The following is a 576,716-nucleotide window of genomic DNA, read 5'->3' as shown; positions in this document are numbered from 1 at the left end:
TGCTTTCTCAAGCAGGCAGATTCAAGTGGGATGCATTTTACACACTTGTGTAATATACCCCAATACACCCAATACACCCACAGGTCAGGACGCTGTTGTTTGTCAAGATTCCCTCTCTGAATCAGTGGAGGGACTGGCAACTAGCCCAGGTTTGTTGCCCAGAGTAGACCCAGGTGGGGTCCTGCCCCCTCAACCTCTGTCTCCTGCCCCGTTTGGGAAGTTATCTGGTTTGGGTCTTTAAAAGCTCTGGAAGGCTCCAGGGCTTTGGGACTGGGCTTGGTCGGGAGGGGAGTTTCCCTCTGTGCCGGTGAGTCAGAGGAGCAGAGCAGTTGGCTAGTTAGAATGACCTCTTTTCGGAGGCAGGAGAGGAGATCTTTCGAGGAGTTTCCTAAACGTGTAACTTGAGAAACTGGGTCCAAGCAGTGTCCTTCTTGGAAACAGTAAAACTCAGATGGTTTTGGTGCCTTGAAACTGCAGCCGAGAATAAAAATGCTGTCTGTGTCCTGTGCAGGTGCTGATGCAGCCGCTGGGCTCTGAGCAGCACTATTGTGCATGCAAGTCTGTGAAACGTTGTGTCAGGCAAGGGCCAATGCTGTGTGGAGCTCAGCTCTCAGAGCTGTGAGGCATATTTAGACTCACCGAAAGTGCAGGTTTTCCCAGGCTTGGATGGCGGATGGCGCTGGGGGTCAGGGATGTGTATGATAGTCTTGCCCTAAGGTTGAAGGGTGGTCCCCTGCCCTGCAAATAAAAAGGAAAATAAGATGTAGTGATTATTATTTTTCATTATTATTATTTTTTGCTCAAGATTTTAAAAATTTTTATTATTTTACTTTTTAATGAATTACTGCGAGATACAGTTACAGACTTACAGATTTTCGAGATTACAGTTTAGTCATACAGTGATCCAGTACCCATCCCTCCACCAGTGCCCATTCTCTACCACCAATGTTCCCAGTATCCCTCTCACCACCCCCACCCCGTTCCCCGACCCCGGCCTCTGTGGCAAAAAAAGAGAGAAGTGATTAATAGGCTGGAAATTACTCCCCACCCCAGTACTGTTCCCGGCCTGACATCTGAGCCAAGAACCCGAGGAAGCCAGTTTCGAGCTATAGAATCTGCAGAGCACCCACTAGGAGGAGATGGAGCAACTCACATTTGTTGCAGAGGAGGAATGTTTCATCGATCTTCTAAATGAGTATCTCAGGACACAGAGCTTTGAGGTTAGATTGGCACTCAGAAGGGTGTGGATCAGGCAGACCTTGAAGAGCCCGTCATTCAAAGGTGCATTTCTCACACCCTCGCTGGCCTCAAGGATGCCGACCGTGAGCCTGTGGAAACTTCCCATTGCTCGAGCGTTCAGGGCAACACTGGACCTTTCAGACTGAAACAAATTTGGTAATTTCAAGAAACAAGGTGTATTTAACTTGGTGGACATAAAAAGCTTCTATGCTCAGATTCTTTCCAGTCGGAGTCTCCCAAGTGGTCACTCCTTGTGCTAACTTGGCCCAGGAGTCCCCAGCTCAGTGCCAGGAGCTGAGAATGCAGCAGCTCTGGGGACTCCAGGGTCATCCTGCCCAGGCTGCCCTTGGCCTGTAGATGCCAGGCGGCTCCCAAGTGCCCACTCCACAATGCTCCTCTCTGTTGCAGGCTGGGCTTCCCCATGATGGCCGTGTCCTGCCTGGTGGCCATGTGCTACCTTCTCATCGCTCACGTGGTACTGGGCTGGAACTAGCGGCATGGGCGGAGAGAAGACCAAGGAGAGGTCACGGAGAAACTGGCGCTTCCCAGGGGGCGCTATGGCCCTCGGAGCCCCACACCGAGGGGGACACCCAGGGCCAGAGGTGGCTTAGCCACGACTCTGCACAGACCAACACAGCCACTGGAGAGTCCCCTTTCTGCTTAGGATGAAGGCTCTGGAAGCGGTCACCCAGCCCAGAACGTCACTTCTCCTGAGTCTCTGTACATTTTCCCCCAGGCATCAGTCTGCGTGCTGTAGACCCTCCATGTGTAAACCCTGGGAAAGATATGTGGTCTGTAAGCAAGCATCCTCTGGACTGAAAAATAAACTCTCCCTTTCACAAACAGGTCTTTGAATTTGTGGGTTTTTCTCCCCCTTCATTTCAGAGGGAGTTTACACTCCAGAGTGTTGCCTGTGAGCCTTTGTCTGTTTCTCTGGAGTTTTTAACCTTATCAGCGACAGATCTGGACATTTGGCTCAGGAAGGATGTTTGCTACGAAATGTTTTTACATCGTCAGTGGCCGGACTCAGAGGCCCAGTTCTGAAGGTGGTACTTAGCAGTTGCACCTGCCTCAGCCCTGTAGGAAAACCCTTGTTCCCGTTCCATGCATGCCACTAGCTGGGGCTCTGGGAGAGCTGGGTGCTGGGGCCTCCCCTCCCCACCCTGGACCTCCACCCTCAAGCTCTCCCTTTAGTTCTCTTGTCTGTAAAACCTCCAGAGGAAGCTCTTTCCTGGGGTCTCCCCACCACCTCCACATTGTTGCAAAATATCTGATTTCTAAGGACTGAAGATGCCCAGAAGGGGAAGGTAGGAGCCATTTCTAGTCCCAGCTCTGCCCTGCCCCAGGGTCGTGTGTCCTTCCTGTGACTGTTTAGGACCAGAGCCCTGAAAGGTTTAGCAGGGAGGAAGGCACCAAGCTGGCCCTGAGGGTTAGAGGGACATGTGAATGCAGTTTTGTTCCTGGCCAGGTCTTGAGGAACATTCCAGAAGATTTCCCAGGTTGGGGCTCTGCCTGCCTCTGCAGGTTCCTGTTTGCTTTGCCCCCTTTTGTGCATTGGGGCCTTGGGCCACTCAGATATTGGGTCACTGGGCTTTAGGCATCAGTGCTCGGCCCCAGTGGGAATAGGGGCCATCAAGGTTGTACCTGGTGGAAATTAGGGGGCCATGTGCTGCCAGAGCAAAACCTGGGTCTTGCATATGCCAAGCTTGTATCCCCAAGCCCTGAACTATCTCCCCGCCCTCCACTTTGGAAGTTGAGGTTGCCAGACCTTCCCCCCGAAATCTTGTTTGTTCCCCATTGTCCTTCAGAGGGCCTTCCTTCGTCCCAGCCACTGCATCTCTCACCCGTTTCTTCCTTCTCCTCCTTTTGTATTATGGGCCATACCCAGGGTGCTCGGGGATCACTCCTAATTCTCTGCTCAGGGCTCACTTCTGGCAGTGCTCAGGAGCCACACCTGGGGCCTTGGGGATCACTCCTGACAATGCCAGGGGTCACACCTGGGGTGCTCAGGACTTTCTCCTGGCAGTGCTCAGGGCTTACTCCTGGAAGTGCTCAGGGGAACCAGAGGGGTACTGAGGCCAGTGCTATTTTACCTATTTTACTATTTCTTTAATCTGTACTATTTCTTTAATCCGCACCTTGAATTCTGCACTTCAGACATTCATGAGCTTTTTGACACTGGCCAGCATCTGATCCTGACCCCACAGCACCACAGACCGGTCCCAATTCTCAGCCTTGTCACCTTGTCCAGCTGCTCCTTGGGTCCCTCCTAACTGGATTCTTTATTTTCATGCTTAAGTGCAAAATTCTGCCACTAAATCTTCTGCGCCTCCTGGGTCTGTATCTAAACCACTGTTGGGACAGAGGGGATCTGCCGGGCTTGCCTGTGCAGCAAACGAACCCTGAGTGGCTGGTCACTCATGAGAGCCACATCTAGTGTCACAGGCAGTGTCCAGGTATGTGTGCAACCTCAGCCATTACAACTGCATCCATGACCGGAGAGGGATGTTTCCAATAAAGGAAATCAGGGTAAAAATTCAGGCCCACGTGTCCCTGCTGTGTCTCTGCCTCCACTGGCATCAGAGAGGGTCTCCCTCCCTCCAGACAGAGGGCCCCAGGCTGTGAGGGTCACCCCACAGGTGGCTCCGCTGCAGGAATTCCCAGTGACCCCCAATGAGAAGCCGAGCAGCAGCCTGAGAAGTGGCCGGACACTGCTTATTTCACCCGTGGACCCAGTTAAGCTCCTGCTCCACAGTTGAGGCCCTGAACACCGGTGAGAGCTCTGTTTTATGGAATATCGGGTGGGAGGCCGGGGTATTTGCAGGCAGCTGGCGGGGCAGCACAGAGGCAGAAATTCCCACGTGTGCTATTTTGCAAAGCAGGTTCTGGACCAGTCAGGGACGGCAGCATATTTGAAAGATGTTCCCGGGTTACCAGCGTGTCCAGGGATAGACAGCAGGACTAGGACCACCTCAAGGACACCCCGAGTGCACTCCATGACTCTGTCACGTCTCCCCGACTCCTGCTCTCTCTTTGTATGCATGAGATCAGCTTGTGTGAAATGTGGGTGGGGAGTCCCTTTTCCTTATCCTCGTGAACACTCGGTTTTGGCATTACTGAAGTTTGCCATTCTTGAGTCAAGGTGCTTAGCCAGGCTAGGCAGGAGTGACACTTCCGTGGCCATAGTGCTGGCGCCTCTCACCTGTTTTTCTCTTAATACAGGTCTTTGCAGGCTCACGTGCCTCTACTGTCATGCAGAGATGTGGCCAGACAGGAGAGGGACTGGACTGGACTGGACTCAGCACACAAGTTGCCACCTTGCTTCAGACCCATCACCGCACTCCTGTAGGTGGGTACTCTGAGCCACTGAGCCATTGCCCTGGGTCCCGGGCTTTATTTTTCTTCCAGAGAAAGAGATGCTAAGTGGAGAGTCAGACCTTGAGCTGTGAGGAGCCCCGCAGGCTGCAGGGGACATCCCCTTTCTGACCTTCATTCATGCTCACGCGCTTTTCTGGACCCTCGGTAGCATGTGTGTGTGTGTGTGGGTGTGTGGGGGGGTGGGTCTTAGTGGTGCCTGGTGGGAGGGGAGATAGCGGGTCGATCTCAGCCGAGAGCTACAGAGGGGCATGTAGGGGCTGGGGTCCTGCTCGAGCAGAAGCAAGAGGCAGCTTCCTGCCCACCCCCCATGGTCACGGTCAGAGGAGCGCATCACCAGGCGCTAAGGGTGATGCTTGTCGCACAGGCCCGGCCCTGCGTCCAGTGTCGCTGACTTACGGCATCTGGCCTGAATTCAGCTTCCTGGGCTTGCTCGCTAGGGCAAGCTCACAGCTGCAGAGAGGAAAGGACACAGCCTTGAAGCCGAGGGACACGGGAGGCGCTGATCCTGCAGTTGGGATGCGATGCTTCCGTGTCTCTGAGGATGGGTGCCAACGGGGAGAGAGTCGGGGAGAGAGAAACCTTGCATCACAGAGATTCTCGGGACTTGGAGAGCAGGAAGAGCAGGGTGGGTGCTGGCCCGACAAGTGGTGACCACTTTGGACACCACCCTGGGATCCCCGAGTCTCACCAGAAGTGATCCCTGAGCACAGAGCCAGGAGAAAGCTCTGAGCATTGCTGGGTGTGGCCTCAAAGCAAATAAATAATAAACAAAAATAAAATAAAGCCTTCCTGAGCATGAAATGTGCTGATGTCGAGGAGCTCTCCTCTGAGTCTTTACCGTTCACAGCAGGTCCCACTCACCTGGCCTGCTGGCCCCAGATGTCCACTCATTCCTCCTGGACATCCTTTTTCCAGACACAGAGGGGCAGGAACCAAGGTGGGCAAGTGAATCCTTCAGGGCATACGTCTTAGTACTGACAAGGCCACAGATGGGCTTAGAAACCAGTTTCAGATTCAGGGCCAGCAGCGGCATTGGTAGTGGACATAGCAGCGCCAGATTCAGGGCCAGATCCCAGGGAGGGCGGGGGGGAAGGCCTGGCGCCTCCCAGCACTTCCAAGCAGTTTTCCAGCTTGGCCCCTCTCGGAGGCTGAGCTCACAAGCCCTCACACTCGGATCCAAACAGACTCCTCTAGGGCCTTGCAGGTCATCAGAACTCAATAAAAGAGGTCTGTGGATCAATATACAGCCGCGGGAGTCTATTATGGGTAGAAGGAACTGGCTCCGAGAGACCGTCACCACAGTGCCGGGGTCAGACTGTGCCGAAGCTGACTGGCTTCTGGTGCTTTGGACCAGCTTTCCCAAAGCGGTGGCAGAAAATTGCTCTGGGTCCCGTGTTCCGGGAGTCAATTACATGAGCTCCCCGTTGAAAGAGGATGTGGGGGGCCAGAGCGATAGCACAGCGGGTAGGGCGTTTGCCTTGCACGCGGCCGACCCAGGTTCGATCCCTGGCATCCCATATGGTCCCCCAAGCACCGCCAGGAGTAATTCCTGAGTGCAAAGCCAGGAGTAACCCCTGAGCATCGCTGGGTGTGACCTAAAAAAAAGCAAAAAAAAAAAAAAAAAAAGAAAGAGGATGTGGGCTTTTGTCCCCCCACTGGGCATGGCCCTGTCCCTAAACAAGTATGAATGATCTGGTCTGGTTCAGCTTGGAGCTCAAGCTTTGAAGACCCGAGGTGGCCCAGGTATCTTGGTTTCACGCGCTATGCAGTGACCCTGGCTTTGGCCCTGCCCTGCCCCTAGCCGAGTCCCAGTGTGGCTAGAGACCCGGAAAGGGATTTCTCGTTTTCTGTCTCGACTTATACGTCTCATGCAGGAGTTCACGCTCAGACCCGTGCTTTGCTTCTCTGGGTTTCCCGTATGGCCGATGCTGCTGAGCTGAACAGCCCCCCTGCGGCAGGCAAAGGCGCCTCGTGGGTACAGGGGAGCCACCAGCGATCATTTCTGCAAGGATGTGGTGATAACCGGGAGATTCCTTGCCTCCTCAAAGGCAGCCTGGTGAAGACGCTGCTTCTTCATGGGCTGAGCTACTCTGCCTGATAATAAGTGTTTATACTCTCGCTGTAATGAACAATATGCTGTCCAAGCAGCCTCCCAAAACATTTGAATAAAAGCAACTTGAAGCAATTCATAGCGAGGAAGCCAGACTTTCCTGTTGTCTGTGCTTCCGAGACCCTCTGCCCCGTGAGTCCCTGGTTATGGTGAGAGCCAGGCAGGTTGAGTGGGTGGTGTAGCCGTCTCCGGTTCAGAAATGACCTGCTGCTGCCAGGGGATATTGTGCTCAGTGGGGGTGACCCTCTGACTCCCCCAAGGACCAGAGGTCCCCAACCTGGTGGGAGGTACTTTGGAGTCACCCGTGCAGTTGTTGGAGTGAGTGGCATTCTGGGGGACCCTGACAAACATAAACAGGGTGGAGTGATGGTCCAGTGGGTAGGGCACTTGCCTTGCATACAGCGGACCTGGATTTAATCCCCAGCTACCCAGATGGTCCCCTGTGCACCACCAGGAGTGATCCCTGAGCACTGCCAGGAGTGGCCCCCCAAACACAAGCAAACAAAAGACATAACTAACTGAGAATTGGCAAGTTTCTCTAAGATATGGCTTCTCTCTCTCTCTGTTGTTTTTCTTTGACAGTAAGATTAAACTTTATTGCACATATTTCAAGAAACGCAGTCCTTTAAAATGGTCACAGAAAACTTGGAACTAAAAATGTTGAGCTTTATGTCTTTAAAACATAGAATATTTTTCTTTAAATGGAATTTTCTAAAGGTTTCAGAGGCTAAGGGTGTGGCTCTTGCACTGTGAGGGCTGAGATTCAATCTCCAGCACTAAACGAATAAGGATTTAATAGGAAATCTATTTTTTGTTTTTGTCATTTTACTAGCAACTTCTTCTGGTGGTAAGAGACTGACCCCAGGGCCTCACACATACATGGCATCCCGTGTCTGTTTCTGTTCTTATTCCCCATCCTTTATGGTTGGGGCCCCTCTGGGAGAGATCAGGGTGGGTGAAGCCAGCCAGAAAAGCTGAGCAGACCCCAGGGATGGCCTCACTTTGCCTCACCCTGTTGTGATTCAGGGCTGCACCTCAGGGTCCCGCCTGCAGAACACAGCCATTGCAGAGGAAGCTACTTTGCATTCTGCCCAGATTTCAATGCCTCCTTTTTCATTTGGTTTTGTTCTTTTTGCTTTTGGGCCACACCTGGCAGCGCTCAGGGATGACTCCTGGTTCTATGCTTGGGGATCACTTCTGGTGGGCTTGGGGGACACTAAGGGGATGCTGGGGATTGACCTTGGGTTAGTCGCATGCAAAGCAAGCGCCCTCTCCACTGGACTATGGCTCCGGCCCTTCTTTTTCCCTGGGTTCTTGGCCTGGCAGTGCAGTGCAAGGGCCAGGGCATGCGGCATCCAGCATGGCTGAATGTTGTCGGTCTCTGTGGCTGCCCCCCTGCTTTGCTGAAAGCACACCCTGGGGGCCCCCTCTGCCTGGCTTCTTGGCCCCATCTGTGGGCTGCATGTCCATACCATTTGCTCTCTGTTCCCTGGCCAGTGTTACGTGCACGGAGCATCCACCAGTGTCTGTGGCCAGTGTCTGAACCGTTCCTGCCTCCTGCTGTGGGAACAGTCACTCGAGAGGCAGTGCTCACTCGGCACCAGGGCAGGTTTCCAGCACACAGAAGCATGTCTGGTTCCTGCTTCCTTCCCGTCCTCCCCAGGGTGGGGCCTGTAGGACTGGGTTCTTTCCCTGGCACACCAGAGGGTGCTGGCACTCGACTTTGACTTTATTTTTCAGTTTGTTTTGGTTTGGTTTTAGTTGCTTAGTGCTCAGGGATCTCCCCTGGCAGTGCTCGGAGGACCGTATGGGATGCTGGGGATCAAACCCACAACTCACCCGTTCTCCTCTGTTCTGTAGCTCCAGCCCTGGGTGGTGGCTTTGATTTGCATTTTTGTTCTGACCTATGATGTTGACCTCACCCTCCTCTCATCCTCTCTCTTACTATACCCTCTGCCCTGTGGGGGGTGTGAATTTGTAGGACCTCCTTATAAATTCTGGATCTCAGTCTAGAGCCAACAGCCCAGTGTGGCAATTGAGATAATATTGTCTTCCCTGACTGCCCTGTTGCTTTATTAATATCACATTTGAACATATAAAAATCTCCTTTTTGTGCAGTCCAATTTATGAATATTTCCCCTTGTACTTAATGCCTTTATTGTCATAAATAAAAAATATTTGCCAAGGCCCAAACATATTTCCCCTGGTATCTTCTTAGCAATTGTGTTGTTTTGTCTTTCTTATTTAGTCCTACCATCCATCTAGATTTGATTTTTTTTACGTATAATATGAGTAGGAGTCAAGAGACTTTTTTTTTACCCCTGCCTGGGTATTCAGTTGACAAAGCACATTTTATGGAAAAATTGGCTTTTTCTCTTTCGGCTTCTGCACTGCACTGTGCTGTTGATGTCTTCGCTCTCCTTGAACTGATTCTCCCTGCCGTCACTTTATAATGAGCCAAGGTCTGCTGAAGCCTGTGTCTGGACTTTTTTCCTGCTCAAAATTGCCTATTTCTCTTTTTCTATCCTTTTTTTACATTGCTTGTTAATTTTCACAGAAATGCCTGCTGTGATTTTGATTGGGATTGCACCGAATCTGCTGAAAAATTGGGCATAGAATCAAACTCATGAGAATTTTATATCTCTTTATTTATTTTGGTTTTCTTTGATTTCTCTAAGATATAATTTGTGGCCAGTCCTTGCCTCCTCCCTTTCACTGGTTTATTCCTACTGACTGGTGTTCTTGGAGACATCTGTTTAAGATCTCCCTTACTGGTACTGATGCTGCTATAAATGAAGACCATCAACCCTATATTGGAGACACTAATGTGAGCCTCTGTGATATAATAATTTAAAATGACCTAAAATAGCTTCTTAGTTTTTGGAGAGTCAAGATCTTGTCAATGAAACAGTACTAGAAACTTCAAAATCATGGAAAGACTAGGGTCGGGGGCAGAGAGATAGTGCAGGGGCTTGTCTTGTATGTGGCCCACCCCTGTTGGCAACTCCTAGTACTACCAGGAGTGATCCCTTAGTGCAAAGCCAGAAGTAAGTCCTGAGCACCATCTTGTGTGACTGAAACTGCTTCCCTGCAAATAAGAAAGACTGGGTCTTCATTCCACAGATAAGATTCATTGTCACTATCACTGTCATCCCGTTGCTCATTGATTTGTTCAAGCGGGCACCAGTAACGTATCTCATTGTGAGATTTATTGTTACTGTTTTTGGCATATCGAATGTGCCACGGGTAGCTTGCCAGGCTCTGCCATGCGGGCAAGATACTCTTGCTAGCTTACAGGGCTCTCCGAGAGGGGCGGAGGAATCGAACATGGGTCAGCTGCGTGAAAGGCGAACGCCCTACCCGCTGTGCTATCACTCCAGCCCAAGAAAGATTAGTTTTTTTTTTTTAAATAATTCTGTTAAAGAGCCCTGATGTACAAAGTTACTGGTAGTTGCATTTCAGGCATACAACAATTCAACACTAATCCCTCCATGAGTGTCAACTTCCCTCCACCAGTGTTCCCAGATTCTCCCCCCATCCCATCCCCCACTCCGTCCCGCTTGTCAACGAGACAGGCACATCATAAAGTTTCAGTGGTTGCTGTTTCCGTCTCATGTTTTCAGTTCTGTTGGATCTGTGTTTGGGGTATATGACTGTACCCCTCACTCATAACTGGCACCCCAATGCCTGTTCACCCATTACTTCTCGTTCTCTTCTTCCATCCTTGATTTCCTTTTATTTCTTTTCCTTTTTTAATTTTTTTATTGAGTCACCGTGAGCTACAGAGTTACAAAGCTTTCATGATTGAGTTTCAGTCATATAATGATCAAACACCCATCCCTCCACCAGTGTCCATTTTCTACCACCAATGTCCCCAGTATCCCTCCCACCACCCCCACCCCATCCCACCCCCTGCTTCTGTGGCAGGCAATTTCCTTCTTACTCTCTGTCTACTTTGGAGCATAATGGTTAACAATACAGATACTGAGAGGCCATCATGTTTGGTCCTTAGTCCACTTTCAGCACACATCACCCACCCCGAGCGATCCCTCCATCATTGACTTAGTGATTCCATCTCCATCCCAAATGCCTTCTCCCCCCAGCTCATGAGGCAGGCTTCCAAACTGCAGAGCAATCCTCCTGGTCCTTATCTCTGTCCTCAGGTGTTAGTCTCATATTATGTTATTTTATATTCCACAAACGAGTGCAGTCATTCTATATCTATCCCTCTCATCCTTGATTTCTTTCCTTCTCTGTCCATATCCTCTCTGTATCCTGGGCTCAAGGGTGATTTAGGCGTTCCCCTTTTACTACAGTACATTTCCTCATCCAGTATTCTATATTCTACAGATAAATGAGATCATCCTATGTCTGAAGAAAGACTAGGTCTTAATTGTTCCCCAAACAGGGAAGCAATGGTAATGATATGATTTGTTAGAATTGTTACAAATAGAATTCTGGTGGTAATTAGATTGTAAGATATAAATGTACGAGATCCACACATTGTGCATTTTATACTTGTATGTGCCAATTATATTTAAGTAAAGAATAAGTATATAGATTGTGGGGGTGGGATATTGGTGCCTAGGTGGTGATTGTGGTGTGGTAACATATTTTAAAGAGGTGTGAAATTGTACTCCTAAGATACATACAATCTTAAAAATATTTTACATTGTAATACTATAAATATAAATATAAGTGATAGAAATGTAATTTAGTGTTTTAACTTATTTTATATTTACTCATAAACGTATTTTCCAAATGATATATTTTGTAAACATAATATCTATGTGTAAAATATAACTAGTATACCTTACTATGCATTTAAAATGTTTTTATACTCTATTAAGGTTTTGAGTAAAAATGCGTTAAAAGCTGCTTTTACGTAGAGACATTAGGGGCCAGAGAGAAGACTAAAGGGCTGGAGCACATTCCTTGCTTAGAGAGTCCCTGTTTTGACCCCTGGTGCTGCCTGGAGTACCCAGCAACTCTGCCCTGTATGATTAGCTCTTGTTATGAATTAAGGATGATTCTATGTGTGTCTTGTGAATATGGATTACATGCCAGGCAGGTTTGTGTGCTCAGGACACACGGAAACCAAGGTTGCTGTTGTGGAGGACTGTCATTTCTCATAGGGACAGACACAAGTGTGGATTCTGTCTGTGGCTTGGGATTCTGTCCACGCCACGGAAATGCAAACATGATCTACAGTCTGGCAGCGTCCTCACAGTCACTGTTGGTAGGAACATTCCACTGGGCAACCACCACAGAAGACCAGGATGGAGATGCCTCCAAAAGTTAAAAATAGAATCCCGCAGAACCCAGAGATCCCACTCCTTGGCAAGAACATAGAAGTGTGAACCCCAATCTGCACACATCTGCATCAATGGCACCACTGTTCACAAAGGCTGAGACCTGGAAACTACACAAGCATACAAGACAGGTAGTCACTGTCACTGTCATCCTGTTGCTCATCGATTTGTTTGAGCAGTCACCAGTAACGTCTCTCACTGAGAGACTTATTGTTACTGTTTTTGGCATATCCAGTATGCATGGGTAGCTTGCCAGGCTTTGCCGTGCGGGCTCCATACTCTCAGTAGCTTGCTGGGCTCTCCAAGAAGGGCGGAGGAATCAAACTCGGGTCAGCTTCGTGAAAGGCGAAAGCCCAACAGCTGTGCTATGGCTCCAGCCCAAGACAGGTAGTGAGTGGATGAAAATAAATTGTGGTCTGTTGCCACAGTGGAATATTACTCAGCTGTCAGAACAGGTGAAATCCTGCCTTTGTACACAATGTGGATGACATGAGAGGGGGTTCTGTTACGTGAGATAAACTTGGTGGGAGAAAGCACAAGTGCTGGAGGTCTCACTGATAGACAGAATATAAAGAAACAGAGCAAAGAAATGGTAAGTACCTAATGACAGCAACCCCCTTGGAGTTTGACTATGGAACTGAGATTACCAAGTGTGCAGGTGATGGGAGGAGGAAGAGGAGGACCAGAAGTGGCAGAGGTGGAGGGTTGTGGGGACTCTGGTAAAGCTGGATGGGCAGAAGTTTGTGCACCAAAAGCACAAATATGAACATCAACTCTAGCCACACAAGCTCGACTGAAAGAAGGAAACGGAGGAGGGGAAGAAGGAAGAGAAGAAAGAGAAGGAGAAAGAGAACAAGAAAGAGGAGAATAGTAATAACAACACGTCTGGAAGGAGGGTAAGAGCCTGTACTGGGGAGGAGGTGGGGACACAGGGCAGGCAAGACCCTCCACTTCTAACCAAGGCCAGTGTGCAGCGGTGGAGGTGGAGAGCCACTGGAGGCTTTCATAGAATGAATGATGGAGCTAACATTTTCTTTTCTATTTTTTTCCTTCTTGGGTCACACCGGCAATGCACAGGGGTTACTCCTGCCTCTGCACTCAGGGGACCATATGGAATGCTAGAAATTGAACCAGGGTCGGCCACGTGCAAGGGCAAATGCCCTACGCACTGTGCTATCGCTCCAGACCCTCTTTTCTTCTTTTTGAAATTACACAGTTTTTATTGGAGGTTTTGAAGGGAAGTGGGGAGAGGAAGTGGGAAGGAGTGGAGAGTAGTGTGCTCAAGAGAGAATTCAGGCTTCTTCAAGGGTGGAGAGAGCCCCTACACACATCCCAGCATTAGACACGAAAGCATGAAAGTACACATCTCAAGAGGGGAGAGGTGGGTGACACATGTGCTCAGCCACGTGGGTGCAAGCAGCACATGGGCTCCGGCAGCATATGTGCTGAGCCTAACGTTTTCAATGGAAAAAATATTCCATATAGGAGAAAATAGGACACTGTTTTCAACAAGCCAAATCTTTGTACTAAATTGTACCTTCTGGACCTCCATCCATGGAATTCTTTTCAGGTATTCTGATAATAGTGGCGCCAAACCAAATCAATGCATGAGAACAGTCGTTAGCAACCAGCCTTTCATCAGAGATTGATGTTAATGGATTCTGGGGTCATCAGAGTTCCTGTGGCTAAGATGCTTTTCCTGCCCATTTGCTGCCTTTTGGTACACGGCTGTAATTACCCTTTGCTCCAATTTTCTGTAATGGGTGCATGAAGAAGGCGGCATGCGGTCAATTGGAGAATAGATCTAAATGGCAATCAATTTGTGTCTTCCCGTTGGGCAAACCAAAAGCAATCAATGGTGGTTTTTCTCACACTCTGGTCCTGTAAGTTGCTGCCTCCTGAAGTCATGACTGCTGGGCCCCCATCCCTCCCCAGGACGGGCTCCCAGCCTCCTTCTGGAAGTGCTAGTCTCCTTTTTCTCCTTCTCTTCCTCCTTCCTTCTGGTGTGAGGGAGCATTGGTGACAGCCCATGCTTAGCGAAGGAGTCATCATTTCAACACAGCACAGTGTGAAGGGAGAGCCGGCAGTGCCGTCTTGCTTTGTAACCATCACATCCATCAAGCTCAGAAACACCCCCAGGAATCATACCTCTGGGGAGAATGACCTTGTGTGAAGAGAGCAGAAAGATGGTCTGAGATTCCCCAGACACGCCCTCATCCCACTCCCCACACTGCTGCTGGGTCGCCCTCACCAGTGGTCAAATCTCTGTCACCCCCGTTGCCCACCTGCCATACTTGGCTTTTCAAGGACCACAAAAGTTTCAGTGAGGTAGCCCAGAGCAGGTACAGGCCATGGAATCTGTCTACGGATTCCCCTGTATACGGATTTCCCTGTGGGAATTGTGGTTTTGAACCTCTCTCCCACCAGTGTAAGGGGAGGTGGATTCAAGCTGTTGCCATTTTAATTTTTTTTTTAAATCAGGCCATATTGAATGCTCTTATTCCCCCACCCACGAAGTGTTTGTGTCACCCACAAACTGCGGGGCTTGTAGATACTTGATTCTAGAAGGTCTGCTCCCTCCCCTTTCACGTTTCAGTTGGCCTCTGCTCACCTAGGTTGATACCTGGATGTGGTTTGTAGGCCACAGTGATTTTCCACCTGGGTGCGCACTTGATCCAGCACCATTTGTTAGAAAGACTGTCCTCCTCTCCCTGGACTCAGGTGGCCTTTGCACTGGATTTCACATGGGCTAGATATCACTGGATATCATCTCTAATGGTTTCCAGTGATAAACAAGTGGTATTTTTTTAAGGGGAAGATATTACACAAGGCTATGAATATTTATTTAGATGTGGGGCTCATATTTTTTCTAGGTCATAGTGGCGGATGTATGATGCTGTGTACATTTCAGGGGATCTGTTTCACGTTAGACAGACGTATGCTAAAGTCACCCTTACAAGTCTGGTTTCCCTCCGGTGCCAGCATCTCGCTTCTCCTAGCTCTGCCATTTCCCAGAACAAAGCGGTGATTTTGTTCTGACAAGGAAATCACCCTTCTGTTGTGAGAATCCAGTGGTTTGTTTTGCTCATTTGTTCGCTTTGTTTGTTCTCTGCCACAGACCAGTGTTTCTCTCCTGACTTATCTCACTGAGCAGAAACCTCTCTGATCCGTTCATGCTGTGCGAGGTAATTCCATCTTTTCTCAGACCTACGTAGCTGTTGTTGTGTGTGTGGAGACCACGTCTTTATCTTCTCGTCGGTTCTTGGCCACTTGAGTTGTTTTCATCTCTATTGTGAAGACACAGGGACACGTACACTCTTAAATCCGTGTCTCATATTCTCTGACAGATGCACAGAATTGGAGCTGCTAGTTCATATATTTCTGGTTTCTGTTTTGGGACTGGCACAGTCTCCATACTGTTCCCCACAGAGGCTGGACCAACTCAGATTTCCATCAGGGCTGTGCAGGGCTTCCTCCCTCCCCCCATGACCTCACCCTCTTCCATCAATGGAGCACTGTGCTGGGGGTCAGTTGAGAGCAGTTGCCTTCAAGTGAGACTTGGCGGCATTTTCCTTTAGTCAGGCGAGGTAAAGCATGTGCTCTTCTCCGATGGTGTCTGAGCGATGCCCCACTCTCGGCCACAGACTCCTTTGTCTGTGGCACATCCAACACACTTTGTGTCGGGGCTGACTATTATGGCCTCCTGCCAGACACACCTCTGGAGTTTATGCAGAGTCCTGGCCTCGAAGCTGAACACTGGGTGCTGCTCACACCATTGACAGTACCAGACTGAATTTCATACGTTTATCGCCTGATTAAACATCGGAGGAGCAATGAGGACCCAGACTGGGATCCAGGGAGTATTGAATGTTGTGAACCAGAGCAGAGTCTGCACTCAGCAATCTTTCCTTCCACTTATTTATTTTGGGTTTGGGCCACACCTGACAATGTGCAGGGCTTACTTTCTGGCTCAGGGTGCCAGAAAGTCAACTGCGTGCATGGCAGGCATCCTACCCACTGTGCTACAGCTCCAGGCCCCACTCTCCTTCTTCTTTGAGGCGAGTTCTTTCTTTCTAAGGAGCACATGGCCCACCTCTCACCCTGCCCATCCCTACAAGTGAGTAGTCCCAGCTGGGGACCCACGGCTTCCTGGTAGAGACAGGGGTGCTAAGGAAGAGTGTTTATGCCACTCCTCCCTATTTTAGGAAATAAAAAAAAGACAGGGTTTGACATTTCTACCCATAAAGAGCTTAAAATCAACATCACATCCTTTGCACCCTTGTTCTCTTTTCCCATTCTACAGTCCACATCTGATCCTTCTACATATATATTTTTTACTTTTGGGTGGGGGCAAGAGGTTACTCTTGGTCCAGCAGGCCAGCTGGCCCTCCTGACGCCCAGCCCAGCAGTGTGCCAGGCCCGGGTGGTGGTTTATGGGGTCGTCCCAACTTCAGCAACAGGGAAACACAGTCCGGGTGCAGTGCTATCCGGGGTGTGGGCTCTGGCTCTTGACTAGGAGTTTCTCAGGTGTCTTTCCCACACCCCCAACATCTATTGCAGGGAGGAGCGAATAGAACAGGCCTTATGGGCTGCTGCCCAGGTCAGTTGCATCCAGTGGGAGCCAAGTTCTCCAGCCCTGTGAGCGATTCTCATGATGGCTAACGCTTGAGTGGTCACTAATATTGCAAAGGAGCCTTGAAAGAAAGTATTAAAATGAATATGGATTCTGGTTGATTCCCAGTTATGTGGGTGAGCAAGAGTGAGGGGTCCTGGCCCGTGCACTTCTATTTATTTTTGTTTGGGGGCCATATCCAGAGGTGCTCAGGGATTACATCTGATTCTGTGCTCAGGGATTACTCCTAGCAGTGCTTGGGGGACCATATGGGGCACTGGGGATCAAACCTAGGTTGGCCGCAATGCCGGGCAAGCACCCTCCCTGCTGTGCTATTGCTCTGGCCCACGGGTCATGCATCTTTAAGAAGCCACAAAGCCAAGAGGTATTTTGAGGAACAAGATCTGAGAAGGAATCATTTCCCTACTGGCTGGAGACTCAAGAGACCAAGCTCAGAACCCAAAGGTGGACCCTTCATGAGACAGTTGGCAGGGACAAAAGCCCCCGTCAGACTCAGAAAATGAGGAGACCACCAGAGGAGCCACAAGATAGCACAATGGGGCAGGTGCTAGACTTGGCTGACAGGCTTCCATCCCCGGCACCTCGTATGGTCCCTTGAGCCCACCAGGAGTGATCCCTGAGCGTAGAGCCAGGAGTAACCCCTGAGCACCACCAAGTGTGGCCCCAAAGCAAAAAACCAACAAAAGAGACCATCTGAGTTCAATGGTTTCCCATCCCGCACTTCGCAATACCCTAGCAACAATTATTTCTCCTCAAATGACCCAAACCCAAGGCAACTTGGGGAAAAATGTCTCTATGTGACCAATTTCTAAAAGCAAGTGGGTCAGGACACTTATTTTCTGGTTGTTCCCCACCCCGGGCCACCTTTGATGGATGATCTCTTTTTCTTTGTAACGGAGCTGTCACGTCTCTCTGGAGGAGCCTGTGTTCTTTCTTGCATGAGTCTACTTTTCCCTTCCATAGTCCTCCGAGTCACTCTCTGTCATCTTTGAAATTCTATTCCACAACAACAGACAAGAATCTGGAGCCCCAGCAGAGGGCAGGACTGACGTGGCCTTTTCGTGGGATGAGCATCACCTGGGCCTGATAACAACGGCTCTCGGAAGACCCGGGAGACAGGAACTGGCCCCATGCCCATGTGTGGAGGGGCAAGTCGGTCTTGGGTATAGTTTGACAGCCGCCCCATGAGGCTGGTAGGACCTCAGTGTTCATGCCTCGTAGGATCTTGTGCAGACGTTACCAGCCTGCCCCTCTCCTGAGATGCTGAGAAAGTCTTCAAGTCAGAAAATGCTGACTCTGATCACTTGGGCTGGCGGGGTGGACCTCAAGGATGGCAAACTTTGCTTGCCACTGCTGAGTGCACATGCTGTCTTTTCTCTGTGTCTGACACCAAGGGGTGCCACTGGTCCATTTATTCCATTCAAGGCAGCTCGGCAGTTCCCAGGACTTGTCTGGCTTGCAGAGGGCGTTGAACTGTGAGTTTGTTTCCAGAGAGGACATGGCACGAGAAAAGTACAGCTTGGGTCTCTTTCAGCTAGATAGCCACTCCTGTGTGGCAATAAATTTGAAGCAATTGTTATGCTTGAAAGTATGCATCTGTTTAAGCTTTGATTTTATGGGGACTGGGTTTTTTCTTTCTTTTTTTCACACCCACAGTGCAAATAATTGCAAAAAAAAAAATTAAGTCTGATTGCATGTCTTGCTGAACATGTATGCATTCAGTTTCCGTCGCTGCCCTAACAAAATACCACAAACATCCTTGCCTGAAACAACACAGAAGAGGGGCTGGAGCAGTAAAACAGTGGGGAGGGCACTTGCCTTACACACAGCAGTCCAGGTTTGATCCCTGGTATCCCATATGATTCCCCAAGCTCTTGGAGTTCTCCTTGAGTGCAGAGCCAGGAGTATCCCCTGAGCACTGTTGGATGCGCCCCCCCCAATAAAAAATCCTGCAGATGCTTTATCTTTCAGATATTTGGGCCAGAGACCCAACACTGGCTATATTTGGGTCATGGAGGGAAAGAGGTACAAGGTTAATTGTTTCTTACCATTAATCATTTTATTATTTATTTTTAATTGTTTTGACTTTGGGCCACATTTGGTGGTGTTTAGGGCTCCTCCTGGCTCTGTGCTCAGGGATCACTCATGGTGGGCCTCGGGGACACTATGGGGATCTGGAAATAGAACCTGGGTGGGCTGCGTGCAAGGCAAGTACTTTGTCACCTGTAATGTCTCTCTGGCCTTCAACTGATTGTTTTCAATCTCACCAGTCAAACAGATCATTGAGCCAGCTAATGGGTAGAGATGGCAAATACTTAAGAGGGGACCATAAGCTTGGGCCGGAGCCATAGTAAGTGGGTAGGGCGTTTGCCTTGCACGCAAGTTACCTGGGTTTGATCCCCGGCGTCCCATATGATCCCCTGAGCACTGCCAGGAGTGATTCCTGAGTGCAGAGTGAGGAGTGAGCCCTGAGCATGGCTGGGTGTGGCCACCATCAGGGAAACCCCGTATAATGTGTGATGCTGGCGCTGGGTTGGACACAGTCTCTCTCCTGCCCTCACTCGGAGGAAACAGGAGCAGGAAAAGCAGCAGTTCTCACCTGAAGAGACACACGAGACTCGGCAGCGAGATGTGGGCTGCAGAGGCCCACTGACAGACCTCAGAGCAGACAATGGCAAACAATTGTGCCAGGCAACTCACACCATACCTGGAAAGCAAAGAGGGAGAGACTCCTGAGCATGGAGGAGTGTGTGTGTGTGTGTGGGGGGGCAGCAGAACTCCGCACTGCCACTCTACAGCGGGGACATTAAAATATCCTAAGCACTGGGGAGTTCTGTAAGCTGATTTTCCTATACGATATTCAAGGTTCCACTTGGAAGCTCAGCCTGGTTGCGCGCTAACGGTTGTGGTGGCTGAAATGGAAGTTGTCTCCAGGCGTGGCTCTGGAGACCCCCAGTGCTGCTAAGGTGACTCGGAAGTTCCCAGCACCTCAGGGCCCAAGAAACACCGTATCCTGGGACCCTATCACTGAACTGCCAGTTGGCCGAGAACGGCTCCTGAGGCCCCCCGCCACTAAAATCAAATAAAATCAAGTAAATCAAATCAAAGTGTGGGCTGGTCATTCTCTTTCTGGAGCTTATTGTGTTTCCTGGATTCCAGGCATTTGTAGTCATAGCACTGAGTTATCTACTTTCTTGCAGGCTGTAAGCTGTCAGCGCACAATTAGATTGAGCCCCCCAAGATAATCAGGAAAGCCCCGCATGGCAGATTGGGAATCTTAATCACATCTGCAAATCCTTTTGCCACGAAAGGCAACCTCTGCCCTGGGTCCTGAAACAGGGTGGGGGGAGGGGCACAGGCATGCCGAAGGGGTCACTGTTCTGTTCTGCCGACCATAATGCACAAAGAACTTTCCTCCAGCACAGTCTCTCTCCTCTGCTGTGATGCTCTGAGGAGTGCAGGGCTGGTCACTCGGGCGCTGCACCCAGCATGGACAGATTCGAGAAGAACGGGGCAAATGGGCAGAATCACATTTGTCTGAATCCCAGCCAAAAGGCTGCTGGGCAACATCGACCCAGTGGATGCTGAGTTGAGAGGAAGCAACGGAAAAGGTGCAGGCGACCTTGGCCACTCACTCGTGCTCTCTGCTACGCCTCTGTCCCTGGCAGAGTCCACGCAGGCGCAGTTGCAGTTGTGAGCCATGCACACGGACTCCAGAGCAAAGACCATGCTTGGATGGCGAGCACAGGGCACCATCTCCATCTGCCTGACTCAGGCTTCTCCGAGGTGGCAATGCAGAGTCCATTCCGCAGTGTCCCCAGAAGCCACGAATCATCACACGCTGGCCAGGGAAAAGTCAAACCCTGGACCTGCTATTAAGGTCCGCGATTTGAACATGAGACACCCCGTGAGGAGATCAAAGACATCGTTAAAGAGAGTTGTTACTGACTGACCGGTCAGGGCTGCAGTCCACAAAAAATATGGAAGAGGTATGACCCCCCCCACCTCACCCACAATGGCGGGAAAGGCTCTAAGTATCTTCAAACCACATTGTTCTTTCCCTAATTTACTTGTAAGCTGGTGGTTGGTGCCACCTGTGGAGGCCCCTTTATTATAGTCTTTCCGTGCCTGGCCGACCACTAGGTTTCTTCTGTTTACCGATAGGCTGGCACCATCTGCAAACATTGTACATTTTGTTCATCCTGTTCCCTTTCCCAAGACATAGTCTCAGATTCATGCCCACTTCAGCTGTCAGTTTCATAAGCATACGGAATAGCAAAGTGGCTACTAACAACTAAAATGGCTGCACTTTGGTTCTAACAGTGCCAAGTCCATAAGGAAATGGAGACCCTAAGAATCAGAGTGGGAATGCAGATTTGGTTCTCTTCTTATTTTTTTTTGGGGGGGGGTCACACCCTTCTGTGCTTAGGGCTTACTTGTGGCTCTGCACTTAGTGATCACTCTTGATGGTGCTCAGGGGACCTTGTGGGGTGCCAGGGACTGAACCTGGATTGGCCATGTACAAGGCAAGTGCCTTCCCCGCTGTCCCATCTCTCAGGCCCTAAATGGAGCGGAAATTTGACAGGCTAGTGAGACCATCCCCTGAGGAAGCTCCGTGATGGATAGCCAGAGCCTGTGTCCCCCTGAAGACTTAGCCACTCCCCTCTCTTCACCCCTGCCCCTAGGACAGGTGCCAGGCCTTGAGCGCAGAGCCAGGAGTAAACCCTGAGCACTGGCTGGGTGTGGCCCAACAACAAAAGGATGCTGGGGGAAATGGTTAGGATCCCTTCCTTCCCCCAATTAGAAATGGCCACACCACCCAGAACAGGCCTGATCTCGTTTGATCTTGGAAGCTAAGCCTGGTTCGTACGTGGTTGGGAGGAATGATTGAAAAGTGTGTAGAGTGTTGGACTGTGAGAGACACCCATTAGAAAAATGCGGTGATAATGTGAACCATTAAAAAGTGCAGGAAAGTGAGATGGAAAAGATCAACTGTTATAGCTGCCTAACACGTGATGTGATCTACACAGAGCTCCCTTTACAAAAGGGCACGACATGTGTGAGTACGTGTTTGTATGTGTGTTGTGTGTGGTATGTGTGTGTGGTGTGTGTGATGTGTGTATGTAGTGTGTGTGTGGTGTGTGTATTATGTGTGGCATGTGTGGTGTGTGTTTGTGTGGAGTGAGGTGTGTGGTGTGTGTGTGGTATGGTGTGTGTGGCATGTGTGTGGCGTGTGTGTGGTGTGTATGTGGTATGTGTGGTGTGTAGCATGTGTGTGTGGTGTATGGTGTGTGTGGCATGTGTGCATGTGTGTGGTGTGTGTGGCATGTGTGTGGCATGTGTGGTATATGTGTGGCGTGTGTGGTGTGTGTGCATGTGTGCATGTGTCTGTGTGTATGCATGTCTGAGAGAGAAAGAGAGAGAGTGTGTGTCACAGCCAGCACCCCACGGCCTGCTGCCCAGATGTCCCGTGGCGGGCCCAGCGGGACTCCAGTGGGCTCCTCGCCTGTGGAGCCAAGTGGGACGTAGTCCTCACGTCTGGCCTCAGGAAGATGGACACTGTCATGGAGCGGAATGACCAGGTGGGATCAGCACGGGCTCCCCCAGACCAAGAGAACCAAAGCCTGGGGAGGCCCCCACAGACAAGCGCCTGCACAGTGAGGGGCCTGTCAGCAAAAGCAGGAGACAGCCAGGCCGGGCCTGCTGCTGCCCCTCGAGAGACCCTGCTGCTCCTGAGAGCACAGACCGCTGAGCGTGTGGGGAGGAAGCAGGGGTCAGTGCAGTGCTCAGTGAGTCACTCGCCCCTAGGAGCCCCAGGAGGAAGGCCCCGCTCCTGGCAGTTGGGCAGGTGGAGTTGTGGGGGGGGAGCCCCTCCCCCGCCTCCCCCATGTTCCTCCAGGTACAGAATGACCAGGCAGCAAGGACAGAGAGTCTGAAAGGGTTTGGGGTGCAGGGGAGTTGGGGCCACACCCAGCAGTGCTCGAGGCTCTGTGCTCGGGGACCTCTCCTGAAGGTATCTGAGGGACCCCGTGTGGTGTTGGCTTTGGGTTTGGGGTCTGCCCACTTCAAGGCCACGCCTTGCCCTGACCACTGCACTCTCTCTCTGGCCCACAGAAACACCAAGATTAGATGGGCCGCGTCACCACAGCTCAGGCCCAGAGGGCGGACGGGAGTCAGCGGCAGCCACCTGGTGGTCCGCCCCCCCCCCCCTTGTCTGAGTGTCTTGGCTTGGAGATGCGACTCCAGTGGGCTCCAGACCTGCTGGGAGTGATTGTCCCTTCTCTGGTGGTCAGACACCTCCCAGCTGTGGCCTCAGCCCTTTCTCCCTCGGAAGCACGAAAGAGTCCTTCGGTGGACACAGTGGAGGTTGCGGGGGATGGTAGCCCCTGCTGGGAGGGGTCTTGGCTGCTCTTCCCCAGCTTCCTGTCACTCCCACGAGAATGTCCCATGTGGAGAAGCGATGCTCTGGGTGGGGTCCAGCAGAGGACTCGGTGCAGGAGTGTTGCTGCCAAGTTTGCGGCAGACTGAGGATAGTTGGTTTCCAAATTTAGGAGTAAACGGAGACATTCCAGGTTTCGGTGTGTTAGCGGTGAGAAACACAGGGTGTCGCTTCTTTCTTTTTTCCTTTTGATTGTGTTAAAATGCTGGTTCCCACAACATTTAGCAACTGTCAACACTGTGTGTGTGTATTTGTGTCTGTGTGTGTACACTCAGGCTGGTGGCAGTGGGGGATGGGAGGGTGTCTGTGCATGGGTCCCTTCCCACGGAGTCTGGTCAGGTCAGAGGGGGATGAAAAAGCTGGGTTAGGGGCTGTCCTCCTGACTCAACTGCCACAAGAGCCTTTCCCGACTTGACCAAGAGGAACTGGATCGGAGCAGCTGGATTCCTCACAGGGACTTCCACACAGGGACTTACTCCAGCAGCCCTTCTGCTGCTCAGAGTGGCAGACAGGACTGGAGGAAGGCCAGAGGCTTCCTCACTGGCTCAGCCTATAGGCACCGGGGCTTGATGCCCCCCTTCCCTCCTCTTCCCCCCTCTCCCCCCTCCTCTACCCTCCCATCCCCTCCACTCCCCTTCCCTCCACACTCTTCCCTTCTTGCACCTCCCCTTCCTTTCCTCCTCTCTCTTTCTTTCTTGTTTTTTTGTTTTTGTTTTTTGTTTTTTTTTTTGCTTTTTGGGTTACACCCAGCCCTGGCGGTGCTCAGGGGACCATATAGGATTCTGGTAATTGAACCTGAGTTGGCCGGGTGCAAGGCAAATGCCCTACCTGCTGTGCTATCTCTCCAACCCTCCTCTTTCTTTTTCCTTCTTTCCTTCCTTCCTTCTTTCCTTCCTTTCTTCCTTCCTTCCTTCCTTCTTTCCTTCTTTCTTTCTTTCTTTCTTTCTTTCTTTCTTTCTTTCTTTCTTTCTTTCTTTCTTTCTTTCTTTCTTTCTTTCCTCTCTCTTCCTTTCCTTCCTTCCTTCCTTCCTTCCTTCCTTCCTTCCTTCCTTCCTTCCTTCCTTCCTTCCTTCCTTCCTTCCTTCCTTCCTTCCTCCCTCCCTCCCTCCCTCTTTTCTCTCTCTCTCTTTCTTTCTTTCTTTCTTTCTTTCTTTCTTTCTTTCTTTCTTTCTTTCTTTCTTTCTTTCTTTCTTTCTTTCTTTCTTTCTTCCTCTCTCTTCCTTCCTTCCTTCCTTCCTTCCTTCCTTCCTTCCTTCCTTCCTTCCTTCCTTCCTTCCTTCCTCCCTCCCTCCCTCCCTCTTTTCTCTCTCTTTCTTTCTTTCTTTCTTTCTTTCTTTCTTTCTTTCTTTCTTTCTTTCTTTCTTTCTTTCTTTCTTTCTTTCTTTCTTTCTTTCTTTCTTTCTTTCTTTCTTTCTTTCTTTCCTTTCCTTCTCCCTTTCTCTCTCTCTTTCTGTGTTGTCTGTCCTTTCTGGGGCCACACCCAGCAGTGCTCAGGGCCTGCTCTTGCTCAGCACCCAGGGCTCACTCTAGAAGGGTTCAGAGGACCACATGGGATGCTGGAGCTCAAACGTGGGTCAGCAGTGGGCAAGGCAAGCTCCTTACTCCATATTCTCTCTTGCCCCTCAAATAACTGTTTTATTTATTCATTTTCTAAGGGAAGGGGGCACACCCCACAGTGCTCAGGGCTTGCTCCTGGCTCTGTGCTCAGGGGTTACTCCTGACCGTGCTCAAAGGATTTCATGGAATGCTGGGAATTCAGCCTAGCCCCCTCCTCTGGAACCGACCTTCTCTGGCCTGCACAGCTCAGATCTTTAAAGCCCCAGGAGCACCAGGGAGAACTGCGGCATCAAAGCAGTGAATCAAAGCAATTCTCCGGGTTTCTTTGGCAAGAGATTTTTTAGGAGTTTCCTGCATTTTCTTGCAAAGGAGGCAGAGCTGAGTCAGGAGGGGTTGGGTCTCAGAGGCCTGCTTGCTGGGGCGTCCGGTCAACCACGCCCCTGATCCCCGCCATCAGCTTGCTGCAGGGAAGGCGCTGGAGTACGCTGCAGGTCTGAGTGCACAGCTGGGAAAGGGTCGCAGTGCCCTCCCGGAGCTGATGCTCTGCCCTGAAGGAGCAGGGAGCAACAGCAGGTGGTGAGGAACTGTGCGGGGGGAGACCCGGGACAGAGAAGCCTACAGGAACCTTGGACAGCGATGCCTGCAGGGACCCTGGACAGTGATGCCTGCAGGGACCCTGGACAGTGATGCCTGCAGATACCTTGGACAGCGACGCCTGCAGGAAGCCTTGACAGTGATGCCTGCAGGGACCCTGGACGGCGATGCCTGCAGGAAGCCTGGACAGCGATGCCTGCAGAGACCCTGGACAGTGATGCCTGCAGATACCTTGGACAGCGATGCCTGCAGGAAGCCTTGACAGTGATGCCTGCAGGGACCCTGGACGGCGATGCCTGCAGGAAGCCTGGACAGCGATGCCTGCAGGAAGCCTGGACAGCGATGCCTGCAGAGACCCTGGACAGTGATGCCTGCAGATACCTTGGACAGCGATGCCTGCAGGGACCCTGGACGGCGATGCCTGCAGGGACCCTGGACAGTGATGCCTGCAGATACCTTGGACAGCGATGCCTGCAGGGACCCTGGACAGCGATGCCTGCAGAGACCCTGGACAGTGATGCCTGCAGATACCTTGGACAGCGATGCCTGCAGGAAGCCTTGACAGTGATGCCTGCAGGGACCCTGGACAGCGATGCCTGCAGGGACCCTGGACAGCGATGCCTGCAGGGACCCTGGACGGCGATGCCTGCAGGGACCCTGGACAGCGATGCCTGCAGGAAACCTGGACAGCGATGCCTGCAGGGACCCTGGACAGCGATGCCTGCAGGGACCCTGGACAGCGATGCCTGCAGGAAGCCTGGACAGCAATGACTGCAGGGACCCTGGACAGCGATGCCTGCAGGGACCCTGGACAGCGATGCCTGCAGGAAACCTGGACAGCGATGCCTGCAGGGACCCTGGACAGCGATGCCTGCAGGGACCCTGGACAGCGATGCCTGCAGGAAGCCTGGACAGCAATGACTGCAGGGACCCTGGACAGCGATGCCTGCAGGAAGCCTTGACAGCGATGCCTGCAGGGACCCTGGACAGCGATGCCTGCAGGGACCCTGGACAGCAATGACTGCAGGGACCCTGGACAGCGATGCCTGCAGGGACCCTGGACAGCGATGCCTGCAGGGACCCTGGACGGCGATGCCTGCAGGGACCCTGGACGGCGATAGAACCCGAGAGAGTTCAAGCTGTGTGTTCATCATGTGCCCTCTGCATGTGCCTCACCAAGAACTCTCCAGTAGCAGCCGCCTCTGGGTTCTGCCTCTCTGAGACGAGACTGCTCCCCGGCCTCAGAGGTTCCCCTTCCTGGGGACAAGGCCTGGGCGCACTGCACTGCTGAGTCCCGAGCACCAGACCCTTCCGGCCTGTGCTCTGTGCCCTAGCTTGCACCTGCCGCAGCTCACTCCCTGGGTCCCCAGCACCTGCACCTGACTTTCCTGGAGCTGCCTGTACCCTCCCGGAAGTTGGCAAATGCCCTCCCCCCACAAAACATACAGCTGACTGCTCCTTCTCCTGTGGCCCTGCTCTCCTCTCCCCTGCATCCCTGCTCCCTTCTCCCCTGCACCCCTGCCCCCTCTCACTTGCATCCCTGTTCCTCTCTCACTTCCACCCCTGCACTCCTCCCACCTGCACTCCTCCTCACCTGCACCCCTGCTCCCCTCTCCCCTGCACCCCTGCTCTTCTTTCACCTGCATCCCTGCTCCCCTCTCACCTGCACTCCTCCCATCTGCTTCCCTGCACCCTTGCTCACCTCTCACTTGTGCCTCAGCTAATATCTCACCTGTACCCCTGCTACCCTCTCCTTTGCACTCCTCCCACCTCCTCCCCTGCACTCCTGCTCCCCTCACTTGTACCCCTGCTCCCCTCTCACCTGCACTCCTACTCACCCACTCCCCTGAACCCCTGATCCCCTGCACCCCTGACCTGCACCCCTGCTCCCCTGCACCCCTGCACCCCCTCACCTGCACCTCTGATCCCCTGCACCCTGTGCCCTTCTTAGACCTGGAGTCACGTGGTCTCCTGCACTCCTGGCACCACCCTCTCTGGTCTGGTCTGGGCCCCCGACTTGCTGGGGGGGGGTGCCTATAGGATGAGAACAGTGGGAGCCTATCAGGTTCTGTAGACCCAGGCAGGAGACCCCCCCAGAGCACAGCCAGACTCGCTGTAGACCTCTGCCACTGAAGGCCACAGTCCCCCAAAGCACTCTGCTTTGTGAGTCCCCCAGGCCCAAGACTGAAGGAAGGGCTACATTGTCACTTGTCTGCACAGGACACTGTCTGCAGGGGGCGCTGGAGTACTGGGAGAAGGGCAGAGGGTTGGGACCTGCCGGCTGCTTCCCCAAGCGGTAGGGCCTGTCCTGGGTGATGAAGCTGGGTCATTCCTGCACCTTTCTGAGTCTGCCAGGTCCTCATTTTCATCTTACTGGGGGAGAAGGGGAGGAGAGAGAGACAGAGAGACAGAGACAGAGAGAGACAGAGAGAGGGAGGGAGGGAGGGGAGGGAGAGAGAGAATAGAAAGGAGAGAAGGAGAGAGGTGTGCATGGAGGGATGTGTGTATTTGTGGATGGTGCTATGTACTTACATGGCATCTATGTGGGAAGTGTATCTGACGTATGTGATGGTGTGTGTGTGCGTGTGTGGCCTTTGTGGCTGTGTGTGTATCTGCAGTGTCTGATGTGTATATTTGTGATGTGTCTGCTTTTGTTGTACTTGGTGTATTTGTGTTTTGCTATGTGTCTATTTGTGCTTTGTGCTATGTATTTGTGTTCTCTGTATTTATGGCATGGTGTGTGGTATGTGCATTTGTGGGGTGTGTAGGTAACACCGTGCATGATGTGTGAATCCGTGTGATGTGTGAGGTGTTATTTCTAGTTCTGGGGACTGAGAACCAAGTGAGAGACATTCTGACATTTCCAAATGGCACCGATGACTTACTGGGTGTCTCTCAACATTTAGAAAGATTAAAAAAGAAAAGTCGGCCCCTGGCTACAGCGGTGGTGTGAGGAGACTTCCATTCGAGCAGAGAGGGTCTGAAGCACTTCATTTGCCTTGCCTTTAAAGTCCTTGCAAGGTTTCAAGTGAAGGTCTGTTCTTTTGCTCTCTTAGATCTGACGACAGGATTAATTTAGTTAAATAGCTGTCTCAAAGTCAACCGAACATGTAGGCAGCTACAAGCAAGAGAAAGTGAAGAAAATTAGAAGTGGGTTTGGAAATGGAAAAGAGAGACTGAAATTATTAACCAAGGGAACAAATCAAGTAACTTTGAACTTTTTTGGAAAGATGGGGGACAATTTTACATCCAAAAGAACAAAAGCAACCAGTGTTGGTGCGGATGTGGAGAGAAAGGGACTCTCCTTCACTGCTGGTGGGAATGCCGACTGGTTCAGCCCTTTTGGAAAACAATATGGACGATTCTCAAAAAATTAGAAATTGAGCTCCCATTTGACCCAGCAATACCATTCCTGGGAATATATCCCGGAGAGGCAAAAAGGTATGGTAAAAATGACATCTGCATTTGTATGTTCATTGCAGCACCGTTTACAATAGCCACAATATGGAAAAAACCGGAGTGCCCAAAAAACAGATGACTGGTTAAAGAAACTTTGGTACATCTACACAACGAAATACTATGCAGCTGTTAGGAAAGATGAAGTCATGAAAGTTGCATATAATTGGATCAACATGGAAAGTATCATGTTAAGTGAAATGAGTCAGAACGAGAGAGATAGACATAGAAAGATCGCACTCCTCTGTGGAATATAAAGTAACAGAATGGGAGACTAACATACAAGAGTAGTAAAGATAAGGAGGTCTGCCCCACAGCTTGGAAACTGGCCTCACATGCTGGAGGAAAAGGCAGCTGAGATAGAGAAGGGAACACCAAGTAGAGAATGTTGGGAGGACCCACTCAGGTTGAAAACTGCATGCCGAAAGTAGACTATAGACGGAACATGATGGCCACTCAATACCTCTATTGCAAACTACAACACCGAAAAGGAGAGAGAACAAAAGGGAATGTCCTGCCACAGAGGCAGGGTGGGGTGGTGGGAGATGGGGTGGGGGTGATGGGAGGGATGCTGGGATCATTGGTGGAGGAGAATGGGCACTGGTGGAGGTAAACAATCACTGTATGAGTGAAACGCAAACACAAAAGTTCATAAGTTTGTAACAGTACCTCACAGTGATTCACTAATTAAAATTTTTTTTAAAAATGGGGGCAATTTTATTGAACAAAATTCAACCAGTGTCCATTGAACTGAGGTTGGCCACATGCAAAGTGAGCCAGCCCTTCACCCCTGTACTATCATCCCAGCCCCTTAACAGTTTTTCTTGTTTTGTCTTTTTGTTTTGGGGACAAATGATAGTGTTTAGGGCTTGCTCCAGGCTGTGTGCTCAGGGGTCATTCTTGGTGGGGCTCAGTGGACCATGTGGTGCTGGGGATCGACCTGGGGTCAGCTGCAGACTGTACTATCCCTCCTGCCCCTGTGCCTTTGAAGCCCTACCTCTTTGGGAAACAGAGAGGACTTGGGGCTTCACATAAGTGAAGCCCTTTCTCTGGTGGATGCATCCTGAGCCCTCCTGTTCTCTGATGCCTGCTTCTGGGCAATGCCCTTCCAACTTGGCTCTGTCTGTGTCCACTGAGTGTCCAGGGAAGGAGACTTGGTTGGTTCTCACCCTTTCCTTCACGCATGGACAACTGGAGACGCAGGAGCTGTCACCGCAGAAACACAGAGTGCCTCTTCTTGAAGGAGTTTGTAATTTTCCCTGGTTGTGGACTGAAGGAAAACGTCATTTGCAGAAAACTGCCAGGGCAGGGATGCTTGCACATTGCGCTGTGCCCGACTGTCCTTATTCTAGCCTCAGCACTTCGCTAGCATGTCCGTGGCGGAGACTTTGTTCTGGATGCATGCATGTGGGTGCATGCATATGAATGAGCTGGCCTGGTGGGTGTTGGGCAACACTTTAGATGCTGACATGTGCATTCTGTGTATTTGGCATGTTCCAGGAAATTGCTCTTCTTTACAAAATTTTTCAGCCATTGGGAAATGCGTGAAACCTTTATAGCTGGTCTGGGCCTGCAGATGTGGTTTGCTGACCCCCATCACAGGTGCTGGGATGCCTGAGAAGTTCAGGCCATTCATTCATTCATTCATTCATTCTGGCTCGAATCCTGGTGCCACGTGGACCCTGAGAACCACTCAGGGTGTAGCTAAGCCTGGAGGCCCCTGAGAGTGGCCAGGGGTGGGCTTGGGGGTCCGCCGGCACTGTTGGTTCCAACCACCACCACATGCTCGGTCCCCAGCACTGAACACTTCAGCCTCATTGATCAAGAATCACCATGAGGGGCACCCAGACCCCCAGAGCTCACCCTTGGAGTCCCTCCCAAGAAAGATGATTTCTGATCCTTAAAACCCCGAACCAGGGCCTGGTGTGATAGGACAGGTGGGGTGGGGTGAGACACTTGACTTGCATATGACTAACCAGGGTTGGATCCTGGTACCCCATAAGGTCCCCCATGCACCTCCAGGAGATATCTGTGAGTGCAGAGCCAGGACTAAGCCCTGAGCACTGTCAGGTATGGCCTGAAAACAAAACAAAGACCCTGAACCCAAATAGCCTTTCTGTCAGAGAAACCCCTGTCTGTGGCAGGACTGTGCTTCCAGAATTGTCCTGTCAGTGTCTTGTGAGTGCCTGATCCTTCGCTCAGGCAGACACCCTCATGTCCCTCACTTTCCACGGAGATTTCCTGGATAGGAGGAGTGAGGGATGATTCTCCATGATTAAGCCGACCTTTGCCTCCTGCTAATTGGCTGGATGCTGTTTTGATTACGGGCCAGCTCCCAGACTAGCCCACAGGATGGAGGAAATGGCCCCTCTGCCCAACAAGGGGTAATCAGATCAAATCAAACCAAAGATGAGGTGGGTGTCCACGCCTGCGCAGCCCAGAGCAGGGAAGAGTCCATGGACTGATGCAGGCAGGGGATGGCTGTGCCTGGGTGTGTATTGGCATTTACTGGGCACTGCCTGGTACACACCTGGGTGTATCGGGATGTATCTGTTTACTGGGCACTGCCTGGGTACACACCTGGGTGCATCAGGGTGAACCTGGATTTACTGGGCACTGCCTGGGTATGCACATGGGTGTATCGGGATGTACCTGATGTTTACTGGGCACTGCCTGGGTACACGCCTGGGTGTATCGGGGTGTACCTGATGTTTACTGGGCACTGCCTGGGTATGTACCTGGGTACATAGGGGTGAACCTGGCATTTACTAGCGGGAATACACCCGAGAATACACGTGACGATACTGTGGGCATATGCATGCAGTGTCTACTAGATTACAGCTGGCTGTGCAGGCAGCATTTGATAGAGGGCACCTGGATTTAATAGACATTGAAAAAGCAGTGAAAGATGAAGCCTCCTTTCTGTCTGCCAGCAGCTAAGAGCAACTTCCTTTCAACTGTCTTCATGCCCCCCTTCAAAGTTCCCTGCAGAATCTGGGACACTTCTTGAGGAAGAGAAGTCAGTAGTTTCCCAAGACCATAAATTCTGCCCCAGAGCTTAGGCTCACTGGAGACTAAGAGAGTGTGGACAATCCCTAAAGCCAATGTCCACTAGAACCTGAAGGGCCGGAAGGGACCAGACACCTCTGTACAATCCTTGTGTTCTCTTGTGAGGTAACACCAGGACCCAGTTACCCTATAAACCCCACAAGATGAGTTCTAGTTAACTTGGCCCTATACTAAGTTCCCCTCTGCAACAGGACTTTCTTACTCTTCTACTGTGAGGGAAACTGGTGGACATTTGTGGGCCTGTGGGGCCTGTGAGGGAAGGCGGTGAAGATTTAAGGGCCCAGAGAGGCACAGGCCACCTGAGCGAGACTGCCGGGTCTGGACAGTGAGTTCCGGGTGAAATCCATTGTTCTCCATCAGCCTGATTGCAGTTTGACTTGTGTGAGCCACTTGCTTGCTTGCTCTCTCGCTTGCTCCAGCTCCTGAGGACAGAGAAAACAGAGCGAACCCTTACTTGGGCCCAGAGTTGCCAGGATGAAGTGAACTTTTGGTCCTCAAGAATAAACTCCTCCTCTTCCACCCACCCCAAGCTGCAGTGTCAATGCCTAGAACCTTCTAAACACTTCTGGACCCCCAGCAAGATTGGCTGGCCAGGACCCCAGCGCCAGAGCTGGGGCTGCCTCGCCGGGAGCCATGATTGGTGACAGACAGGGAAGAGGGAAGTGTAAACCCCGAAGCTGTTAGGACTCCCGGTCTAGGCCAGAAATGGATTAAGGCACCCTGGACACACCCCAGGAGGAACTGCAGAAGCCAATCAGCAGACAGGTCCCAGGAAATCCCAGCAGTGAGTACTGGGGCTCTGGAGGCAGCTACAGCCCAGGGCAGGGTTGATCACTCTGCAGAGCTGAATGGAAGCCTCTGCGGTTGACGGGAGGTGGCCCTGGGTCTTGTCAGCCAGCTCAGATATTTAACTGGGAATGTCTTTTAGACTCTGCATTTGCTGAAGGTCCGTGTGCCGGGTGATTCTGCCTCATGCTCCAGCTCCTGGATCTGGTTGTTCTCCAACCTGTGGTTCTGCTGACACCGTTTCAGCTCAGTGGAGAGTTTCATCTTGGACCCCGGTCCCCCGAGACATGACCCAGGTTGACACCAACACTCTAAACTAAGATAACCTTGAGATCCCGCCAGGGGTCCGAGAGTCACCTGTCCCTTCCCTAGCAACAAATATAACATCCCCAATAACCTTCTTCCTCATGGACTAAGAAAATCTGCCAGGATGGAATGATCTGGTAAATGAGATGAGGGGCCTCACATTCAAGATTTTGTGTTATGTCACAGCACCATAACTTGGGGACCTTGAAGAAGGCCTTCCATTCAGTGAACAAAAAGCAAGAAGTGGCATCTCTCCTCTCTCTGGGAGCAAAATCTGAAGACGGAGATTCTGAAAATAATGCAGATGCTCTAGTGCTTTTGCCACCCCTGCGGCCCCTAACACCCCTCTCACTGCCAGTACCAGCGTCCCACAGCTGAAGAGGGCCAGATGTCTCCTTCCTCAGGGCAAGAGGGAGCTGGCAATGGTGAAAATCACCCTTCTGCTGGTTACAGTTTTGTTTTGTTTTGCTTTTTCGGTCACACCCGGCAATTGTCAGGGGTTATTCCTGGTTCTGCGCTCAGGAATTACTCCTGGCATGCTCAGGGGACCTTATGGGATGCTGGGAATCAAACCCGGGTCGGCCGCATGCAAGGCAAACGCCCTACCTGCTGTGCTGTCGCTCCAGCCCCTACAGTTTTGAAATTAGGAAACTGCTATGTTAAGGCCTAAAGATTCTAAATGCTTCATGAATAAATATGGAAAGAATCGGGGGAGTTGAATATGCACCTATTCATGGTAAAAGAAACTTAACATTTAAAACCTTTTGGCAGAAAATTTCTACCACACGGGAAAATTGGTCTCTGATGAAAGGAAAAAGGGAAACAATCTAAACTTTGTCCCTTTTCTCTAAATTATATATTTGCAAAGGTTGTTGTAAAAGTACACCTTAAACTGTGTATAAGACTGAGCTTGAACTGAAGATGAAGGAAAATGCACGTGAATGAAAATTTGTTTTTCTGGACAAAGGATATAAAGAACTAGAATTTAAATAGAGGATGGGAAAATGAAATGATTTTGTGATGGGTGAAGTAAAGCTGAAGGAATTTAGCAAGTTGAGAAGGTGTGTGTATGGGAAAAGAGGCCTGGAAAAGGAACAACTTTTTTTTGTCCTTTTGGGTCAAACTTGGCAATGCTCAGGGGTTACTCCTGGCTCTGCACTCAGGAATTACTCTTGGTGGTTCTCAGTGGAGTACCATATGGGATGCAAGGCAAATGCCCTACACATTGTACTGAACTATCACTCTGGCCCCAAGCAGGAACTTCTAAACCAATTTAGATGGTTGTTCAGGAAAGTTGAAGAAGGTTGTTGAGACGTGCTCCGTGCCAGAATTGCTCCTTAGATTTATGTCAACATGATCTTGGTTTGAAACAAGCTTAATCTCATTTGCAATCTGGAATCTTGCCCTATTTTTGACAACCGTGTTACTCTGATTAAATGTGTGGTTAAATAATGTCTCATAGTAATTTATATGGAAGTTTTGAGAAAATGTATGAGGTCATAAGACTTGGACTTTTAATAATTATTAAAAATCAATTAGAAATTTTGCATGAGAATGAACAGGTTATTAAAAATGAGTCTAAATTGAAACAATTTGGTTTGAGATCGGACCATATGGCTCTTACAATTAATTACCTGGAGGAATGTAGAAGGCTGCATGGTGGAGGTGAAGGCTGGGGCAAGGACTTCCTGGAATTCTGGACTGAAGAACATGAGGGGGCATATTCTCAGGAGGATTTTCAGAATGGGGGGGGACTCTACCATCGTCTCCTTGTTTCCAGGAAAGAGGCTCAAACTCCGAAGGTAACTGTTGGAAAAAAGGTGGGAATCGAGTCAGCAGCTTCCCAGCTGTTCTGATCAGGTGCTCTACAGCTGTTTTCGGGCATGCCCAGGTGTATGTGCTGTCAAGATGCCCCAACAGCTGTTTCTGACATGCCCCCGTGGAGACGCTGGGGATGAGCACTGTTAGAGGCCCCCTGGCTTCTTCCTCTTCTTGCTGGGTGCACGGTTCACTTCCCCTGTGGTTCCTGAGCCTCTCGGGAGAATCCTGCCCTGCCCAAGTCAGTGTTATCAAAACGGATGCCAGGAGGGTCTGTGCGGATTCCTCCGAGGCAGGGGGTGGACTTGGTCTCCCTAACTTCCGGGCGCACAGGAAAGCGACATCCGAGTCCCAGGGCGTGTGCGCATGGACAAGCCAGGAGGGACGAAGGCAACCCGGCACCTCTCCTGGACTGATGGCTCTGTGTCAAAAAGGACTCAGGGGTCCCTCTGAGACACAGGACCCCCACAACTGTGGAACGGGGGCCCCGCAGGACAGTAGCCACCCCAAGTCTCCCTGCATTTCTCCCTCATGTTCACCTGTGCAACTTGCTGTCCTGCGGGCCAGAGAAGCAAATTTCTTTTCTTCAAAAAAGTATTTTTTAAATAATTGAATCATCACCATGAGACACACAGTTATAAAGTTGTTCACGTTAGAGTTTCAGTCCATGTCCCAACACCTGTCCCTTCACCAGTGCACATTTTCCAGCATCAATGTCCCCACCCCCTGAGCCTGCCTCTGTGGAGGATGCTTTTCTTCTCCTTCTCTTATTTCTCTTTTAGGCGCTGGGGCTTGCAATACTGTCACCGGAAGGCTATCATGCCTATGACTTCAGCACTGAGTTCTTGCCCAGAGTGATCACCCCCAACTCTCATCGTCCTGGTGGGCCCTTCTCTGTCCTAACTGCCCTCCCCCCAACTTTGTGGCAGGCGCCCTGCCATGGACCAGTCCTCTGTGTAAAAAACTAAAGAGCGCCGAGGGGCGCGAGTGCACTCGCGGGCTCTCCAGGCGGCTCTGTCTCACCGCCCGCGTCCGGTGCCCCAGAACCGCTGTGTGTGCTGTTAGTCGAGGGCAGGCGACGGAAGGAAGAAGGAAGAAGGCCAAACTGGTTGCTCGATCCGTTTATTTCATTCTCTCCCTCCGCTTCTCTCCCGCTCTCCTGGGTCTCTCCCCGTGGATCTGCCCCGTGGATCTGGCTCGTGGATCTGGCCCCCCAACCCACTCTTACAGCCTAGTTAAATCTCCACAGCATGAGGGGGTTGGGGCGTACACATAGGTGTGGTCACCATCAATAGGGTAAGGTTCCTTTCCCTTAGGGGATGCTTCTCCTAGGACTTAATTCTCTTTCAGCAGGAGGATCCACCCAAGGGCGGAGTCCCATGAATGTCTTTCTCTTCTCCTCAGCCAGCAAACATATAAGAATTCATAATATTAATTATTTTGTATGGACACAATAAGAGATGCATTAAAGCTTATAGAATTGCTCTCCTGGGGCCATCTCAATCTCAGACTACAGTGCTCAGGCCAGATCAGTCTTTCCTATCCCTGGCAGGGTCCCAGTCTCATAATTACTATTGGATCATGACAGCATTTGTCTATGATCAAGCTCTTAACTTATAGTTAAGAATTAGGCACTTTGGCCAGGCCCATCTCGATGCCAGGGTAGCACATAACTCACCGCTTGCCCTGGATCCTTCCTGTCCCACGTCGGGGACCCTACTTTGGGGTGCTAGGAACTGTGGGCAACTGAGGCTTAAGTGGAGAAAGCAGAGGCCCGGGAGGGAATATTCGAGGCCAATTAATTCCCAAGTTATAAAAACATAATATTGTCTTCTTGTGTCTATACAAAACAGTCATAGCTTTAAAGTAAATTATTCAAAAGGCACAAGAAGAAGAGAAAGGCAATATTAACTTATATAATATAAATTCAGTATCCTAGGAAGGTCTGACCTTGCAAATTAGCAGAGTCAGATTAAGGGAAAGCCTCGGATTAACTCTTTTGGGGAAGAGAGCATGGAGAAGTGATTATAGCTAAACAAAGGGATGGGAGAGATTCGGGAACACCTTGATGGGTGAGACTGGGGTAAGCCTAAACTCTGGGTAAAACCGGGACAAGCTACTTGTGGCAAGGAGGGAAAGGACAAAGTAATGTCATCCTACACTCTGGACCCTTATTTTTACTCTCTTTGGATATTACTCAAGTACTAGTTTTTTTTTCTTTTCTTTTCTTTTACCCTGCAAATGAGTGCAATAATTTGGTATCTTTCTCTCTGATCCATTTCACTCAGTACGATATGCTCCGTGTCCATTCATGTCTTAGCAACTTTTATGCCCGGGAGAGTGAGCTTCTGTGTCAAGTTTGTGCAGATCCTGTGGAGCAGATTCCTGTCACTGTCCTGGGGTGGGTTGGAGCGATAGCACAGCGGGTAGGGCGTTCGTCTTGCACGCGGCTCACCCGGGTATGATTCCTCCGCCCCTCTCGGAGAGCCCGGCAAGCTACCGAGAGTATCTCGCGTGCATGGCAGAGCCTGGCAAGTTACCCGTGGTGTATTCTATATGCCAAAAACAGTAACAAGTCTCACAATGGAGACATTACTGGTGCCCGCTAGAGCAAATCGATGAGAAAGGGGATGACAGTGACAGTGACAGTTCTGGGGTGAGGGAGAGGGTTGTGCTCTCCTGTGATAGAAATTACAGGCACTGTGGTACAAAAACAAGGCTTTGCTGCAAGGGGCATTTATCCAGCAAAAGGGATGCAATAAAGTGGATGACACGAGCACCTGAACTGAGTCCTCAGGACTTTCAGGGTCTTAAGGTCATCTTTGATTGTCTGCAGAGCATAGGAAGTTGAATGATGGGTTTATGGAGGGTCAGAGATAAGTCCAGGGGTTAAGGCACTATAGCTGACCCCAGTCCAGTGCCCAGCATCCTGAGCACAGGGCCAGGAGTAAGCCTTGAACATTGCCAGGTGGGGCCCCCAAAGTCAATCAGTGATCAATGTTTATGCGTTTTCTGAGGAGTGGAAGGATTTTTTCCCCCAATAAGCAGGCTTCTCCCTGTTTTTGCTCCTCTGAGCTTGCTCTAGGGGTTTCCATGGCAATCGTGAGCTGCCATGGTGATGACAGATGAAATATATCACAACTAGGCGATATTCAGGGAAAATCCACACTGAAGTGGGGTGACCAGCAGGGTGGCACCTCTGCATCCTACAGATATTAACAGGTGTGAAAATCATGCCCTGAGATCCATTGCAGGGGGCCAGCTAAATGAAGAGAAGGTGCGAGAACACATCCCCAAACTTCTCCCTCCCCGCTGCCCTGTGTCCACCACCCCATCTCCAAACCTTGCAAATCATGGCCCTGAAAACGGGATGAGGGATTTTGTTGAAAGTCTCTGCCTTGTGAGGGTGTGCACAACCACCACACCAGTTTGCAGGATTCTGAGCTCAAAGCCTTTCGTGACCGAGTCAGGCCCAAGTCCGGTGGTTGGCCTGGGGCTTGTGGAGGGCGACCAGGCTTTGGTCACCTCTGGGCACATCATGTCTGGGGCAGGACTTGACTGTGCTAGTCATGGGGCTCATCTTGGAAGCCTGTCTGGCTCTTTTGCTCACTCATTTGCACTCACAGCTGGTGATCAGCTCAGACTAACTTCTGAGCAGATTGGAAATGCAGAGCTGTGCACCAGGGGTCATGGGGATGGGTGCCCAGATCCGGTTGGCTCCGGGTCTCTGCAGGAAAGCACAAGAATCCAAAAATCAGCCCTGTGGCCTGAGTCACATCATTTCCCCTCCAAATGAATTTATTCTGACCAAGCAGGCTGGCTTTGCCCAGTGTGACAGAAAGGCAATTTCCAGTGGGAATTTATGCTCATGACGATCCCCGATTTGTCCTTTGAAGTGCCCAGGGTCTTTCCTAGATGTTGCTTGTGTCCACTCGTTAGCATCAGGCAATACATACACTTGACCTTCTAGATCTCTCCTTTTGTTCCAGCTGACGTTGAATGGGGCAAAGGGGAGCGAGTAGGGTGAGGTTAGAAGTCTGACCTTGAGGAAGAGGGTTGCCATTCTGGAACGTCACACAGAGGAGCCTGAGTGGTGCCCTGTAATCCAGGTGACCCAGGCCTTGCGGCTGGATACAGGAAGAGAATCTTCTCAGCATCCTCTTCCTGTTTGAATACTCACCTTTGTTACTAGGGCATAAAAAGGGAAGGCTTATGTTGGTCTTTCTCTGAAGTCCTCCTGGGGGCTTCTCTGCCTTCTTGGCCCTTCCTCCCACTCCCCCTGTCTGAATTCTGGACAGGGGACCCCTGACTCTCAATCTTGCCTGCTTGAGGATGGGATCCATACCACCTGTGCCCACTTGAACATTATTAATGGGGGTTTTGTTGAGAATGGCGTCAGTGGTGTCTTCTGCTTGCCAGCAGCCAAGCATAGAGCACGGGTGTCTTCATGCAACGTCCTAATTTTGTTCCAGAATCCCTTCGCTCTCCGCTCTCCCTGCAGACATAAATATCCGTGGTTCCTGTATCTTTCCCCAGTCAACAGGAAATTAATCCCTACTCCCTTTACAACATATTTGCAGTTTCTAAACCCAGAATGATTCCAGTCTCATAGATTGAATGTTGCTCCTGATGGGATCAGACAGAGAGGCATATAATTAAAAGCATGGTGGAGAGAAACGGAGTGTCAAATTCTAGATGGGGTTGACACATGGGAACTTCATTTCGGCCCGTGGATAATGGGATCAAGCTTCAGTGGAGGGCTGAATACAGATGAAGGTGACCCAGCAAAGCCTGGTCTTCACTCTGCCCCAACAAGACAGACTCTTTGTGGGGTGTGGGCGACTCTTCCTATGGTCCAGGAAGACTCTTCCTATGGTCCACTGTGCTCCGACTGGGCGGGGCACAGTGGAGGGAGTTCTCAGTCTGCAGCTGGAGGGAAGCTGGGGGACTCCCTCTGATGTCAGCACCCAGGGGTACAGGCGGGAAACGCAGAGGGGCAAGGCAGTTTTGGTTCTGAACCTGATTTTCTTGCAAGTAATGGAGCCTCTGCGCATGCTCGGCATTAAACATGGAGGAAAATCCAGGGACACAAAAGAACTTGGTGTGTGTGTGGGGGTGGGAGGGGGCGAAGCAACTCCAGCCTCAGGCACAAGCTAGAGCGTCAGAGCCTTATCAGCTTCATTTCCTAATGCCTGCAAGTCCTTCTAAGGTTTCCCTTTGCCCCCTCCTCCCAGGCTGGTCGAATGAGGGGTGTTGGGGCGGCGCCTTTGAAACTCACAGTCCAGAGATGTCTGTTTACAAAAGAAAGACCACTCAGAGGGATTCTTGCTATTCTCCCAAGTAGTTATTTACTTCCTAGGAAGTCCCAGGAGGACGGCCTTCGCCCAAGGCACCTTGGCTTCTGTGACCACTGATGCAGGAAGTGCCGCCTGTCTGTTGATCAGCAGGCTGCTTGTTAAGGGGCAGGCTGTTTGCCAGCAGAGGGACAGCATCTGACACCTCACCGCCTTGATCCCAGGGCTCCTTGGTCTGTGCTCAGGTTTTATCCTCAGGCAGTCAAGAGTGAAAGCAGAGGACAGAAGAGGGCTGCAGATCCCTGAATTCAGTAGAAAGTTTGAGAAAAGGAAGGGAAGCGAAGCAAGGGAGTCGCGTATCCTTAAGTCAGGAGTCTGGAGTGGTGGGGAATCTCTTTTTATATTCTATTTACTCTGGAGAAGGGTGAGCATTCTGCACTGGGCTTATGACATGCAAGACACAGACTGGAGAAATAAACCAGCGCGTTGGGTGCTTGCCTTGCACACGGCTGACCAGGGTGCAATCCCTGGCACCAGATAGATCCCCAGAGTCTTCCCCTTCCCCTGAATGACCCGCTGAGCGCAGAGCCAGGAGTCAGCTCTGACCAGATGGGAAAACAAAGACATGCAGGATGGTAAGACAAAGCAGCTGGAAGGGCAATTGTTGTAAGAGTTCTGTCTCTCTCTGGTTGGCGAAGACGGTCAGGGTCTTGTCCTCTTGCAGCCAAAATTGAAAGCAAGTGTTGAGAGAATAGGAAAGAAATAGGAAAAGAATAGGAAGGAAGAAGGGGCAGGAAGGCAGGGAAACTCCTGGGTAATGAGAGGGGTCTCCTCAAGGATTCTGAGAAAGGCAGGGTCTTCCCTTTCCTTTTTAACAAGGAGCGTTTCTTTATTAGGTTCTGACAGTATGGGGAAGGATGCTGAGGAGATTGGCTGGTGCCTGGGGCCAGCAGGGTCTAGGTTATTGGGATTATAAGGCATCATTGGTCCATCCTTCCACTGTCCTGTCAGTTCATGCTGGCCCATAGATCTAATCTGACCCTTTCCTCTTTGTCTCTGTCAGTTTTCATATCCTGAGCTCCCCTTGGACCATTTTTCAGGAATTAATTTTCCTTCTGGTGTCATTCTTTCTCTGCCTATTTCCTCCTATCTCTATGTAGTTAAATCTCTCTCTCTCTCTCTCTCTCTCTCTCTCTCTTTCATCTCCAAAGGAAAAGTTCATTAAGAACCTTGAATAGAGTGTCTCACTGACATTTGCCTCATTTTTATACTAAAAATCATGAGGGGGTGGGGGTTGTCACATGCTAATGAGACATGCGACCCATGGCAGGGCATATATCCAAACTGGGCACATGCCATGAGGTGCAGAGGTCCTACTATTCACTGTGCCTGAATTTAGGAGTTAAAAAAGAAAAGCAGTTCTGCAAACCAGTGCACGGATGAGCTGTGATGTTTCACTTCCATATGAGGATCACAGAGCCTTATCACAGAGGTTGGTTGGTTTGGTCTTGGGGCCACAGTCTTCCCCTGTGCTCAGGACTTACTCCTGTTCTGTGCTCAGGGATCACTCCTGGCAGTGCTTGGTGGGGGGGGATCATATTGGGTGCCAGGTTCGAACCTGGATCAGCCACAGGCAAAGCAAGGCAAATGCCCTCCCCGATGGACTATGGCTCCGACCTCATAGCTGCATCTCTTTGGGCCGTGTTTTGGAGAGCATGTAATGAATGAGTGCTGGGAACTCTAGCTCATCATCAGGTGGAAATAGATGCTTTCTGAATAGGCTGTGCTAGACAAACATCGTTGACCCCATTCTGATGGGGTGAGCTGTGTGTGAGGAGTAGGGCACGCAGATTGTTGAGGGGACCCACATACCATTTCCAGTATTAAAGCCCCTTTAAAGTGTTTGTTGAGGCCATCACAAATATCTCTCTGGAGGGAAAGGCCCTGAAAACCCATTATCCTTTCTCAGGGCGGCATTTCCCCCAGCAGGGGAATGGATGGGGCACTCAGAATTGAACAGTGTTCCCCAGACTTGCAGTGTAAGCAGCACGTGCAGAGAGCGACTCCAGGATGAGCGATTTTAGTCTATTCTAGTTCTTAGTGCTCACCTTATAAACCTCACCCTATAAATCACTTGTGCGCGCACACACATACTAAAGCGCACACACATGCGCGCACACACATATGCACTTACGCACATAACTATAACTATACAAAAGTATTAATGTCACCTATTTCATTCTTGTGGGGGAGAGATCAGCCTGGAGGAATGTCATCAATTCTAAAATTTCAGCTTACGTGAGAAGGGCTTGACCGTAGGTCATCTATCTGGGTGTGTTGTGCTGCTCCAGCCCGTGTGCTGCCTGTGTCCATGGGTTGCTGCCAAGTTCCCGTGTTGACAGCCTCTCTCTCTAGAGTTGTGCACTTTCATGCTTTCATATCTAATGCTGGGATCTGTATGGGGTTTTCTCTCCACTCTGGAGAAGTCTTGACTCTCTCTTGAACAGACTAGATTGGATAGAGAAACTATGGTACATACACACAATGGAATATTATGCAGCTGTTAGGAAAAATGAAATAATGAAATTTGCCTATAGCTGCATGGATATGGAGAGTATCATGCTGAGTGAAATGAGTCAAAAGGAGAGGGACAGATATAGAATAACTGCATATTTATGGAATATATAAAAAATAGTATGAGACCAATATCCAAGACCAAGGAAAACAGGGGTCAGGAGGATTGGTCAATGGTTGGAATCTACCACAAGTTTGTTGGGGAAGGAAGGTAGGTAAGACAGAGAAGGGACCAGTATGACAATAATACTTGAAAATGATTGTGCTGGATAAGAACTGAGTGTTAAAAGTAGGTAAAGGGATATACATGATAACTGTCCAGTATCGGTATTGCAAACCACAGTACACAAAAGGGGAGGGGGATGGAGAGGGAGAAGAAGGAGAAGGAGAAGGAGAAGGAGAAGGAGAAGAAGAAGAAGAAGAAGAAGAAGAAGAATAAGAATAAGAATAAGAAGAAGAAGAAGAAGAAGAAGAAGAAGAAGAAGAAGAAGAAGAAGAGGAGGAGGAAGAGGAGGAGGAGGAGGAGGAGGAGGAGGAGGAGGAGGAGGAGGAGGAGGAGAAGGAAGAAGAAGGAAGAGAAGAAAGAAGACCTCCCATAGAGGCAGGCTGCAGTGGGGGGAGTTGGGGGTAGTGGGAGAGAAACTGGGGACATTGGTGATGGAAAATGTACACTGGTGGAGGGATGGTGTTGGAACATTATGACTGAAACCCGATCATAAACAGCTTTATAAGGATGTATCTCATGGTGATTCAATAAAAAAATTAAAAACAAACACAAAAATAAACAAACATTTAATCTATTCTTTTCTATCTGGTGCTGTCTAGTGGAGAATCTGATGGTTTCGCAGAGAGCTGGGCTTTGAGGAGGCACCATCATCCACTTCTGCCAAATCTGTGCTTTCTCGAATGTTCCTCTTAGCCCCAGTCTCTGCCTTTTGCTCATGTGACTTGTTTTCCTGGCCTTTGAACCTAGAGGTGTTTTGGGTAACAGGCAGAGCTAACATCTCACAGATTCGCTGAGAAATGTGGTCTTTGGGGATCAAATCAAATGATTCCAAAGGCCTGTCACAGGTTCAACTCAGCAATTTGAAGCTGAGTTTTGATCAGTGATGGCAGCCGGGCTTGGCTTGGCTTTGCCCCCTGGCCCTCACTGGATGGAGGCTGTGGCTGATCTCATGTCTCTCTCCTCCTCTTAGTTCCCTTGGACAAACAATTAGATAATAGAAGAAACACACCTTCTCCCCTAGACTGGGTAGGGTGTTCCAAGGAGGGGGACAAAGGCTTGTCTTCAGACCTGTATGCCTTTCTGTTCAGTTTGGTTCCGTCTAGCAATACAACCTCCTGTCCATCCATCTAGCTCCTCTGGCTCCTGTGCTTAGCATAGAGACTCCCCTAAGCTGCTTCCTCCCTGGTGGGGCGGGGAGACAGAATCTACACAGCACCGGCCAGAGCACTGGGCACCCACCTGAGTCACAGCTCACCTTCACTCACAACTGGCTTAGTGGTGGGTCTGGGTTTAAGACTGGCTCAGAAGCTCATGCCCAGAAAGCATTGTGAGCGGATGCCTGTTAGCTGCTTGCCCAATCATGCTTGTCAAACAGATCTATGCATCGCACCACAGACCTTTTATATACATATAATGCTCAGGGTGAGTGTGTGTGTGTGTATGTGTGTGTGTGTGTGCAATATGGATCTGTGTGAGGTGTGTAAGGTATGTGTGCATGAGTATATTCATGCTTGTGGGCGCATGTATAGTTATATGTGTGTGTGCATGCATGTATGACCACGGTCATATGCATGCATATTTGCATGGCTATATGCATATATGTGTATGTGTACATGTGTGCATGTATGAGCATGGTTGGGTGTGTGTGTCTTCATGGTTGTATGCAGATCTGTTGCATGTATGTGGGCATGCATACATAGTACCCATTAAGTGCAAACAAATCTGGGCCGGGCTGGAAGGCCTCATACCTCAGAAGACTCCTTGGATGGAGCCTCTCCAGGAAAAGAGATTCAAGCTTGTGGCTCTTTCTTCTACCTTGTCTGCATGGACAGGATTGAAGCCGGCCCCTCAGGGGCCCCTGGGTTGTGCAAACACCTGGCATTTGTAAACACTGCTAAATATTACAGGCGGGCCTGTCTGTACCTGCGTCTGCCTGTGACTGAGGGGGTGGGTGTCCTTTGCAGGAACAGAAACAAGCCTGCTGTCCTCGGAGGAGTCACCAGACTTCGCCCTCCTTGGCCCAAGGACCTCCTGGGCCCATGCTCATGGCTGTAACTCCTGGGTATTTAACTTGGGGCAAAAACCTATTTCAAGTCAAGTCAGACTTTGTCTCTGGTTCTGGAAGGAAAAACAGCCCTTGGTTCACAGGCTGTATTTGAGCATGCCTGGCATTGTAGGTGTGGGTCGCCTGGGGTCACAGGTGTGGTCCACTACAGAGTGCTCTGTCCACCTGGGACCAAGCCTCCTTCTAAACCTGGGATTTGTTCTCAGGGGCAATACCAACCTCCTGTCCATGAAATCAGAGGGATTCAGCGTGACTTCCCAGTTCAACCTCGCTAAATGTAAGCCAGTATTTTTAGGCCAGAAGGCGTTTTCCTGTTTGTTTTGGGGGCACACCCAGAAGTGCTCAGGGCTAAATCCTGCTCTGTGCTCAGGGATAACTCCTGGGGGGGGGTAGGGCCAATATACAGGGTGATGGGGATTGAAGCTGGGTCAGTTCTGGAGAGAAAACAGGATATGTCTAAGGCCGTTATTTCCCTTGTCATTACTATAGCGTGAACAAAGAGTGAGGGGCTCAAATGATGGGCTCATAGCCTCTTGCCATGTAATATCACTCTTTATCTTCTTGTTTATTTTCTTTTTTGCTGCATGATAGAATCTGTTATTTATTTTTCTTTAAGCATGGCCTTAGAATCAATAGAATCAAGTTGTCTTACTGTTTGCAAAATTGAAAATGACCTAGGCACCGTGGGCAGCATCACACACCTCTGTGAAGGCAGGGGCTGCCCCAGGGATGATAATGGCTGGGACTGGGGGAAGGCACATCCTTGCTCTTCCTGCCCCAGAGGGGAGCAAAGGAGGCTGGCCGAATCTGAGCTACACAGTGTGCCACTGCCAAGAAAGTGCTGGCATTTACTGGGGCTTTTGTGGAGCCCGTCATCTTGGACCAACGTTCAGCAGATTTGATGGTGGCCTCTGCAAACTTCCCCTTGTTGAAGGGTTGCATCTGACGCTGAAGTGTTCCCTATAAAGGTCATTGGAAGAAAGACTAATTAGAGCTTCAGAAAGCTCAGTAGCTCTAAATTGTTCCTTTGCAGAAGACAAACTAGTCTGAGATGAACCCCAGGCGCAACCAACTCTCTGGCCCCCTCCAATGCCCCCATGGAGCCCCCACTGCTGGTATCGAGAAATCTGGTCCCCTTGACTGGCTGACAACATGCTGACAAGACTATTTTCTCTGTTTTGCAAACAAGGGGTTAAGGTGGAGGCTGGGAAATTATGCCCCACATGCTTCTGGAGGTAGTCTACATCCACTGGCAGAAACTCTTCCATGTAGGAAGCTCTCTCTTTTCCTATTAGTTTATTCTTTCCATAATTACAAAGCATGAAGGTTTGTCTTCAAGTTGGGTTGTACTCCATCGCGACTTTAGCTTGTGGTCCAAAGTTTCCAGCTTTGTCTGTCAGTGGACAGCCTGTGTGTCCCCCTGACCACCCCAGCGGGGCTCACCTTCTTGGTTTGAACCCTTCTTTCCTGGCAGCAGCAGCTGCTGCTGACTCATGGTATTTGTGTCCTGGCATATGCCTTGAACCAGAAACATCTCCATGAAGCCTCTACTCCTCTTGCTGGTGAAGGGCACTAGAAATTCAGAGCCAGGTTTAGGGGCACTTGGTGATATAGTGTCACTGGTCTCCAGTGCTCTTGGGCAGAGAGTAATGCAATGTGTGGGTGCTTATTAGCACATGTATCCCCATTCTCAGCTGTCTGGCTAAATACAGGTTCACAAAAACATCTACACCTCTGACCTGTTACTCTGGGGCTCTAGCACTTGCTTCTGTGACTGCCCGTTCCATTGGTGAAGCAAACCCAACTTCCACCACCTGCCATCTATTAATTGCTCAGTTCTTGTGCCCATATTAGAATGGTTAACTCTGGCATGTATCCCCGGGCTGTGGCAAGGTGCATGTGCTGAGCTTTTGACTTTGTTGGGGTCACGCCTAGCGGTGCTCAGGGTTTTGTCCTGATGCCACCTACCTTGTGCTCAGGGGACCATCTGTGTTACTGGGAACTAGAGATGGTGATGTGCAAGGCCTTACCCACCTGTTCCATCTCTCCAAACCCCCTTGACTTTTGTCTAATAGAGTCACTTATTTCCTATCATTTGGGATACTGGTGATACCTTGGTAATGGAGGATGCTTGGTAAATTCTGAATTTTACCCAGGGATGTCAGGAATTCCTGATTTGGTGTTTCAGCTTTGCACAATGAGCTTCTTTGTCTGCGGAGTTTGAAGTTTGTTGCATTGTTGGGTTTGGGCACACGCATAGAGTAATGTCCCCAGCACAGCAGTATCATTTACTGACCTAAAAAAAATCCCTATTTCCCCCCTGTGCCTCCTTCTTCTCATTTCTGAGAGCCATCAGTCTTTTCACCATATTAAAGTTGTCTTATAATCAGAACCACAGAAACACTGTGAAGCTTTTTTCCGAATGGCTTTTATTCAGGATTCACCCATGTCGGGGCCAGGGCTAGGATTCAGTGGTAGAGCTTGGACTGCACGTGAGACTCTGGATGCAACCTGGGAAAACCACTCAGAGCTGTCAGGACCAAAGGAGCACTTGATCACCTCTGTAAGAAACACCCACTGTGGCTCATGTCTTGCTCTTCCTGCGGAGCAATATTCTTTTGTCAGGCGGACCACAACGGCTCCTCCATTTTCCCATTGCAAGACTCGGCTACTGGCAGTCTTTGAGGGTGGGAGCAGAGCTGCCCTGAGGAGGCCCTGCGGGTCCTGCAGCTGTCCATGTGAGCGTGTTTCCAGACAGAGGAGGGGGATGGATGGAAAATCTGTATTGCGTTTTGCAAGGAGCTGGCTGATGCCTTCAGGATGGCTGCAGTATTTTGCCTCCTCATCAACAATAGGTATTTTGCAGATTTTCACCTCCCTGTCACAATTTTAAACTCTCCAATCAACGAACACTGAGCATATTTCAGAAGGTTATTTTCCATCTTCCAACACTCGGCTTGTTCTTTGGGGAAGTATCTTTTCAGATCTTTTGCTCAATTTTAAATTGGATTGACTTTTTTGTTTATTTTGGATACAAATTGGATGTGAGTTTGGAAATATTTTCTCTCTGTAGCTGCTTGTCTTTTCATTAAAAAATATTCTGAAGATAATGGAAGGAATAAAATTCTGAAGAATAAGTGTATTTATTTTCTCTTGTTTTGGGGCCACACCCAGAATTGCTTGGGAGTCATGTGGTGTGTGGATTGAACTAGGGTGGTTTTATCCCCGTCATCAGGAGGGCAAAGTCAAGAATAAAGGTTTTAATTATTTTTTTTTGTTTTTGGGCCACAGCCTGTGATGCTCAGGATAACTTCTGGTGCTGCACTCAGGAAGCACTCCTGGTGGTGCTCAGGGGACCATATACCATATGGGGTGCTGAGTTGGCTGCATGCAAGGCAAACACCCTCTCTGCCATACACTCTTGCCCAAAGGCTTTAAATTTTAATAAATTCCAAATTTAAATGTTTTCCTTTTATGGCTCAAGCTTTTGGTGTATATAATTGGTCAAGTTCAATATTTTCTTCCTTTTTTATTTATTTATATATTTATTTATTTATTTTGAACTGGAGTGATAGCACAGCGGGTAGGGCGTTTGCCTTGCATGCAGCCAACCCATGTTCGATTCCTCCTTCCCTCTCAGAGAGCCCAGCAAGCTACCGAAAATATCCTGCCTGCAAGGCAGAGCCTGGCAAGCTATCCATGGCGTATTTGATATGCCAAAAACAGTAACAACAAGTCTCACAATGGAGATGTTACTGGTGCCTGCTTGAGCAAATCGATGAACAACGGGACGACAGTGCTACAGTGCAGTGCTATTTATTTTTTATTTTAATGAATCATTGTGAGATACATTTACAGACTTGCAAACTTTCATGATTGTGTTTCAGTCAAACAATGTTCAAGTACCCACCCCTCCACCAGTGTCCATTCTCCACCCGCAATGTTCCCAGTATCCCTCCCCCCACCCCCACCCTTTCCCACCTCCTGCCTCTGTGGCAGGCACAATCCCTCCTATTCTCTCTGTCCTTTTGGGTGTTATGGTTTGCAATACAAGTAAAAAAGCAGCCATCTTGTTTGGTCCATAATCTACTTTCAACATGCATCTACTATCCTGAGCGATCCCTTTAACTATCTTTTATTTAGTGCTCCTTTCTCCATTCTAGCTACCTTTCCCCCTAGCGCATGAGATTGGCTCTCAAGCCATGGGGCAGTCTTCCTGACCCTTATTTTAACTGTCCTTAGGTGTTCGTCGCCTATTATGTTACTTTATATTCCACAAATGAGTGCAGTCCTTTTATGTCTGTCCCTCTCTTTCTGACTCATTTCATTTAACATGATACTCTCCATGTTGATACACTTGTATGCAAATTTCATGACTTCATTTTTTTCTAACAGCTGCATAGTATCCCATTGTGTAGATATACCAAAGTTTCTTTAACCAGTCATCTGTTCTCAGGCACTCGTTTTTTTTTTTTTTTCAGATTCTAGTTATTGTAAATAGTGCTACAAAAAACATACAATTGCATATGTCATTTCTACTGTATCGCATCTTTTTCGCATCTCTGGGATATATTCCCAGGAGTGGTATTGCTGGGTCAAATGGCAGCTCGATTTCTAGTTTTTTCCCTTTTTTTAAATGAAATTTTTGAGTTACACCCAGAGATGCTCAGGGGTTGGTCCTAGCTCTGCACTCCTGGAGGTGTTTGGGGTACCAGATGGGATGCCAGGGATTGAACTTGGGTCAGCTGCAGACAAGGCAAATGTCCTATCCACTGTACTATCTCTTTGACCCTTTCCCCCTGTTTTCTGCGGAAAGGCTGATCACAGTGACTTTTCCAATAGGGTGTAAATCCTCTCTGAATACTGGCCCCATTTCCTGCTGTCTGGCTCTCACGAGCACAGCCCTGCAGCCCTGTTCCTGAAATGGTGCTCAGTGTCTCCAAGCTGTGACTATCTGCCATTTTACCATCAGACCCACGTGCTATTAGACTTGGCAGGGCAAGATGTGCCCCTTTCAGTGTGTCCGAACTCCAACATGCTTATTCCCCCATCCTGAAATAACAAACAACATGGATGGTGGGTGGGCAGTATACCTAAGCAGTTTTATCCCAAGAATAGGGCAACTTTTTTTGGTGGAGCAGTTACGTGGACTTATTTCTTGCCTTTTCTCTTTGCACTCTTGAAAATGTCTTCCTATGGAGAATCCTCTCGATGATGATTCTGTACATGATTTTTTTCCATGGCACACCTACGCTGAGTGCCGGGTCAGTTTTGGGAAAGCCAGTTTTAATGTATTTCTTTTCTGAGACTCCTTATTCTGGCAAATTGAAGGAATCTGGACCTTCCCCTTAAGGAAAATTTCTCTTTTTCTTAAAAACCCTTTTTGCCAACTTGCCCCTCTCCCCCTTCTCCCCCCCCACCCCATCACCTGAACTGGGCGGTGTGGCAGGTTGTCACACCTGTGCCTATGGCTGCTTCTAGATCACCCACCTGTGTTGGCTCCCAATCTTTTCTTGTGTTTGATTGTTTGGAGGCCACACATGGTAATGATTGGGGAGGTTCCTAAGTTCCTAAGTGCACTCTTGGCTTTGCACTCAGGAATTACTCCTGGAGGGGCTCAAATTACTCGTGGAGGGGGTGCCTGGGATCAAGCACCCGTCAGCTATGTGCAAGGCCACCGCCTTCCTACTGTACTATCTCTTGGGCCCCTTCTCTTTTAAGGGTTTTTTTTTGGGTTGTATTTTCCACGTCCCCATCCTTGGAATAGTGAGCACCCGCATGCCTTCAGTATTTTGTGCCCACCCCCGTCCCCCCCGCCATGTCCCCTTACACTCCTCAGTCCTTCCATGACGTCATGCCTAGGAATCCCAGTGCCCATACTGACAGTGCCCAATAGATTCTGGATGTGGGAATGGGATGGTGTTCCTGGCCCTTCACAATGCCCCTCTCCAGTGCAAACCCCTAGGTCACCTTGCCCAGTTCTGTACCAACTCAGCGAGGTCCACCAAAAGCAAACACCGTCCAGAATGCACTACAGGGAGAGAACTCACGCAGGTGGTAGGGCGGAAACAGACACAGCATCAGGATTTCCAGGACACTATTGGCAGCTGCTATACTGTGCTGTGGTACTCTATGGGATGACCTTCCCATTGCAATGAATGTTGTTCCTTGTAACCCCAAATATTCTACACACGCATTTACAAATAGAGCACAGCATAGAGACTGAATGAGGATCATTTCTGCTATATAATTGAAGCACATGTGCTTTTCATAAGTCCCTGAATCTAACACTGAACATTCAAATTCTTCAATAGACCTTGCTTTTCTAAATAGACCTGCTAATTGTGGGAAAGTGACAACTCTTTTCAAAGCCATAATTTATCTTACATATTTGTGGATAAATTTCACTTTCCACCTCTCTTACCACCTCCTTCTGTCCCCCCATTTATTGTCATCCCATTGTTCATTGATTTTCTCGAGTGGGCACCAGTAATGTCTCCATTGTGAGACTTGTTACTGTTTTTGGCATATCAATTACGCCACGGGTAGCTTTCCAGGCTCTTCAGTATTTTGTGCGGGCAGGATAGATACTCTCGGTAGCTTGCCAGGCTCTTCGAGAGGGACTGAGGAATCGAACATGGGTCAGCCACATGCAGGGCAAATGCCCTACCCTCTGTGCTATCGCCCCAGTCCAGTTTTCTTCTTGTTAATTATACAGCTTGTTTATTATACAGCTCTTTATTATACAGAACATATGTTATAATAATTGAGACCTGTTTAATTTTCTATCACCTTTTATTGTGGACAAAGAAGTATGCATTACTTGCTGCATTTCCAGTGAGTCTTTTGTTTTTACCCAGGCCAAGTAGCTTAAAATATTAACCAGGGTCTTAAATCCAAATGGAATAGGATCAATCAGATGATACCCGTTAATGGAATTTTCATTCATTTCATATACACTTTTGCAGTGGATGATTTTGCATATACTGTTATCGGGAAGCAGCCTTGTTTAGTTACTCCAGTCTGCAGAGCCCGGCTGCCCGGATGGAAGACCAAGCACTCAAACAGCATCCCTGGAGAGTGATTGAGAAGGGCCCGACCATCCCGGGGCTCGGCTCTCACCAGCAACCACTGCGCTTGAGCCACCCTGTCTACCCAATAGCTCCCTCCTGTTGAGGCAGAATAGACTTTCTTCGGTTAAATTGGGACCGAGTGCTAGAGGCCAGGTCACATGCCCACATCAGGTCAGTGGGCCTCTGGGATTGATTAAATCGATCAATCAAGGGTTGTACAGGTGACCCAAGTGAGTGCTCTGAGAGTCTCAGTGGAACAGTGAGGAAGGGAGTTTTTGCTTCCCAAACTGTCCCGGATTGGATGCTGCTGGCGGGCTTTGCCCCGCTGGGAAAATAGAAGAGGGGGAGATACAGTTTCCGGGCAGATTTGGGACCTTTCATTTTTCCTCCTGGGAAATCTTCAGGAAAATGAGTATCGGCTACAAATTCTCTAAAAACATTTTCCCAGTAGCTTTTGCAAACTTTGGTTTTAGGGCTTAGGGCTTGAGAAAACACTTTTGTTTCTTTGGACACACCTGGCAATGTTCAAGGGTGACTCCTGGCTCTGTGCTCGGAAATTACTCCTGGTGGTGTCGGGGATTGTACCTGGGTCAGCAGCATGCACGACAAACACCCTCCCCACTGTGCTATGGCACCAGTCCCATGAGAAAACTTGGTTACTGTGTGAATTATGTATAGTTTTTTTTTTAAACAGTAGAGCCTTTGTCATTTCCTTCATCTATGGAAGTTCATTGCTTCCTACCTCTCAGTGAGTTTATGCCCTGTTGGGTACCGGAAGAGACGTGTTTAATCATCAAAGCAGCCAAATCGCTTATTCCAAATACAGATAGAGTTGATTGCTTATGACTGATTCATCTCAAAAGAAGTCTCATCTGAGTACAGCCAAGCCCCTATAAATAAATTCTTTTTTTCCTCTCCCCTGCACTAACTCCCTTCTCTTCAATCTTGGTCTTCAAGTGGCAAACATAAGCTTGGTTTTGGTAACAGAAATATAGCAGTGGGGCTGACACTGGATTCTCTTCTCTTCATTTTCATTTTATCTTCATTATTTACCTGTTGCTTATTCTACGTGTCAGCTAGAATGAAATTCCAATAATAATACTGTCAATCATATGCTGATCGTTCACTGTGGCTTTAAGTTATTCGGGAAGAAGGTGCTTAGTATAAAATCTCAAGCATACAAAACTCTAATCCATATGATTTAACCTAATTGCATATGTGCTCACTATCCTCATTTTAATCATCTATGTGATTCATTTTGGATGGAAAAATGCATAATGTTTCCATTATTGCTGGTGCAATAATGCTGGAGCAGAAGATGTGTTTTAGTTCTCTGGGTCATGCACATTTACTTATTATTATTGATTTCCTTTCCATGCTAACCCAGAATCTTGTCTCTTACCTGGCTTGTGCAAATTGGTTTATAAGCGTAAATATTCATGTACTCTTATAATTGATCTGTTTGATAATGTAATGTGTTTGGACACCTTTGTTGTATACCTCCAGTGTACCAGAGGTTCTGCATATCGCAGTCTCTTCTTAGTGTCTCGGTTAAGAAACTGTCAGGTTTCCACAGGAAGGATGCAGGGAATAGCAAATGAATGAGTGTTGGACATGATATACCTTTTCCCCTCCTGGAAACCAATGGCAGGCAGCACAGAGCCCAGAATCGGCATCAAAGGAAAAGCTTGGGGCCAGAGAGACAGTCCAGGGGCTAAGGCACTTGAGGCACTCACTTTGCCTGCAACTGACCCACATTTGCTCCCTGGCACCTTACCTAGTCTCCTGAGCCCCACCAGGAATGATCCCTGAGCACAGAACCAAGAGTAAGCCCTGTGTGTAGCCCCAAACCAAAGCAAAACAAAGTCTCAAACAAACTGGAGTGAGCAGCAGAAGGTAGCTAGCTGGAGATTTGGAGAAAGAGAATTTTGCCACATACTCCCTTTGCTGGGTCTCCCAGGCAAGCTGGGGAGACCTGTGGGTCCCTCCTGGTCAGCTGCTGAGGTCTCTGAGCTCGGGCTCTGGGGTACTGGGGGTTACTGGGGCCACCATGGTGGGGTTTGGGATTTTCTGGTGATGCTCAGAGACTGAGTTCACGAAGTGTGGGGGTGCTGCGTGATGCCTGTGTTCGGTGGCCTGGCCAAGAGCTGCCTCCCCAGGCCTTCCCAGCAGAGGAACAAAGAGCCAAGAGAGCACAGACTGATGGCCTAAATGGACAGTGTAAAGCAGACCTGCTAGCATACTTATAGAACATCTGAGGGGATTCAAGGAACAGGACTGCACATAGGTGTGATTGATGATTTACAGAAGGAAAGTGTTTCAGCAGAAGCAATTCTCTTGGGGGGATTAACTAAAGGAGACACTTTGTCTCCCAGGGACATCTACATTGCTTTTGTCTTTACCTCTAGTTGTATATGTTAAACAATTAAGTTTACTTCTTGTCAGGCTGGAGCAATAGTACAGCAGGTAGGGCATTTGCCTTGCATGTGTGTGAGCCGGGTTCAATCCCTGGCATCCCGTATGGTCCCCTGAACATTTCCAGGAATAACTCCTGAGTGTAGAGCTAGGAGGAATCCCTGAGCATTGCTGGGTGTGACACAAAAATGCAAAAAAAAAAAAAAGTTTACTGCTTGTCATTACTTGCAGTTGTTTGGATAAACACAGTGAGACAAATATCACAAAACTTAGTTCTCTGGGTTCTGAGGGCAAGCAAGGCTTTTACCGTAAATCCCAGACTAAGTCCTCAGACAGGTCCAGGTTGTCCTTCCCCATGGGGGTCCTGTCTCTTAAGTCACAACAGCTTTCAAAAAGACCATGCACTTATGCTTTCTAGACCATTCCATTTCTTTATTTTATTTTATTTTTTAATTTTTAAAAAAATTTATTGAATCACTGTGAGATAGTTACAAGCTTTCATATTTGGATTACAATCTCACAATGATCAGATACCCATCCCTCTACCAGTGCACATTCCCCACCACTGTAGACCATCCCATTTCGATGCCGGGATAGCTTCGCCACTCACTGCAGGTCCATCCCAGTCCCATGGTGGGACCTCCCTCTTAGGGTGTTAGGAACTACAGCAACTGAATCCTGAATCAAGTAATTATGACAGATGCCCAGGAGTAGATATATTTCAGAATCAATCAACTCCCAAATGTTAGGAGTGCAGAATTAGCAGTCTTTCTGTGTTTAAGCAAAGAACATTGCTCTATAGTAAAAAATGAAAAGGCTAAAGGAGAAATAGAAAAGCGAGTAATTCACTACAAATACAAAATCCAGGATTACCAGAAAGTTTTGGCTTATAAGTAACCAAGACTGACTTGGGGAGCTGTGACAATGAGAGGTAAAGCCAAAGGAAAGATTAGAGATAAACTTTAACTAAATTAGGGATGCCTGCAAGAACTCAATAAGCTTCTCTGGGAAGAGAAAAGAGGGAAATTCACTAATGAAGCCTAAAACACTTAGGGTTAATATCCAACAAAGGACCATTATGATGTTCCATGATGTTCCAGGCACAGATGGAACCAGTGAAGGCTGCATGTAAAGCAAGTGCATTACCTGCCAGTAACATCTCTCTGGGTCCAGGAAAAGAGATTTTAGTAGAACAAAGCATTGTGCTAAGTCCAAGGGTTGGAATTTGGATAGAAGGTATTTAGGCTGTCCAGAATGGATCGCACAGAGGCAAGCCTTAGAAGAGATGAAGAGGGGCCTATGTGGGCGATTTGTCCTACTAGTCAAATCTTAGGAAGGGAGGCCTGAGGGTGTGTGTGTGTGTTGGGGGAAGCAGGAGGTGAGAGGGAGGGGGCTAAGACTAAGGCAGGGATAAGCCATGAAATGCTCTGGGGGTCCGGAGAAACAAGCCTAACACAATCTAATTAGCACAATCTACAACATACCTTCACTGTATTTTTTAAATTAAAATTTTAAATGAAATTAAAAAATTAAAGATGGGTCTTTAATGGTCTGTTGGGGCACATTGGCCAAGCCAAAGCGACAAAAAGAGTTAGTCATCTGGTGACCCAAACCCCTGGGGTTGGACCACAGGATGCAGGCCTGGCTCTGGAGTTCGATGGCTCTCTAATGGCTTGTCCCTTGGCCTTAATAAGCTATTGGAAAGCCTGGGTAAGGCCTAGTATTCTTGCTAAAGGTTCAGCCTAAGGACTGCAGAGGAAGCTCCTGGGAGGCTTCTCTCCTAATTCACAAGGCCTTGGGACAGTGCCTTGAAATCTGTTGTCCTATAAATGTGAGGAGCATTTATGGGGAAGAAGATAGCAGAGCTATCACTTGGCTGTCGGAGTCAGACACTCTTGGATTTAAATATAGGGTATCATATCCAATTCAATATGGATGAATTGCTTATTCTCTTCAGATTTAGCTGCTTCGTCTGAAGAATGAAGATAAACTAAATGGATGGGATCATTTAAAACATTTTTTTCTTTATTTTATTTTTATATATCTACTGAATCAAGATCGTTTTTTACTGAATGAAATTTACTCATGAAGACATAATAGGGGGGAGAAAAAGAGGAAGATGAGTTCAAGAGAGAACAAGGGCTTGTCCAGAAGGGAAAAAACCATGAGCAGAGACACAGAGACACAAGCAAGTGAGATACAAAGGCTAAAGGAGTAAGCCAAAGTCTTTTCTTGTTTTAAAATGATTTAATTGCAAAGAGAGTTTGGATATACCTTTTGCATAGATTTCCCCTGATATTAACATCTGGCATGACACCATGACAATTTATTACACGAAATCAATCCTGGCCCTAAACCAGCAATTGAACTGCTGAAACGGTTTGTCTTTCTTGGGCTTTTCCATGTAGGTTAGAACTGGCCCTAGGAAATGAGCTGGGGTCTGATTTCTTCATTTTCTTGAAGGAACTAAGATTGGTGATTTTATTTTTCTTAAAGCATTTGGTGGAATTTGCCAGTGAATCTTTCTGGTGCCAGAGATTTCTTTGTGGGAGGTTTTTAAGTACAAATTTATTTTTTCAGAGATATAGGGATTTCCAGGCTCTTTATTGAATTTTGGCAGGGTATTTTTCTTTTCTTTTCTTTTTAACTTTTGGGTCCATACCCTCTAGTGCTCTGCACTCATGGATCACTCCTGGTGGTGCATGGGGGAACTATATGAGATGCTGGAGCTCAAACCAGGTCAGTTGTGTGCAAATGCTCTACCCACCCTACAATATCTCCAACCTCTATGAATTTTGGCAGTTTTTATCTTTGAAAGACTTGGTTATTTCATCCAAGTCAGGTTTTGTGGCTCTATGATGATTTGTCTAATTTTCTTCTTTTATTTGTTTTTAAGTTTTGTCTTTTTCAGAATTTTGCATGGTATTTTTCTTTCACATGCTTTCTTTTAATAAAGAGGCTGAAAAAACACTTCTTGTACCAGGGATCCAATTAGTAGGCAAGTCAGGCTAGTGACCTATGAACACGGAAGACGTAGAGGGGATTACTTTGAGAGAATGCTCTAGTTAAGAGACTAAAGAATAATGAAAACCTCTTACAATAGAGTGCAGAGAAATAGTAAGAGTGATCCTCATCTATAATTAAGTAGTCTTAATCTGTTCACTCTATAGAATACAGTGAATGTTAAATTGGAAAGAAATTGTGCACACATATACATGTCCATATAAGGAGCTTTTATTTTTGGAAAATTTAAAGTGTTCCTTATGCAGATTTAAATAATGCTGCTTCAGAACTGAAGTCACGTTGTGCTTTGCTGATTACATTGGGTACTGAAGCTAGGAAGCAAAACGGGAGCTGCTTTTTAAAAAATATATCTTTCTGTGATAAATATTTTGTTTCATGGAGCTAAGAAATTCTACCTTCTCGTATGAGGGGAGAGAGCACAAAACATTTACCCCTTCTGCTCCCTAGAAAATGGTGCAGGGGTGTTTAGCAAAAGAGCAAAACCAACTGGTACCAATGAGCATAGGCAACTATTGTTGCTTGTTTTCCTTTGCTTCTTTTTGTTTGTTTGCAATAGAAAACTTTTCTCTTCAGCTTCATGAACCCAATGAGTCGCCAAGTATTTGGTCACACACTGCAGTATTTTCAGACCCTGTAATTTGCAGACTATGCTCTCACTGCAATGTTTCCCTCTAGAGAGCCAGTTCACAGGCTGAGAAATGTGGTCGTGAGACTTGGTGAGGTAAAACCGTCCGAGGTGTCCTGCATCACCTCTGGAAGCATCTGTGCCTGTCAGAGGAGCCACTTCGTGGAATTCTTCTTACCTGTTCATCATCATTGGCTGGGAGAGGGATGTGGGAATGGAAGGGAGATGCAGGATGCTTAAGAAGTCAGCATCTAAGCTGAACGCAATTTTCTGTTTTATTGAAAATATTTGAGAATCTCTAGGACCTCCAATTTTCTGTTCTCAGTCATTTTCCCTCAACAAATCATCCCAGCATTGCTATCGGTTTAAATTGCTGGCACTGCGGCCTGGGGAAATGATTTTTTAAAAAGAGGGAAAGATTTCGAACAACCTACCCTGTATGTAATTCATTGTTGGGCTGGATTTTCCATTAAGCAAAATGAATCATTTCCATTTTTTTAAGAGTTAGATTTTTATAAAAATTTAAAAATTGAGAGAGTGTTATTTTGCAAGCTTGATTTTGTAATAGGGTGTCATGGATGCTGTTTTTATATGCTCCCTTAACCCATCTGTTGGAACCTTCATTTTGTATGTGTGCTAAATTTCATCTGTTGAATCCTTCACTCCCTTCCAATGCGATGGATGATGTCAGGTGGCAGAATCTTGAGGAGGGAGTGAGGTCTTGAGAATGGAATGCTCCTAAAAGTATTAGTGTCTTTATATTCTTACTTCACTTTAACCCTGGTGATCAGAGTTGAAGCAGGATTTTTGTGGAGTTTCTGTTGTGGGACTTTAGTTTTTAGGGGGGAGGATTTTATTACTGTTATAATCACCTTGGATTTTTTTCTTTTTTGGCTTTTGGGCCACAGGTGCTCAGGGCTTACTCCTGGCTCTGTGCTCAAGAGATAGTGTTCAGAGAACCATGAGTAGTGCCTGGGATCAAACTGATGTCTGTTATATGCAAGGAAGGCACCCTACCCACTGTGATATCTAGCCCCATCCTTGTAATTTTCTTGATTCAGCTTGGAAAGTTTTATGAATCTATGAGTTTATCCTTTTTTGTTTTCAATTTTTGATATATTGATATTTGTGGTAGTTTTTATAAAATTAAGGATTTTAAAGGATAAAGTGTGTGCATTATTTTTTAGATATACCATCACACACTTATTAGGCCATTGCCTTCTCTTTTGATCCTTTGCCTTTCTTTCTTTCTTTCTTTCTTTCTTTCTTTCTTTCTTTCTTTCTTTCTTTCTTTCTTTCTTTCTTTCTTTCTTTCTTTCTTTCTTTCTTTCTTTCTTTCTTTCTTTCTTTCTTTCTTTCTTTCTTTCTTTCTTTCTTTCTTTCTTTCTTTCTTTCTTTCTTTCTTTCTTTCTTTCTTTTGCTTTTTGGGTCACACTCAGCAATGCTCAGGGGTTACTCCTGGCTCTGCACTCAGGAATTACTCCTGGCAGTGCTGGGGGGACCATATGGGATGCTGGGAATCAAACCCTGTTGGCCACGTGCAAGGCAAACGCCCTACCCACTGTGCTATGGCTCCAGCCCCGATCCTTTGTATTTCTGAGGTATATAATTTAGCTCCTCTTTTACTTTGTCTTTTTTGATTCTAATTGAGTCTTACTAAAGTTTTGTCGTTTGTTTATTTTCTCAAAGAAACAGCTTTTGGTTTCTTTGATCCTTTGAATTAGTTGTAGTTTTGGTCTTTATTTCATTTATTTCTGCTGCATTTTTTATCATGCTCTTCCTTCTCCTTTCTGAATCTCCTTGGGGCTGAGTATGCTTGGTGTTGGCTGAGAGGTCAGGTCAGTCCTGCAGGGATTCAGCTGCTCATGCAACTTGATTTCCTGTTTTATTTCTGCCCTCTTGCACCTGCCTCTCTCCTCCTGGACCCACAGACACCTCCTCTGCACCCCAACTCCCTGACATTTCCCCCATGGTCCTCCTAACATTATCCTGGTTCAGTTCTTAATTTTAGTGATTATCATTGTTCATTTTCACAATTTACATTTCATTCTTTCTCATGCAAATGAAACATATGGTACAATTAAATCTCTATATTTTAATACCTCCAAATTTTAGCCTAGGTTTATGTCCTTTAATTTTTGTGTAAATCTTTTTTCTTTTTTTAAATTTAAATTTAATAAAATTGCTCACAATAGTTTATTACAGATAATATTCAAACACCAGTCCCATCACTGTGAACCTTCCCACCACAGTAAGATGAAAATGAGTAAAGATTGTTGTATTTCATCCTGGAGCCATTTAGGCTGTTGTCTAAGAGATTACAAGCATGTATGTTAAACCCAAACAAATGTGTGCTACCACGGGCTGGAGTATAAGAGGTTGCACGGATACATCAGCGAGCTAGAGTATAAGAGGTTGCGTGGCCACAAATGTGGCCATGTGCTCCAGGACATTCTGTGTCACTCTCCTCATGGAGCTTTATTTCATAATTTCTGGATTTTGGCCATTGATGAGATTGTATGGCGCTCGGAAAGCGGGGGGGGGGCAGTTTGTGGGTGTGACTGGCAAGCTACAGGAAAACTGAGGAGCTGGAAGGAGGGGGCATAGTCCCATTCCAAGCAAATTTGGAGATCTCAGTCATGGGTCCTGTATGGCTGGGTTTTTCTGCAGGTTCCCTCCCAGGTAAGGCTTGTCTGAGCCTGTGGAGAGTGGCCTTGATCAAGGCTGTGTGGTTGGGTTCTGGAGCTTTTCTGCTCTTTTTTGTGTATATTAACTCTAATAAATATTTAATATATTGTAAATTATTATAAATAACATGAGTCAATAAGTATTTATTGGACATGGTAGATGGCTTTGACTATATTGAGGAAAGTTCCTTCGAATCCCATTTTATTGAGTTTTTATTATGAATGGGTGCTAGATCTTGTCAAAAGCTTTTTATGCATCTATTGATATGATTATATTGTTTTCATCTTTTCTTTTGTTGGGATGGTTATTATTATTATGTTGATTGACTTCTGAGTGTTAAACCATCCTTGCATCCCCAGGATGAATCCTACTTGGTCAAGACGTATGATCTTTTTGATGAGTCGTTGGATTCCATTTGCTAGTATTTTGTTGAGGATCTTATCATCTGTGTTGATCAGGGATATTAGTCTGAAATTTTCTTTCTTTTTTTTTTTGTAAAGTCTCTGTATGCTTTGGGCATGAGGGTGATATTTTCCTCATAAAAACTATTTGGGAATGTTTCTGTTTCTTCCGTTTCCTGGAAGAGCTTGAAAAGGATTGGCAATAGTTCCTCTTTAAGGGTTTGAAAGAATTCACTAGTGGGTCCATCTGGACCTGGGCTTTTGTTTTTGGGAAGACTTTTGACTACCATTTCAATTTGTTTGATGGTGAAAGGTCTGCTCAGGTAGTCCAAATCTTGGTTCAGTTTTGGCAGGTTATAAGAATCCAGTAATTTATCCATTTCTTCAAGGTTCTCTACTTTCTTGTTGTAAAGATTTTTAAAGCAATCTTTGATGATCCTATGTATATTTACAGTTTCTGTTGTGATGTCCCCCATTGCATTTCTGATACGGTTTATTAGGTTCCTCTCTCTCTGTTTCTTTGTGAGTCTTGCTAGTGGTTTATCGATCTTGTTTATTTTCTCAAAGAAACAGCTCCTCTCGGTTTTGTCTATCTTTTGGATTGTTTTCCAGGATTCCAGATCGTTGATTTCTGCTCTAAGTTTTATTATTTCCTTCCTCCTACCTGGTTTGGGCTCCTTTTGTTGGTCATTTTCCAAGATCTTGAGTTGTGAAGTTAAGTTATTGATGTGGGCCCTTTCTTCTTTCCTGATGAAAGCTTGCAGAACTATAAACTTTTCTCTTAACACTACTTTTGCTGTATCCCACAAGTTCTGGTAGTTCATGTCCTCATTCTTATTTGTTTCCAGGAATCTTTCAATTTCCTCTTTGATTTCCTCCCTAGCCCACTTGTTGTTCAGTTGTGAGCTGTTTAATTTTTCAGGTGTTTGATTTGATTCTTCGTTTCTGTGTGTGATTCATTTCTATTTTTAGTGCATTATTATCTGAAAGAATAGTTGATATAATTTCTGTCCCCTTAATTTTATGGAAAAAGATCGAAAAATCTTTTCGATTCCACCCTTCTTCCTGCACTAACGTATGCCTCAGAGACCTGAGCCCTACAAAAACAGGATGAGAACGCTATATGGATATCCCAAAGAGAATTGAAAGAGCTATGCTAGGAATATCACGTTTCACTCAAGTGAGAGAAGGAATCCGGAGTTTCAACCTCTGTTGACGGTCAAGAATCAGGATGTTGTCTCGTTTGCCAAGACATCAAAAATCAGATGGGCCAGACATGTAATGCGAATCGGAGACGACCGCTGGACTAGACCTGTTACCGACTGGATTCCACAGGACATCAAAAGACCACGTGGCCGCTCACCAACGAGATGGTCAGACTTCTTCATCAAAACCCTGCATGAATGGTTTGAGGCTCTTCCTGGACCGAGCAGATATCATTGGGCTACACTAGCATGTGACAGGGACAAATGGAGACGTTATTGGTGCCCGCTCGAGCAAATCAAAGATCAACAGCAGACAAGTGATACAAGTGAATTTTATGGAGGTATCTGTTGTGGCCCAGCATATGGTCTATCTTGGAGAATGTCACATGTGCACTGGAGAAGAATGTGTATTCGGCCTTTTGAGGATGAGAAGTCCTGTATATATCTACTATTAGCCCTCTCCCTTCCATTTCTTCCCTCAAATAAAGTATGTCCTTGCTGAGTTTTAATTTGGTCGATCTATTGAGAGGTGACAGAGTGGTATTAAAGTCTCCAGCTACTATTGTATTGCTATCAATGTCTTTCTTCAAGTCCATTAGCAGTTTTCCATGGACCTTCTTGACTGAGCAACTCTGAGAAGGACCCAGACCCCCTGAGCACCTTTGGGAGGGTCCCTTCAAACCTCAGCTAAATAAGGATTTTCCTGTGTATTTAGGAGAATTGAGGTGGGGGGTAAAGTTTCTCAGCTTAATATGCAAGATACATTTTTTAAACTTTAGTTCAATAGTCACCATTAATATTTGAAAACCAGGGACCCGCCCCCAAATGCCTTCTTTTCCTTGTGGTCTGTTACTCTGTTCCTTCCTCTCTGTAAGTTTTCAGCCAAACCTATTTCTCTAGTACTATAACCAGAAAACTGGTGCTGGTTGGTTCCTGGGTGTGGCTAGTCATGGGACCTGAGTTTGAAGATTGTTGTGCCACTAGCAGCTTAGTCCTCTCTGGGAAAATGACTCAGTCCCACTTCACCGATATTCATAGGTAACCATGGCTAAGACAAGCCTTCAGTCTGTATCGAGTGAAAGGGATTCACTTTACTTGTAACAGGTAGAATGCAGATGGGCATTCTGCCACAAGTTCAACGTGCCATGTGGAATACTGCTTGTAAAGAATGGTCATTAAACATGGAAAGTGTGTGACACGTTGGGGGTATAGCAGAAGGAACAATGCATTTGACATCGGGAGAAATATGCAGCTTTGGAAAAACAAAATTGAATCCCCTGTGAAGTTTTAAATTTTAAATGCAGTCTCTGTACTTTGAAACAATATTTCCCCCAAATCTGATAGGTGTAATGGTCTTATCACTGTATCACTGTCATCCCGTTGTTCATCGATTTGCTTGAGCAGGCACCAGTAATGTCTCTATCGTGGGACTTGTTACTGTTTTTGGCATACGAATACACTGCAGGTAGCTTGCCAGACTCTGCTGTGTGGGCGAGATACTCTCGGTAGATTGCGGGGGTCTCCAAGAGGGGCAGAGGAATCAAACCCCAGTTGGTCGCGTGCAAGGCAAATGCCCTATGTACATTTTTATTTTCTAAAGTATAATTCAGAGGTCATAAAATAAAAATAATCTATTGTGTTGCTTCAGAAAACTATGATAGGTACAAGATAACAGAAACACATTAAAGAATTGACAATCTAAAAAAATATTTGGGACTCACCTGACAGGATATCTTCATATATTTTACTTATTTTATATGTTACATATTATTTTATATATTAAAGATGCCTTAGATGTTGAATATTTACCCTAAGTGTTTTAGGCTTCATCAGTGAACTGCCCCTTTTCCTTCCCCCAGAGATATTTATTTACTTACATCTTGCTCTTACGAGTACCCCTAATCCCGAGTTTACCTTTAACTTTCCTTTGTGCTTTGCCTCTCACTGTCACATTCCCCAAGTCAGTCTTGGTCACTTAAAGACCAAAACTTCCAGTGATTCTGGATTTTTCACTTGCTTTTCTATTTTTTCCTATAGCCTTTTCATAATCTACCTTGATTAAATAATTATATATTACACAATATTCTTTGATTAAACACAGAAAGGCCATTAATGCTATGCTCCTAATATTTGGGAGTTGATTTACTCTGAAATATATTAACTCCCAGGCATCCATCATCATCACTTGACTCAAACTTTAGTTGCTGTAGTTCCTAACACCCTACAAAGGCAGATCCTCACTGTGGGACTTGGAAAGACCCAGGACCAGCGGCAAAGCTATCCCAGAGTGTCTCTTTGAGATAATCCCCCCCAAAGAATTGCCTATGCCGAAACTCTTTACCTCTGCAAATGATCAATCTGACATGCACTCCTACACCTTGAACACCTTCAGAGGTTTTATGAGGGTGTATTCTAGCAGCTCTGCATTAAATGGCCATTTTTACCATCTATCCATGAGTCCTCTGTCTCTTTGTTCCTCTGCAGGGGAGGCCTGGGGAGGCGGTTCTTGACCACTGAATGCATATGTTGCACCTCCACACTTTGAACTCACACTCGAAACAAATGACTAATAGTTTAATGAAGAATCTATCAAAGAGGGGTTTGGGGGATAGGGTTGAGGGTGGAAGGGATACTGGGATCATTGGTGGTGGAGAATAGGCACTGATAGAGGGATGGGTACTCGAGCATTTTATGACTGAAACACAATCACGAAAGTTTGTAAGTATGTAACTGTACCTCATCGTGATTCACTAATAAAAATTTTTTTAAAAAGAATTTATAAAAGAATTGATAAAGGAAATACAAATGACTTGTAAATAGATCACGATCTATTAATTTATTGATAAAATTGTAGTTGAGTAGTATTTTTATTAATAGACTATAAAACAATTCTAAAGTGCAATGATCTATTTTCAGCAAATTACAAAGAGGCAGACTTTCACATATATTGCCTTCTGAGGGGAAATTTGGTAATATTTATAACATTACCATGCGCACATGCTCTGTTTAAGAAACCTACTTTGAGAAATTTACTCTTAGCTCCCTTAGGTACATATATGTTCATAAAAATGCAAAGTTATGCTTGGTAGCATTATTTGAAAAAGCAAATGACTACAAACAGTTCAAATATCTGTCAGTTTGGCACTGCTCAGCTGTGAACAGTCTGGCACTGAAATGAGCTGGGAAAGAGCACAGCAACCAGAGCATGTGCTTTCCACAATGCACCTGACTCAGGTTCCTTTCTTGGCAGCCACCTGAGCATTGCCAGGGGCAGCCTGGAGGTCCCAGGCATCACCTGGTGGTCCCTGTATAGCAGAACCCCAGCAGTCTCTATCCTTAGGCTGGCCTGGTTGGATGAGTATCAGGAAGGCCCTGGGCCCCTTCGGCACAGCTTTGGAGCCAGAGTGAATAGTGGGTGACACTTCATTTTTTATGTTTTTTTTTTATAGAAGAAGATGAAATGGCACTTATATCTGCTTAGAAAAATTCTGTAAAAAATGAAGTCTTCAATTATCTCTGGAAGGATAGATGAATAAAAATATTGAGAGTAAATGTCTCTTTATTTTATATAAGCTTTCAGACTTGTTTAGCAAAATTATTAGCAACATAGAAAGTGAGAAGAAAAGTAAGATGATTAGTATGTGCTGAATCAATACATTAAGTGTGATAGTGTTTTATACCCTCACGGAAAATGAACTTTCAATTTGCCTTCTATTTATCTGGCCGCCAGTGATAAACAATGTGAATAAACATTAAGATAAGTGTACATGACAAGATTCACACTTGGCACAACATTCCAAGCTTAGAGGCAAATAACCCCCCACAGTTAGGCTTGAGAAAAGGGAGATAATGTAAGCATAGCAAGATCTTTCTTTAATAGCAGACACTGCATTCATCTAAGCAGTTGTTTGGAACATAATACAGAAGGACTAGGCATCGGTCCTCTGTGAGATCAGGTCTCATGGAAGGAAGAGGTTAGCTGCCGAGAATCGATGGTCTGTCTGGAGATTCCTTTATTAACAGGGCTTTCCACAGTCCATTCCTTCAGAAATGACTAGTCATACATGTTCATGATCGTGTTTTCTGAGCAGATATACTGGAGTACAAGCATCCAGTCATGACAGCCCCAACGCTCCTAGGACAGTGGGTGTCTGGAGAAGCTCACGTTCTGCATCACTGCAAACATTTCTCAAGACTTCCTTGAGTTTGTCCATTTCTTCCAGCGAGAGACTGTTAAAAATGGCCTCACCACTCTGCTCCCCACCCTGGTTGTCCCACCTGCAGTCAGGTTCTCATGACTGTATGCATTTATTCCCCCATTTGACATCCTGAGTGATCATGATTATAGAAAAATTAGTGATTGAAAATATGTTAAAAGAGAAAAATAGCCAGGCAATGGACAAAATGAGTACTATATCTGAATCTTCTGCTGGAGCTAAAGTTTAAGAACCACCTTAATTTAATGGAGGAATAAACCAACATGCAATATTAAAGAATAATGATAACCTATATTAGAAAGGAGACACAGATATTATGAAATATTCCTCTGACATTCACACCTCATATAATTTCATTTTGAGTAATGTTTAATATTGATGCTTGATCCACACTCTCAGTATAAAGTAAAATGATATGCAGGTTTTGAGCCTGATTATATAATGCTTTCTCTTTTCTTTAATGCAGAGGGAATTCTGATCATGCTATTACTTTAATTGGTGTTATTTCTGAAACATGTATTTGGTTCCCACTTTACAGAAAAACCTGACAGCCAGATTTATGCATGTGTATATATATATATCAAAGAAAGATTACCTCCTTTAATCAAGTTATTCCTTGCTAAATAATTTATATTTTGCTTCATATTCACTGAATTATTAGAAATAACAATAATATTAATAACCAAAATAAATATTACTTCTTGTATCACTTGTCATCCCCTTGATTTTTGACCTGCTTGAGCAGGCACCAGTAACGTCTCCATTTGTCCCTGTCTCGTGCTAGTGTAGCCCAATGGTATCTGCTCGCTCCAGGAACACGAAGAGCCTCAAGCCATTCGTTCAGGGTTTTGATGAAGAAGTCTGACCATTTTGTAGGTGGGTGGCCACGTGGTCTTTTGACTTCCCATGGAATCCAGTCGGTAACAGCTCTAGTCCAACGGTCATCTCTAAATCACATTACATGTTTGGCCCATCTGATTTTTGATGCCTTGGCAAACGAGACAGCATCCCTGATTCTTGATTGTCCGTGGAGGTCGAAACTCCAGATTCCTTCTCTCACTTGAGTGAAACGTAATACTCTAAACATAGCTCTTTCGATTCCTCTTTGGGAGACCCGAATAGCGTTCTCGTCCTGTTTGTAAAGGGCCCAGGTCTCTGAGGCGTATGTTAGTGCAGGAAGAATGGTGGGGTCAAAAAGATGTGCCCAGAGCCGGAGGTTCTTTGTCTTCCTAACCACTTCCTCAATGCTCTTGAAGGCGTTCCACGCTGCTCTCTTCCTCCTGTGCAGATCTGGCGCCAAGTCATTCCTCATGTTGAATTCTCAACTTAGGTACACATAGCTGCTGCATTCAGAGATGTTCGTTCCATTGAGAGCAAATGGAATGTAAGGGACAAGTTTGTTTTTTATGAGCATTGTTTTGCTGAGATTCAGCTGCAGTACGGCCTTTCCACACTTGAGTTTGGTCAGCATTTGTGTTGCTTGGCTAATATTTGGTGTTATTAGAATGATGTCATCAGCAAAGTGGAGGTAGTGTAGTTGCTGACTGTCTATCTTCACTCCCATTTTCTCCCATTCCAGTCATCTCATGACGTTTTTGAGGGTGACACTGAAGAGTTTCGGTGAAATGGTATCACCCTGCCAAACCCCTCTCTTTACGTCAATGATCACTCTCTTGTAGAATGGCGAGATCGTGGTGGTGAATCTGTAATACAGCTCATGGAAGATCTTGATGTACTGAGTTTGAATGCCCTGTTTGGCTAGGGCTTCGATGACCGCTTCAGTCTCAACAGACTCAAAGGCCTTCTTTAAATTGATGAACGTTAGACAGAGCAGCATCTTGAACTCTCGGGAAAACTTCGATGAGCTTGGTCACTGTGTGGATATGGTCGATCTTGCTGAATCCTTTTCAGAACTCGGCTTGCTTTCATGGTTGTCCTTCGTCTAGTGTTCTGCCTATTCTATTCAGGATGACTCGAGCAAACAACTTGTAGATGACAGACAACGGGCAGATTGGGCGGTAGTTGCCAATGTCATGGATGTCTTCCTTGTACAACAGAATGGTCCTGCTGGTTTTCCATTGGAATGGAAACTTGCATTCAGATAGGTAGAGTGTGAAGAGCTGAGCCAGTATATTGACAAGTACTGGCGGCAGATTCTTCAGGTGTTCGGGTCTGACCTTGTCTGAACCGGGTGCTGTATGCATCTTTACTGATGAAATGGCATGTCAGATTTTGGGAGGGAGGACGTTGGGAATGACATATCCATCCTGTGGAATTTGGTATGTGGGCAGGTGGATGTGGCTGTCAAAGAGATCCGAGTAGAAGTCATGAATAATCCTCTCCATTGCCCTTCTGGAAGATGTGATAGATCCATCAGGATGTCGGAGGGCAGTCATCTTGTTCTTGTAGTTGTCAAAGGACAAGCAAGCATTGCAAATACTTTTCCCTGCTTCTGCCGCATTGGCCAACACTGCTGCTCTTCTCTCTTTGAGGTCTTCCTTTATTGCTTCTCTGCACAGCTTTGCAAGCTTGGATATTAGCTTATGGTTGCCTGAGGCTCGTGCCAAACCACATTGGCGAATGAGCTTGAGAGTTTCCGAAGACAGGCATCTATTTGTAGCTTTCCCACTCTCGGCATTTCACGCACTCATGGAGGAGCTGAGCCAGTAGATCATATTCCTCGTTGATGTTGTCAACGATGGCATCTCCCAGGTTGCTGCAATATGCTTCCGGTTGATGGTCATTCTGGGAGTTCTCTTCTTAAAATTAAACTTTGCAGACCTTTCTCCCCACTCTGTGAAGTAGAATTTTGCATGAAGAAGACGGTGGTCCGATCCTGTTTGGAATTTTGGGACAACAGTGACATCTGTCAGGCAAAACCTTCAATTGAATATGATATGGTCAATTTCTTTGTAGAACTGTCCACTGGGAGACTCCCATGTCCAATGTTTAGATTTGGCCTTCTGAAACTGTGAGTTACCAGGGATGGTCTTGGTCGACTTGATGAACTCAGACAGTCTCTCACCCTGTTTGTTCCATTCTAGGCCATAGGTCCCAATGTGGAGTTCTTTGGGCAACCTTCTTGGTCCTATCTTGGCATTAAAATCACTGACAATGATCTTGTAGGAGGTGTGGTCTTCAAAATAAATAAAGTAAATAAAATGAAAATAAGTTTTTAGACTTTAATTCTAAGCCAGTAACTTTAGAATCAAGTAAGATAGTTTAATTTACACATTGAAAGCATTAGGTTGCAGGTATGTTTTGGTGGTGAACTTCATGTAGAATATACATAAGGTGACTTATAATGATATATGTCAAGCTTGTATGATGTTAAAATATAATGCTACTTTGATGAAGATTGTGAAAAGGAAACAAACATTAATCTCTTTATATACTACTCTCTAGTTGATTTTTTTTGCTTAGGGGAAGAATGTTGCTTCTTGTTCCTCTGCCCTCTTTCACTTACCTGCGGTCCTGTACGTCTCCTCATTCATTCCGTTGCTTCTGGCGACCCACTCATTTTCATATTGCCAACAAGACAGAGAACTGAGACTGCCAGTGAGGTTGGCCCAGGAGCCAGGACCTTGCCGTGGACAGTGGTGGGATGTGGACCTTCTGATGTTGGGTGAGATGGAAGCCTAGATGCTGTGTGCATATGTCAGTAATATGAACACTGGTTAAAGCCATCATGTTGCAGATGAAAGGGCTGATGAAAAATTGATTCATTAAAATTTTTTTTTCATTTAAATTTTTTATGAAAAGATGTTCACCAGGTCTGAGTTAGGAACCTCTACTCATGAAGCCGTGTGCCTTGAATGTTTCTGTTCCCATAATCCTGAACATCTCTTCTGTTCTCTTCCTCTTCTTCACTGCTGTGGGGGTTATCAGTCCCAGGGAGTGGTGTGCTTTTGGGTTTGTGGGTGGGGAGCTCCAGGTCACAGCTACCATCCAGTGTGCCTCTGCTAATGGAAACCAAGGCCACGGTCCCCATGGCTGGCAGCATACTCTTCTTGATACAGACCTGAGCTGTACTCCTCCCTTCAAACGCCGAGGAGGCTGTGTGCAAATCCAGACTTTGTCTGAGAAGAGGCGTGAGTAGTGCCAGGTTTAAGGAACATGCCTGGCAGGTGGCTGACCTCAGTTTAATTCCTGGTACCGTGCAGTCCCCTGACCATTGCTGTGTGCAGCCCTGGAAATCTGTGAACACATCTGGGGGTGAGCCAGGTAATGCTCAGCAGCGCAGGGCCTGTGCCGGGCTCTCACATCAAACCCGTGCCCCGTGGGTAGGTTGAGTACCATAGGAAAAGATGCCCCAGTGCAAACCTGGGATTGAGGCTTCAGCATTGTCAGGTGTTGCCTCCAAACAAGCAAAAGAAACAGAAAGTGCATCTAATAAGCACACATGTGTATTTATTTATTTTAGTTCTTATTATAAACTGACTTTGATTGGTCTATTTTCTGATAATTCCATTTGTTATTATCTAAAACTTTTAACTGAATCACTGTGAGATAGAGCATTACAAAATTGTCCATAATTGCATTTCAGTCATATAGTATTCCAACACCCATCCCTCCACCAGTGTAATTTCCCAGCACCAGTATCCCCAGTTTTCCTCCCACCCCCTCAAGCCCCCCCCCCCCCCCAGCCTGCCCCTATGGCAGGCATATCTCTCTCTCTCTTTTTCTCTAATTTTAGGCATTATAGTTTGCAATACAAATGCTGAAAGGTTACCATGTATATCCCTTTACCTGCTTTCAACACTCAGTTCTTGTCCAGAGCGATCATTTCCAACTAGTGTTGTCATAATGGATCCTTCTCTATCCTAACTACTCTCCACCTTCCACACCATTGATCAGTCCTCCTGACTTGTTTCCCTGGTCTTGGATGTTAGTTTTATACTGTTTTTATTTTATATCCTACAAATAAATGCAGTCATTTTATATCTGTCCCTCTCCTTCTGACTCTTCACTCAGTATGATACTTTCCAAGTCTATTCATTTATAAGCAAATTTCATGACCTCATTTTCCTAATATCTGTGTGGTATTTCATTGTGTAGATGTGCCATAGTTTCTTTATACACGTTTATATTAATGTCCAAGTACTTATGACAGCTATTTTTAACTGCCACTTCATCTTACCTCATTTTATTATACTTGTTTTGGGGGTATCTGTGGTCAGAGAATGTATCTCATATGATTTCAAGCTCTTGTGTTTATTGTAACAGTTTTATTTCCCTGCTTGGCTAAAGTCCTCTGCATTCTTGAAAAGAGTATATTTTGTGGGGAGGGTGGGAGGGATGCTGGGTTTATTTATAGTGGAGAATGGGCACTGGTGAAGGGATGGGTTCTCAAACTTCATATGAGGGAAACATGAGCATAAAAATGTATAAATCTGTAACTGTACCCTCAAAAAAATAAATAAAAAAAGAGTATATTTTGGAGTGGCTGGTTGGACAATTTTGTAAATGTAAATTTGGTCAAATTAGCTTGTACTGTTGTACCATTTTCTAGGTTCTTACTCTTTTATTGTCCTATCTATTCAATCAATAACAAAGAGAAAGAAAAAAACAAAACAAAATAACAAAGAGAAAGTGATCTGCATTTATTTCACGATTCTAGAAGCTTTGATTTTGGTGAAAATGTGTAGACAATTCTTTCTTTCTTTTTTTGATTTTTGTGTTTGAGGCACACTCAGTAGTGCTCTGGGGTTGTTCCTGGCTCTGCACTCAGGAATTACTCCTGGTGGTGCTTGGGGGAGCATCTGGGGTGCTGGGGACCAAATCCAGGTCAGCTGCATGCAAGGCAAGCACTCTACCCACTGGACAAAGGCTCCAGCCCGAGGATGTTATAATTTTTTCCTCTTACTACTCCATTTTACACTTGCCTTATTCCTGCTACCCATGTCATACTGGACCGCCTGTCTTTCTTTTGGACTCCGAGATGAGGAGACAGTGTAAATCTGTTTTCCTGCTCTGTACTTTCCTTCTCAGCTTGGTGCTTGTATTTCCACACCTTTCACTTCAGTGTTCTTCACAGGGCTAAAGTCATGATGCTCTTTTCCGTGGTCAGCTGTCTTTAGGAAAACTACAGGTAGAAAAAAGCATTAACATTTCATATTTAACTTCTTCTTAAACATTTCTTATAGTCTTCATTTCTTTTTGTGCTTCCAGGTTTCCATTTTCTCTGAAAAACTGTTGTTAGCATTTTTGTTGTGCAATTTTGCTGATGGTGACTCTCAAGTTCCATTGATCTGAAAATATTGATTTTCCCTTTTTTGGTTAGGCAGTCTATCATAGTTACACAGTTTCCTATTTTACATTTTTTTTTATAACTCACATTTCTTTCTTCTCTCTTGAGGTTCCTGATTTATTCTCTTGTTAAGAGGAATATTATTTTGCTTTTTAAAGTAGTCTTCATATAGCTGACCTATACTCTTTTGTTTTTCCTGCCAAATCCAGCCTCTGGGTCATCTCAGGATAATTTATTATATTCTCAGGGATGACTTCTTTTCTCTTGACAATGAACCATTCTCCCTTCTTTTCCTAAACATTTCTAGTAATTTTTGATTATATTTAAAAGATGTATTTTGCTTTTGTGTGGATTTGGGGGCCATACACGGCCCTGCTCAGGGCTCATTCCTGGTTCTGTACTCAAGGATTGCTCCCGATGGGCTTAGGGCATCCTATGGGATATTGGGGTCAAACTGGGATTGACCATGGACAAAGCAAGTGACCTCTCCACTATCTCTGGCCCTAGCGCTGCATTTTAGAAAGGCAGCATCCTTTCAAGATGGTGAATTCTAAATTTAGAAGGCAGTTCAATTTCTGACTGGTTCCTTTGAACTTTGGTTGGCTTTGTTTTGTTGTGGAAAGAGGAAGATATTTCTCAAATGTCCCTTTCTGCTCGGAGCTTCTCTTCCAAACTGCCTCGCTGAGAGTCTTAATACAAGCCTTGTTCAGATTTCAATTGACTGGCTATAGAGTAGCTTTCTAACTCTGAGCTGAGTCCCATGTTGACTATTTGATCTGGAAATATCTTCTCTCACCAGGTATGTCCTTCATCGTTTTGAGGGCGGCTTCTTTCCACACAACACAGGACTAGCTTACAGACTGTTGGTTTAATGAGTCACATTTGTTAATTTTTTTTCATTAGCCTTTCAATAGCATTGCTAGCCTGTTGTTTGTGAACAGAAGTACAATTTTTATACATTGTTTTTGTAGCCTGCAAGTTGTTGTCTTTGATTATTATTTCTAATAATAATATTTTAGTGTGGTCTTTAGAGTTTTCTACCTATACTATTTCATTTGCAAAAAAAGTGGTAGTTTTGCTTCCTTTTTCCTTCTGGTTTAAATTACTTTATGATGTTTCCCCTTTGCCTAATTTCTCTGAATATGAGGCACCAAAGCCAGGGGGTTCAAAGCAAAGATCCAAAGAGAGGATGCGGTGGTCCCATGCTGATGGGATGACCTGGGCCACCCCAGAAATGCTTGCTGCACCTGGCAATGCTCAGGGGAACCATGTAGTGTCTGGAATCAAATCCAGGTGGGACACATGGTAGTCTATCCCCTCCCCACTGTGTGACCTCCCAGTCCCTGTTCATGTGTTTAAAAGGAGCAGATCTCTTAGGTGCGTTAGTCAGAGTAGTTTATGAGCGAATCATAGAAATGGAGCTTGCCTCTCTCCACTTCTCCCCGTGTCTTCTAAGCCCTCAGCTAATTCTCTCCCACATTTTGATACTATCTTCCTATTACTTTGATTGTTTTCTCCATCTCATTTCTTAAATTATTCAGCTACCTTTTTTTTTTTTGGTGAGGGGGTTGGTGCTGAGTCTGTCTACAGTTTAAACATCTGATAAATTCACATCTGCACTTCCGTGTTCATTGCAGCACTATTCACAACAGCCAGAATCTGGAAACAACCTGAATGCCTGAGGACAGATGAATGGATAGAGAAACTATGGTATATCTAAACAATGGAATACTGTTAGGAAAAATGAAGCCATGAAATTTGCCTATGAATGGATGGGCATGCAGAGTATCATGCTGAGTGAAAGGAGTCAGGAGACAGACAGATAGAGAATATAAGAAATATATAGCAGAAGACTAATATCCATAGCCAGGGAAAACAGGGGCTAGAAGGAGTGGTCAGTGATTGGAATCAATCACAACTATGTGTGGGGCGGAGGGTAGGTAAGATAGAGAAGGGACTAGTAAGACAATAATAGTTGAAAATGATCACATTGGGGAAGTACTGAGTGTTAAAAGTAGGTAAAGGGATATACATGATAACCTATCAGTATCTGTATTGCAAAACACAATGCCCAAAGAGAGGGAGGGAGAGGGAGAGAGAGAGAGAGAAGAGGGAGAGAGGGTGAGACAGAGAAAGAAAGGAGAGAGAAAAGAGAGAGAGAGGAGAGAGAAGAGAGAGATGCCTGCCATGGAGGCAGGCTGAGGAGGGGGTGTTGATGAGAAGGACTCTGGTGCTGGGAAATGTACACTGGTGGAGGGACGGGCGTCGGAACACTGTATGAAAGCTAATCATGAACAACAGCTTTGTAAGGGTCTATCTCACTGACTCTTAAAAATCTTAAAAAAAATAATAAAACTAAATCTGGTGAATTCATTCTTCTGTTCACAAATTTCATTTCTGAATTCATTGGACTATCTTTTCTACTCACTGCTCACTGGGTTTCTCCATGCCACCAATTTTGAATTCTCATCAGGTAGATCAGAGTCTTTATGACTGGGAGCCTGGAGAGTTGTTTTCTTTTTGTGGTCATACGTTACCTTTTTTTTTTCTTTTCTTCTTATGTTGCTTGACAAGCTGTAGCCCTGCGACTCATCTGAGGCAGCAAATGGCTTTTATTTAGACTCTGGGTGCAGGTGCCAATTGTGCATAGGGAGGCAGTTTGGTGAGTCTCTGTTGGGGGCTTGTCCCACTGACATCCCATGCCACTGAGGCAGGAGAGCCAGATACACTTACCTCTGCAGCAGCTCTGCTTCCGGTGGCCCCTGGCATTGCACTGATGCATATAGAGCCATAATTTGGGAGCCACAGATGACCTTGAGCCTGGGGATTCAGACACAGCAGTGAGCTATGGGCTTTGCTACTTCTTCCTGGTGTCCCAGACCCCCAACCTTTAGATGTGCAGGTGGGCAACTCTCTGCTGTGTCCTGTGTGGGGCTGTGGAGAGACAAAAGGAGCATCTCCCTGTCAGAATGCTGAAGTCACTTTCTCTTTGTCTTTTCTGAATGAGCATTTGAATGAGCATTTCCCAATAAATCGCTTATCAAGCAATGTTTAAGGCATCATCTAATGAATGATTTGATTCTACTCCATAGAATCGATTTCCTGCTTCTACTTGTGCTAAAATTTTTAAAGTAGTTTTTTTTTTTTTTGCTTTGGATGCTAAATGGCTGAGTACTTAATTTCCCAGTTCATAGGGACCTTGCAGGGGAAACAGGGGTATTCATAAGTTCTTTCTGTTGTACGATGGTCAGAAAATGTCTTTTTGATTTCTACTTTTAGAATTTATTGAAGCTTTCTTGAGTGATCTACTATTTGCTCGTTTTCTGTGACATTTGAGAAGTTGTATTTTATGTTTGCAGGCTGAAGCATTCATCACATCATACTAATTATATCTACCTTCTTAATTATCTTGTTTTGGATCATTTGATAATTAACTGACAATCAGCTTCTTTGGGGAGGCTTTTTATTTGGACTGTGAATGAAAAGAGGCACAGTATTTTACTTATTGCTCTTTATGTCAGATTGGCTTTACAATGCCCAGTCAGATCGGATCTACAATGTATCTCAGGTTGTGTGGATACAGATGCCCACCTCCCTCATTTCCACTGTCAAACTTTCACATCCTGGGAATGAGAACTCTCTGGTCCCATCCCACCTCACCTGATGGGGTATTTCCTTAAGAGGTTTGGGTGGACCTGTTTTGTTTTTAAATATTATTATTTTTTTTTATTTTATAAAGTAGCACTGTAGCACTGTCGCCCCATTGTTTATCGATTTGCTCGAGCGGGCACCAGTAACGTCTCCATTGTGAGACTTGTTATTACTGTTTTTTTATCATATCTAATATGCCACGGGTAGCTCTTGCCAGGCTCTGTCATGGGGGCGGGATACTCTCGGTAACTTGCTGGGCTCTCCAAGAGGGATGAAGGAATTGAACCAGGTCGGCTACAAGCAAGGCAAACACCTTACCCACTGTGCTATTGCTCCATTCCATTTTATAAAGTTGTTCACAATATTTGATTACATTTAATATTCAAACACTAATTCCACCACCATTGCACCTTCCCACCACCATATTTCGGGTGTTTCCATCCCAAACCCCAATCCCTGCCCCAAAGCAGAACCAAAATGATATATTTCCCCCTAAGGTTGGTTGCATCCTTTTGAATCCCATCAAATGTGGTGTGATACTCTTGGAGTATGGGTAGGGTGTGTCCTACGAAGTGTCGCACAGCCACAAATGCAGCCCTATGGTCCAGGAAAAGGTTCACTTGAGGGTGAGGCTTAGCCCAAGTATGTGGAGAGCGGCTGTGAACAGGGCAGCTGTTGGGTTCTGGAGGTTTTTGGCTCATGGGGCTGGGTTCCTCGGGGTGGCGAGGAGTCTCACCCGCCCCCTCTGTGGCACACTGAGCTAAACGGCCTGGCGCGGGGTACAGCGGCATGGTTATGGTGAGCATCATGTTGCTCCCTTCTGGGAGAGTAGAATGTGTGATCTGGATGGTGACCAATGATGAAATTACCTGGCGCCAGCCAGGGGTGGCTTCTGGGCATGGCTGCTGAGTTGCCAGAGATGTCGGGGTGGTAGTGGATACGGGCAGGGGATCTCCGTTCCTGGTCCCGTTGAACCCAGAGTTCTCAGTCACAAAGTCCCACATAACCTGGTTTTTCTGGGGGTAGGTGAGCCTGTTTGATTAGGGCGGTAACTGTTTTTATAGAACTCTCCAAGCTTCCTTTTAGAGTGATTTGGTTTTGGTTCTGAAGATAACTAATGGGCAAAATCTCAGGGGTATTTTAGCTGGTGATGCTGCAGGCCTAAGGCCACCTCCATAGGTGGCTGGGGAACATCAAGATTACACCCAGTGGTTCTTGGAGTAATGATATGCCAGGGGAAATACTAGTAAGTACTTTCAATACTTCCCAGCGATTGGAGGCTCTTTCCGGTCTGGGGAATGAGACCTATCGTTACTGTTTTTGGCATATTGAATATGCCATGGGTAGCTTGCCAGGCTCTGCCTGTGCGGGTGGGATCCTCTCGGTAGCTTGCCAAGTTCTCCGAGAGGTGCCCACTCGAGTAAATCGACGAACAACGGGATGACAGTGATACAGTGATACTTGCAATACTTGGAAAAATAGAAGGAAAAAAATAGTTTCCAAAACGATACCGCATTAAACTGCTTTGAAAGCATCTGCAGTTCAAATTTCTTTCTGCTTCTTCCTTCTTTTAAATCTCCCCCAAAGACCAATTACCTTGTATCTTTGGAATGCTCCAGATTCAGCCACTCAGGACCCCTCATAGCTAATTTTTCACAATAAATGATTTTACAGGTATGATTTTCTACTCCTCAGGAAGTAAAATGATAAATAAATCTACCCCAGGCAAAACAAAGGCTAATTATTCAGAACCCATGTTTATTGGTAATCACGGTGCTTTAAAAGTCATTTTTTGGTATTTTTTACTCAGAGTCTGCAGTGGGAGAGATTCTGCTTCTGTGAATTTCATGGTGAACACCCACCCACGAGGTCCTCATTGCAGTTTATGAGAGTGGGGTTTTGCAGTGACCTTGGGAAAAATTAGAATTTTCTGTACATAAAGGGAAGAAATAAAGAACTGTACAGGAATATGTAACCAGATAGATTGATGGGCCTCAGTTTATAAATGTCATTCTCAGCATTAAAACATAATGATTTTGTTAAGCCAAAGCCTATTTTTTTTCTTTTTGGGTCATACCCGGCGATGCACAGTGGTTACTCCTGGCTCTTCACTCAGGAATGACCTCTGGCTGTGCTCAGTGGACCATATAGGATGCTGGGAATCGAACCTGGGTTGGCTGCGTGCAAGGCAAACACCCTACCCGCTGTGCTATTGCTCCAGCACACAAAGCCTATTCTTATTGGCTTGGTGATGGTTTCTACCTGCCTCTTTCGACCTTTTACAAACACACTAGTAAATTGTGGCACAGAGCAGTTCCTTAGAGACTGCCTCCTTATGTAAGAGCTGTTCAAGTAATTCAATGGCCACTAATATTGAGAGGTTCAGAGCTGTTTCTAACTCTATACTTCTGCAACTTTCTTTTCTTTTTCTCTTGTCTGCTTCAGTTGCATTTTAGAAAGCAACTATCTTGCTATATTTTTGCATTTGAAGGAGCTGGAAAGGTAATTTGTTCTTGTATCACTGTTTAAACATTTTCACAAAAAATTAGGGAAGCTCACAGGTTGTAAAATTCTGATGAACTTCACTGTCTTCCTTTGCTTTAACTGTTTCAAGGAGAAAACGTTTAAAATGGAAACACATCTACAGTGAAAACACGTTTCATCAAAATAAATTTCAGTTCTAGGACTTGGCCAGGCTGGCTGTTCTTCCTGGAGCCACATAAACCTACTTGGTGGATACATGGTCTTTGATATATAGAAGTAAAATAATCACAGTCAATATCCATTATCTCTTTCTCCCATCATAGTTGAATAACACGGTACCTGTTTTACCAAGGTATGGAAGTTCTGGTCTTGTGTTTCAAAGTTATATAATCTGCATGGACTGACTTCAAATGGATAAAAAAATAGTGACGTCCAGCAGGGGAGAATCAGGGACATTGGACCAGTCAGACACAGACCGTTCCATTTACTGATCATCATATGCACTTACTGACAAATTCTGAATGGACTTTTAATTTAGTAATTCAGAGCTCAAGTATTGCTCCACAGATATAAACAGAAAGAAGGCACTGTTGATCAGGACTTTTCCCAAGGAGGCTTGCTTGGGAAATAGGATAGGAATGTTATGAAAGGAACGTTTCCTGAACATTAGACCCTTTCTTGCTATTTGAACATGCTTGAGATATTTGGGAAACTTCAAGGCTTAAGATTTTGTGAGAGAGAGAGTGAACATTTAATCAGGATTTCCCAAAGAACGAGAAGGTTGCTGCCTCTACGACTGAATGAATCATACTGGGTCACCTTAATCTTCAATGTCCAGATGCATTACAGTGCTGTGAATTCCATTAGAAACGTCTTTGTCATCGCTGAGCACAGAGTTGGCTGGATATGTAGGCTGGATGCCCCCCAATACAATAGTCAGTGAGTGAGTGAATGTGAAGGAGGTTCATTCAAATTAAAATGCATCTTTATCAGGTATCCAGAACATAAATTGTCTTTCTTTTGCTTCTGTTCGCTGGAAGAGACTCAACAGTTCAACAGCCTATGGACAGCTGGGTGGTGTGGTAGAGGTGAATAGCAGAATGTGCCCCTTGGTCAAGCGGAGGCCAGACCCCGGGGCCATTTGAATCATTGGTGAGGAATCACATATAAGAGGCGGCAGAAGGGTCCCCCATGCTGGGAGGTGGAGACCCAGGCCTGGGAAGTGTCTGAGCTGGACCCCATCCCAGAGCGGGAACGTATCTAGGAGGTTGTCCTTTCCTGAACACTCTGGAGGGACATTGCCCCTTGAAGCAGGATAGAGGCATCGAGAAAGGAACATTACTTTGATGTTAAAAAAATACTGAACCATAATCCTGTTTAATTCTTTTTCTATGCTAATATTTCTATAAAAGCACTTGTAAAAGAGATGAAGAATTAGGCCACCTTAGGCCACTAAGTTGTTCATTACTGGTTTCAGTCATACAATGTTATAACACCTGCTCCTTTACCAGAGTACATTTACATTTCCTACCGCCAACATCCCCAGTTTTCCTCCCACCACCCCTTTCTAAGATTACCTCTATGGCAGGGACTTTTCTTCTCTGTCTCTCTGTCTCTCTGTCTCTGTCTCTGTCTCTGTCTCTCTCTCTCTCTCTCTCTCCCTCTCTCTTTCCTCTTGGGCATTATGAGACTCTTAATATCTTGAAATTCAAAGTTAAACATGCTGATAATAAACAGATCCCTATTTAGTATGAAAATGTGTCTTAAATTTGGAAATAAATGTTGGGATTTCATTTCCAAAATGGTTAGAGTTGGCAAATCGAGTCTGAGATAAGTCATTGTCTCTTCTTCCATGAGACCCTGCGTGGGTTGTTTACAGCCGATGCTGGTAGGCAGGTGGACAGCAGTAGGTTAGGTTCTGTGTGCACCAGAACTGGTCTGCAGGCGGTTGGCAACCACCACCATGCATGTAATATTGCATCGACTGTATTGCCTAATCATTATTGTAAAATAAATATATTATTTTGAAATTCCTTAAGATAACCAGAAAAGTTACAACGAGGGTCCATAGTTGTCTTATACCCTTTGATGAGATCTGCTAACCATCTTACATAGGTCAAGGACATTTGTCACAACCAAGGAATAAATATTAATGTGTTAGCAGTAACTGAAGTTCATACTTTATGTGGAGTCCCTTAACTTTCTCTAAGTGCATTCTATTCTATTTTAGGTAACATGGATACAATAGTACAGTAGTATTCATGTTCTTATGGTATCGGCTCCACAAATGCCCACACCTCTCCACTGACTTCTCTCCTCTTTAATTGTTAGAGTATAGGTTAAATACAATAGTGTCACATTTTTGGTCTTGGTGTACACAGTTCCCTCACCACAGTCACAGTGCTCAGAAACCTCCACCCATGTCCTGCATTCCTCCTCCCACCTCCTTCTGCCCAAACTGGTATTTTCAGGTCTGTGATTCCATGCCCAGGGCTTGTTATCCACTGATCCACTTGAAACCCCTATTTCGTCTCTCTGCATACACAGATGAGTGAGAGCATTTGGTCCTGTCCTCCCTCTGACTTATTTTACTCAGCATGATGCCTTCCAGTCCATCTGTGATGCGGAGAAATTGTGCTTTCATTCTGGGTAGTTTTTACCTAATGTTCTTGGACTTGCCTAAGATCCTGTCCAAGGTGCCATATGTTGTTTCATCTTTATGTCTTATTGGGATCCACTAGACTATGAACAATTTCTAGAATTTTCTTGTTTATTATGAGATTGACAGTTTAGAGGGATATTATATGAATGTAGGATAGAATCTTTTCTCAGTATGTGTTTATCTGATCTCTTTTCTCAAGATTAAATGAAACTGGAGATTTGGGGAAGAAGATTGGGAGGTAAAGTTTCATTTTTTTTGTTTATTTTTGGGCCACACTTGGCAATACTCAAAGGTTATTCCTGGCTCTGTAATCAGGAATTAGTCCTGATTGTGTGCCATCTGGGATGCTGGGGGTCAAACCTGCTTGAGGCAAGTGCCCTATCCACTGTACTGTCTCTTAGACCCCTAAAATGCCATTCTTTCCTATTATTTTTTTTTGGGGGGGGAGATATTGGATCACATCCAATGAAGCTTAGGACTTCCTCCTGGCTTTGTGCTCAGGGATCACTCTTTGTAGGGCTCAAGGGACCATAATTGAAGCCAGGAATTGAATTAAGGTTGGCTGCATACAACTCTGGCTCCATTCTTATGATAGCATTTAAGTTGACACTTAGTCAGTGACATCCGGCAGTGATAATGTTGACCTCCATCACTCGTCTGAGGCCATGCTGGGTCATGGTTTTCTATGTGGTTCCTCTGTCCCTTCAGAATGGGACCCCATGCAATGAGTCATCAGTTTACTTCCCAGAGGGCAGAGTATCAGTCTGCCATCAGGAATTCTGCATGTTCTCTCCCATTGACTTTTTTCTTCAATAATTCATTTTTACCTGTACAGACTCATGAATATTTATCTTACATTTTGGTTCGTGTTCTGATGTCATTCTGCATTATTTATTTTGTTGCTCAAGTTGTTCTAGGAATGGTTCCACTGGGAAACAGTTAGCGCCTGGGTTCTTAGGACAAACATAGCTGTTTGGTTTTGAGTTCATCTTTCCTTCCTGTCACTATAAGAGGCTCTAGCTCATCTTGGACATTTCTTACTCTAGATCCACAAATTTCTCCAAGCGATCCTGTTCCTTTCAGAAATTAAGCCCCGGGGGGTCTTTCAATACAGGAGTAGAGCTGCAGAGAAGGATTGGAACTACAATTGGGAAACAAACCCATCTACATAGACATCTGTATTTCTGTACACATGTTGTATACACTTACTCTATGAAGTACTTCATAGAGTACTTATATAAGCAAAGCATGCATTTGACATGCCAGCTCTGACTCAGCACACGCGGTCCACTCTAAGTGTTCTCCTTACCTGTATGTGACCTCACATATCAACAGTGTAGAAACTTACCTTTCACCACTTAGCATCCTTACTTTTAATGATTTGTTCAACTACAGCATTTAGATACAACAATAGTAAAATCATTAACCTTTGTCTCTGTGATAAAAAGGAAAATTTCATCACTAGAGTGCAATGCTTGTGGGATTTCTATTTTGTTTTTAGTCTTGCAATTGCGAATTGCCATTCACTGTTTTTTTCCCCTTTTTTGTTTTGTTTTTGGACCATACCCAGTGGTGTTCAGGGTTAGTCCTGGCACTGTACTCAGGTGCTGCTCAGGGGGCCATATGGGATGTGGGTATTGAACCTGGGTCAGCTGCACACCATGTAAGTGCCTTGTCAGCTGTGGGCTCCACTGCCACTTATTTTCTTCAGTTTCTACTCTTTTTATTTTCTTTTTAAAATTTGGAGGGAGGAATAGAACACAAAAACATTCATCTCAAAGGGCCTATGTACACCTGTGTTCATCACCACAATTAGTACAGTAGCCAAGATATGGAAACAACCTGGAATCCCAACTCCAGAAGAGTGGATCAAGAAGTTGTGTTGACCACAAAAAAAGAAAACTACAGACCAATATCCCTGATGAACACAGATGCGAAGATTCTCAACAAAATATTAGCAAACAGAATTCAACAACTCATCAAAAAGATCATACACCACGACCAAGTGGGATTCATCCCGGGGATGCAAGGATGGTTTAACATCCGGAAATCAATCAACATAATCCATCATATCAACAAAAGAAAAGATAAAAATAATATAATCATATCAATAGATGCAGAGAAAGCATTGGACAAGATCCAGCACCCCTTTATGATGAAAACTTTCGCCAAAATGGGTATAGAAGGGACCTTCCTCAATATAGTCAAAGCCATCTACCACAAGCCTACGGCAAGCATCATCCTCAATGGGGAAAAACTAAGACCCTTCCCTCTGAGAACAGGGACAAGACAAGGATGCCCACTCTCTCCTCTTCTGTTCAATATAGTACTGGAAGTACTTGCAATAGCAATTAGGCAAGAAAAAGATATTAAGGGCATTCAGGTAGGAAAGGAAGAAATCAAGCTCTCACTATTCGCTGATGATATGATATTATACTTAGAAAACCCTAAAACGTCTACCAAGAAACTCCTAGAAACAATAGACTTGTATAGTAAAGTTGCAGGCTATAAAATCAATACCCAAAAGTCCATGGCTTTCTTATATGCAAATAGTGAGAGAGAAGAAAGCGACATGATAAAAGCTATCCCGTTCACAATTGTGCCTCAAAAAATCAAATACCTTGGAATCAGCTTAACTAAGGAGGTAAAGGACTTGTATAATGAAAACTACAAAACGCTACTTCAGGAAATAAAAGAAGACATGAGGAAATGGAAAAATATCCCCTGCTCATGGATTGGAAGAATTAATATTGTCAAAATGGCAATTCTCCCCAAAGCATTGTACAAATTCAATACCCTATGGGTATCCCCTATAGGGATACCCTTGTCATTCTTCAAAGAAATGGAGCAAGTGCTCCTGAAATTCATATGGAACAATAAGCCCCCACGAATAGCTAAAGCAATTCTTGGGAAAAAGAAAATGGGAGGAATCAACCTCCCCAACTTCCAACTCTACTACAAAGCGGTAGTCATTAAAACAGCTTGGTACTGGAACAAAGGCAGAGCCGCAGACCAATGGAACAGGGTTGAATACTCTGACACATCCCCCCAAATATATGACCATCTAATCTTTGATAAGGGAGCAAAAAAGGCGAAGTGGAGCAAGGAAAGCATGTTTAACAAATTGTGCTGGCAAAACTGGACAGCTACATGCAAAAAAATGGGCTTAGACCTCCACCTATCACCATGTACAAAAGTCAGATCAAAATGGATTAAGGACCTCAACATCAGACCAGAATCCCTAAGGTACATTGAAGACAAGGTCGGCAAAACCCTCCACGACATTGAAGCCAAAGCTGACACGCCACTGGCCAAGCAAGTGAAAACAGAGATAAATGAATGGGACTATCTCAAACTAAGAAGCTTCTGCACCTCAAGAGAAACAGTGACCAAAGTACAAAGACAATCTACAGAATGGGAAAGGATATTTATGCAGTACCCATCCGATAAAGGGTTGATAACAAGGATATACAATGCATTGGTTGAACTCCACAAGAAGAAAACTGCCAACCCGATCAAAAAATGGGGTGATGAAATAAACAGAAGCTTTCCTAAAGAAGAAATCCGAATGTCTCAGAGGCACATGAGAAAATGTTCCGCATCACTAATCATCAGGGAAATGCAGATCAAAACAACCATGAGATATCATCTCACACTACAGAGACTGGCCCACATCCCAAAAAACAAAAGCAACCGGTGTTGGCGTGGATGCGGGGAGAAAGGGACTCTTCTTCACTGCTGGTGGGAATGCCGACTGGTTCAGCCCTTTTGGAAAACAATATGGACGATTCTCAAAAAATTAGAAATTGAGCTTCCATTTGACCCAGCAATACCACTCCTGGGAATATATCCCGGAGAGGCAAAACGGTATAATAGAGATGGCATATGTATTTCTATGTTCATTGCAGCACTGTTTACAATAGCCAGAATCTGGAAAAAACCAGAGTGCCCCCAAACAGATGACTGGTTAAAGAAACTCTGGTACATCTACACAATGGAATACTATGTAGCTGTCAGAAAACATGAAGTCATGAAATTTGCATATAAATGGATCAACATGGAAAGTATCATGTTGAGTGAAATGAGTCAGAAAGAAAGAGACAGACATAGAAAGATTGCACTCATATGTGGAATATAATGTAACTGAGAAGTACAAGTTGGCAACGATGCAACTTCTGGCAGATATCTCTCTGGACTTAGTTACTAAAATACTAAATTACAGAAACCCAAAACTGAGAGGCCGCTAAGTGTGGTCACTCGACCTCATACCTCTTTATCCTCAGCAATGGAAAACAAATTATCTAATGCTTCCTTTTCAGCAGGGGAGAGACTCTCCAAACAATAATAGTGAGTTTTGTTGAAATATTGTATGCAATCAAAGTGAAAGTAAAGTGAAATTTATTAGTTACACAGGCGGGGGGGCTAAGGGTGGGAGGGCTAGGGGCGTGGGGGGGTTAGGGGTGTGGGGGGGTGGGGTGGAGCTATACTGGGATTCTTGGTGATGGAATATGAGCATTGGTGAAGGGATGGGTATTCGAGCATTGTATAACTGAGATTTAAACCTGAAAACTTTGTAACTTTCCACATGGTGACTCAATAAAAAATTTAAAAAAACCTTCAGGAGTGAAAGATAGATGCATTGATGATTCACTCCTACAATAAAATTTGGTTTTCAACAATAAAAAAAATAAAAAAATAAAATGATTAAAAAAAAAAAGAAGTTGTGTTGAACTCCCATTTGACCCAGCAATACCACTCCTAGGAATATATCCTGAAGAGGCAAAAAGGTATAGTAGAAATGACATCTGCACTTGTATGTTCATTGCAGCACTGTTTATAATAGCCAAAATCTGGAAAAAACTGAGTGCCCCCAAACAGATGAATGGTTAAAGAAACTTGGGTACACCTACACAATGGAATACTATGCAGCTGTCAGAAAAGATGAAGTCATGAAATTTGCACATAGCTGGATCAACATGGAAAGTATCATGTTGAATGAAATGAGTCAGAAAGAAAGAGACAGGCATAGAAAGATCGCACTCATCTGTGGAGTAAAAAGTAGCAGAATGGGAGACTAACACCCAAGAGTAGTAGAGATAAGAACCAGGAATTTTGCTCCACAGCTTAGAAACTGGCCTCACATGCTGGGGGAAAAGGCAGCAGAGATAGAGAAAGGAATATCTAGTAGAGAATGTCAGAGGACCCACTCGGGTTGAAAGCTGCGTGCCGAAAGTAAACTATAGACCAAACATGATGGCCACTCAACACCTCTATTGCAAACCACAACACCCAAAAGGAGAGAGAACAAAAGGGAATGCCCTGCTTCAGAGGCAGGGTGGGGTGGTGGGGGTTGGGTGAGGGTGGTGGGAGAGATACTGGGAACATTGGTGGAGGAGAATGGGCACTGGTGGAGGGATGTGAACGAAATGCAAACATGAAAGTTCATAAGTTTGTAACTGTACCTCATGGTGATTCACTAATAAAAATTAAAAAAAAGAAGTTGTGTACACAGTGGAACCCTATGCAGCTGTTAGAAAAGATAAAGTCATGAAATTTGCTCATAAGTGGATGGTCATAGAGAGTATCATACTAAGTGAAATGATTCAGAAAGAGAGGAACAGACATAGAATGACTGTACTCATTTGTAGGATATAAAATAACATAAGACTAACACCTAAGGACAGTAGAGACAAGGGCCAGGAGTATTGCTCTATGGTTGCCTCATGTGCGGGAGGAGAAGGCAGCTGGGAGAGAGAAGGAATCACAAAGTCAATGATGGTTGGAGGGATAGTTTGGGATGGGAGATGTGTGCTGAAAGTAGACAAAGTCCCAAACATGATGGCCTCTCAGTATCTGTATCACAAATCATGATGTCTAAACATAAAGGGAGAGTAAGAAGGAATGTACCTGCCACAGAGGCAGAGGGTGGGGTGAGGTGGGGGTGGCAGCAGGGATACTGGGGCATTGGTGGTAGAAAATGTACGCTGGTGAAGGGATGAGTGTTCGACCTTTGTATGACTTAAACTCAATCATGAAAGCTTTATAACTATATTTCATGGTAATTCAATAAAAAAATTAAAAAAGAAGCTGTGGTACTTATACTCAATGAAATGCCAGGTAGCTCTGAAAAAGAACAAAATCATTCAATTTGTAGCAACGTGGATGGAACTCAAGGATATCAAGTGAAGTCACTAAGAAGGAAAAGGGACAGATACAGAACCATTTCTCCTACATGTGGGGCTTAAAGATACACAGCAAAGGTAGCAATGAAGATCCAAAGGCAACATAACAGGAGACTGATCCACAAAATTGAGTTGGGGGATGGGGTTTTAGAGGGAGGGGTATTGGGGTCCACGGAAGATGAAGGTGGGCCCACTGGCGATGGGTGTGGTGTTAGAATCATTTGCATGAGAAACCATTATTAACAGTATTGTAAACCACTGAATACCACTCAATAAATTAAAAAATAAATTTGGGAGTAGGGGTAAGGCTATAACAGTGGGGGTATGCATTTTGACTGTGAACTGAGCTACAACCTCGTGCAGCCCAGGGAGGGATTTTTTCCCTCTCCACCCCATTTTTCTGAGCGAAAATGGTGGCAGCGGCAGCCTCCATGTGGTGAGAGCCACCCTCTAAGACCCCTCTACCGGAGGTAGGAATTTCTTTAGTGACGTAGCCTGTAGGTGGTCCTGGGACGGGGGTGTTCCCGGCGCGCCTTCCGCCCAGAGATGAACCGAGCCGCGGCACGAGAAGCAGACCCTCCGCGCCTATAGACTGTGATCCTGAGGTCTCCTAACCCATTTTGGCACCAGAGCAGATTCTTGCAGCCATCCATTTTGACTGTGAACTGAGCTAAAATATTAGAAACCCAAAACGGCTGCGCGGACTCAAACTCTTCACTCTCAGCAATGAGGAGAAATTATTAGATGATGCCTATTCAGCAGGCCTAATTGTTGGGGAAAATTTCCAATCAATAATAGTGAGTTCTGTATGGAAATATGGAATGTACTCAAAGTATATAGAGATTAATGGGAATATCATTAGCTACTTAGATGGGAGGTGGGGTGGGAGGGGGGTGTATTGGGGTTCTTGGTGGTGGAACAGGTGCACTGGTGAAGGGATGGGGTTTTGATCAGTATTTGACTGTGACTTCAACCTGAAAGCTTTGTATTTTTTTTCTTTCCTTTTTTCACGGTGATTCAATAAAATATTTCTTAAAAAAAAATAAACAGTGGGGGCGGGGGCCTGTCCCGACTCTGAGCTCAGGAGTGACCCCTGGAGATGCTCAGGAACCGAATGTGTTGCCAGGGGAGAGAACACAAGGTGAGCACCCTAGCTCCTGGCCAGGCTCTCGCTCATTTCACAGGCAGCAAAGGCCTGCCGCTGAATTCTCCTCGGCGAGAATTCCATCATTACTTTTCAATAGCTTTAAATTCTTTTTACAGTCTGGTAACTTCTGCCTATCTAGTTAGCTTCATTTTAAATTTGCATGCATAAAAGTTCACTCTTTTTTTGTTATAAAGTGCTAAGAGCTCTGGCAAATGGATAGTGTCACCTATGTGACAATAGAGAAGCACATAAAACAGCTTCACCGCCTTAAAACGTGCTTTATGTGTTACATATTCATACCCCTCTCGAAAGCTTGAAGCTCTTGGCAACTGCTGCAACATGGCAGGCTTGCCTTTTATAAAATATCATATAAATGCAATCAAACAGTATGTATTATTTTCACACTGGCTTCTTTTACTTAGCAATATGCTAATGTAATATTTATGCTTTCTTTATTGCAAAAATTGGTTGTCCTTTCTTTAATTCACTGAATGGTTTCTTTTTTTTTAACTTTTGCCATAAAGTTGCCATTAAAGGTGCTCTTAGCCCAGGGATCATTCCTGGCAGAGCTCGGGGGCCAAATGGAGTTTCAGGGACCAAACCTGAATGGGTCAGCCACATGCAAAGCGAGTACCCTACCCACTGTTCTATTGCTCTAGCCCCTGAGTAGTAGTTTTCTGTATAAATAACTATCTGTTTTTATAGATATCTATTTGATAGATAATTGATAATCTCTATAATCTCAATAATCTCTATCTATTTATGTCTCACAGTTTTCTTATCCATGAACTGATTGAAGGAAAAATTGGTAGCTTTCAGGCATTACAAAAGGAATATAAATATTAGTGGCAAAGTTTTAACGTGCCTTTGTTTTAAAATCAATTGATTAAATGCATAGGGGCCCATTGCTAGATATGTCTGGACATTGTTTAACTTTGTAAAAAACTGTGAGTTTCAAAAACGGTGGTACCAATTTGCTTGGTTGGTTATTTATTTTTGGCTTTTGGTCCACACCTGGCAGTGCTCAGGGTTTACTCCTGGCTTGTGCTCAGGGATTGCTCTGGGAGGGACTCAGGGAGTCACACATACATACATCACCCAGTAAGTGATGCTGGGGACCTAAGCCTGATCAGCACCACTGTGTCCTGCTATATTTTTTCTCCCGCCTTCTGTATTGATTCTTGCTGCACGTTCTCAGTGACCAGTGTCATCAGTATTTATTTTCAAATGAGAGCAGTATGATATATGTGCAGAAGAAATCCAGTGCTTTTAAACAGGCATACAAGCATTTCTTGAAAGAGAAATGTTGAGACACTTTGTCCCTGCTTGTTTGCCAGTAGGATATACTGTCTTCTTGGCTGAGGCATTCATTCCTGTGCCCACTTTTTTTTTTTAAAACGTAGGGGTACTGCTAGTTATCCAGCCATTGATTAAGCTGATTGAATTGGGCATGAACTCCACATTATTTTCTTTAAAATTTTTTTAAATTGGATATGCGTAAGATAGACCATTACAAAGCTGTTCATAACTGGGTTTCAGTCATACAATGATCTGCACCCATCCCTCCACCAGTGTACATTTCCCACTACCAATGTCCCCTGTTTCCTACCACCATCCCCAACAGCCCACCCTCCACCCCCAGCCTCTCTCTATGGGAGATGCTTTCCTTGTTGCTCTCTCTCTCCTTTTCCTTTTGTGCATTATGGTTTGCAATATAGGTGCTAAGAGGTCATGGTGTTTGTTCAGGGCATTTGGTATTTTTATCGGGACAGTAAGGCTGGAGAAGGTTTTCAATTAATTGGATGGCTGCTTTGGGGTGTGGATCTGACTGCCGAGACTTCCGGAAGTACAGGAAAGTGGGGGGAAATAGCCCATCCCGACACTGAGAAAGCCTGGAGATTTCAGTCACAAAACCCGCATACCAGAATTTTCAGCAGATTTTATCTTGGTGAGACCCATCCTGAGATGGTGGAGTTAGGCCAGAGGCATGGCAGAGAGTTTGGACTGTGGAAGCAAGCGGCTGCTGGGGGCTCTGCTTAGGCAGGCACCAGACTAACCCACCTCCCTCCGATTTATCTGGGTCTGTTCAGCCTTGTGTGGGTCTGAGATTAACTGCAGTTTTTTTTTTAATTTATTCTTTTATTGAATCACCATGTGGAAAGTTGCAAAGCTTTCAGGTTTAAGTTTCAGTTATACAATGCTCGAACACCCATCCCTTCACCAGTGCACATATTCCACCACCAAGAATCACATTATACCTCCCTCTTACCCCCCAGCTCCCCAGCCCCCTACCCCGCCTGTGTAACTGATAAATTTCACTTTACTTTCACTTTACTTTGATTACATTTAATATTTCAACAAAAAACTCACTATTATTGTTTGGTAACTGCAGTTTTTGATCTCTTTCAAGATTTAAGAGTCTGTGAAATAAGGCCAATAAATGATCTTGTATAGCTGAGCCGGAGGTGATTTGTGAGCATGGCTCCCACATACCTAACTTTTGGCTATTTAAATTCTTGGTAAAGTTGGTCCCAAGTTGTTGGGTCTGTACAAAGGCAAAGTGGCAATTTTGGGGTATCAGGAAGTCTGAAGGCACCATCAGGCTGCTGATGCACTTGCCCTACAGGTACGAGTTGACCTGCTGTGGGCAGCATACCTGCTGCCCACTTTTTTGTTTTGCTTTGCTTTTTGGGTCACACCCAGTGATGCACAGGGGTCACTCCTGGCTCTGTACTCAGGAATTACCCTGGCGGTGCTCAGGGGACTGAATGGGATGCTGGGAATATAACCCAGGTTGGCTGTATGCAAGGCAAATGCCTCACCCGCTGTGCTATCCCTCCAGCCCCATTGCTGCCCACTTTTTAATTAGGTTGTTTGTTCTCCAAGTTACCTGGCTATAGGATCTCGCCAGCAGTGTTGAGGGTTTGGGAGCAACTGTGCTATGGTCCTAGTATTTGAGAACTCACGTCCTGCAGCATTGGAGGTAAGATATCCAGGCCCTGTGTTGTGGGGACCCAGACTCAAGGCCTTGCCTCAGCCTCTTTTTGAAATTAAAAAAAAAAAAAAACACCTTTCTATGCTGAGGATGTAAGAACGGTTTGGGAGTTTCTCCAAGTCTTGTCACTTCAATTATTTAACGGTGTCTTTCACAGAACAAATGTTATATTCACTTTTTCTTGGTGAGGGTGGTTAGGCCACACCTGGTGGTGCTCGGTGATCACTTCTGTTGGTGCTCAGGGGATCCTGTAAGGTTTTGGGATTTGAACCCTCATCAGCTGCGTGCAGCAATGCAAAGCATCTTACCCACTGCACAATCGCTCTGGCCCAGCACAAACGTTTATAACTGTACTAACGTACAGAGCACATGTTTCTTTCCTTGATTCTGCTTCTGGATTCTGTCCAGAACCTCACCGAGGAAGGGTTCAAGAAGCTGACCTCGCTGCCTTCTGTGGTCAGAATGAATCCATATGAAATAATTAATACACAGGGAACAGAGCCTTAAGGATGAGTGGCCCCTGTGACCCTAAAAACCAGGGGGAGCGCTATGTGCAGAGTCTAAGGTGCACGGAGTTTAGTCGGTCTGCTTGAGAATTTCACCCTCCCCCCCATGTTTTTGTTTTTTTTTTGCATTTAGCTCTCTCTTCTATTTTGAGCAAAGTTTTCTGTGATCTAATTTTTTGTTTGTTTGTTTCAAGTTCTAAAAATGTAGAGTTGCTTGCCAGTGGGACTATGATTAGCTTTATAAAATTATAAATACGTCACTAGTTAAAGAAAACCTATTCTATTCATAGTTGATGGACTTTTCAAATGAGAGTGTGTGGAGGGGCTGAGGAGGGGCCTGAAGAGAGGGAGCACAGGCTGGCCTGATGGGCTGAGGCCCTGAGTTCGACCCTTGGCACCACATAGCCCCCTAAACACCCCTGAGTATGACCGAGATCCCAGAAGCACCAGAGCACAGCACTATCTTCCCCTTCACTGGGCCTGTAGTTGCCAGGAGGGACTCAGCCCCTATCACTCTCCGGAGCTGAGTGTTGGGTTTTGTTGATTTATGGATGAATGGATTGTGGTTCTTGGATTCATTAATGTGAATAAGTGGATCATATTTATTTATTTGGGAAGGGGTGGTTTGGACCATACCCAGCAGCACCCGGAGCTACTCCCAGCTCTGTGCTCATCGTGCGGGACTCAGGGCCCCATGCATTGCTGGAATCTGATTGTGGTCCCTGCATGCATAGCAGTGCCTGGACCCCAGTTCTGTCTTTATGGGACGCTCCACAAGTAATTAAAAAAAATTCTGTCTGGTAATGTGAATTACCCCGGTGGACTTTAAATGTACCACTTTTGTGCGGGCAGGAAGTTTAGTTGTGCTAGGTAATGCTTTAAACAATGTAGACCTTTATTGTTTTGCTAATGTTTGTTAAGGCTTTTCACAATCTTTCCACATCCTTAGAGATTGGCCTCTTGTTTTTCTTTCTTATTCCTATTTGGTGGTGTGAGTGTCTGACTTTATTGTTAGAACAGTATAATCTTCAAAGATTAGGAGGCAAAATTTTCTCCTTCTGTTTCTGGCCAAGATTGTAGAGGCTTTGTAAAATTTCTTCCTTAATATTTGGTTAAAATTTAAATACTGAAACCGTATGTGCCTAGTGATTTCTTTTTTAGAAATTTCCTAACTTCTAAAGTCTCTTTAATAGATACATTGCTTCTCATATTATCTCTTCTTGCTTGGGCAAATTTTGGTAAATTATGTATTGCAAAGAATTGGCTTATCTCATGTGCATTATCAAGTTTGTGGGCATGTAGTTAATCACTTAAGGCTTTTATTATCATTTTAATGCCTGTTGAGTCAGAAGTGATAATCCCTTCTTTATTCCCCACATTAGTAATTTGTATTTTCTTTTTTGTTAATTATCCAGCTAGAAGTTCATTAAGTCTATTGATATTTTCAAAGAACCACCTTTCATTTCATTGATTTTTGTCTTTTTTCCCCATGTTTTCAATTTCAGTGATATAAAACTTGATTTTTACAATTTCTTTTCCTTGCTTTAGACTTAATTTGTTGTTTCTGTAGTTTCCTGGGGTTAAAACTCAGATTATTGTTTCAACTCTCTCTTCCCTCTCAACACTTTTTTTTTGTCTAAACCCCATTAACTGTGATAATTTGTTTTACAAAAATTTTGCTGAAAACAAATTAAAAATGGAACTTTTTTTGATCCTTTTCCCTTGGTTCATGTTACTTGGAAGTGTGTTATTTAATTTTTAAATATTTGAAGTCTACTCTGACATTTGCATGGTGGCCTGAAATCTTAAGAATTTTCATGCAGAGTCTGGAGAGACAGTAGTGGGGTTAAGGTGAATGTGTTGTGTGTGGTCAACCCTGGTTTGATCCTGAGCATCCACAGGTATAGCCCTGGAGACCTCTGAGTGCCTCTGTGATCGGCTGGGTCATTCCTGGTACCTCATGGTTGTTCAAACAGCAAAGGATGCACAAGCCCTTGCATTGAACCACCAGGCTTGGTGGTAGAGATTCCATGAAGGGGAACCCCGAGGCCTCCTGAGCACTGCATGGGAGAATCCCTGCCCCCACAAAAGTTTTTTATATACAATTTCAACTTTTTCTACCATCTCCAACCCCCTTTTTTTTTCTGATAATCTACATAAATATTCCACTTCTGGCTAATCCCTGCTCTTCTCAGATGTGCTCTGTTTTTTATTTGATTTTTCCTCATTGTATTTGAAGCTCCCAGTCCTCTCCTTGGCTGGGTTAAATTGACTTTGAGTTGAGCTTGTCAAAGTGACTCCCCCACCTCTTCCTCCCGCCCCCCCGACCCGCCACCGCTAGTTTTTCAGATTACTCTGAATTTTTTTTTTCATTCTTACCTTTGGGGTCTCTCTCTGTACTGTTTCTCAGAGAGAGTCTCTGGCAGCTTTTCCTCCCTGATTAACTGTTTTTTTTTTTTTTTTACTGGAATGTTGGCATGGGGGAATGGGAACCAGATGCAGTTCTTTGGATGTGATCCTATTCCATCTAAAGGGACTTTTCATCCTCCTGGTAATAGGGCCTGCAAACAACTTGGAGGTAGGTTTTTCCAACTTTGTCCACGTGACAAGTGAGAAATATCTTAGACTAGTTTTACTTAGCAATTTTCTTATTGTGAATGAGTTTGAAATAATTTCACCCCACTCCACCCCAGCCCCCTTTTTACTGAATTATCTGTTTCTTTTTCCTCCAATCTCTTTTATTTTGCATTTTCCTAATAGTTTTATTTTGGGAATGATAAGTATCAGAAAATATAGGAATTACCCATTTTTTTTTGAGTTCCAAAGTTATTTGCAAAGATATCCACCGTCGTTTTTTTTTTTATGATTGAAAATTCAGGGCTTTGCAATGATTACATCTATCTTTCTATCTTTTTTCCCACATTCTTCTTTTTTCCTTTTTTTATTATCAAGCAGCTTTTTATTTCTCATGCTATTAATGTTATTAATATTTTTTCAAAAAGCATGATTTGGGGGCTGGAAGGATAGTATGGCAGGTAGGGCGTTTGCCTTGCATGGGACCTGGGTATAATCTCTGACACTCAATGGTCCCTGAAGCCCCGCCAGGAGTGATCCCTGAGCTCAGAGCCAGGAGGAAGCCCTAAGTACTGCTGAATGTGGTTTAAACTGCCCCCCCCAACCCAAACCAACAACAACAACAAACAAAAAGCATGATTTTAATCTTATAGTTTGTATTATTCAAATCATTAGTTTCAATTCATGGTTTTATCCTCTCTTATATTATCATTTATATTGTTTCGCTTGAATAGTTTACTTTCAATTTTAAAGCAATTTATTTTAAATGCTCTCTTAAATACGAGGTTTCGTATAAATCTGTAGTAAAGCATTTCAAAATATTTGCTTTTTCAGGAATAGAAGATCCATTTTTTTCTTGCAATGTGCCCAAGGTACTAATCTTTGACAAACACTTCCTTTTCAAAGCACATGCTTCTAAAATATTTTCTGAATTTTACTCAGTGACAGATATGAGTTGGTGAAATTTTAGGCACCAGAGCATAGTGTCTGTAAGGTGCTGAGTCAGCGCGAGGCCCCACCCATTTTTTAAAAGTACAATTACAATCATATTGCAGCATATGTGTTTACCGAACATTCATTGAACACAAACAGCATGTTGATTGTTATATGTTGCATATAATGATAGATGCATAGTGTTGCACATGTGTGTTTCTGTGTGCAATTCCCCACAGAGTCTGCTTATTTCCTGAGAGGGAGAGTCAGGAGGTCAGTGTGGGTGGTGCTGAATTTGTCTGTCCCTGGGAAGGACCCTGGTGAGCCCATTTTCTCATCTGCTTTAGTTTATTTCCTAGTTTGAGCCCTACACCCTGTGGTTGTCAGCTTTTTTTTTTCTTGCTCAGTGCTCAGTGGTCAGTCCTGTAGATGCTCAGGGGATTAGATGGGATGCCAGGGATTGAACCTGAGGTCTGCTGCATGCCAGTCAAATGTCTTAACCTCTGGACTAATGCTCTGGCTGCCTCATTAGCTCATCTGTCCACTGGTAAATGACATTTTTAAGGAGTGTAGGATAACATTGGTTTGTTGTTTCTCCCTGGTCACAGAGTTTAGGCTTATTGGGTTACAGCATTCACAGTGCTCCTGAGGCACTGCCATTCCTCTGTTTATCTTTAACCTCTGAGCTCTGCTTCCCCAAATGGTTAATCATTCATTTCCCCTAAGCAGTACCTGTGACTTGTAAAGTCAAGTTCTTCAGAAATCTCTGACTTTATAATATTGCTTTTCTCGTTCCCTTATGTCCTTCCTTTTGCATAGTTTACTTCAGAGCAATGTCCTTTTTGTATAGACACAGGAAGACAGTTAATGGTATGCTTTTGTAATTTGGGAGTCAATTGACTCAAAATAATATTCACTCCTGGGTATGTCTTCTCAACTTAAACCTCAGTTGCCCTTAGTTTCTAGTACCCCCAAAACAGGGTCCCGATGAGGGACTGGATGGACCCAGGGCAAACTGTGAGCTACCCTGACATCAAAACAGGCCAGGCTAAGTGCCACAGTACTTAACTATAAGTTAAGAGCACAGTCATGGACAAATTCTGTCATGATTTTGTTCTAAACTGGATTAGGACCCTGCTAGAGTTAGGAAAGACTAATCTGGCCTGAGCACTGTAGTCTGGGATCAATAGCAAGATGTCCCCAGTAGAACCATCCTAACAAGTTTAATATATCTCTTACTGTGTCCTTACAAAATGACTAGAAAGTAAATCTAAAACGGTTGTTGGACTAAGGAAAGGAGAAACATACCCCTAGATGGTATTTCACCCTTGAGTGGATCTCCTGGCTGCAGGAGATCTTTGTCTTAGAAGAGCTTCCCGGGCTGGAGAGATAGCACAGAGGGTAGGGCATTTGTCTTGCACATGGCTGACCTAGGTTCAATTCCCAGCAGCCCATATGGTACCCCGAGCACTGCCAGGAGTGATTCCTGAGTGCATGAACTGGGAGTAACCCCTGTGCATCGCCGAATGTGACCCAAAAAGCCAAAAAAAAAAAAAGAATGGCTTTCATATGTTGACTGTTCTGCCTCACCTGGGTGTAGCTGCTACCCCCAATGCTTGGAGGTTGGGCATAAGACCAAGGCTGCAAGATAGAGCGAGGAGAGACTAGCATGGGGGACAGGAGGAGCTGGGTATGAGGGACAGGGTGAGACTGAGATGGGGCACTTAGTGAGACTGGAACAGGGGTCTGGGGAGGATGGAATAAATGGCAACCGATCACCAACCAACTTGGCAGCCCTGTTCCCTCCTTTCTGCATCGGCAAGCTGCAGGCCGGGGTGGGGAAGCGGCTCATGGCCACGAAATGCACGTGGCGGTTGAGAGAGACCCACCACGCTGCTCACTCATTACACAAAGGAGGGTGATTTGGGGGTCCAGCGATAAGTCTTGGCAGACTAAGCACATGCTTCCGGTGTGAGTGCTGGCTTTGGTCCCCAGCGTGGTGTAGTGCCTGAGCACCCTCCCTGTGGTCCCTACATTAAAAAACAAATGCAAGCTTTCATTATGTAAAGCCCTCTCTCTGATTGACCAGAGCGTATACATGGAAGAGAAATCTGATCATTAAGGCTTCCTTGATGACCAGATAAAATAGCTCCTGGCTAGTATAACAGCTACTGTGTACTGGGTACACATTGACCTGTGCCCATTTTAGAATCCATAACGAATACCAGCAGAGACTTTAGATAACTGTTTTTTTCCCCATGAAATTATTTCTGACAATGCAAACATTAGCCAAGCGTCACAAATGCTGGCCGGCTTCAACCACGAGTGTGGAAAGGTCGGACTGCAGCTGAATCTCACCAAAACAATGTTCATGAAAAACAAACTAGTCCCTGATGTTCCATTTGCTCTCAATGGAATGAACATCTCCAAATGCAGCAGCTACGTGTACTTGGGTCGAGATCTCAACATGAGGAATGATTTGGCGCCAGAACTGCGCAGGAGCAAGAGAGCAGCATGGAACGCCTTCAAGAGCATCGAAGAAGTGGTTAAGAGGATGAAGAACCTCTGGCTCTGGGCACATCTTTCTGACTCCACGGTTCTTCCTGCACTGACATACACCTCAGAGACCTGGGTCCTATGAAAACAGGATGAGAACACTGTTCTAATGCAAAGACAATGAAAAAAATTGGATGTTAGGTTTTGTTCATCAGAAGAACAAAGATGGAATGTTATTGGCATAATCTCATATTGAAAATGTCACCAAGAAATAGAACTTTGGAAGGACCATGGTGGATTGTGGTGTCTATGTAACTATATAACGACAAGTACAAGCTTTATTTTCTTAGTCCTGACTTAATGGGGAAAATGCTGACACAGGAAAAAAAGAATGAAATGTGCTGTTTACTGGAGGTTTATAATAGTGGACAGTATGTGGCAATAATTTTTAACACAAAGAAGTTAATTAAAATTTACATAGTCACTGGAAAAGTTTTACTATAGACATTAAAAGGTGATTAGAGATCTATAGTCATTTAAATACAAAGAGATATTAAAAAATGCATATTTTGCTTAAAAGAAATGGTCAGTGTGAGGATAGTGGGCATGAGCACATGCTAGGAGTGTTAAACTTCTTAGCCAGATAAATGTAAATAAAGATGCTGCCAGAGTATAGGGAATTTCCCTTTGGATTCTGGAATCCGGCATGATTTCAAATTTTTCACTTTTCTGGATTGTGATAGGCCATTGCTATATTAAAATGATCAGATTCTACGTGGAGATTTTGATACTATTGGTTCATGGTGAAACCAAGAAAGACTTGTTCAAATAATGACTTTCTTAGGACAGGCGTATAGTCTCAATATGATTTTTTTGTTTGTTTTTGGGGTCCCACATCCAGCAATGCTCAGGCTTACTCCTGACTCTGTGCTCAGGGATCTCTCTTGGTTGTGCCATGGGGACCATATGGGCTTGAACCTGGGTTGGCCTCCTGCTGGCAAGCACCTTAACCACTGTACTACCTCTCTGGCCCTCAGGATACATTTCTAAATTTTAACTAATTTTTGAGTTTGGGGCCACACCCAGCAATGTTCAGGGCTTTTTCCTGGTTCTGCACTCAGGAATCACTCCTGGTGTTGCTCAGGGGGTCATATGGGAGGCAGGAGATTGAACCTGGGTTGGCAAGGCAAATGTCCTATCTGCTATCCTATCTCTTCAGTCCCTCAATGTTCATTTTTATTTGTTTATTTTTTAATTTAATTTAATTTAATTTTGCTTTTTGGGTCACACCCAGCGATGCACAGGGGTTACTCCTGGCTCTGCACTCAGGAATTACTCCCGGCGGTGTTGGAGGGCCATATGGGATGCTGGGAATCGAACCCGTGTCGGCCGTGTGCAAGGCAAATGCCCTACCCGCTGTACTATCACTCCAGGCCCCAATGTTCATTTTTAAAGGTGTAAAATAATATCAAGTCTATTAAGGCCTTCCCCACTTTACAACATTTAAATAGAAGTTTAAAACTAAGGTTAATAGACTTTCCATATTTGATTATGTTATTTCACCTTTAACGTGTTGAAATGAAGATTTCCCAAGACAACCCATCCACAAATCGCTAGTTGAAGCATTTCTTTAAGGTTATTTAGATGTTAATTTGCATCACTCAGAACAAAAGCAGGGGAATCAGAGGGAGTTTCCAAGGACATGTTACTTTGGAAAACTATCTATTAAATAAAAGCATTTCTTGGTTCAGAAAACTTGTTCATGTCTCTTATGTTTATGAGCATTACCATTCTCTGTGGGGGACATATTTTGGAGGGTTTCCCAGACTTGTTTGTCTACCCATTCCCTCCCTTTTGGTGGCTGATGAGATCCTGATGAAATTATTTGTTTGAAATATGTTGCTAGGTGAGGCACTTTGGAGAAATTCTCACAAACAGCTTCCTGGAGATGCTATCAATTGGTGAAAGTTACTTAATATTGATTTGGCTCTTCCCTTGAACCTGGTGCGTCTCTCTGGAGGGGACTGTCCTGTGTTTGTTTTTGTCCTCTACTCACCAACTCACTGTGACAACCAACAGTGTCTCCCAGTGGGGGACAAGATTGCCTTGAGCTGAGAGCCAGTTATGGACACAGGTGAAAAGGCAGCTCGCATTTTTATTAGCATTCCATTAAACTTAGGGAATAATTTGGGGAGAGATAACATTTCTGTAATAGCCATCAGAATCCACGTCCAGTGCTTGAAAGACCTTTGCAGTGTGTGAACCAAGTCCAGACTCTGACCTCAGTTACTGTGAGGTCAAATGTGCATCATCAGAGAATATACTCATTTTTCCAGAAACAGCTGTAGGCGACAATTAAGAACAAACCCAAGTCTGCAGTGGTTTAGCTAAATGTGGTTTCACATGATGAGCTGCTCCAGCTAGCCCACTGATGGGGCAAGTGGGAAGCTCGACTCCCTCTCTGGGGTACTGGAGTGAGGGGCCCCCAGAAGAAAGCCAGGAGATCTCTCCTCTGTCCACCAGGAACCAGCTCCGTCCCAATCACTCATACACGGTGGCCCTGGGAGGGAATGCACAACCCTGATGGGCCTTCCGGGTCAGTGAGACATGGTGCCCCCCAGGTCTGCTCGCTTTTCTCCTGCTATCCTAGCGCCCCCCTCCCCCACCCCCTGCTGATTCTACCTGGCCTCAAAATCCCCGATTCTTTCCTCATCTCTTCCTTTCTGCTGTAGAACATTGTTTTTTTTTTTTAATTAATTTTATTGAATCACCATGTGGAGGGTTACATAGTTCTCAGGATTATGTCGGTTATACAATTCTCAAACACCCTTCACTTCACCAGTGCCCATCTTCCATCACCAACCCCCCCAGTATACCTGCCGCCCCCTCCTACCTCCCCAGTCCCAACCCTTGCACATGATATGTTTCACTTCGTTTATGCCTTATTTCGATTACATTCCATGTTTCAACACACAACTCACTACCATTGTTGGAGTTTCCCCAAAAAAGAAAAGCAGTCCTATTGCCAAGGAGGCATTTGATAGTTCTCCATTGCTAAGAATATAGAGATATTAAGTCCCGCTGTTTGTTACATAGTTTTTCTTTTTCCCCCTTGCCCCGCGCCACCGAGTTCACGCCTGTTTTAGTAATCGCCACGCTGCCTGACAAGGGAAAAAAAACCGAAAAGGATGGTTATTTCCCGTCATCAGCAGGCGTGGGGCTCTGGCTTAGTTGATAGACTAGTAGAGTGTCTGCAAGCAGTCTCTGGAACCGAAGGTCTTGCGCTGGTATCGGCTCCGGCTCGAGATTCCACCAGCGTCCCGCTGTTCCTTGTACATAATTTTTCCCCTTATATCCCATTCCCACGCCACCAGGTCTGTTTGCTTAATGGACATCACACTGTAGTTGATGACACACCGCGTTTCTTCCCGAGAAAGAAGAAAATTTCTTCTCAGCCGGCGTGGGGATATAGCTTAGTTCAGTCTAGTGAGATGGCTACCACTTTGATTGCCTTCAATATTTCAGCAACAGACTTACTATTAGGATCTCCCACAAAAGTCCGCCCCATTAGAAAGGAACCATTACATATTGCTCATACTAAGATGACATTAAGTCGCGCGGCCGCTGCTGCGGCCGCGCGGTTTTGGGTTTCTGTATAAAGTCCAGGGAAAGTACAACCAGAAATAACATCACTACAAACTTTTACCCTTTTATGGTGCTCATAAGATGGAGAAACCTAGAGAGAGGCTCGGCGTCTCCATTTTGCGCTCAGGAAAACCGCGGCCCCTGCGCTGTGCTCAGGAGGGAGGAGTTGAGAGAGAGACAGGTTAAAAGAATTGGGGGATGCCCGGGTCCCACTGCTTCAGCACGCCGTGGGGTCTCTGGTCCCATGCCGGAATTAATTCAGTGGGCTGCTTGGAGTCCGAGGGCGCTCCCTCGGGCCCCTCCATCATGCTCGCTCCACAGCCGGGTCCAAAAGCTGTAGAACATTGTTTTGATTTAGCTTCCTTCTTTCCATTTGGCTCCTCCTCACTATAATTCTATTTTCCTTTTAAGGTTTCCAAGTATTATTTTTTTTCTTTTTAAGTTTCAAGGGTGTGTATAATTGCTCACACAGGCATCTTTTATGATCCAGTCTTTTTCCATTTGTCAGATGATCCTAACCACTTGGCTGTTTCTGTGTGGGCCTCTGTTCGTGGTTTTGGTTCCTGGGCCCAGTTCAGTGTTCAGGTTTGCTTCTGTCAAGAGTTCAGGAAGTCAGACCTAGGGCACAAAGGGGGTATATAGAGTGCCAGGCATAGGCTCTGCCGCAGTGGGCCCTCCCCCCAGGGACTTGTTTTTGAATCCAATATTTAAAATAAATGAGCTTAGAGACTAGTTTCTATCTGGAATTCCAGCCAGTGGTGGTAGTTCAGTACTGAAGAAATCATCGTCATGCTATTTTACAAATGCTCTTTGCAACAGCATTTTCCACATCGATTTGGATTTTCACACCATATTACCATGTCTCTGGAAAGGCAGCTCACATTTTTATTAGTATTCCCTTAAATTTAGGGAATAATTTGGGGAGAGATAACGTTTTTGTAATAGCCAATAAAGCAGATTGCTCACAGGGTCCTGGTGCCCAGTGGACCGGGGCACGGTGGTGGACAAGTGTGTCGGACTCATCACTGAAAATGCTTCTGCCAAATGTGCTCATAAAGAGCCCCAAGACCGAGTTTATGAGAGCACACGCCCAAGCTGGTCTGTGCAGCATCTTCTTCCTACCCCTGACGCCTCTGCCGGCCACATCTCGAGGCTCTGGAGCTCACGGCAGAGAGGATGCTTGCTGGTCACTGCTTCCTGGGGGTAGCAGGTGCACTCCAGACACAGGGAGGAACCTCACGGCAGAGGCTTAGCCGCCACCTTCCCCAAAGGCCAACCAGAAGGGTCTCCGTCCACAGATACGCAAAGGAGGGACCTCCAGTCCCCCCAGGCTTGTGCTGGACTGACACTCGATCCTAGCTTTTGTTCCTATGCGGGTTTTGGGGGGAACTGAGCCAGCATAGGGCCTCCTGGTCAGCCCTGGCCATTCTCAGCCTTCCAGGTCGGGCCCAAGAGTGCTCTGTTGTCTGGTCCCTGCAGTGCTGGGGTCACCCCGGCCACCCCAGAGGTGCTCAGGTTGCTCCAGAGCTGCCTCAGCAGTGCCCCCTCACCAGAGTGACCCCTTCCTCTACCATATGCGGACACAGTGTCCCCCTCCTGTGCCCCCCTACGGAAGCCCTGTTCATTCCTCTGTGCATGTTACCCCTTACCGTGCTTCTCTCTGCCCCACGTGTGAGAAAGATCGTACGTGCCTGTCCGTCTCATGTGACCACATCCAGTGTGGGCACTGCAAGGGCAGACGGCCACATGCTGCAGTGTGGTGAGCCCCGGAAGGGACATTCTTTCCCTCCTCTCTGGACACTAGTGGTTCCGTGGAGCCAGGGCAGCTCCACATGTTCCTGAGCCCCTGTGGGGTCTCCTTGGTCCCCTAGTGCTGAAACTGTCATGGGAGTGGAGACGCAGCTTCCTCTGGGGCATGGGAATCCTCTGAAAGTGGAGCAGAGGGGTGGGCAATAGGTACTTGCCGGTGGGCTGGGGTGACATGCTGAGAGCATTTCTGGTGCTGGCAGACAGCCAGGAAGTCCGGGGTCCTGGAAATGCTCCATGGGAAAAGGCTGCAGACACAGCACGCTCAAGGAGCAGGAAGCACACCGCTGAATTACTTGGGGTGGAATGATAGGACAGGGGAGAGGGCTCTGGCTTTGCACACAGCAGACCCAGGTTTGGTCCTGCCACTCCATAAGGAGTAATTCCTGCGCTCCCGCCACCCTGCCAGGAGTGATTCCTGAGCACAGATCCAGGAGTGAGCCCTGAGTACCTCTGGATGTGTCCCCCAAACAAGCCAAAAACTGAATTAACTTTTTTGGAGGCTGCCAGATTCCTCATTCTCTTCCTAGTCTGCTTCCTGCAGTTTAAAACAGTCTTACCTTGGATGCATGTAAGAATCTTTCGGAAATGCTTAGGAATGGAAGTGGCCTGGCCTGATAACATTCTCAGGCTCTCTGGTCATATGGTTATAAGTCTGTCCATTCTACTCCACACGGTCATGTCCAGTTCCACTCTTCAGCGGACCACTGGCCCCTTGACCCATGAGCGCCTTCCTCCTCTTCTGGAATGCTCCGGTATGTTTGACCCTCATGTTCCTCTCCCCCTCCTTCTAGAATACCTCAATTTGATCTTGAAGATTTTGATGAAGTCTTGAGGCTTGTTCTCACCTCATGCAGCCCGTTTGTTTGTTCCTTCATATCCCACAGGGCACCTCAGCTGTGTGCCTGTCATTTAAAGACCTTTTGTAGAGACATTAAGCCTGCCCCCAGCACCTCTCCAGAGAGGTGGCCCTGGGTGCTTTCTTCAAAGCAAAGGAGGCCAAGAGGCTGGCCCCAATATTCTGGCACTAACACTCTCCTTTGCTGAGACACATCTTGCTCGCCCACCTGGCCGAGAGCCATCTCTTCCCAAGCTCTCTTTGTACAGCACCTTCCTTAGCCACCGACATGAAAGAAATATTGAATTTCCTTCCTTTGATCAGGTGCTGAAAGCGGAGGGCGGCACTGGGGGCCCAGCTGGGGCTGCAGAGGCTCTTTCCATGTAGGTAATTGTGTCTTCGTTCAATGACTCACTTTCCACTCGAAGGGAAATGCGTTAAAAGCCACAGCAGGCCTCTCTTCTGTTTGACCAGTGAATGCAGAGAGCAGAATAGAAAGGGTCTGGAGCAAGGGTGCAGAGCACCTGCCTGGGGGTGGGCAGGGCCAGTCCTGAGCCTTAGCAAGCACCAGGCCCCTGTGGAGCTGTCTCACTCCTGCCCAGGGGGTGGGGCCACGGGGGTGGGGACCCTGCTCACTCCACCAGGGCTCAGGCCAGCGCTTGTGCCTGATGAAGGCACCGTTTGGCCTGTTCCCTGTGGGCTCACCTCTTCAGTCGGAATAGCAGCATAGAAAAGTTCCATGGTTGGTGCACCCCAACCCACTACTTCTCTTCACTGGGGGTGGCAGAGTCTGGGGGAGTTGCTTGATAGGACAGTTCAGTCTCGATCATTGCTTCAACCTGCCCACCTGATTACGTCTGATATCTGCTCATCCCTGTGCGGCAGCGAAATGGGTCTGAGGGTCTCCCTGATGCCTGTTCCATCCACCCTGTGGTGCTTTGGGAAATGAGGCGCTAATTTTCTCCCACAAAGTGCTCATGAGAGATGGATGTTTTGTAGAGGACACTAGCTTTCCGCCTCGTAGTAGCTGTCGGAGGCTTCTGGCTTGCTCTCACTCCGTGGGCACCCAAACAGAATTAGGCAGAACCTAGTCCAAATGCCGTCCCTGACGGAGGCAGTTTGCTGCGAGCTCTGGGCGAGGTGAGTGGACTGTTGTCAAAGGAGGAGCCATCTGGTCACAGGTTCCCCCATCCTCAGGTCCAGCCCCAGCTGGTTCCCGAGTGGCACCCCTTGTGGTGTCAGCTGGGATCACTCAGACAAGCATCTTCAACCTCCAGTGGGAAGCGGGAGCTTCCTCCTCTGGGCCCTTCCGGTGGGTTTCTCTCTGCCTGGGCATAGCCCGTGTGTCGCTGCTGGGTCTGGCCACCCTCGTCCTCCCGTTTCAGACACCAAGTGTGTGAGACTAATCCACCGCGTCAGTCGCACTGCCTAGGCTGCAGCCTCATGTGTCTGGCTGCCCTGGACCCATGTGGAGGGCCGTTATGCCTCCCCCAGTTGGGCTGAGGGGTGGTGGGGAAAGAGGAAGCCTCAGTTTTCCCTTGTCAACAAGAGGGAAGCCCACAGTTTACTCTCGCCAGCAGTTCCATTTCTCCCCATGGACCAACAACACCTCGTCCCCATGGCCCTGTCTCTAACATTCCTGGAGTCCACAGGACCACATTCTTCTGTCCCAGAACCAGGAGTCACAAGACTAAGATAATGAACAACACCCGAGGTGGTGACTAGAAAGACAAACCAGCCCGACCACCCTGAAGATTCCCTGCACTCGCTATAGCACAAAGACCCAGGGCTCTCCCATAAATACCTCACAAAAAGGGCCACAGTTAACTTAGTCCTAAACTAAGTTCCTCCCCACTTGGGGAACATCTTTTCTTTTCTCTCCCACTTTCCAATAAACTTTTCTACCATCAAACTCTGAGTCTGAACATCTTTATTATTCAATATTTTCGTTCTTGAAAATATTGAAGAATCTGCGAATCGCGAAGGAACCCAGAGGCCCGCCACCGCTGCTTCCGCCTCACCTGCATCAGTGGTGATCAGCACTACTGACATAATGAGCTCAATGGGCCGGAATCCTCCCAGGTCTGGATCCACTTCCACTAGCTTTCTCTTGTTTATCTGGCTCCCTCATGCTTGTAGACACACCTCCCCCTCCAGCACCCACCCCACACCAGCTATTACTGGGCCACACTCAGAGCTGCAGGACACAATCTTCTCTTTGCCATGTTTGCCATCTCTATGCTCTGATCCTGGAGGTGACAATGTTTGTTCACCGCCTCCAGACTCAGCTTGTGTGTGGCAGGTGCTGTCTGCGGCTCCCTGCTGTGAAGGTGGACGACACAGACACAGACACATGAGCCTAACTTGTCAAACCACAGCCCTCTGACCACCCTGGCCAGTCTGAGGGCAGTCCTGGACCACTTTTGGTAGCTGTCCGTGTATGGTTTGTGACTGTGTGCCTCCAGACAGGCCCGGCTTGGGCTGAGGAAGGACACTGCTGCCCAGTATGGTGCCCAGCATCCCCACAGTGTGACACACCCTCTCTGCTCCCTCCGGGGTGTCCAGGCACTTCCATGGCACACAGAGCCACTGGCCAAAAAGGGGCAGGAAAGCGGTTGACACTCAAGTGCTCTCCCAGCCAGCTGCAGTATCCACCCTTTGCAAAAGGCTTATCCGATGGCCTCACCCAGGTCACAGACAAAGCAACCTTCTGGGCATTCACTTGTGCGCCAACAAAACCCTACTTTCCCCCTCACCCTCCAGAGCCGTGGACCCACTGCTTCTCCAGGACCCCTTTGCTGCCCACACGTCCATCGCAACCAAGATCTTGGTGCAGGTCTGCAGGAAACATGTGAGGCAGCCTGGCCATGGCAGTGGGGATAATGCAAACCCAAGCCCAGGGGGCTCCCAGCCTCTCAGGTCAGCTTCATTGTAAGGAAGCCTGCAACACCGATTTGAGACTCTCTCAAGGAAAATAAAACAAGACCAAAATCAAGGCTCACATTGACCCATCTGGAGCTCCAACATTTTCTGAACGAATTTGTGCAATAGGGCAGGAGAGATACTACAGGAGTTCAGGTGCTTGCTCTGCGCACAGCAGACCAAGATTCAGTCTCCAGCACCACACACAGTCCCCAGAACACTGCCAGAAGAGACCCCTGAGCACCGAGCCAGGAGTAAGCCCTGAGTGCAGTCTCCAAAGCAGACTTATGTCACGAAAGCAATAAATTGGAGGTGGTGGCTTTTTGTCTCTGTGACAAAGTCTCTCAATTAATTTTCACACCTATTAAAAGGTGCCAATCTTTCATTGCCATTGCCTTGGATTCTCACAGATACACCGACTTGTTTTGCAGAATGTCTGCCAGTGAGTGGACTTCTTACTCATCACTGGCACTTGGTGTTGGCACTACTGTTCTGCTAGCACTGTCATCCATCCGTCCCTTGCTTTGGGAGGGAGAACTGAGCCTGAGCTTTCGTTGAACATTTTCAATTTAAAGTTGAACACTGAATTTACTGAAAGTGTTCAACGAAATTGAAAGTGTTCAATTTCGTTGAACACTTTCGGTAAATTTAAAGCACTCACTGGCTTTACAAGACTATTTTACAGGATACCTTGAATCAGTGCTATCTATGATCTATGCTCGTGTGGGTCCATGTGGACTGAGAGAAAGGATACATTTCTTTTTCCAAAGCTTTATGGCCAGAGAGCAAGGCCAAACCACAAGACTAAAACAGAGCAAAGCTCATTTTCTCCAGCACCTAGTTCATGGCAGTTCCCCTGGATCTATTTGCTTCCGGATCCTCATACTTACAGACCACCAGACCTGGCATCATGAAGCTCTGCAAACTTTCCAGGAAGTGCTTCCTTATTTGTCCTTCGACCTGAATGTACCACAATGGCAACTTTACATAAGACATGGTCTCAGGTTAAAATGTCTGCTGGGTGGCTAGCAAGGAATTTGACACTAGTGAGAAAAAGACAAAACTTCATTTTTCAGTTCCCTGAAAATATTTAATGTGGAAAGTATAGTGAAGAAATGAAACTTTCATAACTCCACACTTATTCTGGTAGCAGTTTCAATTTTTATATCCATCTTCTATATTCTTGTTTTAATTTTGCATATATAAAATTAACTCTTACATTTATTTACAAAATAATAAATATGAATTGAATGATCGCTATGGAACATGATCATATAGTTTTTATCTTTTATTGATATCATGTATTATATCGATTGACTTGTGAATGTTAAACCATCCTTCCATCCCTGGGATGAATCCTACTTGGTCATGGTGTATGATCTTTTTGATGAGTTGTTGGATTATCTTTGCTAATATTTTGTTGAGAATCTTTGCATCTGTTTTTATCAGGGATACTGGTCTGTAATTTTCTGTTTTTGTGGTGTCTCTGCTTTGGGTATCAAGGTGATATTTGCCTCATAGAAACTGTTTGGGAGTGTTTAGATTTCTTCAATTTTCTGGAAAAGCTTGGAGATGATTGGCAATAGGTTTTCTTTAAAGGTTTGAAAAAATTTACTAGTGAATCCATCTAGGTCTGGACTTTTGTTTGGGGGAAGACTTTTGATTACCATTTCAATTTCTTAGACTGTGATAGGTCTATTCAGGTATTCCAAGTCTTAGTTCAGCCTTGGGAGGTTATTGGAGTCTAGAAATTTATCCATTTCTTCAAGGTTTCTTGTTTCATGCTGTAAAGGTTTTCAAAGTAATCTCTGATGATCTTTTGAATTTCTATTATTTCAGTTGCGATGCCCCCCTTTCATTTCTAATTTGGTTTATTAGGGTTCTTTCTCTTTCTTTGTGAGTCTTGCTAGTGGCTTATCAATCTTATTTAGTCAAAGAACTGACTCTTTGTTTCATTGATCTTTTGGATCGGAAGTCTGTGGAATGAACCTTGTAGATAGAACCATGTGCTTCAAGGGACAGTGTGGGGACCGACCTTTCCCCAGCCTCCAGGGATTTCTCAGCAGAAGCCAAGAGAACATCCTAATCTGCATGACCACATTTACCTGCCCTCCAAATGTAGATGGACTGGCCAGTCCTTTCTGTCCAGCAAGCATCTTTTTCGACTTTGATAACACAGGCCTATGGCCATTGTCAGCTGGTTTATAACCTCTGGGGCATCAGAGACAATGGTATAATTTTTGCAAAATTGCTGCTTCTGGATTTATACCTCCCTTCTTCTGCAATAATGTCTAGTCTCCCTTCTCCTGCTCTGCTTTATTGCCACACAAATGATTCCCATATATTCCCCCCAAATTTTATCTCCTGACCCTCTATCATTCATTCCCAAGCAATCCTTATCATAATTCTGCTTGCATCAAACCCATTATTTATTTTATATTTAAATAATTGGACTTCAGTTCTATTTAACAAGTTAACAAAAGAACAGAAAGTCTAGCATGGCTATACAAAGACCAGATGCAATTGATCTTGAGACAAAGACATTATCAATGGCAGAGCCATTTCATAATGATAAAGGGTCAATTTACCCAAATGATAGAACAGATATGAATATCCACACACCTATTCACAATTTCAAAGCCAGGCAGAAAAAGCTGTTAGCAATTAGGAGAAAGTCACAAATCCATATTCATGGGATGGATGTTCATTTTTTTCTCAGCAAGTTGTCTAATCAATCAAACCAATGCATCAGGCTTAACGCAATTTTGAACAAACAACTTTTGCGGTTGATTTGAGATTCTTGAAAATACTACACAATCGACCTGCAGAATTCTCCAGTGTACATGCATGGTAAGATCACACCAAATAGACCCAATCAAAATGAAAAATGAAACCACCACCCACAGTGAAAGAAAATTAGGAAAGGGCAACAACAAGATACTTTGGAAAGCTCCAAGTAAATCAAAACACAAATTAGAAACGGTTTAAAGGGAGTGATCACGAAACAACAGCACATTAAATTGGCAGACCAGAGCTCAGACAAAAATTTGTTGCAACTTTGAATCCTTTTTATGGGAAGAGACAAAAGTGTGATGGGAATGACCTCTTGTTCCACCTGCAGAAGTTAGAAAAAGAAAAAAATAAAATAAGCAAAAAAAAAAAATCAATCTCCAAAACATGAGCAGATACACAACCGAGAAAAATAAAGCCCAAAGACTTCCTTAAAATACCAACAAAAACAACTCACCCCTAGCAAGACAGATAATGAAGGAAGAGAATCACAAATCAACAATAGAAATAAAAGGGATAAAAGAATAAAGAACACATGAGTACATGTATAGATAAGCTTTTGAAAATATATTGAAAACTTGGACACTTTGGGAAAATGTTAAATGAAAATGAACATTTTCTTATAACATCTAAGTTTAATCTCAGCCAAGTCTCTATAAATGTGCCTATTTCATATTTTATACGTTGGAGAATATGTAGTATTTATCATCCCTGCTTGACATTTCACTTAGCATTAATGTTTCTCCAGTTTCATCCATGTTGTAACACGACTCATTTATTCTATTACTTAAAAACATTCAGCTGTATCACAGTTTTATTCCATTCCATTTGCCTATTGCGGGCCTTTGGCTTTCTGGTGAGTCAGTGTCCTAACCCTGGCACACTTAGTATCTGTTGAAGTCCAGCTAATAGTACTTTGAGGTCTGTGTTAGGAGTGGAATTGTTTGTTCAAGTTTCAAAGGAAACACCAGATTATTTCCCCAGGGCCTACAGTCCAGAAAAGCACTGGAGTTTCCCTTTTCCCACTTTTTTTTGGTCAACATTTCCCCCCCCCGCCGCCATTTTTTGCTGTTTTTAAAAGATAACCATCTTAGAGGGTGTAAATTGATATCTCATAGCTTTGATTTACATTTCTGCAGCAGCTAATGATTTGAGCATCTTCTTTCTCATGTACATTTTATTCCTTGTATGTCTCCTTTGGAGATGTGGCTGCTCATTCATATCCTTTGCCTGTTTTAAATTGGCCCCATTGTTTTTATTTTATACAATTATAGTGATTCTTTATATATTTTGGACATTAATTCACATTCATATTATATTCATTGACATAAATATAGATTATTTTCTGTCATTTTGTGGGGTGTTTTTTTTTATTAGTGAATCACCATGAGGGTACAGTTACAGATTCACATATTTTTGTGCTTGTGTTTCAGTCATACAATGCTCCAGTACCCATCCCTCTACCAGTGCCCATTCTCCACCACCGATGATCCCAGTATCCCTCCCATCCCCCCACTCCATCCCCCCCCCAACCCTGCCTCTGTGGCAGGGCATTCCCTTTTGTTCTCTCTCTCCTTTTGGGTGTTGTGGTTTGCAATAGAGGTATTGAGTGGCCATCGTGTTCAATTTATAGTCTACTTTCAGCACATCTCTCCCATTCGAAGTGGGTCCTTTACTTGGTATTCCCTTCTCTACCTGAGCTGCCCTTTCCCCCAGAATGTGAGGCCGGCTTCCAAGCCATGGAGCAAACCTTTTGTACTTATTACTCTATTCTTGGGTATTAGTCTCCCATTCTGTTATTTTATATTCCACAGATGAGTGTAATCTTTCTATGTCTGTCTCTCTCTTTCTGGCTCATTTCACTTAGCATGATACTTTCCATATTGATCCACTTATATGCAAAGTTCATGATTTCATCTTTTCCAACAGCTGCATAGTATTTCACTGTGTAGATGTACCAAAGTTTCTTCAACCAGTCATCTGTTCTTGGGCACTTGGGTTTTTTCCAGATTCTGGCTATTGTAAACAGTGCTTCGATGAACATATAAGTGCAGATGTCATTTTGACTATACTTTTTTGCCTCTTTGGGATATATTCCCAGGAGTGGTATTGCTGGGTCAAATGGGAGCTAAATTTCTAATTTTTTGAGAAGTGTCCATATTGTTTTCCAAAAGGGCTGAACCAGTGGGCATTCCCACCAGCAGTAGGAGGGTTCCTTTCTCCCAATATCCTCGCCACCACCGGTTGCTTTTGTTCTTATGGATGTGTGCCAGTCTCTGTGGTGTGAGGTGGTATCTCATAGTTGTTTTGATCTGCATCTCCCTGATGATTAGTGATGAAGAGCATTTTTTTATGTGTCTTTTGGCCATTTGTATTTCTTCCTTGAGAAAGTTTCTGTTCATTTCTTCGCCCCATTTTCTGATGGGGTTGGATATTTTCTTCTTGTAGAGTTCAACCAGTGCCTTACATACCTTTGATATCAACCCCTTATCAGATGGGTATTGGGTGAATATCCTTTCCCATTCTGTACATTGTCTTTGTATTCTGGTCAATGTATCTTTTGCAATGCAGAAGGTTCTTAGTTTAATATAGTCCCATTTGTTTATCTGTTTCCACTTGGTTGATCAGTTGCTTGTCAACTTTGAAGATACCTTTAGCTTCAATATCGTGGAGGGTTTTGTCGACCTTGTCTTTGATGTACCTTATGGATTGTGGTCTGATGTTGAGATTTTTAATCCATTTTGATCTGACTTTTGTGCATGGTGTCAGGTCGAGTTCTAAGCCCATCTTTTTTGCATGTGGTTGTCCAGTTATGCCAGCACCGTTTGTTAAAGAAGCTTTCCTTGCTCCACTTCGCACTTCTTCGCACTTCTTGCTCCCTTATCAAAGATTAGATGATCATACATTTGCGGTTGTGTGTAGGGATATTCCACCCTGTTCCATTGGTCTGTGGCTCTGCCTTTGTCCAGTACCATGCTGTTTTAATTGTAGTAGAGTTTAAGGTTGGGGAGGGTGATGCCTCCCACCATCTTTTCCCCAAGAATTGCTCTAGCTATTTGTGGATGTTTATTGTTACATATGAATTTCAGGATTGTTTGATCCTTTCTTTGAAGAATTTCATGGGTATCCTTATAGGGATCACATTGAATCTGTATAATGCTTTGTGGAGTATTACCATTTTGACAATGTTGATTCTTCCTATCCATGAGCAGGGGATATATTTCCATCTCCTCAAGTCCTCTTTTATTTCATGAAGTAGTGTTTAACAGTTTTCTTTGTAGAGGTCCTTTACTTCCTTAGTTAAGCTGATTCTGAGGTACTTGATTTTCTGGGGCACGATTGTGAATGGGATTGTTTTTTTCATGTCGCTTTCCTCTGTCTCATTATTTGCGTATAGAAGGCCATGGACTTTCAGGTATTGATTTTATAGGCTGTGACTTTACTGTATAAGTCTATTATTTCTAAAAGTTTCTTGGTAGAGGTTTTAGGATTCTGTAGATATGGTATCATATCATCTGTGAATAGTGAGAGTTTGATTTCTTCTTTTCCTATCTGGATGCCTTTAATATCTTTTCTTGCCTAACTGCTATTGCAAGTACTTCCGGTACTATATTGAACAGAAGTGGTGAGAGTGCAGTGTTTTTTTCTTTATTATATCTTCGCAGCACAGAAGTTTGTCATTTTAATGAAATTAAATTTAAATTTTAATGAAGTTAAATTTTTTGTTGCCTGTGCTTCTGGTGAACTTTAGATGCATCATTGCCAAACAGAATAGCATAAAATTGCACTCTGTATTTTCTACTAAAAATGAACTCATTTGCTAAGTTTTTATCTTTGATCGATTTGGAGTTAGTTTTTGTGTTTACTTCATTCTTCTTTTAGGCAGGAAGAGCATACACAGCAATGTTCAGAGGTTAGTCCTGGCTCTTAGTTCAGGAATTACTCATGGCGGTTTCAGGGGACCCTGTGGGAATCTGGGGATCAAACCTGAGTCAGTTGTGTGCAAAGCAATCGCCCTTTCCATGGTCCTATGGGTTCAGCCCTTGCCTTCATTATTTAGAAGGTTCATTGTTCCTTCTTCCTTGCACCATGCCAAATGGGCTGTCCTTTACCAGTTAAAAATGGCACTTTTGTTTGCTTTAAAAAGACTATCACAATATAGTGACAAACATGAACGTTTTTTGTTGGTTGTTTTGGTTTGGGGTGCCGCACCTGCTAGTGTACTGAGGGGTTGCTCCAGGCTTTGTGATCAGGGAACTAGGCAGCTCAGTGATAAAACCTAGGCCTCCTGTATGCGAAATATGTACTGGCCCACTGAGCTCACTCTTTGGGCTTATCAGATTCTTAATTTAACATGCAAAATTAAAATATATTGCATTTGGAATGGGATATGGCCCAGTATTAGACCACATGTTTTTTTTTTTAATTTTTATTATATCACCATGTGGAAAGTTACAAAGTTTTCAGGTTTATGTCTCAGTTATACAATATTCACACACCATCCCTTCACCAGTGCCCATATTCCACCACCAAAATCCCCAGTATACCCCCCGCCACAGCCCCCCTAACTGTATAACTGATGAATTTCACTTCATTTTCTCTCTACCTTGCTTACATTCCATATTTCAAAACAAAACTCACTATTGTTGTTGGAGTTTCCCCCCAAGGAAGACAGCCCTACTAAGGAAGCATTTGATAATTGGTTTGTCATTAAAAGATTGTATGTTTTCAGTTTTTAGAAAAGGTCGCGCGGCCGCATCAGCGGCCGCGCGGCTCGGATGTGTTCCAGTCCCGCAACCCGGAGCCGTGTTAGTTGCTTCTCAGTGTCGCCAGGGTTCCATCCGGAGAAGGTGTACCAGCTGTACCTCCTCCGTCTGGATCCCTGGTGTTGTTGGCCCGGATTCGGGTCCGGAGCATTTCTCCGGCCGCGTTGCTCACCAGACTGCCTGGCCTCTTCTCTGTTGAAGGTGGGAAGATGGCGCCGAGGGTGGGTCGAGGGCGGGACTTCTGGCGGCCGGGACCATTTGGAGTTTGGGCAGGCGCTGCCCCACTCCAGTGCCCCCCCGCGGCTCGGATGTGTTCCAGTCCCGCAACCCGGAGCCGTGTTAGTTGCTTCTCAGTGTCGCCAGGGTTCCATCCGGAGAAGGTGTACCAGCTGTACCTCCTCCGTCTGGATCCCTGGTGTTGTTGGCCCGGATTCGGGTCCGGAGCATTTCTCCGGCCGCGTTGCTCACCAGACTGCCTGGCCTCTTCTCTAGACCACATGTTTTTTGTTCAATCCTGGCACCATAAAAGACTGGATATGTATAATAAGTTATCCATAACATATCCCATAGCTTAATTAGACTAACACCACCATGCCAAGTGAGACAACTACATTTATCTAGATTTAAAACTTTCTTTTATTTTAAAATATTTTGTCCTTACCACATATTTTATACTACTCTGCACAAGCTAGATTGGAAAAGAAATTTGCTTGAATAAAGATAAATGTGTTCCTGAGGAACTGCAGCAGTAATCTGAGTTCCAATCCGTGTGAGGAGAGACCTCTGACTGGAATGAGCAGCCATCTGTGGAGAACGGGAAGGAACAGGTAACAGCCAGCCAGCGAGCTAGGGGATAATCTCCAGCATTTCATCCAGAAAACCAGCAGGGCCAGAAACTTCTCCCTTTCCTACTGACACCCAAACACTCATCTTGTGACATGGCAAATGAGTGTGCTGTGTTCCCACTGGGATCGGCAGCGTTCAGTGGCCGCCGTGAATAATGTGGGCCAGGTTGCCCTGAGAGAGGGCAGATCATGTACGCTTGGCTTGAGGCCTTGTCGTGCACTGCATCACTTTTGCTGTGGGAAAGGGAACCTTTTCCAGAGAGGAGAAGGCAGAAGTAACTCATGGAAAGATGGGGCTGTAAGTTGGTGAGGCTGCCACAGCCCTGTGGCATCAGGTGACTTGTGCTGCAGAATGCTGGCACCACCTCAACTCTCCCAAGAAAGAAAGGAAGGTTTCCTCTGAGGAGAGTGATGCAAGGAAGGGGGCGTGAGTGTAGAGCAGACGTAATGCCCTGCTACCTTCACCTTCAGGCGTCCTTGTTTGCTCACCGAGTGTGTGCAAGTGTGTGCGTGGGTGTGTCTCTGGGAACAGTTTCAAGGACAGCAGCATTTCTCTCAGGCTATTCTGATTGGTGGAGCTCGGAATCAGATTGTTCTTCAAGATCTAAATAGCCTTTAGCCTTGGAATGCTGAGTGTTTAAACTTTATCTTCTTCTTGTGTTCACTTAACACTGCACGTGACACAAACAGGCATGGCAGCCGTGCCCAGTGTGGTTCGGAGCCTTCACGCATGTGTGGTCCTTATCAGATCAGCAGCCACAGGGGCCTTCAGCCTTAGTGCTGCCGTTAGACCTCCACAGCTTGTGATTCTGACCTTCTACAGGGAAGTGACCTAAAGGGTAGTAGACATTGGCAAAAGGTGATGGAAGCAGAAGGCATTGAAATTCCCCCACAGTTACAGGGAAGCGGTGGAAAATTCCTGCACCCATTAGGACCAAAGCTGGCTCTGTTTTGGTTCTAAACTGGTTGCTGGTGCAGACCTCCTAGATGCAACAGCGCCATATTCTACCCCGAACTCATTATGTGATCTTTATTATGAGTCACATCATTGCATGCATGATGTGATTTGCCCCCCTGGGAGGTAGTCAGGGAAAATTATGGGTATTGAGCAGGTGTAGACACTTTGGAAGACATCTAATTCTAAGAGTTTAGCAGAGAGGCAGTGGGAGTGTGAGAGATCAGGAAATGACATAAGTGAACAGTGACTGTGCCTCCCTGTCACCTTCTGGCAGTAAACCATGGCTTGCTTGCCTCTGTGGCCCTCGTGAATGCTTTTCCAGGGATGCACATAATTCAGACAGCTCCCCCAGAAGGATCCTGGTTTTGAGATGGAAACTATTCATGCATCCTGTGAACTAATGGCCAGATCGGAATGAACAGCCAGCACACCTCTGTCAACGTGCTTCTAGTAAGAAAACCAGATATCCAAAGAGATGACAAGACCAGACCTGCACGTACCTCAGTCTCCCCATCCCTGTCCTCAGGATCCGTGGTGCTGCCCTGAGCTGGATTTCAGGAAGAATGTCTGTGACTGGTGCCTCCGAAGGACAGTCCAGTGGGCCGAGTGGGCACCTGAACTCATGCAAACTATTCCAGTGGCTCCAAATCCCTAACCAGGCTGACTTCAGGCTCCAATGGTGCAACTATAGGATTAGCCACTGAGTGGCTGATCACATTGGGGGACTGGCAGTCAGATCCTTGCCTGTTTTCTGAGAGGGGATGAAAGGTGCCCATGAGAGGGATTTATGCTGAGGGGTGAGTGTTCACATTTTCAGGTGCAAAGTTTGCCCCACGATAAGGGCAAATGTGTGTGGGCAGCAGTTGGCCACAGGCAGGAAGTTACTTCATAGACAGGAAGTGACAACTTGGAGGATTTCAGGCAATTTTCTCGTGGCTCAGGCAACGAGTGAGTGTTCTGGACTTCCCCCTGGAAATTCAAGAAACTCTGAGGTCTCCTCAGAAAGACCCACAGTTAGTATTATTGTTGCCAGACGCTTTAATGAGAGATGGAGGCACCAGGGAAGTCTCAGGGAGTGGCTTTGTTAAATGTGTGGACATGGGCTCAGATGGTACTTACCCAAAGCCAAGGCCTCTCTGCAGGTGGGGATTTTCTTCATCTAACTAAGCAGCTCACAGAAGCTAGCAGCATCACTCCATTGAAGGCTACTGATTCTTTTATTGACCAAGTATCTGATGAAGCTTCTATCTTTTCTGGCCACCTTCGTCAGGTCGATGCTTTCTCTGGCCATTATGATTTGGGCAGTTTTGACCACCACTTTTGTTTTCATATTTTGTTATGTTTAGGAGGGCACACTGGCAGTGCTGGGGGCTACTCCTGGTTGGTGTTTGTGGGGGGGGGCTTGCATCCCTGGGGATCAAATTTGGCTCTTGTGTACAATGCGTTCAGCCCCTTCTTTCCTTTCAAAGCTACTTAACATTAGGGTGATAATATTTGTTATCTTAAATTGAGTTCAATAACAGTAAAATAACATCTGGTGGGTAGAGTGCTTGCCTGTCCTGGCATTAAAACAGAGATACACGTCAACAGAATAGAACAGAGAACCCAGAGATGACCTATATGGTCAAATGATTTACAACAAAGAATCCATGGGAACAAAGTTGAGAAAGAATAGTTTCTTAAATTAATGTTATGGGGTAAATTGGACAGCTGGCTTACACCGTACACAAACTTCAACCTCAATGAATGAGAACTGAACCCAAGATCTGAACCCATGAAGCCCCTGGAAGATAACAAAGACAGTGATTTTCTTAATAGAGTTCTCAAAAATAAAAGATTTTTTGAATCAACACCAAAGATCGAAGCAACAAAAATAGCATCAATGAGTGGCAATGCATCAAGCCAAAAAGCTTCTGTACAACCAAGGAAACCATCAACTATGCAGAAAGGCAATTCACTACAGGGAGAAATGAGTGGACAAAGGGAGTAAGAAGCCACATATTTCTTTTTTAAAAAAACTTATTTATTTATTATTTTTACAAAGCTGTTCATGATTGGATTTCAGTCATACAGTATTCCAACACCCATCGGTCCATCAGCATACATTTCCCAGCATCATTGTCCCTAGCTTCCTTCCCATCACCTCCCTCCCCTCACCCTGTCTTCCTCTATGGCAGGTGGAGAAGGCGCACATTTCTAGTTAAAAACAAATTAGTCATGAGAATATAACACATAGGCAGTGATTGTAGTGATTGCTTTGTGGAGAGAACATTTCCTTTCCCTTCAGGTTCTCTGGCTGGCTTAATAATAATGTTGATGTAATGCAGATTAATAGAAGAGAAAAATGAATTTACTTTAATACATATAGACTCACCATACATATGGGACTTGGAGAAACGACCAGGGTATTTTGTGTTACTATCCTCTTTTGGACAAGGATCAATTCTGTGGATTATGAAGAAGTAACAAAGTTAAATTTATAATCCTTTCCACCTTAAATCCTTATCTCTGGTGGTATAAAAATCTGTCTGTGCCTCTGTTACAAAGTGAAAAATAGTTTACTTTTTCAAAAGAGGATTAATCTCTTGCTTTCAAGACCAAAGAGTGTTTTTTTCTGTACCCCTGCTTCTGGGGTGTCTTTGGTTCAAAATAATCAGGATACTAAAGCTACATACTTTGGAGTATCTGTGGCAAACCCTACCAGTTGCATATTTGGAAGTTGCTAAGAGACTTGATCTTAACAGTATGTCTCTTTCTCTCTCATGCTCCTCCTCATATTTCTCTAAATGAAATGACTGTAAATGAAAAGATCAATTTCCTTTATGAAGTGCTTTGCGTGCACAAGCCACTTTGGTGCTCATCCATTCATTTGCATTCCATTTGGAAGATGCTGCTTGGAGAGACGCTGGGAATCATGAAGAACCTCACTAGAAACTCTTCTCCCTGTTGGGGCCTTTCTGACCATTGCTAACTGCTCCTTTGCTAAGTGGTGGCTGGGATGAGGCTGAGGAATGGTGTTTGGTGTGGTGGCAGGCGTGCTTGTGAGAACATCGTCTTAGTTTGGGCTTGGGAATTGGTGCTTAGTGTCATGAGTGGGTGCTTTGCTTTTCATTTTGGAAGCTCAGTTTGGGCAATCAATCCATGCAATGATAATCAGAGGGGAAGGCTGGTGGTTCCCCAGTACACTGCCATCTCCTGAAGCAACAGCAAGAGCATGGCACAGTGGGATGGTGGAGGCAACGCTGGAATTCTCTCCTGCTACCTGTCTTCCAGATCCCTCCATCTCTAAGAGCCAGAATCAGGTCTATGCCTGATTGAGCCTTGATCTTATTAGATTGGCACAGCATTTACGCTTACCCACTTTTATTCATAGAATTGTGAAAACTGCTTTTATCATGCTTTTACCTCTGAGAAAATAGAGCTCTGAAGGATTACAGAAGAATCCCCCATTATCTGTCTGGCAAGCAATAGTTGGACAAACCATACTGTCTCCTCACTCTGTACTGCGTGTTGCTCCTCTGACACGGGAGTGTCAGGCATCTGCATTATCTCTGCAGATGCTGGGAAAATCGATATCTTGCTCTTGGAGAAGTCTATTGCAGGAATTCTCAGTTTTATCTGCAACCCCAAACTGCCAGTCTGGTGTTCCCATGAGAAATTAGAGGAAAATGACTGTGCAGGAGAAAAAAAGATATTTCTAGGAAAAACGCAAAAGCTGAAGTACAAAATGAGTCTTTATTACGATCTTCAGACACAGTCTACTTGGGTGAGATTCTTTTCATTTTCCCCTCTCTTGCTCTCAGGACTGTAATGAAAGCAGGGAGGGATGGGAGGGGGCCTTGAACTCTGGATCTCCCAGCTGCTGGAATGGGCCAGTGACACTGGTTGTTCGCCAGTGCCATTCCAGTTCAAAAACCTCACCTGCGTGGCAAGTTTACGTGCAGAGAGACAAAACCTCATGCTCTGTCAGAAGAGGTGTCCCAAGCCAGGGACACACATGGTTTTGAGAGGATGAGGAAAGAAATGATGGCTTAGGACCAGCTCAGTGAATTCTGGATAGAGTTCCAATGGCCCTCCCTTGGGTAGTTAAACGTGGCACTCTCTTTGATTCACTTCCAAAATATGGGGCAATGGGGTTGTCACAGAGACATGACATTGAATGTGAGTAAGTTTAGGTTGGAAGGTCCTGAATTCCCTTGTTGTTCCTCCTCCCCATTTGGGAGAGACTTTAATAGGACACAGGTAGGTAACTATGAGGAGAAAAATGTTCCTTTTCATAAGACAGGTGCAGATTAATTGTTCAAGGAATTCAGCCAAGGGAGATGAATCACACTAGGGAAATTATACATTGGTCATGACCTTTAAGAAGACCCTTGAAGGTAGAAATTAAATATGTCCAGACTGAATGGGAGAACGAGTTTCTAGGCTGGGAGAACAATATAAGTGAAGTTATCATGTGGGGAAATGAAGCCCTTGTAAAACTCAGCAGATTGGGTATATGGGAATTAAAAATTTTGGTGTCATAGGATGGAAAGATATAATATCAGAGTAAGAAAACAGATGATCTCTTTTATATGGGAGAGTTCAAGGACACAGAACCTTCAGCTGGATGATTTTAAAAGTGATGGACTTGAAAGGGGATTCTTCTCTCTCTCCCTTCCTCTCTCTCTATCTCTCTCCTACAAAGTTCTTCCTAAAAGTATTGTTTCAGACTTACAACTTTCCAACACTAATCCCACCATCAGTGTCCCCTTCCCACCACCAATGTCCCCAGGTTCCTAAAAAGGGACTCTAATGTAAAGTTCAATAAATAGTTGTTGAATTCATTCAAAACATATCTGAGGTAAACTAGTGAAATACAAAAAGTAGATCAAAATTAGAGCAGCCAAGTGCAAGAAAAACAAAATCCAAATTTTACCCACAAAGGAACATTAATAAGATTGACTTCAGGCATTCCTACAATCATGTCAATCGTAACATGGTTGATTCAACTCACGGTAGGGGAGCGACCCTATATATATGTGCAGAACGTGAACCAACTGGTACCTTGTACCACAAAGAAGTTTTTAAAGATATTGAAGACATAATACATATAGACTCTTAAATAGTAAAACTTCTAAAGAAAACATAAGAAATATCACATACAGATATTTATCTGATAAAGCACTAAAAACAGGACCCTAAGGAAAAAAACTTAATAAAAATAGAAAATCCAGAAACTTCTGCTTATTGTAAAACATTGATAAAATAATGAAAATCTGGTCACACTTTGAGATAATTTATTTGCTCATCAAGTTTCCTGCCCTGACTTATGGTTGAGATCTTTACTTAAATATTCAATAGTTGGTGAATCCAGCAGTTGTATGAAGCAGGGTGGAGTGACCTTAGTACAATTAGAGGGAGAACCATTGTCCTCTAGCTGAGGTCACCAGGAAGTGCCAAGAGGCCAGAACAGGCAGAGTTTGCAGGAGATCATGGATTCCATGGTCTTAGGCTGTAGCTGAGAGCAGCTTGGTCTGCGCGGTGTGGGTACACAACCTAAGGCTCTAAATTCTCCAGGAGCTGGGAGTTCTCAGGTCAGAGTGACCATCAAAGAAGGTCTATCTCCATCTGCATCTATGTATGTTCATTGAAGTACTGTTCACATAGCCAGAATCTGGAAACAACCCGAGTGCCCGAGAACAGACAACTGGTTAAAGAAATTTTGGTACATCTACATAATGGAATACTATGCAGCTGTTAGTAAAGATGAAGTCATGAAATTCGATTGTAAGTGGGTGGACATGGAGAGTATCATGCTAAGTTAAATGAGTCAGAAAGAGAGGGACAGACATAGAAAGATTGCACTCATCTGTGGAATATAATATAACAGAGTGGGAGACTAACACCTAAGAGTAGTAGAGATAAGAAGCAGGAGGTCTGCCCCACAGCTTGGAAACTGGCCTCACATGCTGGGGGAAGAGGCAGCTGAGATAGAGAAGGGAACACCAAGTAGAGGATGTTGGGAGGACCCACTCGGGTTGAAAGATGTGTGCCGAAAGTAGACTATAGACCGAACATGATGGCCACTCAATACCTCTATTGCAAACTACAACACCCAAAAGGTGAGAGAACAAAAGGGAATGCCCTACTGCAGAGGCAGGGTGGGTGGTGGGGGATGGGGTGGGGTGGTGAGAGGGATACTGGGATCATTGGTGGAGAAGAATGGGCACTAGTGGAAGGATGTATACAATCACTGTATGATTGAAATGCAAACATGGAAGTTCATAAGTTTGTAACTGTACCTCACAGTGATTCACTAATAACAAATTAAAAAAAAAGAGGGACAGGCATAGAATGACTACATTCATTTGTGGAGTGTAAAATAACATGATACGAGACTGACACCCAAAGACAGTAGAGACAAGGGCCAAGAATACTGCTCCATAGTTGGAAGCCTGCCTCATATGCTGAGGAAGAAGGCAGCTGGAATAGAGAAGGGATCACTAAATCAATGATGGTTGGAGGGATACTTCAGGATGGGACATGTGTGCTGAAAGTAGATAAAGGACCAAACGTGACAGCCTCTCAGTATCTGTATTGTAGACCATAATACCCCAAAGTAGAGAGAGAGTGTGGGTAAATTGTCTGCCATGAGGCAGGGGGAGGGTTGATGTGGGGAGAAATACTGAGGGGGAGATAAAGAGTAATTTAAAGTCCTTTCCCCAAAGTGCCACCACTTGAATGCTTTCTTCATAGGAAGAGTTCATTGCTAGGGCATTGCAAGGGGGAAAATACTTTGACATTTGAGTTGTCTTCATTGAATCTTTACTTGGGGGTCACACCTGGAGGTGCTCAGGACTTTCTCTTGGTTCTGTGCTCAGGGATTCCTCCTGATGGGCTCAGGGGACCATGTCAGTTTAGTACAGTGCAAACACCTTCCCCTCTGTGCTGCTTGTCCAATGCCTCTGTTTCACCATTTTGTCTTCTCAAGCCCTTATATTACTGCTGGAAGTTCTCCTCTCCTAGGAGGCTCAGACTCTCACTCTGACCTGCCCTCATTCAGTTTTATTCTTATTCTTAGTTCTATTCCTGTGAACCATCCTTATAAGGGCTCTAGCTTTTATATCTTTGGCCAGGAAAAAGGGCTGATAGCAGGATAACTTATTTTCAGATTGTATCTTGGTTTTATTACTTCCTAATTCCCCTAGCCCAGGGGTGCCTGCTACATGAACAAAAGATTTGTGTGCAAAATCCATATAAAATTATCAACTCTCAACCATGTGAAAGCAAACAAACTAATTTAAAAATTTTTGGTATGTTACTTTATTTTGGGAGCTGGAGCCATAGCACAGCGGGTAGGGCATTTGCCTTGCACGCAACTGACCCAGGTTTGATTCCTCCGCCCCTCTTGGATGGTCTGGCAAGCTACCAAGAGTATCCCACCCACACGGCAGAGCCTAGAAGCTACCTGTGGTGTTTTTGATATGCCAAAAACAGTAACAAGTTTCACAATGGAGACGTGACTGGTGCCTGCTCGAGCAAATGGATGAGCAACGGGATGACAGTGCTACAGTGCTACTTTATTTTGGACAATGTGATTTACAGTATTATTAATGCAGGGTTTCAAGTATAAGACTTTCCAGTAACACTGTCCACCAGAGTGTCCCTTCTCCTCACCAATGTTCCAGTGTCCCCCTGCCCCCACTCCATTGCTATTACATAACACCCCCAACACACACACACACACACACACACACACACACACACTCCATGGTAAGCTTTCTACTGAAAACCAGCTCTGTTTTTGTTGCCTTTGGGTATTTGTGATCCAAGTATCCAAGAACATATGACTGAATAAAGAAACTGTGGAGTATACATGTAATGGAATATTAGCCAGCTCTAAGAAAGGTGAAATCATGCAATTTGCTGCTACATGGATGGATCTGGAGTGTATTATGCTAAGTGAAATGAGTCAGAGAGGAACAGACACTGAATGAGCTCTCTCATATGTGGGATAGAAAGAAATATTGTAGGGAAATAACATATAACAACAGATATCCCAATTTTCAAAAATGAGCAAAGGACTTGAAAAGGTTGTTTTTTTTTTTTTTTTTTTTTTTTTTTTTTTTTTACCAAAGAGGATATATGTATGGCTTTCCCTGTCTTTCCTTGTCTTTGTCTCTCCCTATCTTATGAAATTTCAAAATAAAACCATAATGATAAACCTCAACACACTAATTAGAACAGCTAAAATAAAAAGGAGTCAATACACTGAATGTGAACTAGGATGCAGTGTATACCTTTGACAAGTTACTGATGAGAATACAAGCTGGGGCAATCAGTTTGCTGACTTCTTGTGAATTGAAACATGCCTTGTTGTAGAGTTTGAAGTTGGGAAGGAAGGTGACACCACCCATCTTCTTTTCCCCAAGAATTGCTTTAGCTATTTGTGGGGGTTTATTGTTCCGTATGAATTTCAGGAGTGTTTTGTCTATTTCTTTGAAAAATGTCATGGGTATCCTGATAGGGACCACATTAAATTTGTATAGTGCTTTGGGCAGTATTGCCATTTTGATAATGTCAATTCTCCCTATCCATGAGCAGGGGATGTGTCTCCATTTCCTAGTGTCCTCTTTTATTTCTTGAAGTAGTGTTTTGTAATTTTCCTTGTATAGGTCTTTCACCTCTTTGGTTAAGCTGGTTCCAAGACACTTCATTTTCGGAGGTATTATTGTGAACGGGATTGTTTTTTTAATGTCTCTTTCTTCTCTTTCATTATTTGTATATAAGAAAGCCATGAACTTTTGGGTGTTGATTTTGTAGCCTGCCACTTTACTATATTGACCAATTGTTTCTAGGAGCTTTTCTATAGTGTCTTTGGGGTTTTCTAAGTAATTAAAACAGCATGGTATTGGGCTAAAAACAGACCTGAAGACCAATGGAACAGAGTTGAATATCCTGTTACAGACCCCCAAACATATGGCCACTTAATCTTTGACAAAGCAGTAAGAAATGTGAAGTGGAACGAGGAAAACCTCTTCAACAAGTGGTGCTGGAAAAACTGGATAGCTACCTGCAAAAAAATGAACTTTGACCTCTGTCTAATGCCAGGCACAAAACTTAGATCAAAGTGGATTAAAGACCTAGATATCAGACATGAATCTATGTGGTACATAGAGGAAAATATAGGCAGAACCCTCCATGACATTGAGGTTAAAAGCATCTTTAAGGATGAAACAGTACTGACCATGCAAGTGGAAGCAAACATAAACAAATGGGACTACATCAAACTAAGGAGCTTATGCACTTCAAAAGAAAAAAAAAGAAACAGTGACCAAAATACAGAAAGAGCCCACAGAATGGGAAAGAATATTTACCCAATACCCATCTGATAAGGAATTAATATCCAGGATATATAAGACACGAGTAGAATTGTGTAAGAAAAAAACCTCCAAGCCCATCAAAAAATAGGGAGAAGAAATGAACAGAAGTTTCCTCAAAAAAGAAATACAAATGACCAAAAGGCACATGAAAAAAAGCTCCACATTGCTAGTCATCAGGGAGATGCAAATCAAAACAACAATGAGATATCATCTCACACCACAGAGACTGGCACACATTCAAAAGAACAAAAGCAACCAGTGCTGGCGTGGATGTAGGGGGAAAGGGACACTCTTTCACTGTTGGTGGGAATGTCGACTGGTCCAGCTTTTCTGGAAAACAATATGGACAGTCCTTCAAAAACTAGAAATTGAGCTTCCATATGATCCTGCAATACCACTTCTGGGAACATATCCCGAGGATGCAAAAAAGCACAGTAGAAATGATATCTGTACCTATGTGTTCATTGCAGCACTGTTCACAGTAGCCAAAATCTGGAAACAAGCCAAGTGCCCTAGAACAGATGACTGGTTAAAGAAACTTTGGTACATCTACACAATGGATTACTATGCAGCTGTAAGGAGAGATGAAGTCATGAAATTTTCTTATAGATGGATAGACATGCAGAGTATTATGCTAAGTGAAATGAGACAGAAAGAGAGGGACAGACATAGAAGGACTGCACTCATTTGTGGAGTATAAAATAACATCATATGAAGCTGACACCCAAAGACAGTAGATACAAGGGCCAGGAGAATTGCCCCATATCTGGAAGCCTGCTTCATGAGTGGAGGGGAGAAGGCAGATGGAATATAGAAGGGATCACTGAGAAATGATGGCTGGAGGAATCAGTCGGGATGGGAGATGCATGCTGAAAGTTGATAATGGACCAAAAACGGTGACCTCTCAGTGTCTGTGTTGCAAGCCATAATGCCCAAAGGTAGAGAGAGAGTATGGGGAATATTGTCTGCCATGGATGCAGGGAGAGGGTGGAAAAGTGGGGACATATCGGGGATATTGGTGGTGGGGAATGTGCACTGGTGGAGGGATGGGTGTTTGATCATTGTGTGATTGTAACCCAAACATGAAAGCTTGTAACTATCTCACAGTGATTCAATAAAAATTTTTTTTAAATGAAACATGCCATATAGACAGGCACCTTACTTCTGAGCAGAGAAATGAAATTATGTTCTCACAAAACCTGCATATGAATATTCATAGGAACTTTATTTATAATAGTTGAAAACTGGCAACAATCCAAATGTCATTAACTGGAAGATTGGGATATATCTGCACAAAGGAATACTACTCATAAATAAAAAGAAAAAGACTATTAATAGAGATGCATCAACCCAGACGAAGTGCAAAGATATTATATTGAGCTTGAAGATATCAAATTGAAAAAATTACATAATATTCCCATTTATAGATATTCACAAAAAGATAAAAGTATAGGCACAGAGAACTGATTAGGATTGTTTCCTGCAATTGTGAAGTAAGAGCCTTATTCGACCTAAGAATGTAAAACCAAAGACAGTTGAGCAGCAATTTTAAGAGGCTGAAATAAAAGCTGGTAGACAAGGACTCAATATACCACAAAAATGTCTTTTAGAAAAAGAGAAAGAGTTTCTCAGATAAACAAAAATGGAGGAAATCCATTGCTATCAGACCCCCCTAAACATTATAGAAACAATTTAGGCAGGAAAAAAAATGCCATATCTGAAACCTAGATCTCCAGAGAAATAAAAAGGCTGAAGAGCCCTGGGAGTGGAGTGATGTTGGAAAGATTTAAAATGAATGGAATCATTTTCAAAGTCTACTAAAGAATAAAAAAGCAGGGCTACTTACCAACAACTCACTTTATGAGGTCAGGATAATTTGGCGTTGTAATGTGACAGGAATTACATAATAAAGCAAAGTGTCACAGGACAAATAAAAATATTTACTTAAGATGTTTTGGTTAGAAAGCTGAATTTTTAAGAGTTGATGATTTTGAAAGCTTAATGAACAGAGAATATTCACTGTCACTGTATCACTCTTATCCCATTGCTCATCGATTTGCTCGAGCAGGCACCGTAACGTCTCCATTGTAAGACTTGTTACTATTTTTGGCATATCAAATACGCCATGGGTAGCTTGCCAGGTTCTGCTGTGCAGGCCAGATACTCTTGGTAGCTTGTTGGGCTCTCCGAGAGGGGCAGAGGAATCAAACCCTGGTTGGCCTCGTGCAAGGCAAACACCCTACTCACTGTGCTATCACTCCAGCCCGGAGATGTTAATAAAAGCATTAAATTCTTATTAAATGGAAAACAGAGAAAAATGAACAGAGTAAAAAGAAACATTTTCTACAGTACCCAGCATGTGAGACAAATATAGAGAAGAGTGGGAAGAGGCCCAGCCCCAAGAAGGTCACGATGGTTGAAGCCAGTTGTGGGTACACATGGAATAGAAAATAAACTAAGATGGGTGGGGTGCAGACTTAAAACTTAAACAAGTTCTCTTTTTGGTTTTGGGCCTCACCTGACTGTACTGACTGAGGGCTTACTCCTGGCTCTGCACTCACAGAGGTCACTCCTGGAGGGCCAGGGGAACATATGGGATGCCAGGAATCAAACCTGGGTCAGCTGCATGCAAGACAGACACACCATGTACTGTACTATTGCTCAAGTTTTGCCTCAGGGAAACTGGTCTTTAATGAAAGGCTTAAAAGGAGATAAAAATGAAAGCAACCAATCTCGATTAAGAAATTATTAAGACACAAGGCTTAACCTGTAATAACATGTTAGTAATCTCTTATTACAAGAGCCTAATGACTATAATTGTCACACACAGGATGGAAATAGTTTTTGATCATTTTTAGTGAATTAATCATAACAACCAATACAAAATAAATCATTTAGGGCCTGCTATTGAGGCAGGCAAGGGTGGTGGTCAGAAAAATAGGAAATAATGGTGGTGGGAAGGGGTTATGATGGAGGGATTGGTGTTGGAATATTGAATGCAATAAATCACAGTGAACAACTTTATGAAAAAAAAAACACTAAGGTAAACATAGACAATTCAAAACTTTGTCGTTGCTTAAAGATGCAAACTTGAACTGTGTGAGTTGAGCTGTACATTGAAGAGGAAAGAAAGCATTTTTTTGAGGTTAAAGTCATTTTAAAAATACAAATTTCATCTATTGGAAATGAAGGAGTGGGCAAAGAATGAAGAAAAACTTAGGTGAATGAAAATGTGTCAGAAGAATACAATTTTTTTTAAATAAGAAAGAACAAAAAACTGGAGCTTTAAATAGAGGATGGGCAAATGAGATGGAAGTAAATTGGTAAGTTGAGAAGATGTGTGCATGTGAAAAGAGGTCTTGTGAGGAGCGGAAATCCTTTTACAAAAGAGGAACTATGGGGCTGAAAAGATAGTACAGTGGGTATGGCACTTGTCTGGCGTCCTGTATGGTCCCCCACGCACTGCCAGGAGTGATCCCTGAGTGCAGAGCCAGGAGAAGCCCTGAGGACTGCTGGATGTGGCTTGAAAACTAAAATAAAAATAATCAGAGAGAATTCTGTATGAGTAAGCTAAATTATATCGAATGCATGCCTTTTTTTATTTTTACAGAATTTTAAAGAAGAAAGTCAAGACATTTCTATGTCAGAATAGTATCATGGACTCACAAATAAGATCAACCATGATCCTGGTTAGTTTTATTTGCAATTTGCAACTTGTACTGCTTTTTAACAACCGTATCACTCGATTAAATGAGTAGTTAAATTATGTTCATCGTGATTTGTATAATAGATTTTTGAAAATGTTGTAAAGTTATAAGAATTGGACTTTCAGAAATTATTGACAAATTATTTGAGTTTTTGCAAAAGAATGAATAAGCTATAAGAGATGAGTATAATTTTGATCAACTTGGTTTAAGACTGTATGTTTGTTTCATGACTTAAGAGACTTTTATTTTCAAGTTATTAGCTGAAGCAAACTGGAATGCAATATCATGATGCAAATGAGATATTTGCTTTTCTCTCTCCATTATGCCTTTTGTATGTTTTTATTTCATGTCAATATCTTGTTTGCATAAACACAGGAAGACAGAGAATGCCATAATAATGTGGGAGTTAATTCCAAAAATAGTAGTGTGCAGATGAATCCTGATAAAAATCCTGGGCATCTGTCATATTAGTTGAATTTAAGCATCAGTTTCCTTGAATTGACCTTAATTTCTAACTCCCCAAGTGTGGATTCCCCATCCAGGGCTCTCATGGATGGACCTAGGGTGCCATGGAAGCTGCTCTGGCATCATCATGGGAGGGTCAAACAGCCCACAGTTAAAGTGGATCAGGAAGTGATAGTATGGGAGCAGATCTGACCCAGAGGACAAACGAAGCAGTTAATAGCAGCTCCTGGTGTTAGGAAAGGCGGAGACAAGGTCACTTGGACCTGTCGTTTGGGAAATCTGATGAGATGTCCCAGGAAAAGCCTTCCTGCTTTTACCTTTTACCCCTGAACCCCAAGAACCCATTTAAGCTCAGTTTAGGAGTGATACAGGGGCTGAAGAGACAGTACAGCAGGTGGGGCATTTGTCTTGCGCCCGATGACCTGGGTTCTACCCCCAGCACCCCATATGGTCCCCTGATTCTACTAGGAGTGATCCCTGAGCAGAGCTAGGACTAAGCCCTGGTATGAAGAGAGAGAGAGACAGAGAGAAAGACAGAGAGAGACAGAGACAGAGAGACAGAGACAAAGTCACACAGAGAGATACAGAGAAGTTATGGGTAGAATCTGTTCATTTCTTTCTGTGTTGATGCAAAATGACTGGCAATATTTATTGGTAGTAAACTTAACCTATTACTGTGATTATTTTGTGGCTCACTGGCAGAGGAGGAGAAAAAGCTAGGTGTCAGTAATCCACCTTCTGTATCAATTAGAGGCATCAGGAATGATCAAACAGGTGTTATCTTAGTTTGCTTTAGAGGAGACCATGAACTTACCACGGCGTGTGAGGACCAACCAGAGTTAGAGCAATAAGTCCAGGCGTCCCCTCCGCCTGAAGATTTTGAGAGCCAGAGGATCCCGAGCACTACCTCAGACACGATTGTGAAGACAGAAAGAAGCTTGCAGAATCCAGCCACAACACCTCGGACCCCCAAGGTGAGACTCGGGGGCAATTAGCATGACCTTGTTCTTTCCTTGTGGCTACCACACAGCTGACTGAACTCAGCATGCTTCTTTTACTCCATTTCTTATTTAACTTAAATGACTGAGTTTGTTCATGATTTTTGTTGTTCTATGAGGATGCACACTCATGATAGTCCTATTATCAAGGATTTGATATCCACTTGAAAAAGAGGGGCAGGGGAGGGAAATGTAATGTGTGATTCAGGATTGTACATGCTGTTAACTACAAAACCACAAGAGCCCTGGTTTTCTTTTTTGTTTTGTTTCGTATTTTTTATGCACCGGGAGTGCATATCCAGTGGTGCTCAGAGCTTATTCCTGGCTCTACGTTCAGGGATTAGTCCTGGCAAGCTCCAGGGACCATGTGGGGTGCTAGAGATCCAATCCAGGTCGGCTGCATGCCAGGCAAATACCCGACCTCCTTTTCTTGCTGTAAACAACCTTGCCCAACTTCCTTTGATGTGACCATAACTGTAACCCCGTACCCTCTGACATCCTTGCTGTCCTGTGACCCCAATGTCATTGCTGTTTTGGTGAAATGATGGAAGTGTACTCCATGTGTCAGACTATGCAGGAACCAGAAGGCTATGTTTGCAGGAATGGCCTGTGACACCCCTGCTCTGGGCCGATGCTCTCCTGAGAGTCATATCTCCCGTTTTCCTGCCAAGTCTCTGTGTTGTGGTGCTTGATCAGGAGCTTCAGTTCACTTTGAATTGCATCCACCAGTAAGTATGCACACACCAACACTTGTTACCAGTGTCATGGATAACCAATCCTCACGTCTGGCTTTTATAGAGCGGAGTTAAAATTTCACCAACGGGGGACTGGTTTTCACTTCAAAATCAATTTGCCCAAACCACCTCTCTCCTTCCAGAACAAAGCAGAGTTGTTTCTTAATGAAAAATACAATCCCAGCAGGGTATGTGAGTCTCTGTAGGAAGCCCCCATGACATTTGCACCGAGATCAGAAAAATCAGCTTTCGTGTGTCCCTCTGAACTAGCGAGGAGTTTGGGCTTGAAATAAGGCAGGTCAGGTGTATCCTAAATAGAGGATGTTTGCTTGTGGTTTTAGGGTGTTTGGAGGCATATTGGAGACCCCCAAATTCCCTTTGCTTTATTAAGGCCTCAACCACTCTGGTCTAGGGTCACAAGAATGAACAAGAAACTATTCTTGGGTCACAAGAAGGTACTACTGGCTTTATTTGTCTAAAAGAATTGATCCTATTCTTTTCTCTTTACTGTTCCTTTCACTGGTGGTTCACAAATTAAGTAGGATGGGAAATACCAGGTGCATTAAAAATAGTAGCACTGAAATGAGGAGAAACCTACAAAATACTGTAACCTGTGGTATTCACAAGGGCCATTCTGTGTGTGAGACTTCTACCATTTGTGAGTTTTTTTAAGTGGGATCGACAATATCAAAAGTGGTGGCATTTAATTTTTTCTAGAGAACACAGGTGGTGTATACTTTTAAAATAGGACAAGACCAACCTACTTTGAGGAAAGTACTTGAACTATCAATGTATCTGTTCTTTCCTCCCTTTCTGACATGACTTCTGATCTATGCTTGTGATTTGGGTAGCATTAAGTTTCAGTGACCTGGAAAGCATTTGCCTACAGGAATGTGTGGACTCGTCAAAGGCCACACAGCAGGATGCAGGGCTTGGATAGACACACACTCACATATTTTCATCTTTTATTACCCCTGGAACATCGACACAATAGCTGTGATGGGGCTTTTTGGTTTATAGGTGGTGACCATCGAGCTGGTATTTGATCCGATGGTCTAACATCTATTTAAAAAGTATATAATTAGGGCAATCATCTTGTACAACTCTGATGCTCATTGGCTCTGTGGGCCTGCTTAGAAGGTAACCGACAACTCTGGACTCTGGAAATACTTAGGAGTCGGTGCAGGTGCATTTGATTTTGCAATGTGAAGAACCTCCAGGTATGAACTAATCATTAAAATCACTGCTCAGCTAGAGGTGATGTGTGTGGTGATGTCTAGCACATTTTTAATGGGAATTTTCCCCTTTCAAAGTTACCACAAGATTAAGTTTCTTGGAGAAAAAAGTGAACAACAGGGTCAGTCAATGCCTCTCAAATGTTGACGTGCTTCTGAATGTTGCCATGTGGCATGGTTCTTTTCCACTTGGGGGGTTATTTGTGGCTCTTTTCTTGACATTGCACCTAAGGCTCCCAGATGTGAGGTTGCCCTGTAGCCCTTTGAGCCATCATCTCCCTGGCCCCTGGCTTTGTCATTTTGAAGATGCATCAGGTGCTACAGTTGCCATGGTTACCATTGTTTTGCTCCATGACTACACTGTGTTTCTGTGAAGTGGGGAGAAATTAGGTGACAGCCCTGGCAGGGGTGTCTACTGCTTCCCTCTCTTCCCACTTGGGCCATCCAGGGAAGGGCCTGTGTGCATTGGGAAAGTCTGCCACCAGTCCCAGTATGACCTGGATGCTTGCATGCCATCTGCTTGGCAATCAGCAGACTGCATCGGAGCCCCACCTCAAGTCCAGGGCAGGGGGATTAATCCCTGGCACTGAGTCCTCAGGGAGCCATCAAAATCAGGCTGGAGTGAGGAATTACTCTCTGCAAGGAAAGGACGATCTGTCCTAACCAGTGCCTGGGTTCTTTACAGAATTTCAGGGATAAATGGGGAATGAAAACAGGTCTAGAGATTTCGAAGAGAGGGAGAGGGAGAGGAAAGGAGGGAATTATAGGGATGGAGGGAGAGGAGAGGAGAGGAGAGGAGAGGAGAGAGAAGAGAAGAGAAGAGAAGAGAAGAGAAGAGAAGAGAAGAGAAGAGAAGAGAAGAGAAAGAAGAGAAGAGAAGAGAAGAGAAGAGAAGAGAAGAGAAGAGAAGAGAAGAGAAGAGAAGAGAAGAGAAGAGAAGAGGGGAGAGACAAGGAGAGAGAGAAAGGGAGAGACAGAAGGAGAGAGGGGGAGAGGAAGAGGGAAGAGGGAAAGGGAAGAGAGAGGAGAGGCATCTCCAGAGAGGAGAGAGAGAGAGAGAGTGCTTCTCCAGAGAGGAGAGAGAGAGGAGATGAGAGGAGAGGATGGAGGGAGAGGAGAGATGAGAGTGGAGAGAGAGAGGGCCCTTCTCCACAGAGGAGAGGGGAGAGAGAGAGGAGAGAGAGTGTGTGTGTGCTTCTCCAGACAGGAGAGAGAGAGGATATGAGAGGAGAGGAGTGAGAGAGAGGAGAGATGAGAGAGTGGAGAGAGAGAGAGGGCCCTTCTCCACAGAGGACAGGGGAAAGAGAGAGGGAGAGAAAAGAGAGAGGGAGGAGAGGAGAGAAGAGCGCTACTCTAGAGAGGAGAGACCCACCAGGGGTACCCAAAAAGTATAAGAAAGGAACGTCTTGAGATGTGGGAGAATCCCAGGAGGAGGAAAATGCAGCCTCTTGCCTCAGCAAAGTGAAATTTAGAGGTTTTCTCCCAAACTCCCCCCGACATGGGGCTTTCTCGTCAGATAAGGATCTGTTGCGAGGGCCTTGTCAGTGGAAGAGCTTGGAACTCTTGGCCGTCCACCTTTGTGTTCCTTTCACAGCCCTTGGCCCCGCTGGAGCTGCTCTTCTCGAAGGGATGCAGCCTTGGACTGGCACTGACTCCAGTTAGTCTTAGCAACCTGAGTCCCTCTGTCCACAGAGTGGATCATTCCCCACTCCCACCCCGTCCCCTAACCCATGGGTGTTTGGTTATTATGGTTAGGGCTAGTGACAGTGTCATTTCTTTACATTTCCACCTTGGTTCGATCACTTCCTGAGGGTTCATTGCCAGCCCCACCCTCCTCTGCCTGGTCCTTATTAAAAAGGTTAATAAGTCAGAAATGCTTCTTGCCTGCCACACCTGTATATGTATAATTGGCGTATAACATTGTTTTCTGGTCTGGATCACAGTGGTTCTCCCGTGTTCTCCCTGGAGACTGTCATGCATTATCTTAGGAGTGACCACACTCAGTGGTCTCCAAAGCCAAGTTCACGAGTGACCACGGGTGACCCCACTCTTTTCCCACCCTCTGATCAGTGGATTGGAAGGACAGAATCATGTAGAAGAATCTGCCTCTGCATGGGCTTGGGGTGGTTTGATCCCACTGCTAAACCGTCCCAGCCAGACACGAGAAAGCCCTGTTCAAGTGAAGTCACGTAGATTGATGGGTGGCCTTGGAGAAGGTCCAGAACCTTGGTTTGTAGAGAAGATTAGCTACCCCCATCAAGGTCCCACACTTGGGAAATCACCGGAGTTTCTTGGGGACCTGGGGGTGGAGGGTTCTTGAGGACTTGTAATCCGGGAGACCGGAAGTCAGTTATGAAGTGAATCGTGCTCTGAGAAAGTCCTCCAGCTCGGGGGTGGGTTTCATGAGACGGGAGGAAGGTTACATAAGTTGAGCTATTTTAAAATGATGCTAGAAGAAACAACTGTCTTCTGTCAGAGTAAGTTGCTAAGTTACACCGACTCCCTCCACGTCCCCAGCACCCCCTCCCCCAGGCTCACTGTTGGAAGCTTGGGTGATGTTTCCAGGATGTGGGTGGGTGGGTTTGGGTTGGCAAGACTTGGCCTCCAACGGGGAGAATGTGCTGGAGACTCCTCCTTTTTTAAGATCTTTGGCTTAAAGGCTGTCTTGGACGTTTCTGTTTCACACCCTTAAATATCTGCATATTGAGTAGATGGATTTGCACCCCCTTTGGCTCTGAGGGAAAGACCAACAAAGATTTGTTCGGCCCTCCCTTCTCCCTCCATCCTGCCCCCACCTCTGCATTCCTCCCAGCTTGGTTAACTAACGGCTTCACAAATGTGCTGCCTGAGCTTGGGTCCAACTCCAGAAATAATGAATCAGAAAGTCGGGGGAGGCATTTAGGAACCTCCTGGGAAGCAGGACCCTCTAACAAACACACTCGGCAGGGGCTGAGTTCTGAAAATCAGGAACTGAGCACAAGGGGCTTTGTGAGGAGAAAATGGATGCAGGTAACTTTCCAGCTGGAAGAGGGCTTTCCTTCTCTGCACAACGTTTCTTTCTGCCTTGCCTGTTCTTCACTCATTTAGTGTATTCAATTAATTTCCCCCTGGGGGGAATGTGTAGGAGTTAAACTCGTTTATAATTTAGTGCCCTGTCGCTGGGAGATTTGTACTTTTCTGCTTTTTTCAGAATGCCCAGTGCTGCTGCCGATGTATGGGGGTGGCTTCTGATCACCACTCCCCACCTTTTTTTTTTTGCAGCTTTATTCTTTGGGGGATGGTTTTTACTTGAAATTTGGTCCATATGGTAAAGAGATTTCTGCTTTATTCGAACCTGGCATGCAGGACTGCAGAGAGGAGAGAGAGAAATGTGAGGTACCTGACTGCTGGCCACTGCCCCAAGGCTGGACGGGCTCATCTGCAGGCACCCAGCTGTGGCCTCTTCTCTACCTCTTACTGTCCCATTGCTCCTCACTGGAGGAAGGGTGGTGGCTGTAGACCATGTGACCCATCTGTCTGGAGTGGTTTGATCACTGTGTCTGATTTCAGGCTACGTTCTGTCGTTACGACTCAAGCAATTACTACCACATAAAACTCTTGTTTCTAGCCTTCTAAACCAGTACAGAAAACACTCGAGAGGTTCCTCAAAAACAAAGCTCAGAAATTCCATCTGTCCCCGTGTTGGGATACAGAATCACAGGCCAAAAAGTGCTCAAAGGACTGGGACAGGATGGCATGTGACCCTGTGCCCAGCATGGCCAAGGGTGGCTCAGAAAGTGTCTTGGCACTGGGTACCTGCCACCAGGCCATGTAGTCAGGCCAAGGCCAAGCATCACTGGAGTGGTCCCATGCACATATGCATGCACATATACCTACACACATATGCATGCACATACACATCCTCCACCTCAAGAAAGCCCAGTTAGGATGTCAGAGGTATCTCCACGCTCGTGTTCATCACAGCATTCTCGATAATGTGACAGCGGCCAGAGTCTCCTTTCCATAAAGGATAAAGGAGATCTAGTTTACACACACAGTAGAGTAGACACGTACATACAAACATGGGCACACACTTATCCATATACAATCAATGTACACATGCAAGCACACACTTAAATACATGCATACATATATGCAAATAAATACATACATGTACACAGTTAATTTACATACACACAAACATATACACACAATACACACGTAAATACACATGTGCACATAAATACAGTAACTACACGTAACTTCACATACTTGTAAATGTATTCACATATGCACACATACATACAGATCACATTGCATCAAAGGGAAAGGACCTCAAGGTTACTGTCTTCCTAGAATCAACATGTGAATATTCCACCAGATGCAGAGTCTATTCTTGCTTTCTGCTTATTTGTTGGAGGCCATGTCAGCTGGTGTTCAGGGACTACTCTACCTTGTTGCTGGTCGGTCCTAGTAGTACTCGGGGGCCCATCTGTAGTGTTGGGCTTGGACCCAGGACCTCCTGCTCCCAAAGCAGGCACTTGAGCCAGATGAGCCATTTCTCTGCCCATTTAGGGACTCCAGTCTTGGGGATCCTCGGGGATGGTTTTGTGCAAAGAGACTGCTATGCACTGGGCTCATTTGTAACCCCTCAATAACTAGGACTTGTGATAATTTCAGTCAGACACAGCAGGTCTTTCCTGAAGGCACAGGGAAGCAGTTCCCAGCCGCTATGGCTGAGAGGCTGGGAAGGAACCAGAGGCTCCTAACCTCTTGCTCCCCAAAGATTCTTTGCATCTGGGGCCATGACCCTAATCCTCAACCCCTCATTATGTCAGCACGAGACTGTCCCTGGTACATCCCCAGTGAAGCACAAAAAAGTGATGGGGTCGAGTCCTCAACATACACACATAGCTGGGCGCAGCCTGGGAAAGGCCCTAAATTCCCGCAGAGATAATCCCAGCACAGACTCTGCACCCCTCAGCTTCACTGTTAACTTGGCACAAGTCCCTATGTCATAAGCTGATTGTGTGTGTGTGTGTGGGGGGGGTGCCAGTTCCCCAGGCAAATTTCCTCATTTAGCAGCACAATTCCTCTCTCATGCGAGACCCCAGATGTGGGCTCCTCACTTAGGTGTTGGTAACCGGTGAAACCTCTAACATGAAACCCCAGACTCACAACACTCCTAAAATAATGCCCCCTCAGGGGAGTCAGTCGAAGGTGCCCCCACAACTATATACAGATTCCCTCTTTGGGGTCACTCTGCTGGGCTACTCTCTGACCACTAGAGCACTTAAATAAATGTCCTTTTCTCTTTCCTAAACATCTCCCTAGGGGTTAGATTCTGTTTTGAGTTGCTTGTGTTCTTTTTTTGTTTTGGCAACACATCTGCTAAGCTCAGGGCTTATTCCAGCTCTCTTTCAGGGATCAAACTTGAGCAAACCCCTGCACGATCTCTCTGGCCCCTCAGGGATCAATATTTTGCCCAGCCTGTTGTCCTGGTCCTCCAGGGCCACTTGGAACAGGGCTCATTAGACTTTGCTGGATGTTACTCCCTCAGTACGTGCTGCATCAGCACCTTTCAGAGACTCGGCCTGGGAGATGTGAGTGCTCCTTTGCTCTTGGGCTTTCCTGTCACATTCACGTACCACTAGGAAACTCCATCACCTGCTGCCGCTCTCTCCTCCCAGGGTTCCCATGGAAACCAGGGAGCCAGGTTGCTGGGGGCTCCGCCAGCCAAAGCAGCCTCTGATGTTTCTGTAGATGCTTGGGTGCCCTGACTAATTCCCCGAGAGCCCTGTTTGTGCATAGACAGGCATGAACCCAGCCCCGCATGCTGTCCACCACTGTTTGCTGTCCATCACAGCTTGCTGTGCATCACAGTTTGCTCAGCTGAAGACCACCAGGAATCCAGATTTTAACAGTTACTTTGCATAAGTCTTTCATCACTGACCTTTCAACCAGGGGTTGGAGAGACAGTCTAGTGGTTAGTTGTCTTGCACTCAGCAAACTCGGGTTCATTCCCTGTTACCACATATGGTTCCCGGAACCCCACCAGGAGTGATCCCTGAGTGCAAGGCCAGGAATAAGCTCTGAACACCACAGGGTGTGGCTCCAAAGCAACACAGCAACAATAACAAAACAGCAACAATAACACCCCCTCAAAAATGAACAAACCATGAACTCCCAGTGAATCTAATAGCAGTCTACGCCAGGGTCTGCCATTGGTTCCAGTACCTAGAATTGCATCTCGAGGCAGATGGTCAATGTGTGCATCTTGGCAAGCTCCTGCTGCCCCTCAGATCGATCTGTTGACTCAGGGGAAGCAGAAGTTGAGTGGGGCTATGAGTGGATGCAACTTTGCTTTGGGCCTGAAACAACTAGAAGATTCTAGTTAGAATTTCCCCTGGCCAACTAGTAAGGGAAACTTCAGTGGTTTTCAGAAAAGCTGGACCTGTTCAGTGTGTGAGGTTAGGTATGTGTGAGTGGTGGTGTATATGTGTGTGATTGAGTGGTGGTATGTATATGGTAGTGTGTGGTGATGTGTGAGTATGTGGTGATATGTGGTGTGTGGTGTGTGTGATTGTGGTATGTGATGCATGTTGTGGTGTGTGTGTATGTGGTGCTGTGTGTGGATGGGGAGGTGTATGGTGTATTCCAAGTCTGTTGCTCTCAACCCCAGCTTCCTTAGATCATGAGACTTTGTGAAATAAAGCCTTCGTGTGGAATGCCAACTCTGCAGGTCTGGTTCTTAATTTCCAAAACCAAGTAATCAAGCAAGAGAACGTTTTCAGTTGATTCTTCAGCTGAGAGTAGCTTTACCGATTTCTGTGGACCTCTGCTAAGGAGAGCTGACCTCAGCATGCCGTGCTGTGCTGTTCAACACATTTCTTAGGGTCAAATGGAAGATATTTCCCCCCAACCCCACATACTCCAACCCTCAAAAGAAATATGTTTAAAATGAACTGAGTGATTTTCTGATGTCTCAGATGTATACTAATCTCAAGGTTTTTATTTTTTAAGTTTTTATTTTAGCTTTGGGGTCACTCCTAGTTCTGCACTCAGGAATCACCTGGTGGTGCTCTGGGAACCATATGGGATACTGGAGATCAAACCAGGGTTGTGCGCATGTCCTACCCACTGTATTATCTCTCCAGCCCCTATCAAGGTTTTGACACTTGCCATCAGAATGTAGCCATTGGACAGTGGCATTTTGAAGCCCCTGAGATCATAGTTCCAACACTGAAATGCTTTCTCCCCACTCGCAGGTGTACAGTGTTGAGCCAGCTCCCGTCCACCAAGCATGAGCTTTCTTGCCAGCAAGGCTGCCTTTGTTTGGGTTTTGGCTTTTTTTATTCATAACATAGTGACAGAGACAGTGCTTTCTTTGTGATGCACTAACAAATTAAATGATTGTGTTTGGGATGTGTAGGGGGGTTCTGGGGGTCGTAACCTGGGGCTGAAGGGCTTATTCCTGGCTCTTTGCTCAGGGTTCACTCCTCACCAGCTCTGGGACCCTCCAGGAAGCCAGGGGGACCCTATGAGATGCCAGGGGGTGGAACCCTGGCCAGCCTCCTGCAAAGCCAGCGGCCTGTGTGTAAACATCTTAACATACACTGATCCCAGCACCATACCAGCTGGCTTTCTCTCCGACAGGGCCTGAAGTTCTGGCACAGATCAAGGGACACGTGACCACAGTGGCAGGAGAAAGGGGACCAGGAGTACGTGGTCACAGCTTTGCAGCAATTCTTTGATGGACCCCAGCTTGTAGCACCACTCATCCTGGGTTCAGAGGTACAGACCACAGAGTCTACCAAGAAGAGGTGGCTAAATAAATGGGTGGAGCACAGACCCCTTTCCCTCCGGCCACTGCTGGGCAGCTGCTGTACTGTGGGGTTCGGAACGCGCTGCCTGCTTGCTGGCCCCAAATGCACTCCTGACCTTCAGTCCACGCTGGGGGAGGCACTGACCGGTATAGCTGCACGAAGCACATTTAGGGTCAGTTCTGCAGGGGCACTCAGACTGCTGTCCTGGTCCACTTTCGACCAGGCAAACTCCTGGGAGGCAGTAAGGTGACCCAGAGTTTGCTCCCTAGGTCCCAGTCCAGGAAGAAGTTCAGCTCGAAGAGTTTTTCTGACAACAAAGGCGTTTATTCGTGTTCCCAGTACAAAGGTCCAGTACAAAGACAGAGGCTGCCCGGCCCAGCAGGCGCTGCCGCAGGAGCATGGCCAGCGGGGGCGTGGCCAAACAGGGACACGGCTTCCAGCGGTGTGGCCTCAGGGATGTGGCCAATAGGAACACAGTCTCGGGGGCGTGGCCACGGGCACATCCAACAAAGACAGTCTCCAAGGGGTGTGGTCTCAAGACGCGTGGCCAATAGGGACACAGCCTCTGGGGGCGTGGTCATAAGGGGGCGTGGCCATAGAGTGTGGCCCTTGGTGGTGGTTCTGCAGGATGCACAGACCAAGCTGGGTGCTTGCCACCCGGGTCACCAAGGCACATGGGACGCAGGCGTGTCCCCATTTCACTAGGACGCCACAAGCTGGTTGACTAGCGTTGAGGGTGGGGTGGGGAAGAGGTTGGGGAAGGACTCCAGGGACACTGGGGACCAAGGGTGAGGGCTCCAGTGAGTTCAGGGACCTTGCCTGTCCCCATCACAGCCTCTGCAGGATGAGTTCAGATTCCGGAAGTCTCTCTCCTCCTCTGTACCTGCATACTTTCCCCCAGCTGGGGAGGACTCCCAGCGCCCAGCTCCTGGGAGCTGCTGCTGCCTTTCCATTGCTCCCCCCAGCTCCGCAGAAACCTTTGCCCCTGTGCCCACCCCATGCCCCCACCTCGAGAATGACTTCGATTCCATTAGGCAAAATGGATCCAGAGCACAAATGATAGATAACTTGCTCACATGGGCCCCCGGGGTGAAAATGAGGCTCTGGCTCTCAGGAGGAGTGTTTATTCAGATCCCAGAACAAACTCATCTGCCACTTTAAGCTGAAGCTTGACTTTTTTTTTTAAGTAAAAAAGAAGTATTCTCAATTTCTATTAAATTTAGATTGTCAGTCACTGTCTCTTCCCTGCTCTGGTCTTGTTCTCTTCCCTTGCCTTCCCAAAGGCCTAGCCAGCAGCTATCCTGACTCCCATAGACAGACACCAAGCAGAAGTGCCCCTTCCTACTTGCTTCTGTTACTTTGGGGGATGGAAACAGCAAAGCACAGATGAGTAGGTTGTCCCGGATGACCATGGAACATAAGACACAAACATACACAGTACTGCACGTAGACACATGGTCACCAGGCCCCGTCTCTGAGAACTGCCATTCTACTAGAATCTGTCCTCACACATGTGCTCATGAGGATCAAAACCCTTCTCTCAGTCCCTCTTGCATAAGGAAAGAGGTGTAATTACACAAGCATATTAACATGTAAACATTGTCAACTGGCACAAGATTGCTTATTTTGAAGGTCAAGAATGATTGAGCATGTCTCTTAAAATGGTTGGATGAGATATTCTAGACAGTCTGCACAGAATAAAACCCTCCAGATAAATGAACGGACATCAAAGCCTAGGGCAATTGTCTAGTAAGAATCACACTGATTGTCCTTCGGGGCTCACACACCCTCCAGTGTTCAGAGATGCATCCATTTCAGGGAATAGAATTCCTAGCAGATTGAAATATTACCTTTACAAAAGGGGATCTAAAAAAGTCAAGTGCAGTGAAAACAAAAATAGTGGAGGAAACTAACAAATAAAAATGTGGCAGAATAATTTTAAATGCTGGTAGAAACAGGGTAGGTGGCACTTCGGGAACAAAGAGAAGTTCTAGCATGATTTAGGCAAGCACAGATTTAAACTAGTGGCACATCCTCCATTACCTCCTTAATTAAGATTTTGCTTTTGTTTTGACTGGGAAAAAGATGTTAAACCTTTATGTTGAATCAATGGCTAAAGACTGATAATGGAACATGAAAAGGGATATAGAGGATGATGAGTGGCGATTGTGAGAACAGTGATGGGGAGAGGGATAAATGGATGATGTGATGACAATGCCAATGGTAGAGATTATGTAATGATGGGCATGATGATGTCAAGGGTAGTGATGATGTAATGATGTGTGTGATGTCAAGGGTAGTGATGTAATGATGGGCGTGATGATGTCAAGGGTAGTGATGATGTAATGATGTGTGTGATGTCAAGGGTAGTGATGTAATGATCGGTGTGATGATGTCAAGGGTAGTGATGATGCAATGATAGGTGGTGACAGTAATAGTATAATAATGATAATGATGTGGATGATGATTCAGCAGTTTCTTCTATGAGCCAGCCATGATGATCCTGACAGTCTGAACATGCAGTCAGTAAGTGAGGTGAATTTTCTGTCATTACCTTTCAGTCATGTTGGAAGCTGCTACACTTTTCTCTCTGTGTGGCATCGCCTGGGGTCTTGGTGTATTAGGCAGTCTGTGATCTCAGCAAACAGGACAGGCAGCTGACCATTGGAGGGGTCAGTTGGGATTGCCACAGCCACAGAGAGGATGGCCAGTCCCGCTGTCCAGCCAAGCATATGTGATAAAACTTTGATAAAACTCACTTCCAATATGTCCTGCTATAAATGCCAACAGTCAACAATAAAAATGTTTGATTTTATCAAATCCAGCACCTTAGCATCTTGCCCTGTCCCACCCCTTAATTGGCATCTGACAGTGCTTGGATTTTTCTTATGGCAAATGAAGATTTTTAATCCTTTTGTGGAAAAGTGGTTGGTGGGAAAAGCAAAGCAACCCCAATCAGCCAGTAGCTACCATCTAATCTGGGGGATTTAATTGACTACTAATCTTCCAGCTGCTCAGTGTGAAGCCCTCAGCCTATAGAGACCCTCCTTTCTGTGGGAGCCCTTTCTTATCTCCCCACTTTGTAGAACAGGCTCCCTGGCAGAGAAAACTTGCTGTTGTGTTTACAAGAGCGAAAAATGAAGTGCTGAAAGTAGGTTATTATCTGGATAATTCAAGCAAAACAATTCAGATTCCCTCAATTACCTGAGCGTTACATTCAGTATTTGCTGTATGTGTGTGTGCACACACCCATCTATACTTTGTCTCCCTAATTACTTTCCAGCTCATGTTCCTATTGTCACAATCTGAGAAAACCCACTTGGTTAACTCAAACCATTAAAAACTTGTTAGGGACTATTCAACTAATTATTAAGAGCTGATTCATTTAAGTTGCTAAAAATTTTGCTGTTTCTTTCCCCTAAATGTGAGCAGAGTAATAAGTGGTTTAAGGTGTTTTAATGACAACACGGAGAAACCAAAGCCTTGTTTTAGTAGAAGACACATTGGAAAAGAAAGAAGTGAATGTTAGGAAACACTTTTAGGGTAAGGTCAGGCTTACCCTGAACTGCTACTTTCTAAGACAGGAGTGCAAATGCCCGAATCTCCTGTCTTCAAAAACAATCAAATATTTTAAAACAACCAACTTTTTAGATTTTCAGAGATGTCCCCGTACTGTCATTATTTGCCCTTTAATTAGAATGATCTATTTTTTTGTAGTAGAAGGGATTATTCTTAGTATTTAGGGAGTTCTCAGGTGCTGGGGTTGCTACACAGTATTGGGGGTATCTGATGTTAGGAATCAAACTTAAGGGGCCACACAAGCACTCTCTTACCACTAGAGCCACAGAAAATGAAAGGTAAGCCAGCAAGGAATTCTAGGAGTCTCATTTTGCTGGACCCAGTTTTTTTTTTCTTTGAAGATGGTGATAGATAACACGGTGTGGAGGCATTGCTAAACTTTGGAACCTGAATGATTTCTACAGGTAAATACGAGCAAAAGAAACATTTTAGACTATATTTATATCCCAAAATATTGATCTCAGTTGATTCCAACTTTTGTTTTTAAGGAAATCACGATGAAACTTTATATACAAGCCACTTATATGTGACGATAACTTGTCGCTCTCAGCAAAAACACTGATCATGCAGGACCCTGAAGACAATGGGAAGGTCTTGTATCTTTTTGTTTTGGGGCCACGCCTGGCTTCGGGCACACTTCTGGCCCTGTGCTCAGGACCTACTTCTGACTCTGTTATCAGGGATTACTCCTGGAGATATTCAGGGGACCATATGGGGTGCTGGGGAACAAATCAGGGTCAGTCCCAGTGCCTTATCCACTATACTCTCTCTTGGGGCCAATAGAAAAAAATGACTTATGTCTTAAGAGCACTGATGTGGTGGTTGTAGACCTGTTAGGAATCTTCAAGTCTTCACAGAAAATTTCTGGTGATTGGCAGCCAGGTTAAATGATTGAGAAAGAAGAGGTTTTGTCTATCTTGTGTTTTAGCCCTTTAGAGAGAGGATGTCCCTTCCATCCTTTTTAGAGGAAGGATGTATGTAGTTGTGGGCAAACATTAATGAGACAAATCAGGCTACCAGTTACTTAAAGAGCATGCTATTCTGCAGAGAGGAAAGCATACCTGAATATGGTTAGTAAGAATTACTGAAAAAGTGATGGCCTGGTCAGAGAACTTGATTAGAAAATTCTTTTATAGACACTCATCAACAATGGATTGAATTTGGCCCCATTTTCCTTGATATGACCGGAAGATGCTTTTTTATGAAGGACAAACATGTCTTCAGTCGAAGAACCAACATGAAGGTTGCTCTTTGCTGATTTGATATTAAAAATTAGGACATAACTGGCAGGTAAAGAAATAAAATAAATTCTCCATTTCTAAGGGATAAATAAAGCCTGGTATAAAATATGGCTGATCACAGGGACTGGAAAGTCTACAAGATGGATATATTTTGAATTCTGTTTGTTATTTTAAGGCATGTGTTGGGTAAATTGAGGGCAGTAATTGCTGGGTCCAGAGGAAATGAGAGTAACATTACCCTTCTCTGTCCAGTATTTGAGAGTCTCTGCTCTTAAAAATGTGTTGAGACATCTCAGAAACTGTAGTTTTCTAGGTTCTCGACAAGAATTTAAAAAAAAATCTAATCCACTTATGGAGAAATGCCTTCTCTTTTTGCTAACAAGATTGAATGCTATTTAACACTGAGACAGACAGAGTCTCTCAGCCATTGAGGTCAGAGATTTGGACCCCTTGTTAGGAAAAGCTGCTGCCTCCCAAGTGCAGAGTCTTTCTGAAGCAGAAGAACATTCCAGCACCTTGGGAATGAAGAGACTTAGACAACTTCCCCACAACTGCCAACCGACCATTGTAAATAGAGTTCACCTCGCAAAGTGAGCCAGGCAGAGACGGTGGGGTCAAGGCACGCAGGCTAGTGCAATGGGTCTCATGACCTGTGACTCTCAGCTAAGTAAGCGTCCTAAAGATGTGTATCCTTGTACAAGGGTTACCAATCATGTCCAAATAGTAGCTTTGGGACAAAAGACATCAGCCAAAATTTTGTAACAGAAAATTGACCAATTATATATTATAAAGATGTGTTTGGGTCATTTTCTGCCCAAGAAGAATGTTATTAGAAAATTTACTTCTCTCCAGGACTACTTTTTAAATTGTTCTTGTTTTTGTTTTGGAGCCACACCGAGCAATGTTCAGGGCTTTGTCCTAGTTCTGTGCTCAGGGTTCACTCCTGGCAGTGCTCAGAGGACAGAATCAGGATTGCTTGCAAGTACCTTACCCAACCCCAGAACTTCTTTTAAAATGGTTAAAAATTTTTGAAAGAAAAATCATAATGTTTGAAATATTGTTTGAATAAGCCCCGAGAAGAGCCAGTTCTCCTCAGGGGTCTTGTTGGGGCTCTAGTGGGGTCTGTGGAGGTTCTTTGATCAGGAACTCTCCAGAAATCTGCACCAAGAGTGAATATGGGGTTGTGCATAAGGGACAGGATTCCACTAGTAGCCCAATTCAGAAATAGAGCAAAAATCTCACTTAAGCCAATAGGTTTAACCTATGTATCCACAAATAGCGATTGTTATTTTACTTTTTAGCATTGGATTTGCTAAGCAGCCAACCAGCTGGCAGCCTACTCAGAGCCGATCAGTTCTAAAGCCAGCAAGGGCTTCGAAGTCTCACAGTGTCCAGCTTCCACCTTCGGCAACTCGGTGATTCTATTCGGATATATGCATTTATTGGCTATGTGAAGCTGTCAATAAAAATTGATCTATTGAACTTAGCATTTCTAGTTTCATGTTCTGATCTGTATGTGCCCAGTAATATGTGTGAAACCAGCAAATACTTTCTCTATATTACGTTTTATATCTTTTCTGAGTAATAACAGTATGGATAACTGATAATGAAGATGAAATGCTGTGATTTCCAATAAGATCAATGCAATTTTCTGGATGAAAGAGATGAGAAGCACAGAAAGTACCAAAATTTTGACAATGCTGTCAAGAATTATTAATGAACTGGTAGAATTTTTTTCCCTATCTACAGTGGGAAGCTTCTGAAGAGTCTTGTGAAGTATATAGTGGAATCCAGTTATAACAAAGAACTAACTTCAAGAAGCAAGTTGGTTTTGTGTTATAAAAATATCAAAAGAGTAATAATTTCAGGGGCTATTTCTTTGGGATTTTGCTATGTATTCATATTTCAAAGTATAAAATAAGTTTTGTTCATCAAAATAGATCACTGGTGATAGCCACTACCCATTTTTTTGCATCCAAAGTTGATTTGAAAATTGAGATTCACTAAGAAAATTTTAAAATTCTATCTACATTTCTTTCACACTTTGAATGTTTTCAAGACAGAGGCTTGTGAATGTTGTATACATATTTGCAAGATGAAGATAATCACCAAATTCACAATAATATCAGCCAGTCCCAGACTCTGGCATTGAGCCTTTCATGGTAAGATACAATCCTTAGGCTGAAATGTTAACTCAAGCTCAACTAATTCACTAACCCAGAACTCAACTTCTCCCATTCGTCAGCAATGGTGCACTAAAGTAGTCACTTCCTGCTCTTTAGACCTAATCAACACTGTTCATTTCATTAATATGAGAACTTTGAAAATCAGAATTTTTTCCTCTCAACAGGGCACTTGTGGGTAATGAAGGTACAACCAAGGCCTAGGATGCAGGGAGGTGGGCTATAATGGTGCCAGAGCAGTCCCAGAGGGGAGACTGCATCAAAACTCACTGCGGTCCACTGAACTCAGGTGGCCCAGGGACATGGGGCCAGAGTTAGGATGAGTGTCGGGGCTCTGCCCGACTGGGTTTAGTGCTCAAGGCGGAGAGGAAAGAGACAGCAGGGCGGGCTGGAGAGAGCTACTTACATGTTTGCTTGCATGTTTACAGATTTCTTAGCCAGGATAATCATCAGCTAGTTCCAAATACCCAGACACCGTTTGTAAACATCACCACAGGACAGATTCAAGAATTAGCAAGAAAAAAAAATCACTTGACGACTCAAGAAACGAGTGTGTGCACACATGTGTGAGTGCGAAATACACGATCCAAGTATTTGCCGCGGATTTCCGCGCTGCTCGAAGGTTAAGGGGTGACTTTATAGCAAGTGAGCATGTGCTCCGATTGGTCACTACTGGTCTGGGGAGGACTGATGACCAAGGGGGGATGGAGTTGCGGGGGTGGGGATCTAGTGCTGTGAAGTGGCCACTTAGAGATACAGATATCCGACCCAGTAGACCAAGTTAAAGAGCAGGAAGGTGGTGGGGAAGAAGACCCGGGAGTACGAGTCCAGCTCCAGGATGTCTATGTGGATGCGGCCTTTCCTCCACGATCCCGATTTGCATTCCTCGTAGCAGCAGAAGAAGCTCTGACAGTCTTTGCCGTCCAGACACTCGTAGACACACGCCTCCTCAAAGTCCTTCCAGTACACGGGGTTGTTCAACGTAATCACTGCAGCGGGAGGTGGCCTCATGTCCAGGAGAGAGTAGTTCTGCAGAGACAAGGACAGTCCTGAGATGCATTAGAACAGACAAGGGTCAGCCAAGCAACTGGCATGTTTGTCTGTCCACTAGATGGGGCACAATGCCACACCCACAAACAGTGGAGAGTAGCCATCCAATCTTGGCAAATCCAGTATGTGAAGGACAATGGAGTTTCAAGACATGCATTTCTCAGATATTTGTGGGCAGGAGGCCCACACCTGGTGGCTACTAGGGTTTATTCCTGGCTGTGTGCTCAGGGATCAACTCTGGTGGTACCCAGGGGACCCTAGAGGATGCCAGGGATCCAAACCAGGTCAGCTACATGTTGGGCAAAAGCCCTACCTGCCGAACTGTCTCTCCACTTGAAGGTATAAACAGTTTCATTGTGTCTTAGATGTTTCAAGTCTCAGTCCTGCTCGCATTTCTGTTGTTTTTTATAAATATGTACATAGCCCATATTCTCTCTTAAATATTAAATAGAACATATGTTGAATGGTGGAGAGATACACTGAGTGTTTTATTCCTTAAATTGTTAAAGTGTAAAATATATTTTACTTAAAATATATTTTGTATATATTTTATTATAGAAAATTACATATTTTATTATATAATTGTATATTATATTATATTATATTCTCTTATATTACATAAGAAAATAGGGGAGAAGCTTCTTGGGGCATGAGATTCAGCGAAAAGAAATTAGCTCTCAGAGTGGGGTGTCTGTCTGCATGACACCTTCAGAACATTGCCAAAAATGTGTCTGATTGGAAAATTATATTTTTGTCTCCCCAGGCTCCCATCCTGATATGAAAAAGGCAATGTGGGGCAGACGGGGTGGGGGGTGGAGGAGGAGGAAGGAGGATCGTGTGTGCTCTAGAGAGAGGAACCAGAATGCCTGTTCTGTGGGCCATTATGGAGCTTTCCTTTAGTGCCTGAGATTCTGGACTAAATTGTTAAGAGGATCTGCTTCTGATAATCTGACCGAACAATGCAAAAGAAGTGAACCTCAGACTGGCCACTGTGAGGGCCACAGTGTGTTTGGGTTTCACCGTGTCTGTCCCCAGGAAGAGCTGGGGGCTTGCCTGTGGGAACAGGGAACTTAGAATGGGGGTGAGAGCACAGGAAATCCAGCTGCCCATGGATTGGCTGGCTCCTTGGCCAGAGGTCGGCTGCCTTTCAGTGCATTAGGATGCATCTTGGATCTTACTGTTCTTACAAGGAGACACGCATAACACTCCTTTCTCTTCTTTCCCTCTACAGGTTCACAGCTGGATAAGTTCATACCAGCAAGTAGCTGGTGGGTTTGTCTAGTGCTGAGGCATTTTGGGGGTCCTCTTTAAATGGCCGGTGTCTGAGATGGGCGGTGTGCTGGGGCCACGTGTGACTAAGCCCTGCAGGCGCCTCATCATTCAGCTTGGGCAGCAGCAGAGAGGGGAGTATGCCTCCATCTTTGTGGCCAGGAAGCAGACTTGGCTGGAAGCTTTGCCATCCCTGTTGGTGCACTCTGACCAGCTCATGGTTCTTAAACCGACTGGGACTGGGTGCAAATGTCACAGGGGAGGTTCACTTATTCCATGCCAGTGCATTTGAGGAACTTGCCTCTTTTCATCCAGCCCCGGTGGGAAACATCCTGCCTTGTTCTCAGCTAAGGACTGCATGTGTGTTGATGATGTTCAACCAGATGCTCATCCATTCGCATCTTCCAATCAAGGTACTGCCTAGTGTCTAGTCATGATGAAGGAAGATGACTCCCAGAGGGCTTGGCAGGGTGGGGACTGCTCATGAGGAAACCAGTGGTGATGTAAGGCCACTGGCAAAGAAGCACCATGGTTTCTGGGTAGAAGAAAAACCTCCATTTCATATCTTCCTTTAGAAACATAAAACTTGAGCAGACACTGGGGCGATAGGACAGTGCGGGGGGCGTTTGTCTTGCACTCAGCCAACCTGGGGTCGATGCTGGACATCCCTTATGGTCCCCCGAGCACCACCAGGAGTAATTCCTGAGAGCAGAGCCAGAAGTAACCCCTTAGCACTGCCAGGTATGGTCCCCAACTACCTCAAATCTTCCCCCCATCATTGAAAGCCATCCCCCTATAATTCAGAGAGCTCTACTTATGCCTTATGGTTTGGGAACACAGCTAATTCCATTTAACAATATTGAAATAAAACTCTGGATGGCAGAAGCCCTAAACAGCCATATGTTTGCTGCCTAAGAGTGCTTTTAAAGCATTTCTCTCCCTTGTCCCAGACTGTTTCAAACTGTGACCCAAATGAACATTGTAACTAATGAGTCTCTAAAGTCATCTTCCTCCCAGCTAGACTGTGACCCGTTTAGGCCTAACATGTCCCTTTTGGGCCTGACATGTCCCTGGACTCTGGTGTGTTTCCAGGCACATCTGTGCATATGCCCAAAGGGCACCGGCCTACTAGCATTGCCTGGGGGGAGACAGGCCAAAAGACCCTGGGTGGGGTTGTCACCCACAGCTTCCCATCCTGTCAGCCTCCTCTTGTGATGGAAGTGGCCTTTGTTCCTTCAGAGTGGGAATAAATTAAGTTTCAAGTGGATTAGATGGATCAAATCAAATGGCTACTTGATAACTACCCTACTACTGGATATTTTCAAAGACGATATTCTCATTGCTTTTGCTCTTGGAGATATTCTCATTGCTTTTGCTCACTGGGCCTGGTGCCTTTTCGGTTGTGAATTGTTTTCCTGTGAATTTTTGTCAAGGCCAAATACTCCTGCCCTCTTATCTTTTATTTATCTTTAATTTTTCAAATTGTAGTTTAAGGCTCGAGAAAATCAATGAGCAACCGGACGGCAGTGCTACAGTGCTACAGTTTAAGGTTCGAGCAGGCACCAGTAATGTCTCCGTTGTGAGACTTGTTACTGTTTTTGGCATACTGAATATGCCATAGACAGCTTGCCAGGCTCTGACGTGCGGGCAGGATACTCTCAGTAGCTTGCCAAGGTCTCCGAGAGGGATGAAGGAATTGAACCTGGGTTGGCCCCTATGCAAGGCAAATGCCCTACCTGAGTCTCACAATGGAGATGTTACTGGTGCCCGCTTGAGCAAATAGATGAACAATGGGACAGCAGTGCTACAGTGCTACAGTAGTTTAAGGTTACATGGCTCTGCCAGTGCTAACATTTAAGATTTTGATTTAGCTCTCCCTCTTTAAAACAAATTTGTTTTTTCTGGTAGTTTGGTAGAAATTTCTTTATGTTCAGGGACTCTTCCTTTTTTTTTTTAATCTAGTTGCCGTGAGATATACAGTTACAAAATTGTTCATGATTGGGTTTCGGTCATCCCATGTTCCAACACCTGTCCAGTCCTGAGTCTTCCTTTCAGTGGCGATTATCATTTCTGCCACTGGCATTCAGGGTGCCCACATTCCTTCTTCCATCCCTGGACCCTGGCTGTGTGTGATAATGCACTCTCCAGGCCTCTGGCTATTCTGTCAGTTCCTCTCTGTCACCCCTGCCTGCCCTACCCCCTTTCCCATGACATCTTTGCTGCCATTTGGAAGCATTTGCTGGCAAATACTGTCTCTCCACTGTGGCTTCCCACTGCTGTTAAATGGCCTAACTACTCACCTTCAACAAAACTACTGTGAATAGCTTTATGGCTGACACGGGCCAGATACACAATTACTGATTGATTTGCACTTAAAAGTCACCTATGATATAAGGGCTGAAATCCATGATAAAAGGGCTGAAATCCACTGATTGGTGTGGTGCATGGGCACATGTAATAATTATGTCTGAAAACTGTTACGTGATCAAAGTGCTTGAATCAGCATTTTTTCTTTCTCTTTAATTTAATTTTTTAGATTTGATTTTATTTTTAAATTAAAAAAATTTATTAGTGAATCACCATGGGGTATAGTTACAAACTTATAAACCTTCATGTTTGTATTTAGTTTACATCCCTCCACCGGTGTCCATTCTCCTCCACCAATGCTCCCAGTATCCCTCCCACCACCCTCATCCCAACCCCCACCACCCCATCCTGCCTCTGCGGCAGGGCATTCCCTTTTGTTCTCTCTCCTGTTGGATGTTGTAGCTTGCAATAGAGGCATTTTAAAGATGTCTCCCTCTGCCCACACCCCTCACTCCCCAGCCTCCCTGTTTCTGTTTTTGTGTGTGTGTGAGTGTGGGGACTGCTTATAGCTTACAGTTCTCAGGGGATATTCCTTGTTCTTTGCTCAGGAGGTCATGTATAACACCTGGGATTTGATCAAAGCCCAGAGCACACGAGGTGAGCACCTTCTATGCTATCTTTCTGGTCCCACATTTAAAAGTTTTGTTTCGTTAGAGTCTACCCAAGCCAGATATTAAAAGTCCAGGTGCCTAATCTACACAATGGAATACTATGCAGCTCTTAAGAAAAATGAAGTCATGAAATTTGCCTATAGATGGATGGACATGGAGAGTATCATGCTGAGTGAAATGAGTCAGAAGGAGAGGGACAGATATAGAATGATTGCATTTATTTGTGGAATATAAAAAAATATATAGTATAAGGCTAATATCCATGGCCAGGGAAAACTGGGGTTAGGAGGACTCTGGTAAATGGTTGGATCTAACCACAAGTGTGTATGAGGCTAAAGATAGGTAAGATAGAGAAGAGACCAGTATTAAAATAATAGCTGGAAATGGTCATTCTGGACAAGAACTGAGTATTAAAAGTAGGTAAAGGTATGTTCTTGGTAACCTTTCAGTACCAATATTGCAAACCACAATGTTCAAAGGGGGGGGAGGGAGGAAAAAATGGAGAGAGAGAGAGAGAGAGGGAGGGAGAGGGGGAGAGAGGAAGAGAGAGAGGAAATGCACATGTCATAGAGGCAGGCAGAGTGTGGGGGTTGATGGGAGGGAACCTGGGGACACTGGTGCTGAGAAATGTACACTGGTGGAGGGATGGGTATTGGAACACTGTATGACTGAAATCCAATCACAAACAGCTTTGTAAGGGTCTATCTCACAGTGATTCAATAAAAAAGTTTTAAAAAATCCAGGTGCCTCAATGAGATGTGCTTAAAAATGATCAAACTTGGTGGATAGTTGTAGGACACCCCCTTTTCCTCAAAGCACAGTGTGCTGTTGGGAGGATGAAATGAGTTGATACTTAGAGCAAAGTGTTGAACAGAATACCTCCCTGACAGAAAGGCAAATCTGAGGGTGGGGGAGAATGTCCCCACGCAGGACACGTGATAGAGCTGACAGCCTGAGACATCAAAAATATGTGTGTAGAAGTACACATAGATGCGAGAAGTGGCAGTGAAATATTGACAACCAGAAAGGTTGAAAAGCTGCACAAAATCTGGTTCATGCCCCCAGTGCCTTGTGTTTGTAGCTCTGTTAAACATCACTTTATATAAACAAAATCATACCGTTGCTACTTTAAAAAGTTAAAAGACATAAAAAGCTATAGAATGGTACTTAAAATAATCTTCGATCAAAGTCAAAGGACAATGAGCAATGCACAGACATGGAATAAATGTCAGCAATAAGTAGAATGCAGCAAGCCTCATCAATGACCAGAGGACTGCCGGGAGTAGTAAAAGAGTAGAAGCTCTTTTACTGTTTGGTCCTGAGACCTGAACTGGGGGGAGGCCTGGAGAGGGTGAGAATACCATTCACAAAGGCCAAGCAACTGGTTGGCCTGGCATTGTACTTCTAGAGGTTTATATTAAGTTTCAGGAATCTTAAGAGGGGGAGTGTCCAGTGGCCAATCAAGGTGGCCCCAGCATCAATTAGGAGTTACGAAGCAATCATAATTATGACTCTGTAAGATAGGATTGTTGAATCAGCAATTTGAACTTATGAAACTGATTCTAAAATGATTTATAGATCATAATTAAGTCCTGACCACTTTCCCCAAAGTATGCCTATATGTTACATAAATGGCCCCCAAAATTCAGAAATACATGTACAAAAGGATCAGGATGAAGCTTTGCCTGACTGTTGAAATTTTCTAGGTTATATTTTTTAAAACAGTGAAAAATTATTTTGAAGGAAGTATGTGCATTACTCCTTGCTCTTCATTGCCATGTGATACCATATCTTTCAAATGCAAGCTTAGAAATAGTTTCACCTGCAACCCTATACATACGGAAGGGGCTTGGAGGCTTATACGCTCGGGGATCCACCTCGAGGAATCTGGGTGCAATAACTGCAAGAAAAAAGCAGAAAAAAATAAGAAGAGTGCCATAGAAATTGGCACCGCAGGCCATCTCCGCTAGAAGCAAACTTTATGGCAAAAGAAGCCACTTTAGCAGAAGCTGAAGGTGCTGTAGTCAGTTCTAGTCAAATGACTTTGTTTTTAGTATCTTTACCTGTAGTTACTTAGAGTATGCTGTGTTATCCCAGACTAACCTGGCACTTACTTCCCAGGAGGGCCTGACCATCACTACTCACCGATGTTTTCTTTTTAGTGGTGGTTGGTTTTCTACAGCTTGAGTAGTAGTTAAGGGTGGCATACTCCATCAGGGCGGCGAAGACAAATAAGAAGCACACGGTCACGAAGAGGTCCATGGCCGTCACGTAGGACACGCGGGGCAGAGACTTCCTGGCGATGGTGCTGAGGGTGGTCATAGTCAGCACGGTGGTGATGCCTGGGGCAACAGGGAGTGACTGTAAAAGGGGCCTCTGGGGACCCCACTACCAACAGAGCGACTGACTATTCTTTATGTGGTCCCTTGACACGGAAGAAATGCAGTACTGCTTGATCTTTTATTTTTTTTATTTAATCAGCATGAGATACAGTTACAAAGCTTTCATGTTTGAGTTTCATATAATGATCAAACACCTATCTCTCCACCAGTGCACATTTTCTACCACCAATGTCCCCAGTATCTCCCCCCATCCCAACCCTCCCCCTGCCTCTATGGCAGACAATTTCCCTCTTACTCTCTCTACTTTTCGGCATTATGGTTTGCAATACAGATACTGAGAGGCCTTTGGTTTGGTCCTTTATCTACTTTCAGCACACATCTCTCATCCCGAGTGATCCCTCCAATATCATTGGCTTAGTTATCTCTTCTCTATCCCTGCTGCCTTCTCCCCCAGCTCATGAGGCAGGCTTCCAACCATGGAACAATCCTCCTAGCCCTTGTCTCTATTGTCCTAGGGTGTTAGTCTTGTATCATGTTCCATAAATGAGTGCAGTAGTCGTTCTATGTATGTCCTTCTCGTTCTGACTCATTTCACTTAGCATGATACTCTCCATGTCCACCCACTTACAAGCAAATTTCATGACTTCATCTTTCCTAACAGTTGCATAGTATTCCATTGTGTAGATGTACCATAGTTTCTTTAACTAGTCATTTGTTCTCGGGTACTCGGGTTGTTTCCAGATTCTAGCTACTGTGAACAGAGTGTCAGTGAAGTACGTTCAATCTTAATGTCTGCAGTTTAGAAGGTGGAGAATGGGGTGGGGACTTGCCTTGGACACAGCCAACCCAGGTTTGATCCCAGGAGCCTGAGCACTGCTGGGTGGTGCTCAGGAGGCCCTGAACCCTACTAGTTATTTGCAGCCAACCAAGCTGATGGTCCAACATGGGGCACGAGGATGGTTGGTCCTGCAGTATCAGGGAACCCCAAGTATCCAATGAGGTCCTGTCACCCTCTAGGACTAAGTCCTGTGGAGCATGTGGTGATTGGTATCGAACTCAAGTAGGGAAAACGTACCCTATCTGCTATGCTATCTCCTAGCCTGGATCTGAGGGATATAGTGAACTATGCTCAGGGCTATGGCAGGGCTCAGAGGTCCCAAGATTGAATGTGGGGTCGGCCATGTGCAAGACAGGAACCTTACTTCTTTCTGCAATTTTTAAGCAACTTCCTTCCACTCTTTAATCCTAATCTTCACAGTTATATGAACATGACTGGTTAAGTTGACACCCTTAAATTTATTCACTAATTATCATATCAGTTTGTTAGACATATTTATTCTTTTTTTAAAAAATAAATTTATTTATTTATTGAATCACCGTGAGAGCAGTTACAAAGCTTTTGGGTTTTTATTTTTATTATTTGGTGTTTTTTGGGCCACACCTGGAGATGCACAGGGGCTACTCCTGGCTCATGCACTCAGGAGTTACTCCTGGTGCTGCCTGGGGGACCATATGGGATGATGGGAATCGAACCCTGGTCGGCTGCGTGCAAGGCAAATGTCCTACCCGCTGTGCTATTACTCCAGCCCCCAGCTTTCAGGTTTAAGTCTCAGTCATACAATGATGAAACACCCATCCCTTCACCAGTGCACATTTTCCACCACCAAAACCCCCAGTATACCCCCCATCCCACACCCTCCCCTTACTTGTGTAGCAGATGATTCTCACATCACTCTCTCTACCTTGATTACATTAATATTTCAACACCAGACCCACCATTATTATTTGGGATTTTACCCCAGCACTCAAATCTGGTGAAAAGGCAACATTAGACAATTTGTTTTCGATTGCTGATTATGAATAACATATGATGTTGCGTGGCCACTATTGTGGCCATGCAATTTTGGAATTCTGAAATTTTAATAATTCAATTTGGAGGGATTTCTGACAAAAGCAGCTGTGTTCCGAGATTTGTTTCTGAGTCTCTCGAATCATGGCTTAAGCAGCTTGATCAGTAGCCAGAGGGCCTGTTTGTGGGCGGTGACACCGGGTCTCATTGGAGCAGAGGAGGAAAGGGCCCCCCCTCACACCCACCCCTTGAGGTCCTGCGTATCTCATCACTGTGGGCCCATACCTGGTTGTCCATAGGCCTCGGGAAGATGGTGTCCACTGAACCGCCAGAGGGAACTGGTGAAGGGACATCACCTTTTCCCACCTGGGGTGGCCCGGGACTTATAATCTAATGTGAAGTCTGGATGCATTTCTGCCAAAAGAAATGCATTCTGAGTTCTGAGATCGCTGGGTTCTGAGATTTGTTACTGAGTCTCTGTGATCATGGCATAAGCAGCTTGATCAGTAGCCAGAGGGCCCATTCATGGGCCGGTTAGATATTTTTCCTCTAGAATATCATAAAATGAATGTATGGTTTACAGTGCCCAAAATAATCTGGCTGTTTCACTTCTCACACTTTCCTCCTGCTCAGATCAGCCATTGCCTTTCTTTCTTGTCCTTACCTGTGCCATCTGTGGGCTGCCCACTTTGTTCTAGACCCAGCAGAAGCCCTACTGGGTGGTGCCTGGTAACAGACTCATCTGCATCAGCCTTGCTTCAGTGGTTTTGTTTTTCTCATTTTCACTACATCAAGTGTCTTTTTACTCCTTGCTTGTCTGTCTCCCTGAAAAGGTGTGTGATCTTTAAGAATAGAAATTCACTCTGCTCATTTTTAGCTTGCTCACCACTCCACATCACATCTGGCACATTTTAGACATTTCAGCCCGATGCCTTTGCTAGAGTCTTCACATTCGTTCATGGATTAATGAGGAAACGGATCAGTTCAGTATTGTTGTGAATGTGACCCATTTCACACACTTAATCAAGGTCTCTGGTCTCTGGAAGACATTTAGAAGGTGAATGCACTTGGGATAGAAAATCACCCAAGATAAAAGGGAGGGAGGCCATTCAACAGAGGGAATGGAGTGACAGACAGACTGCCCCAGCAAGGATACGCCTCCAGGAAGGCAATCAACATCTGCTCTTTCACAGACAGGCTGAGGCCAGGACCCTGGGCTTAGAGGAACTGGATTTTGCCATGTGTCACTGCTGATTCAATGGCAATCCAATAAAACAGCAGTCAGCAGGCTCCACGAGAACCAGGAGGCAAGAGAGTGCACCAGCCTTCCCTTTGCTGCAAACATTTTTCTTCTAGATTTTTATAAAGTGAATGTATAGTGTACATTATATAATGTCCTAGAAACAGCATTTGTACCAAACACCCTATATACTGACCTGGTCTATGATCAGCCGGGACCCCCAGGAAGAGGTGTGGGGGTCACAGAGTGGACAGCTTGTGTGCAAGACACTGATCAAGACCTGAGGCTCTAGTCTGGCGATTCTCAGCATTCAAGTCACACGAAGTCACTTATTTAGAAAAATGTTTTTTCTTTAATAAGTGCAGTGGAAATAGAATGCCATTTTTCTTGCCATTGGGCGGGGGAGTTGCAGGACTTGAAAATGTGTTTGTGTGTGTGTGAGGAACTCAGGGCCTCCCACACGAACAGCAGATGAACCACTGCTGAGCTGCAGCACTGGTCATATTTTCATAAGCTACATATTTATTACAAGCATACAGTTCAAACTTTTAGTTTCAAAGTTGAAAAATGATTTTATTTTTATACTAGTCACCAGTGGGGTATCCTGCAGGCTAGGTATGGACCTCAAAGCCTTATATATGCTAGACGAATGTCCTTCAGTTGAGCAAACTCTCCAACCCCCCTAATTTAATTTGAAAAATAATCTAGGGGTGTAGTAATAGTTAGTGTGTAGGGCACTAGTTCTCATGTGGCCAATCCCCAAGACCCCATAGGGTCCCCTGAGCACAGGTGGTTGGGCCCCCACAAACAAATAGAAGATCTATGTTGGCTAAAAAATCTGCAGTTTTTACTAAACTTTAGGAATATTTTTCCCAAGGAAATGAGTCGAAAGACCCAAAAAATTTCGGTAAAATGCCTATCAGTTTCATAAACATCATAGTTTGAGGGAGGAGAAGAGATACTGAGTGACCACTCACCCTCTACAGGACCAAACAAGAAAATAGAGAGTATCTGATAAGCGGGTCACTGACCCTTGATGTCAGATAATAAGACAGATGACCAAGCAGTGGTGGGAGAAGGGACATGTGGATGAGAAGCGACACAAGGACAGCAGTGGAGATGAGGCAGCAACTGTGCATCAGAACCATGAAGGCTAACGCTAATGTCGCCGTGATATCACCCAAACTATAGTACTGATCCAAGAAGAACAAAGGCATTCTCTCCTCCACTGACTCCAGCCCCAGTGGATGTCATGCCATCGTCACGGGCACTTTGTTCCTTGCTTTAAATATTTCTATTTCTGGACCTCTGTTCATTACACAACTTCCCATCATCTTCAACTGGCTCTTAAACTAATTTATGAAGATTTTCAACCCAGCTACTATGCGTTTTCATTGTAGAACTTTCTTTTTTAAATGTACTTTATCTGCTGAGATTATTCTTTAAGACCACCTTTTCCTTTGAGTCTTCAGACACTTACAACAGCAGGGCTAAAGACTACTGGCCAATTTGACATCAGAGCAGTCCTTTATAGATATCAAACCGTTATTTGTTTCTGGTTTAGGAGACTGGGCTGTGTTTTCTGACTTAAATATTGAATGCTTTCTTAGGAGAGATGGTGAACTTTTGTAGGACTTTGATTATAAGAGATTGACTTATCAGCATCCAGTTAAAAATTTAACCACAGCTGTATCACCGTATTTAATACTTTAGAATTCCTGAAGCAAAATCTCATACTCTTTACCACTGATGTGTAGCACACCACATTGGATATAATATAAAGTAGAAGTCAACCAATCTCGATTAAGAAAGTATTAATACACAAGGCTTAACCTGTAACAACATGTTAGTAATCTCTTATACAAGAGCTTAATGGCTCTAGGGTGAGATACAATCTTTACACACTTTTTTGGGGGGGTTCACACCTGGTTATACACAGTGGTTACTCCTGGCTCTGCACTCAGGAATTACTCTTGGCGGTGCTTGGGGGACCATATGGGATGCTGGAAGTCAAGCCCGGGTTGGCTGCATGCAAGGCAAATGCCCTACCTGCTGTGCTATCGCTCCAGCCCCACCATTTTTAAAGGAAATCTTTTTTGATGTTTTTAGTGAATTAAACATAACATACAATACAAAATAAGTCATTTAGGGCTTGCTATCAGAGCATGCTTGGGTAGTGGTTGGGAAAATAGGAAATAACGGTCATGGGCAGGTGAAATGGTGGTAGGATTGGTGTTGGAATACTGAATGTAATAACCACTGGGAACAATTTTTTTCTTTTTTTTTGGGCTGTTTGGTCACACCCAGCAATTCACAGGGGTTACTCCTGGATCATGCATCAGGAATTACTTCTGGCAGTGCTCAGGGAATCATATGGGATGCTAGGAATTGAACCCGGTCGGCCACGTGCAAGGCAAACACCCTACCCACTGTGCTATCAATTCAGCCCCACCACTGGGAGAACAATTTCATAAAAATAAAATAAAATAAAAGATGCATGGGAGCAATAGTACAGTGGGTAGGGTGTTTGCCTTGCCTGAGGCTGACCTGGGTTTGATTCCTGTGCAGTGCCAGGAGTAACCCTTAAGCTTCGCCCTCATGGCTCAAAAAAGAAAATGAAAAGCTGTCAGGGGACTTATTCTTTCTAGGAATGGTCTGGTTGGTGACTTAGCTAAACAAACTGGTGTTGCTATTTCTCTATTCTTCTGGGTTGATTTTTAAAGGCATAATTGGGGCTGTACGTAGGATTTTTAGGTTAACTTATTTTGCTGGAATATACTTTGCTGTTAAAAACAAAATTCCAAAGAAACACAAAGCAATAAAAGAGACTTTGCAGAATTTTAAGTTGAGGCAGAATCCTCTGTTCTCAATTTTTTTAAAGCAAAGTAATCATTTATATTCAGCATTCACATTTCTTATTTTCTACAAATCATAGATATTGAAAGTTAGGTGGAACTCTTAAAGAAAGATTGTTCTCAAATGTTTTTTCAATTGTAAACCCTCTGAAATCTAGTGTTTCATATAAAGCAGTGATTCTTTAACTTCCCCAAACTTTGTCCCCATCTCACCTTGCTTCCTTTCCATGGTCCCACATCCTTCCGGATGGCCTCTTATAGGCTCCCCTCGCAGGATCCCCACGAGGACCCCCATTGATGTATTTTACCTGTGCTCCCTTGGAGCACCCTGGAGTCCCCCAAGTGACCCTAAGGCCCCTGGTTGAGAAGTGCTGATGTTGAGGAGGGGCCAAAGGGAAGTTCAATGAAGGATGGAGATTTAGTGGAGAGATTCTAGCTGAAAGCCAGGACTCTTTTCTGGTGGAAACTATTACTGACAAACAGAAGTTCTTTTATTGAGACTCTGTTGCCAATATTTTTTTTAGCTCTCAAAGCTGGGTGACAAGTTCTGTTTCTGACATAATGAAACTTTTGATTGTGGCAGGTTCTGAGATATGCGGGCATTTTTATGACCACATCATCCTTGGAGCACAGTTAAGGCAACTGGATTTATTCTGAGTCCCTACCCACTACTTCATGTAGCTCAGACATGTGGAATTCAATGCTGTAAAGAATAATTTTTATTGACTTTGTTATGTCACTGGAACCAGGCCTCTTGGACTGGAAGTAGTTTTATGAATTCTTCTGTATTAAAATGACACCGTGTTGGGAGTCTCCTTTGGATACTCACCTAGTGCTGTCCTCGCTGGTGTAGCATCTTTTTTGATCCAAAATGAAACCCACGATAACACCACAGTCAGTACACAGGGGATGTATGTCTGGATGGTGAAGTACCCCATTCTTCTGCTCAGTTCGAAGTAGACAGTCATGACGACATAGTCACCTGTGATGAAATATTGTCAGAATTAAGACGGCTTTTCTGGGAATTAAACAGTGAGCTTGGTGAAAGTGCTGGATGGCAACATAGCACGAGCTGGAGACAGGACAGGGACACTAGTAATTTTTTCCCTTTTTCAACTTTGCAACACGTGACCATATCCTCTATTTTCACATAGTCTGCAAAGGGGCCTTGTCCTGTCATTAGCTGTGGGGTTTTGTAGTGTGTGACTCATAACTTCTTTGTACATGCCGTTAACTGCAAAACCACAAATGCCAAGCCACCCCCACCCCGGCCCCCAGCCACCAGCTGTAGAGAATGCCCTTTTTCTTGCTGTAAATGGCCTTGCCCAACTTGCCTTAATGTAGCCATGTTTGTCATTCCTGATACCATTGTGCTTGAACCCTAACATCACTGTTGGATTTGATACCATATTGTAACTCTGATGTCTGTACTGCCAGTCTCAGGCTGGTTAAGTAGGCACATGTCCTGCAGATACTCTCTAAAATTGCTCTTGGCCCCTCTGATGCCCGGTCAATAGCTTCAGGTGCTTGCCTAGTTCTGGTCCCCGGCCTGGCCAGCTGGTTTAAATGAAGACATCCTTGTTTGGTTTTCCTGCCAAATCTCTGTCTTGGTGTGTTTGGTTAAGGGAACTTTGTCTATAACAGTAGAACTGTAGCTTCTTCTGTGTCACAGGTGAGGATGTTAAGCTAGGGGACGAAATGACCCACCCACAGAATCATCTATCCTGGCTCCCAGGGAAGTTCTGCCACACTTCCCTCATGTCTGTCATAATGACCTGGTGAGTTCTCCTCTGCTAGTTGCTACCAGAAGCCTGAACCCCTTTTTTGTGTGTGCCATACTACTTTAAGCTTAGGAAAGTTGCTAATCAAACATTTGAATGGATTCTACTCCACCTCCCCACAAAGGTAATAATAGAGCTCTACCTAGCAGACTGTTAACATGTTTGGGTGGCAAGGACACGTTTGTGCCATACCCAGGAGTGCCAGGGTACATTCCCAGTTTGGGACTTAAATGTCACTTCTGGCTGTGCTTAGGGCACCATAAAGTACCTGGGATTGAGCCAGGGTCAAAAGCATGCAAGGCAAGTGCATTAACCTCTGCACTGTCTCTTTTTAAAAATATTTTGGCTCATACCTGGAGGTGCTCAGATTGACCCCTGGTTGGGTTGGGGGCCATATGGGATGCCTCGGCTTAAATCTGGATCAGACAACATGGAGGGCAAACAGCCTTCACTCTGTTCCATTACTCAGGCCCTAATTAAATATGCTCAACTTTGAGTTTTATAGTATCCATGGATATGCAAGGCATTTTACTGGTTACTGTGAAAGACATAATGGTAAAATAGATACAGGCAGATCTTTGGCAGGCTACTATTCAGTAAGCACTTTCTGATATCTGCCTTCCTGGCATCAGTGCTGGCAATGGGGTGGGAGGGTGCTCAGACATGCCAATGCCCTCTCCCGGGCCACAGAACCCTTTCCTTTCTACCAAGCTATGCCTGTTCTTCCTGCATCCAGACAGTTTCCACACACCTTTGAGCTCTCCACTTTGAGTTCACTGGAAGTATTAGGAAATCCTTCCTTCTTCCCCTCTGCACAGCTGTGCTGCACTCATTTCTGTAACTCCCAGTAAAACCCAATCCATTTATGGAGTCTTCTAATATTTATCTTTCATTTGCCAATGATCCCTAATCACTTATGGTACGAAAAGATCCTTATGAACATTCTGCTTCTATTTAATATTATTGACATATTATATTGAACTCCCGTGGAAGCTATGTTTCAATAAATTAGAATTACTTTTGCTGCATTATTTTGCTGGTGTTCTCTTGTAGCCACATTTGGACTGGCTGATAGAAATGTCAATTTTTTTAGATAGCTTCTCAAGAAGCATTTGCAATGTTAATCAAATTAGCATTTTCAGTACAAAGGAATCAGAATGATTAACCCAAAGCAATCAAGAAACACAAAAATATTTTTCTCAGTAATTTCTGTGCACACTGTTGTATGCTTTCTGGGGAAATATTGAATTATGTGATATGTGAGTGGCTATTCATTTTTACATAAAATTTCAATCAGAAACAGGCAGCAGAACAAACAATACAGATAATAAAACAAGACATAATGAATCACTTGAGCAATCGTGAACACAACATGCAGAGATCAATCATTTCTGCTTCTACCTTTGGAAAGTGCCATCAGTAAGAGAAAAACAGGAGCAATTCCAAAGCAGACACACAGTCTGTTTTAGCAGATTTGAACACTTTCCTGCAGCTAAGGGGAAGCAGGTTCTTAGATGGTGCAGAACACACCCCTTTATGTAACCCAGGTCTGGTTCTGCAGCTCAGCTGACTCCTGGTGGGGTTCTGGTTTTCTAATGGTTTTCTTGGTTTCCAGCTTCCATGAGGAGCAGAGATGAATGGATAAAGGAACTATGGCACATCTACACAATGGAATACTATGCAGCTGTTAGGAAAAATGAAGTCATGAAAATAACTTTAGCTCCACAACATTGAAGCTAAAGGTATTTTTGGGGGCTGGAGCGATAGCACAGTGGGTAGGGCGTTTGCCTTGCACGTGGCTGACCCAGGTTCTAATCCCAGCATCCCATATGGTCCCCTGAGCACTGCCAGGGGTAATTCCTGAGTGAAGAGCCAGGAGTAACCCCTGTGCATCGCCGGGTGTGACCCAAAAAAAACAAACAAAAAAAAGAAGCTAAAGGTATTTTTATGACGTAATTTTTCCTAACAGATGCATAGTATTCCATTGTGTAGATGTGCCATAGTTCCTTTATCCATTCATCTGTTCTTGGGCACTCAAATTGTTTCCAGATTCTGCTTATGATAAATAGTGCTGCAATACTACTTCTGGGAATATACCCTGAGGAGTCAAAAATACACAGCAGAAAAACCATCTGCACTCCCATGTTCATTGAAGCACTATTTGGGGCTTACTCTTTACTCTGCATTCAAGGATCACTTGAGCTGGGGGGACCATATGCTGTGCTAGGGTCTGAGCTGAGTCAATGACATGCAGTACAAACGCCTGAACCCCTCCCCCAACCACTGGTGACTGGAGTTGGGAGGACCCATTCGGGTAGGAAGATGTGAACTAAAAGTAGACTATAGACCAAACATGAAGGACACTCAATACCTCTATTGCAAACTACAACACCCAAAAAGAGAGAGAACAAAAGGGAATGCCCTGCTGCAGAGGCAGGGTAGGGTGGTGGGGGATGGGGTGGGGGTGGTGAGAGGGATACTGGGATCATTGGTGGAGGTGAATGGGTACTGGTGGAGGGATGGGTAAACGATCACTGTATGAGTGAAATGCAAATACAAAAGTTCATAAGTTTGTAACTGTACATCACAGTGATTCTCTAATAAAAATTTTTTTAAAAATGAAGTCATGAAATTTTCTTATAAAAGGATGGATATGGAGAGTATCATACTGAGTAAAATAAGTCAGAAGGAGAGGGACAAATGTAGAGTGACTACACTCATTTATATTGCATTCATGGGATATAATAAAATATGTAGTGGATGACTAATACCCATGGCCAGGGAAAACTGGGGTTAGGAGGACTGGTCAAAGGTTGGATCTTACCACAAGTATGTGTGGAGCTGAGGGTAGGTAAGATAGAGAAGAGACCAGTATGACAATAACTGATCATGCTGGACAAGAACTGGGTGTTAAAAGTAGGTAAAGGGATATTCCTTAAAAAAAATTTTTTTATTAGTGAATCACCGTGAGGTACAGTTACAAACTTATGAACTTTCATGTTCGCATTTTCATCATACGGTGATTGTTTACATCCCTCCATCAGTGCCCATTCTCCTCCACCAATGTTCCCAGTATCCCTCCCACTACCCCCACCCCAACGCCCACTACCCCACCCTGCCTCTGTGGCAGGGCATTCTGGTAATGGGATATTTTTGACAACCTTTCAGTATCAATATTGCAAACCACAATACCTAAAATGGGGGGGGGGAGCGGTGGGAGAGAGAGAGAGACAGAGGCAGAGACAGAGAGACAGAGAAACAGAAAGAAAAGGCCTGTGTGGGTGAGATCCTGGGACAGCATGCACAGTGACACCCCCTTTAACAACAAATGTTCCCTCCCTCATGGCAGAGAGCTCCCCTTTCTATTAAATAAGTATTGTTATATACTTGTTTGCAGTCAAATGCTCTACTACTGTTTTATGTATTTTAGAGAAAGGGGGAGCATGGGGTGATGCTCAGGACTGACTCCTGGCTCTGTGCCCAGGCTTTATTCATGCGTGCCTGGGGGCCATTTGGGGTGCATGGATCAAACCCGTGTTGGCTGTGTGCTGGGGAGGCACCAAATCCATTGTAATATCCCCACAGCTCTTTCTTTTTTATCTGTTTTGGGGCTATGCCTGGTGATGCTCAGGGCTTATTCCTGGCAAGGCTTGAATGCAGGTTGAATCTGCAGTACTACCCAGGGCTCCCTGAGTGATCCTTGGGTGTGGTCCCCAAACCAAATACCTCCTGGTCAACGGAACCTGAAACTGCCATCGTGCTGCCCCTGGCTGCTGCCTGCGTGGCCTGGAGCCTGCCCCCCAATCAGGTGAGAGGGAGTGGAGCAGGCACGGGCGAGTTCTGAGAGGTGGTATCTGGAAGCAGGAGAGGGAAACACGTGCCCAGGGCAAGGGGCAGGGAGAGCAGGAGTGCTGAACTTCAGGAAGAAGAGGAGGGACAGAACAGGGGTCAGCCCCAAGGTGGAGGCAGGGGGGTGGAGATGCAGCCAGGTCAGTCAGAAGCTGCATCAGACACCAGGGGAATAGGTAGGGGGCACTGGTGGAGGGAAGCCGGCATGGGGACGGATGTGTGTGGAAAGAGTGCATGTAGATGGGAATGAATTGTGTGTGTGGTATCTGCCCCACTGAGCCCCGTGGGGTGACTGGTCTGTCCAACCACATGGAACACTGTGCCGTGCTACCTGCCGCCAGAGTGGGGGCCCTCCAGAGAGTTACCCAGGACCTTCCCGCTTCCTGTCTGCTGGTCTCTCAGGTACTCCATTGTCTGGGAAACAGTGGCGCAGAAACACAGATGTTGGAAAAAGTCCAGGCTTTGTCAGAGTCAGGGTGGCAGCCCTCCACTGCCCTACCCCCTCCCATACTGTTGGAACATCTGGCAGCCTTGCCCAGTGGAATAATGAACTTCCCAGTGAAATATTTAGGATTTTCAGGGCTGCAACGTCGCAAAATCTCCAACAGTGACATCCCAGCAGGAGCATAGCGGACTGCATGGCTGTAAGGCAGAAGCCAACCAACACCAGGCTGCCAAAGCCAATCAACCAACACAGACACCAACCAACACAGAAGCTAAGCAGCACAGAAGCCATCCAACACCAGTCTGCCAACCAATGCAAAAGCCAACCAACGTAGAAATCAATCAATGCCAACTAACTCAAACATGGACACACACGTTGCTCGCAACCACAACTTAGAAAGCCGCAGAAAGACTGAATGTCTCCATGTTAAGGTACAACAATTTTCACATATTTTTTCCTATGGAATTGATTTTTTGATTATTGCGTTACCCATGTAATGGTAACAAACAATATAAAATAAATTACCGTGGGCCTGCTATGGGGGCAGGCTTGAGGGTGGTTGGGAAAAGTGGTAGAGGGATTAGGCTTGGAATAGTGAATGCTGGTAGCAAATCATCATGAAGAACCTCGTTAAACCACCGTATTTAGATCAAGTTGGGAGAAAAAAAAGCCCCATACATATTTTGGAAGTGGACAAATGCATCAATCATGGCGGCTGATCTAGGATTATTGATGAGGTCTGTGAGTAGGGACTCGACCAAGTTCTCAGGGGAGGAAAAATGGGGAGAGTTTTCTCACTGATGAATGAATGAGGGACTTAAGTGGGGTTTGCGAACCCTTAATGTGTTCCTTAATGAGCCTCTATAGTAATGAGTCTCTATGGGTCAAATACTAGATAAGGAGCAGGGAGCACAAAGGAATCAGTAGCCCTGTTGGTTGACTGCTGGTCTCACATTCTGGGGTTTGTGAGTTCTAGGCCAGGCTCTCTCTCTCTCTCTCAGAAAGAAAGAATTGTATTAGATCCCATGTACACATGTATTCAAATTTATGCAAATCAAACCATATGTAGATGTTAATTTACACACATGGTTAAGATTTGTGTGAATATACAGAGGAGCCATAAGTCTTTACAAGCACAGGGAAGGACTGAGGTGTCCAGCGTGACAGAGTTAGGGACTAGAAGGGGCTCTGGTCTCACTGCACTGACACCCCTGGGACCATCTTTGCTGCCTGCATTTCCAAAGAACTGAGGTCGCTGCAGTATGACAGCCCGGATCCCCCTAAAGAAAAAGGGTGGATGGCCCCAGGCATCACCAAAGGGCTTTGTCAAAACAACTGAATACTTCCAAAACAAAACACTTGGTCTCAAGAGCCAGGGTGTGAAATATAGTCTGTGGGAAAGGTGGAGCAAAGCACAGAGCTAGGGGGAGAAACCCAGGGATTTCTTCCTATTCATTTGCAAGCCACTGGTATGCAGTGTCTCTGTGGCTCTTGGGATAGACAGACCAAGGAGTACACACATAAAAATGAAAAGCCAGACCATCCAGGCAATACTTCCAGTATCGGAACTTAGGGGTGTAGAAAGCAGTGGAAGGATGTTCCCGAACCACCATTCATTAATTCCTCAACCTTCGATGTCCTGCTTTGATACATTCCACTACAGGTTAAAGGGGGCCCATGGGGGATATTAGCACCACCATCAGGCTCAGAACTTTGTACCTGGGCAGATGCTCCAGGGCTTCAATGTTATGAGGAAGGAGAAGTCACTTGCATCTCAACAGGTGGAGACAGAGACATATCACTGGATCAACTCAGGTGTACCTCCCTTCCCATGAAGGTTTGGCTCACTGGAAAAACTCTAGGGCTGGAGACCCTCTTAGACACTCGCAGAGGTTTGGAGTGCCTTGCAGGGGCTCTCTGCTTGCACAGTCCCCGCGGTCCTGGTACTCCCACCCACATGACATCTGCTCTGACCAGAGCAGTCTCCCTTCCTGATTTCAGTGGAAACTCAGCAGGAACCTAGTGGGAAGGTCAGAACTCAGGGCCACTGTCTGGATGACTTGACCTTATCACAAACCAGTGGTGAGCCATACCAGTGGTCAATGGAAAGCGGCCAATCACACCCCCCAGCCTGCTGAATCCAGGGAGGGTTTCAAACCGCCAAGCTGCCCTCTTGGAACCTGCCAAAGAAAAACTCTGCCTTCTTGGCACTGCCTCAGAGCCCAGATAAACCCGAACCTAAAATTCAGCATGCCCTGGGACAAAAACCTAATCACAGAAGTAAGACATTTGAATTCACAGTGTGGAAAATTGAATTATCTGGAGAACAATTGACTTGGGTTATCAATACCCACAGGCAGGCCAACCAAAGGGTAGGGGAGATAAGACACAAAGAATGTCAGGAATGAAGCAAGAGGAATGAGAAAACCAGGGGAACATGCCAGGACAATAAGTCTACAAATTAACATATTTTCTGAGAGACACAAATCACCAAAATATAGTCAAGGAGAAGTAGATAAGTTGAGTCAATCAATGGCTATTAATGATGTCACATATATTTTTTTTAAACTCTGAAAATATAACTGTAATCATTTTTCTCCCTGAACCTGTCAAGCATCTGCAGCCAATAGTACCAATTTTATACAAAGATTTCCAGAAAATAGAACAAAATAAAATGTTCTCCAATTAATTCTTTGAGCTCTGACTTACCAGTGATAAAACTAGAAAGTCAGTATCAGAAATCTGATGAAGGCTTTAAAAAATTATTTTTTTAATGAAAGGGGTTGGAGAAACGGTACAGAGTTAGAGTACATGCTTTACTTACAGATGACGCCAGCTGATCTCTGGCATGACATGGGCCCCAACATTACCACGTGTGCTCCAACAGCCATGGAGAACCCAGATACCACCAGAGGGGTCTTGCTGATCCCTGAACTGAGGGATCCTTGCATAAAAATTAAAATCAGGGCATGGAGCAATAGCACAGCAGGTAAGAGGCTTGCCTTACTATCAGAGGAGGGATGCCTGAGTGCAGAGCCCTGAGCATCACTGAGTGTGGCCCCAAAATTAAAAAATAAAATTATAACCACTGATGGACTCAATAGGACTAAATAGAAAAGCTAAGTCAATTTTTTAAATGTGTAAAAAAAAATAAGTAACTGAAACAAGCTGTCCATTTATGATAAAAAGAAAAAAAAACCTAACTCCCAGCAAACTAGCAATGGAAGAACACTCTATCCATCTATGAAAGATATTTAGCAAAAGACCTACAGGTAACACCATCTAATGCAAACAGGTTACCTTCATTGACCCCTTCTCAAGAGCAGAAAATTAAAAGGGGAAAGGAAACCTCCCCAGTCTGGGAACCTGGCAGGTGCCTCCCAAGGCAGGCTAATAGCCCCGTCTCTGCTCTGTCACTCTGCCATCCCCAGTACTGAGGCATGAGAAGTGTCTCTGAGAAAATGGCCACAAGCTGGGCTGAGACCACGTGTCTGTCCAAAGTCATGAAAGGCCAATAGGCACAGGTGGGAAGGTGCTGGGAAGACAGAGAAACAAAGTCAAATCTGATATGTGGGGCTGGAGTCCTCCACCAGGCAACAGTGAAGACGCTGGCAGGGTCTGAAGGAGGAACCAGCTGAGCCAGAGCAACAGTGTCCTGAGCTGATGCCTTACCTCTGAGAACCTTGCCAGGGCTGTGCCCAGCCACCTGATGCCTGACTCGTGCTATGTCCTGGTACACTATGTACTGGTTTCAGTTATTAGTTATAATTTGCTATGATGTTTGAGTTTAAGAAAACATCACCTGTAGTTATCTCTTATTGAAGGACTTAATGGTCCCTGGGTGAAATACAACAACCTACACACACTCTCCTCCAAGGAAAGTTTTTTTGGGGAACATTTTCAGCAGTTTATTCACAACCAGCAATACAAAATAAATTATTTCGGTTCTGCTTTGGGGCAGGGGTTGGGGTTCCGGATGGAAACATCCAAAATATGGTGGTGGGAAGGTGTAATGGTGGTGGGATTGGCGTTCAAATATTAAATGTAATCAAATATTGTGAACTACTTTATGAAAATAAAATAAAATAAAAAGAAGAAAACATCATCCATATGATGGTAGGAGCAAGGAAGAGGTAGAGGTTTGTAAGTTAGACCCTAAAATTTCAGGCCGATCATCTATGTTGGCCGTGTGAGTCCCTACAGACTCTGGCTGAGTCCCTAACGGACCCTGGGATTCATAGCCCAGGTTTCATTATGGCCCAAAGCAGGCCCTGACCCTGACCCTGACCTTGGACAGCTGGCCCCTGTGAGAGATACGGCTGTAACTGAAGTCAAGCCTTCCTGATGTTTGGCTGTAAACCATATCTTGCTTTGAACATAAGTAAAACCTATAGTTAATCTTTGTCAATTGACATGGCAGAATGTGGTTTCAGAGTATAAATGCAATTCAATCTTTGAATCATTAGTCGAATGGGTGAGAGGCCCACCCACCCATCGTGATCCCTGGGCCTGCGGCGATGCAATAAACTTCTGTCCTGCTCACCCTCTCTGTCTCAGCTGTCTCAATGAGTTATGATGGACTCAGGCATAACACTTGCAAATGTGTTCTGTCTAGTGATTATCATAAAAGGGGGAATTCAGAACTCCCTCTGGAGCCAACAATCCATGTCAATGAGAAAGCATTTTTAATTAATGAAATCGAGACTGAATGTGTTGAATAAAAATGAACTGAGTCAAAACCATCAGTGATTATGATTCAGATGGCACCAAGCCTAAATGAGGGTCATTCGCTTGAATCATGTTTTTTTTGGATCACAGGCAAGTCCTATCTCTTCTCTCTGTCTTGAACATGGTATTATTTTAAGGTATCCAGCTGTTGGCTGTTTTGTGCTCAGTCCTATGTGATCTCACCTTGTTCCTGGGACACTGTGAATTAAGGTCCTTTAAAGTGAATGTGTTAGCAGGAAACAGCAGAATGAACTATGATGGTCGGTGTAAACTATGGTGGTCGACGGGGGAAAGGTGGGGGTAGTGGGAGGAATAAGAAGAGGGATTTTGGGTGGCGGGCATGGAAACAGCAGTCATGTGAAGAGGTATGAGGCCGAACTCAGGACATTTTATACTATATAGCCCATTGGCAAGTCAATGGAAACATAAAAATTACAAATAGGGCCAGAGAGGGAACTCAGTGGATGAAGCACATGCAGGAGCTCTGGATTCCATCTCTGGTACCACATGGTCCACCAAGTACCACTAAATTGAGATCTCCACCCCATCCCCCCAACTTCCCAGCACAGAGCCAGAAATAGTACCATAGTACCACTGAGTATGTGCAATAGAGTAAATAATGAACACCAGACCAAACAGTCAATGGCACAGAAAGTTTCAGCATGGGTATGGGGTATGCAAGATTAGTGGATAGCCAAATATAACCTCAACGTTAGTGGGGTTTTATTTAGTTTTTGCTTTTGGGGGTACACCTAGTGATGCTCAGGGGTACTCCTGGCTCTGCTCTCAACAATTACTCCTGGTGGTGCTCATGGGACCATATGAGATGCAGGGGATACAACCCTGGTTGGACTGGTTGGCTGCGTGCTCCACTATCTATTGCTCCCACTGCACTATCACTCTGGCCCTGGAAGTCAGGGTTTTAGAGGCCGGGGAGTTACTGGCAGAGCTTGTGTGAAGTCCTTTCCTGGCACAGCAAAATCAAGAACAAAAGTTATTGCTTATCCATTATATACATGGACACAGATGGGCTACTCTGGGCAATATTCACCGACATGGTTGGTGTTGCTCAACATTCCCCAGGGTCATACCTGGACTTTGGGGGGCCTTGGGGCCATACCTGGAAGTGCCAGGGTAAGAGATTGAATTCAGGGCCTCATGCGTGCTAGGCACATGCTCCCATCACACACTATTGCTGTAACTGAATTACATACAACATAGATAGGTGCGTGGTGACTCATACTCAGACCTATAGTCAAACTCTTGGTTTCCAGTGCTCATGTGGGCACAGGTGTTCCCTATTTCCAAACAAGACAGAACTTGGGCACCACAATCCAGATGGCAGAATGGAGAAGTGGGAGGGCTGGTCTGGGATATTTTGTAAGCATACTTTTGGTTTTTTGTTCACACCCAGCAATGCTCAGGTATTTCTTCTGCCTGAGCTCAGGGATCCCTCTTGGTGGTGCTCCTAGAATTATACAGAATGTCAGGGATCAAAGTTGGGTCGGCCACATACAAGGCAAGTGACCTACCCACTCTAGTCTCTCTCCAGCCCCTCATAAGCATATTTTTACTTCTCATAAAATCTTTCAGAGCTTTGGGTCCCTGAGGCCTCAGATTTTTCACAGCTGAGGGAGTCCCTTCAAATCCACGTCAGAGAGGAACTGTCAGTTATGAAGCCTGATTTAAATTGATTCCAGAAGGATGAGTCTCTTTTGGGTTTGAATTCATTACTTCTATGATGGAGGTTTAAAGGTGCTTTAAGGTGACTGATTCTGAGACTCTGCAAAGCAGCTTCAAGGACTCACCTAAAGAGCATATCCTGGATGTCTTCAGGGCATAGATACTTCAGGGAGATTTCTGGCATTTGCTTTGGGGAGAACCAGGGCTCCACTGTAGGTTCTCAGGGACAAAGAGGCTAATCCCTTCCACCATTCTCATTATTTTGAAATGCAGATGCTCAATATGTCTGCACTACTTCCTCAGACCATGTCCAACATTCTCCTTCACCTTCCACGGTCCGTGGGTTATTTCTCAGTGCAAATACTGATCATGCCTGCAGTTTCCAGCAGCAGCAGACACCTGCTGGCATCATGAATGAAGCTTATCAGACTGGGGAGCTGAGCTGGTCCGATTCTGCTCGCCCCGCCCTGAACTCGTTCCAACAAGTGAGTGCTCCCAGAGAAAAAATAAATGAGATCAGGGAGTAGATTGGGCAGATTTTTACATTTTCAAGATGACTAAGAGGTCTTAGTTGAGAAGATACCTCCAGTAAAGGGACTCTTTGGAGGTAGGGATGCAGAGGCTAAAGGAACAGCCATGTCTGCACTGGCCCTCTCTCTCCAGCCAGTTAACCTTGTCCCTCCTTTGTCCTGCTCTGGACCTCACGGGAGCTGGAGACTTTGTGCTCTGGTGGGTTATGCAGCTGGAAGAGAGGAGAAACCCGAGTTTATCCCTGTTCCCCTTGCTTGTAGCCAACTGCTGTTCTCACATCCACGAGACTGTTCTAGACTGGGTTTCAGGAAAAATCTCTCCTTTGACCCTTAACCTTGGGTGCAAGGATGTACCCTACTGTCCTGTCCCTGGACAGTCTTACCATCCCATTGATCTCCTCTGCCCTTCAATCTCTTCTTTAACCAATAAGCATCATCCATCCTGCCTCATCTCTAAATTGTCTCTCCACTCCATTGGTCACTTCTGTGCTTCAATTTCTTGTCTCATCAATTCCCTGCATCCAACTTCCTCTCTTTTCTTGGTCACTCCCTGGCCAGCTCAAACCAACCTCCCCAACTGGAAAGGAAGGAGTTCAGGGTTTCCTATCTTCTGGGTCTCCTGCCTCCCTTCCAGAGGCAAAGCCCTTTTTCTAAAGCAAGAAAGGACTCACTCTTGCTCCTTCAAAGCCCCAGCAGCCCAGTCTACCTCCCCGGTGTGTCCATGCAGCCCTTTGCTGGGAATCACCTTCCACTCCTTCCAGTCATGCTCCTGGCTTCAGGGCATGGTCACTCTCCTTCTTCTGTGCCTTGATCTCCTTTGTGACTTGTCTCCGATTGTCCTTGCAAGACAGAACCTCATGAGAGCTGGGCCCATGTTGCCTTCCCTCACTTGTTCATGCCAAGGCTTCCCAAGAGGATTCCTCAGCATGGCAGCCAATCAGAGAAGGGAAGAGCGGATGTGCTCTAGGCACTCTGACATCTTCTGACTGTTCCAGGCTAAGGACAGGTGGCTCAACCACGGCTTTAGGGCACAAAGGGAAGCAGAGGGAGAAAACTATGCTGCAGGCAGGAAAGTCTTTGGCATCTGGCCCTTTCTGCTTCCTTCCCTCCCAATTCCATATCCTTAGCACCTGGCATCTTTCTGGGGTGTTCTATAGACTCAAATTGCATCTTTTGACTCTGTGCTTCCCAGATTCACTGACACATTTATTCCCCATCGCTGGCATCTTATTAGATAAAAAAGCACCTTTGTTGCCTATTAAACAGCACAGCCAGAGGGCCTGTGCCACCGGCACTTCTGTTCTGTGATTCATTTCTTTGTGCCTCATGTTCTTCCCTGTGCGATGGGTTGTGAGGATCAGTTTGGAAATGGAGAGTCCTCAGAGAGAGATTTGCCAAACGAAGTTCCCGACACATGTCACTGATGTAGTTGTTTTTCCAAATCTTATTTTTAGAGGCTCCAGTTCTATGTATAGTCACTTGTGCAGAGTTCTACTCATTGGTGCTCATGGACCATGTCATGCTTAGTAATCACTCACACACACACTAGGTGTGTGCTCTACCACTTGAACCATCTCTCCTACCTCTTTGCTAGGTTTCTGAGGTCTGCTGATGTAGACTTATGTGTTACCTTTGATACATTGCAGAATGAAGGCAGAAGGACCTTTGTAACTTGTGTCTAATATTTCTAATAGGGATATTCAGCACAATGGTCAAATCTCACTGCTTCTCAAATAGCCTAAGAGTCTTACTGCTTCTTAGTAAGCCATATCATTTCTTTTAAAACAGCAATCTTATGTCAAAACAGTTTTTGAAAAAAAAATACAACACCCATCCTCAGATTGAAGTTGAACTTACAAAATTTTTTTTTTAGTATGCCTCTTACAAATAATTTTCGTAACAAATTTGTCAGTAATTTGTTTCTAGACTTACAGCTACTGTTTTAATCATGGAAAATCTGACAGGAATGTAGCTGTTAGGAAGGCACTATGAAGTTCAGCCTATTTCCTGAAGTTCCTAGGGAGTTTTCTTATTTTCTTTTTTGATTTTGGTGCTATACCTGGTGGTACCCAGTGCTTACTCCTGGTTCTCAACTCAGAGATCACGCTTAGAAGTGCCCGGGGGACCCTACACAGTACTGAGATGGAACCCAGGTTGGCTCCATGGAAGGCCAACACCCTACCTGCTGGGCTATCACACTGGCCCCACTCCTGGGGATTTTCTTTTTTCTTTTCTTTTCTTTTTTTTTTTTAATTTTCCAAAAGAAAATTTCACAAGGAAGGTAACGGAGTAGCACCAGTACACTGGGGTTATGTTGGGAAGAGCAACTAGAGAGAAGCCAACTGCTCATATTGCCAACACACTTGAAGTAAGAACAGGGGGAGGAAGGTTCTCATAACTGCAACTTCAGTTTCCCTGAGCCCTCCTTGCTGTTGGAATGCTGGGTCTTGGTTTCCTAATAAGTGTGTGAGTCAATGGAATGACTGTATGTGAGCACTTGACAGTGAGTCCAGGTTGTTCCAGATGTTCAGCAGCTGTTCTCCCTAAACAAAATGGGGCCGGGCCTTCCTGCAGGACATATGGGCAGCAGAGTGGCACTAAGAGGAGCAGGAAGGCAACAGGACAAAACAGGACAGAAACCATCAGAGTCTCACTGTGACCTGGTAGAGTTCAAATGGGTCAGCTACATCTCCTCATGTCTGAGGGAAAAATCTATGTAGAAATAGATTGCACCACAACAAGAAGCATGGCTGAGTCCAGCCCCTTTCACTGACCCAGAAGTAGGTGGAGGGATGAGTCGGGGCCCACGGCAGGAGATGAGAGAAGGTGCAGGAGGGGGTTGGCTGTAAGAAGCCCTCCCTTAGAGTGACTCTCCTGGAAGAGAGTCACAGTCTTGGGGACTCTGTGCTCTGGCTGGTACCTCTCATGCCGACGATGTGACAGTGAAAAACAGAATCAATAAGGGACGTGTCACTGGACAAAGAGGGCGAGTGACAGATGGCTTGCTGCGCTAATGGCATCTCCTTGGTCAAGCCAAGTGGCTCCAGCAGACACTCACTCATCGTGAGAAACTGGCCTGTATCCCCCAGATTGTGGGTGATTAAAATGGGAAGTGGGAGGCAGACCAAAGTGGAGTCGGCAGCAGCACTAGCTCCTGGCTGGGGACCACTGATTTACGGGGGGGCAGGGAGGCCCTGGCCCTGGGGGAGCGCTGCATGAGGAAGCAGGACTCCTCCCCCAGTCTCAACGTAAGTTCCAGGTCACACGCAGTGTGGACAACTCGACTCTAATTCCTACCAAAGGCATTCAAGACCTTCATAGAAAACAAAATTTGGATGAACCATGTGCTACGCTATTCTAGTGTTTTATATCTATAAAAACACTAAGCAAATTTATCTTCTCTGTTTCAAAATTTTCAGTTTCCCTCTCTCTCCCTCTCTCTCTCCCTCTCTCTTTGGTTTTTGGGCCATACCTGGCGATGTTCAGGGGTTAATCTGGGCTCTGCATTTAGGAATTACTTCTGGCAGTGCTGGGGGGAGTTTGGGAGATCCCGGGAATCGAACTGAGAGTTGGGTGTGTGCAAGGTCAGCAACCTCCCTAGCGTTCTATCTCTCCAGCCCCTTCCGTTCATCTCTTCATATCCACACATCAAAATGACCTCCGTAAGCATAAAAATGAGCCATATCAATATTTTAAAATAATTGATTCAGTTTATTAATATTATTTTCTCTTTTGTTTGCTTTCAGTTCACACCTGGCTGTACTCAGGGATTAATCCTAGCTCCGTGCTTAATCCTGAGCACTGCTTGGGATGCCCTCTTCCCCCCCTCAAAAAAAAAAAAGTAAAATGGTCTTTCCATGGAATCTGAACAGATCACAGGACATCCCTCCTTACCTGCAGGGACACATTCCCACACCCCTAGAGGATCTCTGGGCCCGAGACCATCTCAGCCCCTATGTATGCTACGTCCCTTACTTTACCCACACACCTATAGAGGTTCATTTCTATGAGAACAGGATTCAATTTCTACCCAAGCACCATCATTAGCCATGACATGATAAATCAAGCTATCAGAACGACTCTATGAAATCATGTGAAAAAGCTCCCGTGCTTTCTGTCTTAAAACAGCTTCTTGTGATTTAGGAAGTGGGGGCCACTTCTGGTAACTCTTAGTCTGCTGGGCTGGACTGTGCAGTGCCTGGGCACAAGATTGCTACAGCGCTGCTGACGGTCTGTGTGCTGGGGGTCTCTAGGGTTGTGCCGGCAGGGCTCAGGGGGCCATGTGGCACAGGATTGAACTGAGGTCAGGAGCAGGAGGAGCAACTGCCCTAAATGCTGGGCTATCTCCCTGGCCCCAGACAATTCTGCTTTCACGGAGTCATTAATTAAATCTGATTTTTAAAGAACAGGCATATTCAGATGTGATTTGTATCACAGAATTTCAATTTTCTTGGTGAATGAACAGTTCATCCGACCAAGCCCTGGCTTCTTCCCATTTCCGCTTTGAATTAGAGCGGCGGGTGACTCACTGTGGGCTGAGAGAGGGTTCCACTCAATCTTGTGAACGAAGACACCGGCTCTATTTTTAAAACTCTGACTTGAAAATGCAGACTGACTTATTACCCACAAAGCACTCAGAAAAACAAGGCAGAGGGACAAAAGAGAAACACAGCATTTTTTTCCTACAGGAATCATTTCAAACCTGTATTCCTATTTACCTTCAAGCTAGGGGGTCTCACAAGGGTGCCCAACTAAAATGCTGGGCACTGATTTAGGGCACTATGGGCTAAATGAAGCCAGTGTGTAAATCTTTCAGTGTATTCTCCAAAGAAGTTAGAGTAATAAGTAATATCCACTATATGATAAGCATATATACTGCATACAAACCAATCACATATATATATGTGAAATATATCTCATATACATGTTAATGTATAAATATATTTTTTCATATATATGTGTACACACATATAAACTGCAATTGCACACTTTACATAAGTTGTTTTGCTCAAATTCACAATAGAAAGGGAGAAAGCCCAGCATCGAACACCTAAGGGTACATCCATCCCAGGCAGTCCCATGTGTATATATTCACGTATATTTTAATTTTCCCTCATTTTTATGGAGGCGCCATGTCTTACAGTACTGTTAGTGGTAGAGTCTCACGCATGCAATGGCCTACCACCACACAGGCCATCACAGAGGCCACTATTTTCCTCCTCCGATGTTCCAGGGACTCCCCCTCCTTCCCACCTCCCTCCTCTCCCACGGTGAGCTCAGTTCTCCAGACAAACTCTTCAGTTCTGTTGCCTTTGGTCCCTGTTGCTCCCTTACTGTGCTCTTTTATGTCCCACAAACAAGGGGTCATTCTGCACCTGTCTATCTCCTCTCACTGACTTCTCTCAGTCAGACACCCTCTCGTCCCATCTGCTGGGATAAAAAATTAAAAAAAATTATTTATTTTTAAATAATTTATTTATTTTTAATTAGTGAATCAATGTGAGGGTACAGTTACAGATTTATACATTTTTGTGCTCATGTTTCCCCCATACAAAGTTTGAGAACCCATCCCTTCACCAGTGCTCATTCTCTACCACCAGTAAACCCAGCATCTCTCCCACCCTCCCCAGTCCCGTCTCCCCCCACCCCACACTGCCACTATGGCAGGGTATTCCCTTTTGATCTCTCTCTCTGATTAGGTGTTGTGGTTTGCAATAAAGGTGTTGAGTGGCCATTGTGTTCAGTCTCTAGTCTATATTCGGCCCGCATCATCTTTCCCCCGCATGACCTCCGACCACATTTTACTTGGTGTTCCCTTCTCTGAGTTGCTCAGAATGAGAGACCAGCCTCCAAGCCATGGAGACAACCTCCTGGTACTTATTTCTACTAATCTTGGGTGTTAGTCTTATAGTCTATTATTCTATATTCCACAGATGAGTGCAATCTTTCTATGTCTGTCTCTCTCTTTCTGACTCATTTCACTTAGCATGATACTTTCCATGCTGATCCACTTATATGCAAACGTCATGACCTCATTTTTTCTAACAGCTGCATAGTATTCCATTGTATAGATGTACCAGAGTTTCTTCAACCAGTCATCTGTTCTAGGGCACTCGGTTTTTTTCCAGATTCTGGCTATTATAAACAGTGCTGCAATGAACATATAAGTGCAGATGTCATTTCGACTATACTTTTTGGCTTTTCTGGGATATATTCCCAGCAGTGGTATTGCTGGGTCAAATGGGAGCTCAACCTCTAGTTTTTTGAGAATTGTCCATATTGTTTTCCAAAAGGGCTGAACTAGTCAGCATTCCCACCAGCAGTGTAGAAGGGTCCCTTTCTCCCCACATCCTCTCCAACCCGCTGGCCTATTTATAACACTCTCAATGTTACACTTCTTTGAACTACCTGAAGATTCTGTCACAGCAAAGGCATGGATATAAATATTTTAAAGGATGAATAGATATATTAGTATGTAAATTATATATGTTTTCTGCAAGTAAAGTAGGACCAGTCAGACAAAAGTGAGTTTTTCAGTGTTTTCCCATCTTGGGAATTGTTACCTATGTACATTTAAAAGCATGGAATAATAATAACAGGCAGTAAGAAATCATACCCACCTCCTTCAAAGTTCATAATGATTTGCGAGAGAGATAATGCTGAAAATACTTTAATCTGCTTGGGAGAAAGGGATTATGTAAGTGCATATAATTGCTATCATCATTTTGAGTTAGGAGATTAAAAACAAAGCAGCATATTTTTCTATAAAAAGAACTTTATCTAACAGAGATCCTCTAAAACGCCCTCGGAACACCGGGGTGACCCTCCACACTGCAAATCTTCAGCCACACTTGGTGCACTGCCGAGGCTCATAAATATTCATTAAATCGCCTTCACTGTTGACACCTAAATTCTTGTGGGCTGTGTGAGGAGGAGCACAGATGGAAGGATGCTTCCCCAGGTGTGCGAAGCTGGACTTCTGCAAGGCGGCTGTGGCCACACCAGCTCAGCTTAATCTCTGCTCAATTATGTGAGGTTCTCATTGATCCTAAAACCTTCCAGAAGTCTTTTATGGTGGCCTGACTCAAGCTTTCTCTTCACAAGTCAGGGCTTTAGATGGATGAACACAGACCTGGCTCACTGGAGCTACTTTCTAGGGGCTGGAGAGAGTATCGAGGGTAAGGTTTGCCTTGCAAGCCCACCCAAGTCCATCCCCAGTAAGAGCAATCCCTGAGCACAGTTGGGTGTGGTGCCATGCCCCCACCCAACCAAACATACAAAACGCAAAACAAAAAGATGTTTTATGTATTTCAAAACAATTTTGAGGGCAATCATCAGCTAGGCAAGATTGGACCCTTCTAAGTATTGTGCTTCAGGGTTTGAAAGTAGCTTAAACTTGCAATCAGACATCTTAAACCAGAAGTGTCTCATTTAAGGTTAAAGACACTCTGAACTCCAATTCTTTAAATCAGGAAATATATTCCCATACGTGTTTCCATACCAAGAGAATTAGGTTCTCAGGGGAATTCCCTCAATAAAAAATAGTGTATTACATGAAAAAAAATGCTCTTCATCACTAATCATCAGGTGCACGCAGATCAAAACAGCAATGGAATATTGTCTTATACCACAGAGACTGGCACACATCCAAAAGAACAAGAACAACCAGTGCTGGCACGGATGTGGGGAGAAAGGGACTCTCCTTCATCGTTGGTGGGAATACCAACTGGTCCAGCCTTTTTGGAAAACAATATGGACATTTCTCAAAAAACTAGAAATTGAGCTCCCATTTGACCCAGCAATACCACTTCTGGGAATATACCCTGCAGGCCCAAAAACATACAGCAGAAATACCATTTGCATTTTTATGTTCATTGCAGCACTATTCATAATAGCTAGAATCTGGAAACAACCTGAGCACCTGAAAACAGATGAATGGATAAAGAAACTATAGTACATGTACACAATGCAATACTACATACCTGTTAGGAGAAATGAAGTCATGAAATTTGCCTATAGATGGATGGATATGGAGACTATCATGCTGAGTGAAATGAGTCAGAAGGAGAGGGACAGATATAGAATGATTGAATTCATTTGTGATATATAAAATAATATATATATACACACATATATATATATTATAAGAGTAATATCCATGACCAGGGAAAACAGGGGCTAGGAGGACTGGTCAAAATTGGTTGGAATCAACCACAAGTGTGTGGGGAACCAAGGGTAGGTAAGACAGAGAAGAGACCAGTATGACAATAATAGCTGGAAATGATCACACTGGACAGGATCTGTGGATTAAAAGTAGGTAAAGGAATTTTTTTGATAACCTTTCTGTGTCAATATTGCAAACCATAATGCCCAAAAGAGGGGAGAGAAAGAGAGGGAGAGAGAGACAGAGACAGAGAGATAGAAAGACAGAGAGAGACAGAGACAGAGACAGAGAGACAGAGAGAAGAAAGGCACCTGCCATAGAGGCAGGCAGAGGGTGGGGCTGGAGGGTGATGGGAGGGAACCTGGAGACATTGGTGCTGGGAAATGTGCACTGGTGGAGGGATGGGTGTTAGAATACTGTGTGACTGAAATATAATCATGAACAGATTTGTAAGGCTCTATCTCACAGTGATTCAATAAAATTTTTTTTAAAAATAGTGTATTAGTTGAGGTCCAAACTGAACTCTGTCTTTTTTGGGGAGGTTCCATTAAGAGTATTTGAAGGGCTGGAGCAATAGCACAGCAGGTAGGGCGTTTGCCTTGCACGCGACCGATCCAGGTTCGATTCCCAGCATCCCATATAGTCCCCCGAGCACCGCCAGGAGTAATTCCTGAGTGCATGAGCCAGGAGTAACCCCTGTGCATTGCCGGGTGTGACCCAAAAAGCCAAAAAAAAAAAAAAAGAGTATTTGAAGCCAGAAAACACATTTTGTTCATAAAAAAAAAAACTCTGAACACTGCTGATCTTAAGTGGACCATAGTATTCTTTCTGAGCTATAGTTTTAGTGAAAATAAGCAATGTATATTTAAATAATGATAAAAGTATTACTCTCCATAATAAAAATTTATATGAGAAATAAAACTACCAGAGAGATAATATAGCAGATAAAACACTTGCTTTCACATGGCAAATCAGATTTGGTCTCCAGCACCACATCTGGTCCCCTGAGCATCACTAAGATCAATCCTTGAGTTAGGAGTGAGCTGTGAGCACAGCAGATGTGGCCCCCCAAAACAAAATAAAAACGAACAAAGAGAAACATATGTGCAAACAAACTTATGCAAAACACAATTCTCTCCCTTGATCAAGGTACAAATGAAAAAGTGTATGCAGATATTTATTGTTTGTTCAAGAAACGGGCTGCACCATTGACTCCATCCTGATTCTGTGGGAGGGGCTGTGTGTTGTCCTCAGCTATGACAGTTAGTCAAACAGCCTCAGAACCCAGAAAGCAGTGGGATAATTTGCAGAATAATCCTGCCATTCTGTCCATTACTGGGTATTCCACCATATAGCATTTTTGGATGTGCTGAAGAGTTTGAGAAGTCTGGATTAAGTGCCAGCTGATTTACCTTACACAATTCTTCCTGGTGTGGATGCATGTTGGCCTTTTGCAGGAGGAGAATGTGGGAAGAATTACTTCCCGAGTGATTGCTATGCTTAGGGAATGCTTCTGCTAACCCTGACATTGTCCCCTCATGCAGAAACCTGTGTGCACATGTGAATCTTCCCCAGATTGCCAGCAGTGAGTTTTCCTCTTGCTCCTGCAGCAGCTGATGGGAAACACTTATATTAATATGCCTTTTGGGGGGACGAGGAAGATATTACCCCATACCCAGAGGTGCTCAGAGGCTATTCTTTGCTCTGTGCTCAGAAGTGATGCCTGGAGCTTCTCAGGGTACCAGGAATCAAACTGCTTGTGAAGCAAGCACCTTGCCTTCTTTCTGTACTATCACTTGGGCTCATGAATACATGTCTTAATAGACTCTAAATTCCTAAGTCCCTGTGGCTGTGCATGATCAAGACACATTCTAGCTTTCCCAGTGTATCTTTGGCAACCAAACAAGTTAATACATGATTGAACCTACGAAGAACAGCACAGATGCCATTGATGGCGACATGCATATAAAGTGGAGTCAGTCAGTTCAGGAGAAACAATTTGCAATGTGGTGAATAGAGACAAATGGGTTGTAGTCTGATCATCAAACTTAGTAATCAAATAGATCCTAAGCACTAGAAAGGAACGAGGGTTGCATGGCATCACAGAGGAGCAAATTTATTCCCCGCCCCCCACAGCAGTTGAATCTATAGCTGAGTAGCATTAGGCATTAGTAATGCACATTAAATTTATACAATTCTATATGTCAACTTTCAGTAAAGAATAGTAGTTGGAAATATATTTCTTGATGACTGCCAGTTGGTATGGGAAATAGCTGGGGAAAAATAGCCAATTTTTAGTGAGCATTTCACTGCTTATATATTTGTAAAGTAATTGTTAACATCTCACAAAAATTTACTTTTTTTCCTATATTTAATACCCCCATGGACATAAACCTTCCACACAGCTAACAGGGCGTGTGATAGACTGGCTCTGGAAGCATCTGGCTCACCAATACCTCACTGTGGGCATGACTTGGCCACGCTGAGTTTTGAGTTCTGTGGTTCTGATGTCTGGGCTCTGTGATGTGTGAGAAAGCTGCCCCGAGTACCATTTTCCATCTACATATAGCTGCATAGTATACAGTGACAGTTGATCAACTATTTAGACTTTCTAGTTTCAGCTCCCGGGCTGTGTTTGAGAACAGTAAATCACCAAAGAGCACCGTGGATCCTCAGATAAAGGGTTTTGCTCACAGCTCTACAGCTAGTTAGAGAATGCACATAAAACCTTTCTGACTTGCAGGAAGTCTGGAAGCCTTAAGTGAAGACCTGTGGAGGCAGGAAAGCAGATGAGGGGTGCAGTCCCTGGGGAGGAATCATTTCAGATCCACATCCGGCCTGATCCAGGTCTGAGCTCAGGCACCTTCCTCTGTTTGTTCTGATTCTACTGCAGAGGCATGTTGACCAACTTGTTCAGATCTGGTTTGATTCACAAAAAAAAAGGCCCGCTGGGCTGAACATGGTGGCCTTTCTCCATCAAGGAAATAAGAATTTCTTTTAGAGCGCAGTTGGGATAGAGAGGGACCATTCTGGCAATGATGGTTGGAAAGATTGCTCTAGATGGGAGATGTGTGCGGCAAGTGGGTGAAAGTGGGTACAGGAGCAAACATGATGGCCTCTCAGTATCTGTATTGCAAACCATAATGCCCAAAGTGAGGAAGGGAAGAAGGGAGGAGAGGGAGATGAAGAGAGAGAGAGGGAGAGGAGAGGGAGAAGGAGAAGGACAAGAAGGAGAAGGAGAAGGAGAAGGAGAAGGAGAAGGAGAAGGAGAAGGAGAAGGAGAAGGAGAAGGAAGAGAAGGAGAAGGAGAGAGAGAGAGAGAGAGAGAGAGAGAGAGAGAGAGAGAGAGAGAGAGAGAGAGAGAATGAATGTGCCCTGGGGGTGGGAAGGAGGGAAACTGGGGACATTGGTGGTGGGAAATGTGCACTGATGGAGGGATGGATATGTTGGAACATTGTAAGACTAAAATCAATCACGAAAGCATTTTTAACTATCTCATAGTGATTCAATAAAAAAAGTAAGAAGAAATATTAAAAAAAAAGGAATTTCCTCCCACATGTACCAGGGGTCTGTTACTGATTGCGCCACTCTTGTTTTGTTCCCTCCTGTCTGGCATTTGTCTAATCCCACATATCCATTATTTGCCAGACTTGCAAATAATTGGTGAATCACCAAATAATTTCACTGGACTATGAGATATATTTTGTTTTATTTTTGGCAAAGCTCAGGTCTGAATCTTGGCTCTGCACTCAGTGGTCACTCCTGGCAGGCTCAGGGGGCCATATGGGGTGCCGGGGATCGAATCTGGGTCTGCCGCATGCAATGCAAATGCCCTACTACTGCCAACTTCTAATGTTCCTGTCATGTTTCTCCAAGAACTCTGAAAAGCTACTTGTAAAATCTATATTTTCTTATTTATTTATTTATTTATTTATTTATTTATTTATTTTTGGTCACCTGGTGGTGTTCAAAACTGATCCCCGGCTCAGTGCTCACTCCTGCCAGGGCTCAAGGGCCACTGTGGGTGCTCAGGATGGAACCTGAGTTGATATCTTCGCCACTGAATCCTGCCTTCACAGTGATTATTCTCATGCTTTTATCCCCAAATGATACTGAAGAGCATAATTGCTCAGACCCTTAACTTCCCTCATTCCCCATGCCCACATTCTAGCCTTCTATTTTCCATCCCCAAGCCAGGTCTGTTCAATGTGGCCTTTGCATTTCCTTTCCTTAAACGTCCTCCTACTCAGAGGAGCAGGAAGTGAAGAGCACCATGAACATGCAAATGTTAGAACAACATTTGGGTTCCCTTTGCTTGGGATCCCTGATACCCCAGAGGTGTGGGAGTGAATTTCAACCTCTTAAGTAAGGAGCAGGGAGCAAGTCACTGATGACTCATTATTGGGAAAAAGCCTCTCCCCAAACACTGCCTCCGTGGTTCAATCTAATAAATCATGCTCTTCATTCTCTGAGTTAATATTTAAACACAAATGCCGCTTTTCACCTCCCACCAGGAGGCCTCAGGAGGCAGAGTCTTTCTCTGCTGATCAAGAAACCTTTAGGCCTTTTCTCCCTCTGCTGTTTTTAAAGGGTGCAGGGCTGCTCCTTGCAATGCTGCCCAGAGGGTGACATGGACCTGATCTCTACACCAGGCCAGGGACGCAGTGCAGCTAGACCCAGAGTGCTCTGGCCACTTGTCCCAGCGACACTGTGGGAACACAGCACCACCAAAGAGCATCGAGGATCTTCAGGGAAAGTGTTAAGGAAACCATGTCAGGGTCAGGGCCAGTGCAAGGCCTGTGCTCTACCACTGGAGCCTTTGGCCTAGATCCTCAGACATTTTTTTTTTTTAATGTGCCAAGGATTCTTTATTTCGTAATTCCATCAAGAATTTGAACTGCCCTTTAAAGATGTTTACCACTATCAAAATTTACATCTTAATATAGTCACCAAGGAAACGCGTTACTCTGAAATCCTAAGAGCCGATACATTATTCATCTTAACAAACAATAAGAACAGTAAAAACCACCAACTTGGACCCTCTGTGCACTCAACATTCTGCAAAGTAACGGACCATGGTAATAGGCAAATAGACTATTTGCCTAAGAAAACAAAGCCAAAAAATGTTCGAATATGCTAATGGGTGAAATAGCTCTATCTAATTATACTTCCTAATATGCATGATCACTTAATAACATCAAATTGGTGACAATATTTGCATTCTGTACACTGTGGAAAAACCACCACCCTCAAGGTTCGAGATAAAGTTTAGAGTGAAGAAAAAGAACAAGCTAGAATCTACAACTCAGGTATATTTCATGTCGCCTTCTTTCATTCATGAATCCTCACAATTCTTGGCTTCTCATTGCCTCTGGGGGAAGCCCTAGATCTCTCACCACTGGTAAAATTGGTTGATATAAATAGTGAGAAACTCTGGTTAGAGGGGCAGACATAATCCAAATAATATGGGCTTAAAAATACAAAGCGAGTCTCACCCCCATTAGCCCATCTCTATCACAACATTCTTTTTGAAAAAAAGTTACATCGATTTTCAGTGTGAATTGGTTGTGGGGCCTCAAATATCACCGAGTCTCAGTCATGGTTGCCCTAACATAATCACTTACATCACACAGAAGAACTTCTCCAGTGAATGTGTGACTGTGTGAAGGGTTAGGCATGAGCAGGGGAAGGCCCATCCTTGGGAAAGCTGTACTTCTTGAAGCTAACTCCTACCTGCAGAAGTGGTCACAGTCTCCGTGGTGTTCCTCAGGCCCATGAAGTCAAACTGATAAAGCCGCCAGGACTTCTGATCCGCTGCCTCAACTGAGTTTTTTCTCCATCTATAAATCATTTCTTCCTTAGGGTAGCCATCTGCAAAGTACACAGAACACACAGGAATGCTTTATTCTTGCAGTGCCAGAGATGGAACCCAGACCCTCCACGTGTGAGTCAGGAGATCTAACTCTGAGCCCTGTCCCAGCCCTCGTGTCACAATGTCAGGCTTATGAAACGGTGGAGTCAAAGTTATAACTCTGATCATTCAATAGCAGGCCATTGAAATAATACTCTAAAATGAAGACTGCGTCTTTCTCTCAAAATCGTTCTCAAAGTCCGGAAAAAAGTCAGAATTGTTCTCAAAGTCCGCAAAAGCCAAACAACCCAGAATGTTCCTATGTGGGCCACATCCAGGATTCTAGTCTCCAGCCTGAAACCCTCAATCTGGGCGGGTCACTGATACAGCTGGGTACCCCCTGCTGGACACTGACCTCTACCTACCCTCTACCTACCCCCCTTTAATCTCCTGCTTTGGGGAGCAGAGACCAGCTGAGTTTCATCAGCTTGAAGTTCTAGTTCCTTAAACTTTCCAGAGACTGGTTATCATGTTCTGGTTACCATGTTCATTATTCTGGGGAATAAGATGGTCTGAGTTTTTGCTGCCCAGGCTTGGCGATATGCCTCAGGCGGGGGTGATGGAAGGGGCCTGTCCTGTCTCAGAGGCAGGCACTGTGAGGATAACCATGCAGACTGCCTGGGCCTAACTCCTGCTTTCATCTTGGAACAGCACTTGGGGCAAGAGCACAGTCTCTGGGCTGGGTTCCTCTGACCTGGCACATTGATTCCTGAGCTCCTGCTGTCACCTGACCACACCCTGCTCCTCCTCCCACCACCTCCTGCCTCCAGGGCTCCTGAGAGTAATCTTGTCTGTCTGAACCAGAGCTATAGAAGGGGAAAACATCTGTTCCACCTTTTTGAATGAGCCCAACTACAAAATGATTGCACTGATATACACATAACTGTTCCCAAGGGCTGTGTGAATGCTTTCAAACATTTTACAGTATTCCAACAACAGATAAATTAACATTTAGATCAATTTGCCAAAAAAATTTTGGGATCATACCCAGCAGTGCTCAGGACTTACTCCTGGCTCTGCGCTCAGGGATCACTCCTGGCAGGGCTTAGGGGATCCTATGGGGGTTCCGGGGATCAAACCCAGTCAGTCGTGTGCAAGGCATGCAACGCAGAGCTATGAATGCTGCATTGTAGCCTCAACCCACAGTTTGCAAACTTATTATGAAACAACCAGTGCTCTCCATTATTTTCTCTTTCTGCCAGTCATTGCCAGCATGGTTGCCTTGACCAATGATTGTCTCAACAGATATATTAAAGGTATTTGATAAGAAAATACAGTGAGATGGTCAGACTTCTTCATCAAAACCATGAATGAAGGATTGATTTGAGGCTCTTCCTGTTCCTGGAGCAAGCAGATATCATTGGGCTACACTAGCACACGACAGGGACAAATGGAGACATTACTGGCACCCGTTTGAGCGAATGGAGGATCAATGGGATGATAAGTGATGCAAGTGATACAAGTGATAAGAGTATAAAGTGGAGCAGGAAAAGACTCTTTCATATATGGTGCTGAGAAAACTCGTCAGATACATGGTAAAAAAAATAAACCCATTCTCATGTCAAGAATAAAAGTCTGTTCAAAATGAATTAATGACCTGAGTATCAGAGCAAATGCATAAACTATATTGGGGAAAATATAGGCAGAGATCCTCAAAACATTAAAATATAGAGGCATTTTCAATAAACAATGATGGGGCAACAGAAGCAAAGATAAGCAAATGGAACAGCATCAAATTAAGAAGATTCTGTCCCACCAAAAAAATGATATCAGAATAATAGGACATCTCACTGGGAAAAACTAGTTGCTTACCACTCATTTGACAAAAGGTATATAAAGAGCTTTAAAGCACTTTCAAAATTTAACCAAAACCCCCATTAAAATATGAAGTTTCCTAGAGAAGGCATACAGATAGTCAGTAGGTATAGAAAAAAATGCTCTGCACCACTTGTCATCAGGGAAATGCAAATCAAAATAAACATGGATATATGACTTCATACCACAGAGACTGGCAGATGTCATAAACAAAACAACCATTGTCATGGGGATGTGGGGAAAAAGAAGCCCTCATCACTGTTGATGAAGGTTCAACTGGTTCAACACCTTTGGAAAACTTTTGAAACACTCAAAATTGAGCTTCTGTATGTCCTAGAAATTCCACTTCTCGTCATCTATATTAAGATTCTACTTAGGAAAGATGTTTGTACTCCTGTGTACACTGCAGCACTATTTACAAATTCCCAAACTCACTATTTCTAAATCTGGAAACAACCCCAAACATCCAAGAACAGATGGACAGATAAAGAATCTCTGGTACAGTTATAGAATGGAATATTGTTGACAATTGGATGAAATTATGTACTTTGATACTATGTGGATGGGTCTGAAGAATATTATGCTGAATAAAGTTAGCCTGAAGGTGAGTGACAGCTACAGAATGATTTTCCTCATATGTGAAATATAAAGAAATATAGTAAGGGAAAAACAAATGGCCAAAGACAAACAGAAGCTGAGAACTGATCTACAGAACTGAGGTTACCAAGGCAGGGGTACGGGGTACAGGATGAGGGTACTGAGACAATGATGGGAGGTGTTGGAACACCATCCTTACCAATATTGTGTATCATTGTGCCCATCCTAAAATTAAAAACAAAACAAAAAAACCATTGTGCAACATGTGGAGAGACAAAGCAAACTTTTCAGTGTTTGTGAGATCAGGAATGGATGCAGTCCCCATGAAAACAATATGGCAGCTCCTCAAAACTTAAAAATCAAATGGCCACGTGAACCAGTATCTACCTGAATATACTGGTATATACGGTCTATACCTCCTAGGTATATACCTGAAGAATGTGAAAACAGGCATCGTGGAAGATATATTCACACATTTATTTACAATGATGTTATTCACAATAGCCAGGGTACAGAAACAAAGCAAGGGCCAATGATGGATGAATGCCCAAAGAAGGCCTGGCATGTGGATGCAATGAAATACAGCCTACTCTAAGAGCAACGAAATCTCGCCATCTGTGAGCAAAGGGATAGAGCCTGGGGTTATACTAAGTGAAATGCACCAGAAGGACAATTTAGGATTTTGCTCATAGAGTTTAGAGAAAGAAAGCAAATGAACAGTCAGAACAATAACAAGCAAAGCCTTGGATTCTGATGACAGATAAATGGTCTCCAGAAGGCCAAGGTAACAGGAACATGGAGTGAGGGGGTGGGGTCAGCAACTGGGTGTTTGGGGGGTGTGTGCAGTAGTGAAAAACTATACACATGAAACTTACGTTGTGTCAGAAATGAGGGTCACTTGAGGAAGGGGGAGTGAACTCAAACATAGGCTTGCCCCCTGCCTTCAGGAGGCAGAGGGCTCAGGAAATTATTGTCTCAGGCAGGGGGATGCTTGCTTGCCCCTCAGCTGACAACATAGAGGTCAGGGTCTTAGACTCACCCTGTGGCATTTCTACAAAACACCAAATGTTCTCCTCTGTCATTTGGCATCTGTGTTGATTGCTTTAGAAAAGGGCCATTAGAAGTCTTTCCAAAGCCCCCTGAGGAGTCAGTGAATGCTGTGGGGTGACTGAATCATTTGGAGAAAGGCTCCTAGTCGCCTGAGTTTCTTCTCAGTTTCATTTTGTTTCATTTTGTTGTACATTCAGCATACTGACTTTTAAAATGAAAGCATTACATCTAAAACCCATTGCTCCCTTCTGTCTTGCATTTATGTTTAAGAAAGTCTACAAGCAGGTGGGCTATGTATTCCCCCAATTTGATGATGTCATAGTTTCATCTATATGCAAATTTTTAATGATTCTAAAACTATTTAGAATATTGTCTTTTGAACTCAGCATCAGATGTATGTGTGTGAATATGTGCATTACTTGACATTGAAACATGCTACTTGATATTAATTTTACAGAGGGAATTGCCCTGTGGTTAAGAAGAGGAAGTTTTCATATCAGAAAGTTAATTCAAAATCGTCTCTCTTAATCTGCCTACAAAGTCTCATGCTGTGCTCACATTCCTTAAGGGGGTAATTCTGTTAATGGTTGCCCATTTCTTTCATTAAAATAAAGATATTTTATTTTTAACCCTGTTATTTTACAAACATCATGAGATCCAGCTTGATATCTAATTATTGGGTTGGATATAACTTTATTATCATCTACTCACATAATCACTTCCTAGCCAGAAACATATGTTAATTTGAAACTAAATCTGGTGAATCACATTCTTTTTCTCGCTGGACTTTTAAAAATCTACCTATAGTGAAAGCTTAATAATCATTCCTTTTCTTAAAAATAATGAGACAGACTAATGTCTCACTTCTATCACTTGTCATCCGGTTGATCTTCGATTTGCTCGAGTGGGCGCCAGTAACGTCTCCATTCGTCCCTCCCTAGTGCTAGTGTAGCCCAATGGTATCTGCTCACTCCAGGAACATGAAGAGCCTCAAACCGTTCATTCAGGGTTTTGATGAAGAAGTCTGACCATCTTGTAGGTGGGCAGCCACGCAGTCTTTTGATGTCCCGTGGAATCCAGTTGGTAACAGCTCTAGTCCAGTGGTCGTCTCTAAATCACATTATGTGTTCGGCTTATCTGACTTGGCAAATGAAACAGCATCCCTGATTCCTGATCGTCCATGGAGGTCGGAACTTCAGATTCCTTCTCTCACGTGAGTGAAACGTGATACTCCAAGCATAGCTCTTTCGATTCCTCTTTGGGATACCCGAATAGTGTTCTCATCCTGTTTGCATAGGACCCAGGTCTCTGAGGCGTATGTTAGTGCAGGAAGAATGATGGAGTTGAAAAGATGTGTCTGCAGCCAGAGGTTCTTCATCCTCTTAACCACTTCTTTGATGCTCTTGAAGGCATTCTATGCTACTTTCTTCCTCCTGTGCAGTTCTGGCCCCAAGTCGTTTCTCATGTTAAGTTCTTGACCCAGGTACAGATAGCTGCTGCATTCGGAGATGTTTGTTCCATGAGAGCAAATGAAATGTAAGGGACTAGTTCATTTTTCATGAACATTGTTTTGCTGAGATTTAGCTGCAGTCCAACCTTTCCACACTTGCAGTCGAAGTCTGCTAGCACTTGTACCGCTTGGCTAATGTTTGGTGTTATTAGAACGATGTCATCAGCGAAGCGGAGGTGGTGGTAGTTGCCAACCATCTATCTTCACTCCCATTCCTTCCCATTCCAGTTGTCGCGTGACGTTCTCAAGGGTGGCACTGAAGAGTTTCAGTGAAATGGTATCACCCTGCCAAACCCCTCTCTTTACATCAATGATTACTTCCTTGTAGAATGGTGAGATCCTGGTGGGAAATCCATAATACAGCTCGAGGAGGATCTTGATGTACTGAGTTTGGCTAGGGCTTTGATGACCGCTTCAGTCTCAACAGAATCATAGGCCTTCTTTAAATCGACGAACGTTAGACAGAGTGGCATCTTGAACTCTCGTGATACTTAAATGAGCTTGGTCACTGTGTGGATATGGTCGATTGTGCTGAATCCTTCTTGGAATCCAGCTTGCTTGCATGGCTGTCCTTCGTCTAGTGTTCTGCCTATTCTATTCAGGATGACTTGAGTGAACAACTTGTAGACAGTGTTCACTTCCTGTTGAACAGGAAGATTGAGTGATAGTTGCCAATGTTGTGGATGTCTCCCTTCTTGTACAATAAAATGGTCCTGCTGGTTTTCCATTGGGATGGAACCTTGCACACAGACAGGTAGTGTGTGAAGAGCTGAGCTAGTGTATTGATGAGTACTGGAGGCAGATTCTTCAGGTGTTTGTGTCTGACCTTGTCTGGACCGGGTGCTGTACTTGGCTTTGCCGGCGAAATGGCATGTAAGATTTCAGAAGGGAGGACGTTGGGAATGACATATCTCAAAATAATGAGAGTAGAATAACGCTCTATCTGATGATTTTCTTTAATGTGGATGTTACATTCTTTGATAGGATTGTGGCTGTCCCTACTTTAGTCTACCAGGAGCCTATATGAGTATTTTCAGTTCTTCACTTTGAGCCTGTAATACTGCAAGAATTCAAGTGCATCTCTTACAAGCAACATAAAGTTGGATTCTATTTCCCAGAAACCCAGCCATTCTGTGCCTTCTTAGGAGAGAAGTCCATTGTCAATTAGTGAAATTATTGATATGAAATAACTATGACAAGTTTGGTTGCTTATGCTGTTTGATCTTTGCTTTTTAGATGAAGTCATTCAGTATCCCTGCCAGAACTGGTTTACATCTTGACATCTACCCCAAAACACACAAATATTCATTTTAAAAAGATATGCACATCTATGTTCATTGTAGCACTTAATATAAATAGATCATGGAAATGACCTAAATGTCCAACAACAGATGATGAATGAGGGAAAAAAAATGATGGTATATACAATAGAATACTATGGATCTCTAAGTAAAAATAAAATCATGCAATTTGCTGTAATGTGAATAAAACTAGAGGGCATTGCATTAGAGGAGGAAGGAAAATATAAGATAATTTTACTCATTTGTGGAACAGGGAGACAAAACAAGGGAAAAACTAACATCAAACATTGACAAACCCTTGACCTTGGATTAAAGTGCTGATTACCAAACCTGGATAGAGAAGTGGGAGGGGATGATGACTAGCTGAGAGGGGACATAGGGACACTGATGGAAAGTCTTGGGCATTTTGATGGTGAAGTTGGGCATTTTGAAGGATGAAGTAACTTTGTACACCAGTGCCATATACTTTGGCACTAATGTAATCATCTAACCTGAACTATAATAAATTTTAAAATAAATAAAAATTTAAAAAATAGTGAAACACATAGTAAAGTACAAATTTGTCAAATCATGTATTATGCGTGATTTAATGACTCACATGATACATGAAACATTAGTGACTCAGAGACATTGATTACTTCACTGGCAGACGATCCAGTATACCATGAAGGTGGTCATTCTGGCCAGCAGAATCAGATTTAACACAGTGTATTCTGCAAGTTCTAATGTTCAGAGTTTCAGATATGGTACATCCAGTGGTACATGGGCTACTCCTGGCACAGTGCTCAGGGCTACTCTCAACAGTGCTGGGGAACCAGGTGTTGCTGGGGACTGAGTCAGGGGCTCCCACGAGCAAAGATTTTGTGCTTCACTATCCCGGCTATGGTGTCAGCTTCTCTTCTAAACCTATTTAGGTCCTCTTGATGATAAAGAAAAGTTTGCGAAAGAATTTCAGTGTGACAAAGCATCATCCACAGAGACACAATAAACTCCAGCGTCTCTGTAACCGATATGCTCAGTGCTCTGAAGACAGCGCAGGCAGCAGTCAAAGCAGGGAAAGCAATTGAACAATTGTGACATGGTCAATAGAACAAGGATACACAATCCATCAAAAGAACACGGCAGACTCAGATGCAAAGCATCACCAATTAGCGGAGTACAATAGCATATTATTTTTTGATTCACTACCACTTGTGGGATTAATAGGAATCCAAGAGTGGAAATTCATGTCTATAATTCATCACATGACTTCCACAGAAAGTACAGATCTCTGATCAAGTCCAGCACACAGCTGTGTTAAGACATGCAGTGCAATAGAACTTAGTGTTTTCACTAGTGTTTATGTTCATGCATTGTATATTTTCCTAAAATCTGAATTAATTGGAAAACATTAAAGAAAAACCTTGCTTTTCTTTAAAATTTTAACCAAGTAAATATATTACCTCCATTGTTGTTTATTATTATATTGGATACATTTATCAACAGACTTTGAGGAAAATAAATGAATAAATAATGAGAGACATATGCATTATTAAAAATGTTTTAGCGTCTAGAAAACACAAAAGGAACAATGAAACACTAATGTTTCTTCAACAGTTTAAAAAAAATCACAGAATAGCCAGCATAAATTTAACAAAAATGTGGAATCCTATAAAGGGAAGTCCATAAATTGTGACAAAATTGAACAAGAGGGGGCAAATACCATGTTTCTGTACAGGAAAACTTATCAATTGAAGTTGTTGACTTAAGTTATATGTGTGCTTTAAAGCTATTACAATAAGAATACCAGTAGCTTCTTTGTTCAGTTTCCATACTTGGAGACTGTAAATTGCACTTGGAAGAATAATGGATCATGAATGAACAGGAGAGGTGCAATCAGGGCTGTTAGTTTATGAAATTATCCAATACTATGAATTCCACACTCTACACAAGTCTGCATGGGTGGGTCACTGTCTAGAGGAGCAGGAGAAGGGCAAAGACTCTGAGCATCAGTATATAATACAGGAGGAAATTTAGAGCAGCATAAGGATGAGTTTATGTTGCAGAAGTTTTGTGAGGGAAGGAACATGTACCAGAACTCCAAGGAAATGAGAGAGGCCACAAAAATATGAAGAGAAGAGAAACATGACCGATTTCTCTATGACTTTGAATTTCAGAAAGCCTTACCAATGAGAAAATCTCATTTAGGGGCCAGAGAGATTGTACAGCGGGGAGGGTCCTTGCCTTGAATGTGGCTGACCCAGGTTCGATCCCTGGCATCCCATATGGTCCTCTGAGTACCCCCAAGAGTAATTCCTGAGAGCAGAGCCAGGAATAGCCCCTGAGCATCAACAGTGTCCTCCCAAAACAAACAAAAAACTCCCCCCAACAAATAAACAAACAAAAAACCTAACTTATAAAATTGAGAACATGAAAAACATAAGCACTTTACAAGAAAAGTGACAAGGCACCACTGTAGCACTGTTGTCCTGTTGTTCATCGATTTGCTCGAGCGGGCACCAGTAACATTTCTATCAGGAGACTCGTTGTTACTGTTTTTGGCATATCAAATACACCACAGGTAGCTTGCCAGGCTCTGCCTTGCGGGCGGGATACTCTTGGTAGCTTGCCAGGCTCTCCGAGAGGGATGGAGGCATCAAATCCGGGTTGGCCGCATGCAAGGCAAACACCCTACCCGCTGTGCTATCGCTCCAGTCCAACAAGGCACCAACTATGGAAAATGTAGTTAATACGTCCTAAACTGCATGATCAAGATGTAGAAAAATCAGAACGAATTTCCAATGGTAAAAGCCATGAAGACATCTATAGTAGCAATGGAGCACTGATCTAAGTAAGTTCCCTCCTGACAAGAGACAGGTCTGGAAAGTGCTGGGCACCAACAAAACACACTGAAGAGTGAGAAATAAAGGGAAGTAAATTTTTCCCTGGGTGTCTTGCATGTATTTAATTTCAGGCTAAATAAACACTCATTCGGGAAAGTGCCTTTTACAGAACAAACACAGCTGATGAATACAGGGAGGCGGGGAGTGTTGAAGCCTGTCTCTCCACAGTCTCCGAAGGGCCTAGGGTCCGAAGGGAAGACCAAAACCGGAGCTTGGCATTAAGCTTCTCTGTCACACCCCACTCAGACTTGCCTAACAAGTGCTCTTGCCAAAAGAATTAACTCTGAAGCTCCCGTGTGGAGAAATGGGGAGTTCAGACACAGGAGCATGGAACCTGACAGGCAAGATGGCCCATTTCGGCCCCAGTGAAAGACGTCTTGTGGGTTAAAAGAGACTTGAAAGAACTATCAACCAAATGGCAAATGTGTAGCCCTTGACTGATACGGATTTGCACACCTCAACTATAAAAAGGCAGCAGAGAATCCACCCTTGGCCCGAGTGCTCCAGCATAGGCAGGTATTACTAGCAACTGTGTTCATGTGATAAGCACGGCTCTGGATGAACAGAGGCATGTATCTGCTCGAGGAATCGAATGTAGCGTTTAGGGAAGAATCCATATGATGTTCAACATTTGCTCTCCAGGGTTATTTGACAAATAGGAGAAGAGATGGACAAAGCCAGTTCAGCAAGAGTTGGTTCTGCGGGACAGACAGAGGGCGTTTACTGTACTCTTGTTCTATTAAAAGGTCAACAGCAGGGTGGAGAGAGAGCTTAGACTGGAGAGGTGCTTTGGACACAGGAGGCCTGACTTTGAGTCTTGGTACCCCATGGCCCCCTGAATGCTACCAGGAGTGACCACTTCACAAGGAAAGAAAAAAGGGCCAGAGAGTGTAAGCAGAATTTAAAACACCTCTGAAGAGATTTTAAATACAGATGCTATCTCTCCACCCCAAGGAATGCTTCGCTGGTCTGACTTAAAATTATGAATATTTTGAAAACAAGCAAGTATTCCCATTTACATAGGTGATGATTATATCTTAATTGGTGGCATTATAGTCTATATAATTGGAAATTTAATTTTTAAACTTTTTTAAATTGAATCACTGTGAGATACACCCTTACAAAGCTGTTCATGATTCGATTTCAGTCATACAATATTCCAACATCAATCCCTCCACTAATGTACATTTTCCAACAGGTTTCCTCTCATCATCTCCCAGGAAGTTTTCTTTAAAGTGATTAAATCTTCAAAATTATTTTATTATGCTATTTTTCACTATTTCAATAACTTTTAAAATAAAGATTTTACTTTCAATGTCAAAAAGGAACTAGAGGAATGTTCACATGTTTTACAAAATCAAGCATACAGTTATTCAACAAAATAGGTATTGTAAAGTCAAATTTTTATCAAATTAAAGTCTATAAGAAAGGCTCAAAACAGAGGTACTGAAAAGCAGAGGTTATCACTCAGATTTTGCCACCTACACGAGTTAAGATTATAATCCTATTAAAAAATTAAGACTGTCGGGGCTGAAGCTGTAGTGCAATGGGTAGGGCATTTGCTTTGCACGCAGCTAACCCAGGTTCCATTGCTGGTACCTCTTATGGTCCCCCAAGCACTGGCAGGATTGATCCATGAACAGATCAATTTGCACACCTCAAAGTGCTAGGAGTCGTAAGCACTTCCAGGTGTGGCCCAAACCCTCTTTTCACCCCCAAAATTAAGAGTGTCTATGACTCTGGCCTGTGAAATATAAACTAAGTGATGGGTATCCTGATTTCCAGACAATATCCTAGATTCCTTTCCCAAAAGTCCATATGTCGGAGTCTTGGCCCCCACAACTATGTGGAGGTGGGGGCCTTTGGAAGGCAGATGAGGAAGGTTTATTCCTCATTGGATAAAGATCACAGTCCTCTCTTCATGATGGGGAGAAGCAGCAGGGAGGCCTCCTGCAGAACAGTGAGGGGGCCACCCCACATACAGCATATCCCTCTGGACCTCCAACCTCTCGAGTGTCGATCAGTTTTTCTCCTTAAATATCCTGATCTTAATTTGTTTGGGGACTACCTGGAAGTTCTTAGGGCTTAGTCTTGACTCTGTGCTCAGGGATCACTCTTATTGGGGCTTGGGGGATCATATTGGGTACTGACTATTGAGCTCGGGGTCAGCCAAGTGCAAGCAAGTGCCTCAACCCCTGAATTATCTGGCCAGTGCCCTGCTCACCAGTATTTAGTCACTGTGTCAGACAAGGTACTAAATGAATTCTTCACTCAAAACTGCATTGAAAGTTAACCTCCGTGTGCACTGGACTCTAAAAGGTTCTATTTTAGGGGATCCCTGTCTTTGGCTGCTCTAGCAACAAAGAGTGAGGGGTACACAACTGTCAACATGGTTGACTTTGAAGGCTCCTCCCAGACCCCTTTCCAGCAGGTCAAGTACCAGTGTTCTCCGAGAAGAATTACACTCGGCAGCCTTCCCTCTGGAGCAGGGTGGCATTTGCTTTAAATAATGAATGGTAAGTAGGTCAAAGTCTGCACTCGACCCACTTTGGCCAATGTTTTAGAGGGAAAAGGATGACACTGACTTAAAAGATGCAATGAGAAATGTCTTCAAATTTACTCCATTTCTATGAAAGGAAAAAGTAAATGCTGCTAATTGCGATCAATTTCTTATCTGCTATTGCTTTGTGCATAATGATAATAAAGATTTTCCTGATGTTAGAGCAAATGTGAGTCATCTAATTCAAGTACCACATAGAGGCCCCAGAACTTTGGGGCAGCTTCAGGCATCATTGCTAAATTTGCTGCTGTCAGGAGCAATACCACAGAGCTCTTGGATGCAGTTGAGTCTGTTTCATAGCAGAGAAACTCCTGAATATTCTGAGATGAACGGCAGGGTCTCAGACTTTCTGCCCTGACAAATTATCCTCAAAAATTCTTCACTCAGGGATTTTTCAACAATGTTTCTGAAATACAATCAATATAATGATTTTGAATTGTAACCGATTTAGAATGTCAATTTAGTGATTCATGCCTGGAATTTAAAAACAAAATGTAGTAGACTTTAAAATGTACCTGAAGGCACATCATGCAGTCTCAGCAAGTAACATTATACTATTTTTCAATTTGTGTGCATGTGTGCACACACATATATGTACATACACACATATGTATATATATACACACACATATATATCTCGATTTCCTAGGGAAATTGGTGTGACACATTTAAAAGCCACCTTTAGGGTGAATTTGCAACTTGAGTGTCTCCAGGAGCAGGAGGGACCAATGAAAGAAGTCCTGTGAACAGCGACAAGAATTTAAGACCCCAGGAAGGTCTTCCAGAAGCTACATACTCTTGCTTCAAGAATCAGCCCTGAATCACCATATCTTCAGTCTCTGGGAACAGGGCAGGCAGGTAGAACTATGTGTAGAGCCTCACGGCTTCTCATGCTGATGTCAAACTCTTTTTCTTTAACAAGCAGAGTTGGTTCATGAGGAGAGCATGAAATATAGAGCTCCTGTGTGTGGTGGGGGAAGGTAAAGGCAGAGTCTTCCAATGGGCATCCCATAGTGGGACAGCTATTTGATGTGTGGAGTTAATAGTTGACCAGAGACCACTGGTCTGCCTTGATCTTTGAGTTACTTTTCAGGGATTTCTAGTTCTGAAAAGGGTGAAAATATAGGCTTGGTGAGATTGAACCTCCTTCTCTTTACTAATTCAAAGAATAGGGTCATGGATTATTGATCCAACCAAAGGAGAAAAATGGTCCTAATTGAGATAAGTACAGGGGCATGAGAGCAACTTCTGAAGGTCTGAAGGGCACCTCTCAGACCTCAGGACTGCTGATATCTGGGAGGGCACAGGTACTCTGAATAGGTGTACATGTTTGGAGATGCTTAGGGATGTATGTGTGCAGTATATTTATGAATGCATGTTTATGTAGGTATATGTGCATACACATGTGTGCATATGTGTATGAACGCATGCCAAAATATGTATTAAAATGCTCTGCTTTATGCATGTGTGCCTCACGGTGGTGTGCATCACATTTTGAGATGAAAAAAACATTATACTGTAGTGATGATAGTTCTGCTATGCTGTGGCTACTTTGAACACTTCTACAATGCACCCTGTGGATTTTATGGAAGAAAAAATGGATCTCAATAATGTGACTATCGAAAAACAAAGTGTCTGAGTTCAGTCTCAGTGGTCTCCAATGCATGGATGAGAGGGACTTGCCACTGATCATGTGAATGTGAATGATAGGACACCTCTCAAATCTGCATTGTTGGGACAGGGTTTGTGGACCTGATGACCACCCACAACCAAAGCCTCTCCCCAGAATGTACCCATGCCTTCGACATGATGGGTAGGATACTCTACTGTTTGTGAGCCCTCCTCCGGTTGTTATTTCACTGACTTGCTGTGTGTGCAGACCTCCCAGAGCACCGTGGAAGAGCGGCCACAGAGGCAGATGGGATCAGAACAGATATATTGTGTACGTGGGTGGGATGTCGGAGCCCTGTTCACTTCCCTGGCAGCATCCTCAGGTGGTCTCTGGCACACACACAGCCTGAAAGTGTTCTGGAGGCAGCATGAGAAAGAAGGCCAGATAATGGGGTTCAGATACTGGTACAATCATTTTTAGAGGCGTCTCCAAGAGCTCGGCAGAAGCCTGTGTGAAAGAGGGGCCAAGCTGTTGAAGCTTATCATCTTCACAGGAGCCTGCCTCTGGCTCATTCTTCAGCTAGAACTGCAGTGCGGAAAATGACTAATACAGACTATCCCATTTGATTTCTGATGGAAATATCTTAATTATCAAATTAATTCTGGCAGGGTAGACATCTGTGATTAATGTTTTCTTTTCAGAACATACGCTTCTCTTAGAGGGCTTGTTTTTAGTTCTTCCATGAATTTTAAGAGATTTTATTTTCCCTCTAACAAGTTCTGTGCCTTTAATGATACAACGTATGTCTGGGCCAGCGAGATAGTGCAGTAGTTGGTTAAGACACTTGTCTTATTGCTGGTGGGAAACGTACACTGATGAAGGGACATGTGTTGGAACATTGTATGATTGAAACCCAATCATGGACAACTTAGTAACTGTTTATCTCATGGTGATTTAATAATAATAATAATAATAATAATAATAATAATAATAATAATAATAAAAGATACTTGTCTCGCATGTGGCTTACCCTGGCAGTCCTTGGCACCTCATGGATTCCCAACTACAAAGTCGAGAGTAGCTACCCAATTTCCACCAGGTGAATAAGCCAATGTATGAGTCTACTTTTGCTTTCAATTTGGTCTGTTTCATGGAAAGAGATATTTTTATTTGTATTTTTTCAAAGCTAAAAATGACTTATTTAAAGCCAGTACACCTTACATGTTTATTTTGTGTTATATCCACATCAGATATTTTATTTTATTTTTTTTTCTTTCTTCTTGGGTCAAACTTGGTGATGCACAGGGGTTACTCCTGGCTCTGCACTCAGGAATTACTCCTGGTGGTGCTCAGGGGACCATATGGGATGCTGGGATTTGAACCAGGGTCGGCCGCATGCAAGGCAAACGCCCTATCCACTGTGCTATTGCTCCAGCCCTGACATCAGATATTTTATTAATTTTATTCATTTCAGTTGCATGCATATGTTTCAAAATGTACATTTATATCATCTGGAAGTAATAAGATTGATTTTTCAAATCCCACAATGCTAATTTTTATTTCCTCCCTATAGTTCACAGAACTGTGATAGCATGCCCCATGCTCTTGCTCTGTCTCCCTGTTTTTGGGGTGTTTGTTTTGAAAGTATCCACTGAGTTATGTCTTACACACTTTAATATATTCATTAATAGATTATTTCAGAGACATTTTAATGTTGTACCATTGTCACGTATCTGGAAAAAACCCTAATGGGTTACTTTGCCCGATTTGGGGGAATAAATTGCTGAGCGAGTTTTGCCAGCATGTTACTTAAAATCCTTGCCAATTTAATTAGATGCTAGATTGGGATGCCTTCATTATTTGCACATTTTAGCACAAAGGTCATTCGCAAACCCTCTATGTCATGTGATAATAGAAGTAACAATGGAATAAAGCACATTATACTGATGTGGTGCTTTTAATTAGAATCATAAGTGTTGGGTTTTGAAATTTTGATAGAATTAACCTCTAAAAATAGGGTCTAAAATAACAACCTCTAATTGAAATAAACTACATATCCAGAAAAGAAAATATGTCCACTGTACTGCATTGGATGGATTTACAAAAATGGATGTGCTCATATATGCAGTTCTATACTTAGAAGATCAAGAGTTGCAGCACTCCAAGCCCTGGGGGGTCCCCAGTCCATGCTTCACCTTCACAGAAACTGTGAAGGCAGATGGTCGTGGCTACTGCCTTGGCTGTGAGGTTTGATCCCTGCGTGATGCTCTAATGGCACAGGCCCACACACATGATTTCTGGGCTCCCCAGGCTCCATCCACCCCGCCACCCACCACTTTCCAATCCCTCTGAAAAGCAAGATACGATGAGTGAAAATTAAACATGGAACCAGACAACTGTTATCTCTGATCATGATGAGAGAGCACCCTCCACAGAAGCAAGAGAAGTTTAGGTTGAGGGGTCGAACGAGGGCTCTGAGGAAGACAGACGGCAGAAGACTGAATCCCTGAGGCCAATGTTCAGACAAGCGCCTCAATGCTGAGCTTTGCCATGCTTGTGGCACCCCACACATCTTGCTCTGCAGTTCTCTTTGAGCAGAGAACACAGTCTCGAGGGTTTTGTTTTCAGGAATGCTCTCCCCTATGCCCCATGAAACCTGCAGATCCACGCACTCACCCTGGCATGCCAGAGACTCAGGATTGGGAGCAGCAAAGAACAAGCTCTGGCATGTCCCTCATCTCCCCCAGAGAGTCATTGTTTTTGTTTTTGTTTTTTTAATTTTTTTTGCTTTTTGGTTCACACCTGGCGATGCTTAGGGGTTACTCCTGGCTTTGCACTCAGGGATTGCTCCTGGATGATGCACGGGGAACCCTAAGCGATGCTGGGGATCGAACCTGAATTGGCCATGTGCAAGGCAAGTGCCTTACCTACTGTGTTCTCTCTCTGTCCCAGAATCTATTTTTTCTTTTTTTTGCCTGCATCCTTCCTTTCTTTTCTTTACAACAGCCATCCCCTACTACACCTCAAACTTGCTGGGACAAAGGGTAAAGAAAGTGAACTTTTGAGATTCATGAGTGTGTGTGATGGGGTTGAGGATGAATGTGGGAAACAGGGAGGAGGAACCATAGGAGGAGAAGGCTGGTGGTGTAGAGCCACAAGCTCATGAAGGTCGGGGGCATGGATGTGGGCCAGAGAAGCAGAAAGAACCGGAGCCCAGTGCTCGCTGCTGCCTGCGCTGAGTGCGTGTGTGATGGACTCTCAACCCTGCAGCTCTGCAGAGGCTGCACACAGCAATCTGCACCCATTTAGCTCATGAAAAAAGTGTAACTGGAAAATTAGCCTCCATCAGACCTCTTTTGGTTATTTCTTGTCAGATGAGGAGGACAATGGGTGCCGCCCGCTTAGTTCAGGGAGATGCCTAACAGGCCCGTTTTCCTGCTGCCCAATCTCTGGCCCAAAGGCCTCACTGGGCGCTGATTGCGTCGCAGCTGGATAATGAGACTGTGCCCGCGTTATCTCCAATCCTGACACAGCCTGCGTCCACCTTTCAAGATTCGCTGAACATGTGAATAGGGAAGAGGATTATGTCCCCAGGATCCAAGACTGCATGAAATGAAACAATTTCAACTATTTCAATCAGGATAAGAACCGGCTGGTCAGTGCACACCACCCATCAAAAGACACTCTGACTCAGTGGCGCCATGGTGCATGCCCTTCTTTTGCAGTGAGGGTGACTAGTGTGAGTGTGGAAGGCAGTGACTCACAGGACTGCTGTCATTCTTGGGATCGCTTAGTGGCATTTGATGAACAGGAGAGACTTTTCTGCTGAAAGCTGCCACTCGTTGGGCTGGGGATTGGCATTTGCTTGTGGCGGAGATGCAGACAGGCTATGTGAATACTCAAAGTGGCTCAACAAAAGAAGTGTGGTGGCATAGCCAGGCCCTGGCCCTAAGGGTCCCCAACACCCTGACACGTGGCTTGTAAGAATAGCAGACAACAAATAATACAAAATAAATTTTGGTTCTGCTTTGGGGCAGGGGTTGGGGTTCAGGATGGAAACATCCAAAATATGGTGGTGGGATTGGTGTTTGAATATTAAATGTAATCAAATATTGTGAAACTTTATAAAAAAAATAAATTAAAAAATGACAGAAGGTCCTCGGAAGGCTCAGAGGTGGTACCAGGCTTAACGTGGCAACCCTCTGCATCGGGGTCTTCTCCAGAGTTCCTCTAGGGATTCTGACCGCAGGACGCTGCGGTGCAGAGTGGAGTGGTGGCACTTGGGACAATCATTGAGAACACCAATGCCAAGGTGCTTCCTGCTGGGTGCCTCTGTGTTCTGGTGTCTCAGTGGTCTTATTTGAAGAGAGGGCCACCTCTCCCACTATCCCACAGGACTGGAAGCGAAGCGTGTCCCCCAGCCACTCCGGGCGCCTCCCACCTTGGAATCATTGGGCAGAGATGAGATGATCCTGGCTTAGACACCACTCCCAGTGGGGAGGTGAGAGGGAGAATATCGGAGCTCAGTTCAGTGGCAAACTACAGTAGCTGCATTCTGGCAGGACTCTCAGGGGTCCTGGCCTCACAGGAATGAGGACTTGGTGACCCCACTTGCCCCAGAACCAGGACTAGGGGAGTGTGATACGGCACAGGCGGGGAGGTCATGGAAGGTGCAGGAGGGGTTTCTGCTCTGCCTCTGCAGCCCGTTACAGGAGAATTCACTTCCCGCGCTGCAAGCAATGTGCAGTGTGCGCGCTGCAGACTGGTCCCGGCCCCTCAGATTTGTGAACCAAGCAGCCCGGAGGCAGTCAGTGACCCTCACCAGAGAACTGAAGCACGGCTAAGTTGGAATCATCTGATTCGTGCTACAGGAGACCAAGGAGAGTGAGTCTCCCCAGGGACGCTGTGCCCTCTCTGGGATGGGGGCCACACACTCTCAGCTTTGGAAACAAGTAGGATGCGGGGGTGTGTCAGGCAGCGCCACCCAGTGTGGCTTCAGGCCCTCCATGCAGAGCCACTTTGACACTGCGCCGGCTGTTCTGGGCCCACGCTGATGGTGCTTCTGGGGGGTTCTGAGGGAGGATTTCACCACTCAAGTTTGCCTTGAGGAGAACACACCTGGCAGTGCTCAGGCACTACTCTGAGCTCTGTGCTCAGGGGTCACTCATGGGGTGCTGGGAATTGAACCTGGGTTGGTCATATGGGACACAGGTGCCTCAACCCTTGTACTGTCTCTATAGCCCCTCAGATTGACCTCGTTGTGGCAGGACACAGGAGAGTGAAACCCCAAGTCCCCCGCGAGCCCAGGGATCACAAAGTGGGAGCCGGGCTCTTTCTCAGTCCATGCTCCACTGGGACACCCCTGGGCGAGCACCCTCGCCTCCTGACTCACACCTCCGCTCTCTGATTCCACCACAGGCTCTCCCAGCGCTTCTCTTACACACTGAGAGGGGGCTGAGGGGGCACTGAGTCAGTGAATCAATCCTGGGGAATCAATTTCCCTTCGATCCTACCACCAGAAGCCAGAAGGAGAGCGACACTAAGATTCTGTGAAATGGGGGGACCCCAGGAGCCTGAGATGGAGAGAGCTTGTTGGCCATGGCATTTACATGCTCCTGGGAATTCTCTCTTCATAAAGGGGAGTAACACTGTCACCATCCCTGCTTCTCTCTGCCAGGATGTAGGCATGCAGTCATCCCTCAGGAAACTCTAAATCCTGGGCCTCTGGAAGTTCTGTTTAAAAGTCTGGAGCCTAGAGACACAGTGCCCCCCCCCACACACACACCTCTGTCACACACACACACAACACACACAAATGCATTTTCATGTGCACATCTTCACACAAACCCTCAGCATAGCCATAACAGAAGCATGGCAGGGCTCCATAGCTGCAGGCACTAATTTACTTCCTCCAACTATTTATCAGCTGCACATTGCACATTCTGCCAGCCTGGATCCCAGTGATAACCAGGAATATTAGCAGCATATCGCCTAAGAAGACCTTGAAAATTCATGGAAGAAAGACTCCAGTGAAAAGCAAATTCTCTTTAGACAGTTTCAGGTCTCAGGCAGAGCATTATTAAAATGATAATGGAAAACATTTACTGGACCACCCCAGGGCGTTGCATTAAATGGGCATGACGCCTACGTTCCTCGTTTCTTGTAGTCAGAAAGAATGTATTCGCAGGAGCTGCTGGAGGAAGGAGGGAAGATGACTATGCATCATCCCAGGCTTTAGAGATTCCTCTTTGCAGGGATTACTGTGAACCCATCTCTACTTTATCAACATATTTATTTGTTGGTATATAAACAATCTTTGACAATGAGCACAAATGAGCACATTTGCAAATGTAGTAGCCAAGGGTGACTTGCTAAGGACTGAAACTTTCCGGAGGTCTGGGGTATAACACATGCAGGACACTCTGGTCTGAAAACTCCAGCTCAACCACTGGTCAGGGCTGTTGGCACCTTCTGTGCCAACTCAGAGGGGAGAAACAGAAACATACCCCAGAGACCAGGCAACTGGAAGGTCAGCTACAAGGAGCCTCTGGCCCCTAGACCAGGTCATTCCCCTGCTCAAGAAATATTAACCCTGCTTTCATACAGGTGAGCAAATGCCCACCCTCATGGTTCTTTATGTCAGAAGCAAAATCATTAGAAATCCAGAGCGTGACTTTTCTATATCTAGAGACCTCATTTAAACACTCCTGGGGAAGTTTTGCAGCTCGTAGGGTGACACATGTTTTTCTTCCTATTTCTGTACAGATTCCAGGTTCTCTTTGTGGCTATGCTCTATGTGCTTCATGCACTTACTTTTTCTAAAGGGTTGCAACTACCGTGTTGTTCTGGCACAAACAAAATACTAGGCACTATCCTAAACCGATCTTATGCAGAGGTCTGAGCATGGTCTAACTTCGGTGTGAGCATGGCTGTTCTCTCAGTGGACCTATCTCATCCGATGGGGGCCTGGAATACAGCTGCTGCATTCCTGAGCCTTGTGAGAGGGCCAGTGAGGGGGACATATAGAGCCAAGAAGCAGAAGGCAAGGGGCAGGAAAAGGAGGAACATGGAAGCAAAGAAGGTGGCAAGACAAGAGCGGCCCAAGAATAAGACCGGTGTGGACACTTCTCAGCTCTATGCAAAGCTGAAATCATATGACTTTGCTGCAACGAGGAGCAAACTAGAGGGTGCCAGGCTGGGTCCGTCGGAGGTGGAGGAACAAGCACAGATGGTCTCACTCACATATCGGGTACAAAGATCAGAAGAGAAGGCCAAGAATTGACCAAGGGCATATATCCTGAGTTAGCCATGAGGCTGGTGTGGGAGGGTACCCTGAGATTTTAGTGGGGGTCATTGACACTGTGGGGATGAGTGAGGTGTTGAAGCATCATGTGACTGAGATGACAGTATTTTATTTCTCCATTTATTTAACCATTGTGTATTTGATATGCCAAAAATAGTAACAATAAGTCTCACAATGGAGATGTTACTGACGCCCTCTCAAGCAAATTGATAAACAACGGGACAACAGTGCTATTTTTCCATTATTGGAGGCCTCATCTAGCAGTACTCAGGGTTAGTCCTGGCTTTGTGCTCAGAAGTCACTGCTACTGGGAATTGGGGAACTATACACAGGGCCAGAGATTGAACCTGAACTGGCCAAGTGCAAGGCCAGCCCCTGGAACTTTATTATTAGGTGTTGTGAATCATACTGCCTCAATACAAATTTGAAATAAATAAATAATAAGACCACTATCTCTCTGGGAGGAGAGGGAGAGAGAAGGAGGAGGAGGGGGGTAGAAAGAAGAGAGAGGGAGACAGAGAGAGACAGAGAGACAGAGATAGAGACAGAGAGAGAGCATTTGCCGAGTATGTATCTGACCCCAGTTTGATCCCTGCTGTCACAGCTGTGACTGTGAGGGCTCCCAGCACTCCTGGGGTGGCTCAGCATAATCCCTTGTGCCACAGGGCCCAACAAGGCCACATCCTTGGCTGGTAATTGAACCACTGGACTGTTTGGCTGAGACTCACTGAGGGTGGCCCCAGGGACTCCTGGTGCTGTCTGAAGGCTGCCCCCAACATTTATTCTTTCTCAGCAGGTCTTGCCCAAGTTGTCAAAAGGCTCATGCTAAGATTCTCAGTATCACTGACCACCAGGAAAGAGCAGCTCAAAGCTGGCTAGTATGGCTACTGCCCCAAAGACAAGAGAATGGAAGAACAAAGGGAGCCCGCATGGAGGGCCAGTGGGAATGGTTACTGCTGAGATGGAAAACAGTATGAAGGACCCTTGAAGACCTTCAACCAAAACCTATCTGAGGCTCCTACATCTCCGTGTCTGGGTCACAAAGTAAGAAGAAAGAGAGTGTGTGTCTCAGTGATACAGCTATTGCTCATGGTTCTTACAGCCTTACTGATAACAGCCAATACTTGGAAACAAGCAAAGGAACTGTTGACAGACAAGTTTCCCAAGAAAATGTGAGGCATGCACACATGAGCATTCACACAGGCCCGCGAACGCCACAAGTATTATAAAGCTGCAAGAGTAAGACGTCTTGCCTTCTTTGGTCATGATATGAGTGGACTTTGAGGGCCTTATCTTAAGTGAAATAAACCATGTCAAGGAGCACAGAGTATAGAACCTCACTTTTTGTGAAATACATTTCTAAAAGTTAATTCATGAAAGCAGACAAGATGGACAGTTTTGGGGGTGGTTGGCTGGGAGGAATGGGGACATCTTGGTCATCATCTATGCAGCTGCAGGAAAAGCAAGCTGAGATCTTTGCCATCGTGGACTTAAAGTACATGGAGGGCCTCTGTGAGGTTCAAAGTTACTGCCTTGAATAAAGGGTCTTGCTCTACTCTGGGGCATCTAAATAACAGAGGTATTTTCAGGAGCATATGCAGTGGATTAAAGATGAAAAGCACGACAGCAGGGGAGAGAGTGGATTTCTGTCAGATCTATGAAAATCCACCCCCAAATGTGTATGTCTGCCAGAGAACAACTCTGCTCTCCTCAGGAAGCTGGCAGCTTCTCCAAGACTCTCCACTCTGGCCCCGGCATCACTTGGATTTGCAGGCTGTCTTGGTGCGAAACTCCTTGGACCAGAGTATTGACTTTAATTAATTACTTCTTCTTATTCTTTTTAACTTTTAGGGGATTTAGCTACTCCTCCTATTGTTTGGGGGCATTCTCTTAGCTTGGTGCTCAGGGCTCATTCTCAGCAGTGCTCACAGAACCATGTAGTATTGGAGATTGAAGTCAGGTCTCCTGCATTGAAGCATGTGCTTCAGCCTTTGAAGACTTTTGAAGCCCTGCTTTGAGTATTTCAAAGACTAACAAAGTACAAAATCAAATGTATCAGCACCTTCCGAAGTCTTAGGCGCATTCTCACCTTCTCTGGAGAGTTAGCGAAGTATTTACTTGAAGCTTTTAAGAACTTCCAATTCTTTCCAATTGCACCCCACACAGATTTTAAATGGCCCCCATGGGCACAGCAAGGCTCATCCTGGAGGTGTACGGACATCGGATACAAAATCCTTTCTCCTACATACTCCCACTGGGCCCCTGCCCCCTAACCCCACCTAGTCAGGCCCACGCACCCCCCACTCAGCAATCCTACATTCTTCACCACCTGAAATGCAATTAGCCCATTTCCCTAGGGAAAACGGCAGGAATCTCACTGGGCCAAAACCTGGGGACCGAGGAGAGAGCTTGCCCTATTATTCCTGTCAGACACTGGCCGACTTTGTGCGTGTAAGTCCCTGTGTCTGCTCCCACCCCCAGCACCACTGAGTATGGCCCCGAAGGCAAAAAAGAAGGAACAAAACTGTTTTCTTCCCTAACCTCCCATCCAGGAACGGAAACACATCTATCCCAATTTTCACCGACGTATACCCTCTGAGCTTTTCAAAATGGACTTTTCTTTCCTGGGGATGAGATCCCAGGCAGGAAGCCCGGGTGCTTAGAATCTTGGTGCAAAGCCGTGCTCCAGCGGACTGAATTTTGAGAAAAGCCTGCCCGAGCAGACCAGGGTGAGGGGTGCTGCCAGGAAGCTGAAGTTTTCCCAACATGGAAATTTCCTCCCATCCAACTTGGCCCAGCCCCCAGGATTCCAGGTCTGAGCAGAGCTGTCCTTCCCCCTCCCTCCTTTTCTAGTTTGGTGTCTGAACATGGTAGAGGCAGGATGAACCTTGCCTTCACTTGAGGAGCAGAAGCCAGTCAGAGTGAGGACAGGCTGAAGACAGCCTGATGCCCAACTTCTCTCACAGACAGGCGGGACCCAGTGAAAATGCCTCCGTCCTGGCCTCAGCCCACCCTTCTCCATTGTCTCACTACTCTGGAATCCACAGGGACTGCCCCATCCCGCATCACAGAAGCCTCCTGACTTGAACACATCAGGCACAGAGTTGCCAGCCTGATTTGGCTGGAGACATTGCTCAACTGGCTGAGCACTTGAACCTGAGCTTCATTTCCTACATCACACAGTCCAGGAAGTCCCAGCAGGTTGAAAACACAAGAACTGGGGCTGGAGCGACAGCACAGAGGGTTGGGGTGCTGGCCCAATCTCCAGATTCAATTCCCAGCACCCCACACTCTCCTGGAGCCCTCCAGAAGGGTTTCCTGAGCCAAGAGCCGGGAGTAAGGCCTGAGCTCCCTGGGCATGGCACAAAAGCAAGCAAACAAAACACCCACAGGAACTGTTTAAGTCAAAGAGCATTTCTGCACGGTAACAATATATATTGATTATTTTTCACACAAGTAGACACCAGCGCAGAGGGAAGGTTCTAATTTCCACTCGTTCAAGAGTCATCTCTGGATAATGACATGCAGAGGCCTGAGGACCAGGGTCTGTGCCCATTGTTCTCAAAGAGTCTTTGGCCCATCCCAACCCTGTGTAAGTGAAATGCCACCAAATTTATTTTAAATCACGTTTTACTTGCTTAACAATGTGGGAAATCATTCCACTAATAAAAACCCCAGGTCACAAAGCCCCCTGAGTAAAACAAGTTCCTTAGTTTATTTAGATCAGGAGGGCGGCAAAGGTACAGCCAAGTAGACAAAGTTCCGCTAGGATGTGACAGGACATTAGCATACTTTCAATGCTATTCATTAAGGGTGCTTTGCTGATTGCTGATCACCCTATGGCCACAGCTCTGTAAATATTCCAGCTTTTGTCCTTAATGCATATGTAAGAAAATGACTCATACTAAATGAAAAGCCCCAGCAGTCCCCTGCTTGCTAGCTTGCTGTGGGGAGTCACTGGGTTTATTTAATTCCGTTTGACCCCAGGGGATGGGATTGAAGGTTTGCTCTAGGGGGTGCTGGGAATGATCAGGCTCACCCCAGCAGTGACCTGTAGGTCCCCAGCAATGCTGAAGGGACCCTGTGGTGCCAGGTATCAAACTGACATTGGCTGCATACAAGGCACGTGTATTATCTCTCCAGTCCCTCATCTGAAAACTCAATGACCCATTCAAAATTCCAGCAGGCGTCTTTGTAGAAGCAAATGTTCTCTTTTCAAAATTTGAGGACAACTCAATGGACATATAATAGCTGAAACTAGTTTTTTTTTCAAAGTTCAAAGATGTACTATTTCTCCAGCTCTGTTTTTTAAGACATACAATTATATAACACTATATAATTCTAGATGCACAGTGTGATAATTTTATATCTGTATATATATAATAATGATTTCTAAACTACAAGTTTCCCTTCACCACCATAAATTTGGCTTCTTTTACCCTTTTCACCCTCCTCCTCCTCACCCTCCCTCCACCTCTCTCCTGGTAAAAGGTCTCAGTTTACCCTCCCCAGCTGCTGTGAGCAGTCCTGCTTTGGGCTGGCCCATCCTACATTTTTGACTCCCTGAAGATTCCTGGACTTTTCTGATAAACAGGGAGTTAGCAATTGTTCATCATGAAATTCTGCGCCAGAACTTAGGCTCACAGAGAGACTAAGATAATGGACAATACCTGAGGAGATGACCAGAAAGACTCCAACCAGCCTGACTGCTTTGTAGATTCCCTGCATTCTCTGTCACACAAAGACCTGGTTTTCCTATAAAGATCTCACAGAAAGAACATAGTCAACTTAGTCCTGTACTAAATTCCTCTCTCCTTGGGGAGCGCCTTTTCTTTTCTCTTCTACTCTCTGATTAACTTTTCTACTTTCCAACTCTGAGTCTGAGCATCTTTATTATTCAATATTTATTCAGTGTGTTTATTCTTGAAGAACCTGGGAATTGCAAACAAACACAGAGACCCACCATTGCTTCTGCCTCAACGGCATCACTGTATCCAACAATCTGTTTCTCCATCTATGAGTTCCTGGGATCCTTTATAGTTTTCAAATATTCATGAAATCATTGGTTGGATATAAGTCAATTGGAAATGGAATCTTTTCAACTAGAACTTTGTCCTTCCCTCACACCATGTATAAAATTTAATGCATTTCAAAGTAGGGTTGAATGTAAAAATTATGTCTCCAAGAAATGGTAGGAGAAAACTTTCCCCTCTTTGAGATGACTTAACATGGAAATAAATGAAAGAGAACCTTATTGAAGACAGCTGGGAGTATCCCTGGGTGACAGCCTACTCTTGGCTGACTTTTCTCCCCATTGTTTAGAAACTCCACTGGAAATGTGCTCTCAGCAAGGAGGAAAAGATCTCCCTGGTTCCCACTAAGTCAATAAGAGGCTGGTAATCACCTCATACTACCTGAAGTCTTCCCTTCCTTCCCCAAATGTCCATTTAAACAGCCCTCCCCAATTTTCCTGAAGACTAGAAAGCCCATTTTATCTTTGTTTCTCTGCTATTCTCACATAAATGCACTTAAAATTTAAACAACCAGTTATTATGATTTTACCGTTGACAGAACAGAAAAACCATAAATCATCCAGGAACAATTTGACAAATACATCTTCCCCAAATTAATAACTTCTGCTCTTTGAAAGACAACCAGTAAAAAATAAATTGAGAGGGGAAAGCCACACCTCTTCTTGAATTATTATAATCTAAGAGACAAACGATGTCAAGTTGAGAGTAGAAATGTTAATAAATTCATGGTTGGAATACAAAATGGTAGAGTTGCTTCACAGAAGTGTTCCTTAGAAAGTCAATCATACCTTTAAATATGACAAATAATTTCACTTCCATGTATTTACCAAAAAGAATCATGAAATTATGTCCATGCAAAGACTTGTACACAGTTTCATAGTAGCTTCCATGCTTACAAACTGAAAACAACCTAGTTCTCCATCCACCAATAAATGAATCCACCAACCATAGTTTATCTCTACCAGAGAACATTAGCTCACGAATGGAAATATGGCCTAATGTTACATACAATAACATGGGTGACAATGTACTGTTGGTTCGGGGCCATACCTAGCAATGCTCAGGGGTAACTGCTGGCTCTGCACTCAAGAATTACTCCTGGTGGTGCTCAGGAGCCATCTGTGGGGCTGGGAATTGAACTGGGGTCAGTCTCATGCCAGGCAAACACCCCACTGACTATACTATTGCTCTGGACCCAGATGATAAATTTTTAACAGATTAATGAGTAAAAGAAATTAAGATCACGGGGTACCCTTGGGAGGGTTGTGGTACCCTTAAAGCCCCAGTTGCCACACTCACATCCCACCACTGCAGCCACGCCAAGGGCTAAATTCCACTGCTCCACCAAACTGCTAAAAACACGAACACTGAAGGCTCAATTAGCAACCAACAGCTCAGTAAATCCTTAGACAAGGATTTAACAGCCCCGTGATTAGATAGAACAATTTTCACACATTTTCTTTTACTGAAGCATTTTTGATAATTCCTTTAGTCATTTAGTTGCAACAAACAAGAAAAAATAAATTATTGTGTGTCTGCTAAGGGAGCAGGCTTGGCCAGTGGTTTGGAAAAAGAGGCCAGTGGTAGATGGAAGGTCACTTTGGTGGTGGGATTGGTGTCTGAACATGAAAGCTTGTGACAACTGCATTATGAATAAAGAAACACGGAAGTTTATTTAAACTTATTTACACAATAAATTATTTAATTTATTTAATCTTTATTTACACACAAAAAATCAAGGGCAAGGTTGGATACACTTACAATTCTATTTATGTAAAGGTCGGGTACATCCAATGAATCAGTAGACGGAAATAAATAAAACTGGTAATAAATAAATTTCTTTTTAGAGAAAAAAAAAGCTATGATCTTTTCATGCGGCGGTCCAATTTGGAGGGGAACCTCTAAAATACCCCATTGACAATACATGCAGACTCTTTACTATTAAATCATATATGTGGTTCATAATGGAGCAGAAAGAAGCTGAATGTTTCTAGCCTGTCTTCGACCACAACTGGGAAAGGTGTGTCTGCGTGGGGGACCATGCTCCTCACCCAAATGTCCCCCCTCTCCTCTCTCCTTACCACTTCAGGGCATACCGGCCTAACACCCCTCCATTGCCTGCCCATTCTCTCAGCCACCAGCATCCCATTGGTCTACTTGTCAAGAATTGTGAGTGGACTTGTGTTCCCACTCAGCTGGGGATAGCGGTTAGGCAGTATCTCTGGTGCTTCTGTTGGGGAACAATTCTGAGGCCCAGAGCCATGCTGGTTCCCAGAGTGACACGGGCACCTGTGTCTTTCATCAGCTGTGTCTCCCCATTCCCGGCCCAGGCTGCTCCCATGGTCACGGTTCCTTCACTCCCGTATCCCAACAGCCATGACTGAGCTGAGCGAGAGGGACACGATATGTTCTGGGAAATGCCTGGTTATGGCACACGTGGCAAGTGCCACAGTGGCGAGGCCCACAGTGACCCATGGTGTACTGTGTACCCCCTCACTGAAGCAGAAGGGCCTTGGTGGGGAACATGAGTCACAGCAAAATGAAAGCTGAGGGCAATGAGGTGATGGAGTGGCAGGAACCACCCGGGACTGTGTTCCTGTCAGCTTGGGCCACCACAGCCCAGCCCTGCAGATGGAGCAGCTCACCTGGTGGAGGTGAATGGATAGGCGGCTGCAGAGCTTAGAGCCAGGGGCCAGCAGGCCGCTCTCGACTGAGTTCTGGGACCAATGTCTCAGACAACATCCCTTTGTGTGTGCCCATGTCGCCCATTCCTCAGAGAAGAAACCTGCAGTTTGGGTTAGGAGACTCACAGAACCCCACTGAACCTTCCTCACCTTTGCAGCAAACATCTCTCTTTAAATGCAGTTGCATTCTGAGGTGCTAGGAGTCATGACTCCACCATATGAATTGGTGGTGGTGGTGAGTGGGGGGGAATGATGCAGCCCACGAACTGATTTTATCTCCAGAGGCCCAGATACTGGCAGTTCTGAGGGCCCATCTACTCTGCCTGCAGATGGGGCAGCCTCCTGGAGAAAGAGGCTGCGTGGCCACCCCCACCCACAGCTCCTACTGGCTTTTTTGTTTTTTGGTTTTTTTTGTTTTGGGGTCACACCTGGTGATGTGCAGGGGTTTACTCCTGGCTCATGCACTCAGGAATCACTCCTGGTGGTGCTCGGGGGGGACCATATGGGATGCTGGGAATCAAACCTGGGTCGGCCATGTGCAAGGCAAACACCCTGCCCACTGTGCTATTGCTCCAGCCCCCCCTCCTACTGGCTTTGATGGACTGAACCTCTGACCTCAGGCCGTCCACCACTCACAAGGAAATGACTACACTGATGGAATATTTCCCTTTGGCTCTCCACCCGTGAAAGAGAAAGGTTACCAGGGTTCTAGGTTCTCCCACACCCAATTCAACTGTGTAATAAAAAGGGCCCCTTCTGCAGAAGCCCAGAAAGCCAGCAGGTGAAATCTAGAACTGTGCCTCTCATGGAGGCTTTACTAGCAGGAGAACTGTCGATCAGACCCAGAAATGTGGATGGTCCATTCACCATCTTTCCACTGCCCCACTATCTGTGCCTCACACTGAGCCTGTGGTTGTGGGGAACGGCATAGTTCTGGGGTGGCCACACAGCAATGCTGAGTATGAGCCACAGCATGAAGAAGCAAGCACTGGGGACACACAGAAAGGCACTGCTGGTCCCTGCTTTGGGGAGCAGAGGACGGGAGGAAGTGGAGAGACCAAAGCCAGCCTACCAAACAGTAATGAGCCTGAACCCCAGCACCCGAGGGGGGTCACTGATCCCTCCAGAGAGTTCAGTGACCTGAATTCAATTCAGCAATCTGAATTGCCCCTTCCAGGGGCAATTATCCCAAGATAACTGGGCAGTTGGTTTCTCCAGGGTTCCTCTGGCTCAGTCTGCATGTGGGGGACACACTGAGTTCAATCCTGGGCACTGTGCTACCCTGAGCACCACCAGGTGTGACCCCAGTTAACCCCTAAATAAAATAGAATGTTAGAAATAATAACTGCTGTCAGGAGTCTAGGAAAAGGAGACTAGAAACTGGTTCTGCCTCTGTGAAAAACAGTATGGAGATTTTTCCAAAAATTAAACATTCAACTGCCATAATTCTAGTCATAGGTAGCTGTCCAAAGAATATGAAAGTCTGAATCTGAAAATACATATGTACACCTACGCTCACTACAGCCTTCCTTATAATAGCTAAGATCTGGAAACAAACCAAGGGCCTGACAGATGAATGAAGAATTTATGGTTGATATACACAATGGATATGAGAAAAGATGAAATCTTACCATTTGCTACAGCATGTTTATAACTGGAGGGGTGAGCTACAGAAGTCAGAAGGAGAAAGGCAAATGCCAGACAATATAACGAAGCAAATCCAGGGAATGACAAGGTCCAGTGAGAGCAGACCCTCAGAATATGAAACAGAAGTGCAGTTTCTGGTATGTGCATGTGTATGGGCAGTGGGGATAGGGGGAGGGAGGGAGGGATCGAGACAGTGCTGGTGGGACAATGGAGCTTTGTTTGTGGGGTGGTCTGGTGACACTGTGTTCCTAAAGCATGTATGATCATGCAAACTGATGTTATCTAGATAAAACTTAATGTTTTGGAGAAAAATTACTTTGGGGAATTCTGTACATTGGGTTCTCACTTTGGCACTCACAATGGATGTGATTCAGAGGAGCTCTTTGAGTGTTTTTGTTTGTGGGTCACACCTGGCAGTGTTCAGAGCTTACACCTGGCTCTGCACTCAGGAGTCAGTCCTGGCAGGACTTGGGGGACCATACGGGATGCCAGGAATTGAACCCAAATTGGCCATGTGCAAGGCGAGTGCCCTACCTGCTGTACCATCTCTCTGGTCCCAGCAAATCTCTTTGAAATGTTCTGGATTTATTGATGATGAGCCTCATCACAAACTAAGAGCTTATGCTCTAGGAACATCCGGGTACCATGCACTAGAATGTGTTGGTTTGGCTGTTCTTCCCAGGAGGAACAAGAAGGATATGAAGGGAGGGTGTGCAGCACTGCTCCCAGGTGGCCTGGGTTCTACCCTGATGTGGACCTGCCACAGCTGAGCGGGAGAGCCCTCAAGATTTTCCAGGTCAGGTATTGGTTTGACACAGAGCCAATGACGATGAAAGCAAGTTCTGTAGAAAACCGTTCTTTGACACCGAGTAGGAGAAGAGAAATAGTGGAGCATTGCGTTCCCCCGGGAGTGTGTTGGCAGCTTCTGATAGCTCTGTAGGGGGAAGTTCAAGGATAATTAAGCCTCTTTTCAAGGCTGCTCTCCCAGCCCAGCCTGAAGAAACAAAAGTACCTGCTATGCTGTTCTGTGCTTAGCTGCTCAGCCAGAGCAGAACAACAAGATGACTTCTGGGACCAATAACTCCAGGTGACAAAGTTAGTTATGGTAGCTAAGATATATGACACAATATATTCTTTGCAAGAGGGACAGTTTGACTGTGTGTGCAGGAAACTGACATTGCACAAATGTTCCAAAGCATTCTGTTTCTCATCAAAGATAACTGAGAAAATATTTCATAAGTTCGCTAAAGTGAATCCTCAAATTCAATGCTCAGAACTAACTACTAGAGGGCTGGCATGATGGGACAGCAGGTAGGGCACTTGCTTTGTACTTGGCACACTTGGGGTCACTCCCAGCACTGAATTTGGTGCCCCAATCCTCTCTAGGAATAATTCCTGAGTACAGAACCAGGAATAAGCCCTGAGGATAAATAGGGGAGCACAGACCTCCCCCTCTAAAAAACCATCCTCTCCCAAAGCATAAACTACAAGTATCCACCCTATTATTGATGCTCCTTCATTTTCATGGCAAAAACAAAACACTCCAACAACATCCAAACCCTGATTTTTATTTTTTTATTTGTACCTCCAAGTAGATCAGTGTTTGGGGATTGAAACAGTTTGAAAATGTGTTTCTGGTGACTGGCCACAACTCAATGGGATCTTTGGACCTAACACTGGACATCTTGTGGCCCAGTAGTCAGCAGGGACACCAGGTCCCCTGCAGATTTTATCTATTGGTTTTCATTTTGCTTCCCAAGTCCCCTGCAGGGAGCCTTTGAGCCTGGAACTGCACCAACGCAAAGCCTGGGTCTCTGCAGCCATGCAGTGGGTACATTTGGGGTCATTGTCCATCACTGGCCTTAATTGCTGGACATGCATGCACAGTGAGAGCTGTCAGCACTGGGGGTACATCCCAACAGCCAGGGCATGCAGGTCCCTGCCTCCTGCTGCTGGCCTGTCCCGCTGACCTCACCTTGGTGGGTTGTTCCATTGATGTGCATGCACCCACCTGTCACTCACCTCCGCAGAGAACCCAGAGCTGTATGTGTGCACAGTGACAACCAGCAGTCCCGGGACTGCCTATGTAACTGCACCTGCCCTTTGCTGCCCCACCTAATGTGCATTTGCAACTGGTCATGGTCACTACACAGGCATCTACCCCTGAGGGTCAACTACACATGGCTGACAACAGTACCACCAGCTCTGGCTGGGTCCTTAGTGGGGTAAGTGTAGGAACTGCAGGGGACACCAGCAGCCTTACAGCCTCTGTGAGTGGTGCAGTACTCATCAAAGAACACACATGTGCTCACAATGCTGTGTAGTCTGTGCTTTGGATATCCAGCCCTGCACTCTCCCATATCTCCAAAGCCCTGCTCCCTGATCCCCCATCACTTCCCTTTCTCATCTTCCTTCCTCTCTTGATTTCTTTTCTTCTCTGTCCTCCTCCCTGAGCTCAAGGGTGATTTAGACATCCCCCTTTACCTCATTACATTTCTCATCCTGTTGCTCTGTATACTATAGGTAAGTGAGATTATCCTAGGTTTTTTTCTTCTTCTGGCTTACTTCACTCAACATAGCTTCCAGTTCCAAACAGGTGGTAGAAAATTGCTTGATTTGGATTCCTTATAGCTCCATAGTATTTCGTTGTGTATTTGTACCACACCTTCGACCATCAAACCTTGTAATGTGCTCATCAAGGTGGGTTAGGATGGTAGTGGTGGTGGATGTCTGGGAACACCGGTGAAGGGAAGTTGATGCTGGTGTGGGATTGGAGTGGATATGTCTAAAATGCAACTACCAATAGCTTTATAAATCATGCTTCTTTAAGGAATTAAAGAATATTTTTAATAGAATGAAAACATATTTATGATCCTCATTTGCCATGGTCTAATATATCCAGAAGGTCCTCCCAGATCTACTGCTGAGACTTGGCAGCCTGCACCCCTACTCCTGGGGCCCTAGGGCCACAGCATGCCCCAGCTTCAGAGAAAGGTCTTTCTCACTCAAGTCAGTCTGGAAACGGTGACTCTTCACCAAAAGCACAGGCACCTCTGTAAGCTCTTAGATCACAAAGAACCAGGGGGTTGAAACAGCACCAAGAAGCTCAGTGACCACTAGTAACTGAACACAGATGGGAATCTGCCTGACAGAATTGACTGAGGAATTAAAATGAACTTTTCCTAGATGGTCTGTTTTTCTTTTCTTTCCTTTTCGGGTCACACCTAGAGATGCTAGTGGTTATTCCTGGCTCTGTGCTCAAAAATTATTTCTGGTGGTGCTTGGAGGGACAATATGGGATGCCTGGGGTTGAACCTGGGTCAGCCGCATGCAAGACAAATGCCCTACCCACTGTACTATCGTTCCGGGCCCCTCTCTGGATGATCTGTAGGAGAACAATGCATGATTAAGAGAAACCTAGAAAACAATACAATAACTAAGATAAGGTCTAACAGAGAGAAAACAAACAAGACCCAAGCACAGATTTTGGAACTGAAGAGTACGATGCCTGAACTGTGAATATGACTAATCAATGGTCGATTAGACCGCGTAGAAGAAAGTTTTAATGAACCTGAAGAAAGATATTTTAAGTTATCTAGTCAGAGGGGAAAGAAGAAAAGTGGAACAAAGCGATGAGAATCTAAAGCTATCACAGTAGAATATTAGACAACCTCTGACCTTTAAGGAAAATCCTTAAGGAAAAGAGGTTAGTAACAGTCAGGAAAGATTATGTCAATAATGGCAGTAAAGTTCTCCAAACTAACATTTGGATACAAAAGTACAGGCCGTCTTGTCACCACAACATTTAAATCACTAAACTATTGTCTACGAGATGAAACAGAGAAATATCTAAAGAAAAAGTTTAAAAGCAATATTATTTTCAATTCTCTCATACAAAAGAACCCACATCAATCTACCAGTGGATTTCAGCTGAAACTCTCTTAGCTTAAAGAGGATCATGTGATTTAGTCAAAGTGACAGAAGGAAAAAACTACCAAACAAGAAATTAGAGCACTGTAAGTGAAGGAGACAGAAGACAGAAGACTGTTTTCTTTTTCTTTTTTTAAGAGTTCATGCCTTTTATTAACCCATACAGGTAAATTATTTGTCTTCTGGTTTGTTGAAATAGTATGTCAGACAACATTTGCCACAATAATGTCTGTCAAAGTGGCTGGCCATAAACACTCCAGCACCACATTCATCTGAAGGGCATTCTCAGTGAAGGCGGCTGATTTTGCCATTCTCACCCACCTTGTAGTATTTCAGGACAGCCAGTTTAACCTTCTTTTTTTATGCTTATTCTTCTTGGGAGTGGTGTAAGACTTCTTCTTCCTTTTCTTTGCACCACCCCGAAGTCTCAAAAATGAGATGAAGAATGGACTCATTTTGGATGTTGTAGTCAGACAAAGTATGTCCATCTTCAAGTTGTTTACCAGCGAAGATCAATCTTTGTTGATCAGGAGGAATTCCTTCCTTATCCTGGATCTTGGCCTTGACATTTTCTATCATATCTGAGGGTTCGACCTCCAGAGTGATAGTCTTTCCCATAAGGGTTTTTATGAGAATCTGCATCTTAGTGGTGGGCCTACCTCAGATGGTGGATCAGAAAGAGAAGAGTGTTTTCTATCCTGCCTAATCTCCAAAAAAAAAGCTGTACTGTTAATTGAAAAAATGCTGAGAATAATATTTCAAATGGAAAGTACACTAAATAGACACATGAAAAATGTATATCTAACAAAACCAAATTTAGACCACTACAATACTGAAATATAGCCATGCACTGGCCATTTAATGTCAGTGAAAGTGTGAAAGGACAAAAGTATTGAAAATAAGTGTGGTACAAACCATAAGGTACATTGAAGACAAGGTCGGCGAAACCCTCCACGATATTGAAGATAAAGGTATCTTCAAAGGTGACACGGAACTAAGCAATCTAGTAAAAACAGAGATCAACAAATGGGACTACATTAAACTAAAAAGCTTCTGCACCGCAAGAGATACATTGACCAGAATCCAAAGACTATCCACAGAATGGGAAAGGATATTTACACAATACCCATCAGATAAGGGGTTGATATCAATGGTATATAAAGCACTGGTTGAACTCTACAAGAAGAAAACATCCAACCCCATCAAAAAATGGGGCGAAGAAATGAACAGAAACTTTACCAAGGAAGAAATACGAATGGCCAAAAGGCACATGAAAAAGTGCTCTGCATCACTAATCATCAGAGAGATGCAGATCAAAACAACTTTGAGATACCACCTCACACCACAGAGACTAGCACACATCCAAAAGAACAAAAGCAACCGCTGTTGGAGAGGATGTGGGGAGAAAGGGACCCTTCTTCACTGCTGGTGGGAATGCCGACTGGTTCAGCCCTTCTGGAAAACAATTTGGACGATTCTCAAAAAATTAGATATTGAATTCCCATTTGACCCAGCAATACCACTGCTGGGAATATATCCCAGAGAGGCAAAAAAGTACAATCGAAACAACATCTGCACATGTATGTTTATCGCAGCACTGTTTACAATAGCCAGAATCTGGAAAAAACCCGAATGCCCCAGAACGGATGACTGGTTGAGGAAACTTTGGTACATCTATACAATGGAATACTATGCAGCTGTTAGAAAAAAGGAGGTCAAGAATTTTGTAGTTAAGTGGATGGGCATGAAAAGTTTCATGCTGAGTGAAATGAGTCAGGAAGAGAGAGACAGACATAGAAAGATTGCACTCATCTATGGTATATAGAATAACAGAGTGGGAGACTATCACCCAAGAACTGTAGAAATAAGTACCAGGAGGTTGACTCCATGGCTTCGAGGCTGGCCTCACGTTCCGGGGAAAGGTCAACTCAGAGAAGCGATCACCAACTACATTGTAGTCGAAGGCCATGTGGGGGAAGGGAGTTGCGGGCTGAATGAGGGCTAGAGACTGAGCACAGCGGCCACTGAACACCTTTATTGCAAACCACAACAGCTAATTAGAGAGAGAGAACAGAAGGGAATGCCTTGCCACAGTGGCAGGGTGGGGTGGGGGGGAGGTGGGATTGGGGAGGGTGGGAGGGACGCTGGGTTTACGGGTGGTGGAGAATGGGCACTGGTGAAGGGATGGGTTCCCGAACTTTGTATGAGGGAAGTATAAGCACAAAAGTGTATAAATCTGTAACTGTACCCTCACGGTGATTCTCTAATTAAAAATAAATAAAATTAAAAAAAAAAAAAGAAAATAAGTGTGGTATGACATCTGTGCTAAGTAGTGGTATATATGCTATGCTGCTTGTGTGATTTATGCTACATTTAGTATAGTAACATTTAGTATACCCTAAATGTTTATTAAAGGTCACCTTGTAATTGGTTGAAAAACAAAATTATTGCTCAGCTTTAATCATTTGTTAATGGTTAAACAATATAAGAAGATACAAGTTGTGGCATGAAGGACAAAATGGGGAGAATAGAGCAGTGTCTTCATGTGTTATTTATTTTATTATCATCATAAAGTAGACTGCAATATTTATGAGATTTTTTTCAGTAAACCTCAAGGTAGCCACAAAACAAAAATTTATGGTAAGTTACATATAAGAGAAGGGTAGCAAAGTATTCCACCACAGAAATACTCTGAAATTATCTTCACAATGAAAGAGAGCTAAGATACAAAGGAACTGCAAAATACCCAGAGAACAATAACAAGACAGTCATACCACTGCCTTATTGATAGTAAGTTTGAGCTATTTAAAATTCTCCACTCAAAAGCCACAGTGTAGACAAACTTATTAGGAAAAGAAAAAACAACCCAATATCGTGATGTTCTCAGGAGACTTGCTTTATCTTCAGAAACATATAGAGGTCACAGTACATGTATGAGAAAAGATAATCCAGACAAAAGGAAATCAAAAGATAAAAGGGATGCTATATTCTAAAATAGATACTGGGTCAATATTTGTAGCAAGAGGCTGATGAGGATGATTATATAATGATAATGGGGTGAAGTTCAAGAAACTATAAAATCATAAATACTGATGCCCTAATACTAGCATAGGGGTATTTATATATATTAAAAAAGTATGAACAAACTAGATGATGGACAACAGGCAGATTGGGCAAAGTTGCCTATGTCATGGATATCTCCCTTCTTGTACAACAGAACAAGAAAAACCTGCTGGTTTTCCATTGGGACAGAACCTTCCTATTCAGACAGGTAGCGTGTGAAGAGCTGAGCCAGTGATGAGTACTGGTGGAAGATTCTTCAGGTGTTCAGGTCTGACCTTGTCTGGACCAGGTGCTGTACGTGTCTTTACTGATGAAATGGCATGTCAGATTTCGGAAGGGATAACAATGGGAATGACATATCCATCCTGCGAAATTTGGTATGGCAGGTGGAGATGGCTATCAAAGAGATCCAAGTAGAAGTCCTTAATAATCCTCTCCATTGCCCTACTGGAAGATGTGATAGATCCATCAGGACTTCGAGGGCAATGATCTTGGTCTGTAGTTCGAGAAGGATAGGCGAGCATTGTGAATACTTTTCCCAGCTTCTGCTGCATTGGCCAACACTGCTGCTCTTCTCTCTTTGAGGTCTTCCTTTATCGCTTCTCTGCACAGCTTTGCGAGCTTGGACGTTAGCTTGTGATTGTCTGAGGCTCGTGACAAACCACATTGGCAAATGAGCTCGAGAGTTTCCGAAGACAAGGCATCTGTTTGTGGCTTTCCCACTCTCTCGGCATTCCTCGAGCAGTCATGGAGGTGCTGAATGAGTCGATCATATCTCGTCAATGTCAACAATGGCATCTTCCCACGTTGCCATAATAGTGCCAAAAAGCTCCCAGTTGGTGGTCATTCTGGAAGTTCTCTTCTTAAACTTAAACTTTGCAGACCTTTCTCCCTGCTCTGTGAAGTAGAATTTTGCACAAAGGAGACAGTGGTCCAATCTCATTTGGAACTTTGGGACAACAGCGATATTGGTCAGTAAAACCATCGATTGAATATTATGTGGTCAATTTCATTGTGGAACTTTCCACCGGGAGACTCCCATGTCCAACATTTAGATTTGGCCTTCTGGAACTGTGAGTTACCATGGATGGTCTTGGTCGATTCCAATCTAGGCGATGGGGCCCGATGTGGAGTTTTTCAGGTAACCTTCTTGGTCCCATCTTGGCATTAAAATCACCAACAACGATCTTGTAGAAGGTGTGGTCTTCTTTATAGAACTTCTCCAGCTTCATGTAGAAATTCTCTATTTCTTCTTCTTCATCATAGTTGGATATTGGTGATGTAGATGAAGAAGATAGAAACTTCCAGCCATGTGCAACATCTATTCAAGTGTAATTGTCCGTTCGGATTTTTAGCATTTGAATGAATCAATGCTCATGGCCAAGTTTGTGTTGACAAGGACACCGACACCACCAACACCTCTATTGTCGCATGTTCTGAGGAACAGTTCTTTTTTCAGTGTCGAAAATGGCGTGATGTAATCGATGCCTTCTCGTCTCGGTCAGACCAATGATGTTGTAATTGGTCTTCTGAGCTTGAACCATCGGGTCCTCGATAGATGCTTCCGATGCCAGTGTACGTGCATTAAAAGCACAGACAGTCATTTTAGTCCTTCTTCATTTTGGAAGTCTAGTTTGTCCCTGAGATTTTATCAGTCTCTCCTTGCTCATGCTTCTTAACGCTGCCATATTGGGGACTCTTTCAGTGTCAGGGGAATGAGGCCCATTGTTCTTACTATTTTTGGCATATTGAATATGCCACGGGTAGCTTGCCAGGCTCTGCCATGTGGGCGGGGTACTCATGGCAGCTTGCCAGTCTCTCTGAGAAGGGTGGAGGCTTTCAGGGCAGCCTATAATCACCCTTACATGGTGTTTACATGGTTCACATCATATTTGAACCCCATCAGATATGGTGCAGTAATTATGGAAAATGGGTATTAAGTGTCTTATGATATGTCCAAAAAGCGGCCTGGAGTGTGGAGGTGGCTGGGTAGTGGAGGTCGGCTGATAAGGTATTTATCTCATTTGTTCACTTGAGTCATGCTTAATAGAATAGTCAGAACACTAGACGAAGGACAACCATGCAAGCAAACCAGGTTCCGAAAAGGATTCAACATGATTGACCATATCCACATGATGACAAAGCTAACTGAAGCTTTGTGAGAGTTCAAGATACCATCTATCTAATGTTCATCGATTTAAAGAAATCCTTTGATTCTGTTGAGACTAAAGTGGTCATTGAAGCCCTAGCCAAACAGGGCATTCAAAATCAGTATATCAAGATCCTCTTCGAGCTGTATTATGGATTCACCACCAGGATCTCACCATTCTACAAGGAAATGATCATTGACGTAAAGAGAGGTATTCAGCAGGGTGATACCATTTCACCAAAACTCTTCAGTGCCACCCTTGAGAACATCATGCAACAACTGGAATGGGAAGGAATGGGAGTGAAGATAGACGGTCGGCAACTACACCACCTCTACTTCACTGAAGACACCATTCTAATAACACCAAACATTAGCCAAGCGGCACAAATGCTGGCCGACTTCGACCGCGAGTGTGGAAAGGTCGTACTGCAGCTGAATCTCACCAAGACAACGTTCATGGAAAAATGAACTAGTTCCTGATGTTCTATTTGATCTCAATGGAACAAACATCTCCAAATGTAGCAGCTATGTGTACCAGGGTCATGAACTCAACATGAGGAACAACTTGGTGCCAGAACTGCACAGGAGGAAGAGAGCATCGTGGGACATCTTCAAGAGCGTTGAAGAAGTGTTTAAGGGGACAAAGAACCTCCGCTCTGGGCACATCTTTTCAACTCCACCATTCTTCTTGCACTAACATATACCTCAGAGACCTGGGTCCTACAAAAACAGGACGAGAATGCTATTTGGGTATCCCAAAGAAGAATCGAAAAAGCTATGCTTGGAATATCATATTTCACTAAAGTGAGAGAAGGAATCCCGAGTTCTGACCTCTATCGATGATCAAGAATCAGGGATGCTGTCTTGTTTGCCAAGGCGTCGAAAATCAGATGAGTCAGACATGTAATGCAATTCAGAGATGACTGCTGGACTATTACCAACTGGATTCCACGGGATGTCAAAAGACCATGTGGCCGCCTACCTACGAGATGGTCAGACTTCTTAGCCAAAACCCTGAATGAACAGTTTGAGGCTCTTTGTGTTCCTGGAGTGAGCAGATACCATTGGGCTACACTAGCATATGATAGGGACAAATAGAGATATTACTGGCGCCTACTCGAGCAAATCGAAGATCAATGGGATGATGAGTGATATAAGTGATGAAAAACTAGAAGACAGCAATAAAGGACAAGGCAATAACTGAAAGGGACTTCAAAATCTCTACTTTCAACAATGGTTACAGTAGAGTCTGAAACTTGAAAAAGAAACATTGGACTTAAGTTAAATATTAAACCAGTACCACTGAACAAACGTTTACAGAACATTGTACTAACAGCCGCAGAACACTCTCTTCTTTTATTTTTTTTTTTATTGAATCACCAAGTGGAGGGTTACAAAGTTCTCAGGATTATGTCAGTTATACAATATTCAAACACCCTTCCCTTCACCAGTGCCCATCTTCCATCCCCAACCCCCCCAGTATATCTGCCGCCCCCTCCCACCTCCCTAGTCCCCACCCTTGTACGTGATAAGTTTCACTTCATTTACGCTTATCTCGATTACATTCCATGTTTCAACACACAACTCACTACCGTTGCTGGGGTTTCCCCCCAAAAAGAAAAAGACAGTCCTATTGCCAATGAGGCATTTGATAGTTCTCCATTACTAAGAATATAGAGATATTAAGTCCTGCTGTTTGTTACATAACTTTTCTTTTTCCCCCTTGCCCCGCGCCACCGAGTTCACGCCTGTTTAGTAATCGCCACGCTGTCTGACAAAGGGAAAAAAACCGAAGAGGATGGTTATTTCCCGTCATCAGCCGGCGTGGGGCTCTGGCTTAGTTGATAGTCTAGTAGAGTGTCTGCAAGCAGTTTCTGGAACCAAAGGTCTTGCGCTGATATCGGCTCCGGCTCGAGATACCACCAGCGTCCCGCTGGTCCATGTACCTAATTTTTCCCCTTATTTCCCATTCCCACGCCACCAGGTCTGTTTGCTTAATGGACATCACACTATGTTTGACACCACGCCACGTTTCTTCTCGAGAAAGAAGGATATTTCTTCTCAGCCGGCGTGGGGATATAGCTTAGCTCAGTCTAGAGAGATGGCTACCATTTTGATTGCCTTCAATATTTCAACAAAATACTTACTATTCTTGTTAGGATCACCCACAAAAGTCCGACCCATTAAGAAGGAACCATTACATAATGCTGATACTAAGATGACATTAGGTCGCGCGGCCGCGGTGGCGGCCGCGCGGTTTTGGGTTTCTGTCTAAAGTCCAGGGAAAAAGTTGAAGGAGAGAGAGAGAGATTTCCGCACGGGGGACCTGGCGGAAACTTTCAAGTCACATACTGCAGGTTGCTGGTGGGCTGCTGGTGTCCCAAGCAGCTCCCTCCTCTTCGTCAGTCATTCTGGGGGTGCGGGCGTGGAGAAATGGGAAAGCCCACGTGGCTGCACTCTCTTTAAGTGTCCGATGTGGGCGGAGACCGGTACTTCCCCGCCCTCGATCCCCCGCCAGCCGCGCCGCGCATTTGGGTGCGTCTCTCCATTTTGTGCTCAGAGAAGTGGGGTAGATGCTGTGCTGTGCCCAGGAGAAGTTGAGGGAAAGAGAGAGAGATTAAAGAAAAAAAAAAGAGAAACGCCGGGCCCCCGCTCGGGGGACCTGGCGGAAACTCTCAAGTCACATACTGCAGGTTGCTGGTGGGCTGCTGGTGTCCCAAGCAGCTCCCTCCTCTTCGTCAGTCATTCTGGGGGTGCGGGCGCGGAGAAATGAGAACACTCTCTTCTTAAGAGCACATGGGACATTGTCCAAGCAGAACATATGTTCAGTTACAAAGCAAGGCTTAGTGAATATAAGAAGATTGAAATAACAGTATCAATATTGCAAATCACAACACCTAAAAGGAGAGGACAGAGAGACAAAGAGAGACAGAGACAGAGAAGAAAGGCCCCTGTAATAGAGGCAGGCAGAGGGTGGAGAGTGGGGGGAGTGTGATGGGAGGGAACCTGGGGACACTGGTTCTGGGAAATGTACATTAGTGGAGGGATGGGTGTTGGAACACTGTATGACTCAACTCCAATCACGAACAGCTTTGTAAGGGTCAATCTCACAGTGATTCAATAAAAAGTTAAAATAAATAAATAAAAGACAACTGAAAAACAAAACAAAACAGGACTGAAGTAATACCAAATATAATTCTCAATGACAATGATATGAAAAACAGAAACAAATAAGAGGAACACTGAATATTCACAAATATGTGAAAATTAAACAAGAAACAATTGGTCAAAGAAAAAAAGGAAATTTAAAAAAATCTTTAAAAATAGCAGTGCTTTGCAGCAATTCCCTTAGGAAGTTGCAAGAGTAATGCTAAGAAGGAACTGAATAGGAACAAAAAACATCCACATTTAGAGGTAAAAAGATTTCAAATAACTTTATAGCTCTAAGAACTAGAAGAAGAAAGACATAAGATTGAAGAAATAAAGATATAAGGAGATAATAAATATCACATAGAAATAAATAAAATTATGACTAAAAGATATAGTATAAATGAAACTGAGAAACCTTTTTTTCTAAAGACAAATAAGGTTGGCAAACCTTTAGATGGTCTTACTTGCAAAAAAGGGAGGACTAATAAAATTTGAAAGTAGAGACAGTAAAATATTATAGCAAGGTAACAGATTAATATAAAGTAGAACTGAAACATGTATGCCAGCAAGTAGGATACCTGGAAACAGAATCCCAAAGAGTGAATCACAAAGGTGATGCCACTCAGAACAGATGGATATTGAGAAAGAATATTGAATTAGTCATCAAAATCCTCACCACAAAGCAAAGCCCACAGCGAGTTAATTAACTTTGGCAGTTAATTCTCTCAAACAGATAATGAAAAATTAACTCTGATCCTTTGAAAACGCTGAAGGAGTGAACACCCCCAAACTCACTTTATGAAGTCAGCTGGATACTGATGCCAAAATCAGACAAAGATGCTGCAAGACGACAATCCTGACCTACCTCACTGCCTAGTGATCAACAACACACTAGCAAAAGGGATTCAACAGCACAGAAAGGATCATCAAGCATGATCAGGTGAGACTGATACGTGATATCAAAATCATCTATGTGATATACCACATTAGTAGAGACAGAATCACAGGATCACTTGAATAGATAAGAAAAAGCATTTGACAAATATATTTAACCATAAGCATAATTAACAATCACAATTGTTGGTATATTTAACATGATAAAATGCTATCTTTTGTTAATAACTCAGTCCTGAGAAAAGAACAAAGTTGGAGGCATCACACTAATTTCAAACTGTTACAAAGCTAAACTAATGAAACAGTATGGCACTGATATGTACACAGGCCAGCGAAACATAAACTATGTATATATATGTATGTATATATATATAAACATATAGTGAAAAGGGAAACAAAAATTCAATAAGAATAGAGATGTCTCTTCAATATGTAGTTTGGAAAATTGGATAATCACATGCAATTCGAAGAAAGTCAATACCTACTTTTTTTATACTACTCCAAAAATTAGTTCAAAATTGATGAAGGGCTTAAACATAGGACCTGAAGCCAAAAATTCCTAGAAGAAAACATCGGGAGAAAAACTCCAGTGATTTATTTTGGAGACACTAAAAAGCACAAAAGCACAAAAACTGAAGCAAAAATCAACCAATGTGATTACACTCTATTTAACACTTGAGAACAGAAAAAGAAACAAGTGGATTGGAAATTCAGTCAGCAGAACTGGAAAAATATAGTTGTAAAACACCGATCTGACAAGATGTTATGGTCCCCAAGTAAATAGGGGACTCATAAAACTCCACAGCCACCAGCCAAATAATCCAAGTAAACTGTCAGTGAAGAGCCTGCATGTTTCTACAGAGAATGCAGGAAGCAAATGAAAAGATGTTCGCCATTGCTAATCACCTGGGAAATGCAAATCAAGTAAGATAATCACCTACACCTGCTAAAATGACTATTACAAAAATATGAAAGATAAGGAATGCTGGCTAGGAGGAGGAGAAAAAAGAACCCTGAGATGGAAAAACAAAAGAATAGCATCATCTTTCCAAAGAAAATTAAATCGGTATCTCAAAGACATACTCACATCATTCACTGCAGCATGTTTCAATAGCCAAGGCTTAGAAACAAGGGGTTCAAGCTCTTACCTTGCATGCAGCTGACTGTATTTTCACTGAGCACTGCCAGGAGTCACTCCCAACCACAGAGCCAGGAATAGTCCATAACACCACTGGGTGTGGTACAAGCCCCACTATAAGAACATATATGGAAACAACTTAAGGGTCTCCATAGATGGACGAATGGATAAACGTAGTACATACCTATATATCTATAGGCACCTATGTTTATAAAATAAGTGATGGATCAAAGAGCCTGCCATCTGAACTGATATGAATGGTTCTTGTGGGCATTATGCTAAGTGAAATGTCAGTGGAAGGCAACGTACTATATGATGTCACAGGTGGAATAAAATCATTCAAACTCACAAAAATGACAGATTTATGTTTACCAGGAAGGGGTTAAGGGAAGGTGGATAAAAAAAATACTGGTCAAAATACACAAACTTTTAGTTATAAGATGAATGACTTCTGGGAGTGGGGGTCTAAAGCAGAACAAATAGATAATATATTTGTTATATAATTAAAAGTACCTATCAGTACACATCTTTCTGGTTTCACCATAACCATCACCACAACAAAATGGTAATTATGTGTAATGTGGGATGGTGGTTGTATTATGGCAAGAATTGCAACATAGTCATTGTACACCACGACATGTCATTTAGATCTCAATAAAATGGAAAAAAACATAATTGTTGATTCAGGGCGTCTGTGCATGGTCCCCACCTCAAGCCTCATTCGTGTACATTGTGAACCACACATTCCTCTTGGCCATGTAACCAATATTTATACATGTGCGGAAAAAAAAGAGACATAGAAGACAGATCCTTCCCTGGAGGGGTACTATGCATATAGCCCACCACTCAAGGATTTTCACCTGGAGTGAACTGGATTCAGCAAGTGGTAAGAGCCACTCTTTGTATCTCTGACTTTTCAGAAGCTCTGAGAGTTATGCCCTTGCCCTTTGGCATCTGGTCTCCTTCAGAGAAATTCCTTTGCACAAGGGGAGAGAAATTAACTATTGGAGCCTCCCCTATTAAAATCTCTGGCCGAGTCTCTGGCTATTGATTGATGGTCAATCAACACAGATGATTGACCACCATTTTTATGGCAGCTTTGAGTACTCAGACAGATGAGTGTGGTCTGATTTTAAACATTTTTTTTCCTTTCCATAGTATGTCTGGGTCTATGCTGCCTTGGGCCTGAGAGGCTTCATTTCTCTTCAGTGTGACATGAAGACTACATTAACAATGCTTCCCTTCCCAGCTGCAGGACAGCGTCTGGCACATGGAAACACCCTGCACCAGTGTTAGTTGTCTAGAACAGATTCACATGGATTTATTAATATCCTGGAAAGAGCTGTGATACCAGCAGATGGAATGTGATGTGCCTGACAGAATATAGTGTATGGCAATGCAGATGGCGTGCAATTTGCCATGAGAAGTCCATCAATATTTCTAGCTTAGTGGCAAGAAAGTTCATGAATGAAAAACTTATCACAGATCTGTTTCAGAGGTCATGAGTATGCTGTATAGTCTGGTATCGATTCTTAATAATAAATCACAATCAAATAAGTAATGATCAAAATGACTCAGAAGAACTTATGCCATCTGTTTGTTTCTATTGAAAATAGAAAATGTTAAAAGGCCATTTAAAAAAATTTTAGACAAGATTAGACATTGCCCCTCGAGGAAAGCCCAGAGACATTCTCCCAAGGTGGGTGGGGCATAAGCAAGCATCAGAGATGCCATCTTGCTTCTCACATATACATACATAAGAGAGTTCTTATGTTCTGTGTGTTTGATACGGGACCAGGTCCAGTTATGGGTAGGCAGAGGGAGAGAGAGCATAACAGGGATTCTTCTCTCTGAGACCTCCTCTCTCTCCCCCTTGGACAAGAGTCATCAGCATCCCCTCTGAAGAATCTTCAAGGGGGCATACAGATCCTGGAGAAGACTGGTTAGCTGACCACACCATAGGGAGCAGACCACCAGCCTCCACTGTTCCCAACTGACCCTACAGGGAGAGTTTCAGGACAGAATTCCCCTCTGTATTGCCCATGATCAATCATTTCTTCTTCTTCTTCTTCTTTTTCTTTTTCTTCTTCTTCTTCTTTTTTTTTTGCTGCTTAAGTCACACCCTGCGATGCACAGAGATTACTCTGGCTCTTCACTCAGGAATTACCCCTTGACTGTGTTCGGGGGACCATATGGGATGCTGGGATTTGAACCAGTTGGCCGAGTGCAAGGCAAATGCCCCACCCACTGTGCTATTGCTCCAGCCCTGACCATACATTTCTTTTAACCTATTTTGCCAACTAACACCCTATAGTCCCCAGGCCTGATCTGAGAATAAGATGGTTTGATAGGGGGAGGGAGCCCTTCGTCCCCTCAGGCTGCTAGACCTTGAATAAACTCATTTTTCTTACATCAAGTCTTGTTTCTTGAGTAACTGCCTTTCATGTGGCAAGGCATTCTACAGGATCTATTGTTCCTATTTTCATAAATGTGGGATGCATTGCTTGGGATGGTGTATAATGTGTGTGAACTGTAGTGTCATGCTAGCAAAATTTCTATTTATCAAAAGATTTACTTAAGCCAAAAATCAAATGTCTGCAATTTGTAATGCAAATATATTTCCTGGGTCAGATCAATAGCTTTGCATAGTTGCGTTGTGAGGAATAACTGACAAATAGCTTGTAACAAAAAGGCTCATGCAAAATCCTATAGGAATTGTGTTTGCCTCAATATTTGGGGGTGAGTGATGAGATAAACATTTGGCGAGAAATTATTGTTCATTTGGCATTTATACCAAAGCTGCAAGTTTAGCTGGAAATGTACCTATTTCAGGGCACTGAAAATTTGGGTCCTTGATTTATGATCTCTGTTCCCAAAAAGCTCTGAACCAGCATTTACCAAAGCTGGGGGGTAGGTGGGTGGGGTCTTGATGTCCACATACTCTTTGTGCATTTATTCGGCAATGTAATATAAATTTGTTTCACCTTCAACAGTAAAAGAGCACATTTTGGCCTTTAGAGCTCTACCAGACATACAAGTGTGCCCCAAGCAAAGAAGGGCACAGAGCAGCTACGAGTTGGGACTGGCACTGTAATTCCTACATCAATTGGATAAACTGATTGACTATTTGATTTATTTTGAGTTTTGGGCCACAAATGGTAGTGCTCAGGGCTACTGTGCTGGTTCTGTGCTAAAGGACCACATTGGTGGGGTTTGGGAGACCAAATGACCACCGGAGAGAAAACACTTCCAGATGATAGTGTTAATATTTCTGTATATCCTACTATGTGACTACAGCAACAATGGCAGATGTGATCAAAATCCAATTTTTTTGGGGGGGGGCAGAGAGATAGTACAGAAGGTAGAGCACTTAACTTAGCTCCTGCATCAAGCTCTGTTCCATCATCTTGTCTTGTCACCAATAAAGGGAATATTTTGATATTCCATATACCTTACCAAAAAAAAGAAGGTAGGGCACTTGGCTTGCATGTACTGCATGTAGTCAACTAAAATTGATCCATGGAACCACAGATGGTCTCAAGAGCACTGCTGGGATTGGTCCCTGGGCACAGAGCCAAAAGTAAGCCTTAAGTATAGCCAGGAGAGGCCCCTAAATCAACAACCAACCCACCAAATACCAGCTTTCCAAAACTCAGAAAATTAACAGAAGCCTGGCAACAGCTTCTGGGGGCTGATTAAGACCAAAACTGGACTGTGATTATGTAACAGTCATTTCTCCCCACATATTTGGGGGCTTCACAACCCCAAATCTTCTGACCACTCTCAAACCAGGCATCTCAAAAGCTGTAGGAAGAGCTCCATTAAGCCCAGAGTCTTCCAATTACTCTCACCCTTCGACTACTTCACTATGTAACTTATCCTTTGTGTCAATCAAATGAATCATTGTCCCCTAGAAGGCCCTGTTTTGGAACCAGATGGATGATAAAATCATCTCCTGTGACTTTCAGTTGCAATGAATAAAAGATCTTGAGGTGTGAAGAGCATTTTAAATTGTTGGGGTGGAGCCAATTAAAATGTGTTCTTGAGAAGGGGGCAAGAAGGTCACCAAACCTGGAGAAAGATGAACAGAGGGAAGTAGAAGATGCATTCAGAAATGCAGGGATGTGGACAGTGCCAGCTGGAAAGGAAGAGGGCATGGACTCTTCTAGATATTACAGTTTGTAAACACCTTCAAATTTTCTTCTATAGGGCTGTTGTTAAACTCTTTCCATGCGAAATGGGAAACTTAAACACTGCGTTGTTTACAGCTGCCTTGTATGTTACAGGAGCAATAGGAAACTAATATGTTAGAACCTCATGTCTTTAGGCAGGGCTGAGGCTGAGTGTACTGAGGGCACAGCTGAGATGCCTCCATTCCCAGAAGGCTTCATGAGCACCAATGTGGATATCAGCAACCCACTAGTACAGAGGAAGTGGGGACAATGGGGAAGCAAATGTATCATCTTAGAGCAAATGTTGAGAATCACACACTAGTGATAGAAATACTCATTTAAAGTGTATTTGCCTTGAGGATCAAGAAAGAAAGAAGGAGCACGTTTTTGGAAACTGGAGGAAAAAGTTAACTGTGGAAGTTTTATAAGAGTTACATAGTGGGGGAAAATATGGCTCAGAGTTGGGTTCTATAGTTACGTGGCTCTCCAAACTCACATACACTACCCTTGCGTACTTGGCTAGACAAGATTTCTGAGCAAAGTGTTGAAGTGCAACCTGCCTTCTTCTGCCTGTGGTAGAATGTGATGGAAAGAGAGAATTGTGGAGATAAACTGTTAAGCAAAAACGAACCAGGATGTCAGAATGGGAGATTTTCTCGGTCTCTCCAGACTGTGAAATTTGCTAAAGTTAGAAAAAACACTGTTAAGTCAGTGTGTTCTTGAAGACAAAGTCAAGAGTATGGTCAGGTTATCTTGAGTTTTCATTTAAAGAATGTCTTTGAAGGACCAGATAGGGATAACGCAGGACTGAAGGTGCTTGCTGCCTTGATTGTCGCTGACCCCAGTTCAGTCCCTGGCACAGAGCTGAGGGAGCCCTTGAACACAGTTGGGTCCCGTACTCTCCTCCCTTTAAAAAAAAAAAAAGGAGAACAGCATTATTGTTCACAATGCAAAAATGTGCTGAATGAAAGTGTGAAACAAAGTGTGAAGGGGTGAGGGAAGCAGACCCGGGTGAAGAGATCTGTGCCCAAACATTGTATGCCTTAAATCCAGTCATGAGTAACTTTGTAATTGCATGAGTGCCTAAAGAAAATAATAAAAATTTAAAAATATACAAAGAGAGCAACTTTGAAGACATTTGGTATTTGGTTATTTGGATTCACTCAGTCTTCTCAGCAAACTAGAGTTCTACCTTTAGACAGCAATGCAAATCTACCCAAAGACCTGGCCTAAAAGAGGCACAAGGGGATTTTGCTTGAGTAATTTTCTTCTAATTAAATAGGGCTATATAAAATAAATAATCAGACAAGTAACTTTGGTTTGTGGGCTTGGAATGCTTTGATAATTTGTATATAATAAATAGCACCAAAATAGGATTAAGAAATGGGTCATTGTAGAATGAAGTTCAGGTATACTTGTGAAATCAGGCCAGTATTAATATGAAATAAATCACTTTAAGAGAAGCTATCTGACAAGAAAAAAATCTATGGATATATAAAGAGATATCTACAGAAATCCTTCCAAACATACATCCTCAAAGCTCATGTGGAATATTCTCTAGAATTAGCCACAGACGAGGTCATAAAGTAAGTCTCAATAAATTTACAATCACTGAATCCAACCAACATAAGTTCTACAATGACAGCTGGAGTTAATGAAGTAAACAAAAAACAGGAGCAAATCTGAGATTTGCCTCCATGTGGCAATTAAACAATATATATTCAGCTTCAGTGATCGAGCTAGTGTGGACACGTTACCAAGACAGACACAGAAACCAAGGAAGCTGACTTGAGGGTTCAGAGACAAACTGTCTCGTTTATGGAAAGTGAACTTTTCACTAAGATGCCAAAAACAATTCTTTGGATAAGAAGAGTACATTTATTTTCAACAAAATGGTGCTGGATAACTAGAGTTCCTTCCTCTCTTCATACAAAATTTCAACTCAAAGCAGAAGCACACTGATATTTCTGTATTAAAATGAAAAAAACATTCTAGGAAAAAACTTTTAATTTAAACTATAATGACCCCCATGAGGAAATAGTTTCTTAGGTTTAAGAGCATAAGCAACAAAATTTTAGAGACTAAGTTCGATTTTTGAAAAATCCAAAATTTTTTTGAAGAATACTATTAAATAAATAAAGCATCAGGCTACAAGAAAATATTGCATACCATGTATGTTGAAAAACTTGCCTCCAGATAATTTAGCGCTAAAATGACAACCCAACAGAAATGAGCAGAAGATTAAAGTGGACATTCAATAGCCAATAAACACTGAAAAAAATTTTACAACATTACCAATGGGAAAAATGGAAACCAAATCACCATTAACTATTACTTCACACCTTGAAGAAGATCATAAAAAGAGACAAACAGCTCCAAAGTGTCAGTGATACTATGAAGAAATTGGAACAAAATGATTGCAAAAAGGCAAGAGAAAAAAATGGCCATTCCTTAAAATGTAAATATAGAGCTTGTATGATCTGGCAATTCTGCTAGCTGTATGCTGTGCAAAATTGAAAAAAAATTTGTTATAACTTGCAGATTAAATTCCATGGCAGAATTATTCAGAACAGCCCCAAAGTGAGAACAATCCAAGTGTCTATCAACCAAAAAATGGATCGTTCCAGGAATGATGTGTACAGACAAATGAATATTATCCAATATGCTGCAACACGATAAACCATAAACATACTATTATAACTGAAAGAGGTCACACAAAAGGTCAGGGGTCTTATGCTTCAAAGCATCAGGCACAGCTAAATAAAGTGGTTACCAAGATAAATGGAAAGTGACAATGTGTTCCAAGATTATGCTGGAATTGATGAAAATATGCCAGTATTAGACAGTAGCAACAATTGCTCAAATTGATGCATAGGCTTAAAAATGCCGAGTTGTGTAGCTGATGAAGATGGAATTTGTACTTCACGGACCACTGTATTCCATTAACCTTGCTAGTGCAAGATCCTCCCTCAGCACTGCCCATCTGGGTTTCACTGATCTGTCCACATGGCCAGAGTCAGACCCATGCATGGTTGTTGGAGTCTCTCCTCCCTTCCTTTTCTTTTTCAGTACTATGATGTATCCAAAGGTTGAGCTTCCTCTCTGTGCTCAGGTTTGTGAAAATGCTCATCCATTCAAAGATTTCTCTTTTCTAGATTTCCTTTTCAAACTCAATGGGGGAGGTGCAGTCTGGTAGAGTTTATGGAGCCTCATGGTGCCAGGGTTCAGTAGGGGCTTTCTACATGAGAAACCTGCCCTCCCTCCAGCCCTGAGACCTCTCTCCCTGGCAGATCTGTCGTAGATCAAAAACCTCTCACTGGATATTACCTACCATTGTGACAAAACAAAACTGTAGCCATAAAAACATTATTTTGGTGGGGAAGACTTCACAAAGCTTGACCTTACAGGTTGAGATCTATTTCCCCTCACATAATTGTTGGAAACTTTTGAGAGATTAACAAAATGTCAGCCTGTCACTATTTTAACGTTAGGAAATTCACCTGTGAACTGACACAAACTCACAGAAAAATTAACAAAAGCTAACCAAATCTTATTTCTGCAGTTTCAGGTTCATTGGTTCTTCATTGCTTACTGGTCAAAATACCTAAAGTCTATCACTTCTTCTAAGAGTTAATGAGAAGTCAAAAGTAGAAGATTCTACTGTTGTACTGAAAACATGTTGTTTCACTCCTGTTTTGTGAGTTCACAAGTGGGTTCTCAATGCGTCTCGTGGCCAAGAACCACCTCCCAATCCTCCCTGGACCTCCCCAACTGAGGAACAAAGAGAAGGGGGACCACAGACAGATGGTGAAAATGGCCCATTTAATGCAGAGCTGCTAGCATACTTGTAGAACATCTGAGGGGGTTCAAGGTATAGTACTGCACATAGGTGTGACTGGTCATTTACAGAGGTAAAGCATTTTGGTGGAGACAATTCTCTTGGGGGCATTAACTCAAGGAGACACTCTGTCTCCCAGGGACATCTATATTGCTTTTCTTTTCCCCTTTTATTGTACATATTGAACAATTAAGTTTACTTCTTATTAATTCTTGCAGTTATTTGGATAAACACAGTAAAAGATATAGGTTCCCAAACTTTTCTGGGCTCCCAGATCAAGCAAGACCTTTACTGTAAGTCCCAGACTAAGTTCTCAGCTGGTTTAGCTTGTCCTTCCCCATGGGGGTCCTGTCTCTTAAGTCATAATGGCTTGCATCAAGATCATGCTTTTATGCTTTCGAGACTGTCCCATTTCGATGCTGGGATAGCTTTGCACTCACCATGGGTCCATCCAAGTCCCACAGCGGGACCTCCCTTTTGGGGTGTTAGGAACTATGGCAACCAAGCCCGATGGATGCTCAGGAGTAGATATATTTCAGAGTAAATTAACTCCCAAATATTAGAAGCAGAGCATTAATGATCTTTCTGTGTTTAAGCAAAGAGCATTGCTCCATAGAAAATAAGAGCAGGGAAACAGGAAAGCAATTAATTCACTACAAAGACCAGAGTTACCAGAAGGTTTTGACTTGGTAACTAACACAAAAGAAAGATTAAAGATAAACCCAAGGGATTAGGAGTGCTTGTAAGAGTATATGCTTCTCTGGGAGGAGGAAAAGTATCAATATTCAACGATGAGTCCAAAGTTAAACACATACGCAAATAAGTAAGATACAACCACATAAATATAAGAATTCACATTTCTCCAAATTCAAATTTCTACAAATTTTAGTTGTGAAATTTATTCAAATCCCCTTAAATAACAAGAAAGAACCAACAGACTGACAGTTACACAGTGACTCATGTTCAAGTCCCTTCCCTGGCTTGGGAGATAATACAGGGAATCAGTTGCTACTGATGCAGGGGTGATCCTTGAGCCAGAGCCAGGAATAAACCCTGACCATAGCTGGTGCACCCCTTCACCCACAAAAAAGCAGTTTCTTCACTGCTTTTATCCATATGCCTCAGTTTATCTTTCTCAAAATCATCCTAGACAGGGACACACTATATCCAGGGTGAAAATAAGAGTTGGAAATATATCCCCAAAGTATGAATTCTATAGCAGTAATTTTAGTCACACCTTCCAGCTAGACTTCCATACTTCTTAGCAGCCACAGTCAAGAGGACATCTCATGCCCTGTCACCAACTTTCTTCAGAAGGCATGCTCGCCATTCTCAGCCGTGCTCCCCACGCTCAGCCAGGCTCCGCATTGTTAGACTCACAATTTAAGGGTCTGTTTGCACATGTCTTTTAAACTTCAGAGTTGACTGTAACAAGCTACTCAAGAGAGATGTATCTTGATCTATGAATATTTAGGCATATATTTACATATAAAAATTAGGGAAGGAGGGAAACAAATGCAAATGAGTAGCATATAATTTATCTTCCATTACATTCAGAAAAAGTTAAATTTAAGCAACTGCTGAGTCACTTTGCTTGATTCCAATTCGTTCATGCAAGGACTTGTGTGTTTAGAACAAATAATTCAATGAGATCTGGACAGAGAGCTTGAATCTAAATCTTGTAAATAACATATGTTAAATACTAGGCCCATCTCTTAGCATAAACGTAACCATAACTGCACTGAAAATAGTGTGAACATTTTTTGTACTTCCTCTGTATTTGGCTTTTAATATGCTGTTATTTTTGTTTCCTTGTTTAAGTCAGGCATCATCCATGAAGAAGATAGTATAACTGTTTTTCCTTTACAAATAGAGAAATAGGATTCCAACGGTGAGACATCTAGCTCAAGTGGAAAAGACAGATATTGAACACTGAGAGAAAATTTTTGGGTTACAGTGTTGTAGATAACATTGGTTTGTCCTTTCTACCTTGTCTCAGTGGGCATACGTTTATTGGTTTACTCCCATCACAGTGCTCCCATTCTTCTGTGTTTATTTGTAATTTCTTTCTTTGTGCTCTGTTGACTTGTAAATATTGCTTTTCTCTTTTCCTTAAGTCCTTTGCATAGTTAATTTAGAGCAATGTCCTTTTTGCATGGGCACAAGAAGACAGTTAATGCTATGCTTTAGTAACTTGGGAGTTAATTGACTCGAAGTGATATTTATCTCCTGGACATCTATTCTCTCGACTTAAGCCTCAGTTGCCCTTACTTCCTAGCACCCCAAAAGCAGGATCCCGAGAATGGACTGGATGGACCCAGGGCAAGCGGTGAGCTATATGCTACCCTGGCATAGAAATGGGCCTGGCCAAAGTGCCATAATACTTAACTATAAGTTAAGAGCATAGTCATGGACAAATTCTGTCACGATCCAAAACCTAATAACTAGATTCAGACCCTGCTAGGGTTAGAAAAGATTAATCTGACCTGAGTGCTGTAGTGTGAGTCTGTGGCAAGATGTTCCCAGGAGAATCACCCTACAAGCCTCAACATAGCTCTTACTGTGTGCATACAAAATAACTAATATTAAGAAGTAGAATCAAGATGTTAATTAAGTTATTGGACTAAGGAGAAGAGGAACACCCCTAGGTGGTGTTTCCACCTTTGAGCCTGTTGGGCAGTCAGGAAGGGCTTTCTTATGTTGATTTTGGGACTGGGTGTAGCATCTGCCCAGAGTGCTGGGGAGTAGGAGAGAGGAGAGAGAGATGAGAGAGTTGGTGAGAGATGAGAGAGAGAACAGGGCAGCAAGACGGAGTGTGGAGAAACTAGCAAGGGGGACAGAGGGAGAAGAGTGTAGAAGAAGAATACAGGAGCAGGCACGTGGAGAGAGAGAGCCCAGGCTGCAAGATGGAGCATGGAGAGATGAGTGGGAGAGTAGGAGACAGGAATGAGGAGCATCACGAGACTATAGTGGGGGCTTAGAGAGAGTCAAACAGCATGTGGGGAGAATAGAACAAATGGCAACTGATAAACCAACCAGCTTGGCCCTTGTTTCCTACTTCGTCTGCCCCATGGCACAGGCCCCACTGGCTGGGGGAGTGACCCGAGCCCACCCCACCTGGAGATTAAACACTGTATGACATAGCCCATTATGAATCAGGTTAGAGAACCATCTGCAAGATGGATTGGAAAATGCATTTATGCAAAGACCAGGTAAAAGTGTATAGATAGAAATATTTAGATGTGGATAAATTCCGAGGAGGCGTTTAAAATTATGGTGTATTAAATATTAAAAGATTAAAACCCACTCGTTATGCAAGAGCCTGATAAAATGGCATTACTGTCTAACAGCACCCTCCACTCTACATAGAAGAACACATTTTAGTATCCCATAGTTGGATCATTGCCCAGAACGAAAGTGGCGAAATAATACAATTTGATTTCCTCTGCCAGTGGAGCTTAACCATCAGGTTGTCATTCAGAGTTTTTCTAGAACATGAAGCTACCAAAGGCTTGATGTGACGGGCCTGGTTCTAGGTGGCCCAGGAAAAAATCTATGCAGATAGCAGTATCTGAACCAGGCAAGCCATGCCCAGAGAAGCAACGGGCACTCTTGCTGAGTTTATCCAGACCTGCTGAGCTATGTCCTGAAAGAAGAGGGAAGGAAAGTCTGAGTTGTACTAAGCAGTGCTCAAGACTGACCAGAAGACCCAGTTGTAGTCCAGCAGACTGTCTTGGCCTCCAAACTCCCGGAGGGGACTTCTTTCAAGGATTGGAATGGCTCGTGTTCTGCTGACTACGAATTATAGGGATGAATCCAGGTAATCATGGAAGAGTTGAGAGTTAAAAGACATGCTTCGTGTTTCTTCTCCCAACCCTCAGCTTCCTGACCAGCAGACGTCTTGTAAAGAGATGTTTTGGCAGTTGGGGCTGGAGTGATAGCACAACGGATAGGGCATTTGCCTTGCACGCGGCTGACCCGGGTTCAATTCCCAACATTTCATATGGTCCCCTGAGCACCGCCAGGAGTAATTCCTGAGTGCAGAGCCAGAAGTAACCCCTGTGCATCACCAGGTGTGACCCAAAAAGAAAAAAAAGAGATGTCTTGGCAGACTCAACAATAAATCTATCAGAAAAGAGCACAGAATGATATGCCATAGCCATGCCTCTAGACCCCGCACCAGGCTGCTTCATTTGGGGCACCCCAGAGCGGGGCAGGTAAGGCCCTTCCCCCTCCCCGCCCCAAAGGAGCCAGCCCCACCAGCCCCAAACCTCCAGAATTCAACTGTCGCCACGCTCACAGCTGCTCTCTACAAACTCAGACAGACCTCACTCATGAGTGAATCTATTCCTGGACATCTCATACTTTACACCACTAATATTCCAAGAGTAATGTACCACATTTTATGGGGTTTAAAGTAGCAGGCAACCAACCAATCTTAGAGGGAAATATATTTTTACAGATACACAAACACACACACAAGGCTCAACCTTTAACAACATGTTATTAATCTCTAATAGAAAGGCTTAATGGCTCCTGAGTGAAATACAACAATCTTCACACATTTTCCTTTAAGAAACCTTTTTTGGATCATTTTTAGAGGGTTATTCATAACAAACAGTACAAAATAAATTACTTTGGTTCTGCTTTGGGGGCAAGGGTTGGGATTTAGGATGGAAACATTTGAAATATGGTGGTGGGAAGGTGTAATGGTGGTGTGATTGGTGTTCGAATATTAAATGTAATTAAATATTGTGAACTACTTTATAAACATAAAATTTTTTAAAAAGATGTCAACCCAGACCATCTTGGGCCATAGCTCCTGCCTCTAATTCTTCTCATAAATGCTAAAGATTTTACTCAAAGAGAAAGACCCCCTCCCTTGGGGGCCTGGGGGAGCTCAGAGTGTGGAGTACTGATCCCTGGCACCATATGGTCCTCCCCCTGCAGCCTCACCAGGAGTGCCCCCTCACAGGAGCATGATTAGTCCCTGAGCACCACCAGGGCTGTCTCACTGTCGTCCCATTGTTCCCACTGTTCATCAATTTGCTCCAGCAGGCACCAGTAACGGCTCCATTGTGAGACTTATTGTTACTGTTTTTTTGCATATCAAATACGCCATGGGTAGCTTGCCAGGCTCTGCCAAGAGGGTAGGATACTCTTGGTAGCTCACTGGGCTCTCCAAGAAGGACAGAGTAATTGATTCATGTGCAAGGTAAATGTCCTATCCGCTGTGCTATCGCTCCAGCCCAAACCCAAACCCCAACCTAAACATTTAAACGTTTTGAGGTGTTTTTATTATTATTATTATTATTATTATTATTATTATTACTCATGTTTTGGGTCATACTGTTGGTGTTCAGGGCTTACTTTCCATTTTACACTCAGGGATAACTCCCAGGAGGCTCAGGGAACCTTATGGGATGCTAGGAATTGACCTAGGTCAGCATGTGTAAGGCAAGCACCTTGCCTACTATACTATCTCTGGTTCCTTCAGTCTTCTACATCTTCTTCTTTTTTTTTTAAGTAAGCAAATTTGGCCAGCTGTGTTGTATAAATTGAAGTTGCACAGGATGTTACTTTGGTATTATATATTGTCATATGATTGAGCAATATGTATTATATACTTATGGTACAATGTCATCATTGATAACTCTTTATACTATTCACTAGATCTCCATGGCATATTTATGACTCATTACAAATCTGTACCATTAAATACCATGAATCTTACTCCCCATCCTCTGGTAACCACCATTTTACTGTTTCCTGTTTCAGAAATATTCAGATTTGAACTCTCTATCACCTATAAGGGATCCCAGGGAGTGCTTGTCTTTCTCTGCCTGATAGTATTTTTTCCTCTGAGTTTTAAAATTCAGTATTCAAATTGCTGCAAACTCTGCCTGCAGTAATGGGTGATTACTTTATAATCTCTAGTACTGCTACAGACACTGTGAGAACATACTTATCACAGGTACACCGACTTTTTCACTGTGAGGGCGACTCGACTCAGCTGGGTAGGTGCTCTGCTTGTTTGTTTGGTAAACCAACATTTCAAACACTGCATACAAAAAACTGAGAACAGGGTTTTATTTAGTTCACAAAAAGACCCCTTCCATGTCTACAATTTTTCATCTTAATCATAAGACGACAATTCAACCCAAGAATATAAGAAGACAGGATCCTGAGGGCCTGGGGGAGCTCAGAGGAGCACTGATCCCTGGCACTGAATGGTCCTCCTCCTTCACCTTCACCGAGTGGCCCCTTACACTGAGCATGGGGTCACCAGGCACTACCAGGGCTGACTTAAACCCAAACAGTTTAAAGGACATGTCCTTTTTAAGGATCTTTACACTACCTCAGGAACACATGTAAGGCAGCTTCGATGACAATCAATAGATTTCAGACTTTATAAAATGACAAAGTATAGGCTTTCCAAGACCACAGCTCACTCTGACACCATCTGAAAGTTGGGGAATTCCCAAGACCTCCACTTATGGCGTCAACTGAGACCATTCAAACTAAGGACTATGGCACTGTTGTCCTGTTGTTCATTGATTTGCTCGAGTAGGTACCAGTAACATTTCCATTGCGAGACTTGTTGTTATTGTTTTTGGCATATCAAATACACCACAGGTAGCTATCCAGGCTCTGCCAGGCAGGTGGGATACTCTCGGTAGCTTGCCGGGCTCTCCAAGAGGGATGTAGGAATCGAAACCAGGTCGGCCACATGCAAGGCAAATGCCCTATATGTTGTGCTATCGCTCCTGCCCAACTAAGGACATTGACAGTGAATTCAAGGGTCCCTGAGACCACCCCAACAAATGACATCAATGAAAAATTCAAGGCTCCCCAATACCACCCTAATGACATCAACTGTGAATTCAGGGTTTTCTAAGACTATCCTCACTAATGACATCAACTGTGAATTTAGGGGTTCCAAAGATCCCCTCTAATGACATTACAAATTCAGAGATCCCCAAGACCACCCTAGCCAATGGCATCAACTATGAATTCAAGGATCCCTGAGACAGCCCTCAAGTACCGAAGTCACTAGGACTCTATGAGTCTGGCATGCCACTGCCGGTGGCAGCAGAAAGATCCCCACATACCAACTCAAGTGAGTGAGGGGCTCACTGGCAGGGCAGACATTCAGCAAGCCCGGAGCTACCCTGCCTGGCACAGACATACATATGGCATGGGCTTTTCTCACAATGAGAGGTGGCACTAGGCAGGGAGTCAGTCCAAGGAGGGAATCTCCAGAGCTTTCGCCAGGGCTCTGCCACAATGACCTGGACGCATGCCAGTGCGACTGACCACAGTTTCCAGTCACCCCAGTGACCCACACTCCCCACATATAAATCATAGATGCACAGACCATAAACCCAAGCGGCCTAGGGACTACTTGGATCAAGAAGAACATGCAAGGGCTTGGGTTTATAGCCTAGGACTTATGGGCAAAGACTTGCCCTTCTTGGCAGGAGGACTCTTCTGCATCGTTGTTTTTGCTACTGGACATTTGCTGAGTGTATTTCATGTCAAGTTTTAGGCTGAGCATTTAGCATGCTTCAACTTGCTTAACACATAAAACTCCACCTGCGAGTGACTCCTAATAACCCCATTTTATAGGGATGGATCTTGCTCAGAATCTCAGAGTTAATAAGAAAGAGTCCAGATCTAATGTACTTGTTCTTTAAATGCAGAGGCATGCAAAGGGGCTCCTCCACTTGTGTACAGAGAACAGAAGAAGGGGGAGTAGTTCCAACCCTGCCAACTCACCCACTTCTTGGACCAAACACTTCTACTTTTGAGTGCCCACATTTTCTACCATGCTGTGTCTTCCCCATAGGACTTCTCTGACTTTTTCATCCTAAAAAAAACCAGCCTTTCCATTCAACCTTAGCAATGGAACCAAAAGGCTGCCAAGAAGAAAACTCTAGAGAGAAAAAAGCATTCGGAGAAAGAATGTGTGAGATAGAGAATCTTCCAGAATACATTTACAATTATAAGAGAGCTCCACTGCGAAGAGAATCATGGGGTGTTCCTTCTTTTCTGGAAGGGAAACTTCAAGGCAGAAAACCAAGTATGAGATTCCTGGTGGCCTTGGCTCCCATACCTCCATGTTTCAGGGAGTGAGAAAACAGATTTTCTTCAAGAATTAAAAAGGAAAAGCCCAAACACTTACAATGTGTGACCACTTTTCAACACGTCCAGGAATCCTGGCTTTTGACGTTTCCCCTGTTCATTTGGTCCTTGAGTTTCCAACTGATTTGTCAGAAAAGTGACTGGACTGGGTCCGAATTCAAACAGCAGAGATTGAAAGCCCTCTTCCTTCGAATGGGTGGATGAGACAAGATAAACATCATTCCTGTTTGGAAGCTGCATTTCCCCTGAGTAAACAAAAACAGACTCAGCCTGGGTAGGGGTGGTGCTGGTGGGGGGAGCTGAGCTGCTGGCACGCTTCTGTGTTGGCAGGGGCTCCTGAAAATCTCACACCTTCCCTCTGTCTGTCCCAGCAGACAATAAAACGCCAGACACTCAGCTCCGCCGCCCTGTGAGGCCCTGGAGAGCTGCTACGAGCAGCTCCATTTTCTTGGTCTTCACTCTGCATTTCTCACATGCCGGCAAAGTCCTGGGCTCTTTCTGAGACCGGGAAATTTACGATTTCCCAAGACTCTCATAAATTCTTCCTCAAACCTTGGGCTCACAGGAGATTAAGAGATATGGAGCAATACTTGGGCATATAATCAACCATAACCTCAAGGTCTCAAGTAAACAGACAATCCCCAATAGCCTAAATGGAAATGCAAGATGTTGATCTTAGCACAAAAATGGCCTTATACAAATAACACCTCTCTGGGAATCTTCTGATACTTTGATAAGAAACATCATTACATCCCCCCACCCCCAACCCCCAATATGAGCCATCCTTAGTCCTATACTAAGTTCCTCCCTGGCTAGGGATTTTCTTAGACTTCTCAATAAACTTTTCTGTCTTTCCAGCTCTGAGTCTGAGTATGTCTTTTTCAGGAATGAAACTTTTGAAGGCCCTGGGCGTCATGGCCGGCTCTGAGACTGCCGTGACTTCTGCATCCCTCACAGCTCTGGGCTGGCAGGGGTGCTGAGGAGGAGAGCCCTGTCTAACCACCTTTTCCTTTTCTTTTTCTTTTTTAATTGAATCATCATGAGCTACAGTTACAAAGCTTTCATGTTTGAGTTTCAGTCATATAATAATCAAACACACATCTCTTCATCAGTGTACATTTTCCACCACCAATGTCCCTAGAATCCTTCCCATCCACCCCGTCCCACTCCTCTCCCTCCTCTATGGTAGACAATTTCCTTCTTTTTCTCTCTCTAATTTTTGGCATTATGATTTGCAATACGGATAATGAGAGGCCATCATGTTTTGTCCTTTGTCTATTTTGAGCACACATCTTCCATCCCGAGCGATTGATCCCTTCAACCGTCATTGACTTAATGATCCCTTCTCTATCCCAGCTGCCTTCTCCCCAAGCTCATAAGGCAGGCTTCCAACTATGGAGCAATATTCCTGGCCCTTGGGTGTTAGTCTCATATTATGATATTTTATATTCCACAAATGAGTGCAGTCCTTCTATGTCAGTCCCTCTTTTTCTGACTCATTTCACTTAGCGTGATACTCTTCATGTCCATCACTTATAAGCAAATGCCATGACTTCATCTTTCCTAACAGCTGCATAGTATTCTATTTATGTAGATGTACCAAAGTTTCTTTAACCAGTTGTTTGCTCTTGGGCACTCCAATTGTTTCCAGATTCCGGCTATTGTGAACAATGCAACCAACCACCTCTTTCTTCATGTTACTCAGGATCAGACTCAAGGGGAGAGAAGAACTGAGAGAGCTTGAGGGCAACAAGGGGCAGAAGAGAAAGTAAAGCATGAGGAAGCAGAGAGAAAAAGTCAATAAGCAGTGATAGGAGGGTGCACTGCTGAGAAGTTAGGGTGCAGGCTTGAGGACCCAGGCTCCAGGGAGAAGGCACTCAGAGGTGGGGTGGGGTGTGGCGAGGGCACTCTGCACAGAGCTGAGCCTGAGGACACCGAGAGTCCTCAAACTGGGTGGATGGGACCAGGTCTCCTTTCCAGGGCCAAGACGGTGCTGGTGGACACCGAATGCCACCATGGGGAGAGGGACTGTGGGATGGAGCTGTGGCATCTGCACTAAGGACAGAGGGTATGTGAGGGATGGTCCTGCTGCAGAGGCCTGCATCATCAGGACCCACATCATCAGGAAGCCACTCCCGAGGGGCACCCCCCCTCCCAGATCTACCCCTGCCAGCATGATGTCCAGGCTGAACCCTTCGAGTCCACAGAGGCCGTGAAGCTATGCCGAGATGGGAGCATGTGTGTTCTCAGGCTCTGGAGCCGTTTTCTTCTATGGTGAAAAAGGGGGAAACTGAGGTCCAGGTGGTTTCCAAGACAAAATTAGCCCTGGCATAGTTTGCTCATGGATGTCTCTTCTCCCTCATTCCCTCACAGCCCGGAGACTCTCCAGGACCTGCTGTGACACAGGCCACCCCTGGGCCAGATTGGCTCTGCTTCTGGATCTGATCCAAGGAGAAGCCACTTGCATGCACAGGTGTCCCAGGCCTGGCTGTGAGTCCGGAGGAGGTCCCCGCTGCCCGAGGGCCAGGAACTCCTTATCATCGTGTAAGTACAAGTGTCCAGACATGCCCCAAGGCCTGAAACCAGCTGGATGCGAGCTTGTTCTCTCGTGTGAGGCTGGCTGCCGGGAGCCGGCAGCTTCCAGCCCCAGCTGACCCTCACTGCATTGGAGCAAACATCCCCTGCTTTACAGGCTACTGTGGCTTCTTGCTGGGGCCAGCTGAGGGCTCAGAGAATCCACAACTTCCAAGTGCTCCCTGCAAGTCCCCCACCCCACCCCCAACACTGCCCCTGCCTGTGCTGGGAGTTAGCCACCTCCTTGGAAGAAAAGCAAGTTGCTTCTGCTGACAAGCTGGATCCTCATCTGCAGAAGGCGCTGAGCTTCCCCCATAGGGCCATGGGCCTTGTCTGTTTGCTCAGGACTCATTCCTATGCTCTGATGTCCAGCGGCCAGCATACCCTCTGCCATACACCTATGAGACTGCTCTAGGGGCACCCTCTTTGCATGCCAGAGCCCAGAGGGCAGAGGAAGGATTTCAACTCTAGTGGCCCAGGGTCCCAGCTGCTTGGCCTGGCTGTCCTCCTGGGACCGGCATTTGCAGCTGTAGGTGATAGTTCGTCAGAGGGTAGAAAGGGAGGGCCTGGGCAAGAGAGGTGGGCCGCCGCGTGAGGAAGGTGTCTTCACTGTTCGATTTGCTTATCAACAATGAGACCTCAGCTCACAGCCCCAGTCCTGAAACCGGGTCCTCTTCTGAACCTACAGGGCCTTTTTCTCCAACTGAAAGATGTCCCCTAGCATGCAGGGTGGCTGTCTGCAGAGAGACCACACATTGTGCCAGAAGGCATCAGGTGATGTCAAGAAACATCGAGAGAAGTATTGCCATTTTGATAATGTTAATCCTCCCAACCCATGAGCAGGGGATGTGTCTCAATTTCCCAGTGTCCTCTTTTATTTCTTGAAGTAATTAATGTTTTGTAGTTTTCTTTTTTTCTTTTTTTTTTTTTTTGCGTTTTGGGTCACACCCAGCAATGCTCAGGGGTTACTCCTGGCTTTGCACTCAGGAATTACTCCTGGCAGTGCTTGGGGGACCATATGGGATGCCGGGGATCGAACCCGGGTCGGCCGCGTGCAAGGCAAACGCCCTACCCGCTGTGCTATCGCTCCGGCCCCTTTGTAGTTTTCTTTGTATAGATCCTTAACTCTTTAGTTAAGATGATTCCAAGGTATTTGATTTTCTGAGGCACTATTATGAATGGGATTTTTTTTTTTTAAATCTTTCTTCTCTTTCACTATTTCTATATAGAAAAGCCATGAACTTTTGGGTATTGATTTTGTAACCTGCCACTTAACTATACATATTGTTTCTAGGAGCTTTTTTATAGAGTCTTTAGGATTTTCTTAGTATCATGTCATCTTCAAATGGTGATACCTTGACTTCTTCCTTTCTTATCTGGATGCCCTTGTTATCTCCCCAAAGCATTATACAGATTCAGTGTGGTCCCTATCAGAATATCCATGAAATTTTTCAAAGAAATAGACAAAACACTCCTGAAATTCAGATGGAACAATAAAACCTCACGAATAGCTAAAAGCAATCCTTGAGAAAGAGATGGGTGGCATCGCCTTTCACAACTTCAAACTTCAAACAAAGCAGTACTAATTGGAATAGAAACAGACCTGCAGACCAATGGAATAGAGTTGAATATTCTGACACAGACTCTCAAGTATATAATCACTTAATCTTTGATAAAGGAGCAAGAAATGTGAAGTGAGCAAGGAAAGATTTTTCAACAAGTGGTGCTGGGAAAACTGGGTAGTTACATGCCAAAAAGAAAAAAAAGAGCTCTGACCTCTGCTAACACCAAGCACAAAAGTCAGATAAAAATGGATTAAAGATCCCAATATTAGAGCTCTATCCATAAGGTACATGGAGGAAAATATAGGCAGAACCCTCCATGACATTGAACCTAAAAGCATCTTTAAGGATTAAACATCACTGACTAAGCAAGTGGAAACAAAGAAGAACAAATGGGACTATATTAAACTAAGAAGCTTCCGCACCTCAAAAGAAACAGTGACCAAAATACAGAGAGAGTCCATGCAATTATTTTCCCAATTATTTACCATGGAATTATTTAGTCCATGGGAAAAATTATTTACCCAATACTGATCAGATAAAGGATTAATATCCTGGATGTACAAGAAAAACACTCCAACCTAATCAAATAATGGGGAGAAGAAATGAACAGAAACTTCCTCAAAAAAGAAATACAAATGGTCAAAAGGTACATGAAAAATGCTCTACATTTCTAATTATTAATGAGATGCAAATCAAAACAACAATGACATATCATTTTACACCACAGAAACTGGCACACATCAAAAAAAAAAAAACAAGAACAACTAGGGCTGGCACAGATGTGGGGAGAAAAGGACCATCATTCATTGTTGGTGGGAATTCTGACTGGTCCAATCTTTTTTTTTTTTTCAGATCACGACACGAGTTTATTACAAGCAGATTCCCTTTCCACACACTCAAAGCAAAACATGACATAAACAGCAATAAAGGAAAAAAGCATCGAGGGACTTGAAACCCAGGATGGTCTACACAGTCTAGATGAGGGCGACACTGACCCAAACCAGGTCAGAGCTGTCACCCCAGTTTACGGCCTCTGATGGAGCACGTGGTACTGTGCTATCTCCGTGAACTTTTGGAGCATGTAGAACTTCACTATCTAATGTACTTCTCCAAGAACTTTTGGACCACGTGGGGCTGTGCTATTCAATGTACTTCTCCATGAATCTTTTGTGGAGCTCGGAGCGCGATGTGTCATTGACAAACCTTTTGTCTTTCTTCTGGTCATCCACGCCCTTTGCACAGTTCTTGAAGACCACATCATCGTCCCACCTTCTTTTAACCTTAAAGTTGGCCTGAGGCTGGGATGGGCCAGTGAGATTGAGGAGCGGGTTGCCACTGAGAATATTTTCCACCCGAATCCTTTCTTCGTCAGCCTCCTGTTCTTGCTCCTCAGCTCTTTCCTTCTTGATCTCCAGCTCTGCAAGGGGAGCTGCTGTGTCATCACCACCACTCTCCTCTTCAAAATCGTCATCTTCATCTTCCTCACCTGCGAGCGGGTATCGGGAGTCTGATCTGCCGGGGCTTCTCTGACAGGATGAGGAGGGCGTGGCTCCCGGGTCGGACGGCTGTTTCCTCCCTGGCAGCAGCCGCTCTCTCTCCCCCAGCTCCCTCGGGAAGTCGCGGTCCGAACCTCTGCAGGGGCATCCCGGGTGGTCTGTCTCTACTGGATCCTGGTATGAGAAGGAGGGTCTCTACTCGAGTACTGCTTCGAAAGCTGGCCCGGAGCCCCTTCTCCTGTCCCTCCCCACCTCTCGCAGGCTCAAACGTCGGCCTTGCCGCTTGGTCATCTTTCAGGCCCCGCCGCCGCCCGCCTCGCCCACTGCCGCGCCCACGGGCGCGCCGCCACTGCCGCTGCTGCTCGCCGCCGCCGCGAAGCCACCCGCGAAGCCACCCGCAAAGCCACGCGGTCGCCCGCCTGCCTCACGCGGCTGCCATGGCGCCTGCCCAGCTCCCGGCGGGCCCCTCGCGCCTCGTCCAATCTTTTTAGGAAAAAATACGAACATTCCTCAAAAAACTAGAAATTGAGCTTCCATCTGACTCAGCAGTACCACTTCTGGGAATATATCCTGGGATGCAAAAAAGTACAGTAGTAATGACATCTGCACTTGTATATTCATTTCAGCATAGTTCACAATAACCAGAATCTGGAAACAACCTGTGTACCTGAGAAAGATGACTGACTAAAGAAACTCTGGTACATCTACACAATGGAATACTATGCAGTTGTTAGAAAAGATGAAGTCAAGAAATTTGCTTATAAGTGGATAGACATGGAGATAGTGAAATGAGTCAGAAAGAAAAGGACAGATATAGAATGACTGCACTCATTTGTGGAATATAAAATAATATAAGACTAACACCTAAGGAGAGTCAAGATAAGGGCTAGGAGGATTGCTCCACAGTTGGGAGCCTGACTTATGTACTGAGGGAGAAGGTAGTTGGAATGCAGAAGGGATAACTAAGTCAATGATGGTTGGAGGCATCGTTCAGGATGGGAGATGTGTGCTGAAAGTAGATAATGAAAGGACCAAACATGATGGCCTCTCAGTATCTGTATACCAAACCATAATGCCCCAAAGTAGAGAGAGAGAGTAAGAAGGAAGGTACTTGCCAGAGAGGAAGGGGTGGTATTGGGTGGGGGTGGTGGGAGGGATACAGGGAACATTGGTGGTAGAAAATGTGCACCAGTGGAAGGATGGGTGTTCGATTATTGTATGATATGACTGAACTCAATCATGAAAGCTTTGTAACTGTATCTCAAAATGATTCAAGATGGTGAGAGAGGGTGAGAAAGGGCAAGATAGAGGGAAGGCGCGAGAGAGGGAAGGTGAGAGAGAGAGAGAGAGAGAGAGAGAGAGAGAGAGAGAGAGAGAGAGAGAGAGAGAGAGGGAGGGAGAAGAGAGAGACTCACAACCCAGAAGCTGAGGTACTTCTCTTTCATCCTGTAGACCAAGGCTAAAACCCTCAGCACTGAATACGGTCCCCTAAGCATCTCCAGGGGTCACCCTTGAATGCAGCACCAGGAAAAGGCTCTGAGCAACTCTGGGTGTGACCCTGCCCCCCTTCACCAAATAGAAAGGAACCTCCAAAGATGGAGACATTGAGGGGACTTTGGGAGACCCCCGGACAAAGTGACATCAACTTAACCTAAGGGTAAATGCCATATATACAAGAGACCTGGGCCGAGTCCCTGGCCCTGAAGAAAGAATAATAATAATACATTTCCGTGTGTATCCTGCAGGTTGCTGGTAGGTGAAAATGTGATTCAGAGCAGTTACTCACAATATCTGAACTCCAGATCCAGCCCCAAGCTAACCACCTTCTCTTTACACTCAATAAGAAGAAGGAGTTCAAGCACTAATATCTCTAAGGGAAATCACCTTGAAAATTCGGCTCATGCAAATTAAATTCCCCCAAACACATCAGAGACTAAGCATGGTAGAGGTCTAAATTAACTTAGTCCTTCTAAACAAAAGCATCTGTTAACTGAAAAATTATCACTGTCATCACTGTCATCCTGTTGTTCATCGATTTACTTGAGCGGGTGCCAGTAACGTCTCCATTTGTCCCAGCCCTGAGGTTTTAGCAGCCTCTCCTTCCTTGTCTTTCCCAGTGATTGAAGGCTTTTTTCAGGGTCAGGGGAATGAGACCTGTTATTGTTACTGTGTTTGGCATATCGAATATGCCCCGGGGAGCTTGCCAGGCTCTGCCGCGTGGCGGGATACTCTTGGTAGCTTGCCGGGCTCTCCAAGAGACATATATATTTTTTTCCCTCTAGGATGATGTGTCACGCGGCCCTGTACATTCCAGGAATATGTTCACTAATGTGTGAGGCTGAAAAACATGTGTGGGAAGAAAAAGAGGAATAAGGAAAATTTACCATCTCCTTTCTTTTTTCTACACCTGAGGAAAACTGTAAAGATGAAAATAGGTTGATGTTTAGTTAGGGATAAATGCAAACTACAGTACTGGATAAAGACATCTTTTTGTCTATAAGCATCACCATCTTCAATCCTTTACTTTGGAATTTGCCATATTAAAATCCATTGCACCGCCAAGATGTAATCCTGGGGGCCGCACGCATGTGCGGCCTCTCCGCAGCTGTACAAGCGTGAATCCAGACCCAGCAAAACCTCTTTCGGTGTGAGCAACTCCTCGCAGAATGTCTCCAGCCTGAGAACTAAGCCTCGGCCCCGTGCCCGCCCGGGAGGGGAAAGGTATTTCTCTCTCTCGCCTCTTTCTCTCCGGGGATGAAGGGCGCGGTGGCCACCATATTAAGACGACCACAGATTGGGTTTTCAAGCCTGCAATTATCTAATATCTGGAAGAAATCTCCCTGGACTTCTTCTTAAAGTACAGAAATTCAAAACCGCGCGGCCGCTACTGTGGCCGCGCGACCTTATTTGTCTTCACAGTAGGTCTGAATCTAGTGGGGTACTCCTAACAACAATAGTGAGGTTTGTGTTGAAATATTGAATGTAACCAAAGTAAACGGAATGTAAAATGAAACTTATCAGTTACAAGGTAGGGGGTGGGGGGGCGGGATGGGAGATGTACTGTGTGGGTTTTTTTTTTTTTTTTTTTTGGTGGTGGTATATGGGCACTGGTGAAGGGATGGTTGTTTCAGCATTGTATAACTGAGACCTAAGCCCGAAAGCATTGTAATCTTCCACACGGTGATTTAATAAAATAAAATAAAATTAAATTTAAAAAAAATCCATTGCAACTCACACTGATCTGAATACAGTTGGTCAAAGAAAAGCCCTATAAACATGGAAGCATACACTGCACTTTTCTACTCAAATGTGAAGTAAGCCCTGACAAGAACTGGAAATGAGGATATTCTTGTGCTATGCCAAGGTGAACTCTTTTTTCTAATGTCATTATACATGTTCAATTTGTTTTCTTTTTGAAAGAATAATATGCTTTCCCCACAAACTCTGAATTTCTATATTAATCAAAAACATTCTATAATATCTTTGCACTGCATTAAGGTTGTTCGTTCTTCACAAATTTTATTAATTTGATCAAGGTCTAACTATATATATATTTGATTTGCCAAAGTAAAGACCAACTTGGAAGAATGTAAGATTAATGTAAGATGATATGGCAGATGTTGTAAATTCTTCACTGAAAATACTTTAAACATGAGTTATTGTCAACACAAATCTCCCATAAGTGTACCTTATTATCTGTAAAACACTTTTTTCCTGAGTATTGCTTAAATTGATAAGTCGTGATTTATAGTCTATTTGTTGCCTCATTTTCTGCTCCTTCTCAAGAGATTTATGCATTTTTTCACTTTGGTTGGTTGCTTTGACTTGAAAGGAATAATGTAAAACCAATTTAGATAAAATATTTAAAGTAACTTTGCAATTAATTATATCCACTTTCATAGAAACTTGAAATAATAGGAAACAAAGACCATTATCCTTCTGAGGGTTTTTTTAAAGAAAAATCTATCATTTGTAACTGGATGTGCCATATTCAGTTTAGAATAAGAAATAATTTTTAAAAAGTCACTTTAATTTTTACTTCCTTATGTGAAGCCATAATATTTGCTTTTTGGTTCAAAGAAATGATCTATGACACAAAGTCTGAAGGCAGGCTGGTGCTTGAGGGAAGACTAAAGGTGAAAGATGACACAGTGCTGAAGAAATCTCAGCAAAAACCCCAAAGCCCACACCCATCACTTCCATATTAAAGCAGCTAAACTATTTAGAGAGCTGGATTCCCCTTTGTATTCCACCCTCCATCCCTCCCTTCTTCCCTCCTTTCTTTCCCTTCTCCTTCCTTCCCTCTCTCCTTCACTATTTCCTTTCTTCCCTTCTTCCCCTCCCTTCCTCCCTCCCTCCCTTCCTCCCTCCCTCCATCCCTCCCTTCCTCCCTCCCTCCCTTCCTTCCTTCCTTCCTTCCTTCCTTCCTTCCTTCCTTCCTTCCTTCCTTCCTTCCTTCCTTCCTTCTCCTTTCTTCCTTCCTTCCTTCCTTCCTTCCTTCCTTCCTTCCTTCCTTCCTTCCTTCCTTCCTTCCTTCCTTCCTTCCTTCCTTCCTTCCTTCCTTCCTTCCTTCCTTCCTTCCTTCCTTCCTTCCTTCCTTCCTTCCTTCCTTCCTTCCTTCCTTCCTTCCTTCCTTCCTTAAAATTCCTGGGTTCACTGGCTTCTGTTCTGTGACTGGATAACAGAAACACACTTCATTGACTAAGGTTGGCATAGCAAGAGTCTGGCTGAACTTCAGGGATTATGCTGATCTGAAAGTAAAGCCATTTCAAAACAGGTGCACACTGTGGGATACCAATGATCTAAACTCAAAATGACAAAAAGGAGAAACAGGAGAGTTTGGTGCCTGTGAGGATGAAGGAGAGGAGGAAGATAAATGTTCTGGTGTCAGAGCAGAGATTCCCTGCAACACTGGTTTTGGTCTCGATGGCAGGTTTCTGTGTTGGGGTCTGTTCTATGACAAGATGTGATGGTGAAGGGGAAGGGGCATAGAGAGTCTCTTTATTATAGTTTCTGACAATTTCATGTGAAGAATAACTATCCCCAAATATAATAGTCAAAATTTTTCCGTGATAGAAAAAAAATGAATGAGAATTAAAGACTCAGACAAAAATTAAGAATCCAATGCCAGTAGAAGTACCAGGAGAAGTTTTTCCAAAGAAAACTGACATCCAGGAGAAAGTGAGTGACGTAAACCAAATAAAAAGACTGGGAAAAAATGAAATCAGGGGAAACAAAACACTTTATTTTTCTTTTAATTTATCCAAAAAATACCTACTTAAAGTAGTTATAGTACAATGCGTTTTGTCATAAGACATTAATGCCTAAGGAATGGGAACAAACAATAGAGAATGTTCTTTAAAAGTAACCTGCATCACATGCTGAAGGATTTAGAATTGCTTGAGGATAACTATATTATTTTATATGCTTATAAAAAAGCCTCTACTTCAAAACTGAACCACTTAAAAACCATTAAAAGACAAGAGTAGCAATATGCTAAGAGAAGACAAAAATGACATCAACTAACCAATTAAGACCAGAGAGGCAAAAACAGAAGTTTGAAAGAAGAAATAAATTGCAGATGTAATTAAAAACTATTTTTAAAATAGCACACATTACTGAGCTGATATTTACAGTAACCATAAGTATAACAGTTCTAAACATACCAGCTAAAAGGCCAGAGTAGCTGATCAGGTGAAACACACACATGCATGTGTGAAAGAATGGAATAAAAAAAGAAACAGAGAAGAAAGGAAGGAGGGAGGCAGGCATGAAGGAAGGAGGGAAGGGAGGAGAAGAGAAGGAAAAAGGAAGGAGGGAGGTTGGGAGGGAGGGAAGAAGGAAAGGCAGGCAGGGAGGCAGGAAGGGATGGAGAGATGAATAAAGGAAGAATGGGAAGGAGGGAGGTGAGGAAAGTGGGAGGCAGGGAGGAAGGAAGGGATTGAGAGATGAAGAAAGGAAGATCCAGAGGGAGGGAAGGAAGAAAGAAAGAGCACTATGCTTGGAAGAACTTATTAGAAAGAGTTTTAACGAGTTGTTAGAAATATGCTCAAAGGGCTGAAGGAAGCCATTCCCAAAGAATTAACTGAAGGATATCAAGAAAAATAAATCAACAATTAAAAAAGTTAATAAAATAGAAATTAGAAATAGAATAGAAACAGAAACAGTGGGAATAAAGGTTGTCTTTGGAGGGGAGGGAGTGGATCATGATGGGGTTTTAGAGAAGTTTTGAGGGGCTGGAGCAATAGTACAGTGGACTGGGTATTTGCCTTGCATGTGACCAACCTGGGTTTGATCCCTGGCATCCCATAAGGTCTCTGAGCACTGCCAGGAGTAATTCCTGACTGTAGAAGCAGGAGTAACCCCTGAGTACTGCTGAATGTGACCCCTCAAAACAAAAAACATCATCATCATCATCATCATCATCATCATCATCATCCTATTGATCGTCGATTTTTTGGAGTGGTCTCAGTAATGTCTCCATTCATTCTAGCCCTGAGATTTTAGAAGCCGCTCTTTATTCATTCTTCCCAATGGTGCTGTATTGAAGGCTCTTTCAGGGTCAGGGGAATGAGACCCATCATTGTTACTGGTTTTGGCATGTGAATATGCCACAGGGAGTTTGCCAGGCTCTCCCATGCGGACAGGAAACTCTTGGTTGCTTGCCAGGTTCTCTGAGAGGGAGAACTAGGCTATAAGATGTCGCGCAGCCACAAAATGGCCATGCGTGCTTCTGAGAGCTTGGTTTTATAGTTTCTGGATGCTGGCCATTGATGGGATTACACAGTGCGGTGGGAGGGGGGAAGCGGGGAGGGGGGTGGGGTGCAGTTTCAAAAAACAAATAAACAAACAAAAATGACTAAGGAACTAGATGAAAATCTGTAGCAATTCTATAGCCTGACAAAAGGGCAATAAGAAGAATGGGTAAATAGGGAGGGGGTGGACAGAGCCCCCAGATAATACCCCATGCCGGAGCCAGGCCACAGGCACAACTTTATCACTTTGCTATACTCTCTTCAGAGACACCAAATTGTAAAAAATTTCAGGTACCCTGGCATCCAGTCTGAGAACTCTGGGGTCTTCTCAGAATGGGGGCAGGCAGCTCCCCTCCCTCCCCATACTTCTGGAAGCCGTGGCAGTCACTCCCACCTCCCACAGCCACCACCATGTCAACTCATTGCCCAGACCATAGATCCTGAAGTCTCTGGACTCACGGCTGCATACACAGCTGTGTGACACCTCCAAACTCCTCAATACAACAATTCCAGCAGGAGCACACCACATTAGATGGGAAAGTAACATAAAGCCAACAAAACTCAATGGACAAAGACAATACCACAGAAGGCTCAATAGCAACAAACAGCTCACTAAATCTTTAGTCAAGAACTTAACAACCCCGAGATATAACAATTTTTATATTAAAAAGTCTCTTCCCCGCATGCATGGCTGTTTTCTCCAGGGCCCCTCGGAGAGGGTGGGCTCCAGCTTCCTTCCTCACCCTAAAGACCTCCACAGCCATGCTCAAGGCCCCTCTCCACATGTTTGGACGAGCCTCATGCATGAAGGTACTGGCAGAGGCTTAAAACCAAGACTTAAAACCAAGCTCCCGGAAGTGGCTGCATGACATCTTATAGCCTACTTCTCCCTCTGGGAGAACCTGGCAAAGTACTAAGAGTTTCTTGCCCACATGGGAGAGCCTCGCAAACTCCCCATGGTGCATTCATATGCCAAAACAGTAACAATGATGGGTCTCATTCCCCTGACCCTGAAAGAGCCTCCAATGCAGCATCGTTGGATAGGACAAGTAAAGAGAGGCTTCTAAAATCTCAGGGCTAGGATGAATGGAGACATTACTGAGACCGCTCGAGAAATTCAATGATCAAGGGGATAATGATGATGATGATATTAAAAAATTTATTTTTTAAATGTATTTTAGCTTTTTTGGTCACACCCAGCGATGCACAGGGGCTACTCCTGGCTCATGCATTCAGGAATTACTCCTGGAGGTGCTCAGGGGACCATATGGGATGCTGGGAATTGAACCTGGGTCAGCCACGTGCAAGGCAAACGCCCTACCCGCGGTGCTATCACTCCAGCCCCCTATGTATCGATTTTTATATTGGGGCCTTATTATCTACCCCATTTAAACTCTAGAATTATATTTACATTTATGGCTTTTGTCTATATTGTTTTTTTTTAATTGAAAAAAATGGAGGAAAATGAACTGAGCGTCAGACTTATGAGTCACCATTGAGCATGTCAATGGATGCAGGACCACAGATCCAAGAGTAGAAGAGAGAGAGAGAAAGTGGAAGTAAGATCATAAGAAGAAACGATGATCCGAAAGTTTTCTAATTTGAAGGGCAATCTTAACAGACACATCCAAGAATCTCAGGTAATATCAATGAGAGGAACTTCAGGTTGTTTCAGTGAAACTCAAGTACAATGAACTCAGCAACCTGCCGTTAGACACAGTAAATGATGAAAGCTAGGTGATGAAAGCTAGAGCCCAACAGATTCTCTGAAGCTACATGGGAAAGGCCACATGGTTCTGAACGAGGGGAGAGGTGAAACCAGGGAGTCAGAAACCCAGGGAAGAATACATTCAGGGCGCTAAAGGAGGAAGATGTCACCAGCATTTTATGCTGGCAGAGGCACAGTGGAAGGACTAAAGGAGAAAGCAGGTTGCTTCTGGAGAAATGGAAACTTAGAAAGCCTTCTGCAAAGCTTTAAAGTGAAATACAGTAATTAATAGCCCAAAGAGAAGAGAAACTGTTGAAACTCGGCCACTATAAAACAGCCTTGGAGGAGGCTATAACTATTACAGAAATTAAATTCATAATTTTAAAAGCTTCTGGTGAAGAAAATGCCGTGTCCTAAAGGCATGAATGGAGAGTTACAAAATGTTAATACCAATTCTACATAATACCTTGTCATAAAATAGATGGGGGTAAAACAGATGATCTTATGGGGTTAATATTGCCTAAACAGCACTATAGCACTGTCGTCCATCGATTTGCTCGAGCAGGTCTCCATTGTGAGATTTGTTGTTAGTTTTTGGCACACTTACTATGCCACAGGTAGCTTGCCAGGCTCTGCCGTGCGGGTGGGATACTCTCAGTAGCTTGTCAGGCTCTCCGAGAGGGATGGAGGAATCGAACCTGGATTGGCCACGTGCAAGGCAAAAACCCTACCCGCTGTGCTATTGCTCCAGTCCGTTGCCTAAATAAATTTAAAAAACAAAAGAAATATTCAGACTAATATTTTTACGGGGGTGGACAGAGAGGGCCATAACCTGGGAAGCCTGAGGCTTGTTCCTGGGCTCTGTGCTCATGTGCTCAGGGATCACTCCTGGCAGTGCTGGGGGGGAGGGGGGAAATTTTTGGTGGTGCCAGGGCCTGAAGCACAGTCAGTCAGCTTCAAGCAAGGTGATCTCTCCAGTCTTAGGTCAATTATTTTTACAGAGATACCAAACTGCAAAGTATTTCAGGTACCCTGGTATATAGCTGAGGACTCTAGGGTCTCATTAGAGTGGGGGCAGGCAGCCTCCCTCCACCACCCCCATCTTACAAAGAAAGATGCAAAAGTGAGTCAGAATCCAGAAAGTAGAGAAATTCAAACCCACCTGCATGGTTGGTAGGAACGTAAAATGGGGCAGACACTCTGGGAAACAGTGTAGCTCTGCAGGTGAGAGACAGAGTAGCTATTCTATAGAATTAAAAACTAAATCAATGTCAGCAGTGATTCCACTTTGGGGATAGAGCCAAAGTAACTGAAAACAGAATCTCAAGCAGGTATTTAAACACTGATGTTCACAGCGACACACGCACAGAAGCTAAAAGGTGGCAGGGAAGAATGAGGTGCAGGACATAGGGGTGGGGAAACGTTACTCTGTCTTACAAAGGAGAGGTGGGCATGTTTGGGCATTGGAAACACTGAGGATACAGATGGTGCTAAGTGAAGTAAGTAACAAAGAGAGACACATGATTTCACTTATGTGAGGAGTCTGAGCAGCAGGCACTGAGCGGTGAACGGGCTTGGGAAGGCAAATGGGTTGAGTTCATCCAGATGAAGGAACCGTAGGGATGAGCTTCATAGCCACGTGAGTGCACAGCATCTGAAACATGGCTGTTGGGTAAATCTTAGGTGCACTTTATCACAATAAACAAAATCAAACTCAAAAAACGAAGTTAAGACACTGTGAAGTGGGGTTTATTCTAGTAGTAACCTTATTCTAGTTCTTTGCAAAGAATATCATCTGCTAAATGAAAAGCCCATGTTCATATGAATTGATGCAGACAAACCTTTTAACAAAAATTAGCATCGTCTGTGACAGACACTATGAGCACTCAGAATGAGAGGAGAGCACCCTTACTCTGAGGATGTGCATTTGTGGGATCCTCCTAACCTCTGACATCACACCTTATGGAGAAGACTGATCGGTCCCTTCCTAATTCCAGGAAGACACAATGACATTCATCCTCACTACTCACATTCATCACAAAATTAAATTTTTAGCAGTGGAACTAGACCCCACTGCCCTCACGCCAAACAAAAGGAAGAAAGATGGACAAGAAATAGATTTAAACTGTCCACATGCAAAATATCAAAGACTCTACAAAAATAAACAGAACAAAAGCACTTCACCTACCAGAACTAATAGAGCTCAACAAGCACTTAGGATATAAGGTCCATGATAAAATTCATCTTTATTCTATCAGCAGTGAGTCATATCTGTGAATGTACAGAACATGGAATCCTGCATCTATTCACTTATTTAAAGCTTTCCTGGATCAAGCAAAGGTGTACAAGGCAGGGAAGGAAGGGGAATAAATACAAAGGCAGGGGAGGAGGCAGGGAAGGAAGGGGCAGGAACACCAGCCGCAAGCTTTACCCTGGTCGAAGTCAGAGAGCCAGAGGCTTGTTCAGACTCTTGAGGAAGTCACATTCTTATGATTGTCCCACTCACTCCATGTGGCCAGAAAAGAAGAAGTCACAGATTGGCTCCCACATCTGTCTGTCAAAGTGTGTCTTGAATTTTGACTCTGTATTGCTGCCCACAGGCCTCAGGGACAATGGGGCGGGGAGAAATAGGACAGGAAGCCCAGGGGAGTGCAGCTGAGACACAGACCTTGACTTCTTGCCTCAGAGCTGCCTAATCTGTACAGAAAGGCAAGGGTGTAGATCTGGGGGTGCCTTAAACTGAATCCAAACAATGAAGATTTAAAAAAAAAATTTTATTAGTGAATCACTGTGGGGTACAGTTACAAACTTACAGACTTTTGTGCTTGCATTTCAGTCATACAATGACCGTTTACCCATCCCTCCACCAGTGCCCATTCTCTTCCACCAGTGTTCCCAATATCCCTCCGACCACCCCCACTCCATTCCCCAACCACCCCACCCCGCTTCTGCGGCAGGGCATTCCCTTTTGTTCTCTCTCCTTCTGGGTGTTGTAGTTTGCAATAGAGGTATTGAGTGGCCATCGTGTTCGGAAGAGCTGAATTGCACAGTCATGTAGATTTGGATGTGAATAAAAGTGTTTTTTTTTAAATTTAAATAAACATGTGAATTAGCCATGTTTACTTTAATGGGACCAAATAGGACCCTAGCAACTTCATTCTATGGACATTTGTAGCAAAGAAATAAAAATATTTCCATAAAAGTCTGTATACAAATGCCCATAATAATTGTTCACAAACGCTGTTTTTATAATTGGAAAAATAATATCCCCAAAACACAAAAACCCAAAACTTGCAAACAACCCTAATGTCCTTCAAGGGGTGAGTGGTTACATACCTCAGAAAATGATGCAAAAATAAAAATAAATTTATTGCCTTATATAACAGCCTTTGCTTAGTAAAAAAAATCTGCTGGGAAAAAAATGAAAGAAAGGTCCAGAGAGAATATAGTTTGGGGTTAAAGAGTTTGCTCTGTATGTGATGAAACTGGGATTGCTCACTGCACCCGCTGTGGCTCTCTGAGCACCATCAGGAGTGATCCCTGAGCACAGAGCCAGGAGTCAGCTCTGAGCACAGATGAGTGGTGGACATGGGCAGGGCTGGAATCGGAGGGCAGGGGAGAGAGCTGACAGAAGCAAGCTCTGTGGAAGTGATGATATAGGTTAACTGGGGGCAATGCTCAGAAGGTCTGGGAGCCCTGAGGGCCTCTGTTAGGGCACTTGGGGTGCTTCTGTTTCCCTCCCCTGACAGTGGTGCTGGGGGCCTCCAGGGCTGCACTTGGTGATGCCCTGGGTTGCTGGTACAGTTCTGCATCCTGATTGAGTTGGGGTCTACATAACTATGATGTGATTTAGTTGCAAAGACATAACCCTCTCTTGATCGCTGGGGATAGGAGATATGGCTCAAAGTAGATAGAGGACCAAATATGATGGCCTCTTAGTATCTGTATTGCAAACCATAATGCCCCAAAGTAGAGAGAGAGTAGGCAAGTGCCTGCCATAGAGGCAGGGGAGGGGTGGAATTGGGTGAGGGGAGGGGGAGGGAAACTGGGGACATTGGTGGTGGAAAATGTACACTGGGGGTACACTGGTGGAGGGATGGGTGTTCAACCATTGTATGACTGAAATTCAGACATGAAAGCTTTGTAACTGGAGTCATTCTATGTCTATCCCTCTCTTTCTGCCTCATTTCACTTAGCATGGTACTCTCCATGTCCATTCACTTATATGCAAATTTCATGATTTCATATTTTCTAATAGCTGCATAATATTCCATTGTGTAGATATACCAAAGATGACTACACTCATTTGTGGAATATAAAGTAACATAATAGGAGACTAACACCTAAGGACAGTAGAGATAGGGTCAGGAGGATCGCTCCATGGCTTGGAAACCGATCTCATGTGCTGGGGGAAAAGGCAGGTGGGATGGAGAAGAGACCACTAAGGAAATGATGGTTCGAGGGATCGCTCGTGATGGGGGATATGTGCTGAAAGTAGACTATGGACTAAACATGATGGCTGCTTAGTGCCTATATTGCAAACCATAACACCCAAAAGGGGGGGGAGAGAGAGAGGGAGGGAGAGGGAGGGAGAGGGAGAGAGAGGGAGAGAGAGGGAGAGAGAGGGAGAGAGAGGGAGAGAGAGAGGGAGAGAGAGAGAGAGAGAGAGAGAGAGAGAGAGAGAGAGAGAGAGAGAGAGAGAGAGAGAACGTGTCTGCCACAAAGGCAGGGGGAGGAAGGTGTGGGGGTGGCGGGAGGGACACGGGGAATATTGGTGGTGAAGAATGGGCACTGGTGGAGGGGTGGGTACTCTAACATTGTTTGATTGAAACATAATCATAAAAGTGTGTAAGTCTGTAACTATCACATGATGATTGATTAAGATAAAAAATTAAATTAAAAACAAACAAACAAGAAAGGAAAGCTTTGTAACTGTAGCTCATGGCGATTCAAGAAAAAAAGAAAGAAAGAGAGAGAGAAAGAAAGAAAAGGAGAAAGAAAGAAATAGAGAAAGAAAGAAAGGAAGGAAGGAAGAAAGAAAGGTGGGAAAGGTGAGAATTAAAGGGTGCATGTTGTACTGACGCACTTTGTACCAAGTTAATGGTGTAGTTTTGCTATTCCACAGCCAACATCCCCTGTGGGACAGTGTGGAGAGGGTCCATGGGGGTGGGGGCATAGGTAATGGGGAGGGGTAAGGACCCCTAGTTGAAAGGGCTTGAGACTTCACACCACGTTGCTGTGAGGCACCTGCCCTGGTCTCTCCCCAGGGAGCCCAGCCATCTCCACCCTGTGCTTTCACACTCAGGCTTCCAAGTTTGTCTGAGGCGATCTGAGGCATTCACTGGGGCTCCTGTGATGGAGATCCCGAGACTGAGGCTTCTCTCTCTGCTCCAAGCCATGCGAAGTGGCTTCCTGGCCTCTTGGAGTCCCAGATCCACCTGGTAAGACCAAATACTTGCCTGATTTCAAGAAACAGGCTGAGTTAGGCTCCTAGGAAAATGAGAGGGGGAAATGAGGGCTCTATTGAGTGGTTTGAAGCAAAGTCTTTTTTCTTTAAAAGAAAAATAATTATTCTCAATAATGACCCACCGAGGGGCCTGGGAGATAGTACAAGGGTTAAAGCACTTGCTTAGCAAACACAGACTAGTTTAATCCCCTGAGCATTGCCAGGAGTGGTCCTTGAGCACTGCTGGGTGGGCCCCAACCCAACTAAACACTGTTCTACACTGGTTAAATATGTTTAGTCTGATAAGAGTAGAAGCTGAAGACAAGTAGAGAATGTCCCCCAACCTATTACCATCATATTCATTTTTTTATGGAAGGGAATTGTGTATTTGAAGGCAAAACTAGCTACAGGGCCACAACTCTGCACAGCAATAACTGAATTAAATAATGAGCTCTGTCCGGAGAGAAACTACAGCAAACCCTCCAGCCTTTCCCCTCACTTGCTATTTGCAGATGCTGGGTAAAGGCCGCAGGAGAATGGGAGGGCCATCACATTTACAACAGAAATCGAGACACAGCAGACAGACCAGAGGCTGGAAATACAGACCTGTTGACAGAGCACAGAGCACCACTGCGAGGCAAAAATCTCTCCATCAACCAGAGATCACACTACGCTAGCCCACACCTCTGTATCTCAGCACCGACGAGGAATATAAAAGCACAGCAACAAGATTTGGAGAGGGGCCCAGCACCAGGCTACGTTGGGAGCAGGTCTGCAAACCTAGGCGGCCTCTGCTCCAAGAACAAATGCTTGCCACGTTATCAAGACAGCTACATCCAAGGCCACCATTTCAAGAGTTGGGTAGGGTGGGCGGAAATCATTAACTTTGGGCGTTTATCACTATCTGAAGATAATTGAGGATGAGGAAGGCAAGTAGAGTAAGAAATCACAAGCTCATGATACAGGATTTGGTTTTGCTGACTTCTTTTTTTTTTTCTTTTATTTATTTTATTTTTTTTTATTTTATTATTTTTTTTAATTTAACTCAAGAATGCTGTCTTGACTCACCTTTGAGGTAAAGGCTATTGGCTAAGTGGTGTCTTTCCACGAGAAGCTGATGAAGTCAGGACAGTCACATCTCATCAGGATGTCAGCGCCGGAGACACTCTGCCCCAGTTCTTTTTTTTTTTTTTGTACCATATGCAGCTTTTATTTTTTTTAATTAATAGTTTATTTTTAATTAGTGAGTCAACGTGAGGGTACAGTTACAGATTTATACATTTTTGTGCTCATGTTTCCCCCATACAAAGTTCGAGAACCCATCCCTTCACCAGTGCCCATTCTCCACCACCAGTAAACCCAACATCCCTCCCACCCTCCCCAGTCCCGTCTCCTCCCACCCCACACTGCCACTATGGCAGGGTATTCCCTTTTGTTCTATCTCTCTGATTAGGTGTTGTGGTTTGCAATAAGGGTGTTCAGTGGCCATTGTGTTCAGTCTCTAGTCTATATTCGGCCCGCATCATCTTTCCCCCACATGACCTCCAACCACATTTTACTTGGTGTTCCCTTCTCTGAGTTGCCCAGAATGAGAGACCAGCCTCCAAGCCATGGAGACAACCTCCTGGTACTTATTTCTACTATTCTTGGGTGTTAGTCTTATAGTCTATTATTCTATATTCTACAGATGAGTGCAATCTTTCTGTTTCTCTCTTTCTGATTCATTTCACTTAGCATAATACTTTCCATGTTGATCCACTTATATGCAAATGTCATGACCTCATTCTTTCTAACAGCTGCATAGTATTCCATTGTATAGATGTACCAGAGTTTCTTCAATCAGTCATCTGTTCTAGGGCACTCGGGTTTTTTCCAGATTCTGGCTATTGTAAACAGTGCTGCGATGAACATATAAGTGCAGATGTCATTTCGACTATACTTTTTGTCTGCCCCAGTTCTAACTGCCCCATGCCCAGGATCCCATCACTGGGGAGCTTGTGAATCAGACTTTGCAGTGCAGAAGCTGAACCTGTCCTTAATGGGCTCCACATGGACCCCCCCTTTCATTATTTTTTTAAAGACTTTTAAAATTAAATCACCGTGAGATACAGATACAAAGCTTTCATGATTGAGTTTCAGTTATACAATGACCGAACACCCATCCCTCCACCAGTGTAGCTTTCCCACCACTAATGCCCCCAGTATTCCTTCCTCCACCCCCACTCCATCCCACCCCGTCTCTATGGCAGGTACTTTCCTTCTAACTCTCTACTTTTTTTTTTTTTTTTTGCTTTTAGGTCATACCCGGTGATGCTCAGGGGTTACTCCTGGCTCTGCACTCAGGAATCACTCCTGGCGGTGCTCAGGGGACCATATGGGATGCTGGGAATCGAACCCTGGTTGGCTGCATGCAAGGCAAACGCCCTCCCCACTGTGCTACAGCTCCAGCCCCTTACTCTGTACTTTAAGAAAAATTTTTATTAGTGAATCACTGTGAGGTACAGTTACAAGCTTATGAACTTTCATGTTTGCATTTTAGTCATACAGTGATTGTTTACCCATCCCTCCACCAGTGCCCATTCTCCTCCACCAATGTTCCCAGTATCTCTCGCACCACCCCCACCCCATCCCCCACCACCCCACCCTGCCTCTTTTATGGTCTACTTTGAGCATCATGATTTACAATACAGATACTGAGAGGCCATCATATTTGGTGCTTTATCTACTTTCAGCACTGGGAATCTTCCTTCTCCTATCTGGAACTACAAGCTCTAAAAGAAACTATGCCTGTCACCTACCCTCAGGTCTATGCTTCTGTGTCAAATAATTTGTGAAATGATAAAACCTTGCCAGGACTATATATGAATTCTCAAGGCAATCTTAGTCCATGGCTGGGCCCTTGTGGTGCTGATGACACAAGGATGTTCTCTCTTATGGTCCATGGTGTCTTTCACCAAAGGTTCCTTTGCTCAAGATTAGCTTCCTCTCCTGGAGAGCAGGAACCCCTTTTCTAAATGGGGTGCCTGAGAAAGAGGAAGTTGCTGGAGAAGGGACTGCAGAGGAAATGGAAGAGGCGCTGTGGAGGGCTGGGAGTAAATCGGAGAGCTGGTATGGATGTGAAAGAGAGATGAGATGGATTCAAGTTTCCTGATGTGGCAGTCAGAAATGGCCGACTTCAGGGTAGTCTCTCTGCATGAATCTACTTAATCCTCCCAGTCCACTTGATCTGAACTGAAATGCTGAGCTATGACTGCTTCATTGTCAGCATATTTTCAAAGTTGTCAGAAAAAGCAGAATGATAAGTTGTCAAGGATGGTTCCAGGAATCTTAGATTGTCTTAGAGTTTGGTCATGGAGAAAAACATGTACTGCACGACCTCAAAGTGGTCCCCAAGGTGAAAGGGAGAAGAATGGGATTGTTTTGCTCATAAGTAGAATATATAAAAGTCAAACCTGCATATTTTTGTTAAAAAAAAGCAAAGTAAAATAATGGCTAGTAGGCTCTGAAGGCGGAAGCTATGGTAGATGGAAGTTGAATATACATCTATAATGAATCACAGAGCTAAGACAAAAATATGATCTTATAGTGGCTGAATGGGATAAATATCACTTAATGGCAATCATGTGTTTGCTACAGAAAATAAATATAAAACAACATATTCATGCATCACGGTCACACTCCATACACCTAGAATCCATAAAATGTCCCATGTAATCACAGGAAAAGGAAAAGGAAACTCGAGCCCACTAAAAGAAAGTTGAGCTGGGCAGAACCTGTAGGCTTGGGATCTCTGACCCTTCGTGGGGGTGGGTGAACTCAGTGACTGCTTGGGCTCAGAAAGTGATTAGTACTCAGGGGGCCCAAAAATACAGCAGAAACATCATCTGCACTATTGTGTTTATTGCAGCACTATTCACAATAGCTAGAATCTGAAAACAACCTGAATGCCTGAGTGCCCAAGAACAGATGAATGGATAAAGAAACTATGGTACATCTACACAATGAAATACTATGCAGCTGTTAGGAAAAATGAAGCCATGGAATTCGCCTATAAATGGATGGAAAAATATGGAGAGTATTATGCTAAGTGAAATGAGTCAGAAGGAAAGGGACAGATATAGAATGACTACATTCATTTGATTGCATTCATTTGTGATATATGTATCACATATATATCATATATATACCTATATATATAGGTATATATATGAAGACTAATATCCATGGCCACGGAAAACAGGGGCTAGGAGGATTGGTCAATGGTTGGAATCAACAAGTGTGTGTGGGGCTGAGGGTAGGTAAGATAGAGAAGAGACCAGTATGATAATAACAGCTGGGAATGATCAAGAGGGTTAAAAGAAAATAAAGGGATTTTCTTGATAATATTTCAAAACACAATGTCCAAAAGGGTGGGGGAGGGAGAGAAGGAGAGAGAGGAAGGGAGGGTGGGAGGGAGAGAGACAGACAGAGAGACAGAGACAGAGAGAGTCTATCTCACAGTGATTCAATTAAAAAAGTTTAAAAAGAATGAAAAAATAATTCCATAAAAGATTTTAAAAAAGAAAGAAAGCGATTAGAGTCCAGCAAGCACCTAGGACACAAGCAAGGCCATCGGGAGCTCCCAGAGAGCACCAGAAACACCGCTGCTGGAGGCCACCACTTGCCTTCCTGCCTCACCCTGACCCTGCTCTCCTGCCTGAATGTTCAGTCCAACATATCAGCCCTTCGAGGCTGCCAAGTACTGCAGAGCTCTTGAACAGCACGCTGAGCACTCCTGAAGGCTTTTAGTCTGGACTCAGTGTGGCCACTGGCCGGCTATTAATTAGGGTGAGAAGCTCTGAGCTCCCTGCCTCTCACTCATATCAAACTCAAATCCAGACCTCTCAGCTGGGGTCCTGGCGTCTGCACTAGACACTCCAGGCAGTTCCTGGCACGTGCTGGAGTTACACAAGCACTGGAAATTTCATTCAGGGCTCCAGTCTGGTAGACTTTAAATAAACTTGACCAAGATGCATTTTAGGTGTATAAGAAGCTTCAGGGGTTTACAGCGAGTCCGCATATATCTTTCACTTTTTGTCCACTATTGTTGACCTTATATTGCCATAGTCCATCGACCAACATGAAAAATTAGTACAGGCATGCTACCATATTTGGGGGCCACACTGAGCAATGCTCAGACATTTCTCCTGGCTCGATACTCAGGGAACACTCTTGGTGGGGCTTGGGGAAATATATGCCAGGGATTGAGCCACGTAGAAGGCAAGCAAGCACTTAACCCACTGTATTCTAACCCCAGCCCCACCATTTTCTAACTCCAGACTTGCCCATTGTCTGATCATGTATGCAAAGGTCCTTGCGAGTGTCCAAGCCCTATTTACCCTCTTGGACCAGGAAAACACCTCCATAGGCTACTGTCAAATCCATCTCCTGACAAAGGACCACCTAGAGCAGAGACATGACTCACCACGTCACAGTTCTTTGGACACTTTGTATATCTCCAATATCCATCTTTTCACTTCTTGCAATTACTACTGTTACTGTTTTGTTGTTGTTGTTGTTATTGTTGTTGTTGATGATGATGATGATAATACAGCATTACTCACAACCATTCTTCATCCTTGTGGGGCCAGTGTCTACTCACTTTAAAAAGGACTTTCAGAGGTGCATCTTTTAGGTTAGAGAGACAATACAGCAGGTAAAGGGCTTCCTTTGCATCTGGATGACCCAGATTTGATATCTGGCACCACATATGGCTCCCTGAGCACTGCCAGAAAAGATGCCTGAGAACAGAGCCATGGGTAATTCCCGGGCACTTCCAGGTGTGCCAACCCTTCCAAAAAGACCCAAATTGGTGATGTTTATTACATCTCACTTATGGCAATCACAAATGCAAAGCTCAACTAGGCTGTGCAGGCAAAAATAATAATTTATGTTCAAGTTGTATTAAATTTTATAGCATGAGAATGGAGTAACACATCATATTCCAACTGGGTCCTATTCAGAGATTTTTAGACCATAAGAATTCTGAGAAAAAGGGACATGTTTGCTGGAGACCCCAACCCTGACATCCTAGAACATGTCCAGTGCGAAGGACAGAAAGCCAGTGCCTGAAGATCCCTACCATGTGCACCGAGGATGCACTGCCACCCCCTGTGTGGTTGAAACAGACTTATGGGGACCAAGACACCTCAAGAGTGGACACTGACACCAGACTCAAAGGTTCACTTGCCTTTGCTGTGCAGTGGTCTAAGAGCACCAAAGAAAGATAGCATGGTCAGTCCTAGAGGCTGATTGTATGTGAGGTGGAGTAAATAGTTGCCAAGAGCCTCCCTGGCACCCAGGCCTTGGCCACTGTGGACTAGAGGCAGCATAAGGCTGGGTCAGTAGTTGGGACCCAAATCCAAGATAGTCAGCAAGGAAGATCTCTGAACCTTGGGTTCCTACATGAGAGAGTAGGAGCAACCCACTTCCCAGCTTGCCTTCCCAGTACCAGGTCTCATCTCTGAACTCCCCCGCCCCCTTAACCTCCATAAGCTCCAATACTGAGTTAATGAGGACATCTGGTTGACCCGAGAGGTAGGTAAGAGGTCAGAAAGCACCTAAAGCAAAGAAAGAGGGGCATGGGTCAGATGTGTGTGGTTTGGGCCAAGATCACCAAAACAACTGTTGAAACAGCTGCTCCTAGTCACAGAGGGCACTTTTGACAAATTTTAGGAAGGTGTCTCCCCCAGTTGAGGTCCAAGGAGGACCTAGTCTAGGGTACAGGTCAGTTGGTATTTCCAGACCTGGTCACACCCAAGCTTGAGAGAGGAACTTAAAGCCACTTGATGCAGGTACTCCAAAGACTTGGAGGCCCCTGACACCTAATGCTCTGCCATCCACTGTTTGTGAAAATAGTTCGGAAAGGTTTGCTCCATTGTCTCCTCAATTCCATCTTTGTTGTTTTATAGTTCGCACTCACTGTAATTATTGCACCGTGAAGCAAAAGAGTGTTTTTGATTTAGGTGCTTTTAAGATTTTTCTCTTTGATCTTGATTTTCAGCTGATTACCTTGATGTGTTTAAGAATTTTATAATCACTTTCCTATTCATCCTGATTGGAGTTCATGGGGGCAAGGAGGGGGGGCGCTGAATGTTTGATTTGATGTCTCACCAGTCTGTACATCTCTCTCAACTTCTGCTGTTTGAAATACTTTCAGGGTCTGGTTTCTTTTTCCTTTCAAGTAAGGACACAGTTACAAATACACCGTTGTCTCTCTGGATTGCTGACTCTCTCCTCATGTCCCAAATCTTAGTGCTTCCATGTGTTATTTGGCTAACTGTATTCTTATCTATCTCTATTTCACGAATTCTCTCTTAAGTTCTCAATTCCAATGGTGTGGTTTCTTTAACAACTTACTTTCTCTTTATTATGACTCATTATCCACTGAAAGGGTGCATTTTCTTTTCTTTTTTATTGAATCACTGTGAGATATAGTTACAAAGCTTTCATGATTGAGTTTCAGTCGTACAATGGTCAAACACCCACCCCTCCACCAGTGTACCTTTCCCACCACCAGTAGCCCTCCCAAAGTCCCCACCCCACCCCACCTATTGCCCTTACGGCAGGCACTTTTCTTTTTACTCTCTCCACTTAGGGGCATGATGATTTGCAATGCAGATACTGAGAGGTCATCGTGTTTGGTCCTTTGTCTACTTCCAGCACACATCTTCCTCCCGACTGATCCGTCCAGTCATCATTGACTCAGTGGTCCCTTTTCTTCCTCAACTGCCTTCTCCCCCAGCACATGAAGCAGGCTTTCAGCCATGGAGCAATCTTCCTGACCCTTGTCTCTACTGTCCTTGGGTGTTAGTCTCATAATATGTTATTTTATATTCCACAAATCAGTGTTTTCATTCTATGTCTATCCTGAGAGGGTGCATTCTATATTTGAATTCTTTTGAGAATAAAGCAATGGCCATTGGCAGTTTGCATAATCATTGCATTACTGCTAACAGCTGCATGTTTGTTTCCTTTTTCTGGTATCTTCAAGTTGTGTTTTGAGATATATTTTCACCTTCAATGCCTCTTCAGTTTGAGTAGATGCTTTTGATTTTTGCTTCATTTGTTTGGGGCCACACCTGGTGATGCTCAGGGCTTACTCCTGGCTCTGTGCTCCGGGATCATTCCTGGCAGAGGTTGGTGGACCCAAGATGGTGTCAGGGATCAAATCAGGGTCAGCGCATGAATGCCAGTCCTTGCTTTCTTTCTGGGCCAGGGAATAAATCCAGTGAGACTCTGGCTTTCATCACTATAACAAAATCTGCAATAATCTTTTGCAAAGGCTCGCACCTCTCTGTTCAGGAAACGTTGGGCACTCTGGAGCAAGAAGGAAAATTCGCACTTTTCTCCTGGCACCAGAGCTGCCTGTAAGAACAGGCGAGAGCCAAGGACCTTGATGAGCTCAGCAGAGTGCACACACTCCCACTCCCATCACAGGTGTGTTTCCCCCACTGCCTGCGAGTCACATTTCTCCACACTAAGGCACATGAGAGCGAACACAGGCTAAAGCTAACAGCCGATGCCAAAAGCACTTAGGAAAAGAGGGGTATCTGGGAGAAACTGACTCTGATAGGAGAATTTGGGACAGTGTGTGTGGAGCTATAGTCTAGACTCAAACTGCGCATGCGCTTGTCAATGACAAACACCTCAATTATAAAGTTACACATTCATTTAAAATTCAGGATTTGTTTACCCTGCATGGTTTCATTTTAAGAAAATCAAGTGCTTTACTCATTACCATTTAAAACAAGTAAATAAATATGATTGAAAGGGGAGTAAAATGAAGTGAAGATGTTGATTTCATGTAAAATCATCAAATAATATTATCTCAGCAATAAGTAAGGAAAGCAATTTTTTAGTGGCTTTTAAAAGTACTTTAAAGAAGAATGAGTTGGAGAAACGTCGGAGTTATTGCAGACTGCTTTGAAAAATTATGGTAAGATAAATATAAATGTAAGCTGTCTTGTTAAAAATCTTAAATTTGAAAAACCCCAAATAAGCCTTTACTTCTACAATATAGTATAAGGAAGAAGACTGGAAGTCTATTTTAAAAACTGATGATAAGTATTTAATTAGTGTTTTAATGGCTACTGATTGTTAAAAAGAGGAAAATGTCTAAAAACTCTCCATATCTAGTTTTAGTATGGAAGAGAATATCATCTCAGAAGCATATTTTTGCTTCAGAAAGTCCTTTGACAACAAAGTAATAAAGATTTGACTTTTACTTGTAACTTTGAAAATATGATATAAAAATTAAAATAAAAAATAAGCATTGTTAGCTCTATGTTTTCCTTACCCAACTGTATTTTGTAACTTCATTTATATTGCACTCAGCAAGTCTATATTCTGTTCTCTCTCTGAGTACTCTTTCTGTTTCATAGTAACGGGGTATTAACCTTACGACTTAGCCCTGACATGTGCTGTCTTTGTGAAGATCAGAATTGACTGTCATCACTCAGAAGAAATAACCATAATAGTCTGGAGAAAGGAAATTGGAGTCAAAATGCACCAAGCTCAGAGTTCACCATTCAACAAGTAAGTACAGCTTGGACTTGAAGCCAAATATAAAAGAAAACACCATCCTTTTTTTATTAAGGATCTGACGTCAAGGTGAAACGCTTTAGAAGAAAGTAATTCCAGGTCAAACATTTCTACAAGTGTCAAGGCTTAAGTGAGTGTCTTTGTTATATGAAAGGAGAATGCACAATAGTCCCGTCAAGAGACATCTCAGAGAAGAAAGATGAGGCAAAGAGAATGTGGCTATGTGGTTAAATACAGCACAGGACTATTGATGGAGGGTAGGCATTGGAAACTATTCTTAAGCATCTTAAGTCAGGGTCTGAGTCCCACAGAGATCAGTGATTGGTCCATGGGCTTCTGCAGCGCCTTGCTCTCTCTTGTTAATAGAACTGATGTCAGGTGACCTGTCCATTTCCCCTTCCATCACTCATCGGGTTTGCAGGAGTGTCTCAAATATTTTCTGAAAGAACTCAGGAAGTTTGCAAAACGCTCCTCTGACAAACAAACTTCCTGAAATTCTAGGTAACAAATATAATTGAGTTACAGAAATGGCATCTCTCTTTGAGCTTTACATCCATTCTCCTATTTTCTTTGCAATATGTTTATTGAATCACTGTCACTGTCATCCCGTTGCTCATCTATTTGCTTGAGCGGGCACCAGTAACATCTCCATTGTGAGACTTGTTGTTACCATTATTGGCATATCGAATACGCCATGGGTAGGTTGCCAGGCTCTGCCATGTGGGTGAGATACTCTCGGTAGCTTTCCAGGCTCTCCAGGAGGGGCGGAGGAATCAAACCCGGGTTGGCTGTGTGCAAGACAAACGCCCTACCGCTGAGCACAGCGGTGGTTATGAAGATGGCATTGAATTCTAACATTTCTGTCTCATACATGGGAGACCAAGTTGGCGACTATGAGGAGGCAAGGGGATGGGGGACCCCATCCCAATGTCACCCCCAATCCAGTGATCTTTTCCTACCACTCCTGTTCCATAATTTGGTTGATTGACATTTCTGATTTGGGTGCAGATTCTTACTTCCCTTAGCCCCCCCCCCCCCACTCTGTTCCCAGCAGTCCCTGACCTGACCTAGCACTCTCTGCTCTGTTTCCAACTACCCCAAGTTTATATTTGTTTCTCTAGATTTCATAGATGAATGCATGGGATCATCCTGAATTTGTCCTTCTGCCTTTAGATTGATATGGTTCCTTCCATTTCCAGCCAAGTTGCTGCAAACTATTTTTTAATGATTCCAGCCCTTTCTTCTCTCTCCATATGTGTAAATCAGAAAATAGACTCACAATGTAAGTGTTCAACATTCAAACGCACCTGCTCACTAGAGGTCACTGTTCTAATAATGTCCTGCTCATCTCATAGGAGACTCATGTGCCCATGAACATACTCTTCCCCATCCCCTCAATTTTCCTCATGCCACTTCCTGGCCCTGATACCTTCTGGTGTGCCTCTCAGGATGAAGATTTTATCTGGAACTCACAGAGGACTGTGTTCTAGCTGCTGAAAATTCAACCAGTAGCTGGGGCCATGTTGGCCCCCTGACACAGTCCTTCTCTGAATTCAATGTCAATTGAACACTGCCTTCCGCAGTGCCAATACTGGGGTACATGAGGGAAAGAGGGGCTTGTAGAGTCTTTCCAGATTCAAAGGCAAAATGTCTCTGAAACCTGGGGGCCTTATCTTAGACATTTCCCCTACCCCACAATCACCCGCAGTCTCCAAGCTTTCCTGCTAACCAGGGAAAAATGCTTGAGAAACAACAATGGAATAGAGAGTCAGGAGCTGGTTCCAAGGTTGGGAGTATGAGTTTTGTGTGTGTGATGCCCAGGCTCTATATTTGGTCCCACGGGGCTTGCTGAGCACCCTCCTGTGTAGCCTTCACCGGTCACTGATAAATGCCATAGGCTGCCCCATGGCTCTATGGGGCAGCAAGTGCAGCTCTGGTGGTCCCTGGCTCCACAGGGTCCAAGAATTACCACACTCTTGGGTGTTTGTGCTGAATCATTTGGCTCAAGGCCAGGAAAGCACAATTTGGAAGCCTCTTCCCACCCCAAATCCATCCAACCCACAACACTGCAAATTCATCCAACCCATGACAGGACAGAGGAGATGCTTCCCAGGGCTACATGTTCACAGGAGTCTGAGCTTGATATCTGCCTAGCAGGGTACAGGCCCTCGAGTTCCACCAGGACTGTCCATTATATACACATAAGTGCATGTATATAATGACCACTGCCCGTCATTGTCCAATAAAATGAGTGAATTTTAAAATGTCACACACAATAATAATAGACAAAAGAAAGCTATTCAAGTGAGTATGGTTTTAAAATAAGCAGCAAAAGTTTACCTATGCATTTATAAACTAGCAACAGTAGATGTTCATGATGTCCCAAATGTACCAAAAATACATATATGTGTGTACTTATTTAAAGTTTAACATCATGAGGGCAGGAAAGAGTTGCCATATAGAAACTGTTTTTTTCCTGAGAAGGTCAGTCTCAAGCTTTTCCATAAGTTACTTTAACTTATGGAAATGAATAACCCAGACAGTAAGGTTCCAGAAAGGGAAGTAACTTGGATGCGAGAGAAGGATCCATAGCAACAAAGCAAAACCCAGAGCAAATACTTGCACAGATAAAAACCTCCATTCATACAGGTTCTGGATCACACTGTCTCAACTTAGCGGGCAGGCTGGAGGTGAATTCAATAGTGTGCTTGCAAAGGAGAAACAACAGAGAAACAGAGAAAATCAAAAGCAGGGAGCACTGAGCAGTTAGAGGGAGAGATGACCCTAGAGGTTAGGGGAAATGTGTGTAGTGCCCCATGGGGCCGGGATGCATGGGAGGAGAACCAAGACTAAAGCCAGAGAAGTCACGCAGGATGAACCTGGAGCCAACAGGACCTGTTGGGTGCCAAGAAGAAGACTCAGGGTGTGACAAGTAAAGACTCTGGAGAAAACACCCAGTAGACAGTGTGACTAATTCAAGCATTTAACAGGAGCCAACATTTCCTTCTAGATCAGAGTTGGAACTAGACATGGCAGTACACTGAAATTGCAGTTGTGTTTCTTCATACCATCATAAGGAGGACGGAGGCGGGGTGGGGTGGGGGTCACTAATAAAATCAGATTAAACTGTTGATGTAGGAATCCAGTCTTTCCTTTTAGATGCACTTCCTTCTAAAGAATATGCATATCATCTTTTCAATATATAAAACACTTTTGGGGGTAATATAATATATTATTAAATGAAACTTACTTAGATGTGAGGGGAGAGGAAGAAAGAAGTTATGTGTTTAAGAGAGAAGACGGGTTTTTAAGAAACATTTTTTAAGCAAAAGAAGTATACCTTCCATAGAGTGCAGTTCTATTGAACAGCCTCATGCAACCATTCCAGTCCCAGCATCACACAGAGTTCTCTGGACCATCTTGTTAGCAACAGTTACTTCATGTCCTACCTAACTAGAATCAGACATGCAGCTTTGAACCTGTCTTCTTTCACATCAAGAATCCTCTCCCTTGTTGAACTCCTTCCTTTAACATTATCTCAAGCAGAACCTTGTTTTCAGAGTGCACAGCACTTTGTCTGTTGGACATGCCGAAGGAAATCTGGGTTGATTTCAAAATGTCAAAGTTATAAACAAAACAAATGTACACTTTCCCAAACAGTTTGCCTGTGCACACAGCTGTTTAAGTGTGTGAAGATGTTCTTGCTATCTAGAAGTAGGGATGCCAATAATATGGCATGTTGGTATTCGACTCTATGTCATCCACTAAACTGTTTCCAACTTAGCTGTACCATTGTATTTTGTAGAGGAAATTTATAGGAGTTCTGGTTTCTCATATCCTCATCAATATTTGATGGGCAATTAAAACAGAAAACATCTTGAGGTGGGAAGATAGCTGAACAGGCAGAGCCCCTTAAAAAGGCTGAGGTTTGCTTTCTGGAACCACACAGTCCCCTGAGTACCACTGAGTGACTTGCAAGCACAGAACAGGGTGTCACCCCTGAATGCTTCCAGGTGTAATCCCCAAATCAGCAAGCACATTTCAAGAGGTCTGTATCCTAATCAGTGCATTTCCAGCTTATAATGGCCTAATGTTTAATGGTAGTGAATACCTCACATGTGCCTTCAACATCACATACCTTCTTATGATGTGTTTGTTTAAACAAATTTCCTTTTACAAAAGTAAAAGTCATTTTTTTTTTTTTGCTTTTTGGGTCACATCTGACGATGCACAGGGGTTACTCCTGGCTCTGCACTCAGGAATTACTCCTGGTGGTGCTCAGGGGACCATATGGGATGCTGGGAATCAAACTTGGGTCAGCCAGGCAAATGCCCTACCCGCTGTGCTATTGCTCCAGCCCCTACTCATTTTTGAGCATTGTTAACAAATTCTGAATACCAGCTCTTTAAGAAATGTGATTTGTAAATATTCTCTCTCAACATGTAGCTTTGCCTTTTCATTCTCTTAATCCTATTTACTTCCAGGACAAATAATTTTAAATGTACATTTTTTTTGGTGAGTATATCATACTTTTGATGTGATATCAAAAAGTATGTAAAAACTTTTTACATAGTTAGCAAAAACTTTTTACTAAGCTGAAATAGAAGGGAGTTTCTCCCACTTTTGTAAATTAAGTTTCCCAATTCAGATTTATGCCAATGATTAATTTTTAATTACTTTTTGTATAATGCATATTTTTAGATCTTTTCCTTTTCTATTTTGAATGTCCAACTTTTCCAGCATTATATATCGAAAACATTATCTCCTCCGTTCCACTTTTGTCAAAAAAATAAGTTGACTGTGTTAATATTGTTTTATTTTTAAATTCTCAATTCCATTTTATAGATCTATTTGTCTATATTTTTGACAATAACATCATGTTGATTGATATCACTTTACATATAGTAATATATGAAATAAGGTAATAGAAGATTTCTAATTTTTTTCCAAACTTGTTTTAGATTATTGTTCCTTACCATTTAAGTTTAGAATCAGCTTATCATTACCTATAAATCCTTAGATTTCATCATAATAACAACAATGAGATTAAAATTGCATACAAGAACCAAATAGATTTCTGGGATTAAAAAGCACAATGAGTAAAAATTAAAAACACAACAGAGGGTCTTAGAATATATATATAAATTAGCAAAAGAAAGAACCAGAGAGACTTTATGATAGTCTATTACAATCATCCAGTCTACATAATTGAAACAAAGTGAAGAAAAGTGGACAAAATCTCAGAAGCTGTGAAACGTCATCAAATGTATGTGAAATGAGAGCTTCAGTAAGGAACAGGAAAAAAATGGGGCAAAACTAATTTGAAGATATAATTATAAACTCCCTAAATAATATAAAACATGAGCCAAAGAGATAGCACAATGGACAAGGCATTGGCCTCTCATGCAGCCCAAAGCACTGGAGTTCAATCCCCAGGACCATCTAAGGTCCCTGGAGCCTCACTTAGGAATCAGCCCCAAGCACAGAAACTGGAGTGAGCCCCAAGCACAGAGCCAGGAGTCAGCCCTGAGCACAAAGCCAGAGTCAGCCCTGAGCCCTGCTGGAATAGGTCCCAAACCCATCCCTTTAAAACAAACAACCCCCCTCATCAATAATCTACACGTCTAAGAAGCTGAACAAATGTCACTGAATAAATTCGATGAGTTCCATATTTAAACATTGAAGCAGGGGTGCTGAAGTGTAGCGTGCCAGGTCACTTTGAATTTCCGCCCATGGAACAGGTAGCCAATCAGAACATAGATGACTGGGGGAGGGATAGCAGGGGTTGGGATTTAGCAGTAGGTAAAAGGAAGCCCCCCAGCCCCTCCTGTCCCTCTCTTCTCCTCCTTCCTTTCATTTCCTTTCCACCTTCCTCCTCCCTCTTCCTCCTCCCTCTTCCTCTCCCCAGTCTCCTCTCTTTTCCTCAGCTCCTCCCCTCTCCCCTTTTTCCTCTCTACTCTCAACTGTCAGGGACAGGACCTGGTCATCATTCACCATTCACTGATAATGGAGAGGCCTGGACGTCTGGGGAGGGACCTGGAACCTATATTTTCTGTACAATAAACTAACTTTCAATCTTTCGAGTTCTGTATGCAAATCTTTCAGGAAAATTCACTTTCTCACTAGCAATATCATATACAAACTATAAAAAAACCCCACAAGACCGGTGCTTGGCTCCGGCCGAGTTTCGGCCTGGGTGCCCTTGCCTCTGCACAGCCGGTGGATGTGGAACAAGCGGGAACCAGAGACAGCTTTAGGATTTGGGGTTCCAGCAAGTGCTTGCACCCATGTATGGAGACTGTGAACTAAGCTTTTGCCCCACGCCGGCTAACGGAGGAAATTTCCTTCCTTCTTGGTCTCTCTCCCCTCCGGGAGAAGGCGTGGTGTCCGACATTTTGTGGGTCCTTTGAGAAGGTATGAACTTGTGGCGCGAAAAAAAAAAAAATGTGTGCTTTGAACTTGAAACAGCCGCAAGATACCGGGGCAGCCCCAGCCGGGGCCTGTGCTCGGCTCTGGCCGAGTTTCGGCCTGGGTGCCCATGCCTCTGCACAGCCGGTGGATGTGGAATGAGCGGGATCCAGAGACAGCTTTAGGATTTGGGGTTCCAGCAAGTGCTTGCACCCATGTATGGAGACTGTGAACTAAGCTTTTGCTACATGCTGTTCCAGGAAGGGAAATGATTCATTTTCCAACTTAAATGTCCGCGGACTTAATTACTATAATACAGAAATTGTAAACCGCGCGGCCGCTACTGCGCGACTTTTTATCTCTTCATTCTCATCAGTGAAAACTTATTATCAAATATTTCCTTGTTAATAGAGCTGTATTCTTGTGGGATAAATTCCAACAAAAATAGTGAGTCTGTTTTGAAACTCTAACAACAATAGTGAGTTGTGTGTTGAAATCTGGAATGTAATCAAGGTAAAGAGAAAAGGAAGTGAAATTATCACTCACGCATGCGGTGGGGGGTTGGGGGTGAGGTGTGGGATGTATACTGTTTTTTTTGTTTGTTTGTTTTTGTTTTTGTTTTTATTGGTGGTGGAATATGGGCACTGGTGAAGGGATGGGTGTTTGAGCATTGTATAACTGAGATATAAGCCTGAGAACTTTGTAACTTTCCACTTGGTGACTCAATAAAATAAATTTAAAAAAAACCCACAAAAGAACTTGATTCTTGCAATCAACAAAAGAAGGGTCATCAATAAAATGAAAAAGCATACTTAATCTAACAACAAACATTATCATATATTTCAGGCTGAGTGAAAAGTGAATGTGAGAACCGGAAGTCGGCACCAAGAATCCAAGTAATGGAACTGCTGAGCGAAGTAATAGAGACAGCATCAGTATCTTTTATAAACTCTTTTTTCACTCCTTATGATTTAAAACACAACCGTATAAATCAAGCATGATTACACTGTGCTCAAAGTTATGAGGCATAAAATTGTAATTTAAATGACAACGAGAACAACAGTAACAGTGCAGCTATCTGTTGGATAAACTTGAAAGTAAAAGTTCAGTATGCTAATAAAATTGTTATTAATTTGAACTAGTTTGAAATCAGGAGGCTAATTGAAATCTCCAAGGAGAGTGTGAGGAACATAACTTTTAAAACCACAGTTAAAATTGTTATCTTTGGAAATGCATTTTCAAATCCAAAGATGGTTAAGTAGGCAGAGGGCAGGAGGGGAGGGGAAAGCCACTAGGCACAGAGGTCCAATACAGAATTCTAGTTGCAATTCCTTTTGTAATTGTCACTGTCACTGTCATCCCGTTGCTCGTCGATTTGTTCGAGCAGGCACCAGTAACATCTCTCATTGAGAGACTTATTGTTACTGTTTTTGGCATATCTAATACGCAAGGGTAGCTTGCCAGGCTCTGCCGCATGGGCTCGATACTCTCGGTAGCTTGCTGGGCTCTCCAAGAGGGGCAGAGGAATCGAACTCGGGTTGGCTGCGTGAAAGCCGAACGCCTAACTGCTGTGCTATCGCTCCAGCCCTCAATTATTTATTAATTACAATAACTAATTATTGTAATTGTAATAACCACAATTATGTAATAACCATATTATTATACTGGATGTAAAGTCACTCAATAAGTAGTTTAAAGGCAGAGGCAGGATATATATATATGCATATATATATATATATATATATAAGAAAGAAATGATCCAGGGATTTACTACTCTTCAGGAGAGACTTACTTTAGATAAAAAGTCAGGGAGAAACTCCAGTCCTAATCCAATATTGAAATTTTATTATTTTATCATTATGCAGGCGAAGTCACACTGAATTCTCTATATTGAAGTCATCAGCTGAGGTACCTTTCAATTTTATGTCAAAAAAGGCACAAGTCCCCCAATTCCTAGGTAGTTATTGAACAGATACAAGTGAATATAGACATAAACCTATTTAAGAGAACTACAAGTTTTATTGGTAACATCCATCCACTTGAAGTAATTCAGCTGCGTGCTAGGCAGAAAGATTAAAATAGTCTGGTGTATTTAAGTCTTAAATAATGTGCATCAATAAAAAGAACTATTCTATTGGTATGCACGGGCATGAATTTTACAAAAACGTGAATGAGAGTAATATACTGTAACACACCCCTGCGCTTGATGGCTGATGGATTTTTTAAAAACACACTGAACAACTATTATGAATGAAGGTTCTCCCAAACTACTACAGGCTGCTCTGGAAAATTTACTCCTTCTGTATCTGCAAGACCATTTGGCAACAAATTAAAGTGTATTTCTTTGACAGTAAACATTGGTGTGCTTTGAAAACATTGCTGAAGATTTTAAGAAACAGTTATTAAAACAAATGTCTCCATGCCGAGCTTCGCTGGCCAGGAGGAAAATGTAACTTTCAGCTTAAGATCCTTGCAAGCAGGCCTTTTTTTCTTTTTGAGAACTACAAAATAAAACAGGAGCAGGAAACAGCTGAATTTAGAGAATGGCTTCCTTTGAGTAAAAGAGATTGGTATAATCCCTACTTGACATTACTGAGAAAATTCATTTGTCTATGGATGTTAAAACCCAAAAAGCTAGTAAGGGAAAGAAATTGAAGTCAGTCAGGCAAAATCTTAGAGGACACCACATTGGTGGTTCATTTTTTTGGAATTTAAACAATAGAAATGTCAAATATTTGTTTGTGATGGGAAGTCAACAGAGGGACATGTATTCTTTTATGTACCTCCTGCTTGAATAAAAACAAAAGAGTCTGGAATTATAGCTGATTGGAGAATAGCAGAGGTCCAGTGAGAATACCACCTTTATTTCCAGACAGGCTTTCTCTGGAGCATAATCTGAGAAAAGGGGAAAAGCAAGACTCACCTCATCATCTGCCCAGTTTCTTACTGTCTGACATTCCCTGTGTTGATGCACATAGAAATATCTTGTTCTTTGTTTTACTGGTGAGGAACACTTAATCATATCTATGAATGGCAGGCACTCATTCTCAAGGCTCTTTATGAATCAAACAAAACATTCTGAAATATTCTCGATGGGATCAGCACTCATTTCCTGTGAATATGGTTATAGGGACAGGATCTCGGTTCAGCTATTCGTTGTGGATGTAATTGTATTTATTATTTCTCTCTCTCTCATGTTTGGTCTACACACAGCAGTACTCAGAACTTACTCCTGGCTCTGCTCTCAGGACCCACTCCTGGTAGGGCTCAGAGGGCCACAGGGGATGCTGGGGGTTGAACCTAGGTCGGCTGTGCAAGGCAAGTGCCCTACTGACTCTACTATCTCTTTAGCTTCAGGTGCAGTTGTATTTCCAACATCCATTAGAAAATCTTATTTTGCACAAATTGCTCATTTTCTCAATTGAGAAAACCCAAGTATTGCATCTTAAAATATCAATACTAATAAAATCATATTTCTGCTTGGGGCCCAGTTTTTGCCTCATGTAATAAAATTATATCCAGGAAAAGAGAACCTACAATTCAAAGGTTGTCCAAGTAAGTATTAGGACAAAGGAAATCTAAATGCTTTCAACTAAAAATGACTCCATTGGCAAGCTCCAGCAATGTGACTGAGCAACAGAGAGGCCAGAATTCTGACTCAGATCACTAAGCCTATAAGCCTATAAGCAAGAATTTATGCTTAAATTTTTTTTTATATCTCCACAAATCAAAGCATGTCTCTCATTTTTGGTATTTTTGGTAATGGTAACCACGTAGGCAGGAGAAATGTCTTCACACATTTATATTAATTTGTCAAACTTGATAGTCTTGAAGTTTGTTGCTACACAATAATGTAAAATCTCTCAAGTACTCACAAGCAGCCTTGATAAACAGTAGAATCACTATTGTAATTCCAGAAAGACAAGTCATTTTAAGACCGTGGCTGGAGGAATCTTATCTGTGGCACACCATTACTTTTTACTGAAAAAATAAAATCCCTGCAAGATAGATACAACTGGGCCAGAGCAATAGTGCAGTTGATTGCAGCTGCTGACCTAGGTTTAATCCTCAGCATCACCTATGATTCCCCAAGTCCTGCCAGAAGCGATCCCTGAGCACAGAGCCAGTCCTGAGCACAGCCGGATGTAGCCCTCAAAGACAATAAACAAACAAAAAAAGTTAGCTACAATCATGAAACATTACACTCCCCTAGCCAGTCAGTCCTATTTGTGTACGGTTTCCAGATCCCCCAGTCCTGTGCTTAGCCTCAGAGGACTCAGTCAGTCATCTATTGGTGGTGCCACTTTTCTGGAGAAGCTGCGAACCAGTATGCTACTCCCATGCTGCAGCCTCATTGACTGGGATGGGAGCACAGTACTTGGATGCTAATGACTTGTCTAAAGATAAAACTCCTGCATGTTCCTTAGACCAGGGCCAATTCTTGAGTGGAGGCTAGCACCCCTTTCTCTCGATACCTGCACCAATTGTGTGTCACCTCCACTCATCCGAACGATAGCCTCAGGAATGAACACATCGCCCAGAGCTCGGGAAAGACCCGTGTTTGGGTTTAGGGTAAGTGATTACTGACCAGGAGCCATTCATGCACGTGCAATTTCTGTGCTGTGTAAGACAGTCAGGTGGATCAAGAAACTACTATGCTCAAAAATGACTGAGCCATCAAAATCACAGCGCACAAATCAAAGCCACAGCAGGAAATGGAGGGGGATCATTTTGTTTTTCCAAGAAAATCAGAAAGCTTTCTGGAGAATCAGTAAAAATTAGTTGACCTTTGGGGGCCAATTCTGAAAGCCTGATCCACTGGGCTCTGCTGACATCAGGGTCATGTCCCAGGAACATTGGATGACACAGAGGAAAATGACAACAGTCAGGATCCAGGAATCAGAAATCTTTTGGACCAACACTAAAATTGTCTGAGCCAGTGGGTTTGCAGAATACATATGTACACTATCAACCTTAATGAGCCCTGAGCCCCAGGCAGGTGTTCTGAATACTCAGAATGGTCTTTTACAGTGTGATTGGGGGTTTGGGAGGGTAGAGGAGGCTTTCAGTCCCACCATCAGTAGCATGCCTGCACTGAGTATATGCTGGAATGTTCTGAATGATGTATCTACAGCATAGTCATTCTTACAGACTTCACCAACTTCAGATGAAATATACTCTTCAGGGATTCTGGGCTAAGTAATGCCACCAAGGTAACTGGCAGTGGGGTTTTCCTGGCATCTCATTTGGGAGATGAATGACATATACAAACGGATGAGATGTATTAGGCTCCTTTCTCATGGAAATAAAGACAGTTTTGACAGCTTTCATTTTTAATGCAATGTGTAAACATGCGTAATTTCCCTTGCAGAAAAAGTAGCTTGATCAACAGGTAGGTAAGACAGTGGAGTGGTTGAGGAAGTCCTGTTTAACCATGCACATGTGTACAGTTATATGCAGAAAAGTGTATGTAGGACTGTGCAAATCTATTCTTTTTTTGTCATACCCGGCGGTGTACAGGGGTTACTCCTGGCTCTGCACTCAGGAATTACCCCTGGTGGTGCTCAGGGGACCATATGGGATGCTGGGAATTCAACCCAGGTTGGCCGTGTGCAAGGCAAATGCCCTGCTGTGCTATTGCTCCAGCCCCTGTGAAAATCTATTCTTTTAGAATCATATTACATTTAATCTATAGGTGAGCTCCTTTGACCTAGGAATGTCTCTTTAAGATGTATCGAAACCTCTAAGTTCCACCTATCAGTTGAGAGGACAGGAAATGAGAACGCCTCACTGGGAAAGGCCTCAATTTCTGATATGATTCTCCAATAGAAGGACCCATCAATCTTTGAGGAATGGCTGGTTCTAGGACAAGAAACAAACCTAGGAGTGAACTGAGAGAGATGCCCATAGCCACAACAAACAATGTGAGCAGCAAAATACAGTGATACTGGGTGAAACCCAAAGAACAGAATAAATATCCATGAATCTATACTGATGTAAATAAATCACAGCATTAATAAATGCATAAGGGAATCAACTTCCTTTGCAGGAGAATTCCAAGCAACTCACACCCATTCTCTGCCTCCTGTGAGACACAATCCTGCATAAATGGAGTGTTCAACTAACAGTGGCTTTCTGCCACACAAGACAGAGAACTATATTTAACACACTAGGGAACCAAAGTTAGTATCAACTGTGGAAAGTTAAATACACAGTATGATGCGATGAGAATTGTAATTTATAACGACAGCCTTTCTCTGAAAAACCCATAAGCTCCACTGAATCATGAGAAAAACATTATATAATTTCTAACTATGGGATAGTCTAAAAGTCTTTGCTCAACATGTTTGCACATAGCCAAGGTGAAATCATGTTAACTAAAAGCCATAGATGCCCTAAATGATCTCCTAGAACAGAGGTAGGGTGGCAGGGAGGATAAAAAAGTAGAAAATGGAAATAAACAAGGAAGTCCAAGTGAAATATGGACATTTGTTAACAGTAATATACCAATTTGGGTTTGATCATTTTGGCAAATATGTTAAGATATTGGATATGGGATACACTGGACCCTGTATGCTATCTTTATAAACTACCTTAATTTTGAAAGTTACTGTTTGTTTCTTTGGAGGGGTAGGTTGGGCTACACCTGGTTGAATAAGCCAGGACTCACTCCTGTTCCTATGCTCAGGGATTACTTGTGACAGGGATCAGGGGACCAGATGTGATGCCCAGGGTTGGGGACTCAAAGGATCAAAGATAAGGCAGGAACCTTACCTCATGGACGCTCTCTATGGCTCTAAAGTTTATTATTTTAATTTTAATTCTTTTGGTTTGCTTTTGGGCCATACACAACAGTGCTCTGAGCATACTCCTGGCTCTGCACTCAGGGATCACTCCTGGCCGACTCAGGAGACCATTGGAGCATCTGGGATGGAACCTGGGTCAGCCATGTGTAAGGCAAGTGCCCTACCCACTGTACTATTGCTCTAAAGTTTATTTTAAGGGCTTAAAAACGCTCAACCGAACAACTCAGGACTGAGAATGAATGGTTACTCCAGGCATTGGCACATGGTTCTGAGCCAGTTTCCATGGCCAATGTGGGACAGATGTACTGTCACACTCCACCAGGGTTACTTAGGCATAGTGACACAGGTTTCAAGTGGTACTGCCCTATGCGTGTATGAGTTTGCTTCTAACAGTTGTGGAAAAATAACTTCTGTAAGCAGAAAACTCTGAGGGGGGGCAGTTTTCTCTTTATTTATGAGAAGTTGTGTGAACATCTGATCCCAACTCTGTAATCTGCTCCCTGAAAGATTTCTGAGCAAATCAGCTCATCAGAACATCACAGACTTTGTAGAAGTGATGAGAAATGCCCCCAGACAGTCAAGGTCTGACAAAAAAATTTCTTCAGTTCTAGTTGGCAAGCTGAAAGGTGCAAGAGAACGTGGAGAGCGTCATCTCTGAGGGAAGAGAACAGAAGGCTGATTCTCCAGCTCATGAAGGCTGGCACAAGGCCAATGAGGACGGAAGAGCCTAGTCACAAACTATATTTGATTTCATGGGTGTAAAAAATACAAATGTGCACGTGTGGGAGGGTGATGTGTGTTTGGGGCAACTCTCTCTCTCTCTCTCTCTCTCTCTCTCTCTCTCTCTCTGTCTCCCCACTTGCATTCGGTGCTCTTGAGCCACAGTGTATGGACTGGATCGGGATGGATGGCTACTCCTTTGTGCTCTGCTTCTGTGTGTGCAGCTGTGCTCTCTTCTGTCTATCTCTCTATCTCTGACTCTGTCTCTGTCATCTCTCCTCTGTTTTCTTTCTTTCTTTCTTTCTTTCTTTCTTTCTTTCTTTCTTTCTTTCTTTCTTTCTTTCTTTCTTTCTTTCTTTCTTTCTTTCTTTCTTTCTTTCTTTCTTTCTTTCTTTCTTTCTTTCTTTCTCTTTCTTTTTTATTTTATTTTTGCTTTTTGGGTCACACCTGGTAATATACAGGGGCTACTCTTGGCTCTGCACTCAGGAATCACCCCTGGCAGTGCTCAGGGGACCATATGGGATGCTGGGAATCAAACCCGGGTTGGCCGAGGGCAAGGCAAATGCCCTACCTGCTGTGCTACTGCTCCAGTCCCTTCTCTGTTCTCTTTCGATCTCTCTTCTTCCGATTTCTCTCTCTGGAGCTGCACTTGCTCTCACTTCTGACTCTGACCCTTACTCTGATTCTCCCTTACTTTTAACTCTAACTCTTACTTCTGACTCTGACTCTGATTCTCACTCTGACCTGTACTTCTGACTCTGACCCCTACTCTGATTCTCCCTTGCTTCTGACTCTCACTCACTTTGCTCTTACAGTCTTAGTTTCTATAGAATTCACATAGGGTGGTAATACAAAGGTGGGTTGAACATTAACAAATCAACAAAGAGGTATAAGACCACTCCTCCAGGAGATTAACTCAAGGACCAAATCTTATCTAAGGAGAAGATTACTCCAGATTACTAGGAGATCTGTTTAAGGGCGGATCCCATTCAGGGTGTGTTGCTTTCTCTTTTCCTCAGCTAGTAATCCACTTAAATAGTTATTGTAAATTTACTTCTAATATTTCTAGCAATGTCATTCTGTATGAGCACAGTAAGAGCTATATCAAACTTAAAGTTTGGTTCTTCCTGAGGACATCTCACTATATTTTCTAGACCATAGTCCTTAGGTCAGGTTAGTTTTCCTAATCCCAGCAGGGTCCTAGTCTCATCGTTACTTTTGGATCATGACAGCATTTGTCTATGACCATGCTCTCAACTTATAGTTGAGTATTGTGGCGCTTTTTCCTGGCCCATTTTGATGCCAGGGTAGTTCACAGCTTGCCCTGGGTCCATTCCGTCCCTCGTCGGGAACCTGTTTTTGGGGTGCTAGGAACTAAGGGCAATCTAGTTGAGAAAGCAGATGCCCAGGAGTAAATGTTATTGGAGTTAATCAGCTCCTAAGTTGCAAAGCATAATATTAACTGTCTTCCTGTGTCCATACAGAAAGGACATTGCTTTAAGGTAAACTAAGTTCCCTGTGGCAAGGCTGAAAGGACAAACCCTATGTTATCCTACACATGGGCACCTTGGTGTGTATGGTACTGCTAAATATTAATCTGACAACTTCCTGTTTGCCACATGTCAAATCATGTCCACAGTTCTAGAGGAAAAGAAAAACAATCAAGCTTACTTTTTGGTTGGTTCATTCTTCATTTATACATCAAAAATTACGAGCTGTTAAGTTCATTATCTATTTCTGGGGGAAATTCATGCAAATTTCTACAGAGCCACCAGAGAGTATAATAAAAAATTGTGGATTTTTTTCCCAATTTTCTGTGGGTAACATGTCAGAGAAGCCAAATGGATGTGAGGCTTTATAATTTGTGAAGTGTTACTCATTAAAGCATTTACTGCTAACCAGGCTTCCTATCTAATTTGGCCTCAATGCATAGTTATATTTTATAAAGAGAAAGTGATAAAAATACTAAGTACCTCATTTTGAGCGTCATGTAAAATTTATACTTTTACCATTCACAGTTATGCTTTTTAAAGTAAAAGTTTTATTATGGGAATAAGAAGTTTTATTAAGGGTTACTAATTTGAAAGATAATGTAGGGCTCTCCAGATGAAACACCAAGAAGTAAGAGAAATTTCTGCCCTAAAGGAGGGGACCCAGAAGTGTGTCATGTGCTGAGGTGACGCTCTTACACTTTGATTCCTGGCACATCGGAGGGTAGTTTTAAGTGATCAGTTATATTATTTGTTCTCACATAATCATTTGCCTGTTTCCTTAACTTACTGGAAGTTTTATATCTTGAAGGAAGCTTTACTACTCTATTTTCCCTTTTAAATTTAAACATCAAAGGATTCACCAAAATATATTTCTTAACGGCTATTTTGTTTGTTTACCTAAGGAATGATGGATTATTTGGTTACTTTATTAAGCAGCTTATATTATCAAATTAGATTTTAAAAATCTTGAGGGATCGTTTGTTAAACAAGTTGCTCTGATCAGGGGCGACTGGCCATTCTTCTACAGGGGGCAGTTTACATGTTGCCTATCAGAGTTAGAGTGTGGGGTGAGCTAGAAGCAAGAAGACATTTCCTTACACGTCCATGAATCTATGTTGTGGGTTGAAACGCCAACAGTGGGTACTGCTATTGAAAGGAGGATGCAGAAACCCAATATTGCTCATTATTTTTCATCTGGTGCTCATCATGCATAGAAGATCCTTTCTTGTTTTTATAAATATCCTGTTTTCCTATTGACTTCTATGTCACTGTCACTGTCATCCCGTTGCTCATCGATTTGTTCGAGCGGGCACCAGTAATGTCTCTCATCGTGAGACTTATTGTTACTGTTTTTGGCATATCCAATACACCATGGGTAGCTTGCCAGGCTCTGCCATGCGGGTGCGATACTCTCAATAGCTTGCCGGGCTCTCCAAGAGGAGTGGAGGAATCGAACACGGGTCAGCCGCGTGAAAGGCAAACGCCCTACCACTGTGCTATTGCTCCAGTATTGACTCCTATAATTCAGTAATTTTGTTTTTTCTTTTCTTTTAACGAGGCACCCTGACTTACAAAGTTATCCAGCATTGAATACTCTATCTTCTGAGTCATGGATTCTTTTGCTATTTGAAGATGATGATCCGTGAAGGAGAAAATTGGGGGTTCCATGTGCTGTAGCCCAGGACACACTGCATAGGAAGCCTTGCTCCTTGTCCTCCTGCTAGGAGACTGTGGAGAGACACAGCCACCAGCTCTGCAGCTCATGGGCTCAGCTAGGGCCTGTCACACTCTGCTCTGGGGAGGGGGAGACCAGGACACAGGCCCAGAGAAGGATCCCCTGGATCTCAACCAAATCACCGCCCAGCATCTACCACCCACTTCCTGCCACTGAAAAGGAGAACACTAGCGGAAATAAACTTGTATCTCTATTTATTGTCCTGGGCATAGACCCGAATAATACATGACTGAAATTAGTTAGAATTAACAGAAAAAAGACCAAGAAAAATGAAATAAAACAAGGAATACAATGTTTTCTGAATGGCCTATGGGTAGTGCAAAGTAGGACAGGCAAGTAGAATGCTGAATAGGTTTTGAAAATTAAATTAGAAAAGGGCAGCCTGCAGATATGATCCAGAATGCACATATGGAAACCAGATCACTCTCTGATAAAATATCGCATTTCAGGGCCAGAGAGATAGTCCAGAGGGTGGGGTGCTTATCCTGCAACCTGGGTCCCGTCCACCAGGAGTAGCCACCGCATATCACTGATCACTGAGTGAGGCCCAAAAACCAATGAAAAAAAAAGAATACTGATAAAAAGAATGGATTTCCAAAGGCACAGGTATTTCCTTAATCTCATGCTTAAATGTACACAATATTGGGCCAGGGAGAGAGCTCAGGCTGGAACACATCCTTTGTGTGCAAGAGCCCTGGGTTCGATTCCTGCTACCTGAAGCACCACTGGGTATGGGGCCCCTCCAAAATGTCCAGAATATAATCCAAAAACAGTGAAACAAGAACCATACTTGATTTTAAAAGGTAATCATTTTAAAGCAGTGCTCCAAAAGTGCCACCATAAATAATTAAAAACAATTTAAAATACATGGAGAAAAGAAGGTCCAGAGAAACAACATAGGGGCTGGCGGGGGGTTTGAATCCTCCAGATGCAGCTTCAATCTGCTCCATCATATGGTTCCCCAAGTATCACCAGGTTTAGCTCTGAGAATCACTGGGGTGATGTGGGTCCCTGGGAGCACAGGTGTGAGGAGTGAGCCCAGACTGTTACACTGAACAGACAGCCCAGTGGGCCAAGAATCTCCAGGATATGCCCATGGACTTCCTGAGCACTATCTGGGTCCATGTCCCTGAGAGAATAAAACTTTTAAGTCTCTAGAAATAGGAGCCAAAGAGATAGTATAGTCAATATTGTTAGCGCTCGGAAAATTACATAAAAAATAGCAAAAGCAATGCCCAGAAAGGAAAAAGAGTGACTATATCTTTCCTACCCTACTGGTAAGATTGGAGAACAACAGAGCCATTCTAAAAACCAGATTTGTGTTAAAAAGTTAAATGTATCACTGTATCACTGTCTTCCCGTTGCTCATCAATTTGCTTGAGCGAGCACCAGTTACGTCTCCATTTGTCCCTGTCGCATTCAGGGTCAGGGGAATGAGGCCCATTATTGTTACTGTTTTTGGCATATCGAATATGCCACAGGTAGTTTGCCAGGCTCTGCAGTGCGAGATTCTGCATTTCTCTCTTTCAGGAGCTTTGTTTTATAGTCTCTGGGTCTTGGCCATTGATGAGATTACATGGCACTGGGGGCAGTTTGTGGGTGTGACTGCCAAACTACTGGAAAACTGGAGATCTGGGTGGAGGAAGCCCAGTCCTCATCCGAGCAGGCTTGGAGATCTCAGCCACAGGTCTCACATACCTGGGTTCCTCTGCCGGTTAAAAAGTTAAATGTAGGCTTTATAATTTTGGCATTCTATTTTTATTTATCTTAGAAAAGTGAAAACTTAGGTCTACAAAAAAACCTTGTACTGACCCCATGCCAGACTATCTTCACTGGGGCACCTTGGAGCGGGGCAAGTTGAGTTTCCATCCCCACCACAAGCAGCACCCCCGCAGCCGAACACCTCTGGAACCCAACCACTGCCATGCTCAAGGCCACTCTCCACATGCTCGGACGAGCCTCACACATGAGGGAAATGGCAGAAAAACCTAAATATCCAAGGCCCGTGACTGAGATCTCCAAGCCTGTTCAGATCGGGACTGGGCCCCCTCCTTTCAGCTCCCCATTTTCCAGTAGTTTGGCAGTCACACCCACAAACTGCCCTTGTGCCATGTAATCTCATTAACAGACAAAACACAGAGACTACAAACTAAAGCTCCCAAAAGAGAGGGATGCAGAATTTCTAACCTCATACTCTAGCTCACTTAATGTACCAAAAGTAGCACACATTTGTTCAGTTTCAACATACTTGCTTATATTCTCTTATATACTGTCTTAAATGGCTCCAGAATGAAATACAACAACTTTCACACACTTCCCTCTTATTGTGGTGGGGAGGTACTTGGTGGTGGTATTGGTGTTTGAATATTACCTGTAATGAACTATTGTGAACTACTTTTACAAAAATAAAATTTATAAAATAAAAAAAAGAAAATAGTGGTTTTTTTACATTTTGAGTTACTCCTGGTTCTGCACTCAGAAATTACTCCTGACAGTGTTTGGGGGACCATAGGGGATGCCAGGGATCGAATCTGGACTGACTGCGTGCAAAGTAAACACTCTACCTGCTGGCCCCTGAAAACTCTTGAACAATTTTTCATAGAAGCTTTCTTTGAATTTGCTAAAAATCAGAAATATCTTCACAGTATGGGAATGGATGAACTTGATGACGAACTTGACTAAATCCATTCATGAGAATACTAATAAATGACAGAAAGAAAAACAATAAATTCAGTAGTTCAGACATAATTAATCTGACTGAGAGTTTAAAGACATTACATAATCTTGTGTTTTCCTTTCTCTTGTTTGTTTTTTGTGCACATGTAGATGTGCTTAGGGCTCATTTGTGGTTCCATGCCCAGGGCAGGGATAACTCGTGGAAGTACTTGGGGACCATACCAACGATTAAATGGGGGTGCCTGGGCCAGAGCTACAGTACAGTGGCTAGGGCACTTGCCTTGAATGATACAGACCCAGTTTCAATCCTCTGTAACCCATATGGTCCCCTGAGCCTGCCATGAGTGATTCCTGACTACTGAGCCAGAAGTAATCCCTGAGCACTGTCAGTTGTGGCCCCAGATTCCCAACTAGAGTACCTGTGTGCAGGGGAAGTGTTTTATCCCTGTAGTTTCTCACCATACTCTCAAATAACACAAAAGTTTAAAAAAGCGGAGAGGGGGGGCTGGAGCGATAGCACAGCGGGGAGGGCATTTGCCTTACACGCGGCCAACTCGGGTTCAATTCCCAGCATTCCATATGGTCCCCTGAGCACCGCCAGGAGTAATTCCTGAGTGCAGAGCCAGGAGTAACCCCTGTGCACTGCCGGGTGCGACCCAAAAAGCAAAAAAAAAGGGGGAGAGGGATGGAGAAGGGAGAGAAGGAGAGAGAGAGAGAAAGGAAGGAGGGAGGGAAGAAGGGAAGGGAAGAGTAGGGAAGGAAAGGGAAAAAAGGTAAAAGGGAAGGAAGAAAGGAGGGAGGGAGGGAGGAGAGGGAAGAGAGGGAGGGCAAAGAAGGAAAGAAGTAAAAGTGGAGGGAAGAAGGAAAGGAAGGAGGGAGGGAGGATGGAAGGGAGGGTCAGTAAGGAAGGAGGAAGAAGCAGGCCCTTAAATTGTCAGGGAAAGTACAAAATATTTAAGCATCAGAATGAAAATGTTTATCATCTAAAGGGGCTAGAGTAAGACTGCTAAATAACTATTCTGTACTCCTTTTTTCTTTGTCATGGTGATTATGTATATCATGCTATGGGGAAACTACATTACGCTGAATAATATAATACTATTATTAATCATAGTAATATTGTTGGGCTGGAGCAATAGCACAGCAGTTGGGCTTTCGCCTTTCATGGGGCCAACCCGTGTTTGATTCTTCCACCCCTCTCGGAGAGCCTGGCAAGCTACTGAGAGCATGGAGTCCGCACAGCAGAGCCTGGCAAGCTACCCGTGTGTATTGGATATGCCAAAAACAGTAACGATAAGTCTCTCAATGAGAGACGTTACTGGTGCCTGCTTGAACAAATCAATGAGCAACGGGATGACAGTGACAGTGACAGTAATATTGTTGTCTATTGTGAACAGTGCTGCAATGAACATATAGGTACAGATGTCATTTCTACTGTACTTTTTTTGCACCTGCAAACAACCCAAGTACCCTAGAACTGATGACTGGTTAAACAAACTTTGGTACAACTACACAATGGAATACTATGCAGCTGTATATAGGAGAGATGAAGTCATAAAATTTTCTTATAAATGGGTAGACATAGAGATTATCATGTTAAGTGAAATGAGTCAGAAAGAGAGGGACAGACATAGAAGGACTGCACTCATTTGTGGAGTCTAGAATAACATAACATGAAGGCTGACACTCAAGGACAGTAGATACAAGGGCCAAGAGGATTGCACCATAGCTGGAAGCCTGCTTCATGAGCGGAGGGGAGAAGGCAGATGGAATGGTGAAGGGATCACTAAGAAAATGATGGCTGGAGGAATCAGTCAGGATGGGAGATGTGTGCCGAAAGGAGATAATGGACCAAACATGATGACCTCTCAGTGTATTTATTGCCAGCCATAATGCCCAAAAGTAGAGAGAGAGTATGGGGAATATTGCCTCCCATAGAGGCAGGGGGAGGGTGGGAAAGGGGGGCTATACCGGGGATATTGGTGGTGGGGAATGTGCACTGGTGGAGGGATGGGTGTTTGATCATTATGTAATTATAACCCAAACATGAAAGCTTATAACTATCTCATGGTAATTCAATAAAATTAAAAAAACAATAATATGCCACTTATAATCAAAATAAAACCTTAAATAAAGTTTATCAGGACCAACCTAACTCAGCAATATAAAACTGGACAAAATAAAGTCTGTTTTGAAAAGTTAATATTTGGGTCAGATATCAGGTATAGAAAGTTTATGGTGCAGTTTTATATACAGTAGGGACTTAAATAAAGCCATATCTGCTGTATCATCAACCGGACTACTTTCCACCACTTTTGCACATTTAGTATCAGCATTAAGATGTTCAGTCAGAATTGTGATGCTGGTTTTTGGTACAGAACATAACTAAATAATTAATTAGGACCAACTGATGGGGCATTTTATGATTCCCTCTCTAAATACTCATTCATCTAAAATATTCATTAATTAATTCATTATCATTCACTCAGATAAATTGACATAGCATCCCCTTTCCAAAGCACCTGTTCACACCAGCATTTCATTTTTCACTGCCTTTGTGCTGTGATTCTTCTTTTTTTGTGATTTTTATACATTTTATTTTCATAAAGTAGTTCACAATAGTTTATTACAGATAATATTCAAATATCCACCCAATCAGCAAGCACCTTCCTACCACAATAAAAGGGAAGTGTGTAAAGTTTGTTTATTTCATTCTGGGGCCCTTTAAGCCCATATATAAGAGAATGCAGGCAAGTATGTTAAAACCAAACACATGTGTTTTGCTTTAAGATGTATCAGTGGGCTAGAGTATAAAAGACCGGGGCCACACACTCCAGGAAAAACTTCATCACTCTCTTTTGGGAGTTAGATTGCATGGTGCCGGGGGCAGTTTGTGAGTGTGACTGCCAAACTACTGGAAATAGGGGGTCTGGGTGGAGCAGGCTCAGTCTTGGAGATCTCAGCCATGGGTCCCGCATACCTGGGTTCCTCTGTTGGTTCCTTCATGTGTGAGGCTTGTCCAAGTGTGTGGGGAGTGGCCTTGAGCATGGCTGTGGCTCTGATTGGGGCGAGGAGAGAAACTCAACCTGCACCCCTCTGAGGGGCCCCCAGTGAAAACAGCCTGACGTGAGGGCAGGAGATTTTGCTGCTAAGTGATTCTTCAAATTTCTTTCACTAAAGTGTCCTTAGCTTTTCCAGTTGCAGGTAAATGTTATGGTGGAACCATTCAGTTCTCACTTCTTAGGTTTATGCTAGATCTTCAAGCCCTTTTGAGAATCTGGCCTGTCTTCTGTGTTGTTTGCCATGATTCCCATAAAAGAGTGACCACTAAGTGGATACATGCATTTAACTTACATGTTTGCATCTCTATTGAGAATAATCAAAGCCTGTCCACTTGTTGGACAGATGAGAAAGAACTGAGATAAAATAACACAAGTTACACGGTACTTAAATATAACTGACACTTAAATATGTAATAGTTCATGAATCAATAGAAAATCCATCTTTTTGCCTCCACTGACAATGCACCTATGAGTTCCCTACTCTACTAGCTGATATTAAGCTAATAAAACATGAAAAGTTAATATTTTGCCCAGATATTAGGTATAGACAATTTATAGTACAGAGTTTTAGATATTAGGGATTTTTTATTTCCCCTTTTTAAAATGGAATCATTGTAAGATAGAGCATTACAAAGATGTCCATGATTGGGTTTCAGTCATACAATGTTCCAACATCCATCTCTGCACCAGTGTAATTTCCCAGCACCAGTGTCCCCAGGTTCCCTCCCATCCCTCCAAACCATCCCTCACCCCCCTCCCCTGCCTGCTTCTATAGCAGGCACCTCTTCTTTCTCTCTCTCTCTCTCTCTCTCACACACACACTTTGGGAATTATGATTTGAAATACAGATGCTGAAAGGCTATCATATATATCCCTTTACCTACTTTCAATAGTCAGTTCTTGTCCAGAGTGATCATTTCCAACTAATATTGTCATAATGGACCCTCCTCTATCTTAACTACCCTCCACCTCCCACATACTTGTGGTAATTTCCAGCCATTGACCAGTCCTCCTGGCACATTTTCTCTGGCCTTAGATATTAGTTTCATACTGTCTATTTTTTTTTATATCCTGAGATTTAATTGTTTATATACTATTCTACAAAACTTCATTTTCAACTCTTGAGCACTCACTATAAACATGACAAACATCCTTATTATTTTACTTTCCTTTTATTTTTGAGTTTCGGGCCATATCTAGTGGTGCTCCAGGCATATTCTGGGTTCGGTGCTTTGGGGTCACTCTGAGGTATTCTGGGAACCATCTGTGTGGCCAGGGATTAAATCTGAGCTAACTACGTGCAAGTTAAGTGCTTTTCCTGCTGTCCCATCCCTTTGGCCACATAACATTATTATTTGAAATAGCCACGATGTTCTTAAGAAAAAGAATGGATAGAATGCCATGAACACTTGCTTAACATTTCAGATTTGCCTAACATTTCATATTTTTTAAAAATTGATTTATCATTAGTTTACAATGGTACAGAATCATATTGGCATATGGTTGTAGATGGATATATAGAATTGTGTAAGAGTAGAGTACACCCATATGTGCATAGGAGTCAGCTCAACCCCCCCACCCAGAAGCTCAGTGCCAACCCATCTAGATTGGGTCAATTTTTCATTTATTTAATTTTTTTGGCTTTTTGGGTCACACCTGGCAATGAGCAGGGGTTATTCCTGGCTTTGCACTCAGGAATTACTCCTGGCGGTATTCAGGGGACCATATGGGATGCTGGGAATCAAACCTGGGTCGGCCGCGTGCAAGGCAAACGCCCTATCCACTGTGCTATTGCTCCAGCTCCTTATTTATTAATTTTTTAATAAATCACTGTGAGACATAGTTATAAAGCTTTCATGATTGAGTTTCAGTCATACAATGATTGAACACCCATCCTTTCACCAGTGTACATTTTTCACCACCAATGTCCCAAGTATCCCTCCCACCATCTCCACCTCATCCCACCCCCTGCCTCTCTGGAAGAAAATTTCCTTTTAACTCTCTCTCTCTACTTTTGGGTATTGTGGTTTACAATACAGATGCTGAGTGGCCATCATGTTTGGTCCTTTGTCTACTTTTTAGGCTGGGTCGATTTTATAAGTAACAGTAATTTCTTGACAAATGCTGTGACTTTCCCTCCTATGCTCTTACCAACCCCCATGTCCTCATTTACTTAACACAATTGATAGGCAGTCAGAAGGATTTCACTGAACATTTTTCACTGAAAATCAAAAAATAGGACAAATACTAAACGACAAATGACTGCAGACCAAGGGTAAGCCAAATTACCCTGGGAGCAGAGTGAAAACTGCCTGACGTTAGTCTAGATTTGTCATTTCCCAGTTTCTCTAGAAAACACAGCACAGATTTAAGTCCCTACTCTGACATGATATGCATGGTCCAATGAGTAAACTAGATTTAAAATGCAGCAAGTTGGGCTGGGCAGATAGTACGGTGTTTGCCTTGCCTGTGACTGACTCTGGTTTGATCCCCAGCACACATATGCTACCCCCCCAAAAAAAAACCCTGCCAGGAATGATCCCTGAGCAGAGAGCCAGGAGAAATCTCCAAACACTGCCAGATAAGCCTCCCTCACACCTCCAAAGAAGAGGGTCTTAAGTAAAGAAACACAACTAGGCATTGTGTCTTCATGAGACGTGAGGGGGAGTGTAAAGTAAATGAAGGCGTCGTTACTTTGATTAACTTAACTCTTTCTCAGTTATTAAGAAGTCTTTTAAGGAGATTTCTGTTCTTCCTAGCAAGGCCTATCTCCAAGGTGGGTAAGGCAAAATCTGTGTCAAGCATGGTTTACCAGACCTTCCTGAGCTCACCAATTTTTACCCCATCTGACACTGCTATCTCACCAGGAATAAAGGGAAAGTGGAGAAGCATTTGGAAAGGTCACATTCCAGAATGGTTGAGATTTATCTGTGGAGTTCTAGAATTCTTTTTCTCAAAGGCACTTATTGCCAGGGTAGTAGGGATTTTGTATTTAACATGACATATGAAGGAACAAATTAGAAGTCTCATACTTCACTAAAAAAAAAGTCTCTATGGGGCTGGGCACACACACCAAATCCAGGAGCACTGGATTCAATGCCAGCCACAAATTATTGCCAAACGCTGTGCTGCTTGAGTCACCCCCATAAACCCTGCCAGGAGAAGGCTCCTAAGCATGGTGGTATATGCCACCATCCAGATGAGGGAAGTTCAAAGGACAACAGGCAGAGAGGGTCAAAACAAGAACATCAGGGACAGTTTAGCTTTTGACACATTCAACTGATTACAAGCAACAGTCAACAAAGCTTAAATTCTAGCCAGACACAAGAAAGATCTAAAACTGAAGCCCAATTTTGCTCTGCTCCTTTTCCAAATATATCATGTCTACATTTCAGCTCCAAAATCATAGGGCATCCTAAAAAGATAAAACACACATTTTTGTCTTCACACCATTTGAAGACAGAAGCATCGTCATCAGACACAAATAGAGCAGAGATGTTGATATTCTCTGACTGAAACATTAAGGCATTTAATATGCTGAAAGATATCACGCAAAAAATAGACATCATACCAGAATTTCTGGGTGATATAGAACTGGAAAATAAAGACAAAAGGAAAGGGTAGAAGTCAAAACACAGTGTAAATGTCTTCTTAGTCTCATCCATACACTGTATGTATGGGGCGGGGAGCACTCAGTGAGGCTGAAGAAATGTCTACATAAATTTTCAAAACAAAATAAAAAGCATAGAAAAGAACAAATGTAAAGAAACAACTCTTCACATTTGCGGTGACTTGCACTTTAAGAAGTAGACCCCAGCAGAAGGATAAACACCTAGTACATTGTGCTGTTGATCAAAAGAGCTTTTAATAGTAAGCTGAGGAAAAGCACATAAGTCATATTTGAAAACCAGCCTCCACCTAGGATTCTGAAACTGTTTTAGCTAACTCTTTTCATCAAAAATAAAAATCAAGCCCAATAACAATGACATATGTATATCTGACAAGTTGTGTTCAGGTAAGAAGTTAGTTAAGTTAGTATTTGAACATAATTTTGTATAATCATGTAAGTTTTTATTAGCTCTATAAAATATGACCAACTATATCCTAAGTCAATTAAAATAATATGAAACCGTGTTTGCTCAAAAGCCAACCCACACACTGTAATTTACTCAGAAAAAACTTACTTTTTTTTTTGTAAAAAAGAAATCCAAAACACTCATTTACTCTCAACCAAAATGAGTTGATATTATTAAATTGCATGCTCTCCATAACAGTTATGTTTTTATCTTCCATAAAAGCAATATGATACTTTGATATATTTATCATCGCTTGCTTTTACTAAATTATATAGGAGAAAAATAAAGGTATCTGTTAGGTGACCATTTCACTGTATTTAGCTTTATGGAACTAAGGCTTAGGAAACTAGATCATTCTTCTAAAACTCTTTTATTTTTCTCACATACACGTAGATTTGCCTATAAACAAAAGATGACTGAAATCCAAAGGAACAGGCTGAATTTACAGCTTGCTTCTGGCACCCAGTCATTAACATCCCCCCAAAGTCATTTAATCTTAACTATAAGTGGTGCTATTGTTCTGTGATTTGCTTTATTAACTAGCTGTCACCAACATCATTACCACAAGCTGCAAGAAAAATAGAGAAACAGTAATAAAAGCATCCGGTTTTCCTTCTGTCAGAGTGGATTCCTCTAAATTACTCTCCTTTTGCATAATACTCACAGGAATGTCTTTGGAAAAATCTATGTTCATCTTCATATGGAGGGTAAAAGAGAGTAGTACTTAATTCAGGACAGGGAGGCTGCAGACAGAGCAGTAAGATGTGACAGAACAGCCCGAAGGGATTACTGACTCATCTGGGGATCACTGACAGGGATGTGTGTCCAGGTCACTCAGGATCAGTCAAGTCTGCATGAGCTCCTCCCGCCTCATAGTGAGCACCATTCTGTCACCAGATCCCTCCATGTATGTGGCCTGTGTTGGTGCCTGGCAGATCCAGTTTGGGGGAGTGTGGTTCTTGGTCTAAGGTGAGATAATGACTGCTCTGGGGTGTGTTCTAGATGGATCTTTACAAGCTGTCTCATTTGGGACCAGGGTTGTTGCTAGAAGGACCGCTTGGTCTCTTCAATCTTAGACTTGGGGGGCCGGAGCTATAGTCCAGCGGGTAGGGTATTTGCCTTGTATGTGGCCAACCTGGGTTCAATTCCAGGTATCACTTATGGTCCCCCAAGCACCTCCAGGAGTAATTCCTGAGTGCAGAGCCAGGAGTAACCCTTGAGCATCACTGGGTGTGACCCAAAAAGCAAAAAAAAAAAAAAAGCAAAAAACAAATAAACAAACAAAAATCTCAGACTTGTCAGGGTGTGAATTATGTCTATTAATACTCAGTGTGGGTCTGGTCTTCCTCTGGACCTGGTGGCAGGATAAACCTTTTCAGATCAGATTTTGTCTCTCCAATTTCTCTGGATTTTACCTTCCTTACATTCGGTGTTACACTTTTGCTTTGTTTTGGGGTCATACCCAGTGGTTCTCAGGATCACTTCTGATGGTCTTATCAAATCCCCCAGGATCAATCCAAAGTCTGCCTCGAGTGGACTGTACTAGTTTTCTGGTCCAAACACACTTTTCTATCACCTTATAACTGCCCAAGTGAATTCTTTCAAAATTTATGCAATGCACACACTCGCCATCCCAAAATTCATCATCTTCATTGCTACAGCATCCTGAAACCTGGAATTTGGGGTGCTAGAACACTGACACTAGCTTACAGAAATTGGTAAATGTTATTAAGCTTCTGTTTCAGAGATAATAACCTGGCTATGATTAGGACATAGATATCCCTTCCTTTTGCTTACCTTTTTCTTTCTCCTTTCAATGACCTTAGTAGTTGACATGGAAGAGGAGTGGGTTTGCCTATATAAGCTCAATGGATTTATCTATATCAACTCTTATAATGATTTTCCCGAACAGTATCTTCCAGGGCTAGAGAGACAGCAGGGAGGGCATTTGCCTTGCATGTGGCTCGATTTGCCTTTCATGTTCGATTGATCCCTGGTACCACATATAGTCCCCTGAGCCCTGCCAGGAGTGATCCCTGAGTATACTGACAGTAGTGGGCCCTGAGAACAGCCACGTGTGTGTTCAAAATAAAACAAAATAAAAACCAAAGAAACAATATCTTCCCAATTTCATCTCCTTAAGGTCCTGGAGAAAACTTCATTTGTGGTCTGACTCCCGGCTGAAGGGCCCTTCCTGTATGTTTGGAATCTGTATGAGGCTAGTCTCAGGATTGGGAAGGAATGCAGAAGGGCCATCTGTGTGCTGAGTATGTGAACAGAGCAGGGGGCAGGAATGCACATGAGCTCCACCCTTATCTCACCCTGCTGGAAGGCAACCCCAGGGCAGCCTCTGGCAGCACCTACCAATGCGCGGGAATACCAGGGCTATGCTCAGGGATAGACCAGGAAAATAATGGATCATTTTTCCATTCCTAGTTATTTTCCATAGAATTCAGAATTCACTGTGAGCTGATATTACTGAAATGTAACGGATGAGGAAAAGACCAGAAGATTATTTTAAACAGAAGCCAAGGAAGCAGGAGCTGACTGTTCCTCTTGGGGGGGGGGGCGTGTCTCCTGTGATGACAGAGGAGGTATTTTTCAGGTCAGAGCTACGGAACAGTGGGGAGGGCATTTGCTTTGCAAAGGGCCAACCCAGGTTCGATCCCCAGCATCCCATATGGTCCCATGAGCACTACTGGGAGTGATTCCTGAGTGCAGAGCCAGGAGTAACCCCTGAGCATTGCCAAGTGTGACCCTAAACCAAACCAAACCAAAGAGCAAGTGTCTGTCTCAATGCTTGAAGTTTATGGCACCAATGTACAATGGTGTCTCCCACACTACCACTCATACACACAAGTGTAGTGACATAAGTGCCTTTCAGAGCAGTCTGAGGAGGATTCAGACAGGTAGAACCCTGACAATCGTAGACTGATGTTGACAGCAAAAATGAATAGAGAGAGAGCTGCAAAATGCTTCTTCAGGCCATTGTTGAAGCGGGATAAGGGGCTGGCTGGCCATCTGGGTAGCAATTCTTTCAAGGCGGTCTGACGTGTTTTGTTCTCCCCTGATTCTCTCCACAGTCTGCTAAATGCCTGATGCAATCCTGATGCCTGTCAATGCTCAAAGAGTCCTTAGGATCACCCAGGCAGATCCCTCACTTAACAGCAGAAATGAAGGGCCTGTATGAGGACACTCTCACTAGTTAGTCTCACTAAAGCACACAATTCTCAAGGCAGTGGCGTTTGAATTCCATTAAAAGCACCTTTAGAAAAATGGCTTAGTTTTGGAAAATTGCTGTTTCCTTCAACTAGGAGATGCAATGTGTCAAAGGAATGTGCAAGAGGCACAGCTCACCAGGCCTCTAGATGGGAACTCATGAGACTGATAGGCTTGCAGGGTGAGGAAGGGCGGGGACAGCTTTTATGCTGAAGGATGACATGGGAAGTTTTGTCATAACCCGCCTCTCAGATGGATGAAAATTTCTTCTCATCCATTACAGCTAGTTCAGTCCCCAGAGATGTCTCTGGAGTCTCGTCCTACTCACATGGCTTGAGGCTGGACGCTGTGTTGCTGTGTTGAGGGAGTGAGTGAAGATGACATTGCCGCTGTGGCCAGCTCCTCACTCACTGCGGACCATGTTCCCAGCACAGTATCGGGGCTGGACAGCTTCTTTGTCATGCTTCCTAAGAACATGCTTCACACTGACAACGAGTCCAGAGCATCTCCTTCCTTTTTTTGTCTTTTCACCATTAAGTTGTCTTGCTGAGCATACTGGGGCACCAGAAAATCCTGACTTTCTGGCTAACTGATACTCTCTCTGGATATCTATGCTGGGAAGCTACCTGGTATCAGACATGAGATTTAGATAAATTAAGTTGTTTAAATACAACTTCATTTTACTTTTATGCACAAAGTGGGATACCATCAATAGGAAAAAAAAATACTTGAGGGAGCCCTAACCATGTAAGGTAACTGAGGGGAAAAAATGTGCATCAGAATCACACTGTAGACAGCATAGAAGGTTTATTATCTGAGTCTGGTCTATCCCTCCCAGATCAAGGTTTCAGGCTCCTTAGCTCTGAACTTCATTAGAGGGAGTTTCAGCAAACAGCAAGTCTCTGTGTCATGCTGGGCTGGCTTCATCGATGATGCTCTCCTTCAGTTCAGCCACTGACTCTCCACCCAGAAAGCTGGTCAGTTGGTAGCCTGAAGGTCCAGGAGCTCTAGCAAGGACAGACATATCTGTCTCTCCTGGAAATTCTCCCAGACACCTCAGCAGAACCATTTGTTCCTTCCACCTTGCTTCTGTTGCTCATTTTCAGTGACTGACAGGTGTGAAGCAACTCAAGAGTGTGTCTGGGACTGACCCCTGGGAGTGTGCACAAATTGGAGACAGTAAGGGTTGTACAAGACAGAACTGGAGCTCTCGAGAGTGAGGCTGGGAGAACGGTACCAAGCACGGTGCATGTCAGACAGAATTACCATTGCTAGCACTGCAGTAAATTATTCGAATTTTGCAACAATCTCATCGAAACAATCATTTTGCCAGGGAGACCAGAAGATCTGTGAGATCGGTCACACATCCCAGTTCATAGTCCTTGGATGCAGTCTGACTATGATGCAACATTTTTGAACAGTGGCTCCCGAATACTGTGTGTGTGTGTGTGTGCACTCGCGCATGAGTGTGTGTGTGTGTGTGTCCATACAGTGGCCTTTGACCTCCTACCAGGTGTCCCTATGAGAAGCCTTAGGAATAGATTTAACCCTCAAATACAGTTCAGAAGGATGTAGGCACAGGCATGTTCGTGACTGCACATGGTCCAATAGCCAAGGCATGGGAATTACCCAAACTCCCAGCTACAGAGGAACAGAATAAGAAGTTGTAGTATATCTTCACAACAGAATGCTATGCAGCTCTAAGAAAGAACAAAATCATGCAGTTTACAGTAAGATGGATGGAACTGGAGGAGCTCATGTTGGGTGAAGTCCACCAGAAATATCTCTCTCATATGTGGGATTTAAAGATACAGCAGGGGGGCAACTAAGGGCCAAAGGCAACACAACGAGAGAACGGAGCCCCAAAACTGTGCGGGGCATGCTTGGGAAGGAGAGGTCTTGGAGTTCTTGGGAGAAGAAGGGGGTACACTGGTGTTGGGTGTGGTGTAGGAATTATGTACATAAGAAACCATTATTAATAGCATTGTAAATCACAGAATATCAATAAATTTTTTTAAAAAGAATTTAAATATGGGGGGCATGTATTCATTCCATTATACCACTAAAGAAGACATTAAGCTCTGACCTTTATCCCTGAGCACAGAGCCAGGAGTAAACCCTGAGCACTGCAGTGTGTGGCTAAAGAAAAAAGGGGGAAAAAAAGGAAAAAACCCTCAATAGAACACAAATTGTTCATCAACTATGTTCTTTTTTAGACATCCTTAAAACTGGAGTTGCTACAAATGTCTATCATTTGTAGCACTAGGAGATGTCACATTATTTTCATAAGTCATTGCTTATCAACGTAATTACATTGTTTTTACCCATGAGTGCTCTCTGCTCCCTGGAAATCCTGAGAACAAAGTGTTCTGTTTGGCAGTGGAACAATCCTGACGTGCCCCTGTCTGCAGAGATGCTATCCGGATTCCACACCCACGCTGGACTATCAGACTGAGCCAGGGGAAAGCCGGGAGACTGAGTGAGAACAGAACACGGGGCTGACATTAAACAAAAGCGTCCAACTCACAGTCAGGGCACAGGAGCACCAATAACCTCTGCACCCATTGCCCGGTAAGTCACAGAAAGGAGAACATTTCACCCTGTGTTAATTTTCATGTTGTAAAATGTTGGATTTGAAGGTTGAACAAGAGGCTCCTATATGTTAGAGAGATAATAGAGTGGGTTAGGTGCTTGCCCTGCACACAGTTCACCCTAGTTCAATCCCTGACACCATACATGATTCCACAGGCACGAACAGGAGTAAGCCCTGAGCACCAGTAAGGGCAACCCTTCCCCCCTCTTCCACCCCCATAGTGGTTCTTATTTATTAAAAAATTATAAGAAACACTAATAATTTAGGCATTCACCATGTTTTATTTTCTCATTCAAAAAATAATCCCTTGGGCCTTTTTTTTTCTTTTAAATTTTCACAACATTTTTAATCATGTCTCTTCACCACTGACTCAAACTTCAAAACCATCTGCACCGGTACACCACCTTATTCTAGAAGTGAAACTGATGAAGGGAGTCAACAGGGCTTGTGTGCAAAAAAGGACCCTTGGTGAATCTACTGTCTAGATTTCCCCATTTTTGTAACTGTCACTGATCTGATACTTATTTCTGAGGTAGGGTGTCAAATGGAAAGATGTTCATGCAGCTTTGTAATGCTCTATCTCATAATGATTCAATAAAATAAAAAAATCAATATATTAAATTGATTAAAATGAAAGATGTTCATGGAAGATGTCACTTTGCTCCCATGCTTTTAACATTCTATGCGGACGTAGGATTGCTTGGCTCACCAAGCAAGCTCCTAAGGGCATCCTGTAGTTTGAGAGAGCATTCATCTAACATTATGGGAATAAGAGCAATTTGCAAATGATCTTGATGCTTCTGGTCCACATCACTGAATATCTGAGTCCAGAGCCAGAATGAAAATGCATGTTTGTGAGAGTAGATGAATGTGTGTATATGAGAGAGAAAGAGAGACAGAGACAGACAGAAAGATATAGACATGGCTACTCATTTTTAACTGGATGTTTTCTCAAAAATGGAATGAAATGAGGCTTATTTACTCATTCTTCAAGAGCACAGCAGTTAAATACATCCTAATATGTAAAGAAATGGGTTTGCAATTCCCTTAGAAGAGTGTAAATCACGCACAAGGGGGCCAGAGCAATAGGACAGCAGACTGGGTGCTTGTTTTGCATGTGGCTGACCCGGGTACGATTCTCGGCACCCAATAAGATCTGGGAGCACCACCAGGAGTGATCCTTGAGTGCAGATCCAGGGCTAAGTCCTGAGTGCTGCTGAGTGTAGCCCCCAAGCAAAATAAACACAAACTAGTAAAGTCACAGGCGAATGTGACACCTCATCTGTGAATGTAATGGACACAACAGCCTCAATGAAGGCAAGTGACTGTAACATCCCAGCTGCTGTCCTAGCAGATGCAGACTCCAGCATCCGAAGGCCCGGAAGTGAAGGTGCAGCCCAGAACACGCTTGAGCAGAGAGGACTAGGGAGCCAGCAGAGCCATGTGCCCCAGCCCTGTGCCCTAGGCTGCCTGGGCGCCTCCACATTCTGGGGCACCTGTGCTCTCGCACTTGCCCTGGCTTCTCTTACTTCCTCTGCCAGGCCCATGCTGGGGTAGGTGCTTGGGAAGGCAGAATGGGCAAAGCAGTGCTGCCAATGAGTTCCCTCTCCTTGTCCATCCCTTGCTCCCCTGGGGAAACTAAGGCCTCCAGCCTCAGCTGATTCTGGGCTGCTAAGGAGAGAGGGTCACTCAGCTCATGGTCACGCAGCAATACCCCAGCTTCCGGTTCGGGAAGGAGATTGTGCCACGTACTCGGACAAAACATGGGGTTTTCCCTAGAAAACCAGGAGGTTCAAGTGCTGGGGGGGTCACCACTGGTCTTCTCCAGGGTCACCTGTGCAGTGAGGGTGTGCAGGAGGGCCTCACACAGGCAGAAAGACATACCCCATGCAGAGCTAGTGCAGCAAGTATGGGGTGGGGCACTGGGCCTTGGGGGCACTTCAGGTTACCTGTCCAGACTAGAAGCTAAGAGAACCTGGCATTGTTTGGAGGGAAAATCTCCTTCCAGTGCATTCCCTTCAAAGCAGGCTCCCAGCTGGCAGCATTTCCTGTGGGCTCTCGATCTGCAGGGGGTGTAATCAAAGAAGGATTTTTCTTCCTGCCCTGGGTGCAGACCTAGGGAGTTTAGGTTCCTGAGCTACAATCTCCACCCTCCCTCAGCAACTCCTGGACCAACTCTCTCGGGGCTGGCAAATCTTTGGTGAGTGCTTCTTAGGGCTGTTTACTTATACACATACACTCACATACACACATATCTGCATTCCACACATATAAGGCACATACACGCACAGTTCTAGGCCATGGCATGTGTGACCTTGCATGCATGTGTGTTCATGCATGTACCTGTATATACATGCAAGGTCACACATGCCATGGCCTAGAACTGTGTGCCTGTCTGACCTTGCTGCTTCCGATGTCACCAGATGTCATTTGGTCCTAGTTTCGAGTGTCTGGGGGAAACTCCTGGTCTTCATTTCCTTCCTGTCTACAAAGGTTCCTGTCTGATTCCTACAGTCAGGGCCAGACCTGGCGAGGTCTCAGTGGTGGCAGACCTCCAACACATACAGTAAACTGAGGAGCAAAACGGATAAGCATGAAGACAAGACCTGAGCTCATGCGATTTGCAGCAACATGAATGGAACTAAAGATCAAGCTGAGTGAAGTCCAACAAAGGACAGAGACAAAATGACCTCTCATATGTGGGACTTAAAGACACAGCCAGGGAATAGCAAAGAGCCAAAGGCAATGCAACGGGAGAACTGAGCCATACAAATGAGTTGGGGAGGCTGGGATAGAGGGGGATTGGGGTACTTGGGAGAGAAGGGGGCACGCTGGTGATGGGAGTGGTGTTGAAATTATGTAAGTGCAAGAGAAACCATTATTGGTAGAATTGTAAACCACAGATTCTCAATAATTATTTTTTTTACTTTTTGGGTCACACCGACAATGCTCAGGGGTTATTCCTGGCTCTGCACTCAGGAATCTATTGGTGGTGCTTGGGAGGTTGTATGGGATGCCTGAAATTGAACCAAGGTTGAATGTGCATGAAGCAAACACCCTAGCTGCTGCTCTGACCCCAACAATATATATTTTTTTAAAGAAAATACACAGAGGGAAAACATCACAGTTGAAAATACTTGCACTGGGGCTAAGTGAGAGAAATGCAGGTTTTAGAGAGAAGTCCAAGTGCTGGTACAGCTTCCCTTGCTTTCTCAGCACTCATTCCAACTTGTCTCATAGACTGTGTGGTTGTTTGCTGGGGATTTTAATCTTAGACTTTTTACTAAGGGAAATAAAAGAACAATATTATGGAAAAGTGATGTCTCCTCAAATTAGCAGTTTAACTAACCAGATATTCAAATGAAATAAATTAAGTGAATTGCGATCTTTCCAGACAAGTAGAGACCGCAGTTTTTGAAGAGTTGTAGTGATCTACATGGGCTCAATTTCCAGATTCCACATGATGAGTTAATGCAGGCAGAGTGCATCCAGGCTCCTATGCACTATAGACTTATTTGGTGTTTTCTGCTTGACCCGGAAGCTGACAGAGTTCATTGCGAATCAGAGAATGATCCTGTGCCTGGATATGCACTATACAATGCTTACAGTATTTTCATGCCTGACATTTTCAAGAATGACTTTTATACATTTCAATCAATAAGGACTTTTGTTTTTTTAAGCGGTCTCCAGAGTGGGATGCTGAAGCATATTCGAATGTCAGGGTCACCTTTCAACATGCAGAACCACCAAGGACCCATGAGGGATCCTCTTGCAGCCTGTAGGCCCTTCACTATCATTATCACTCCATCTCTGCCAGCACTGAGCTTTCCCCGTTCTGAAATACTGAGTGACAGTATTTCATGTGATGCTTTCCACAATGCCATGAAACCTTCCTATTCTCACTGACTTCTACCGGGACCTCTGGTCCATCAGGCCTTCACGCAGCTGCTTAGTGATTCTGTCACCCTCTACATGGGTCCTCTATGGAAAGGAGCCCCTATGGAAAGGACAGGGACAGTAAAGGTGCCCAATTGAGAGGCGCTAAGGAGACTTCTCCAGCAGTGCACCCACTGTCAGTCAGCCCAGGAAAACACAAGTGAGTGAAGCCGGAAACAGGATCTGAGGGCTCATTAGAGAAGAAACTACAGGATGTTCAGCAGAGAGCTATGGATCAGTAAAGATCCTTGAAAAGAAACTCAACACTTGAGTGAACACAAAGGCTGCAGACAAGACACAGAGGCCTGAGTACATCAGGGAGAGCCCTGGCAGCTGGGGATGTTTGTTTAACCAAGGAGAAATTTCCACGGACCTATGGTGGATACGTGGGGACTGAATCAGGTTTTAGACATTGTAAGATCTCCCTCCCCTCCCCCCTACACACACACCAACCCCTCCAGGAAGCTTAATGAACCTATTAAGTTTCTACAGTCATTTCTCTAGCTGGCGCATAACGATACTATAACATCAGACTATGAGAGTGTGTATCAGCATTCCCGATGTGCCTGCAGCCCTCCTGCCTCTTCTCGGGTGCAGTCCCCGAGAGTGTCTGCTGGGGTTGGTGGTGTGGCCCCACCAGCATGAGCTGTGGCCTCTGACACTCATTCAGTGAAGTGGAAATCCTGGAGGAGTTTATGCGTCTGTGAATGAGGACAGATTCAGGCTATGGTGATGACGGCCCTCCTGTGAATTCTGTCCTAAGGAAGGGGTGGGCAGAAATTGGCATTATTCCTAGGGGGATAAATATGTAAGTGGTAACTCAGAATTGCTGTTGGTTTGTGTCTTGCCAACAGTTACACTCACCATGCTACACAGGTTCTATGATTTTCTGCTGTTCTTATTTTCAGGCTATGCCATGAAGGCTAAGGATGATGCAAAATCACCCAAGTGATCTACCTTATCAGTGTGGACCTGACTGTGGACTTGGCCTTCTACCCCATCACCCACCAATAGACCCTTCCAGTCATCCACTTACCCGTCCATTACCCATCCACCTATCTATCAATCCATCCAACCATCCACCAGTCAGCCACCCACTCACCCATCCATCATCCATAATCCATCCACCCATCCACCCACCTGTTCACATATCCATTAGTCATCCATTTATCTATCCAATCAACATTCATCTATCCATCATCCACCCACCTGTCCATACAACCATTCACCATCTCTTTCTACACCCACCCAACCACCCATCTATCCATCATCTACCCACCTGTCCATTCACCCATGCGTTATCTTTTCTAAAAAATTTTATTGAATCACTGTGAGATAGTTACAAGCTTTCATTGTTTGGGTTACAATCTCACAATGATCAAACACCCATCCCTCCACCAGTGCACATTCCCCACCACCAATATCCCGGGCATACCCCCCCTTTCCCACGCTCCCCCTGCCTCCATGGCAGACAATATTCCCCATACTCTCTCTCTACTTTTGGGCATTATGGCTTACAACACAGACACTGAGAGGTCATCATGTTTGTTCCATTATCTACTTTTGGCATGCATCTCACTTCCCAAATGGTTCCTCCAGCCATCATTTTCTTAGTGATCCCTTTTCTATTCTATCTGCCTTCTCCCCTCCACTCATGAAGCAGTCTCCCAGCTATGGGGCAATCCTCATGCCCTTGTATCTACTGTCCTTGGGTGTCAGCCTCATATGATGTTATTCTATACTTCACAAATGAGTGCAGTCCTTCGATATCTGTCCCTCTCTTTCTGACTCATTTCACTTAGCATGATACTCTCCATGTCTATCCATTTATAAGCAAATTTTATGACTTCATATCTCCTAACAGCTGCATAGTATTCCATTGTGTAGATATACCAAGGTTTCTTTAACCAGTCATCTGTTCTAGGGCACTTGGGTTGTTTCCAGATTTTGGCTATTGTGGACAGTGCTGCAATGAATATGTAGGTACAGATGTCATTTCTGCTGTGCTTTTTTGCATCTTTGGGATATATTCTTAGAAGTGGTATTGCAGGGTCATATGGAAGCTCAATTTCTAGTTTTTGTAGGACTGTCCATATTGTTTATTATCTATCCATACATCCTTCCTCCCTCCTTCCTCTCTTCCTCCAAATGAACTGTGAGTCATCAGGTCCAGAAGGGAAGGTACCATGCCAAATCCTATGCCCATCTGTTCAGTGGTGTGGGTGAGGCAGCAGAAGCAGACATGGGAAATGCTTGGCCTAGAGAAAATAAAGCAGAACAGAGGGTTCAAGTGGACACTCACAGTGGCCTCTTGCTACACTTGCTCACAAAGCAGTGGGTAAAGTGAGAAGCAGTGGACATGTGCCCGCAGGGAGCTTTGTCCTCAGGAAGAGAGAGGCCCAGCCAATGAGGGCTCATACTCTGGGTTGACCCAGGTACCCTGCCTGGGGCTCTCTGAACAATGAAGCCACTCTGTAATCAATCACCCATTAGTCATTCACCTCTCTCTCTACACTGATCTGACTTGCTCTTCCTTCAACTACCTTGCAATCTCTTTGAAGGCAGCACCTTGCCTTACATCTTTAAATTTTTCTTTTGAGGGGTTTGCATCTAAGTGGGTTCTCCAGAATCAGTGATTAGGGAACCATGTGATGCTGGGTTTAGATCCTAAATCTCCAACATGCAAAGCATGTGTTCTAGCCCTTTGAACCCTATAGTTGTTAGTTGGCCCAACCTTGTAGGTTGTATCTTGCATTTCACCTTCTCATGTATTCATAACTCTCAAGACTATGGCAGTTATTGAACTGCTTTTGGACAATTCCACTTGTAATTCTGCTCCATTCAGAGGACTGACCTGAGCACTGGGCTAGAAAGAAGAAGTTTCCCATCCTAAATCCCCAGAGAGCCCGCAGGAAGCACAGGTGGCCTTCCTGGGTCTCAGATGAGATTATCTACAAGACCTTGAATTTTGAAAAGTCTCTGATGTGTATGGAGAGAAATCTTCAAGGAAGTTGTGATATAATGCAATGTTACCTCCATTTAAAAGGCAACCAGATATTAAACAAACCGGACATATTAAAAAGAAAGACTGAAAGGCTAAAAGTAAGTTAATCAGGTGAAAGAAAAACATGTGAGAAACAATTCTACATTAGGAAGAAACATTAGAGGGAAAATTAAGAGGAAATATTTGGTGTAAAACCATAAACTTTATGGTTTTATGGCAATGACTAAATTCTGTTTGAAAGCAGAGAAACTAATTGAAATAACATGAAATGATTTCCCAATTCAAACCAGAGAGGGCCAAAACAAAGAGAGGGGAACTAAAGAGCAAATTGAATGAACAGGAAACACTCTAGACATGATGGACTTTAACTAGGGGCAACAATGATCCCTCTAAATGCAGATAATCTAAAGACATAAAGTGAAAAACAGACACCATTGGGACGAGAGAGAGAGAGAGAGAGAGAGAGAGAGAGAGAGAGAGAGAGAGAGAGAGAGAAAGGGAGAACATGAGAGAGAAACAGTCAGACACAGAGACAGAGGAAGGTTGGGAAAAGGAGACAGAGTGAGAAAGAGAGAGTGAGAGACACAGAGAGAGGGAGAGGGAGAGAGAGAGGAGAGAGAGAGAGAGAGAGAGAGAGAGAGAGAGAGAGAGAGTGTATACTGTTGCTTAGGAACTTGCTTGGACATATCTGATCTTGTTTTCATTTCTGGATCTGCCTATGCCCCTGCCCCCAACACCATCAGGAATGATCCTTGAGCATAGAGCCATGAGTCAGCTCAGAGCATAATCATGTGTGCCCCCCAAAATAACCCCAACATTTCCCCCCGTTATAAAAAAAGAGACCATGAGAGGAATCGGGGGAAAAAAACCAAAATGTCTTATACAAGAAACTATTTTAAACATAAAGCTCAGACTTTGTTAATATTCTAATTACAAATATACAAATTTCAGACAAAACTGACCTAAAGGAAGGGAGAGAGCCAAGGGTTTAATGTGGTTTCCTGGACAGATGCAGACTCCAGGGCTTTGTGAAGGCAAAGCCATCCTCTCTGTATCTGATAAAGAAGCTCAAAAATACTGGAGGCAAAACTGAAGGACATGAAAGGAGCTGACTGTTGTTAGAGTCAGAGTTAATGTCTTTCTTGAAGTAAATATGGAAATTTACTTCACTGTTATACGAAGAGAAAACAAAGCCCTACCCCATGTGGGTATTTTTGGTTTTTATTTTTGTTCACACCTGTCAGCACTCTGGGGTTACTCCTGGTTTTACACTCTGGAATTACTCCTGGTGCTGCTCTGGGGACCATATGGGATGCTAGGGATCAAACCCAGGTCAGCCGCATGCAAGGCAAGTGCCCTACTCACTGTATTATCTCCCCAGTCCCCCCCCCCCTCAGTGTTTTCTATTTCCTGATAAGTTAATAGGTCTGTGATGAAAAAGCATCAATTTGTGATTAAAACTTCTAAAAATGTCTTCATATTTCATGTAATGATAAAATTTTAATAAGAATTAGTCAACTTTATGTTTTTTGGGGGCTACAAGCAGAGGGCTTGAGGGCTTAGGGGTCCATGGGATGCCGAGAAATCCAACTTAGGAAGGCCTGGAGCCTGCCTCTGAGTCTCCTTCCTCTAACAGTCTTTAAAAGGTTAGTAGTCTTTAATTTGGCTCTGCTGCAAGAAGGGCTCAGATATTCAGTTCTGCCCAATATGAACTTATCACTGGGAACCTTTTTAATGAAAATTCTTTACAAAGACTAATAACAGCTCTGTATGAGACACACAAAACGGCAAAACATCTCTGTATTGACTTTCACAACCTGCTTCAAATCGATAAGAATAAATATACGTTATCGCCTCCCACGGCTACAGTTTTATAATTCTGGAAATAAAAACCCACCTCAAAGCCCAGGATGCTGCTCCAGGCATGCAAGGAAGAGGATGTGGGTCACCTCAGAACACACACAGCAAGCCGAGGGTCACACAGGACCCTCTCTTTCCGGTCTCTGCCGAGCACAGCGCGTGACTCACCGCAGGCCCCTCAAAAACCTTAAACACACCAAATTCTCTGAAAACACTTGCTGTAAATGTTATGTGCTTGGAGGAGCCTGGGACCAGTTCTGCCTGCAGCCCCCATCCCAGTTCTCCCAGTAACAGCATGGTGACCCCGAGGCCCTGTGCTACCCATTTGGTGCTTATGGCACCCTTACTTCCTCTGTCCCATCAGTCAGCCCTCAGGAATCACCTGTACACCCAAAGCTGCACGACACCAACTGTCTAATGGCTTCCAAGATTCTCCCCACTAGGCCTGGCCACCTATGCACAGGGCTACTCCCTGCTTCCAAAGCTCACCTCAACTTTACCAACCGGCATTGTGTCCAGGTGCTCCTGCTCACCTGCCAACCCTCAGTCAGCCCTGGTCCAGCTTCCATGAGAATTTCTCCACCTTCTGCAGGCAGGGCTGCTGCTCCCTCTGTGTGAGTCCTGGGAAGAGGCACTTCCCCAGAGTGTCCTCTAGCCTGGGCTGGTTTATTTAAAATTGACTTTGTAATTTGGGGAGCCTCACCGGGCTGTGCTCAGAACTTACTTCTGACTCAGCGATCACTCCTAGGGCCCCAAGGCGGATTGACTTGGGGCATCTGTGTGCAAGACAAGACCTTACCTGCTCTTCTATCTCTCAAGGCTAGTTTGGAGACTCAAAAAACACTGGGCAAAAGGTACAGAGACTTTCCTGGGTGGCAGAAAATGACGGATGGAAAGTGCGGTGGAAAACACAGCCTGTATTCTGCTTCAGAAGGTCACATGGCTCACATGGCACTGCCCAGGGGAAATGTTGGCCTGGTTGCTTTCTCTCCAGAGGCTGAGAACAGCAGCTGGCCATAGGATGCATTCCACATAGAGTGGACATCTGGAGATCATGGGTCAGGAAGGACCTGTCAGAGTTTCTAGTTCCAATGGGAACAAGGCAGATATCTGGGACATCAGGGCACCGTCCTGGTCCTCTGAGCTCTCCCTCACATTTCCTAGACATGCAGAGACTTTATCAGGCATCCGAGACAGGGGCTGAGCATTTCAGACCTTGAGAGTCCACATATGTAGGAGAGGCAGGTGTTGCTTCCCTTCATGAGTAATGGTCTCCAAAGAAAGAGAGACAGTGAGACAGAGGGTGATGTTTCCACAGATGCTGGCAGAGCTACAGATACAGGAATCAGAAAATCCAATTATACCATCTGAGAAGCTCCAAAGTCTCCATTTGAGAGACAGGCACCCTAGGAAGCCTGAAGATTGCTTCAGACCAAGTTGAAGACCCTCAAGCTGAAAAGGCTGGTGTCTGAGGCAGAAGATGGATATCTGGGGTGAGACAAAAAGCAAATCCCTCCTCCTGTATTGGACCCTCAGCAGCTTGGCTCATTCCCATCTTTACTGATGCTGATTTATTTTTCATGGATGGGGAGGTTCAAGCCATACCCAGTGATGCTCTGGGCTTTATTCCTGGCTCTGTACTCATGTATCACCCTAGTTGGACTTGGGGGACCATACAAGATGATGGAGATCAAACCTGGGTTGGACACATGCATGGTCAATGCCTCATGTGCTGTGCTATCTCTCTAGTCCCCTGTGCAGCTCTCTTCTGGAGTCTTTCAGAAACAACCAGAAAAAATGCCTCACAAGCTCCCGGGGCACCCCACAGTCAAGTCAACACACTACATTAGCTATCACCCTTCCCTCAGAAGGGGTTTCCCGGAGATGATCTTATGCAGAAGCCTTTGCTCTAAAAGACACAGGGCCATTCTGGTGGCTCACTCTCATAAAGAGCAAGGACTTCCAAGGAGCTGTGTGGGTCCTATCCTGTGGAGAAATAGGCAGGAGACAGAGACCACACCTGCTAGGCTGCCCCACCTGGCAGCTGGCTGCCTCATTTCTGCAGCAGACCGGAAGCAGCATTCAGGCTGAGTTTATTTTAAGACACAACAGTTGGATGAGCCAAGAGCACTTGTTCCCTGTCCAGGTCACATCGGCAAAGACTAAGAATGAAATGCACCTGGCTGTACACTGCAGGCTGCACGCCCAGGATGAAAGAAGTGATTCCTAGGTCTGAAAAAAGAAACTTTCTGATTTGTTTGTACCTCTGCCTGGCTAGAAGCAGAGGCGCCCAGAAAGACGTGGCTGAGGACAAACTTCCCATCTGTTCAAGGAGATGCTACTTGAATGCAACAAGACACAGGTGGAAACTCAAGGTTCCAAGTACCTGGGCTGTCTCAGGACCTTCTTCCAATCAACAGTCTTCACTGACTCTGAGGTCAAGCAGGGATGTGGACACACTTATCTGGAGTCCAAACAAAATTCAATGACAATGAAAGTAAACCCAGGCCAGAGTTGGGCACGTCTGTGAGGCACTGGATGGGCTGACATTAGTTCTCATTGCTCTTTGGTTTTCTGTTGTCTCACCTTGAAGGGGATGTTTTAAAAAGAAGATAGAACGTATGCTTGGGGCAATGTTTTGGGGAATGAGGGACAAGCAAAGCCCTTCCCACTGCGTTCCTGTTTAATTGCATATCCACAAGAGCATTGCTGATGGAACAGAATCTTCTGGAACCATCATGAGTGAGGGATCATGCAAATTCAGTGTGAGATGTACAAAGGGCTCTTATCTCATCTGTCTTTCTGACTGCTTCATGTCTGCAAACTACTGGAGCGTGCTGGAGAACAGAATCTTGACTCGATTTCAGGTTTCTGCTCATTGAGCCCCAAAGGCATATTTGCTGACATGCCTCCTAGCTGCCTAATTAGGTCCTAATGATGGATGGACTCAGAAGCAAGCACTCAGTCCTTATACGCATATGTAACTAGCACAACCCCAGCACTGCTAGTCACGCCAAGCCCCTGATCCATACCCCTGCCCTGACTGAACTCACCCCTTAAAAATATCCACCCTGAATTCTCCGCAAAACTGTCTCCTGGGAGTGCGCATGGCAGTGTCTCAGGCTGTGATTATCACCTTAATAAATCTTTCTGCTTTGACTCTACAGTGTTCTTGTCATTAAATTCTTTCTCTGTCAGAGATAAAGAAAACAGCTTAAAAAAAGATGGAAGGAACTTTCATATCTTTGTTTCTGAGCCCTAGAGAATGAACTCTCACCCAGTCTGAGTGCTGCAGTGATCTCGGGGTCCTGGGTGGGAGGGGATCACTTCCAGGATGAGAAGATGAAAGGGACGTAAGTGCAGCTTGATGTCACCTTGTTCGTCTGGTAGGGGTATGTCAGGCCAAAAGGGACTCACTCCGGTCCTCATGTATGATCCCTGGGGCTCGGGGGTGAGCATGGCTTCACCAGGCCCTCCTCCATCTGCAGGGCCTCCCTGACCTGTTCTCTGGCCAGGCAGCGCTGGCTCCACCCCCTTGTCTGCACAGTGGGTGAGGCTTGTCTCCAAATGGAACCCGAGGGACCAGCCTGCAGTGGACTCCTCCATCCCAGCCAGTGCAGGGCGTGAGCAGGGAAGGGATCAGTGACACCATCTCTGCCAGGAGATTGAAAATACGTCACGAAGGACGTGACGTACTTTCAAACCTTCACATGAAAACTTGTCCAAGTCAGGCAGCTGGAGAGATAGTCCTGGGGGCGGGGGGGGGGGGTTGCTTGCAGGCAGCTGCAGCAGCTATAACTCTGGTTTGAGACCCTAGCCCCAAACCTGGCTCCCCCTGAGCCAGTCGGGAACAGCCCCTGAGTATAGCAAGGTGTTCTCTGGCCAAAAACAAACAAAAGAACAAAACTGATAAATAGTGCAGAAAGCAATACAGAGGGCAGAGAACTTTCCTTGCACATGGCCTGCCCAGACTGGTTCCTTGGCACCACATCTAGTCTCCTGAGCACAGCCAGAAGTGATCTCAATGTAGAGCCAGGAGTAAGCCCTGAGCATAGTTCAGGCTGAGTGTGGCCCCCAAATGAAACAGAACAACTCCTCCAAAGTCATATCTGACTGCTAATTTTTTTTGGTAGCCACTGAGTCCCAGAAATAGTAAAATTTGGCAACTAATAGACTTTCATAAGATGCCAATTTTCACGACACCACAGAGAATATCAACAAATTCAAATATTGTTGTGCTGGAATCTCTTTTCCTCCACTCCTGTAGCAAATATCCCCAACTGTGAATACAAGGGCTTAGGAAAGGTACTTAGCTGATTCAGAGCTACTTGAGTCACAAGATTTAATTTTTTTGTGTGTGCATGAGATTTGGATTATAGATGCACGCACACATGTACATTTGTACTGTTCTCCAGGGAACTTGATAAGTTAATCAAGATCATTCTCATGGTTGGATTCCAAAGCTAGTCCTGAAAGAGTAAACTGCTCATGTATCAAACATGGTGATGAAAAAACAATTGGGGGAAATAAAACATATTATCAATATTGAACAAAGCACAGTTCTGAAGGAGCTTTGAAGAGCTCTGAAAGGTGTTTAAAATGTGCCTTCAATAATAACCAGGAACCCAGGATAAACTACTGTGCACTTGAAATGAACCTACTGCAAACAGAATTGTGCTGTCAGCATGAAACAAACATTGGGAAGTTGCAGGCTTAGCGAGAATCATGCCGTGCTTAAAGATTAGGATATATGATGAGGGGCTGGAGTGATAGTACAGCAGGGAGAGTGTTTGCCTTGCACGCAGCGGAGTCGGGATCAATCTTTGGCGTCCATATGGTCCCCCAAGCACTTCCAGGAGTAATTCCTGAACACAGAGCAAGGAGCATCACCAGGTATGACCCCCCTCTGATGACTTTTGACATGTATTGCATATTTAAAGGATAATAGTTTTGAAAGAATTATCCAAATTAAATTAACATCATGGTTATTTTTAGCTTTATAAAGCTGAGTTTTGGGGTCAGAGTGATAGTATGGGTTTATGGCGCTTTCCTAGCAAATGACCAGCACTGACCATTTTATTGCAGGAACTACATATGTCTCCAAGACCTGCCAGGAACTATCTTTTGCTGGAGTTCTTCCTGGCACAGCTCCCTGACCATCCTGGCTTCTGGGCTCATGCGGGAAAACCCTGAGTCTGGGCCTTGAGGAAGGTGAGTTGTCAGGGGAACCGGCATTCGTCAGTGACTGCCATGGCTCAGTGGCCTTGCAAATGCCTGTACCTCGGTGTGAGACTAGGCAGAACCTACACTGCAGTGTCTGGGAAGCTCATCAGCTCGTAGAAACCCCATGACACTGGTGACACTGACCCGTCTAGCTCGGGTAAAGCATAGATGCCACCTTTCTCTGCCCATCTCACAATCCACATGTGATACAGTCCTTTCTGCCCCTACATATAACCATTATTCTCCCCAATAAACTTTGCACATGACTAGGAGTCTGTGCCCTGAGGGGTGGTTTTGTCTTGGCCACACTACATGCAACACATGAACATCTGTTGCTCTAGGTGCTGGGAACTGTCTCATGTACCCGGGGTTCAGGCAATCGCAGGACAGTTATAATCCTTAGCACAGAGCGTGAATAAGTCCTGAGCACAACTGGGTGGGATCTAAAAAGTAAAAACCAAATATACATATATATGTATATGTCAATTATGTGTGTGTGTATCCTGAAAAAATTTAATGACTCCTTTGGTTTGCATTATATCTCTATTAGCTGTAAAAATGATACCGCCCCCCAAAAAAACCCAAAGTGTCAACCTAAAAATGAAGTCATTTTAAAATAGGACTGTTGACAGTTCCAGTAAGGAGAAACATTTGGATGGTGTGGAAGAAAGGAAACAGAGAAAAGCTAATATAGAGATTGCACTGGGCTGAGCAGGAGCAAACAGTGGCAGCCGTAGAGAGAATGTAGTGGAACTGAGTAAACCTCAGACTTCATAGACATCAGAAGTTTCACTAAGTCACTGATGAATCACTGATAAGGAAAAAGAGAACTTTGTGCTGTGTCAGACTAGAATGGGGAAAAGATGGCTGGAGGATGGTTACATGCTCTGTTAATAATGACAGGACATAGGGTCCAGATATTAAAAGAGGCAAGGGACAAGATATCAAATCAGAACATGAGAAGTTAGGGGCTCATGGAAATGAGAGTGTGGGTCTGAAAGCCATTTTTTTAAAATTTAGGTTTTTGGGCCACACTCAACAATGTTCAGGGGTTACTCCTTACTCTGTGCTCAGATGTACTCCCGATGAGCTCTGGGGACCACATAGGATGTTGCAGGTTAAATTCAGGTTAGCTTAGGTGCAAGGCAAGCACATACCCGTGATGCTCTCTCCAACTCCTAAAAGCCATTTTGGAAGAATGAAGATAATTTTAACTGAGCTGATAAGCAAGCTCTTGACCCAAAAGTGGATGATACAAGTTACAAGGAGGAGAACAAATACCAGATCTCACTCATATGACTTTTTTCACTTAACAAGATACTCTCCAATTGCAGTGAACTGCAAGATTTCATTATTTCTCATCACTGCATAGTGTTCCACTATATGAATGGGGCAGACTTCATCAGTCCAAACCCTTTGGTAACTTCTCTGGGTAACAGAGGTGAGCCATGCAGGAAGGCAGTAGTGTTTGCGTGCTCTCTCACCCGCTCTCTTTCTCTCTTGCTCTCTCTGTCTCTCTTTATGCTAATAAGCTCCTGATTGAAACCTTCCACATTACTCACTTCTCCCACTGACATCTTTTGGAGTAAAAATCACTCATTACCTACATCGATGTCTTTTGAAATACGAAAGGTTTACATGGTGATGTCCAGTTTTTATTACTTCTTGTGGTTTGTTATCATAGATACAAAACTTTGAATGAATCACAAAAACACAAATACATCATGTTAAAAAAACAAATCCTCATAGATTAGTCCTGGCATTTGAGTTTCTTAACCTCTCTGCAGTTATTTGATGTACAGTTTGCAAGCCAGGGTCCAATTTCACTCCGTGCCTAGGGCTACCAATTTTTGAGTACCATTTGTTTACAAGACTGTTCTTTCTCATTGGATTATTTGGGAACCCTTGTTAAAAATCAATTAACTGTGAATATATGGGACTGCTGTTGGACTCTCAATTCTGTCCCATTGATTCCTATGTCTCTCTAGCTGCAGCCCACCATTCCCTGGATGGCTAAAGCTCAGCAATGCATTTTTAATTCTGAATGTGAACTCCCAACATTTGTTCCTCTTTCAACACTGCTATAGTTTAGATTTCTTTAATTTTCAAAGAGTTTTTAGGACATGTCTGTCAATTCATACAGGAAAAAATTCAGTTGAGGTTTGGATAAGAATTGCATTTGAATTTTTAGGTCACCTTGAAGTGTATTATCATCCTAACAAAATTAAGTCTCTGCTTTCATGAATAAAGGATGATTTTCTATTTCTGTAGGCTTGCTTTCTTTCAACCATGTTTTTTTTTTTGTAGCTTTCAGTGCAGAAAATCTTGCACTGTATTCATTTTTAAGTTATTTTTGATACTTGGTAAAGTTGATTATTTTCATCATTGCAGTTTTAGATTCTTCATTTCTTATGTATAACAATGCAAATGATCTTGTATATTCATCCTAAAATCTGAACTTGAATTTAAGTCTTTTAAACTGCACTGACCTATTTTGTGGACTAACATTGGCCTACGGTGTGCGGTGCAGCAGGGAACAGGGCTCAGTGGTCAAACACCTGCCTTCCAGGTGTGACATTCTGAGCAATATTGCTGCATGGCTACACATGACTGCCTCTGATTCCTGGTGCTGCCTCTGTGTCCCCAGCAGTTACAACCCCTGGAGCACCACCCAAGTAGAAGACCAACATAGCAGCAAGTGTGTAAGTCCATGCATCACAATAGTATCGACAACCACAAAAAGGGGAGAGTGGAAAATTTATTTTTTAATTACAACCTGTCTCATGTTCAGCTGTGATTTTAGACTACATAGTCCACAATACTTAGAGGCACATTTTTTTACTTGTCAATTAGATCTAGTTATTTTGAAATATTCTTCCATTTCCATACTGACCATCTTATTTTATATTTCCATCTATTTTTTAAGAGTCAAAGATGGAAATCTAAATGTGATAGCTGAATTGTCTATTTTTCTCTTCAAGCCAATGACTTTTTGCTTTGTGTATTTTCAGGCTGTTTTATTGAGTATGTGCATGTTTTTCATTGCTATGATTTCTTTATTGACCTGTTATTTTTGTAAAAATGACTTTGTCTTCAGTGACAACATTAACGAGATCTTGTCTGATATTAATAGAAACACTGGGATCTCTTTTTGTTACAATCTGCATAACAGATCTCATGCCATCCTTCTAAGTCAAATGGCTTGTGACATGAATATAATTTATGTCCCTAATTGGGAGCATTTAGTTGAATCACAGTCTTTTACCCATTCTTCCAATCATTGACATTTGATTTGAGTACTCAATCATTTTAAACTCAATGTAATCACTGTTAAGATTAGATTTATGGCTGACATTTCTGTATTGATTTTTCTGCAAGTTCATCCTTTAGGTTCTCCTTAACTGACTTTATTTATTTAGAAAAAATGTTTTTCTAGAGTATAATTTTAAATACCTTGCCAACTTCTTTACTATATACTTTAATTATTTTCTTAGTGGACTGTGGGAATTATTAATGTTAACATCTAATTGTGATCAAGTATGGGTGAGCATCAAGTTGATGTCAACAAAATATTTTTTAAAAACAACATTCTCTTTTAAAACTCCAAATCCATACCCACAGGCCTGGAGTACTTATTCTAGAACTTCTTATAGAATAAGCCTCTCTGTTGCTTTGAGCGCATACTTTCTGAAATGGCTCTTTTCTGCGGGATCTCTTTGAAGTTTGTGTTAAAGTAAGTTCTTCTCAGGAAGGTTCACTTGACCTCTGGCTAGTGTGGCTATCACTTCTGAACAAAGCTCAACTCTGTGCTCCTGGGCTTCAAGATGATGTGGATTTTAACCACATCAATGGCATCTGTTTTAGATTATCTGGAAATGTCATTTTACTTTCAGAGTTTCCAAATATATAATTATTTGATCACAGTCTTTTCTTTCAGCTTTTGAATGTGTCATCCAACTTCTTTCTTTCATGATTTAGAAGAGCCACTGATAGTAACAGGAGGTTTTTGCTCTTGCTATTTTCTTATTGTTTTTGCCTTTAGAAACAGATTGCAATGTCTACATTTATACCACTTTGAGTTTATGCCACTTGCAATTCATTCATCTGCCTGGATGTATATGTTTGTGGAGATTGTAAAATCTGGAAGGCGTTGGTCCTGATAGCTTTATGTATTCTTTCTGCCCTTTCTCTTTGTTCTCCTTCAGAGACTGTCCTTCTGTACATGCTGGTAAACTCAATGATGCCCCATTAGTTTCTGAGATTTGGATCACTTCCCTTTGATCATTTATCTTTGTGTTTGTTGAATTGGACAAGAAACATTGATATTTGCTGAAGTATTTGGATTCTTTTCGTGCTCAAATCTGCTACTCAGTCTTTCTCATGAATGTTTTATTTCAGCTGTTATAGTTTTTTCAATTTTTGATTGCAGTAAAATACACATAAGATAAAGTATGCCGTTCTAAGTGTGCAATGCAGAGATACTAATTACTCCATATTGCTGAGAAACTATCTCCACCCATCCCCAGAACTTTTTGTCTGGCAAAAGTCAAGTTCTAAACTCATTAAATGATATCTTGCAATTCTTTCTTTTTCCCTGAGAAAGACAACAACATTCTACTGTGCTTCTATAATTTTGATTAATCTATGTACCTCAAATAAGTGTGTGTGTGTCTCAATTTAATAAAATGACCCCAACTTTTCATCCATGCTGCTGAATCTATTGTAGAAATAGACAAAGTCTATTTTCTTGTAGGTAATTACCACAATTTACTTATCCATTCATATGTTAATGGACACTTGAGTTGATTCCACAGGAAGGGAGTGTCAGCTAAACTCAGGAGAAACTTTCCTTCGCTGGAGATGCCCTGATCAGTCTAGGCTATGGGAAGAACAGAAAGGCAAAAGCATTCTCTTAAGAATTTAAGACTGTGGGGGCTGTAGTGGTGGGTGGGTGGTGCTTGCCCTGCATGCAGCTGACCCAGGTTCTATCCCTGGCATTCCATATGGTCCCCCAAGCAGTGCCAGGAGTAATTCCTGAGTGCAGAGCCAGCAGTAACTCCTGAGAATTGCTGGGTGTGGCTCCCCCCAAAAACAAACAAAATAAAATAAAAGAATTTAAGACTGCAATCTAGAGCCATGAGATGTGGTTAAAATTCACATCATCCTGAAGCCCAGGAACACAGAGTTGAGCTTTGCTCAGAAGCAATGGCCATGCTAGCCAGAGGTCAAGCTAACCTTCCAGAGAAGAACTTACCTTAATACAAGCTTCAAAGAGATCCTGCAGAAAAGAGACCTTCCAGGAAGTATGAGTTCAAAGCAACACATTACTGACCAGAAATGTAAACAAGCTACTGGGAGACAGTTTAAAAACTCTGCAATTCACCCAAAAAGATATTGGTATGTTCAGGAAATAAGAACATGAAGACATTGGAAATTTGGTAAAGAAATAAGAGTTTGTGAATTATGCGGGAAATCAGAAAAGAGATGCAACAAAATAAGATGTCAGTGAATGAGAAATAATGAATTTAATAGACAAGGTTAGTGTATATCATTAGAGCAGTCAACGGAGCCACATTGATTCACACACAGGTGCTAGGAACACAAGTACCCATGTGTAGTAATTTCATTCACAAAGAGGGCGACAATGCCAATGGTTCCAAGCTTTTAAGATAATTAGGCAACAACTGACCCATGTGAACCTATATGTAAATTTATGAGGCCTTCATAGACATTAGTCATCTAGACTAAACATCTAACAGTCTGGGGATGTGTTAAACTTGGACTCAATCAATTAAACTGATTTTTACTAAGAATTTTTTTACATTTTCCGTTATAGGAGATCAGAGCATTTTTTTCTTTTTCTGTTACATCTTTCTAGGCTTACAATGAACAACATGGGCTATAGCATGTACAGTGTGTAGGACGCTTGCCTTGAACATGGCTGACTGGGGCTTGATCTCCAGCATCCCATATGGTAATTCCCAAATGTATAGTCAGGAATAACTCCTGAGCATCATAACATCAGGTATGGCTCCCAAACCAAAAAAAAAAAAAACAAGAAGAATAAAATGAACAACAGTATGTCCACCCATTACTTCATGTTTGCCCTCTAATTGTTTAATGAAGTAAACCACAAATCCTGTGCCTCATGTCATTACACTTGTTTGTCACGACCTAGGTACAATTTTAAAGAAAGCTAATAAAATCCATTGATTACTTTGAATCAGACTTCAGTGCATATAGTCTACACATTTCAAATGAACCATCTTACATTCTAAAGATGTATAACCATACTGACCATCCCTAAATATTTTACTCTACAAAATAAGCAAACAGTGTCTATATCCTGAGATGTCCTTGTACTCAGGTCTAGTTGTCATTAAAAATTTTTGGTTACACTCAATACCCCTATTGCAAACCAGGACACCCAAAAGGAGAGAGAGAGAACAAGTTGGAATGCTCTGCCACCGAGGCAGAGTGGGGTGGGGGGATGGGATAAAGGGATGGGAGGGATACTGGATTCATAAGTGGTGGAGAATGGACACTGGAGGAGGGATGGGCTCTCAAACATTGCATGAGGGTAAAACAAGCACGAAAATGTGTGAATCAGTAACTGTACCCTCACTGTGACTCACTAATTAAAAAATCAATAAATTATAAAAAAAATTTGGTTATCTATTAGCTATGTGATCAGTCTCATGTAAAATATCAGAAAATACAAAACTGTGAAAAATTGCATGTGGCAACAATGCAATGACACAAACGTAAATATTTTTTAATTGAATTATGTTCCTTCCTATTTAGAAGAGAAATCATCTTGCTTAGATATACTAAAAACTATCATTGAGGAATATTATGTAGGCCCAAATGAGATGCACAGGTGCACAGGTCACTGAGTGAAACACTTGGGTAAGTCAACTCTTTACCCATTTTGAAGGCTTTCAATATGATAGTAAATGATTAAGCTATTCACAGCTCCAACAAAATGGCCTGTTTTGTAATGTGAGGATATTAATTTCTACAGTGAAAACACCCAGCAGCTTCTGGGCAGTGAGACTGTGATCAATACAAAGATCAATACTACAGTCAGAAACCAGCACAGGGGACATTCTTCCCCACCATTCATACACCACATTGGTACTCACAGCTGGAGAAAATGAGAGGGCAGGAGTGCTCATCCATGGGGAAATTGTGTAGCTGCAGCTGACACTCTGCATTGATGGTAAGCCTGTGAAGACAACCAAGTGTCACTCCTCATCAGTCAGCCAGGTACATCCCCACAAAGTCCCAAGGCAAAGCGAGGGGACAGGCTCCTTTGCACTCTGGGATGGGACTCCGTAACTCACTGCATGGGCCATAGTTTGTGTTAAGGATGGGCAATACAGAGAATTTCAACTCAGACATTTCTAAACTGTGTGGAGAAATACAAGACAAATCCAACAAAGAGGCAACAAACAAAGACAACTGTTGGTTTCTATGTCCTGGTTTTCAATCTGTTGGACTAAATTCAATCCTTCCTCCTTCTGAAAACTGGTGTGTGTGCCCACCAGACAGCAGTCCAAATCAGCATTGGAAGCTGCCTTCACGTTGGCTGATTTGGGGAAGTCACGTAGATTCTTTGAAGCAGGTTTTCTGACCTGGGTTGTTTTTTTATGATAACCAGGAAGACCCCACAGAAGTCGATTCAAGGATAACTTCCCCTTTTATCAGGACAGAATTTGGCAAAACTTCTTGTTTAGTCTGTTCAATTGACTTCGGTTTTGGTTTGAGGGCCACACCTGCTAGTGCTCAAGGATCATCCCTGGGGTGCTCCAGGAGTCAACTAGGTGGAGCCAGGAGTCAAATAAAGGACTCCCCCATGCAAATCCTGTGCTCCAGTCTTTGAGCCAACTCTCTTTGCTCTTTTTTTTTTTTTTTTTTTTTTTGCTTTTTGGGTCACAACTGGCAATGCACAGGGGTTACTCCTGGCTCTGCACTCAGGAATCACTCCTGGCGGTGCTCAAGGGACCATATGGGATACTGGGAATCGAACCCGGGTTGGCTGCATGCAAGACAAACGCCCTACCCGCTGTGCTATTGCTCCAGCCCCAACTTTGCTCTTATTTTTTCCCCGTACTAGTTTATTAGCTATAAACTTTTTTTTGCAAATTAGTACTCCAAGATTATGGCTTTTTTGTTTATTTTTGGGCTACATCTGGCAGTGCTCAGGGGTAACTCCTGGCTCTGTACTAAGGGATCACTCCTAAGGATGCTCAGAGAACCATATGGGATGCTGGAATCAAATCCAGGTTGTTCATATGCAAGGCAAATGCCTCATCTGCTGTGCTCTCTCTCTCTGTCTCCAAGATCATGACATTTTAAAAATTACTTGCCAAGTGGATCTGTGGGTTAACTATATTCAAGACAAATTTACAAGGTCCACTTTAAGCAGAAATGGACTCTGGCGCAAGAAGGAATTTATACCCATTACTGAAACTATGTGTGCCTTTCTTTTTAAAGGCTTGGCATTTAGATAGTCTTTTCCAGGATGCTGTAGCAGGTTGAACAGGACAAAGAAGGCAGACTTAGCAATAAAATAGGTTCACCTCCATATGACAATCTAAATTTTGGACCCAGAGTCAGCCCATTCCTCATTAAAATCCAGCGGTGTCTTACCTTAATGTGTAAAGGATTTTCCCATCATTCCAGATTCGGAGGAGTTGATTGGGCGTGGTGATCCAGTGGGCCTCCGCAGTCTTAGAATTTCGGAAGATGGTGTCGGGGATCCAGATCAGCCCCACCATGTTGCTGTTCAGGGTCAGGATTTTCATGGTGCTGTTGAATCGAAGGCGGCTATCTGTCCAGGTCTGGGCAAAGAACACATCGATCTGGTACTCCTAGGACAGAGCAGAGGACAGGAAAGAGGGTTCTGTCAGTGGATTTTTCTGTGTGCTTCACTCTCCAAATGTCTGTATTTTCTATGTAAGGCTCTTGCCTTGCATGTAGTCAACCTGAGTTCAATCCCTGGTACCACATATGGTCTCTTAAGTCCCACCAGGAATGATCCCTGAGCACAGCAGTGTGTGGCCCCAAAACAGAAACACAATTTGTATTTTCCTTGATTTATTGTGTTCCCCCTCACCCACATCCTCACCTTACTTTATTTTTTCTGCTAGTACTTACTATTGCCCCTGGTCTAACATGGTCTAATTCTCAACAAATTGTGGTCGATATTATCAGTCAATTGTGTGATAACAAAGTGATAGTGATTAGCTGGTTACATTTTAAAAGGTACATAAACTGTGATGAGGAAGCAAGAGGATTATAATTCAGGGCAGAGATGCAGAAGTGCCTAAATTGCTAAGTCCAAGTTATCACCATTAGCTGTACCTAGAAAGCCTTCACTATTCCACCTGAAAAGTGGGTACAGAGTGGTATCCACCTGCTAAAGAAGTTGCAAGGAAGAAAGAAACAATTACAAGACAGACTGTCAGTGTCTGACATAGAACAGGAGACCCATTATTATAAGTGTAGAAGGTAATAATTATTATTTTCACAAGAGAGTGCTCAAACAATATAGGTCAAGTCAAAAAAAAAAAGAGAAGCAGCAACAAAACACTATCTAACACATTGTATACCTCAAACTTATATGTTATAAATTTCATCTAATAATAATTCTTGTGGCAAGTCATCCAAGTGCTAATTTCAACAGAAGTCTGATGGAATTCAAATTATCGCCATAAATGGAAGTCACTCTCGTGAGAATTCACAACATGGACTAAGACTTTTCTGTGTCTGTTATGTTGTAGGGTGGAACTAAAATCACTTTGAGACTTGAAGAAATGCCCCTGCACCAACCCAAAAGATGCAGCAGCAATGGGAAGGACAGACTGTTGGGCCAGGAGGATGTGGAAGGCATCCTGGAGGAGGAAGGGTCCTCAGCCAGGTCCTGGGGTCAACGTGGGACTCAGCCTGATGAACATGCTGTTCTCTCTGCTCAGAGCTCGCCTGACTGGGGCTTGGCTGGGGCCCTGTCTAGTATCCTGGAGACCATGGCCCCTGATTTGCTACAGGGGTGAGGAGTGTCTGTGCTTTCCCAGCCTGGAGCTGCTTCCCATTCCTATCTCTTCCCTCCCTGGCTTTCAACCCTCCCTGAGAAAAATACATTTATCACATCCAGAGATGCTCAGCAGTTACTCCTTGGGGTGATTAGGGGACCATATGGGATGCTGGGGATCGAATCTGGGTTGGCTGCATGAAAAGTGAGTGTCCTACCTGCTCTCCTATCACTCCAGTCCCCCATATACATTCCTTGTGTGAGTGTTCGAAGCTTCAACAGGTGTCTATGTGTGCAGACACTCCTGGGTGTCACCAGGAGTACTTTCAGTAGCTGAAATGTGGCCATTTGTCCCAATACCCACATAGCACTGTAGCACTGTAGCCCTGTTGTCCCATTGTTCATTGATTTGCTTGAGCAGGCACCAGTAATGTCTCCATTGTGAGACTTGTTGTTACTGTTTTGGGCATATTGAATATGCCATGGTTAGTTAGCTTGCCAGGCTCTGCCGTGAGGGCGGGATACTCTTGGTAGCTTGCTGGGCTCTATGAGAGGGACAGAGGAATCGAACCCAGGTCAGCCGCATGCAATAAATTCCCTACCCGCTGTGCTATAAAATGAATACCCACATAAGGGTGAACAATTGAACCGCCAAGTAGAAATAAGCTGTGGGGACAGCCAGTTAACAAACTGAGTGAAGTTCTTTGCCTGTCTGCAGCCCTGTGCCCTCTCCAGGTATATGGTACGAAGATGTCGGAGGACAGGAGGTGTTTCTAGTCCTGACAACTCCTGCCTCCACATCCCTGCTGGGGATTCCCTGCTCTGCGAAATGCCCTTTTCACTTCTGTGCCTGCCTCTTGCACTCAAGATGTACCTGATGCTCAGGGGTTTGTGTTCTGCGGGAAATATTCAGCCACCGTCTGGAAGACTACAGTGGGGCAAATGAAGTGGGGATCCTGCCCCTCTCAAACACTGTGTTTCTGTAAGGGATCTCCTAAGACATGCCTGAGGCAGGGATGCTGGGGCTCAGGGGTCCTCTCTGCTCTAAAATCTGGCCATCGAGCCCCCACGCCAAAGGACATAATGAGCTGATATGTGTCTGTGTGCGGTGCATGGCTTGGATGTTTTATCATGTCTACATTTGACTCAATGTTGGAGAAACACTTGCCACCCACAGAGAACTCTTTTTATGTCCCTCATAAACTTTCTTTGTAATGGCATTAATCATCTTTCTTTTCTGCGGGAGGTGGGGGGAGGGGAAGAAAACCATACTGCAATGTCTTTCTAAAAATCAACAATATTTTATATAATACATAAGTAGCTGTGAGATGAATGTGTTTTGAATGCTAACAAATGGGATGGGTGAAAAATGAGCAGAATCCCTGCCCTGATTTACACATGTGGGTGTGGAGGGCCTCCGTTCCTAATATGTTTGAATAATTGGAGGGCTTAATGGTTCCTAAATAGGTCGGGAATTACTGTACAATGGGGAACATTTTGACAAAATAGAGGAGATAGCAGGCCTTCCAGGGATCCCTGCTAACTTTGAAAGCAATTTGTTTCCCTGTACTTCCCTTTGCCAAAGGAGGAGGACAAATGGGAGAATGATTAATTAATAAAGGACAACTCTCAGAAACTGGGGAGACAGGCATGCCTGGGGCCTGGAGCTATCTCCAGCTGGGTCCTGGGTGCACTAAGTTGCCAAACTGCCTGGAGAGATGGAGAAATGTACTAGCAAGGGAAGTTCCCTTTCTTGGAGGGACACAGAGGGTTCTGGGGCCATATCTTGCTTCTATTCCTTCTGTGCTCATGAGTGACGCCTGGCAAAGCTCTAGGGGACACAGGTGGGGCTGGGGGTCTGGGCAGGGGTGGCGACATGCAAGGGCAAACACGTCACCCTGTATTATCTCTCTGGCCCCCAGAGTTCTCTTTAATGTGACCCCAGCCCTAGGCTGACTTGTGGTGTATAAACCTATGAGGAAATGGTAATTCAAATAAAAACATTTTAATTTCTTCCTTATCGGGTCTGGAAATCTAGCAGAATCTAACACCTTTTTAAAATTAATTAATTATTTTTTTAATTGAATCACTGTGAGATAGAGCATTACAAAATTGTTTGTGATTGCACTCCAGTCATACAATGTTCCAACACCCATTCCTTCACCAGTGTAATTTTCCACCACCAGTGCTGCCGGTTTCCCTCCCACCCCTTCAAGCCACCCCCACCCCACCAGCCTATCTCTATGGCAGGCTCTCCTCTCCCCTCCCCTCCCCTCCCCTGCCCTCCCCTCCCCTCCCCTCCCCTCTCCTCTCCTCCCCTCCCTTCCCCTCTCCTCTCCTCTCCTCTCCTCTCCTCCCCTCCCCCCCTCCCCTCCCCTCCCCTCCTCTCCTCTCCTCCCCCCTCCCTTCCCCACCCCTCCCCTCCCCCTGAATCTAACACCTTTAACACCTTTCTGGGACCATTTTCTGAAATGAGTACTGGGAGATGTGGATTTACAATTGGCCCCCTGCCCCCCACCCCAAACCCCTGAAGTCTGCCACACCACCCCTGTCACATATTAGCTTTCCTCAGAGGGACTCTCCCTCACAGAATACCCTCCCACAGACTTGGGCTTCTCCAGCGTTGGGGACCTGCCCCCTTCCCACCATGGCACTCTCATTTCTGAAATGGCAAAAATAACAGGTGACAAGTTTAAGCTGGTTTCATCACAGTGAACCCAAGATAAGTGCGTTGACAGTGGAACATTTTTGAATGACCCTCATGCTCAAGAGGAGTACCAAAGCTTCTACCAAGTCAGGATGGGGTCTTCCTTGGGGATCCCTACAAGCCGGAGACACGACACAGCTTAAAAGGGCAGGGAGGGACACTTCCAAAGCTGCATTTTGATCATCCAAGCTTCTAAAAGTTCCATGTCAGGGGCCAGATAGGACAGCAGGGAGGGTAGTTGCCTTACACTCAGCAACCTGGGTTCAATCCCCAACACCATGTATATCTTCTAAGTCCTGCCAGGCATGACCCCTGAGCACAGAGCCCAGAGTCAGCTGAGCATGGCTGGGTGGGGTCCAGCAACCCCACTTCTTATTTAGCAAAGGCATCTGCACTCCTATGTTCACTGAAGCACTGCTCACAGAAGTCCGGATCCGGAAGCACACCTCGAGTACCTGGTGGAAGGAACTCTGGGCCACTGTTTGTAAAAGCAGGTGGGGTGTGCAATTCCTGTCCAAAGGGATCACTGCCAACCATCATTGTCAGAGTGATCCCAGAGTGATCATTGCCAACCATCATTGTCATTTGCATCCCAACTGCCTTCTCCCCACGGCACTTGAGGCTGGCTTCCAACCATGGACCAATCCTCCTGGCCCTTGTTTCTTCTGTATAAGAACTGTGTGATGAAAGTGGATAAAGAAACAAACACAATAACCTCTCAGTATCTGTATTTCAAACCATATGCCCAAAATGGGGAGGGAGGAAGGGAAAGAGGGAAGGAGGGAAAGGGAGAGAGGGGGATGAGAGAGGGGAGGGAGAGAGAGAGAGAAAGAGAGAGAGAGGTGAGAGAGTTACCTGCTATAGAGACAGGCTAGGGGGTTGATGGGACGGAAACTGGGGACATGGGGTGGGAAATGTACACTGGTGAAGGGATGGGTGTTGGAACACTGTATGACTGAAACCCAACCATGAACAGTCTTGTAACTGAGTATCTCACAGTGATTCAATTTTAAAAAAAAGAAAAAAGAAAAAACAGGCTGGGCTTCCATGTCTTGTGAGAGAGATGGAAGAGCTGTTATGGCTGCGAGAAGACCGCCTCCCCCCTCCCCTGCCACTCTCTTCCCCGAACCTTCACTGCTCCCCACTTGCTGAGATGCAATTGGTGTCCCAAAAGGGAGAGTTGACTAGCTACTTGCTGTAGCACATGATGGACACAGCTCCTGGCACATACACCCACTTGTAATGGGACCTGGTCACTCCTCTCTGCCCACAGCCTCTTGTGCAGGGACATGACACCCTGACACTGACCAGGGCACCTTCGCTATCACTGTTTCTTTTCAGTCCCACAGCATATGACCTTTTCATGAGAAAGTCAAGGACAGTGATTCAAGCTCCCCTTCACCACTGACTCCTACACGAAGGGACTGGACACCATCTGCAGGGAAGTTCATTGCTGAAGCTCACTTCTCCTTCAGGCTGAAGGGCTCCCTGCATTGGGGGCACCAGTGATTGGGCACTACTCCCCTTTTGGTGCTCTGCAATAGCTCCCAGGGAATCCTGAGAAAAGCTGGGCGTGGGGCTTGGGTCTCCCACATGTGAATCAGGACCTTCAGTTCACATTCATCTCCCCAGCCCAAAGCCCCTTTCACATGTTTATTTTACTTTTAATTTTATGAAAGAACTGTGATCCACAAAGGTATTGATAGTTGAAACTTAGACATCTATTCCTCTAGCACGAATTCCACCGAAGTGTCAGCGTCCCTCCACCAGTGCCCGCAAGCTCCCCCCGCACCCAGACTGCCACCTGTCAGGCACATCGTGAAGTTTGGTGGTTGGAGCCTGGATTTTACTGATTCTGTGGTTTGGACACAGAGCTATTGCCTCTCTGCACTGCCGACAGACCCCAATCCCCGTAGTCCTTGTCCCCACTGCTGTCTTTCCTCATCTTCTTACTCCCGATGTCTTTCCTTCTCTGTCCTTTAGACAGAGCCTGGCTTCTCTGAAGAGCTCTGAGTTCCCTGTGAACACAGAGCAGCCTTGAAGGAAGCCTGCACTGGAGCCAAGGCCACTGGCCCAGCGGATTGAGTCCACAGAGGCACCAGGGGTCTCGCGAGACTGAGTCCGCAGAGGCACTGGGGGTCTCGCGATACCAGTGCTCCATCAGCACATCCACAGAGGCAGTCAAACCAGCCATTCTCCGTGGCACCATTCCCAGAGCTGCAAGGTGGGGCTCATTCCTAGTGCTCACAGTGGGGATGAGGTGGTATGGGGATAGATGCCACCATGAGGTGGTGCACGGCGCAGAGCAGAGCTCGGAGGACAGGAGGACAGGCTTTCCGGGAGAATGTGACCTAGAGCAGACACCTGCAGGCCACACACGCAAGCTACACCCAGGGAGAAGCTGCAGGGTCTGGCTGAGAAACATTCGGAGAGCACAGCTACAAAAAAAAGCGGCAGGAGCACCAGGGCTTGTGTAAGGAGTAAGGCACCTTGCAGCAGCAGCACAAGAAGAAACTTCGAGAGAGGGGGGGTGTGGGGTGTGGGGTGTGGGGTGTGGGGTGTGGGGTGTGGGGTGTGTGTGTGTGTGTGTGTGTGTGTGTGTGTGTGTGTGTGTTCAGATACCTTCGTAGTTCCATCCAAGAATGATGCTGACTGGCGATGCGGCTGCGTTATTCTCATGACCCTCCGGGCAGCTTCTGGGAAACCAAAGTCTTTGGGTTCCGGGGAGAGTATGGTTGCAAAGCTGAAACTTAAAGGAATTGATGGAAGGGCACCACCAGAAATTAATTTGTGGCTTAATTTGACTCAACACGGGAAACCTCACCTGGCCCAGACACGGACAGGATTGACAGATTGATAGCTCTTTTTCGATTCCATAGGTGGCGGTGCATGGCCATTCTTAGTTGCTGGAGCAATTTGTCTGGTTAATTCCGATAATGAATATATTCATATATATATGGGATATTTTGATAATTTTTTAAAATCAAGGTTCGTTGCCTTCTATGCCCCTCTACTTTACATCCCATCTGATGTGGTGTGCTACTCCTGGTACATCGGTGGTATAGAGTATGAGATGTCGTGCTCCAGGAATTCTAATATTTTAAATAAGGTGATACAGCTGGAGTTAAATTTTTAACTGGGGGTCTGGAGGCATCTCTGCAGCTTATTGATCTCTTCAAGATTTATTTGTGAGTCCCTGGATCATGGCCCATTAATGAGCTTATATGGTGCCAGAGGCAATTCGGGGGCATGACTGCCAGGCTTCTGAAAGAATAGGGTGGGGGTGTGGGGAGAAGTGGCTGTGGGGAGGTCACCTATGCCTGACTCTGTGAGAGCCTGGAGATGCTGGTCACAAAACCCCCATACCTGAGTCTTTTGGCAGGTTCATTCATGGAGGAGGCTCGACCCAGCCTGTGGAGATCGTCTGTGAGCATGGCAGTGGTTGGGTTCTGGAGGTTTTCAGCTGCCAGGACTCTGTTTGAGTGGGTGGGAGCCTCACCCTCAGGGTGTTGGGGAGGTCTCTCAAACTGTATTTGGATGAAGGCCCTGGTAGGGGTTCCCAGTGGTGACTCTTGGGCGATTCAGACAATGGTTTTGATGCAAGTGCCAGGAAATGGGGTGCTGCTGAGGCCCTGAATTTTGGGGGGCCCCCAGACTATCCCCAAGAGCACTGGAGATATTCAGGGCCACTTCGTGGGGCAAAGCAAACCCTATGGCTGCACAAAGTCATGCCCTGGGGCCCCTGTGGTGCTGAGAAGCTGTCTCAGATCTGCCAGACGCAAGGTCTGAGCTATTTTTAAAAAATGTTTGGTCAGAATCGGCTGTGCTTAGGACTTACTCTGGGCTCTGAATTCAGGGATCCACAGGGAGGACTCAGGGGATCAGATGGGGTGCCGGGGATCAAACCCAGCTGTATGTAAGGTGAGAAAGAGATACTCCTACCTGGACTATCCTCCAGTCTTCGAGGCCTGAGTCTCTACTCCTGTTTCATATCTCCAGCCCCCAGAGTCATGTTTGATGTGCCTTTCATTTAAAATTTCCAATTTGGGCTGGAGAGTGCATGTGGCGAGTAACATACTTGCCTGGCACTTGGTCCACCCTGGTTCAATCCTTAGTCCCCCAGATGGTGCCTGAACAATGTCAGGAATGGTCCCTGAGTACAGAGCCAGGAGTAAACCCTAAGCACTACTAGGTATGGCCCATGAATATATAAAAGTCTTTAATTTTGAAACTAGGATTTTAAAAAATAGAATGCTTTGAAAGACCTCCTTTTCATCTCTATGCTGTTATAGAACAGGGCTCTTAATTCCCTAACTTGAGAGGAAAATCTACAGTCAATGCCAGGTTGAAGACGCCATGCCTACCCTCATCTCCTTCATAGATGAACTTAATTCCTGTCCTCAAGGTACTTTCCCTTTCATGAAAAAGACACCAAAACTTAATATAGAATATAAATATCCCATTCTTAAAGCAGCACTGGCAGTCACATGTCTGTGTCATTACTGTGTGCTATGTAATCTATTTATTTGACTAGTGTCATTTCTTAGATATGCTCGACAATGTCATAAAGTAGATGTCATGACTTGCTCAATTTTCTCTCCAAAGATAGAGTCAGCATATAGATGAACTTCCTTTTCAACTAGAACAAAACTGGACTACATTTTCACACATTTGTGGGGGTGGGATGGGAGGGGCAGAAAATAATAATGGGAGAGAAAACCTAATAGTGAATTTAATTTACACAACACAATTACAGGGGAAATATTCAAATTGCCAAAGTGCATTAGACAAACCTTTCAAAAATGACTCATCACGGGTGATGTCTGAGAATGTGGCATGTGGGCTGGGAGGTGTCCAAGGATGAAGCACAGCCTTTATCTGATCCTGATCCTGCATTCACAATCCTGGGTTCAATCCCGGTAGCTCAGAGTGGCCTGGGCACCATAGGACTGATCCCCAACCACCTATCTGAGGTGTGGCACAAACACAAACAGCATAGGAGAATGTGAAATGGAATGATAACAAAAATCAGATTTTGGATATTTTTCAAAGAAGTCAAACGACTGAGTCTGAAGTGAATGAGTCTTGAGGGCACAGGAAATTTATGTACCTGTTTGGTTTATAGTCACTGACATACACCTAAGAACATTTTAATTGCTAGAGAAGTGCTGTCATTTTGTAAAAACAGCAAATACTACTAAAATAATTTTAAAGTAGAACATTTCATAGACTAATGTGTGATTTCTGTGGATAAAAATAATGTTGCTTATATTGGTCATACTAAGAGAAAAAATGCTTTAAATAAAAATACTTTTTAGATTCCAATTTGCCAATCACCCTACCACTCAGGAGAATATGTCTTTCCGAATTGCCTCCAAACACAGCCGTTTATTTGTGTGTGAAAGTGGGGCAATTTCACGGTTGTGGTGTGTCTTCCCGATCTGCAGTTCTGTGTTGAACTGAATACGTATATCTTTACCTTGACAGGAATCCACTTCTCCCACTGCTCACAGCAACGCATATTTAATCAGACTCATCCAAACACTGTCAATGAAGTGCTTGGTATTTTGAAATGCTCCCTTAACAGTGTGCCTGTGTATGCTTCTGTGTGTACATGTGTGTGCCTGCGTGTGTACATGGTGTGTCTGTGTTTCTGTGTGAGTGTGCACCTTTGTGAGTGTGTGCCTGTGTGAATGTGTGTATGTGGCTGTGTGAATGTGAATGTGTGAGTGTGTGCATCTTTGTGTGGCTGTGTGAGTGTATGCATGTGTGTGGCTGTGTGAGTGTGGCTGTGGGTACTTGTGTTTGGCTGTGTGAGTGTATGCATATGTGTGTGCATATATGAGTGTGTGCCTAAGTATGCCTGTGTGAGTGTGTGCCTGTGTGAATGTATGATGTGTGTGGCCGTGTAAGTACCTAAATGTGTGGCTGTGTGAGTGTGTGCACATGTGTGTGGCTGTGTGAATGTGTGGCTGTGTGAGGCTGTATGTGTGTCCATATGTATTGTGCATATGTTTGTGACTATGTGAGTGTGTGATGTGTGTGTGTGGCTGTGTGAGTGTGCACATGTGTGTGGCTGTGTGAATGTGTGGCTGTGTGAGGCTGTATGTGTGTCCATATGAATTGTGCATATGTTTGTGACTATGTGAGTGTGTGATGTGTGTGTGTGGCTGTGTGAGTGTGTGCTGTGTGAGTGTGTAATGTGTGTGGCTGTGTGAGTGTGTGTCATATGTATGCATGTGTATGGCTGTATGGCTGTATGGCTGTGTGAGTGTGTGATGTGTATGTGAGACTGCCCCTGGCACACACAGTCATGGGGTTCTGCCCACAGCACTCTGGGGCCCAGGCAAGCAGACTGGGCCTTTCTTTCTCCCTTTAATCTTAAAGTTTATCTGTAGTTTTCATTATGTCTGTGTCCCAGCAGTAAGCTTGTTGCACCAAAGCTTGAATGCTTTTCAAACTTTTCAAAATACATTTCTACCATAACTATTTAAAAATGTCGGTCTTCTAGTATGTTTTTTCCCCAACATAAGGGCTAGAAGACCTTTGGCATATTTTTTTGATTTTTATTAAGACATTCAAGTTTCTAGCAAATTGGGATTTTTTTCTTCCACTCTAATTTGTATGCTTCTTACTTTGCCCTTTGAATTGATTACAACTTCTACCCTGATGTTGAAATAAGAGTGTGAAATAAGAGTGTTGTTCTCAGCTTTAGAAAAAAGCATTCAGTCTAACAATCAACTGTTTAACAATTTAGAACTGTGACAGCTGGGATTGGAGAGATAGTAGAACAGGCTGGATGGTTGCCCTGCTCTGGCCAACCTAGGATTGATCCCTGGCTTTCAAGTTGGTTTGAAAATCAGCTCCACATTTCGCTAATGCGCTCATCTGCTGTCTTTATTCATCCACTGGTAACACCCAGGGGGAGTTTTGTTGATGTCTATTTCTCTTGGTTGTTTGTATTGCATTTCCCAGTTCTATCATTTCCAGTGGGTTCTTCTATCTTCTGTTTTGGTTATTTACTAAAAGAATCACAACTGTTTCTATGTGTATTTAAAAAACCCACCTGCCTCATTACTTCGAGCTAATTCTAACATCTATTTAATATTGGTGAAGGAGGCTGTTCACTGTCTTTTCCCAGAGGAGCTTAAAGGTCCATTCTCATCCATACAGCCTCTAGGATGTGCTCATATTTTGTTTTTTTATTTGGTGAGAGTATTGTTCTTCATCTAAATCTGCAGAAAATGCTGCTACTTTAATTTTGAGCAGACAACCTTTTCTTCAGATGGTCCTCTAAGCTGTGTGTCAGAGCAGAGTTCTAAGCTCCTACAGGGATTTCCATGTCTTCTGTGCGTGTCTGCAGCCTAAAAAGTGGGATTTCAATTCACAGCTCTCAAGGGCTCTGCTGGCTTCATTATGATTAGACTCATGCAAGCTGCTGTCTGGTTGTTTTCTCAACCACATTCTTATTTTGTGATTGACTCAGCATTTTTTTTAATCTCTGGGATTCCCCCTTGATTTTCTTCTCACTAGATCAGTGGGGCTCTGTTTACCCTCCTCTACCCGACAATTCCTGTCCTTAGATGACAAGGGGGAAGCAAACAGGAGGCATCTCGATGAATGCTGCTCCAACCAAGCAGAGAGGAACGGTTCTCTTTGTCTCAAGAGTTCTGGTTCTTTGGGGTTCCAGAAGCTTCCCCAGTTATGACCTTAATAGATTTTCCTAGTGAGTCAGGAAGAATGGGGGAACTAAGAGTAGAAATGAGTCACTTTACTCTCTAAGAATTAGCAGTTCTTTCCCAACACCTCAAGTCAGATTGGAAGATTTATATTAGAACTCTCAGTGTTTACAAAACGACTCTCAGTCTTCAAGCCTGTTGACTTCCATCCCAAAGCTCCCAAGAGTAAAGCATGGGAAACTCATGAACCATTTGGTATCAGCTCAAATCCTGATGTTTTCCCTCCAGTATTTACTGGAGAAAGTTGCAAGTACACATGAGAAGAACATTTCATCCTGTCGGATGAATGTTCAAGAGATAATCACTAGATCTTATTGACTTATAGTGTTGTTCAAGTTTTTCATACTCCTGATGACTTATATCTGTTCTGTCCATTATTGGAAGTGGGGCACTGAAACTTCCAAATATTATCACTGAATTGCTTATGTCTCTCTTCACATATTTTTTGCTTCATTTATTTGAGACTCCATTGTGTGTATACATATATTTTTTCCTGATGATCCTTTCATCACTGAATAATATCTCTATTTATTTTCTATAACATTTCATTTCCTCTAATATCAGTATGTTCACTTCAGCTCCCTAATGTCAGTTATTTGCTTTTCATTTTTTGACTTTTATCTCTTTGTACCCCTGAAACTAGTGGTGCCTTCTGTGGGCATTATAGAGCAAGGCTTTTTTCCTTTTTATCCAAACCGATAATCTCTGCTTTCAAGTGCATTATTTGATCTATTCACATGCAATATTATTGATACAGTTGGATTTACATCTTTTACTGGTTTGAAAAAATATCAGTCCTGTCCTTTGCTCCTTAATTCCTTCCTTGGTACTGAGTAGAGGTTCTCTATAATGTGACATTTGAGTGTCTAATGTGACAGTAATTTTTTGGCTTGTATTTTTAAAGTTATACACCTGTTGTTCTTAGGCTCATAACATACATCGTAACTTACTGAATTACATTTCATATTTATGCTAACTTATTCTAGTGAACTTAGGAAATCTTATACCCACACTGTTCTGTTTTACACCACAAGTCAGTGCTATTATAGGTGTATAAATGATGGTTACATATGCTAAATACACTATTATAATTACTATTGTAGATATTTTACACTTTACAAAAGGGAGAGCAGGTGTTTATCTATCATTTCTATTTGATAAATGAAATTATCAACGGTGCTCAGGGTTTACTCCTAGCACAAATCACTCCCTGTAGCACTTGGGGGCCGTATTTGGTCTTGGGGATTGAACCTGAGTCGACTGCATGCACGGTCAGCGCTTTGTCTGCCGTACTGTCTCTCTGGTCTCAGTTCTCTTATTTCTGATATTTTTCCGCCTCTCTATAGACTCCAGTTAGAGTGTGGTGTTAATAACCTTTGTGGGATACAATTTCATTCTGCCCCAACTCCTTGGCATTCCCATTATCCGGTAATGACATTTCTTTATGTTCCAAGTGCAACAACGTAATTATACATTGTTCTGTGCAGCAGCTTCTTAAAGCATTTAAGAGAATATGCAATTACACTGTCTTTTTAAATTACAGAATAAGTTTGGGTAGCTGAGTCACACAGGAGAAGCAGGGGCCACGTAGCTGCCATGATTCCTTGGAGTTGGGAGTTTTCTGCACAGAAACAAAGGCTGGCCCTGAGGTTGAGGTGTCCCCTTTGGTCTTCAGCCAAAAGGAATCCACTGAGCGTGGAGGCCAGCAGTGTGCTGTTGCTGCATGATGCTGGGCTGAGATTGGAGAAGGACAACATCCCCTTACCCCCCATTTTGCCCCTAGTGTAGTGTATCAATTATCTAAGTTACAGAGGGGACCCTGGGGTAGGAAGCAGCTGTGATTTAGTAGGTTGCTGGAATGGACGTTCTCCGTTTGCTGGATGCATTCCGGACATGCTCTAGAGTTGAAACGGGGGGCGGGGGAGGAGGGTGTGTGTGTGTGTGTGTGTGTGTGTGTGTGTGTGTGTGTGTGTGTGTGTGTGTGTGTGTGTGTGTGTGTGTGTGTGTGTGTGTGTGTGTGTATCATTTTTTTCCACTTGAATGGGATTCATCAGGAGAAGGGTCTGCCGAGCTCCTCCTTCCATCACCTTCCAGAACCGCCATCTGCCTTCCTAATTATCTGCAAATAGTGACAGCTGTATTTACTCCTTCCCAGCACTTACACCCCCTTGAAGGAGTCTGGTTGGGGTTGGGTTTGTATTTCCATCCACTTTACTCCACTGTAGGCTTTGGGAGTCATCATCCAAAGTTTGTGGCTTAACTTAAATCCTTGGAGAAAGATCCCCGGACACCAGTTTTGTGTGCCAGTGTGGCAGAGCTGCTGGCGTTCCGCCCTCAGACTCGGCCTGGTGGTGTCTCTCAGCGGCACCACCTGCTCCTTCCACCAACTTCACCCGGGCGGCCCTGCTTCCCACTGGAGATTGCTCATCACCCAAATCTTGGTTCCAAAAATCCTCATGGACAAGGTGCTCATTTCTCCATGATCTCAAGGAGAGTTGTTACATTTTGCCATCACTTGTCTATTTTGTGGTTCTCTTGTTCCAACGTCCCTTGGTCCCTGGTATTGGGAGCAGACGTCTGACTGGGTTTTAGCAATTAGGTCCCACCTGGTACAAAGCCTAATGATGACTAACAGGATTTCAGGCCAGACTGAGAGAGAGGAAGAGAAACAGCCCTCAATTTGAGTACTGAGTCATGGACAGGAAAACAAAAATAAAATATCAAATAAGACCTATTCTAGCCTATTGGACTGAAAACTGACGAGGGGCCAGAGAGGTAGCATGGTGGATACGGCACTTTCCTTGCATACAACCAGTCCAAGTCTAATCCCTGGGACCACATATGGTCCCTCAAGCCCCACCAGTACTGATCCTTGAGCAAAGTCAGGAGAAAGTCTTGAACACCATCAGGTATGGGCACCTGTACCCAACCCTCTCCTGCCAAAAAAAAAAAGAGAAGAAAGACAAAAAAGAAAACTGACCAGGAGTTTTTTCTTCTTTTTGTATCAAGACCATGTCAGATCTTACCCTTGGACATTGATTCTGCCCCAAACTGGTAGGGGCTCTGTCTGTTTGGAACAAGTAATTGATACAAACTTTATTCTGAAACATCCAGCAAGCAGAGGTCAAGGGATACCGGAGCACATGCTTTGCATGCATGAGCAGGCAGGTTCCCCTGAGCAGCTGGGGGTGATAGCCAAGCAAGTTTATATGTGTGGCCACAAATTTAATCCCTGGCTGTTCCCTGAGCACTGGCAAGTGTGAGCCAGATGGCCCCCACACCTCTGGGCCGACCATCCCTGCATCCCAGGCCCTGGCACTGCCATCAGGCCCACGCTCCAAGGCTGAGTGTCACGGGACGTGAGCCCAGCCATGTCGCAGACATTTCCTTCTCTGTTGCCCACAGCAGAGAAGCAGCAGTTCCCACAGCTGTGCTTGGCCGGAGAAGGAAGACTTCTGCTCCCAGTCTGCTCCAAAACTCCAGGGCAAAGACCATCAGCCCCCAGCTGCTCGAGGCCTGTCAGAGTTTCAGCAATGAAGCAGTGGGCCATCACTCCACACCACATGCGACAGGTCCCAGGTGGGGCCAGTGTGGGTCCATGCTGTGTGCAGGAGACAGCATGAGACGGGGACCTACAACCAGCAGCAGCAGGGCACCCACATAAGCTGTCAGGTTAAGGGACTGTGATGCCAAAGGCATCTGGGGGCTGGGGGATAATTTTACACTGTTTCCCTAAGGGCCTACCAAGAGGCTCTTTCTTACAAACTGGCATGATTACCTCCTCCAACTAGTTTGGGGGTCTTTACAGGTCATAACCCGTGGTGCTCAAAGCTTACCATTGGCTCAGAGCTCAGGGACCACATCTAGTAGGACTCAGGGGATGATATGAGAAGCCAAGGATCAAACTCAGTCAGCCACACGCCAGGCAAGTGCACTCCCCACCGTACTATTGCTTTGGCCCCAACTCTTCAAATATTCACAACACACCAAAGCGGCTCTGGGGCTCCATTCTGAACCATACTCCACTACTGTGCTCCTGCAGCTTTCCGGTTTTATTTTAAGGCACTTGTCACACATAAACACACATGCATACATATGCCACAGTCACCTATTTATTAGCTTTATTTTTTCCTTGAGAATGGACTCCACAAAAACAAGAATGTGTGTGCACACACACACAAACATTCTTGTTTTTGTGGAGTTTTTTGGGGGCGGGTACACCTGGAGATGCGCAGGGTCATTCCTAGCTCTTCTTGTGGACACTCTTGCAACCCACTTTGTCTCAAAGTATCTCTTCTGCCCAAACTTGGGGTTCTTCTTCATTAAAATACTGGTGTTTTCTAAGTCCACTATAGCTAGCGCTGGGGAGGTTGTGGAGGCTGAATAAACAAGCGGGTGAACGAAGGGCTTTCAACAGTGCATTTACTTGCTGGTGTGTGGTTCTCCAGAACCTCTCCAGCTCATCTCCTTCCCTTCAGCCTTTCTCCAAGTGAGCACACTTGTGTGACTTAATTATTTTTCTCCCCTTTATCAAGTCTTTGCTATTTAACATTGAAATTCTACTCAGATGTCCTCCTCTCCTTCTAAGGCTATTTACATCCTGTCTCTAATGTCTATTTAGTCTGTTTTTCACACTCATTTCCCTGATGCAGACTTCCACGCAAATGGAGACAGAGAATGTTCTCTGGTGTTTGTAAGGGAGGAGAAAGAGAACAGGAGTACCAGCAGGCAGTAATCACTCAGCTCCTACAATGCCAATCTTCCAATTCACCTCTGAACCTCCATCAACCATTTTCAACAATAGCTTCCTTGTCTTATGCTTTCACTCATTACTTGAGACAGTGGTTTTCTTTATTCCTACTCCTGTAATATTATTAATGACTAGCTTTAGTGTTATCAGATAGACAAAAGTATAGTCACACACATCAGACCTCCCTGTTGCTATAGAAATAGCCTAATTTCTTTTTCCTTTGTCCCTTGTTTGAAAGCACTTCTGTTTGTGCCTGTGATAGAAATAGGCGTCCTGGTTGCTATAGAAACAGTTGCAGGAAGTAGCTTTTCTCTCCCAGCCTGCACCCCCAGGTCCTTATTTCAGCTAATTGGCATGGAGGATCATTTAGGACACAATTCAGGTCAGAAAGCCTTGTCTAGTTCCAGTGTACAAATGGCTCAGTGACATTAGAAGTGTCCATTATAGGGGGAGACTCTCTCTCTCTCTCTCTCTCTCTCTCTCTCTCTCTCTCTCTCTCTCTCTCTCTCTCTCTCTCTCTCTCTCTCTCATCCACACCTAGTTTATTAAACAAAGCAAAGGGCAAGCACAATACAGGTACTAAGCGGCCATCATGTTTGGTCCATAGTCTACTTTCAGCACGCACCTACCATCAAGCAAGCCCTTCAACCAACATTTACTTTGTCGTCCTTTCTCTATCCCTGCTGCCTTTCCCCCAGCACATGAGGTCGGCTTCCAAGCTGTGGAGCGATCCTCCTGTCCCTTATCTCTACTATGCTTAGGTGTTAGTCTCCTATTATGTTACTTTATATTCCACATATGAGTGCAGTCATTCTCTGTCCCTCTCTTTCTGACTCACTTCACTTAGCATGATACTCCTCATGTCTTTCCTCTTGTATGCAAATTTCATTATTTCATCTTTTCTAACAACTGCATAGTATTGCATTGTGTAGATATACCAAAGTTTCTTTAACCAGTCCTCTGTTTTTGGGCATTCGGGGTTTTTTCCATGTCCTGGCTATTGTAAATAGGACTGAATCTCATGGTAGCACTGCACTATAGCACTGTCATCCCATTGTTCATCAATTTGCTCGAGTGGGCACCAGTAACATCTTCACTGTGAGACATGTTGGTGCTGTTTTGGGCATATCAAATACGCCATGGGTAGCTTACCAGGCTCTGCCATAATCTCACGGTAATTCATTAAAATAAAAAGTAATAATTAAAAAATAGGACAAGCACAAGACCCTGAGGGGCTTGTTCACCGGATGGATCCTCAGATGTGTACTAGGCACAGTGAGGTGACAATTTCACCTTGACATTGGACACTCTTCACACACTTGAAGAGACATCCATCGTTTCAATATAATTTGAAATATTGCAAAAGGACAAGATAGACCCTTGCTGTAGAATGTTTTCATTAAATAAGAGACATCTAAACTGACTGTATAATTTAGTTTTTATCTTGAAATGCAATGGAAATTGGCATTTTAAACATTTGCCGCTATGTTAATGATTTCACTGGAATTTAATTATGTCGGGAGAGATCAGAGAAAGGAATTATTTTAACGATTGATGTAAAGTACAAAAGTCAAGGCTAAACTAACATATCAACCGGGCATGACACAGATATTAGCATACAAATCATTGAGTGCAGCCTACAGTAGAGTTGAAATATCCTAAAAATAGAAATAACATCTACAGTTATTTGTAAAACCATTGCTACCCTGGGATCTACAGTCTAACCAATACAGCAACATTCACACACATGGTTTATGTATTAACTCAAGAATAATTTGATTGGAGTTTCCCCCCCAAAGTTGGACCTGCTGGAAAGGAAGCATTTGATAATTTGTTTTCCACTGCTGAGAATGAAGAGATATGAGGTCGTGTGGCCACTATAGCAGCCGCAAGGTTTTGGATTTCTGTATTTTAGTGTTTTAGTAACTAAGTCCAGAGAAATTTCTGCCAGAAGTTGCATCATTGCTAGCTCGTACCTCTCTGCTACTTCATATTCCACATATGAGTGCAATCTTTCTATGTCTGTCTCTTTATGACTTATTTCACTCAACATGATACTTTCCATGTTGATCCACTTATATGCAAATTTCATGACTTCATCTTTTCTAACAGCTGCATATTATTCCATTGTATAGATAATAGTGAGTTTTTTGTTGAAATATTGAATGTAATCAAAGTAAAGAGAAAGTTAAGTGAAATTTATCAGCTACATTTGGGGTGGGGGAAGGTTTACTGTGGGGTGGGGGAAGGTTTACTGTGGTTCTTGGTGGTGGAATATGTGCACTGGTGAAGGGATGGGTGTTTGAGCATTGTGAAACTGATACTTAAGCCTGAAAGCTTTGTAACTTTCCACATGGTGATTTAATAAAAAAATAATAAATTTAAAAAAAGAAGAATTTGAGAATGAGCTATGTCAAATATCTTGAGGATTTAAGTATAAACATCTTGCAATAAATACTCATGTGCACACATAAAATATACAGGTGTTCTACAACATCTAAAACTTATCTGTGACTATTCTTCCTGCAGTACTGAGAAAAGTACTATAAGAAAAATAGGAAACTCCTATTATGCAGGTCAGCAAAGTCAATGCAATTTTCATGTTCCTTTTCAATTTAAGGACAGTTTTAGATTTACAGGAAAATGGCAAAGACAGTTACAGAATTTCCCTTCCCCTGTAACCAGGGTTTTCTGTTAGTGACATCTTAACGGTCTACCTGTTACAGCTGAAGAGTCAATTGGGATAGAACTTTGTTCAGACTTCCATCCTTTGTTCAGACTTCCTTAGCATTTACAGAAATCTGTTTCAAACCCCAGCATCCCATCACTCAGAGTCATCCTATCTCTGTGGGGCCTTCTTGGTGGAGTCAGTTTTAGAAAATGTTTGTTTTGATGGCTTGACAGTAATTGAGAGCTGTGAGAATTCTGTGGCATGTTCCTCTTCAGTAGGTCTTTGTCTGATGTTTACTTTGTTTTTGGTTTGGGGGCTACACACGGCAATGTTCAGGACTCACTCCTGGCTCTGCACTTAGAGATCATTCCTGGAAGGGCTCAGGGGACATATGGATCAAATCAAGATTGGCCGTGTGCAAGACAAGTCACTGTACTACTTCTCTCTGGCTCTTTTATTTTAAAAGATATTTTAACAACATCCACCCCCCAATTTCTTAACTATACAAGTTAAGAACTTTAATAACTTTGCTCCGTACTTTGACCCATAGCATTGACCACATATACAGTTAATATTAAGGTTATTAAGGAAATACATTTCTTATTACCAGTATTTCAGATTCATTTAGCAGAAAAGAGTATAGAGAGCAGACAAATGCACAAACTCATCACTCATAACAAAGCCCAGAAAGATGTGGAAAAAGAATGATCTTTTTGAATTTTGCTCCATGAGTGTAATATTTTCCTACTGAATATTTCAGCTTTGCTTTGAAAACTGTATGGGAAGTCCATGAATTTCTATATGAAAAAGTACATTCTCAAGTCCTCAAGATGAGATCATATAAAGAATCAAGACCTATGCCCAAATATTATGTTATAAGGAAAGTGTTATTTATCAAAAGCAGTCGTTGTCATTGTGTTACTTGAAGCCCTAAAAATATTCTCAATGCTGCTGAAGGAAGTTCAGCACATTTCACATAATCTAATTTTCTTTTTTCAGCAACTATGGGTGATGGCCCAGGTCTGCTGGTAAAAGCAACACTCAGTGGTAAGCGAAGGAGCTGTTGACATGAACAGATGCGCCATAATAGTCAACGTTCCATAAAATGAGACGCTGGCAGGAGGCTTTTATTAAGGTCAAAGATGTTGAATTTCAGAAGGAAGTAAATTTAAAAAATTTAATTAATAAAAAAAATTGTTTATCCAACCAAGTACTTAAGAAAGTAGCTTGTTCTAAAAGTGACTAAAGAATTGAAAAATGCTTTTCAAAGAAAAGAGTAAATAACCTTTAATATGATTCAAATGCACTTGAAAGCATGCATGCACAGTTAACTGGAACTTTCTGTTCAATATGGAGTAAGATATCTAAAGATTTCAATTAGCAGCTCATCTGCTAATGTAAATCCTTGAGGCTGAAAACAACTGAGATACTTATCCTAATATCCCACATGATTTAGCACTGTTACAATATGTATTTAGACACAAGTCTATGAAAAGATAGTGTCAACTCCTTTCTAAAAGCCTGTCCCTTATAATTTTAGTTACTGTGACAGACTCTGGCTTCACCCCTTTTCCTTGTGCTTGCTACAACCCCAAACAGCAGATACAAAAATACAAAAGTAAATATTTGCATGTTTGAAAAACCATTTGCACAACTCTTTGGTTCAGCAAGCCCTTTCATATAATTATGATACTCAACAATAGATATTTACTGGTAACATATTACGCATATTTTGGGAAACTATTTCTCATAGTATTAGCAAACTTTTGACTTTCTTTGGAATCTTAGTATAAGAAATTCCCTAACAGAGGTAACTTGTCATGAAACAGGATATTCCAGAGACAGAATTAAAATAGTTCCTGCAACTTCCAGAAAGACATCATTTGAATTCTAAAATTCAGGGAATCGACTCATTAAGTAGTTTGAATTTTCTTACAGGAACTGGCTGTCTTTAACTATTGTCAGAACAATTTCAGAGCTGTTTACTGTCAAACTCCATGCAATCTGATTATCCTTCAAAAAACTGCAGCTTATATGCACTCTTAAACTGGATTTGACTGACTCAGATGTTAATATTTATTTTCTCAGGGTGGCAATTTTAAGTTTTGTGTAAAAAGAAACTTATGCTCCTTGTACTCTTTTATTTTTCCTTTTTGGGTCACACCCAGCAATGTTCAGGGGTTACTCGTGGCTCTGCACTCAGGAAGTACTCCTGGCGGTGCTTGAGGGATCATATGGGATATTGGGGATTGAACCCGGGTTGGCCATGTGCCAGGCAAATGCCCTACCTGCTCTAGCCCTCCTTGTGCTCCTAATAACATTTTGAATATGCAGTCAGAAATTAGTTTGTTCCCCCTTTTCTATGAGTTCATTTGTCATCATCCCTTAGAATAGTTAAGAAATTCCATCAAGGAGTTAAAAATGCAGTTTAAAAGAGTTGACAAAAATAAACCAGAAGAAAAATGAATTGTCTCCCTGCTTTCATTCCGGGACAGAGATATCCTGTGAGGCTCACGTGTTCTGACCCATCCACCTTTGCGCAGCATTCCCTGTTCCTCTTACTGCAACACTGACTCCAAAGGCAGGGATAGGACGTAGTTTCCAAGGCCCCCTTTGGAGTCCCAGGCTCTAATTCTCTAATTGATCAGCCAGAAGATAACCAGCAAGTCTGTAATGTGCCAGCCGCTCATTTGACTAGTCCTCACAATAACCAATAGAGAATACAGATGGTGATGAAATTAATTACCTGAGGGCAACACACTTTTATTAACCCTCACTCCATTGAACAATGCATGAATTTTCCTGGAAGTGCTGGTATAAAGAAATGCACTTCTTGAATGGATCCAAACTTTGATTACATCCACATACCCGGAAGCCCAGCTTGAGCTCCCAGTTCATATTGTCAGCTGCCTTTCTGCTCAGGGATCAACTTGATACAATTAATTTTATCCATGATTTAACAGCAAGGCTTCTAGATAAGCTCCCTTGATCTCAAGAAAGGGCCAGCTCCCTTGAAAGCAAGAGAGGGAAGAGCAAACCTATGGATGAATTCATTGTCTCAGTCCCTATTTCCTCAGGCTACCTGAGCCAGGATTTTAATTGCCAGCATTCAGTGGAGAGTAGCTGAATTTTCTATCTCTTTGGACCACTGCTGTAAGATTCCCAGGTCGCTGGGGATACCCTCCTCTGTACCAACATCATCTTGGGTCAGGAACATTGGAGCCACAGAAGCAGGTGGCTGTAATTATCCTCTAACCTCAGTTTTCATCTTTCCCTCTCTCCTGTCTAGACTTAACCCACCCACAGACGGTAATCATACAAGCACAGCCAGGCCTCACCAAGCACAGGAAGGCACTCTTCATGAAGAAAATGGACCTCTAGGCACAGGCCTTATCAGCAACACAGGAGGATATTGCATGACTTTTAAAAAGAATCATTCCCTCCAAGAAGGCAGTGATATTTTAAACGTGCGAACAAGGAAGACAAACTGTAAACAAGGAAGAGCTGAATCAAGGACAAGCAGAACCATCCACAATCACAGTGGGGATTTCACAACCGACCCTTGCAAGTGAATAGAACCACAGGACAGAAGAGGAATGAAAATAGAGATAAACTAAATGCTACCTACCACTACTAGACAAATATTAAAATATAGACAAACTAAATGCTTACACTACCCAACAAGATTTAAAAAGTAGAGGTGATTTTTCTCACTGCCAGCAGAACAAACTGCTGGGATGTTCTATTGCATGATACCAAGGATCATTTCATAGGCCTTCTGCTAATAGGGCTCTCCAATGACAATGAGGAACAATGTGCTGGGAAAAGGCAGCCCTCAAACTAGAAGCACTTCACTAGGAAAATGATCAGGAGGGATACAATTCAGACAGGAGGGAGCTCTTTCTTCTACGAATGCCTGAGGTACATACTGATCAGAATATATCATAATGTTCTATCATTTACCAAGGAATGTATCGTACTTCCATTATATATATTTTTGGTTTGTGGGCCACAACTGGAAGCCTGTGTGACATTCCCAGAGGCGTTTGGAGGACCATGCAGTGTCAGGGACCAAACTTGGGGATTCCACATGCAAAGCATGAGCTCAAGTCCTTTGAACTATCTCCCTGGTCCAATAATTTTATCAGTCTATGTGATTTTATACCTATTTAGAATAATTTGGGTACCTTTTTGAAGTCACTGGAGGTCTCTGAATCCTTGAATTAAATTATGTCTTTTGTACGTACTTCAAAGACTGAGAAATATCTTTATCTGAAGTTCCTTTTACAATCCCATCTAATGACTAGGGCATTTTATCTCAGCACCCTCGTTTTCACAGCTCTACATTGCTATGTTCTCACATTTTAGGATTTATTCAAAGAACACTCTGTATTCTCTTGAAGAAAGACTATAAAACTGCTTGTCTCTTTCCAAATGTGGAGTAGAACAGACACAGCAGCTAGTCCCAGGAGCATCACCAGACTGAAGCATCACTGACTTTATACCTAGAGAAGGGACTTTGTCATCTGATGTGGTGTATTCTAAAGCAAGTACAACAGTGTCCTGAACATATGAACACGGGAGGGAGATGCTCTATACAGATCAGGCTGATCCAGTGAACAGTTCCAGGCAACACTTGAGGAGTTCATGAAAGTTGAACACAATACTCATTGTGTCTCCATCCTGGGTCACAAGTGTGAATTGATGTGGAGAGTTCTGGAAGCTAAGAACAGAGTGACTACAGGGCCCAGCAACCCCACTGCTGAGGGGCCAGCCAAAGAATAAGAAAACATTACCACCAAAAGTTATATCCACACAATGTTTATTGCTATGTTACGTGCAAGAGCTAGAAGATGGAAATAATTGAAGTGCCTGAGGGTAGAGAGCAAACTCTAGCTGTCACATTGGAGGAAATGCCTGACAGAAGCAGGTTGATCTAGAAAATTCCTGAATTAAGCTTCCGTAGAGCTAGAGTAACAGGTTACCAAAACCAATCCTCCAAGACGGCTAAAACTCAAGAGTCCTTTCTGCATTAGCGAAGCTCTGTTGTACCCAGAGAAAAAGAAGCCAGTGGGATCAAACCCAAAATAAAAGCCCCAGGTTGTCTCTGATCGAAAGTCACCTATTCTAGATGACACACATACAGGACTGCTGGAACAAGTTCACACATGGCCACAAACACATGATTGTTGGAACAAATTCACTTCTTTTCATGCAGTGCCTCTCTGCCAGAGTGATTACAACTACAAACACCAGCAATTTAGACTTTATTATTATGGACTATAGCAAAACAGAGGAGGGAAGAGATGATCCATTTGGTAGATTAGTCGCCAAATTACAGGAGTTGGTAGGCTCGTAATGAGCTATGTTCTGTCTCCTTGGAAACACCAGTCAAATCTTGTGTAGAATTTAGGAAGATTTCTCTCCCTTTTCTTTTTTTTCTGCTTTTTGGGCCACACCCGGCGATGCACAGGGGTTACTCCTGGCTCATGCACTCAGGAATTACTCCTGGTGGCACTCAGGGGACCATATGGGATGCTGGGAATCGAACCCGGGTCGGCCGCGTGCAAGGCAAACACCCTACCTGCTGTGCTATCGCTCCAGCCCCTCTCTCCCCTTTCTAAGTGCTTGCACTGTGTTCCTCTCTCTCCCCTGGGTTCCAGGTGTTCTCATTTGCAAGTGCTCCTGACTCTAGTTGGAACAAGACTGAGAAGGATGCTTCCTTGGTGGAATTATGAACTGTGTGTGAGAGAGATAGACAGACACGGCATACAAAGAACATTCTGGAGTGTGTTTGTGTGTGTATATATTATATATACTATAATTCCTTATTTTTGTATCTATAATATCCTGAAGATTAGCAAAAATGACTAAAATTCTGCTTCTTTTAAGTCTTGAATCTCAAGAGTTGCCAAAGCAAATGTTTGGGAATGTTATGGAGTGAAGCCTAGATTTTGGCAAACAAGTTGAATTCCCACAGAAGCAGATCTGCCATCGGCTTCTAAACCTGTGGCCCTGTGATTCACAACAGTAAATAAGTCCAATGACCTTCAGTGATCATCCCAGTTAGGAGAAGAAAGGGAGGGAGGAGGAGTGGGAGAGGGAAAAGGAAAGGGAGGAGGGGGAGAGAGAGAGAGAGAGAGAGAGAGAGAGAGAGAGAGAGAGAGAGAGAGAGAGAGAGAGAGAATATGTGTATGTGTGTGAGGGGGGTATGGGCTTCCATTTCCTGGATACCTCTTAGTCTGTTCTCTGATTTCCTGAGACTATAAAAAGAACGTGATCATGTTCTATAAAAAGAACATAATCTTGACTGCACGCCTGGCAGTCTTCCCTGGGGCCCCTCAGAGGGGATGGTCTCCAGCTTCCCTCCCTGCCCTGAGCAGAGCTCCCGAGATCTGAAGATCACTGGAACCTAGCTACAGCCATGCTCGAGGCCCCTCTCTACATGTTCAGACAGGCCTCAAGCATGAAGGTACTGGCAGAGGAAGCTAGGTGTGTGTAATTCCATCAACGGCCAACATCCAGAGACTTAAAAGCAAGCTCCCAGAAGCACGGGGCCGCTTCGCAGCTGCGCGATATCTTGTAGCTTACTTCTTTCTCTGGGAGAAACTGGCAAGCATCTGAGAGTTTCCTGCCCACATGGGACAGCCTTGCAAGATTCCCATGGTGTATTCCTATGCTAAAACCAGTAACAAGCTGGATCTCATTCCCCTGACCCTGAAAGAGCCTCCAGTGCAACGTCGTTGGGAGGGCAGAGTCAAGAGAGACTTCTAAAATCTCAGGGAAAGGACGAATCGAGAGGTTACTGAGCCCGCTCGAGAAATCGATGATTAATGGGATTTCGTGATTTGTGATAAAACGAACGTGATGCCAAATCTCAGTTTTGAACAAGACAAAATAGACTTATAGGCTGATTTAACATAGCAATTATATAGAGAAACCAACATAATATCAATATAAAAATTTATATAATAAACTTTCTATTGCATATAAACACTGGGGAAAATACATGTCCCATTCTTCATCCTATAAACAATTGTCAGGCAATGCTAGAGAGTTAAGCCCCTTCCCCATGATGTCAGCAATGATGCTGCAAGTTAACCCTCATCAGCAGGAAGACGTCCCTTTCTCTGGCCACTGACAATACTGGAGTGTGACAGTGTCACCTGGATTTCTATGACCCCCCTGGATTTCTATGACCTGCCCCCCCATACCCACCCTCCACACTGCCTAGTCCTTTCAGGAATTACAAAGAGAGGCTCCAGGTGTCAGAGCTATAGGACAGTGAGGAGGACACTTGCCTTTGCACACAGTTGACCTGGGTTCCATCTCTGGCATCCAAACCGTCCCTGAGTTCTGCCAGGAGTGATTCCTGAGTGCAGAGCCAGGAATAAATCCTGAACATTACTGGGTGTGGCCCCAAAACCAAAACAACAGAATTTTCAGAATTTTTTTTTTTAAATGAGAGGGTTTCCAAAGTTTTAAAACTGAACTAAATGGATTAAAATGAGTCACTCATACTACCAGGAACCAGGAAAATTTCCATTTGAATAAAAAAGCCAAGCAACATAGATGCCAAGGACATATTGGTGGTGACTGGTGGGCATGCTTTGGGCACAGAATATACCCACAAGTCTGTTGGCAGTGATGGTGATATCATTCTATGCTGATGTTGAATGCTGTGTTCCTGAAATGCAAAATGTTATAAACCAGTGTTACTTCAATAAAAAATCTTTAGGAACATCAACAACAAAATAGATGGGCAACAGAAAATAGCAATGAATAAGCCAGGGCTGGAATCAGCTGAGAAGAATTTTGATGAAGACACCACATCATGTCTCCATGGGCAATTAAGACATGTTGATAGAAAGTCACAGGGAAATCTATGGGGAAGGTAGAATCAAATGAAAAAATTGAGATCAAAAGATTTAAAACTCATCAGCTGGCATGAGGATGATAGAGGATAGAAAAGTAAGTTTGAAGCCAAGCCAATAGAAATTACCCACTGAAGTAACCCAAAAAAGTTAAGAATGTGTAGGAACTTGCAGAACTGTGACAAAAGGTATAACGTTTCTGTGATTGGACTCAGAAAGAAGCAAAGGGGGAATGCAGGGCAGAAAATAAGAAATCACCAAGGAAAGGATGTTGGGAGGACCCATTTGGGGTGAGAGATGCGTTCCAAAAGTAGACCATAGATCAAACATGATAGCCGCTCGATACCTCTATTGCAAACCACAACACCCAAAAGGAGAGAGGGAGCAAAAGGGAATGCCCCGACACAGAGGCGAGGTGGGGTGGTGGGGATGGAGTGGGGGTGGTGGGAGGTATGCTGGAACCAAGGTGGAAAATGGGCACTGGTGGAGGGATAGGTACTCGATCATTGTATGACTGAAATGGCAAGCACAAAAGTTTGTAAGCCTGTAACTGTACCTCACGGTGATTCATTAATAAAAAAAAGAAGAAATAAAATCTAAATTTGGCAGGAAGGCTTTTGATCTACAGATGAAGCTTAGAGCAGATTAATCCAGACTAAAACCAGACCAAGATACATTCTCATCCAGCTTCTGAAAATCAAAGACAAAGATAAATATTGAAAGCAGCCAGAGATAAATGAGTGTCCTAGCAACGGAACAATAGCTGAAATGCACTTCAGATTTCTCATGTGAGATGTGAAAGTCAGAAGGAAAAGTTGCAGATTTTTTATCTAGACTACACAAAATACATCCTGGTAAAGCACAAGACAAAAGAGACTTCAGAGGAAGAGAGTTACTGGGGCTAAGGGATATCGTCTACAGTGAATAGTCTACCTGGAAGATGGAGCCAACAAAATGACACAAACAAACAACACAAATTCAAAGCCCAGAAAGCAAATGCTTGTAAAACTAAAAGTAAACAGATACATCTCTTCAGCTCTAACTGGAAACCTTCAAGCCCCATCTCAAAACTGGTAGAAAATCTAGTCAGAAATGGGAATTGATGAAAAAGGACTCAACAATGCCACTGACCAGCAGGACCAAACTTGCATTTGAACAACTTTCCACCACTATCAAGGAAACATATATTATTTCTAAAAAACCATCAAACATTCAACTCTACCGTTTGTATCCAGAATCACTAAAATAATCTTCATTTTTTTAAAAAAAATTGAAAGCATATAGTTAGTTTTCTAACCACAATGAACTGAAACCAAAGTGTAGTAATAGAAAACTAACAATTAAGTCTCCAAATATTTGGAAATTATAAAAAATAATCTGCAAAATAATCGACTGGGTTAGAGAGGAAGTCACAAGAGACATATTAGGACTTGAGATCCAATATGACCGAGCAATCCCCCTTCTTGTTATCTACTCCATGAACCCCTCAAAAATATTTTGAAAATATGTGCTCACTCCAATGTTCATTGCAGTGCTATTCATAGTAGCCAACTCTGAAAAACACCAAATACCCAAGACCTGATAAGGGGATTAAGAACTTGTAGTGTATGGACACATTGACATGCAACTTGCACTGTAGCACTGCACTGTCATCCCATTATTCATTGATTTGCTCGAGCGGGCATCAGTAACATCTCCATTGTGAGACTTATTGTTACTATTTTTTGGCATATCGAATACGCCATGGGTAGCTTTCCAGGCTCTGCCATGCGGGCAGGATACTCTTGGTAGCTTGCCGGGCTCTCCAAGAAGGACAGAGGAATTGAACCCAGGTCAGCCAATAAGGCAAATGCCCTATTCGCTGTGCCATGAAATAAGCAGTGACATGGATGGAAGTAGAGGGTGTCAGGCTGAGGGAAGTCACACAGAGGGAGAAAGAAAAATACTATGTGGAATATAAAGGAACATAGTAAGAAAATAACAAATGGTCAATAGACCAGAGAGTCAGCATGTAGAGATGCGTTTGCCAAGGATAGGGGAAGACTAAGACATTGGTGGAGGGATGCAGACTGCGGGGTTGGGTGTGGTGTGAGAACACCATGTGCTGGGGTTAGAGAGAAAAAAATCAATACATTGGAAACTATCAAAATTTTTAACTTTTGTTGTACAAAATCCCATTATACTAAAAGGACAATCTACAAACTTATATGAAAATCACATAGGCACCTGACAAAAGACTCCTACCTAAAGAATTCTCAAAACTATAGTATAAAAATTATCCAATTGGAAATGGGGAAAATATAAGAAATCAAAATTAAATTTAAAAATTAACATTCATTTCACTAAGGAGCACATGCACAGGGAAAATAAACATGAAAAGGTATTCAACATCAGTAATCCCTGGAAAAGTGAAATTAAAATAAGCACACCTTTTAAATTAGCTGAAATAAGAAAAAAATAATAGCAGCACCACCAAATGCCAGGGGAGATGGAAAAATAGATCTTTAAATTATGGTGATGATGCAAAATAAAAAATAAAGAAAATGCAAAGTAGACAAAATTTTACCGTATTTTCTAGGAATTCCCCTCATGAGTGCCTATTCCACTTAAGAAGTGGAATTTGATGCTTCCATGAACCTCGGAGCAGCCTTGTTCCCACGAGCAAATATTTGGAAAGGAGTCAGGGGTCTTTGAAAGAGGAGTGATTTGATAAAAATGGGGCTATATTCATACAGTGAAACAATAGTCAAGATTAAAGACAGACAAGCTGCTGGCACCCCAGAAGTTGGACAATGCCCAAGAGAATTACAGAGGAGATGAAGAGTGGGAAAGGAAGAGTGGGAGAGAGGGAGAGAGGGAGAGGGAGGGAGGGAAAGAGGGAGAGGGAGGGAGAGAGAGAGAGAGAGAGAGAGAGAGGGAGGGAGGGAGGGAGGGAGGGAGGGAGGGAGGGAGGAAAAGTACCTGTCATAGAGGTGGGGATGGTGGGAGGGAAACTGGGAACATTGATGGTGGGAAATGTACACTGGTGAAGGAACAGGTGTTAGAACATTGAATGACTCAAATGCAATGTAACTGTGTACCTCACTGTGATTCAACTTAAAAATTTTAAATTGAAAAAATAAATAAAACAAGTGGTACGGGACTGGAGCAACAGTACAGGGTGACCCAGGTTTGATCCCCGACACCTACATGGTCCCCAAGCTCATCAGGAGTGATCCTTGAGCACGAAGCCAGGAATAAGCCCCAAGCATGGCCAGGTATGGCCCTGAAACCAAACCAAAACATAACCAAAAAGCAGGTGCAGAGTCTTCTATTTTTACATCCCAGTACATGGAGATGTGATGGGGACATCTCTACCGCCTTGCTCTGATGCTCGACACACTGTTTTCAGGCACACTGCTGTCTTGGAGCTCCCTTCCAGGCTTTTTTTTTCTTTGCATTTCAGACTGAGATGCATACCCAGTCTCTCTCTCCCCCTCTCCATATTTCTCTAAGTAAAGTTCTTTATTTTACAAAAAATAATTGCATTTCTGATTTTCACCAAAAAATCTAATAGAAAAGAAAAAAACCCATCCAGGGCACCTCCTGGTCTGAACCATGCTCCTCAATTATTTCAGAGAGGCCTCCCTTTCTACCACATACAGATCAACCTTTGGCCTCATTCCAGTTTTCCCTCTGTTGATCATCTTGGCCAGTTCTGATTTTTTTTCCATACAAACTTCTCGAAGATAGCCAGTATTTTTTTTTCAATTTCAGCTGGGAAATGAAAATGCTATACAACAGAAATGCTGTAGAGACCCATTCAAACGTGAGTTTCGGCGATGTGAAAGGGCATCTCTCAGGATAACAGATACAACCCAAAATACAAAGTCTGCTGCTCTGTCAAAGGCTTTTCATGCTCTTTGATATATTATGTGAAGTAGGAGAAGGATGCATTTCCTGTCCCCACTCCACATGCATCAACCAAAAGGCAATGGAGACGTCAGCAAGCTCCTTTGTCCCTTTTGATCTGGACGCCACCACAAAACATGATTTATAAAACAAAATCTCATTATTTCCATCTTCAATTCATCTACTTTCTACCTTAATATTCTGGAATCATAATATGGTGCATTCTCTTCCTTGGAGGTTCGCCCTCATCATGACATGAGCTTGTACTCTCTCAGCCTTTTCCCTTTGTTCTTTTTCAGCTGCCCCCCTCATCTCATATTTCTCTAAAAACCCCATTGGCTTCACTAGGAACAAAGAAATAAAATGGCAATATGGTCTACACAAGCCTCAGCAGGTATAAGGAGCTGTAGACTGCCAAGTGCAGTGCTCTAGTCTGAAATACAAACATACAGATGGACAGCGTCCCAACCACGGATGTTAGAACTCTGCATGACTGCCTCTGCAGCAAACAGCACCCTTTCTTCCCATCAGCTACAACACTCAAGACTTGGTGGATGATTGATTGCAAGCTTTCCTAAAACGGACCCTCACTTCCTACTTAGAACCGACCAGAAACAGATAGATGCCCCTAGCCAATAACACAGGAGTATTTTAGTTAGCCCCCACCCAATGCCAATGCTCCAATCAGAGCACACCCAGGGTTCTCTCCTGTACTCGACGAAACTACCCATTCTTCTATTTCTGTCGGCAACTCTACCCAACACATTTGACGTTGGCTGACTCCATGTTCTCCACTGGGTGGTCCTGCAATCCAGTAGGCTCGAACAGAAGCCAATTCTCTTCATCCCTACCCAATGTCTGCCGCCCTCCAGCCCTATATGTTCAATCACTCTCTGTGATCTCACAACTGAGAGTCAGCCTGTACCTACAATCTGCGTTAGTCTCCCAATCACAGCCATCAGTGGCAATTTCTGCATTTCCACTGATGACCTAGTTCTTATATTTTTCATATCACTGTCACCCCGTTATTCATCGATTTGCTCAAGCAGACACCAGTCTCCATTGTGAGACTTGTTGTTACTGTTTTCGGCATATCGAATATGCCGTGGGTAGCTTGTCAGGCTTTTGCCATGCAGGCGGGATACTCTTGGTAGCTTGCTGGGCTTTCTGAGAGGGATGGAGGAATCAAACCCGAGTCAGCCCTGTGCAAGGCAAATGCCCTACCTGTTGTGCTATTGCTCCAGTCCATATTTTTCATAAGGAAAGCCAAAGCAGAACCAGATAACACACCAAGGACTCCTGATGTTCTTGCCTAGTGGGGTTAGGAAGAAAATATGGAGCCCAGAGATATAGTACCATGGGGAGGAACTGGCCTTGCACGCAGCCCACCTGGGTTCAATCGCCATCAATCCAGAGGGTCCTGTGAGCCCCACCAGGAGTGATTCCCTCAGTACACAGCCAGGTGTAAGGAGCCCTGAGAACTGCTAGGGAGCTGGGGGGAGTAGGAGGGGAGAAGATGGGATGGGAGGGGAGAGGAGATGAAGGAATTCTTTTATGTTAAGACAAACTGGGGATGGGCAACATGCCTTGCTAATTATCAGAAATACAATCCAGTGGCAATGGGAGAAGCCTCCATCTGATTTGTACAGACTGTGGCAGAGATGCTAATATGGAGATGGACTTTCCCGGTTATCACTCATGGAACACCAGTTTCCATAAGCTTTACAGTAGGACCCATCACAAAATTTTATGTCAACAAAATACTTAAATGCAAAAAATCTAGTTATGTTTAGGATGTTTGAAATATTTACTTCTGGGACCGGAGAGATGGTACTGCAGATCAAGTACATGACCGACACAGCGACCTTGGTTTGATCCTTGACACCACACATGCCCCCCACCCCAGGGCCCTCCATGAGCACAGAACCAGGAGTAAGCCCAGAGCAGAACTAGGTGTAACTCCTAAAGCAATATTTATGTATGTGTGTATACATCTAAACACACACACATATATATGTGTATGTTATATACAAAGCTGACCCTACAACTCTGATGGGAGAAAACTCCATGTATAACTCAAAAGGATAATAAGTAAATCTCTAAAGAGCTATGGGTTTGGAATAATAAAGTACAAGTCCAGAAGCTCAAGGTTACTAGCAGACAAGGTAGGAAATCCTAAAATGCAGAGCCTGAAACTCTAGCTGGTGCCTTTGGAGATGTCATGCTTGGTCAAATTCACAATGCAATCATTCAAGTTCCAAATCCATGGTTTACTCTGTCATATTTCAGTGGCAACAGATGAGCAGATTCCTGGTACTGGGGTGGGAGATAATGACCCAAGTTCAGGGAAACATTGAGTGTATTGCAGCTTCCACTCTTCCTTCTTGTCCTTATGGATTTTACTTCCTGAACACTTGGCTTTTCAATGGAATTTGCCTTCACATTTACAACCAACATTTTTTCCTTAGCAGCTGCAGCACAATACAGAGAAAGATGATCTCTTCTACAACAGAGACTTCAGGCTAATGTGTTATTCAGTGACAAGGTTTTATTTGCTCGTGGCTAACTGCAGATTTAAACAGGGTGATTGAATAGTTATTCAGGCATTAAATGTAAGCAAAGCACGAGGCCTATGGACATGTGTTCTCTCTAAGAAGAAGGGATTGATAAGCAGGATGAGGTGGAGGTTGCTCACTGGGGGGAGGAGATACATCTTGAGGATCAGTTCCATATTTGTTGACTAGCTAAACTCCTGTGCCACATAATTACATGCACTATGTAAAGGGTGTGTACTAACTTCAGATAATAACCCTCCTGACTTTATGAATACATAGGCAAGGTTGTGTATTTCCAGAGCATTTATGCCTCTCTCAAACATAGGATTTTTGCTATCCAGGGTACAAGAAGTTGGTGTACAAAGCCCAGAATATTCTTGAACCTTGGCAACACTCATAAGGAACATCAGCATAACTCAGACTCCTAAAAATCCTAGGAGATGACAAAGCCATTTACTTTAACAGAGTGATTCGCGGAGATTTCCACCTGAGTATTTGCTCATGGAATAGACGGTTCACCTATTTCATGGCACTAGCGTGTTTTTGAGGTGTTCAAGACACTGTGTGGAATGTAGAATATGATGCTTTTGACACAGAACTAGAAGTATGAGGCAGACACCAAAGTGGTGCCCAAGAATCCTGTCCCATACACAAACAGAGATGTCCTGTATGGTCACAGGGAACATGGTGGAAGCAATGGCCTTTCCTTCTGAGGTTAGATCATCAAAGCCCACAGTGCCTGTCTGGGGACCCTTTCCTGGCTCTTTGGCCCAGAGATAGGATGGCTGCAATGTAAGGGAGCTCAGATGGGCAACGGAGAAGTCCACTTCTCCGTTGTTGTAAAGAGTCAAGACCTCTGGCAACAGCCACATGACAGGTCTTAGAAGATGCTGTTCCCCCAGTCAGACCATTAGAAAACTTGAAAGATCTTGAGCCAGAATTATTCAACTCAGTCTTTTTCAGATTCTTAATTCTCAGAAACTGAGACCCGGCTTTCTCTCAGTGTTCATTTCATATAGCATGATAACAACAGCAAACAACGAAGGAATAGAAGAAGTTCTGTTCTTTCCCTCTCTTGACTCTCTTGGTGTTTGCCACATATTACACAATAACAAAAGCAAATAACATGAAAAAGGAGGTTCTGCTCTTCTCAGTTGCATATCAGTGTTGGACACATATTACCTGATAACAAATAGCAGAAGAATAAAGGAGGACTTGCTCTCCTCCCTCTCTCCTCAGCTCTATCTCTGCCTTGAGATTTGCCACATATTACATGATAACAACAGCAAACAGAAGGGAAATAAAGGAGGTTCTTTTCCCCCTATCTCCCCAGTTCTAGCCTGATGCTCATTGCATATTCAATTATAGCAACAATAAATAACAGTATGCACAGCCCAAGGTCTTGATGTCATTCTGCGGATTGCTACAAAAGTTTCTCCTGGCTCTTGCCTGCCACCCACCTCCTCAGAAGGATCTGTAAGTGAGACCAGCCCCCTAATACACTGGTGCTGAAGGATGACTGTATTGTCCAGTATCTATTCTATACATAGTATTTTCCATCTCGGTGTGTGTTTGTGTGAGAGCTGGGGTTGTATGTTTGTGTGAGAGCTGGGAAGTGTGTGTTTTCATGAGAGCTGGGAGGCAAAATTCAATCAGCAGACACCTGTATACATCCCTGCACTTTCCTCTTTGGACAGATGCTTCCAGATCAGGAGGACAAACACATCATCCAGAACCTGCACTGGGTGAAGTTCTCTTCACTTCTCTAAAAGGCTCACTTGGTTTTCATTCTTTTGTAAAACTACTTTGTACCGCTGTTCATTGGGGGCGGGGAGGGGCACCTACCTGGAATTCACATCCTCTCTTGTTGATCACAACTACCTTTCGGTCATGTATTTTCTAAATTCTCTGACCCCCTGAGTAGGAAGAGAGTGACATGAATAGAGGAGAAATGGTGGACGGCATCAAATATTAATGTTTAAAAAGAGATTTTCCAGAACTGGAGTGATCAACTAGACACAGGTTAAGGCATATGCCCTGCATATGGCCAACCCCAGTTGGATCCTTAGTTCCATTTAGTCCCCTGAGCATCATTGAGTGCAGCTCAAGAGTCACTGAGCACTGCTGAGGTGGCCTGGGAAATCCCTGTTGCCACAGGATCCAAATAGAACTGCAGCCGCAAACCCTGGCATTGAACTGCCATCCCTGTTAGTGAAGAATTACTGGAATTACAAGGAATCCCCAGATTCCCTGAACAGCACCTAGAATAATTTATCATAATTTAAAATATCATAATTTAAAATAAATTAGTAAAATATATCTTCTGAGGTATTTAAAACATTGATACTATTAACTATATACTATTAACTATAGTATTCTAAATACTATATTTAGAACAGATACTATTAAGCAGCACGTGAACTATTAAAGCTCACTGCTAGTCCACCCCTCCCCCCCAGGCCTTATGGCATTGTCTGCTCATTCTCAGGCCTTAGTCATGCTGAGCTTTCTGTACAGTCTACGAGCATGTCCACAGCCTCCCTGCCAGGCCTGAGATGGGAAATACACACTAGGCAAGGTGGAGCCCAGCCTTCATGAGTCTGAGAGACTTGTGGTGAGACAGAAATTTGAGAAGCCATTTTAAAACTGTGCTTGGGAGGGCCAAAGTAATAGTACAGTGGTAGGGCATTTGCCTTGCACACAGCCAACCCAGGTTTGGTCCTCGGCATCCCATATTCACCCCAAGTACCAGGAGTAATTCCTGTGTACAGATCCAGGAATAATCCCTGAGCATCACCAGGTGTGACCCAAAGCAACAACAACAACCTGTGCTTTGGGGGTGGGGGCTCCGAGGAGCTCACTCATACTGGAGTTAGGGCATGTCCCTGGCATCATCCAGTCTGGATCTGAGTCCCAGCACTTCCAAGTCCTCAAAGCATTGTGAACACAATCCTCAAGGACACCAATATCATAGCCTTAGGTAGGGGTCCTTGAGGTGACCCAGGCATCCCTAAAACTGCATGATCCAACTGCATCACACCCCCAGTCATTGTCAGTGAACCCCCAGATGTACTGAGCAGTGCTTGGGAACTCCCCCAATCTCGCCTCTGCCAAGAATTATGCTTGTTGTGGGGGCCGGAGAGAGAAGACAAGGGTTAAGGCTTTAGCCTTGAATGAAGCCAACCTGGTCCAATCCCAGGCATCCCAGAGGGTCCTTCAAGCCCTGCCAAGGAGTGATCCTTGAGCACAGAGCCAGGAGCAAGCCCTGATCACAGCCAGGTGTGGACCCTCAGGACCCCCAAATAAATTGTTTTAAATTATGCTTGCTTGAAGCGAGACTGTATACAGTACAGTAGAAAATAAGAGGAAGTGCTCCTAGATTGAGGAATTTGGGGTAGGGGCTCTATCAGAGGATGCAACCTGGGGCTGATGTTTGATGGACATTAGACATATCTGGAGAGGTGCAGAGATGGAGAGCACCCAGGAAGAAAGGAGCAAGATAACAGAGTTCAAAGATTGTACACTGCTGCAGTGACTGGGCTTGATGATGTCTGGTGGGCAAGGGAGTCCCAGGGAAGGACAGGATGAAGGGGCAGGTGGAAGATCAGAAAAAAGGTCTTGACCCCCAAGTATAGGGAGAAGGACAAAGAAGGAAAAAAAAACAAGGGGAGAAAGAAGATGAGAAGAGAAGTCGTGGGGGATAGGGGTCGGGGCTTTGGTTGTACTGGTGATGTGGGAGAGTAGGAGAGACATCATCCAAAGTACAGACTCAAAGCTCTGAAAGTATGAGATCCAAACGTGGCAATGTGCCTGTCAGATGGCAGGTGGGGATAGGAGTGGGGAGGGAATAGGGGAGCACAGGAGGAGGGAAGGTGACACCGGTCGTGGGACTGGTGTCTAAATATTCACTGTCACTGTCATCCCGTTGCTCATCAATTTGCTCGAGCAGGCACCAGTAATGTCTCCATTGTGAGACTTGTTGCTGTTTTTGGCTTATCGAATACGCCCTGGGTAGCTTGCCAGGCACTGCTGTGCAGGCGGGATACTCTCAGTAGCTTGCCGGGCTCTCTGAGAGAGATGGAGGAATCAAATCCGGGTTGGCTATGTGCAAGGCAAATGCCCTACTTGCTAAAAACTAAACTCTCAATAACTGTAACTCATGGTTTTTTTTATAAAATGAAAATATACTTTAAAAAATAAAACAAAAGGGAGTCAAGGGAAGTGAGTCCTCTGGCTGAACCAGTCCACAGCGTCAGATCTCCCTCAGGGCAACAGAACAGACCCCAGCAGAAGCTGGGAGGGCAAAGGGTCTGGGAGGACCCAGGGAGTGAGAGCATGAAGAACAGAGCGCTAGGGCAGAAACACTCAGGAACAAATCAAGAACGAGATGTCATGAAACACGCAGCTGCACCTTGGAGCACTTGCATGAGATTCCCACACAAGAGAGCAGATATAGAGCCATGAGCTCGGGTTCCACCTACAAGAAGTGCAGGCAGAAGAGCAGGTGAGCAGAGCCCAGACACAAACCAGGAGAAAGCAATCTGGAAGTCCCATGGAGGCAGGAAATCCACACAGGGAAGCAAAACACAGAAACTCCATTAAACCCGAGGCTAGAACAGAGGAACCTGGAGCAGAAGGATAAGGCAGGGTAGAGCAATTTCAGAATGGTGATGTTGTGTGTTCAGGGCCGGAAAGGAGGATGGCAAACAGCTGTGTGCCAGTCAACTGACAACTGGAACGCAACAGGCAAAGTTCTGGAAACAGACACGGGGTCAGCTTCTAGCGAGGACAATGCAACTCAAAACTCAAATTCCCCCATAACTCTTTTTCAATGGAATTTTCAGTTAAAACCCTCCATATTAAATTTTTTTTAAAAATATGTATTTTGTATATATTTTAGGGGCTAGAGAGATGATATAGGGATTAAGGGGCAGGACTTGCACACAAGAACCCCAGTTGTGTCCCTGGCACCACATGCCCCGAGCATCTCTGAGAATGCATCCCTGCAGACGTCCGAGCACTGCCAGGGTAGACCTGGGTAATTTCTGGCACTACAAGGCTGAGCGGCACCATATCTACCAACTCTTGTGTTAACCCACGAGAGCAGTTGACCAAGAATTTCCAATGGGACCAGCGGGCCTGCTTTGGAACCCCTGAAAACATTTCAGTCCCAGATGGTTCACTGATTAGTTTGTTCAACATATGAGTGAAAAATAGAGCCAATTAAAGTAAAATTAGTTTCACAGTTTCTATATTTCCAGAAATCTGCAGGGAGGGAATACCAGCTCATTCTACAAAGCCAAGATTATCCAGATACCCAAACCAGAACATTCCATGAAAAGAAAATTACAGGGTAAGAGTCCTCCTGGAAAAGATGCAAAATTTGAGACATTTTTAGCATATTGAATCCAAGAACCCATAAAAAGAAAGATGAAATCTGGACAAGTAGTCTAGGAAGGTAAGGTGGGTTTAACACCTGAGTGCCAATTAATACAAGTTACCACATGAACCGTCGAAAACTGATTATGTTCTTGTTAATAGGTACAGGAAGGATTTGCCAAAACTCTATTTCTGAATGAGCAAAACTTTTAAGTAAAAATTGTAATTAAAAATTAATTTAAATATTAAACTACAAGTAGTTTCTTTAAGTGAATAAATGGCATTAATGAACCTCATTCTTAATTATGAAAGACTAAACATTTTGCCAGTAAGATCAAGAAAAGTAGATTTTTTTTTCCCATTTCTACTGAATTTTGTACTGGGGTGGGAGTGGAGAGTTGGCGAATAACATGCATAAGAGCAAGACGACACGTGGGCTGAACAATAAAAAGTCAAAGCGCCATTTTTACAAATGACAATTGTCCACAGAGGCATTAAAAAAATTTAGTAGTAAAATTTTGGGATACAAAAACAAATTATTTTCCATACTAGAAAAACTATTGAATACTAAAATTAAATTTTGCTTACAATAACCATTAAAAAATGAAGCAAAAGGCTGTAACTCTAAAAAGAGAGATGAAGTTACATACTCTGAGTACTAAAAAAGTGTTGGAGAAATTTTTAAAAATCTCAAATCAATGAAGAAATAATTTCAAACTTAAGTAATAGTTTCAAATTAATGAAGAAATAAGATTCTATTACATAAGACTCAACCTCAACCTGTCAATAATTCTAACTGATCTAAGTTTATTCAAATAAGGGAATTCAGAGAATTTATAATGTAACACATAACAGAATTTTTTAAAAAGAGCAAGAGTGAAGGAATAAGAGATTTAAAGTTTACCATAGAGTTGTATTGATTTAGACAGAGTGACAGAGGCCAGCAAGTTGATCAATAGAATAGTAGAAGAGAGTTGAGATATAGATCTTCAGACATTTGGATAAGTGCCTGCAGAAGCACAACGGCAATGCAGTGAATGATTACTTCAGTTAGTCGTGAAGAAAACTTGAGTGTTCATGTGCAAAAAAAGAAAAGCACTCCAAACCACACTTCACATTCTATGCAAATATGATCTCAAGATGGACTTGGCTTCTAACCTACAACCCCGAAACTTCAACAACCAAAAAGAAAAACAAAAAAGGCAACCTTTATGACCTTTGATTTCCTAATGAGTTTTAGACATTAAACTCAAGATTCAGAAAAGAAAAAAGAAATGGGCTGCACTTGATAAAAATCAGAAGCATCGAGGGTCTGGATCGATAGCACAGTAGGTAAGGCACCTGGCTTGCATACACTGATCCAGGTTGGATGGCCAGCACTACATATGTTCCCCCGAGAGTCAGGAGTGATCCCAAAGCCAGGAGTAAGCTCTGAGCACCACCATATGTGGCCCTAAAATAAAAGCAAAATAAAACAAAATCAAAAGCACCTACTCATCTTATGACACTGGCAGGAAAATGAAAGACCAGGGCCAGAGTGACAGCACAGGAGTAACCCCCAATCATTGTTAGGTGTGGCCCAAAAGGGAGAGAAATAGAGGGGCAGGAAAGGGAGGAGGGAGAGAGAAAGAATCCATCTGGGCATTATTTGCTCCTCAAATGACTAATAAAGGGCTTGAAGTTGCATTTAGAAGATGAAATCTTGGAGAATTGTCCCAGAATCAGTCCCAGGATCACCTCTTGCAAGGAGAGAATGATGACAGGAAATAAGTAAGAGAATGACTGCAGGAAGTAAGTGAGAGAATGGCTGCAGGAAGTGAGAGAGAGAATGACTGTAGGATGTGAAAGAATGATTGCAGAAAGAGAATGACCACAGGAAGTAATAGAATGACCTCAGGAAGTAAATGAGAGAATGACCGCAGGAAGTGAAAGAATGATCACAGGAAGTAAGTGAATGACCACAGGAAATAAGCGAAAGAATAACAGCAAAAAGTAAGTGAGACTGCATGTCACATTTCAGGTTAATTTTCTGGGGATTTAATACCGCTTCCAGGCTGTCTGATTAATGTGGTCCTAAGCTCAGGAGATAAGATTCTGGCTTATCTCCATTGCACTGCTGAGTTCTTATCACCTGTTTCTCCAAATCCTAGTAGTGCATTTCTCACAGTCACTCTTTCAGGGATGTTTATGGCCCCTGGCTACATGGTTCTTATCTCTGCTGCACCCCAACTTTCTGTGTCATCTGCAACTTCCTGGCCTTTCACAGGAGTGAATCCTAATGGTTCCATTTCCAAAGAGGAATTCACTTCATTTGTCTCCTATGTGAAGAAAATGAGGCCAGATGATTCTAAACAGTAGCTCTCACCTAAGCCAAACTGATACAAAAATCGACTGAGGAATATGTACTTCCTTTGTACCAAAAGAAAAAAAAAATCACTCGGCATTGTGGAGAAAAGACAAGCCATTGAGTGAACTTTTTTTTTCAAAAGTATTTGCTAATTTTAAAAATAGAAAATGTGTTTCTTTGTGCAGAAAATGTCACTAAGCAGAAGGAAGCAGTCAAGATAAGGTCTATAATACAGTGGATGCTTCTCAACATTATTTGCTGATTTAAAAGAGAACATGCTTTTTTCACTGAGTCCTCAGGAAGTCACCCAGTGTCATGTGGCTCCATGAAGCGTCAGCAGAGAGGGCCCAAATTGTCAGACAATACTATGACCAGGTAAGATCATTAATCAAATAATTAAGAATGAAGGCATGTGGGTAAAATGAGTGACTTGTGCTTCAGGTGGAAGTTGAGTGGAGTTGTTGAAGTAGAGTGTTGAGTGGGGAAGCTTAGGTCTCACCTCTCTGGAGAGGTAAGACTAGATTCTAAACTGAAACCATCTGTTGCACCTTTGACCTTGAGATACAAACAAGTATGACTAAGATCCTCGATGGAGCTATCCACCCCTGAAGTGGAGGTGGGGGAGAAGAGAGAGGGAGGGATCAAGCGAGAAACAACAAGAGAGGAATGTCCTCAGAAATCCAAAGATTCCCAAGAAAGAATTCCATGTACTATCAATCTGAAAACAGAGCCTTTCAGAAGAGCCTGCATAGGGTGCACGAACAAGCCAGTAATCCAACAGTTGACTTAGGCTCAAAGATAAACACCTTACACTGGGGACAGAGAAATAGTACAGCTGGTATGGTGTTTGCCTTGCACCTGGTCAACCTGGGTTCAATCCCCAGCATCCTATATGGTCTTCTGAACCCCACCAGGAGTGATTCCTAATTGCAGAGCCAGGAGTAAGCCCTGAGAACCTCAGGATGTGGGTGCAAACCACACAATAAAGAAGGTATAGAAGCATTTCATCTTTTGAACTATAAAATTGCATTGTTTTATAAGAGAAGAAAAGAAAACTCTTGGGCCAGAATGACAGTACATCAGGCAGGACACTTGCCTTGCACACAGCTGAGCTAGGCTCAATCCCTGGTACCTCACAGGGTCCCCTGAACTCCATCAGAAGTGATCCCTGAGCACAGAGCTAGGAGTCAGTCCCGAGCACTGCCAGGTTGTGGCCCCAAACAATTACCAGGAGAAGGGTCCTGCCTCTCCCAGCTGCTGGAGGCATCTGCATCATTGTGTCATGGTGGATATGGGGTGGAGGTGAGAGGGGCCAGGGAATCTTGCCAGTATAATTCTTCATTTCAAATCTCACTCGCATGAGCTGGCACTGTCCCAAGAGATGGTGGGAAGGGCTAGAATCCCACTCTGAGCATGGCGGGGGGGGGGGGATTTCTAACTCATAAAACTGGGCTCAAGGACCCTCCCAGGAACAAGGCCACTTTTGCAATGACTGTTCCGGTCTCTTTTTCGCTTCTACTTCTTCTCGGAGTGATGTCCTGGGGCTGGACCCTGTTCTGATCTCAAAGCTGCTGATCATACCTGCAAAGGCTCCTCTGTCTTCTGACAGAGTATTTTCCCCTTTCTGGCCACAGACCTAGAGGGGGCTTGGTGCCTGGAAGGGGTTTTTTGGTCTCACACACACTTACTCGTGAGCCACTAAGGGGAACCACAGATGTGTTATTTCTAGGGAGCCAAAGTCTCATCAGAGATAATGTTTGGCCTGTGTGTTTTCCTTTTGTGACAAGGTAGTTTTTAAAGATTTCTTCAAATTAGGAATGGTGGCATTTGAAAACATTACTGAGGATAAGAAGGGCTGAACTCATACCACACCATGCAGTGCAGCTCATCACTGCAGGCTGAAAATGGGATCAAAAAGGGTACCCAGAGGCCACTCAAGACAAGAGAAGCCCCACAGGGGCACAGACTGGCACATGAAGTGACATGAGGGTTTTACTAAACTATGTAGAATCCAGGACAAGGCTGGACAGGAGACGGCTGGGAATTGTTTACATGTGGCTGAGTGTAATCAGCTAGCAAGCAAAGCATTGGTCAGTCACAAAGCTACCAAGGTCTTCCTCCCATTACACCCCCTTTGTTGAAGAGCTACTTTCCAATATTACAAAGCCTGAAGAAATATTCTTTCCTGGCAGGTCCCTGTAAATATGTTTAATCGCTGGATTATGATAACTACAACAGTCATCTAAGTAGGTTTCTCTTTAATTTAAAGCAACTAAGGATGCTAGATTCAAAATCTTGGACTTCTGAATGAATTAGGCTCTAATTATAAAATTTGCCCCAACTTAATATTACTTAAAGTCAATATCAATTTAATAAAAAAGCTAAGAAAGATCTGCTTGGTAGGTACGTTCAAAGTTTGATAGGGAATATTTATTATATTCATGACTTTGGCAATTGTACCCAATGACAACTGCGCCTTGCTAACTGCATCTGTTTATCTGTGTAAACCAATTCTTTCTCCCTGTTTGTAAAAGTATGTGGCATAAAGTAATTATTAGGGAAATAATTGCACAATTCAGCTACATTCATTTTCTCCAGTTGAGGAGCACACCACATCATCTTAGAATTAAACGTTCTTAAACATGTTGTCATTGATGTATTTTTCGTAAAGAGGAGATTCCTGTAAGAACTGCATCAGGGTCTTTGAGAGCCAAGATGCACGCCTGGCAGACGGTTTAGAGAAACCTCATTGTTGGCTATGTTATTCCAATCACGTCAGCATTCACAGAGAGCTGTTAGGGCTCCATGAGGAAAGCCCCCTTCAGTCCACTGCTTCCCCCCTCACTCAGGAAGGAAGCCAAAGCCAAGGCTGCCTCTGTGCCAGCTCTGCCAAGATAACGCTTTCTACCCTCCTGGGCATCCCAGTGACCCACCACACGGAATTACAGCCCTCTGCTCAGCAGGCTCTTTCCTGGAGATGGAAAAATGTGAATAATATGTTTTCCAGGACTCTGAGAGCCCCAAGTGTGCATATCTGCTTCCAAATCTCCCCCTTCATCTTTCCTGCTTTAGCTGTCTAATTAAACCTGGGTGAGGTTCATGCAGAGATGCCCGCAGCCTCATCAAGTGCCTTTCCTGGCCATGTCTTGATCTGGGGTGGGAGTTTCCCAATTCATTCTCTCAACCAATCAAATACATGACCCAGGGGAGGGCTCTGGGAGGAAGGAGCCCAGGAAGACCGTAGTCACATACCCAGACAGTGTAGGATTCACTTCCCCTGGAGAGCGTGTGCCCACTCTCAGGCCCTGGGCTCAGCTCACAGCATGGCTGAAAGAGCACATGCATGCACAGACTATTACAAGACTAAGAAAAAGAATTCTTTTCAGATAAATATCTTAGTTCAAAAATATATATGGCACCTGTGATATTGTGTGTGTGTGTGGTGGGGGATGGGGAGGGTTTAGAAAATCAGACCCAGCTAGGTAGTAGTTAGGTTACTGGATAGATAATAATACACTTAGTTGGGCCAATCCCCTGAATCTCAAAAGTGCTTCTGAAGCAGCAGCCCAAGACAGCCCCCTGGTCTGCTAATCTCTTCCTTGCAGCCAGGGTCAGCTCTGTCCACCCTTAGAGAGCATCCGGTGTTGACTGGACCAGATCTGCCACCACATTTGTCTGCTCTGCAGAGTAGGAGTCCAGCAGCTCCACATCCACTGTCTCTGTCATTTCCATTTCCCCAAGAACTGGCTCCACAGCTGTTACCAAACTCTTCTCATGTATCGAAAATGTTCTTTCACAGTTCTGCCTTTGAAATGTCATACCACCCTCATCACAGTCTCTGAGCATATTAAAACCTGCCTCAGGACTGAAGAGGCAGCACAGCAGCTAAGGCACTCCTTGCCTTGCATGCAGTTAACCCAGGTTCCATCCCTACATCACATTGGGTCCTCTGAGGGCCACCAGGAGTGCCCCCAATCCCCACATGATGTCATCTTTCTCCTTTGACTGTCTCTACCAAAAACAACATTCACATACTTCACATACAATCAAGCTTTGAAATATTTTTCTCTGCAATTTTCCTAGCCTCTGCTGTGTCAATTAAAGATTTAATAAAGTCAAATAAACTCCCAAATACTGCATGCTGTGACCTTCTTTGCCTGGAAAATCCTGGTGTTTGATTGAGTTATCATTTTTTTATGAGTTTCTGTGGTGAACATGTCAGATAATAACCTACAGTGTGAATATTTACTGAAATCTACTTGACAACTTCCAAAATATGTGCCCTAAGAATGTACCTTTAAGATTCTAGAAACTTCCATTTATTGTAAAAATATTGATTAGGGGTCTTCACAGCCCACTTAAAAATTGTTGTCATGATATTTGTTTCTGATTATTAATGCTTTTGGCGTCTACAGACTGGATTTACACAAAAGAACAGTGGCTGGACCATATGTACAGGGAGAACTCCCCCACATTATATACGAGCAATGGGCTCCAAATATTCTCAACCTGATCAGGAACTGCCAGATGCCCTAACTTTGGCTCCTGCTCCCACACAAGGGCAATTCCCAAATCCACTTGTGTCCCCCGCCAAGCACAAAGAATATCAGCTGGCAGCAACTCCAATGCTGGGCATCCCAGACATCTCTCTCGTTTCCACTGTAAACTCTGCCCTATTTGCTTCCGTGTCTCTGCCAAATATGTAATGGTGACCGATATCCTGACCAGAGCAGCTACAGATGAAAAATGATCCTGACTCAGTGCCTTTTCCTTGGGGCAGGTGGGGGTGGGGGTGGGGGGTCTGGTCTATTTACATAGGATTAGTGATGGGGACATCAGACCCTGAATTGAAAGCAGGAGTTCTCCTAACCGAGCGGTTACTCCTCTCTCAGTAAGAGAAATGCATTCCCAACTGGAAGTGGGTCCAGAAAACATCCCTGAAGATGCCGATTGACCATGGAGATTGGGCTTCACAGAGCTGGTTCACAAGGCTTTGATTTGCCATGGATGACGCTGCTTTCACCCTCCTCTCTCCCACTTTAACCCACGCAGGTTCATGGATGTTGAACAGAAATAGGAAGAGAGTCACAAGTAAATTAAAACCCCATCGTCACTGCCTCATTTCATTCATTTATTCTCTCAACTAATATTTACAGTTTAATTAATAGGATGCACCAAGATATCTGAGAAACACGTAAAAGAAGATTGCTCAGGTTTAATTATTGAGAATGATCTGATAGTTATCAAACAGAAAATTACTGCAAATTAAATACTCCTCATTCAAGCATTTTTCGGGGAGACTCTCTCTCTGGCACTTAGCTAAGGCTGGGCTGGAATGCACTTGTTGCTTATCCTGTTCAGTACAATCAAGACCCAACATACTTCAAGTCTCAGTTTCAACGGAATAGAAAGCAATTTGGTATTTGTCAAGTGGTTTTTAAAATACATTGACTTTCTTGAAGTGTCTTTATCCTGATTGGGAATTATTAGTGGCAAACCTTTCTTCAGAAATGAGATGGAGAGCTCATTTTTTAAGTTGGAGTAATGTGAGTAAATTTTAATTTCTATGTAAATTAGAGAGCACTCAAGCAAGACCTAGCTGGATGGCCCCAAGTTAATTAATAATTTGTATAGGGACAACCTGTCTTAGTCACAAATTCCCTAAGATTAAAAAAAAAACCCTAACTATTTTAAGCTCATAGCAATTAAACTTGTGTTTCAGTATCTTATTTCCCCTAGGTCCCTAGTAACTGAAAAGAACCTCAGGAAATGTCGGGTGATTCTCCCAGGTTTATTTGTAATGTTGTTCACTTACAAATTTGTGGCAGAGAAAATGCCCCAATCCATAACTGGTCTCCAAAAGAATATGAAGCTGCTGAGTGTCCACAGGTATGTGATCCAGGTTGAAACTCTGGGGCCTTCTCAGAATGGAGTGGGCAGAACCCTCTCTCTGACTGAAGGTCCAGACCAGAGCCTTCATGGAAAGGGGCAGGAAGATCCCCCTCTTTCTGCCTGAAGGTCCAGACTCAAGACTTCTCGGGATGGAGCAGGCCGACTCCCCTCTCTGCCTAAAGGTCCACAACCAGCATCATCTGGTAGAGAAAAGGTCCAGCTCCACAACTAATCTCTCAGAGAATGAGGAACAGCTAAATCTTCCCAGGTAGGGCCAGTCTATGGGCTGACAGGCGCCTTCTCAGAAGGGGACGGACAGACCCCCCCTTCCACAAGTAGACAGAACAGCCGCAGCCACACCTGACACCCTCCCCAACAGAAAGGCAGCTATACAGCTGGACCTCATCAAGCCACCAAGACACCAAATTGTTCCAGCTCCATAGTTCCTGGAGTGTGTCCCTCGGATGTGGTGCGGAGACACTTCCTGATTTCCTAGTGCTGATGGCCCAGTAGACTATAGCAAATCGGATGAAAAAGCTGTACAAACCCACCAATCTCAATGAGAGAAAACAGTCACAGAGAAGGCTCAATTAGTACCAACCAGCCCTGTAATCCCTAACGATTCAGTAACACCATTGGGAGACCTAATAGTGGTGATCCCAAATTAACTTTTATTGATCTATCTTTTGATGAGTTCATTTGCCTTTGTGTTGTAGTAATCAATATAAAGTAAATTTGTGTCTGCTAAAGGGGCAGACTTGGTGTGGGGGGAACTGGGGGTACTGGTGGGGGGAAGTTTACTCTGGTGGTGGGATTGGGTGTTGGAATACTGAATGCCTGAAACATTTGTATTATAAACAACTTGGTAAATCTCAGTGTTATGATAACAAATGTAAAAATAAATATACAAAAATTTCAAAGAAATAAAACAAATCTGAGATTTAGCTACAAGAGTGGGCAGGTTTGTAGACCTTCTAAAAGTCTTTTCAAGATCCCTCTTGAATCTTAGAAGAGGACCAGCAAACAGAACCCAAACCAGATCGAAGGAAAGAAATAGTAAAACTTAGAGCAGAAATTAACGATATGGAAACCTGAAAAACAATCCATAAGATCAATGAAACAAAGAGCTGGTTCTTCGAGAAAATAAATAAGATTGATAAACCGCTAGCAAGACTCACAAAGAAAGAAAGAGAGAAAACCCTAATAAACCGAATCAGAAATGAAAAGGGGGACATCACAACAGAAACCAAGGAGATTCAAAGGATCATCAGAGACTACTTTGAAAGTCTGTATGCCACGAAACAAGAGAACCTAAAAGAAATGGATGAATTCCTTGACTCCTACAATCTCCCAAGACTGAACCAAGAAGACGTGAAATACCTGAATAGGCCCATAAATATCAAGGAAATCGAAACTGTAATCAAAAGTCTCCCCAAAAACAAAAGCCCAGGTCCAGACGGATTCACTGGTGAATTCTTCCAAACATTCAAAGAAGACTTGTTGCCAGTTCTCCTCAAGCTTTTCCAGGAAATTGAAAAGACAGGAACCCTTCCGAACAGTTTCTACGAGGCACATATCTCCCTAATACCAAAAGCAAACAAAGACACCACTAACAAAGAAAACTATAGACCAATATCCTTGATGAACACCGATGCGAAGATTCTCAACAAAATACTAGCAAATAGAATCCAACAACTCATCAAAAAGATCATACACCATGACCAAGTGGGATTCATCCTAGGGATGCAAGGATGGTTTAACATTCAGAAATCAATCAACATAATCCATCACATCAACAAAAGTAAAGATAAAAATCATATGATCATATCCATAGATGCAGAAAAAGCATTGACAAGATCCAACACCCATTCATGATAAAAACTCTCACCAAAATGGGTTTTGGAGGAACTTTTCTCAAGATAGTCAAAGCCATCTACCATGAACCTATGGCAAGCATTATCATCAATGGAGAAAAACTAAGGGCTTTTCCTCTAAGATCGGGGACAAGACAAGGATGTCCACTCTCACCACTTCTCTTTAATATAGTACTAGAAGTATTAGCAATAGCCATCAGGCAAGAAAAAGATATTAAGTGGATTCAGATTGGAAAGGAAGAAATCAAGCTCTCACTATTCGCAGACGATATGATACTATACCTAGAGAAACCTAAAAGCTCTAGTAAGAAACTCTTAGAAACAATTGACCTATACAGTAAAGTCGCAGGCTATAAAATCAACACCCAAAAATCCATGGCCTTCCTATATGCAAACAATGAGACAGAGGAAAGGGACATGAAAAAAGCAATCCCGTTCACAACTGTGCCCCAGAAAATCAAATACCTTGGAATCAGCTTAACTAAAGAAGTAAAGGACCTCTACAAAGAAAACTATAAAACGCTACTTCATGAAATAAAAGAGGACATGAGGAAATGGAAAAATATACCCTGCTCATGGATAGGGAGAATAAACATTGTCAAAATGGCAATACTCCCCAAAGCATTATACAGATTTAACGCAATCCCTATAGGGATACCCATGGAATTCTTCAAAGAAACGGAGCAAGCAATCCTGAAATTTATATGGAACAATAAACGCCCACGGATAGCTAAAACAATTCTTGGGAAAAAGATGATGGGAGGCATCACCCTCCCCAACCTTAAACTCTACTACAAAGCGGTAACAATTAAAACAGCATGGTACTGGAACAAAAGCAGAACTGCAGACCAATGGAACAGGGTGGAATATCCCCACACACAACCTCAAATGTATGATCATCTAATCTTTGATAAAGGTGCAAGAGATGTGAAGTGGAGCAAGGAAAGTCTCTTTAACAAATGGTGCTGGCACAACTGGACAATCACATGCAAAAAAATGGGCTTAGAACTCGACCTGACACCATGCACAAAAGTCAGATCAAAATGGATTAAAGACCTCAACATTTGACCACAAACCATAAGGTACATTGAAGACAAGGTAGGCAAAACCCTCCAGGATATTGAAGATAAAGGTATCTTCAAAGATGACACGGAACTAAGCAATCTAGTAATAACAGAGATCAACAAATGGGACTACATTAAACTAAAAAGCTTCTGCACCGCAAAAGATACAGCGACCAGAATACAAAGACTATCTACAGAATGGGAAAGGATATTTACACAATACCCATCAGATAAGGGGTTGATATCAAGGGTATATAAAACACTGGTTGAACTCTACAAGAAGAAAACATCCAACCCCATCAAAAAATGGGGCGAAGAAATGAACAGAAACATTCCCAAGGAAGAGAAATGAATGGCCAAAAGGCACATGAAACAGTGCTCTACATCACTAATCAACAGAGAGATGCAGATCAAAACAACCATGAGATACCACCTCACACCACAGAGGCTAGCACACATCCAAAAGAACAAAAGCAACCGCTGTTGGAGAGGATGTGGGGAGAAAGGGACCCTTCTACACTGCTGGAGGGAATGTCGGCTAGTTCAGCCCTTTTGGAAAACAATATGGACGATTCTCAAAAAACTAGAGGTTGAGCTCCCATTTGACCCAGCAATACCACTGCTGGGAATATATCCCAGAAAAGCCAAAAAGTATAGTCGAAATGACATCTGCACTTATATGTTCATCGCAGCACTGTTTACAATAGCCAGAATCTGGAAAAAACCCGAGTGCCCTAGAACAGATGACTGGTTGAAGAAACTCTGGTACATCTATACAATGGAATACTATGCAGCTGTTAGAAAGAATGAGGTCATGAAGTTTGCATATAAGTGGATCAGCATGGAAAGTATTATGCTAAGTGAAATGAGTCAGAAAGAGAGAGACAGACATAGGAAGATTGCACTCATCTGTGGACTATAGAATAACAGACTATAAGACTAACACCCAAGAATAGTAGAAATAAGTAATAAGTACCAGGAGGTTGTCTCCATGGCTTGGAGGCTGGTCTCTCATTCTGGGCAACTCAGAGAAGGGAACACCAAGTAAAATGTGGTTGGAGGTCATGTGGGGCAAAGATGATGCGGGCCCAATATAGACTAGAGACTGAACACAATGGCCACTCAACACCTTTATTGCAAACCACAACACCTAATCAGAAAGAGAGAACAAAAGGGAATACCCTGCCATAGTGGCAGTGTGGGGTGGGGGGAGACAGGACTGGGGAGGTGGGGGAGGGATGTTGGGTTTACTGGTGGTGGAGAATGGGCACTGGTGAAGGGATGGGTTATCAAACTTTGTAAGGGAGAAACATGAGCACAAAAATGTATAAATCTGTAACTGTACCCTCACGTTGACTCACTAATTAAAAATAAACTATTAAATTAAAAAAAAATCCATCTTGATTCAGGGGGGCGGTACCAGCGCCGTTCTTCACCCAGATGTGATCCGAGCAGCTGCACATGTGCAGTCTCTCCGTTGCTGAACACCTATGATCCCAGAGGCCATCTAACTACCTTTGGCACTAGCAGCTTCTTGCAGAAATGCCTCCAGACTGTGAACTAAGCCACAATCCCATGCCACCCCAGAGGAGGGGAAAGGTTTTTCTCTCTCGGCTTTTCTTTTGTGGATGGGGGGGGCGGCGTGGCGACCACCATCTTATAAGGTCCACTAAACAGAGGTATGAGCTTGCAATGATGTGATTTTTGGCAGAAATTTCCCTGGACTTAGTTACTAAAATACAGAAATACAAAAAGTCATATCTCTTCATTCTCAACAAGGGAAAACAAATTATCAAATGCTGCCTTTTCAGCAGGTTCGATTTTAGGGTGAAAATTTCAAATAATAATAGTTTTATGTTGAAATATTGAATGTAATCAAAGTAAAGAGAAAGTAAAGTGAAAAATTATCAGCTACACAGGTGAGGGGTGGGGGTGGTGTGGGAGGTATACTGGGGTTCTTGGTGGTGGAACATGGGCACTGGTGAAGGGATGGGTGTTTGAGCATTGTATGACTGAAATCTTTGTAACTTTTCACATGATGATTCAATAAAATTTTTTTTAAAAAAGGTTCCTCTTGATTCCTTAGGAGCATGACATGGAGTTAGTTTGGGCAAGCCTGAGAGCTGGGCAACTCAGAGAGGGGCAGAGCCCAGCAGTGGGACTCTGGGTCCTGGATGGTTTCCTGAGGCTGCCACAACATCACTTCTGATGAACTGGTTCTCTTCAGAATCCCCTTGGGGACAGCATCTCCTGATTCATAGTGCAAAGTCCCACCCCTCTTAGTCAAACTCAAGTCCTAAATCACAGACAGTATCGCCATTTTAATTCTTGTCGAGAGAGGGCCAGTTATGATGATGCAAACCCAAATCATGCAGTCCATGCCTGTTCCGCCCTTCACTTTAAGGAAAGAGACAGGCCAGGAGGAGAACCCTTGCATGCACAATAGAGAAGGACAGATGTTTGGTGTAATTTGGGTGCGTGTGACTGGCAGTCTCTGCACTGGGGTTGTGCTCATGTCTATCTGAGATCAAACACTGCATGGAGGAGAACATTTAAATAGAGAGTTTTAAGCATAAGGAATTTTACGAGCCGCATTCAGACATTCTCAATTACAATGTGGGTTTGTCAACAAATGCCTAGTGTGTGTGGTCAATGCAAAGAGGTACTGTCCAGAAGCCATCCAGTTCCACCTGGCAGTGGGATGCTCAGGTCACAGAAATATCATGCTGGCTTCAAAGACCTCTGGGTCTTTCCTCCCAAGTTAAGATGAAGTGAAGGTCATAGGACCAGGTAAATAACTCCAAGGGCTGGAGCTCATGCTTTGCATGTGGGAGCCCCAGATATGATCCTTGGCACCACATGTGGAAGCTCGGGTATTATCCCTGAAACCACATGTGAGAGCACTGGGTATGAACCTTTTTACCAGATGTGGAAGCCCTGGGTATGACCCCTGGCATCACACGCTTTCTTGAGCACAATAAGCCAAGAGTAATCTCCATGCACTGTCATGTGTGAACCCAAAACCATGTCCCCCCATAAAAGAGAATGAAAGAAAAGTATTAAGCCATTATTGATTTTAATCACTTATAACTTAATCTAACAATTCTGGGAAATGTTGCTGCGTGTCCAAATGTTACGGTTTGTGGTAGTAAACAGAGAGAGGCAAAGAAAGGAGATAAAGTCACCATTAGCTTTCATTCCATGAACTAGATTGAAATTCCCCTTGGACACAGCTGACCCAAAGTCAAATCCCCATTGTCCTATATGACCTACAGGAGCACTGCCAGGAGTGATCCCTGAGCACAGAGCCAAGAGTAACCCCTGAGCATCACCAACTGTGTCCCCCAGACAAATAAATAAACACACAAAAAAGACTTCCCATTTAATCACATTTTATCTGTGGATACAGAAGGTTTGTGATATATGACCCATTCTGACTGGCATCACATAACTTAGAATATGCACAAAAAGGTTTTCAGATAGGCACTTCCATTACCCTCTCTGGAAAGCCAGAATCTGATCCTTGCAAGGCCTGCTAAAATAGGGAGACTGGACCTGAGAGAGAGTTCAACAGGCCGGAGGTACTTAGCATGGAAGCGGGGGAGTCTGGGCTCAACTGAGGCACTGCACGGTAGCCCGAGCATCTCCGGGAGCAACCCCCAAGCCCCTTGGTTTTCAAGGGGTGGCTTTAAAACCAAAACGATAAAATCAAAGCGAGCATCATCCCCTAAGGATGATCCAAATGTCTGGGGTTACCAAAGGGGTTCCCCAGTGGAATATCCCCAGAGGGGAGATAAGGGGGAGGGCTGGGTGGGCTAAAAGAGCTTAGTTTTGCCCCAACTTAAGCATGTGTGTTTAGTAGGATTCCAAATAATACACTGATGAAAATTTCCATGGTTCAAAAGCAATGAATGCAATGCAAAAAAAGAAAAAAACAAAACCACCCGCCAAGATGAAATAAAAATCTCACCTAAACAGATTCAGTTCCTCAGTGATATCAATCCTCTACATGTTACCACTATATCAGAAAATATAAATGGGCAAAAATCTCCATCAAAGGCATTCACTAGGGCCTAGAGTGCCAGTGCAGGGATTAAAGAACTTGTTTTGCATTTAGCCAAGTCTGGTTTGAACCCTGGAAGCACATAGGGTCCCCTAAGTACCACCTGGGGTCACTCCTAAGCACACAGAGCCAGGGTTATCCCCTGAACACTGTGGGGTGTGGACCACTCCCAACCAAAATGTCACTCACTGGACCCAAAAGAAAAATGAGCCAGTTTAGGACTCTATTGAAAAATGTCTGTTATGTAAGTATGGAAGAGTTCAACCACGTATACACATTCCTTACATTCCCCTTCAGTAATAAAATATTTAGTATAGCATTGTATAGCACTGATGTCCAGTTGTCCATCTATTTGCTTGAGTGGGAACCAGTAGCAAGTCTCACAATAGAGACATTATTGGTGCCCGCTCGAGCAAAATATTTAGTAAATATACTAAATATCACAGGCAATGAGGAATCTCACAGACAATGTTCAGGACCTGGAGAAATGGTACAGTGGGGAGGGGACTTGTGTTGCATCTACTGACCCAAGTTTAATTTCAGGAACCCTATATGGCCCCCCGAGCACCACCAGAAGTGATCCCAGAGCTCAAAGCCAGAACTTAGCACTGCTGAGTGGCACAAAACTTCAAAAAGAAAAGAATGCTTAGATCATCCAGAGAAATGTGTTTCAATGGTGTAAATTTTCATGGCATCAATAGTGAATAAAGCAATGTTCTGCAGCCACGAGTCTCCTCACTAAAGGGAACTGTGTTCGCAGGAGTTCACATTGTCCCTGCTCCCCGAGCCCATACCTTTGGCACCTCTTCTCCCAGCATTCTCCTCCAGGACTTCGCAGCATCTTCCTGAATGCCGCCCTGCTTCGTGCTAGCAATTAGCTGTATCTATATCACCAAATTATACAACAGTCTAATAGACAACCAGTGGGTGTCTCAGAAAAAAGTCAAATCGGACCACATCATAGAGCAAGTGAGACATCCTAGTGGCCTCTGACAGCTTCCATTCAGAGGTTAGATTTCAGAAAAGTTATTAAGATGTTGGTAATCATTCATTTTCATCAAGGTTTCAAAGAATCAGTACTAAGTCATTAATTCTAACATGGGTTGCATACCCAATAATTCTTAGCACTATAAAAATTATATGGTAATTTATCACAATACAATTCTCTGGTATCCCAAGCATATAAATTAGTATTGCTTTATAACGTTACAAGATTGTAGATGACTGTGGCGAAAGCCCGGGGCAATGAACATTCTTACATAGAGTAATTTATAAAGAACTAAAGACCACAGTTAGTTGGAAAGATAGCTGGAAAGATTTTTTTAAAAGATAATGTGTAGTAACCAATATATGTTAGATGGAGGACATTGATCATTCTTTCAGACTAAATGCATCATGAAACTCTGCTCAATAAAATGTCATTAAACATGCTTGTTTTGTTTTGGTTTTTGCTTTTTGGGTCACACCCGGCAATTCATAGGGATTACTCCTGGCTGTGCACTCAGGAACCACCCCTGGCAGTGGTCAGGGGACCATATGGGATGCTGGGAATCGAACCCGGGTCGGCCACGTGCAAGGCAAATGCCCTACCCGCTGTGCTATCACTCCAGCCCCAAACATGCTTGTTTTTAAACATACACTATGTGGTAGACAATATTTTAAGATAGCATATCAAGTACAAGTGTGTCCTTTCGTTAAAAATATAAAAATGTCTAGATGGACTAGCTTAGAACAATGCAGTGGAATTCTTAAGCTCGGTATGGATTTTTTTCCTAAAGACTTTATGTAGCTTTGAAAGAATATTTAATTCACTTTCTTCTAAATTTAGTTCTTTAAGTTTTGCTTGTTTTGCTGTTCGGATAATAATAATCATGACAAGTAAAGATGAATTTGAGGTGATTCTAATACTTCCAGTTTTGTATACCATGTGGTGATTCGAGCCATTCCTTGGCAGAAGATAAATTAAACTCATTTTTGTTGAGTATCTCTTAACTCTACAGAATTCTATATCACCCTTTTTGTTGGAATATAGCTCTAAATATGTTAGGCCTGACTTTGGTTCGTCCTTGCTCCCCTTGCCCAAGGAGCTTAGGTTTATCAGTCACACCCATCAAAGTGCTCCCGAGTCACTCCCATTCTTTTGTTTATCTGTAACCAATTCTACCAGTTTATCTGCTCTTCCCTTAATCAAACTCTGTTAATTGGTAAGGTCAGAACTTCCTAGGACACTGAATATTATAACATTGCCTTTCTCTCCTCTTTATGCCTTTTGAACAATTTACTTTAAAGCTATGTCTTTTTTGCATAGACACAAGAAGACAATATTATGTTTTTATAACTTAAGACTTAATTGGCCTCGATATTCCCTCCTGGGCATCTGCTTTCTCCACTTGAGCCTCAGTTGCCCTCAGTTCCTAGCACCCCAAAGTAGGGTCCCCGACGTGGGACGGGAAGGATCCAGGGCAAGCGGTGAGTTATGTGCTACCCTGGCATCGAGATGGGCCTGGCCAAAGTGCCTAATTCTTAACTATAAGTTAAGAGCTTGATCATAGACAAATGCTGTCATGATCCAATAGTAATTATGAGACTGGGACCCTGCTAGGGATAGGAAAGACTGATCTGGCCTGAGCACTGTAGTCTGAGATTGAGATGGCCGCAGGAGAGCAATTCTATAAGCTTTAATGCATCTCTTATTGTGTCCATACAAAATGATTAATATTATGAATTCTTATATGTTTGCTGGCTGAGGAGAAGAGAAACACATTCATGGGACTCTGCCCTTGGGTGGGTCTTCCTGCTGAAAGAGAGATTCTGTCCTAGTGAAGGCATTCCCCTAAGAGATAGAACTATACCCCCTATGGATTGTAACCACACCTTTAGATAAGCCCCAGGCTGCTGGGGGACGGGGAGATTTAAGGTAGCTGTATGAGGGGGCAAGGGGAGAGTTCCAGAGGAGAGTGTATAGAGGGAAGATTGGAATAAACTGCAAGTGAGACCAACCATCTTGGCTCCGTTCCTTCCTTCGCCTGCCACATCTTCGCCATCAACCTCCCCGGGGTGGGGGAAGCGGCTGGAGGCTACCGAACTCGGGTGGCGGGAGAGACAGCTGCTGCCCTAGGCCCTGTGCCTGGCTCGGTGCGGTGAGGCATTCCTCTCCCGCGCCCGCGCCCTTTCTTTTTATTTTAATTTTTATACACTTTTTTTCAGTGTTGGGAATGAAACTCAGGTCAGCTTCATGCAAGGATCTCACTTCTCTGACAAGTCACTTCCCTGCTTTTACAAGACCCTGCAGTGAAACGTGAAAAGGTGGTGTTAGTACTCCAAAGCAGGTCTCAGTAGAAAGCTCATTTTCAGTTGTTGTCACCAAGAAACAGCAAAGGAGAAACCCTGGAAACTAAGTATGAGCACCCATTGTAGCATAGCCAGGCCATTCTGGGCCCTACTAAGGAGAAGGAAAACATATTTGGGTACTTGGAAGCATGCTGGAATGATGGCTCTGTTAAACATAAGGTGCAGGTCTATGTCTTACAGAGACAAGCTCAGAAAAGATGTTTTAATTGTGGAAAACCAGGCCACTTTCATAGAGATTGCAAAGCGCCCCCAAGCTGTGCTACGAGTATAGAGTCAGGAGTAAGACTTGGCCATCACTGGGTATGGCCCAGAAACAAATAACCAAAAAAAAGTAAAATCTCTCTCTTTTTTTTTTTTAAATAAGAATTTTATTTTATTGAATCACCATGTGGAAAGTTACAATGCTTTCAGGCTAAAGTCTTAGTCATACAATGCTGAAACAACCATCCCTTCACCAGTGCCCATATCCTGCCACCAAAAAAAAAGAAACCACAGTACACCTCCCATCCCGCCCACCCCCGCACCCTCCGCCGTCTTGTAACTGATAACTTTCACTTTACTTTCTATTTACTTTGGTTACATTCAATATTTCAACACAGACCTCACCATTATTTTTAGGAGCACCCCACTAAAGTCAGACCTGTTGTGAAGAGAAATGAGGTCACTACCGCAGCCGCGCAGTTTTGGATTTCTGTACTATAACAACTAAGTCCAGGGAGATTTCTTCCGGATATTGGATCATTGCAAGCTTGTAAACCCCATCTGTGGTCGTCATAATATGGCGGTCCCCATGCCCTTCAGCCCCGGGAAGGGAGAGGCGAGAGAGAGAAATACCTTTCCCCTCCTGGGCAGGCATGGGGTTGCGGCTTAGTTCTCAGGCTGGAGACATTCTGCAAGTAGCTGCCCATGTCGATAGTGGTTTAGCTGGGTCTGGATTCATGCTCGTGCAGCTGTGGAGGGGCCGTACATGCGTGCGGCCCCCGGGATCACATCTCAGCAGTGGCCTAAAATCTCTCTTTTTAAGGGCACCTCCTCACTACATCAACATAAGAATCAAGGACAGGCCTCCCCAGAATGTTCAGAGTATTTTCAAGATATCTAAAGCAAGCTTTTGCAAGTAGATGTCACATTGGCATGTGGAAGTAAAGTCAACCAAGGCCCAGTGAGCATCAGGACAAACTGGCATTGCAGTTTTCAAGGATAAGGACCACAGGCTGGAAGGGTGGCTCTGACTGCCGAGTACATGCTCCCATACAGGCACAAGTTTCATCCCTGGCACCACATGGTCCCCCAGGCACCCTTGGGGTTGACTCTTGAGCAACTAGCTGGGAGTATCCCCAGAGCACTGCCAGGTGTGACCCCAAAACCAAAAATTAAAATAAGTTAAGGTGGAGTCCCTCTCTAAAAACAGGTTTGTAGTCCAAGCAAACTATGATGGAGCATATGGTCTCACCATGTAACTGACTCTCTTCTCTCCTCCTCACAGCTCCGGATTCTCTCTAACTCATTAGCTCAACAACACCCCACCGTCTGCCCCCTTAGGCTGGAATAGATAGCCTTGAGAACTCTCCACTCGTGTGCAACTGAAGTTGCTCTTTTTCTTTTAACAGTTGTTGGATGTGAATCTCTTTGTTGGTCCAACTTGAGAGGAAACCAGAGGAACAGAGGGACTTTTCCCTGCAACCCTCCAAAAGGAATGACCAAGTTTTTGGTTTTTTTTTAATCAAAGAAGGAAGGCAAGTGTGGGGAGTGTGGCTGGGAGGCCTAATACCTTAACTTAGTGCATTACGGGCCTATACAGAATGTCCCTTTCTCCTCCCCAGAAATCTTGGTCTTTAGTAGGAATGATTTAGGGAGGAAGGTGATGGAAGTCATTTCAGCTCTACCGAGGGTTTATCCTGCACACAGGAGATCTACATCCCATGATGTAGATATCTTCTGCTTCTTTTTTTTTCTCTTGTCAACCAATTTCATGTTCATTTGATGAGGTGCCTTCTTGGGAAGATAAAGAGGGGAGGGAACAGAACCATCTCCTCCTCCAAGATGGGCAATGAGGAGGAGATAGCTGCATTCTAGAAATGTCTTCCTTCAGAGTGGTCCCACTGAAGAGTCTCAAAAATGCCAACCAAATATGTTGACAAGACAAGAGATGAGGCCAGCAGACAAACAGGAGACCCTGGCAATGAGTGTCTTGGGTATGACAAAACCAAAATTTATCCAGAGAAGTTTCTGTGGCACCAGACCCAAAAACCCGAAGGCTGTGGAGATACAGATTCAGGTGCCTTATCAGACTCTAAAGGGTCAGAACTCCCTGAGAAGCAACAAAAGACTTGTTGGTTATCTTAAACCTTGATAAGAACCAGAGAGAATAGAGGGCCAGAGTGGTAGTGGGGAGGCTGGGCAGGCCTTTGCCTTGCAAATGGCCCATGTGGGTTCAACCCCCAGCTTCCCATGTGGCCCCCCGAACTCGCCAAAAGTAAAAGTAATGCCTGAGCACAGAGCCAGGAGTGATCCCTGAGCATAGCTGGGTATGGCCCAAATACTTAAAAAAAAAGGAAGAAAAGAACAAGACAGAATATTACCAAAAATCTAAAGCTCTTCCCCTATGATTGAATTATTATATCCAGAAAATGGCCAATGAAATTTGGAGAAAATCCTCATATAACTCCATATAAGCCCATGTACCTGTCTGAATATGCCTCTTTGTCTCTGTCTGTCTCTTTCTCTCTCCTCAGTATCTCTGAATAAATTTGTCTCCTCCTGAAATTCTTTGCCAACCTGGGAAATCCAGGGAGGAGGGGAAATGGTCAGAACTGATTTTCCATTTCCCACAGAGCAGACCGTCACTCCAGCCTGAAGCCGTGGCTCCCTGAGAGGGTGTGTTGGTGGGGCTCAGGGGTCGGTACAACCAACTGAGGCTAGAGCGTCAGTACAGCAAACTACCTGGTTCCATCCCCAGCACCATATCTTGTCCCCTGAGTCACCCTGAGCACCACCAGGTGTGACCCAAATACAAAAACACCCCCCCCCCCAAAAGAAGAAAACAATCCTTTGGAGAAGCTCCGTCTCGTCTCTCTTGAACATGCTACTCTCTCTTTCCTCAAAAACTCTAAAATGAAACTGTTTTCACTTCACTCTTTGTCGGCTGCTGAAGTTCTTTCCTGGGAGGCAAGGTGACGGGCCTGTAACACCCAGGTAACAATTTAGGACTGACTTTCCTTCGGCAAGAGCTATCCCTCGCTCCCTGGCTCCTACAGCTCCCTGAGAAACCAGGGATCATTTCCCAGGCTGGACAGAACACGTGGAACCCAGGCGGGGCTTGATGGCCTCCTGGTGGGGCTGGTGCGGTCTGGACCATGCAGGGGCCCCTGGCAGACTTTTGTCTGCCCTGGATTCCCAAGCACTGGCCTGGGAGACAGAGGTGAGCAGGGAGGAAAGTAGTAGACACATGTCCCGGGGCTGCTGCCTCTTCTCGTCACTTATTTTATTGAGTGGGGGGGACAATTGTTGCCATTGAAGTGGGACCACACCTGGTGGTCCTGGCACATTACAGGGGATATCTGGGCCAGAGCCAGGGTCATTCCCTGTGACACTCAGGGGTTGTGACTCATACTCAGGGCAGCAGGCTCGGCCACAGCTGCCATTGCAGGACTCACTGTCCTGCCTGCTCTTGGCTGCCCACTGCCGACCTCCCCACCCCACCCCCACCCCCCAGCATGCTGACTTCATCTCTGCCTTCCACACTGTTCTAGAGAGCAGAGAGCATTATGAACTCACAGACCAAAGGTCATCGCTAAAGGAATCATGGGAGCCAAGTGCCAGAGCGGTGGATGCCGGGCCAGCAGCCAGAGACAGAGGGATGCTGGCCACCCCCAGGAAACCTGCCGTGACTCAGTAAGTGGGGCCAGCCTGAAACACGCCTCTGCTGTAAGGACTTCTGTAAGACACCACCCTCAGCCCCAGGACATAGCCCTCCTCTGCTGTGTTCAGTTTGGTTCCTAGACCACCCCAGTGATGCCCGAAAGGGCTGTTTCGGCTGCGCAGGGGGCGATCAGCCTAGAGACACAGGCACCAGGAGGAAGGGAAAGAGCTCCTCGGGAGAAAGGGCTTCATGTGCGACACTGAGGCTCTCAAAGCATGTCACAGACGGGATTTCTCTGGGGAAAGAACAGGGCACAAAAGGTGAGCTGCAGACCAGTAGGAACCAACGTAAAGATCAATATCTTTTAGGTGGTCTCTGGAGGCACACCCAAGCTTATCTGCAAACCTAACCAAAGTAGGGTATAGGCTAAGGGGTGGAGGAAGAATGAGAGAAGCTGACTGATCTTCCGGCTTGTTGCCCTGATCTATTGTTGATCTGTGTTGATAATGTATGAAGGCTCTGTGGTGTGTATGTGTGTGTGGGTGTGTTTTGTTTTATCTTGTTTTGCTTTAGGGAGCCAGACTCCATGGTCTCAGGGCTTACTCCTGGCTCAGTGCTCAGGGATCACTACTGGCAGAACTCAGGAAACCATAGGGGGTGCCAGGAATTGAATCTGGGTAAACTGCCTTTGAGGCAAGCACACTACCTGCTGTCCTATCCCTCTGGCTCTTCTGGGGTTTTATTTTTAAAGAGAAAACATTATCCAGTTTTATCATGAAAACATTCCATTTTCACATATTGCTTCACTGGCTTTTTAAAAAGCTATAATTTGCCTTAAAACTATTCCGCAAACGCACTGGGAAATTATATACATCAGAACTTTGTACTTTTTATGACAACTAGAATATATTTTGTGATCATCAAAGAATCCTAAGTCAGATGTGTCTAGGCTATTAACTCAGAATTGTAGGATTTCGAGGAATAGAGGGCCCTGGCAAAGCACAAGTGAGGCAACCCACCATGGCCAGTGCTGCCAGAGACCCCCTAATCCCTGCGGGTCTCCCTCCTCCCACACTTCCCTGTGGCCCACAGCACAGCCATGGTGCCGAGGTGGCCCTTCTAAATGCATATCCTGATCTTCCCAGGAGCCACGCCAGGAAGTCTGGAGATGCCCATTACCCCGCCAGCGCAGGCAGCGACGACGAAGGCAGAGACGAAGAGATGAAGAAGGCATTGGACAGGATGGACAGCATCATGACCCACTATAAGTACTTGGTCGGAGAACAGGAGCGAAAACTGCAGGAACTGAAGCTGCAGATGGCTCCCCTCCAGGGGCAAGCCAAGCACCCAGAGAGCCAAGCCACACAGCAAGGAGCCGAGAAACAACAGCACCAGGATCCATGCGGTCGGCCGAAAGGGCAGCTGGGGAAGGATGGCCCCCCGGGCCCTCTCCAGGACATGGGGCAGCTGGATGGCATGCCATCAGATTTGCAAGAGGAGCTGGAAGTATTCAAGAGGACCCTGGAGCTTTTCCAGAGACAGCTGGCAGAAATAGACTCCTGGATCGAATACTTGAAATCTGCACAAGTAGCACCTGGCAAGACAGAGCAGCCTTGGGAAACAGCTTGCCCCCGAGAGTCTCAACAGATCGCAGAAATGAAGCAGGAGCTGAGCCTGCTCCGGTCTCAGTTTAAGGCCCAGTCCCTGGAGATCGCCAAAGTGTGGGAGCTGTTAAAGTCAGAAGCGTTGGCCAAGTCAGTGCTGGCCCCCCAGATTACTGGCACGGAGAGACGACTGTTGGCATTATTACAAGAGATTGAGGAATTGAAAAATGAAAACAGAACTCTGCATGAGCAAAGAAATGGGATCAAAAAACAGCTGGATTCTGCGGGCCGCACCATTGCCAGTCTCCAAAATGAGAAAAGAAAGTTACAGATTAATATGACGGATACTCAGAAAGAGCAGGAAGATCTCTTGGTGCTGTTGAATGAGCAGCGGCATAAAATTGTAATGTTGAAGGAGAAACTGAAGTACTGTGGCCATCCGGATGAAGATGAAGATGAGCTTTTTGATGAAGATGACGAAGATGAGGAAAAGGAAGATGTGGCAAGAAACTGTATTATGCCTAGCCTTTAAGCCTTTATGAAGGATGCAGTTGAAATTGCCTTTGAAAACAGAGTTGTGAGACGCTCTTTGGTTCACGAGCACAGAAAATAGATTTCAAAAAATGCATTTTTTTAAAAAAGTGATGCCACCCATGTTGAAAATCCACTAATGGCACACAGAATAAAGTCTTTTATTTAAACTCATCAGAACTGTCTCTGCACCTCACTTGCACAGCCTTTAGACACCAAAATGCAGTTGACAGCCGCAGCCGGCAGTGCAGTTTGCCTTATGAGTTCTTGGGTTATTACCATAAGTCTTTATGCCTCTCTGCACTTTTCAGAATTTATGACCAAGTATATCTGATTTATGTGTAATGGAATCATTGTTTCTAAATTTAGTATTAGGGTTCTTAGTCAAAGGTTTGCTTTTAAAGAATTAGGTGAGGTTGTTATGGTTTGTTGTTTCAAGGGATATTTCATTAAAGCCTGATATTACAGAGTGGGATTGGGGGGCACACATGAATCTAGTCTCTTTTAAGTAATGGTTCATTTTGTTGCTGAACTACCACAGTCTCATTATCTTAACACAAAATCACTTTCAGAAGAGATATTTTTAACACTATATATACTTAGAAATTTAAAGATATGTAAATCTACATATATGTACATATCTAAAAACTAATTTATACCAAATTTATTCCAGACAACTTGTATATATATTTTAAAAATAGCTTTACTTTAAAATTTGAATAATCCTTACCAATAAAAGAAGTATACTTTACTGGAAACTATGAGAATTAGCTAAGGACTCCCATGGCATTCATAAAATGTTTAAGACTGAATAATATAGTCAGTAATTTTAATACTAATTTTGTTTCAATTTAATAAAACTATGGAAATATCTAATTTTTTGTAAACTTTTCAAAGGGTATTTTTTATTTCTTATATCATTGTTGTTTAACAAGATAACTGTAGACACAGATGAGACATTTTATCTTTTGCGGTAATGGTGCCAAGGGTCAAACCAGAAGTCCCACCTAGGAGATGCATGTGCTTGACCACTGAGTCTCATCCCTGGCCCTCAAAACTTCTATCTCTAAAATAACCATGCAGAATTTGGAAGGAGTTATTTTCATGACAACACCGGTATTTGCATAACAGCAACAAGAAACACCATCTGAATGTATTATTAAAGTCTTGGCGAATATATACCTTTAAGGATGTTTGGCCTCAGGGCTCAGCAGGTGGAGGAGATGCAGGTTGACTTTAAGGACCCAGCAGATCCCTGTGGAAGGAACAGATGGGCACCTGGCCTTCATGGGATGTCCCAGGTAAGGGCATTTCCTTCCTGACAAGCTCAGGAACTTCGGGAGGGCAATAGCTCAGACCTCACTGTGTACTGTGAGCAGGGCCTTGGCATGGCCTCTGTGTCTGGGTAGAGCTGCTGCAGTTCAATCTGAGATTCTTTTCTCCTTTCAAAAAGAGCTCTTTGGAACCTATGACTTGATTTCAAGAGTTCTTGCTTATTTTATTTGTGGGTCAGCTGCCATGGCTGTGGAGCCACTCCCCCACCCACACCCCCGCCAGACTGGAGTGGCCAGATCAGGGTCACACCCGGGGATGCTTGAAGTGGGGTTGGAGCCCAGGGCCTCATACATGGTCAGCCACACTCCCACCAGGGGGCGCCTGCTTTCCTGGGGCTTCCCTGTGAATCTCAGTCCGACCCATCTCTGTGCTCCCGCAGACAGGCTCACTTCATCTCTGTCTTCTCTCAAAGCAGAAAGACCATCCTGTGTTCACCTGCTAAAGGCTGCTGCTGAGGGGATCCTTAAGGCCAGCAGATTTCAAGACCATGTTTGAATCACTTGTGAACAATCAGGTCACGTGGACCGAGACTAGAATGAGTTTCAGGATCATTATCTATATCTGATTTTATTTTATTTTGTTTTGGGGGCCATACCTAGGGATACTTGAGGCTACTTTTTTAAATCAATATTTGATTACATTTAATATTTGAACAACAATCCACCACCATTACTTTCCCACCATCATATTTCAGATGTTTCCATCCAGAACCCCTGCCCTAACGCAGAACCTAAATAATTTATTTTGGATTGTTATAAAAAAACGCTGAAAATCTTCCCAAAAAGTTCCCTTAGAGGAAAGAGTGTGAAGATTGTATTTCACCCAGGGGCCATTAAGCCCTTCTATAAGACATCACTAACGTGTTTTTAAAGGTTGAGTCTGTGTGCTATATTTCCCTCTAAGATTGGTTGCCTCCTACTTTAAACCCCATCAAATGTGGTGCAGTTCTGAAGTATGGGAAGTGTGAGGTATGAGTTGTTGCACAGCTGCAAAGACGTTCACTTCTGGATGAGACTTAGCCTGAGTGTGTGAAGAGAGACCATGAGCATGGTGGTGGTTGAGTACTGGAGGGTTTTGGCTGCTGGGATTGGGTCCCTTGGGACGGGGAGGGGTTCTCACCTGCCTCTTCAGGGGTACCCTGAATGAAACAGCCTGGCGTGGGGTCTGGCAGCATGGTTATGGCATGTGTTGTGTTATGCTCCCTTCTGGGAGAGAAGTACAATGAACTCTGGATGGTGGCTGATGACGAAATTGTCTGGTGCCAGCCAGAGGTGGCTTATAGGTGTGACTGCTGAGTTGCCAGAATCAGTGGGGGAGGTACTGGTGGAGGATCCCTGTTCCTACTTTTGTTGAACCCAGAATTTTTAGTCACAAAGTCTCACATACCTGGGTTTTCTGCAGATTCACTCTCAGGTGAGGCTTGGCCCGAGCATGTGAAGAGTGGCTATGAGCATGGCAGTGGTTGAGTATTGGAGGTTCTCAGCTGCTGGGGCTGGGTCCCTTGGGGAAGGGAGGGGTCTCACCCACCACCCACCCGGGCATCAGAGCTAATTCTTATCTCTGCTCTCATGGATCACTTCTGGAGGACGTGGGGGACCCTATGGGGATGCTGGGTGTGAGTTCACAGAGCATGGGGGTGCATGACATGTGCGTTCGGTGGTCCGGTGGCCGAGAGCTGCCTTTCTGGGTCTCCCCAGCAGAGAAACAAAGAGACAGGGGGCCACAGACTGATGATCAAAGTGCCCTGTTTAATGCAGAGATGTTAGCATACTTACAGAACATCTGAGGGGAGGTGGAGGGACAGGACTGCACATAGGTGTGATTGGTCACTTACAGAGGGAAAGCATTCCAGCCAAGGCAATTCTCTTGGGGGGATTAACTCAAGGAGATGCTCTCTCCCAAGGACATCTATATTGCTTTTCTCTTTCTCCTTAGTTGTACATCTGAAACAATTAAGTTTTCTTATTATTAATACTTGCAATTATTTGGAAAAATATAGCAAGTGATACAGGTTCCAAAGCTTAGTTCTCTGGACTATGAGGGCAAACAAGGCTTTTACCATAAGGAATGGAGATGGTATCGCCCCTTGGGGGAACTCTGAGGCCTTCCTTCTTTCCTCTCTCCCTTCCTTCCCTCCCTCCCTCACTTCCTTCCCTTCCTTTCTTCCTCCCTCTCTCCAATCCTCCTTCACTCTGTCACTTCCCTCCCTCCCATCCGCCCTCCTTAGCTTGCTTCCTTCCCTCCCTCCTTCCTTCCTTCCTCCCTCCCTCCCTTCCTCCCTTCCTCCCTCCCTTCCTCCCTCCCTTCCTTCCTCCCTTCCCTCGCTCCCTCCTTCCTTCCCTCCCTCCCTCCCTCCCTCCTTCCTTCCTTCCTTCCCTCCCTCTCTCCTTCCCTCCTTCCCTCCTTCCCTCCTTCCTTCCTTCCTTCCTTCCTTCCTTCCTTCCTTCCTTCCTTCCTTCCTTCCTTCCTTCCTTCCTTCCTTCCTTCCTTCCTTTTCTTCCTTTCTTCCTCCCTCTCTCACTCCCTTTCTTCCCTTCTTCCCTTCCTCCTTTCATTCCTCCATTCCTCCCTCTCTTTCTTCCTTCTTTCCTTCCTCCCTCACTCCTTCCTTCCCTTTTCCTTCTACCATTCTTACACAGGGACTGGCATGACTGCAGCTAACCTGAAAACCCCTTGAAATCCCTTGTCCAAATTCAGCCCCTTGAGATGGGGCTTCAGCCGAGGCCCTGGGGGGCGAGGGGGGGGCAATAGCCAGCCTGCACAGCACCTCCTGCAGAGTTGAGAGCCTCAGCAGGCAACTCATCCTTAGGGCTCCCTTGGGATTCCTGGGGCAGCTCTGCGGACGTTAGTGTCCCCAGGGAAGAAGCACACTCTCCGGGGTGCTATTTCTCCCTGTGTGCTGGGTCCAAACACAAACACACATTCTGAGTCTCTGCTGTGGGTTCCCACAAAAAAACAGCTGCAGGGCTCAAACCAGATGGGGGCGCTGGAGCCGGGAAGGGCTGCATTCAGGAGACTTGCAGCTGGGTGCTGGGGGGCTGGCTGTCATCTGTGAGGGCATGGCCACCACTCACTTCTCAGGGACTCTGAATAATTCTAAACTCAATTTTTCTCGGTACTGTTGGTGTTCATGAATGATGCCAACATCATACTTCAGCAGGGCTCAGAAAGAGCATCTAATGTTTGCAGTGTCTGTGGACACCCTTAGAAGTGAGTGGCACTAAGATCTCCCAGAAATAGGACACACACAGTCTGCCGAAAGTCACCTCTTCCTCAGATCATTCGGGAGAGACAGTATAGGGAAGCCCTAGAAGCCCTTTGCAGACAGGATTCTCCCACCCCATCACTGCAGCACTGACTAAAGGGAAAGAATGAGGGAGAAAGTGTCTTGCTTTCTTCCCTAAGTAGGGGCAAAACTGGGTAGAGATCAAATAGTCTCTGAGGGGCCCAGGAGGGCCCAGAAAAAAAAAATAAAAAAAACCTTTAGGAAACTGTATAAAAATAAAAAGAAAAGGCACGGGCGAGGGAAGGGATGCCTCACCGCGCCGAGCCAGGCACAGGGCCTAGGGCAGCAGCTGTCTCTCCCGCCACCCGAGTTCGGTAGCCTCCGGCCGCTTCCCCCACCCCGGGGAGGTTGATGGCGAAGATGTGGCAGGCGAAGGAAGGAACGGAGCCATGATGGTTGGTCTCACTTGCAGTTTATTCCAGTCTTCCCTCTATACACTCTCCATCCTCTCTACACCTGTCCGCCCTCTATACACTTTCCGCCTCTATACACTTTTCCTCTCAACCCCTTTTATTGATCATGGCCCTTCTAAAGGGCGCAATACATTGACGTCACCAAAAGCACCAAAAGATCTTACAGGAAGAACATTGAGGCAACATAATTCTCTTGTATCTGCAGGCCCTTAATCTAGGCCCCCCGGAAAGAAGATACAAAACCAAAACGGAAGCCTTCTTTGGGCTGAAAGCACTCGGATTTACATCCCAAAGACCAGGCTGGGCTGCAGCCTGGAATCTACAATGTCAAATCAATTCTGGCTAGCACCTTAGATCCGGGTCAAAGATCAGCTAGGTTTCTGTGACAAAAGGTTTCTGTGACAAAACTCCAGAAGGCAGCTGGAAAAGGGGAAATATTCCAACAGGAAACCAGTGACTGTAGCACTTGGCAGTTAAAAATAATTCTGAACTCATCATTTGACTTAAAACCACCTTAATACCTTCCTTCATAAATCTAATGAACTGGGGGAGAGGTGTCAGTCTATCTCTTGGAGGGTATTCACATTTAAATAGACCAAACAGATTGGCTGGCTTCCCCAGTTAAAAAATATTTTAATTGGAATGCCTTTAAAAACTTTAGGCACCGTGATTTAAAATACTGGTTGTGACAAGGTTTCATGCACCCAGTGGGCCCCACACTCTGACACTGTGTCCTCCAGTAAAAGCCTGCCCAGCCTTCACCATGGTCAGCTGAGTTCTGGAACCAGTCTTCAAGTCTTACTGTCTCTGGCTATTCATTCTTCCCTGACTTATTTGTGAGAAGGATTGGTAACACTGGGGCTTAGCGAATCTTCGAGAGTTCGTTAGCGGGTTTACTACGTTCAACATGGCAGGGCCTTGGCCAACCACTGGCCTCTTTCAGGGTGGCAGAAGGTGAGTAACAGTGTGAAAACGCCCTGCAACAACACTAACCCCAGTTGGCATGTATGCTAGTGGCCGTGGGAGTGAGGAAATTATTTCTTGAGTTGTTTCTATGGAAAACACAATGCAATAAAAGCTTTAACCTGAAAGCCCCCAAACCCCAAAGCAGTAAGAAGCCTTCCAATTCCGTGATAAGACTGAGCTGTAGCCAAAGCAGGAGCAAGAGATCAACCCTTCTTCCTCCCCACAAACCTTAAGGAACTTGGCTTCTAAAATCTGTCTGTGCTTAATTTCCTCCTCCTCCTCCAAATGGCCCTTTCCACCCACAGGCACTTATTAACCATTTGCCTGTTAATGGAAGTAATTTTCCCTGAAGCTAGAGCCCTAATTCCTGATCTCTGGCTCCCTTTTGAAAAGAAAGCAGCGCTTCAAGGTTTTTTCAAGAGCACAGGAAGAGAAGAAGGCAGATTAATTGCTTTTCAAGGAATCCTAATTGTTTGCTGCCAAACATTCTGTTTATCTGCTCTGTCAAGAAGAGAAGAGAATGCTGTGTTATTAGCCAACACCAGAAAGTTTCCCATAACAACCAAACTCTGCTCAAAAGCCCGGAAGAGAACATGCCCAGAATCCAGAGGGAGAGTTTTTGTGTGCAGCCTCGGTAAATCCCGTGAAATACTTGGAATCTGACATAAAATACAGGTTCTAGATGGGACCACTTCCGGGCAGGAGACAATTCACCAGCTTGGGTGCATGGAGCATGTGTCCCAACTGGGTTAGGCCTCAGTGCTCCGTGGGCCCCAGAGCTCTGCCAAAGCAGCGCAGACAGCCACGCATGGAACCACCTGGAGCCTCACCCATACCCCCAGGCCTCTGGAGCACTTGGGGAGAGACCCCTCCATGAATCAAATAAAATGCAGCCAACTTTCCAAGTGTGTCCCCCTTGAGGAGCACCGGGTGAGCTGACCACAACTTTGGAAGACAAACACACAGTTATTAGCAAGGAGGGCGTCTAGAGGGTGGGTGGGAGCCGCAGAAACAGTCACTGAGAATGTTCTTCAGCACCCAGAGCAGGGCTGTTGGCTTTTGTCTGGGTTATTGGTTTGTTTTGTCTTTGTTTATTGCAAAAATTCTAACTACCAACAACTAAACCTCTGCCCGAAGCATCCCATACTTAAAAAGATAGAAACAAAATAGACCCTAAGGTGCAACCAAAGTAAACCCATAAACAGGGTACATTTTCTTCCCTGAATTTCACCCAGAATTTTAAAATCGATGTCCCAAGTATATACCATGCAGAGGGTTGTTCTCAAAACTGGTAAAACAGAAATCTGTTTCTTGGCTCTATTCTTGCTTTTCTCACTATATTCCTGATCTTCTAGATTTGTTTCTATTTGCATGTAATTTGAAAGGAAGGATACTGAGAAGGAAAAAAAAACGAGTCTGTTCTGCTCTGAGTTCTTCTAAGGCTGGTAAAAATAAATGAACACCAAGAAATATTAGAAGAAAAAACGTTAGTAAATGCTAAAAGAAGTACAACCAAGTTTAAAGACCTAACTGCTTTTGAGATGATTTATGAGTTGAGTCCTATCTAGAAAGGAGGACTCCAAAAAGCTATACCAGCATTTTATATTTATTTATTTATTCATTCTTTTATTTTTCCAACCCTATAGGCCATGAGAAAATATCTTTCTGCAGATGATCTCAGCTTTCTCTGGGAAATAAGAAGCATTTCTTCCTGGAACAGGCTGCAAAATTCCATACTGGCCCCAGTCACAAATGTGTCCATAGGGTAGCTGAAGCTAGTGAGGTTAGGCATAAGACTTGGTGGATTTGGCAGATGTGACTCCATTCGGGACTGACATTGATTTTAATAGTATGCACAGGAATCCATAATATGGATAATATGCACAATGTAGAGACATATGGATTTCAGATGCATTGAGGCAAAATTGAGGAATATACCCTAAGCTAAGGGATACAGGAGAGATTTGGGGCCTCCAGGGGGTTGGAGGATTTAATGATGGGGAGATGGCAAGTTACAAAGAACCACTCTCTATAATTAGAAATGCAGCTAAACGGACATTTCTGAGAGAAAGGTCATTTTGTGCAATCACCCTAATTCTGGGCCAAAACCCCAATTTCCATTGTTCTAAGAGGTGAAGGGAGCAGTAAGTTTCCCACGAGCATGCTGGGCTTTGACCTGCGCTCAAAATCACATGCACGTGTTCAGGGGTGGGTGCTGGCGATGCCACTCCAGAAGCCTGTGCTCCTGTCTCAGAGACCGCTGGACTTAAAAACACTCAATGGAAGCAAGACAGGCTAGATGCATGCCAGGACTTTCTCCACAGCCAAACTTGGCTCTCTGAGTCTCCCCTCTAAAGACCCTGACCTGCAGTGTCTCTCCTGTCCTCACTGCTCCTTTCAAGCAGCTTCAGCGAGAACCGTGGGGATCCCCGTGGCCCCATGTCTGACCAAGCCCCCCACTGCCTTCCTGCATGGCCTTTTCATCTACCATCAATCTGAACACTGTCGGCTATATGTATTGAGGACTCCATGCTCTGCTCTTGATACCTAATCAAGTTTCTCTTCTTTCTGTTGTGCTGGCGCGAGCCACAAATGAACAGAGAGAGAGATAGCTCAGGATTAGATAGTGAGTTTATTAGAGGCTCAGTGCTGAGGACCCCAAGTCAGAAGAGAAAGAGAAGAAAGAGACTTGAAGCCCTATCTGCTGTGAGGGTCTCTTTTTTATTCTCTAAGAGTGAGCTATAATCTACAAAAACAAACAAACAAAAGAAGCATCTTTCCCAGCCTTCAGGTGCCCCCAAAAAAGAAATGTCTGTGTCAGTATCTCTTGCCCATCTTGTTTGACCTTCATGTATGACCTTCCACGAACTCCCCTAAATCTGATAGGGGAGTTCATCTGCCAATCCCAGTTGATTAGGGTCATACAAAGGAAAAACTCTTCCTCCCTTTGGCTGACCCTGGGGTTGGTTTCAGTGTTTCAGTTATCATTGCATTCTTTTAGTTCTCATTACAGTTTCTTATTTGCAATTTCTTATTTGTCATTACAGTTCAACCTTGAAACCCGGTGTTTTCCTCTCGCCGAGTTTCTGTCCACTGCCTGCCCCACCCCTGGCCCCTTACCTCATTAGCTACAGGTCCTGACCAGCACATGCTGGGCTCCCAATTGAGTCTTGGATCTCGAGTTAAATGTGTCTTGAGGGTTCTAACAGATGCCCAGTGAATGGTTTCTCCAACATGCACCTGAGCATCACTGTGCCAGACTGTTGTTGTCCTGTATGATGATGTTTTCTAACTTTGATCACACACTTCTCACCAGGTTACCTGTGGGATAACTGGACATCTGGGTTGGGGTTTAAGGGAGGTTAGCTGGTCTTGCCTATTTTATAAGTATCGACAGTGGAGTTCCATTTTGATGAAAGAAATTGATGCATCACTTAAAGAATATTGACTTCTCACTAATTTTCTGTCTGGCCTCCAGCCATTGATGTAAGTAGTGTGCCAAAGTCCCTCAGTATGTTGTTGTCAACTTCTTTCTTCAGGCTGTTTGTATTTGTTTATATGTTTAGGTGCCCCTGTATTTGATAAACAAATACTGAATCAAATATCTTGATGAATTGATTTGTTCCTTACTATTCAGAAGCCATCTCTGTCGCTAATCTCCCATTTTTCTTTTTTGCTAAAAGTCTATTTCATCTCAGTCAGAAAGAGAGAGACAGACATAGAAAGATTGTACTCATCTGTGGAATATAGAATAACAGATTAGGAGACTAACACCCAAGAATAGTAGAAATAAGTACCAGGAGGTTGACTCCATGGCTTGGAGGCTGGTGTCTCATTCTGGGCAACTCAGAGAAGGGAACACCAAGTAAAATATGGTCGGAGGTCATGCGGGGGAAGGGTGACACGTGCCGAATGTAGACTAGAGACTGAACACAATGGCCATTCAACACCTTTATTGCAACCAACAACACCTAATTAGAGAGAGAGAACAAAAGGGAATACCCTGCCACAGTGGCAGTGTGGGGTGGGGGGAGATGGGATTGGGGAGGGTGGGAGGGATGCTGGGTTTAATGGTGGTAGAGAAGGGGCACTGGTGAAGGGATGGGTTCTCGAAGTTTGTATGGGGGAAACATGAGCACAAAAATGTATAACTCTGTAACTGTACCCTCACGGTGATTCACTAATTAAAAATAAATAAATTTTTTAAAAAGTCTATTTCATCTCACATGAGTTCAGCCACTCCTACCTTCCTCTCCTTGCTCAATTAGTTTGAAACGCTTTATTCCACCAAGTCACTCTAAGTCTATCTTTGTCTTTAGAACTGGTATTTGTCAATATAAATTCATCCAACTTCTATGAAAAATAACTATGGAGATTCCTTCAAAAATTAAAAATAGACCATATGTCTTGGCAATTCTACATCTAAGGATAAGAAAGCATTAACTCAAAAGGATCTAGGTATGCCTCTTGCATGTCAGCATGATTCACAAGACTCAAGGCAGGAAGCAGCCCAAGCAATTACTAATAGATGATTATGTGAAGAAGATGTAAGGCAGCAGATAGATCAAAGGCTGGCGCACGGGACTTGGATGCACAAAACCTCAAGTTTAGCCACTGCCACTGCAGAGTCATCAAGCACTACTGGGCCACGTGGCATCCCAATATAAATGATCTGGCCAGTATGGTCAAATACTGCTGGGCGTGGCGCTGTGCTATTGTCTGGGAGACTGTCCCATCACACACACACACACACACACACACACACACACACACACACACACGATGTGGTATCATAGACAATGAATGTTATTCAGTCATAAAAAATGATGGCATCTTGCCATTTGCAGTGCCATAGCTGGAACTTGAGATTTGCATGCTAAGAAAAATAAGTCAGAAAGAGAAATATATAAATGAAAGAATTTTACTTGTATGTGGAAGATAAAGAGACAAAACAAAGAAACACTCAAAACAAATATGAACCTTTTGCAGCGGGGAAGAGGGTTATGAATAGGGGGTTATTGATTGGAGAATGGCGAAGGGCACCAGAACTTTGGGGTGGGTCCGTTTACCCAGGTAAACTGGGAGTGACAGTGTGCTAGATACCGATGGTAAGACAATTTTCACATAATGAAGGAAAGGATAAGCACTGAAAAACTGCTCCAAGAGCCAAGATGTTGTATAACATTGGGTTGTCCTTCCTCTTTCCACGGGGAGCTTAAGGTTTATTGAGCCACTCCCACAACAATGCAATTGAGGCACAGCCAATCCCATCAGGCACTAATAATCATATTGCTTTTCTCTTTCCTTTATGTCATTTGTATGGTTTATTTAGCAATGTCATTTTTGTACAGACACAGGAAGATAATTGATGCCATGCTATGTAACATGGGAGTTAATTGATTCAAAAATAATATTTACTTCTGAGCATCAAAATTTACTTGACTTAAGCCTCAGTTGCCCTTAGTTCCTAGCACTCCAGGAGCAGGGTCCCGACTAGGTACTGATGGACCCAGGGTAAGCTGTGAGCTACCCAGCCATCAAAATGAGCCAGGCCAAGTGTCATAATACTTAACTATATTTTAAGAGCATGGTCATGGACAAACTCTGTCATGACCCCAAAGGAAGTAACTTAATAAGGACCCTGCTGGCGTTAGGAAAGACTAACCTGGCCTAAAGACTATGGTCTGGAATATACAGAGAGATGTTCCCAGGAAGAGCCAACCTTTAAGCTTAATATATCTCTTACTGTGTTCATACAAAATTATATTGCTAGAAATATTATAAGAAGTAAATTTACTATGAATATTTAAATGGATTGCTAGCTGAGGAAAGGAAAAAGAAATATACCCTGGAAGGAATCCTGCCCTTGAGCAGATCTCCTAGTAATCTGAAGTGCTGAATCCTCAGATGAGATTTTTTTCCCTTAGTTAATCTCCTGAAGGAGAGGATTTGCATCTCTTTTTTGTTATGATAATGTTCAGGCCCACCTTTGTATCCCCATCTTTCATGATTTCTATATAACTATGCTGTGAGGGGTAAGAGGGAAGGAGATGTTGAAGACCTTGAAGACTAGATTTTGGGGATGAGAAAGTCAGGACTAGACATTGAGGGATGAGATGTTGAAGACTTTGGAGACTAGACTTTGAGGACGAGAAGCTGAAGACTAAATGCTGAAGACTAGATGTTGGAGACTAGAAAGTAGACGACGAGATGTTGAAGATGAGGAGAACTGAGATTTTGAAGACTTTGGGACTGAAAGAAGGACCAGATGACAACAATGACTGGAAGTAGGAGACTATGAGACTACCTTGAGACGAGGAAGAAAATATAACAAAAGAGAAGACCTTGAGGTCTACAAGGGAACTAGAAAGGTGGAACTGTGATGACCCAGAATATGGCCAAAACTACGACTACAACTGTGCTGTAGGGGAAGAGATTGGACTATGCCAGGGGAGAGAGAGAAATAAACCGACTGCTGACCAGCCTGGGGCCCGGTTCCTATTTCTCCATTCCCCTGGTCTGTTCCTATTTCTCCATTCCCCTGGTCCGTCACCCATCTGTCTGCCCTCACCCGTCATCTGACCTGGAGAGGTGGCTCTTGGCCACCAAACACTAGAGTCCCCTGTGTAGGCTCATTGCACCCTTTTCTTTTGGAAACACACCAAGGTACTCCAAACCACGTGTGGATCAGAATTGCATGGAGTATAAGTTTATAAGATCCAATTTATCTTCACTGTTCAAATTATATATATAACTATAATATACCAGTAGCACTGGCTATGGTGTTATATACTATACAGCATATGTTATTCAATGACATTTGTTACAAACCCGTCCACTTCCCATGGAATAAAATCCTAGCTTATCTGTGTGTCTACACCCATTCACGGGCCTGGGTCTGTCCTTCGGACTGTCTGTGTAGTTCCAGACAGCTGTGAAAGAGCATCACACTGTCCAAATAAACAGGAGCACCACCCTGCTCACCAGCCTTCTCCTCAACAAGTCATGGAATGTTCATAACTCTGCATAATAGTTGGGAATCTACTTCAACCAACCAAAAAGACTTGAAATTTCCTCCACATTGCATTTTATTTGTATTTATTAATTTCCTGGGCTTGAGGACCACAACCAGGAGTGCCCAGAGACTACTCCCAGGTCTGTGCTCAGGAGTTAATCCTAGACGTGCTCAGGGGACCGTACGATGCCCAGAAGTCATATCTGGGCCTCCTGCAACAAAGTGGATGTTCAGTCTCCTGAGACACAACCGCCCCACAAATCACCAGTGCCATTCTATATCCAATTATGTTTTAGTCTATAACCATCTGTTTTATGCATCTATAATCATGTGGCTAATTGGTATTTATTCAACATTGAGGAAACATACTCATGAAAGAGTTTTAACTTTTCATGTATTTAGCTTCTTAATGCCCATGAAATTTTATAATTCTGTATGTCAGAATGATCTGTTACAAATGTTTTAGATTTATTTGCAGGCATTTTAAGTATTTCTGATTCAATTGTACATGGTGTCCTTTGAAAATCCCATTTTCTATTTCTTAAGGATATATCAAAATTAATTGGGTTTTATTAATATTGTCTGTACCTCATCAATACCACTCTAGCAGACTAAAGGAACATAATAATCAGATCATAGCAATATATGGAAAATTTTATAATAAAAGTTCTTAGCAAAGAATGCAAGAAATATTTTTTCAACCTAACAGAAAGGATTATTTTAATGTATCAAAGAATAAAATAAGTAATGAGACCCAGAAATCTTCCTCTTAGAGGAAAGATGGGCAACGCTGTCACCAACACAGTGCTAATATTGTTCTGGGTTCTCTACTCATCATTCAGGCAAGAATGAATACCAGCCAGAGTAGGGATGCCAATGACTTTTTGAAAATGAGCATCTGCACATTAAAAACTCAAAATATTTTATAGCTCAGTCTGCATGTTGCTCTCTTATAAATATGCAAGCCATCTATCAACTCTTATTCTGGCTATAAAAATTACATTAAATAGAATTCTGAGTTTACAAGAATGAAATTATTTTTATTAGAGTAACAATGTGTATAGTGAATACTTCCATTAATGAAGAATATCAATAATGTATAAAAATATGTTTAACTCCTTTTGGAATAAAAAAAAAAACCTCGTCATCTTAATTTCCTTTCCTCTTTCCTTTCTTTTGGTTTTGGGGGCAGCCACCTGCCATGCTCCAGGCTGCTCCTGGGTCTGTGCTCAGGGACCCTCGGGGTGCAGGGGCCAGAGTCAGCTCCCTGTAGAGCACTCACTCCCCTGAGTTGTGTCTCTGGCCACAACTGCAATTCCGTGGGACAGAATTGCAGAACGGACAGTCAGAATGGACAGTTGACCATGCTAGAAGCATGTCAAAGCTCTACTAAAAATTAAGATCCCTCAGACAATTGCGTCAATGCAGGTCCTAGGTTCCCTAATCCTTAAAGTGACCCTGAGCTTCTGCTGCTCCCCTCCATCTCCCCCTGGAGGACCTTTGGAGGGCCAGAGCTCTCTCTGCATGAGTTCTCCATTCTCAGGAATCCTACACCAGAGTTCCTTTATGACAGTTTTAGGAAAGGTGTCCTCCATACTACATCCTGATCAAGTCTGGGTTTCTCAGGGCCCACATCCCTGAGTCAACACCCCACGTGGAAGGAGAGCTTCGAGGCGGGCTCCCGGAAGTGCTAGGAAAGCAGCCAGGATGCCCCTGCAGGTGACACAGGCACCCACTTTGAGAACCATTTTCAAATGAGCCAGTGCTCTTTTTTTGTGGATTTGTTTCCTTAAAGGGGCACCCAGGGTTGTTTGGGGGCTGCAAATCAGTTTGAGGGCAGCCAAGCAGGAAATGATGCCAGGGCATGAAAAGAAAGTACTAGAACTTTGATATCATACAGTGAAAGTACTTGCCCGTTGCTGAGTAGCGTAGGGCCACAGCGTTGTGAATCATTCAGCCTTTGATCTTTATGTTAAGAAAGAAGGGCCCTATGGCTCCTGATGAAAGCCATGAATAAATCAGCCCCCTTAGTGGGGGCTGCGAAAAGGTGCTTGTTGTCTGGACATGCAGAGTCTCCATGGACAATTCCACTGGAAAGAATTGGAGGTGCTGGTTTAGCAGGTTTTACAGGTGGTAATGGACTGGAGCCATAGTACAGTGGGTAGTGCTACAGTGCTACAGGTGGTAATGTCCTACAGCTAGGATCACGAGGGGCACTATGGGTGGTTCTCTGGGTGCTGGGGAGAGAACCAAACCTCCTGCATGCAGTCACCGAGTTCTTCCTTGGGGCCTGAATTGTGTAGCCAGGTGGGCTGGGATGAGGCTAGAAGTATCTCCTCTGTTTGACAAAAGCTGAAGATTCACAATTGAGCAGCAGTGCAGAATGGCTAAGAGATGTAGGCTGAGTGGGTGTCCACTGGGCAGGGTGTTTGGCCATTAAGTTTAGCTTAGGATCTCCAGAGTCAAGGTCCACAGGAGAGAAGGTCTATTAAGCGCTGACTCTGTATGTCTTGTGGTTGACAAAAATCAAAGTAAAAGAAAAGAAAATTAATTGCTCAGACCATCAGGGCATATGTTTCTAATTTGCCCAGAGGATGGTGTCTTGGTGCAAAAACCAAAGCTTCAACAATTGCAGGCCAACAGTGACGGGGTTGCCCTCTGACCATCACACCAGCTCATGAAAGGGACATTTCCCCCTGCCAAAAAGCCAAGTATGAGAAGTCAGAGCTACACATGGCAGAGGGGGTGCTGGGGAATCCCAGAGAGCCGTGGATTTCCTGCAAGGGAAGCAGGAACCTCAGGACCTCAAGTTCCACCGGCATGGTCTGAGGTCTACAGGTGGGGGTTCATGGATATCTCTGCCATAGGATAATGGGTCTGAGTCCCCTGAGGTAGGGGAAAACTTATAAGTGGCTTGTAGGACATAAGCCAGATCTGGTCCATCCAGGAGAGAGCATCACGGTGCAAGGGGGTGATGCTTTGCAGAGTAAGAGAGACAACACCAAGAGTCTGCAAAGAAGGGAGTGAGGCGAGGCTGAGGGCCAGTTCCACATGGCCATTCATGGGCAGAACTTGCAGGAAAATGCAAGAGCATTCAGGGATGGGAGCCCTGGGGACCAGCTGCCAAAATAATTGGAAGATGGTTTCTAAGGAATCTAGGAATTACCAACGGTTCTCTCCTCTCTTTCTCCTCTCCCCTCTCTATCTCCTCTCCCTCCCTTTCTCTTTCCTCTCTTCTCTCCTCTCTTTCTTTCTCTCCCTCTCTCTCCTTTTCTCCACTCTACCCCCTCTCTCCTCTCTCTTGCATCTCTCTCCTCTCCTCTCTTGCTTCTCTCTCTTCTTCTCGCCTATCTTGTCTCTATTTCCTTCTCTCTTATTTCTTCTCTCCTTCTCTCTTATTTCTTCTCTCCCTCTCTCTCCACTCTCCTCTCTGTCTCCTCTCTCCTCTTTCCTTTCCTCTCTCTTCTCACTCTCCGTCTCTCTCCTTTCTCATCCCTCTCTCCTCTTTCCTTTCCTCTCTCTTCTCACTCTCCCTCTCTCTCTCCTTTCTCATTCCTCTCTCTCCTTCCTCCTTTTTCTCCCCTCTCTCCTCTCTCTCTCTCTCCTCCCTCTTCCTCTCCCCCCACCTCTCCATTTTTTCCTTGATAGCATACCTGAATGTGAAATACTGTGGGCCTGGTACCCTCTCTGTCATATTGCTTTGCTGCATACAATTCATTTACTCTGTCCACAGCAGAAAGATAAATTGGCGGTCTTGCTGTTTTTCAAAACCAGGCCCCAGAAGACTAAATTCCCTGCCACACGGAAGCCTTCTAAAATGCTGGCTTCAAGAAAGAAGTCTAAATTGAGCTATGATTTAGAAGGATAAGTACATCATCTCACAAAAGTTCTGACTCCTGTGGGGGAAACAGAAGAATGGTGGAGAGATAGCTGGAAAGTCAGCACGCATCCTCAAGACACCCCCACAGAGGGGTGGACCCAGTGGCTGGGCCCCATGGGGTCTTGGCCCATGCTTCACTCAGCCCAGTCATTCAGTCAATCACTAGACCAGCCACTCAGAAAATTCATCTGCAAAGATGTGAAAGGTGTTACATCTTATTATGACACCTGTGAAAGCAGATTAAATCAGAATGAAAAATCCTGGTAAGTTTCTAAGACAGAACAAGAATTTTAACCAATCTGGGACTTCCCAGGGTCACTCTGTGAGCGACAGTTAGATGCTTGGGATCTCAGTGAGAAGTTCTCTGTACCATGGACAGGAGAGATGCGAGTGGGGAAGGGCCCCAACCTCATGAGCTTCCACGCTTTTCCCGGTGAGCTTGTCAACAGAGCGTTCCCCCCACCCCTCTGCTGTCACTCTGGATGACTCCAGGCAACATCTCATGGAGGGCTGGGAGGATGGGGAAGCTTGGTGAGAACTTGTACGCCCTAGCAGCCTGAGACCAGGCTCATCTCTAGAGATCCTGGCAAAAGACATTTGCAGTGGAAGCGTACTTGCTTCTCATCTCTTACCCCGAGCAATGAGGGACGGGGGACTCAAGAGGAATCTGGGGGTGTTCTCTACTGCCTGAGCTCTTAGAACACACTGGAAGGGGGGAGTGCAGCCGCCAGTTATGCCCATGGCTAAAAGGAGTCTCCAGTCGCCATGCAGTCCAGTTAGCCAGCACACAGCCCACCTGAACACACATCCTCATGGTGATCAGCTAGGGACTGAAACAGGGGCCAACATAAACCTGCCCAAGGAGGTAAGAATGAGCCTCCTCAAGTTGTGCCCCTTGGGAAGATGGAAATTTTAACCCGCAGACCCATCTCCATGTCACAGAATTGTGAGTGCCATCGACCACTCCCTGAACTACCAAGGAGAATGGAAATGTAGGGGAGGAATCTGAATTGGGACTTTGATGAAAAAAATTAATAACCCATCTGATGGAGAGATGTTTTGATTGGGAGGGCAACCACCTAAGTCAAGGGTACCCTTTCCTGCTGGAGTGATAGCAGGCAACCAACCTGGGTTTGATCCCTCCATCCTTCAGAGAGCCCGGCAAGCTACCGAGAATATCCCACCTGCACAGCAGAGTCTGATAAGCTACCCTGGCATATTCGATACACCAAAAACAGTAACAAGTCTCCCAATGGAGATGTTACTGGTGCTCGTTCAAGCAAATTGATGAAAAATGGGAAGACAGTGCTACAGGGCTACCCTTTCCTGCTACAAACCATGGACCCTTTCCCATTTATTGCCTTTCCCTGTGCCCTTGGCTTTAGAATCTGCAACAATGCAGAATCCTTTCTGTGGACATCTGAAAGTGTTCTCTTCTCCTTTTAATCTTGGAGCTTAATTTGATTGCCCAACCAGTTTAGAATAACCTAGAGGGGTGCGCTGATCTTCCTCTCTGCCCCTAGGGAGACCCCCTAAATGCAGACCCAAATGAAAAGAGGGCAGCTTGGAACACACTCACCCTCAGGCATCAGGTCCAGGCAAGAAATGGAATGGTGAATTCAATATTAATCAGATTCATTCCCTATTCTTTTACTGAGTTATTTTAAGTTTGAAGAATCTGTCCTCAATTCGTATTCCAGGTGGTTAAACACCATTTTCAAGCTTTAAGTTAGACTGAATTATAGCATCGTTCCCCACAATGAAATTGGATTTTACTCCATTTAACTCAGCACAATTATTATCATAAGCCATCTGATGTTTTCATTTCCCTGAGAAAATTAGTTTAAAATTGTTTTACTTCTTATAGATCATTTTCACATATTAAAATTTTTTTCACCTGAATTGTAAAAGGACTGTTATGACTTGTTGTGTAGTCAGCTTTATTATTTATCAGCATTAAAATTGAATATTTTTATGAGAAACTCTTATGGATTTTGGGTAAACCAGAGTACCATAACCATTTCCCCATCTATGGCTCAGATCAGTTGATGAAGTTGAGTTTTTATTGAGTTTGAAATATTTTAATATGCTTTGCAAGGTACATCTAATTGAATTGTTTTCTTCATATAACTACAAAAGAGGCAATGCAATTAAGAAATTTTCAGTTACTAAGCCAAACATGTGTTAAACATATTAAGCAAATTAATTAATAAAAATAAAAGAAGAAACAAGAAGCTCTCTGTTCGCACCCAGAGCCAGAACATTTGGAAGGATTCAAGAACTACACCTTTAACCACCATTGGCCTTCCTTCTCGAAAAGATATTTTCCACCAAAAGCCATCAACATTGGATTTTTAACCCATAGTCATGACTTGAATTACGAATTATAATTCAGTGTCTCTTAGGAATTCTCAGCTGCTTTAATTAAGTCAAATAAGAGCTCCATGGAATAGTAATGAGTCCCCCTTTTTACCTGGAAAGCTAATAGAGGTATTCTCTCCCAATTTCACCAAACCTTGAACGAAGCAACTTCAGATCATCCTGGAAAATTCCCTGCTCACACAAGTCTTCAGCGTCATTAGAAAGGGCCTGACTCTGTAATTCCATAATACCAATTCAACCCTGGAGACTCGAACTTTCTTTTTATATTAAGTTGATTACATCAGTTTCATTATGATTAATTTATTCCATTGAATATCATTGAATATACAGACTTTTAAAATATAGGATTGTCAACCCCTTAGATGTTTGTAAGAATATCTAAAAGTCTATTAGCTTACCCATGCAAACCGACAGGGCTGCAGCACTAGTGTGTACGTCACACAGATACTTGGCTTTGAAACTGGATCCTTTCTACTTTGTGTAGAAGGTGGGCATGCTTAAAAGGTCTCAGCACCTTCCTTCCATCCATCCATCCATCCATCCATCCATCCATCCATCCATCCATCCATCCCTCCATCCATCCCTCCATCACTGAGATACACAGTTACAAGGTTGTTCATGGTTCATGATTAGGTTTAAGTCATACAGTGTTCCATTTCACCAGTGTCCACCAATGTCCCCAGTTTCCCTCCTGTCACCCTCCCCACATTCCTCCCATCTGCCCCAGCCTGCCTCTATAGCAGGTATCTCTCTCTCTTCCCCCTCCCTCCCCCTCTTTTGGGGCATTATGGTTTGCAATATATGTACATACTGAGAGGTTATCATGTATATCCCTTTACCTACTTCTGACACTCAGTTCTTGTCCAGAGTGATCACTCCCAACTATCACTGTCTTACTATTCTCTTCTCTATCCTAACTGCTGTCCCCCACCCTTTCACTTGTGGCAAGCTTCCAACCATGGACCAGTCCTCCTGGCCCTAATTTTTATTGTCCATTGGTATTTGTTTCATGGTGTGCTTTTCTTGAGTTCCCTCTCCCATTAAGAAGAACATGAGGGCTTGGAAGCAGCTCTGTGATAGCGTGCCTGCCTTGAGTTCCATCTCTGGTTGATCCCATGCTAAGCTGAATCTCAGTGGCACTATACAGCTATGGTCGTGTGCACCAAAGCAAGCGTTTGGGTACTGCAAGCATACACAAACCCTGAGCATCACAGCAAGGATGAGGCAACAAGGAAGAGCAAAGGGCTGAAGTGTGAGAGAGAGAGGGACCAAACTGCACAGGCACAAGTCTGTTTTAATGCCTAAAATCCTGTTCCTGTCATTTGGTTGTGATGGTTTTGAAGCCATATTCACACCTCCGTGCACCAGAACAATGACCCAGATTGTAGTCACTCTACAGACACAACCCTCTACAGCCAGCCTCTGAAGAGAGGCTCTGAGAGCATGGGGTTCAGAGTTTTTAATGTGCAGGATTTATTTTTAGGGTACTTAAAAAAGTTAGCACAAAGGCAGTTAGTGGCTAGAACCAAATGCAAAAATAAATCAATAAGAAGGATCATAACAGAAGAGTCCCCATCTTCTGGTGGTAGCTATCTGAGAGGACTGGGTGACCCTTTTTGCGCTAATGGGGAAGGAGTGCCTAAAAGTAATAGAAAACCATTTAGGAAAAAACAGAAGTAACTCTCTCAATACATACAGTGGGTAAAAGCCTAGCTTCCATTTGTAGGTGAACCTATTCCTGAGAGAGGGGAAGAACCTACCACACACACACACACACACACACACACACACACACACAAATATGTATAAGGGTAGTAGGGGGGCGGTGGGAGGGAAACTCGGGACAGTGGTGGTGGGAAATGTACACTGATGGAGGGATGGGTGTTGGAACATTGTATGACAAATTTGATGATGAACTGCTTTGTAACTAACTGTGTATTTCTGATTCAATTTTTTTTAATTTAAATATAATAGTGAGGGGCTGGAGTCATAATACAGAGGGAAGTGTGCTTGTCTTGCACACAGCTAACCTGGGTTTGATCCCTGACATCCCAAAGTGTCCCCAAGCCCTGACAGGAGTGATTCCTGAACGCAGAGCCAGGAGTAACCACTGAGCATCAACAGGTGTGGCCCCCAAACAAACATCTATATGTATATGTGTGTATGTGTGTGTATTACATATATATATATATATATATACATTTTAAAGTGCATGTTTTTACAATATATACTATAACCCAGTGAAGTTGGTTCTGGTCAGATGGTGGAGGACAGAAGTGGGAAACAAAGGCAAACAATCCCAGGGAAATCCCAGCAATTGCTGGATCGGCATGTCCTAGAGCCCAGAACAGATGGGCACATCGTTTCGTTGCAACACAACCAGGTGTGATCATGGAGGAGAAGGGAGAAGGGAGTGAGTGGTAGGGCTGGGGTGCATGCATTAGAGAAAGGAACACATCTGACAGCATGGGCCCTGGGGACACCTTCCTCTGGTAAGGAATGAGCCTCTGACCAGGTTCCAGGCCAACCGGCACACGTGGGCAATGGCTGAAGAACAGGACCCGGGATCACTCTGGTGCCTGAGTGCACCAGGCAATTGCTGCTATGTGGTATGGGCAGTGACTGGCAGCCCAGGCTAGTGGAATCTCAGCTCGTTGAAGGAGCAGACTGCGAGCAGAACCAGCTTGGCTAGAGGCATCGCCCCAGCCAGAATTCCGCTCAGAGTAACCAACGCTGGGGCCATTGCTGTGGACACTGCTGCCGGCACATGCTCCTGCTGGGCTCACAGCATCTCTTCAATACGCAGAACCTCGGCCTGGCCCTTGATGCCAGCACCAGTCTGGGAATGCTCCATTTGGGAAGGGACTGAGAAGGGGGTGAGGGACCAGAGTTTCCTCTCAAAGCCACAGACTGGAGAGGGAACTGGGAGGTGCCCGCAAGGAAGGGATCTTCAACACAAGCTTTAGCAAGAGTTTTCTGGCCCCCTCTGGCTACAAAGCTTTGACCTGTCTGGAAGTTTGAACCCACAGCACCCAATTCCAGAAAGATTGGGTGGACAGACCCAGATGGGGTCAGAGTGTGCCTGAGGGGCTGAGAAAGCCCAGCTGAGCACCCGGCTCGAGGAGGGGGGCTGCAAAGCTCCTTTCTCAAAGCAGGCAGCCACTGGTCCCAGGGAGGCCTGAAGTCTTCGAATTCTCCAGAGCCTCTTCCACTGTATCTACTAGTCTGCAGTCATCAAAATACAATAGAGAAGCTCGACAGTGAACTAGAATCATGGCCTCTGAGCTCAAGGACAGACCAGGAGAAATACGCAACTGGCACAGGGGAAACAGAAGACTTAGAACATATGAAAATAGCACGAAAGACTTAAAGGACAAAACCAAGAGGGACACCAAGTGCGTCATGGGTGTTCCAGATGGAAAAGAAATAACTGACAATAATTCCCCTAGCTTGGAAAACACACATCTAGATCCAGGAAGCTCAGATGTCTCCAAACAAAATAAACCTGAACAGATGTACAATAAGAGGTATTGAAATTAAAACATCAAAAGATAAGAGAATTGTAAAAGCATCTAGAGAAATAAATGCCTGTGTGTTTCAGAGCAAAAGGCTTCCCGTCCCCCCAAAGAACAGAACAGTAGATTAAATGTTGGAATAAAAGGGTTTTCAACTGAGTATTCTAGCCTACTATACTCTCTCTCTCTCTCTCTCTCTCTCTCTCTCTCTCTCTCTCTCTCTCTCTCTCTCTCTCTGAGATGAAGGGGGAACAAAGAATTTTATAAATAAGGCTAAACGTTTTTCATCACCAATTAACTGGCCTTGCAAGAATGATTAAATACTAAAGAAATACTACAATTTAAAGAAATCCCCACCTAGAGGCAAAAGACACCAAATATACACAATGTGTGCAGGGGCAGTGATAGAGTGACACATTAGAATGAGATCAAGGTGAGCTTTTTTTAATACATGAGAATCACAGAACCTTCACGTAAACTTTATGATAACCTAAACCAAAACACTTTGAGCATGTGCATAAACCTTGGTCATCACAAAAATCCACAATAAAAAGAAAGAGGAGGAGGAAATAACAAGAAACAGATAAGTTGTTCATGTATCATAAAAAGTGGGATTTATGCTAAAGATACAGGATAGTTCAATATATACAAGTCAGCTACCGGAATATATTATAGTGACAAAAAGGACAAAAAATCATAATGATACTAAAATTTGGCACCCATTTATGAGTAAACTCAGTAAAAGGGGAATAGAAAAAATAGCTCAACATAATAAAGGCCAACTTCAAAAAAAAACAATGATCATACGTAATGGTGATAAAACAGTTATTAGGAGTAAAACAAGGATTTCACTCACCACTAAAATTGAATAGTGCTGGAAATTCTAGGAAGAGCAATGTGACAAGAAAAGAAATAAAAATATAAAATCTGGGAAAGAAGAAGAAAGAAGAAAGTGAAGTGAAAGAACATTTCACTATTTGCAGGTGACACCATAATATATATGCATATATATGCAAAGATAAACCTAAAGACTCCATTGAAAAACCATTAGAAATAACGGAAAGAATAAGACAAAGATACTCAAGCCATCAGTATATAAAATATGCTGTATTCCTATCTACAAAAGAAATGGAAGACCACAGCTTGGAAACTGGCCTCACATGTTGGGGGGAAAGGCAGCAGAGATAGAGAAGGGAACACCTCGTGGAGAATGTTTGGAGGACCCACTTGGGTTGAAAACTGCATATCAAAATTAGACTATAGACTGAACATGATGGCCACTCAATACCTCTATTGAAAATATCCAACAGGATAGAGAACAAAAGGGAATGTCCTGCCGCAGAGGCAGGGTGGGATGGTGGGGGTTGGGGTGGGGGTGATGGGAGGGATAGTGGGAACATTGGTGGAGGAGAATGGGCACTGGTGGAAAGCAAACATGAAAGTTCACAAGTTTGTAACTGTACCTCACGGTGATTCACTAATAAAAATTAACAAAAAAGAAATGGAAGAAAAAGAAATTCTTAAGATTGCCTTCAAAATAAAAATCACACTAAAAAGAACTAAATACTTAGGAATAATTCATAACAAAGATATTAGAGGTAGTACAGCAGGTAGGGGGCTTGCTTTGCACACCACTAACCCAGGTTCCATCGTCAACATCTTCGGCATCACATATGGTCCTTTGAATTTCATCAGAAGTGATCCTTGAGCATGAGTCAGCCCTGAGCACCACCAGGTATGGGCAAAAACAAAATAAGAAAGGAAATATAAAGTCCTACACAATGAAAATTAGAAGACATTATTAAAAGAAATAAAATCAAATTTCCTGTTCATGAATGGAAGAAGCTAAGTAGTTAAAAATGATAGCTAGAGCAATATATAGATTCATTGCAAACTCTATTGAAATTCCAATGATACTTTCAAGGAAACTGGAACAACCCTTAATATTTATATAGAACCACAAATGAGCCCAAGTAGCAATCTTGAGGAAAAAAAAAAAGAATAAGCATAATATTGGAGGAAAACATGTTACCCAACTTCAAACTATGTTATAATTACACTATTGTATTGCAATAAAAATAGAAATGCAAGTTTACTGAATAGAACCAACATGCCAGAAATAAACCCACGCATTCGTTGTGTTTAGTTCATGACAAAGGAGCCGTGACCAAACAATGGAGAAAGGAAAGGCCATTGAACAGATGGTGATGGGAAAACTAGAGCATCACATGCAAAAGAATGAAAGTGAATCACTAACTTCATAAACGAAAACAAACCCAGGGATGGAGAGATGGCACAGAAGTCAAGGCAGAAGCCTCACATGCGGCTGCCCCTGGTTCCAGCCCCAGTGCTATGTGGCCCTTGTTTTAAACCTTTGGCCCAGCTGGCCAAGAATTGCCAGAAGATATATGTGAAACCTCCACAAGAATAATAAATTAAAAATGGATAACAAGGTGGGAGATAAGCTCAAAATCATAAAATACATAAAGGAAAACATAAATGATATGATCTGTGGCACTTGCGTGGGACATGTGTTTGGTGATTTGACTATTGATAAGGATAATATAACACAAAGAAACTCAGAACTATGTCAAATCTTAAAAACTTCTGCATAGTGAAAATGTGTATATATACATATATACATATGTATATTAGAATTAAAGAAAAACAACAGTCTATTGATTAGAAAAAGCTATTGGAACATCATTTATTGACAAAGGGTAATATCTGTGTATATAAGGAATTCATGCAATTCCAATTCCAGCAAAAGAACCAATTTTTTAAAAAAATAAGCAGGCATAAGATCTGAATGGACATTTCTTCAAAGATGTGCACAGATGGGCAATGTACACAGAAAAATGTTCATCATCCCTTATTACTAAGGAAACTTGGAGAATGATTTACATCCAAATCAGAGTGAACCGTGCTGGCATAGCAGGGCACTGTGGAGAGACCCAGTGCCCATGGGTGCAGCCTAAACTGGCATGACAGTCTTGGGGCGCACTAACAGTGCCCTCCCTCAACACACTAAATTTAAACCTGCCCTAGGACCCAGCAAGCTCACTTCCAGTTTTCTGTCCTGAATCTGAAACGTGTGCTGGAAACTGTACATGCACCCTAGCATCTGTGGCAGCGTCATGAGAGCTGAGATGCAGAAACAACCCAAGTGCCCAGAGACAAGAGGATGTAAGAAGCAACCTCTAGCAGATACCAGAAAGTCTGCTCAGCTGCTTTTAAAGATCTGTCATTCACCCAAGGACAGTAGACACAAGGGCCAGGAGGATTGTCCCATAGCTGGAAGCCTACTTCATGAGTGGAGGGGAGAAAGCAGATGGAATAGAGAAGGGATCACTGAGAAAATGATGGCTGAAGGAATCAGTTGGGATGGGAGATGTGTGCTGAAAGGAGATAATGGACCAAACATGATCACCTCTCAGTGTCTGTGTTGCAAGCTATAATGCCCAAAAGTAGAGAGAGAGTATGGGGAATATTGTCTGCCATGGAGGCAGGGGGAGGGTGGGAAAGGGGGGGTATACCTGGGATATTGGTGGTGGGGAATGTGCACCAGTGGAGGGATGGGTGTTTGATCATTGTGTGATTATAACCTAAAAATGAAAGCTTGTAACTATCTCACGGTAATTCAATAAAATTAAAAAAAAAATCTGTCATTGCTTCCAGTGGGGTTGAGATATTAGATGCCTAAAACTCAACCAACAATCGCTTTGTAAATCATAGTTCTTTAATTAAAAAATAGTTTAAATAAACAAGCAAAACTCCATAATTTGCAATAAACTGAAGGGAACTTGAGGAGATTGTGTGAAGCAAAATAAATCGAGAAAGGAAAGACAATGGGGTTGGAGCAATAGCACAGTGGGTAGGGTGATTGCCTTGCACGCATCCGACCAGGTTTGATTCCCAGCATCCCGTATAGACCTCTAGCACCACCAGGAGTAAATCCTGAATGCATGAACCAGGAATAACCCCTGTGCATTGTCGGGTGTGACCCAAAAAGAAAAAAAAAAGGAAAGACAAACTTGGGGTAGTTCCAGCTGTATCTAGAATATAAGGAAATAAAGTAGATGACTGGACAACAATGACAACAAAAACCCAGTAAAAATAAACCAGTACATTCTGATAATAGAAGTTCCTGGGGGTGAGGCAAGTGTGTAAAGGAATCAAGGATGGAAGGGTTCCAATGGATGTTAGTTTTAAATACAATGAATTTTAAATAGAGAAAATAACTGGAGGCAGTGGCGGGGTTGACGGTGTGGAGGGGGAAAGAAATACCCAGACAAAATAAGGAACTGCAGGGAATTAGCAGGCAGCATAATCCTTGGACACTCAAACTCTCTTCTTAGTTGCACAGGGCAGAGGACAGGCCCCAATCATGAAAATAAACTGCATTGGGTAACACTAATCCACGTTCAAGGCCAGGGGATGACCCTCATGATGCATCTTGAATTCATTCTACTGATCGGATTAAAAGTCAGTTCAAGACCAAAGAGATAATATGAGGGTTAAGGCACTTGCCTTGCATTCAGTTGACCCTGATTTGATCCCCAGTCCCAAACAGGTCCCCTGGCACTGCCAGGCATGACCCATGAGCATAAAGCCAGGAGTTATCCGTGAGGACTGCCAGACATAATCTCCCTGCCCCTCCCAAAAAAAATCAAGTTCATAATTCTGTATTTCAATAAACTTGTGCTAAAATATTTTCTTTATGAAAACTCAGTAAACAACCTTTTTAGGTAAGCCATTAAAATTGCAAATATTTGATCCTAGGAAATATTAAAATATTTATTTATTCCTAACAAATATGCAGGAAAAAATGTGATTCAGATGATCTCTCAAGATTAGGAGCAAAACTGTGGCTTTCAGTTGGGGTTATTAAATAGTGACCTCAGCCTCTGCACTCACTTCTTAGAGCAGAGATAGCCTAAGACTTAGCAAACCAACATTTGATTTTAAAAATCTCTGTTTCATAATCAAAATATAGTAGCTGATTGGAGTGGGGTCTCCACACATGGGGTACTCAGGGGCTACTTCTGGCTCTGTGCTTGGGGGTTATGTCCAGCAGTGCTCAGAGAACCATGTGATGCTGGCGATCAAACATAACCCCCACATGTGAAATACGGACTCCCATCCACTGAGTCCTTTCCCCAGCCTGTAACTGAGATTTTCTGAAGAGTATCATGGTTGCTTCTGTCAGTTATGGGATAACTATATTTTCTATTTAATAAACTTGGTATTTTCACATTCAGCCAATCAATAATCTCTTATGATAGTCACTATCTGGATGTCTTCACCTCACACATATTTGAATATTTTGAGATTTATGTGGATCTTTTATTCCCCTTTAAGCTTTGCTTTCCCCCTTCCCTTGTCTCTACCTGCCTCCTGTTTCTTCTCCCTGTTTTCTCCTTTTTTCTTTTACTTGGGAGTCTATACTTGGGAACACTAGAATCCAGCTCTGAAACAGAGTAGGCTGAGATGGGATCCTCACCATCCCCCCCACACACACCACTACCATGTTTTCCTTCTCTAGATGCAGCTCAACAGACAGCACCATGTAGGGTACAAAGACGGGGCAGAGCAGGAACCCCATCATCCTCTGAGGCCATGTGCACAGTGGCCATCACCTATCCTCGGTCACGGAGACCAGCGACAGTAGGAGGGGGGCTCACTTGGAGGGCTGAGCCGTGACTCTCTGGGGACCTGGCCTGCCCTGGTAACATAAGAAAGAGAAACAGATTTGAAGTTTGAGAACTTGTTTGATCTCAATCCCAGACAGTTCCTGGGAATGTACTTAAAGGGGATGATTCTAAGTATAGAAAAGACTGACGGTGGAGTGGCCAGTGGCCTGCGGCAAAGAATGAGGGCCACATCCTGCAAGGAGGAAGTGGACTCGGTAGGACAGGCAAAAACTCACTGATGAGATTATCCTTCGGGGCAAGATGGCAGGCCCTGTGCATAGTTATCATCAACTGAAATATCCTTCTCAAACTCTCTCTCTTGCTTGGTCATTTCCTTTTGATCTATTTATCTCTCTAGGATTTTTAAAAAACATGAATCAAAACAACACTTGGGGCTGGAGACAGGAGACATCTTCCCTTGCATGCAGTTAATTTGTGCTCTAAATCCCAGCACCGTATATGGGGCCCTGAGCACCCCCTCAGCAGCACTCCTGAGCACAGAAGGGCGGCAGACCCTGAGCACTGCCAGGTGTGGGCCACTAGCCCAGAGCCCCCAAATCATGATTTAAAAACTCAAATAAAAACTAAAATAAAGGATGAACCAAGAGCCGCGGCACGAGAAGCAGAGCCTCCCACCTACTGACTGTGATCCTGAGGTCTCCTAACCCATTTTGGCACCAGAGCAGATTCTTGCAGCCATGCATTTTGACTGTGAACTGAACTACAACCTCGTGCAGCCCGGGGAGGGATTTTTTTCCCTCTCCACCCCATTTTTCTGAGCGAAAATGGCGGCAGCGGCAGCAGCCACGCGGTGAGAGCCACCCTCTAAGACCCCTCCACCAGGAGGTAGGACTTTCTTTAGTGACGTAGCCGGTAGGTGATCCTGGGAGGGGAGGTGTTCCCGGCGCGCCTTCCGCCCAGAGATGAACCAAGAGCCGCGGCACGAGAAGCAGAGCCTCCCGCCTACTGACTGTGATCCTGAGGTCTCCTAACCCATTTTGGCACCAGAGCAGATTCTTGCAGCCATCCATTTTGACTGTGAACTGAGCTAAAATATTAGAAACCCAAAGTCTTCACTCTTAGCAATGAAGAGAAATTATTAGATGATGCCTATTCAGCAGGCCTGATTGTTGGGAAAAATTTCCAATCAATAATAGTGAGTTCTGTATGGAAATATGGAATGTACTCAATATATATAGAGAATAATGGGAATATCATCAGCTACTTAGATGGGGGGTGGGGTGGGAGGGGGGTGTATTGGGGTTCTTGGTGGTGGAACGGGTGCACTGGTGAAGGGATGGTGGTTTAATCAGTATTTGACTGTGACTTAAACCTGAAAGCTTTGTATTTTTTTTCTTGTTTTCACGGTGGTTCAATAAAATATTTCTTTAAAAAAAAAACTAAAATAAAAATAGTAAGATCATGAATCTTGAAGAAAGATCTTCCTCTTCCACTGTTTGAAACGAATTTCTATTATGTTAGGAAGAAAACTCATGGGAGCACATAAAGTTCTCAAATTTCCCCCGAGTGAAAACTATGTACTTTAATGGTACAAAGAGAATTTTGTCAGGGCTACGTAGCATCAATATGGGATCAACAAGAAATGTGGTGTTCTATCTGTGCATTATTCACAGCTCTGCTTTCTTTGCACCTTTAAAAAATGAGTCACATCCAGTATGACAATAATATCTGGGAATGATCATGCTGGATAAGATCTGAGGGTTAAAAGTGAGTAAAGGAATTTTCTTGATAACCTTTCAGTATCAATATTGCAAACCACATTGCCCAGAAAGAGGGAGGGAGGAGGGGGAGGGAGAGGTACAGGGAAAGGGGGTGGGGGTGGGAGACAGGGGAAGAGAGAGAGGATGGGGGAGGGAGGGGGGAGGGAGGGAGAGAGAGAGAGAGAGAGTATACACTGGTAGAAGGATGAGTATTGGAATACCGTATGACTGAAATCCAATCATGAAAAGCTTTGTAAGGGTCTATCTCACATTGATTCAACTAAGTTGTTTTTTAGTTTTGTTTTGTTTTGTTTTTAATGTGAGTCACAGGGCCTGGAGAGTCACTGGGAAGGCGCTGCCTTGCATACCAGTGACTCAGGACTTAATCCCTGACACCCCATGTGGTTGCCCAAGCCCCACCAAGAGTGATCCCTGAGTGCAGAGCCAGGAGCAAACCCTGAGTATCTCTGGGTGTGGCCCCCAATCACAAAGCCATACCACAAAATGAATGAGTGATGGATCTCAGTGACTTCCAAGCCATTCTCAGGAAAGTGGGAATTAAGCTGAAGCAGCCAACGGTGAAGGAACTGGCAGGTGCCCTAGAGACTGGTTTTAACTCTGCTCCAGCTCCACCCAAGTGTGATGAGGCTCTAATGGGAGCCAAGGGAGTCAGAGGCCCATGCTGGGCAGCGCTATTCCCCAGGAAGCAGGCCCCTGCCCGGGGTCCCAGCAGCCTGACCCAAACACCAGCAACACGGGCCTCTGACCGAACAGAAAACTCAAGCGAGCTTCCTCTCAGGGAGAAGGCGCATAGGCCAGATACACCTCCTCACCCCTCATCTGTCACACCTACTTCCTAGAGGCCCACTGGTACTGAGCCATGAAGAACTTTCTGGAGGCCCCTGTGAAGCCCTGGATCCAGGCTCCTGTCGTTCATGGCTGCACCTTAGATCACGCTGTGTCTGTCCTTCTTTTGACTTAACATGATAATTCCAGTTCTATCCAGGTGGAAGCAAGTTGCATGATTTCAATGGGGCAAAGGGGGGATGCTGGACCCCCTAGAGAAGGATAGGATTCCAGAAGGGAAGAGGAGGAGAGGAAGTAAGGAAGTGGGGAGCAGGATCAAGGGCATCAGGTACCTCAGTCCCGAGGAGGAGGACTCCCCACAGAGTCAACCACATTGACAACATGAGATCCAAACTAAACAACCAAACTTTAAAATGTGTCCATCAAGGTGACAGGCTGAGGGGTGGGAGGAGGCCAGGGGACACTGGTGATAGGAAGTTGACAAAGGCTGTGGAACTGATGGAAGGACATTATGTCTAAATCTCAACTGTCAGTAACATTATAAAGTTATTTAATAAAATTAAAAACAAAGAAGCAAGGGCCAGAGTGATAACGCAGTGGGTAGGGCATTTGCCTTGCATGCAGCTGGAAAATGTAATCTCTGGCACCCTGCATGGTCCCCTGAGTACCACTGAGAGTAACCCCTGAGCATCACTGGGCATGGTCCAAAACGCAAGCATAATAATTAATAATTAACAAAAACTTAAAGCCTGGACTTGGCTTCTGGGTTTTGGGGGAAAGTTCCAGTGTGAAATTCTTTATAATCAGAGGTAAAGTATTAATAATCATGGTCATTGCTTAGTGGACTTGTGACTCCTCTTGGGTGCTCTTCAAAGCCCTTGGCCCGGGATCCTCAAAGATCCTACAGGAAAGCAAGTACTACCACAGTCCCTATTTGCCACTGGTGACACTTTGCCGGGGATGACACCATCCATGAAAGATGAAATTGCTGCTCAAGACACCAGCACAAGGGCAGACCAGCTGGTCCTCAAACTCGAAGGGGACAGTCTGGAAAAAAATTCTCTATGAAGAAAACCCTGGGTATGGTGGGATTCCGATGGGGGATTGAGGGACAGGCAGACTCAAAAAGCAGGGAATAGCTCAGGAAGTCTTAAAATTAGCTCAGTTTCCCCAGAAAGAGCAGGGAGAGGCATCCAGGATATTTGAAGCCAGAACTATAGCAAAATATGCAGAGAAGATATATGAAAGAGAGGTTTATTTATTTTTTTTAGGCATATTGAACCCACACTCAGGCAAAGTGAAAACACCTGCTCTCCTCTGAGCTGAATTTTCATCACTGACCCAAGGGGGCTATCATCAGGACACGCAGTGCACAGTGGGACCCAAAATGAAGCCACAAAACAGCATCTTCATCCTCTTTATCTGCCATCTGGGCGGGCAAGGTCACTTTGTGGACCAGCATTTGCAGTCTCGGAGGAGGAGAAAGCAGCATCCTCGCAGACCGGACAGCCGGCTGCGTTTAGCTGGGCACACGGGAGAAATCAGGAAGGGCAATTTCCAGCCTTCCAGAGAAACAGATACTGGATCAGCACCAGCGGAACTTGACAACAGACACAGCTGGAATCTGACCTCAGTCACAGGTGGAGTGGGCAGGAGGGTTAACACCTACCCCCGCTGGAGGTGCCCTGGCGGGGAGGACCCTGAAACGCTCCCCAGCATCCTCTGAAACACACCCTCAAATAGAATTGCTCATAGAAGGCCATTTTAAAACTGTCCTTTAAAGTTCCAAATTAGCATCTCCCTAGACACACTGTTGTAATCAGGTGGGTAATTGCTCTGTTGTCACTGTATTGAACCCTTCGCATCACAACTTCCCTCTTTTCAAACCCTGTGCCGTCACTTTTGTGTTAAAGCTGTGATGTGCAGGGACATAAACCGTGAACCAAAACTTGACTGGCTGTCAGCATTTTCTCCAAGCAGGAGGAGGAAAAGGGGTTCCTCCTTGGACCACCTGGCTTGTGGGGATGGGGGCAAGGGTCTTAAATCATGGTCACTGAGAAGGAGATCAAATATCTGCCTCTCTCAGGACAGACTGCTCTGTCAACTGCCCTAAAAAACTTCAGTCTTATATTTAATAAAGGGCTTCATTTACCTGCCACATGTTCAGAATCCTGTAATTAATCCTGTAATTAATTATTTAATCATGTAAACCTGAGTGATTTTCCTCCCTAATGGAGCTCAGGAATATACCTGGATGCTTCTTGAATGACAGGGAAAGAATAAAAGTGTCAAAGAATCACTACATGATAAGGCAATTACCCTGCCTGCCGTTGAGCCTAATCCCATCCCCAGCACCATATACAGTGCTGCAGGTAGCATAAGAGTGAGCCCTGAGGGGCTGGAGCCAGAGGGTAGGGCATTTACCTTGCATGTGGCCGACCCAGGTTCGATTCCCAGCACCCCATATGGTCCCCTGAGCACCACCAGGAGTAATTCCTGAGTGTACGAGCCAGGAGTAACCCCTGTGCATCACCGGGTGTGACCCAAAAAGCAAAAAAAAAAAAGGAAAAAAAGAGTGAGCCCTGAGCACAGACAGAACTGGGGGTAAACCCCGAGAACCATTGGGTATGGCCCCAAACTTTTTAAAAAATCATAAATTAAATAATGTTTTGAAAAATAAAGGGGTCACAAGCACTGCCAGGAGTAATTCCTGAGTGCAGAGACAGGAGTAACCCCTGAGTATTGCTGGTGTGAACAAAAAAGCTAAAATAAAAATAAAAAATAAAGGGATCAGAGAGATAATATGGACATGAATGGGGCTTGTCTGGCCCACAGCCAACCCCAGTTTAAACCCAACACCACATATGGTCCCTGAGCCAGGAAGAGCCCTGAACACCGATGGCTGTGGCCCACCCACCCACACAAAGGAATGAAAAGGAAGAGAAAGATGAACATTCCAAGCTCAACCAACTGAAAGGCTGGTGATGCGGCCTCTAAAAATTATTGTCAGCTTTAAAGACAGAACTGCTCCTTGGTGATTTCTGCTGAAGGATGGATTAATGATGACACAAGCATCCTCCCCTCCATAGGAGCAAGATGACCCATTTTTAGTGGTAGGTGCACATGCAGTTAAGATTGGAGTTGGGAGAAATCCTCCTAGAAGTCACAGAAAACAAACATGATCCCATAGTTGCAGCTCAGAAGATCTGCTTCCGGCGTGGTGCTCAGGACTTACTCCTGCCTCTGGCAGGCTCAGGGGGTCATATGTGGTATCAGGGATCAAGACTGGGTTGGCTGCATGCAAGGCAAGTGCCCCACATGCTGTGCTATTGCTCCAGCACAATCACTGGCTATTTATTAAGTAGGTTGTTGCTTTTCTTACTCATTTTAAAAATTCTCTATACATGTTGGGTAATAGTGTATAGTCATATATCTTCCTTTTGAAAATACTTTCTGCTTTCTCCTTCTCTTTACATTGTTTACTCCTTCTCCTTACATTGTCTTTTTTGAAGAATTGTTTAGATAAGTCTAGGGCTGGAGCGATTGTGTTGAGGTTACGGCACTTGCCTGGCATGCTGCCAACCCAGGTTCAAACCTGACACCAAATATCATCCCCCAAACCCAACCAGGAGTGAGCCCTGAGCAGAGTGAGGAAAAAGAAGCCCTGAGCACTGCTGGGTATGCCCCCAAAAGTCTGGTTTATCAATCCTTTCTTTCAAGGATGGTACCTTAGGTGTTGTACTGAAAAAGTCGTTACTATATCTGAGAGAATCTAGGTTCTTCTCTGATGGCATCCTCTGGGCATTTTGGCATTTTGCATTCTACGAAGGTTGTAAAATCTCTATCTAGAGTTCATTTTTGTCTTGCATGTGAATACCCAGTTGTTCCTGTCCAGGGTTTGGAAAAATTGCCTTTGGTACTTTGCATTGCCCTTGTTTTTTCAAAGCTCAGATGTTGGACTCCTGTGGGTCTGTTTCTGAATTCCACTGTTCTATTCCCTTCTATCCATTGTCTTGGTTTACTGTTGCTATATACTAATTCTTCTTCTTTGATATTATGTGAACTATTCTAGTTCTTTTGACTTTCCTATAAACCTTAGAGTAGGCTTGTTAATATTAAAAAAAAATAGCTTGCAGATATCTTGACTAAGATTGCATTAGATCTATAGACCAAGTAAGGCAGAGTTGACATGGTGACAATACATACTTCTTCCTATGCACAGACATGGACTGTTTCCCTATTTGTTGTGGCTGTGTGTATGTGTGTTTATAACATTTTTAAAAAGAAGATATGAGAATTTTTTATAGTGATACAAAAAAAACCAGCATCTTAAGAAAAATGTGGGGGTCATGGAGCGATAGCACAGTGGATAGAGTGCTTGCCTTGTGTGTAGTCGACCAGGTTTGATTCCCAGCATCCCATATGGTCCCCCAAGCACCACCACAAGTGATTTCTGAGTGCAGAGGCAGACTGACCCCTAAGCACTTCTGGGGGTGACCCAAAAACAAAAAAGCAGACAAACAGAAAAAGTAAGGTACTGGTATAAAAATGTTTCCTAAAGAAACCATCCTATAATTGGGTTTCTGCTTATGTTTTCCCCAGATATATAATGACTATTTGATAAGCAGAACCCCTATTTTAAAAAATCTTTGATGCTCATTTAAAGGGCGTGAATGAGCTAGGAAACCAAGCTAGGATTTCAGGTACTATTGATCGAAAGACCAGTACAAGTGGGCTTACCCCCTGGAACAATGTGGAAACCCCAATTTCCAATCGGGGTCAATATTCATGTCACTGCTCAGTCCCAAGATCCTCTCAGATGGCCGGAGTGTCTGTGATTCCTTTCCTTTCTCTGGACAGCCTTGCCTGAGTGTACAGAGTGACAGAGCTTTGCTTTCTCCAGGCCTGACATTACCTGGAGAAAAACTTCCTGTTATAAACCAATTTTCTTTTCCTCTCTGGGGCCAGCCTCTTAGCCTCCTGTTCCATTTGTCAAAGAAAACAGAGATTTGAGATTAAAGAGCTATTCTGAGCTCAAGAATTCCCACCATGAAAGGCACATATCAGCCCCTCAGAGCTCATAAAGATGCTCTGCGGAAGCAAATGTTCATTAGCCAAGATCCATCACGCATGAGGAAATGAGATGTGTACCATCCACTAGGAGAAGAGGAGCAGGGTCTGGGTCTGGGTGGGCAGAGGACTGAGCCCACTCCGTGACCAGTGAACACAGGGCCACAGACTGGCAAGGCTCCTGTCTGTTTTGCCCCACCCCATTACTACAAGCTCTGTGAACACTCCAGTGCCTTCACTGCAGGATAGCATAGCCTCAGGTAGCTTAGGTTTATCAGGTTACTCCCATCACAGTGTTCCCTATCCGCTGTGTTTATTTGTAGCTTCTTTCTTTGTGTTCTGTTGACTTGTAACTATTGTTTTTCTCTTCTCCTTGAGTCCTTTGCATAGTTTATTCAGAGCCATGTCCTTTTGTATGGACACAGGAAGACTGTAACAAATGCTATGCTTTTGTAACCTGGGAGACATTTGACTCTACATGATATTTTCCTCTTGGGCATCTGTTCTCTCGACCTAAGACTCAGCTCCTGTTACTTCCTAGCACCCCCAAAAACAGGGTCGCCACGAGGGACTGGACGGACCCACGACAAGCGGTGAGTTATGTGCTATCCTGGCATGGAGATGGGCCTGGCCAAAGTGCCTAATGCTTAACTAGAAGTTAAGAGCTTGGTCATAGACAGATGCTGTCATGATCCAAAAAGTAATAACTAGATTCAGACCCTGCTAGGGTTAGAAATAATTAATCTTGCCTGAGCACTGCAGTCTGAGTCTGTGGCAAGACTTTCCCTGGAGAGCTGCCCTACAAGCTTCAATGTACCTCTTACTGTGCCCATACAAAAATAACTAATATTGAGATGTCAATTAAGATGCTAGGAGGAGGGGAATGCCTCTAAGTGGTGTTTCCTTTGAACCTGGTGGGCCCTTGGGATGGGCTTTCTTATGTTGATTTTGCTGGGTAAGACTAGAGAGACAAGTAAGGGGTGGAGAAACAGTGAAGGAGAGGAAAGAATCCAGAGAGCTGGGAGGGAGGAATGAGAGACAGAGGGATCAAGGAATGAGGTGCAGTGTGAGACTAGAACGGGGAGCTCAGAGGGACTGGAACAGGCGCGTGGAGAGGATGGAATAAACAGCAACTGATCGATCAACCGGCTTAGCCCTCATTTCCTCTTTCGTCTGCCCCATGGCCTGGGCCGCCCTGGCTGGGCGAGTGGCCCTGCCCGGCACCGACCCCCTGAAGCCAGGGGACAGCTGACGGTGAGAGCCGCCTGGGCTCTCCTCCAGTTGCCCCCTGCCAAATGTTTTTGATCCTTCACCTTCCTGTTTTTGCAAGCAGGAGTTCCAATACCACAGGCACATAGCGGCAGATACAGCTCTAGATAGATATCAATGAGATTGATCATGAATCTAGAGTAAATCCTGTAATCAAGCATAAAGGAAGACCCCCAAAAGGAAGAGCAGAGAAAGAGACAGAAGTTGAGAAGACAGATGCATTGGGAGGTGTCTAATTTTTAACACTCAGCACAGAAGGCTGAATGAAGGTATTTGGCTAGTCAGACTTAGATGGTAAAAAAAAAAAAAAATCGGTTCACACTTTAAAGCGCATGCTGGACTCGAAGCGGAAAACCATTCTAGCTTAAGGTGTGAACATGTTTTTAGTGAATTTGTGTTCCACAGATGCAGCCCTGGAGGGAAAAGGCGCGTGAGTGCTCCATGAACACACACAAGGCTATCATCGAGCATTTCAAACTTCAGAATGTGTTTGCTTGTAGTACAAGAAATCTGTGTTCGCGGATGGTATATTTCCTAGCTGCATTAAGTCAAGCTCTGCTCCAACATCGCCAATGGATTTCTAGTTACACTGGAAATGTCTCGCTTTTACACTAGTTTTCCAAGGCTGTTAAGTAGTAAATCATGGCGCTGCTTCTCTCTGCAAAGGTCTGCAAGAGTGCCCATGAGGTCAGCACAGCAGCAGCCATGAGAGACAAGCAATTGCCAGGAGCATGGAAAAATACCTCACAAGTCTCATATGCTGGATCGTCCATCAATAGAAATCACCCAAATCTGATTTCTTTCAAGACCTGTTTATGAATTCCCGGTTGCTAGAAGCTTAGAAACAGAGGGGATTGCAAGAGATGCTCCCATGGACACAGACGACATCCAGAGGCTTGAGAGGGGCAGGGGGGCTCGGAGCAGCCCCCACAATCCCAGATACCCAGTCTGGGGGCTCCTGGCGATGTGGGGAACATCACAGCCACCCCTACTCAGCACCAATCAGTCCCATTCCTGAACAATGAGCAATCTACATGCTCTGCACTATCCCTGAGATGAAAGAAAGCTCCCCCACATGTGAGATTCTGCCTCCCTGGAGAGCCCATGTATGATGTAGATGGATTGTGTGGATGTACTTGGTCCCTGCTTGGCTCCATGGTATAGATGGGCACCAGCCACAGGCACCGACCACATCAGAACCACATGCCATGACCAGTCTCTGTGAGCTGTCGAAACATGGGGTGTTCTCCCCCTTGCACCCTCATTCTCTTCAAAGTCTACCTTAAACACACCAGCTATGCAGTACTGCATGCTCTGATATTTCAGGGATGTCTTACACTGAGCTGTCAGCCAGCTCTGCAGTGTCTATACTGCTTTCTCCTTCCTCCTGACATGTCTACATCGCAGGGGCAAAAGCCACGCCCTAAAGGTGTTTGACCACAGACACTGCCAGGTCCACAGTCCAGCACTTCCAGACGTTTGCAACAGATGCAATGAGTGAGGCAGCTGGCAGGGCAGAGAGGAGGGCCCTGTGCTAGATCATGTCTTCTCTCTGCGTCTCCTTAGATCAGTGGGGAGTACTATAGGGACATGGAAGGACAGCTGGGGCTCTCGGCATGGCATGTGGGACATACTCTTCCCTGTGCTTCATGAAGTGGACAAGCTGGAGCTCTGGGGAGCCAGCCACACTGTCCAGCACTGAGACAGAGGGTAGAGGCAATATGGGTGAAAAGTTCTTTTTTAGTGGAGGACCAGGATGTGACTGAGACGTAGAGCAATTGCTGTGGACATGTGAAGTCTTGGGTTCAATTTCTGGCAAAAATTCAAAGATTCTCTGTGGGAATACTGTAGAGGGCGGTAGATACAGCCTAGGGCCAGCATATTAGAGTCTAGGGTCAAATCCACCTTGAGGACTATTTCCCCTTGACCCAAGAACTGGTTCAAGAAAGCTTTTCTGGGACACAGCCGGAAGTCGACACCTCCTGCAGCAGATTAAAGGAGATGAAGTTCCTCCTCTAGCTTCTGGGAACAGAATGCAGGCAATGGAAGGAGCGTCCAGCTCTGGGACTCTGAGAAGGGTCCTGGGCATGGGGAAAAGTTCTTGGTGCATGAAGTGATTGGCCCATGGCAGGATTGCCCAGAGTGTGGTTGCTCTCTGGGAGAGGAGCTAGGGTTTGCCATCTGGCATCAAAGGAAGCATCAACTGTGAGAGGCAAAGCTAAGACAGGCATCTAGAACAGCTCCTAGAATTGAACCCCATCATCCTGGGACTGGCAGGACGTATTGGGCACACTTGGGGTGCATAAATGACCCTTAAATGCAACCTGTCTACTGCCACCCAGCGTCTGGCTTACTGAGATTCTACGGCAGTGTCTTTGCTGGAACGGTCATTGCCATTTAGCTGCCTGAATTCACATTTCAGTCAAGTGCACAGTGTGTTAATAAGGCCACGGAGCCTGCATGGCACCTGGCCCCCATCAGGATACCTCTTGAATCTGGCAATGGCAAACCCAGCTTGGCACAGCTGGAAGGCCAAGAGGACCACTTGACCTCCACATGAATTTTCACCTGCTGGCAGGAAGCATTCTCTCTCCACGAGGCTTTCAGTTCTCTGCCCTGCTTACGACAATGCTTTCAGCTAAACTGCATCAGCCTGTGGGTGGACGGCCTTCGCTATATGGGAGCCAGGCCTCAGAGCTACTGGACCTTCGCCAGCTCTCTTGGATACGTGCTCTTAAACAATGCATAAGGGCGGCAGAGCTGTCGTACAGAGGTTAAGGCTCTTGCCTTGCACACGGCTGACCTGGATTTGATCCCCAGCTCCACTTATGATCATGTGGCCAGGGCACTAGGAGAAAGTAGGGAATGACTAGGGAGAGTAGGGGGCAAGTATATAAAGAAGGTGATGGCATATAAGATGAGTCACCTGCTTTCCTGGGGATGCACTCACCAAAAAGCAACTGACTTCGTCAGTAAGGATTTTAGTTTTTCCTGGTCTTTCCCTGTCCTTACAACTCAACCACTCTCCCATCTATTTTCAGCTGCCTGGGAAGTGTGTGAATCCATGTGGCTTTTTGAAACAAATGGCTCCTAAGTTATTTAAGTACTTCAGAAAATGTGTATTCAAGGTTTCCTGCTATGGGTCCCAGAGGTTGTTCAATACACCCCCTGGGTAGCTCTGAGAAGTGAACACCACGCCCAAGAATTTGGGAGTTTTCTGGAGATTTTAGGACCACGAACATCAGGGCAGGCAGTGCACACATGACAGCAGGGGCCAGTGCGCAGAGTGTACAGCCAGACAGAAGGGCTGACCACAGAGCAATTTCCTTTCTATCTAGGAGCTGGTGAACTTGCTGTGAACCGAGAGAACAATTTGGTTGCAGGGAATAAAAATAGAGGAGCTGTTTTGAGGCACAGACAGGCTCAAGATGGAATCTCTCCCCTCCCCTAACTTAAATCTTTGCATTGTTTCTTTTTCAAAGCACCCAGTGCCATTTCTGGGCTCCATCTTCAGCTGGAAATTCTCACCACGATAAAATAAAGAACAGATGGCCGTGAATAAGGCATCAAACGAAACATCTGAAGACATAGATCAATGGGTCTCTGGCAGGCAATGGAACCCCAGGGCGCAATGCATCTCTGTATTCTAGAAAAGGGTGGATTCTGAAACTAGAAACTGTCCATTTGGGTAGTGTTTGCCTAAAGTTTTCATTCTACCTAGCAGTTGAAAAAGGATGCATTTCTTATAGTCAGACCCAGAATAGAGCCAGGAGGATTTCATCTCACAAAAAAAAATAAATAAATAAAATAAAAACACGGAAACCTGTCATGCAAAAAAACTAGTAGATTGAAAACACACCATTATGAAGCTGACGGTCCCATTAGTGACAAAACAGCAAAGGTTCAACTTCCGTTGCTTGAGATGTGTGCAGCGGGATTATGATTAGGACACTCCTGCAAACTACTCTTAAGGGGAATACTGACAATAGTTTGTACATTTTTTTTTTTATAAAAAAAGGAGCAAGAAATAGGACAGGCATCAAGGACTTGCCTTACATGTGGCCAACCCAGGTGCAAACCCCTTGGTCCCACTAGGACTGATCTCTGAGCCAGGCCAACTGAGTGCAATACAAAGACAAATGTACAAAAACAGTAATTATAAAAGGAAAGAAACATGGACTCATCAGAGGCATGGGTGGACACCAAACAGAGCTTGGAGGTTGCTGAGGGCCAAGTCCAGGACAAATTAAAAAAAAAAAAATCACAGGACGGCTGCACTCAGAGAAGTTAGCCTTCGGGAATGAAAGTCCTCCCAGGCACTGTGTGTCCATTTTGACCAATCAAAATCACGCTGGCCCAAACCCTCATCTGAATAAAGTCAAACTACATAGCACTAGCTCAGGATGGCACTTACTCATGGCACTGCACTCAGGAATTACTCCTGGGAGTCCTTGGGGGATCATATGGGATGCCAGGTATAGAACACAGGTCTACTGCATGCAAGGCAACCCCTACTCACTATACTACCACTCTGGCCCTCCTCTTCACCCAATCTACAGTTTCTTACTCAACAACTGCACCTCTAGATTGTGAAACTGGAGACATGTTTTTGACTGGTGAGTCTTGGTACTGGGTTGAAAAAGAGGAAAGATTTCTAATTCTAGCACTGATTTAAATTTCTGAAAAGGAATTTCATGATTTCTGACTTCTAGACAACTATGTTGCCCTTTTGTTGTTTTTGTTGTTTTAATCAAAAGCAACTATGAGGCAAGTCAATAATACTTTCAGAGCATATGTGACACACCAAACATCATCTCCTATGGTTTATGTTTGGCAATTCTGCAAAGTTTCATTTTTTATTTTATCTTGGGGGCATGGTAGGCTGGGGGCACACGTGGTGGTACTTGGGGACTTCTCCTCCATGCTTAGGAATGACCTCTGGCGGTGCTTGTGGGACCATATTTGGTGCCAGATATTGAACCAGAGTCAGATGCATACAAGATAAATCCCTTACCTCCTGACCAAGTTCTATAAAGTTTTAAAGTGATCAAAATACGTATTGGGTCACTTGAGGCATGCACCACCTCTAATAAACCACAGAAAGGAGACACACCAGGGCTGGTGACACCCAAGCAAAGCAAACCAACCCCTTTCACACAACGTCCAGCAAGTCAAGAACCATAATCTGGCCACTGCCACCTCCTTCAAAACCAGGCACTATGGTCCACACATCCCTCTCTGCACTTCCTTAGCTATTTCTCCTCCCAGTGGAAAATGAAGGTTCCAATGCAGGTTCCTTGGCCCATTCACCCCTCTCTGGAGAGTCTCCCCTACTTTCTGGGCCATGGGCCAACGCCCACTGTCATATTAAAGTGCCAGACAAGGAGGTGACAAGCAGACAGGGGAGGTGCAAACAAAAGAGCAAAGAGAGCATCAAACTGTAAAGGGCACTGGTATCACAGAACCAAAATTCAGAAGAACCATCACACACAGCCAATGGGCAGCGAGAATACTGGAGCCATAGCCAATCCGTGGCCGCCCACTACCTATCTGGGTGATAAGCTCCCAACCACTCTGGTTTCCTACTATTCCATTGATGGATATTAATGTGCCTCAGCTTATCTTTTGGGTTTGGGAAGAGGCTTGCAAGCAGTGCTCAGAGGCCCAGGAGTTACCCCTGGTGATGCTCAGTTAACCAGGCAGTTCCATGCAAGTTCCCAAGGTGCAGTGCTGCTTGGTGCCTTGGGCTCCCCCTGGAAGTGCTCTGGGGCCTAGGGATGCACCAAAGATGCTGGGAGGGCCGAGGTGCTGGGGATAAAATCAGGCCGGCACATGCAGGGCGTGCACCTCTACCCGGGGTCTTCTCTGGGGGGCTTTGTGTCACCTTTGTGTCACCTTTTAACAGAAATGCTTGAGGTAACAAAGGACTTATTCACCACATGAAGATCCACTTTGAGTTCTTCCCACTCCCAAAGCAAGTAGGTCCTATCACGCCCATTGCAAAGATTCACCGCACCCTGACTCTGAGATCAGAACTTGGCACGGCCTGAAACAGCACTCAGGTCTTCCTCAGAACTTCATCAGCCGGGTCGCTGGGGTCAATGTCACCTCCTTTGTGAGGCTGCAGAATTCTGGGGCGTGGGTGGGGGAGAGGCATGACCACCTGCCCAGCTTCTGTGGGTTGCGATGTTACTTCAGAACAAGGCGCCTCTGGCTTTTCCTTTGATGATGTATCATATTAAACTTTCCTGCTGTGCTCTCACTGTGGCCCCGATCTTCCCATCTTGAAACGGCAAAAGCTCCATGCCCACCTTGGATACCCTTATTTTCTTCTTCTGGGGACACCATTTTGGACATTCCCTGTGAATCACGCATTGCTCCATGAATCTGGATTTTTTTTTTTTAGTAGTAGTAGAAAAAATTTTATGTTATTTGTTTTATTTTGTTGGTTTGTTTTGGGGCCACACCTGACAATGCGCAGGGGTTACTCCCGGCTCTGTGCTCAGGAATCACTCCTGATGGTGCTTGAAGTACCATAAGGAATGCCGGGGATCGAACCTGGGCCAGCCACATGCAAGGCAAATGCCCTTATCTCTGTACTATTTCTCCGGACCATATTTGTTCTTTAATTTTTAACTATTGGTTTTGGGTTTGGGGACACATCAGGCAGGGCTCGGGATTCCCCCAGCTCTGTGCTTGGGGGACCGTGTGGTGTTCAGGACGGAGCCCAGCCCCTCTGCAGCCTGAACTCACCTGCCTAGTGAGTCATTGCAGTAGCAGAGTTTAAACACCATTCTCGGAGATCAGTGCTCACTGCCTTGGGCCTGGTCTCGGTTTCAGACCTCTTTGGAGAAGAGACACCTTGGCTTCTGATCACCCCCTCTCGCTACCTGCAGCATCAGAACAGGCAGCCAGGCCTTCCTCCCCACACTCTCTGGTCTCTGGGAGGATGATTAATGCATGCCCGCAGCCGGTCTTGTGATGCTCCGTACAGCCCTTTTCTTTCTCTGATCCTCCTTCCTTGGGAACTAGATCGCAGGATGAGATCATGGGAACAGCGCTTCTAGTGTTCCCGTGAATTATTCGTTTGTTGGTGCCCTGTGATCTTGAAAGTCGTCTTGCCCCATGTCAACTCCTTGCCTTGCACCTTCTCTTTGAGCCTCTGAGACTCCCTCCTTCCAGCCTGCCTTGCTGCAGAGCGCTGACTGGCACCGCCTTTTTTCTCTTAGAAGTCTTGTGGCAGGAGCCCCGGTGCCTCCTCTGTAGTCTGAGCATCCCCTGGACATGTGGATGTGTCTGGTTCATTCTCGGGGTCAGTTCTCTCAGGCTAGCCGCGCCCCCTCCTACTCTACACCCCGAAGTTTCTGTTTCAGAACCAAGGCTGCGAGCATCCATGGAGACTGCACATCCCTCCTTGGCCTCTCTCGTTCACATTCTCTTTATCACTTCATTTTGCGTGTGCAGATTTTTGTTTCAGGATAGACTGGAGAGATAGCACAGGAGGTAGGGCATTTGCCTTGCACACAGCTGACCTGGGTTCAATTCCTTCGGCCCTCTTGGAGAGCCCGGCAAGCTACCGAGAGTATCTCGCCCGAACGGTAGAGCCTGGCAAGCTACCCGTGGCATATTCGATATGCCAAAAACAGTAACAGGCCTCACAATGGAGACATTACTGGTGTCCGCTTGAGCAAATCGATAAACAACGGGATGACAGTGATGACAGTGCCAGTGACAGTGTTCTATTACATTTGCAACCAGGAGCCAGCACTGAGGTGAACAAATCAGCCCAAATTCCTAGTACTGAGCCAGATGCAGGCTCCAAAATGTGTTCTTGCTCTGCATTACTCTAACATCAGTCTTTTAACTTGCCGTTTGCCCACCAGCATTGTGACCAGTGCCGCTTTTATGCGGACAGGCAGGGCTGACCGCTGAGCTGTGTATGGGGGCCAGGAACGTGACTCAGCAGTGTGTTCAGAGCAAAGAACAATACTTCCCTCTCTCTGAAACCAGCAGCGAGAGGTCATCTGGACATGCTGAGTGCAGTGACTGCTCTATTTTTAGCACAAAGGTCTCCTGTTCCTTCTGGAAGGCAGGGCTGAGGGATTCGACCCACCCAGCGTGCCTTCAGCATCCGTCCGACCTTTGCTTTGTTTCCCCTTCTCTGCTGTGACCAACCCTTTTGGAGGCCAGTGGAATTAATGTGGAATTGCAGACTGATTACCAAGCGGGGGGGGGGGGGGGGATCAGGATGTCTTGTACTAGCCTGGGTTCCCCAGTTCCTGGCACAGCCATACCAATGAATGGAATGACATGGAAAAACCATGTGACAAGCAGGTGTCAGAGGACATGGGGCCCCAAATCCTGGGATAGGGTGACCCCCTTTCCTTTGTGATCCCAGCAAGGAAGATCTGGGTGGGAGGTGAATGGCACGGGGGTCACAGGAAGCTCTTGTGAGAATTGGTGGGGCCCTAATGGAAACCAGGGGCAGGTGAAGACAGAAGTGAGGCCTACTGGAGATGCAGAAATTGTCACTGGCAGGGGGCAGCCCCGGGCAACCCTGATGGCACCAATGCCAAAGAAAGTATAGGAGGCTCCAGTAGGGCACAGGACTGAGAGACGGGACATCTGTGCCGGGGAGGGAGGTGCAGGGAAACAGCTCCCAGACCTGGGGAAATGGATCCCTCTATAATAACTCCAAGGCTGCAAGACACGGGTTCAGCTTAGACAGTGAGGGTTGCAAATGTGCCCCCAGGATAGAAGATCATAAGAAATTACCATGACTTTAATATCTAGTTCAGACAATGATTTGGAATGAATGCTACAGAACTGAAATCCCAATCATGAACAACTCTGTAACTGTGTTTCTCACAGAGATACAATAATAATAACAATAACAATAATAATAATAATAGTTTAGACAATGAGGGCTCCAAATGCGCACCCTGGCAGGCTAGGAGATTACCCTCAAAGCTATACCTCGAAGATACTGGCTGATTGCTTCTCACACTATGGTCACAGCTCATAAATATCCCAGTCTTTCTTTTTAATGTACCTGTTCATTCCTGATGGACCTGTTAAGCCATCATGTACCTGCTAAGTGCCCTTAATATGCCTGTAAACACAGACAATGGCTCATGTGTCTGGAGCCAGGCTGGCAGAGTAAAATTGTGTTGGATAAATGGCCAGCTAATCCTCTCGTTAGGGGCTATGAAGGCCAGCTTGAAACCTGGACAAGTCCCAGTGTCTATCTCATTCTTTGTGACCGAGGTCAAAGATGTCAAACGGATTGGCTTTATTGTGGCAAACTGCCACAAGATGACAGAGGAAAAGCACATTTCACCAGCGCTGGGGAGAGCTGTGTGAGTCCAGGGTACAGCATTCCTACACCTTGGTCAGTGCACATTGCTTTCTTAAAGCTCTGTGTGCTTCCTAGTTCTAAGCCACAGAAAGTTCTAGAAACTCAGAGTCTGTGGGTGGGGGCGTGGGGGAAGGACAGGTATGCTCTCTGCAATGTGAGAGCAGAGTCAGCAGAGGGTCGGGCTTCATCCTGAACATTGGCTATCTGATGTGATTCAAAGTTGCAAAGATGTAAAGACAGAAATGCTTCTTGCGGGATTTGGGGGGGTGGGGTGCAGGTGCCTGTACAAACCGAATGAGACCATGCAGAGGTCAATATTCAGGACCAAACCTAGTTGAGTTGTGGAGCTAGAGAAGAGCAAGGGGGACCCCATGGAGGTAACCCGAGGGAATTCTAGAAAAGTTCACTGCAAATATGCAAGAGCATGAGTCGGGGTCAAAAACCTAAGGCCACAGGGTGTACTTCGGAGTCAACAGTTTCAGGAGAGGAAAGAGCCTGATGGGTGGTGCGGAAGCAGCCTTGACAGTCTGCGGCGGAACAACAGCTACAGGGTGTCACTGGGGGAGAAGGAAGGAATATCCTGAATCTCATGAGCTCGAACCCAAGGATGCAGGAAGGGCCTCATTCTGCAGGACTGGAGCTTCCACTGGGCACCTGCCCAGGCTGCCCGGCTTCCATCACTGGACAGTTTTTCTTTCCTTCTGCGCTTTTCTCCTCTGGGTGCCTGGGAAGCTAAGCCCAGCGCTGTGGGCAGTTCCTCCCTGCTTTCAGTGCCTGCCTTGGGTTGGCACCACCAGACACGTAGATTCTGAAATCAGGTAGGTGTGAGAATATTAAAAAATCAAGCCAGAGGAGACAGGAAGTGTGCCAAGTGGTAAGAGGGGATGTACTACAATCTCTGTCTCTGTCACTGTCACTGTCTCTGTCTCTCTCTCTCTCTCCCCACAATTTGGGAGAGAATGAAAAATAATTTTCATCTGCTATTAAACTATGGTAAATGAAAGAGTTCCGTGATTTAAGATTTGATGCAGATTCTCAAGGTTATAAATTATTTCTTAATTTGAAGGCATGAATTCTTAAAGACTGTGGCTTTATCAATATTCCCAAAGTTGGGTTGGGAGTTTCAGGAGAAATGCTTCCTGAGCCGCTCTCACATTAAGCCTTGCCCCAGGCTGCCTGCTGCAGGGGGAACCCCAACATCAGCCCTGCAGGGCCCGAGACTCTGTCCCATCCCTTCCTCTCCAGCCTGACCCCACTTTCCCATCGCCTGCTTGATGAGAAGACTGAGTCAGCTAGAAGCCCAATCTGCAAGGAGAGACTTGAAAGGAGTAATTATATATTTGCAATTTGGAAATTGCTGGAGTTGAGAGATTCAAACTCTATTTGTGGAATGCATAAATAATATACTGATAATTGGCACATTTTTAACATCAGCCTTTCCATTTTCAACACTCATTTAGGACAACTAAGAAAAAAATTGTTAACAAAATGAAACTGAAATCCTATTTCTCGCAGACATCATTTTTTTGTCGTGGATCCCACATGGTCGTGGCTCCAAATAGCCACGAACACAAATAAAACCACTGAAAAGTGGACAGATTGGATTCATCGTGGTGTATTTGGTCTATTTTTTTTAATGTGATGTGATTATTGATCTGTCCTTTATCTTGCTCTTGGGTTTTTATACTACCAGCTGCCCTTTGGGCCTTGCATTTTTCTTTTCTCTCTCATTTTATATCAGTGATGTGTTTTTTCAGTATTTTATTGTATGTCATTTCAAAGGGGTGGTGTGAAATATTTGAAAAAAAATATTTCAAAGCATATTTTCTCCATTATGCTTTTATAGGGGGAGGGGTGTTTCAAAGCAGTGCTCAGGGGTCACTCCTGGTGATTGAGCCAACAGAGGTTCAATGTGAGGGCAGGAGGGGGATCGGATGCTGCTCTGGCCTCATGGTGCTGGGGACCACCAGGGCCATAGCCGGCAGTGCTCATGGCTCTATGTGACAGCATAGATAGTCACAGGGGTGAGTGCTTGCAAGGTGGGTGCCCCTTCACCCCTGTTCTATCTCCTGGATCCCAGTTCTCTTCATCATAATGATGATTTACAATATGCATCTTTTAATTACTAATGGCTGCTAGAAATCAACAGATCATTGACATAGATGAAACTTTCAAGGGCCTATCTTTCTAACTTCCCCAACTCTTATCCTTTGAGCTATTATTATGTCATTCTCATATATGTTATACATTCAAACAGTCATTATTATTATTTGTGGTTTTAGCAGTCATGGTCTCTTGAAAATTTTTTTAAATTAAAAGCCTTTGAAATCTGTTGACATTTAACATTTATATGTGTTCTTTAGTCTGTCAATAATAGTTTTCATTTGCTAGAATTTTTCCTTCAGTTGAAGAAATTTCTTTATTTCTTTCTTGGTGAGCTTCTCCCTCACCCTCTCCATCTTACTTTTCCTCTCCCTCTCCCTCTTTCCCCTCCCTCATGATCAGTACTTAGTTGCTGTCTCACTTTTCTCTGGGTGAGAACAGCATTCACCCCTGCTTCCATCTCGGCTGTCACACAGAGCCATGAGCGCTGCCGGCTGTGGCCCTGGTGGTCCCCAGCACCATGGGGACAGAGCAGCACCTGATCCCCCTCCTGCTCTCACATTGAACCTCTGTTGGCTCAATCACCAGGAGTGACCCCTGAGCACTGCTTTGAAGCACCCCTTCCCCTATAAAAGCATAATGGAGAAAATATGCTTTGAAATATTTTCAGATGACAAATGACCTATTGCATCAACATTCTCCTATCTCACTTTTCCCTCTGGTTGCTTTTATGATCTTTGTTTGCTCTGCCTTTTCTGTTTCAGCATCAGAGCTTTGATTTCCTAGATATGAAGAACTAAGTTTCTTTGTCTTGTGAATTGATACTGTCCATCAAGTTTGGGGATTAGTCATTAGTTCCTCAAATACCTTCTCCCATTCTTTCTCTCCCCCATGTCATGAGACTGCTCTTGGGAAATTCTAGACCACCCATTGTCCCACAGGTTTCTGTTCATTCTCTGAGCCTCTGCCTTTCTGAAGTTCTGCCTTTACAGCCTCTAAAATACAAACAAACACACTGATTGATTTGACAATGACACACACGATCTTCTACTTCATACGGGGACTTCCCATCTCTTCTTTTACTATGCTTACATTTTCTTTGAATTCTTCACACTGTTCCTAAAAGTTCAGCCCATGCCCCTCTCTGCCATTTCCACCATTCCTGTTATTTCTGGGTCTCTCCCATGGAGCCCACATTCTTCCCTGGTATAGCCACGCATTCCTATTTCTCTGCACACGGTTGTATTTTTACAGTGTAGCCGACGGTATGAGGGCCATACTCCAGTGTCTATACTTGGCAATTTTAAGGCCCATTAGTTTCTGGAATAGCCTGATCCTTTGAAGATTGCAGTTAACCTTTTTCAAGGTAGGTTAGACTCATCATCCTCTGAGCATCAGACCTGCATATTCCTGAAGCCTGGCCTTAGTGGGGGGTTCAGTGGAATCTGCCGAGTGCTCTGGCTTTGAATCCATAATTGCTGAACTTTTCAGCAGATTCCACGGAAGCCCCAACAAGACCTGGCTGTAGGAATACACAGGTCTGACTCTCAAATGACCACTAGTCTAGTTCCATCCAGCCACAGCCTTCCAGAGCAGGAGGGAGAGACAGACAGAGCAGGCTGCAGGGTCCAAGGGGCTGGGGGAAAGCCAGCCTGTCCTGCTACCTGTTTTCCAGCCTCTTTTCTGGGCTGTTCTTCTCCTTTGATGCTCTTCCCTGCATCTTCTAGTTCTGCAGCTGCAAAGATCTCTGACCACTGTTTTCTGGCTCAGTAAACCAAGCTCCCCACCCCTGGGACTAGAAGGAGTGTTCCAGAGAGCAGTAAAGAGGCATATTCCTGTATAGTAACATCAGTAATAGGAATATTACTGGTAATAATATTAGTCATAATGGGAACAGGAAGGCCTCATGTGCTTTCCTTATTGCTGAATGCTTAGCCGTGAGCTCCCATGTTGACACTCAAAGCAACGGTCATAGATTTTCTCAAATCCCATAGAACGTTTATAGGGAGAGGATCATCTGCTATGTAACTTCTTCCTGGCCTAAACAGAACAGCTGAAACTTTTAGACCATAAATGATAAATATTTTAGAATATAAGAATATAATACACTGAAAAATTTAATTACAATGAAAATTTAACTATACTTGAATTAATTATAAATCAATTAAAATTTTGTTAATTTATTACTTAAATTCCAAACTTGAAATTTTTTTTGGGGGGGTGGAGTTTACCTCTGGTGGTACTTGGGGAATACTCCTGGCTCAGTAATCCTTCCTGGGTGGCTTGTGGATTATATGTGGTACCAGGGATAGGATCAGGGCAGTCGCATGCAAGGCAAGTACTAGAGTTCCAGCCCCCCAAATTTTAATGATAAAAATTTCACGTCACAAATTGTCAGGTTTCAGGGACCAGAGAGAGACGACACAATAGGCTGAGCACATGCTTTGCCCACAAGAGCCTTGGACCCATGGCACCACAGACTGCCCTGACCACCCTTAGGACCAACCCCTGGGCATGGAAGGTCTCCAAGGGTCCAACCAAAGAAATGTTTTCAACAGTTCGAATAAAGCAGCACACTGCTGGCTTCATTTACTGGGCAAGAAGAACCGTCAATCAGGAAGGACTCAAAACCCTGGGAGGCCAAAAGTCTGGGAGGTGAGAGGGCTCTGTACAGTGGCTTGGGCGCTGGGATTGAGTGGTGGACAGCAAAGCCAGATGGAAACATGTTCTCGTCTCTCACCCGGTCTCAGCTCTGAGACAAACTGACCACACCCATGAGGCAGTATAGGTCATGCACCTGTGTGGGAAAGCATCTGAGGCCCCTGGGGGAAGCAAATTTAGTTTGGACAATTGGGGCTGCAAGTGTGCACCCAGGGAAGAACAGCATAAGAGACTGCCGTGACTTTAATATCTAGTTTAGTTTAGACAATGTGGGCTGCGAAAGTGTGCGCCCAGCAGCTCAGAGATGCCCCTGACTTCCATCCATCCCCTGTAGAGCCTCCCTGACTGGGTATGGCCCTGCCGTTACAGCCTGCCCTGCTCAGGGATGGCGACACTAGCTCACCCCCTGGTCCAGCCTCTAGTCTGTGTTTGTTCTTTGTGACCAGGCTCGGTAAGTAAGGGCTAGAAGTGCTGGTTGGACCGGCTTCTAGTTGTGATCACCCACACACCAAGCATCTTTCACCTCCAGAACTGAGAAAAACAGCTAGGGGTCACAAGCCTTTCCCCACCTTGAGCCACAGTGGCGGAGAATGGTTCAGTGAGTTATAATCTCCTGCCTCTGCTCAAGGATGAAGTCTGAATGGATGAGAAAGGAAACTTCTAAGCAGTTTGCAGAGGAACCGCTGAGCACATAGAAAAGCAATCAATCAACACGACACACTTTACACAGTTACCTTGTATACAGGTAGTGTTTTCGGCACATTTAAAGGCAATTTCAAAGAAAACAACCCAGACTTTTAAATTTAGAATATCCAATTCAACTCTCAGACAAATTTGTCAGGGAAAGGCACACTGGCTGCTGGTTCAGATGAAGTACTTGGGAAAATAAAGTAGTGAAAAGCTGAACAACAACCCCAGAGTTGCTATGTGAAATCCATAGTCAAAAGTCTCCAAAAGCCTGGGTGATATGTGTCTTGAAAACTGCTAGGATCTGGCCCAGATGAGATCCGGAGCAGCCGCGAATGACACGGCCCCTCTGCTCCTTAAAAACTATCATCTGGGAGGTCTACTAACCCATTTTGGCACCCAGAGACTTATAGAAATGCATCTAGACTGTGAGCTGAGCTACGACCCCATGCCACCCGGGGAGGGGGAAGGATTTTCTCTCCCAACACTTTCTTTTTATAGGGAAGATAGCAGTGGCAGCAGCAGCGCCCACATGGTATCCGCCACTTTCTAGGACTCACAACCCAGAGGTACGAGATTGTAGTGACGTGGTGCATAAGAGATCATGGGATGGGGGTGTTACCGGCACGCCCTCGGCCCAGATGAGATCCGGAGCAGCTGCTTACGACATGGCCCCTCTGCTCCTTAAAGACTATGATCTGGGAGGTCTACTAACCCATTTTGGCACCCAGAGACTTATAGAAATGCATCCAGACTGTAAACTGAGCTAAAACAACAGAAATCCAAAACCTATAATCTTCATTTTCAGCAATGGAAAACAAACTATCAAATGATTCCTTTTCAGCAGGTTTGATTGTTGGGGGAAAATTCCAAATAATAATAGTCAGTTTTCTGTTGAAATATTAAATGTATCCAAAGTATAGAGAGAATAAAGTGAAAATCATTGGCTACTCAGGTGCGGGGGTGGGTGGTGGGTGGGAGAGGGGTATATTGGGGTTCTTGGTGGGGGAACAGGTGCACTGGTGAAGGGATGGGAGTTTGATCATTATATGACTGAGACTTAAACTTGAAAGCTTTGTAACTTTTGTCACAGTGATTCAATAAAATAAAATAAAATAAAATAAAACTGCTAGGATCTGGGGGGGAAAAGGAAAAATAGGTTCCTAATGTACTCAAATAAACATATAGCTACCAGGTAGAGGAGAGAAGCAGAGGAGAAACCAAAGAGCTGAAATCATGAAGTCTCATCTTTTTGAGTCTTAGAGTCAGTTTTCTGTGAAAGTACCAGGGATACTTCACTTTCTTGAGTTAGCATTTGCTTTATTTGTTAATCCTTTCACTTTCAACTTCCATAGAAGCCTGTAGTTGTCAATTTTAATGCTTGTATTGTGTTTAATCTAAGATACTAAAGATAGAAGATTTCTCTGACTTTTGTGGGCTGGAGTGATAGGACAGCAGGTAGGGCACTTGCTCGCACACAGTCAACCCAGTTTGATCCCCAGCATCCAGTATGTTCCTCTGAGCCCAACTAGGGGTAATTCCTGAGTGCAGTTCCAGGAGTAAGCCTTGAGCATTGCCAGATTGGCCCCCAAACAAAAACAAACAAAAAATATTCTTCTTGCTTTTTGTAAAAGGATCAGCTTCTTCCATAGAAAGCAAGACTTTAAAACATTCTCGCAACTTCAGTAGATTCTATCCCAGAGACACAAAATATACTGTACGGTCAAGTGGAGACACAAAAACAAACAATGAAGAACCTATTTCTACATTTATGGGATGAAACATATCACTATCAACTTGGTAAATACAGATGTCTTTATAACATAATTTTTAAAAGAAGATGGAAAGGATGAAAGGGAAGCAAAGAAAAGTCATGTCATATAAATATGCTTCTATAATATCGACTACTTAACTCATTTTTATACAACATTTCATAGAGGGACATGAAAGAGTGTTGCAAAAATACAAAAGAATGATAAAATTTGAATGCTCTCTGGGGAGTAATACTGCATTATTCCTACTACTGTGTGTGGGTGAGATTAAAGATTGCTTTCCCAAACAATATGGTCATCAATAATGGATTTTTAAGCCAGTGTCTTCCTAAGACAATGACTCACAGGTTACTCACAAGCAGGAAGATATGACTTAGTACGTGGGCCACTTCCTGCCAAGTCTCAAAAGGGCGCTTGGAGTCTGGTTCCGGCACTGACTTCTGGTTTCAAAGCATGTTGACATTGATTCTCTTTTTCCCTTGACTCAAGTTTCAGAAGTCAAGTTAGCAGAAGGCCAGAACAGCCTCTGTGTTCTCTGAGAGGCCGGCCTTTACTTTCTGTGATGGATAGGATGGACCAGGGAGCAGTAGGCATCCTGTGTATGTTGATGCACTGATGTTTTGGGCCAGAGGCTAACAGCTTTCCTGAAGAAGTGGCAGAGCAGAGAACAGAAGCTTCCAGATGCCATGCTCAATCTTCCAAAGAGCAAACGGGTGGGTTTTTGCACCCTTCAGGGTCATACTGAGGACAATTCAATGAGAAAACCAACAAAAGGACAGGGAAAGATTTTTCAATCCCAAAGCTGCTTATCTGGCAAAGAAGGGCCAGAATCAACGCTCAATACCACATGCTGTCAGGAAAATGCCAATTAAGACCTCACCAGGCCTCTTTTGACACCAATTAAAATAATTCCAACAAAAAATATAGCAGCAAACGCTGGAGAGGATGTGGGGAAGTTTCATTTTATATGCATTGCAGGTGGGCATGCACAAAATTCCATTCATTCTGGAGGAAAAGGTGGCACTTACTTAAACGGTAAAACAAACTGAACATATATTTCCATATAACTTAACAGCCATAATCCAGAAGTGAAAATTTCTTATCACTAAAACCCAGCACACTAATTGTTAGGGACTAAATTACATCTTCCTCAATACTTAAGGTGTACCTTCAACCTCCAGGATGATTATATTGGAAACTAGGTCACTTAAGGAGCTAACTATGGTTAAATGAAGTCATTGGGGGTCACATCCAAGAGGACTAGTGTCTTTATCAGAAAAGGAAGAGACAATTTGGATTCATGGTCTCCCTTCACTCTTTCCTGTCTCTCTCCCACCTTCCTTCCTTTGCTTCTTCCCTCCCTCCCTCCCCCCCCTCCCTCCCTCCCTCCCTCCTTCTCTCCCTCTCACATACACACATACACACACACACACACACACTCTAAGAGACTACATGGAAAGACATTCAGTAGGAATTGTCTACAAGCCAGCAAGAGTGGCATCACCGCCACCACCAACCAACCCACCAGCTCTTTGACCTGAGTCCTCTGGCCTCGAGATCCAAGAGAAATGCATTTCCATGGGTGGACATTCCTAGTCTATAATATTTCCTGACATGTTATTTGGAGTTGATTTATTGGTCTACTAGACAAAAGCTAGAGACATCCAAAGCTTCTCTGGGTGAATGGCTCATGCTGTTGTGGAATATTACTCAGCAACAAAACGAAATTAACTATTGATCCAGCACACAAGTTGGATGGTTCTTGAGGCCAGTGTGTTGGGGGGGGGGGAAGTCTCAAGGGGATGCTGTCTCTATTGCTCAGTTTCAGTAATATTCTCAAAAGGAAGAAAATTAGACAAAATACAGACCAGAGGTTGCTAAGGGTTAAGGAAATGTGGATGATGATAAAAGGGGAGGTGGCAAGAAGGGATCCTTGTGATGGGAGGGTTCTGTGTCCTTATGAAGGTGATGGTTAAAAAATACATGGCTGAGACAAAATGGCACTGAGCATGCTCACGGCTGCACCAATTTCAATATCTTGATCAGAACAGGATGGCAGTTATGGAAGATTTAATTATCAGAGGGGAGCAGGGTAGGGGTCTACCCAAGAGTGCTACTCTGTCTTGACAGTTTCCAACTATTATTTCAAAACAATTGTGTCAATTTTCCCAATAATTCTTTATCTTAGTATCTTGTCCTAATTGTTTCAAACTTAAAAATGGTACAAAATTAACATAAAAGTAAGGTTACCCAGATGACATTTATTTCAGTACTTTGTTGTAACCTGGTACAGCCTTGCTCCTGTCCGTGCTTCTGGTGGACAAAGTTACTGAATCACCATCGAGGGCCCCTCTGCCACTTGTGTCTTTGTGTTCTTTCTAGTCTTCCTCTGCCCACACCCACCCCACTGCTCCCCCTTTGCCCCTTCATTCTGCTGCCAAAGTCCAAGGTCTTGTTTGCATTGAGACCAGACTGATGACTGAAATGACCGCATCCCAGCTTTAAAATTTATGAAATTTATGAGAAACTAATTTTCTATCCAGCAACATGCTGTAATCGCCTTAACATACATGATGCTCTGTAGCATACATGTTGGTAAGAGGAAACTTGTTGACACCTGGGGAGTTTATTTCTCCCAATCTCACGCCGCAGTTTGGAAAGACTTGGAGAAGCCCATGACTGGACTAAAATGGACTCCATCACTGGATTTGGGCCGTGTGTGTGTGTGTGTGTGTGTGTGTGTGTGTGTGAGAGAGAGAGAGAGAGAGAGAAAGAGAGAGAGAGAGAGAGAAGGGGGATCTCATTTGGATTGTTGGAAAATGGGAGAGAGAGAGAGAGAGAGAGAGAGAGAGAAAAGGGGGATCTCATTTGGATTGTTGGAAAATGGGATTCATCTCATCATGGTGTGTGTGGTCTTTGTGGATCAAACAGTACCACCATCAACAGGCCCCACCACCAAACCTCCGGAACTGAATAAATTATCAGTAGTGCTTCCAACATTTCTGAGTGCACCTCCCTCAATGAGAGAGGTGGGGGGAGGGTAGGAGGGAGGGACAGACACAGAGAGACAGAGAAGAAAGTAAGCATACCTTGACATTGTACATGGCAGAACAATGAAGGGAAATGACAGTGATGATGACTAACTAACATCACTTATTAAATGTTTATGACACGCCAACTCTTCTAGGGACATTATGCCCACTATTCCCTTTATTATTTATATTAATGCAACCCTGATTCATATTGAGAGTTAACGGGGTTCCAGCATTCTGCTTTGCTGAACATTATTTCATTTAGCTCCTTTTGCATCCACAAGAGAACAGAGAAGTTGAGAGGGGTCAGGTAATTTCCCCAGCTTCATTAAAGCAGAAAGGGAGAGCTCAGAGTTCTTTCCCAGGCAGAAGACTTGGCAATCAGATTTGCTCCAGGCACTATAACTTCTCTGGATGCACACAATGGGGGGCGGGGGTAGGATGAGCTTCAAGCCAAAGGCTGACTCAGCATCTGGATTCTTTTTCTGTCTGATAAAGGTGCTGGAGAGAGAATGCCTAAATGTCAATAAAGAGTGAACTGGCCAGGGGAAGGGTAGAAAAGGGGACATCCCCAGTCCACCTGCTGTCCTCACCCTGTCTGTCACTCAGTAGCTGCCTATAGAAGTGGAGTCTGATTTCAGTTCAGTTATTGATGGAATTGGGAGAAGGGCATATCAGACGGAAGTGTATTATTCATGTCCCTGAGAAAATACTGTAGAGGAAATTAGAATTTCACTAGACATAAATATTTCAATAAACACCTTCCTACTTTTGTTTGGAAAACTTTCTAATGTAAAGGATTTTTAAAAGACTACAATAGACACCTATTTTCTTTGATCTCAAATTATTTGAGGACCCAGTATAGACCACTGTCTCCTCTCCTCTCTGCAGATACACCAAAAACATCCAGGGACTGCACAAGGACATATCCTAATGCAATAGAATGTTCCTGTTATAACAGAATGTCTACTTCCTGGTAGGGCAAAGACCTACATGGGAAAGTGACAGGAAGTGGCCCTTGGTACTCAGGGAATTTCCCACAGCTCTGGGAAAATTCAAACTGCTCAGAAGTTTGATTTGAGTGGAGAATAACAGAGACTGAGATAGAGAACAAAGGTTTGTAACTGCCAAGCAGGGATGTGGAGTACACGTCTGGAGCAGGGGGAAGTGGAGAAGATACAAAGAGTGTGGCTGGGAGGACTTGGAGGGCTGAGGGCTCAGGAAGCTGAAAGGGATTTGGAATGGGATGTGACAGCCAGGCTAGGACGCTAGGACGATCAAAGGCAGCAGAGAAGCCGAGGTCACAGACCCCATCTCCCACAGGTCCCACTGGCCATGGAGACTGTCGGCAATTCTCAGAACTTGCCTGGGACCCCACTTTTTCATCTGAGTAAAATAGTTGGCATCAATTGGGCTGAAGGGGTAACTAGGTTAGGTTTTTACATTCTAATAATAATGCCGCCTTGCATGTGTGTTCAAAGGAGGCCTCAGCTGGTTCTCCTCCCTGCTGTGAACTCAATTGAGGCTCCCCAGGAGAGCACAGATATTTTTGAGCCAGTGAAGGAGTGAATATGAATAACCATAGACCCAGGGAAACTTCAGGGGTCTTAAGAGAAACAGGTTATTAATTTTATGGTGCAATGTTTTCTTCCATTTTATAAACTAACTTTAAAAGGCATAAAGATTATTTCTGTTTTCATGTATGTCACTTCTTGGTGGCCGTGGAATCATGTAAATGACAAAACATCAGCACACACTAATGGTATCTCTACTGGGGCTCACGTTATTTAGTTTATAGAAGCAGCAACATATGGACAGCACAGTAGCCCCTCCATGCTCCATAGGATTCTGTCCACTCTTTAAGATGGACTGTCCACGAGGTGGTACTATAGGAACTGGGATCAGGATGGTGAGGGGGAAGTAATTTTGACTCCTTCTTTATACTATAGGCAAAAGTGCACTTGGGGAAGATCACAGACCTAATGGTGAATGCTAAAACACTCCAATTTCTAAGTGGAATGCAATTAAAACCAAGATCTGTAAACAGCCCCAGTGTCGCAGAACAGATGAAGAAACACAGTGAGAAAGAAGGAAAAAAAAATCAGGCAGTTTAGCACTCCCTGCGTGGATTTGGAGAGTCTCATGCTGAGCAAAGTTAGTCAGAGGAGAGGGACCGACACAGCATGAAGTCTCTCATATGTGGCATGTAGAGAAATACAGTATGGGAATAACAAATAGTCAAAGACAATCAGACCTACAACTTGGTCTACAGAACATGGTAGGATCTGGAGAGGGGAGCTTGGGAGACCAGGGTAGAAGTAAGCAGATTCTCTGGGGGACTGGCAGCTGTAACACTGGACCCAGGAACCCTATCCTTACCAGGGTAGGATAGGGTTGTAAACCACATGCTTCAAAACTAAAAAATATCAAAACATGCTCATCATGTTTATAGGACTATAAAGCACAAAGCATAAGGAACAAAACACACTGAAACTTTCAGAGGAAGAACCTTTCTTCCCAGGGTGGAAAAAAGTGCTGTTGCCAAGGTGTGAGACAGTAAGGCCACATGCGACAGAGTCAAAGAATTGGTCTACAGACTGAGCTGACCATAGCGTGCTGGAGTGGACAGGGGCTGAGAGAGAAATATAGACTGAGCTGACCAGAGGGGGCTGAAGAGGACAGGGGCTAACAGAGGGAGGATCATAGACCTGAGCTGACCAGAGGGGCTGGAGTAGACAGGAACTGAGGGAGGGACACAGGTGGAGGCTGAGGGTGGGAAGCTATGCACTGAGACCCTATCATTGACAGGACTGTTAACTGGGCAGAGTTGTTTTTCATTGTTGTCCCAACCCACCCCCACAGCAGGACTCAGAGGTCTGGTGTCCTGGCCTTTGGCAGCAGTGCTCAGCCTACCTACCACACAGGCCTGATATTTGCTACCCAGCCTGACTCAGTCCAGGGGCCATCCAGGCCATACTGGATGGTCCTGGGGGTAGAGGGAAATGGTGCAGGGATCAAAATTGACCTAGACATCTTAAAGAAATGAGTGCTCACTTTGGCAGCACATATACTGAAATTTGGATGATACAGAGATTAGTATGACTCCTGCACAGGATGACATGCAGATTCATGAAGCGTTTCCGTTTTGGGAGGAATATATAAAAGAAAAGATAGTATGAAACTAATTTCCAAGGCCAGGGAAAACAGGCCAGGAGGACTGGTCAATGGTTGGTGAATGGTGCGGGAGATGGAGGGTAGTTAGGACAGAGGAGGATCCATTATGACAATACTAATTGGAAATGATCACTTTGGACAAGAACTGAGTGTTGAAAGCAGATAAAGAGATATCTATGATAACCTTTCAACATCTGTATTACAAACCATAAATCCTAATATGAGAAAGAGAGAGAGAAGAGAGGTGCCTGCCATAGAGACAGGCTGGGGTGGGGGGGGGGGCTTGAGGGGGAGGAGGGAACCTGGGAACACTGGTACTGGGAAATTAAACAGGTGGAGGGATGGGTGTTGGAACATTGTATGACTGAAACACAATCATGAACAATTTTGTAATGTTCTACCTCATGGTGACTCAATTTTGAAAAATAAATAAAAAGTAAAATTATATGACATGAAAAGAACTGGGGTAGGCGTGGGGAAGGAAATGGCACCCAGGTCTGGGAGGGTGGGCTAAGCAATGAGATATTTGAGACAGTATGATTTAACTGTTCAAGTACAATACCAACATTCAACTCACATTGTGTTTTTCAACCTTTTTCTGACCGGGCCCCTCTGATCCTGGTTCCTTCCTGTAGCCTCCCATTCTACCAGATGAACCCAGTTTTGTGCAAAGAGTCCCATTTATGCTTTCCACCTGTGGCACTTTTGGAGTATTCTGGGGACATTAGTAAACAACATTTTAATTTTTTATTTTTTGGACTGCACCAGGGCTTACTCCTGACTATGCACTCAGGAATCACTCCTGCAAGGGCTTGGGGGACCCTATGGAGTTTCAGGAATCAAACTGAATCTCATGCATGCAAAGCAAGCACTTTACCTGCTGTACAGCCTTGCTAGCCCCAGCAAACATTTTGAGTGAAGAAGAGGGGAGGAGACTCAAAATAAATGAGTGTGTGGCGTAGGCTCTCCCATCACGTGTGTTCAGTGGTCATGTGCTGCTTCCCTTCCCTGCCTGCACCTGCTGCCAACAGACTCATGAAGGAGGGCACAGGGCCACTAGGATGGTTGGTGATCAGTTGCCCTTTATTCCATTCTCCCCGCGTGCCTGTTCCAGTCTCACTGGGCACCCCATTCCAGTCTCACACGTCACTCATTCCCAACTCCTACTTTCCCCCATGCTAGTCTCCCCACGCCCAGTCTTGCCTTAGTCTAGAGCCCAACCACCAAAGGTTGGGGGAGCTCATAACACCTAGGTCAGATAGCACAATCAACAAATGTAAAGCCCTTCCCTTCCTTCCCGGAAGCTCTTTTAAGACAAAGATCTCCTCATGCTAGAAGGTTCATTCAAGGGTGGAATTTCATCTAAGGACATACTTTTTCTTTCCTTAGTCCAAAAACAATCACCTTAGATTCAGTTACTTCTTAATAATCTTTCTAGTCATTTTGTATGGACACAGTAAGAGATATATTAATCTTATAGGGTGGCTCTTCTAGGGACATCTCGCTACAGATCCAAGACTACAGGTCTCAGGCCAGATTAGTCCTTCTTAACCCTAGCAGAATCCTTGTCCAGTCACTTATCTTTGGGGCATGACAGAATTTGTCCTCGACCATGATCTTAGCTTATAAGTTTTATGGCACTTGGCCTGTCCCATTTCAGTGCCTGCTAGCTCAGAGCTTGCCCTGGGTCCATTCAGTCCCTTTATCAGGACACTGCTTTGGGGTGCTAGGAACTAAGGGCAACTGAGACTTAAGTTGAGTAAATGTAACAGATACTCAAGAGTAAATATTATTCAGAGTCAGTTAACTCCCAAGTTACAAAAGCATAGCATAAACTGTCCTCCTGGTCTATACAAAAAAGGACATTGCTCCAAAGTAAACTATGCAAAGGACATAAGGAAAAGAGGAGAGCAATATTTCATTTCCAAATACAAATCCAGAGCTCTCTGAAGAATTTGACTTTACAAGTTATAGGGTCTGATTTGTGGATAATTGTGATTTTAGGAGGAGCAGAGCACAAAGAAGAGGTTAAAGATAAACACAGACAAATGGAAGTGCCTTGGGAGCACTGTGAATGGTGTAATCCAATAAATCTAAGCTCCCTGCAGCAAGGGAGAAAGGACGAACCAATGTTATCCTACAGAGATGAACAGTGGAGAAAATGAATAAGAAACTTCTTGGTGTGAGGTGATATCTCATAGTTGTTTTTGTCTGCGTCTCCCTGATGATTAGTGATGAAGAACATTTTTTTCATGTGCCTTTTGGCCATTTGCATTTCTTCCTTGAGAAAGTTTCTGTTCATTTCTTCGCCTCATTTTCTGATGAGGTTGGATGTTTCTTCTTGTAGAGTTCAACCAGTGCCTTATATAACCTTCATTTCAAACCCTTATCAGATGGGTATTGGGTGAATATCCTTTCCCATTCTGTAGATTGTCTTTGTATTCTGGTCGTGGATGTGGGGAGAAAGGGACCTTCCTACACTACTGGTGGGAATGCCTACTGGTTCAGCCCACCTTTTGGAAAACAATATGGACGCTTCTCAGAAAATTAGAAATTGAGCTTGCATTTGACCTAGCAATACCACTTCTGGGAATATATCCCATAGAGGCAAAAAAGTATAGTTGAAATGAAATCTGCACTTGTATGTTCATGGCAGCACTGTTTACAATAGCCAGAATCTGGAAAAAACCCGAGTGCCCAAGAATAGATGACTGGCTAACGAAACTTTGATATATCTCACAACGGAATACTATGCAGCTATTAGAAAAGATGAAGTCATGAACTTTGCATATAAGTGGATCAACATGGAAAGTATCATGCTAAGTGAAATGAGTCAGAAAGAGAGAGACAGACATAGAAAGATTGCACTCATCTGTGGAATATAAAATAACAGAATGGGAGACTAACACCCAAGAATAGTATAAATGAGTACCAGGAGGTTTGCTACATGGTTTGGAAGTTGGCCTCACATGCTGGGGGGAAAGGCAGCTCAGATAGAGAAGGAAACACCAAATAAAGTGTGGTTGGAGGACCTGCTTGGGATAGGAGATGTGCGCTGAAAGTAGACTATAGATTGAACATGATGGCCACTCAATACCTCTATTGCAAACCACAACACCCAAAAGAAGAGAGAGAACAGAAGTGGGGGGGGGGTGGTAGGGACACTGGGATCATCGGTTGTGGAGAATGGGCACTGGTAGAGGGATGGGCACTGGTAGAGGGATGGGTACACGAGCATTGTATGACTGAAATACAAGCACGAAAATATGTAAATCTGTAACTGTACCCTCACGGTGATTCACTAATCAAAAAATTATAAATTAAAAAAAAAGAAATTTCTGGTAGGGACATGAATTCCTTGAGAAGTTTGGAAAACAATTCACCTGACTCTGTAGTCAATGACTTGTTGGACTAAGTAAAGGGTTTTGGAGGGAAAAGTTATGAAGGAGAGATTGGCAGGGTACAAGGCCAATGTTTTTCAATCCCAACAGAAATGAAAGTCTGCCACCCAAATACATTTATATTCAGGCAACATTTCAACATGTGAAAAACATGAGGAATAAATGAAATAGTTTAACAAAACAGTCAAACAAAATCTAATAAAGTTTTCCCCCCAAGTGACATGGTAGCACTGTAGCACTGTCGTCCCGTTGCATGGTATAACAGGAAAATAATGTAGGTTTTATTCCCCCACTCCAATTCCTCACCCATATCTAAAAAGAGTCATTTCCTAGGTGTGAAAATTTTAACAAATGAATACTAGTTCTTTCTCATCTCTGACACATAGAGTAAATGCCCACATTCACCACAGGTCCAAGGCTAGAATAACATTTGGCATTGAGAATCCTATGGAAATCACTGAGTACTGTAATTCTCTCTTATGACTGCTAAAACAGGATGTTTAATATAGAGCAGCATGTGTTGATCGGGCTTGAATGTAAAAGAATAATCACATTAAAGGGAGTCTGAAATCAGGGAAATAAGAGCCTGCCCCTGCTCTATGTCTCAGTGCAGGACTGTGCAGTGTGGAGTAATTTGTGTTCAGCGTCGAGTTCTGGGACTGTAGGCCCCTTAGCTCCCGATGGCCACTCAGTGCCGAGGCCAGTGTCCTGGGTCTACACCCTGCCTTCTTTCTACCTCTCACCTGCTAGTTTTAACTCCCAACTCACCACCAATGTGTTTATCTGGTCACTCCACCCAGCTACCTTCCCAGTCCACGTGCATCCTGAAGTCCTACCTGAATCTAGAAGTAAGAAGGAAAGCCAGGAAGATGGGTCTGCAAGATTGGCTCCTGCCTCTACAGGCAGGGCCAGAACGTGCTCGCAGGTAGAAGTGGCAGTAGTCAGTGTGTGGGAGCTTCAGGCATGAGAGCTGCACTCACTTTACCCCAAAAGCACAGACAAACAGGGCAGGGAGGGACGTGCATTCTGCCAGACAGCTCTGTGCACAGAACCACGAGAAAACAAAGATGCTGATCATGGACACGGAGTCAGACAGCCTGACTTGTCCATTGAATTAACTCACAAGGACTCTATTATGGTGATGTGCAATTCCCGTGGTCACTGAACTATGGCTGCGTAGACCATCACCATGTGAAGAGGCAACGTGATGGACTGGCCCCCACCCCACCTGAGAGGGAAGTGAGTGCTCTGGTCCTAAGCCTGCAGCCGGAATGGCCAACTCCAATCGGGAGCCAAGTCTCTGTCCACCTTCCCAGCTCAGGGTTCACGTGACAAAGGGGTGATACATCGAGCAACTTCAGAGTTCAGGTTGTTGATTAAAATGGGACACTTAGAGATGCAGAAATGGGAGAGTAAGGAATTGTAACTAACCAGGAAATTGAGGAGAAGCCTGTAGGAATTTATTTCTAGTATTTTTAATCCACAGAGGTGTCAAATGAAAAACTACGGTTGCCCTTTTATTTCCAGCTCTTTATGTCCCCTGTGTACAGATCTTGGGAAATTTGCATTTTATGTGTTGCTAACTTATGGGGTGCACTATCATTGTAATAATACTTTAGGGCCTTGTCGGTGATTGTTTTAAGCCCAGAGAAACCGAGTGATTTTGCAAACCATCAATCTTGGAACGTGCTGGAAATCTTTTATCTTCTCTAAAATATACAATTTTCTGTTTCCACTCTGCTTTCCAGAAACCGCATCCCGGTTAGTTTGGAGTGAAAAGCCACAGACTGTGATTTGCGGCCATGCTACTTTCACCGCTTTCAGCTTTCATAGAGCAGGCTTCCGTAACTGCAAGTGCAAATCACGTTGCCAGGAACATGTACGTGCATTTCACTTAGGAGACACCTCTTTTTCCTGGAGGGGAGAGACCAGGAGGGGAGACATCCATGCCTACAGTGTTTGTGCTGGGAAAGAATCATGCCCCCCATGTGTATCAGAAGTAGGGAGGGGCAACGGGATGGTGGAATTACTTGTCAAGCATGGATGTCATTAGTGAGTGAGTTCCTGAAACCTCCCAACCAGGCAGATCTCAGGAAGTCTAGTGGCCAGCCAGAAAGGTCACCTGTATGTAGCAGCAGTCAGGGTACTCACCTGTCAGGGCACCAAATGCTGAGTTAGGGCCCGAGCCCATATGCCTTGGGAGGAATGAAGTGAAAGCCCAGTTATTTATTCCTCAGCAGCTGTTGGCATGGAGAAAGTGAGCAAGACCCAAAGGGAAATAAGAAACTCAGCAGAAGACAGAGGGGCAGGCAGTCAGAGGAACCCAGAGTGCACATCTGGGTTCCTGTGCATCCTCAGGTCCGGGAGGTCCAAGAGCATACCTGAGTGTGGCCCTGGAGACCCCTGAGCTCCACAGCTGGTGGCCCCGGGCATGCCTGGCACTGCAGGCCCCGAGAAGCACCAACTCTTCAGGCCTTTGCATGGATCCACTGGCTGAATGGACAAAACTGTGGTCCTAGGACCTCCTGAGCACCAAGTGGCTGCAGCTGCCCCAGCCCTCTCCACTCCCTGACAAAGAACACCATAGTTGATGAATAAAATAACTGAAAAGTCTAGGTGTCCATTAAATAACACTATGCCCAGGGCTGGAGGGATAGTACAGTGGGGAAGGCACTTGCTTTGCCTGAGGACCATATGGCTTGGACCCCCAGCACTCCATATGGTCCCCTAAGCCCTCCAAGAGTAATTCCTGAGTGTGGGGCTAGGAGTAAGCACTGGGTGTGGCCCCAAACACAAAATATAGAAAATGCTCCTCCTACCAGGAACCAGGAAGATCAGAAACCAAAAGCAAAGAGACAATCAACAGATTCCAGAGCTAAGATGATCAATGGGGCGATCATGTCACACATTTTGTCAGATGGAAGCACTTCCACAAAGATGTTTTCATATGCATAACAAGTGAAAAGAGTCTTAGTCCATAGACTATTTTCACTAGAGGGTATATTAAAAAAAAAGATTGAAGTGACTCTTAACAGAGACAAATGCAACACTAAGATTAAAAAGAAAATGAGTAAAGGCTTAACAGCAGAATGGAAGTCATGAAATTTAATCTAGTATAGAAACTAAAAGTTTGAAAAAGTATACTCTGTTAACCCATGACTCAGTTTCCTGAAAGACCACCAAGGAGCTGACTCAGATGCAAATGCAAGAGGATCTTTATTGACTAGCTCGAGCTAGGACTAGCCCGAGCTAGGGCCCTTGTCAGGCTCACGGACACAGCAGCTTAGGTGGAGCCAGCAAAAGCATGCGGGGTTGATACATAACAGTTATAGAGGGCATGATCGTGGTGGTGGTGGTGGTGGGGCTTTCCAGAGAATTTCCATTACTTGGTAACTTCTGATTGGGTGTGAGCTGGGGTCAGCTGCATGGCTGCTGACTGGGGCAGTTGTCAGGAGGTGGCCCTTGACAACTGCCCCCTGGTCTGATTAGATTAGATGTTCTAGCTGGATTCATGTCTGATTAGTTGTTCTAATGACCTCGTTACTGTCCTTTGGGGGGAAACTGCAACTCAATTCGGGGTAACCAAAACTTAGGCCTAATCAGGCCAGGTTCCTCACTGAGCCTGTCATGGCAGTGCCTTGGTCTCTCTATCTTTCAATACAAAAGATGCTCAGGATTAAAAAAAATGATTTTAAACAAAAACAAGATTTCAGATACTCAGGGTACTATAATGAAAAATCAACACTCATGAAATTGGAGTAGAGGAGGCAGAGAGGGGATGTCCTCAGGGGCTGGAGGGTTTGCCTTGCATGCAGCTGACCTGGGTTCAATCCCCAGCACCTCATATGGTCCTTAAGTCCCTCCAGGAGAGACCCCTGAGCACAGAGTCAGGAGCTTCGGAGCAACAATGGCAAAAAAATATATACATACATACACACATATATTTAAGGCTATAATTCTAGTGGATAAGGCACTTACCTTGCACACAGCTTAGCCTTGTTCAATTCATAGCATTGCATATGGCCCACCTGAGCACCACCAGGAGAGATCCCTTCACAGAGTCAGGAGTCAGACCCGACCACCACTGGTGTGACCTCCGGCCCCCCCCCCCGCAACACACACACACACACACCAATAAACACCCCCTCCAAACCATAAATAATGGGTTAAAACTGAAAAGAAAAATAAATGCACTTATTGTTAGAGCTGATGATTTCTACAACCCTCTCTCAACAATTGATAGAACAATCAGGCCCAAACCCAGAAAGACTACAGATAAAATCAACACCATCAATCAACAATATGCAATCAAACTTATAAAAGCCACTCAACATCAGAAGATTATGAATTATTTTCCAGCATACACAGAATATACATAAGGGTGGTCTTTTCTATAGAAGAGGATAAACACAATAAATTTGAAAGAACTGAAACTCTCCAGAGTATGCTCTGGCCAGACCAGACACAAATGAGGAATCAGCTCAAAGACAACACTGTGAAACTAAACTTATCTGAACACATGATCCAGGGGCTAACGGAAATCTGAAAAATGGAAAAGGATATTTAAAATCACTAAATGAGAATTTGTGGGATTCAGCACGTACAAGATTGAAATGAGTTTAAGATTAAATTTAAACCTTGGGGCCGGAGCAATAGTATAACGTTTGCCTTGCACACAGTCAACTTGGGTTCAATCCCCAGAACCCCATAGGGTTCCCCAAGCATCACCAGAAGTGATCCCTGAGCACAGAGCCATGAGTAACCCCTGAGCACCACTGGTATGACCACCCTCCACCAGAAAAATTAAATAACTAAAAAGAAAGAAAGAAAAAAACACCAGAGAAAGAAATAGGTGTGGTCCTGAAACCACAAATATACATACATATAAGAATTTTAATTATACTTTGTCATGCATGTCTGAATGATTCCACCTGCTCTCAGGAGCAAAGTCCACTTTGCTCTTGTGTTCATCAGCTCACTGGGGGTCTTTCTGGCCAGTGCAGTGACACTCCACCCAGATCTGCTCACACAAGTCTACTTCCCCTACCCAGGCAGTACAACAGAAGATCTTTTCCCCTTGGATTGAAATAAAAACACTTCCCCTTCCACTCCCTTTTTTAATATGTGAATGAGGCTTCTTAGGAGAGAACAGGATTATAGCTGAGAAAGACTACAGAGGAGTTTTTAGGGAAGCCTAAAGGCACCAGGAACTCAAACTAAGAATATAGCGGGCTGGGGCAATAGGAAGGCATTTGCCTTGCACGAGGTCCACCCAGGTTCTATCCCTACCAGCCCCTGAGCACTGCCAAGACTAATTCCTGAGTGCAGAACCAGGAGCAACCCTTGAACATTGTTGGGTATGGCCCCCAAAGCAAAGAAAGAAAAAAAGAAAAGGGATGTCAAATCCCTGTTACCTAGCACTTCATTAAATATTTAATGCACGTGTCACTGCAGCTACATATGGCTTGTGTCTCTCTTGTCCCTCTATCCATTCATTACTGCCTTCTTGTGTTCCATTAATATTTTTTAAAACCAACTTAATTTCAGTGATATAAAAATGTATGTAGCTATATTGCCCTATTTTCTCCTAATCCTACTGGGTATTATCCTCATACTATAGCATTATTTTTACACTATTATATTCATCAACACAGGTAATTATTGATTGGGGCAGTTGCCTTTCAGATAAAAGAAAGTACTAGTACAATAATACATGTATATATTTGCATAAACCTATCTGCCGTTACAGTTATATTTTATTTTTTCATTTAAATTTTGATAATTATTTATCCTGAACAACCCCCTTAATTATGTCTTATAGGAAATTCCACTAACAATGGGTGTTCTCAGTTTTTGCTTCCTCAGTGATGTATGCATCAGATCTTTATTTTTGAATGGTAGTGTGATTTTTATTTTTGGATATGCAATTCTTACATGACGCTCTTTTTCCAATAAAACCATGTATAAGGCTTCCTACTTTCTGAAACCTATGGTCTCTGAGGAGAAATGAACATGTAAGCTTTCTTAAAATAACTTTTAGACACTGAGCTGAACTGTTTTGTTCTGTTTCCCACTTTCTTTTCTCTTTAGCTTTAGTCTGTCTAAATAAGTTTATCTGGGAAGATATCTCAGTTTTCCTACCTGGAGTTCCTGAATGTCTTAAGATAGATGCTTGTGGGAAACCATCCGCCTAAGAATAATCCCAAGGCCAAGACAGACAGTCCCCTGGGTAAAACAAGTTTAGGTTAGACAATCAGGGCAGCAAATCAAGGATAGCATAGGAAACTCTCATGACTTTATACTTTAAGATGCTTCCTGATTGGCTGTGGAAATATCCCAGGCTCTTCTCTTAATGAGCCTGTTAAATTTTTATTTTTAATTTATATTTTTAATTGAATCACAGAGAGATACAGTTACTATGTTGTTGATGATTATTTGGTTTCAGTCATATAATGATGTTTCAACACTTGTCCCTTCACCAGTATACATTTCCTACCATCAATGTCCCCAATTTCCCTCCCCCCACACTACATCTATGGCAGGCACTTTTTCTTTCTCTCTCTCTTCTCTCTCTTTCTCTTTCTCCTTTATTTTGGGAATTATGGTTTGCAATTCAGATACTGAAATGTTATCATGTGAATCCCTTTATCTACTTTCAACACTCAGTTTTTGTCCAGAGTGTTATCACTATTTCCAACTATTATTGTCATACTGGTGTCCTCTCTATCCTAACTTTCCTCTACTACAACACACTTGTGGCAATCTTTCAACCATTAACCAGTCCTCCCTGGGCCCTGGTTTCCCTGGCCTTGGGTATTAGTCTTGTACTATGTTTTATATATCCCACAAATGAATGCAGTCATTCTGTATCTGTCCCTCTCCTAACTCATATCACTCAACATGATAATCTCCGTTTATCCAACAAATTTGATGACTTCATTTTTCCTTGTGGTTGTATAGTATTCCACTATGTAGATGTACCATAGTTTCTTTATCCAGCCATCTGTTCTCATGGAACTTGGGTTGTTTCCAGATTTTGGCTATTGTGAATAGTGCTGCAGTGCAGATTATGTTTTTATCATGCGTTTTTAGGCCCCCCAAAAGGCTGGACTAGTTGGCATTCCCACCAACAATAAAGGAGAGTCCCTTTTCTCCCCGCATTTGTGCCAGCACTGGTTGTTCTTTTGGATGTGTGCCAGCCCCTGTGGTATAAGGTGATGTCTCATTGTTGTTTTGATTTTCATCTCCCCGATGATTATTGATGCAGAGCACTTTTTCATAAAGACGTGACAATTAACTGTCCTGATTGTCTGTCAGCTTAAACAGTAATTCACATGTTGGGAGCCAGGGCAGGGGAGTGATTGGATTTTGGATTGAATAAATGGCCAGCCTGGGATCCCTCTTGTGGTTGCTCAGGGGACCCTACAGAGACATTTCTTCTGTATTGTTTTGTTTCATTCTCAGCACCCTACCTCGGCGGTTGGGGCTCCTGGTACTCATCAGTGTTAGATGAGTACTGGTGGTACTTGTCCTCAGATCTGCGGTCATTTCGGCACTGGAATTTTCCCAAATATTATCTTTATCCCTTATCTCCTCCTGATTTGGGATTCTGAATAAGTACTTAAGCAGAGTAAATGGCAAAGCACAGTCTCTGAGGCTCTATTGATTTTTCCACTTTTAAAATTCTCTGCTTCTCTGACTGGATAACCAACAGGCCAGTCTTCATGTTCACTGAGCCTTTCATCAATCAACTCAAATCTGGGATTGATACCTTTAATGATTTTTTTCCCATGTACAACTATAAAATTTTGGTTATTTTTAAATGAATTATATGTTTATTGTTACATATTGGGTGGTAATTAAAAATTTTTCATTGTTTTCTTTAGTTCTCTGAGTATACCAACTTTTAAATAGATGATTTAAAATCCTTATTGGGGACTAGAAAGATAATACAAGCAGTAGGGCAATTGCCTTGCATGCTATTAACCCAGGCTGGATCCCTGACATCGCCTGTAGTCCCCTGAGCACTGCCAAGAGTGATTCCTGAGCACAGAGCCAGGAGTCACTCCAGAGCAACTGCCAGGTATGGCCCCAAAACAACAACAGCAAATCATTGTCTGTGAAGTCCAATAACTGGAGCTCCCCAGAGAAAATTTCACTGACTCCTTTTTCCTGAAAATAATTCATGCTCTCCTGTTTCTTTGCATGTCTAATAATTTATTCATGCAATGAGAAAAGGAAATGTTTGATAAAGGAATGCAGTAAATCTAGAAATAAATTACCTTTCCCTTTTTGGGCTCTAATATTTCAAAAGTCCTATAAATGGCAAACCTGTGTGTTGTGTTTAACTGTTTTTGAAAACGCAGCAAATACTATCTTGTCTGTTATGCGAACAGATACATTTCCTTTTTAGTTACTTCCCTACGCTACAAAATTCTATTTTCATAAAACCAAAGTTTCTGGTTAATAAACATCTAACCAGCTTTTTAAAAGAACAAACCTACAATTTTTGACAAGGATTTCAAAACAAAGCATTCCATGCTTTTACATGACTGCTTCTGTCACTCTTCTGAAAACATCCTTCCGTTATGAAGAGGACATCCATCATTTCTGAGGTTCACAGAAAGATATACTCAGAGTCACCCACACCATGATCTCAAGTGCTGCTGTCAAATATCATCTTGTGAACTTGGTCTTTTATGTATGATTCACATTTATTTGCCTTATTGGTCAACACAAAAGGAAAATTTCCATCCAATAAAAATAAAATCATTTCAACCTTGGAGAATAATTGATAAGTATTAATTATACCAATCTAACTTTTAAGGAAGGGTTAAACAGGAACCTTTTGTCAGTTTCTTTTCTTAAAAAAAATCCAATATCCTGGCTCAAGGCTTTGAAGGAGTACACCAAAGTGATGAAGAGAAGGACATATCTGGAAATCTAATTTATCCTAATCACCAAGCATCCACCCATGAGAACTTGATCAAGAAGAAACTTATGTATGACAGAACCATGTGAAGTGCCTCTGATGTGACTTTTATCTTAAACAGGTTTCCGCCAGTGCAAAATATAGTAAAGGGATAAATTATCAAAGGAATAAAAGGGTGAAATCATCATATTTTATAGAATATACTCAGCTGTCTGAGTTCCCATTATGAAACTATAAAATGTGAAAGGCTGTGTCTAGCTGAAAGGAAGTAAGATGAAACTGAGTAGTCTGAAAACTCAGGCATTAAATAACAAGCCACGTTCACTCATTTTATTTTCAGAAAGCATCACAGAGGAGAAAGGGAGAGGATTTAAACTCTTTCCAAAATAAAATCAGAACTTTTAAATTCGTTCAGATGAATGAAGGCAGCAATAGGATGGACGAGAGTGGATGGAACAGAGAACCCTGTCATGTATCCAAGCTCATGAGTGACACTGGGTTGGTGAGAAGCAGGTGTTGGAGAAGGAATGTTGATTTATTCTGCATGACTCCAAATACAGCTCTGATATTACCATTATGATAGGGAATGAACTTCCATGCTGTTTGGGATCAGAGGCATATTTCTTTTCAAATATTTCCCTAGGTAAGACTAAAATCATACAAGAGCGAAGACACTTGCCTCACGTGTAACTGACCCTGGTTTGATTCCAGGCACCACATATGGTCCCCTGATCATGGAACCAGGAGTGATCCCTGAGCAACTCTAAGTCTGACCCACAATCCACCCCCACCTCCACAATAAAACAAAATAGTTCTTAATTTAATAAAGTTGATAAATATGAAGCCTCCCCCCAACTCCCCGCCCCATCCCTGGCCTTATTTTTAGAGTTACACAACATGGCTGGTAGCTTCACGAGTGAGGGTCAAGGATTGGAGGTGTCATATCTGCTTGTAAAGAGGAAGAGGTAGTCACCCCTGAGGTGACTAAGAGGGGCCTTGGAAATGCCATGTGACTAGCATTTCCACAGGGGCAAGAGAGCTCCAGTGACATCTCCAGGACCCCTGGATCACTCTGGTCTTCTAGAATCCGAGAGCTGGGTCTGAGTGAACTCTCTGTGTGGATCTTGCTGAATTTTATTTGCCCATCAGAGCAACTGATCAGAGGAAGGATCTCATTATCACTGTGAAGCAAAAGGCACTTTAGGGAAATAGTAAGAATTGCAGGGAAGTTTGATATCACCTTCTCCCCTTGCCTTCCCTGAAGTCCCTTTAAAGAAATAGTAGGGATTGCAGGGAGGGTAGGGATATACTCCCCACCTGCACCATACCCCCAGTCCCAGAGGCTAAGTATGTCAGGTCCAGCTGTCGTCCAATACCCCTCTAGAAGACAACATGTCAGCCCAGAGCAGCAAGGACATGGAAAATAGTCATGGTGGACCCTGATGGGAAAATATGAGGAGGGGGCGCCCACAGCCTTCACTGCCCTCTTCATCCCGCCTACCTGCAAATGTCCAGAGACATTCAAAGCCACCTTTACTTCCTTACCCTTAAGTATGTCAAAATGGGCAGCAAAAAAATCAGGGACCATGAGACAGAACCATAGGCCAGATATAATAAGTAATTAGGGCCAGCAAGACTGCACAGGCATTAAGTCACTTGCCATGCATGTGGCCAACCCTGCTCTGATCTTCCAGGAACCCCCACAAGCACTATCAGGAGTGATCCCTGAGCAGAGTCAGGAGTAAGCCCTGAGCTCTGTCAGGTGCCACCTCCACCACTCAGAACAAATAAATAATGCAAAGTGAAGCAGAAAATATCAAAGTAGCTAAAACCAATAAGTTAAATCAAAGAAGTCAATGCAGTCAGAAGAAAAATGAGCTGCTGTTCGAACGGACCAACCAAGGGCAAGGAGAGAGTATAGCGACTAGGGTCTAGTGTAGCCTGACCCGGGCTCAGTTCCCCCAGCCCCCGCAGAGTTCCCAGCACACTGCCAAGGGCAGCCCTAAAGTCCCCCAGCACCACCCGGGCAGTCCAGGAACCTGGCATCACAGGACCCAGGCAGCAGTGCATCAACCTGGCTAATGGAGAATATCTGCTGGGTCCTGAGCACCAGGTGGTGGGAACCTCCACATGCAACCAAATCCTGATCCCACACTACTATAAAAGAAAACAAATGTTGGGAAAGAAATCCCATGGCAACTTAAAGAAACTCAATGGAAATCTCTAAAATCAACAGGAGAAGTTCCCTTAGAAGGTAAAACCAGAAAATAAAGTAATAGAAAGAAAAATCAGATGTGCAATGCCCCTTGTAGAATGAGAGGCTTAACAAAGAGAGGCAAAATTATCATTAGGCACTGCAAGAAGAAATTTCAGAATAGAAGCGGGAAAGAGCCAAGACAGAGACAGTCCCCCAATTTCTTAGGATAGTACAGTAAAAAAAAAAAAATCCATTTCTCATTAGATTCAGAACTGCTGGAATAAAAGCAAGTTCCTAAAGCCTCCCGAGAGAGGAAGGAATAACTAAGTAGAATGAATCAGCCTCTTAATAAGCAAAACGAAAAGATGACAGAACAAGTGCTGGGAACGCTTCTGACAACAGAGTCTGGCCAAGAAGTGAGCATGGAGGTGCTGGATTCGAGCAGAGAACTTGGCCGGGTCATGCTCAGATGCCCAGAGATTAGAAGTCTGCCGGGGGTCAGCACCGCAAAGGAGCTCCCTGTGCACTGCCCCCCATGAGGGCAGTACTCTGGGGGCACTGGAGCAATGGAGGGCACAGGAAGATTTAATGGTCTTTCCCAAGCAAATCGAACCTAGAGTAGGAAAAAAATCAACTTTTGCCGCCAAGGGGGAAGAAACGTTTGATAAGTGAGTTTCTATAATAAACCCAGTCATCATTACAGGGCTAAAAGATAAAACTCATCCGCTGTGTTTGCCCACTCAGGAGGCAGTTATATATGCATTGTGGGGCATGGGGGCTATTGAGGATCACCCCATCCTCCAACCTCTCCCCCTTCCATATGCCAGGTCAGCAGTTCCTGCTCCACTTGGAACCAAGGAAGCTGAACATGCAGCTAACCCTGATCTGGAGAGAAAAATCCCAGCACAGGAGAAAAACAGCTGAAAAGGTTGGATGGGGTTTCCTTTAGAAATACAATTGAGGGACTGGAGTGGGGGAGAGGCAAAGGGGAGACAAAGGGAGAGATGGAGAGGGAGAGAGAATGGGAGAGGGGAGGAGAGAAAGGGAGAAGAGGAGAGGGAGAGAGAGGGAGGGGTAGGAAGAGGGGAGGAGAGAGAGAGGAAGAGAGGAAGAGGAAGAGGAAGAGAGGGAGAAAGAGGAAGATGAGAAGAGAGAAACAGAGAGGAAGAGAAGGAGAGAGAGAGGAGAGAAAGAGAGGAGAGGAAGAGGGAGAGGGAAGGGAGAAGAAATAGAAGCAGAGAGGTAAGGGAGGAGGGAAAAGGAGAGAGGGGAGAGAGGGAGGAGAAGGGGGAGAAGGATGAAGGATGGGGAGAGGAAGGAGGTCAGGGGTGAGGTGCTTGTCTCAAATGAGGCAACCCATTCATTCCTCCAGCACTGCCAGTCACTCCTGAGCACAGATCTGGGATCAGACCCTGAACACCAAGGGCTATGGCCCAAACCCCGTCCCCAAAGACAATAAACTGAGTAGAAAGGCATAACTTTGGGGTAGCTTTAAAGTATCTGAAAGTAATATAAGGAGAGGAATGAAAAAAAAATGAACACAGCATAAAAAGTAGAATAACAAAGGCATTTTCCTTTGTGTGTAGGGTGCTCACCCTGAAGTGCTCAGAGATCACTCTTGGAAGGGCTAGGGGCACCATATGAGGTTCTGGGGACTAAACCCATGTCAGCTGCATGAAAGGCTAGTGCCCTACCCCAAAGGCATTCCCAAAAGTGCATCCTGGGGCAAAGTGCCCAGTGCCAAGTCCCATCGAAGCACTTGATCACAGGACTCCAACCTGCACATCAGGCAGGAGAAAGAAAGGGGCACATTTATCTTACACGACAGAGAGAAAACACTGTCTCCTAAGCCAGATGAAAAATGAGTCTGGGGGATTTATCACATCATGCCTAGGGGTTCACCTGTGAGACCGCCCAAACCAAAGGCCTCAGGCAGCGTCCTGCAAACAGAGTCGCTTCATTCCCCTGAATCCCAAAGAAGGGGTGGGGGAAGGGGAGATTAATTAGGAAATCGATCAAATCGAACAGGCTCCGGGCTTATTAGCTGTGTATGTCCCAGGACATTCCATACGAGGCTTAGGGTCCGGAAGTGACGAGCAGAGCGATCGCCACTGAGGCACGGACATTGCCATGGTGATTATGAAATCGCTCTCACCTCAACCATGCGTCAAACAACAGCAACAGCAAAGGAGCAGGAGCAATGGTGCAGGGGTTAAAGCTCTTGCCTTGCACGGGGCCAAACTGCCTCAATCTCCTCGAACTTGCCCTGAAGGAGTGGCTTTACCCCTGTTTGCTGTTATGACAACGTTCAACCCCACCGATGTGTACCCCCACCCTTCATGATTTCTATACAACTATGTGGTAAGGGGCAAGAGGGGACTAGAAAGAGGATGACCTTGAGACTTTGGGGACTTTGAGGTCTTTGAGGACTAGCCGGGGCCTAGAAGGAGGACTAGGTGACAACGATGACTGGAAGTAGAGGACTAGAGACTATGACAAGACAAGGAAGAAGATATAATGAAGGAGAGGACTTTGAGGGCTACGAAAACACAGGCTGATGGAACTATGATAAGCGGGACTACACGATTATGATTGTGCCATAAGGACTACGCTGGACTAAGATTGGACTACGCTGGGGAGGAGAGAGAAATAAACTGTCTGTGGACCAGCCTGGGTCCCGGGGCCCTGCTTCTCCATTCCCCCAGTCCTCTGTCCATCCATTACCACCATGGGCAGGCCAGGGAAATGGTTCTTGGCCACCAAATGCTCCAATCCCTCGCGTGCCCCCGTGCTTTTTTTTTTTTTTGAAACAGCTCACACCAACAGGTGTGACTCAGAAGCACAGAGGCAGGAGTAGTCCCTGAGCACCACTTGTGTGATCCCCAACCCCACCCCCTCAAAAAAACCAGGAAAATAACAACACTTTATGCTCCTGCAATAACACCTCCATTCCCAGGCAATCCTGGACGCTAGTTTGCTCATAATTTTGACCTCCTGTCGTGTGGACATTTCCCTCTGGACCACTCAGAATTGGGTTTAGAGTTACTTAGTGGAGTGAAAATCTGCCTTTATATTCCAAAATGTGCTCCCAGGTATAATTCTGCTCAGACTGGGGGCCCTTTGCAGGACAGAAGTCCCGCTCCCTCCAGGCCCGAGGCAGCCCAGGCCTGCCTGCTCCCCCCTCGGCTCACGTTGCCTTCCATCTGCGCATTTATTGCGTTGCTTGTTCACCCCCTGCTCTGCTTGTCACAATTCTCCAGCAAGTCTCCTGCGATTGTCTGTCAGCACAGAGAAAGCATCCATCACGTGCTTAGCACACCCTGTTCCAGACAATCATCACCGACAGGAGACTGTCTTCCGAGGGGAGCCGGCGAGGAGGCGAGAGTGCAGGTCGGATGCAGGAACGACAGAGGAAAAGCATCATAAGTTCCCTTGGATTGGCTTCGTAGAGGGAGAATTACTCCCAAGCCGTGCTCAGGGGCCCCAGGGCCAGGTCTGCAGCTACTGGAGGTGAGGTGATGCAGGTTCTGGGTGACCAGGGCGAGGGTGACTCATACAGTGCAGGGCTCTAACCCGGGTCTGCCCCTGAGCTGTCCCCGTGGTCCCAGCCTCAGAGCTGTCAAAGGTTCCCATGGAGGCATGTGGCTCGCACACAGGAAAGGTCTCTGGAATGTCAGACACCAGATCTAGGATGTCACAGGCTAGAAGGTGTCCTGAGCAAAGACCCAGGTGAAGGCGACAAGAAACTGCTTAGTTCTGCCCACAGCTGAAGATATGGAATAAATGGAGCATGAGGAGCCGAGGGTCCATGGTAGTGAGGGCGTCCTGGGGGCATCCTGAAACATCTCTGGGCCCTCCATGGGAACGGTAAGAGGAGATCAATGTACACAGGTTTGGAAAGGGGTCCAGAGTCAGGAAGAATCTGGCTGCCAGCTGTCTGTCAGGAAACAGAGAGGCCAAGCAGAAGGAGGCGAGTGAATGGGAGGACGCTCTGGATGTGGGAACTCAAGTGTCAGCTGGTGGCAGGGCACCGAGGCAGACAAGGGGAAACACTGGATGAGTTCACACTTTTCTAGAAAAGGGCATCTATTGGCCACATATCGGAGAGAACCTCATGGGGAAATGTTGGTTTTTGACTTATTCCTTATAAACTTATTCCTGCCTCTTTCCAGAAGAAGAACATCCAGCCACCACTTGATGGTCCCATTGCAGGAGCTCCATTGACTGAGAAACGGTCTCTGTGCTGAAGGACCGATTCCTTCATGACTGTGACCTCATGTGCTGATGGATATGGAGGGGACACCAGCAGTGCCAGGTGACCCAGGGAACTTAATTGGTCCTTTCAGATGGTGCCTGCTAAAAAGGCAGCCATGAGCATGGCTAGTGTGGGGGAGACACAGTGAGGCAGAAATGGGGACCAGTGGGTTGACTTCCTCTTTTACCCTTCCCTGTGCCAGGGACTTAGCAGGGAAGCTGCAGTTCTCAGCTATTCCACCTGAGAACAAAGTAAAGCCAGGATGTGTGCACCGATGGATGGGATGGGTGTTTGATCATTGTGTGATTGTAACACAAACATGCAAGCTTGTAATGATCTCACAGTGATTCAATAAAAAAGGAAAACAAAGGAAAAGCAACAGAAGCACAACAGTCCCCTGGGGCCAGCAAGAGTGATCCCTGAGCACAGTGTCAGGAAGAAGCCCCAAGCATCATCAGGTGTGGCCCCAAAACTACAGCATAAATACACACCTGGACATCAGGGAGGGATGGGGACTCACCTCCTGCAACTGTCCAGTGAACTGAACTGTGGTTTCACCTGCATGTTGGGCTTGTATGCAGACCTTCTGTGCATAACACAAGCCTGCCCCCCCCCACACCACACACACTCCAGCTAACCCCCTGTGCTGTGGCTCCACCCATAGCTTGTATACAGACCTTCCGTGCATCATACAACCCTCCCAGCCCCCCACCCCACACCTCAGCCCTGTGTCCTGGCGACTCTCAGCTTTTACCAGAAGCTGGGAAGATAAGACGTGCATGGACACAGCAGAATCCAGCACCCCGTGACTTATCCCTGGCACCGCCCACAGCCTTCTCCTATGCCAACGCTGTCAAGCATGACTCTGGTGGGACAAGGAGGGGTGCCTACTCAAAACAAAACAAAATAAAACAAAAATGAGAGACTTGATTGGTTTACTTTCATTTTTGGTTCAGGGGCCACACCCAGCAGTGCTCAGGGCTACTCCTAGTTCTGTGAACAGGGGTCCCTCCTGGCAGTGCTCAGAGAACCATATACGGTGCCAGGGATAGAATCGCCATTGGCCACATGCAAGGACAGGGCCCTCCCCATTGCACTATCTCTCCGGCCCCACAAAAAACAGTTGACTGGAAACTTCTTTCTATTACAGATTTTAGTAAGGAGTATTGAACAGTTGTTACCCTTGAAAATCACTCTTTCACCTGGCAGGCTAATGCCATCTCCCGAAACAACCACTGAAGAATCTGGTGCCACATTCTCACTCTCAAGTCCCAAGTGTAATTATTCCCAGTGCGCATGTCATTTTACCAAAAGTAACGGAAGATTCCTAACAAATGATTCCTAACAAACAATGGGGCAAGTGATGGGGCCGAGCACAACAGTACATTTGCCAGGCATGTGAACAACACAGATACGATCCCCAACACCCCAGATGGTCCCCTGCACCTGCCAGCAGTGATCCTTGAGCTCAAAGCCAGGAATGAGCCCTGAGCACTGTCAGGTATGACCCCCCCCCAAAAAAAAAGAAGGTAGCAAATGTCAAATTATGTTCATCCCTCACGCATGGCCCTTTTCACATAAATGGCATGAACAGAACTATGGTGGACCTTCTCTTGTTTTCTTTCCTGTAGAATATTATCATGCGACTATGGCTACCACCCCACCACCCCCATCTCTGTAAACTCTTCACTAGCCCCAGCCAGAAAGAAGGAAGAAACTGAGACTCACATCCACTCAGAGAAACAAAACTGCCATTTCCCATCTTTGCCTTTTTAAGAATTATTTTGGGACCCGGAAGCTGGAGACAGAGTCTGATGGGTAATCCTCTCTGACACGCAGCCAGCCTAGCCTCAATCCCCAGCACCCAGGTGGACCCCGGGCTCCCACCATTAGGAGTGATCCCTGAGTGCAGAGTCAGGCATAGTCTCTTAGCACCGGTAGGTGTGACCAAATAAAACCAAACAAACAGAAGTTACATTGGGCCCCCACTCAGCAGTGCTGGGGGCAACATCAGGCAGTGTCGGGGGGTACCCTGGAAAATCCAGAACTTGGGGCTTTCTGACTACCTCCTGTCTTTTCTTCCTATTAGAAGTCACAAGAGAGCTAAACTCGGAGCTGAGAAATGTGGCCTTATTGTCTCTGACTCACGCAATTAGAATGCTTGAGACATACTTGCCTGAGCCTTCAAACTGCTCTTTCTTGAATGTCTCAAGCAAGATGACTGGAGGTAGGAGAGACGCTGCCACGCCAATCAAGAGTTCCCTGACTTTTGAGAACAGACTGTCTGCAAGAATAGTCGTGCACAAAAGACTCCTTAATCATTCCACAAAGGACCTAGCCCACACTCCCTCTACTACTGCCCTCATTAGTTCATGCATTGCCTAATGAATATGGGTGTTAGCTGTTAGCTCAAGTTGAAATAAAAAATATGCATGTATGCACACGGACATTGGGCTGGAGGCGAGCTCAAGCAGCACATGATTTCTTTGCATGGAGGAAGCCTGGTTTGGATTCTCAAACAGAATGGTCCCTGGTGGGGAGAGCAATAGTACAGTGGGGAGGGCGCTTCCCTTGCACACGGCAGACCTAGGTTTGATCCCCAGCATTCCAAAAGATTCCCTGAGCACTGCCAGGAGTGATTCCTGAATGCAGAGGAGTGATTCCTGAGTGCAGAACCAGGAGTCACCCTGAGTATTACCGGGTGTGAAACAACAACAGAGGGTCTCTTGAGCATCACTGAAAGGGAACCCCAAGCACCAAGCCTGGAGCAGCCCCATTAAGCACAGCAGGTGTAGTTCAAAAAACAAAGCCTATTTACGCATTCCACGTCACTCGCTATACATAGACAAGTCAATGTACTATGAGAGAGAAGAGACATCTCGACCCCCTAGGCACCTGATCATGTCTCTGCACCACAGCTGAACACACACTTGCTTAGGAGGCTAATGAGAATTTAGTGGAGAAAAAATTTTGAGGAAGTGAATGACCTCACTTTGTGAGATCTTTGACAGTCCCCTATTATCACTGATGGTGATAATTGTTCTTATAACACTATGGAAAACTGACTCTAACAGGGGAACACCAAGATTAAACTGCGGGAAATCTGAACCTCTTTACGAGCAAGCGAAGTCCAGTTCTGTGAGTTTCACAAATGACAATGCAAAATCCTCAGAAATTATCTTCAAAGCAGAAATGTGAATCATCATGCCCTTTGTTCTGGGAAAGGAGTGAAGCAGCAAGATGCCAGCCATGGGGACAGTAATGTCAGTCACGGGGACAGGAATGCCAGCCACAAGGAGAGTAATGCTAGCCACAGGAAAAGTAATGTCAGCCACGGGAACAGTAATGCCAGCCACGGGGAGAGTAATGCCAGCCACAGGAAGAGTAATGCCTGTCATGGGGAGAGTAGTGCCAGCCACGGGGAGAGTAATGCCAGTCACGAGGGGAGTAATGCCAGCCATGCAGACACTAATGCCAGCCACAGGGAGAGTAATGTCAGCAATGGAGACAATAATGCTAGCCACTGGGACAGTAATGCCAGCCACATGGACAGTAATGCCAGCTATGGGGATGGCAGCCTTCTCTGTGGGGTCAAGACCAACACAAGCAGAAGTCCAGGGAGACTTTTTGGAGGAGAGGGTCTTCAGAGAAGTTTCAAGAGGCAGGACAATGTAGATTGCTGGATGAAAGATGAGCGAAAGGTTAGGCACAAGTGGGCATTAGTCAAGGGCAAGGGTAGCAAGCAGAGGCGGGCCCTTGGGAGATGGAATGGAGAGACGACATCTGGGTGGGTGTGCAGTGGAGTCACAAAGCAGAGCCCCAGAAGCCAAGGAAAAGAGGTCAGCTTGGACTTGATGACCACTGTGGAGAGTGGTCTTGAACTGGAGCGACCAGTAGAGTCAAAAGGATGTGCGGAGACAGCAGGGTGGCCGGCGGGCACATCCAAGGATGAGACCTTGAGATGCTCCTCTGCAGATTTTCATGCTGACTCTGGGAGTTCCCACCCTGGCCAGTCCTCATGCCAACATCACGGCCTACCCACAGGAGCGATTCCCTTAGGGCTTGATGAGTGAGGAGGAGTCAAACCCTTCTGATGCCTCTGGCCAAGCTCAGGGAGCCAAAACCGGCTTTTTTTTCTGGGGTGCAGAGAGGGAGGGAGAGAGCACAATAATGAAAGACAGAGGGCTGCAGACTGGGGCCAAGCAGGGGCCTTCTGGTGTGGCAATCCCCACACCAGAGTGGACAGTTGCTGGCCTTCAGCCATTATATCCTTCAAGGAAAGAGCACAATGAATCCTGATGTTTGGGGTTCTCCAAGAACTGTCTCATTGAACATTGGTGCCTCTTCTCTGGCTCTGGTGATCCTTGGGGCCCGGGGTCTCATTCTTTGGCAGAGCTCGCTTCCTGGACCCTGGGGCTCAGGCCCCTGTGGTGGTTAACATTCTCCTGGTCATGGGGCTTGCTCACCTGGCTGGGGCCGACCCACAAAAATTTATTTTATATTGCTTATCTTATATTTTTATAAGATAATTTTTTTATATTGGGTTGGAGCAATAACACAGCAGGTAGGGCATTTGCCTTGCATGTGGCCAACCCAGGTTCAATTCCTCTGTCCCTCTCAGAGAGCCCGGCAAGGTACTGAGAGTATCCTGCCCGCACGGCAGATACCTGGCAAGCTACCTGTGGCATATTCAATATGCCAGAAAAAGTAACAAGTCTCACAATGGAGACATTACTAATGTCTGCTTGAGCAAATTGATGAGCAATGGGACTACAGTGCTACAGTACTACCAATGAATATTGCTTATCATAATGGAATGGTTAACAGTATTATCAAAAAATACTTCAGTAAAAGAAAATGTGTGAAAATTGCTCTGTCTAACCATGGGGACACTAAGTCCATCTCTGAGGGTTTACTAAGCTGTTGTTGCGAGTTGAGCCCCTGTGTTGATGTTTTTGTTACTGAAGTTTAGTTGGCTTCTACCTTCCATTCCCATCCAATCTGGTGTACTCCTACTGGGATGCCAGTGTTATAGCATTTGGAGTTGTTGCACCGGAAACTCCAGAATATTGAACTGGGCAGTGAGCTTATATGGTGGCGGTTCTTGGCTGTGGGTGTATCTCCAGGGCTTCCAGAGGTATGGGGGAGGGGGGGGAGATCACCCCCCATCACTCTGAGAAGGCCCCAGAGTCTCAGTCAGAAAACACCTGTGTACTTGAAATTTTTGCGGCAGATGGCATCTCTGCAGAGTTCAGTCGTGAGGTGGTGGAGTCCAGCTGTTGGCACGGTGGCTGTTTTGGGGTGTGAGTGCAGCTGCAGGGCTCGGGAAGGGGAGAGGTTCCATCTTCACTGACCCTCACTTTACTTTTCTTGCACAACAGTGCTGTTAAATCTATCCATTTTAATGGCTTAAGTAAATCTTTTAATAATTTAAATGGTAGTAGTTTAAATCTACCAGTTTTTTTTTTCTTTTTGGGTCACACCTGGCGATGCTCAGGGGTTTACACCTTGCTCTGCACTCAGGAATTACCCCTGGCGGTGCTCAGGGGACCATATGGGATGCTGGGAACCAAACCCGGGTTGGCTGCATGCAAGGCAAACGCCCTACCCGCTGCGCTATGGCTCCAGCCCCATAAATCTACCAGTTTTAATAGAAACCGTTAAATCTATCGAAAGCAGCAGCAAATGTGATACCACCCATCCCCCCAAAAAGAAACAGAAAAATAACAACAACAACAAACAGGCCCACCTCCCACAGCCTCTGCCATATTGACTAACCCACCGGTCCTGATTCCTGACTAACTCTCCAAAGAGATGTACATCACACAGCTAAACTACATGGGCACAGTGGTCCCCACAGCTGAAAACTCTGGGGCACCCTCAGGATAGTGGGTGGGCATGTACCTGCTCTGCTGTAGTTGGGCAGCAGATTCCACCCCCACTGCAGCAGCCGTGCCAAGGGCGGAATACCACTGTTTGACTACTACTCTCTGCAGAGAAGCCTAATGATGACTAACGTAAGGTACTCAAGTGTCAGGCTGAGAACTCTGGGGTCTTCTCGGAGTGGAGGCAGGCAGCCTCCCTCCATCTCTGGAAGCACCAGCAGCCACGCCCACCTCCCCCAACCACCACCAACTCAGCTCATAGGTCCAGACCATAAACCCTGAAGTCTTTGGACCACGCGCTGCTACACGCTATCTCCTAATTTCTCAATATTGAAATTCCCATAGGCGCACACCAAACTAGGTGGGAAAGTGACCTAAAAGCCAACTGCACTCCACAAGCAAAAATAATAACATAGAAGGCTCAACTAGCAACAAGCAGCTCAGTAAATACTTAGACATGGACTGAACAACCCCGTGGTAAGATGAAATGATTTTTACATTAAAAAATTTATTTCCAAACTTATTGATTTTAATATTGGAGCTTTGTTATCTAATCAATTTCAGCTCTAGAATTGTATCAACAGGCTTTGTCTACATTTAAAAATATAAAGAAATTAAAAACTCAAAAAAAAGCAATAAAACATCCTTTGGCGACTGCTCACATCAACTCTCTTTGCCATGAAGCAAAGAATATAATTAAATGCAAATGTTTCCTAACTGCAATTGACTGCCTCATTGAAAACCGATTTCTGGCAAATATCTGTCAGGAAACAAATGTACACGGAGAGGGAAGTAGCCATTACGGGAGGAAGTATTTTAGAGGCTGTAGTTAGACTCAGAGTGGAAATGTAATTAAAAGGCATCAAACAGGTAGCCTCAGCAATACTACTGAAAAAGGAGAGCTGGAGCAGGTTGAAAGAGATTTCTTCTTCCCCAGAGGAGCCCAAACATCTTCCCAGGACTCTATGCAGAGGACGAACCTCAGAAGATAATACTTTAATCAAAAAGCAAGTGGGCAGCATGGACCTAATTCACTTGGGGCATTCACCACTGTACCTCCAGAACTTCCAGTGTCCCCTGACAGCCTCTTACCGGAGCAAGGAGGGGATGGTGCTTGACTTTCTCCCCTTCTACTTCTTGAGCTGACTCAATTCAGAGCATACATGTAGATGATTGTTTTTGAATCCTTGGGGCAGATGCCAAGAAGTGCCATTGCTGGATTGCATATGTAAGCTCAACTCATTCTTTTTGTTTCCATATTATGAGAGACCCGGTCAACATTCCTGCCAAGAGTGGATGAATTTTCTTTTTGCTCATGTGCAAGCGGACTGGAGCCATAGCACAGCAGGTAGGGTGTTTGCCTTGCATGCAGCCAACCTGGGTTCGATTCCTCCATCCCTCTCAGAGAGCCCGGCAAGCTACCCGTGGTGTATTCGATATGCCAAAATCAGTAACAACAAATCTCACAATGGAGATGTTACTGGTGCCTGTTCGAGCAAAAATCAATGAAAAACGGGATGACAGTGCTACAGGCAGTGCAGTGCCACGTGCAAGCAGGTGCTGGCTCTTCCCTTTCTTTCTTTTTTTTTTTGATAGGCACCCGTCTCACTGCTGTGAGGAGATATTTCACTATTTCCTGATGATAAGTGATGCAGAGCACTTTTTCATAAATCTATGGGTCGTCTGTACATCTTTGATGAAGTGTCTGTTCAGACCTTATCATTTTTTGTGTGTGTGTGGAACTGTTTTCTTTCTTAAGATGAGCAAATATTTTCTCCCAGTCTATAGGGGATTTTTTTATATCCTTGTCATCATTTCTCACACTGTGCAGGAGCTTCTTGGTTTGATACAATCCCACATGTTTAAAAATCAAGTACCTGGGACTCTGCTAGTTAACAAAAGAGGTGGAAGAGTCATACACAGAAAATGAGAAGTCTCAACTAAAAGAAACCGAAGATAAGGCAATAGAAACATCCCTTGTTCATGGATTAGGAGGATTAATATAAAAATGACCACCCAACTCAAGGTAGTATATGGATTCAATACAGTCTCTATTAAAATACCCATAGAATTTTTATGGAGACATAGATCAAATGCTGTTGAAAGGTAGATGGGGGAATAATCAGCACCATCCACCTTAAACAGCCAAAGCAATCTTAGGGAATCAGAAGCTGGGAGGAGGGGAGGCTTCTTTTTTTTTTTTTCTTCAGAGACGCACTCTGAGAGCAGTGGGATAGAACTGAGAGTCCAGAAGCAGCCCCTCAGACACTGGGCGGAGAGTGTCCAACAAAGAAGGGGAGCCAGCAAAGCTTCTTCCAAATTGGTGCTGGGAAACTAGATTATTCATATGCTCAAAAATGAAACTATCCCCCTGATATTCCAGTGGGAGGGTGTTTTCCTTGCACACGGCCAACCAGGTTCAATACCTGGCATCCCATATGGTCCCCGGATGACCACCAGAAGTGATTCCTGAAGTGCAGAGTGAGGAGGAACCCCCGAACATTGCCAGGTGCGACCCAAAAAGGAAAAAGAAAAACTGATCTCAGAGCCTGTCTCATACCATATACAAAAGTTAAGTACAAATAGATTAGAGTTCCCGATATCAGACCTGACCCAAGAAATAAGATTGAGGATGACAGAGGCAGAACATTGTATAATACTGGATCTAGAAGCATCTTCAAAGACTCAATCCCACTGGCCAAGCAAACAGAAACCAGATAATGGAACAGAGAGCCACAATGAGGGCAGGTCAAGAGAAAACCAATAAACTCAACTTTGCGAAGGCAAGTGGGCATTTCCCCATTCTGGGAGGCGGCCACATCTCCCCCGAGACACAGACTCAGCCCTCTTCCCTTAGAGAGCCCACACTCCATGGCAAGCATTATTTCTTCCTCATAGTCTCCACCTAGAGCTGTTTGAAATCACTACCATCTCTTCCTGAAGCTCTTTCCTGGAAGGCAAGGCCTAGCAAGATCTGGAAAGCCTGGGTAAGATTTAGGGCTGACTTTCCTCTCCTGTAAAGAGCAATCACCTTGTTCCAGCCAGGTTCCACAGCCACTCAGCCCATGACACTGAGACTCCAGTAGGAGCACACCAGATTGGATGAGATGTAGTGTGGGAGCCAACCAATCTCAAAGAGCACAGAAGGCCGAACAGGCAACAGCAGCTTAGCAGACCCTCCTACGAGGACTTAATGTCCCCCTGGTGACATACAACAATTTTTCACAAATTTCCTTCTACGGGAATATTTTTTTGATCATACATTAGCTATTTACTGGTAACAAGCAACATAAAATAAATTATTTGGGGTGTGCTATGGGGGGCAGGCTTGAGGGATGGCTAGGAAACGGAGACTGGTGGAGAGCTGTGATTGTGGTGGTGGGATTGGTGTTAGAATTCCTGTAACAAATCATCATGAGCAACTTTGTCCACCAATGTGTTTAAATACAGTGGGAAAACAAACAAACAAACAAAAAAGGGGGCGGGGTGACAGGGATCATTTCCTACTGTGGCAAAACAAGTAGAACCCAGGTGTGGTGTGACAGCATCCTGGTGGGGCTGGTGAGATGCGAGTCCTGAACCATGGAGGGGCTCCTTGAAGACTTGATGCCCAGGTGGGCAGAGAGGGGAGTATAGGTCCCTTCTCAAGGCTGCCGCCTCTCTCCCACCCTCTTCTCCTATCACCCACAATAGGCTCCTGCTTTGGGACTTTTTTTTTAGAGATGCTCCTGTGAAACATGTGTTCCAAGTGCTCACTGATTCACCTGAAGAGCTCTGAGGGAGCCTGGCGGGCTCTCTGTGGGAGCAGGCGAGGAGAGGGTGCCAAAAGATGGGGCACACTCAGCTCTTGGTCTGTTAATATTTCATCTGAGAGATTCCGAAGCTCAATCTGATTTGGGAAAAATCCAAGAGAAGAAATCCAGGCTTCATCTCCAGGGGGTAAGAAATTTACATATGGAAGAACTTCCAGTCACTTTGAATGGAAATGGAAAGAACCACCAAACTGCAAGGCAAAAACACCAGGGAATATTCAACTCTGTTCCATTGGTCAGCAGGTCTGTTTCTAGCCCAATACCATTCAGTTTTAATTACTACTGCTTTGTAGTAGAGTTTGAAGTTAGGGAAGGTGATGCCACCCATCTTCTTTTTCACAAGGATTGCTTTAGCTATTCCTTGTGGGTTTATTGTTCCATATGAATTTCCTTGTGAGGGTTTATTGTTCCATATGAATTTCAGGAGTGTTTTGTCTATTTTTTTGAAAAAATGTCATGGGTATCCTGATAGGGACAGCATTAAATTTGTATAGTGCTTTGGGCAGTATTGCCATTTTGATAATATTAATTCTCCCTATTCATGAACATGAGATGTGTCTCCATTTCCTAGTGTCCTCTTATTTCTTGAAGTAGTATTTTGTAATTTTCTTTGTATAGGTCCTTCACCCCTTTGGTTAAGCTGATTCCAAGGTACTTGATTTTCTGAGGTACTATTGTGAATGAGATTGTTTTTTTAATGCCTCTTTCTTCTCTTTCATTATTTGTATATAAGAAAGCCATGGACTTTTTGGGTGTTGATTTTGTAGCCTGCCACTTTACTAGATCGATCTATTGTTTCTAGGAGCTTTTCTGTAGAGTCTTTAGGGTTTTCTAAGTATAGTATCATATCGTCTGCAAATACGGATAGCTTGACCTCTTCCTTTCCTATCTGTATGCCCTTGATATCTTTTTCTTATCTAACTGCTATGGCCAGGACTTCAAGTACTATATCGAATAGGAGTGGTGAAAGCAGGCAACTTTGTCATGTACCTGATCTTAGAGGGAAGGCTTTTAGTTTTTCCCCATTGAGAATGATACTTGCCGTAGGCTTGTGGTAGATGGCTTTGACTATATTGAGGAAAGTTCCTTTGATGCCCATTTTGCTGAGAGTTTTCATCATAAATGGGTGCTGAGTCTTGTCAAGTGCTTTCTCTGCATATATTGATATGATCATATGGTTTTTATTATTTCTTTTATTGATATGATGAATTATGTTGATTGACTTGCGAATGTTAAACCATCTTTGCATCCCTGGGATAAATCCTAGTTGGTCATGGTGTATAATCTTTTTGATGAGGACAGAGTTGAATATCCTGTCACAGATCCCAAATATATGGCCAATTAATCTTTGACAAAGGAGCAAGAAATGTGAAGTGGAACAAGGAAAGCCTCTTCAACCTCTTTGGTGCTGGGAAAACTGGATAGCTACCTGCAAAAAAAATGAACTTTGACCTCTGTCTAGTACCAGGCACAAAAGTCAGATCAAAGTGGATTAAAGACTTCAATATCAGACATGAACCTATAAGGTACATAGAGGAAAATGTAGACAGAGCCCTCCATGACATTGAAGCTAAAAGCATCTTTAAGGATGAAACAGCACTGACCATGCAAGTGGAAGCAAACAAACAAATGGGACTGCATCAAACTAAGAAGCTTCTGTACTTCAAAAGAAACAGTGACCAAAAATACAGAAAGAGCCTACAGAACGGGAAAGAATATTTACCCAATATCCATCTGATAAGGGATTAATATCCAGGATTTACAAGACACTAGTAGAATTGTACAAGAAAAAACCTCCAACCCCATCAAAAAATGGGGAGAAGAAATGAACAGAAGTTTCCTCAAAAAAGAAATACAAATGGCCAAAAGGCACATGAAAAAATGCTCCACATCACTAGTCATCAGGGTTGATGCAAATAAAAAAACCAATGAGATACCATCTCACACCACAGAGACTGGCACACATTCAAAAGAACAAAAGCATTTGTTGGTGTAGATGTGGGGAAAAAGTGATGCTCCTTCACTGTTGGTGGGAATGCCGACTGGTCCAGCCTTTCTGGAAAACAATATGGACAGTCCTTCAAAAACTAGAAATTGAGCTTCCATATGACCCCGCAAAACCACTTCTGGGAATATATCCCGAGGATGCAAAAAAAGCACAGTAGAAATGACATCTGTACCTATATGTTCGTTGCAGCACTGTTTGCAATAGCCAAAATCTGGAAACAACCTACGTGCCCTAGAACAGATGATTAAAGAAACTTTGGTACATCTACACAATGGAATACTATGCAGCTGTTAGGAGAGATGAAGTCATGAAATTTGTTTATAAATGGATAGACATGGAGAGTATCATGCTAAGTGAAATGAGTCAGAAAGAGAGGGACAGACATAGAAGGACTGCACTCATTTGTGGAGTATAGAATAACATCACATGAGGCTGACACCCAAGGATAGTAGATACAAGGGACAGGAGGATTGCCCCATAGCTAGAAGCCTGCTTCATGAGTGGAGGGAAGAAGGCAGATGGAATAGAGAAGAGACCACTAAGAAAATGATGACTGGAGGAATCAGTCGGGATGGGATACGTGTGCCGAAAGTAGATAATGGACCAAACATGATGAGCTCTCGGTGTCTGTGTTGCAAGCCATAATGCCCAAAAGTAGAGAGAGAGTATGGGAAATATTCTCTGCCATGGAGGCAGGGGGAGGGTGGGAAAGGGGTGTATACCGGGGATATTGGTGGTGGGGAATGTACGCTGGTGGAGGGATGGGTGTTTGATCATTGTGAGATTGTAACCCGAACATGAAAGCTTGTAACTATCTCACAGTGATTCAATAAAATTAAAAAAAAAACACTAGGGAAGGAGATTTCAAAACACAAGGGGAACTGAAGAAGCTGCCTTCAGATCATGCGGTCTCTGTTTAGATAGTGCCTCCCGTATTAGTTTTGTGCCCTTGACCTACTGCTTGATTTGCTCATCAAAAAATCTAGGGGGCAAGATTGCCTGACTCCAGGACTTGTGGTCAGGATTAGATTTGGAAAGGACTTAAAAGAGTGAAGCCCTTGGGAGGAGAAGAGGTGGAGGGAGCAGGTGGGTCCCACAGAGGGGGGGAGCACTTTTCTTGGGCTACTTCCCTCGCTCCCCACTGCAGTCAAATCGCCCACCACATTCCTCTGCCCTCCTTCAAAATCTACTCTGGGTCATTTTTTTACCAGCCCATCACTTTTACCCAACAGGGCTGGCTTCCATCTCCACTCCTTCAGTGATTCCCAGGATCTATATCTATTCCCAAATCAAGAAAAACATGAGTCCTTAAGAACTCACTTTTCTACGCTCAAGGCATGAAGTATACATAAGTATACTTATATAAGCCTAGAAAAATCTTATATGGGTGCTATATACAATCTATTAAAGACTCTGAAACTGTACAGAAGGCAGGAGGGATGGTCACATCTCCCCCGTCATACAACACAACACAAGTTAAGTTTTAGTAAGGATATGGACAAACAATGGAAATATATCAGATGTGCTTATCCCATGCCTTTAGAGAGAAATTTTTAGAATTTATTGGTGCTGCCTGCAAAATGATGAGCTGATTTGCCAACATCCTTCAAACAAGTAAATAAAGGAAAAGGAAAAGCAAGCATTTATCCAGCCTTTTCTGTGTAAACTGCACCTCTGGGCATCCAGGCAATCAAACTGTTGATAAAAAGTTTATCTTTCTAGGGTGTTGCATTCCCTGCTGCTAGCAAACATATTTCATTCATGGGGAATTTATATTCTAAATGATAGTCTTGATTTTGACGAAGCTTGAAGAAAATGCATAAAGAGACCCAATCCTGAAGGGAGGAACTTATTCCAGGTCTTAAGTCTCATGATCATTATTAGTGTAATAATGATCTGATTCAATTGGTCAAGTACTGCCAGGAGTGGTCCCAGGAGCCCCCTGAACACTGCTTTGGACCCTCCATGGAAAGAGAAAACAAAACCAAGCATGCCTGCACCACATTGAACCATTTAATTTTATATTTTACTAGCCAAATTCTACTTTGAATGTTCAAACTGTCATTTGCACATAGATACACTGGGAAGAAAGGTTCCAGTGCATTGCAATGACCTTCTCTTTACTGTATTCTTCTGTAAATTCCATGTTCCAATTATACCTCCACTGGAGAGGGAACCCCCAGGACATTTGCTCCTACCTGTAGATGTGCCAAGTTATAGCATCACAAACATCAGAGGAAAAGCAATGGTGTGAGACACCTGCAGAGACCAGGCGGAGCTCACAGAAGTCATGCCCACACTGAGTAAGGGTCTGGAGAACCAGCTCATACTACGGGAAACATTGGCATCATTTAACCAGGATGTGGAAGTTAAGATACAAATTCCAGGAACAAAATACAACCAATCAACAAATATAAAAACTCATAAAATTCAGGGCCAGGAGAGATAGGATAGAGTGAAGGACGTCAACCTGCTTGCGTCTCCAGCCCCACATAAACCAACCCCAAGCTCTACCAGAAGTGATGATCCCTCGACACAGAACTTTAATTAGTCCATGGGTACCACTGAGTGTGCCCACATCAGAAGAGGAAAAGGAAAATACTCTCAAATTTCAGCTATTATGAAGCATGAACAGTCTTCAAATCATAGTCAAAAAGCAGCATGTCATGGTGAAGAAGTGGGTTCAGTAATCAGGGGGAAATGATTTCCTACTAGTAGAACCCGAGCTTGATTCCAGCATCACAGAGTCCTCCAAGCCCCTTCAATAGAGTCCTGGGGTCCGTGGACACCATGTGGCTATGCCTGGGTACTCCCAGGATCACTAGGCCCAATAATACCTCACTACCAGGGCCAGGCAAGCATTAAACCCCATGATTCAATGGTCAAGTACTGTGCCAGGAATAGTCCCAGGAGCCCCCTCAACACTGCTTCCGATCTTCCATGGGAAGAGGAAACAAAACCAAGCATGTCTGCACCACGTTGAACCAGACTTGTGAATCCAACATTCTGGAAGATTCTGGAAGATGAATGGACGTGCCTATTGTAGTCTATCTATCCTGGCTCACAAGTTCAATGGAATCAAGTGCCACAGGAACCAAGAGGGAAAAAAAGATATGCCTAGATAAAGCATTTTGAGAAAAACAAATGTTGAGTAATCTGCAGGGGGAAGCAGAAGCGAACCATGATCATCTCCCATGTGACTTCACAGCCCATCAGAGACTGACTGGCCTTCCCCACCCACCTCAGTCTTTGCATCTCTAGCAGCACAGTTCCTCAAGGGGCCTGGCAGAGAGAGCCCTGAATTCTCGCAGACACCTGCTTCTTTATTACCTCAGTACCATTCACAAGGGACCTTGCTCTGAGAATCAGTTATGTCAAAAGACCATGTAAAAGGCAGTCACTCAAAAAGGTGTGAGTTCTAGATCTGGATGTGAGAAAAACAGCAGAAAACAGAAAGTGGGACAAACCCAAGCTACTCATCGTGGCCACCCCAGGTGGGTGGGAGAGAACAGAGAACAGAGAGGAGTATAAATTTCATAATATTATTTCAAATATTACTGGATTTGGACAGAAAGCTTGTTATAATTGTTGTAAGCAGAGAGATCAAGAGGCTCAGGTAACATGTATTGGGACAGAGACTACCTAGAGTCCAGCAAAAGGCATGAAGACCCTCAAGAGCAAAACCCATCTGAGGACACCAGAAAACCTTGGAGCTGCAAAATTCCAGGCCCAGAGCATGGCTGGGCCCCATAAAGGAAAGGCTCTCCACAGCCCCCACATGCTGAAACAGACCGCAAGGCTACTCGAGGAATATTAAAAGAAGAACTCCAAGCTCTCCTGCTTGGCAACCACCCTAGCAACAGACTTTGGGGGCCAGTTTGGGAAAATTGCATATAAACTAACTTGGCAGAGGAAAAGGCACATTTTCCAAGTTCTGGGGAAGTGGCCCACTTCACTGCCTGAGACACGGGCGCTCTGCCTTGATGGCATGTCTTCCGCATCCTGGGGGTTCATAGTAGCTCTGCTCAGCATGAATGCTTGGCTCACTCCCCTCTGGAGAAGCCCACGCCATCTCATGAGCACTAAGTTCTTTCTCTCCTCTCAGACTTCCCAAATCAGCCCACTAGATCTCCCTCTTGGTCTGCCTCCTGAAATTCTTTTCTGGGAGGGAAGAGGACAATCATTGGGAAGCCAAAGGAAGATTTAGAACCAACTTTTCTTCTCTGTGAAGAGCAATCCCTTTCTTGCTTCAGCCTAAGCATCCTGCTCTCAAAGAAATTAGGAGGAAGGGATCATTTCTTACACTTAGCAGAACAAGTAGAACACAGGTATGGTTTGACAGCTGCCTTGTGGGGTGGTGAAATGACAGGTCTATAACTCAGTACTGTGCAGAGGCTCAGAGCAGACTTTCAACAGTCCTGAACTGCCCCAGCACTTCCCCAGGTGACCAAGGAGGGCAGGAGGGAAGCAGGAGACACCACTCTTGAGCTGCTGCCACTCCTCTCCCTACTTCATAGAAGTCACCTTGCAACATCAAGAAATGTGTCAAAAATTTCTGATTTATAGAAGATGATAAGGAAAGATTTTTCAAAGGAACTCTCATCCAGTGCTGGTAGGAATGTTGTTCAGTACAACTGTAGAAGACAGTATGGAGGGTTCTTGATAAACTTAGCGGTTTACTTAGAACTGCCATAAGACCTAGCAATTCCACTTAGGGGCATCTATCCCCAGGACACAAAAACTTCTCTAAAGGACATATGCACAGCACTATTCATTGCTGCAGTACAATAGCTAAGATATGGCATCAACCTAGGTGTCCAATGATGGATGAATGGATTATGAAGATGTGATCTTTATACACAATGGAATACTGAGCAGCTGCAAGGAATCATGAAATCATGTGATTTGCATAGCATAGTTGGAACTGGGAGATATCACTGTCACTGTATTACTGTCATCCCGTTGTTCATAGATTTGCTTGAGGCAGCACCAGTAACGTCTCCATTCATCCTAGCCCTGAGATTTTAGCAGTCTTTCTTTACTCATCCTTCCCAATGGTGCCGCATTGGAGGCTCTTTCAGAGTCAGGGGAATGGGACCCATCATTGTTACTGTTTTTGGCATATTGAATACACCACAGGGAGCTTGCCAGACTCTGCCAGGCTCTGGGAAATACCATGTTGAGTGAAATAAGTCAGAAAAAGAAACACAAACACAGGATGGTCTCACTTATCCGTGGTACATAGAATAACTGGATGAGGAAGTGTCATAAAATGAGGATGCTTCATCCCTGTGTTTAGAGAGGAGGACAGAGAAGGAAAGAAATCAAGGGGGAGAAGAGAATGGGAAGTAATGAGTGATCAGGCCTCAGGGCTTCAGTTATCCTAGTGATATGAGTGAGGGGGTATATCCATATATCCAAAATACAGACTTAACCCAACAGAAAACATGAGATCTAAGTTGCAACCACTGAAAGTCTGTCAAGTTGACAGGGAGGAGTTGGGTGGTGGGGAAGGGGAGAATATGTGAGCACTGGGGAGGGGAGTTTACCCTGGTTAAAGGATTGATGTTGAAATATAATATGCCTAAGATTCACTTATCAATAACTTGTAAATCACAGTTCTTTAACTTAAAATCACTGTCACTGTCATCCCATTGCTCATCAATTTGCTCGAGCAGGCACCAGTAATGTCTCCATTGTGAGATTTGTTACTGTTTTTGGCATATCGAATATGCCATGGGTAACTTGCCAGGCTCTGCCGTAGGGGGCAAGATATTCTTGGTAGATTTCTGGGCTCTCCAATAGGGGCAGAGGAATCAAACCCGAGTCAACCGCATTCAAGGCAAATTCCCTCCCCACTGTACTATTAAAGAAGAAGAAAGGAAGGAAGATTTTGTTCAGGGCTGGAGAGATAGTACAGTGGGTAGGGCATTTGCTTGCACAAAAGAGATGTGTTTTCATTTCCTTCTCTCTATACCTGGTGGCCTGCCCACAGCCTGGAACCGTGAGCTATTGAGTTCTGCCCAAAGGTGTCAGTCCAGCCTCTGCTCCAGAGCAAGGCCTTTGCCTGTAGCTCAGACTGCAGAGGTCTCCAGGCATGGAGCAGACCCGGGGAAGGGATGTGGAATCAAGAACAAGAGCTAAGACCTGTCGGGCTGAGCCAGCTGGGCGGGTGTCCCTGCAGGGAGTGACACATGGCTGCTAAGTCCCCAAATACCCTGACAAGTCAATGGGTGCATAGTAGGACTGGAACAGTGTTGAGTGTAGCCACAGATACTGGTCTCCGCTAGAGGTCTAGTTTCATAGACTGTCAGATATACAAACTAGTATTACTATAAACATCTCCAGAACTAAATTATCTTATATCCAGTGTCTATACCTTTGACCGTCTTCTTGATGGCCTTCCCTCATGTACCATCTCTCTCGACCCGAGAAGGAAAGAGTGTTTAGCCAACAATGAGGACAGGCTTGGCCTAGACTGATGTTCTTGATTCTGCTTCTCCTCTAAAGCAGAGTTTCTCACAATCTAAGTGGTAGCAGCATTGGGGGCAAGAGAACTACTTCCTGGGCAGGAGGGGTCCTTTGACATTTCTGGCTGTCCCACATCACTGCTTTTCCCATCCCAGACTGTATCAGAAGGACCACCTAGCACAAGATCGTCCAACAAAGCAACTATTCTCTGGCAGAAGGCAGGCAGAGAAGAGCAAGACTGGCCTACCAGTTTTCACTGAACTGAATATGTAGGAAATAGTCTAGTTAAAATGGGAGCCCTGAGAGAAAGACTCAGGAGACGGAGGGGAGAGAGTGGGGAGAGAAGGAAAGAAAATACAACCAGACCAAATGCTGAGCCATTAGGAGAAACTCGTGGTTGAGGTGAGCTGTGTCAAGACACGAAGTAAAATGTGCTTCCCTCCTCACCCTGATTCCCTGAAAAATTGGTGCCTTTCCCTAAACCTCACATTCTCCAGGCTCCACTAACCCACACCCTCACCTCAAACTACTGAGTTCTGTTCACTCCAGACATCCCAGTGCAGTGTCCTATGTTTAACACATCAGGCATTTTTAGGTCCCAGAAGTCTCCCATAGCTTCCTGCTGGAGCTCAGAACACACAGCGAGGGATAGAGATAAAAGAATGCCCCAGTGCATGGTTCATGGACCGACATTCTACAGTGGGCACGAAGAGGCACAGGAAAACAAAGGCAAATAGCAAGAGGAGAAGTTCACCAACCAAGCCTTGTCTTTTCTTGGAGACTTGGGGCCACTGAACCTGGCAGCCCTGCAGCCCTATCCTCCTCATAACTAATGGAAAAGATGTGCTGAGAAGCACGAGCCAGGGGCACAAACAATGGGAAGGAACTAATCCCTCATGTCTCTTGGAGAGATCCAATTCCTCCTTATCTCCAAATCCAGCAGCAATGGAATGCCCATGGTATGCCAGCTGTCATAGAGATTCAGAGCGGCAGACCCATCCATGAACCACCCTTGACCTCAGTAGCACCAGGCCCAAAGTCTCTAAGACACCATGCTAAAAAGTCACGATTTTACTGAGTGATAAGCACGAGGAGGAAGGCCACGGACCCTGAACTCTGCTTTGGGGGATGGCATCTGTTTCCAGGAGTCAGGGAAAGGACCAAGTGCCCTGTGAGCCAAGGGTCTCTGTTTAGCAGAGGGCTGTGTTTCCAGATGCAAGGCCCCAGTGCCCAGAGGGCTGACCCTACAGCAGCTGGTGATGAGAGGTCAGTATCCAGGTCCAGCAGAACTGTTGGAAACTGAAGAGCTGTTAGGAGCTCATGGGCAGAGGGTGTCCCCCCCCCCAAACACACACACACACACCCCAAGTCCCAGGGAGGACTCAGGGCACAAAGCCACAGAGACCTGGGAAACCCACCCCATCAGACGATTTGGCTGATGTGAAAAGGAGGCAGAGGGCACCTCCATCCTGGTTTTTATCCTAGGGGCTGAGCCTCTTGAGATGAGACAGACTGCTCAGGGCTCTCCTCAGGGCAGGCCCCAAATCTCCCTCTTTGTGGAGGTTAAATCCCAAATGCTCTTTGCACAGAATGTGTGTCCTGAGCCAAGAACCTGCACACAATGAAGAACATGGAGCAGATGGTCCTTTTTTCACCTCTTGTATATGGACAGTGTCATCGGCAAGCCAGCAAGCAGAAATGACAGAGCTTTTGAATAAGAGCTCTGGAAAGTTCTGACAGATGGCCACTTGTGGCTCCGGAAGAGAGGACTTCCACTGCAGACAAGAGAAGTGAGGTGATGCCCAGCTAAAGGAAGCCCAGTCTAGTGAGAAACTCTCTTCCCGAGCGAGAGCTGCTGCAGACAGGGAACTGTGACGCAGACTCCCAAGCTGCCGGCCACTGCGATTCCCGAGCTCTCCTCGGGCTTTATAGACGATGGAGACACACAGACAGATGTTGATGTGAACTTATTAATAAAGGCATATCTAATCATAAATATGAATATAGGCTTATTCATATTCTGGATATGTATGCATATATACATACATATATGCATTTTAGGTCACAAAAATTGCACTGTGCATTACACATGTGTATCTACAAATATGTCTGCACATATGTCTAACACTTTCCTATATTCTTACATTCCATACAAAGTTCCACCATCCCACAAGCCTTCAGCAGAATGACCACTCCCCTCCCCCTCTTTCAACAAAGTGGTTCACAGAAACTTCTTACTCAGATACTGTTGCCTGTTGGCTCCAAAGCTTGTGGGAGACTCTGGCACCCTATGTCAGGGACCACCAACAGTGGGAGACTTCAGTATGGTGGGAGGCCCAGGGAAAGAAGGGGAAGCTCCAGACCCCTGCTTCCTGGATGCAGCGGGACAGTCGGAAGCACCATGCCCTGAAAGATTTCCCCTTGTGTGTAAGAAACTGCTGCAGAAGTAGCACAGGCCCTGAGGATGCATGTATGTGTGTGTGTATGTAAGAAGCCACAGGGAAATGCCCTTTTCCATATCAACTGGAAATGCCCATACCAGGTACATCAGCCAAAAGAATATATCTCCTTGGAAAACAAGGGAAGGTGATATTTAGAATGTCCTTCTGGGCCTTCCTATTTTTTCAAGTTCGAAATGAATATATGTTATTTTTGTGGCTGACAGAGTTCTCCAAAAGATGAAAGCAAGAGGAATCCTTCCCAGGGTCCCCATGGGCTGAAGTGCACCTAACTTCTACCTTATCACTTCCTCTTATATCTCTGGGTCACTGATCACAGACACTGACCTTTGATGTATTTCTATCACATCTCACACTCCTTGTCCCACCTGCTTCACATTCCAGGTGCCAGAGAAGGTCTGGGTTAGCTACAAGTACTCAGGAGAAATCTTCATCCATCCTAAATGCTACATATCTAAAGTCTCACTTCTTGACTGGGAAATACCCAGGATCCCCAAGGGGAGCTGTCACTGTATCACTGTCATCCTGTTGTTCGATTTACTCAAGCGGGCACTAGTAATGTCTCTATTCCTCCCAGCCCTGAGATTTTAGCAGCCTCTCCTTACTCATCTTTTCCAATGATTGGAGGCTCTTTCAGGGTCAGGGGAATGAGACCTATCATTACTGTTTTTGGCATACCGAATATGTCATGGGTAGCTAGCCAGGCTCTGCCTGTGCAGGCAGGATACTCTCGGTAGCTTGCCGGGCTCTCCAAGATATATATATAGATAGATAGATAGATAGATAGATAGATAGATAGATAGATATAGATATATATATCACTGTATCACTGTCATCCTGTTGATCATCGATTTGCTCAAGGGGGTGCCAACAACATCTCCATTGGTCCTAGCCCTGAGATTTTAGCAGCCTCTCTTTACTCATTCTTCCCAGCGGTGCCACATTGGAGGCTCTTTCAGGATAAGGGGAATGAGACCCATCACTGTTACTGTATTTGATATATCGAATACACCACAGAGAGCTTGCCAGGCTTCGCCGTGACAGCAGGATGCTCTCGGTTCCTTGCCAGGTTCTCTGAGTGGGAGAACTAGGCTATAAGAGGTCTCACAGTCATGAATGCGGCCTCACACTTCTGAGAGCATTGTTTTATAGTCTCTGGATCTTGGCCGTTGATGGGATTATATGGTGCTGGGGGCAGTTTGCCGGTGTGCCTGCCAAGCTACTGGAAAATGGGGCATCTGGGTGGAGGAGGACCAGTCATGATCCGAGCAGACTTGGAGATCTCAGCCCCGGGTCCCGCACACTTGGGTTCCTTTGCCGGTTCCTTCATGTATGAGGCTCATCCGAACATGTGGAGAGAGGTCTTGAGCATGGCTGTAGCTGGGTTATGGAGGTCTTCAACTGTCAAGGCTCTGCTCAACCCGTTCCGCTCTGAGGGGCCCCGGTGAAGACAGCAAAGGGGGACACAGATGAATACTGCATCAATGGGAGGCCACAGCATTGGGCTAGGGGGCTGACTATGAGGACAGGAAACCACAGGAAGGAAACCAGGTCAGACGGAGCCACAGTTGGGGAAAGATGAAGAAAGTGTATCCAGAGGAGCAAGTTACATAGATCCCAAGGCTCATGGCAAACACAGGATGCTCCAGGTGTCAGGAGTCCATGACTGGCCCCCCAAGTCCTGGACCAGGGGTCACTTTAAGGGGACAGCTTGCCTTGCCAGCTATATGCAAGGCAAGTGCATCGCCCCTGCACTATCTCTCTGGCTCTGAAATTCCCTTTTAATGGAACCACCAGGCACCTACTACCAGATGAAGCTGAGGGATAGCCCCAGGAAAACTACCTGGAGAGAGACTCTAGTGATCATGTGATGGAGCAGGGGCACATTCTCCTGTGGAGGGAAAGATTCTGCAGACTGATGCACTGCTGTGAATTCTCTCCAGAGCAAATTAAGACACCAAGTGGCCCATCTCAGAGACCCTCCCAGTTCTGGGAAAAAAAAAAACTCTGCTAACTGCAACCTGCATACAAAGGAAACAAATATTTAGTAAGCATGGCTCCTTCCTCACAACAGGCCACCTTGCTGGTTTTACCAGCATGGGAACTTCCAAGTTTAAGGACAGCCAGTCTACATGGATGGAGTGGGAGCAAGCACATGGTATACAGCATCTGGGTTACCAATGAGAACAAGATCAACCAGGGATGTGAAAGAATGTTCGTTAGTGCAAGGGCTGGAGGGAGTACCACAGGGAAAGCACTCACCTTGTGTGCGGCTGGCACTCCAGATGGGCCTCGGAGCCCACCAGCAGTGATCCCTGAGACTGCTGGGTGTGGCCCCCAAACACCTCAGCTACAGGCTAGTAACAATTTTCAACAGCAAATTGTTGAGGAGCCAGAGCCACAAGACAAGGGTGAGAGCATTTGCTTCATATGCAGCCATCTTGGGTTCCATCTCTGGCATCCCATATGGTCCCTGCGCATGCCTAGAGTTAGCCCTGAGCATCCCAGGGTATAACAACAAAATAAAACATCTAATCATTGAGATGAGGCCTCAGTGGAAAGAGAGATCAGCAGAGATGTGCACAGAGGGACCAAGTCTCAGGAAAGTGCCTTAAGGATATGGAAGGGAGAAGCCTTCCTGGTGGCACAGACCTTTGGCGAGGGTCAATGCATACATGAGAAGCATTGGCACAGAAGGCACCAATTCAAGCAACCAGGTATTTACTGACAGAATATCATGCTTTGGGCCCAAATGGGCAGGGAACACTCACAGACCCGGTGATATGAGAATAAAGTGCAGGTTTATTGGCACTTCTGGACATGGGTGAGCCAATGGCAAAAGAGCTACAAACAGGATGATACTTGGGAGGCCTCACAGTGCAGAAACAAGAACAGCAAGGGGCTGAGGAGATAGCACAGCGAGGAAGGGACTGGCCCTGCATGAGACCAACCCAGGTTCAATTCCCAGCATTCCCATAGGCTCTCCCCGAGTACTGCCAGGAGTGATTCCTGAATGCAGGTATAAGCCCTGAGCACTGCCAGGTCTGACCACAAACTAAAAAACAAACAAAAAACCAATGACTCCTTTCCAATTCTGCTGTTCAGTCAAGTACACACTGGCCTCTACAGCGAACAAACACTTGAGCTGAAGCCAGAGTCCCCAGGGCAGAACATAAACTGTGCAGGTGGGATCTCTGAGTCCAGCCCTGTCACCACCTGAGCACCACCAGGAGTGAGACCCCAACACTGAGTTATGAGTCACGCCTGGAGCACTGCCAGCTGTGACCCCCCAATTAAAAATAATAATTAAAAATATGTACTTATTGGTTTGGGGGTGCACAACTGGCAGTGCTCAGGGCTCACTCCTGGCTGTATACTCAGGGCTCACTCCTGGAGGGACTCAGAGGACCATATAGGATGCCAGGAATCAAACCGAGGCTGGATGCATGCAAGGCAAGTGCCCTCCCTGCTGAACTGTCTCTACAGCCCCTAAATAATTGTTTGTACATGGCAAAATCATCTCAGAATCAGTCTGCTAGGTAGTATCAGAGCTGGCGAGTATTGATTGGGATAGCAGTCCCAGAAACACATCTCTTGGCATTTTCATTTACCTGGGCTGACCCCTCTACATTGATGCAGGCCCCGTACTGAAGATAACAGCTCACATCTCCATGTGCACTCCAGACCCCAGAGGGTGAAAAGTGTGCCTGTTCCCCAAAATTGTGTTGGTCCTGACCCCCTGCTGGAGTTGCCCTCAAGGATGGATGCAAGAAACCAGTTCTCAAAGAACAGAGAATCTCTTAATAGACCTATAAAAATGAAGAGGTTGAGTATCAGTAATAAAAGCTTAGAGAACAGCAAAGCCCCAGATCAGATGGCCGTAAGGGTGACTCCTTTTAATATTTAAAGAAGAATTAGCATTGAAGCCTGCTCAGATTTCCCAGCAGTAAAGGAGGAGGGAATATTTCCTACCTCACACAATAAGGTCATCATCACAGAATGAGACAAAAGACAGCATAAATGAGGGGGACTGGCAGGACAATATTCCCTAGGAATAAATATATAGGCAAAGTCTTAAAGATATCTGTGAACATCAGTAAAGACAGTAGCATACCCAAAAACACGATGACCGAAAGGTATTGGTCAGAGAAAGGTAATGGGGTTTTAACATGCAAAAAATCAACATGATACAACACAGCTATAGGATGGAGAAAATGCCTGTATGATCATTTCAGCTGATATAATAAATTCAATTAACAAAATGCTACACACTTTAACAATTAAAACAGAAATACAAGAATTATTTCTCAAAGTGACAAAATGCATTGCTTTTTTTTTTTTTTTTTTTTGCTTTTTGGGTCACACCTGGCGATGCACAGGGTTTAGTCCTGGCTCTGCACTCAGGAATTACTCCTGGCGGTGCTCAGGGAACCATATGGGATGCTGGGAATCGAACCCGGGTCGGCTGCTTGCAAGGCAAACACCCTACCCGCTATGCTATCGCTCCAGCCCCTTTTTTTTTGTTTTTTTTTTGTTTTTTTTTTTTATATATTTTTTTTAATGCATTGCTTTTTAAAAGGTCACTAACATCAGACTTTGATAAAAACTAAGTTTTCTTCCTAAGTTCAAGATCTCTCATGACTAAAGATGCTCACTTTTGTTACATTAGTCAATACACACTTCTAGAACTTACAGTCAGAACATGCAAGCAGGAAAAGGAAGTAAAGGACATTCAAATTGGAAATAAGTAAAATTATATCTGTAGATGGCATGATCTTATATGTAGAAAATCATAATATGCATTATCTCACATTCAGTAAAGGTTTTCCTACATACAAATAATAAAAGAGAAGAATAAGATATTTAAAAAACAATTCCGTTCACAATAGTGCCTCAGAAAATCAAGTACCTCAGAATCAGCTTAACTGAAGAGGTGAAGGACCTATACAAAGAAAATTACTGAACACTACTTCAATAAATAAAAGATGATACTAGGAATTGGAGGCACATTTTCTGCTCATGCATAGAGAGAATTAACATGATCAAATGGCAATACTGCCCAAAGCACTATACAGATTTAATGTGGTCCTTATCAGGATACCCATGACATTCTTCACAGAAATAGACAAAACACTCCTGAAATTCATATGAAACAATAACTAAAGCAATCCTTAGGAAAAAGAAGATGAGTGGCATCACCTCCCCCAACTTCAAACTGTACTACAAAGTTGTAGTAATTAAAACAGCATGGTATTGGACTGTAAGAAACAGACCCACAGACCAATGGAACAGAGTTGAATATTCTGTCACAGACTCTCAAATATATGACCACTTAATCTTTGATAAAGGAGCAAGAAATATGAAGTGGAACAAGGAAAGCCTCTTCTACAAGATGTGCTGGGAAATTTGACAGCTACCTGCAAAAATATGAACTCTGACCTCTAACGACAGGCATAAAAGTCAGATAAAAGTGGGTTAAAGACCTCTATATCAGACCTGAATCCATAAGGTACATGGAGGAAAATGTAAGCAGAACCCTCCATGACATTGGATCATCTTTAAGGATGAAACAGTACTGACCAAGCAAGTGGAAACAAGCATAAACAAATGGAACTACATTAAACTAATAAACTTCTGCACTTCAAAAGAAACAGTGACCAAAATACAGAGAGAGCTCACAGAATGAGAAAGAATATTTACCCAACACCCATCTGATAAGGAATTAATATCCAGGACACATAAGACACTCGTAGAATTGTACAAGAAAAAAAATCCTTCAACCCCAAGAAATAAACAGAAGCTTCCTCAAAAAAGAAATACAAGTGGCCAAAAGGCACATGAAAAAATTCTCTACATCATCAGTCATCAGGGAGATGGAAATCAAAACAACAGTGAGATATCATCTCACACCACAAAGATTGGCACACATCAAAAAGAACAAGAACAACCAGTGCTGGCGAGGATGTAGGGAGAAAAGGGGCTCTTTCATTGTTGGTGGGAATGCCGACTGGTCCAGCCTTTTTGGGAAACAATATGGACATTCCTCCAAAAACTAGAAATTGAAATTCCATATGACCCCGCAATACCACTTGAGGGAATATATCTCGAGGGTGCAAAAAAAGCACAGTAGAAATGACATCTGCACCTATATGTTCATTGCAGCACTGTTTACAATAGTCAGAATCTGGAAACAATCTGAGTGCCTGAGAAAAGACAACTGGTTAAAGAAACTTTGGTTTACACAATGAATACTATGCAGCTGCTAGGAAAGATGAAATAGTGAAATTTGCTTATAAGTGGATGGTCATGGAGAGTATCATGCTAAATGAAATGAGTCAGAAAGAGAGGGACATAGAATGACTGCACTCATTTGTGGAATATAAAGTAACATAATATGAGACTGACACCCAAGGACAGTAGACACAAGGTTCAGGAATATTGCTCCATAGTAGGAAGCCTGCCTCATGAGCTGAGGTATACAGCATCTGGGATAGAAAAGGGATCACTAAGACAATGATGGCTGGAGAGATCATTCGGAATGGAAGATGTGTGCTGAAAGTAGATAAAGGACCAAAAGTGATAGCCTCTCAATATCTATATGGCAAACCATAATGCCCTGAAGTAGAGAAAGAGAGTATGGGGGAAATTGTCTGCCATAGAGGCAGGGGGAGGGTTAGGATGTGGTGGTGGGGGGGATACTGAGGACATTGGTGGTGAAAAATGTGAACTGGTGGAGGGATGTGTATTCGATCATTATATGACTGAAACTCAAACATGAAAGCTTTTTAACTGTATCTTATGAGTGATTCAATAATTTTTTTAAAGATAGCAATGATCCCCCTAAACCCACAGGTTCAATTCCTACCAAAATCCAAAGACCTTTACGTGCAAAAATGGAAAATCTGATCTTCAAAATTATGGAATTTCAAGGAACCCTGATTATCTAAATAACCAAATGAAAGGACAACTTTTGGGGCACTGTGATTCCCTAATTTCAAAGTTTATGATAAAGTCCCTCCCAAAGTCCTTTCTCATCCTTAAAGGCAGAGAAAAAACCCATGAATCCAGAAGTAAAGCCATAGATGGTTGGAGGTTTGTTTGTTGCTTTTAGTTGGTTTTGAACAAATGTGTCAAGGACATTTGATGGGGAAAAAAATGTCTGCAGTAAATGATGTAGTAAATGATGTAATAAACATCTGCATGAAGAACAAAGTTGAACCCTTATGTCACACCATTTATAAAAACTCAAAATGGACCAGAACATTTAAAGCCATTGTTACTAACCACTTTTAGGGACTTCAAGAAAGCAAAAATAAATATGATGTCGCATTTATCAAGAGTGTCAGAAACATCACACGACTGTCACAAGGATAGAGGATTTGTGCTTCTTAACGCAGAGGTGCAGAGAAAGAGGCATTGTTTCTGGGAATCCTCTCAGACTCTCCCTCAACTTTAAGGGAAGTTAAAGGACTAGGATTTATTTTCCTAACTCTTCTTCCTTTTGGGAACCAGGTGTTAAATACCGGTTTTTCATAGTCAATTCATACACTGGAACTTTAAAGGTGAGTATATGACTATGCATGCCCAGGAAAAAAATCATAAGCTACTTGAGATCCTAAGATTATATGTTCGATTGATTCTCTGCATGTAGACTGTTCATGACAATGAAACAAGGGCAATAAACAAAACAATAACCAAAAAAATGGAAGCAGATGGATTTGATTTACAGAGTGAATTACATTATTATATTCAAATGTCCACTTTTCAGTACAGATAACATGAGGGAAAAAATTAAGGAAACAAAAAGAGAACATTCAAATGGGGACATTCCTGAAAGATTTTATGACAGAAACATTAGACAACATCCTTAAAAGAACTGTCATAAAGATGCTCAATGAACTGACAGAACATGTGGTGAAAGTCAAAAAAATAATGTGTGAGCCAAATGAAAAATATCAATAAAGATAAGGAAAATGAAATGTGAAAATGAATTCTGGGCTAAGAGGTACACTAACTAAAAGGAAATCCTGTAGAACGATTTAGAGGTAGATTTGAGCAAGCAGAAGCAGCATCAAAGCTGAATGCAGAACAAGATAAATTATTGAGTCAGGAAGAACAAAAGAAAGATACAGAATAAGAGCTGTTAGAATAATGACTCTTTGGGGTACCATCAAATGAATCAATATTAACATTGGGGGTCACAGAAAAGACAGAGAGGGGGCACTGCATAGAGAAATAAGAGCTGAGAACGTCCTATGCTTTTGAAGACACGGATATAAGCATAGAAGCTTAAACTCCATATAAGACTATCTCAGAGACTCAGATGGAGAAACAGATTATAATCAAACTTTCAAATAAAAGAAACAAAAAAAAAATCTTGACAGCTGCAAGAGAATCCAATCATAGACTGGGAATCGTCAATGAGATTAATGGGATATTTCACATCAGAAACTATGGACTCCAGAAGGCCAGGTGGTTTAAAATGCTGGTGATTACAAAGGACCCTATATGGGTACCTCTGTCTGAAGACTCTTGTCATCCAGTCATCAAAACATCCAGAGCAATTCAAACACAAATTTAAAAGTTTATGAACAAGGGACGCAACACAGTTCCCTGGCGACCCTGTAAAACTTCCTGCTCCTTGCAGACCATCTCAAGGCTGTGGTCCAGGTTCTATCTCTTGGACATATTGTACTCAGATGCAGCAATTCTGTAGCACGCACAGATAATTTGGTTGGGTTGACAGATGTGATTCAAGTTTTGCGCCACAACTATAAAGTTATATTTATTTATATATAATCAATTTATGTTACCAATTTCTATATAATCAATACAATTATATATTTATATCATCAAGAATAACAAGAAGGCTTGGAGAATACCACATGGGGAGTTTGAGTTCTACTCCTCAGAGTATCCATCCAGGGTCTGTTTCTAGCATTTCAGTGAAATGGGTTCCTATAGTGAGTATGAGTCATTGTCCCTCATTGGAAAAGCTTGAGGCACCCAAATGGGATAACTTTGAGATTTAATAGAAAATTCTTCACACCATGAGAAAATCCTTGATATTTCAAAATAAAAATAACTCAAAGAGAAACTGGAGTGATAGTATAGCAAGTAGGGCATTTACTTTGCACACGGTCTTCCTAGGTTTGATCCCCAGCATCCCATAGGGTCTCCCAGCACCACCAGGAGCATTTTCTCCGTGCAGAGCCAGGAGTAAGCTCTGAGCATCACTGGGTGTGACACAAACAAACAAACAAAACCTAAATAACTCAAATAAATTTGTTCACAGTTTTAATTATCAGTTAAGCATTTTAAGGTGAACTGCAGCTTGCTGAATCCCCATAGTGCACGCATTGAAGCTACCACATTCAGCCTATCTCTGTCATAGATCATGAGCAGAAAATGTAGCTAATCATTTGGTTCACAATTTGAAGTTAAATCAATAGTGGGCTTCACTTGTGAGAGAAGGAACTTGATGTCACTAATGTAGAGACTGAAATGGCCTTTAAACCATTTTTCATATAAAATCTGACAATAACTACCCAAATTTAAATTCCTGAACCTTAAAAACAGAAGCTGGAGGCCAGAGTGATAGTTCAGTAGGTAAGGGTGTTTGCCTTGCACGTGGCCGACCTGAGTTCAACCCCCACATCCCACATGGTCCCCCAAGTGCCACCAGGAGTAATTCCCGAGTACAGAGCCAGGAGTCACCCCTGAGCATCACTGGGTGTGACCCAAAAAGCAAAAACAAAACACAAAACAAATAACAAAACAAAAAGTAGAAGCTGCATTTTAGGCAGGAAATCCAACAGAAACATCCTTGTATGCAAATCAGGGCAAATGTATAAATATAATTTTCTGATTTGTTTCAAAAAGAACTAGGAGCACCATCAATAAAATACTGGCTATGTTCTACAGGGCAGAGAGTCTCTTGCCCCTGAGCCTGGCTGTCCTCCTCAGGGCCCCTTGGAGGGGGTGGGCTTCAGTTTCCCTCCCCACCCCAAGCTGAGCTCCTGCGGCCGAAGACCTCCAGAGTCTAGTTACAGCCATGCTCAAGGCCCCTCTCCACACGTTCGGACAAGCCTCACGCATGAAGGAACCGTCAGAGGAACCCAGGTATGTGGGACCCAGGGCTGAGACCTCCAAGCCTGCTTGGATTGGGTCTGGGCCTCTTCTACCCAGATTCCCCATTTTCCAGTAGCTAGGCGGTCACATCCAGGGACTGCCCCTAGCACTGTGTAATCCCACCAATGGCCAACATCCAGAGACTATAAAACCAAGCTCCCGGAAGCATGCAGAGACATCTTATAGCCTAGCTCTCCCTCTGGGAGAACCTGGCAAGCTACCAAGAGTTTCCTGCCCACATGGGAGGGCCTTGCAAACTCCCCATGGCATATTCATATGCCAAAACCAGTAACAATGATGGATCTCATTCCCTGACCCTGAAAGAGCCTCCAATGTGGCACTATTGGAAAGGATGAGTAAAGAGAGGCTTCTAAAATCTCAGGGCTAGGATGAATGGAGATGTTACTGAGACTGCTCAAGAAATTTGACAATCAACGGGATGATGATGATAATGATGATGATGATCTACAGACAAACATTCTTGCATGGTTCTATAGAATGGGGCAGGGTAGGGAGATAACTCAAAGGGCTGGAACATAGACTTTGCCCGTGGGAGCCCCAATTCTGTCTTGGCACTGAAAGGCCCTCGGAGAACCACTGGGAGTGATCCTCAAGTCTTGAGTCTGGACTAGACCCCATACACTACTGTGTGTGGTCTAGAAAATAAAACAAAACACAAAGAATAATGGGGAAAATCACTTCACTTCATATAAAAGGTGACACATTTTTTAGAACCAAATAGGTTATTTTTTTAGGGGAAAGACCACAGCCAGTGGTGCTGGGTGTTTACTTATGGTTCTCTGCTCAGGCAACACTCCTGATGTGCTCCAGAGACCATATGGGGTGATGGGGATAAAACTCAGATTGGCTGCACTCTACTAGCTGTACTCTATTGCTGGCCCCAGAACCAAACAGGCCTTAACAATATTTTATGTGTGATTAGGCTCTGACTCTGTGGTAAAGCTTGTGTCTTGCTTGCATGAGGTCCTAGATTCAATCCCCAGTATCAATCACATATACACACATACCCCACACATGCACACATGTATGCACTCATGCAACCACAAAGAAAAACAGAAGTATTTGACACAAAGAATTTACCGATAGCAAATTCGAAGCCTAGAGATGAGCCAGCGCTTAACTCCATCTCTCTCTTGAGTTGTCAGGATTATGAGATCAGGTCATGCCCATCAGCCTTGAAATCACCTTTTTTTCCCACCTGTCACACACACACATCTTGTTGTCATTCAGGAACCCACTTACCTACCTACCTGAAGACCTTCTCCTCGGGTCTGCCATAACTGTTGGCATGAACTGCTGAGATGAGAGACGCTTTCCAGCCCTCTTTGCTGTGGACTGAGACCACTAACCACCCATAAGTCAGAAGTTACCTTTGCCTACATGTACACACATTTTGTAGTAATTATTCGACTTCCATCACCGACAAAAGACATAACCAATTGGTTGATGGATGCTTTACCAGGCATGCTTGAAACTTTCTAGAAGCCTCTCTGATGCACTCCCAGGCTAATGTAAGGAGCCTCATCCTGTGTTCAGTTTCACTCCCAGACTCTGGGTCAACATCTTGTGTCTGCCTTTCTGTCACTGAAAAAAGGCCCTCAGTACAAAACTGAGGTCACTTCTGTTCAATGCCAGAGTCCTAGCCCAGAGCTAGGGCCTAGCAGTCAACAATATCCATTCTGGAAGGATAGAAGACAACTTATTGCCAGATATGGTGGGGACATGGACACACTGGATCCTCCGCATTTGGCCCATCCACACTGAGCATCTGCAGAGCTGAGATTTCACATCCTGTGTCTCAGATGCCCATCAGCATCTTTCCTGGCAGAGCATGAGGAAAAAAAACATGAAAATAATGGAAAGAATGCAGAGACATAGCACAACTGCAGGAATCCAGAAACATCAGGACTAATCCAGAAAGGCCCAATGAGAAGAGCATTTCCATTAGAGCTGAAACATAGAATCGACTCTTTTTTCAGGATGATCCCGTTTTCTGAGCAGCTTCTCAGCTGGGGGATCACTCACTCATGGCACTCATGGACCAAGGGACTGAGGCAAGAGGCCAGGCTGAGACAGAATCAAGTGGTGCTCCTGAAAAGCAGAATCTTCAGGGGGTGCGGGAAGCATAAATGAAGGCTTTCTACTAATATGTAGCCCAGCCTCCACACTCACTGTATTCAGCGGCAGATGCTACAACAGACAAGTTATTAGTAAGTGGATTTGTGATGTGTAGACAGAAGGGCACCACCTGGATTATTAAGGCTTGATAGACAAACATAAAGTCATGGCCACTAATTGGCCACTAACCCCCACTCGTGGAACTTACATAACCAGGCTCCAACTGCAAGGAGAAATGATGGTGTGGACAGGGCCCAGGGGCTTGGGGAAAGTTCACAAGCAGACTTTGATGTGTTACGGCAACACTCAGCCTTGCATGAGCCACGTTTGTTAGGCTTTGGTGTTACAACGTGTGCATAGGAAGCAAGGACATTTTCTTGAAAAATGTCAGTGATTCTTTGCTTCCAGTAATTTGCTATCATCAGTCAGTTTGGCTGACTAAAATTTTCATGAAACCACGAAGTTTCCTTTGTGAATGATCATCGCCTTTGTGCCTTTGTCAATTGGGGTTAGCTGGGTTGCCCGCCAGCGCCACTTTAGTTAAGAAAAGTGGCTTTAATTTTTTCCCCTGCCACATTTATGTTCAGTTAACAGGCCCAGCATGTGAGTTACCATTAACAACATGAAAAAAATTGTTTTATGTAGTTTGGGCTGCTTTGATGGTTACCCTACATCATGAAATACCACTAATAAACCTAGATCACACTTTACCTATAGATTAAGACTTTTGCAGGGAGAGGTGGGAAAAATCCATAGCACTGAGGATTAGAGGAGGCCCTGAAGGAGGTGCAGGGAGCTCAGCTGGGTTCTGGCAGGGGAAGGCAGGTACTGTTGAGTGATAGAGCTGTTCCAAGAGTCCAGGGCTCCTGCTACATTTCCAGTTGGTCTTTACCTAACAGGGATCAAGGACAGCTTTTCATTTCTGAGACATTAAAGAACATATGACTATCAAAAATTCTAAGTAAATGCAATGAATCACCTAAGTTGTCATCAGTAAAGTTATTTGTATTTGCATACACAGCAAAAGAACAATTGGCAAACCCAAAATACAGAATGAGGCTCCAGGGAATATTCTTCTCGTTAAGTTTAAGAAGGAGAGAATGGATTTTTCTTCTTCCCAGTGATTGGGTATAATCATCAACTATTCTCTAAATGATAGAGAAGGAATTGAGTCCCACGCCCCTACCTTGAGATACAGTTTTGATTATGATTTCCAAAAAGGACTCAAGTGTGTCTCAGCAAGCAAATAAAATTAAGCCTTGCCGGTGACATGGACAAAATGAAGAGGGAGGGGACAGATAAAAAAGATTTCTGATTGGTTCTTTATTTTGATATCTGATTGGTCATTTTATATTCCCTTACTTGCCTAGGGCATATATGACTTGATTGGTCAGTCCCACAAATCCTCCCTTACTTAAGGTGTATATATCCGGATAGTAAGAGTTGAGGATGTGAAGCCTCTATAAGCTCTGATTGTGGTATTGCCAGACGGAAGGTGTGTGTATGTGGGGGGGGGGGTCTGTCTAATGAGATCGCTACTATTGAACTCCTGTTAGGATTCCTTCAAAGAGTAACACAGAAGACATCTGAGAATCAGCACACAGTTCTGACAAGCTATCCACAAGAACTAAAGTTAGAGCCACAATGATAAATGGTTTCACCCCCCTGGAGAATTTTTGAGGCTGTTCTCCAGTGGTTTTCAGTGGTATTGCCATGTTTCTGAAAGTTATTTCTCAGTCTTTCATGTGTAAAAACTCTATCAGCTCTCTACCTTTATCCTGTCCCCATAAATCACAATTTCTGCAAATGCTTAATGACCCAGTGCTTTGCCCTTGATGACTCTGTTATGTTCCTCCTTCAGCAGCAGATTCCCAGTCCTGGCCTCAGGACTAGGAATAAACAGGCAGCCCTTGCCCCGAATTCTCAAAACAACATGTTCTGGTTGACCCCTTGCCTATGGACTTTGTCATTTGATTTGGAAATTCTAAGATGCCTTGTTAACGGCATTCAAGCCTGAGAGATTTGCCCAGGTAACCCGAAGTCCTATAATCAAGGTATGTGGATCTCTTCTCTTTGGAGATAAGCACACTTTAAACTTCATTTCCCAGGACTCCAGCATGCACTTCATTGAGCACCAGTTTGGACTTACAGATGAGAGGGGAAATAGCTTGGGAACAGTTTCCCAGAAATTTTGTCAAGTCCTGTAGCAGTGGCATGGCAAGAGAGTCTGTGGGGGGCCTTCTTCCTCACACTCGCCCCGCCTAGGGAGAATAGGACTGCATGGGCCCTGGATGCAATCTCTCTGGACCTGTCTCCAGCAGATCAGGAATCCTCCTAATGACAAAGCAAGACACTGCTTCGCCGGAGGGCAGCTAGACCTGTTCTTTGGGATATGGGTGATGGTTTGTAATAGGCATGACTGTTGGCCTGCCTTCACCAGGAAAAAATATACCCGATGTGTTCTTGTAAAGGCAAGAACTTAAGAACACTCTGTATCCTGGAGTGAACCCTCGTGGAGGATTAAAACTCAGTTCGCTAAGTGGTACTCAGGAAGAAGGGGCCACACCAGCCAGTGGAGCTCCAAGAGCCTCCTAAGGAAGTTATTAAAAATCTATTTAACACTCACGCCGGGGGAGGCCAGGAGCATCTGCAGCTGAGCTGCTCTCATGAGTGAGGCGCACGGCAGACGGGTTAGTCACAGGCTATTAATTAGACACCAGCTCTGGGCAGCTCACACTGGGCAGAGTGGTGGGAGAGCTGGTCCTATCCAGCCACTCGGTGTTGGTGGCCCTTCCCATCACCCCCTGCCCACAGAGCAAAATCTACTTACAGGACATGCCCCAGCAGCCACGGTGGAGGGATTAGATTCTTCCAAACCCTACATGGGTGAGGATCCCTATCAGGAACAGTGGCAGGGAGGATTACTAATCAATGTCTGTCTGTCTATCTCTCTCTCCCCTACCCATTCGCTCTCAGGCCTTAACAAGGAACAAAAAAAAAAAAACTTGTCTGCAATACAGGCATCTTTTAAAAAGTATATTTTGAGCCACTCGTCAGCACTCAAGGTCTCTGTTCATCTTCCTGTCAAGCCAGGGGAAGTCATGTGTGTGCCTTCGTCCTATGAGCTACGTCCTTGAGCCCTCCACACCCCCTCTTAGGAGTAGTCACCCTGGGGGTCAGGGTGGCAATACAACAAGAAAGGCACTTGTCTGGCATGCTATCGACCTGGGTTCCATCCCTGGAACCACGTAAGGTCCCCAAAGCACTCCCAGCAGTCACTCCTGAGCACAGAGCCAAGAGTGAGCCCCAAGCACTGCGAGTTTCATCCCGCCCCCCAATATAAAGATGCTCCAGTAGATTAAGGCCGTGCTCATTCCATTTGCTTCACCAGCATGAGGCCTCTTTCCAAACAGATCACATTCTGAGGTCTCAGTGTAGCCAGGAAGCAGAGGCAGGGTTGCAAACCAACCCAGGATGGACCTGTTATGTGACCTGTGGATGTGAGTGAGACACTTATGTGGCCATCACTCTAAAGGCATCTCATGTCTGGTTTCCATTCATGCTGCCCTGCAGGACCCTGGAGAGGCCACTAACCCCCATTACAGCAGAGCAGCCCCCAACAGTGTCTGGAGTGACCAGGTTCTCTGTTCACAGGCAGGCGTTGCCACAGCCTAAGAAGCTGTTTTTGCCACATTAGAAATCTTGTGAGATGGGCCAGAGTGATAGTGTAGCAGGAAAGGTGCTTGCCTTGCACAGGGCAGACCTGGGTTGGATCCCCCGAACCCTATAGGGTCCCCTGAGCCTGCCAGGCCTGATCCCTAAGGGCAGAGCCCAGGGTAAGTCTGAGCACGGTTGGGTGTGGCCCCAAATGAAAACAAAACAAACAAAAATGAAATCTTGGGAGAAGAAATGAGTAAGAAGGCAGGCACATGGGCTCTGCAGAGAAGCAGGGGTACATGCCGCAGAGCCCCACTGGGGGTTGCCCAGTGCAGCTGTGTCCAAAACACCAGCGCGGCTGCCCTGTGGCCATGCTCAGAGCTGGCTCTGCAGAATGGTGGAAGCACCAGCTCTCCATCCATCTCCAGCGGAACGAGAGGAGACCCAGCTAGTCCGGAAAGTCATCGGCAGTCTCAGGACACAGCTTCTTCCATTTTTACCCAATTTCCTGAAAATTGTGGAGAAAGTGATGGGATGACGGGGGCTGGAGGTTTGGGGGGGGCAAGCAGGGGTTGGGGCGCTCTGTCTCCTGCTGGCTGCCAGTTTCTCACAAAGGTCAGCCTCGGAAACAATCAATTATGCCTTCAGGGGCATTTGCAAATGAGTCCCCATTTGTCTTGGCATTTCTAAAATTAATGCACCCCAGAATAGAACAGTAGAGGGAAAAATATATAATGAGAGAATGAGAGTCCAGCTGCTCAGGAAAGCATGTTGGCACCTGAGTGTGACTGCCGGGGATGACCCAGCCTTGGGGCTCACGGAGGGTCATGCAGTCCAGACTGCCGTAAGAAACCCCCTTTAAAGGCACCAGAGTGATAGTTCTGTGGGAAGGGCGTTTGCCTTGCAAGTGGCCGATCTGGGTTCAATTCCTGGCATCCCATGTAATCCCCCAAACACTGCCAGGAGTTAATTCTTGAGTGCAGGGCCAGGAGTAACCCCTGACTGAACATCACCAAAAAAAAAAAAAAAAGAGGAAAGAAAACTTCCTTATAAAGCAGAGACATGTCACACTGGGAACAAACACTGGATGGAAGGCACAAATGCCTTGAGCCCTGTGGCTGCCCCAACAGTGGGGAGCAGAGGCTAGATGAGGCTGCAGCTGCACCCATGGCCTCAACTGGCTCACGCTGTCCTGTGTTCAGCCTCCCTGCAGGGCCCCTCTGTCAGGGAGATCTGACAGGACTGGGAACCCACCAGGATGACAGAATCCAAACTGTCAGGGTCACTCATGGAAGACCTATAGTTGGCCAGAGCCTCTGAGCCTCTTCACTGGCTGGTAAGGACAGTGTCCCAGCGTCCTGGGGCTGCCAGCAGCTGGAGACCACAAACCTGCCGCCTTATAGGATCTCTCTGGTCTCCTTCCAAGATTCTAGCAGTCAAGAAGAAACCATGGCATGGGAAAAGCCATGCTCTCCGGGGCTCCCAGGGGAATCGGCCTCTTCAGCTCTTGCAGCTCCTATTGGCTGCAACACAGCGTTGCTTGTGGTCACATCAGTCTGATGATGGCCTTCATCTTGCTCCTCTTCAGGTATCAACACTCCCTCTACTTCACTGGATTTAAGGACCCCAGCCACCCAGATAACCTAGGGTGGTTTAATCCCAAGGATTTGACAGGGAAACACTGAGGGTAGCCACCTTGAGTGAGACTATGTATAAAACCTATCCCACTTGAAATACTCTGGGAACACATGTAAATGAACGACAGGCAGTAGTCACCCGCCAATAAAAGAGTCCAGTGCAGAACTGGCAATAAATGCATCCAGGATTGCAGAGTTAACAAGCTCAGTGAGGAACCCCAGGGAGTAAAACCCTCTGTGATGTTCAGGACAAGACTCTGTGTGTGGGATATACACAACACATATTCCTGCACCCCTCCCGCCAGTTTCACTTCATTCTGGAGGGGCATCACACACACACACACACACACACACACACACCACACCACACCATACGACACCACACCAGACCACACTACCCCCCACCCCCCTGGCAGCCGGATATGAGGATTCCGGTTCCCGAGCCTGGAATCCTCATGTCCCCATTGGCTGGAAAATGACTTATCCTTCCAGCAGAGATAAAAACCTCCACCAGGAAGCCAACTGGCTCTCTCTTAGAAAACCAAGTTCTTCCTCAATGAAAATAACTTGGAAATCCTTGAAGCCATAAAGGTCACATTTTATCACCATGTGACCGTAAGTATTCTAACTTATACCACTCTGAGCTGGGCTAAACTCTCTCAGTTTAATCTATCACTTGGAGGGCACAATGAGCCTCTTATACAAGGCCCCTCTAACACACCCTTTGCTGGTCACCTCATGGTTGTGTTAGGGTGAGAATATTCACCCATTTCTTTCCCCTAAAAAACACCACCGAGCACATCTGCCGGAGAAACAAAGTCTATTTCTTCAACTATCCATAATATAACCAGTGAGTGGTACCCACTTAAGTAATATCTTTATTTTCAAAGTTTTAATATTCCTAATAATTAACATAATCCTGAACCAAAAATTACTCTAAGATGTTTCACTTAATAAAAGGGGGGGCATTTACAATTATATTTTTTTATGTATTGGCTGAAAAACTAGATCAGAATGGGAAGGTACTCACTTTGCATGCAGCCTATTCAGGTTTAGTCTTCAGAACCCCATATGGTCCCGAGACCAGAGCCAGGAGTAAGCCCCAAGCACAGCTGAGTGTGACCTCTAAAGCCAAAAGTAATTATTTTCATACAGCCAGCCTCAAAAACTATTTAAGGTATTATTATTCCAAACAAATGATAAAAATAGTAACCTGTCCTCAGTTATCAAAATTTGTTTCAAAACACATGTTTAGGAGAGATATTATAGGGGTTAAGGTATACATACCTTTTACATTCGGCCAATCCCAGGTTCTAGCCTCAGCACCCCAATTGGTCCCCTGAGCCACAATCCCAATATGTGTGGAACTCAGGGGACCCCGAGCACAGAGCCAGGAGAAATCCCTGAGCCCTATCAGGTGTGCCCCTCAAAAGCTCTCACTTTTATATTTCATTTGAAGCTGATCCTTTGAGATTCATTCATGTACGTAAGTAAAACTGACCTTTTTACTATGTCGACACATGGGGCTCCTATGTGGCACTGACAGAAGGAGCATGTATTAGTCCGCGGTTGCTGTAACTTCACAGAGAACATTTCAGTGCAACATCCAAGCCCTTTTGCAAGCCAGTCCTAACCTTCCCTCTGAGCCTCACTTCCTGGCATCCCAGATGGTCCCCCACGGCTGAGTGTAAAGCCAGAGACCTGAACTTACAGAGTAAGCCCTGGGCAGTACTGGGTGTGGCCCCCAAACAAAATAAATAAGAATAAAGACTCTTGGTTTTCTCTTCCAAAAAATCTCCATTTCTTTCTAACTCACTTCTCTCCCATCCTCTTCCCAGATCCCCCATACATCCACATGCCTAACTGTGGCACACTGGGATGGCATTGCTTGTCATGCCCTGCTTCACCACCTACTGGCAAGTCCGATTCAAGCTGAACTTCAGTGCACTTCCAGGTGAGACCAGAATAGTAGCTTCCTCCAATACATGGCTGTGAATGAAAAATGTACGTTCACAGGAACAAGGGTAGATTCTCAGCCGAGATACTTAGCCTGATGTGACACTGACCTCCAGCTCCCAATCCCTGGGAAATGGGCAAAGTCTGTGAGTTGCTTCTTACCAATAAGATAAAGTAAGGTCAAAGTGATAGTTCAGTGGGCTTTCCTTGGCCCCAGGCATCCCATATGATCCCCTGAGCCCACCAGGAGCAATCTGAGCCCAGGAAGAAGCCTTTAGTACTAGGTGGAGCCCCAAATCCAAAATAAATAAGATAAAGTGACCATGTGTCACTTCTATAATTATGTTTATCCATCTTACCTGCATACCTTCTCCAGCCCTGCTCAGGGGGCCTATGGGCATGAGCAAGGATATCTGAGTGACCTTTACTAGTGACCATTCATGAACACACAGGCCCCAGGGCCAGCATCCTCCGGGGTTACATGATAAGCCTTGACTCTGAGCTGAAAGTGGGTCCCTCCACCCTTTGGTGTGAACACAGCTCCTAACCTCTGTTCTCTAAAGATCCAATCAGGCTGTAACAGCATGGCCACGAGAAGCCAGCAATTGAAAAATGGGCGTGGTTCCAAGCCACCAAGCCCACAGTCACACAATCCTCCAGCAGAAACTAACACATTGACAAGGGGCCACAAGAAATAGGAGAGCGCAGGCAAATACTGTTGTGTGGAAACAGAAGAGAGAGCAGAAATAGAAGATAACATGAATCCAGAAATGTGGGTCCTGGCAGGCTGGGGAAATGCACCGCGTCTGAAGTCAATGATCGGAAGTAAAATTATAAAAAGATGATGAGAAGCAAAATTTCATTAAGGATTCTCAGCCCCTGGGGACACTGTGCACAGCTTGGGGACTCTAGTTAATAATGCTGGATTGCACATTTGAGAGCTGTTAAGGAAATGGATCTTAAAGTGGAGGCGATCTGTGGCAAGGACCAGGAAAAGCGAACCAAATGAAGCAGAGCTGCGAGGTCAGGGCTGGTTTGCAATGGATCTTTAAAATTCTTGCCACAAGAAAAGAAACAGTTTTGACTTGTATGCAGACGACTCAGGTTTGATCTGAAGCACCAAACAGGGACACCCCCTCAAAGCACTACCAGGAGTGATCTCTGAGCACAGATTCAGGAGTAAGTCCTGAGCACCACCAGGAATTCCTCCCACCCCAAAAAACACAAAAGGGAAAATCACGAGAATGAACACTGTGCAGTGACAGGTCTGCAGTGATGGTGCGGCATGTAGGACACTCACTGGACTCAAACTGGACTTGGTGTGATGACTCTTCTACAGTATATCACATACCAAGGCATGTTGTACATGGGAAACTGATGCGTGGCATATGTCACTTACAGCTTCTTTCAAACAAACACCGTGATTCTCCAACATGGTGACATGGCATTGTCGGCACCCCAGAGGACTCTGCTCTTTGAACAGAGCTGCCATGAAGCTGCAGAAGCAGCACACACACAAACTCTGCTATTCCCCCATGAAGGTGCCTGGATGGTGGCGCCCTCTTGATCAGGGTGACTTAGTGCCTGAGCTATCCCCTCAGCCCGAGTGGAGACTCTGCACATGGTCAGGGGGACCCCAGGAGGCTGGAATCCTGAAGGCTGTGAACCTGTTTCCCCTCTTCATAGGGAGAGTTTCCTGCATATCTGTGGACAGGAATGGTCTGTAGGGAGCTGGGCGCCCCAAACCTCCCCACACTGCAGAGGACAGACTGCCCCAAGCATCCTGATCCGGTTACTCATTTGTACTGTTTCAGTTTGGGAAGCACAAGCAGCAGTGCTCAAGGCCTACTCTTGGCTCTGCAACCAGAGATCACTCCTGGCAGGCCTCAAAGGGCCATTCGGGGTGCCAGGGATTGAACCTGGGTCGGCTGCATGCAAGCTAATTGCCCTCCCTGCTGTGCTATCACTCAGGGTCCTTGTGTGCTCATTTGTGGCTGGGCAGGTGGGAGTGAACCCTGCTGGTACCTGGGGATAGAACTAGGGCCAGCTATGTGCAAGGAAGGTGAGTTCCCTCTTGCACTATCTCTTTGGCCCCAACATCTTGGATAGTGAACACAGGAAAAGTCAGACCTGGACAGGAAGGGGACTTCTGCTCACTTCAAGCCTGAAGAGTACAGAGAATACAGAGTGGCATGGCATGAGGCCGCAGCAGCCTAGCTCTGTACAAGTGGTCCCTGGACCCCCAGTCCCTGGGGGCATGCTCCTGTATACCCTGGAGCTCTTGGACTCACGTACTCCTGCAAGGAGACGAATGCCTGAAAGCTTATGAATGGATTTCCAAGCTTAAGAGGGTACTTCAAAGGGAAGGAGACAAAATGCTGAAGACATTTTTATCCACTTCGCAGCATAAAAATGAGAGAGAGAGAGAGAGAGAGAGGAGAGTGGGGCTGCAGAGATAAATTCCATTTATAAGCTGAAAAATAATGGCTTTTTTTTCGCAGATAAGAGTCTTCACATTCCAGGGAGGCACGCAGGGGTGCTCCCAGCAGACAGAGTAACGCGAGGTGTGCTCAGCCCCCCTGGCTGGAGCGGGGCTGTTGTACAAACTCTGGCGCTGGGGCTGGAGAGATAGTACAGTGGGGAGGGTGATTGTCTTGCATGTGGTCAAGCCGGGCTCAACCTGCAGGAGTGATGGCTGAGCACACAGCCCTGAGGACAGCCATATGTTCCCCCAAACAAACAAACAAAAACTTTGGCACCTACAGAAGAGAAGCAGCCCTCTCTTCTGTGAGTCAAGTGTGGCTTCACAGCAGCGTCAGTCTTGTGCTGATTTGGTCATCTGCCCAGGCCTGAGAATACAGTGAGATATTCTATCTGCATCAATAGATCCACAAGACTACTCTTTCCTTATGCCCACAACCATGCAAGGCGAAGTCACTTGCTAAGTGCCAAAGAAGTGCAGTGAACATCTGGAGCGGGTGTCTGAGTGTCTGCTGGTTCCCAGGACCGGAATACCTGGATTTTACAAGCAAATGTGGCCACGGGGGGCATCTCTACCCAGGTCTAACAGCAAATGTGGCTGAGTGGGGTGTCCCAACCAGAAAATCTTGGAAGGATTTAGAGCAGACATGTCCATGCATGGCGCCTCTGAAGGAGGGTGACCCTGCACTGGGAACCTTCTGGCACCCCTGCAGATGGCCGTTTGTGAGCCACTGATTCCCAGTACTGAAGTTCGTGATTTTAAAACACTCGATTCACACTGGTCAACAACTGACCTCTGCATGGGGCAAATGAAGATGCACCAACAGAGCTCACAGCTAAGTTCAAAATGGAGCCCAGCAAGGAAAAGGCAGCAGAGACAGAGAAGGGAACACCTAGTAGAGAATGTTGGGAGGACCCACTAGGGTTGAAAGCTGCATACCAAAAGTAGACTCTAGACCGAACATAAAGGCCAATCAATACCTCTATTTCAAACTACAACATCCAACAGGAGAGAGAACAAAAGGGAATGCCCTGCCGCAGAGGCAGGATGGGGTGGTGGGGGTTGGGATGGGGCTGGTGGGAAGGATACTGGGATCATTAGTGGACGAGAATGGGCATTGGTGGAGGGATGTAAACCAAATACAAACATGAAAGTTCATAAGTTTGTGACTGTACCCCACAGAGATTCACTAATAAATTTTTTTTTAAAAAAATGGAACCCAGAGAGTTTCTCTGGGCTCGGGCTGCTGAGAAGAGGAGAGAGTTCCCCTTCCCTTGTCCTTCGATCCAAAGCGTGCACCAGGAAGGTGATGGGGGGAGGCTTCGGAGTTAGAAGCTTGTGGTAGGGATGAGTCTGAGAGCCACAAAGCAGAGGAACATGTTTCCCTGGTGTGGAAACAAAATGTTTGACTGATGTCCAGACCATATTCACGGAGATAAGAGTCCGCCCAGTTTGATGACCCCTGCAGGCCTCTGCTTTCTGCTACAACCAGGGAAGTGAGTGCAGGGAAGCACTGAGCCAGCTCCAGCTCATGCAAGAACATTCCAGCACTGAAACAGGTTAAATCCACCCGCCAGGCACCATGGTAGATTATAGTCCCCATAGCAACCCATGAATAGGGCCAAATATGGCCAGGACCCCAGACTGCAGGTGTCCCCACCCCTGGGGAGAGTTATTAGGGAAGAAGGGGTATCTGAAACTGCGGGGACACAGAGGTGATCCTGGCACCCTTGTACTGCTGCGGTATCTTAGTGTCTTTCTCTCTTCCTGAGTTTAGTGCAGCCACAGCTGTGTGTCTGTGCCCTTTGCCTGCTGAAATAAACACCAGCTTTCAGTACAGAAATCCTTCCTGGGGACACAAGAATCCGGGGATGGGGGGCAGTGTTTGCCCATGCCTGGCCCCCTCCCTGCTCACACAGTCTCCTTAGATTACAAACAGGCCCCAGAACAACAATCCATCAGGAAACGCACCAGCGCCCGTGCCCGCTGGGTCTGCTCCTGCCCTCCTGCCCTTTCTGAAAATAAGACTTTCCGGTCTTATTTCTCAGGTCCCTCACCAGCAGGGAGCGGATTCTCTGGGATGTCAGTCATCAGCCTCAAGTCTTGGAGCCCGCTGGCCTGTTGCTGAGGAAGCCATCCCACCGTGGCCTTGGATCCTGACTGAATGAGCCCCAGAGGAGGCAGAGGACTCAGACTTTCAGGGCTACACAGAGATTGTACTTGACTACCAGTGAATGGTTGCAACCACCCATCATTATTTTTCAGTTTGGTTTTGTTTGGGTTGGGGGGCGGGCACACCTAATGGTACTCAGGGCTTACTTGGCTCTGTGCTCGGGGATCCCTCCTGGAGGGGTCTGGGCAACAGATAGGATGCCAGGGATCAAACTTAGGTTGGCTGTATGCAAGGCAAGCACCCTTCCACACGGAGCTATCTCTCTGGCCCTCCTGCCACCATTCTCCCAGGCTCATGCCCACAGAGATTCCACGCAGGAGAGAGTACAGCCTCAAAGCCCAGCAAGGAAGCCAAGGCCACCAATTGCCACAGGCAACCAGGGCCCCAGATGGCACAGCAACCCCCTACAATGACCTCTAGTCTGAGCCGGAAACTGACGGGCAGCCTCCCACCACAGACCACCTGAGCCCCCTCGGATACATGGGAGTCAGATGTGGCCCAGAACTGTATTGAAGGCACTGTCTGGGCAACCTCAGCCCCTCAGCCAGAGCCCAGGGGGGAATCTGCAGACAACTGCATCTGCAAGAGAAAGCTGCTGTCAGCCACCCTGGGAGACCAGACACTTTGCCTGAACACAAAGAACCTTAATTGGATAATTCTCCTTCTGGAAACACCCAAGAAAATGCAGTCCTTCACCAGGGGGAAGGTTACTTCCTGCCTTATTTCAGACACTCTCGGTAAATAAATACACTCTACTCCTTGGCTCCATTTCTGCCTTCCCAGGAAGCCTCTGGAACTCTCGGATTGCTCTGGCCAGCCCCAGAAAAGATTCCAGGGCCGTCTGGTTTGGGTTTTGTTGGTTTTTCTTAGGGTCCACACCCAGCTGTGCTTGGTGCCCTGGGAACACTCTAGTAGAGCCCTGCAGGACAGGGGTGAACAATGCTGGAGAGGGACTCACCCAGTGGTGCTTGGGGTCCAGCTGCTTCCTCCACACCCATTAGTCTGCGCTTCAATTTCCACAGACTCACCACTTTAGTCTTTAGGAGGGGCAGAATGGGACTCAGATGACTCCTTTCCTCACTCCAGCCCACAGCTCCCCAAGGCACTGGGCGTCAGGGTTCATTTCCCACACCGGGAAGAACAAGTGGACTCCAGCACAGTGTGGTGAGACCTGAGGACTTGAGTGTGCAGGGCCCACAGCAGACTCTCTTTAGCCCTCTGTCCCCCAGACTCTGCCCAAACAACCAAGGGGGGCTGGGAGGGAAGAGGACGCTGCCAGCTCTCCTCTCCCCACCTCCCCTAGGTCAACCACAGTGCTATCCATAGAGGACAGCGGGCACAAGGCAGGCACTCTGCCTTTAATAAGCACGTTGCTCAATTCATCATAAAAAATACCAACAGAAGAACAATAATCACATGGTGATCTTAATGATCTGTAGTATACAGAATGAGGATAGAGGATGAGGAAATGTAGTCAAAGGGGTTGCCTGGATTGCTCTTGACTCCAGTGTTCAGAGAGGAGAAGGACAGAAGAAATCGAGGGGAGGAAGAGCGGGAAGTAATAGGTGAATAGGCTTCAGGGCTTTCGTTATACCAGTGATATGGGAGAGTGGCATAGCCATATATATACAAAATAGACAACCAAACTGAAAACACGAGATCTATGCTACAACCAATAAAACTTTTTATGTGCCTGTCAGGTTGACAGGCAGGTGGGGACTGGATGAGTGTTGGGGAGGGAAGCAGACACTTGTGGTGAGATTGGCATTAAAATATTATTTGCCTAACATGCAACTATTGATAACTTTTGTAATCACAGTTTCTCAATTAAAAAAAGGTCAAGTCTTAAAGCTTATGCTTTGGATAAATACTGTTGGTTTGTGTTCTTTTAGAGATTATGACCTGGATAAAAATAAAAGCAAATACTAATGGACCATTTTATGCCTCAGCTGCCTAGAAAGCTGGTATCAGACTTCCTATGTTGTTGGGGCTGGACTGAGCTACCAGGATGAGTCCATGTAAACTGCTCCACACAAGGGCAGGAGATAGAGAGAACAGGCTGACACTGGGCATCTCCAGTTCTCTGGGGCCTGCATAGAACAAAAAGGCATGGGTGAACAGACAGAAGCAGCCACCATGGGGGTGAGTGTCCTCTCTGCCTGCATACATCTGTCTTCCTGACTCTCAGTAGGAATCACACTGTAGACTTCCTTAGCCTCCACCCGGACCAGGCCCTGCAGCTTCCCAACCTCCATCACCCTGTGGGCCCCTATCAAGATCTTCCAAAACATCAATCTCTGTCACTCTCTCTCTCTCTGTCATCTCTATTGTTAACATCTCCCTGTCATACTACCACTATAATCTTTCTGTGTTACCTCTGTTATCTCTGCCTCTGTCATCTCTCTACCTCTATGCTATCTCTATCACTACCTCTGTCAGCTCTCTTTCTCTACACTGTCTCCATCATTACTGCTACCATCTCTATATCTCTATACCATCTCTATTTCCTTTGTCTCTCTCTATCCTATCTCCATAGTATTACCTTTATCTCATTTTTTAAAGACATATCTATCATCTCTTAGCCTGTCTCTTACTACTCTATTATCTTGGTCTCTACTCTTTATTTGTAGATTTTCTCTATCTTGACCACCCTCTTTATCTCTATCAATCACCTCTGTTTCTGTTCTATCACCTTGATCTAAGTCATGTCTATCAGTTTTCTCTCTGTCTTATTGGTTATATTTCTCTGGAAAACCCTGCCTCTCATAAGCAGCTTTCTTCTGAAGACCTTAAGCCCAGATAAATCGAGAAAGGAAGACCATGTTTTAAAATGATTAAAGTCAGGAGAACAAATATTGCAGCTTGCCTCTAGATTACTCAGCTCTGAATGCAAATCCATATAACCGATAGAGAGAGAAAATCCTGCACCTTGGGTAGAAAATAAATACTCAAAGCTTGTATTCTGCACTCAACAGCCTGAATGTATCTGTTTCCACCTAGACCACGGGCAGCATTTACATGCTACTGTTGACCCACAGCTGCAAAGAGAAATTTAGCAATAGTTTAACCATTTTTCTTTCACCCTACATAAGTTTCAAACCTCTTAACTTTCCCATATGAATTAAGAAACAAACAAGTTTAGAAAAAGCAAGATCATGATGTTAAACATTATGTTGTAAGCAATTTAATTATGCATCGCTATCAGTACTATTGTAATGCATAATATAGTAACAAGTATTAATATTTTATTACTAGAGTAGGTTATAATTTTATTATAATAAAAACCATCCTTTATTCTTTGTGAAAATTACCATATAATAAAATATGACTAAACAGAAGAAACCTTGTAAAAATTATGTATTGTCATCAGTGTGGGGAAAAAAAAAGCACACAGAAGTATAAAAATAGTGTTAGGGTCAGCGAGATAGTACAGGAGGTAGGGTGCTTGCCTTCCTGTAAACAACTCTAGTTCAAATCCCAGCACCACAAAGGGTCCCTTGAGTCTGGCCAGAAGATACCCTTGAGCACAGAGCGAGGAGCAGGCCCTGAGAGCCATGAGGTATGGCCCCAACCCCCAGACTCAAAACAGCCAAGTCTGGAGGCCAGCTGGCACCTCAAGTGGTAGAACACAGGCCTAAGAAGTACGAGACCCAGAGTCTGGGCCCCATCACTTGATACCTATAAAACACAGCCCCTACAGAGACCACAGCCAGCCCCAGAAAGATTAAGCCAGAGTCTTAATGCAGAGCCATCTGCTCGGCTTGACATTTCTGCCAGCAGTGCTTTGGCTACGAGTGAAATCTGTAGCTCCCTCAGCCGGCTTGCCAGGGCCTCCCTCAGCCTGCCTAAGCAGCCGGGGCATGCCAGGGCCTGCAGGAGAAAAATCAACAGGCACAGCAGATTGCGCCCCAGAATGGAGAGCCCCATGCACGGGTCTCTGGCAGCTGGTTTTAGGGCTCAGACAGTGTTTCAGATGCCAGATGGCGAGGGGTGTAGCTTTCCAAAAGCGTGTCCTCTGGGGGCCAGACAGGGCCATGGTGACTGGACCCACCCTTTTCTCAGCGCCAAGCTTATCTGTCAAGAATCAAGAGTCTTCGGGACGGAGTTCAGGGTTAAGACTCATGCATGCACGCAGCTTCTCTCACTTCCTTCCCTGGCATGCACAGGGTCCCCGGAGCACCTCCTAGAGTGATTCCTGAGCACAGAGTCAGGAGTAAGCCCTGAGCACTGCTGGGGGTGGCCTGAAAGAACAAAATAAAACTAAGGAATCTGCGTTCAGGGTGGGGGAGATGGCCCAGATGGGCCCTTCTAGCACCCCTGGTTCAGGGTGTCTCTTACCACGCTCCCTCCCCACTGCCTTACTTGAGTTCTGGCTGAGTCTGTTTGCAATTCCTTTGCCTGGACCCCGCCCATCTCCTTTTTCTGTAATCCAGTTGTTTCACAAATTAAATTCTTATTTGCGCCCCACAACATTTAGCAAAGTGACCTGATTAAAACCTAATAGACCCAAATCAAGATAAAGTGCTCAATGAAATGTTTCTCCTCGGCCCAGGACATCCATCTCTGCCCTATGCGCAGCCCAGAAATAGATTACTGCTGCCTCTCCCACAGCCACAAAGCCGGCCGCTGTCCAGAGGCAAACAGGGTCCTATTTGCAGCTCAGTTCTTGTGAAGCAGAACAGTGTCTCTTAGTAGCTAAAACCATGCCACCGAGGACACTTGCAAAGTATACATTTGAAGACTTAAAACAGAGCCCTGGAAAATGGGGCTCTAGTCGGAAAGGTCCACTTCCCTTTTACAATAAACTGAAGGAACAAGGAACTGATATATGCAGGCAGGTAGATAGCCACCCCTGCCCCCCATGCCTCATGTCAATGGAATTCCTAGGCAGTAGCAAAGCCACCTAGCCCTAAGGTTGACAGTACCCACCTCACAGAAACAAGAACTAAGGCCTGATAAGACTTCACCTGGTGCCAAGGGACCTGCTCTGAGAGAAGCTCCAGCAGGAACAAAGGCAGAAGAGGAACTTCAAAGAGGACCATCCCATCCACTACTCCCAGCTCTACCCCCTTGGCAACCACCCTAGCAAGAGACTCTTACCTAGGTAGAAGCCCCACTTGGGGCCAGGTTGGAGAAACCCTATAAATGCCACCTTGGACAAAGGAAGTGCTTATGCTGCCCAAGCCCATGCACTGCTTGTGCTCACCTGACCGAGCACATTTGCCACTTGCATCTCTCCTGAGGTGTGTACTAGACTCTCTCCATATCCACGTTCTACCTTGAGCGTGTTACTCTTTCCCTTTGTGCTCCCTTATTCCACTTCCCATCTACCTGCCTGCCTTACAGAAAGGGGTTAGGGAGAGCTCAGGGCAGAGTCCAAGCACAGAGGCCAACCACCGGGATGACCCTGGTCCCCAACCCTGCTGGAGGGGCCCCTATAAAATCAATAGAGCTTCCAAGATAGCACAGGAGAGCGAGTAAGCAGCCTGCATGTGGTTGTAATAGCTATAACCCGTGTTCAATCCCTGGCACCATATCCAGCCCCTTGAGCCCTGCTAGGGTGATCCCTGAGCACAGAGCCAGGAATAAGCCCTGAGCACCACTGGGTGTGGCCTCAACACCGCACCCCCCAAAATAAACTGTTCCTTCATCTTTTAACGCGTCACAGACACATGAAAGCTGAGGGTTGTGACATGAATCTGACTTATTTCACTAATCATGACCAGGCCTTGAGGACCTCCTAAGCTTTTTCCCAGCACACCTTTGGCATATTTTTTATCTTCAAAAGTCAGAACAGGATGGTTGGAGAAACACGGAGAACCAAGTCTTTATCACTGGCTCCAAATAACCATGAGGACCCTTAGGGGAATGTGCCTCATCACATAATAAAGGGGGCCTGGGGACAGCAATCCAGTTCCATGGGCTGGATCATGGACTTGGCATGCAGTTTGATTGCCAGCATTGCAAGGTCCCACAACACGACCAGGATGTCTGAGCACTGAGCCGGTGAGACCACAGTTGAGCATGGCCCCCGAATGGCTAAAAGGAACCTCTGGGTTCATCTCCAATCTCTGTAACACTGACATCCCAGTCGGAGCACACCAGTTTGCATGGGAATGTGACATAGAAGCCTACCGGCCTCACCTAACACAGACACAAACACAGAAGGCTGAACCAGCACCAACAGCTTAGCAGGGCCTCAGACAAGGACTTACTAGCCCTTTGGTGAGATAGAACAATTTTCACAAATATTCTTCTACAGAAATATTTTTTGATCATTCTGCTAGCCAATTAGTGGTAACAAGCAATATAAAATAAATTACTTGTGCCTGCTGTGGGGGCAGACTCGAGGGGCAGCTGGGAAAATGGAGATAATGTGAACAGAAGGTGACAGTGGTGGTGGGGTTGGGGTTAGAATACTCAATGCCTGGAACAAATCATCACGAACAACTCTGTAAACCATGGTGCTTCAACAAAGTGGAAAAAAATAAAGGAAGACACCTCGAACACATGATAGGTTTTCCTGGGGTGTGGTTTGGCTCCAAACATCCCCTCACTCTCAGCACAGAGGGGTTGCAAGCAGGCCTGATTATATTTTTTCCCCGAAAGGAGAAGGCCGGAAGACCTGAGCCTAGTGGATATTCTCTGACACTAAAAGACTGAAATCAAATTTTCCAAGCAGGCATCTGTTTCCAGAGAGCAAAACATCCTTCCCTCCCACATCAGGAGTAGAAGTCTCCAGCACAAGGCAACTTTAGAGTCCAAAGGCTTGCCCGTGGGGGTGCTGAGCACGGAAACCCGAGCTCCCATCCTCACAGAGTGGGAGAGCAAAGGCTGGGAAGATGCAGGTGATGTAGGGCAGAGCTTGGAGCCCAGCCCAGGAGGGCCTGAGGCTGTGTGGGGACCCGGAGCATAACAGGGACAGAGGAAGTGCCCAGGAGAATGGAGCAGGAGGGGACACTGCCTGTGGGCATGCCAGGGTGCCAGGCTCTGGCTCCCATCCTTGAGGGGAGGGACAGGGAGAGGAGAAGGAGGTGACCCCTCAAATGAAACAGTTTGCAGTTTTGCCTCAAATGAAGCAGTAAAACAATTTTTCTTTGACTAGAGGTAGTAGGCACAGAATAATGGAAATACACCAATTAGTGGGATTTGGGGGGTGGTGGGGAGAATTAATAGTTATTGTGCATTGGCCAAGGCATGGTCAGTGACTGTGAGAGTAGAACTACTCCAGTGCCTCTATCAAGTGAAATGCTGGATCTGGGTCGAAAGCAGACAGGTAGAAGGAGAAAACCCCACCCTCCACCAATGAGTTCTTGGGAGGTGATGAAACCCACGGGTCTGAATAAAGACCTTCACCTAGCTCCAGCACCAAGAGAAGGCTGGAGCCCCCTCAAGGAGGAAAAAGGCCAGGAAATGAAGATCAAAGACCATCAGCTGCTCCCAACTCTACCCCTTGGAAGCCCCCCAGCAATGAACTCTGTTCTCTTAAAGGAGGTAGGTTTCCTGATTTTTAAGGGGTGGAGGTGAGTGTAGAGGACACACTGATGGGACTGGACTGGACGGTTGGGGTGCCCCATTCAGAATTGGACGCATATGGGAGAATGTCCACCAAACCACAGGAGGGCTTGGAAGAAGCCACTTAGCAGATGCTTTTGTGACTTGGGTTATGGAAGCTTGGAAGATGCACAACCCAGGATTTCAATTTTTCCAAGAGTAACACGAGGCAAACTTAGTAATTTATCTGGACCCATAGCCAGTAGTACCCAGGGACCTACTCCTGACCCCTTTCTCAGAAGTGAATCCTGATGGTGCTTGGGAGACCACATGCTGACAGGGTCGGCAGGATACAAGGCAAGTGTCTGAGCCCACCCCAGCCCCACTGAACCCCACAGGAGCACTGCGAATAGGAGAGAGAACAGTTTAAGTGCGTCCACGACTGATAAGAAAGCTTCCAGAGAGCAAATATGGCTTGAAATGCATGGAGGACTGGAAGGACTGAAAAGCATGGAAACCTTGGAAGTACTGAAATGCATGGAAACCCTGGACGTCTTTTCATCCTTCTGTTTATCACAGACAGGCAGCTCCCTTGAGAGGTCAGAGTATTCCAGAAGAAGGCCGGGAAGTGGGCTTTGGGATCTCACCCCTATTCCTTCCACATTTTTGAATCCAAATTGCTCCCCTCCTCACGCGCCTCTCTCCAGATCTCTCCTGGAGTCCACTGAAATCCCAGGTGGGGGGAAGCTGCATTTCACCCTTTCCTTCGAGAGTTTCAATTCATTTTCATTTCCTCGCCTGCTTCCCGGGATGAGTCTATCTTTAGACGTGGGTGTTATGCAAGAGAAGGATGGGGACATGAGGAGAGTCGAGAAACAAAAGGTGAGTGATTGCAAATCACCGGGAAAATTAACTGTGGGGAGGAAGTTCGGGAAGAGCCTCTTTGGTATTATAAAATCAAATTTCCCCTTTGTGCCACTTGGCTGATAAAAATGTAAGGATGGTGTCCTGGGGGTGGGGGGTGCACAAAGCCCACCCACACGTGTTTCCTATCTCCAGCACCCCAGGCACACTTGTACTCTAGTTTCCTTTGCCCGTGTGTGACTTGGAATTGTGGGTTCTACACGAGGGAGCCAAGCCCAGCAGAGCTGCCCCAGAGCGCAGCCTTGGGTTTCATCCTAGTTCTGTGCTCAGCAGGACTGTAAATCACGGGCAAAGGAAAGTAGTTGGCAGCTCCCCGTGCAGGGTCAGGGCCCTATAGACACCTGGGAGCCTGCAAGAACATTGCTCAGACAATGGTGAGACCCCGGCAGTGCCCCCCAGCCCAGGCTCACCTGGACACCCACCAGCCTTCCCTGTCCAGGGGGCAATATCTCTGAGCGTGTTGTGGATGGTGACATTAAAGGGCAAGGCTGGATGCAGACCGTGTGTAGGGGTGGGGGAGGCGGAGGGGGCACAAAGACCATCACCTGGTACAGCCCCTGGCATGGGGACTTTTCAATGGAACAAAAATACAAATTCCAGTTTGCCCAGAGATCCCACCTGTTGGCATCTATCTCAGGAGCCCCAAACATTAATTCCAAGAGACACTTGCATTCCTCTGCTCACTGCCCTACTACTCAGAGTGGCCAAGATATGGAGCATCTCCCCCCCGCCCACCACCACCACCAAGTGCAATAATTGAATGAAGAAGCTGTAGCCCTGGCAGGAAAATGAATAAGCCACAAGATGAAGCCCAGCAGCCACATCCACAGCCGCCACCTTGGAGATGGCTCAGGACGAGTCACAGCTGCAGGACTGATCTCGGAAGAGACGCAAACCAAGCTGCAGCTGAGACTCACAGTGACACTGGTCTTAAGGGTGAAGACTCTGGGGCACCCTCGGGTCCCCATGCTCCCAAGCCCCAGTAGCCACACCCACAGCTGACAGCCACTGTCATACAAAGGGTCCAACTCCTTTGCTTCACAATTAATCTCCTAAGAGATGCCCAAATGACAAAACTCCCACATACACAGATCTTGGAGCTCCTGGAGCGTGTGGTCACATACGCAGTTGGTCACATTCCCAATTCCACAATACTGACAGCCCAGTAGGAACACGGCGAATTCAATGGGAAAGTAGCACAGAATCTGACTAAGCTCAGTACACAAAAGCAGTAACACAGAAGGCTGGACCAGCGCCAGCTCAGCAGACCCTCAGACAATGACTTTAACGACCCCATCGTGAGGTCAAACAATTTTCACAAACTTTCTTTCACCAAACTGTTGTTTTACAATTCCACTTACCATTTCATTGTAACAAGCTGTAGCACTGTATCACTGTCATCCCCATCCTGTTGCTCATCAATTTGCTCAAGTGGGCACCAGTAATGTCTCCATTGTGAGACTTGTTGTTACTGTTTTTGGCATATTGAATATGCCACCCGTAGCTTGCCAGGCTCTGTCATGCGGACAAAATACTTTCAGTAGCTTGCCAGGATCTCTGATAAGGGCGGAGGAATCAAACCCGGGTCCGCTGCATGCAAGGCAAGTGCCATACATACACTTTGTGCTATCACTCTAGCCAACAAGCAATATAAATTAGATTATTTTGTGCCTGCCAAGGAGGCAAGCTAGGGGGCTAGTTGGGAAACTGGGACATTGGTGGAGGTAAGGTCACACTGGTAGTGGACTGGGGTTGGAATGCCCAAAACAACTGTATGAGAAACAACTTTATAAACCATGGTGTTTAAATAAAGCTTTTTGAAAAAGAAAAGGTGGAAACCTGCAGTTTGCCTCTTCAGGGAAAGAACTGGCAGCCATTGGGCTGAGCAAAGTACATCAGAGGGAGACAAATACTTACCCTGCCAGCGTACTATCACTCCAGCAACCCAATCAACTCGTATAATGTGACATACCGATTGCAGGGCGATAAAACTGGACCGAAAGAAGCCATCATAACAACAAAACCTAATAATCAATGTTTTTGAAAGACAAGCCATGTAACGCCAGACTCCACCCTGCTCTCTGAATCTCACGTTCCCGGTGAGAGCCCTACTACTCCCATTGACAACTGCACGTTCCCTCTTGACCAGTGTTGGGGTTACAGCCTGGCGCTGCACTCCCCCTCCCGGCCCCCCCCCAAAGACATTCCACTTTCTCACCACAGCTAAGAGGTCAAGGGCTCCCTCTTCACTCTCACTCATAGACCAGAGAGATGGGGGTGAGAGCCAAGAGAGGGAGCAAACTTTGGTTCCTTTTGCTCCTTCCCTACATTCTTTGAAATGAACTTCCAAGTTCCCTTGGCTTCGGCCTCTCTGGTCTTTGAGCCAGCACACACAGTTGCTCAGCAGAACTGTACATACTCAGATACCTACAATGGCAAAGACAGCCTCACAGTGACAAAGACAGCCCGTGACAAAAGTTGGGGGTGGGGGGGGGGAGAAGATTCTTCTGCAGTCCCTAACGTGCTTTCAATCTCCTCGATCATTAGAAAAAGAAAATTCTCCTCCAGGATAAACAAGATAGAAACAAGGGTTGAATGATTTACAGAAATGCAGGGCTGGAGCAACAGTGCAGTGGGAGGGCATTTGTCTTGCATACAGGTGACCCGGGCTTGATCCCCAGCATCTCAGAGCACCACTAGAAGTAATTCCTGAGTGCAGAGCCAGAAGTAACCCCTGAGCATCACTGGGTGTGATCCAAAAATAAAAATAAAAATAGAAATGCAATTTCTTGTTTATTTAACAGAGAAAATGCTTGGGATGATGTCTTTAGTAATAACCATAAGAAGCAGAGACATTGCAAGGAGGAATAGAGGAGAGAGAACTCACGGGTTTAGGAAGACTGGTCCATGGCAAAAAGCTTGCCACAGCCACTCTGCCTCCTTTGCAGCTTATAATTCCCAGGAGAGTTGACACCCCACACCAAGAAATCTCATGGTGACAGAGTGATGGGAACCTTCCCCCAGTACAAATGTGAGTGCCTGTAGCAAAACAGACTGTAGCTATATATCCAGTGAGCTTCAGTTATATTCAGGTAGATCTTCAGGTGTTGAGTAAGATTTTACAAAACAACATCAGGAAATAAAACTCCAGAATCAGAGAACAAAAGTGACTTCGAGGGGCTGATTCTATCACGAAGTCAGACTGAAGAATTATTTGTCAGGGAGGGGAACTGCTACTGCTTTTACAATTTACACTTCAACCACCCTTAAGTTGGATGAAGTCAATTCTATTTGATCCATTTCACCTCTTGGCTGGCTAGTTTTAGCTTCCTTTTACATTGTTTTAAAACATGAGTCACCCATAAAGGTGATTTTTCCCATCCATGAAGCCTTAGTATGAGCAGAGAAAAGATACAGAGTTGGGGTTGGAGAGATCAAAGTGAGGATGAGGATCTTGCTTTGCACACACCCAACCCCGTTTGTATCCCAAACGCCACCAGGGGTGACCCCTGAGCACAGAGCTAGGAGTAACCCCTGAGCACCATGGGAGAGGCCCACTAACCGGAGAGAAAGACAGAACTTTTAATCTGTTGATGAAAGAAACGCTTCTGCATTTGCTCCTGACTGGGAGGGGTGGGGGGTGCCGGGGTGTCATCTGCACACACAACACATAGCTATGCATGAGCAGACCAGCATCTGCCCACACAACTCCCAAGTCCAGAAGTCAGAGGGCAGTGGGGCCACAGAAGAGCCCCCAGTACCAGGAGTTTAGACACCCCTGAGTGAGGTGGTTGCAGGGGCCTGCCCCACGGTGAAGGCATTCACTCACAGCCCCCACCCGAGCCCCTCTCAGTGGCACATTCCAGCAATAAGCACTCACAGCCTAGCATGGAGCATACACCAGGGCCATCACTCAGGACTCAGTCTCTCCCGGAACTCATTTTCTCCCAAGTCTCTAGCACAGCCTGACTGGAGCACAGCACAACTTTCATCCTATACTTTTTTCCCTATATCGAAAGGCAACTTATTGATGGTCAGAGCTCCAAGACAAGACAATAGAAGAAATGGGTTCCTCTCAGGTTATGGGGACACAGAAGGTGTGGCTCTCGGGTCTTCAGGGACAAAACGGAAGTTCAAAGGTGAGCACTGAGATTCTTTCCTAGCAGGAGCTGAGTCAGGTAGCCCAACAACTATGGAAAGGCACAGTGTCACTTCTGCATCTGCACACAGTAAGCCTGCGGGTTTGGTTCGAACCCTCACCAGTGCCATCACCCCTGCTAGAGGCGTGACTCCTCATCTTGATTTTAACCACCTTCAATATTTAAATGATGGGCAAAGAAGCCAACGGTGAGGTCTCTACCTGCCTGACAAGCCTCGAGCAGGAACCCACAAGTGATCATAAGCAAGAGCCCATGGAAAGATCGAAAACCAGCTTCTTACCATGTTTATTGATGAGACGGGCCCAATGCTGTTCACATAGATGTCGACATCAATCACAGTGGGTTTTACTGTGGAGAAAGAATGGACACATACATTTATGTTAATATCTTGTGCCAGCAAGAGAGCAAGGGCAAATCACTCTTTGACCTTATTTGTGAACCAGTGCTTCCAGTGCATGTAGAGAGAGGTGGTTTTTTTCTTTGGAACTTGGCCTTGTAGTTACTATTTTAGCCCTGCCTATTTGGGTGGTCTCTAATTCTCAAGGAATGGGGGTGGGGGTTTCCTTATTTAACAGGTTCCAGGCAAATAGGACACTTATACACTGCTATTTATCTGGGACATGAGTCTTTGTTATTACAAAGCCCGACTGACCATATGGGAAAGAGAGAAAGATAAAATTGAAGAAACCCTGTAAGTAACTGAATGTCATTTCTGCTAGGAAAACAAACCCCTGTGATAAACAGCATCAAACTTGGGGTCAAGTTCTTCACTCGCCCCTAGTCGCCTAGCTACCATTCTGAGAGAACTCAGCCAAGCAGATTTTAGGGAGCATGTCTGCTGAAGGAGAATAAGAAACATGCTTTCCTGTTATTACAGTGTAAGGACAGATATAGACATTTGTCACAAGCTTCAAATCTTCTAAGCTCAAAAACAACAAGTTAGCAGGACAACAGAAAGAAATAAAAGGATTTTTACTTTATTAGATTTATTTTAATTAGATTTCTTTCCAATCTAAATTGGAAAGAAGGAAAGAATTGTCATTTATTTCCTGATGGTCTTATCTTTTTTTCAAGAAAGCCCCAAAGAGTAGACAAAAAAATTAACTTGGAACTAATCAGTGATTTTAGTTGAGTTATAGGATAGAAAATCAATAAATAAAGTGTTTTTATTTTCTTTATAGTTTGGCAGCCACATCCAGTAGTGCTCAGGGTTAACTCTTGGCTCAGTGCTCAAGGGTTGCTCCTGGCCTGTTTGGGAGGGTCATAGGTGATGCTGGGGATTAAACCGGGGTAAATCTCATGCAAGGCAAAATCCTTAGCCCTGTACTTTCTCTCTGGCTCCAACTGTTTCAACTCCGAGAGTAGAAATTCCTGCCATTAGAGGGACTGAGGAGACCTGAGGCTCATTTTCTCTCTTAGGGGTAGTGATGGGGTGCAGGAGGCACATGGGCAGGTTGCTAGGTGAGTCCAAATCTCAGGGTGACGTGTTCTGGAAAGAAGAGGCTGCCCATTTAGCACTAGCTCTTGGCCACTGATAACAGGGCTACTTGCCTTGCATATGGTCCACCCAGGATTCGATCCCCAGCCTCCCATCTGGTCCTCTGGGACCCACCAGGATACTCCCTGAGAACAGAGCCAGGAGTAAGTCCTGAGCATTGCAGAGTGTGGCCCCCAAAGAAAACACTTTCAGCCCATTTCTGCTTACAAGGCACAGAAATAAGACTGCAGGCCTCCGGCTATTTCCCTAGAACTGTGAATCAGCAGTGACTGCCCATCCATCCCTCAGCTGCGCTCAGCAGCAGGTCACTCACACTGCATGTTTGTGCCCTATACAGTGAACCAATACGGCAGCTCTGAGCCCAGGCACTGGTGCCACTGAGCAGTCAGCGTTCTCCAGCCCCCTGTGAAAATAAAACAGGGATTGCAAACCAGAGCCAACTCCCCTGACAGCATCAGGAACATCAAGCCGTGGTGGCTCCATAGAGTTAGCGGCTAGCATTTGGGAAAACACCCTGATGCTGTGTAGACAGCACTTGCGTTTCACAAAGGGGACAGTCCTCATTTCCAACTAAGCCTTACACGGACCGCAAGAGCATCTTTCTTTGCTTTCTTTGGCTTAATTGGATTCTGCAAGGGCTGTGTGCAAACACTGCAGAACCTTGGCTGATGCCACACGGAAGCTTGTCAAGTCAGTGAGCTGCAAACCTTGTTGTTGCAAGAGACTATTCTGGTGGTTCCACTGAGCTTATTGGAATTTACACTTCCAGAGCTTTAAATCTCATTAAGTAGGAAGAAAGAACCTCAGACTTGACGCATTAGCCACTTGAGAGGGGAAATACCAAATGAGCTCTAAGTGCAATCCTGCAAGGTTTCAAGAGGTGAGAATTTCACTCACACACACACACACACACACACACACACACACACAAATATGTGTGCATGTATAAAAAAGCTTTTTTTTCTGGAGGAGGCTCCCAAGCGATGCTCAGGGGGCCTGAAAACCCCCTCAAACCATTCTGAACCAACAGAGCTTGCAGTCCAATGTAAGGAACCAAGGACGTTATGTTCCTCAGTCCCCAGGGTGCCTGAGATCAGGGCTGTTCCCAGAGTGCTCAGTCGATGAGGGATGGAACTAGAGTTGACTGCATGAAAGGCCTGCATCTCTACTCCTTTACTATCTCTCTGGCTTTAATTTTACTGTCTGAAACAATTGGCAGCCTGAGCACTCATGCTAAAGTGAAAGGAGTGTATAGAAAAGCAGCTCGGACAGAGCTACCCAAGAAACAAATTAGCTGCAGGCCACAGGCACTTCCAGGTTCATAATTCAAAGACTTTTGAAAGCCCATAGCTAACACTGTAATCAATGGAGGAAAATAGAAAGTGTTTCCTCTAATATTAGGAACAAAGCATTCATCACTCTTGCCAATCCTGTTCTACATGGTACGAGAAGTCCTCACTAGAACAATCAAGCAACACAAAGAAATAAAAGGGATCTAAATCGGAAAGAAAAAATTGTTATTTACTTCCTGATGGTCTTATATTCTTTAAAGAAAGCCCCATAGAGTAAACAAAAAAATTAACTTGGAACTAATCAATGATTTCGGTCAAGTTAGAGAATAGAAAATCAACAAACTAAGCACTTAGCCACATCCCTTATAATAATGATAAAATTGTCTGAAAGGAAAAATTAAAGAAAGCACTACTATTTTTTAAAAAAAAATTAGACAGTATTTTAAAACCTGAAGATACATTTTGCCAAGGAAGTAAAACACCTGTACAAATAAAACCACAAGACTTGGCTGAAAATATAGTTGAAGATGGCAAGAGAATAATAGTACAGCAAGTAAGGTATCTTGCACTTGACAAACCAGTGCTTGATCCCTGGGACCCCATAGGGAGGGTTCTTATGAACCCTGCCAGGAGTGATCGCTAAGAACAGAGTAGGAAACCCCGATCACTTATAGGTATGGTCCAAAAACCAAAAAAATTAAAAGATGGAACAAATGGAGAGAAATATAAAGGTGCTACATATTCAAGCAGCCTATCACTTCCCCCGTAAGAAGGACTGGTCAGAGGATCAGTCCATGGCTTGGAAGCCTGGCTCATGTGCTGGGGAAGAAATCAGTTGGGATGGAGAAGGGATCACTAAGTCAATGACGATTTGAAGGATCACTCGGAATGGGAGATATGTGCTGAAAGTAGACTAAGGACCAAACATAATGGCCTCTCAGTATCTATATCGGAAACCATAATACCCCAAAGGAGAGAGCAAGGAGGAGGGTGCCTGTCGCAAGGGCTGGGGTGTGTTTGGGGGGTGGTGGGAAGGATATTGGGAACATTGGTGGTAGAAAATGTGTACTGGTGGAGGAATGGGTGTTCAATCATTGTATAACTGAAACTCAATCACGAAAGTTTTGTAACTGTATCTTATGGTGATTCAATTAAAAAAACTGGAAAAAAAAAAGACAAAGACTTGCCATGGAGAGCAGGGTTTGTATGTCACCCCTTGCACAGCACCTGGCTCCAAGGCAATGCCCATGGAATAAAGCACATTAGCTACTCCTGAAAAATGTTGGGTTTAGGGTGAAGGGCTTGAGTCATAACCAGCAGCACTCAAAGACTATTCCTGGCTGTTGGCTCTGGGGTCACTCTTAGTGGTGTCCTGGAGCCCTTAAGTAGTGCCAAGGACAGAACCCCAGTCGGTGGATGCAAGCAAGTGCCTTAAGTCCTGTACTAGGTCTCCAGCCCCTGAAAATTGTCTTTGGTCCTAATATTTACTTGGATTAAGGTTAAACAGTCATGTGAGATTGCAAACTGAAACAGGAGAAAAAATAATGTCTAAATTTCCTCACATCCTGATGATCATGACAGGCTGACCCAAAGAGTCAAATGGGAAGGAACTGATAGAAGTTCTAAACCAGAAATGTTCTGGAAAATGAGTAATGATTGCACCAGATATTCTATGACACCCTGTGAGAGGAAGGAGCTGAGCATGAGATGGGGAGAGCCAGAGGGCTGTCTATCGATTGGTAAACAGACAACAAGATGACAACCAGAAATCCAAAGAAGGGCATTGCAAGAGGTGGGTCAGGGACCAGCAAGTGACTGCAGGATGGGCATTCTGGCGTGGAAGGGCGAGGACTAAGCTGCTGGTTAAAGGCCAAGATGACAAACTTCAGGATGGAGGAGGAACCAAGATATCACAGCACGGTGACCGCGAGAGTCCAGACTTCTCTGAGCATGCACTGCTCTCACTGGTTCTGAGACCCTGATGCTTCTTAGCCTGTTGCTGTGCTGGTGACACTCTCATGGGCGATGAACTGATCCCAGACAGCATCACTGCAGGGAAACGTATGGGAGGACATTTCTAGCTATAAAATATGAGGGTCCTAGAGACTCAGAAAAGCACACCAAAATCTTGCCATCAATATTACCGATAATGACAAGTCACAATGATGACTTACATTTCTGCTTTTTCCATGAAGAGTCTAAATATAGTGACAGCACTATTGAAGTATCAGCTAACAACCAGAAAAAGGAACACCAGCTCACATTAACCATGAAAGCGAAATAAAGTCTCAAAGTCAAGAACATCCTTTCATCAAAGAACTTACATCTAATCTCCTCAGACTCTTCAAAAAGAAAAACTAATCAAAGATGTTCTTCCAAATAGAGTTATGAGACCAAACTTATCCTTAAGGGAAGGGAGGAAGAGGAATGGAAAGGTGAAAGAAATGGGGGAAGGGGAGAGGATGGAGAAAGGAGCCTCGGATGAGCTGCCATATGACTCAGCAACCCAAAGATACAAACACCAACCAAAAAAGTTATATCCACTGTAATGCTTACTGCAGCATCATCTACAATAGCTATGATACAGAAATTATCAGGGTCCAGTGAAAGATGACTGCGTCAAGAAGATGTGTACATTTGTATAAAAGAATATTGTGCAGCTAGAAAAGAGGCAAAAGTTTGTCACACAACCAGATGTGAGGAGCTTAAAGGAATTACATTGAAGCAAAGTTAAATTCAAAGGGCAAAAGACAAGTGTTGAATGATGCCACCCATGCGTGCAAAGGCAGGCTGGAAACTGATGAGCAGGCAGAATGAGGAGACAACCAGTGGACATTGATAAAATAGAACTAAAGCTACCTGACAAGAAAGGGTGAAGGGCGTGAGTGTGATGCAAAAATCAGAAATTTAAAAATATCTATTTCAGGGGCCAGAGTGATAGTACAGCAGGTAAGGCATTTGCCTTGCACACAACTGACCTGGGTTTGATCCCCAGCATCCCATATGGTCCCCCAAGCACTGCCAGGAGCAATTCCTGAGTGCAGAGCCAGGAGTAACCCCTGAGCATCGCCAGATGTGACCCAAAAAGCCAAAGAAATAATAAGTAAAATAATAATATGTATTTCAGTATGAAAAAAACAAGAACCTTCTTCCCATCCCCCCTGCCTCTGGGCAAAGGGCAAGGCCCCTGTGCTGTCTGTCCCTCTATATTGCTGCCCCTCCTAGGAGATGCGATAGTCCATCACCGTCTCCTTCTCAGCGCTGTCTCCCCTCCTCCTGCTGATACTCATGGAAAAAACATATGATGAATATTGGGGTGGGTAGAGGCGTGGGTTCCCAAGTAGTGGGATTAGCCCAAGCAGGGACTCTTGGGCTAATCTCTGGCAACTCTCTACCAACAAGGTCTGATGATTCAATGAGAGAAAGAGGATGTGGTTAGTGGTGCTTCAGTTCTCTGCCCAGCGACAACCAGAGCCACCTTTAGGTTCTTGGGGAGCTCTAGGGCTGAACCCAGCAATGCTCAAGGGAATTTGGTGCCAGGGAACAAACTGAAGTCTCACACATGCAAGACATGTGTCTTCACCCCTGAACTATCTCTCTGACCCTTGACCATGTACTAATGGCATTGCAATATGCACCTTTTATAAAATTTTAATTTGGGGGTTTGCTGGGCCACATCCAGTGATGCTCAGGATTTACTCCTGGCTCTACACTCCTGGTGGTGCTCAGGGGCCCAAATGAGGTGCTGGGAATTGAACATCATGAGCAAGATAAATGCCTTACCTGCTGTACTATGGCTCTGGCCCTCTAAACACATCTTATTTAATAGTAATAATACTATTATATATATGCAGGAAATTAGGACAAAGGAGAAAAGATAAAATTTGCCCAAGATGGGCTGGAGCGATAGCACAGGGGGTAGGGCGTTTGCCTTGTACTCGGCCGACCCGAGTTCAAATCCCAGCATCCCATATGGTCCCCTGAGTACCGCCAGGAGTAATTCCTGAGTGCAAAGCCAGGAGTAACCCTTGTGCATCGCCAGGTGTGACCCAAAAAGAAAAAAAAATTTGCCCAAGATTCTGTAATTTCACTAGAACAGGCACATCTACTTTGGTAACAAGAGCTGAGGTGATTATGGGGATCACTTCTGCTGAGATTTACCATCGGCATCACCATATCACCACCATCATCATCATCATTTCAAAGCATCATCCCTGGGTCCTCTTGAAATGCAAATAATCTGATTCATATAAAAATACATATATGTCATTGCAACAGGTATGTTTTCAAATTATTTTCTCTAACTTGGAGAATAGTAAGTTATAAAGGTGAGGAGCGTTGGATTATTAACCCTAAGTGTTTTGGGCTTTTCCTCCACCTAGAGAAGCTTACATTGCTCCTACATATCTTTAACTTTTTCTTTGTGCTTTACCTCTCATTATTACATTTCTCAAGTCAGTCTTGGTTACTTATAAGTCAAAACTTCTGGTGATTCTGGACTTTGTATTTGCTTTTCTATTTCTCCTAAAGCCTTTTGCTATTTTGTCAAGAGCAATGTTCTTTGCTTAAACACAGAAAGACCATTAACACTGTGCTCCTAACATGCGGGCACTGATTGACTCTGAAATATATATACTCCTGGGCATCCATCATAATTATTTGATTCAGGCTTCGGTTGCCGTAATTCCTAACACCCCAAAAGGGAGGTTCGCAGTGGGACTGAGATGGACTTAGGGCAAGTGGAAAAGCTACACAGGCATTGAAATGGGACAGTCTAGAAAGCATAAAAGCATGGTCTTGATGCAAGCTGTTATAACTTAAGAGACAGGACTCCCATGGGGAAGGACAAACTGAACTGGCCTGAGGACTTAGTCTGGGATTTGCAATAAAAGCCTTACTTGTGCCCTCAGCGCCCAGAGAACTAAGTTTTGGAGTCTGTATATTAAGATATATAGACTGTGTTTATCCAAATAACTGCAAGTACTAATAAGAAGTAAATTTAATTGTTTAATATGGACAGCCAAAGGGAAAGAGAAAACCAAAGAGATGCCTCTGGAAGACAGAGAGTCTCCTTGAGTTAATCCCCCAAGAGAATTGCCTCTTCCAAAAAGCTTTCCCTCTGTAAATGATCAATCACACCTATGTGCAGTCCTATACTTCAAACCCCCTCAGATGTGCTATATGTGTGCTATCAATTCTGCATTAAATGGGCCATTCTGACCATCAGTTGGTGGTCCCCCTTCTCTCTGTTCCTTTGCTGGGGAGTCTTGGGGAGGCGGCTCTTGGCCACTAAATGTATGCGTTGTGCACCCATACTTTGAACTCATGGGGGTGGTGGATGAAAGGATTTGAGTAAAAGGTACATAAAAAATGATACAGAACCCCCAAACCCTGGTGCACACGGGACTGTTTTAGTGTTTGGGAAACTGAGATGGTAAGGTCCCCTTTCAGCTCTGTTATGGTTACAGTTTGACCAACTCACTTGGTTATAGCATTTGATTACCAGGGCTATGGCTAATCTCAAAGCCTGAATCCCAGAACAATGGTGTCAGCTTCTTTTCCAATCAATGTTTCAGAATGTGATTTCAGGAGAACCCAAAAGAGAACAAAGATCAAGATAAAATCATCAGACATTGCATCGGAGCTAAGAACACAAAGAGAATGAGTGAGATTCTGCATACGAGTAGATGCTTTGAAAACTCACTGAAGTGGGAGTATTTGACTCTCAAAGGAATGAAAAGGCTCTGGTGTTTCAAGTTCAGAATCACATCATTTCTAATGTACTCAAATCCCACACTTAAATTTCTACCTCTTGGAAGAGCTTGGTAGTAAGAACAGAATTGAAAAATACACCTGCAGATTCATCATCTTACCATTTTGACTCTGAAGAAGCCATATGACTCTCTGAGAGTAATTTGAATTTCCCAAGACTAGTTTTTGCCAACTGTAAGCTGAGTTCTGGAAGTTAACTTTTCCTCCCACTAGGAATTAAAAGGAAAAGTAGGGGCTGGAGTGGGTAGGGTGTTTGCCTTGCACATGGCCGACCCACGTTTGATTCCCAGCATCCCATATGGTCCCCTGAGCACCGCCAGGGGTAATTCCTGAGTGCATAACCAGGAGTAACCCCTGTGCATTGTAGGGTGTGACCCAAAAAGAAAAAAATGAGGAAAATAATTTGAAAAATCCCCCTCCTTGATACTTATTCTTTCTACTCTCTGAATAGGAATAGCAGACTGCATTCACAGAGTTTTCAGTCAATGTTAGATTTCAGAAGCCAATAACATTAAACCTTCAAACAATGAAAAGATGAAGTGACGTGAGAGTTCTAGTGTTTGAAGTATGTAGACAGATGCAATGGGTTTGGTACAATGGGATTGCACCATTCCATCCCCTTGGGCCTCCCCAGTACGGCGATGCTACATGTACAGCTACCTGCGTGAGAAACTCAAAAGCCAGTGAAGAACATCATGGCACCTAAGAGGAGCTTGAAACCAACTTCTTGGAATCCCTAGAGGAAAAAGTTTCATAGCAATCATAAGAGTTCAGTTACAGTAGAACAAGAAGACAGAAGATCAACAAGAAGCCAAAGAATCTGACAATGCCATCCATCGATTGCATCTCATTGGCATATAGAGACAAACTGCCACACAACAGAAGAACACGTGATCTCCTCAAATGTCAAAGATCATTCTTCAACATAGACTACATATTAGGTTTTAACATATTAAAAAAGTTTAAAAACACTACTTAAAAAAATGTCTTCTGGGCTGGGGTGATAGCATAGCAGGTAGGGCGTTTGCCTTGCACGCGGCCGACCCGGGTTCAAATCCCAGCATCCCATATGGTCCCCTGAGCACCACCAGGAGTAATTCCTGAGTGCAAGAGCCAGGAGTAACCCCTGTGCATTGCCAGGTGTGACCCCAAAACCAAAAAAAAAATGTCTTCTTTGACTGTTATGGAATTAAACTAGAAAACACTGTGAAAAGGAAAACCCAAAAATATGTAGAAATTAAACAACCCACCCATAAATAACCAACAGCTTTCAAAGGGATTTAATATCTAGAAAATATAAACAAACAAAAGCAGCATAATGAAAGGTGTGTGACTCCCTGGCACACACAAGACCCAGTGACATGTCAATCCGACATATTATTTTATGTATAAAATAATAATAAAAATAAAAATAAAAGGTTAAATAGTCCAAAAACTCTACAGGATAAGGAAAGATGATATATTCTCTATGAACACGGATGTAAAACCTCTTGAGAAAATACTTGCATACAGAATTCAACTGCAAATTATAGGATTATACATCATGCTCAAGTGAGATTCATCCCTGAAATACAAGAATGCTTCAACAAGTAAAAATTACTTAATGTGATACAGTACATAACACTAACAGAATAAAAAAATGCAAAGAAATACATCGCCTCAATGAATTCAGAAAAAAAAAAAACATTCGCAAAATTGAAGACCCGTTTATGATCAAAACACTCAACTAGTTAGGCATAGAGGGGTATCACCTCAACAAAATAATCCTACAATTTACTGACAAACATAAATTAAAATGGGACAGGAAAGATAGTACACTGGGTAAGATGCTTGCCTTACACACAGACAACCCAGTTTTAATTCCTGGCTTCCCCCACAGTTCCTGAGTGCCACCTGAACTGATGCCTGAGTGCAGCGTCAGGATTAAACTCTGAGCATTTCTGGTTGTAAAGAAGAAATAAAAAGAAGACAAAAAGACAAGAAAAAAGGAAGGAAGGAAGGAAGGAAGGAAGGAAGGAAGGAAGGAAGGAAGGAAGGAAGGAAGGAAGGAAGGAAGGAAGGAAGGAAGGGAGGAGGGACGGAGGGACGGAGGGATGGAGGAAAGAAATAAAAGGCATCCAATTTGAAAAGAGGAAAAAGGTATCTCTTTAAATAAACATGATCTTACATTAAAAAGCACTAAAGCACACACACAGTTATCACTAATAAATTCAGCAAAGTTGTAGGACATAAAATCAACATATCATTAGATTTATATCCAGATAAGCAAATTAGAATTCAATTCCATCTACAACAACATCAAAAATATGAATCCATATAACCAAGGGGTCAAAGAACTTAAACACTGAAATCTATAAAACAAAGCCAACAGAAATTGAAGAGGACACTGATTTGTGGGAGGGAAAAATCCTATTTATCAACTGGCAGATTTAATGTGTTCAAGGTGTCAACACTCCCTGAAGCAGTTTATAGATTCAATGCAAACCCACAGAAACGTCAACAGTTTAGGACAGAAACATTTGGGGCAGAAATATAAAAACCCACCTTAAAGTTTATATAACTGAGTGTCTGGGGTCCCTGGATTCAAAGTGAAAACAATCTTGGGGGAAAAGAAATATAGTTGAAGGTGTCACACTTCCTAATTTCAAAATACAACTACAAAACTGTCAAGATTATGTGTGATACCAGCATAAGGATGTATGTAAAAACTAATGTACAGAATAAAGAACCCAGAAATAACCCCTGTGTATATGGCCAAGTGATTTTTGATGATGGTGTCTTCAACAAATGTTTGAGAAATAGGATATTTGTGTCCAAAAGAGTGTAAATGAAATTTTTTTTAATAATGTAGGAGTACTGCTATTTATTCAACCATTGATTAAGCTGATTGAATTGGGCATGAACTCCATATTACTTTAATTCTATTTTGAATGTTAATTTTATTTTATTATTTCATTATTCCCCCCCCCCTTTTTTTTTTACTCACCGTGAAGCACAGTTACAAAGCTTTCATGTTTGAGCTTGGGTCATACAATAATCAAACACCCATCCCTTCACAGTACACATTTTCCACCACCAAAATCCCCAGTATTCTAGCTCTCCATCCCCATTTCAACCCTTCCCCTGTCTGTGTGGTAGATAATTTCCCCCCATATTCTCTCTCTACTTTGGTTGGTTACATTCGATATTTTGACACCAGTCTTACCACCACTCAAACCTGCCAAAAAGGCAATGCTGAGCAATTTGCTTTGTATTGCTTGTTATGGATAGAATATAATGTCCAGGCAGTTCTGTGTTGTTTTCTTCCAGGAACCTTAGTTTATAGTGTCTGGGTCTTGGCCATTGATGAGATTACATGGTGCCAGGGCAGTTTGAGGGTGTGACTGCCAAGCTACTGGAAAACTGGGGACCCAGGGGCAGGAGGCCCAGTCCTGATCCAAGTGGAGCTCTCAGTCATGGGTTCCCACCTTCCTCTGAGCTACAGGCCCTAGCTGCGTCTTTTGATCTCTTTCGAGATTTATGGGTCTCTGAAATAAGGCCAATAAATGAGCTTATGTAGCTGAGCCAGAGGTGGATTTTGGGTGTGTCTCCCACATACCTAATTTCTTGGTAAACTTGGCTCCAAGTTGTTGGGGTCCAGCCAAAGGCACAGTGGCAATTTTGGGGTATCTGGAAGTCTGAAGGCACTGTCAGGCTGATGCACTCGCCCCACAGGTACAGGTTGACCTGCTAGCAGCACCATACCCCAGGAGTGTAAGTGAACTTTTATCTTACTCATTAAAAAGAAATTAACTCAAAATGTCTAAAGATATTAACATAATACCTAAAACTTTCAGACTCCCAGAAAATTCCTAAAATGAAAGAGGGCAATATGAACAATATTTATTTCTTGTATGTGATGCCAAAAGCCCAGGCAACAAAGATAAATGATAAAGATGAATAAACAGAACTATATCAAACCCCAACTTTAGAATATCTCAAGTACCAAGGCATAGACAATGCCTAAATGCCTTCCAAGTGATAAGTGGGTAAAGAAAAGATGAGTTATACATGAAGTGGATATTAGTGAGCCTCAGGAAAGAAACTGATAAACTGATATATATGAACCTTAACGGTGGTATTTGAAAGGAATTAAGCTTGTTACAAAGAAGCTGCATAATTCTACTATGGGGTATCTAAGTCAGTCAAAATCAACATTAGGTCAAAAGCCCAGATCAGAGCTGAGAGCAGCGCCCAGCACTACAGCTGTGTCCCCTCCCTACAAAACACAGCTGTGAAATCTTGTGACTCTATATAAATGGTGAAGTTTATTTAGTATAAAATATTTCTAACTCAAACATTACTTATATCTTAGTTTTTTTATACTTTGAAACCTCCATTTCAAACTTTTAAATATACTAAGTTGTCCAGTATTACAAATCACCTAATGGGACTTCCTAGTAATTGCCTTTCAAGAGCACCCATTCCAAAAACAAGTGTTAAGTCTTTTTCTTGCTTTATCAGTGCATCCATTTCACAAGTCACCAGTGGGTGATTACAATTATCAAGACTTAACTTTCAGGAACATTAGTGGTAGAAAATGCACACCAGTGGAAGGATGGGTGTTTAAGCATTGTATGACTGAACTCAATCATGAAAGCTTTGTAACTGTATCTCATGGTGATTCAGTAAAGAAATTTTTTAAAATACCAAACAAAAAATAGACCTAAGCTTCCATAAGGTTTAAATAAGAGTAAGTTAAACATAAGAAACAAACTAATCAATAAGTCATATGTTTGGAAAGGATAAGTACTATGAGATTAGTAAAAGCTGGTGCTGAGAAGGTGACACTGGTGTTGGGGACAGGAGGCTAATTTGGGTACAGTGATTCACGCCTGAGAGTCATTCTCTCCTTAGGGTTAATACATCTCTGATTGCTTTGGGGTGAATCAGCATACTGCTCAATTGCGTCTAATGAGTTATGGAGGAGAATTCTGTATAACTGGAGTTTCAGAAAAAGGAAACTGGAATTTAAAAAATAAAAAGAGAAAAAGCAATTTTTTAAAAAAGGTCATGACTGAAGAATGACATCAGATTACAAATCAACGAAGTCAGCTAGGATAACAATATACCTCAGATATCCAGAGATAAATGACAAATATTGATCATTTGTCAGAGATAATTCCTATATTGCACATGGTCTAAATGTCAACACATGGGAATGGTGGTGGATGCTTCAAAGTTCTCTGTTGCTCTGAAATTCAAGACGATTCAGTAAATGCAAGAGACGAGGATGAAAGATAATTTGGAGAAAAACTGAAATGCGTGTGACAAGAAGAGTAATTGCCCCAGAGAGAGAAAGAGACAAGGTATTTCACTGATGCAAAGGAAGAGGTCGATCTCTAAAGAAGGTTGGAGGTGGGCAGAGAAATAGACTTTGCATGTGGGAGACTTGGACTTGAGCATCAGTGAGACTGAGGTCCCTGAACACAGTGCCTGGGGCAACCCCTTAAAGCACTACGAGTACGACCCAACCCCCCGCCCCATGATCCCCCAGTGCCAGGGTTCTATACAACACTGTAATAATGTTTTTTAAGGGTCGGGAGAGCTGGAGAATGAAGAAAGCAGATGCTCTGGTCAGAATCTAAAATCAGAGTAAGAATTACAGTGTTTCAACAGCTCAGAGTTAAGCCAAGGAGCAAAGAGAATGGAGATTAATCTTTTTAGCACTACTTGATCTAGAACCGTAAGGAGTTTGCAGAACTCACCAAACCTAATATATATGAACTCATCCACTTTCCAACTTTGAAACTAATGTCATCCTAGGTCTCAACTTTCAATGTCTGGAGGGAGTAGTTTCACCACACAGAAACTCCCTCAGTGTTTCTAGGGAAAAGGACAAAACAAAGTGAATATGCTTCAAGAATATTTAATCAGCTGCTGACTCTGACTGCTGAAGGCAGGACACTCTTAATTAATCCCTGTGGCCCGCATTCCAGGACAGACTCTCAGGGAAGGTATCAACAGATACAGAGGCCTTGGTTCCTAGATAGGTGGGCGGGGGGAGGGGGGGCAGGAGTGTGTGTGTGTGTGTGTGTGTGTGGTGTAAGTGATCATAGATGTGATCATAGATATACAATATCATCAATCATCAATAGCTTAGGGTGCAACCTACCTAAGCAAGCAACACATCAGCCTAAACAGATAGATCATACAAACTGAAGACACATCACATGTCCTCCTAAGAATGCAATCTAGCAGCCTAGGTATGTAACATATCAACAATTGCTAGCCTTTGGGGTTAGGAGGCATCAGAGAAGTACAGGATTCTGACTATAAAAATGCATCGGAGCTTTGGAAAAACACTTGGTTCTTTGTTCATGCATTTGGTGATCACTGGACAGGTCAACCCTTCTCACTGCCTGTTCTGCTCCAGGTCCCACCTTAGAGCAATGATATGATGTCTGACCTTCCAGAGTTTGGCTGTTTGCTTGAGTACCTACCTGTACCAATGGACATGTGTTTGGTTTGATATAGACATGGGTCACTTGATCTAACACAAATCTCTTGCTAAGATTCTAGTTCATACAAAATGTTTATGGAGGTAACATTGGAAGAAAAGTGAAAGGATAAAGGAGGGTAATCAGACAATAGAGCACCTGGGGCTCTTCTGCAGATGGTCAAGGGTACACAGAGGAATTGATGGACAGAGCTTCTTGCAGGCAGGACCTGGCAGGACCAGAATCTGAAGTGGCTTGGAGGGTGGGGCCCCTTCACTTCCTTCTGTCTCCCTGCTCCTCTGTGCCTGTCTTTTCCCCTTACACCCTAGTACTCAGGGCACAGCTGTCCTGAAACAGAATGCCCAGAAGGCTCAGGAACATCCACCTAACAGACTGGCATCGACCTTCATGGCAATCCCTGCAAGCAAGTGTGTTGGACCAGGCCTGCAAGCAGGCTCCAACCTCTGCCCTTCCTCCCCAGTGAGCTGAGTGTGTGTGTCTGCCTGTCATGATGGGATCTTTCATCAGAGTCTTCAAAAAGCTGGAGAAGGTCATCCTTCCTTCTAGAGAAATATTCACTCCCAAGGGTTCCTAAGCCAAGCAGTGATCAATTGACTTACTCCAACTCAGGAGCAGAGAGCAGAGCCTGGAGGTGAGGGAAACAGACCACCTGAGGGACACACTGGGAAACAGTGCTAAGCGCAAGAACCTGTGTGCAGATGGTTGCAGAGGTCAAGGCAATTCTGCAGCAGGAAGGGCACTTGCCTTGCACTTAGCAGATCTAAGTTGGATTCTCAGCACCCCGTATTTTCTCCTGAACCCCACCAGGAGTAATTCCTGAACTCAGAGCCAGCAGTAAGCCCTGAGCACCGCCGGGTGTGACCCCAAAACAAAACAACGGGTCCAGACCCATGTAGGCCAAGTATGAGGTGCATCCCAGGAAGAAAGTTCAGCCTGCACTATCTGTACTAACAACATCAGAAAGATGCACCTGACATGGGTTGAAGTTCCAGCACCACATGGTCTGTTGAGTCCCACTGGGTGTGGCTCTGGAGACCCCAAGCTCCACTGAGGTGGCCCAGGTATTGCCAACACCACAGAGTCTGAACAGCACCTCATCTCCCGGCTCTTGGCTGAGAACTGCCTCCTGAACACCACTTAGGAGGAACACTCCCCACCACCAAATAAAAGATAAATGAACATGAAGAAGCATCCAGTTCTCCCACAGTTCCCCATCAAGCAGCAGCTCCTCCAATGAAGTGGTTGGAAGAAACCAGGACCCATTTACAAGAGCTGAGGAGGGACAGGCTTGTCAAATGGAATTCTGGGTAAAATGGTCACTTCCAATTCTCCCACAACGGAGTAACAGGACCTAAATTTACTCTGTTGACAGAAGCGGTGGGAAAAATCAGACCAGACAGATGAAATGATGGTTTTTAAGATGCTGGACACCCGGCAACAGAGGATAGTGGGCTCTGAGAATGGAAACAAGAGCCCATAATCCCCAGAGCACAGCTGTGAGAGAAATTCTAGCTGAGCTCAGTGCTTTCCCCGAGGGAGAAGCAGCTGAGAGGGGAGGAAACCAAGGCCATGAGCGCACTGAGGCAAAGAGATCAGGAGAGGAAAATCCCGTACACAGAGAGCCAAGAAGACCTGCAGAGGGGCGCGCTACAGGATCCAGCAGAGTGAGCGTCACCACTGAGAAAAACTGCCAAGGTCCATATAAGACCCTAATGACCAAAGAAACGTTCCTAGAGTTCCCATCGCCCTGGAAGCAGTTCTCAAAAGATACAGTCGAAAAACTCTTTGGGTTGGGTACTCATCCAGAAAGCCCTTTCAGACCTGCCTGGGAGAAGGGAAAAAGCAAGATGGAGCGGATCAAATTATTCCACGTGACTTTGGCTGTGCCCTAGAATGGCACTCAGGCATAGTTACAGAAGGATGAGAATAGCCAGCAGTGAGCGTGCTGCAAGGCACCATGTCGAAAATGTCCAGAAGGAGCTGGAGCAATAGTACAGCCAGTAGGGCGTTTGCCTTGCACACAGCCGACCCAGGTTTGTTTCCCAGCATCCCATATGGTCCCCTGAGCACTGCTAGGAGTTATTCCTGAGTGCATGAGCCAGGTGTAACCCTGTGCATTGCCGGGTGTGACCCAAAAAAAGAAAAGAAAAGAAAATATCCAGAAAGCCTGGAGACTGGCAAAGGCGTCAGAAAAGAACTTATGGTGAAAAGAATGGCTAGTCAAGCCTGACACCAGGTTATGAAAAGGTAAGGGTGCCAGAACCAGCCGTGAATATGCATACAGTGATAGCGAAGGGCCAGACAGGTCAAAGAAGCGAGGGGAAGAAAGATCAGCTGGTGTCAGGACATGAGCCTTGCACGCCTTGCACGAGACTCCAGTTCAATCCCAGGTAGCCCATGGTTCCCCAGCATCACTAGGTGTAGTATTGCAGATTGCAGGCCCTGGAGCACTGCCAGGGTGACCTAGGTAATTCCCAGCACTGTGTGGCTCAAGCAGCATCTCATACTCGGGCCTCACCAAACCACTAGGGCAGGGCCCAGGTCTCTTGAGCTGGATTTGAGAGGCCCAAAAGAAAATACGCAAGTGAAAATCATAATGAACCATTAAAACCATTTAAAATAGGAATAATAGAGCAGTTAAGTAGAAATAGAGACATGAAAGATACAAATGCAACCTAAATCTAACTTCTAGAGCTTCAGAATATGCTATTATGAGAAAGGGAAATAAGAGACACTGGGAAATGTTTTTGGGGGGTAGACCACTGTGGGCATCACTGTGGCAGAGTTCAGGGGAACCACAGGCAATGCAGTGCCAGGGATCAAACTCAGGTCAGTTGTGTCTAAGACAAGTGCCTTCCCTGCTGTATTGTATCTCTAGCCCAGGTACTGGAAAAGATTAATGACAGATCAGACATGGCAGCAGAAAAGAAGATGTGAAGACACAGCTATGACACTAAAAGTTCACAGAAATGAAAATAAATTTATGGAAAGAGCCTTCATGAGCTATGGAACAAGCTATGGAACAACTTCTAATCACCTGAAAATATGTGTAGAGTTGCTCCATAGGGGAACCAGAAAAATAGACTTTCCTACACAAATAATGACTATAACTTCCAAAATGTAATTCAAAGCATCAACTCGTCAACCCAAGAGTCTCACAGTGACCCAAGCAGGAGAAACATGGCACAGAGCACATCAGAGTTAAGTTGTTCAAATCTTGTCATAAAAAGGGAAGTTGTAGTAGAATGCATAAGGGAGAAATGCATCAGACAGGAAGGAACGAAGATGACTATAAGGTCTGATTCCCCTCAGGGGTAAAACCAGTAAGAACAGAGGTAAGAAATGGCTCTAGGGACTTAAAGGCAAAAAAAAAAGAAAGAAAAAAGAAGAAAAAAAGTTTTTAACCAAGAATCCAAAGTCCAAAAGGAAGGCAAGAAGAGACAGGGCTTCCAGATGCATGGGATCAGGAGCTCAGGCCCGCTTCCAAATAAAGTTGTGACTAAGAAGAGAAAAATCAATCGAATATAAAACAAGGTGACTAAAACGGATGCCACAGAATTGTTTAATTAAAATTCGGAAAGAGAGAACTTGTGGGTTCTCATCAAATATACATGGATATAAATGATTGATGTGCTCATTAACTAGATGGCAGGAATCCTCCTAAGAAGAGATGCACAATGTATACATTTAATAGCTCAGCATTGCATTTATCAACTATACCTCAGTGAAGCTGAAAAAAAAAAAGCGATGAAAGTTCCTGGAAATTATACTAAGGGCATACAGTAAATGAAGCATTCAATCATGCAAATTACCACCAATAGATTCATCAGAAAGTCCCTTTTCCCACAGAAGGAAAAATGATGAAAACCTGAGTTCAGACATTGGAAGAAAAGAACCAGAAATGGAAATAATACAACTATATATGTGTCTACACATGTCTATTTGTACTTCTTGTAACATGATCTCTGTAAGAGGTGCTGTGCTGTCCAGTTATTGAAGTGATTAACTGGGACCATACTAGGTATTCAGGGTCCCTCCAGCATCATTGGAAGTGATAGACTGAGGATTATCTGTATTTAAGACAGGACTCTTAACCCACCAATACCTGTCTATTAAACAAAAATAATAATGTTGATGCTAGTACAGCTAGTATTTGCTTGCACATCGCTGACCCAGGTTCAATCACCAGCACCCATGGGGTTACTTGAGCACTGCCAGGATTGATCTCTGACCACTGAGGCCAGTGTAAGCCCTGAGCACAGTAGGGGGTGGTCCAAATACAGCAAACAATAATAATGGAGTATGGTTTATAACCTTTAAGTGCCATGAAGGATGAAAGATTCTGTGGGAAAGAGATTCACACTGCATTTCACCTGGAGGCAAACTGAGATGAGTTAAGCTTGAAGGTGATCACTAAAATAGATAAATAAAGGTTAAGAGCTTGTGAGGAAACCAAGGCTGGCTGGGGCCATAGCTCATGGCCTCGTGCCTTACCTGGACTGTGCAAGGACCAAGTTACAATTGCTTGCAGCTACACTGCTGGCTATATTTCTGGAGGGCCTCACCACTGAACCATCAGGCCCAGTTTGGCAGAAAGTGTCTTCTGGGGTCCCCAAGCACTGCTGAGAGCCTTCCCGGCCCCATTGGGAAGGGAAAGAGTCCCAGAGAAGTAGTACTGTGGATATGGGCCTTGCCTTGCACCTACAGATCAATCCAATGATCAATTACCAGAACCCATAGGGTCCCCTGAGCACAGAGCCAGGAGTAAGCCCTGAGCACTGCCAGGTGTGGCTTCCACAAACAAAAAAAAAAAAAGGAGGCATAGAATAGCAATAAGGATGATCTATTGAAGACAAAATGATAACCACTTCAATCTGATCAGTGCAGGAAACAATGGGAGACTCCACTCCAGTATTGGGCATTGAGGTCAGGCAAGGACCACCCTGGGGCACAGGCAAATATGGGGTGGGATAGTCAGGGATAGAAAGAGTCCCACCGCATGCATATCCATCAAAAGACCTCAGTAGTGCCGACTCCACTCAGACAAGACATGTTTCACAGCAAGAATACAGCCATGTGTGCACATCCATTTTCTATTTGCAAAGAGGTCAATTAGGCAAGAGGACATGAAGTCCTAAGTGCTTCTATTCCGAGTAGCAGCGCTCCACGACTCATGATTCAAACACTAACGGGACTCTGAAGAGAAAGAACCACAGCTGTTGGCAGATGTTGAAAACAATAATCAACAACAGACAGACATAGATCTGGTTTATTCCTGCTTTGATTTGGAGGTGCCCCAGCCAGCAGTGCTCAGGGATGACTCCCATTACAGTGCTCATAGGTAACTCCGAATGGTGCCCAGGGGACCATGAAATACTAGAGAGTGAACCATTTCTCCCACATGCCAAACTAGTTCTCAGCCTGTTAAGCTACCTCTCCGACCCCTTGACAGATTTTGGAGGGTGGGAGACCTCCTAAGTAGCACTTAGGAAGCTCAAGGATCTTATTTGTTATTCACAGCCAACCACCAAGCCTGCAGTTCAAAGTGAGGGTTTTGGGGGGGGTGCTTCTCAGGCTGCAGTGCTCAGTGCAGTGCTCAGGCTGACCCAGGATACCTAGGGGCTCCAAGAGCCACCCCCGCCCCCGTAGGAACCATGTGGTGTCAGTGCATGCTAGGTATGTGGTCTTCCTGCTCTACAATGTCCTGGTCCCTAGAAATACTTTTCTGGGCATCTCCCCATCCAAGCTTAGAAGTATCAGTCACTAAGCTCAGTGCTCAGTACTCAGCCCTCAAGCGCTACACCCAGGGGTGGTCCTTGTGGGGTTTAGCGTCAAACTGAGCATCTCCATCAGGTATGTCAGTATTTTCAGATCCGCAAGTAGACTTATGCAGGTATGAGACCAGCTCACCTAAGATCTAGAACATTCTCCCCCTGAGCCACATCAGCTCAGTTCTTCCCATCATACTTCAATACAGACATATTCTGGGCCGTGAACACAGGGATCTGGGGCAAGAGAGATAGTAGCAGGGTTAGGTGTTTGCCCAATGGGCTGCTGCCCTGGGTTCAATCCCCAGCACGCTTGATGGTCCCCTGAGCAGTAGGAGTGATTCCTGAGCACCAAGCCAGGAGTAATCCCTGAGCAGAGTCATGACTAAATCCTGACCACCTTTGGGTATAGCCCAAAGGACAATACAAAAGTAAATTTTGAAAAATGAAGGTCTATATATTCAAAGGGATTCAAGTGACAATAAGTATGTTCTCTGACCATAAAGGAATCAACCAGAAATTAGTAAAACAAAATATCTGTAATACAAAAAAATATCCTTAGAGGAAAGAGTGTGGCGATTGTTGTATTTCACCCCCAGGCCATTAAGCCCTTCTATAAGAGATCACTTACATGTTGTTAAAGGTTGAGCCTTGTGTGCTTTTTATATATTCATCTGTTCAATAAAAGAAAAAAAAGTAAAAAAAAAAATATCTGTAATAGCTTCAAATAATTAGAAAGAAACTCACATATCTAAGTGAATACCATACCTGGACCATAGAATAAATTAAAAAAGAATATCAGCGGACTTTTTTGAAAGAAAAAACTAGGAGCAAATGAAAACAAATCTTTGTATCTCTGGGGGATACCCTCAGGCCATCCTTTAGAAGGGAGTCCATCCCACAAATCACCGAAGTTAGTACGTATCTAAAATCAGTGACCTCATCTTACACCAGAGGAAATTAGAAAAATTGCCAACTAAACTCAAAACAAGCAGAGGTACGGGCATACTAAGTGGACATCAGTGAACTGGAAATCAAATAAGTAATTAATACCCCAATTTTGAGAATTGTCCCTTGCCCCACGGGGAAAGGTCTCAGCCTTCTGCCCTGGGGAACCCAGACTTATGCCCAGCTCTGCTCTACCTGGGGTCTGGCTCTTGGTCTCCAGCACTTGTCCTGGATTCCACCTGCAGATCTGCAAACAGCCAGACCCCAGGCACTGATCCCTGCATAATCTCTTCAAACCACCATATCTGATGACCCCTTCCACTTCCCCATCTGCTCTTGTCCCCTGTGTGCACCAGGAAGCGAACGACCTCATCAGTATGGGCAGAGTAGCTCTTGATCAAAGGATCTGGAAGATATTTTAGAGCAGGATGTTAATTGCAGGCTGATGAAATGCTGACAGCTGAGCAGGATTCTCTGTCTAAGACAAAGCGTTTCTCAGAGGCACTGCCTGCAGGCTCCCTTCCCCGGCTCATACACCAAACTGCACAGCCAAAGCAAACTTGAGACAGCACCCTGGGGTTGGGCAGCCCCATGCCTGTGTCCACTGACTCAGCTCTGCATCCCAGGACCTCCCTAAGCCACTCGAAGTTAGCCCCCCGAGTAAGCAGTGAGTTAAAACAAGAATGCTCATTTGTCCAATTGCCACCATGCTCGCAATAGATCTCCACAGACTTGGGGTGAGCCTTATTCATGAGTGAATCTGTTGAAAAACTCATGTTTACAGGTTTTGTGATCAAAATATCCAGGCTCTCATGGAATCAGAGTGGGGGTGCTCTTCTGGGATCCTGGCAGTCATGCCTATAAACCACCTCTGGCCACATATTAGCTCATTAAGCGACCATGATCCAGAGACTCAGAAATCTCAGAAGAGATCAACAAGCTAGAGATGCCTCCAGACCCCAAAGTCACCATCCAGTTAAAAATGAAACTCCAGCTGTGTCACCCTATTTAAAATTTTAGAATTCCTTGAGCCTGGCCACAAACATCTCATACTCTCCACCACTGACGTACCAGGAGTAGTACACCACATTGAATGGGACGTAAAGTAGAAGGCAACCCATCTTGATTCATAAAATATTAGCACACAATACTAACCTGTAACAACATGTCAGTAATTCTTATACAAGGGTTTAATGACTCCAGGATGAGATACAATAATCCTCACACACTTTATTCTAAGAAAACATTTTTTGATCATTTTCAGTGGATTGTTCATAACAACAATACAAAATAAGTTATTTAGGGCCTTTGGGGCAGGCTTGGGGGATGGTTGGGAAAATTTGAAATAATGGTGGTGGGAAGACATAAGGGTGGCAGCATTGGTAATGGAATATTGTATGTAATAAATTATTGTGAACAACTTTAAAAAAATTACAAGCTCTAAAAAAATTGCTTGTTTGTGGTTCTATGAGCTTGTCTGAGTATTCAAATCAAATGCAGTCCTCAGAATGCACCTTGGAATATTCCATGTGGCCCGATTCTTTACCAAGTAGCTTATCAGAGGAAGAAAATAGGGGCAGGAGGGACAGTACAGTGGGAGGGCACTTCCTTTGCAAGCAGCCAACCCGGGTTCAATCTCTGCATATAGTCCCATGAGCACGGCCAGGCATGATCCTTGTGTGCAGAGACAAAAGAACAGACTAGAACTAGGGGTTAGGGTGCGTGCAGGGACTCGGCTTTGACCCTCAGCACCACATGGTCTCCAAACATCATCACATGCACCCCTAGAGGTCCCTGAGCATTGCTGAGTGTGATTCTGAAAGACCCCCCCTACCCTAAAGCACCCCAGGCGTGACCCTGCTCCCCAGCACTGAACCCCTGGGCAGGGTTCTGAGGCCCCTCATCACTACTTAGGAGTTTCTCACCCCAAAACCCTCACCTTGCCAAAAAAAATTCCAGAACATTTCAGAGAAATCTCCTTATCCTGCTAAGACACAAAATACTAAATAGCCCTGGGGACTCTGTAGACTCCAGAGTTCCAGTGTGTGCAGGGGCTCTAGGACAAAGACCTCCTGTCACAAAATCTGCCTAGGACCCACTCTCAGGCTGGGAACCCCCTGAGAACTCCTGTCCATGTGGGATGTGGGCCAAGGCGCCAAGTAAGGGGATTGTTAGGTGAGGAGTCTTGGCCATGCAATGCCTAATTAGTCTCTCTCCAAAATGGCAGGTCTAAATTCTTCCCCAAATTTGTTCTCCACCTCCCTCATGCATTTGAATCAATGTTAAGAGAGAATCAGTTAGCGGAGTCTACAGTAACAGCGTTGATTCAAGCACAGCAATTAAGAATGTCTGTTCCTTCTCCTCCTACATCTGTTCTGAGTGCCGTGAATACAGTTGAAGAAAAAAAATTGTTTTTCTTTTATGGATCTACAGTCATTGCAGGCAAAAGACAGCTCAGCAGTCTCGGCTGAGGTTTCTAAGTGGGGATCAGCCAGCCTCACCTCACCGGATGACTGAGCGGGACCCCTGATATCTATTACAAAACGCAAATGGCACAACCTGAGATAGCTAGACTTGGTTCATCAGGTGCTCAACACCCGATGAGTTGGAGGCCACCCCCAGCCAACTGCCCACACCTGTCTCCAACACTCTCTTCCTCGGCCATAAGGGCATCTCTGCTTCAGTGCTTTGACCCCATCCCTGTGGACTGACACAGTCTCCTTTATTTTATCTCCAGCTGTGGAGGCACGGGCACAGTCTGGTTATAGATCAGGCTATCTTAAGAACATGTTTAATTCACTGAATGGGCCTCACACATGCAAAAAAGTGCTGGACTCAGCACTTTCCCTATTTATCTCTGGCCCCCATCTATTTTGGGTCTGGGGGCTCTGTGCCACACAGGTCACTCCTGACAGTGCTCAGGGTGAAACTGAACAGGGGAGAGACTCCTAAAAGACTCCAAAAAAGCCTATCCTGTCTGCCTCCCCTCCTCCAGCCCAGTCTTTCTATTCAGACCCAAAGATGAGTCTCATTCCTGTCCACTCAAACAAACTACTTTCCCTGGCTTTCCATGGACTAACCCAGGCCCCTCTCAGAGAGAGCAATTTGAGGACTGACAGTGTATTCTGCTCTTGTTTGTGTTTGGGGGATCACCCCTGAGACTGCTCATGGCCACTCCCAGTGTGATGCACAAGGACCACCCTGGAGATGCTCAGAGGACTATGCAGTACTGGGGATTGAACCTGGGGCCTCTGCATGCAAAGCACAAGCTCCTCTAAGTGACTCCTCTGCCAAAGACTAACATTCTTTGTACATTGACTGCATAGATCTATGGCAACTCAGTTGCCTCATAATTCTTTCAAAGAAATATATTAAAAGACTGAATACTACATCTAATTTAAAAAATTTCTTCTAGGCACCAGAGAGAGCACATGGTGCAAGGAGGGGGGATGTGGTGTTTGCCCTGCATGTGTGCAGGTGCTCTGGTTTGATCCTGGCACCCTGTATGGTTCCCCAAGCCGTGGCCATGAGTACTGCAGGGATGGCCCCAAAACAAAACCAAGAAAATGATTCTTAGTAAAACAAATCAGACAGTACTGTCTGATCTCACTCCTACGTGGCACACAGAGAAATCCAACAACAAAAAATAAAAAAACAGTAAAGCAGAAAGAATCTTGAGTCCTCTAAGATGAAGCTGGTGGTCAGCCAAAGGGACAGAGGTAGAAGGTAGATGTAGGTGCAAAGGTTCAAGTCAGGTAAAAGGATGTCGCCCGAATGAAGAGGCTGGAACTGCACATTTAATAGTGGTGTTAGTGCAATCTAGATCTGTGTGGATTTTCAGTGATGCACACAGAAACTCAGATTATGTTACAGCCACAGAAACAACTCACTTGACAGCCTGCCTGCTCTTCTTTTCAGATGTTCAAACATACTGTCTGCAACAGAACTAAGTCCTGCTCATTTGTTACTCAATGACTTTCTCATTTCCCTGTCTCTACCAGGATCCCTGCAAGGGGCAGGGGGTAAATTCCAGCAAGAAACTGGGTCACTCCAGCCCAAGCCACTGCCCAGTGACCAGATTCTGGCTGAAGAGACCCCAAAAACATCTTCTCCAGAGCATGGAGGTGCGGGTGCATGGGGATCCCCTGGGGAGGAGCAGGAAGCAGAAGGCCCTGTAATCCACTAAGTGGTTATGGCAGAAACAGCTCAGCCCTGCCCCCTGCCACCAGCTTCCCCTTGTACAAATGTTTAAGATCCATACTGGGAGTTATGGGGGGAGGGAGGCGGGAGGCCCAGTCCATAATCAGAGGCCTCTAGGTCACTTGCACTGTACTAGGTCAATCAGCAAGATGGTTCAATGATTGGGCCCAAGCCTGCTTGGCCCTGGGGTGGTCTGACGGGTTTAAATACTATCCAGGCACATGGTGACGACTAGGCCATCCCACCCCTTGGAAGGAGTATTTGGCTTTAGGGGATGTTGTTTTTTAGCCACACCAAGTGATATTCAGGACTTATCCTTGACCCTGCACTGGACTATCTCTCTTGGAGAGCTCAAGGGACCCCATAGGGTGCCACACACTAGGATGAACACACGCAAGGCAAGCATCTTCCTACTGTACTATCTCTCTGGCCCCCAAAGAAGGAGTTTTAGCTAAACTGAAACATAAACTTTAGCCTGAAAAAGAAGAAATAGGAAATTAATCTTTTGAGTTGTAGAAGCCTGAGAAGCTGATTCAGATGCTTTGTGGGAATAAGATGAACCCACACCCCACTTCTCTGCCTCGCAGTGTCTATCCACTGCTAGGTGCCAACAGGTAATGGGGGTGGAGTGATGGTACAGTGGGGAGGGCATTTGCCTTGCATGCAGCTGACCCAGGTTTGATCCTCAGCATCCCATTCAGTCTCCTGAGCACCACCAGGAGTAATTCCTGAGTGCACAGTCAGGAACAACCCCCAAGCATCACTGGGTGTGGCCCCCAAACAAAACAGAAAGCCAATAGGTAAACTGTGCTTTCCCAACATAGGCTGTGTTTGACGTAGACATATTTGTAAGTCTATGTTCTGGAATCATCTATTTTTCAGAAGAGCCGACCAAATCACTGTTTTCGAAAGGAGGGAAACTCATTCCAGCCATTTCCGTTCCTCCTCACTATGCTCTCTCCCCGCTCTGTCCTTTACAAGCTCTCGAGATGAGGTCTGTTCCCAAGATAAATGACACCCCAGTAACCCTGAACTGGGCGAGGATACAGCTGAAGCATTACTCGGGATGACGGATGGATCGTGAAAGACAGAACAAAAACAGACACACTCATAATTCAGAAGTTAGTTGGGGAGAGCTCATGGCCAGGAGAGCAGTATTTTTCAAACCTCTGATCAAAATTGTCATTATGAAAATGAATGAGAGGATTCCGAGGCGGCTCTGTTCCCGCCAGGCCCCAGAACGGGCCGTTCAATGCCCCTGTTTTACAGCTGACAATGCCAGTGATGAGCCATTCAACTCATTTCCCAGGCTGGACCATGGAGCTGTGGGGCTGCCAGCGCCAAGTGCTGCCTCTCTAGTTAGGCACCGGGAACTGGGGTGCAGGCAGGGAATCAGTCCGTACCTAAAGAATGGCAGAGATGCCGCTGAAACCCTTGCAGACATTGTTTCTTAATTGCACCAGCTCCCATTCTCCCCAAGACGGTCCTTCTAAACAGGAAGATCCCCTTAGAGAGAGGAAGAATGGACGTCATGGGAAACTCAGAGATGAGGCAGGCAGCGAAAGTCAGGTTTTCTGAGGAAATGATAATGTTTTGGGGAGGGGGAAAGAAGCAAGGACTGTGGGAGATGGAGAGAGGAGAAAGAAGGTTGGGCAGGACTAAGAGAGGAGCAAGAGCTACGGGTCCCCAGGAGGACGAGGGGAGGGCCAGTATCCCCAAAGGGGAAATCAACAGTTGGAAAAACAAAGTGGGCACAGAGCAGCTGAATTGGACAGTCCTTTCAGGCCTGAACTTTGTCCTCAAGGCAAATGAGGTCTCTGAGGATTCCATTTTTCTTTTCTTAGAGCTTGGATCACAAGGTTACAAGAGTGCTGATGTTCATGATTTGGGGGACCAAAGTTATCGCTCCCTCACCACCATCAAAGTGCCCCAGACCCTCCACCCCAGCCCTGGGCCACCTCTAATCCATGTCTTCATTGCCCTACTATGTTCCCGTCACTTGGCCATCTCGCTAGCAAGCATCACCGGCAAGTGTGTAAGCCCTCACCGTACCGCAACTCCATGTGAGAGCCACACCAGGATAGAGTGTGACAACCAAGACAGGAAAGGGAGAGGAGCCAGGGGACAACCTCCCGGGAGGTGGGAGAAGTCAAGCCCTGCTAGGGAAATAACAGAGTCCGTCAGAGGCAGAGAGCACTGAGAGCACCGGAAGTCTGTACTGGAGAACTCTCTCCAGTCGTGGAAAAGACAAGGCTGAAGCAGCACCGCAAGCAGACTATGGCAAGAAGCCAAGAGACTTCTGGGGAAGGTCAAGAGAGAGCAAATGCCAGTGAGAAACCAAAGTCAAAGACAGGGTAGCAATGTCATAAACAGAGCAGGAGCCTCATGACAAGGTCTGCAGGGATGACAAGGACCACAAGGGCCTGTGAAGAATGATTCCATACATTTAAATCTGACACTTTCAAAGAAATGGACGGGCTCAGTGAAAAGCATGACCATCAATCTTAGATTCCGAGACACCGGTAGTCTGAATAAGTCAATATATTATATATCGATATATTACTATAGTAACAATATAACTCATAATTATTTTAGCAATAAATCTATATATCATTCATCATGAGTTAGTATATAATTAAGAAACAACCATTTACTACTTTGGGGGAGTCATAAGTGGTGATGGTCAGGGGTTACTCCTAGCTCTTGCACTCAGGAATTACACTTGGCAATGCTCAGAGGGTCATATGGTAGAATGCCGGAAATGGAACTCGGGACCACTCTGGCCCAACACAGGTATTTTTAAACTATATTTTATTCAAGTTGGGCTGGAGCAATAGCACAAGGGTTGGGCTTTCACCTTTCACGAGGCTGACCAGTGTTAGATTCCTCTGCTCCTCACGGAGAGCCCGGCAAGCTACTGAGAGTATGGATCCCGCACAGCAGAGCCTGCAAGCTACCCATGCATATTGGATATGCCAAAAACAGTAACAATAAGTCTCTCAGTGAGAGCCGTTACTGGTGCCCGCTCGAACAAATCGATGAGCAATGGGAGGACAGTTTTATTCAAGTTAAGAAAGTTTTTCCTGTTTCTAGTTTTGTGAATTTTTTTCTTTTAACCCTAAATGAGTGTTAAATTCTCCAAGTGTTTTTTCTGTATCAGTAAATATGATCATATTCTTTTTCACTTGTTACTATTACAGATTAGATTGATTTCCTCAGGAATGTAACCAGCCTTGCATCCTACAACAAATCCCAGTTGGTCAATGTGTTTAATAATGTGCAAAAAGTGTCTTAATATAGTAATCTGCTGGATTATGTTGGATAATATATAGTTTTGGCCATACCCAGCTGTGCTCACAGCTTACACCTGCCTCTGTGCCCAAAGTTCACTCCTGGTGAGCTTGTGGGGCCATATGGGATGCTGGAGGTTGAACCTGGATCAGCCATATGGAAGACAAATGCCTTATGTGCTGTGCTATTGCTCCAGCCCCATATTTTTGATAATACATTTTTATTTATTTATTTTTCTTTTTGGGTCACACCCGACAATGCACAGGCATTACTCCTGGCTCATGCACTCTGGAATCATTCCTGGCAGTGCTCGGGGGACCATATGGATGCTGGGAATCGAACCCGGGTTGGCTGCATGCAAGGCAAATGCCCTACCCGCTGTACTATCACTCTAGCCCCATGATAAAACATTTTTAGGGATATGGACATCTCTATTCTTGAGATGAGTTGGCTTTCAGCTGACCTTCTTGCCTCTCTAAAAACAGTCTTTGATAATTCTATTTTCTAAGAGTGTGTTTAAAAGTCTTTGTATCAAATTTAGCCACTTCACAGGATTTTCAGGGATTTCTGGGCATTTCTTCATCAGATTTTTTCCCTTAGTTTTATTAATACAGAAACTCAAAACTGAGAGGCCTCTAAGTGTGGTCACTCAACCTCATACCTCTTCATCCTCAGCAATGGAAAACAAATTATCTAATGCTTCCTTTTCAGCAGGTCTGACTTTAGGGGAGAGACTCTCCAAACAATAACAGTGAGTTTTGTTGAAATATTGTATGCAATCAAAGTGAAAGTAAAGTGAAATTTATTAGTTACACAGGCGGGGGGGGCTTTGGGTGGGGGGGCTAGGGGCGTGGGGGGGTTAGGGGTATGAGGGGGCGGGGTGGAGCTATACTGGGATTCTTGGTGGTGGAATATGAGCACTGGTGAAGGGATGGGTATTCGAGCATTGTATAACTGAGATTTAAACCTGAAAACTTTGTAACTTTCCACATGGTGACTCAATAAAAAATTTTTTAAAAAAATATTTGAATCTATGATCACAACACTGTAATTATATACTAATAATAGTATGTCAATGTTAGTTCAAACATTTCCTGAAATATTGTGTTAATATAATCAACACTTTGTTGGTAAATTGAGGGGCCAGAGAGATAGTACAGTGGGTAAGGGCCTCAACTTGCACACAGCTGACCTGGGTTGGATCCTTGGCACCCCATCTGGTCCCCCAAGTCCCACAGGGAATGATACCTGAGCACAGAGCCAGAAGAAAGTCCTACCTGATCACAGTCAGTGTGGCCCAAAAATAAAAATAAAGTACTTGTAGCTAACATACAAGTTAGCTTGTGAGTGAGTGGTTGAGTGCTGTTCTTCTAACACATGAATAGCACAGGATACGATGGCCACACACATCACATGATTCAAAGCAGTGTTGTAGTGCTAGACAGAAATATGACAATCCAGCAAGAAAAGCAAGATAGGAATACAGATGGTAAAATAAGAAACAGAGGCCTCCACATTTTCAAGTGGCACATAGTGCTCTTAAATCCCAAGAAACTTGGGGCCGGAGCGATAGCACAGCGGATAGGGCATTTGCCTTGCACTCGGCCGACCTGGGTTCGATCCCCGGCATCCCATATGGTCCCCCAAGCACTGCCAGGAGTAATTCCTGAGTGCAAAGCCAGGAGTAACCCCTGAGCATCGCTGGGTGTGACTCAAAAAGCAAAAAAAAAAAATCCCAAGAAACTTCTAAAACCAAACAAACCCTCAAGAATACTAAGTGGAACCCACATCCCCATAAAAAAATATTCAATCTTATTTCTGTACTCTAGCAATAAACACAGAGGGAAAGGAAGTTCAAAATAAGTACCATTTGCAATCACTCCCCCCAATTGGTGAAAATTTAATAAAAGTTTATTGAAGATTTTCATGCTGAAAACTAAAAAACACTGGGTACAAGGAATTCAAGATCTAAATAAATGGAAAGCATAGCCTGTTCTTAAGCTAGAATACTCAACAGAGTTGCAAATCCTACTGATGAAAAGCTTTTGCAGATAGTGCTGAAGCGATAGTACAGTGGGTAGGGCACTTGCCTTGTATGTGACCAACTCATGATTAATCTCCAGCATTCCATACAATCCCCTGAGCACTGCCAGGACTCATCCATGGCATCAGAGCCAGGAGAATGCCCTCAGCATCATGATATATGGCCCAAATGATTCTGCCCCAGGAAAAGATATTTTCCAAATATATGATTATCCTAATATTTATATGGAAATCAAATATATTATAAAAGATAATTTTGAAAAAGAGAAGTTAAATGGTTGAATTACTCTAGCCAATTTCAAGACTATAGTAATTTGATTCTCACTAAGTGATTTAGTTCTCACAAGAAAAAATTTATCAATTAATGGGGCAAAATAGAATGCTCTGAAATAGTGTACACCATCAGCTGGTGAGCTGATTTGAGGGGCTTGAGTTTGGGCCACACCCAACAGTGCTCAGGGGATGATCCTCGCTCTGTGTTCAGCTTTCACTCTGGACAGAACTTGGGGGGCTATATTTGGTGCTGGAGATAGACATGGAGTCTACAAGCAAGGCAAGCACCCAATTGTATCAACACAATTCAACAGAGCAAGGATACTCTTTTCAACCAACGGTGACGGGATAACAAGATTATTTCTAGGCAAATTAAAACAAGACTAAATTCTAAGTCTCACCTCTTGATCTTACAGAAAAGTTAACTCAGAATATATATGACTTAAAATGCAAATCATAAACTCATAAGGAGGGGCCAAAGCCATAGGATAGCAGGTAGGGCACTAGCCTTGCACATGACTGGCCCAGGTTCAATCCATATGGTCCCCCAAGCACAACCGGGAGTAATTACAGAATGCAGATCCAGGACTAACCTCTGAGCAGTGCCAGGGGTTTCCCAAAGGCCAACAAGAAAAAAGAAAAGGAGAAAAATATCCAGGAATTTGAGATTCATGGTCTTTTTTTAGACATCACTCCAAAAGCACATCTTGTAGGAGAAAAAGAAATCAATATACTATACTTACTAAAACATAAGAAATATTTTACAAAATGCTCTGTGATGACGTGTTGGTCAGCCCTCGGCAGTGATCAAGAACACATGTCTCAGTCACCAAAGGCAAATGGTCAGCAGTGAACAAAAAACGAATTTCTTGGAGAATCCTTCCTGTTCTACAGTCAGAAGACAATTGCATGATCTCACATTAAGATATAGCATAGCGGGGCTGGAGCAATAGCAAAGTGGGTAGGGCGTTTGCCTTGCACATGGCCGACCCGGGTTCGATTCCCAGCATCCCATATGGTCCCCTGAGCACTGCCAGGAGTGATTCCTGAGTGCATGAGCCAGGAGTAATCCCTGTGCATCGCTGGGTGTGACCAGAAACAAACAAACAAACAAAAAGAACCTTCCCTCTATGAATGACCTATTACAAGAATATCAAGGGGAAGCCTCAGATGGAAAGGGAAATTTGATTGGGCCCTGTGTTGAGGCCACACCTGGTGGTCTTGAGGTGACTCCCAATTCAGAGGCTGCACCTCACAGTGCTCAGCAGACAATGCAGAACTGGGACTCAAACCTGGTCTCCTGCATGTGCTCAGTCTGTTGATCGCCCTGCTGCAAGACAAAAACTGCAAGTAACCTCTAGCAAAGGAGAGAAAAATAAGAAAAAGCAATCCAATTTTTAAAGGGGCAAATATCAAAACGAGTGATTTTACTTTATTTTAATTTTTTGAGGGGCAATCACAGGTGGAGGTGCTCAGGGATCACTGCTGGCATCACTGGGGTTGGGGGACCAAATAGAGCGCAAGAGATAAAACTCAGTTCAGCCACAAATCAGGCATGCGCCCTGCACACCATACTATCTCTCAGCTCTCATGAAATTTGAATGAAAAGGATCTGCTGAAGGCAAATAAGCATATGAAAGAGTCCCATAGCCACTAACCAATGGGGAAATGCTAATTAAGAACACAGCAAGATACCAACCTAGCAGAGTTAAACATAGCTATAATTAAACATAGTGACAATACCAATTGTTGATGGAGACAGGGAAACCGGGCCCCACACTTCGCTGGTGGGAATACAAGAGTACAGCCACTAGGATAAGAGTGTGACAGTCCCTGAGACCAAACAATTTACCAGACACATGAATTTCATATCATGCAATTGCACACATTTCTCAGAGGGCAGTGTTCTCCAGTCTCTATGGACCTGAGATGGGCATCTGTCCTACCTCCTTGCCTGTGGACCAGAAGTCATAGTCTACAGTCAGATGAGTGTGGAATGTTTACTTCAAATGCCCAGAGTCAATTGCTTTGTGAAAGACACAAACAATGAAAGCAACCAGAAAGTTTCTCACTCGGTAAATGCACACATTTACCGTCTATCAAACTGTGAAGATACTGGACCACACAACTTGATCAGAACTCTTGTTGCTAAGAAGAAAAGTTCATCTTCAAAGGTTGTGTCAGATGGACTTCTCAGAATCTCAAATTATGCCAATGCAGAAGGGCTGGACTAATCCATGAGTGAGATGGATCAGGAATTGGGGAGGAAGAAGGCAGATGGGGATCTAAAGGAAGGGAGAGATTCGTAGCAAGGAGACAGTTCTGTGGTCTTGACTGCAGCTGGGCATGAGACAAAGCAGCACAGGATGTCAGAATAAACCCACGCGCACAAGAGAAGGACATCAGTTCCTGCGTGGTTCGCATCTACTTGCATGCTGTCACGAATGGTGGCCCAGTCCCACATCCTTGTGGCTTCTTAGAAATGTCTCTTGGAATAATACAAAATAAAGGCCGGAGGGTGGGGGGAACTGTTCGAGGTCTAGAGTCCTAGTCTTTGAGCATCAGAGACTGAATTCAAATGACAGTACCACACAGTCCCCTAAGTATTGCTGGGTGTGGCCCCTGGGCCTGAGCAGCAGCAAAGTTTCAGACCAACATGGAACCACGGAGCCTGAATTTCCAAAGTGTGGCCTGGGAGTGGCCGTGGGGTCCCCCTCCCCACTGTAGCACTGTCACTGTCACTGTCGTCCCATTGCTCATCAATTTGCTTGAGCGGACACCAGTAACATGTCCATTGTGAGACTTGTTGTTACTGTTTTTGGCATATTGAATACGCCACAGGTAGCTTGCCAGGCTCTGCCGTGCGGGCGGGATACTCTCAGTAGCTTGCTGGGCTCTCAGAGAGGGGTAGAGGAGGCAAAGATAACGGAAATAAAAATAAGCAAATGGAACTGCATCAACATTTATTTGAAAGGCAAAAGAAATTCATGATAAAATAAAAACATGCCCTATTGAGCAGGAGAAAATATTTGCACACAGTGTATCAGCAAAGAGGCTAATATCTAAGATATTCATCAATCTATAAAGCTCAACAACAAAAAATACCAATAAACCCAATCAAAATAGGAAGAGAGATGACGAACAAACACTTTCCCCAAAAAAACGCATACAGATGGCTACAGGATATGAAACGTGTTCCTTGTCACCTACTTGGGAAAATGAAATAAATACAGCAATGCTATCATCTCACACTAGCTGCAATGGCAATACAATTGCAATACAAAGCCAACCTGCAGCAGCTGCCGGACCAGGAGAAGGAGGTTCCTGGGCGCCGCGCAACAGCTGCTTGGCCACTGCCAGGCCCAGAAGGACGAGATCTGGAGGCTCTTTCAGCAGAAGTTGGAAGAGCTGGGCATGAAGGCACTGGCCTACAATGACCTGAACCCCCTCCCCACAAAATTAAATTACGTACGAATTAAAATAATAGGTCCACTAGCAACAAACAGATCAGTAAATCCTCAGCAATATAAAATGATGGTGCGTGCCAAAGAGGCGGGCTTAGGGGTGCATGGGAAACTGGGGTCAAGGGTGGCAGGAAAGGCATGCTGGTAGTAGAATTGGTGCTGGAATGTTAGACTGTTCAGAAAAACTGTATGATAAACAACACTGTAAACCGCGATGGGTGTTTAAATACATTTAGAAAATAGTAGGACCTTCTGCTTGCTGCTCCGCCATCCCAGGTGAGGCTGATGTCACTGGGCCTATCCGGAATGGGAGGCTGAGCCCCTTCCTACAAAGTAGGTCCCAACGGGCTCTACACCTGACCTGTGCCACATTGAGGGCCCAAACCACAGTTCCTGCCTGAGCTTCTGCAGCCCCACCATCCCAGAGAAGACAGAGCAATCTCCAGCTTAATCCCTTAGTATTTTCCAGGGCAGTGGGGGCGGGGGGAGTCACTATAAAGACTCATCCCCCCACCCGCCTGCACACCCCCATACAGTAAGACCGCTAGAAAACCAGTGGGAGAAACACACAGAATCTCACCAAGCTCCATGAGCAAAAACAATATCACTGCAGACATGAACAATACCAGCAAACCCTCTGACAGTGCCTTTAGTGACACTGTGACGAGGCTGTCCAATGAGTTCAAAGAAATGACAGCATAGGTAATCAGCAAAGCACAAGAAAGTATGAGCTGAAATGAAAAAGCTACTGCACTCAGAAATGAAGAACACGGTAGGTGATATAAGAAAATCAATAGAATCCCTGAACAACAGAGTAACAGAAGCTGAGCAAAAGATCAAGGGGCTCCAAGATGAGGAGGAAACCACTAGAAAACAGAAGATGGGAAATAGTCTGAAAAGAAATAAACAGCACACCAGAGAACTATAGGAGTCCCTGAAGAAAAGGAAGGCAAATATGATGAAGAAACCCTAAAAAATTATTGATAAGACCCTCCCAGAGTTGAGAATTAGAGGCACCGAGATCCAGGAGCCCTGGAAGGTCCCAGAGACCCGGTCAGGAAAACTCCAAGACACATTAGACTCAAAATGACAATATCCAAAGACATAGACAGAATGTTGAATAAGGTAAAAGAAGGAATGCACATACAAAGAAAAGCTTTGTACAGCAGGTCCATCATATGAGACTCATCCAGAAGAATATGGATAAACTCAATGAAATGAACACCTCAGCAGAAATATTCTATTCGACTAGATTATCGTTCAGATTTGAAGGAGTGATGCAGAGCTTCGTGGATAGGCAACAGCTTAGGGAATGCACAGCCCTGAAAGCAGTTTTGCAAGAAGCATTAAAGAAGCTTCTTAAACCACAGGAGAAGTTTCATGTGGCACTGAGTATAACACTCACTAACAGTGCATATGGATATCCTCTATTATATTAAGAAAGGTTGAAAACATAGAATTCATCATCACAACTGTATCACTGTCATCTCATTGTTCATTGATTCACTCGATCACAAATCAGCTTTTATTGATTTATTTTCTGATCATTCTACTTGTCATTCCTTTAAGTCTCACTGGACCAAATACTATGAAATAAATGTATCATATGCCTGCCAAAGACATGGGGAGAACCTAGGGATCTTGGAAGAGGGAAGGAGACATTGGTGATGGGTTGGTGATGAAATATTGTCTGAAACAGCTCTTAATATGAACAACTTTGTAAAACACATTGTCTCAATAAACATTCCTGGAAAAACAAAAAAGGAATTAAAATTATAGTCCAATGGGTAAAACATTTGCCTAGCACGTAGCTGACCTGAATTCAATTCCTGGCACCCCATACGGTCCCTCAAGCCCACGAGGAGTGATCCCTGAGTGATCCCTGAGCACTCTTGGGTATAACCCCAAACCAATAAATAAATAAATTTGAATTATCACAGGGAACCTTCTGGTTGCCATGCCAATCAACACTCACTTCCAATGTCCGGTCTCAGCTTCTTGTCATATTCTCGAAGCAACTTGTTCAGAATAAGAGTCACATCGGTGTCCTGGGATTTGGGAGCTAAGACCCACTTTTGGTTTGAAGAGGAATCTTCATATTCATCCTCATCCACCTTCCTGGACCTGCAGTCACAGTACAAAGTGTGAACAGACCAGCAGCAAAGGGCCCCCTCAGGCGGCATGCTTTTGACTCCCGAGAAAACCCTCTCCCCGAGAAATCCACTGAAAGCCCCTGCTCCCTCCATCTAATCAGCAAATTTCCTCTAAAAGTAAAACTGGAAACCCCAACAGAACCAACTAGAAGGAAAGTGCTGGCTACAAACATGGCAGAATCTATGAGAAATGGCCCCAAACCAGTCCAGCTCCAAATTCAAGCAAGGACTGTGAGCAGTGACCAGAGATAGTCCGCTTTCTGTGTTCACTGGGTGAGTTCCAGAGGCACAGGCACAAGGTCCCTCCCGATGCCTCTGTGATGTGTGTGCGAGGGGGGTGGGGGGGAGGAGCTAGCCATGCAGTCTCCCTGCCCTGCCCAACCCCCAGACCTGGATGCAGAAGAGAAAAGCAGGGGCAGAACGTCAGCCTGAGAAGTCAGCCTGGACTCTGGGCTGTCACAAGCTGGCTTGGCTGGACCCTGGTCTGCACACCCAGGGAGCCACTGCCTTCTGGCTTGCCCAGCTACCAGCCTCACAAGGGGTCAAGGAGGAGGTGTCAGTGGTCAAACAGCTGCCTCTGGCTCCACCAACAGTGGGACGCAAACAGGACAGACTTAAGAGCTGCTTCTGCGGCCTCGTCCTGGCCCCTTCCTGATGGACCCAAATGAGTGTGGGTGTCTCTGAGTGAGGCAGCTCCCCCACCTTTCTCCCAGAGGACCCCCACTGACAGCAGTTCTGTAAGTGGAGGGGCCCTGAGTTGACCATTGAGTGCTATCCCACTGATAGTGATAGTGGGTGCTATCCCACATACATCAGAGCTCACAGAACAGCAAACATCACCCCCTGCCGGGCACTGCCCCCAGGACTCTCTTTTCAGTGCTCTGTTCCTTCTCTCTGAATTTCCCGGACAGAAGGCACCCATACAAACTCTCATCAGGCTCATCATACCTGGGGCAAGCTTCCTTAAGTTACTTTTCTGGAAAGGTCAAAATGGTTCATGATAGACATGCAATAGGTGCCAAGTTGGTAAAAGCAACATTTACTTTGTTGAGATGACCAAGGCCTGCAAGTAGCATGTTATGTGATCCTAAGCATATATGCTACACAGGACAAACATGAGTCTTTTATCAGAATCAACATCCCTGAGTCATGTCTAATTATTTAAGCTAGACCAGTGCTTCTTGACCAGGGGACTTAGGGCCCACTGTGGGTCCCCAGCATATTCAGGGGGAGGGAGGGAGGTGGGGACACAGGTGACAACCGTGTAGTTAATGGGGACCATGGGGACTGTGGCATGAGATAAAAGGACTAAATGGTAGGATTGGGGGGGTGTGGGTAGGGGACACAGGAAGGAAACAGGTTGTTAGGGGCCCATGGCAGGAAATACAGAGAAACACTGGGTCAGGTATGCGGACACAGGTACATGAGAATTCCATACATGTCACAGGATTCATGGTCTGAAGTGATAAGCCCATTCCTGAGTGCCTTTTGACTAGGAGGCCCAAAGTCCATACAAACCATCTGCTGTGGACTTTCATTGACACTGATCATTTGCTGTTAAGAGGAACTTGGAAAATCTGAGGTCTTCCTCGAAAAACTAAACATTCACTGACAGCATTATCAAATACTAAATGTCAATGCAAAAAAAAAGAGTATCTTTGGGGCCGGAAAGATAGCACAGTGGGTAGGGTGTCTGCCTGACACATGGTAAACCCATGCTGGATCCTTGGTTTCCCATATACTCCCCAGAGCCTGCCAAGAGTGACCCTGACACAGAGCTAAGGGTTAGCCCTGAGCACTGCTGGGAGTGGCCTCAAAATAAAAAATCACTTTATCAGGAATCTTCTCAGAAATAAACATTTTCTCATCTTTATAAATAAAGAGTTAGATGAAGTAGGGTCTTCTAAAAAATTGGGGGCCACTGAGTTCTTGACGAAGCCTGCAATGCCGGGGATCCCACCTGGGGCTCCCCATACACTGCTCACGCTCCAGTGCTCGGAGCCATTTCCCTGAGCCAAGCAGCAGGCCCTGTAGGGTGTGGGGAACCTGACCAGAAAGGGCATTAGGAAGGGGACTGGGGCCAGGGGTTTCCCGAATAGCATTCCACAAACCTCAGCACAGAGAAGGCTCTGCCTGTCTGCCACGCCGGGCTCTCTCCCCTCTGCTGTCTCTCGGCCTCCTCCTCTCCTCTCTTCCCTCCCCTACACACAGCTCTGAGCACTGAACACCAGGCCCTCCAGTCTCTGCCATGAGCTCTGGCCCCAGTGCTCCCAGGCTCAGCTGCTGCAGCCTTGCAGATGCCGCTGCCTGCCTGGAAGACAAACGCTTTGTACTGAGCCGAATTCGCCCCCTCGTGGCCGCCAGGGGGTTTTCCAGCAATTGCATAAGCTGCAGCCGCTGAGGCCAGCCCAGGTGAGAAGGGAGGAAGGACAGCAACCTGGGCGCTCCCAGACCTCAAACACAAAAACACAAGACAGCTGACGACCCCCCCACCCCCCACACCGCCGTGACCCGACAGCAGCGAGAATCTAAGCTTCACAATGGTCCTTCTCTGCCCTGCTAGGCCTGCAGAAGGGTTGGGTGGAGGGTGGTGGCCACCAGCATCCCCTGAACAAAGCAAACTATAGAGGGAGGGGGTTGCTGAGTGTCTGTCGAGCAGGGCCCAGGTGCTATTTTCAGGTCTCACACCTTCTCTTCTACCCCAAACACGGAGACAGAGAGTTGGGAGTATTTTTAAACTTCAAAAGGAGTTCTGAAGCCCGCGCCCCCAGAAAGCACTTAAGCATCTTCAAGGCTGTACCCTGGGGGGGGGGGGGGAGCCAAGGAGGAGCTGCTCCCTCCAGGAGGCAGACCTTGGGCCCAGCAGGCTGGACAGGTGGCCTATTCCAGAATGTTCAGTGAGTGGGCTTAAGCCATTCAAGGAACAAAGAGGCTTTCCAAGGGGGTCCAGGCAACAAGGAAACTGGTTTAAAATTTAGATTGTTTTGTCTCCAAGCACCATTGACTGGGCTCCTCTAAGGTTTTGCAAATTCTTCAATGTCCCTCAGTCAAAGAGCAGATGGTGAATGGTGGGGAGGCTCTGAGCTCACTGGGAAACCCAGAAAGCCCCTGTGCAGAGGGGCTGAAAGCGGGACCCCTTCCAGGGAGTGTCTGCAGTCAGGGGGATCCCTGAACCCCAAGTTTCAGGCCAACAGTACCACTCTGCAGATGGGGCTTTCCTCTCTGCCTTCAAACATCCCCTGGTATCTCTGACAGGGGGGGTCCCACAGGCCTTGCCACAGGGTACGGCCGAAACTTCTCTGAAGGCCCAGCATGGCTCTGCCCAGCTGCTCGGACATGGTCACTCATCCAGAACAGCGAGGGACCAGGGATAGAACCCCCACGCCCCTGCCAAAGTAAAGCTCAGGGTACCCTGGTTTCTCACAGGATGTGCCCCACCTGTGCCTTCCGGAGGGTCCCTTACAGGTGCCAGTGGACAGGGGGATGCCCCAGCCTGGCCTCTGGCTGCTTGGGAAGTGTAGATTCCTTCAAACCGGGTATCTGGGGACAGGAGGGGGGGGGTGTGCCCTGATTTTTCTGGGGGTGCAGAGGAGGGGCATGGAAAGAATTGACAAGTGCAGATTCATCTGCAGGTTGAGGGTCACAGGTCTGGAACCCCACAATCTCCCTTTGCTTTGAGAGCAACAGGATTTAACCCTTGCTGCCCGCTGGGGGAAGGGCCCCAGGGATCCCTCTTCCTCCCTCCCTGGAGCCCTTCTGAGCGCCCCCAAGCTGGCCAAGGGCAGTTCAGCCTCCTCCGTGAGGGGCAGAAAAAGCTTCAGGGGCCACTGCGAAGAGCTGACTGTGGGGATGGGGGCTGCGAATTCCCCCGTAAGAAGGGGGCAGGCGGGGGTCGGGGAGCCCTGGGCCCTTCCTTGCAGGACTGAGGTGAAGGGATCCTAACCCCAGGACCCTCCCCTTGCTGCTGCCGCCAGCCGCCCGCAGCCCCGCAGTTGCCAAGACGGGGAGAAGCGGGCAGGAGTCCCCGGAACGTGGAGCGCGCGAGGGAAACACCCCACCGTGCGGTCCGTGCGCGGGGGTGCCCCGCACGCTGCGGGGGGCTGCGGGTGCAGCCGGTGGAGGGGACCCCGCCACCCCGGGGCTTCCCAGCACCTCTCAGACACCGGGTTCCGAAGGCTCGAGCTGGGGAGGCCCCCTGGCGGGCAAGCGGAGCCCCCCCTCGGCCACCCCCACCCGCGGGCAGCGCCCCCCGCTCCCCGCGCGCCCTGTGCCACTCACCGCGCGTGCAAGCCCGAGAAGAGGCCGAGCAGGAGCAGCAGCTTGGCGGCCATGGCGGGCGCGGGTCCGAGGCCTGGGCGGCGCCGGGGGTCCCCGCTGGGGCCCCGAGACTAGCTTCGCGCGCGCCGCGCAGCCCCGGCCGGGCGGGGACCGACTTGGAGTTTGCGGCCGGAGGAGGCGGGGCGCGACGGGGCGGGGAGACGCGGGGACCCCGCGGGGCGCGACGAGGGTCCCCGCGATTGGCCGGCGCCCCCCAGGACCCGCCCGAGAAGCACCTGGCAGCAGCACCCCGAGAGCGAGACGCCCCCCAGGGCGCAGAGGGCGGCGGCGCGCGGGGAGAGGGCGCGCGGCCGGGGACCCCGCCGTGCCCCTCGCGCGCCCACCCACTCCCAGCGCGGCCGCGAGAAAGCCACGAAGTTGGTGTCTCTGCTGCAGAGAACACTTGCAGGAAAGTCTCTTCCGCCTGGCAGAGGTGGAAACTGTTTCTGACTGTTGCCAGCTCGCCTGGTCATACGTGCACAGCTCACAGGGGGTTACACGGCTACCGCCTGATAAAGTGATAAAAATGGGTCCATCGGGGCACAAACACACTCAGAGCCCGAAAGGTGCCCGGTCACCGCCCACACTTCTGGCGGGCAAGAGTGGGCAGGAAGCAGTGGGCAGGGGTGGCTGCACCCTGGAACGGCATCTTGCCTGGCTAATGCTCCATCTTGCCAGCTCCAGCTCAGGGGACCCTGCTCTGACATTTTCCCCCCACTTCTGCTCAGACGAAAGGTCCCTACCCAGGATTATCTTCTAGGCAGCCGCCTAACATCCCTGAATCGGGCCACCCCAATCCGAGTCCCAGCTGGAGGGAATAAAATCCCTTAATAAGTTCCACCTGGAGCGCAGGCTGTCTCGCTCGCGCATCTGAGCGCTTTGAGCCCTCTCCAGTGCTTCTGGAACCGGCTCGCGTCCCCACGCGGGGTTCGGGTGTGCTGAAAGCAAACTGGAGGTCAAAGGAAGCCATTCTCTTGTGGCCCACAGTTCACATAGTCACAGGAATCTAAGTAAAAATAACAATCGGATATTAGGACACAACAGGTGAGGGCTTTCTATCCATCAGCTCATTTAAACCCTGACCCTTTTGGGGGGGTTGTTGGGAATGAAAGCAAGGGTCTCACACAGGCAAGGAAAGGATTCAACCACTGAGCCCCATGCCCAGACCTCCCTTCCCTTTTGAAGAGAAAGAGCAGAAAATAATGTCAGTTCTCCCTCAGCACAGGTGCTAAGAGGCTGAGCCACTCAAGTCAGCTCTCAGGCATCTGGTCCGGTACCAGCCTCACCATCAGTGGGACTCAGCTGAGCCCAAGCTGAGTCGAAAGCTCTAGGCCAAGCTTCAGAG

General features: G+C 44.7%; 2 protein-coding genes, 1 non-coding gene and 2 pseudogenes across 4 annotated transcripts in view; 2 read left to right on the top strand and 3 right to left on the bottom strand.

Moving 5' to 3' along the window:
* The window catches only part of OCA2 (OCA2 melanosomal transmembrane protein), a 107,795-nt gene extending 105,939 nt beyond the window's left edge, over positions 1-1,856 (top strand). The window contains exon 23 of the mRNA XM_055142743.1: positions 1,648-1,856. Within this exon, the coding sequence (XP_054998718.1) occupies positions 1,648-1,732 (85 nt within the window). The 3' untranslated portion in view covers positions 1,733-1,856. The remainder of the gene's footprint in view (positions 1-1,647) is intronic.
* A 139,540-nt stretch (positions 1,857-141,396) lies between these two features.
* Positions 141,397-575,675, bottom strand: GABRG3 (gamma-aminobutyric acid type A receptor subunit gamma3). Of its 2 annotated transcripts, none has more exons than XM_055142221.1 (10): positions 575,333-575,675; positions 570,877-571,025; positions 534,133-534,200; positions 334,006-334,226; positions 332,496-332,578; positions 188,763-188,900; positions 162,679-162,831; positions 155,709-155,905; positions 155,386-155,463; positions 141,397-149,295 (listed from the first exon to the last, which is right to left on the bottom strand). In XM_055142221.1, exons 1-10 carry the CDS (start codon positions 575,383-575,385, stop codon positions 149,014-149,016), a joined length of 1,422 nt encoding a protein of 473 aa, XP_054998196.1. In that variant the 5' UTR covers positions 575,386-575,675; the 3' UTR covers positions 141,397-149,013. The 2 variants fall into 2 exon arrangements, with proteins under 2 accessions (XP_054998196.1, XP_004617621.1); XM_004617564.2 differs by having other exon boundaries at positions 155,404-155,463.
* LOC105943322 (ubiquitin-40S ribosomal protein S27a-like) lies at positions 223,036-223,506 on the bottom strand (annotated as a pseudogene).
* Positions 254,407-256,493, bottom strand: LOC105943319 (spliceosome-associated protein CWC15 homolog; annotated as a pseudogene).
* Positions 457,552-457,654, top strand: LOC129406222 (U6 spliceosomal RNA). Its single transcript, XR_008630881.1, has one exon. It is a non-coding gene; the product is annotated as a U6 spliceosomal RNA (small nuclear RNA).
* Positions 575,676-576,716: the final 1,041 nt, after the last annotated feature.

This window comes from Sorex araneus, chromosome 6, assembly GCF_027595985.1.
Source record: "Sorex araneus isolate mSorAra2 chromosome 6, mSorAra2.pri, whole genome shotgun sequence".
Lineage (NCBI taxonomy): Eukaryota > Metazoa > Chordata > Mammalia > Eulipotyphla > Soricidae > Sorex > Sorex araneus.
Note: the sequence above shows the minus strand (reverse complement) of the source record. Positions and strands in the feature narration are given on the sequence as shown.

Coding starts and splice junctions, on each gene's coding strand:
- GABRG3 (XM_055142221.1), bottom strand. CDS start 575,385: ATGGCCGCCAAGCTGCTGCTCCTGCTCGGCCTCTTCTCGGGCTTGCAC. Junction 334,227..534,132: donor CCGTCTCATCAATAAACATG/GTAAGAAGCTGG, acceptor GCTCTGTCCTAG/GAGTACCAGATCGATGTGTT. Junction 155,906..162,678: donor ACCAGCGAGGACAGCACTAG/GTGAGTATCCAA, acceptor CTGTTGCCCCAG/GCATCACCACCGTGCTGACT.